The sequence below is a fragment of the Loxodonta africana genome, chromosome 12 (assembly GCF_030014295.1).
Source record: "Loxodonta africana isolate mLoxAfr1 chromosome 12, mLoxAfr1.hap2, whole genome shotgun sequence".
Classification (NCBI taxonomy): Eukaryota; Metazoa; Chordata; class Mammalia; order Proboscidea; family Elephantidae; genus Loxodonta; species Loxodonta africana.
In genome coordinates, this window is record NC_087353.1 from 30,903,107 (window position 1) to 31,479,822 (window position 576,716).

Genomic DNA, 576,716 nt, shown 5'->3' on the forward strand with positions numbered 1-576,716 from the left:
CATCCTGGGGCCTTTGTCAGGCCTTCTGAAAACAAAGTGGAAACATGGTTGGCTCCTGAGCTGATCAGACATTAAAAAATGAGTCTGACACAAAGCTGAGCTGTTCACACCCTCGTCCGTTCACAAGGGTCCATGACAAATGAGCCCTCTGCAAGCAAGTGCTGGGTGTTCTCCAGGACCCGTGTACTTCCAGAAAAAAAACCAGTTGCCCTGGAGTCAGTTGTTACTCATGGTGACCCCATGTGTGTCAGAGTAGAACTGTGCTCCAAGGGGTTTTCAGTGGGTCATTTTTGGGAAGTAAATTGCTAGGCCTTTCTTTTAGCTGCCTCTAGGTGGATTTGAACCTCCAAACTTTAGGTTAGCTTGTTTACAATTTGTACCACCCAGGGACTTCATACTTTCAGAAAGTTTCCCTGAATTTTTCCTTGAAAAACCCTCCGGTAGAGTAATAGTTATTCCTACCCAGAAAGCTTTGGTAACTAATGAGAAAATGTGTGTCTCTACCATGGCTTTGTCACTGATCATTCCCTTTGTATTTTCAAGACTCCTTCTGGAGAGGGTTTGATGGGATGGCTGCAGGAAGGGGTTAAACAAGAAAAAGTGGTTGATTTTTGTTCTTTCTGTTTGAGGAGGAAACAAGGACACAAGGCAAGAAATGGCTTTGGCCACTTTGCAAGTCTTTCTCCATTTTATTGCCATGGAGGGACTGAGCCTGGTACTGCTCATTGAGAACCTGTTCTGTCCTGGCCCCATGCCCAGGGCCTTGTCTAGAGGCTCTACTCAGGGCTCTCAGGGGCTGGCAGTGACTGAAGTGGGGGGGCTGGAGGGTTGGTCAGTGCAGAGCAAACCAAAAACGAAAAGCAAACCTGTTGCTGTTGAGTCGATTCTGACTCATAGCGACCCTATGGGACAAAGTAGAACTGCCCAATAGGGTTTCAAAGGAGCACCTGGTGGATTAGAACTGCCGATCCAAAGTCAGGCTTAATTTAGCAGCAGTTCAGATAGGGTGAATGGTCAAAGGCAGAGGAGGGACTTGTCTCATTCATTTCAGGACTAGAACCTTTTCACTTCCTTGGGCACTGGCTCCTCACTCCTGGCCTCTCTCTCCTCCTGTTCTCTTATGAATTCCTCCGGAGCAAGAAATGGCATTTGTGTATTTTGAAAAGTCAAAGGCCGGTGTTAAATGTTCCTACCTCTGAGAAAAAGCACATTGCCTTCCCCATTGTCGGTCTTGAGGAAGAAACCCCAGCTCTGCTTTGCACTCAGGACTCCAACCAGGTCTGTTCGGTGCCAGGTTCTCGTCCACCCCGAAGTCCCTGAGAGCCAGCAGCAGGGCTCAGCTGCAGTTAATTTTCATTTGCTGTTTGTATATAAATGCTTTTAGTACTTAAACTAAATTCAGATCAATTAAACTAATGTTGTTTGACATAATATTCCTTGTTCCAAAATCAATATCCCTTCATTTGACAGACTTATTCTTGAATTCAGGATGTTTATTGTTCTTAAAGCTTACCTATAGACCTGGTTTTTGTCTTTAATGATATAAAACAGCTCTTCCTCACATACTGTACGCCAGCGTATAATGGGGTTCGAATTTCTCTGGTAAATATCTTTAATTGTACCATCATGCCTTTTAATCTCAGCAGCACAGGACAGCTCTTTCTGTCTCCATTTGTCTCTTTAATTTTAAATACATTCCTTTAACAGTGTCTGTTTAGAAGGGGCCGGGGTGAATGAAGGATCCAGACCTGGATTTGAGGGCTGGCCTTCCCTCTTCCAAAAGAGCAGTGCCATCTCTGGAGAACTCCCAGCCTTTCAGGCAGTCCCAGGCTGGCTCTTTGGCTGTGGCCACTTGCTCCCCTACCTACTCTCCTGCTCCCACCCCGTCATCACCAAGTAACACGCAGCTACTAAAATGCTCCCATTTTCTCCTGTGGTCTTTCCCCTGCCCTGCGGCTCTTCTTCACCCTGCCTTTGGCTTTTATAAATCTTGTTCTGTTTTCCCTGGCCCTTGTCCAGAGACAGGCCTCACTCTGCTGTGGGGAGAGCAGCCTGGGGGTCATTTATCACTTGAACAGTGGGAATGGGGGCCGGAACAGTAGTTTTTTGCAATCACCGTGGCAAAGGGCCGTGCGCAGTTACCTAATTGGAATAATCTGGCCTGTGTTCCCATAATTGCTCCATCTCGATAACTTTGCCTGGGTCAGTCTTGCCCACTTTGTGACAAAGAAAAGGATCTGAGGAGAGTGAGTAAAGGACCTCTTGGTGATAAAACAGGAATGGTTTGCCATGTTTTTCTTTTTTTTTTCCCAGGCAAATATTTTCTTTAAATTAATAGTCACTGAAATGATATAAGCTTGCATTTGTGAGAGCTTTAATCAGCCTCTGAAATGCACCCGACTTTGCTCTGTGACCAGCCTTCAGACAGGAAGAAGTCTCGTGAAACCCGAGCTGGGTTTGCTGTCTCAGCCATCCTCCTGGAAAGGCTCCTGGGGCAACATGTGCCAGGACCCTGGGAAGCAGATGCTCTGCCCACCCCCCCAAGACACATACACACGCTGTCTTTCCTATGTTATTTTTCAAAAGAGCAGAGATGGAGGTCATAGGGATTTGGTTGAGCTCCAGAGTCCCTAACTTCAAAATAATGCTAAGGTGGGAGGAGGGTTGGGGAAATCGGGGTAATAAATGGGTTGCGCTACTGCGTTTCGTTTTCCATGAATGATGGGTTCAACTTAACTTTTGTTCTGCACAAAAAGTGTGACCTCATCCTCCCAGGAATCAGTCTCCCTCTGTATTCTCTTTTGTCTTGTTTCTTCCTACCCTCAAATTTGTTCTTTCTCCCTTTTTATTCTCTTCTGTTCTCCCTTTTCTCATCCTGCCCCGTCTTCCACTCATCCTCAGCATCCCATCTGTAATAATATCCAGTATGCTCTGAATATGCTTATAATAAATCTTTCATAATAGTAAGTTGAATAAAACAGAGATGGTTAATACAAAATGCAGGAGAGAATTTTCCAACAGCTCCTCTCGTCATCGGGCCATTTTTCTTCCCGTGGGATTCCTTTGATCATTTCTTTGGTGACTGCACCTGGTTGGATTTCATTTTTATTCCTCCAATTCCCATTGCCTTCAGCTGATTGCTCTGTCTTGGTTTTCTGAATCCTGTTTCTTTGGGAATCCAACCAGGCTGTGAGAGGGCTAATGTCATGTCACACCATGCAGAGAGATTTCAGAGAGACCTTTAGCCTTCTAGCTCTGTTCGACCCTAATACGGCTTGTAGCAGAGACCAGGGTCCGGGGATCAAGGGAAAGCATTGAGGACCCAGGACTCTTCCTGAAATGTCCTAGAAATGGATCAACAAGAGGAAAGCCTATGCAGAGGTTTCTCTAAAGAGGTCCCTCATCCACTGGCTTGGGAAGGAGAGCAACAGGCCCATTGCAGCCCTGATACGTCACAGATGGTCAATGACAACATCTATGCAATTCTCAATACTGTACATAGCAACTTTTTTTTTTTTTTTTTTTTTAAGAAATGTTATCTGACCTTCACCATTTCCATGTGAGGTAGGAATGGCTGGAATTGTCATTCCCATTTCACGGATGTGGAAAGTGAGGACCAGAATAGTGACTTACACGGGGTCAACTAGCTAGTACATGGAGGTGCTAAAGTTTGAACCTAGGCTTCCAGGGCCCGCTGTGACTGTAACTGGCTCACTCAACTGCTTGGTGCTGCATCCCTTTTCATAGGAGTACCTCCCATTCCTGATCTCGGCCATCCTGGTCGCTTCTCTTGGCCTCAAGTGTTTGAAATAGGCTTACATCTCAGAAGGCTTAACTCTGTCCAGAGCCAGGCCTTCACATAGTGCTGACCAGAGCCATTTAAGTTGCCATACAAAGATGGACATTATTGGGTAGACTGTGGACAGATTCAGGAGCTGGAGAGAGAAGCAGCCCTCAGGCTCCTGGGAGTGGATAGGGGACCTAGCATGTGGTTCTTACTTTCTAATCAACATGGACTTGATTTGTTTTTGGCTTCAGAACTGATCTGTCATACAGTGGCTTCCCTCAGATGTCCTGGTTTAGGTTGGGTGTGTGACTCAACTCCTACTATCATGTTGAATGGAGATAAAATTAAATGAAATAGTACATATGAAATGGCCTAGTTCAGTGTACGGCAACACGCCAAAGGCCTTCAGTCCTTTCTTGTGGGAATTTGAGCCTGAGTTCTAGTCTAGGTGACAGACTAGAAAATTGAGGGTCTAGATATCCAACTCTGGTTTAGACAGTAGTTTTATACAAGATTCACTTTATTTGACTGTTTCTAAGATCTGGCTATGCGTTCACAGACTCTCAGAAGGGCAAACATTTGAAAAAAGGTAGAGTTCTTAAGGGACAACCTCACTGGAATTTGGTTACAAGTATTCCAAGTGACACTTGGTTTATCCCACTTCTCTATGTGGAGGAAAAAAATAACCTTGCAAAAGGGTATATAAGGACATTGGAATATGGAACACTTCTAAGAGCCTTTTGAACACAGAAAGACCAGATGTAGTAATAATTTGTTAAAAAAAAATTGAATACAACAATTCACCTAATAATTTTTAATCCATTATCTTATTTCATTCTCAAAACAGTCCTCTAATATAGAATTAGTGTCATCTGCACTTTGTGGATGTAGAAAACCGAAATTCAGAAAAATGGAGTGACTTCTCTAAAGCAGATTGTAATTGCCAGGGTGGGACCCAGCTTTTCTAGATATCTCTTTCCCCTTTCACATAAACACACATATGTACAAGCATAGACCTGGTAAAAATATCAGTAAGGTGGATACAACCTGATAAACCAACATAAAGTCTCCATGGACTTTCAATGAGATGGAGGTTAAGGTGGATTAGCAACAAAGTTCAATAAATATAATACTGAGATCTGGCTTTGGTCACACAGTCAGTAACTGAGCATCTACTTCCATGTCATATAAACCAATAAAACTGGTTGCCATTGAGTTGACTCTGACTCATGGTGAACCTGTATGTGTCGGAGTAGAACTATGCTCCAGAGGGTTTTCAATGACGATGTTTTTGAACTAAATTGCCAGGTCCTTCTGCTGAGGTACCTCTGGGTGGACTTAAACCTCCAACTTTTTGATTAGTAGCTGAGCTTGTTAACCATTTGCACTAACCGAATATATATGCTTAAAATATATATGCTTCTAAGAAAAGGCAGCATATTAAACTTAATAAGTAAGATCTTAGTAGAAGAACCAGAAGTGTCTGGAGATGAGGTAGGGTGATGGGTAGACAATGAATCAGATAAGTAAAATAAACATGGAGAAATAGGGCAAATGGAATGTTCTCTTAGCAATTTCTATAGAGGGCATAGAGTCCTCCCCAGTAGCTCAGGACTGCAAACTCCAAGGCTAAGTGGACCTGTCTTTTATATTTGTGGACCATCCTCAACCCCAGTCAACGGTGCGCTTTCAATAGCTTCTCAAAGCATAATTTGCCTGTAGTGCTGTTCTCCTTTAATTATAAAAACCCAGTGTACTATTAAGAGAAATGCATGCCATATGTTTCTGATTCATTTAGACTTAAATCCTCAGCCTTCTGTTAGCTAGGAGAAAGGCAATATTCACGAACTCATCTTAATAAGCATTGTTAGCAAAAACCCTCTTAAGGAATAAGTTTTGCTTTCCCTGGGAAAAGTGAGAGAGTCCGAACCCTGAGTGATTTGGGGAGGATTTGGAACTTGACCAGTGTGAACTGCAGAGTAAGGAGTGAGTGCTTTGTGAGAAGCATAACTTCTTCAGTCTCGACTGAGGATCAATCTTAGTCAAACTGGAGTTAGTTAGGTCTCGGGGGAGCAAGAGGAAGTAGTAATTTAGGAGGAAAAGAGCTGTTACCTAGGACTGCTGTTTACCTTACAGTAAATATGGGGGACCAGTGGTTAATAAGTTTTATATTTTTCCTTTAAGAAAATAGCCATAATGTCTGAAATATATCAGTGTTCAGTCTTTAAAACAAAACAATAGGACTTGTGATAAAAAAAAAAAGTCAGCTCCCCCTTTCATTGTTTGCAAATGTATACAATCTAGTTATTAATTAGATGTATTTTTTATTTTTATTTTTTTAGGAGAAGTATTTATCTTCGCTGTGAACTGTTTTCCCCCTTGGACTCATTATGTTAAGTGTCGCTTTTAACCCACACTTTAAGAAAAGAAAAAAATATTTCTGTTAGTTTAAACTGTCAGATTGACTCACATAATGGAAAACTGGTTAACTGGAAGTGGGGGAAGATATTTAAGTAATAAACATCCATGGGAAGGGGTTAGCTCCAGCGTATTCCCAGCAGCTAACTTAGCTTGCAGTGGTGTATCCTTGCCTGTCCCACAGGAAGACCCTGGGTGGGGGCCACGGAAAAGATAAGGCTGCCTTTCTGGAAGCTACCATCATGAGGTTGACTTTTCTGTCTTCTAATCTAATATCACATCTTAGTGGGGAGACTGTGGGCCAAATGGTAAGGAACAGGGAGGTTGGTTTTGCCCTCTCAGCTTTCCCTTCTGTTCACTGTGATGAATCCAAATCTACAGTTTGCTGTTACGTTTGTTTTCAGTGTGCTTGTGTTACAGTGTATCTTTTCTCCTCAGTGAGGGACAAAGCAAGCCTTACTTACTTGCAGTGTGGAATAAGACTTCATACCTTTGAAGGGAATGATAGACCAAAGCACTTACCACTGCCTTGTATATGGTCAGAACTTAGCAATAATTGCTGAATATTGTCAAAAGAATCCTTAGGGTGGTGGAAAAAATGGTGAGGAACAGTATAGCACGGTGCTTAATAGCATGGATTTAGGAATTAGGGTTCAAATCCTGGTTTTACCACTGACTAAGGAGACCTGAAGGAACCCTGGCGGTACAGTGATTAAGTGCCCGGCTGTTAACCAAAAGGTCAGAGGTTCAAACTCACCAGCCACTTCTGGGGAGAAAGATGTGGCAGTCCATTTCTGTAAAGATGAAAACCAAAAAGCCCATTGCCGCCAAGTTGATTTGACTCATAGTGACCTTATAGGATAGAGTAGAATGGCCCCATGGGATTTCCAGCAGAGACTGTTAACCAAAAGCTCAGCAGTTCAAGTCCACCAGCAGCTCCCTGGAAACCCTATGGAGCAGTTGTACTCTGTCTTATAGGGTCACCATAAGTTGGAATTGACTCCAAGGCAATGGGTTTTGGTTTTGAGTTGTGCAATGGTTAAGCACTTGGCTGCAAATTACAAGGTTAGCAGTTTGGACCCAACCAACTTCTCTGCAGGAGAAAGACCTGGCAATCTGCTCCAGTAAAGATTTCCATCAACCAGTAAAGATTACAACCTAGCAAACCCTATGGGGCAGTTCTCCTCTCACATTGGATCACTATAAGTCAGAATCGGCTCAATGGCACCCAACAACAACAGTCTCTAGGTTAGGTCTCAGGCCATTTGTGAAGGTGGCATCAGAATGGCTACTCCAAATTAGTGTGTAAGAATGAATGAACTTATGTATATGTAAATTCAGACACATAACAGGCATACGGTAAACTGCTGCCTTTATTTTTTTCCCTTTGGTGCACAGTGAAGCACTGTACATACAGCTTAGACGGCTTGGCCATATAAAATTCCGGCCATTTATCTACTAATTTAGGTAAACCACTTAACATTTCTAAACCTTGATTTCTCCATGGTAAAATAAAGACAATGATACCTATTCAAAGGGCTGCTGGAAGGGTTAAAAAACATTTTCGTGTGTGTATGTGTGGGTGAGTGTATGCAGTGATGCGCAAGGCTGACAGTATCAGCTGTGCTTATGAAAATATTCAGGAAGTGTCTTCTTAAAGCAAGCCCAGACCTTTTGGCTTATAAAATGGCTTCAGTGATTGAATCTTTCAGGGAAGATGAAGAGGAGATAAATGCTTGTGTTGGTCAGTTACAATCTGAAAGGAAGAAAAACTCAACTTAGTAGCAACATTAACTTCAGCAGTACCTTCTACTAGCTGAGCAGGACCAACACTAACTGTTCCCCACTGTCCTTAGTGGAAAATGTTCAGTACAGCAAATGCCAAAGTAATTTGGCAACTGATAGTGCTAAGAAATTATTTTTTCAGTACTATATCAATCTCTCAAAATTTGACTCTAAAATTTTGAAGATAAGATTGCAATAATATTTAATTTTTGATAAAAGTTCAGATTTATTCTTGTATCTCAAAGGTTCATTCCATGATAGTGACATTTCAGTTTTTGCTTCAACTTCCAGCCAAACACTGGTTTTAATAATCATTCATTTGGCGTTAGGCCAAAATTATGTTTTGTGCACTTGGATGAATGTGTAGCACTTAGTCAACTGCCTGAAAATAATGTCTCCATTTATGACTATTTTGTTACTATTGGTTGTGAGGGTGCAGGGAGGTTTCCCTGGTGCCCTGGATATCACAACACCTAGAAGGCTGTCTACTGACTTCTTGTGGATCTTGTGCAAGCTTTTCCCTTTCTCTCTCTCTCCGGCAGGATTTGAAGACAGCGGGGAAAGTGAGGCCCATAACTTTCCCTCTCTCCATCACGTCATGCACTCCTTTTACCTCCTCAGTCACTGAGAAGACCATGCAGATCCAAGGAGCAGCCATTCAGGTTTCTTTTTGAATTAGCTCTTCATGCTTCATCAAAACTCCTAAGGGGCAGAATCCCAGGTAAGTGAAAAAAGCTGAAGCCATTAGACCATGAGAGAAAAGATGAGCCCATTTCTGATGCTGGAGGAGTTACGTGCAGGTATATTTCCAAAAAATAACCCAAATCTGCCCAAGGTAAATCATAGAATGTCAACCAAAATATAATTTTTAAAAAAGGGAAAACCTCATTTTGAAGAGGAACCTAGATGGAAATGTATGAAAAGTGTCAGGGTAGTGCCAAGACCAGGTACGGAGAATCAGAGCTGGATGTATGTCCTTCTCCTTCATGAAAGAATACCATTGTCATTGAGCAAAGAAATGGTCATTTATTGACCTCTGATTATATCCCAAGCCTGCACTAAGTATCTAACATATATTTTCTATTGACTAGCACTGCCTCACTATAGCACTGCCAGACATGTATTAAAACATGCCTTTTACTGATGAGAGAACCGAGGTTCAGTGAGATTGAAACCCTTGCTAAGGTAACTCAGTGGAGCATAGTGGTAAAGAACGCCTGGGAGAGGATTCCGGATTCACCTTTTATTCATTGCATAGTCTCTAATAGTTTCCTCATCTGTAAATATGTAGAGGATAATAGTACACATGCCTGGGAGTTTATTTGTAGGTTTTGGAAAGCTCTCCAAGCTTGAGCTTGTCAGGTTAACCAAAGTGCACTGAATGTATGTGTACTGGCGAGGTTTGTCTGGGACTGCTCTAACATGTTATGAACTTCTGCCTCAGGAGTGGGGACCAATGGCATGGGATTTAGCCACTTCCCACCACTAGCTCATAAAAACTTAATTGCGGGGCCTTAAATCTGTGGTGCAATTTAAAGTCTTTAAGAAATCCAGTGACAGCATCACCCCTAAAACCCATAAATTTCACCTCACGTGCCTCCAGCTGCTGGTAGCTTCTGTCACTTAAACCAAAAATTAAAACCAAATCCACTGCCATTGGGTCAATTCAGATTCATAGCAACCCTATAGAAAAGAGTAGAACTGCCCCATAAGGTTTCCAAGGCTGTAAATCTTTATGGAAGAAGACTGCCACATCTTTCTCCCATGAAGTAGCTGGTGAGTTTGAACTTCTGACCTTTCAGTTAGCAGCCAAGCATTTTAACCACTGCACCACCAAGGCTCCTTCCTTCTGTCAGTTAGACGAAGGGAAATTGCCATGTTGCGTGTTCAGCCTGAGAAATATTTCTCCCATACAAAGAACCCTGCTCTTGAGGGTCCCTGGCTGCGTTAGGAACACAGGACACAAGTAGAACAGGAGGTAGCTCACTGGCCACCTTTCTCACCACACACAGCTCTTGCTGGCAGAACTAGAATTAGGACAAAAAGGGTCTGCAAACAGCAATCTGTCATAAGTCAGAGAAGAAAGGGATCTGATTAGAAGAAACAAGTGGTAGTTCTCGTGTGTACCTCCTACATCAGTACTTTTTCCGAGTGAGGCAGAACTGTAGCCAGGGGAATGAATAATTGTTGAACTTCCTACAAGTTTACCTGAAATTAGAGGCGAGTTGAATGCAGCCAGTATCTTTTGTTCTGATATTGACTTAGTCTTGTTGTCACAAATCAGCTATTGATTCTTGAGGTCCCCATTAGTCTCAGGGAAGAGAGCTAATCCTTCTTTCATGTTTGTTTATATACTGTATTTGGCCGGAGCTCAGGATGCACTTTTCACCTTGGTCTGCAAGTAGGGGGGGCAAACAAATGACCTCAGTACTAGAAGCCACCCTGGCTGTCCACTCTCCACTGTTTGTTTAATTTTGCTCTGACTTCTGGCTGCCAGCTAATCCCAGGTATTCGGACATGTTACTGAAAGAAAGAGACCCTCAGATCAAAGCACTGGTCACGATTTTACTAGGGGGCACCTCTGAAAGCATTTGTAGGCCTCTGCGTATGGCTGGCATGATGACCTTTGGAAAATACTTTGCTCTCCAAACCGGGGCTAACAGATTTATCACTCGTCGGGCTCCGACCCTCCAGGTCAGCCCAGGGTTATTTCTGTGTATTGTGTGCAAAGACATGGTAGTTCTATTACAGAAGCCTGAAAAGCAAATATTTAAAGCATGCTCTAGGGATAAAAGAAACTTCAAAAGCAAATTTTTAATTTTTAGAATTCCCTATAAAAATAAGCTGATTTCATTGTAGTACGCTTGGGCTCCTGGTTCGTGGAGAGATTTCTCTGTCAATCACCAGCATGATAAAATTCAAGATGATGGATGCGTTTGTCTTCTGCTCTGTGGAATTTCAGTTTCTGCTCTGTGGAAGACTAAGTCTTGTTCCAATTGTTTTTCTTTTATTAATTGTATGAAGGGAGAGCATCAACATTTGAAATTTCAAAATAAGTCTGTTCTACCTTTATTTGAATGAAAGGGTGGTGATTGTAATTCAGTTTGACACCAAGCCAAAAACCAAACCTGTTGCCGTAGAGTCGATTCTGACTCACAGCAACCCTGCCTCATAGAGTTTCCAAGGAGTGCCTGGTGGATTTGAGCTACTGAACTTTTGGTTAGCAGCCATAGCTCTTAACCCACTATGCCACCAGGGTTTCCCACAACCCTGTCCAATTCTGCAGAGTAGGGAGTTGACAGACAATATAGTACAGCAGTTCAGAGCACCACATTTGGGATCAGGACCACTTAGGTTCAAATCTTGACTTAGCAACCATGGGGTCTTGGGTGAGTTATTTAACTTCTTTAAGCTTCAACTGTATAATCTATAAGTGGAGGTAATATCAGTATGGAACTCACAGGGTTATTGGAAGAACTAACTAAAATAATGTACATAAGGTACTTAGCATTGTCCCTTACCCAAAGTAAACAATCAATAAAGAATAACTGATATTATTATTCAGTCTCTAAAACTTCCATTTTTACTCTTTACAGATGGTCTTGACTTTTCCTTTACAAAAGAGATTGTAGGCTTACAATCTTTCTGCCTCAAAACACCTCTGTATATCCAAACAGTAATTTAAAAAACAGTGTCAAATGTTTAGTGAGTGCTTACTTACTTTGGAAACCCTGGTGGTGTAGTGGTTAAGTGCTACAGCTGCTAACCTAGAGGTCTGCAGTTGAAATCCACCAGGTGCTCCTTGGAAACTCAATGGGGCAGTTCTACTGTGTCCGATAGGGTTGCTATGAGTTGAAATCGACCTGACGGCAGTGGGTTTGATTTTGGTTTTTGGTTACTTACTTTATGCCAGGCTCTGTTCTAAGCCCTTTCCTCCCATAGCTTATTTACCCCCACAACAACCATCTGCATTTAACTTATGAGAGAATTGAGGCTCAAGGGAGTTTAAATAACTTGCCCAAGATCACATTACTAAAATGTGAAAAAAAAAAAAAAAAAAAGTCTAGCTCCAAAGACAATCTTCTCAACCCACATGCTATACTGCCCCTCATCAATGCCTTGGAACTTTAGCTCTGTCAGTGTTCCTCTTGCATATTCATGTTTTTCCTTTCTACTGATACCTTTTGCTGATACTTTGACATCTGCCTAAAATACTGCCCAGGTTGCTCTCAAAAATGAATGAATGAATTGATAAAAAAAAAACTTAATTACTCACTTACTTCTGAACTCATTATGGACTGGTTTCTGTCCCACTGCCCCAGAAATTCCCCTCTTAAACATCACAATTGATTCTATCTTGAAGGACTCCAGTAGTCTCCAGCTCTTCCTCCTCACAGTCTCTCACCCCACCAATTCACTGTGCATGCTGATTCCAAAGTGTTCTTTCAAAAATAAAAATCTGAAGTGATCAGACTTCAAATCCTTTAAACACTTCTGTTCTTGCAGAATAAAATCCAAACTCCTTCACAAGGGATGGTCAGTTGCAAACCTACTCTCATCTCTTGTCCTCTGTAACATCTACTTCTTTTTTTTTTTTCTGGGGAGGGTGTCATTTTTTCACTCATTCCAAAAGCACTGATGATGTATTCGGTGCTAGATAGTGTTGTAGGCACTAAGGATATAGAGGGAACAAGCCAGGCATGTCCTCCATTTCCATCAGGGAGAGAGAGAATAAATTAGTAAACACATGGAAAAACAAGACAATTTCAGACCATAGTTTAAGATATATGAAGGAAAAACAGGATGATGTGATAGGGAATATCTGATGGAACTTTTCTTTATTAGGTTTGGAGATCCTACATAAAATCTCTCGGAAAAGGTGGCATTTGAGCTGAGCTCTGAATGACACAGAATATGTGAAGCTAGGGATTCCAGGAAGCTAGGGATTCCAGGAGGAGTAGATAGAAGGCACAAAGGCCCAGAGGCAAGAAGGAGGTTGGCAGGTTTGAGGGACAGACAGGGGATCAGTGGGCTGGAGTGGACGGATCCTAAGAGATGATTTAGGGGAGGTAAGTGGTAGCTAAGTCATGTAAGATTATAAGGCTAAGATAAATATTTGGGAGGGTTTTTAATTTAAATAAAAAAAAAAGTAACAAAGAAACAAAAAAACCCACTCTGGCTGCTGAGTGGATATCAGTTTAAAAAAAAAAAAAAAAGATACAACAGCTGCCATTTACGCCAACTCATGGTGACCCCATGTGTGTCAGAGTAGAACTGTGCTCCACAGGTTAATTCAATGGCTGATTTTTCAGAAGCTGATGGCCAGGCCTTTCTTCCCAGGGACCCCTGGGTAGACCTGAACCACCAACCTTTTGGTTAGCAGTCAAGTGTGTTAACCATTTACAGAACACAGGGACCCTGTTGAGTAAAGACTATAAATGAACGAGATATTAAGCAGAGAATCTCTTAAGATTGCAGTGGTCCAACTGAGAAAGATATTGACAGCTAGGATTAGATTCACTATGGGTCAGAATCGACTCGATGGCAACAGGTTTGATTTGGTTTTGGTTTAGGATTAGAGTAGTAGTAGCAAAGATGGAGAAAAATAGCTATATTTTAGGATATTTTGGAGATGAGTTCATAAGGATACACTGGTTAATCTGATGTAGGAGGTAAAGGGAAGACAGGGACAAAGAATGACTCCAAGGTTTTTGGTTTGAGTAACTGGTGGATGATTTTGCTGGTTATGGAGAAGAGGAGGCTTAGATCAGGCTTGAAAAAGAGTATTGAAATTCAGTGTTTTGCTTGTTTTCTTTTCCTAGGAGGAAGCCCTGATAGGTGGGTACATCAAGGAATTATGAGTCTCAAGCTTAATGAAGAGTCATTGGCATGAAAATGATATGCAAAGCATAGATGTGATCACTTAGGAGAGGAGATAGGTAGAGGAGAAAAGAAACTCAGGAAAGTGTGCTATCATTTTGAAAACCAAAAAAACCAAACCCACTGCCGTCGAGTCCATTTCGACTCATAGCAACCCTATAGGACAGAGTAGAGCTGTCCCATAGAGTTTCCAAGGAGTGCCTGGTGGATTTGAACTGCTGACCTCTTGCTCAGCAGCCATAGCACTTAACTACTACACCACCAGAGTTTCCAATCATTTCATTTTGAAGCGAGCAGAAAAAGAGGTAACGGGGATAACAAAAAGGAATGGACAGGGAGGTAAAAGTAAAATGGGGAATGAAGTGTTACTAAAAATTATAAATTTATGTTTTATATACTTATGTATGTAAAAGTATATAAAGTAATATACTTTATATAACTGGGTATTTGAAATATAACCCCCCCGAGGTTTTCTTAGCCTATTATACTGGTGTAAGCCTCTATATTTTTACTCACCTTTGCCTCAAGGAAGCCTTCCTCATCTTCTCTGCCTGGAAAACACCTACTCTTCTGTCAAGACTTAGTTCAATTCCTCTGCAAAGCCTAGTCTGATTCCTTACCTTTTGCCTACTGTATAGGGTTTCTCAGCAGGATATTCCCACAGCTCTGTGTCCCTAGCTTTATTTTAACCCTGAGTGCTGGACACTTAGTATAATATATATTATTTTCTCAGCATACAAGAGGCAGTTGTTTGAACATAACAAAGGATACTACATGGTTTAAAATTAGAAAAGGTGTATGTCAGGGTTATATCCTTTCACCATACTTATTCAATCAATATGCTGAGCAAATAATCTGAGAAATTGGACTATATGAAGGAGAACACAGCATCAGAATTGGAGGAAGACTCATTAACAACCTAGAGTATGCAGCAGACAGAACCTTGCTTGCTGAGAGCACAGAGGACTTGGAGCACTTATTGATGAAGATCAAAGACTACAGCCTTCAGTATGGATTACACCTCAACATAAAGAAAACAAAAATCCTCACAAGTGGACCAATAAGCAACATCATGATAAATGGACAAAAGATTGAAGTTGTCAAGGATTTCATTTTACTTGGATCCACAATCAACGGCCATGGAAGCAGCAATGGCCACGGAAGCAGCAGCCAGGAAATAAAACGATGCAGTGCATTGGGCAAATCTGTTGCAAAAGACCTCTTTAAAATGTTAAAAAACACAGATGTCACTTTGAGGACTAAGGTGTGCCTGACCTAAAAAAAAAAAAAGCCATGGTATTTTCAATCACCTCATATCCATGTGAAAGCTGGTCGATGAATAAGGAAGACTGAAGAAGAATTGATGCCTTTAAATTATGATGTTGGTGAAGAATATTGAATATACCGTGGACTGCTGGAAGAACAAACAAATCTGTCTTGGAAGAAGTACAGCTGGAATGCTTCTTAGCAGCAGGGATGGTGAGACTTTGTCTCATGTATTCTGGACATGTTATCAGGAGGGATCAGTCCCTGGAGAAGGACATCATGCTTGGTTAAGTAGACGGTCAATGAAAAAGGAAGACACTCAGCAAGATGGATTGACACAGCGGCTGGAACAATGGGCTTAAACATAGCAACAGTTGTGAGGCGGACACAAGACTGGGCAGTGTTTTGTTCTGCTGTACATAGGGTCACTATCAGTCAGTATTGACTCAACAGCACCTAACAACAACAGCAAGAGTATAATACAATCTGTTTTATCTACTAAGGTGATCTCCTTGAAGGCAGTTACTGAGTCTTATATTTCTGAATCCATAGCATCTAGCACAATGACTGTACTTGACTAATGTTGACTGAGTGAACATATGAATAACTAGCTTCCCTGCTGAGCACCAACATTTTATTTCAAACAGTATAATTTCTGCTAGAGAGCTGCACAGAAGCTTGACTTTGTTTGAGTTCCACTTGGAGCTCAAGCTCTACATACCTCAAATTAAACTTACTCAATTTCCTAAAGATCTCCTTCTTCTGTTTGTATCTATCATGTCAATATTCTCAAAATCTTCAGTCTGGGAAAGCAGAAGTAACTTTTGACTCTTCTCACTCGATAGCAAGTCAGCCACTACTCCTGACTATTTTTTTTTCCACGTCTCTTGACTCTGTGCCCTGTTTCTTTTTCTTAGTTAGCAACTTGCCCAAGGTCACTGTTCTGAACGGATGTAGAGCCAGGACTGAAATCCTTTCTGCCTGACTCACTAAGTTGTATCACCTTTCTGGCTTATACTTAAATAACTGGGATTCTTTTGCTAGTATGGGAAGCAATTCCAGAGAATATAACTTGCCATATTCTGGAACACATTGGGAAGAAAAATCCTCCATGGACTTTTGTTTTGTCTTATGTCTGAGACATAAACCAGCTATTTTATGAGGCATTGACAGAGAAATAGATGGATAGACTGGTTTATTTCCCCCAATAGGATGTAATCTGAGCATTAACTAAAGATGTAAAGGTTTATACACATAGTAAAGTATTTGTATCAATAATATTTCTGTTTAAAATTGTTAAGCGTATTAACTAGGAAGACTTCTTACTTCGTTTTCTAAAGTTCTACTAAGTTTTGGTGTCTTCTTTTAAGATTAATTTGCTTCCTAGAACCTCATTCTAGCCACAGGGCGAACTTCATAATTCTGAATTTTCATTCATTGTTGTCTTATTAACCCCAGGAGGTATCCAGTAAATGTTTGGTGATAGAATGAATTGAATATACATTATAGCTTAGTGAATGATTATCTAAATATACACACACAGTAGCACCAATTAGCTAATCGATTTCCCCCCACTACATTCTTAACCATTTGGGTGTTGATTTAGGATGGAGAGAAAGCTACTCTATCACATTGTGACATTGTGTCACCACTAATAACTGTTTCATCTCCAAAATCATGAATTCTAACATCCCTCTTTCTGACTTTCTTCATACAACAATTCTTCATACTCATTGCTTCCACTAGTCTATTTACTCATCTACTTTAAAAAAAATTCATGGCTCAAACTTCCATTTCCAGCTTTATTGAAGTAATTGGTAGTGACTCGCACTTGTGCGATAAACACTAGAAAACTGAACAAAAATATTTGAAGTGGCTGTTTTCAGTACACAACAGGAAGTAAAGTACTATATTCTTGAGAGAAATGAAAAAAAATGAGGTGATACCTATGATTGTCCCAGTTTGATGCCTGGAGGCAGTTTTTGGAATGTAGTACAGGATGGAGAACTCAAGGAAAATATGGTGGTCTCACTGAGCTGAGGAAAAAATAGCAGAGCTTGGAGTGGCTGAAGCAGGTAGAATTTTTAGAGCAGAGTACCAGAAATAAGGAAACCAAGCAACAACAGAAGAAAAGCTCCAGTAATCTGATTTGGGACCCGCTTAATTCTCTTCCTAAATAAAAAAAAAAAATTTTTTTTTTTTTTTTTTTTTATTTTAGGAAGATATAAATGTATAGAGAAGTACTGTATAAGGGTGGGCAAAGAACAACTAGAAAACTACAACCTAAATAATTCCAGTAGCTCACACAAGGCTAGAAAAATTTTAATTTCTCACCAACCGGAGTGGAAAAACATTGGTTAAACACCCAGTGTTTAATAAAGATATCTTTGTAGTAGGGCTAAAGGAGCCCTGGAGCAAAGACTATTCTTAACCAACTCTAATAAAATTTAAGAAAAGCTTTGAAAAGAACAATCTGACCTTGAAGTCACTCAGTTGTCTGAGAAAGCAAAGTCCAACACTGTTTAAAGGAAGACAACTAAGTCCAGACTCTTGACAAAAAATGTCTAGAATAATCAAACAAAAAATTAGACATGCAATAAAACAGAAAAAAATGTGAGCTATAACAAGCAGATAATTAGTCAATAGCTACAGAAAAAAAAAAGATATGAGGTGACTAGCAGAACTTTAGAAGTATTAAAAATATGCTCCAAGATTTAAAGAAAAACATGAACATAATAGGTAAAGAAATAGAAAACAGAAAAAATTAAAGAGGCTGAATTATGAAGCATATAAAGTAAAAACTCACTTGATCAAATTATCATATTAGACACTGTAAAAGAGAGGGGGGAAAAAAACAACAGAAATTTTGAATGAGCAATTAACAGATCTCCAGTGACCTGTACAACAATATAAAACAGTCTAATACATATATATTTGGAATTACAGGTGGAAAAGAGGAAGTCAAAAACATTGAAGAGAAATAACCACATTTAAAAAATTCTAATAAAAATTATAGATCCATATATCCAGGAAACTCAACAATTCCGAATAGAATAAAGAAAGAAAACAATATCAAGCCACATCATAATTAAATTTCTAAAAACCATTATCATATCGAAAATGTCAAATAAGTTGGGAGAGGGAGACACATTAAATATGATTGTTAGGTGTCATCAAATCAGTTCAGATTCACAGTGACCCTATGTAGAACAGAATGAAACACTGCCCAGTCCTGCGCCATCCTCAGGACTGTGGTTATGCTTGAACCCACTGCTGAAGCCAGTGTCAATCCACCTCGCTGAAGGTCTTTCTCTTTTTCACTGACCCTCTATTTTACCAAGTATGATTTCCTTCTCCAGGGACTGGTCTCTCCTGATAATATGTCCAAAATATGTGAGAGGAAGTCTTGTCATCCTTGCTTCTCAGGAGCATTCTGGTTGTACTTCTTCCCAGACAGATTAGCAGTTCATGATATATTCAATATTCTTTGCCATTGGATATTCAGTATTCTTTGACAATTCTTCTTAGGTCTTCCTTATTCATTGTCCAGCTTTCATATGCATATAAAGCGAATGGAAAACACTATGGCTTAGGTCAGGCCTTAGTCCTCAAAGTGACATCTTTGCTTTTTAACACTTTAAAGAGGTATTTTGCAGCAGGTTTGCCCAGCGCAATGTGTCCTTTGATAACTTGACTGCAGCTTCCATGGGTGTTGATTATGGATTCAAGTAAATTGATAGCCTTGACAACTTGTATCTTTTCTCCATTTATCATGATGTTGTTTATTGGTCTAGCTGTGAGGATTCTTGTTTTCTCTCTGTTGAGGTGTAATCCATACTGAATACTGTAGGCTTTGATCTTCACCAGTAAGTGCTTCAAGTCATCTTCACTTTCAACAAGCAAGGCTGTGTCAGCTGCATATTCTAAGTTGTTAATGAGTCTTCCCCCAATCCTGATGCCCTGTTCGTCTTCATATAGTCCAACTTCTTGGATTATCTCCTCAGCATACAGATTGAATAAGTATGGTGAAAACACACAACCCTGAAGCACACTTTTCCTGACTTTAAACCATGCAGTATCCCCTTGTTCTGTTCGGTTGACTGCCTCTTAATCTATGTACGAGTTCCACATGAAAACAATTAATTGTTCTGGAATTCCAGTTCTTCCCAGTGTTACCCATAATTTGTTATGATGCACACAGTTGAATGACTTTGCATAGTCAATGAAACACAGGTAAATATCTTTCCAGTATTCTCTGCTTTCAGCCAGGATCTATCTGACATCAGCAGTGACATCCTCGTTCCAAGTCCTCTTCTGAATCTGGTTTGAATTTTTAGCAGTCCTTTGTTGATGTACTGCTTTTGAATGATCTTCAGCAGAATTTTATTTGTGTGTGATATTAATGATATTTTCGATAATTTCTGCATTGGGTTGGATCACCTTTCTTGGTAATAGGCATAAATATGGATCTCTTCCAGTCAGTTGGGCATGTAGCTGTCTTCCAGATTTCTTGGCATAGGTGGATGAACACTTCTAGGGCTGCATCCGTTTGTTGAAACATCTTGATTGCTATTCAGTCAATTCTGGAGCCTTGTTTTTTGCCAGTGCTTTCAGTGCAACTTGGACTGCTTCCTTCAGTACTACTGGTACTTGATCATATGCCACCTCCTGAAATGGTTGAAGGTCGACCAATTGTTTTTGTACAGTGACTCTGTGTATTCCTCCCATCTTCTTTTGATGCTTCCTGCATCATTCAGTATTTTGCCCATAGAATCTTTCACTATTGCAACTTGAGACTTGAATTTTTTGTTCAATACTTTCAGCTTGGGAAATGCTGAGTATATTCTTCCCTTTTGGTTTTCTACCTCCAGGTCTTTGCACATATCATTCTAGTATTTTACTACGTCTTCTCGAGCCTCCATTTGAAATCTTCTGTCCACCTCTTTTACTTAATCATTTTTTCTGTTCACTTTAGCTATTCGATGTTCAAGAGCGACTTTCAGAATCTCTTCTGACATCTATTTAGGTCTTTCCTTTCTCTCCTGTCTTTTTAATGGTCTCTTGCTTTCTTCATGTATGAAGACATCCTTGATGTCGTTCCACAACTCAACTGTTCTTCAGTCATTTTTGGTCAATGTGTCAAATCTATTCTTGAGATGGTCTCTAAACTCAGATGGGATATACTCAAGGTCGTGCTTTGGGGCTCATAGATTTGTTCTAATTTTCTTCAGCTTCAGCTTGAACTTCCGTGTGAGCAACTGATGACCTGTTCCTCAGTAGGCCCCTGGTCTTGTTCTAACTGATGATACTGGGCTTCTCTGTCATCTCTTTCCACAGATGTAGTCAATTTGATTCCTGTATAATCTATCTGGCAAGGTCCATGTGTATAGTTGCCATTTATGTTGTTGAGAAAAGGTAGTTGTAATGAAGAAATCATTGGTCTTAAAAAATTCTATCATGTGATCTCCAGCATCATTTCCATCACCAAGGCCATATTTTCCGACTACTGATCCTTCTCCTTTGTTTCCAACTTTTGCATTCCAATCACCAGTTATTTAATTATCAGTGCATAGTGATTGCATGTTCAATCAATTTCAGACTGCAGAAGTTGGTAAACATCTTTAATTTCTTCATCTTTGGCCTAAGCGGTTGGTGGGTGAATTTGAGTAATAGTCGTATTAACTGGTCTTCCTTGTAGGTGTGTGGGTGTTATCCTATCATTGACAGTGTTGTGCTTCAGGATAGATCTTTGAAATGTTCTTTTTGATGATGAATGCAACACCATTCCTCTTCAATTTGTTATTCCTGGCATAGTAGACCATATGATTGTCTGATTCAAAATTGCCAATACCAGTTCCATTTCAGCTCACGAATGCCTAGGATACTGAGGTTTATGCATTCCATTTCGTTTTTGACAGTTTCCAATTTTTTAGGTTCATGCTTCATACATTCCACATTCTGATTATTAATTGATGTTTGTAGCTGTTGTTTCTCATTTTGATTCATGCCACATCAGCAGGTAAAGATCTCAAAAGCATGACTCCATCCATATCATTAAGGCTGACTCTAATTTGAGGAGGCAGCTCTTCCCCAGTCATCATTTGAGTGTTTTCCAACCTGAGGGGCTTATTTTCTGGCACTATATCAGACAGTGTTGTGCTGCTATTCATAAGGTTTTCCTTTGATCATTTTTTTCAGAAGTAGACCGCCAGGTCCTTCTTCCTAGACTGTCTTATTCTGGAAGCTTAGTTGAAACCTGTCCACCGTGGGTGACCCTGCTGGTATCTGAATATAGGATGCATAGCTTCCAGCATCACTCAACAGACATTCCTCCATAGCACGACAAACTGACAGATGTGTGGTGGACATTAAATACAATATAAGAGGTGAGAAAATTTGAAGACTTCTTATCATAAATAAGTGAAAAGAAAATGGACTGACATCTTTAAAGCATTGAAAAAAACTGACAAAAAACATATTTAAAAAATAAGATTAGTCTACTTCAAAGGCAGAGTTTATTAGACTGGATAAAGAGAAAACTATGCTACTAAAAGCACTTTTTAAATATAAGGACACAGATTAAAAGCACACAAAAAAAGGAAGTACCATACAGACACTAACCCAAAGAAAGCTGGAGTATCTAAATTAATACCAAAGTCGACTTCAGGGCAAAGAATATTACCAGACATAAAGGGGAAAACTTCACAGTGATAAAGGAGCAATTCATCATGAATTAAGGAACAGTATTAAAAGTGTATGCACTAATAACCAAACTGAAAGAACTAGACAAAAGTCACAATTACGGTTAGAAATTTAAACTCTCCTCTCTGAGAAATGGATTGAATAAGCAGACAGAAAAGAGCAAGACTTGAATAACACTATCAGCCAACTTAAACTAGCTAACATTTCTAAATATTCTATCCAATAATGCCACAATACAAGTGCACGTGAACCATTCACAAAAGATAAACCATGTTCTGGACCCTGAACGAGTTATCTATGAATTTAAAAGGATTTAAATCATACAGAATATATTCTTTGGTCAGGACAGAATTAAATTAGAAATTGGACACAAAAGGACATCTGAAAAATCCCCAATACCTGGAAATTAAACAGAACTTTCTAAATTATCCATGAATCATTTGTGAAGCACAAGGGAAATTAAAAAATGTATATTGAACTAAATGAGAATGAAAACACAACATATTAAAATTTATGTGATGCAGATAAAGTGGTGTTTAGAGAGAAATTTATGGCTCTAAATGCATAAATTAAAAAAGAAAAAAAAAAAAACCGAGAGAGAGAGCGCCAAAGAGATCAAAAATCAATGACCTGGGGCGAAACAAAATGGTGGTGTAAGCAGTCGCACGCTGTTCCTCTACAACTAATACAGAATAAGTAAAGACTGATAAAATCAATAACCTCAGGACTCTAGAGAGTAGTTAAAGGAATGGAGGATCAAAGGAAACACTGAATCAAGAGAAAAGTAGCATACAGATGGCGAAAGAACAGAAGTTCTCCAAGCCTCCTCATCCCACACCACCGTCCAGCTCAGAGCGGCCATCTTGGGGTGGCTGCAGCCAGTGCTTTCGGGCAAGGAACCCACAATTGCAGCTCACAGAGACCGTAAAGTGGTTCGGACTTGAGAGAGAATGGCTAGTTGGGCACAACGCAGAGTTCCAGAAAAATCACAGTGCAATAGGCACAGCGTAGATCTCAGTGCAGGAGCACTCAGGCCTGGCACAGGGGGATTGGAAAGCACGATACAGGCTGAAACACTTGAGCATGGGGAACTGGGGCAGAGCGGCTCAGCAAGCACTGTGGCAGCCTGAGTTCATGAGTGCTTGGGCCCAAGACAGACTAGGTAAGCACAGTGTAGGCCAAAACACCTGAGCAGTCAGTCCTGGGACAGAGCAGCTTGGTGAGTTTAGCACTGGCCTTAGCTTCTGAGCACTTGGGCAGGACAGAGAGACTTGGTGAGGCATCGCAGGCCAAAGCACCTGAGCCGGCAGACCTGGGTCAGAATGGCTTGGTGAGCACAATGCAGACTGGAGTTCTCATGGACTCTGAGAAGAAGCCATAGTGTGAGCACAGAGTGGGCTGCAGTTGATGAACACTGAGGATGTGTGGTAAATTGGCTATAGCTGAGCTTCCGGGGTGGCACTCTGAGACTGGTGTAGCCCAGCTGACACTCCTGGGACGGGATTCTGTGGTGCCTCTGTGAAATCTGCAGCTCCTGAGTGGGAGGGTCTAGTGCCAGAGTTGCATGGCTGGAGCATACAAAGGGGGTAATTTGTGGTGAGCAATCAGAGACAACCAGTATTCCCAAACTAGAGGCTGGCAGTAAAGGTGTATAGCTGGCATATCTGGGGAAGGCATGGTACCTGAGTAATACAAATAGCATACCCAATATCTTGTGGGGAGGTGACCACAGCACGTGCTAAAAGCCGTAGAGTTTTGTCCTGAAGTCACCCCCCACTCAGGCAACCTAGAGGTGAAATGGTGACAGCACCCCTGGTCAGAGAAACCAATAGGAAAGGAACAAGAGCAGGTGCACCTAGATGGGGAGTCTGGAGCTGAAGGAGAGAACGGCAACCTTCAATAAATTAAAATAATAATAATAAGAAAGACGAGCAAAACTAGAGAAGAGGAAGAATTTAATCTCCAGAGTTACCATGGTAAAATACCTTAATATCTCATTTACAACAAGAAATCACAAAGAATATGAAGAGGCAGGAAAGAATGGTCCACGGAGAAGACCAAAATGGGGGGACAGAAACTGTTGCTGAAGAACAGATAACAGAATCACAATACAATGATTTTGAAGTAACACTATTAAGGATGCTCAAAGAGTTAAAGGAAAACACGTAAAAGAACTAAAGGAAATCAGGAAAACAATCCAAGAACATAACAAGAATTTCAATAAAGAAATAGAAATTACAAAAAAATACATATAGAGAGATACTGGAGCTAAAAAGCATAATAACAGAAATGAACAATTCTCTGGAAGAGCCCAGAAACAGAGTTGCATTTGCAGAAATCAGTGAACTCAAAGCACTGCAATTGAGAGTATTCAGTTTGAGGAGAAAAAAACAAAACAAGAATGAAGAAAAATGAACAAACCCTAAGGGATCTGTGGGACACCATCAAGAGGAATAAAAAATTGAAACCTGTGAGAGTTGGAACTCTATGGAACTGCCTTGTTTTTCTGGGTCTCACAAGTTTTCAGCCTTTGATAGGGTGCAGTCTTACTGCTTTTCTGTCAGTCATTTTAAAGGAAAATATTTTGAGCTTTCCTTCTCTGACAGGTTTCCATAGTTTCCAGCTTTCACAGGTTTTACTGAGTATGCATTATGGAACTTCTGGAGGAGGAGAGAAAGGGATAGAAAGATTTTTTAAAGAAATAGTGGCAGAAAACCTCTCAGATATGAAATGGGAGAACTTACATATCCACAATATTGGCTCAATTAACTCCAAGTAGGATATATCTGGAAACCTTGGTGGCATAGTGGTTAAGTGCTACAGCTGCCAACCAAAGGCTCAGCAGTTCGAATCCGCCAGGCACTCCTTGGAAACTCTACAGGGCAGTTCTACTCTGTCCTATGGGGTCGCTATGAGTCGGAATTGAGTCGACGGCACTGAGTTTGGATTTTTTTTGGTTAGGATATATCTAAATAGAGCCACATCAAGGCATATTACATTCAAACTCTCAAAAACTAAGGATGACAAGAAAATTCTGAGAGCAGCACGAGAGAAATAAAATATCACATATTTTCAGAAAGATTAAGTGTTAATTAAAAAAAAAAAAAAAACCAAACCCAGTGCCGTTGAGTCGATTCCAACTCATAGCGAGTCTGTAGGACAGAGTAAAACTGCCCCATAGAGTTTCCAAGGAGTGCCTGGTGGATTTCAACTGCCGACCCTTTGGTTAGCAGCTGTGGCACTTAACCACTACGCCACCAGCGTTTCCTAAGTGTTAATATCTCCACAGAAATCATGCAGGCAAGAAGGCAGTGGGATGACATACTGAACGTGCTGAAAGAAAAGAACTGTCATCCAAGAATACTATATCTGGCAAAACTATCATTAAAAAATGAGGGTGAAATGAAGACGTTCCCGCATAAACAAAAGTTGAAGGAATTTGTTACCATCAGACCAGCCCTACAAGAAATTCTAAAGCAAATTCTCCAGAAAGAATAAGAGCACGTAACAGTAGCTTGATGTTATATATACAGAAGGAAATTTTTTTCCCCATTAAAGGAAATATCTTGACAAATATAAAGGCCAGAGTTAAGGTATTGTTGGTTAGCAAACACAACAGGCAGAAGCAGTCAATAAATAAACAAACACACAAACATTTAAAATCAATGACCTAAGCACCTACTTTAAGAAGTTATAAAATAAGAGCAAATTAATCTCAAATTAAGTATCAGGAAGGAAAGGATAAAGCTAAAAGGAAAGTCAGTGAAATAGACTAAGACTTAACAATAGAAAAAATTAATGACACACACAACATACAGAAAGAGCAAGGGAATACACAAGTTATTAATATCAGAAATGAAGAAGAGAACATTATCACAGACCTACAGACATTAAAAGGATAATTTTGGTCAATACATTCAACAATTTAGATAAATTATACAAATTCATTGAAAAACAAGTTATGAAAACTTTTATAAGAAGAAACAGATAACCCTATAAATACATTAAATTCATAGTTAAAAATCTTTACACACACACACACAAAAACTCCAGGCTCAGAAGAATTCACAGATGGATTGTAAAAGCATTTCCTGAGGAAATAATACAAATCTTACACAAATTCTTTGGTAAAATAGGAGAGAAGGTATACCCTAATGCATTTTTAGAACCAGAATTATCTTGATATCAAAATCAGACAACCAAAGTAAATAAAAATAATGACATGCCTCATAAATATAGATGAAAAATCTTTATCAAAAAAATTGACAAAATTAAAAAATACATAAAAAGAATAATATAACATGACCAAGAGAGATTGTCCTAGGAATGCAAAGTTGATTTAACATTTAAAAATCAATCAATTTAATATACCACATTAACTAAAGTAGAAAACAAATGGTCATCTAAATATATGGAAAGTAAGTATTTCATAAAACTCAACACTAATCCATGTTAACAACTCTGCAAACTAGCAATAGAAAGGAATTCCTTAATCTTAAAAAGGTTATGGAGGGTCAGCAAAAGAGAGGGAGAACCTCAATGAGATGGATTGATACAGTGACTGCAACAATGGGCTCAAGCATAGCAACAATTGTGAGGATGGCACAGGACTGGGCAATGTTTTTGTTCTGTCGTACATAGGGTCTGCTATGAGCCAGAACTAATTGGACATCACCTAACAACAACATATTAAGGGGGGGAAAAATCCCTACCAACTATAGTTAACATCGAACTTAATGGTGATACAATGACCGCCTTCCTCTTAGGATTGGGAACAAGGCATGGAACTCCTCCAACCACCTCTATTCAACATTTTAATAGAGGCCATAGATAGTGTAATTAAAACAAGAGAGAGAAACGAAGGCAAATATAAGAGAAAGAAAAAAATAAAACTGTATTTTTCCACAGATAACATGGCCATGTATTTAGAGGATTTTAGAGAACTTACCAAAAACAAACCCAAAACCCGCAAATAAGTAAGCAATATCTCAGGATACAAATTCAATATATAAAAAACAATTGACTTTCTATATGCTGGGCACTAAGAATTGGAAAATGAAGCTTTAAAAATTATCACTTTCAATAGCATAAAAAAAACAAAACACTTACAGATAAATTTAACACAATATGGGCAAGACCTGTTGTCTTAGTCATCTAGTGCTGCTGTAATAGAAATACCACAAGTGAATGGCTTTAGCAAAGAGAAATTAATTTTCTTACAGTAAAGCAGGCTAAAAGTCTAAATTCAGGGTGTTCGCTCCAGGGGAAGCCTTTCTCTCTCTGTCAGCTCTGGAGAAGGTCCTTGTCCTCAATCTTCCCTTGGTCAAGGAGCTTCTCAGGTGCAGGGACTCTGGGTCCAAAGGACACGCTCTACTCCTGGTGCTGCTTTCTTGATGGTATGAGGTCCCTAACTCTCTGCTTGGTTCCCTTTCCTTTTATCTCTTGAGACAGAAAAGGAGGTACAGGCCACACCCCAGGGAAACTCCCTTTACCTTGAATCAGGGAGGTGACCTGAGTAAGGGTGCTGTTACAATCCCACCTAATCCTCTGAACATAAAATTACAATCCCAAAATGGAGGACAAGCACACACTACTGGGAATCATGGCCTAACCAAGATGATACACATATTTTGGGGGGAACATAATTCAATCCATGACACCTGTATACTGAAAACTACAAATCATTAATGAGAAAAATTAAAGACCTAAATAAATGGTGAGCTATACCATTTTCCAGAATTGGACGAATCAATTTTGTTAAGGTGTCAATTTTCCCCAAGATCAGCTATGTATTAAATGCAATACTTAAAAAATTCCAGCACGTTTTTTTCTTTACTGAAGACATTGAGAAAGTGGTTGTAAAATTCATACAAACATGCAAAGGATCTAAAACAGTCAAAACAGTTTTGAAATGGAAGAACCAAGTTGAAGAACAATATCTGTTGTCAAGACTTACTATATATAAAGCAACAGTAATCAGAGCAGAGTATGATTAGGGTAAAGATAGATGTATACATCAACAGAACTTGATTAAAAAAAAAAAGAAAAACCTGTTCCCATAGAGTCAATTCTGACTCAGTGATCCTCTAGGACGGAGTAGAACTGCCCCACTGGGTTTCCAAAGAGCAGCTGGTGAGATCGAACTGCAGACATTTTGGTTAGCAGCCAAACACTTAACCACTGCACCACCAGGACCCCATGGAACTTGATACCTCTAATTCAGATTTCTCCTTTGAGCTTCGTGACTTTTTTTATTTTTGAATATTTATTTTATACCTCATCTTGGATGACTTAAAGATATCCTAAGCTCCACATATTTGAAATCCAACTCTTTATCCTCTTCCTAAACCTGATCCTCTCACTGTGTTCCCAGGCTCCTTTATTTACATTCCCCTGCTAGTTGTGCAAGCCAGAAACTTGGGTCATTCTCCGTCCCTACCTCTCTTTGATCCTCCACATTACTGCTTCCTCACTAAGGACTTTCAGTGTTACCTCCTAAATATACTTTGACTTCATCCACATGTCTCTATTTTCTTCACCTAGCCTAATATCTGCTGCCTGAACTTTTGTAGAGGCTTCCTAAACTAGTTAACCCACATCTGCTCTCATCTACCTCCATAATATGCTTTTGAGATATATGTTTTTTGTGTTAAATCTCACTTAAAATACTTCAGTGTCTTCACACTAGTTTTAGGAAAAAAGATAAATCTTAATATGGCTTTCAACACTCTGCAAGGTCTAGCCCCTACTTGCCTCTCTAGCATCATCTTCACCACATTGTCCCTTGCTCTCTCAGAGCGTAGCACACATGTTGTTTGTACAGAAAAATACTGTCATTGTATGCTGTTGAGTCGATTCTGACTCAGAGCAACCCTATATGACAGTAGAACTGTCCCACAGGTTTTCCTAGGGTATGATCTTTAAGAGAGCAGATCACCAGTCTTTTCTTCTTTGGTGGGTTTGAACCACTGATCTTTTGTTCAGCAGCCAAGAGCTTAACCGTTGCACCATCAGGGCTTCTTAGAAGAATACTAACAACAACAATAACAAAAAAAAAAAAACATTGCTGTCAAGTCGATTCCAACTTACAGTGACCCTACTGGACAGAGTAGAACTGCGCCATAGAGTTTGCAAGGAGTGCCTGGTGGATTTCAACTGCTAGCATTTTGGTTAGCAGCTGGGCTCTTAGCTTCTATGCCATATGCCACCGGGGTTTCCAGAGGAATACTAGCATTCATTAAATATTTATACACTTAATTTACAAAGGCATTAAATGTTCTGCCATTACTACACACAAAGATACATTTACCTCCCTATTATTGAAATTTGACAACAAGTTGACATTACATATAATGTTCTAGCTTTTTAGACAATCAATATAGTTGTTACTGATGGGTGCACATGCCCCCAAGTGATATAGTTTTCATATTTTTCTTCCAAAAGCTAATGCATTATGCTTATGCTTTTGATTAATGTATTTATATGTAGCTACCTTGTGAAATTAATTACTGAAAGCTTTACCTTAAAAATATTGCTCTAGCATCTTTTCCTACATCACATGTATTTCCAAGGTCATGCAAAGGTAGAGAGTTTCAGGACAACAGATAAACACTGTGCTAATTGTACTCAAGGAGACTTTGTGGCACAGTGGTTGACCACTCAACTGCAAACAAAAGGTTGGCAGCTTGAACCACCAGCCGCTCCACAGGAGAAAGATGTGGCAGTCTGCGTCCATAAAGATTTACAACCTTGGAAACCCTATCGGGCAGTTCTACTCTGTCTTACAGGACCTCAATGAGTCAGAATCGACTCAATGGCAATGGTTTTTTTTTTTTTTAATTTTATTTATACTCAACGTTTTAGATAAGTAGTCCTCAACTTCTCGGTTACAACACATATAACGAAAGACATACATCACACACTCCTTTGGGAGGCATGTGAGGTTGTGCAATTTCCTCAGTGCTCACTATGACTCCACGTTGTTCCTCCTCACTTAAGAAAGCATACTGTAAAGCAGGTGAGTGAGAGTGACATTATTTTGGGAGTGATCTTGAATCTGAGTTATAGAGCTCTAAATTTAAATCATTCACAAGTTTTAGACTTTACCCAAAATTAATAACAAATTACTTGTGGTTCATCTCATCAGTGAACTGGGCTCAAGAATGAGTTATGACACTGAAATATAAGAGTCACTGTTTTAGAAGACAATCCAGTAGTCTCAAATCATCACTTGTTCTGACCTGAATGGACATAACACTACCCACGCTGAACATCAGAGGATAAATTATGCACACATTTATGTACCAATTTAAAAATATGCCTGTATCTAAAAAAATTTCTCTGTTGAATGTGTCCATGAACTCAAATATTCATATATATTCCCAATAATGCTGCTTGTAAATTCCTTGCCCAGAAATATTGGAGAGCCCAGGGCATGAAATTCTTGCTAATGATATACATTTCTCAAATAGTTATAAAACTGGAGAAAGTAATAACCTCTAGGCTCACATGACTGTGGCCATGCTGTGGTTAATTCTGTTAGTGAGTCCACATACATGGACGACTTATTAGGCAGAGGAATTAATAGGTTCCAATGGGTTAGTTGCTCTCCTATCCACTCCATTGCTGTGCCATTCCTCTAAGTCATCCATGATGGTCTGTCTTCGTAAAAGCTGAGGATTTGTCCTCCTAACTTCTGCAGCAATCTCTTGCATAGCATTATCTAGCCTTTGCTTCCAAACTGGTTGTTGTTGTTAGCTGCCATCAAGTAGGTCCCCTGACTCATAATGGCCCCGTGCCCAACTGAACGAAATGCTGTATGGTCCTGTGACTTTCTGATGATCAGTTGCAGATCCACCATTGTGATCCATCCAGCCATTTCACTGGCTGATTTTCAGAAGTAGATCACCAAGCCTTTCTTTCTAGTCCATCATAGGCTGGAAGGTCTGTTGAAACCTGTTCAGCATCATAGCAACATAAAAGCCTCTAATGACAGATCAGTGATGGCTGCATGTGAAGTGTATTGGTTGGTAATCAAACCTGTGTCTCCCACGTGGAAGCTGAGAATTCTACCACTGAACAACCACTGTCCCACTTTCAAAACTGGAGCACACAGTTTTCCACAGGGATGTTCCCATTTCAACAGTCTTTAATCTCAAGAAAACCTTTCCTAAAAAAAAATTTTTTTTGTCAGTTTGTTGTACTGTGGGGGCTTGCATGTTGCTCTGATGCTGGAAGCTATGCCTCCGATATTCAGATACCAGCAGAGTCACCCATGGACGACAGTTTTCAGCTGAGCTTCCAGACTAAGACAGACTAGGAAGAAGGACCTGGCAGTCTACTTCTGAAAAGCATAGGCCAGTGAAAACCTTATGAATAACAGCGGAACATTGTCTGATATAGTGCTGGAAGATGAGCCCCCCAGGTTGGGAGGCACTCAAAAGATAACTGGAGAAGAGCTGCTTCCTCAAAGTAGAGTCGACCTTAATGATGTGGATGGAGTAAAGCTTTCAGGACCTTCATTTGCTGATGTGGCATGACTCAAAATGAGATGAAACAGCTGCAAACATCCATTAATAATTGGAACCTGGAATGTATAGTATAAAGTATGAATCTAGGAAAATTAGAAATCATCAAAAATGAAATGGAACATATAAACATTGATATCCTAGGCATTAGTGAGCTGAACTGGACTGGTATTGGCCATTTTGAATCAGAAAATCATGTAGTCTACTATGCCGGGAATGACAACTTGAAGAGGAATGGTGCTGCATTCATCGTCAAAAAGAACGTTTCAAGATCTATCCTGAAGTACAACCCTGTCAGTGTTGGGATAATATCCACATGCCTACAAGGAAGACCAGTTAATACGTCCATTATTCAAGTTTATGCACCAACCTCTAAGGCCACAGATGAAGAAGCAGAAGATTTTTATCAGCTGCTGCAGTCTGAAATTGATCAAACATTCAATCAGGATGCATTAATAATTACTGGTGATTGGAACGTGAAAGCTGGAAACAAAGAAGAAGGATCCGTAGTTGGAAAATATGGCCTTGGTGATAGAAACGATGGCGGAGATCAAATGACAGAATTTTGCAAGACCAAAGACTTCTTCATTGCAAATACCTTCTTTCATCAACGTAAACGATGACTATACACATGGACCTCACCAGATGGAACACACAGGAATCAAATTAACTACGTCTGTGGAAAAAGACAATGGAAAAGTGCAATATCATCAGTCAGAACAAGGCTGGGGCCGACTGTGGAACAGACCATCAATTGCACATATACAAGTTCAAGCTGAAACTGAAGAAAATCAGAGCAAGTCCACGAGAGCCAATATATGACCTTGAGTATATCCCACCTGAATTTAGAGACTATCTCAAAAATAGATTTGACTCATTGAACACTAGTGACTGAAGACCAGATGAATTGTGGAATGACATCAAGGGCATCATATATAAAGAAAGCAAGAGGTCATTGGAAAGACAGGAAAGAAAGAAAAGACCAAGATGGAAGTCAGAAACTTGCTCATGAACGTTGAGAAGCTAAAGCAAAAGGAAGAATTGATGAAGTAAAAGGACTGAACAGAAGATTTCAAAGGGCGGCTCAAGAAGACAAAGTAAAGTATTATGATGTCCTATTCAAAGAGCTGGAGATAGAAAATCAAAAGGTAAGAACACACTTGGCATTTCTCAAGCTGAAAGAACTGAAGAAAAAACTCAAGCCTCAAGTTGCAATAGTGAAGGATTCTATGGGGAAAATATTAAGCAACGCAGGAAGCATCTTAAGAAGATGGAAGGAATACACAGAGTCATTATACCAAAAACAATTAGTCAATGTTCAACCATTTCAAGAGGTAGCATATGATCAGGAACTGATGGTACTGAAGGAAGAAGTCCAAGCTGCTCTGAAGGCATTGGTGAAAACAAGGCTCCAGGAATTGAAGGAATATCAATTGAGATGTTTCAACAAATGGATGCAGCGCTGTAGGTGCTCACTCATCTCTGCCAAGAAATATGGAAGACAGCTTCCTGGCCAACTGTCTAGAAAAGATCCATATTTATGCCTATTCTCAAAAAAGGTAATCCACCCGAATGTGGAAATTATAGAGCAATATCATTAATATGACACGCAAGCAAAATTTGCTGAAGATCATTTAAAAATGGCTGCAGCGGTATATTGACAGGGAACTGCCAGAAATTCAGGCTGGTTTCAGAAGAGGATGTGCAATCAGGGACATCATTGCTGATGTCAGATGGATCCTGGCTGAAAGCAGAGAATACCAGAAGGATGTTTACCTGTGTTTTGTTGACTATGCAAAGGCATTCAACTGTGTGGATCATAACAAATTTTGGATAACACTGCAAAGAATGTGAATTCCAGAACACTTAATTGTGCTCATGAGGAACTTTGCATAGATCAAGAGGCAGTTGTTGGGACAGAAAAAGGGGAAACCAATTGGTTTAAAGTCAGGAAAGGCATGCATCAGCATTGTATCCTTTCACCATACCTATTCAATCTGTATACTGGGCAAATAATCTGAGAAGCTGGACTATATGAAGAAGACCGGGGCATCAGGTTTGGAGGAAGACTCATTTAACAACCTGCATTACGCAGGCAACACAATCTTGCTTGCTGAAAGTGAAGAGGAGTTGAAGCACTTACTAATGAAGATCAAAGACCACAGCCTTCAGTATGGATTGCACCTCAACATAAAGAAAACAAAAATCCTCACAACTGGACCAATGAGCAGCATCAAGATAAACAGAGAAAAGATTGAAGTTGTCTAGGATTTCATTTTACTTGGATGCACAATCAACAGCCATGGAAACAGCAGTCAAGAAATCATACGAAGCATTGCGTTGGGTAAATCCATGACAAAGGACCTCTTCAAAGTGTTGAAGAGCAAATATGTCACCCTGAAGACTAAGGTGCACCTGACCCAAGTCATGGTATTTTCAATTGCATTATATGCATGTGAAGGCTGGACAATGAATAAGGAAGACTGAAGAAGAATTGATGCCTTTGAATTGTGGTGTTGGCGAAGAATATTGAATATACCATGGACTGCCAGAAGAATGAACAAATCTGTCTTGGAAGAAGTACAATCAGAGTGTTCCTTAGAAGCAAGGATGGCGAGACTGCATCTTACATACTTTGGACATGTTGTCAGGAGGGATGAGTCCCTGGAGAAGGACATCATGCTTGGCAAAGTACAGGGTCAGCGGAAAAGAGGGAGACCCTCAATGAGGTGGATTGACACAGTGGCTGCAACTATGAGCTCAAGCATAACAACGATTGTAAGGATGGCGCAGGACCGGGCAGTGTGGGTCGGAACCAACTTGATAGCACCTAACAACAACAACAACAAAAATATGTTAAACCTGACTTTCTGCTAATTCCAACCACAGATTCTAGTTCTGAACTCCAGGCTATAATCGACAAATCTCCACAATAGTCTGCTTCCTCCCTGAATATTTCTTGTTTATTCTTAGTTTTTGTTTTGTCTCTGGGTTCTGTTTTTTCCTGCTTAATCTCCTCATATTTTTAAAATATTTTCCACGTGACATGTTTCTGTAACTCTCACCATGCTGCATGTGATCTTTTAGGCTCACCCTAGACTTTCTACTTCCTTAAAACTATAGCCCCCAAAATGGAAGGTAGTGTTGCAGATGGACATCAAAGTGAATTTTTGAAGGTTCAGGAGGTTCCTGAGGAAGTGACATTGAGTCTGAGGCAGATGGTGAGGAGAAGGTAAGGAGGTGGAGGGACTGCTTGTAGAGCAGTGCAGAATCATGGAGGTTAATAGTGGCGTAGTGGTTAAGTGCTGCGGCTGCAAACCAAGAGGTCGGCAGTTCAAATTCTCCAGGGGCTCCTTGGAAACTCTATGGCGCAGTTCTACTCTGTTCTATAAGGTCGCTATGAGTCGGAATCAACTCGACAGCAGTGAGCGGTTGTTTTTTTAGCATCATACTAAGGAGTTTGATAGCTTTCCTTTATGTTTATCCCAATGTTTTAATCGTTTCTAAATAGAACCATTGCATGATGAGGATTTATGTTTCAGAAAATCTCTTCTGGTTTTAGTGTTACAAATGCTTTGAAAGCAATACAGGTGGTACAGAAGAATAAGTCAGGAGATTCATCTAAGTGACAGACAGTTGGGATAGGAAGAGAAATAGATTTTGGAGACATTAAAAAAAAATAAATCGACAAGACTAGGTGAGTAATGAGATGATGTTTCTGAAATATAGACCCTTAAAAGCTCACATGAAGCCTAGGTTTCTCCTGACCCTGGGGAAAACACACTTGTTTTCTCAGAATGTGTCATATGAATATTTGTTCTGCTCCGTGAGGCCAGCTCCAGACAAGGTTGCATATTAGGACAAATTTGCATTGAGACTTCCCTGCTCTGAATCTCTCTATACTATTTTTTCAGCCCTTCTGTCTGCCCTCTTCCTTCAGTCCACAGCTGTCAAGGTACCCGTCTTTCCTTTGTCTTACCTTTTGGGAAAAATAAAAGGCAGCATGGTTAGTGGAAGGAGAACCATCTGTGAAGACAGACTTGCCTGGACTGGTAGTCTAGCTCTGATACAAACTTGCTTTGTAATCCCAAAGATAACAGGGAACTCCTTTAGGAAGTGGGTCATGCCTGGTTAGGCTCTGTGACATTAACTTCGGATGCCAGGGATTTTCTGACATTCAATTTTCTGATCTGTAAAAGTACATCTTCACTGGGTTTTGGGAATCATGTGGGTAAAACATGGATATAAATGAGATAAAAATATTCACATCATTTATAGGTTTGGAATGTGTAACGGGTTTAAAAGGACAATATTTAACTTAAAACGTGGTATCCTTTTGGATATAAGGGGGTAGTGATCATTGTTTGAAGAGGCCTGCACCACATCACATTTTAAACAAACACCTATGGTGTCTCCACTGACTATTACTTCCCCAGGGTGAAGAAATCAGCACTGACTTCCAGTTTCAATGGTGAATAGCTCACGGGACACTGGGTTGGAGGAAAAAAAAAAAAAAAATCTGCTAAAAAATCCAGCCTCGGGAACCTGGGAATTGCTGAGGGATGTGGCACATGATGTCTGTGGGGAGTGCTATGATCCTAAATCCTGGTTTTGTTCCTTGAAAGTATTGTAGTCTTCACTGCAGTGTTATGGGTTATGGATGATTCAGGGTATGTTTATTCCAATAAGCAGCTACTTTTCAAGGCCTATCTCTCCATATCTATTCTGCCATCCAGTCAAAGAACATGCTCTCTGAATTGCAGTTGGCTTAGTTATGAATTATCTAAACCTCAGAATCTTAGGTTGGGAAAGTGGCGGGAATGAAGTAGATGGCAAAGCTTGGAGCCCATGTTTCACAGGAGTATTATTTGGCTTCTTGCCAGACACCGGTACCTGCTGACTTATGAATGATACTTTTATCTTAAAGTGCAGAACTGAGTCTGATGGAAAGATTGACTGTGTTATATTCACCCCAGGAATTTTTTAAAGCTTAACTAAGCTGGAGAATTCCCTTTGCTTGGTCTTGGTTCTGGCTCAGCAATTTGATTCGTACCTCTGCTGTCACCTGGCCCTTTTGTTCTTGAATTGGGAGAAACTGTGGGAAAGACAGGGCTTCCCAAATCCTCCACTGCATTATATTAGCAGGTTGTCAATATCTCACCACCTTGTCTGGAAAGCAGGCACTGTTACAGAATTAGCAACCCACATGGTCCATTTCAGGAATTGTTGCTACCCTCAGGAAAGCCTGGTTTTCTTTTACACTCTCCTGTAAAGGGGAGATCAGAGAAGTCACCCCAGGGAAGGTCCATGCATGGGTGTGATACAGGGGTTTGGGTAGTTGAAAAGTAACTGGCTTGTACCTTTGAAATTCTTGGCTGCCACTGTAACCCTTTTTTTCTGGGGAATGTACACACAGGAGAGTTCAGCAACTTTCAGTGTTATGAAAAGAGTACAGGAGGTATCTAAAAAAAGCACCTCCTTAAATGAATGAACGGTGGCCATGCTGGTTAATCCCATGGTCTATCCCCCTACCCAGGATTCAGGTCCGACACAAGTAACAGGGTACTCCTTTAGGAAGTGGGTCATGCCTGGTTAGCCTGGTTAGCCTCTCTGACATTAACTTCAGAAGCTAGGGATTTCCCAAAACATCCACCATACATCTGTTCTTCATAAAAATGAAACCATTCTTGGGAAAACAAACCCTTAATTTTATAAATTAAAGATACCTCCTCCAAAATTCAAGATGTGTCCCTTAGTGGCTTATTGACCAAACGCGTATCCCCTATACCCAACCCTTCATACTTACATCTATTGAGTTATTCCACCACCAAATGCTTTCTAAGTGCCTATTATCACCCAGGTTTATATGGTTTACTGTGGAGGATACAAAGGAAAAGATAATGATAATTTATCTATCTGTTTGACCATTAGAATGTGAATTCCTTGAGATTAGGAGACTTAACTTTTTTCTGTATCCCCAGTTCACATATTTCTATCTGCCAGGTCATAGATACTGAGTAAATGATTTTGGAAAGATGAGTGAGTGAGTGAATGGAAAAGTAACCAATAAAACCATCAAAGAGTTAGAGAGGGAAGACACAGGCATCTACAAAGTTATTTGATACTGAAAGATTTAAAAGACAATTATCAGACCACAATACTAGACATGTTAATTTACAAAGGAATAATAAGAAAAACGAATGAATCTTTTGGGCAGCCAAGCACCATCATCACCCTTGTCTACCTTGACCTTCAGTTTTAAGGTTGATCCATAAAATTTGTAGCCCATGAGGTCAGCTTCAATAAAAAGAAGTCTAGTGCCCTTTGATTATACTGGTAATAGCCACTCTCTGCCTTTGTTTCCATTGGCTTCTTGCTCTTCATTCTATCCCCAAATCTCCTAGTTTTTGGCTCCACAACAGTCCTTTAAACATATGGTTAGGTTTAGGTTCTCCTGTTTTTACTGTTAGCATTTCTTCTTAAATTTGACTTTATCAACTGTCTGAGACCAGGCCCCAGTACTCCGCTGTAGATCAAGCCTCCTAGCTGAGACGCTATCTTGATTTTTCCCAAGTCCCACGTTTGGGATATATGCAGGAATATTTGATTTTATGATAATGAAAACCCCATCCAATTTTAGGTAGATATCTTATTTCTACTATAATTTGCTTTTGTATTTTTTCTGACAGTAAATGACATGATTCTAACCATTTGCTTATTTTACAGACTTAGAAACCAAGGTCCAAAGGAAATGACTTTCTCAAAATTGCTCATCAAAGCAATACAGAGTTGCAATTGGGCTCTGGCCTCTTGACTTTTAACCAACTGACCTTTCATTATCTCAGGGAAGATAGCTTGGAGGAGTACTACAGAAACCATATGCTTGCTTACAATTTTCCACAAAAAATTTGGGATATTCACACATACTAAATACGGGGTTTTGATTTAAATGCTGGCCTCATGTGGGAGCCATCAAGGTTGGAAGCCTGATCCCTCAGCTCATGGAGGTGTACTACTCAGTAAACTACCTGTGCTAGAATCTGAGCCTGAGGTGCACATTTTTATTGTTGTTTTCCAATATCCATTTAGCAATTGCTGAAAAAAAAAATTCTCAAACCACCATGAAGATGCAGTGAATTTAATTTTCTGAATGTGCCTTTGAATTGAAGTATCATGTTCAACATCTTAAATCTAGGAGATGTTTTATTTCGTATTTCACCATTAAACTTTTTAGAATTCAGGAATGTCATCCAAAAAAAAACTTTTTTTTTTTTTTTAATCTCGGAGAAGTCCTAACACTCTCTAGGTGATACTGGTGGCTTTAATAAAGGAATGTTTAGTACATGTTGAAGGAACTTCTTCAGACTTGCTTTACTAGTTCCTTCTGAATTTACAATGATTTTAATTTGCTTAGAATCCTTCTGAAAATTTGAAGTGATAATGCATTTCTTGATGAGATCAGTTTAAAGAATTATGAAGAAAAGGGAACTTTGTTTCGATGCATGTTCATTTTTACTAGTAAAGATTTTGGCCACAACCACCATTGCAGTCCAGTTCCTTCCTCACTAGCTACCATTTGTGGATTTGAAACCCTGGAAAAAGTACAATTTCACCAGTCACCACCAGTACACAGTGTCAGCAGCTCATATAAAACCTGGAAAATTATAGTTGGGATTAAAGAAATCTGTAAAACTGTGAAGTGAGGCCATAACATGTAAAATCCAATTCCTTTTACTGAGTACATAATTTATTAGGAAAGCTCTTTACTTGTAGGAAATCTGCTTGACACCTTATCCTTGGCAATGGCTTCTCTTTTTTTTTTTCTTAAATAATTTTTGTGTGTGTGTGTGTGTGCATTAGGTAAATGTTTACAGAGCAAATTAGTTTCCCGTTCAATAGTTTATAAAGTGTTCCATGACATTGGTTTTGTTCCCCGCAATGTATCAGCACTCTTCCCATTTCTGTCCTGGTTTCCCTATTTCCTTGCCTGCTGATTTTCTACCCCTTCCTGCATTCTCATCTTTGCTTCTGGGCAAATGTTGTCCTTTTGATCTTGTATAATTGACTGTTCCAAGGAGCATGCTCCTCTCAGGTGTTCTTTATTTTATAGGACTGTCTATGATTTGGCTGAAAGGTGGTCACTGAGAATGGCTTCGGTTCCAGGTCAGAAGGGTGTCTTAGGGCCATAGTCTCGGGGGTTCCTCCAGTCTCTGTCAGACCAGTAATTCTGGTCTTTTTTGTGAATTTTATTTTTTGTTCTACAATTTTTCTCCCGCTCTGTCCAGGACGCTCTGTTGTGATCCCAGTCAGAGAGATCAGTAGTGATAGCTGGGCACCATCTAGTTCTTCTGGTCTCAGGATTTTGTAAGTTTGGTTCATGTGGTTCATTAGCCCTCTGGAGTAATTTCTCACTTGCGTCTTTGCTTTTCTTCACTCTCCTTTCCTCTGGATGGTAAGAGACCAGTAGTTGTATCTTAGATGTCCATTTGCAAGCTTTTAAGACCCCAGCACCTACTCACCAAAGTAGGATGCGGAACTTTGTCTTTACAAACTAAACTGTGCCAATTGACATAGATGTCCCCTGAATCTGTGGTCCTTCACCTTTGAGGCTAGGAATTTCATTCTGCAAGGTGTTTGGTTGTCAAAGAAGTTGCCCTGACTCTGGCCCTTGTGTGCTCTACTATGTGAATATATAAGCAGCACATACAGTTATGCATGTAGAAATATTCACCACCAAACCTATATCTGCAGGTGGGTGTGTTCCCTTATACCCTCCCACACTTCTTGGAATATCTATCCACCATTTGTGTGTTAGTGTTTGTTCATACGATTATTACAAGATTGTCTGTGCTGTAGTAATTACCATAGTTGCTCTTTGTTCTTGCGTTCCTCTCAGTGTCCTCCCGGCTTTGGCCGTGTTTTGCTGACTTCACCCATATTGCCTTTCCTTTCACCAATATTAAGATGTGTCTCCTATCTATTTGGTAATTTTTTCTCCGTCCCCCTCCCATCCCTGGTAACCGTCAGAATTTTTTTTTTTTTTTTCTGAGTGTAAAACTTTTCTTGGTTCTTTATAATAGTGGTCTCATATGGTATTTGCCCTTTTGTGATTGACTTATTTCACTCAGCATAATATCTCCAAATTCATCCATGTTGTGAGACATTTTGTGGATTCATCATTATTCTTTATCATTGCATAGTATTCCATTGTGTATATATGACAGTGTCTTAATCCATTCATTTGTTGCTGGGCGTTTAGGGTGTTTCCATCTTTTTGCAATTGTGAATAATGCTGCATGTGTCTATTTGTGTTATTTTCATTCCTCTAGGGTATATTTCTTTAGGGTATATACCTAGGAATAGGGTTGTTGGATTATATGGTATTTCTATTTCTAGTTTTTTAAGGAAGCACTGTTCTATTTTCCATAGTGGTTATACTATTTTACATTCCCATCAGCAGTGTATAAGAGTTTCAATCTCTTCACAACATCTCCAACATTTGTTATTTTCTGTTTTTTGATTCGTGCCAGTGAGGTCAGGGTGAGATGGTATCTCATTTTAGTTTAGATTTGCATCTTGATTTGATTTGATTTGCATTTTGATTTGTATCTCTTTTTAATGGCTAATGAAAAGAGGAAGACACTCAATGAGATGGATTGACACAGTGACTGCAACAATGGGCTCAAACATAGCAATGATTGTGAGGATGGCTCAGGACCAGGCAGTGTTTTATTATGGTGTGCATGGGGTCGCTATGAGTCAGAACTGACTCCATGATACCTAACAACAATGGCTAACGATTGAGAACATTTCTTTATGAGTTTGTTAGCCATTGGAGTGTTTTCTTCGGTGAAGTGTTTGTTTATATTCTTTGCCCATTTTTTAATTGGATTTTTTGTCTTTTTGTTGTTGAGGTGTTGAAGTTTTCTATAAATTTTAGAAATTAGACCCTTTTCGGACATGTCATAGCCAGATTTTTTTTTCCCAGTCTATAGTTTCTCTTTTTTTTTTTTTTTTTATATATCTTTTTACTCTTTTGGAGAAGTCTTTTGATGAACATAAGTGTTTACTTTTTAGGAGGTCCCATTTGTCTAGTTTGTCTTCTGCTGTTTGTGCATTTTTAGTTATATTTGGTATTCCATTTTTGCCACATATTAAGTCCCCTGGCATTGCACTTATTTTTTCTTCCATGATCTTTATAGTTTTAGTTTTTGTATTTAGGCCTTTGATCCATCATGAGTTAGTTTTTGGTATGGTGTGATGTATGAGTCCTGCTTCATTTTTTTACAAATAGACATCCAGTTTTACCAGTACCATTTGTTAAAGACACTGTGCTTACTTTTTTATCAGAACAAAAATGGATAAAATGTTTCCCAGTGTGGGAATTCATTAATTTCTTTATGTAGATTTCTCTGTCAGTGCTTCTTACCTCCTCCCCTATTCACCAGGCCCAATTCTCCTTCCCAATCTTCCTTTCTTGACCTAAAATGTCATCTTCCTATAACCAATTTCAGGGCTAGAACTAACAGAGGTCCATGCCTCCTCCTACCCCATCCCCACTCTACTCCCTCTTCCCCCATGCTCTACCAAGGCTGCTATTAAATTCATTGCTGCAAGTAATGAGCATTTGGCCTTCTCTCCCACTGCTATTCAGTTCCACATCTCTCTCAGTTCTGTAAGCCATGTCCAACTTTGTATTGCTAGGGATTAGGTCTTTTTCTATGGTTATATTCTCAGGAAAACATCAATTACTCAGAATTTTGGACAGCTTTGCAAATAGAAGGAGTCCTTCATTTCCAGAACCCTTTTCTCAAACCACAGTAGAGAGATGGCAATGTCCAAGCAGGACTGAGACCATAGCTCCCTGTCCTCCAGGCATACATTTTTCTTATGTATATGAGCTTCTTGACACCCTTGGATTACAAAATTTTCACACATCCCAAATAACTGCATATTGAGAAGTACCCTGTATGAGCATCAAAACTTAAATATGAAGATTAGTTTCTGTTCTAATGCTGTTGTCTGTTGCCAGTTTCCTAAGTTCCATTTGCTTTTAGAAATACAGCACCCTGACTCACTTTCTCAAAGTGAAGCTCTGAGATATTAGATCATACTGTCATTTGTATGGTTTCTTTATATTCTGGGGAAGGGGGAGGAAAAGACTCATTCATTTCAGAGACAAAACTACCTTTGGGGGATGAGGCAGGAAAAGGGGTATGAGACAGCATGAAATATGGCCATTGATCAGTGAAGGGCAAAGTGGAGAGGAAATATAGGGAAGTCCCCACCCTGAGCCCTACACATAGGAGTACTCAGCCAGCTGGCACCATGATGCAGCCCTTAGTTTTTCAGCTGTAATCATACCCATGGCTCCATTGATAGCCAGTGGTGCTGGCAGAGGCCAAGAATAAGCTTGTTCCACGGTTGCTGAGAAGGGCTTATGTGTAGAGGGGTATGTGTGGGGGTGAAGGATGTTGCTAATAATGTTTGTGGTCTCATACGTTTCTTATTTAAAACTTTACACCCAGGGCAATGCGTCCCAGGACAAAACCTAGGTTGTCTCCGTAACTTATTTTGGAGATTTTAAGTTGGAAAAAGCAATCAGATTTCAAGTCTTAAAAAATTCATTCCAGTCAAACCTCAGGTGTTTTTTTTTTTTTTTTCCTTTTAATATTACTGTAGGGTTTGTATTTTCAACAATTGCCCAATATACTAATAGCAGGTCAATCGGACAAATCTTTTGTCAGAACCCAAGTGCACCTACACTTAGGATGGGGCAAGGAGAAAATGTATTCAAAGTCAAAAGGAGGAGCTAAAAAAGCACTGTGTATCTTCCTTGGCATGTCTTCCTGTTGGAACAAAAGCTACATCACTGCAGTGTTTTGTATTGGTGCCTTGTTTATTTAGATTATGAAATGGACTGTGTATCTCCTCAGATATGACAGTCCTGAATGAAAGAAAACTTATAGAGTATAGACTCTTCACAGTTTTGTTTTGACCATTATCATTAGTATTAGCCATAATATACTGGACACTTATTGTGAGCTAAATATAATAATATTTCATCTTATTTCATCCTCACAATAACTCTTTTAGTCTAGGTGGACTATTATTTCCACTTAGGCTCAGTGAGGTTAAGTACTTACTCCAACATCAATCATACAGCTCACAAGGGATGGGACAGTGATCCAAAGGCTCATGCTATCAACTTGCATGGAATTTGTTTCCTAATTAAAACATACCCTAAGACGTACTTCCTTCTGACAACATGAACCAAAGAGAAAATTTTTGAATTTGATTAAATTTGTATGGAATTTGGACTCTGAGAAATTTCTATAAATTGTTGTTGATTCTTTCACACAAGGAGCAGTGAATGAGGACAGGACGCAGGGACTGGAAGGTAATATGATCATCATCCAGTTGAAAAAGTAATTATTATTAGTTAAAAATAACTCTGAAGTGTTTTATTTTTTTAATAACCGTAACTTATTAAATACAGAAGTTCTATGGACATTCCTTTTGGCTTGATGGCTGTTTTGTTATTGTTTGCTTGTTTCCTTTATCAGTTGAAAATCACCAACTTCTTTTTTATTGTGAAATATTTTTAAAATGAAGATAAAAATAAAGAATACAGGCATACCTCATTTTATTGTGCTTTGCTTTATTACGCTTTGCATGTACTGCGTTTTTTACAGATTGAAGGTTTGTGGCAACCCTATGTCAAGCAAGCCTATCGGCACTGTTTTTCCACCAAAAACATGGATTCACTTCCTATCTCTCTGTCACATTTTGGTAATTCTCACAATATTTCAAACTTTTTCATTATTACTGTATCTGTTATGGAAATCCGTGATCAGCGATTTTTGATATTACTATTGTAATTGTTTTGGGGTACCACAAACCACACCCATATAAGACAGCAAACTTAATTGATAAATGTTGTATGTGTTCTGACTACTCCACTGACTGATCGTTCCCCGTTACCCCATCTCTCTCCCTCTCTTATTCCCTGAGAGAGGGGCCTCCCTATTGCCTGAGACATGACAATATTGAAATTCGGCAACTAATAGCCCTACAATGGCCTCTAAGCATTCAAGTGAAAGGAAGAGTCACAAGTCTCTCACTTCAAATAAAAAGCTAGAAATAATTAATCTTAGTGAGGAAGGAATGTCAAAAGCTGAGATAGGCCAAAAGCTATGCCTCTTGCGCCAAACAGTTATCCAAGCTGTGAACACAAAGAAAAAGTTCTTGAAGGAAATTAAAAGTGCTACTCAAGTGAACATGCGATAAAAAAGCAAAATAGACTTATTGCTGACACGGAGAAAGTTTTATTAGTCTGGATGGAAGATCAAACCAGCCACAAAATCCCCTTAAGCCAAAGCCTAATCCCGAGCAAGGCCCTAACTCTTTTCAATTCTATGAAGGCTGAGAGAAGTGAGGAAGCTGCAGAAGAAAAGTTTGAGGCTAGCAGAAGTTGGTTCATGAGTTTTAAGGAAGAAACTTTCTTCATGACATAAAAGCGAAAGGTGAAGCAGCTGATGTAGAAGCGGCAAGTTATTCAGAAGATCTAGCTAAGACAGCCGATGAAAGTAGCTACAGCAAACAACGGATTTCCAATGCAGGTGAAACAGCCTTGTACTGGAAGAAGGTGCCATCTAGGATTTCCATAGCTGGAGAGGAGAAGTCAGTGCCTGGCTTCAAAGCTTCAAAGGACAGGCTGATTCCCTTGTTAGGGGCTAATGCAGATGGTGACTTTACATTGAAGCCAATGTTCATTTACCATTCTGAAAATCCTAGGACTCTTAAGAATTATGCTAAATCTACTCTGCCTGTCCTCTGTAAATGGAACAACAAAGCCTGGATGACAGCACATCTGTTTACAACATGGTTTACTGAATATTTTAAGCCCACTGTTGAGACCTACTGCTCAAAAAAACAGATTTCTTTCAAAATATTACTGCTTATGATAATGTACCTGGTCACCCATGAGTTCTGATGGAGGTTTACAAGATTAATATTGTTTTCACGCCTGCTACCATAATATCCATCCTGCAGCCCATGGATCAAGGAGTAATTTTGACTTTCAAGACTTACTATTTAAGAAATACATTTTGTAAGGTTACTGGACCCTGGTGGCACAGCAGTTAAATGTTCGGCTGCTAACCAAAAGGTCACCACTTTGAACCCACCAGCTGCTCCTTGAAAACCCAGTGTGGCATTCTACTTTGTCCTATAGGGTTGCAATGAGTCAGAGCTGACTCAATGGCACTGGGTTTTGTTTTTTGGTTTTATAGCTGCTAGAGATAGCGATTACTCTGATAGATCTGGGAAAAGTAAATTGAAAACCTTATGGAAAGGATACACTATTCTGGATGCTATTAAGAGCATTCATTATTCATGGGAGGAGGTCAAAACACTAACATTAACAAGAGTTTGGGAGAAGGTGATTACAACTCTCCTGGATGACTTTGAGGGGTTCAAGACTTCAATGGAGGAAGTAACTGCAAGATGTAGTTGGCAATAGCAAGAGAACTAGAATTAGAAGTGGAGCCCAAAGATATGACTGAATTGCTGCAATCTCATGATAAAACTTTTACAGATGAGGAGTAGCCTCTCATGGATGAGCAAACAAAGTGGTTTCTTGAGATGGAAACTTCCCCTGGTGAAGATGCTGTGAACATTGGTGAAATGACAACAAAGGATTTATTACATAAATTTAGTTGATAATGCAGCAGGGTTTGAGAGAATTGACTTCAATTTCAAGAGAATTCTACTGTGGCTTAAATGCTCTCAAACTGCATTGCACACTGCAAAGAAACATTTTGTGAAAGGAAGAGTCAATCAAATCGGCAATCTTCATTGTTGTCTTATTTTGAGAAATTGTCACAGCCACCTCAGCCTTCAGCAACCACTACCCTGATCAGCCAGCAGCCATCAACATCGAGGCAAGACCCTCCACCAGCAAAAAGATTACGACATGCTGAAGGTTCAGATGATGGTTAGCATCTTTTAGTAATAAAGTATTTTTAAATAAGGTATGTACATTCTTTTTTTAGACATAATGCTATTGCACACTTAATAGACTACAGAATTATTGGAAATACAAGTTTTACACACACTAGAAAACCAAAAAATTCTTATGACTCACCTTATTGCAAGAACTGAACCCACAATATGTCTGAGGTATGACTTAGTATAAAAACATCTATGTACCCTCCCCAGTTGCCAAAATCACGAATTCAGCATTTATCATTCCCATGAATGATTTTACATGAATGATTTTATACTTCTATTTCTGTTTGTGTTCAGACACATTATGAAGTATTGTTTTATAGATTTTTAAACTTCATTTGAGTAGTTTCATATTTTACACAAAATGCTTTATTTTAATACTATGCTTTTGAGAATTGTTGCTGTCAATGGGTGAAGTTCATGTATTTAAAATACTATGTAGTATTATGTAAATGTACTACAATTTATTGGTCCATTTTCATGCTGATAGACATTTGTGTTGTATCTTATTTTTTTATTATCATTAGAACCAATACTGTAATGAGCATGTTTTGATGTGCTAAAACCTAAGAACATATCTAGAGTTGACACCTAGAAGTAGAATTGCTGGCTGAAACCATAGAGCACTCACATCATTAACTATCTAACATTTGCCAAAATCCACCTGGCCTGAGAGAGTTCCAAACTTATAAATGGGACTGTAGCAATCAGAATGGATTTGGTGAAGTGGATTAGCTTCAAGCATGAGCACAGGGAGGGAGAAAGTGCTGCGTTCCTTCAGAGCCTGCCACAATGACACACTTATACTTCTTTGTAGCCTTGAAAACTTCAGCATATTGAAATCTAGCTCTAAGTTTTCTATTTATATTGAGTTTTTATTTCATTTTATTTTTTTCTCTGACTCCAATGGGAAAACGAGTTCTCTGTAAGTTTGAGAAGCTCTGTAGAAATACTGCTTCCCAATTAGGTCCACTGCTGGCACAAGGTATTGATTCATTTGAGAGCTGAAATTAAAATGAAAAGGTCTGGAATGGAGCAGCGCTTCTCAGATATGTCTGTGCATAGGAATCACCTGAGGAATCTCATGAAATTGCAGATGCTGACTCAGCAGGGTTGGGGCGGGGCCTGAGAATCCTAGTTGTAATGCTCCCAGGCAATGCCAATGCTGTTGGTCAGCCAACCGCACTTTGAGTTGGAAGGTCTAGCCTAGAAGAAACAAGGATTTGCCAGCATTTTGTTTTTTCTGGGTAAACCTATCTGGGGGTGATTTTTAAAGTATCCCTCTTCTTTTCTTTTCTTTACTTTAAGTAGCAAAACATTATAGAATAATTAGAACACTTTAGCACCAACTTCTTTCAAATTAATCCTTACTGTATTCTTTTGGTATTCTTGCTAGAAAGAGAAACTTAATGTGGTCTGTTAAAACACATCAAAGCTATATGTGTTCCCAAAGCTAGCAAAAGGAAATAAATAATAAAGATTAGAAAAGATATAATTGAAAAGAGAATAGATAAAAATAGGAAAGCAACTAAACCGAAGGCTGGCTTTTTTTTTTTTTTTTTTGAAAGATCAATACAATTGAAAAACCTTTAGCTAGACTGACAAAGAAAAAAGAGAGAAGGCACAAATAACTAAAATCAGAAATGAATGTGGGGATATTGCTAATGCCTATAAAAAAAATGCCCATAGAGAAATAAAAAGGATTGTAAGAGAATACTATAAAAAATTGTACACTAACAAATTAGATAATCTAGATGAAATGGGGAGTCCTTATGGTGCAGTGGTTAAGAGCTCGGCTGTTAACCAAGTTGTCTGCAGTTTGAATCCACCAGCCGCTCCTTGGAAATCCTATAGGGCAGTTCTACTCTGTCCTATAGGGTCACTATGGGTCGGAACCAACTTGATGGCACATAACAACAACAACAGATGAAATGGACAAATTCCTAGAAACAACACAAATTACCTAAACTGATTCAAGAAGATATAGAAAATCTCATCAGACCTATGACAAACAAAGGGATTGAATCAGTAATCAAAACCCTCCCAATAAAGAAACATTGTGAATCAGATGGCTAAATGGCTTCATTGGTTAATTCTATGAAACACACAAATCTCTCTCAAACTCTTACAAAAATTAGAAGAGGAGGGAACGCTTCCTAACTCATTCTATGAGGCCAACGTTACCCTGATACCACAGTCAGATAAAGACACCAAAAGAAAATAAAACTATGGACTGATATCTTTTATGAATTTAGATGCAAAAATCCTTAACAAAGAACTAGCAAACCATATCCAACAGCATATTTAATGGATTATACACCTTTTGACAAAGTAGGTTTTATGCCAGGAATGTAGAAGTGGTTCAACATAAGAAAATCGAAGTAATACACCACATTCATTACACTCAATGGTGAAAGACCTATGATCAGGAACAAAACAAAGATGCCTGCTTTCACCACTGCTATTCCACACTGTACTTGAAGTTGTAGCCAGAATAATTAGACAAGAAACAGAAATAAAAGTCTACAACATGGATGGACCAGGAAAACATTGTACTTAGTAAAATAAGCCAGACACAAAAAGACAAATATTGTATGATCCTGCTTGAATGAAATATCTATAAAAGACAAATACACAGAGGTAGAGAGTAGATTAGTGACTACCATGAGCTTGGGGGTGGGGAATGGGGCGGTAAGGCTTACATGGGTACAGTTTCTATATGGTGTGATGAAAAGGTTTTAGAAACAAATGGTGATGGTTGTGACTATAATTAATGCCACTGAATTGTATACTTGAAAATGGTTAAAATGGCAAATTTTATGTCATATGTGTATTTTTATATGTATTACTACAGTAAAAAAAGCTGTGTGTGTTCATTTGGTTTTTGATGAAATAGCTAAGTCTTACTGCCTGAGAGCACAGTAGTGTGTGAATGCTGCATTCACTGTTACAAGGCACTGGATCACATCAGACAAGAAGGATGTGTGAATCTTAGTTGCCAGGTGCTACATCTAAATGACGTTACAGAAGGATTAAATATTAAAATATTTTAAAAAATGTAGAAGTCATATAAAAAAATAAAAGTAAAGATTTATCTCACATTATAAGAAGAAAAATGGTTCTACATATCAGAGTGAAGGGAAAAATAATAAGGGACGTGTCAAAACATTAAAATATACAAAATTTTGAGACCAAAAATAGTATAAACAGAATTAAAAGAAAAATCTTTACTTGGGAAAAATGTCAAAATATGTGGCATATTATTTTTTTTAAAAAATCATCAAACACAAAATACAATAGAAAATGGGCATAGAATATGAGGACAATTTGCAAAAGAATAAATACAAACATGAGAAATTTGAAAACTTTAATCTCGTGACACTAAAAATTCAAATTAAATAAAATGAATAGATTTTTCACCTTCAAATTTGCAGTTTGCAGTTGTGCTTCTCCCTCTCTCTGTTTTACCCGTACTCTTTATCCTTCTCACCCTTTTGCAACACTTTGTGCCTCTGTGATTTATTTTACTCCCACCCCTTGCAACTGCCCCCAATTCAAGCTTACACTCATGTGTAGTGCTCTCTATTCTCTTTTATTTTAGGAAAAAAAAAAAACACTTGTTTTCATTTTGGGTGGGATTTTTGGGGACCAGGACACATCATTATGGTTTCTGACCATCTTTCCAGGGGCAGGTGTCCAGTCAAGAAAGGCTATTCTACCCAGCTCGGAGTCTCAAAAGAAAAAACAGCATGTGGGCAATGTGTAAGCAACAGCAGGGAGGGAAAGCAATGGAGGCAGAAGATTGGGAGGAGAAGGAAGAGGAGGAGGAAAGGAGGGAGAGAAAGCAATTGCTTCCCAGCATCCCAACACTGAGAGACTCAGGCAGGATAACAAAGACCTGGGGGCTCTGGGCTTGTCCCTCAGGAACTATTATTTGTGTTTCCAGTCTTCATGGTACCAAATGCCAGGTGATGTGTCATAAATGAAACCCTTGAGGATGCTGTTGGGCCTATTTAAGAAGGACTTCTGGCATTCTGTTCCTGTCCTCCTTGGATATTTAACAAGACATATTGAATTAGGACAAATCAAACAGGCACTAACGATGAAAACCCTTGATTATTACATTTCCTACAAATTAAGTACTAAGAATCCCAACATTAAGATCAGGATTGAATAAAATGCTTCAGGATAGGGATAATTATAGTGGCTACTGTTTTCACACATTAAAAGCAATTTACTAATTATTCTTCTAAATAAATACAGTCTCTCAAATTAATACAGTGGTTTGCCAGAATGTGAAATGATATCCTAAAAGAAGAATAGAAGCTTATGCTACTGACTTACATCAGTCATGTAAAAATAGTCTGGCATGTATCTTGCTAATACATCTGCCTTCCCAGCTAAGTAAATTCCCTTGATCTCAGGGGCATAAATGTCCCACTCTAAACAACAACAACAAAAACAACCCATTTGTCCTGGAGTTGTTTCTAACTCATGGCAACCTCATATATGTCAGAATAAGCCGTGCTCCATAGGGTTTTCAGTGACTGACTTTTTGGAAGTAGATTTCCAGAGATTTCTTCTGAAGTGTCTCTGGGTAGACTCAAACTTCTAACCTTTCAGTTAGCAGCTGAGCATCTTAACTATTTGCACCACCCAGGGACTCCATATCCTACTCTACTCCTGCCAAAAGGATTGGCCTCTACCTTATAGAATAATTACTGTCCTTTGTATTCTGGCAAATTCTGCTACTCTAGTAGCCATGTCACTATAGTGTTACTGTGAATCTCAGAATTCACTTGACAGCAACTGGTTTGGTTTTTTGGGTTAGCAGCCATGTGGCAGGAACCAGGAACCCATTCTAGGGGGACAATTCTTGAAATGTGCATCTTTATTCTCTATAGATTAGACGAGGGCCAAGGCTTTTCTGGAACCGGGTCTGAGACCATCTCTGATTTCCTGGCAAGACAATGCTAGTGCATTTCTGATTGTGCTGGGTCAGTTGCCTAAAAGATTATTTGTTGGAAAGGGCAGCAAAAGAGCTCACTTTCTTTGTTCTCCATTTTCCCTTTTCAGAAACTGCTCTGTCACTCTGTGTGTGTGGAAGGAGAGGAAGCCATGCAGTGGGAGAGAGTCATACTCTGAACCCAAACTTAGTTCAAGTTAGTTCTCTTCTGCCTGGAAAGCCACTCTGACTACCTGCACACCGTCTACCTCTGCCTTTTCCTGCTGATTCCCCTCTTCATGAGATTGTTCTTCTCTAGCTCCTCTGGCTAAGTCTTCATAAGAAGCCCTCACTGCACTCTGCTCTATGCTCTGTGTCCTTCATGCTCTGCCCACTGTCTTATCACCTCACTATGTCCGCTACAGACGTGTTCACCTGGGGTCTCTGTCCTGTTGGGAGCAACAAGATGCACTAGGAGAGAATGAGCTATGTAGTCAGGTGGAGCCTGCTGCTCTGCTGCAGCACATTTTGGATTTGGGACTATGGGCAAATTAACCTCTCTGAGAGAGAGTTTCTTGAACTAAAAAATTGGAGTAGACATATTTTCTATGTAGTGCAGTTGTGCTAATTACATGAAATCAAATACAATGATATATGTAAGGCCTCTAAAATAATGCTTGGTAAATGGTTGGCATTACAGATACACCATTTTATATTATTTTAAGATCCTTGTGTCCTCAGTCATTGTCCTTTAAGCCATATTGTGCCCTATAGCAGCTAGCTTAGAGTTAAAATATGGTATATATGAAAACTGAGGTAGTTCCAAATTTACTCCTTCCTAATTGTGTGACTTGAGGAGGTTACTTAAACTCTCTGAGTTTTAATTTTATGATCTAAAAATTAGCAGAATGGTATTACATATTTCATAGGGCTGTGTGAAGATTAACTGTGATAATGAATTAAGATTCTTAAGAAAGAGCCCTGGAGGCGGGGCCAAGATGGCGGACTAGGTGGACACTACCGCGGATCCCTCTAGCAACAAAGACTTGGAAAAACAAGTGAATCGATCACATACATAACAATCTACGAACTCTGAACAACAAACACACGTAGAGACGGAGAACGAACAAATATGGGCAGACAGTGATGGTTTTCAGAACCAGGAGCCAGCGTACCAGGCAGGTGACCTTCGGAGCCTGATCTGGGCCAGAGCCCAGGGGGGCAGACGGCACAGACAAGGGGCCCAGCCCTACCCCCCGAACTCATCCCGGGAGAGGGCCTAGCCTATTGGTGCGGGCGGCGTAGTGGCACAGCCGGTGGGAGAAGCACCCGGGAGGCAGTGACTGATCTTGGAGCGGGGAGAGCAGCGTCCCAGCCCGGGAGCCGTCCCGCCGGGAGTTTGGCGGGAAGCGGGCGTGGTGCGAGCGTGGGGATCAGCTATATTTCCCTAAAGTGACCCCGGGGGCAGGCCCAGCCGTTCGTAAGGGCGACGCCCACCCAGTTCGCGCGAGCAGTGCGGCGCACCGGAGGGAGAAGTCCCCGGGAGGAAGTGACAGGTCTCAGAGCAGGGAGAGCAGCGTCCCAGCCAGGGAGCCCTCCCGCTGGGATTTTGGCGAGCATGGGCGGGGCGTGAGCACGTTCCCCTGAATAGACCCCGGGGGCGGGCCCAGCTGTTTGTGAGGACGACGCCCACCCAGTTCACGCGAGCGGTGCAGTGCACCGGAGGGAGAAGTCCCCGGGAGGAAGTGACGGGTCTCGGAGCGGGGAGAGCAGCGTCCCAGCCGGGCAGCCGTCCCGCTGGGATTTTGGCGAGCGTGGGCGGGGCATGAGCCTGTTCCCCTAAATAGACCCTGGGGGCGGGCCCAGCTATTCACGAGGGCGACGCCCACCAAGTTCACGCAAGCGGAGCCACCCGCCGGAGGGAGAAGTCCCCGGGAGGAAGTGACTGGTGTTGGAGCAGGGAGAGCAGCAACCCAGCTGGGGAGATGTCCCGCCGGGATTTTGGCAGATGCGGGCGGAGCGTGAACACGGGGATCAGCTCTATATTCTGAGATGCTATACTTCTAGCTCTCTGATCCCTCCCCCACTCTCCCCAGGCGGCTCCATTAACATCCGAATACCCTGAGCCAGAGGGAGAATTCAGATAGGGACCTGACTGCATTTCTTTTTAGCTGATTACCTGGAAAAACTAGTTTCCCAGTGATGGCTCGGAGACAGCAGTCCATATCAAACCACATAAAGAAACAGACCATGACAGCTTCTCCAACCTCCCAAACAAAAGAATCAAAATCTTTCCCAAATGAAGATACAATCCTGGAATTATCAGACACAGAATATAAAAAACTAATTTACAGAATGCTTAAAGACATCACAAATGAAATTAGGCTAACTGCAGAAAAAGCCAAGGAACACACGGATGAAACTGTTGAAGAACTCAAAAAGATTATTCAAGAACATAGTGGAAAAATTAATAAGTTGCAAGAATCCATAGAGAGACAGCATGTAGAAATCCAAAAGATTAACAATAAAATTACAGAATTAGACAACACAATACGAAGTCAGAGGAGCAGACTCGAGCAATTAGAATGTAGACTGGGACTTCTGGAGGACCAGGGAATCAACACCAACATAACTGGAAAAAAAAATCAGATAAAAGAATTTAAAAAAAAGAAGAAACCCTAAGAATCATGTGGGACTCTATCAAGAAGGATAACTTGCGAGTGACTGGAGTCCCAGAACAGGGAGGGGGGACAGAAAACACAGAGAAAATAGTTGAAGAACTCCTGACAGAAAACTTCCCTGACATCACGAAAGATGAAAGGATATCTATCCAAGATGCTCATCGAACCCCATTTAAGATTGATCCAAAAAGAAAAACACCAAGACATATTATCATCAAACTTGCCAAAACCAAAGACAAACAGAAAATTTTAAAAGGAGCCAGGGAGAAAAGAAAGGTTTCCTTCAAGGGAGAATCAATAAGAATAAGTTCAGACTACTCAGCAGAAACCATGCAGGCAAGAAGGGAATGGGACAACATATACAGAGCACTGAATGAGAAAAACTGCCAACCAAGGATCATATATCCAGCAAAACTCTCTCTGAAATATGAAGGCGAAATTAAGATATTTACAGATAAACACAAGTTTAGAGAATTTGCAAAAACTAAACCAAGACTGCAAGAAATGCTAAAGGAGATTGTTTGGCCTGATGACCAATAATATCAGGTACCAGCACAATACAAGGTCACAAAACAGAACACCCTGATATCAACGCAACTCAAACGGGGAAAGCACAAAAACAAACAAATTAAGATTAATTCTAAAAAATAAATAAATAAACAAAATAATACACATAACAGGGAATCATGGAAATCAATAGATAAACGATCACAATAATCAAAAAGAGGGACTAAATATAGGAGGCATTGAACTGCCAGACGGAGAGTGATACAAGGCAATATAGCACGATACTGGTTAGGTTTTTACTTAGAAAAATAGGGGTAAATAATAAGGTAACAACAAAAAGGAATATCAATTCCATAACTCAAGAAAAAAACCAAGAAAAACGTAACGACTCAACAAACACAAAGTTAAACATTATGAAAATGAGGATCTCACAAGCTACTAAGAAAAACGTCTCAGCACAAAAAAGCATGTGGAAAAATGAAATGGACAACAACACACATGAAAAGGCATCAAAATGACAGCACTAAAAACTTATTTATCTATAGTTACGCTGAATGTAAATGGACTAAATGCACCAATAAAGAGACAGAGAGTCACAGACTGGATAAAGAAACACGATCCATCTATATGCTGCCTACAAGAGACACACCTTAGACTTAGAGACACAAACAAACTAAAACTCAAAGGATGGAAAAAAATATATCAAGCAAACAATAAGCAAAAAAGAAGAGGAGTAGCAATATTAATTTCTGACAAAATAGACTTTAGACTTAAATCCGCCACAAAGGATAAAGAAGGACACTATATCATGATAAAAGGGACAATTGATCAGGAAGACATAACCATATTAAATATTTATGCACCCAATGACAGGGCTGCAAGATACATAAATCAAATTTTAACAGAATTGAAAAGTGAGATAGACACCTCCACATTTATAGTAGGAGACTTCAACACACCACTTTCGGAGAAGGACAGGACATCCAGTAAGAAGCTCAATAGAGACACGGAAGACCTACTTACAACAATCAACCAACTTGACCTCATTGACTTATACAGAACTCTCCACCCAACTGCTGCAAAATATACTTTTTTTTCTAGTGCACATGGAACATTCTCTGGAAGAGACCACATATTAGGTCATAAAACAAATCTTTGCAGAATCCAAAACATCGAAATATTACAAAGCATCTTCTCAGACCACAAGGCAATGAAGCTAGAAATCAATAACAGAAAAACTAGGGAAAAGAAATCAAATACTTGGAAAATGAACAATACCCTCCTGAAAAAAGACTGGGTTACAGAAGACATCAAGGAGGGAATAAGGAAATTCTTAGAAAGCAACAAGAATGAAAATACTTCCTATCAAAACCTCTGGGACACAGCAAAAGCAGTGCTCAGAGGCCAATTTATATTGATAAGTGCACACGTACAAAAAGAAGAAAGAGCCAAAATCAGAGAACTGTCCCGACAACTTGAACAAATAGAAAGTGAGCAACAAAAGAACCCATCAGGCACCAGAAGAAAACAAATAATAAAAATTAGAGCTGAACTAAATGAATTAGAGAACAGAAAAACAATTGAAAGAATTAACAAAGCCAAAAGCTGGTTCTTTGAAAAAATTAACAAAATTGATAAACCATTGGCTAGACTGACTAAAGAAAAACAGGAAAGGAAACAAATAACCCGAACAAGAAACGAGAAGGACCACATCACAACAGAGCCAAATGAAATTAAAAGAATCATTTCAGATTACTACGAAAAACTGTACTCTAACAAATTTGAAAACCTAGAAGAAATGGATAAATTCTTGGAACAATACTACCTACCTAAACTAACACATTCAGAAGTAGAACAACTAAATAGACCCATAACAAAAAAAGAGATTGAAACGGTAATCAAAAAACTCCCAACAAAAAAAAGTCCTGGCCCAGACGGCTGCACTGCAGAGTTCTACCAAACCTTCAGAGAAGACTTAACACCACTACTACTGAAGGTATTTCAAAGCATAGAAAAAGACGGAATACTACCCAACTCATTCTATGCAGCTACCATCTCCCTGATACCAAAACCAGGTAAAGACATTACAAAAAAGAAAATTATAGACCTATATCCCTCATGAACATAGATGCAAAAATCCTCAACAAAATTCTAGCCAATAGAATCCAACAACACATCAAAAAAATAATTCACCCTGATCAAGTGGGATTTATACCAGGTATGCAAGGCTGGTTTAATATCAGAAAAACCATCAATGTAATCCATCACATAAATAAAACAAAAGATAAAAACCACATGATCTTATCAATAGATGCAGAAAAGGCATTTGACAAAGTTCAACACCCATTTATGATAAAAACTCTTACCAAAATAGGAATTGAAGGAAAATTCCTCAACATAATAAAGGGCATCTATGCAAAGCCAACAGCCAATATCATTCTAAATGGAGAGAACCTGAAAGCATTTCCCTTGAGAACGGGAACCAGACAAGGATGCCCTTTATCACTGCTCTTATTCAACATCGTACTTGAAGTCCTAGCCAGGGCAATTAGGCTAGACAAAGAAATAAAGGGTATCCAGATTGGTAAGGAGGAAGTAAAGCTATCACTATTTGCAGATGACATGATCGTATACATGGAAAACCCTAAGGAATCCTCCAGAAAACTACTGAAACTAATAGAAGAGTTTGGAAGAGTCTCAGGTTATAAAATAAACATACAAAAATCACTTGGATTCCTCTACATCAACAAAAAGAACACCGAAGAGGAAATCACCAAATCAATACCATTCACAGTAGCCCCCAAGAAGATAAAATACTTAGGAATAAATCTTACCAAGGATGTAAAAGACCTATACAAAGAAAACTATAAAACTCTGCTACAAGAAATTCAAAAGGACATACTTAAGTGGAAAAACATACCCTGCTCATGGATAGGAAGACTTAACATAGTAAAAATGTCTATTCTACCAAAAGCCATCTATACATATAACGCACCTCCAATCCAAATACCAATGTCATATTTTAAGGAGATAGAGAAACAAATCACTAATTTCATATGGAAGGGAAAGAACCCCCGGATAAGTAAAGCATTACTGAAAAAGAAGAAGAAAGTGGGAGGCCTCACTCTACCTGATTTCAGAACCTATTATACAGCTACAGTAGTCAAAACAGCCTGGTACTGGTACAACAACAGGCACATAGACCAATGGAACAGAATTGAGAACCCAGATATAAATCCATCCACGTATGAGCAGGTGATATGTGACAAAGGAGCAGTGTCAGTCAATTGGGGAAATGATAGTCTTTTTAACAAATGGTGCTGGCATAACTGGATATCCATTTGCAAAAGAATGAAACAGGACCCATACCTCACACCATGCACAAAAACTAACTCCAAGTGGATCAAAGACCTAAACATAAAGACTAAAACGATAAAGATCATGGAAGAAAAAATAGGATCAACCCTAGGAGCCCTAATACAAGGCATAAACAGAATACAAAACATTACTAAAAATGATGAAGAGAAACCAGATAACTGGGAGCTCCTAAAAATCAAACACCTATGCTCATCTAAAGACTTCACCAAAAGAGTAAAAAGACCACCTACAGACTGGGAAAGAATATTCAGCTATGACATCTCAGACCAGCGCCTGATCTCTAAAATCTACATGATTCTGTCAAAACTCAACCACAAAAAGACAAACAACCCAATCAAGAAGTGGGCAAAGGATATGAACACACATTTCACTAAGGAAGATATTCAGGCAGCCAACAGATACATGAGAAAATGCTCCCGATCATTAGCCATTAGAGAAATGCAAATTAAAACTACGATGAGATTCCATCTCACACCAACTAGACTGGCATTAATTCAAAAAACACAAAATAATAAATGTTGGAGAGGCTGCGGAGAGATTGGAACTCTCATACACTGCTGGTGGGATTGTAAAATGGTACAACCACTTTGGAAATCCATCTGGCATTATCTTAAACAGTTAGAAATAGAACTACCATACAACCCAGAAATCCCACTCCTCGGAATATACCCTAGAGATACAAGAGCCTTCACACAAACAGATATATGCACACCCATGTTTATTGCAGCTCTGTTTACAATAGCAAAAAGCTGGAAGCAACCAAGGTGTCCGTCAACGGATGAATGGGTAAATAAATTGTGGCATATTCACACAATGGAATACTACGCATCGATAAAGAACAGTGACAAATCTCTGAAACATTTCATAACATGGAGGAATCTGGAAGGCCTTATGCTGAGCGAAATGAGTCAGTTGCAAAAGGACAAATATTGTATAAGACCTCTATTATAAGATCTTGAGAAATAGAAAAAAAAGGAGAAGAACACATACTTTTGTGGTTACAAAGGGGGGAGGGAGGGAGGGAGGGAGAAGGTTTTTTATTGATCAATCAGTAGATAAGAACTGCTTTGGGTGAAGGGAAAGACAACACTCAATACAAGGAAGGTCAATCTAATTGGACCGGACTAAAAGCAAAGAGGTTTCTGGGATAAAATGAAAGCTTCAAAGGTCAGCGGAACAGGGGCTGGGGTCTGGGGAACATGGTTTGAGGGGACTTCTAAGTCAATGGGCAAAACAATTCCATTATGAAAACATTCTGCATCCCACTTTGAAATGTGGCATCTGGGGTCCTAAATGCTAACAAGCGGCCATTTAAGATACATCAATTGGTCTCAACCCACCTGGAGCAAAGGCAAAGGAAGACCACCAAGGTCACACGACAACTAAGAACCCAAGAGACAGAAAGGGCCACATGAACCAGAGACCTACATTATCCTGAGACCAGAAGACCTAGTTGGTGCCCGGCCACAATTGATGTCTGCCCTGTCAGGGAGCACAACAGACAACTCCTGAGGGAGCAGGAGACCAAATTCTCATAAAAAGACCATACTTAATGGTATGACTGTGACTAGAGGAATCCCGGAGACAAGGTCCCCAGACCTTCTGATGGCACAGGACAGGAACCATCCCCAAAGACAACTCATCAGGCATGAAAAGGACTGGTCAGTGCGGGGGAGAGAGATGCTGATGAAGAGTGAGCTAATTAAATTAGGGGGACACTGAAAAAAAAAAAAAAGAGCCCTATTTTAGGCTGGGTTCTCTAGAGAAGCAAAACCAGTAAAGCATATAAATATATATACATAGAGAAAGATTTATATCAAGGAAACAGCTCACATGATTGTAGAGGCTGGAATCTCCCAAGTCTGTGGATCAGGATAGAGGCTTCTCCTGATTCATGTAGCTGCAAGGGCTGGCGAACCCAAGATTGGCAGGTTGGAGAGCAGAACTCTTGCTCACAGGCTGTGAAGATATACAAATTCCCAGACTGGCAGGTAAGCTGCTAGCTCAAGTCCCAAGAACCAGTGGTCAGACAAACAGGAGGCAGCTACAGGATCCAGAGAGGGCGAAAGTCAGAATGTCCACTTATATTTGGATGCAGGCTACGAGCCCAAGAAAATTCCCTTGCAACTGGTTGGTTACTCACAGCAGATCCCATCATGGGGGTGATCACACATAAACACTGAGAATCATGGCCTAGCCAGGTTGACACACAATCTTAACTATCACAAGCACATACCTGGACCATGGTTTTCGGGAACATCTAGCTTAACTGGCATAACATAGTTTATAAAGAAAATGTTCTACATTCTACTTTAGTGAGTAGCATCTGGGGTCTTAAAACTTGTAAGCAACCATCCAAGACACTCCACTGGTCTCACCCCAGCTGGAGCAAGGGGAGAATGAAGAAAACCAAAGAGACAAGGGAAAGATTAGTACAAATGACTGATGGACCACAAGTACTACAGCCTCTACCAGACTGAGTCTAGCACAACTAGATGATACCTGACTACCACCATTGACTGCTCTGACAGGGATCACAATAGAGGGTCCAGGACAGAGCTGGAGAAAAATGTAGAACAAAATTCTAACTCACAAAAAAAACAGACTTATAGAGACTGGAGAAACCTGGAGATTTGGCTTCCAGATCCCTTTTTAGCTCAGCAATGAAGTCACTCCTGAGGTTTACCCATAAAACAAAGATCAGACAATCCCATAAAACAAAACAAGACTAAAAGGGCACACCAGCCCAGGAGCAAGGACTAGAAGGCAGGAAGGGGCAGGAAAGTTGGTAATAGGGAACCCAAGGTTGAGAAGGAGAGAGTGTGAACACACCGTGGGGTTGATAACCAATGTCACAAAACAATATGTCACTAATTGTTTAATGAGAAGCTAATTTGTCTGTAAATGTTCATCTAAAGTACAATTAAAAAAAAAAAAAAAATGAGCCCGTACCTAATAAACAGTCAACAAATATTAGGGATTGCTATTCAGAAAATCTCATACAAGGTGGCTATGAGTTGGAATTGACTCCATGGCAATGGGTATACTTTTTTTGTTTGTTTTTGGTTTTATTTAGAAAATAGAGAGCAGTGGTGGCTCAGTGGTAGAATTCTCACCTTCTGTGTGGAAGGCCTAGGTTCAATTCCCTGCCAATGCACCTCATTTACAACCATAACCTGCCTGTCCTTGGAAGCCTGAGTGTTGCTATGATATTGAGTAGGTTTCAGTGAAGCTTACAGACTAAGGTGCACTAGGAAGAAAGGCCTGGAGATCTACTTCCAAAAATCAGCCAGTGAAAAAACACTATGGATCACAATCATCTGACCCTGTGGTCTGACTCAACTGCAGCTAACAATAACAACATTCAGAAAATACCAAGTGAGATCAAACCAGGCATAATTGTTCCTACCAATTGGATTACCCTCCCCTACCTTTAGTGCTCACGGTCTACCTCCCATGTAAGATCAGGGGAGGACAGAAGTGGAGGTCTTTTGGGGTTCTCTAGACTAATGCCCTCATGTACAAGCATAGAAGCTGATGCTCAGGAAGCTGCAGGGTCTGGCTCTGGCCACACAGGGAGCTAATGGCCAAGCCTCCTGGAGTCCTGGCTGTTTCCATAGTTCCCCTGGGGCTGACCTCTCTGCTACCTCTCATTTCTGTGCCTTTTGACCTACAGGAGTGCACAGGGAGGCCTTTGACAAATAAACAGTGGCCTAGAGATTAAACTGCACCTGAAGCTGGTTATGTGGGTTCACTTAGCATTTGAACCAAGGGTGGAAACTCAGCTATACCCAGATTGCAAAGGGATTAACACACTCTCAGACTCAGCCTGCAAATTATGGTCTGCTTAGTAGATACAAAAAGGGAAGAGTAAAGTAAATCTCATGAAAAGAAACCCAAACCTGTATGCATTTTAAACAACTGAGAAAAGCAAATGAAAACAAAACAACAACAACAAAAAAAAACACTAGAAAGAAATTGAACATATTTAAATGTGAGAAAAAATTCCAGGTAAATTTTCCCCTGGTTATCTCTCATATCAGGAACAGAAAGGGGAAGTGATGGAAAGGGTTATTTCCTGCAGAACCCTTACTATCTGGCAGTGATTAGTTTCCAAAGTAAATTATCTTCTTCAAAATTTGAAAATCACTCTTGAGCACAGCTAAGGAACAGGTGATATGGCACCTGGATAAGGTGAAAGGACCTGGGGAGATCTAGGTGACCAACCATCCCTGTTTGCCTGGGGCTGAAGGGAACCCCAGGATGTGGGACTTTCAGTGCTACAATCATGCAAACTGAGACAGTTGGTCACCCTGGTTATGGCATAAACACTTTAATTCTTCTGATTTCAGTGATTGTTAGGTACTAACTACAAATTAGATAAAGAACAATCACTTTAGGGTCATTCTTAACAGGTGTGTTTGGGGGAGGTAGTGGGTCAGGATTCAGATATTCCAGGTGGGAGAAATACCATGACACACAGACACACAGACACACACACACACACACAGACACACACACACACACACACACACACACACACACACACACCCCGAGCTCCTTCCCCTAGGATCCCCATTTATTTAGATTGATGTCACAGCTATCCATCCAAATGCTTAGGCCAAAGCCTTAGCCATTCCTGATTCCTTTCTTTCTCCACCACCCCCATATTTAATCCATCTGCAAGTCCTACTAGCTTTAACTCCAAATGTGTACTGGAGACCATCACTTCTGCCACAACTCTAGTCCTAGCCATGCTTATCTCTCACCTGGTCTATGGTAACACCCCCTCCCCAGTCTCCCAACCACTAGTTTTGCTGCCCTCTTGTCTCTTCTCCACCAGACACCTGAGTGATCTTTTTAAAGCATAGTCTGGTTATGTACACCCTACCTTGCTGAGCTCTGTTTGTAACTCTCTCATAATTCCTATGGAAACCCTGATGCCATAGTGGTTAAGAGCTACGGCTGCTAACCAAAATGTGGGTAGTTTGAATCTACCAGGTACTATATTAGAATAGTATGATCCAGACTCTTATCCCATAAGGCCTTATATCATCTGGCTTCTGCCTGCCTGACAAAAGGTTAGCAGCCGAACGCTTAACTACTCTGCCACCAGGGCTCCTCCCCAATTTTGTCACTGTGTAAAATTCGCTACGGCTGAACAGCAAATCACCCCAAATGTAGGAGCTTAAAACAACACTCTGTTAGTTCATAGCTTTTCATCCCAGAAATTTCCCACAGTACGTCTGGGTTCTCTGCAGGGTATCATAAGACTGAACTCCAGGTGAGGCTGAAATTCAAGGCTTGGTTGGACTGCCCTTTTATCTATCCTCTGGGGAAAACCCAATCACAAACTCATTCTTATTATGGGCAAAAGTTCCTTGTGCTGGTAGGACTAAGGACCCTGTTTCCTAACTGGCTGTCAGCTGAAGGCCGCATTCATCACCTAGAAGTTACCCACATTCCTTACCACGTGGTCTGCTTCATCTATAAATCAGCAAAGGCGCATTGGATGTTTCTTGGGCTTTGAATTTCTGACTTCCTCCTCTGCCAACAGCTGGAGAAAACCTGACGCTTTAAAAGGGCTCATGTGGTTAGATTCGGCCCACCTGTAAAATATTCCTTTCTTAAAGTCAACTGTACCATATAACATAACCTAATCAAAGGTACAGATGCCTTTACATTCGTAGAATATAGGAGATGGAAGGAATACACAGAATCCCTACCAAAAAGAATTGGTTGACGTTCAAACATTTCAGGAGGTAGAATGTGATCAAGAACCAATGGTACTGAAGGAAAGAATTCCAAGTTGCACTGAAAGCTTTGGTGAAAAACAAGGCTCCAGGAATTGATGGCATATAAATTAAGATGTTTCAACAAACGGATGTAACAATGGAAGCGCTTACCTGTCTATGCCAAGAAATATGGAAGACAGCTACCTGGCCAAATGACTGGAAGAGATCCGTATTTCTGCCCATCCCAAGGAAAGGTTATCCAACAGCATGCTGAAATTATTGGACAATGTAATTAATATTGCGTGCAATAAAATTTTGCTAAAGATAATTCAAAAACGGTGCAGCAGTACATTGACAGGGAACTGCGAGATATCCCAGCTGGATTCAGAAGAGGACGTTAAATGAGAGATTTCATAGCTAATGTCAAAAGGATCCTGACTGAAACAGAGAATACCAGAAAGAGGTTTACTGAGTTTTATTGACTATGCAAAGGCATTCGATTGTGTGGATCATGACACGTTATGAATAACATTGTGAAGAGCGGGAATTCCAAAACATTTAATTGTTCTCATGTGGAACCTGTACATAGATCAATAGGCAGTCATTTGAAAGGACAATGGGAAACTGCATAGTTTAAAATTAGGAAAGGTGTGCGTCAAGGTTGTATTCTTTCATCATTCTTATTCAATCTGTATGCTGAGCAAATAATCCGAGAAGCTGGACTATATAAAGAAGAATGGGGCATCAGGATTGGAGGAAGACTCATTAACAACCTGTGATATGCAGATGACACAGCCTTGCTTGCTAAAAGCAAAGAGGATTTGAGGCATTTACTGATAAAGATCCAAGACTACAGCCTTCAGTATAGATTACATCTCAACATAAAGAAAACAAAAATCCTCACAACTGGAATAATAAGCAACATCATGATAAATGGAGAAAAGATTGAAGTTGTTAAGGATTTCATTTTACTTGGGTCCACAATCAATGCCCATGGAAGCAGCAGTCTAGAAATCAAATGAAGTATTGCATCACAGAAATGTGCTGCAAAAGAACTTTTTAAAGTGTTACAAAGCAAAGATGTCACTTGGAGGACTAACGTGAGCCTGACCCAAGCCATGGTATTTTCGATCACCCCGTATGCATGTAAAAGCTGGACAATGAATACGCAAGACCAAAGAATAATTGATGCATTTGAATTATGGTGTTGGTGAAGAATATTGAATACATCATGGACTGCTAGAAGAATGAACAAACCTATGTTGGAAGAAGTACTGCCAGAATGCTCCTTAGAAGGAAGGATGGCAAGACTTCTTCTCATGTACTTTGGACATGTTATCAGGAGGGACCAGTCCCTGGAGAAGGACATCATGCTTGGTAAAGTAGAGGGTCAGTGAAAAAGAGGAAGACTCTTAATGAGATGAATAGGTACAGTGGCTGCTCAAACATAGCAATGATTGGGAGGATAGTGCAGGACCAGGCAGTGTTTTGTTCTGTTGTACATAGGGGTCACTATGAGTTGGAACTGACTGGACAACACCTAACAACAACACCATATTTGTAGTTGCCAGAATTATGCAGGGTGTGTGCATTGTTTGGGACAGGGAGGTGAGAAAGCTTAGAATCCTACCTACCACAATCACGTTTCAACATCTTTCACTTTACTTCAGACAAATTGGACTTCTTTCTGTGCCATAAACAAGCCAACTTTACTCCTACCTCAGGGCCTTTGCATTTCCTATTCCTTCTGTTTGAAAAAAAGTTTTTACTTAAAAGCCACCTATACAATGAGGCTTTTCTGACCATTCTATTAGAGATGACTCCCCTCATGGAAATTGCCTCTTTACTGTGTGTGATTATTGTCAGCTAAATTGTATTCATTTACTTTGTTTATTGGTTTATGTGTTTATTGTTTTTACTACGCCCCTTCCCCCATATAAGCTCCCTGAAAGAACTTCTTTTGCTCATTGTTGTATCCTCAGTGCCCAGATCAGAGCTAGCCCATAATAATCACTCAATAAATATTGACTAAGCCCACAAATGAATGCACGTTTTATGGAAAGTAAGGAAACAAGCTTAGTCAGATAGAAGGGCTGCGGAAGTGGGTAGTGAGAGAGAACGGTGGAGCATTAACTAGGGGTAAGGGCCTTGAATGACTGGCTAAGAGTTTGAACACAATTGTAAAAACAATGAGACTCTCTTGGAGAGACCCTGAAAATGTTGGGGAACATGAGTTCACAAGAAAACAGGTGAACCTGTAGTACAGCTCACTGATGTTAAGGGAAGGTCATTGCACCTTGCATCTTGAGCATAGAGCAAAACGGGTGGACGTGGGGGCAAGGAGACCTGATGTGTCTACCACACCCTCTGTACTGATTCCTGGCTTCTCTGATTCCCTTGGGGTTATGGAACAACTCTTGTCTTCCTACCTTACATTGCCCAAGGGAATAAGGGGTGAAAATATACCCTTTTTTTTTTTTTTTATGTGTAATGCTGGTTCAAAGGAGGAAAAAAAATCTGTAGTTGTATTAACAACCATTCAATATGAATTTGCAGACACCTTTAAGGGAACAGCAGAGCAAGTACATGCTGTCAGAAATGCATTCCTATCCATCAAGTCCTGGGATGTGTCTCCTTCCAAACCCTGAGCTGGACACAGTGAATTGGATGTAAATTCCTAAATCTCCAATTTGTTATGCCTTTCCTTTGGCATAATATTGTTGATAAAAAAATCTCTGTTGATTTGTTGTGGGTGGGAGAGAAAGAATTCCCTTAAGTGACACATATCGGCCATGTGCGTAATAAACTTTGAGGTTTTAGCACCCTTGACAATTACATTTCTTGCTATATCAGCTTTTTAACACATTTGCTTCTTAGTTATTTGGCTTTTAATTATATTTATGCCCAGGCACTAGCATATGATATTAAGTTCTAAGTTTTGAATAAATTTTTTTAATTTCCTATTAGCCTTTTTTTTATTTCCTTTTAAACTTTTTAATGAATTTCTGGTATTTTATTGATTTTAGAGAGATGTATATTAAGATACTTCTGAAAGTAGGATTCTTGCTTAGACAATCTCACACTCTAGCAGGTGAAATGGCTTTGTAATGTGTATGTATATTATATGTGTCTGTTATGGTTGTTGGACTTCATCGAGTTGATTCCAACTCACAGTGATCCCACGTAACACAGTAGAAGTGCTCCATAGGGTTTTTTTTTGGCTGTAATCTTTATGGAAGCAGGTCACCAGGTCTTTCTCCTACGGTTAGGTGAGTTAGCACCGTCAACTTTTCCTTTAGCTCCTGAGCACTTAATGGTTTGTGCACTACCAGGGCTCCTTAAAATATAAAACCCATTCCTGGCAGTCAATTCCTACTCACAGCTGCCCGATAGGAAAGAGTAGAACTTCCCCACAGGGTTCCAGGGATTGGCTGGTGGATTCGAACTGCTGACCTTTTGGTTAGCAGCCGAGCTCATAACCACTGCACTGCCAGGACTCCCCTTAATATATATGTGTGTGTGTGTATGTATAAACTTAGTGTACAATCAATGATGCCTTTTATTTAAGTTTAACGGTTGAATAATCTCAGCTATAAATATTTTCATTCATAGAACTACTCCTGTGATACAGCAGGCATGTGGTCTTATGACAAAATATTAGCTGAATCCAGATCAAAGTAAATCAAAGAAAGAGGTACTTGTTTAGAAGTTTTAATGGTCAGCCAGGAATTTCCTTTCTGGTTACCTCCTAATAAAGTGAGATTTCACTGACGTGAAGTGACGGGAACCTGGAGAGTTTGATCTGGCTGACCAGATTTTGCCAAGAGTATCTATGTCCCCTGGGCTTCAGACCAAAGTACATAATTAATTTTTTGCCTGGGCCTGTGGGAGTACACACGACTTGTCATAAAACAGGCTACTGGCATTCTTACACTTCGAGGGTATTTGTTTCCTGAAAAAGACTGAGGAAGAAGCTATTAGTAAAACTATGTTGATCTTCTTTCAGAGGAGGGAAAATTGAGGCTTAGGGTGAAAAGGAAAAGGTTCAGAAGGAATATCTGATGTGTCTACAGTAATTACGTTTACATGGGTAAGAGGCGTCAAAGTGACATTACTCATGAGACTGATTTGAGCAGAACGTTGCAAATCACTTTCAAGATTTTTTTTGGACTTCCTCATATTTTTGGAGGTTGGAGTCAGGATTACCGGCTTTGGTAATTAATCCTTCCCAGCCTGCATTCTTTGCTACTGAGCATAGGCGTGATTCAGGCGCCCAACCTTCTAAATCAAGATAATGTTTGACCTCTGGAAGCAGGGACCTTTTTCTCACTTAGCCAGAGAAACTAAACCCACAAGTACAGTCGGTAAAATCAGCAGAGTTCTTATTTGAAGAGCTGCAGAGTGAACTTAGAAGATCAAGTTTGGGCATTTTCAGAGTATACTGAGAATATAATATAAAACCTTACCAACGCAGATGAACAAAGTTTGTTGGGTTTTGTGTGTGAGTATAGACCTGGGGCTATTAAGCAGCTATAATATTATCAAGAGAAGCTTTCTTTTCAACATATGCTTATCAAAGGTGATTTCTCACGGCTGTTGGCTTTGTATATTTATTTGCCTAATGGTAGGCAGTTTCAGAAGACCATTACATTAATATCACAACTATGTGTGAAGAAACTCCACTGGTTATGTTTGACGAGAGGTAAAATGTTTGTGAGGTCATTTCGCAAATAAACTATCATTATCTTTGTGTTACTCTGCAATTAGTTGTAATGTTTTAAACAACCCCTACAGCTCTCGTGGGATTGTGTAGATAAATAATTGTATAGATAATAATCACTTTGCCTTTTGTCAAGAAAGTGGAGGAGGATCGCTTTTTTCCTACGAAACCAATTGAGTTTGATAAAGAGTTTAGGGCCCGAATGGGTCCCTTATAGAGAGATAAGAACAAATGGACCATGTTCTCTAGCACCCACCACAGGCACTTGGCACAGAATAGGGATTTAAAAATATTTGAAAAAGGAAATGAAATTAAGTGATGATTTTCTGTTGCTTTTAAGATAATTTTTAAAAGTTATTCAAACAGCTTGAAATCGAGATTTTTGAGACTAGAGAGAGGAGAAAAAGTTTGATCAAGTTTGCCATTGTATTTTTTTCCAACTCCACTTCTTCTTTGATTTTAAAAATCAGTCTGAGTTGGAGTGGGATGAGTCAAGATTGGGAAGTAAATCTTATGTTTTGAAAACAAATGACATCATTAAATCTGTCACTTGTCCACTCCTATGCCCAGGATTGGGCTCCAGTGCCCCCCACCTGGCCTCACAGGGCGTTCTGAACTGACTTTTATGGGGCCCTTACCACTTCATCCCACAACTGTTGGATAACTTTGTCTATCTCTCTAGGTTGTGGGCACCCTGAGGAAAAAAAAAAAAAAAAAACCCTGATTGGGCTCCAGTGCCCCCCACCTGGCCTCACAGGGCATTCTGAACTGACTTTTATGGGGCCCTTACCACTTCATCCCACAACTGTTGGATAACTTTGTCTATCTCTCTAGGTTGTGGGCACCCTGAGGAAAAAAAGAAAAAAAAAAAACCCTGAGAGCAAGGTTTAAATGTGTTCCCTGACCTCGTATTCCTATGGCCCACTTAGTGCCTGGAACACCTGAGGAGCTCAACAATGGGGGTGGAATGACTGAATTCTGAAGCATTTTTGTAGCTGCCACATCCCCTCAGTTCTTGTGTGTGTTGTTGCGGCTATTGCTATACTCCTCAAATTCTGTTTTTTCTTTGCTGTGTTTAATCTAAATTGAATTTTACACTCACTGACATACACAACACTATACACACCACACACACCCATCACAACAGCTACATACACCACATATACTCTCGAATTTTTAGACTTTAAAATCAGAAAGTTCTGAGCTCCAGATTTTTTTTTTTCATTTCCAGCCACCAAGCCTTTCTGGTATTGGAACTGAATGCTCTGTCTGTGAAATTGTAGCCTGTGGGTTCTCCTTAGATATTGTGCTGTTTTATTTTGTTTTTAGAATTTAGCTTTACCAGCAGTTGTAAACAGAAAGATACTGACTTTTAGCCTCGAATTCTTTGCAATGAAATCTCTTTTATGTGGCAGATTCATCCTATGGCAACGTTCAGAAGCCTGGATTTTAGAGCCTCATGTTTGTAGAGACTCAGGAAAGATCTGGAGACTTTCATGAATCCAAACCTTAACACAATTTTTCTTTAGGTAAACTTTTTAGTTTTGGCTCGTTTTGATGTCAAAAGGCCTAGATTCAAAGGAGGTGAAAAAGTGAGGTGAGTTTACTTCCTTCTGTGCTACACAGCACAGTGTGAACTTTAGAGGGAGGATTTGCAAGCTGTATAAGGTCTAAAATATTTGCTCCCTGCCTTTCTAGTACACGTGTTTGAGGCTAAGAATCTTATCAGTAGATAAGGGCCAAAGAGGCTGCCATCCCACATTCCACAAACGCACTTCCAGATGGTTTGGAGACTAAGGGGTGAAAAACTCAAGCTCTTCAATCACACCAAACAGCCCACACCTTTATTGCCCCATTTGTTTAGCAGCCTGTCATGGGCCTCCTAACATCTCAGAATCAGCCATGGGACAGCTGTTTAATTAACTCCTCCAGGCTGCATTTTGGTGGGGGTGATTCATTTATTATGAAAAACAAATCGAAAGCTTTAAGGTATTTTTGGTTCTTTTCTTTTTTGTTTAGTGGTTGCCGTTATCTGGAGCTTCTGGTTCAGTCCAAATAGCGATAATGATGGTTTTTGTTTTTTTTTTTAAAGGAGCCACTTGATCTTTAGTTTTGTTCTTTTTCTTTCTTTCTTCCCCCTTTCCTCCTTCCTCTCTCCCCCCAAATTAGTCTAGCTATCTGCCATGAAAATGGAGAGGGTTTTTTTTTTTTTTTTTTTTTGGTGCTGGGAAACAATGGCACTCTTTTGGATACTTTTGAGTTTGAGTTGTAAATATATCACAATTATGATACTAACTTCTTATAAAAGAGACTAGGTTGCATGCTGTTCTGTCCCAGGTTAAATTTGGTTGCAAATCATTTTTGGCCAACCTAATTCTAATAACAATTTCTTGAGAATTTACTGCAAGAGTGCTTTATGCTAGGGTCTGAAGAACATATAGAAAGAGAAAAGTGGCTCCTGCCCACAAGGAATTTAGAGTTCTACCTTCTGATAAAATACATACTCACACTTTTATTATTTTTATACTTTTTATTTGGAAGGAATTTGGGATTTAAAGGAAAGGTACAAAGACACTACAGAATGTTCTCATATACCTTTCACTTTCAAATATAACATCTTACATAACCATGGTATCAGAACAAGGAGATTAACACTTGTACAATGCTATTATCAAAACTATAGGTGTTACCCAGTTTTTTCCACTACGTCCATTTTCTGCTTCAGGATCCAATCAGGATACTGTCTTGCATTTAGATGCCCTGTCTCCTTTAACCTATGACAGCTTCCCAGTCTTTGTCTTCCGTGACCTTGACTCTTTTGAAGAGTAGCAGTCAGGTATTTTGTACAATGTCCCTCTATGCTCATCCTTTCAGCACCTACAGTGAACCTGCCTCTTTTGGTATGCTCCCTGGAGACAGTGTGCAAAGAATTAGAATCATTTAATATAAAGTAAAAGCTAAACAGCCATCTCATTTTAAAATTGTAGAACATGAGGTCCAGACAAGTAAAAAGGACAGCTGGTCAAGCTTGAATTAGAATCCAAACCTCCTGACTTTCGAGAAAATTGTTTAGAGTATGCCTCTTTCCTGTTTGGGATTTTAGGGAAACTTCAAGGCGTCTGACCTGCAGGGTGTGCTCCAGTGATACCAGAGCCTGGCCTCTGGGAGTGTGCTTCCCTGAGCCCACAGCACAGGTCTGCTCAGCAAGCACTGGCTGAATTGAATTCAGTTGTGCTCTAGATAATCAAAGTGCTGAGAATGGCTGCAACTTCTCCCAGATAAGTGCTAAAACTACACAGAGAGGTAAGAACTGAGGAAGAGTGAGTGAGGTTCAGAAAAAAAAAAAAAAGAAAAAAAGCCAGATTCTCTGCAGCAACCTGTCTAGATGCCTGCAGCTGAGCCACAGTTGATGGGCATCAGACCTAAAGAAGCTCACTGGATAGGCGGCAGTGTTCCTCAGCCAGGACACATACCTTTTCTTCTCTCACAACCCTACAGGAAAGGATCTCTCTGTGCCCTGATCTCAGGGCATTTTCTGCCCTTCTGAGTTCTTGAGACTCAGGGTGTAGAACATGATACCCTGGGGTTCTCTCTGTCTGTGTCTACATTCAGTCTTCCCTATTTCACACACTGTTTGTCCCGACAGAAACTAGCAAAGCACTATGATCCTTGAAGAACAGGGTTTTTACATTTAGAGTTAAAAATCAGGTCAAATACTGTGATCCTTAGCCATCTAGAATCCTTGGGTCCATGTGTAACGTTGAATTGTGGTGTTTTCTCGAGAGCAAACTCATGATGCATCACTGGTGAGCAGAATTTTACACTTGGTTCTCAATATTTTGTGTTGTCTTCTTGGCTATACCATGCTTTTCTCCTGGCACCATCGCAACGTACATTAGGTATGGGGTGGATTTGCCTCGTACTTTGGAGCAAATACAGAGCAAGCAGGAGCCTGAACTGGGAACTCAGTGTTCTGGGTCTAGTTGCAGCTGTCCCACCAAGGGATTGAGTAGCTTGAGGTAAATAGCTACACATCTATGTTTCACAGTTTCTTCCAGCTATACTCCTATAAAGCTCAAACACATTGGTGGTTTTAAACTGTATACTAAGAAGGAACCTCAGGGGTCATCTTGATAGGGATGGGCCAGTAAGTTATTCTGTTGCAAAGTTGCAAAGCATGAAAAAAAAAAAAAAAAAGTATTGGAAAACAACAGCCTGAGTGATCTAGTGCATAGTGTTAAGAAGTGAGGATTCTGCCGTCAGCCATACACATTTGGTTTCACGTACGAGCTCAGCCACTTCCTAGCTGTGTGCCTGGGGCAATTTGTTTAACCTCTCTGAGTGTTCCTTTCCTCATCTTTAAGGAAGAAATAACAATTTTAACTCCCTCGGGGATTTTTGGTGAGGGTTTAATGAGTTATGGAATGAAAAATGCTTCCCATAGCACCTGTTGTATTTTCAGAGAGCTATTAAAAAACCATGGAGACACAGTGGTTAAGCATTAGGCTGCTAACCAAAAGGCCTGCAGTTCGAATCCACCATCTTCTCCTTGGAAACCCTTTGGGGCAGTTCTGCTCTGTCCTATAAGGTTGGTATTAGTCGGAATCGACTTGCCAACAACTAGTTTGGTTTGGTTTATCACGTATACATTCTCTTCTAGCTGTGACATCCCGTGGTTCTGAGAGTTGGGCCTGGGAAGGTTCTACTGAAGCAATGTTGCTGTGGCCATCACTTTCTGAAATGTAAAGGCAGTTCCTAAACCTAAGCTGTCACAGCCTAGGAGGACAGTGTATCAGCCCAACCCTGGGAAGCAAGAGAAAGTCAATGATGGCAGTTCCTCTAAGGCCAACCTACCTTGAGAGTTTGTGCAGAGGTGACAAAACTTTTCTCAGGGTGGGAGACTGGGAATGTTGCCGTTCTTGGTTCCCTTCTTCTTTTCTTACCCCAACTGTGCCGGGCTATTCTGGGCCTAAGTATTTTGGGATCCATAATAAGGTGTCTCTCATCAGACCTTGCCATTTTCAGGCAGCTTTTACTACTCCCTTGCACACTGGGACAACCTAGCAATTTAGGAGCTATAGTGGACTAGGCTGGAAATAGAGAGGCCTGAGCTGCAGCTCTGGTGTCAAGCACTGCCTTTGGGGGCATGTAGAGTGGCGAATTTGTGTTCTTTCCTTCATGAAAGGGGACGGCAAAAATGGCACAAAATCACAGACAGAAATGGTCACAAAGGACAAGAAACCAAATTTTCTTGCACTTATACCACATTGTGCTTGGAGAATTCAAAAGTATGAATGCTTTCTTAAGTAGCAAAGAACCAAATTCAGTGGACACCGGGTTGAACAATGGACTCTCTTCCCATTGTGTGTGTAAGGGCAGTTCAATTTGCCTGACCATGATTCATTTTGAGCTCAACTTTGACCGACAGTGGGAAAGTATTTGAAAAAAGGAAAACTGTCAGTTACACTACTTTCTGACACAAAATTCAACCCTTGTAAGTGCCTTCAAATATTCAAGACCAATCCTCCCTTCTTTTCCTACAGCACGCAATGCAAAGCATTTCAAAGCAGAACTTCCAGGACATGAAGCTAGGGCACTTTTCTTTCTTAGCTGTGAAACCATGAAATAATCCTATAGTCCAATTATTCATAATCCCACAGTCTTCCCCAAAATGTACCCAATTCCCTAACTCCATTAAGCATAAATATATATGCTTTATGGATACATAAAGCATAAAAGATTTAAGTGCAAGTTATATAAGCGATTCAAAGAACCTCTTCTCTTATGACTGGGGGGAAAGGGAGAAAAATATTACGCTCATTACATTTTGCCCAAGTTTCCGAAGAAAAATGTTGTCCCGGCTTTAAGCACAGGATAAAGGAAATGCTTGTCTTCAGGAGCTGACACTTCCTCTGGTCATATTTCAGATACAATTAGCCCCCATTGATGGTGGTGGTTGATCTATCAAATGAGCAGCTAATCTTATCTGTGTCTCACAAATGGCTCAGATGGTAGCTTGTGTCTTTGATTACTGGGGGACTGGTCCCCATCAGACTGCTTTGCTCCAAACAGTGGTCCTTTCAGCCTCCTGCTCCTGGAGATCAAAGAGCTCTCCCCTCTCCCTATCTGCAGGGAAGCTCATTAGAGGGAGGCTGTCAGGGTTATAATCATGCAACAGTTTTACTTCTGGGTTATAACGCTTTCCCCTTCTTATCAGCCTGTGAGGTCCAAAGTGAGAAGGATAAAGGAGGTACCGATGACATCTGATACGTTTAATAGGCTTGCTGGTAACTGCCTGGGCCTCTGCACTCTGCCACTGCTGCCTCACCAACTACTGAAGGGCTCCCCCTGCCCCCACATCTATTGGAATTGTACTTTAGTCCTTCATGGAGTAGGGGACCCTTTGTCTCCCAATCGTTCCTTTGCTACAGGGAACTGCAGAAGTACAGAATCAAATAAAATTCAAGTTCCTAAGTCCAAAGGTGTGCCTTTAAATTTTATCTTTTTCACTCAGTAACTTTGCGAATTTAGACATATTACTGTGAATTTCAATTTCTCCTGAAAAATATAGAAAACAATACTTCTTTCACTGGATTTAATATGAAAATTTCGAAGGCTCCCTCTCCCAGAAAGCCTTCTATTGTAACACGAGCTCTACTTTTCCTCTAAGGAGCTCTGGTGGTGCAATGCTTAAACACTTGGCTGCTAACTGAAAGGTTGGTGACTCAAACCCACCCAGAGGCTCTGGGGGAGAAAGATCTGGCTATCTGCTCCCGTAAAGATTGTGACCTAGAAAATCCTATGGAGGCAGTTCTAATCTGTCACTTGGGATCACTATGAGTCAAAAACTGACTTGACAGCACCCCCAAAACAGCCCTTCATCTGACTTCCCTACCTGAGCTAAACCACCTCCATTCTGAGTTGTTTCCATCCCCTTTGCTCCCATAGTCCCCTGGGATTACCACTAACACAACACCTATCACACTGGGAGTTTCTGTTGATCTGCCTTTTTCTTCCAAATAGATGTAGATGCAAGTAGACGTTGAGGCATAGGAGGCTGAGGGTCCAGATGATACCAAAGATGCCTGTACCCAGCACACAGTAGATGCCAAACTAATGTTTATTGCACTCAGTGAATAAAGTACTACATACTAAAATGATTTACAAAGTATAATTGAATTATTATTGAACATAGCTTTATTTGAACCCATAGAGATGATCTGGAAACCCTGGTGGCGTAGTGGTTAAGTGCTATGGCTGCTAACCAAAGGGTTGGCAGTTTGAATCCGCCAGGCACTCCTTGGAAACTCTATGGGGCAGTTCTACTCTGTCCTATAGGGTCGCTATGAGTTGGAATCGACTCGACGGCACTGGGTTTGGTTTGGGTTTTATAGATGATCTAATAGAGTAAGTCTGGGGTGAGGCCCAAGAACTTGCATTTCTAACAAGTTCCTTCTTTGCTGAGAACTGATGTAATCCAATTTTTCTATTTATAGATAAGAAACAGGCCCATTTTGGCCAAGTGACTTGTCCAAGGTCATCCAACTAGACAGAGGCACTCAATGAGTTCTTATGTCTAGTTTATCAAAGTGAACTCTATCTCAAATATTTTATGGGCAATTTTCTTTTTTTAATTTAAATACATAAGAGGAACAGCTTTTTTGGTTTGCTTCTAATTTATGTCTAGCTTTTTTGGCTTCAAACTTGGGTCTTTTAAATAAAAAACAAAAATTATTATTGTGGTAAAACTATATATAACAAAACATTTGCCAATTTAGCAAGTTACACTTGTATAATTCGGTGACATTGATTACGTGCATAAAGTTGTGCGACCATTGGATCTTTTCATTCTAAATCTCGTGTTCATTTCACAACATGCTGTTTGCATATTAAGAAGCACTATAGCCATGTTGCTGGGTTGCTGGTTCAGTTTTTTATCTTTATTTTATTCATATTTTCTTTACATTAGTTGACAGTTTTGGAAATATTTGAGAATAAATGCATAAGGGAACCCAGCTCACAGAAAAATCAGGGAGAGACTCTGAGTCCCACAAGACTAACTTAGTGGTCAGCATTTCTTAACCCGGCACCACATAATCTAGGTAAGAGCTTCATCTGTCTGCACTGATGAGAATGGAGAGCTTCTGCTGGTAAGTGTTATTACCCAGAGAAAAGAGAAACAACATGGCCTATGGGAGGAGGGTGAGATTTGAAGCTGGATAGGTCAAGGTTTAATTTTTGCCTCTTCACATCCCTGCTGGTATATCTTTGCTTAAGGGATTTCTAGGACACACATTTTGCTACTCTGTAAATAGGAAACATACCTAATTTATAGGGTTATTGGAAGAATTAAAAGAAGTCAATTTTTTTAAAGGGAACACTGGTGGCACAGTGGTTAAAAGCTTGGCTGCTAACCGAAAGGTCAGTGGTTTGAACCCACTAGCTGCTCTATGGGAGAAAGATGTGGCAGTCTGCTTCTGTAAAGAATTGTTGCCTTGGAAACCCTATGGAGCCGTTCTACTCTGCCCTACAGGGTGGCTATGAGTCAGAATTGACTTGACAGCAACGGGTTTGGGATTTTTTTGGTTAAATTTTTTAAGCATCTTGTACAGTATTGGGAACATACTAAGTGATTGGCCAACATGAAGTCCTATCTTCTTTTTCTTCCTTTCTTCGCCTTCTCCCTATCCTTCTCCCAATACCACCCAACAGCTAATAGGAAGAGCGTGAGTGAAAAATGCAAGCCATCTGAGAAATTAAGCAAATACAACCTTTTGCCTATGTCCTTCTGATTTACTTACTGTTCTTTCTTCAACATTAATTTAACTATGCATTGTTTTCATTGAAATCTATTTAAAACTTTTAAGAAAGAAATTATTTGTAGTCAAAATAATGACCTTCCCATTAAATATAATTTAGAAGGCATTAGTACTAATTGTAATTATAATGGAACTTACGTCTGCCACACATAGGCCATGTGATGAAAGAAACCCAGGCACTCCCCAGAGATCAGTGACAAGTTTATCAGAATATTAATCTCCTTCAGTTACTCTTTAAGAGAATAAATAACTAATCAGTCACTAACTGCTAATAATAATATATAACCTTGTTGCTAAGATGGATGATAATTTAAGCTTCAGCTGAATATGTTTATTTAGCTGACAGAAACCGTGACTCAATTTTATTTGTTTTAAATGACAATGCAGTAAAAGCCAGACTAGCTATAGCACTTGAAGAATGGACTATTCTGAGTAATTAAAATTTTAATTTATCTTTATTAGAAGCAGTAAAGTCATATTAAGCATTGACCATGTATCTGAAATCTTTGTTAATTATCTGGTTTTTGTAAGTGGCATCTTTAGATAAATCTTTGTTAGTCCCATTTTTAGAGTACTGTCAGTTTGACCATCATATCTGATGGCATAGGATTTTAGTGGCAGAAGATCTGAGAAACTGGGCAAATATTTCTTGAGCAGATTAGAACTAGCTCTTATGATCCCAAATAAATTCCAGGTATTAATCAACTTCCTTGGGGTTACTTCCAACTCCCATAATGGAATGAAGGAAGCAAAATCCTATTCATGGACATGAACACTTACCTGAGTTCCAGTTAATTTGGCTTTTGTGGATGTACCCTGACAGGTATAATTTCCATCAATTGCTATTTCATCATGATGATGCTAAGGTCTAGGTGATGGAGTAGCGCTAACCATTCTCTTACTTCAGAAGCAGCAGGCCATTTTTAGCCCAGTGACAATGCTGTGTGTAAGCACGAGTGACAAGACAGAGGGGAGCCCATTTTTGTTTTGTTTTGTTTTCCATATGGAGGAACTTTTAGCCAATGTAACACTCTTGCCATCTCTACCCTTCTCTCCTTGAAAGAGGAAGGAACTCACCTTATTGGTGAGTATGGGAGAAGAAACTAAATTCAGCCCTACCTGCCTCTTTAGAAGCTAGCCTGTAGACAGAGAGTACACTCTTGTTTGCTCTCATTTTTTACAACCTTGAAGGGGGAGGTCTTGCCCTTTCAGGGGATTCCAGGGGTTGTCAGGCATCACAAATTACTGGGTAGTTAAGTTTCTCTAAATAAGGAGTGGAATATTAGCAAATCACTTAATTGAGAATCTAAAACTATATTCTCTAAAAATCTTGTGAATTCATTCAGGATAAAATGGTGTCCCACTTCTCCAGGGCCTAAGGCAAGCAGCTCGAGACCCATGTAGAGACAGGTAAGCCATGTCAGGTCTGAGTAAAAGTTTGATGCGTGAACAATTGAACAGAGGTGTGGAGACTTCTTGTGAGTCTCCGTTTCCAGATGTTTATTTGTCTAAGAAGGCAAAAATGGGTTCTATGATTGAAATGACTCTGGTATTACATATCCTCTATCCTTACACCCTCCCACTCCCATGTCACCTGAAAAGTAGGTGTTTGTCTACCCAGTCTTCTATTTCCTTTAGATCACAACTGCCTTCAGAGGAGAGGATGAGTATTTAACTCAATGTGAACAAGAGAACAAGACTGCCTAATAAGAGACTGGGGTCCTCCACTTGTGAGGTATATTACTGAGCTTCCCTGAGACCAGAAGAAAGGTGTTACTTTATGCCCCTGTGGAGTCACCAAGTTGTCATTTGGGTGTGTGATTTTTGCTGTCTCCAAATATGCATGGGCCTTGATGTTTCTTTTGAAAAATTTTTATCCTCTTGGGAATGTAGTTGGGCCAACAAGTGCAAGAGCAGTTTCTGATTCATGCTTTGCTCTGAGATAGAAGTGGCTCCTGAGAGTCCCAACTAAACATTAAGAGAGAATAAGAAGGCACCTGCCTTACTCTCTAAGCTCTGGCTACCCAACCTCAAGGCAAGGGGCATCTGTCTGAGTCTAGCAATTATCATATGGCTGCAAGAGCCCTCCAAGTCCCCTCTGAGGAGTTAATCCTGAGAAACAGAGCTCACATACTGTAATTCCTTTGGCGTGTGTTTTATTGACAGCTTCCCAGCCCCTGTGTCCATGGTTAACAAGACTGGGGAAGTCTATTCATGACTGGGAAGTCTGTTTAAACTTTTAACTAGAGGATGGGAGAAATGGTTATTCCTTCAAAACTGTTCACTTATTCATACATTGATCCATTCATGGGGTATATTTGAAATGCATACCCTGTCCCACTCCTTTAGCCACTGAGGAATACAAAGGTAAAACAGAATTAAGTTCTCCATTCAGGAGGCTCGCAGGCCGGTGGAGGACACAGACAAGAATATCAAGATCATAATAAAATCCAATAAATTCACCTGAGCTTCTGTTCTGGAGACTCAGTGAAGGCTTCTCAGGGGAACCAGAATAGAAGCTGAGACCTGGAGAACTAAACTGAGCCAGCCAGACCCTGATGTGGCGACTTGGGATGAGTAAACCGTATTCCAGGCAGACCAGGAGGGAAGCGCAGTTTGCCTGGAGTACAGATTTTGAGGGTGGGAGTGGTGAGAGATTAAGCTACAGAGAAAAGTTCACATAGTCCAATATTTGTTAGGCACCTAGTAAGTCCTCATCTCTCATGTCTTCTAGAGGGTGACTTATTTAGGGGGCATTACATACTTGAGACAGCTGCTATTGCTGGCATCCCCATTTTTGTCAGACGTCATGCTTGTTAATGTCATCTTATCTTGATGTCTTACAACAACCTGTGGGCACAGTGTCATTACTCAGATTTTACACATTAAGGAAGCGAAAATATAGTGAATACGTAATTTACCTTGATGCACACACAGAGCCAGAATTTGACATCTGGCTTTCGCAACCTCAATGGCTAGGCTGTTTCCAGAAAGCCACGCTGCCTCTCTGAGGAGCAGAGAGCACACAGTAACAGAGGACACGCAAGCAAGTGCACTGGCTGTCTTCTGGAGCCTGGTTGAGCTTGGAGGGCTCACACACTTTCACCAGACAGCACTTGCTGGCCAGTGAGTCCTTATCTCCAGGACTCAACGGGCACTTGCGTATCTTTATATCCACCAGCCGCTTTTCCGCAGCGCCACCTCCACCCATTTCATTTTTGATTTAGCTATTTGTTCCACCCAGATTCTAACATATTTCCAAAAATTGTGGCTCGGAAAGCAATGGTCCTAGGCCAAGAGGAGGCTTCTGCCTTTAACATGCCAAAGGTCTCTCTTTCTCCTATGAAGTATTTTTCAAAATATTTGGGAAAGAATAGCTCTCCTCTCCATTCTGGCCTCTTCTTCGCATTCTAGCAGGAACTAGAGAGCAGAGAAGTATCCTTCTGTGAACATGCTACAATTTCTCTCTGGTCGTTTCTTTGCATTCCAAATGAAACTCTGCTTAATTGGCCCCCTGCTTCTCAAAGGAGGAGTGGATCTTGTTTGTAGCTCATTTTCTCTGTGCAGTTTTAAGAAAGTATGTCTTCAGAGCTATCACATAACTAAAAGACAGAATTCAGCAAGAGTGGCAGAAATCTGGCAGCAAGTAGCCCTCTGCTGGTGTTTTTCATTGAAAGGCATATAGGATTACCTTATTGTTCCAGATATTAGCTTTCTGTCCCCAGCATACACATATTTAAATAGCATAACAAATGGGCTCCATTACAAAGCACCTATATGTCACCAAGACCCAGAAAGCCTATGTTGTGCCAAAGCCCGGAGATATCCTTCCAAGTTTCTTTTTCAACTTAGAGGCAGATTGTCTCAGTACTTGGGGTGGGCTAGCCAGCTTATGGTTTCATAGAAAATATTGTTGAGTTCTTTCAGATCACATGTTTAAAAAAACTTGAATTTGAAGAAGACTGTCTTCCCGTGAAGGGGCAAATCACCAGCCCCGCCAGGGCAACTTGCCCTGCTAACGCCCAGAAAGGCTATGTTTAGGGTTTTCTCCAAACAACTCGGCTCAGGCTCCAGATAGTGCCCTTGCTGGCTCTGGATAACATTATCAACCTCGTGGTTCAGGGTTAAGGTTTGGGGTTGGGGTATTGTTAGTGTTTTCATCACTAGCGGAAATGTACAGTCTGACAATCACCATGCACACAGATCAAAGGCAGAAGAAGGTGTTATCTACTGCCGGCTGTGTTGTGACTCTAAGCACATTTCTGGTGGGCTGACCCCAAGGTGAGCTGGGGTAGGAAAGAGTTCTCTAACAGACGGCCGTTTGTGTGTGGCTTCCTATAGGATGGCATTCTAAGAGCAAAGTCGATGACCCTTCTTTGGAGTATCCCCTGTTGCCTAGTCTTAAAAGCATGGAGTGCTTTGGTGATTGTGTTTGATTGGCATGGGGAAAAGCGTGAGGATTTGTAGAAAGGTTATTCTGGTGGAAGTGAGAAGCTCTAGGCCTGCCACTGGCCTGCTTTCTAACTTGGGGTAAGTCCCAGGTCCAGTCACGTTGACCCTGTCAACCATGCCCTGAACAAAACATGTCGTCATTGTTAGCCAGCCCCCACTCAGGGCAACCCCATGCACAGTGGGATTAGACCACTGTGATCCACAGGCTTTTCACTGACTGATTTTCAGAAGTAGATCACCAGACCTTTCTTCCTAGTCTGTCTTAACCTGGAAGCTCCACTGAAGCCCGTTCAGCATCACAGCACCATGTAAACCTCCACTGACAGAAGAGTAGGGCTGTGCGCGAGGTGCATTGTCTGAGAATCGAAACCAGGCCTCCCACATGGAAGGCGACAGTTCTACCACTGAACCACCACTGCCCTCTGAACAGAACAGGCCTTCTCCCAATTCTGCTTTACACACGATGGGAATATTTTCTCCGTCTTCTCTGCAGGACAAACTCTTCTTTGTCCCCCAAGGCTCAGTTTACAAAGTTTCTTCTTTGTCATACTGAGTGAGAATTTTCTTACTCCCTTAGAAGAGTAATCTCTCCCTCCTCTGTGCTCCCCACAGCCCATTGTTTCACACTTCTGCTGCGGTCTTTACCACCAGGCATTGTTTACGTGTCTGTCACCACCCAGGTGTGAGCACCTCAAGGAGTACCTACTCACTCTGTCTTCCACATGCGCGTTATGGCGCCTTGCACGTAGAACTCAAAACAGATGTTCGATGAATGAATGCAGGCATGCTAGAACAGATGGACAAAAGAGGAGGAAGGGTTCTCTGTACCCCTGGAAGGAAAGCATTACTTTGCATCTAGGGTGCTTGTTTGGGAGGAAATTTCCCCCAGTCCTCTTGTTGCTTCTGTGCTGTCCATCACGTCTACAATCGCTGAAGGGTGGAACCTCTTATCTCCACCCATACTAAGCCTTACTCCCTTTTAGATTCCTGTGTCCTCCATTCAGTACTGTGGTCCAGGTGAGTAAAGTCCTGGTTTTCAAGCTCTGTTAGGCTCAGTCTTTGTCTAGGCAGGGAGTTACTTACTAGAAAATGCTCTGCTCCCTCTCATCATAATGCATCTTCTGGCGATCTCTGATAGGCCACCTCTTTCCTCCAGTACTAGCTGCAGTCTTTACACCTCTCCAGGTCCATGCAGCTATGCCTAGCCCTCCCTTGGGACCTTGGCCATTTCTCTAACTTTCAATCCTAAAGGGCTGGGCAACAGCTTGAAGTAGTTACAGGATCAAGTTGCTGCAACTCCTGGTCTCCACTATAGCTTGAAGTGTCTTGTGTGTTATGCCAACAAAGAGAGGTTGACTGAACCCCTGAGGGCTCTGGCCCAGGGAAGGCAGGCGACATAAGCCAGAAGACAATGGAGTTTTACCAGTGAGAGACAGTAGACAGAAGGAAGCCAGTGGATACAACACCCCTCTCCGCCATGCATTATTCTAAGAATGAGTAGTTCACGTTGTCTCTCATGCAAGATAATGTGAGAAAGAGATGTTGTTTGTTATAAAGCCAAATACGTAATGCATCCACTCATATTTGTTTTCATTCCCTCCCTACCTCCATCCTGGTTCTCTGGGATTGCACTCCTAAGTATTAGCAAATAAGCTTTTGCCTCAGTCTCTGTTTTCAAGGGAACCTGGGCTAAGGCACCTCCCTTGTCAACTCAGATCCTGTTGACCTCCTTCATGCTCTCATAGTACTGTGCGCACATTTGTTTAATTTACCTTCCACACAATATTGTAATTATCTATTAATGTGCTTTTTTCTCCTTCTGGATTATGTATCTTGAAGGCATCAGCCATATTTTACTTATTTTTGAATCTCTAACACCTTGCACAGTGCCAGTCATAAATTAGAGCTCTGAAAACAGTAAATATTTGCTGGATGACTGTATGTAAAAATAAAAGACGATGTTTTCTCTGATCAGAGAGAGATTCCAACAGACCTAACATGTAATTTAAATGTTTACCATTTCAATGTGTGGTCTCCTTTGGCTTCACTTAACTTGAGTTAGGAATGGTACTAGCAACTGCATCACACTACAAGATTACAAGTGTTATTCAATAATTATAATAATAAAAAAATTACTATAATATGTTAGCCACCTATGTGTTATCATGCCCTTAGACATTTTGCAGTCCCTGGGTGGTGCAAATGGTTAAGTGCTTGACCACTAACCGAAAGGTTGGTGGTTCCATCCCACTCAGAGTTGCCTTGGAAGAAGGGCCTGGTGATCTGCTTTCGAAAGGTCACAGCCTTGAAAACCCTGTGGAGCACTTCTACTCTGCACACATGGGGTCACCATGAGGAGATGGAATCATCTTGACAGTAACTAACAACAACAATGTTGGACATTTTGTATACATTATCTCATTATTCCCACAAATGTATGGGTTGTTATTTTATATTTGCAATTTTTCGGAAAAGTAGTTGAAAAACTGGTCTTGACGGAAGATATCCTTAAGGGTATATTAAAGTTTGTTTTAATGATAATTTTTAAAGGGGATTTTTGTTAGTATTTAACACTGTATCTGCCAACCAGTATGTAAACGCACAAGGCCAGAACTGCTTAAAAAAAAAAAAAAAAAAAAAAGACTCACTGTAGTGGTTATTAATTAACATAAATGTAACTTTACACCCTAACACTGTCACTCTAATTACTACCCATATGAATGCCCAGGTTATATAGTGGTGAAAGTGAGGACCATTGATCTCCACACGTCAGTCACACCACCTCTAACTAGTTCCACTGAGATCATATACAGGGCCAAGATGTAACAGAGGGATTTTTTTTTTTTAATTTACTATGCTTTCAGTGAAAGGTTACAAATCAAGTCAGTCTTTCTTATAAAAACTTATATACACCTTGCTATGTACTCCTAGCTGCTCTCCACCTAATAAGCCAAGAAGCTCACTTCTTACTGGTATCATTTTATGTCTTATACTCCAGTCCAATCCCTGTTTGAAGAGTTGGCTTCGGGAATGTTTCCAGTCTTGGGCTAACAGAGGGTCCAGCGACCATGACTTCCAGGGTCCCTGTAGTCTCTGTCAGACCATTAAGTCTGGTCTTTTTATGAGAATTTGAGACCTGCATCCCACTGTTCTCCTGCTCCATCAGGGATTCTCTGTTGTATTCCCTATCAGGGCAGCCATTAGTGGTAGCACCACCTAGTTCTTCTGGTCTCAGGCTGATATAGTCTCTGGTTTATGTGGCCCTTTCTGTCTCTTGGGCTCATATTTACCTTGTGTCTTTGGTGTTCTTCATTCTCCTTTGTTCCAGGTGGGTTGAGACCAATTGATGCATCTTAGATGGCCGCTTGCTAGCGTTTAAGACCCCTGATGCAACTCACCAAAGTGGGATGCAGAACGTTTCCTTAATACATTTTGTTCTGCCAATTGACCTAGATGTCCTCAGAAACCAGGGTCCCCAGACCCCTGTCCCTGCTACTCTGCCCTCCAAAGCATTTGGTTGTATTCAGGAAACTTCTTTGCTTTTGGTTTAGTCCAGTTGTGCTGACCTCCCCTATATTGTGTGTTGTCTTTCCCTTCACCTGAAATGCTTCTTGTCTATCTAATTAGTGAATACCCCTCTCGTTCTCTCCCCATGCTCATAACCATCAAAGAGTATTTTCTTCTCTGTTTAAACTTTTTCTTAAATTCTTGTAATAGTGGTCTCCTATAATATTTTGTCTCATACAATAATTTGTCCTTTTGCAACTGACTAATTTTGCTCAGCATAATGCCTTCCAGATTGCTCCATGTTATGAGATGTTTCACAGTTTCATTGTTTTTCTTAATCATTGTGTAGTTTTCCATTATGTGAAGGTACCATAATTTATATATCCATTCATCCGTTGATGGGCACCTTGGTTGTGTCCATCTTTTTGTTATTGTAAACAGTGCTGCAATGAACATGGGTGTGCATGTATTTGTTCGTGTGAGGGCTCTTATTTCTCTAGGATGTATTCCAAGGAGTGGGATTGTTGGATCCTATGGTAGTTCTATTTCTAGCATTTTAAGGAAGTGCCAAATCAATTTCAAAAGTGAATGTACCATTTTACATTCCCACCAGCAGTGTATAAGTGTTCCAGTGTCTCTACAACCTCTCCAACATTTACTATTTTGTGTTTTTTGGATTAATGGCAGCATTGTTGGAGTGAGATGGAACTCATTGTAGTTTTGATTTGCATTTCTCTAATGGCTAATGATCGTGAATATTTCCTCATGTATCTGTTAGCCACCTGAATGTCTTCTTTAGTGAAGTGCCTGTTCATATCCCTTGCCCATTTTTTAATTGGGTTATTTGTCTTTTTTGTTTTTGAGTTTTTGCAGTATCATGTAGATTTTAGAGGTCAGACGCTGATCGGAATTTTCATGGCCAAAACCTTTTTCCCAGTCTGTAGGTAGTCTTTTTACTCTCTTGGTGAAGTCTTTGGATGAGCATAAGTATTTGATTTTTAGGAGCTCCCAGTTATGTAGTTTCTCTTCTGGTGTTTGTGCATTGTTAGTAATCTTTCGTATATTGTTTATGCCATGTATTAGGGCTCCTAGCATTGTCCCTATTTTTCCTTCTATAATCTTTATTGTTTTAGATTTTATATTTAGGTCTTTGATCCATTTTGAGTTAGTTTTTTGCATGCCGTGAGGTATGGGTCTTGTTTCGTTTTTTTTGCAGATGAATATCCAGTTATGCCAGCACTACTTATTAAAGACACTGTCTTTTCCCTATTTAACAGACTTTGGGGCTTTGCCAAATATCAGCTGCTCATCTGTGGATGGATTTATGTCTGGATTCTCAATTTTGTTCCATTGGTCTATGTATCTGTTGTTGTACTAGTACCAGGCTGTTTTCACTACTGTGGCAGTATAGTATGAAGCCTCCCACTGTATTCTTCTTCTTCAGTAATGCTTTTCTTATCCAGGGCCTCTTCCCCTTCCATTTGAAGTTGGTGATTTGTTTCTCCATCTCATTAAAAAATGTCATTGGAATTTGGATCGGGATTGCATTGTATTTATAGATGGCTTTGAGTAGAGTAGACATTTTTATAATGTTAAGTCTTCCCATCCATGAGCAAGGTATGCTTTTCCACTTATGTAGGTCTCTTTTGGTTTCTTGCAGTAGCGTCTTTTAATTTTCTTTGCATAGTTCTTTTCTGTCTCTGGTTAGATTTATTCCTAAGTATTTTATCTTCTTGGGGGCTATTGTAAATGGTATTAATTTGTTAATTTCCTCTTCAACATTCTCTTTGTTGGTGTAGGGGAATCCAACTGATTTTCGTATGTTTGTCTTGTACCCTGATACTCTGCTGAACTTGTCTTTTAATTTCAGTAGTTTTCTTGAGGATTCTTTAGGGTTCTCTGTATATAAGATCATGTCATCTGCAAACAGTGATACTTTTACTTCTTCTTTGCCAGTTTATATGCCCTTTATTTCTTTAATCTATCCTAATTGCTCTGGCTAGGACCTCTAGTACAATGGTGAATGAGAGTGGTGATAAAAGTCATCCTTGTCTGGTTCCTGTTCTCAAGGGGAATGCTTTCAGACTCTCTCCATTTAGGATGATGTTGGCTGTTCACTTTGTCTGAATGCCCTTTATTATGTTGAGTTTTCCTTCAATTCCTATTTTGCTGAGAGTTTTTATCGTGAATGGGTGTTGAACTTTGTCAAATGCCTTTCCCGCATCAACTGATAAGATCATGCAGTTCTTGTCTTTTATATGGTGGATTACATTGATGGTTTTTCTAACATTGAACCATCCCTGCATACCTGGTATGAATCCCACTTGGTCATGGTCAATTACTTTTTGATATGTCGTTGAATTCTATTAGCTAGAATTTTGTTGAGGATTGTTGAATCTAAGTTCATGAAGGATATATGACTATAATTTTCTTTCTTTTTTGTGTGTGTGCTTTCTTTACCTGGTTTTAGTATCAGGGATACGCTGGCTTCATTGAATGAGTTTGGGAGTAGCCCATCCTTTTCTTTGCTCTGAAATACTTTAGTAGTAGTGGTGTTAACTCTCCTCTGAAAGTTTAGTAGAATTCTCCAGTGAAGCCCTCAGGGCCAGGGCTTTTTGTTGTTGTTGTTGGGAGTTTTTTGATCACCTTTTCAATCTCTTCTTTTGTTATGGGTTTACTTAGTTGTTCTACCTCTGTTTGTGTTAGTTTAGGTAGGTAGTGTGTTTCTAGAAATTCATCCATTTCTTCTAGGTTTTCAAATTTGTTAGAGTTCAGTTTTTCATAGTAGTCTGATATGACTCTTTTAATTTCAGTTGAATCTGTTTTGATATCACTCATCTCATTTCTTATTCAGGTTATTTGCTTCCTCTCCTGTTTTTCTTCTGTCAGTTTGGGCAATGGTTTATCGATTTTGTAAATCTTTTCAAATAACCAGGTTTTGGTCTTGTTAACTCGTTCAATTGTTTTTCTGTTCTCTATTTCATGTAATTCTGCTCTAATTTTTATTATTTGCTTTCTTCTGGTGACTCGGGGTTTCTTTTATTGCTCTGTCTTGGTTTTCTCATGCTGCCATAACAGAAATATGCATCCACTTATGCTGTCATAAGTGGATGACTTTAACAAAGAGAAATTTATTTTCTCACAGTCTAATAGATTATAAGTCCAAATTCAGGGTGTCAGCCTCAGGAGAAGGCTTTCTCACTCCATCAACTCTGGAGGAAGGTCCTTGTCCTCAATTTTCCCCTCGTTGACGAGCTTCTCAGATGCAGGGACCCCATGTCCAAAGGAGGCGCTCTGCTCTTGGTGCTACTTCCTTGGTGTTATGAGGTCCCCAACTCCCTGCTTGCTAACCTTTCCTTTTATCTCTTGAGAGATAAAAGGTAGTACAGGCCACACCCCAGGGAAACTCCTTTTACCTTGGATCAGGGAGGTGACCTGAGTAAGAGTGGTGTTACAATCCCACCCTAACCCTCTCAACATAAAATTACATTCACAAAATAGAGGACAACTACACAATACTGGGAATCATGGCCCAACCAAGTTGATATACATTTTTTGGGGGGGGCATAATTCAACCCATGACATTCCATCCTTTGGTCCCTAGCAAATCACGTTCTTGCAACATGCAAAACATATTCATCCCATCATGTCATAGCAAAAGTCTTAACTCCAAGTCCAAAATCCAAAAATTCCCCTTTATCTGTGAAATCTAGGATACAAGTCATCTACTTCCAATGGTGCAATGGCAGAACAGGCACAAGCTAGACATTTCCATTACAAATGGAGGAACTGAAGGAAGGAAGGGATAACAGGCACCAAGCAAATCAGCAGAACACATTACATTAGCCCTCAAAGCTTTGAAAATAATCCTCTGTTCTCTGAGACAATTTACACAAAGGCTATTGCCCTCAAGACTCTAGGTATTGGCCACACTCTCCAGATTCTGAGTGGAGGCCCCTCAGCCCTGGGCTTCAGCTCCGCCTTTCAGGCCTACTGGGACAGCAACTCTGCTCCCTCAGCTTTAGACACACAATTCTCCTAGTCCATCTGAGTGGCAACTCTACCCTTAGAAACACCAGAGGCCATGGATCCACCCTTTGAAACCCCAGAGGTCTTGGCCTTAACGTTTGAGACTGAGCAGCTTGGCTTCTTGTGTTCCTTGTCTCTTCAGCTTCTGCTTCCTGGTTTCTTGGTCTCTCAGCTTGTTGGGCTTCAAGCCCACATCTGCCCTGCTGGGACAAGTATTCCAAAACTCTGTGGCTCACTGATAAGTGCCTGGAGGCACCCGACTCCACCAGGAAGCCTCCTACATACAGGCACTCAGTTCTCTGGCTCCATGGGTCAGCAAGCCTAGCTCCACCAATAAGTGCCCAGAGGCATCCCACTCCACCAGGAAGCCTCCTGCACACAGGCATTTAGCTCTCGTGCTCCATGGGTCTGCTCTAGCACCATCTGGCACTGGTCTTCTGGTTCTGCTGCTGTTGGTTCTCTGCTGCTGCTGCTTCTCTGCTGTGCTGGTCCTCTGCCACTGTCGCAACTCTATCCATTCACAGTTTCAAAACCACTTCCACAGTTTAGGTATCTGTTACAGCAACACCCCACTTTCTCGGTACCAAATTCTGCCTTCGTCATCTAATGCTGCCATAACAGAAATACCACAAGTGTACGGCTTTAACAAATGGAAATTTATTTTCTCACAGTCTAGTACATTACACGTCTAAATTCAGGGTGCCAGCTCCAGGGGAAGGCTTTCTCACTCTGTTGGCTTTGGAGGAAGGTCCTTGCCCTCAATCTTCCCCTGGTCAAGGAGCTTCTCAGGCGCAGGGACCCTGTGTCCAAAGGAGGCACTCTGCTCTTGTTGCTGCTTTCTTGTTTGTTATGAGGTCCCCAGCTCTCTGCTTGCTTCCCTTTCCTTTTCATCTCTTGAGAGATAAAAGGTGGTGTAAGCCATATCCCAGGGAAACTCCCTTTACATCAGGATCAGGGATGTGACCTGGGTAAGGATGGTGTTACAATCCTACCTTAACCCTTTTTAACATAAAATTATAATCACAAAATGGAGGACAACCACACAGTACTGTGAATCATGGCCTAACCAAATTGATACATATTTTGAGGGGGACACAATTCAATCCATGACACTCTCTTTTTATTTGTTCAGGTTATAGGGATAATTCTTTGATTTTGACTCTTTCTTCTTTTTGAATGTGTGCATTTATTGCTATAAATTGACCTTGTAACAGAGGGATTTTTAACCAGGGAACAGTGGACGATTATGGGATTCAAAGTTGGCCTTAACTGGTTCTGTAAACCCACTGAAATAATACAAATAGTTTGCAGCTGTGTTTCATAGCTGCCATTTTCTAGAGTGAGGTTTAGATCAAATTCTCAGATGGGTTAAGAGTCACTGATTCTAATGTCACAGGCTTCCAGCTTGGGGTAGACTATGAAGAGTGGAGGTGAAGCTCTCTGTCTCAGAGATCGCTGCTGGACAATTGAGTTCTGAGTGAGTGGGGATGCAAGGAATAAATTCACCTGAGCATTCTGGCTTTAGGTACCTGAGTTGAAGTTTAGGAATCAAGGAACTCGTGATATTTGCTTTTCGCTCTCAAAAGCTGTCAGGATCAATGGGACTTACCCTTTAGTCCCTTCTTGCCCTTCCCCTATTGTTGCTCTGTTGTCAGGATTTCTTATTCTGATGTAACCCAGCACAAGTTGTCCAAAACAATATTAGATTTATTCCATTTGTTAAAAGGAAGATATCAATAGTATGTGGCCCTTTTGGCAAAATCTCAGCTCCTAGTTCTAGGCATGGGTTCAATCACCTGTTGCTAAGATACTGCAAAAAATATTATCTGTTTTTAAATGTTTCTTTAAAATTGAATCAACCATGGCTTTGAAACATCAGTGCAAAGGTTAAATAGGTCTTTGAAATCATATATTTTTTTAAAAACTGGCAGAGATATTTCTGAACACTTTAAATGGAGCAGCTGCTTTCTCAGTGGAGTTCCTTGATAGAGTTTTAAAAGCGTACAGAATGGGTCTCTCGTAGCACAACTGGATTGATGGAAATAGCTAAGACTCAATTAGGTCACGAAAACCCACCGCCGTTGAGTTAATTCCGACTCACAGTGACCGTATATAGGACAGAGTAGAACTGCCCCGTAGGGTTTCCAGGACTGTAAATCTTTACGGAGGTAGACTGCCTCATCTTTCTCCCGCAGAGTGGCTGGTGAGTTCGGACTGCTGAGAGTTTATAGCTGAGCACTTTAACCACTGTCCCACTAGGGCTTCTCTAACTTTGTGGCCAAATGAGTTTGCTACAAACTTATGAAAATACTTGGTTTTAAGAGTGTTTTTGATTTTTTTAATTGAAAATAAGTGATTGTGGGCCAATGCCATGGAGGGAAACCTAACAGCATACATGATTTAGAATAATGGTAGGATCAACTTAAAGCCCAAATGACCAGGGCAGTGGCAAGTTTGGGAACCAGAAGTACAAGAGGGCACAGAAGGCCTGAAGGAAAGGATTGAATAGCCACACAAACTCCAGACCAGGCAAAGTAGACAGTGGCCAGCAGCCAAGGAGAGAGGCCCCAGGCTTCAGATAACACTTGGAGAGACAGGTAAGGTTTTAGAGAGGTTGAAGAGGCCCAAGATATCTCTCAAATCCAAACACACCTCTTCATTGGCACTGCTACTGCAGGAGTCCAGGCCATCTATCTCAAGGCCCACAACAGCCTCTTGCCTAGTCTCCCTGATCCCTTCCAGTGTCCCCCAAGCTGTGCCCATTCAATCTCATACATGCCTCCATTGTGATCTTTCTAGAATGCAAATCTGTCCTTTGTCACAACCCTGATGAAACGTTTCAGTGGTTCCCATTAACTACATTTTAAGTCCTAATTCCTTGGTCAGTTCATGAGGCCCCAAATACTGGGACGCTTCCCTGCCTGTACCATTATCTCTAACTGCTTACCTCATCTCATCATAGGCTGTAGCAATATAAAATATAGTCGTCCCCATATCATGGTGATCAGCGTCTCCGCTTTTGAGTGCTGTCCTCACCCTTTACTTCTTCGTATTGCTAATTCTCATCTGCTTTTCAAGATTCGACAACAGTTACCTTCCATGTAAGCCTGTTTCAAGCCCCAGGCTGGCTTAAGTGCCTTCGTTGTTCTCCCATACCTATATTACTGCAGTTAGCACTTTTCATCAAAGTTACCTTTTTGTGGACTTTGCTCTTCCATCTGACTATGAACTCCTTGAGGGCAAAATTCATCTCCTTTTCACATTTTTACTTCTCAGGGTCTAACGTAGTGCTTGGGGCATAGCTTATGCTCAGTAAAATTTTATTAAACTATAGATGGAAAGTCGAAGCAGACAAAATTCTGGAATTCAGGCAGTCAAGGAGTGTGAAGTAACAGCGCTTGTGAATGGAGGCACTAAAAACCGTCAGCCCTGGGGAGTAGCCAAAGTCAGTCACAGACTGCCAGGCAGCATGCACAAGGATGAATGCTTCTATCTTGGAGATGTTAGAAGGAGTACTAGAGAAAGAAAATATTGCTGTTGTTAGCTGCCATCAAGTTGGCTCCCAACTCATGGCGTCCCCATGGACAATGAAATGAAGTACTGCCCAGTTATGCACCATTCCCATGATCAGTTGCTGATCATAGGGCTTTCAATGGCTGATATTTGGAAGGAGATCACCAGGCCTTTCTTCCTAGTCCATCTTAGTCTGGAAGCTACAGAAACTTGTTGAGCATCACAGCAACATGCAAACCTATACTGACAGACAGATGGTGGCTGTGCATGGGGTGAGTTCCCTGGGAATCGAATCTGGGCCTCCTGCATGGAAGGTGAGAAGTCTACCACTGGATCACAAAGGGTCCCAGATAGAGAATGCAAACTAAATTATTCTGACATTAAGGCTATTATCTGTTGTTCCTTTGTCCCTAAGGATGTGACAAGAGGAGGCAGAAAAGCTTTAACTAAATGGAACGCACTTTCTCATGGTGAGGTGAGCGGGTAGTGGAATGGCTTTAGAAGAGTGCTTTTGACAATGGGGCCTATGATGGTTATGGTTGTGTGTCACCTTGGCTTGGCCGTGATTCTCAGTGGTTTGGCAGTTATGATGTAGTTTGTCAGTTATGCAATGATGTAATCACCTCTGTAATGAGATCTGATATAATGTAATCTCCTCCATGATGAGATTTGCTATGAGCAATCAATCAGTTGAAGGGGAGTTTCCTTCAGGGTGTGGCCTGTACCCAATTAGTGTGGACTTCCTGGCAACGCTCTCTGGCTTTTGCTCACTCTGGATCCTCATCTGAACTCTGGTTCTTGGGACTTGAACTAGCAGCTTACCTGCCAGTCTTGGGATTCATCAGCCTCCTCAGCCTATGAGCCAGAGGGCTGCTGTCTGACTTACCAAAGTTGGGTTTGCCTGTCCCTGCAGCTATGTGAGTCAGGAGAAGCCTCCAGCCTAATCTATGGTCTTGGGACTTTCTAACCTCTACAACTGCATAAGCCATTTGCTTGATATAAATCCCTCTCTTCCTCCCTCTCTCTCTCTCCTTTTCTCTCTATATATCAGAAACCCTGGTAGTGTAGTACTTAAATGCTATGGCTGCTAACCAAAATGTCGGCAGTTTGAATCCACCAGGCACTCTTTGTTAACTCTGTGGGGCAGTTCTACTCTGACTTATAGGGTTGCTATGAGTCAGAATTGACTCAATGGCAATGGTTTTTTTAGGGGGGGGTATATTTATATACATACATACACATATATATATATACACTCTTCACTGGTTTTGCTTCTCTAGAGGACCCAGCCTAAGATAGGGCCCTTGCGCATCTAGGAGAGTAAAGCATTACATGACTGGGGAAAGGCATGATAAATTGACTTGTAATGGTGCCATCATTTCTTGTTGTAGTTTCTTGCTGCACACACCCATCTGTAGAGCAAGCTGGACTATCTCACACTGGAGCCACGTTGCCATAATGATGCAGGGATTTTAAGCAGAACCCGTAGAAATAGACTGTAATGGAGTGGAAAAAGCACTGGTCCGGGAAACAGAAGTGCATTCAAACCCTAGGCCTGAGATTTATGCCACCCATAGGAAATGTTTGCCATCTCAGCTTTTGGTTCCTCTTCTCTAAAATGGAGATAATGATAATACCAGCCTATAAAAAAAAAAAGTTGTAAATATTAAATGAGAGATAGTTGTGAAAGCATCCATCACATAATAGGCACTCAGATATGTGTGAAGACTTTAGAGCTTTTATTGCCTAAATGGTTGATATTTCAAGAAATACAAACATCGTTTTCTCATAGCTAGATTGTTGATATTATGGTAAGAAAATGCTACTTTAATCATTTCTGAAGTGATTAAATCAGGAATGACATCTTAATTGTTCAATTAGAATTTTTTTATATTAAAAAATTCCAACTTGAGGTATCTTAATAAGCATATTCATATTGGTTTTATTTTACTTATCTGCACAAATTACAGTGTCATTTAGATCCTCTGTGACCAGGAGCAATATATGAAGCCAAATCCATTCAACGTAATTCTACACAACTAATTATCAGAGCAAGGCCTTGTAAGTATAAGACCTGAAGGATTTCCAGACAGTCTGTGAGCTAGGGACTTAGGAGATACTCGTTAAGATGGTAGTTACAACACTAGGGTTAGAGACTGAGAAGCAAGTGCGGATGGGAAAGGAGGAGTAGGTAAGTTAAAATTCTCATCTGTAATAATAGGAAGTTGAAAGATAATCTCTAAAATGGATGAGCCAAGTGACCAATTATATGTATGTATATTTCTTAAAATATGAGTTGAGTACTTAATGAAATAGCTCTAAGGCTTTAAAGGGGTTGTCTCTGGGAGGGAGTGGGCTGTGGGATGAGGAAAGATATAAGGATGACAAAATATATATATTTATGTGTATGTGTGTGCATGTCTAGATACATATATATACATATACATGTATATATATGTACACACACTCATTTATACCCTTTGAATTTATAAACTTATATTTTATAAAATAATACATCTTAAAAGGATAATAAGCAAGTCTTAAACACAACGTACATATACACATTTCCATTAAAAAAAAAACATTTCCATTAGCAAATAATAAACCATAGTAAATCCTTTAGTATTCAAGATTCTCCCTTTTTTTGTGTGTTTACTTGAATTAGGAAGGAGTTTTCATTACAGGATATTTAAAATCACTTAAACAATGTATTTCTTCTGATTAATTTTTTAAAATAATATTTGATGGTGTTTTCGATGAAAGTTTACACAGCATATTAGGTTCTTATTTAACAATTTCTGCACAATTTGTTCAGTGGCATTGGTTAGATTTTTCATAGTGTGTCAACTTTCTCATTATTTCCGTTCTGGTTGTTCTGTTTCCAGTAATCTAGTTTCCCTGCCCCCTTGGCTTCTCATCTTTGCTTTAGAGTAAATGTTAATGTTTGATATCATACAGATGATTTTTTAAAGGATCACAGTACTCATGGGTGATATTGTTTATTTTATGAGTCAGCCTGTTATTCAGCTAAAAGATGACCTCACGGAATAGTTTCAGTTCAAGGTTTAAAGATAATCTCAGGGTGATAGTCTCAGGGAGTCTTCTAGTCTCAACCCGTCCGGTAAGTTTGTACTTTTTAAGAATTTCAGTTCTATTCCACATTTTGCTCCCATTTTATCAGGATCCATCTATTGCGTGCTTGATCAGAACAGTCAGTAGTGGTAGCTGGGCACCATCTAGTTCTTCTGGTCTCAGGGTAGATGAGGTCGTGTTTTGTGTAGACTACTAGTCATGTAGACTACTTTCTTCCCTGAGCCTTTAGTTTCCTTTTTTCTCTTTTACTCTGAACATGTATAGACCAAAAGCTGTCTTCCAATTAATTTTTTTAATCTAAGCCTGTATATTACTTGTTGCTGTTGTTAGATGCCATCAAGTCAGTTCCAACTCATAGCAACCCTACGTACAACAGAATAAAACACTACCTGGTTCTTCTCCATCCTCAAAATCAGTGCTGTGCATGAATCCATTGTTGTAGCCACTGTGCAATCCATCTCATTGAGCATCTTTCACTGACCCTCTACTTTACCAAGCATGATGTCCTTCTCCAGGGGCTGGTCCCTTCTGATAACCTGTCCAAAGTACATGAGATGAAGTCTTGCTATTATATTTCTATCGGAGCAAATATTTAAGTATACCATAAATTCCTTGATACATCTAGAGCTCAAAGTCCTTGATAACAAAGTTTCCGTTTAATATTCATTGAACTCCTCCATGCCTCAGACATGTTACATGTGATATTTTATTTAATTCTTCAATCATATGAGATAAATGTTATTATCTACATTTTCAATGTGTGGAGACCCGTTTAATAGGTAAGGAAGCACAAACTTCTGAGTTTTGTCTGAGGACCAGCCTATGCTCTCTGAAGACAAAATGAATAGAGTCCAGAGAAACAGTGAAATGTCCATAAATAAGGGAAGCAATGATTCCATGGCTAGGTCAGAATGTCCTGGAACCCAGGGAATGTATGTGGGATGTGGCCTTAGAAGCCGTGTTCTTGATTACTAGACCATACTTTCTCTCTTCCAAAAGGAAGAACAGGCCCTGATGTTGCCAGATACCTTTGCACTTTGCTATCAGGAACTCAGGCCCTGTTGTCTGTAAAGCAGTTGTAAGTGGTGCCATTGGGGAAGGATGCTCTAGTTCCTTCATCTAGCATCTGAGAAACAGGGTGTCAACCTAAAAGCAAGGAGGAAAACTGTGTGACTGCTAAAGTGTAATCACTGGGACAACCTGTGTCAGAGTCATTCATTTATTCAGCTCTGAACCTTTTGAATGCCTAATATAAGCCAGGCAGTGTTATGGTCATGAGGAATTTAGCAAGAAACAAAGTAAACACCCGACTATTTGAAGCTTAAAAGATAAAGGATTTGTGCTTATGTAGTTCTTCTTTACTTGCATTTTTTACTCCCTTACAAAAAGCAAACAAACCCATTGCCATTGAGTCAATTCTGACTCATAGCAACCCTACAGGACAGAGTAGAACTGCTGTGCAGAGTTTTCAAGGAGTGTTTGGTAGATTCAAACTGCGGACCTATTGGTTAGCAGCCGCAGGTCTCAACCACTACACCACCAGGGTTTCCTACTCTTTAACAGGAGGCAAAAGATGGTAGATGAGTGAGGCAGAAATTAGAAGTGGCTGATAGAGACCAAAGAGGGAGCTGTGGTAGCATTAACTTTTAATAAGATCACCTGAGATGTTTAAAATCTGAGTTTTTGTGCAGTCTGTGCCCCAATATGCTCCTATTTGAAAGCGAGTGTGACATACTAGTAGGTTTTAAGCAAGATCTTCTTGGGTTTGAAATCATCTAATTAGGTACCCTAAGACAGTTTGTGTCAATTTTATCACCTTCAAATGATAACAACAATATCTAACTTTTATTACTGTAGTAAAGACGTAATGTATATAAAACATACAGCCCAGTGTCTTATGCATAAGTGGTAACATAAATGGTAGGTAATACGTTTATAGAGGAGCCCCGTGGTGCAGTGGTTAAAGTGCTCAGATGCTAAGAAAGTTTGGCGGTTTGAACCCACAATCCACATGGTGGGAGAAAGATGTGACAATTTGCTTCCAAAAAGATTTACAGCCTTGGAAACCCTGTGGGGCAGTTCTACTCTGTCCTATATGGTTGCCATGAGTCAGAATCAACATGTCAGCAATGGGTTTCTTTTGGGATAGTATACTTATGATGGGTATTAATATCAATAATAATATGCTCTTCCATGATGAGAAGGTTGTCCTTGGTCATGAAATTGGCCATATAAGCATTTTTAAATAAATACCATTGCTCTTAGCAACTTTGAGGTTATTTTCCCATATTTAACCATTACCTAACTTAGGAACTCAAAGCTTTTACTCCCAACCCTGTCTTCACTGACTAATGTCTTGGTCTGAGGGTTTGACATGAAATGAAAAAGCCGCAATGCCTCTTCCCGTCTTCATTTCTGCAGACTAAACATGTCCAAGTTGTCTGAAGTTTTTTAACCATTTGAGATAATAGATGTATATGTGGCAGGGTTATTGAATTTTAAAGCTAGAGGAGACTTTAAACCCATGACCATGTGACTAGTCAGTAGTGAAAGGTGGCCTAGAACTCAGATCCTCAGATTCCTACCCAGAGCTAAACAAATAAACAAAAAAAAAAAAACTGCACATGTTAGTAACAAGTGGAAAAGAAAACTGTACAAGTGTGTCTTGGTTAATCAAGAAAGGTTCCATATAGTGAGCACAATATTCGTACTTTGGTTTGGGGACCAGTTTTTTTTTTTTTTTTTTTAATCTATCCCTGTCAGACTCTCTGAAGTAGCATTTCATGTTAGAGGAAGACTCTAAAATGTGCCCAGTGAAGACCTCACAAACATGACTTGCAACAGATGGAGAATTTCTCCTTGAGATTGTTTTAGCTACTCTTCCTTATGTCCCCACCACCAAGTCCCAGAAGGTCTGGTGCAGAATTCAGTGTAGCTTAACTCAAAGTGCCATTTCCTCAGAGCGTAGTAAATCCCACAACCATTAAGCCCAAGTAGCAAATCTACATCTCCAGGGAGAAATATGAAATGTATGATTCTTGAACTCTCAGCTTTCACATCTCCAGCATTTTTTAATGCAGTCTGCAATTCACACACTTGGTGGCCTTGTAAGACGTTAAGTAATAGTGCCTCTCTGGAAACCCTGGTGGCGTAGTGGTTAAGTGCTACAACTGTTACAAGAGGCTGGCAACTCTAATCCACCAGGCGCTCCTTGGAAACTCTACGGGGCAGTTGTACTCTGTCCTATAGGGTATATAGGGTCACTGTGAGTCAGAATCGACTCGATGGCAGTAGGTTTGGTTTTGGTTTTTAGTAGCTGTCCTATGAGACTGTTAGGGCACTGGGACTTTGGGGTGGTAGTGGCTTACAGCCTGGATGTAGAGGAGAAACTTCTGGCCCTGAGTAGGAGTCAGACAAAGTGAAACTTTGTTTTTTTTTGGAACTGGACTAATTGCCTTTCCTTTTTCTAATTTGAAATGTATATAGTTTATAAATCTATTTTGAACAGGGCACCAGCCTCAGCAATGTGAGGACATATAATGAAATATTATTTCTCCTTCAATTTCAGAAAGCAGCGGAGACTTATACATGTAAATATTGATATGATTGATAATACAGATGGTAAATAATAGTCAAATGTGATGCTACATATGCTATCTCTCCCCAGATTACCCCAGAAAGAAAAATTCAGGCATATTGTATGGTTAGGAGTGTGTTCTGTTGCAAATAACAGAGTTCATGAGCACCAGCAGCTTAAACTAAAGGGCTTTATTTTTTAAATAAACCAAGAAGTTTTGGATAGGCAACCACTGGCCTTAGTTCAGTGTGTTGATAATGTAAAGGCCAACATTTCTGTGGTTCACCCATCCCACAGAGACAAAGAGTTAGGATGGAGACTATAAAAGAGATCAGGAAAGATACTGCATGGTCTTGAGAGGACACTTCTTCTCTGGGATGAGGGTGGAGTGTGAGTCAACTGAATAATGATGAAAGAAATCACATATGACATATGCTTCTGGATGTTTGATTTCAGCCAAAGGATCCCAGTTTTCATCCTACCTGCCCCACCTCCAGACATCGCATTCATACTCAAGGCTAGAAAAGGATGAAAGAGGAAAGGACCATGCCAATCATGCTTTGCCTTTGGGCTTACTGGCTAAATTTGGATTATAGAGGAAACCTTCCAAAGAAAGCTTGGAAATCAGAAAAAACAATTGTCATAATTGGCCTCAATCAATCATGACTCATCACTTTAGGCTGGGCACATCATTTTTCTGAACAAAATTGGAGTTCTGTTAGCAAAGAATATGGGCGGAATGAGTTTTATGTAGCCAATGACAGTGCACTCTCGTTTGTACTTCTAGGTCAGTTGGCTTAAGTAGTGGAGTAGCATAAGTGCTTTTCTGTCTCAGTAAACTAATAGCTCCTGGAGGACAGGAACTTTATCTTACCCTCCATTCTATTATGGATTTACCACAGTGCCTAGAACATAAATGTTGCTTCCTTAATGTTCTACTGAATTGCATTAGATTAAGTGTCTTGAGCAAAACATGCTGAATTACAGAATTATAGAACTAAGGTGTCATAGTTTAAAGGTGTAAGTGGCCATTTTAGGTTAGGGTAGAAGTATGGGGAAAGAAAATCTTCCCAGAAGATGTAGGTTTTAAAGCACATCTTGAAGAATGGATAGGGTCCATATCTGATTTAGTGTTATAACACCCACAGTACCTAGAACAGTATTTTTTTCAGCTATGAACTTTTTATAAACGTTCATTGAAATGGATGGAATTTGAGCTGGGAAGCAGTCTAGAGAATGGACCTTTGAAAGTAAAAGATCATGGGTAGGAAATGCAATTGGGCTGCCCTGCCTTTCCCCTTCCCTCCTCACCTATAAGTCTGAGGTCACAAGTGTTATTTGATGTTCAACCACCAGGTACTCAGAGGCTTTGGGCCTTTATGGAATACATTGTGAATTCAGGGCTAAAAACGGGGCTGTTTTCCACCTGCATACACTCAGAGCTCTGGTGTTCATCTAATATTAATTTGAAGCACGCAGAGATGACAGCGTTGGCAAATATAAGAGCAGTTACTTTTGGACGAACTATGCTGAACTTCAGTCCTTTGCTGAGGATGCCTGTTATCAGTTGAGAGGTTGACTTGATCCCGAGTTTTAAGTCTTTGAGAAGACCTTCCACTCACAGCATGTGACATGGTGCCAGCCTCTGCTTTATCTCATAACAGACACATCAGCAGAGTTAAATTAACTGGACACTGAAAAAGATTCAGTTGGAGCTGCAGGCCACATGGGCTGACACATTATTAGTAATTACCAGTTGATTTGGAACTAAGTTTCAAAGAAAGTCTTGCAGGGTTACCTTGGTTTGTGTGAACATTGATCCACAATCATCAAGGTGTTGTGATTCTTAAAAAGAAACAAAAGAATCCCTTGGAAATAATCTCCCGAAATGTTTCAGCAGCACTGAAGTGCCTGACACACTTCCGTCATGGTTATGTTTCTGCTGCTTGAAAAGAGATAGGGTAGGCAAACAACTGGAGTTCCTGGGTGGCACAAACAGTTAAGCTCTTGACTACTAGCCCAGAGGCTGGTGGTTCAAATCACCCAGTGGAGCCATAGAAAGAAATGTTTGGTGATCTGGTTCCGAAAGTTCACAGCCAAGAAAACCTATGGAGTGGTTCTATTCTGTAACACATGGGATCACCAACAGTGGGAGCTGACTTGACAGCAACTACTCTTGTTTTTTTCTGGTTGAGGTAAACAATTAAAGAATGTCAAAGTTTCAGAGAAGCTGAGATCAACACGGAAGGGGAGATGACCCTCAACTCTAGTCAGGGAATCTTGAGGTGTTTCTAAGTAAGGTGTCCTTGATGCAGCTGCCAGTCAGGACTCAGTAGTTCTTGAGTGGAGCCTTCCTCTCATATTGGAACAGGTTATTTGGAAATCTTTTTCCATAAAATATTACTACTCCATTGATACAACATGATTTTCGAAGAATATGTTTCACATGCCAGGTACTACATTCTTTATAAAAGTTTCTTTGCTTTTGAAAAAAGAGAATTTAATAATTACCTAAGTGTGGTCTAACAAAATAAGTTTGTCACTTCCTATCCTAACAGAATATACTATACGGAGAGCTGTACAATATTAAAAATTTCATCTGACTGATGATAACAATGATGTGAAATAGCAGTGTCATAAACAAAGTGGGAAATTCCTTTTCTCTCACGTAAAAGGAACCTGGAGGGAGACAGTCCAGGGAGGGTGCGATAGATCTACACTATCATCAATGTTCTGGGTCCCTTTTATCTCTTTGCTCCACTATCCTTAACACATGTGTCCAACCTCAAGATCACAAGATGGCAACTGGAATTCTTGCTGTCCCATCCATGTTGCAGGCAGAAAAAAGAAGGAAGGGGGAAGAACAAAAGAACATATCTCCCAGCAGGGTCAGACCCTTAAAGAGCTTTTCTGCAAGCCCCATCCATGAGCTTCTCTTTACATCTCACAGACTATCCTTAGATGCAAGACAACCTGGGAAACATTTCATAGCTCAACACATTGCTACACCTAATAACAGAGAAGTTCTGCAGCTAAGAAAGAAGGGAAAGGTGGATATTGAGAAGGCAGTCAGCAGTCTCTACAACAAGGCAATGTGAATAGAAGGAAACTCTACGCTTGGGTGTCGGGTAGATGCCAGTATTTACTAAATTAATGGGTGGAATCACTTGACAGCTCTTGGACATTTCATTCCATTGCTCTGCCTCTCAGTTTTTGCACTTATAAAATTGAAGCCTATGGTGAAAACCTTGTTGAGTCATCTTCAAGAGTAAATAAGATGCCTCACAGTTTAATCTGGTATTTGTTAAACAACTCCTGTTGCAATATTTTTCTGACTTCCTAAGAAAATACCATGAAGACATGTATAGTGATAAAAGTTAAAGACGGTGATCAAAGGAAAAAAAAGAAAAATCCCAAATCTAAAAGGAATCTCTACTACCTCTAAGCCATATCAGGGCATTGATGGTTTAGTGATAGAATTCTTGCCTTCCATGCAGGAGACCTGGGTTCGATTCCTAGCCAATACGTATCATGCGCAACCACCACCCGTATGTCAGTGAAGGTTGTGTGTTGCTCAGATGCTGAACAGGTTTTTAGCAGAGCCTGCAGATTAAGATTGACTAGGAAGAAAGGCCTGGTGATCTACTTCTAAAAACCAACCGATGAAAACCCTATAGATCTCGACATCTGATCTGCAATCAGTCATGGGCACGGAGCAGGACTGGGCAGTATTTCATTCTCTTGTGGGTGGGGTTGCCATGAGTTGGGACTGACTCAATGGCACCCGAAAACAATAGCATAAAGCATACAGTGTATAAAGAAAAAACAAAGAACTACCCAGACTTGACCAGGTTTACGGAAAAAAAAAAAAAAAGAGTACATAGAACAAGGTAGGAAGATATTTAATCCCACCATTGTCTTCTCCTTACTCAGACACCGAAGGTCTGTATTAACCAGAAAAATGAACAGATGTCACTCTTCTGTTCAAAGGCGTATGTCTCAAACCATTTTTACCCAAGATGTAACCACCTTACTATTCCCTATTTTACTTGTCTCCTTAGTATTCTTTACCATCTCACATACTATCGTTGTTGCTGTCTGTTGCCATTGAGTAGATTCTGACTCATGGTGATCCCATGTGTGCAGAGTAGAATTGCTCCATAGGGTTTTCAAGGCTGTAACCTTTCAGAACCAGATCGCCAGACCTGTCTTCCAAGGCACCTCTGGGTGAATTTGAATTGCCAACCTTTCTGCTACTAGTCATGTGCTTAACTGTGCCACCCAGGGACTCACATACTATATATCTTATCCATTATATGTTTCCTTCTACTAGAATATATGTTCTTTGAGAACAGGGATATTTTCCCATTTTGTTTAATTTTTTTTTAATTGAAAATTGTATGAACAGTGCCTAGGAAAGCATGTAGTACATGGTAGGTGCTCAATAAATATTTAAAATTTAACTATTGGGAGGCGGGGCCAAGATGGCGGACTAGGTGGACACTACCGCGGATCCCTCTTGCAACAAAGACTTGGAAAAACAAGTGAATCGATCACATACATAACAATCTATGAACTCTGAACAACAAGCACAGACTTAGAGATGGAAAACGAACAAATACGGGAAGACAGCGACCGTTTTCAGAACTGGGAGCCAGCGTACCAGGCAGGTGACCTTCGGAGCCCGATCTGGGGCAGAGCCCAGGGGGGCAGACGGCACAGACAAGGGGCCCAGCCCTACCCCCACAAACCCATCCCGGGAGAGAGTCTAGCTGGTTGGCGCAGGCGGCGTAGCTGCGCAGCCGGAGGGAGAAGCACCCGGGAGGCAGTGACAGATCTTGGAGCGGGGAGAGCAGCGTCCCAGCGGGGGAGCCGTCCCGCCGGGAGTTTGGCAGGAAGTGGGCGGGGCACGAGCGGGGGGGGGGGTCAGCTATATTTCCCTAAAGCGACCCCGGGGCGGGGCCCACACATTCGTGTGGGGGGACGCCCACCCAGTTCGCGCCTGTGGAGCGGCGCACCGGAGGGAGAAGTCCCCGGGAGGAAGTGACAGGTCTTGGAGCGGGGAGAGCAGCGTCCCAGCCGGGGAGCCGTCCTGCTGGGATTTTGGCAAAAGCGGGCGGGGCGTGAGCGCGGGGTCCAATTATATTCTCCTGAATAGACCCTGGGGGTGGGCCCACACGTTCCTGCGGGAGACGCCCACCCAGTTTGCGCGAGCGGTGCCGCGCACCGGAGGGAGAAGTCCCTGGGAGGAAGTGACTGGTCTCAGAGCGGGGAGAGTAGCGTCCCAACCGGGGAGCCGTCCCGCCCGGATTTCGGCGGACGGGGGCGGAGCATGAACACGGTGATCAGCTCTATATTCTGTGGTGCTAGCTCTCTGATCCCTCCCCCACTCTCCCCAGGCGGCTCCATTAACATCCGAATACCCGGAGCCAGAGGGAGAATTCAGATAGGGACCTGACTGCATTTTTCTTTAGCTGATTACCTGGAAAATCTAGTTTCCCAGTGATGGCTCGGAGACAGCAGTCCATATCAAACCACATAAAGAAACAGACCATGACAGCTTCTCCAACCCCCCCAAACAAAAGAATCAAAATCTTTCCCAAACGAAGATACAATCCTGGAATTATCAGACACAGAATATAAAAAACTAATTTACAGAATGCTTAAAGACATCACAAATGAAATTAGGATAAATGCAGAAAAAGCCAAGGAACACACGGATAAAACTGTTGAAGAACTCAAAAAGATTATTCAAGAACATAGTGGAAAAATTAATAAGTTGCAAGAATCCATAGAGAGACAGCATGTAGAAATCCAAAAGATTAACAATAAAATTACAGAATTTGACAACGCAATAGAAAGTCAGAGGACCAGACTCGAGCAATTAGAATGTAGACTGGGACTTCTGGAGGACCAGGGAATCAACACCAACATAGCTGAAAAAAAATCAGATAAAAGAATTAAAAAAAATGAAGAAACCCTAAGAATCATGTGGGACTCTATCAAGAAGGATAACTTGCGGGTGATTGGAGTCCCAGAACAGGGAGGGGGGACAGAAAACACAGAGAAAATAGTTGAAGAACTCCTGACACAAAACTTCCCTGACATCATGAAAGACGAAAGGATATCTATCCAAGATGCTCATCGAACCCCATTTAAGATTGATCCAAAAAGAAAAACACCAAGACATATTACCATCAAACTTGCCAAAACCAAAGACAAACAGGAAATTTTAAAAGCAGCCAGGGAGAAAAGAAAGGTTTCCTTCAAGGGAGAATCAATAAGAATAAGTTCAGACTACTCAGCAGAAACCATGCAAGCAAGAAGGGAATGGGACGACGTATACAGAGCACTGAAGGAGAAAAACTGCCAACCAAGGATCATATATCCAGCAAAACTCTCTCTGAAATATGAAGGCGAAATTAAGATATTTACAGATAAACACAAGTTTAGAGAATTTGCAAAAACTAAACCAAGACTGCAAGAAATGCTAAAGGAGATTATTTGGCCTAATGACCAATAATATCAGGTACCAGCACAATACAAGGTCACAAAACAGAACGTCCTGATATCAACGCAACTCAAATAGGGAAAGCACAAAAACAAACAAATTAAGACTAATTCTAAAAAATAAATAAATAAACAAAATAATACACACAACAGGAAATCATGGAAATCAATAGATAAACGATCACAATAATCAACAAGAGGGACTAAATATAGGAGGCATTGAACTGCCAGATGGAGAGTGATACAAGGCGATATAGAAGGATACAAGTTAGGTTTTTACTTAGAAAAATAGGGGTAAATAATAAGGTAACCACAAAAAGGAATATCAATTCCATAACTCAAGAAAAAAGCCAAGAAAAACGTAACGACTCAACAAACACAAAGTTAAACATTATGAAAATGAGGATCTCACAAGCTACTAAGAAAAACGTCTCAGCACAAAAAAGCATGTGGAAAAATGAAATGGACAACAACACACATGAAAAGGCATCAAAATGACAGCACTAAAAACTTATTTATCTATAGTTACGCTGAATGTAAATGGACTAAATGCACCAATAAAGAGACAGAGAGTCACAGACTGGATAAAGAAACACGATCCATCTATATGCTGCCTACAAGAGACACACCTTAGACTTAGAGACACAAACAAACTAAAACTCAAAGGATGGAAAAAAATATATCAAGCAAACAATAAGCAAAAAAGAAGAGGAGTAGCAATATTAATTTCTGACAAAATAGACTTTAGACTTAAATCCACCACAAAGGATAAAGAAGGACACTATATCATGATAAAAGGGACAATTGATCAGGAAGATATTTATGCACCCAATGACAGGGCTGCAAGATACATAAATCAAATTTTAACAGAATTGAAAAGTGAGATAGACACCTTCACATTTATAGTAGGAGACTTCAACACACCACTTTCGGAGAAGGACAGGACATCCAGTAAGAAGCTCAATAGAGACACGGAAGACCTACTTACAACAATCAACCAACTTGACCTCATTGACTTATACAGAACTCTCCACCCAACTGCTGCAAAATATACTTTTTTTTCTAGTGCACATGGAACATTCTCTAGAATAGTCCACATATTAGGTCATAAAACAAATCTTTGCAGAATCCAAAACATCGAAATATTACAAAGCATCTTCTCAGACCACAAGGCAATGAAGGTAGAAATCAATAACAGAAAAACTAGGGAAAAGAAATCAAATACTTGGAAAATGAACAATACCCTCCTGAAAAAAGACTAGGTTATAGAAGACATCAAGAAGGGAATAAGGAAATTCTTAGAAAGCAACAAGAATGAAAATACTTCCTATCAAAACCTCTGGGACACAGCAAAAGCAGTGCTCAGAGGCCAATTTATATCAATAAATGCACACATACAAAAAGAAGAAAGAGCCAAAATCAGAGAACTGTCCCGACAACTTGAACAAATAGAAAGTGAGCAACAAAAGAACCCATCAGGCACCAGAAGAAAACAAATAATAAAAATTAGAGCTGAACTAAATGAATTAGAGAACAGAAACACAATTGAAAGAATTAACAAAGCCAAAAGCTGGTTCTTTGAAAAAATTAACAAAATTGATAAACCATTGGCTAGACTGACTAAAGAAAAACAGGAAAGGAAACAAATAACCCGAACAAGAAACGAGAAGGACCACATCACAACAGAGCCAAATGAAATTAAAAGAATCATTTCAGATTACTACATAAAATTGTACTCTAACAAATTTGAAAACCTAGAAGAAATGGATAAATTCTTGGAAGAATACTACCTACCTAAGCTAACACACTCAGAAGTAGAACAACTAAATAGACCCATAACAAAAAAAGAGATTGAAACGGTAATCAAAAAACTTCCAACAAAAAAAAGTCCTGGCCCAGACGGCTGCACTGCAGAGTTCTACCAAACCTTCAGAGAAGACTTAACACCATTACTATTGAAGGTATTTCAAAGCATAGAAAAAGACGGAATACTACCCAACTCATTCTATGAAGCTACCATCTCCCTGATACCAAAACCAGGGAAAAGCCATTACAAAAAAAGAAAATTTTAGACCTATATCCCTCATGAACATAGGTGCGAAAATCCTCAACAAAATTCTAGCCAATAGAATCCAACAACACATCAAAAAAATAATTCACCCTGATCAAGTGGGATTTATACCAGGTATGCAAGGCTGGTTTAATATCAGAAAAACCATTAATGTAGTCCATCACATAAATAAAACAAAAGATAAAAACCACATGATCTTATCAATAGATGCAGAAAAGGCATTTCACAAAGTTCAACACCCATTTATGATAAAAACTCTTACCAAAATAGGAATTGAAGGAAAATTCCTCAACATAGTAAAGGGCATCAATGCAAAGCCAACAGCCAATATCACTCTAAATGGAGAGAACCTGAAAGCATTTCCCTTGAGAACGGGAACCAGACAAGGATGCCCTTTATCACTGCTCTTATTCAACATCGTACTTGAAGTCCTAGCCAGGGCAATTAGGCTAGACAAAGAAATAAAGGGTATCCAGATTGGTAAGGAGGAAGTAAAGCTATCACTATTTGCAGATGACATGATCGTATACATGGAAAACCCTAAGGAATCCTCCAGAAAACTACTGAAACTAATAGAAGAGTTTGGAAGAGTCTCAGGTTATAAAATAAACATACAAAAATCACTTGGATTCCTCTACATCAACAAAAAGAACACCGAAGAGGAAATCACCAAATCAATACCATTCACAGTAGCCCCCAAGAAGATAAAATACTTAGGAATAAATCTTACCAAGGATGTAAAAGACCTATACAAAGAAAACTATAAAACTCTGCTACAAGAAATTCAAAGGGACATACTTAAGTGGAAAAACATACCCTGCTCATGGATAGGAAGACTTAACATAGTAAAAATGTCTATTCTACCAAAAGCCATCTATACATATAACGCACTTCCAATCCAAATACCAGTGTCATATTTTAAGGGGATAGAGAAACAAATCACTAATTTCATATGGAAGGGAAAGAACCCCCGGATAAGTAAAGCATTACTGAAAAAGAAGAAGAAAGTGGGAGGCCTCACTCTACCTGATTTCAGAACCTATTATACAGCTACAGTAGTCAAAACAGCCTGGTACTGGTACAAGAACAGGCACATAGACCAATGGAACAGAATTGAGAACCCAGATATAAATCCATCCACGTATGAGCAGGTGATATGTGACAAAGGAGCAGTGTCAGTCAATTGGGGAAATGATAGTCTTTTTAACAAATGGTGCTGGCATAACTGGATATCCATTTGCAAAAGAATGAAACAGGACCCATACCTCACACCATGCACAAAAACTAACTCCAAGTGGATCAAAGACCTAAACATAAAGACTAAAATGATAAAGATCATGGAAGAAAAAATAGGATCAACCCTAGGAGCCCTAATACAAGGCATAAACAGAATACAAAACATTACCAAAGATGATGAAGAGAAACCAGATAACTGGGAGCTCCTAAAAATCAAACACCTATGCTCATCTAAAGACTTCACCAAAAGAGTAGAAAGACCACCTACAGACTGGGAAAGAATATTCAGCTATGACATCTCAGACCAGCGCCTGATCTCTAAAATCTACATGATTCTGTCAAAACTCAACCACAAAAAGACAAACAACCCAATGAAGAAGTGGGCAAAGCACATGAACACACATTTCACTAAAGAAGATATTCAGGCAGCCAACACATACATGAGAAAATGCTCCTGATCATTAGCCGTTAGAGAAATGCAAATTAAAACTACGATGAGATTCCATCTCACACCAACTAGACTGGCATTAATCCAAAATCACAAAATAATAAATGTTGGAGAGGCTGCGGAGAGATTGGAACTCTCATACACTGCTGGTGGGATTGTAAAATGGTACAACCACTTTGGAAATCCATCTGGCGTTATCCTGAACAGTTAGAAATAGAACTACCATACAACCCAGAAATCCCACTCCTCGGAATATACCCTAGAGATACAAGAGCCTTCACACAAACAGATATATGCACACCCATGTTTATTGCAGCTCTGTTTACAATAGCAAAAAGCTGGAAGCAACCAAGGTGTCCGTCAACGGATGAATGGGTAAATAAATTGTGGCATATTCACACAATGGAATACTATGCGTCGATAAAGAACAGTGACAAATCTCTGAAACATTTCATAACGTGGAGGAATCTGGAAGGCATTATGCTGAGCGAAATGAGTCAGAGGCAAAAGGACAAATATTGTATAAGACCTCTATTATAAGATCTTGAGAAATAGAAAAAACGGAGAAGAACACATACTTTTGTGGTTACAAAGGGGGGAGGGAGGGAGGGAGGGAGAGGGCTTTTTATTGATCAATCTGTAGATAAGAACTGCTTTGGGTGAAGGGAAAGACAACACTCAATACAAGGAAGGTCAGCCTAATTGGACTGGACTAAAAGCAAAGAGGTTTCCGGGATAAAATGAAAGCTTCAAAGGTCAGCGGAGCAGGGGCTGGGGTCTGGGGAACTTGGTTTGAGGGGACTTCTAAGTCAATGGGCAAAATCATTCTATTATGAAAACATTCTGCATCCCACTTTGAATTGTGGCGCCTGGGGTCCTAAATGCCAACAAGCGGCCATCTAAGATACATCAATTGGTCTCAACCCACCTGGAGCAAAGGCAAAGGAAGAACACCAAGGTCACACGACAACTAAGAACCCAAGAGACAGAAAGGGCCACATGAACCAGAGACCTACATTATCCTGAGACCAGAAGAACTAGTTGGCGCCCGGCCACAATCGATGTCTGCCCTGTCAGGGAGCACAACAGACAACTCCTGAGGGAGCAGGAGACAATGGGATAAACAGACCCCAAATTCTCATGAAAAGACCATACCTAATGGTATGACTGTGACTAGAGGAATCCCAGAGACAATGCTCCCCAGAACTTCTGATGGCACAGGACAGGAACCATCCCTGAAGACAAATCATCAGGCATGAAAAGGACTGGTCAGTGCTGGGGAGAGAGATGCTGATGAAGAGTGAGCTAATTAAATCAGGTGGACACTTGAGAGTGTGTTGGCAACTCTCGACCGGAGGGGGGATGGGAAGATAGAGAGAGAGGGAAGATGGCAAAATTGGCACGAAACAAGAGACTGAAAGGGCTGACTCAATAGGGGAAGAGCAAGTGGGAGAAGGGAGTAAGATGTATGTAAACCTACATGTGACAGACTGATTGGAATGGTAAATGTTCACTTGAAGCTTAATAAAAATTAATTAAAAAAAAAATTTAACTATTAATCTTCCAGTGTACTCGTCGTACTTGTATCCTTATTTTTTCCAACACTTTTCACCATCTTGTCTAATATGTATTTGCTTATTTAATTTGCATCTTGTCTAATACTCTCCAGTTGAAGGTAAGGATGTTGTGGGTTTTATTTAGTTCTCTTTTCCCAGCACCTGTAACAGAGCTTGCCATATCTGATCTCCTGACAATGCCAGCAATTACATCTATTCAGAGACAGCACCTCCCCTGAAGATATCTCATAAGGAAATGAGGGGGAGGAAAAACCCTGATGCATTGCATCCTGAAGATATAGTTCTTGCATTTGCATATAGGACAGAATCAGGAAGCACACTCGTGGAAGACAGACTGGAATTTACAGTTCTCACACATTCTATTAGTTTAGAATAAGAAACAAATGAACAAAAAGCAAAATGCCACCTCAATAGTACAAAGATTAAATATATGAAGTGTTATAGGATATCATAATGTCACAAGTGCTGTGTACATAGATGCACAAATTGTACACATTCAATAAATATGTACTCATATTTGTATAAATCTTAACCACCCCCCAGCCTCTAAATAGACAAGTCCTTGTAGGCAAGAATTGAATCATATCCTATGTTCTACCTTAAATACCACACCTGAAACACTGCTTATTGGATACCTGGTAAGGGTATTAGGTCCCTGGGTGGTTTGCACTCAACTACTAACCCAGCAGTGCCACAGAAGAAAGCCCTAGTGATCTCCTTCCGAAAGGCCACAGCCAACAAATCCCTATGAAGCATTTCTACTCTGTAACACATGGGTCACCATGAGTCAGAATCAACTAGATGGCAGTGGGCTTGGTAAGGATGGTGGTTACAGATTTGGTAGAAATCCACGAGTATGCAAAAGGGAGACTTGGAAATCTGAACTGTGATAGGTTTTACCTGATATTAAAAACCAGGGAGAATTGAGTGCAGGGACACTTGTACATATCTGTGAGTATACTAAAAACAATTGGATTGTAGACTTCAGATTTTAATGGGTGAATTGTGCGGTATGTGAACTATATCTCAATAAAGCTGTTAAAAACAAAAACAGGGAGGACATGATGACCAATATTGGCTCAAGCAACCCTCACCACGAATCTTGTTTGGACTTCTGTTTTAGTGAGGAGAGTCCATCAAGTACTTTGATAAAAAATCCCCAAATGAAGGCAATTGGAGGAAATGTGCGTGGGTAAACGAGCACAGACGCAGTCACTCCCCAGGCCACCTTGGAATACATGGAAAGTTGCCTTAACCTAGAGAGTTAGCTGTCATCTAGTCAGTGCCCAACTCATGGCTACTTCATGCACCATGGAACGAAATGCTGATCTGTTCTGTGCCATCCCCATGATCCATTGCAGATCATTGTCATCCATAGAGTTTTCACTGGCTGATTTTTGGAAGTAGAGCTCCAGACCTTTCTTCCTAGCCTGCCTTAGTCTGGAAGCTTTGCTGAAACTTGTTCAGTATCATAGCAACATGCAAGCCTCCACTGACAGATGAATGTTGGCTATGCATGAATCAAACCCAGGTCTCCCACGTGGAAGGTGAGAATTCTACCGCTCACTCCATCACCACTGACCCCACTAACCTAGAGTAGAACAGAGGAAACAATAAGTCCTCAGATTTGTGGAGCTGGAAATAGAAAAATAAGGGCATCAAATCAGGTCCTTCTTGATTTCTCTTCTGTGAATCAGACAGAATGTAGTAGATGGATGAAGAGAAGGATAAGTTCCCAGAGTCAGAGTGTATTCTTAGTAGGCATTTGAATAATGAAAACCCTTGGGTTATAGGCCAGCAGAAAGGGATCCTCGATATGTTCAGCCCTGAGGCCCTGGTTGTTTTGCACAGGGTTTGACTCCTGTGTCCCCATTTGTTTGATCCACCTTTCGGATTTTATGCAACTTACTTTTATCACAGCCACATCCTTCTTAACCCAGCATTTCTTTTGAAATGTCCATCTTTCCCTAAACATGGCTTTGTAAACTCCTAATCATATTTGTTTGTTGTAATTGAACAAACATGTTCTGTGTCTTGGGTACAAGCGACGGCTCCTAATTGGTTACATGCTAGCTGGGCTCGTAGTTTCAGAGGGTGGGGTTTCTCTAGTTCTGGTTGGGGGCATGGAGGGGGAGATAACTTTAAAGTTTGATTAAAGCAAGTTTTTCTAATGTCAGGGTTCCCTCTGAAGAAACAGGCATAATCCTGGAGGAACAATGGAGGCTCACTTAAGATTAGAAAGTTAGAACAGAAGTTTAAAAAAACAACCCTTGGTCCAATTTTCAACAGAATTGTATAATGTTCAAAAAATGAAAAAAATCCCCCCCACTTGTAACCACAGGAAGCCAAGCATTAAGTCAGAAAAAAGAAACCCCTCAATCCAACCCCCAGAATGAACTTCACCATATTGTTTTCCTTTCGTGCTTGCCGATTTCAGATTTTCATTTTCTGTACATTAAAAAGCAAGAGAGACTTAAAAAAAATATATTCGTTAGCGGTTTCTGTCTAAATCTCATCATCTAATTATTTTCACAGTGAACATTTGAAATGGTAGAAGCAGTTCTGCCAAGAACCTTCTCTCTCTGGATTCCAGGAGATGTTTCACAATAATTAGAAACCCCAATGGGTCTCTTAAGAACCTTAAAGTGTTCCATATGCAAAGTTCCATATGAAGTGGTACAATGCATAGTTCTTCATTTTCTACACTAGGGCCTGACAGCTCTTGATGTACGTTATTACATTAAATGAGATGTACATTAGTTGGTCAGACTGCTGAGTAGCTGGTCACAATTCACTGAGAAATACAAATCACCCTGATAACCCCTATTATTGACCTCCCAAATCATGCACACATATACGGAGTACTGTTAACCAAGTACTAACTGGCTTCTTGGACCCTACCCTTCGACTGAGAAGTGCTAGTCTAACTGATTTTAATGGAGTTGGAAGGTTAACTAATGCATCTCAGTCAAGATATATCTGGACTAAGCCAGAGATTAGCCAAGGACCTCCTATCACTCTCTTTTCCCATTGGACTGGTAGTGGACTTTCATTTGTTCTTTGGGAAAAGTGAAATATAATAGTCACAAAAGGCCCAACTTTTAGGGTGTCCTCTATTAAAATATACAGCTTGACTAGATCTTAGCATCCTTCAGCCATCTCTGCTGTGGCACTCTATGCTAAGATAAAAAAAAAAAAAAAAAAAAGATAGCAGGAAACAATTATCTGAAGGAAACATTGGATGCAGGGGCAAGTTTGTTTATTCACTACGTTTTGCTAAGCAAGGAGTTACTGATTATTAAATTTACCATGACAGAGAGAAGTCAAACTGGTATACTTTTGGTGACAGTAAAATACTATTTTGTTACTTAAAGGTTGTGCATGGTTCATTGGGTGGGTAATGAGTTTAAAGTCTTTGGTCCCCTGGTTGGTGACAGTTAGACAGTTAAGGAGACTTTAATTCCTGATGTTTTGTGCATCCTTAATGAGGCCATGCTGTGTAGCACAACAAGACCTCCAGTGAGCAAAACAGCTGGTAAAGCATAAGAAAAAGATAATTTCTTTCCTTGAGGCATTTATGTCTTCAATGAACTAGATGGGTCACTTAAAAAATATATCTGTAATTTTATAAAAAAAATTTTTAAAGCCTTGCCAGTATTTTTGTCTTAAATTATAAATATCTCTCTCACTTTCCTCTTTATGACATACCCCTTTTTACCATTGTTATTTTTAATGGAATGGCCCGTGAATTTCATTTGCAGTTGTTGAGAAGAGCAGCTAAAATGAGAACAGAGAGTAGCAGACCATTTCTCATTATTGTCTGTTGCTTTAAAAACTCCATGATGCTTTTAAGATTTTCAGAAGAGAAGAAATGGGATCAGCCCAGCCTTTGGTATATGAAGGTTTGCCCCCTTCCTCTCACCCTGCAAATAATTAGTCAAAATGGAATGCTGATTTCTTGGAGATGATGTATATAAATATTATTTCGCACTTGTTACATGGCATCATCTCCTGACATAAAGAAAAGAGTGGGTGGACTGATTTTTGAGGAAGTTTAAATTCTCGTAGTTTGGTACAAAATGAGGAATCCAAATAAAAATATGGCCATTTTTTGTATTACTTCTAGGAATCATAGGATCAAGCTTTTAGGTTCTGAGAGAAGCTTCTGAGTAAACAGGTGATTTCTTGCCAATGACATGAGCCGATAATAAATGAGAGAATATAAGAAATTTCTCTTTATAGCTCTTGAGGCCTGTTAGTTCATTGACGTAAATGATCATCTAGTGACATGTAAAGGCTAAAATTCCTCCACCAAGAGCCGTGGGCACATCTGTTGCCTTCTCTCATCCCTTTACTACAGAAGTTAAGATCCAAATGAAGATAATTTGAATTAAGCGTAAATAGAAACAGGAGGCAGAGTACGAAGATGGTGTAGCAGGGAGAGATATTCAAGGATCGATCTCTATCATTGGTCATTCAATCAAGAGAAGAGAATAAAGTAAAGGAATAGAACTTGTGAGATGCAGCACTCAGAGAGAAAGAGAGCAGAGGACGCCTGATCTCTGACTGGCAGGGAGGAGCCCACAGAAGCCTGCAGAGGGTGCACTAGAGAAAGGAAGGGAGGGCAGGTCTAGGAAAATGATTTGATAGGGCTAAGAAATATCCCCCAATAGAGGCATTCATAAATACTGTGTATATACAAATGAATGTGTGTGTACCCGCCACACACATGCCACTATAAGATTTTGGAGGAAAAAAAAAAATCTGATTGCAATTTTGAAATCTAGCTGCTCACATTTAACATAGAGTAATTTTCAAGGTGGCCAAATCATCTGACCAGCACCGATTCCCACTTGGATATTTGGAGATCTGGAAATCCAGAGTGACAAGATAATCTTCTTCAGTGGCCGGAAGAAAGAAATTCTGTGACTGGGACAACAACAAAAAGATGAAAAAGCCAACATAAAACTTTGACGTTTCCACAAGTGTTTTGGTGCTTTGTTATTGTATGAAATGGAATGTAAAGTGGGAAGAAAAAGCATGTATTTTGTGATAGCCCCCAGAGGTCATTATTGGCTCCAATTTTAAGATTAAAATATATATAAGGTCAAAGGCCTTGCCATGATTCTCAAATATGATGCATCAATCAGTAATGGACTTGGAAAAACCCATTTCATTTAAGCTTGGAACATCTAAACCTGTGAAAATTCATTTCAGCTAATTGCATTACAGATGCTGCGTGAAAGCATGTGTGCTAACTCAGGCCTGTGCAACACGTGGTCCTGTGTGCTGGTGAGATTCACAACACACACTCAAATAGTAAAGATGCTGAGAAATTTTGCAGTAAACAAATCTGTATAAATTTAACACAGAATTTTTCCAAACTTCTTTGGTCACAGAGCCCCGCCTATCCTGCAACGTCTTAGCACTTATTAACTTCCTGTGAAACTGGTGTTCTATGGAACACGTATTGGGAAAGACTTCTGTTTATTTGTGACTAAAACCAAACCAAACCCATTACCATTGAGTTGATTCTGACTCATAGCATCCCTATAGAGAGACCTCATTAAGAGCTAAAAAGAAAAAGAATCAGGTGGGAGTAGACAACAGTGAAGGAAAGAAATGGACAGTGCACACACTTTATAATCATAACCTGAGTACTAAGATAATTTTACTCAAACTGGTATTCTGTGGCACTCTTGACCTCCCCCTCTCCCTTGATCCTCCTCCCACCTGCCTTTTCTAAATACCACTTTTTTCTCAGCAGGCTCTTTCTTCAGATACTTATGGGAAGATTTCTGCTTCCCTTGAGTCTTTACAATGGAGCCAGAAATTATATGAAAGTTAGAGTTTTACTGGTTTCCTGACATTTCTACATCTGATATTTTCTATATATCTCTCGGCATTTAGTCAAACTCCACTGATTTGGATTCAAAAGGGAAAAGGTCAATCTGGTTTAGTAAGATGCCTGCTTTAGAGGGTATTTAAAAGTAATGTAGTTCTAGTTTTATTATTTTCAAATGTGCCTAGTGCCAGAAGCTAGGATAGTGGATATCTAGGTATCTACAGAGATCCTGTTTTAGGGACAGGCATAAATGGTTGGTAATAGTTGTATTTAAAATAAAATTTTCTGTTGAACTTAAATGTTTCTTCCTTTCTCCATTCACAGTGATTATAGAGCCATTTTAATTTGCTTAAAAACTTTTTTTAAATTTATAGATAAAGATATGCTTTATGTCAAACCCTATCTCAAAAATGACTGTTCTGGTCAGTGGATTTCAAAGAACAAAGCTTGCTTGCGTTTAGTCTCCATCCTCACTAGCACAGCAAATATTGTGAAATGTTGACAAAAACAAAGAATTCAGAATCCTCATGTTTTTTCTTTCCAAATATTTACTGTGAAAAGGAGTCTTCATCCATTGAGGCAAAAAGGTAAGGTAACTCTCCCTGTCTCTCCCCATAATTTCCACCCTATTTTATTAATCCCATGGTAATAATCACCATCTGAAATTACAGAGTTCATTGATTTGATGACCTGTCTATCTTCTGCCTTTTCCCATCAGTATGCAAGCTCAGAAAATGAGGTAATATCCAGTTTGGCAGATTACGAGAGAGGATCTGCACAGGATTAGCGGGTGGAAATGAGGGTCCCAAAACAGTGCAAGGACTAAAGATGGTCTGGTTTGGCTTGTCTAGAAAGGCAGCCCTGTTGGCTCTCCTCATCTCCTCCACCATCCTCATATAGAGCAACTGCTGCCTGGAAAACAAAACACGATAAAACAAAAACAACAAAAGCACTCTCTTTGATAGTACCCAACTTACCTCTTGAGAAAGACTGATTTCTAAAGGTCCTTATCTCACTGGCACTTGGGGACCTCCAGTCTAGTGGCCAACTCTACCTGCAGCCTTTAGAGCAAAGCCTTCTGGCTGACAGTTCCTGCACCAGACGTAGAGTTGCCTACTAACTCATCACGTAAGAAGAACACTATTCCAACTACCTTAAACAAACAAAAAAAATACCCTCCATTCCTAAATATAATGGACAAGGTTTTACCAGAAATGTAAGGAAAATAAATAGCATTAATAAAGAAAAAATAAAAAAGAGCAGTTCAGCTAAACCTAGAAGAAATAAAAAACTCAAGGAATATGAGTAAACTTTAAATAAATCACAAATAAAAAATTTTTTTTATTAGATTCAGGATGATATTTTTGCTTCTAAAAAAATACAATGTGATAACAAAAGGAAAAATTGAGTAAATATAAAAGACCTCTTGGGGGGGAAAATGTCTAGATTTAAAGTTCAATAGAGAGCTAAAAAAAAAAAAAAAGAAAGAAAACCAAACCCATTGCCATCTAGTCGATTCCGACTCATACTGACCCTGTACAAGATTAGAACTGCCTCGTGGGGTTTCCAAGAAACAGCTGCTGAATTTGAACTGCTGACCTTTTGTTTAACAGTCGAGCTTTTAACCACTGCACCACCAGGGCTCCAATAGAGGGCTAGAAGCAAAAATTGATAAAATTTCTCAAACAGCAGCAAAGAAAATGTGATACAGTACTAACAAAAATGTCATTTAATAAAATTCTAGAAAGAGAAAACAAAAGATATAGTAAAGGAGAGATTTAGATAAATGACAAAAAAAACTACAAGAAGTGTAGAAAGAAACGACTTTTCACTTTAAAGGAATATCCAGTTGACCTCAAGGTAACACACACACACATACACACACTTACACAAAGACACACGCACACATACATACATATACCTGAATTCTTTTTCTAATATTTCAGAACATAAGGGATAAAGAGAAATTCTTAAAAGGCAAAAGCATGTTAATTTTTGAGGATGAAAATCAAAATGATATCAGAATTCTCACCACCATAATGTATGTGAGAGCCTTCTAAGCTCTAAGAATAAATTAGTTTGAATCTAGAATTCTAGACACAACTAAGATATCAGAACATATAAGGCAAAAAAAAAAAAAAACTTCTGTAACATTTCCCCATGCACTGTTATCAAGAACTTTCTAGATGACATACTCAAGATAACAAGGTTATAAAAAATAAGTGAGAGAGAAAAAGAAAAGAATTAGCTGAGAAGCACAGTGAGCATAAATCCCTTGATTATACCTATGCAGCTGGTCTAGTACAGGAAGTTGGTAGGCTACAAAAAAGAAAAGTTTTTAAGAAAATAATAGATTTCTGTAAGTTGCTATATGAAATAAGCAAGGAGGTTTTAGTTATGTGGCAAAAAAAAAATGTGTATTTGTTTTCTCAGCAAGAATAAAATACTGGCAGTTAGCAACTTCATATAAAATGTATGTAAATTATGGCACAAACATGATGAAAACCAAAATGTATTTTTTTTTTAAAGAAATTTTATGGAATGCAAGAAATATGCCATGATTTAGTTTAGGGTTTCTGAGTTTCCTGTGTTGCTAAAAAACAATGCCTCATATGCATATGAAATTAAACAGAAGACAGAAGGATCGGTGCATTTGAATTGTGGTATTGGCAAAGAGTATTAACTCTACTGTGGACCGCCAGAAGAATGAACAAATTAATTGTAGAAGAAATGCAACCAGAATGCTTCTTAGAAGCAAGCATGGTGAGACATTGTTTTGCTTACTTTGGTTACATCATTAGGAAAACCCAAATGATAGAAAAGTTTAGTAAAGTAAAGGGTTAGTGAAAATGAGGGAGTCCCTCAATGACACAATAGCTGCAACAATGGACTTAAACATACCAACAATCATGAAGATGGCACAGGTCAGGGCAACGTTTCATTCTGTGATACAAAAGATCCCCATGAGTTGGGGCCGACTTGATGGCATGATAACAACCACAATCTGAGGTTTTTATCAATATGGTTTAATGTTTTTAGTTTTAAAATTGTAGTTTTTAGTTCTTTAAATTAGATCTCTAATCCATATGAAATTTATATTTACATGGAGGGCAATAGGGATTTAACTTTTTTTTTTTCCCCTGTTGGGTAGATAATTATCCCAATGCCACTTATTAAACACATCATTCTTTATTTACTGAATTAAAATGTTACTTTTTATTATTTTTTTCCTAGATATTTTAAGAAACAATTTATGCTATAGGATAAAGGAACCTGAAAGGAGGTAAAAGGTTCATCTTTTTCATATAGATAAGACAGACATTTGATAAGTTAAAACAATGAAATGGCATAATAAAACATATGTATGTGGCAAATTAAGTTCAATCACAGTAAGAATAAAAATAGAAAGTATGGTTTTAAATCAGAAGAATGTAGGAAAGAAAAGGGAACATAAGAAAGTACAGAAATATGGAAATATGAAAAGCTGTGGAAAAACAATTGGCAAGAAAATAGAATGCACACTAATTGTAAATAGGTTAGTCTCACTAAATGAAAGACAGATACATTCAGACTGGATTGAAAATGCACATACACACACACAAAACTACATACACCCCGTTTTGTAAAAAACATCATGGACATGGATTGTGTTGTCTAGTGAATGAAGATCTGAATTCATGAAGAATGCATAAGAATTCTTTGAAAAAATCCAACACCCATTCCTAATAAAAACTCTGAAGAAACTGGTAATACAATGAAACCTTTTCAACCTGATAAAGACCTCTATGAAAAACCTGCAGCTACCATCATTCTTAATGGTAAAATACTCAATGCTTTTCTGTTAATATCAAGAACAAAGATAAAGATATCTGGTCTTCTTCCTACTATTCAACTGGAGGCTGTAGCCAGTGCAATAAAACAATAAAAATAAGGCATTCAGTTTTGAAAAAAAATAAGTAAAACTATCTTTATTCATAAATAATGTGGTCATCTTTGTAGAAAATCCTATGGAGTCTACTAGAACTAGTAAATGAGTTTAATAAGGTTGCAAGATACAAGATCAATGTAGCAGCTATCAATTATATTTCTAAGTACTAGCAATTAACAATCAAATTTGAAATTAAAAATAATATCATTTGCAATAGCTTCAGCAATGTGGAAGTACTTATAGACTAATCTAACAAAAGATGCACAAGCCAGGTACATTGACCAAAACATTGTTCACTGAAACTAAGTAAGATCTAAGTGAATGGTGCAAAATACTGTGCAGATGGGTAAGAAGATTAAAATTTTTTGAGTCAGTGTTCCCCAAATTGATCTATATGTTCAATGCAAACCAAATCAAAATCCCAGAGAATTTTTTGTTGAAATTGACAAGTTGATCCTGAAATTCACATGTGAATTCAAAGAATGTATAGTAATGAAAGCTTTGAAAAAGAAGAACATAGTTGAAGATTAAAACTACTTGATTTTGAAACTTATTTATAAAGCTACATTAATCAAGGCACTGTGGTATTGACATAAAGATAGACAAGTAGATCAATTTAACAGACTAGAGAGTCCAGAAATGACCCACATATATATGAACAACTGATTCCCCATAAATGTGCAAAGGGAAATCAAGGTAGAAAAGATGATAATTTTTCAATAAACGGTGCTGGATCAATTAGATATCCATATGCAAAAAAAATTCAATTCATGCCTTGTACCATATACAACAAAAAAAGTGATAATTTTTCAATAAATGGTGCTGGATCAATTAGATATCCATATGCAAAAAAAAATTCAATTCATGCCTTGTACCATATACAACAATTATATAAAAATGGACTGTAGGTTTAAATGTAAAACCCAAAACTATGAAACTTCTGGAAGAGGAAAAAAAAAAAAAAGAAAATCTTTATAAACTTGGGTTAAATAAAGAATTCTTAGATACGACAATAAAAGCATGATCCCCAAAAGAAAAATGTGGTAAATTTATTTCTATCGAGGGACCAGTCACTGGAGAAGGACATCATGCTTCATAAAGTGAAGGGTCAGTGAAAAAGAGGAAGACCCTCAATGAGATGGAATGACACAATGGCTGTAACAACGGCTCAAATACAGAAACGATTGTGAGGATGGGCCAGGACTGGGTAGTGTTTCATTCTGTTGTGCATAGGGTCACTATGAGTTGGAATCAACTCGATGGCACCTAACAAAAATTTCATCAAAATTAAAAAGTCTGCCCTTTGAAAGATGGTGTTTAGAAAATGAAAAGACAAGCCACAGGCTGGGAGAAAATATTTATGAATTACATGTCTACTAAAAATTTGTATACAGAATATATGTTAAAAAATTCTCAATTAATAACGAGAAAAACCAAAAACCAAACTCACGGCTGTCAAGTCAATTTAACTAAATTAAAGAAAAAAGTACACAAGATTTGAACAGAGAAGGTATATGAAGACCAAATGTACAAATGAAAGAATAATCATCATTATCCTTAGGGAAATGCAAATAGAAGCCACAAAGAAATACCTTTACAAGCCCATTCTCATTGTTAGGTGCCATTGAGTTGATTCCAACTCGTTGTGACCCAGTGTACAACAGAACGAAACACTGCCCGGTTCTGGGCCATCCTCACAATCCTTGCTACTTCTGAGCCCATTGTTGCAGCCACTGTGTTAATCCATCTTTTTGAGGGTCTTCCTCTTTTTTGCTGACCCTTTCTTTTACCATATAAAACCAAACCAAACCCATCGTTGTCAAGTCAATTCCGACTCATGGTGACCTTATATAGAATAGCTAAAATTAAAAAGAATGACTCTACCAAGTGTTTTCTAGAATATGCAGAAACTGAAACTCTCATACACTGTTGGTGAGAACGTATAATGGTACAACGACTTTAGACGATATTTTGGAATTCCTAAAATTTAGGTATATATATATACCTGCTGTATGATCCAGTCATTCCACTCCTAGATATTAACCCGTGAGTAATGAAAGAAAATAACCATACAAAGACTTGTACATGAATGGTCAAAGCAATTTCATTTTTAATAGACCAAATCTCAAATAACCAAAATGTCTATCAATAGGTTAATGAATAATCATATTGTGGTGTATCCATATAATGTATTACTACTTGTTGATATACTGAAGTGTTAATGCACACAACATAAAAGAATTTCAAAATAATTATGCTTCATGAAAAATTCAGGCAAAAAGGGTACATATAGTATGCTTCCATGCATAAAATTTAGAAAATCCAAATTACCTGTAATTACAGTAACTGTATCAGTAGCGGCTTGGAAATGAAAGAATGAAATGGAGGGAGGGATTACAAAATAGCATGAAGAAGCTTTTGGGGGTGATAGATATGCTCATTATCTTGGTTGTGATAGTGGTTCCATGGATTTATTTGTAGGTCAAAATATACCTAATTATATAATTAAATAAATAAAGTTTATTTATTTATTTAATGTATATACCTCGATAGAGCTGTTAAAAATATCAACCAACCTGATCCAAGAGTGCATTTACAAGCATCAAAGTGAATTGTTCATCCCAAGAATGCCAGGATGGTACAATGTTATGGAGTCTATTAATGTAATTTACCACATTCATATACCAAAGCACAAGGACGTTATATTAATGGGTCAGTAGGAATCTCTATAGTTCCACACCTATTTATGATAAAACTCTTTGCAATTTAGGAGCAGAAGGGAACTTCCTTTCACTGTAAGGTACTAGTCCAAAAATCTACAACAAATGTTACATTAATGGAAAATATATAATTCTTATTAATATTTGGGGAAAAGGTTGACCATTCTTAATATTATCAGTTAATATATTTATGGAGATGTTGCCCAACACCAAAATAAATGAAAAAATAAGATGTGTAGGTTTTGTAAGTAAGATGAAAAACCCATTACTGTTCGTAGGTATTATTTTGTCTATTATACATAGACAAACAACAGGATCACCAAATAATTCTTAGAATTAATTAGACAGTTAAAAAAGCTCACTGGATATAATAAATGAAAAGTTAATAGTATTTTTCTATACTTTGAATAACCAACTGGAATAATGTAAGTCATGCTAAGATAACATTTTATTAATAACAACAACAAAAAAATAAAGTATCTGATGTAAATTAAAAAGTATACAAGATTACGGAAAATATTTTGAAATTATTAAAGGACCCCAAAAAATCTATATAAATGGAAAGATATTCAAGGCTTTCCTGTGAGATGACAATATTATATCAACATCAATTTTCTCCAGAATAATACACTCAATGCAACCCTAATCAAAATGTTAGTGTTCTTAAAGAACTTAGTCTTCTTTAGAAACTTTTTTTTAAAGATAACATTTCTATAGAAGAACAAAGATCAGTGCATAACTGAGCCAAATTTGTAAAAAAAAAAAAAAAAAGGGATTGAAGAAAGGAGAATTGCACTGTTGGGTAATAACCTTTTCATAACCCAGTTATTTTTTTTCCTTTTAATTATTTGTTGATACTATGTGTTTTCAGTAATGGAGGGCATGCTGAGTCATTGAGTGTGTCAGTCTTTTTGATAGGTATTATGACTTTTGTTTTATGTCTCTTTCCACAAATCATACCCTTGGAGTCCAGAGATACATATGAGTACCTCTTGTGAACACAAATTCTACCCAGAGTCCAGAGGTTCATATATGTACCAAATAAAAATTTCTAAAATTCATGTTTTTCTTACCAAAAATTCAATGATTCAGCAGTATCTCATACAATGGCCTGTAAAAATAGTAATTTGTAGCACAAGCCTATTTTTTCCATTTCAAGCTGTTATATAGGGCCCTGCCTGCTAACAGCTCGTACTGTCAGTGGAACAGTAGCTTCTCAATGAACTCTGGAGTCACAAAAAGTAAGTGGTCACTATATATACCACTGTTCCTGAAAGGGTTAATACATACTACAAATAATAAGTACTTCAGAAATCCTGAGATAAGAACAGACAAATAGAACCAATGAACAGAATTCAGAGATAGACCTAATAAAAATGGGAACTGATACACAATAAACATGTTAACAAAAATCAATGAGAAATGAACCAGAAGAACTAGATGGTGCCTGGGCACAACCGATGACCACCCTGTCAGGGAACACAACAGAGAACCCCTGAGGGAGCAGGAGAGCAGTGGGATGCAGACCCTGAATTCTCATGATAAGACCAGACTTAATGGTCAGACTGAGACTAGAAGGACCCTGGTGGTCATGGTCCCCAGACCTTCTGTTAGCCCAAGACAGGAACCATTCCCAAAGCTAACTCTTCAGACAGGTATTGGACTGGACAATGGGATAGAAAAAGGTGCTGGTGAAGAATGAGCTTCTTGGATCAAGTAGACACTTGAGACTATGTTGGCATCTCCTATCTGGAGGGGAGATGAGAGGGCAGAGGGGTCATAAGCTGGTGGAATGGACAGGAAAAGAAAGTGGAGGGGAGGAGTAGAGTGGGCTGTCTCATTAGTGGGAGAGCAATTAGGAGTATACAGCAAGGCAGATATAAATTTTTATATGAGAGACTGACTTGATTTCTAAACTTTCACTTAAAGCACAATAAAAATTAAAAACAAATCAATGAGAAATGAGGAACTTTCTCCACCATAGTTCATAAATGAAAAAAACACAATTATTTCCTTACCCAGCAATGTATGGAAAGATGGCTTAAAACCTATACGTGAAAGGTAAAACAATAAGGTTAATAAAATAAAATATAGGAAAATACTATTGTATCTTAGATAGCTGTCATCCAGTTGACTCTGACTCATGATGATCCCATGTGAAACAGAAGGAAACGTTGCTTGATCCTGCATCATCCTCATGATTATTGGCATGTTCACCATTGTAGCTACTGTGCCAGTCCACCTCACTGAGGGTATCCCTCACCCTTGTTGGTTCTCTCCTTCACCAAACACAATGTTCTCTCCAACAACTAATCTCTTCTAATGACATGTCTAAAGCAAGGAAGTTGGACAGTGTTCTATTGTAATCCATAAAGTTCTCATTAGCTAATTTTCAGCAGTAGATCTCCAGATCTTTCTTCCTAGTCTACCTTAATCTGGAAATTCAACTGAAAACTGTCCCTCATGGGTGATTCTGCTGGTATTTGAAATGCCAGTGGAATAGCTTCCAGTATCACAGCAACACATAAGCCACCACAGTACAACAAACACATAGACAGGTGATGGCATTGGATCTTAAAAAACAAAAACCAAACCCGTTGCTGTGGAGCCGATTCTGAGTGACCCTATAGGACAGAGTAGAACTGCCCCATAGAGTTTCCAAGGAGCACCTGGTCCATTCGAACTGCCAACCTTTTGGTTAGCAGCCACTTAACCACTATGCCACCAGGGTTTCCATTGATTCTTAAGGGGTGGTATTTATCAAATTCCCAATAGCATATTTAATAGGTAAAAAAATAAGGACTTGATTACAGAAAATATAAAGATTGCTATTTAATAAAGAGTACTGTGCACAAAATTTATAGAGATATTAAAACCAAAACCAAACCCATTGCTGTCGAGTCAATTCTGACTCATAGTGACCCTATAGGACAGAGCAGAACTGCCTCATGGGGTTTCCAAGGAGTGCCTGGTGGATTTAAATTGCTGATCTTTTGGTTAGCAGCCATAGCTCTTAACCACTATGCCACCACGGTTTCCATAGAGCTATTGGGAGAAGATATTTAGAATGCCTAAAAGTACAAGAGAGGAATATCTAGATTAAATGAGGAAGTCTTTCAAATCAGCGAGAAAAGATAGAATATCCAACAGAAAAGTGAGCCATGGGTATAAAAATGCATTCACAGGAAAAGAATCCCAACATCTAGAAAACATATGACCGATGCTGAAAATCATTATTTATTAGAAATACGCAAATTAAAACAGGAATGAAATAACACTGTACACCCATAAGATTGGCAAAAATTAGAAAGCTGATAGCACTATTTTAGCAGCAACAGAGGTATAGAGGGATTTTTACGTATGGTTTGTGCAAGTGTGACTGGTGCTGCCTTTCTGGAAAGCAGCCTATCATTTTTTTTTGTTTCAATTAGCCCTATTTTTTTTTTATACCCTAGGTGCAAACCCTGGCGGCATAGTGGCTAAGTGCTACAGCTGCTAAACAAAGGGTCGGCAGTTCAGATCTGCCAGGCACTCCTTGGAAACTCTATGGAGTAGTTCTACTCTGTCCTCTAGGGTCGCTATGAGTTGAAATCAACTCGATGGCAACATATTTGGTTTTTTTTTTTTTTTTTTTTTGATTATACCCTAGGAATCAGCCATTCTGTTCCTAGATATGTATGTCAGGAAAATTCTCACAAATTCCAGAGGGAGTGTGTAGAAGGATGTGCATGGAAGCATTGTTTAGGTTGTAGATAGTAAGAAGATAGCAAGAAGTATTGTTTGTCTATTCCTGCAGGAAAAGAATGAGAAAAATGGGGTGGATGCACAGTATGGAATACTATGCAGCAGCTAGAAGCCCCTCCCAAAAAACAAATCAAAAACAAAAACAAACAAAACCTAGATGTATGCACAGTGCTATCGATAACAGTGCATAACTCGATGCTGATACAAAATAAAAACAGAATGCAGTCTGTAAGTCAAAACCATTTTGTAAATTAAAAATATATAAATCTAAAACCAAACTTAGTTTACAAGGATACGCATAAATAGAAGACTGAACATGAAACGCAGAATGATGACTTATAGGGAAAAAGAGAAATGGTGAAGAAGATAAAAGGAAATGGATACATAAACAAAACAAGTGGACTACCTTGTATGAATGGAACATAGAAGAGTAAATATACTTCAGAGAATAATTAACTCAACTCTTTCTACCTGAAGACCAAAAATAACAACAAATTTAAGGCAAACAAAAAAAGATATTGTTGCTGCTGCCACCAAGTACTAGACACTACAATTTTCACCACTGCTGCTTCTAGACTTTATTCTGGCATCAGTGCCAGAAACTTGATTCTCCAGCCACCACTTGGCTGCCACTGCCAAAGACAGAGACCTCCCTCATCCCTTCCCTTTCATAATTCTAGCTCCAGTGTCAAAATATGGTTTGGATGTGACCAACTGGTAGATTTCACACCCCGAGGCTGTGCTCCAAACACAAGTAAGATCGAGAAAATGATTTTCCAGCATTTTCACTATTGGAGTGTGCTTTAACAAGACAGATAATGTGGGAAATGGTTGCTTAGATATAGTAAGCTAGTCAGAACATGGATAACAAAAATGAATCCCTAATATGTACTTTTATAACGTTACAGTTTATTTGATTTATTTAGTTGGACATGCCTCCAGGGTTATTTTTATATAGTCTAAGTCCATCGACTTACTAACCCAGTGCAGTCGAGTCAATTCTGACTCATAGCGACCCTATAGGACAGAGTAGAACCGCAGGGATTGACTTAGTAGGGTCCATATCATTTTTCTCCTTAAACATGATATGCCTATTAAACGTGAAGATTAAAGCACTTCAAAATTTCAGAAAATCTTTCCTGAAATAGGTTTTTGACTGTTATTTTTCATTTCCCATTTGTTTTATTCTTTTCTTCAGGGACACCAATTATGCATATATTGCCTCCTTTGTATACCTTCAAAACTATCATCGTCTCATTACTTCTTTAAACTCTTTTTTTTTTTAATATTCCTTTTGTTAATTTTCTTGAGCCTGCTCTCCTTATTCCTAATTTTTTCAGTAGTGTCTATCTATTCTCCCTTTTATGCTTCTCTTTAGGAAACCCTTGTGGCATAGTGGTTAAGAGCTACGGCTACTAACCAAAAGGTCAGCAGTTCACATCTACCAAGTACTCCTTGGAAACCCTATGGGTAGTTCTACTCTGTCCTTTAGAGTCACTATGAGTCAGAATCAACTCGACGGCAACAAGTTTTTTCTGATGGTTTAACTTCCCCTTTATGTGTCTTTCTTGAGCTTTGTCATTTTGTTGTTCTAATCTTTCGTTTTTGATACCATCTAACTCCATATTGGGCTTTTTCCTTACAGAAGCCATATTACTTTTATATTTACTTTGGTGGGCAATGTTTAGTAAGTTTTCTGCTGCTTTATGGTATACTTTTTTACATGTGTGTTCTACATCTGCCTTGTTTTTCCTGTTTCTTTCCTCATTTAAAAAAAAAAAAAAAAACTCCATAGATTCTATGTTAGGTTTTATTGTTATTATTCTTTTTACTAATATCATGAATAGTGGTAGTAATATCATTATTTTTATTATCTTTGAATGGAGGGAATTCTTCTAGACAGGATATTTATGGAATGATTTTGTGGGGACGGAACCAAGAGGAGAAAGCTGAGGTTGGAAACAATTTGAGCTGACAAGCAGGTAGCTTGAGACTGTCTATAGAAACTTGCTCATCAACACTTTGCTCTGAAGATAAAAATAAGAGCCAGGAGAACATATGATCTCCTTTGTTCATGGTAAAACTACATGATGCAGATCTGTGACTGAATGTGTATGTGTGTGTGTGCGCACATGCGAGAGAGAGAGACAGAGAGAGAAAGAGGGAGAGGAAGAGACAGAAAGAAGGGAGGGAAGGATATTCAATTGCTATAATGGGTCCCTGCTCTCCCAAAGAGAGTGCTCATTTGCAATTCAACCCTAGGTTGCCTCTTATTCCATAGAGCCAAACTGGATTCACAGAGGTACTTGAGTATTCATATGCTTCTCATGTCCCTCAAAGGATCATTGCACTTTTCTGGTTCTAGCTGAAGATCTGTCAAGACAGGCGCCCTTTCTTGGTGTTCTAATACTATCACTCTAATTTAATTTCACTTAGCAGCCCTTCTTTATCCATTGTGATGTGCAGCTATAGATTTAAAAGAAAAAAAATTGTCATCAAGTCGATTCCGACTCATGACAACCCCAAGTGTGTCAAGTCAGAGTAGAACTGTGCTCCACGGGGTTATCAGGTTGGCTGATTTTTCAGAAGTAGATCAACAGGCCTTTCTTCTGTGGTGCCTCTGGGTGGACTGAACCTCCAACCTTTTGGTCAATAACCAAGCACATTAACTGCTTGTACCATCTAGGGACTCCATAGCATGTCCCTTTCTGTTCCATGTTCACTTTGTTTTTAGTTCATTTTACAGAGAAAAAATGAGGTGACATTTTTACTTTGACATCTAAAAACCGGAAGGACCTGTGAAGACTTTTGAATGGTGATGCGAAACTCTGTGACTATAAACAGCTGAGTGCCATCATGTTTAGTAGCCCAATTAATAGCCATGCCAACCTCAGGGCCCTGACTCAAGGTCATGTCCTCCAACTTCTAAGAAATATTAGATGAAAATAAGTAATATAGTAAAGATCTCGTTGAACTCTGTCCCACACTCAATGCAATCCTAATTCCTTTATCCAAGGATCATATTTGTAAATTGAGTACAAATTTTGAAGATATACCCATTTGAAAATGTCAGTCTACTTTGTTTTCCTTTTAAGAGGATAGGTCAAATCACAAGGTGAGCTTGAACAGCTTTCTGATGTACTGGCCTTTTCTTCTGCTTAGGCATAGTAACTGTTCTGGTATAATTTTCAGTGATTATTTAGAACAGACATGATCATTGTACCCTCAAGCATCCTGGAGCATAGATCTAGCTCTCCCCTAGACAGTTGTTCCACATCCCTTGGCTAAGGAATAACTAAGCATTGATGTTGAGGGGTGTGGTGATTAATTAAGCGCAGATCCTTCCCTCAAGAAGATTCCAAATAAAGACAATTCATTTAGACACATTAATATAAAGAAAACCTCTAATCACAACTTCATAGGACTGTCATGTGGTTTAAATATAAATATTACCTGGCATGTGGTAAACCTTCAGTAAATGTTAAAACCAAAAACCAAACCAAACCCATTGTCATTGAGTGGATTCCAACTCACAGCAACTTTACAGGACAGAGTAGAACTGCCCCATAAAGGAACAGTTGGTCAATTTGAACTGCCAACCTTTTAGTTAGCAGCCTGAGCTCTTAACCACTGCACCACCAGGGCTCTCAGTAAATATTAGCTATTTTTATTGTTGTTTATATCATCATTATCATCATTTTATCAGTACAAAGGCGTAATGACAAAGGTCTCCAATGGAAAGAGGTAGAAGAATTCTTTTTGATGCTAGATTGACTCCATGAATGTTGAGAAGTCTGTCAATGTTTGGAGCCTATAGTCTATATGGAAAAGCAGAAGTAGACACAAGAGCAAAAGTAAAAGAGGAGAAGTGTGGCTGGTTTTGATACTGTTGTATCAGGACATAAATGTCATGACCAAATCTGGTTCAGTATTGGGTCCCCTGCACTGACCTTTCATTCTGTTTCTTTCTCTCTAATTAGTTCACTTCAACTTGGTGCATTTCCTTGAGCAGAGCATCTGGCATCAGCCTGGTCGCTGTATACCAATTTTGAGAGGATGAGAGACGTGGATAGAAATAACCCCTCTAAAGTTACGATGGCCTTTTCCCATAATGTATTGTAATGTGGTGGTAATGATAGATGCACTGGCTTCTGTATTTGAAGTTAAAAGAAAATACGGTTGTGTTTTCTTTTCACCATCCACAAACTGTTATTTTGTAATAACAGAGGGAAGAGTTTTCTATAGCAGCCTCGTCAGTGGTTCCAAACTGGAAATAACATCCAACCACTAACTGCTGTTTAATTTTTCTTTCTTTTTTTTTTTTTTAACTTTATTTCATGCGTAACTATGTTTGCACAGCAGGGCAGCAAACATCTGAGGAAATGTCATTTGGAATAGCAAACAAGCTAGCAACGCCATCGTCTCTGCCTGTGTCTCTGCCTTGGGTGGATGTGCACAGTCCTTGGCCACTGGAAAGACTTTATTTAAATACAACGACATCTGTAGGGAGATAAAAGATGACATATGGCACTGCTTGCCAAAATATTGACATTGTTCTTATGGCTCTTTATTTCTCTAGAATAGAAGGAGCTTCTGAGAAAAAAACTCACAAGGGGCATTGGTGGCTTCTGAGTGACTCTGGAGGCAGAGGGAGATGGCTTTGTTTGACTTCAACAAAGGGGCAAAGGCAGCAAAAGCCTAGAGGTATAATCTTCACATGTAACCAAACCCAGAGAGACTTCTTGTGTTTCTAAGGGATGGTCCTGGTTTTTCTCAGGGGCTCTATTTTAGGGGGTTGGCACAAAGAGACATCAGTAGATGTTGACAGAAACAATGTCTCTCTCCAGCTGTACCAAAGAAAATCATCACGTTACAGTGAATTATCTTTTTCCTTTCCCAGTGATGTTTTCTATACCATCTTCCCTCTCCAAGCACGCCTGGTGACCAGGAGCAGGAAGAACCTGGGTCCATTGAGAGTTCATGGCCTCCTCCTTTTAAACAGGACCTAAACTCAAAAAAAAAGCTGTAAAAGCCAGAGCCTTAGAGACTGGGACAGGATCCTAATACGTCCTTCCATGATCAAAGTAACTCTCTGCATAAAGAACAGGATTGTTGAGCAGCTAATGGTTTGGGATTCCCTTTCTGGTGTCTTTTATTACCTTGTTCACTCTATGCCTCTCCAGCTTACTTCTTGTAGCAAAGAGGGAAAAGCGTAGCATTTAAATTCATGAGTTGCGATAAAGTCCCAAGTCAGCACTTTAACTATTTTGGATTTCAGTTTGCACATCTGTAATATGTAAATAGTAACCACTTCCTTAGGGTATTGAGAAGACAAAAATTATATAATTGAGTTTCGTGCATCTAAAATTTTTCCACCAAAGCTCTTCTGGAGAGAAGCCTTAGACTGAAACTCTTGGGTCTATGTGCATATCTTTTAAAAATTTTAAACTGCTCTATGCTAGTTTTTTTTTTTAAAACATGGTAGTATTTTTAAATATTGTTTAAAAATAAATATTATTAAAAAATCTTGCTCCAAGCAGAGATCTGCATATGTAAGTGGAGCCCAACCCGAAGTTATTTCTTTACTCATCTTTCCTTATATAAGCATGAGCTAACTTCCCACAGTGTACCAGGCATAGACAATGCCATTTCAGAATTTGAATATGACACAGTTTCTGCTCACAGTTCACAGAGTTAGATTCCATCACTAGACAGACCAACTAATCTTCATGTATTCATTCATTTGGCAAATATTTACTGAGTATATACTACTCTTCAGTTAGTAAGATGGGTTATAGGGTTTAAAGATGGAGCAATTAATCAAATACAGTCCTTGCCTTTAAGGAGCTCACAATTTGGTAGCCTGATATAACAAAACTGTGTGTAATTCTCCATAAACCTGCCTGGAGTAGGGTTGAGGGAGAGGGTGAAGAAGGGCCAAACAGACTTCTCAGAAGAGGTAGTCTTTAAGGTGGGCCTTGAATTATGCCTGGGGTTATATATGTCAAAGTACAGATATGGGAATGAGGATAGAGTATTTGGAGAATTGGTACGTGGCCCCATGCACAAGAGCATTTATCCTTTTGGATTCTCCTTTGGCATTTCAGTGGCCATTCTTGCATTCCATGTTGAGATCCATGAATTGTGCCTGAATCGGAATTTTGAGCTGAAGGGAGCATTGAAAGTGCCAAGCCTGTAATAGCTATTCTCAATGCCCTTACCAATCATCAGTGCCTGGACCAGAATAGAGGACACGAGCTAGCTTATGTCCCAGAAAATAAGGCTTCTCCAACAGAGTAAGCCCTCAAACACAATGCCTCACTTTCAACAAAGTAAAAAGTATGTAGGCCATTTGACTGGATCCTGAGACTGAACTGTTTTGCTAACCTTATGAAACTTTACTAGAGATGGTGTAAGTGGGTAAATTTGGAGAATCTACAAATCCACATTAAAAAGAGTTTCACTGATGCTCAGAAGATGGTTTAGACACCTCCAAAAAAATTCTCCAAAGAAACCAGACCACTCCTTTGTATGCTAGAAGTACTCAGAAACCTGAGCAAAACAGATAATAAGACAGTTCTTTTCTAAAAAATGTAGAAAAGGGCCATGCATTCTTTGGTGATGTGCTCCAGAAAAATGTTAACAGAAAGATGGTTTTTACTATTAAACCATCAACTGCGTTTGGCCTGTAAAGCACCAGCTGGCTTATATTACTTGTAATGTGCTTTGGTGTGTCTCTGATGATAAATATGAAGGGTCCTTTAAGATATACAGAATTATTAAGCAACTAAACATGCTTTTTCTCCTCCCTTTGAAAATTTAAGGAGTTGAAAGAAACATGGAGGATGTTTTTCAAATAGGAAAAAAAAAAAAGTATGGCGAGATCAGCTTTGTTTCCACTCCAATGAGGCCTTCTCCTGGGAGAGAGAATAACTGGATATGAGCTCTAAAGGTGAGGACTTTAGCCTGCCCCCTCCTCCAAAAAAGAAAAAAAAAAAATCGCAGTTCAGACTGGGTCTGTGTCCCCAATAGCATCTCATAGGTTTATTTTGTTTTACCTTTTGTCCAGAAGAACTCATCATATAGGCAAGATAGTTCTTATCCTGGCACTTGCCAAACACATTCCTATCACCACATCTTTGCTTACTCTTTCTGGGATCAAAGTCTTCCCTGGCCAGCCTAGTTAACATTGATCTCCCATTTCCTCTGGCCTCCTAATTGCAAAACTTTTCACTCCTGCTTTTTTTTTGTTTGTTTTTTTTTTCCTCTGGGACCAAATGCATGCTGCTGCTGAGAGTGGTAGGCTTCAGGTGCAATCTAGTCTCATAACCAGTGATACATGTGCCCTCTGGGTGCCTTATTTGCCCACCTCTGTTTCCGCTTAACATGGAATAGAGAACCTGGCTCGTAGTGGGTATCCCAACATGTTTTTTTGTTTGGAAGGCTGATGGATTGCGTTTCAAAATCATGGCTTTTCTCTACTCAAACATACAGCATGTGGCAAATGGTTTTTCAGTATGGGCTCTAAATTCCAGTTCCTTTAAAATTTCATTGTTGGTATAGAAACCTAAAAGGATTCATTGGTTCAGTCACTGAACCTGAATTTCATTCCAGGCTCTCGTGCTAGCCTTTGGGGTAACCTAGTAAGGCAAATGTGACATCAAAGAAATGCATAATGGAAAAAGCGATATAAAGGGAAAGAAAATGATCCCTGTGACCTGTCGGTTAGTTATTCAGAGACCTGGATCTGGAACATGCTCTACTTTTAGAAGAGAAACTGGAGGTTGACTTGGAAAAAGTGTAAACAGAAAGTCATTCTGAGGTAACTCTGTCATCTATGCTATAGACAATCAGAAAAATGGGCCTTCCCTTCAGGAGTGGATACTACTTAGAACACAAGAGTGGTGGTGTTGACTGAGCAATCGGAAGTACTTCTCGAAATGGGAGCTGAGTTCTCAAAGGCACAGTGCAATCAATTTCCTTCGGAAGGAGATCAATATGTCTCACAAAGTAAAAAGGAGGAAAGCCTGTTTTCTCCTTTCTTCTTCTAAGTTTCCTTTTTCCTGGGAGTTTTTCAAGGTAGGACAGTTTAGTAGAACTGTCTCAGGATTTGGAGCCACGCAATCCTTGGCTGCAAATCCCAGTTCAGCTATTTATTAAACATGGGACTTGGATAAGTTAGGGACTACGGCCTTCTTTTTTTTTTTTATTGGCCAAGTCTCATTGTTCTCATCTGTAAAATGCAGATAGTGGTATTTACCATGCAGAACGGTTGTTTCCTAACTTTCTGTTCTAAGCAACAAAATCCTAAGATCTATGTCTAGAATGAGATCCTGGGAACTTAATGTCCCCTTGAAAGTGTGAGGGACTGATCCTTCTTGGCGGGATTCAAAATGAATAGAGGGGAATGGAGGTGGAACCAAGGAAAGAAACATATCCAAGGAGGCAATCAGAGCACAGCAATCGGATCCAAAAGGTCAGCAATCAAGGAAAAGTAAAATGGAACTGATGAGTTTGGGAAGAGGCAGCTGGAAGGCTGACAGAGGCAACAGGGAGAAAGTTCTGGTCCAGGCAGTCATGAAAATTGATAGTTGGGAAAGAAAGTACCTAACATAGTGCCTGGCATTGCACAGACACTCAAAACCTCTCTCTCGCCTACAGAGTCGCAATGGAGGCAACTAAAGTCATGGGCCCCATAAACAGCTTTTAGTTCTGGAACACTTTCAAACGGATGCTCTCATGTGACACACCACCCTATGTGGAGGTCAAGATACCATGCAGGTTTTATTTCCTCCAATATATAGTATGGAATATGAAGCTCAGAAAATATGCATAATTTTCTTAAGCTTTCAGAACTACTGAGACATTGAATACAGATTTGAATATAATATCTGGTACAACTAAAATGCTCTTGTCAGGATTGATGGTTCTACATGACTGAATAACAAAATAATGGGAGAGAGCTTTAAACCAAACAAAGATTTCTGAGCCACTCCAAGGCTGCTGAATTAAAAATCTCTGAGAATGGGACATAGGAATCAGTATTTAACATATCTCCTCCAGTGATTCTGAGGTACCTGCCTTGGATTAGGGGAGAGCTGTTTGAGTACCACTGTTGTACTCCACACAGGCTTCTGCGCAGTAAGACAGTGTTATCGGCCCTAACTACTCACACAGTTAGAGCTAAGCTGGGGCTATAAAAACCTTGATTTTCCTCTTTAATATTCTATAGGGTCACTATGAGTTGGAATTGACTCGACGGCACTGGTTTTTTTTTTTTTTTTTTTGGTTAGTCTATTATAGTGACCCTATTTTCACTGACCTTTTTTTTTTTTTGCTGTTATTATCAAATGTTTATTTTTAACAACTTACAAAAAAAATCCCTTTTTAAAAGAAGAATTAAGAAATACTGTATAATCAATCTAACCCATAATCTAATATAGATGCTGGGAACCTGGTAAATAAATACAATTTGGTATTTTTATTTATGACTTAAAATATCACATTAATGGGAAGATCCTCCTGAATTCTATTTTGATCATACAAAAAACAAGTGGCAAAATAGTTTCATAAAATATATACAAACAGCTGCAAAAATAATAAGTGATATACTTTTTTACTTCTTCACTAACTTCAGTAACAGTAAAATGTCTGTCCTGAAGTCAGCTGATTAGCTGTGAGACCTGTTGTCGTTGTTGTTAGGTGTCATTGAGTAGATTTTAGACTCACAGCAATCCCATGTGACAGAGTAAAACTGCCCCGTAGCATTTTCCAGGCTGTGATCTTTACTGGAACAGATCACAGGCCTAGGATGAAGAATTTATATTCTCTGAGCTTCTGCTTACCCACATGCTAAATAGGGAACATTTTATCTGCCTCATAGTGCCCTAGGAATGATTAAAAGAGATTATATTTATGAATGTGTCTGCAACTAAATCAGGTACGTAAGAGGTAAAAGAAGAAGAAAAAAGAAAAAAACAAAAACATTGCCATCAAGTCAATTCTGACCCATAGCAACCCTATAGGACAGAGTAGAACAGTCCCAAAGGGTTTCCAAGGAGCAGCTGGTGGATTTGAACTGTTGACCTTTCGGTTAGCAGTCATAGCTCTTAACAACTGCTCCACCAGGGCTCCACATAAGAGGTACTCAACAACTTTTACTTGTGTCTGGTCTAATTTTTAGCATGATAAGTATTTTTTTTTTTTTAAGTATAAAATGGCTCTTTGGTTATTCTCTTGGGTGCTTTCATCGCCCAATCTGTAAATGGAGGTGTGTTCAGATAAAATGATCTCTATAATCACTTACAAAACTAAAGTTCTGTATTTTTAATTATTCTAGAAAGGTTTTCAGTGTGACCTCGAGTGAATCAGAATTACTCTGTCAAATCGGCTTCGACTCATGGTGACCTTATGAGGGGAAAGCCCTGCCTGGTACTGCACTAGCCTCACAATCATTGTTTTGTTTGAGCCCATTGTTACAGCCACTGTGTCAATGTATTTCATGGAAAGTTTCCCTCATTTTTGATGATTCTCCACTTTACCAAACATGATGTCCATTTTAGTGATTGGTCTTTCCTGACGACATGTCCAAGGAAATCAAGATGAAGTCTCCTCATTCTCCCTCCTAGGAGCATTCTGGCTGTACTTCCTCCAAAATGGATTTGTTTGTTCTTTGGCAATCCACAGGATATTCCATAGTCTTCATTAATACCAAAATTCAAATGTATCAAGTCTTTAAGAAGTTATATCTGCCACTGAGATGTCAGTGGAAATTCTTAGATAATCAGTAACATTATCTTTAAAGAGTTATCAGATATAGCAGATAGGATTTATTACATTCAGTGAATTCTATTGTTAATAACAATATATTAAATTGAACTATGATGAATGCCATCTTGTCTCTAATATAAAAGGAACTTCAAAATCTTGTTTGGCCTTTTGTTTATTCTTTTTTTTTTCTTTTTATTGTGGTAAATATATATGTTGACAAAATACTTGCCATTTCAACAGTTTTTATACATAAACTTCAGTGACATTAATTGTGTTCACCTCGTTCAACCATCACTTTCTTATAGGACAAGAATTACTTTGTTCCTGGCATGCTGGCACATCAGTTAAAGGAAATGAAAAACAAAATCATGGAAACTAGAAATCTCTTTCTATGTTTCTATTCAATATTAGAAGGACTCTGGGCATATTATCATAAAAGCTGAATGTTGCCCCAGCGCTTATCACCGAGATTGGTACATGGTAGGCACTCAACAAAAACTCATCAGTGGACTCAACAAATGCATTTTTTTTTTTTTAATTCCAATAATCAGTGTGATGTAGTGGAAGGAGCATAAGTTTGAAGTTCTCTTGCTCCAAGTCCTTTCTTCTTTTTTTCCTTTTCTCTCCTCACCCCTCTACACATCAGCTGATCCAACACCGGCCTACTCTCCGCCGTGATAATAGGAACCCCCAGCAGTGACCTCAGGAAGCCACAGAACATCAACAGGCAGTAGAGGACTTGGAAAGCAGCAGGGTAAAGACCCAGAGTCATATTTTCATCACTGTAAATGGAACATGACGCACGTTGAAACAGTCTCTGATTTAGGCATTCAGTTACAGGAAATTCTGAGTGAAGAGTTATATGAAAAAAATATTCCTACAATGAGTTAAATCATCAAGCAAACATGGTTTATAAATACTCCCACCCTAAATTTTTAGCAAGAAAGCAAGCCACACCTAAAAGCACATTCCTTATTTTGTAAGGACATATATGGTGATACACACTGAGTACCACTATGCCAAGACTTGTTCTTACCGTTAATTTCAAACTTCTTGCTTTTTGCCTGTGCTATAGTATGATTTCACAGTATATCCTCCCATCCGCTGAAACAGAGAAGTGCTTGCATTTTAGTCTGAGATGACTAATATTCATGAGGATCGAATCCAAATTCAAACTAAATGCACATTTTTGCATTTGTCCAAACCTTGCCATGAATTATCTCAGGCTATCAATAGATGAAGAGGAAAGTTGCTATCTGTAAATCCCTATTTGTTTTCCCAAATTGCACCCTTGGCAATGGGTGTGACAGAAAAATGTTCAGTATTCCTAGTAGCCTAACCTGCCAAAAGAGATAAGCCACTTTGATGTCTGGGGACCAGAGACTACACAGATCTTTACCCAGAATGGGCCTCAAGCCCTTCTCAAGAAGTGGGCTAAAATGGCCTGCCTGCTTCGCAGCCTCCCAAACCCAGGAAAGGAATTGGTAGGGTGGCCCTGCTGGCTCTAGGAGGTGGCAGATCTGAAGTGGATCAAGGTAACGGCTTTTTAAACTACTTAGACCAATAACGACAAGAGTCATAATGTTAATAGAAACAACAAGAGTAAGACTTAATGGAGTAATGGTAAATATTATTAATGCTGAGTTTGTTATGTGACTGCTGTGCTCCAGCAATATGCTACGTATATTGCATGCATTATTTTATTTACTCCTCACAGCACCCCTCTGAGAAGGGTGTCCCACTCTGACAGATGAGGCAAATAAAACCTGGGGGGGGGGTTAAGTGTCAAAGGTCACACAACAAGCAGAACAACTGAAAGTCACACCCACCCTTGCCTTCTTCAGAAACCCCTGCTCTCCTTTCTTGTGGTATGTCCATACGCTGTCTCCTTCCATGCACTGTTACCTGCAGTAGCTGCGAAGCTCACTGTCAGCTCTGCTTGTGGGACAGCTTCTCCTAGAATGGAGATCCTGGGTGGTGCAAATGGTATATTGCCTGGCAGCTAACTGAAAGGTTGTAGGTTTGAGTCTGCCCAGAGGTGCCTCAGAAGGCCTGCTGATCTACTTCTGGGAAGTATCAGCCATTGAAAACACTGTGGAGCACAGTTCTACACTGACACTTACATGGGGTCACCATGAGTTGGAATTGACTCAAAGGCAACAGGCTTTTGCGTTTCTTTCTTTTTTCTTTCTCCTAGAATACTGTCCACAGCAGCACCCGTCAATGTATACAACAGACATAAGAATGGTCTCTTCTTGAGGCAAGGGGGAAAGGAGGCCTCAGGAGCAAGCCGATTGTGTTCGTGAAATAGATTACATTTGCAAAGTTCTTTGGCTTTAGCACAGTGTTCTCACACTCCTTACCTCATTTCTGTTTCTGTCTGTCACTGCAGATGTGACTTGAGGACAGCTGGCCTCCAGTAATAAAACACTTCTCTTCCTCTTACACTCTCAGGGAAGTTATTTTCTTTCAAGCAGAAGAATTTGTTTTCTCCGCCATATTTTCTGAGTACCTACACTGCACCAGCACTAGGGTAGATATTAAAAAAAAAAAAAAAAAATACACATATAATATTTCAAGTAATCATCACATAATTAAAAATGTTTTTGTTTTTTTTTTTTTGGCTTATGAGGAAAATGAGATCACGAGATGGAAGGCATTCAGTGACTTGTCCAAAGTATTATCAAACCAGTGGTTCCCAACCAGAGAAGATTTTTACCCCCAAGAGAATTTGGCAATATTTGGAGACATTTTTGGTTATCACAACTGGGAGTGAGTGCTCCTGGTATCAAGAGGTCAGAAGCCAGGGATGCTGCTAAATAGTCAACAATGCAAGGACAGCCTCACATGACAAAGACTCATCTGGTCCCAAATGTCAATAATGTTAAGGTAGGAGAAATCTTGGATTACCTGAGAGGTTTTCCACTCCATTCTGCTGTGTGGATTCTAGCTGATGATTTAAATGCTGTAAAACCAGCAGATGTATCCATGTTCTCAGCTTCAAATCAGAGCCCCTTGTTGCTGGGCCATAAGAGAGTCTGCTGCTCAGTGTCCTTCCACTGAAGAGCCAGGGAGCTGAGGCTTCCCAGCTCAGGTTAGCTGCAACTCCAGAAATTCCATGCTGTGGCAAATGGCAAACCCCTCTAGATGTGCTAGATGTCCATGTTTTATAGACGTTGAGTCAAAAAGTCTTCATGGCCCAGGCATCTCGGGATTTGGAATACTCACAAGATTCAGGGTGCCTTTTGCTGAAAGAGTTCCTGGATGATACAAATAGTTAACATCCTCAACAGCTAATGGAAAGGCTGGAGGTTCAAATCCACCCAGAAGTACCTTGGAAGACAGGCTTGGCAATCTACATCTGAAAGATATCCATTGAAAACGCTATGGAGTATGGTTCTACTCTGGTACACATGGGGTCTCCGTGAGTTGATGTGGACTCAGTTGCAATTGCTATTGGTATATTTGCCGAGAGAAACTTTGGTTTGAGAAATAACCACAAAACTGGTTCTTTTAGACTGCTTCTTGACTCAAGAAAAAGAGGAAGGGGTACTACCCAGTTCTTTTTTGGAATGCATGCCAATTTTACTGGGGCAGAAAAGGACTTGGGGATTTAAGGCAGCTCCTGTGTCTGGGAAGAAAGATGGAAAATCTGTATTTATGCACCATCTGGTGACTCGACAATTCTAAACAGAAAGATAGTATTCACAGTAGTTTACATAAATAGATGTTTGCTGGGGCAAACTTTAATGATGTAAAGACTTGGGTTTGAGATCTTTGGCAAGGCTTAATTCATTCACTTATTCACTGAAAAACTCTGCTATTGAGCACTTATTATGTGTCAGGCACCCAGTAAGGCCTGGGTGAAGCAGGTTACAGTCTTGTGGGAGGGAAATCAGAGAGAAAGTGACATTAAAATGGCACAGGTGGATAAGTAGTTACCACAAAGAGAAATGGGAATGAGAAGGGGACAGTGCCTGGGAAGACATTCCAGCAGAGGAAATGGCATGAGGGAAGACCTTAAGGCAGGAAGGAGCATGGGAAATTTGAGAACTGAAAGAAATCCAGTGTGGTTGGAGCACAGAGAGCAGAAGAAAGAGATGTGAAAGTGAGCTGGAGAGTAGAGGCAATGGGAGGCTGTGCAAGGTCATGCCTGAGTCTGGGTTCATCATGAAGCCAGTGCTGTGCCGCTGCAGGGTTCAAGATTATATGTGAGTTTCAAAAAGCCAGGAAAGAGCATGGAGAGACCAATTAGGATGTTGCTGCAATGGTTCAGACCAGGGCAGATGATGTTTTGACTAGGGTTGTAGCAGAGAATATGGAGAGCAGTAGATGGATTTGACACATATTTGAGCAGAAGGAGGGCCAGCAGTGGGTGATGGATGAGCTGTGAAGCTGTGACAAGTGAAGGAGATGGAGGTGAAAATATTCCTCCCAGCTTTGTATTCCAGGCCACTGAGTGGATGCTATTTACTGAAAAGACAGTTGATGTCAAGTTGATTCCGACTTATGGCCATCCCATGTGTATCAGGGTAGAGCTGTGTTCTAGAGCTTTTGGGGGCTGATTTTTCTGGAAGTAGACCACCAGGCTTTCTTCTGCGGCACTTTTGGGTGGATTTAAACCTCCAATCTTTCACTTAGCAGCCCAGTACCTTAACCATTTGTACCACCCAGAGACTCTGTGCCATTTACTGAGACTATAAAGTGGGGACAGCATTTTCAACTTTCTTACCTCAGAGGGCTGTTGTGATGACCAAGTGGTATAATAAATATAAACGGGTTTTATAGACTGTAAAACATGAAAACGATCTGGGCTGCAACATGTTTATTCATAATTATTATTATAACCATTTAATCTCTGTGGCTTTATCATCAGTCCCTATGTGCCAGTAAACACCAGCCGTAGCTCTATGATAATATCACTTGTGTGCCTTACAGCTTCCTGATTTCACGGTTAGGAAAAAGGTTTATAGAACATATAAAATGACAAGGGAAAAGGTGTGGCTCCCTGTTCTCTAGCATGAACTTGGCTTTTAAATCTTGAAATCTGTCCTGATTGCCATGAGAAAACCCAAACCAGCCCAGCTTGGGAGCGGACATGACTGGGGAATTGGGAGTAGACAATGGAAACTGTTTCTTCTGCCATCGTTTTACTGAGTTGCCAAAGAACCACTGGGTCTCACCAGTCTCAGCCTGGTAATTATCCAAATTGCTCTGGATCATTGAAACCACAGGAAAGAGCCTACTGGCTTGCTGCTGCCTCATGGCTCCAAAGTTATGGCCTTTTTTTTATCCATCTCAGCCTTAGAGAAGAAAGCGATGATGGGAAGAGCCCAGCCCATGTTACACGGAAGATATTTTGTAATGAGAAGTTGGAAGGCCTGGGTTGGAGTCCCAGCTTTGCGACTGATCAGCTAGATCACCTTGAGGAATTCACCTGTTTCCTTGGGAATTCCTTGGAAATTATTTGGGGACATGGATAAATTGCTCTACTTCAAGGTTTTGAGAGTCAAATGAGATAATGAATATACTTTGTAAATTGCAAGATGGTGAGAAAATAAGAAGGATGGATAAATGAGGTAAGTAATTTTACTAATAGTTCAACTGAGGGGAAAGAGTATGTTTCAGACTGCAGAAGTTGGCAAAAATTTTCAATTTTTTCATCTTTGGCCTTAGTGATAGGTACATAAATTTGAATAGTAGTCATGTTAACTAGTCTTCAGTACAGGCATATGGATATTATCCTATAACTGACAGCATTGTACTTCAGGATAAATCTTGAAATGTTCTTTTTGAAGATGAATGCAACACCATTCCTTTTCAATTTGTCATTCCTGGCATAGTAGACAATATGATTGTCCAATGCAAAGTGGCAAATACAGTCCTTTTCAGCTTACTAATGCCTAGGGTATCAGTGTTTATGCATTCCATTTCCTTTTTGACTATTTTAAATTTCCCTAGATTCATGTACCAATTATTAATGGATGTTTGCAGCTGTTTCTTTTCGTTTTGAGTCAAGCCATGTCAGCAAATAAAGGTCAAGAAAGCTTGACTCCATCCATGTGATTAAAGTTGACTCTACTTTGAGGAGGCAGCTCTTCCCCAGTTGTATTTTGAGTGCCTTCCAAACTGAGGGGCTCATCTTCCCACAGTATATCAGACAATGGTCTGCTGCTCTTCATAAGGTTTTCACTGGCTGATTTTTTTTCAGAAGTAGACCCCCAGGTCCTTCTTCCTAGTCTGTCTTAGTCTGGAAGCTTAGCTGGAACCTGTTCACCATTAGTGACCCTGCTGGTGTTTGAACACTGGTGGCCTAGCTTCCAGCATCACAGCAACACACAAGCCCCCACAGCATGACAAAATGACAGACTTTAAGGACTAAGGTGCGCCTGACCCAAGCCATGGTGTTTTCAATCACCTCACGTGCATGTGAAAGCTGAGCAATGAATAAGGATGACCGAAGAAGAATTGATGCCTTTGAATTATGGTGTTGGCGAAGAATATTGAATATACCACAGACTGCCAATAGAATGAACAAATCTGTCTAGGAAGAAGTATAGCCAGAATGGTCCTTAGAAGTGAGAATGACGAGACTATATTTTGCATACTTTAGACATGTTATCAGGAAGGATCAGTCCCTAGAGAAGGACACCACACTTGGTAGAGGGTCAGTGAAAAAGAGGAAGACCCTCAAGGGGATGGAGTGACACAGTGGCTGCAAATAATGGGCCCAAGTATATCAGCGATCATGAGGGTGGCAAAGACTAGCAGTGTTTCATTCTATTGTACATAGGGTCACTTTGAGTGGGAACTGATGCAACAGTACTTAATAACAACAACAACATATATGTGTGTATATATATATATGTTGTATATACATAAGGTTTAAACTGCTGATCTTTCAGTTAGCAGCCAAGTACTTAACCACTGCTCCATATATGGAGCCTTGGTGGTGCAGTGGTTAAGCACTCACTGCTAACCAAAAGTGGACAGTTCAAACCCACCCCTAGGGGGCAGTTCTACTCTGTCCAACAGGGTCCCTATAAGTTAGAATCGACTCAATGAAAATGGTTTGCTATATATAGACATTATGAGTCACTGGGTACATATATATATATGATTTATTTATTTATTTAAATAGTCATAGTCTTTAAATAGTCTTTCTCCTCAGTGGAACTATTACTAATACATAGCAGTTGTCATTGAGTCATTTCCTACTCATGACAACCACATGAGGGTTTCCACATAGGGTTTCTAATGACTGATTTTTCAGAAGTAGATCTCCCGGCCTTGCACCTCTGGGTGGGGTCAAACCTCCAATTTTTCAGATAGCTGATGAGCATGTTAAGCTTTTGGACCACCAGGGCATCTAACAGCCTCATTCTGTTTCGAACTCCTGCTGAGAATTTGCATTTCCACTCCAGATATACGAAATCAGAATCTACATTTTAACAAGATCCTAAGGTGATTCTTATGCATAATAAATTTTCAGAACCACCACTCTACTAGTAGTTCTCAGAATTGGTCCCTAACCAGCAGCATTAGCAACACCTGAGAACTTGCTGGAAATGCCAATTCTCAGCAGGGGTTTAAACTGGAACAAACCAGTTCAAAGCCCTGTGTACCACCCAAAACCAAAAAAACCAAACCCAGTGCCGTCGAGTTCATACCGACTCATACCGACCACCCAGAGACATTGCATATGGATATGTATCTATATATCTCACTTGGAACAGGGGGTAATATTTCTTAAAAATGATATGAAACTGGAAAATAAGGGACCCAAATTATCCATTGGTACACACTTAAAAGTATACTTTTCATCTGTGGAAGTACAGATAGCATATATGACTATATCTTAGAATGTTTGAGAACTGGAGGTGACCTCAAAGACTCTACCCACGCACTTTTTAGGAGTAGTCGCCGAGGGAGGCTGTTTGCTGATTAAAACCCGGCTAGTTCAGGATGATCCATGTAGGCAATAGTGGTTTGGGGCCAAAGCCGAGAGCTCTGACTCCTCTTTCAGCACTCCTTTTACTCCACAACATGCCTTCTCAGGAGTCTTTCTACTTCCTGCCAAACACTGTAACCCTCCTTGAGCAGGCCAGTGAGTGTCAGTGTCCCAGACTGCTGCTGGTAGTACTGTTGGTGGGTCCAGTGGGAGCAGCCTGGGCAGAGGCAGTAGGGGCCATTTCCCATTTTTGACATTAGCTGCTCAGGCCAGGCAACATTACAGATTCAATTCACATAATTGGAATGATTATTCTTTTTCTTTAAAAATATGACCTCAGTGTTTAAGATCATTTCTTTGTACTACTCATAGTTAACTTAGTTTTATTTTGTTTTGTTTTAAAAATGAAGTTAAATCCCTAGCTCTGTGACTTTACAGCAGAATAGAGATGCTAAAGAGTGTTAAAATAAGAAATATAGATTATTTTATGTGATGGGAGAAAGCCCTTCCCGGGTCACTTGCTAATCTCTAGACCCTGGACAGCCTGATTCTGCTTTCTCTTTGGCAGATTCGAGAGAGATGTCAGGAGAGAGGGGAGACCATAGTGGCATTCTCTGTCAAAACATCTTGAAGAATTTTTCAAACATTTTGGGTTTGTTAAAATCCAGACTGCATAGTGCCAAACAGTTTTGCTTAATTTTTAAACCCCTGAGTATTTAAAGGGAAATTTAATCGGTATTTTTCTGAATCATTTCATTTAACTCATCAGTGTGCTGTTTCATAAGAGCCATTTGATGCCAAAGAAGACTTTCTGTGCCAATTTAGGAACTTTTACTGGAAAACTCAGAAGGGCTAAAAGGAGAAAATAGAACAGGAATCTGTGAGTCTCAGATCTCACAAATGGAGACCTAGAAAGAGCTGTACAACATGGATATCATTCTAACTCCCCTCATTTTCCTGAGAGGGGAAAGGTCTTGTTTAAGATAACTCAAGGAGCCAGCAGGAAAGGTGGGGATATCAATCTCAAAGCAGATAAATATGCCCAAGGCATTGCTCTGTGGTCAGAACAACTGTGTTGGAGAAACATGAACTTTTTTGGTGGAAATTAGCCTGTTAGTAGGTGAGTGGCTGGCACAAAGAGTTTGCTCACAACTATAGAGTAAAATGTAGGCAGTTTGAATGCACTCAGAGGTACCTGGCAATCTACTTCTGTTAGATTCTAAAAAAACTAAACCCAGTGCTGTCGAGTTGATTACAGCTCGTAGCAAACCCATAGGTTTCAAAGGCTATAAATCTCTATGGAAGCAGACTGTCGTGTCTTTCTCCCACAGAGCCACTGGTGGTTTTGAATCACTGAGCTTTCAGGTTAGCAGTTGATTGTTTTAACCACTGCACCACCAGGGCTCCCTTCTGTAAGATTATACTCATTGAAAACCCTATGGGGTGTAGTTCTACTCTGAAATATGTGGGGTCTCTGTGAGTCAGAATTGATGGTAACAGGTTTGGTTTTTGTTTTGTTTTAGCCTGTTAGTATGACTTGCTATTTTTAATATTATAACACATAGCAATTGGTATTTCAAAATGTTCTACAGTAATCAGGCATGACTACTCACCACTTCCATGAGTAAGCTTTTGCTTCCTCAGGGTTATAGCCCAAGTCCCTCAGGAGAGAGCAGCATCCCAAACTATACAAGTTTGCTGAAGTGCACTCTCTTTCCCCCTCCATCTGCCTCCCACTAACTCAGTGGGTGCATTCAGAACCAATTTCTGTTTCTGCTCATTAAAGGCCACAGTTTAATGATTCAATATACGGTGAAAACACACACACACAGGTATATTTTAATGCTGTTTGTACTAAGATGTTTAGAAGTAGATATTGGTAATAGACCAATGCCAAATAAAAAGGGACACATCAAAAAAACAGTAGTGTGCCCACATAAATGTGGAGGCTGTTGATGCAAAGTCTTATTTAGTACCTACTTTCTCCCAGACCCTGTGTCCAGAGATTTACACGCATTCTGGCATTTAATCTCCGTAGTGATCCTGTGAGGTTGAGAGCATGAAGATTATTTTATAGTGAAGATATTGGTGTTCAGTAAGGTTCAGTAACTCTCCCAAGATTACCCAGATCATACATGGCAGAGACGGGTTTGAGCAAGATCTGTTGACTTCAAAGTGTATGTGATTTCTATTTGCCATATTCCTTGTTCCAAACAGTATTTGGTTATTGGTTATGAGTTGATGAAAGTGGTTCAGTTGTACAAATAATGTTCAGACCTGATTGTTAGGAGCTTCGTTATGTATAGTTTTCAAGTGAAGGACTTTGAGGTTCTTTTTTTATATGGATATCACACAATTTTCATTTGTATCCAGAATTTTCTACCATAATTCCAGTGTGAATCCTGAAATTACAAAATGCTAGACAATTCAGGGTCTCATAGAACAAATTAAGGAGCATAATTAGGATTAAATTCCAGTGAATTCAGAAGGCTATGCCTCCTGACGACGTGTTTTTCCCTGTTTTGCCTTGTAAACACTTGTGCATGGAAAATACTTATGGCTGCATCTCCAGTTTCAAAGGAAGCTACAATTCAACTTCATTCACTTTTCACTCACTCATTTGTTCATTGATTCATGCATTCAAAATTATCTATAGCAGCTTCCCGGTATAAATAACACTAAGCTGTCTTCAGAGGGCTCATTTATTTACCCAGCTATTCAAAAAAAAAAAAAAAAAAAATTAAGTGCCACTACATGCCAGGTACTTTGCTAAAACCTGGGGATACAGCAATGAAAAAGGCAGACATGGCCACCATCTTCGTGAAGAGAATCCAACTGGAAAGTCAAAGTTCTTGCCCACAAGACAATAGAAGCAGCAAAAATACGAAGGCTGTGGCATGAATGTCTGTAATGGTGAGTGCTAAGTAAGTCCTCCAGGCTTGGAAGGGAAAACTTCATTGAGCAGAGAGAAGCAAAGTTGAGCCTTGAAGGGCCCCAATTCTAGAACCAACTGGACATCTACGGGCGTAAGTTGTGTCCACTTTCATTTTTCTGATGGGGTCCAGGATGTCTGGAAAGAGTCTTCTTTGTGCTTCAGGAGGAAAGCGGATGTGGTTTCACTTACAGCAGAGTGGCGAAAGCAGGATTTTGAAGTCAAATGACTGGGTTTCAGTAATCTGATTGGGGCTTGGTAACCCTATCCATCCGTGCCTCAATAATTCAACTTTTAAATGGAGAGAAAAATAATACCCACCTTGCAGGATTGCTGTAAGGAGCAAATAATTTGACGAACCCAAATATTCATCTTAAACAGTAAGATTTTATTAAGTAAAAATTGTTAATATTCTTAGTATTCCTACTATAACTCTTAATTTCTTTTTTCCATAGGAAATATGTTTTAAATCCCTACAGGCCTTCCCTAATCTATGGGTGGTTATATTATAGAATGTTATTATAAATAAATTTAAAGTCATTTGTAATCTGTTTACCCATAGGATCAACATTATAATGACTAAATTATGGAAGCTCCATAGACACACCCAAACTCCCTGAGGGACTGAATTGCTGGGCTGAGGGCTGTGGGTACTGTGGTCTCAGGGAACATCTAGCTCAATTGGCATAACATAGTTTATAAAGAAAATGTTCTACATTCTACTTTGGTGAGTAGTGTCCGGGGTCTTAAAAGCTTGTGAGCGGCCGTTTAGGATACTCCTCTGATCTCAACCCTTTTGGGAGCAAGAAAGAATGAGGAAAACTAAAGATACAAGGAAAGATTAGTCCAAAGGACTATTGGGCCAGATGTACCATGGCTTCCACCATACCGATTCTAGTATAACTAGACGGTACCTGGCTACCACCACTGACTGCTCTGACAGGAATCACAATAGAGGGTCCCAGACAGAGCTGGAGAAAAATGTAGAAAAAAATTCTAATTCAAAAAGAAAGACCAGACTTGCTGGCCTGACAGAGACTAGAGAAATCCTGAATGTATGGCCCCCAGATGCCATTTCAGCTCAGTAACTCCTGAGGTTCACCCTTCAGCCAAAGATTGGACAGGCCCATAAAAAAAAAAAAAATGAGACTAAAGAGACACACCAGCCCAGGGGCAAGGACTAGAAGGCAGCAGGAAACAGAAAAGCTGGTAATGAATTTAAGGTTGAGAAGGGAGAGTGCTGACATGTCATGGGGTTGTTAACCAATGTCATAAAACAGTGGGTGTATAAACTGTTTAATGAGAAACTAGTTTGTTCTATAAACCTTTATCTAAGTACAATAAAAAAAAAATTGACCATCAACTTCTGTGATAACCCATGAAAACTTGTAAAATTCCATAGTTCTGGCACAGGAAATAGCTCTGAAAATAGGAATAGGGCCACTAGCAGCACTCTTCTCGGGACAGCACCATAGGAGGACTTGGAGAGTAGGACGCAGGATGGAGAACAAGGCATAACAGTGACTCCTATGAAGGGCTAATATACCTACTAGCAAATTTTTCTGAAGATAATTCAAAAACAATTGCAGCCATAGAACTATCAGAAGTTCAACCCAGATTCAGAAGAGAATGTGAAACAAGGGATACCACTTCTGATGTCAGATGAATGTTGGTTAAAAGGAGAGAATTCTAAAAGGATGTTTACCTTTGTTTTATTGACTATGCAAAGGCATTCAGCGTGCAGATCAAAACAAATTATGAATAACATTGTTAAGAACAGGAATTCCAAAACACTTAATTGTGCTCATGCTAAACCTTGTGTATAGATGAAGAGACAGTTCTTCAAATGGAACGAGGGGATACTGTGTGGTTTAAAATTGGAAAAAGTGTGCAGCAGGGTTGTATTCATTCACCTTACTTATTCGACCTGTATGCTGAGCAAATAATCCAAGGAGCTCGACTGTAGGAAGAATACAGCATCAGGATTGGAGAAAACTCACTGATAACTGAGACATGCGGTAGACATAACCTTGTGTGCAAAAAGAGAAGATGATTTGAAGCACTTATTGATGAAGGTAAAAGACTATATATGGCTTTCAGTGTGGATTTACCTGAACATAAAGAAAGCAAAAATCCTCACAACTGGACCAATAAGCAACATCATGATAAACAGAGAAAAGATTGAAGTTGTCAGGGATTTAGTTTACTTGGATCCACAATCAACAACCACAGAAGCAGCAGTCAAGAAATCAAAAGACACATTACATTCAGCAAATCTGCTGCAAAATATCTCTTTAAAGCGTTAAAAGGCAAGGATGTCACCTTAAGGACAAAGGCACACCTGACCCAAGCCGTGATGTTTTCAATCGCCTTATGTGAATGTGACAGCTAGACAATGAATAAGGAAGACTGAAGAAGAATTGATGCGTTTAAGTTATGGTGTTGCCAAAGAATACTGAATATACCACAGACTGCCATAAGAATAAACAAATCTGTCTTGGAAGTACAGCCAGAATGCTCATTAGAAGTAAGGATGGGGAGATTTAGTCTCATGTAATTTGAACATGTTATCAGGACAGACCAGTCCCTGGAGAAGGATATCATACTTAGTAGAGGGTCAGTGAAAAAGAGGAAGACCCTCAATGAAGTTAATTGACACAGTGGCTGCAACAATGGGCTCAAGCATAACAGCAATTGTGAAGATGACGCAGGACGGGGCAGTGTTTCTTTCTGTTGTACATGGGGTTGCTGTGAGTAGGAACCAACTTGGCGGCACCTAACAACAACCAACACATGAAGGACATTAGCTCTATGACAGGCATGGGAGCTCTTCAGCCAGCACTCACACCCTATTCATTTAGCTCCAGACTTTCCATTGTTTTGGTTGGTGGTGGATTCATGTCTGCTGTTTATCAGGAATTTGGGGAGACTGAAGATTTGATCTCTTCCCGTTAGACTCGAGTTCTGAAAGAACCACTTCTCCAGACAGCCTAGCTCATAAATAGCTTTTTACATGAATTCCTACATATTTCCTCAGCCAGTTACTACCAACCTTGTAATTATCAGGAGATTTCATCAGCCAAGTCATAATTACAGAGAAAAGAAAGTTGCTTTGTTTAGGGTACATTAGGGATGTGGGTGACTAGAATGCCCTCTTCTTCACCTAGTGAATGTCTAGTAGTACATTAGGAACAATCTCAGGCATCTTCTAGAAAAACCTTCTACTATGCCACCCTTCTCCCCTTAATAGAGGCTACAATAGGTACTCTAATGATATCCTGTGATTCTTTCTATCACTGTCCCACATTATTTTATTATTTTTTGCCTACCTTCTACACTGTGAGACCCTTGAGACTTATTCCTCTTTGTAAACACAACATCTAACCCAATGACTGGCACACAGTAAATACTTAGCTGGTGTGATACAATAGTGTCCTGCCCAACGATAACAACAAAAATGGCCATATCCTAATCCCCAGAATTTATGAATATGTTAGGTTTCACAATAGGGACTTAAGGCTGCAGTTGGAATCGAGATATTAATCAACTGCCCTTAAAATAGGGAGTTTATCCTGAATTATTTGGGTCGGCCCAATGTAATCACAAAGGTCCTTAAAAGTGGAAGTAGGAGGCAGAACAGAACAGAAGAGTGATGTGATGTGAAAAGGATTCAATCTGCCATTTGTGGCTTTGACAATGGAGGAAATGTCCATGGGCCGAACAATGCAAGAAGCATCTAGAAGCTAAAAAAATGTAAAGAAACAGATTCTCCCTTACAGCCTCTAGAAGCAGTGCAGCCCTGGATGTACCTTTATGTTAACCTGATTTTATTTTTTTATTTTGAGCACCATGTCATACTTCTACCCTACAGCACTGTAAAAGAAGCAAAAAATGATTGCCTTCGAACTGATTGTGATTCGTGGCAACTCCATTTGTGTCAGACTAGGACTGTGCTCCATAGAGTTTTCAATGGCTGATGTTTTTGGAAACAGATCTCCAGGCCATTCTTTCAAGGCACCTCTGGGTGGATTTGAACCTCCAACCTTTCAGCTAGCAGTCAAGTATGTTAACTATTTGTACCCTCCAGCGACTCCATAAGATAACAAATGTGTGTTATTTTAAGGTACAGTTTGTGGTAATTTGTTATAGCAGTTAAAGAAAACCGATACAACTAGGGTCTCCAAACTGGCCATTGGGGGTACGAATAATGGGCTTCTGCAGTGTTATTCAGGTCCCTGGGTGGTGCAAACGGTTTGCCCTCCACTGGGTAGTAAATGGCTTGCAGGTGATTACTAACCGAAATGTTGGTGGTACGAACCCATTCAGTGGTGCCTTGGGAGAAAAGCCTGACGATCCACTTCTGTAAAGATTACACACCCCCCTCAAAAAAAAAAAAAAAAACCTATGGAGCAGTTCTACTCTGTAACACATGAGGTCGCCATGAATTGGAATCAATGTGACAGCAACAGGTTGTTTTGTGTGGTTGATACTAACCAAAAGGTCGGCTATTCAAACCTTTGCAGTGGTGCCACAGAAGAGGGGCTTGGTGATCCGCTTCCATAAACATTACACCCAAGAAAACCCTATGGAGCTCAGTTTTACCCTGTAACAAATGGGGTCGCCATGAGTTGGAGTCAATTCAATGGTGACGAGCTTTTAAATATATATATATTTTTGGTATTGTTATTCCAGAGAGCAGTTCTCAGGTCCTCCATGCCCAAATGTACACGGAGTCTAGTCTCTTAGGCCCTCTCGCTAATCTGTTCAGGCATTTACAAATGATTACGAGTGTCTGGAAAATGAGCCCTGCTGCTTTTCTTGTACTTTGCTGAGGTCAGAATTTAAGGGAATGCATTTTTGGACTGCAGGATGACATGACTGCCATCAGAAATAATATTAATGCTACCAAGCTCACATGCTATAAGGCAGGTCTCTCCAAAAGCTATACCTGATCCTTCTAAAGTGAGTCTAATGAAGAAACGTCCTGTGGACCAAAGCTAAGGGTGAAATCACCTGTATCTGAAGTGATGTGGGGCTGGCTTTTTCTCCCTGCCATGACCACATGTGTGTGGACATGAGAGGACAATCGCCCAGGTCACTGTGATTCTTTTAGAAGAATTAGCTTCTCCTTCCCAGGGTCACATTTAACCTGAGCCCTATGTTCCCAAGACTTCAGTTTCTCAGATTACACTTGGACAAAGAGGTGCTGTCTCTGCCAATTAGGTGCTGCCAAGCCCCTGAGATGAAGCACCGTTGTCAGCATGGGTCACGTTTGAGGCCTGCTTCCGGGCTGCTGGATATTAGTAATGTCCCTGCAAATTGCTGCCCCAATTGTAGTGGTTCTCCAAGGAGGGTCATTCCACAGCCTGAAGTTAAGTGAGCCCAGATCAATGAACCATAGTCTGACCAGGGCTCCTGAGATGACACTCAGAGAGCCACTTCTTCCAGATACCGGCTAGCACCCAGGAAGGCCACACCAGGATAAGACCCAGTATTATCAGCCTCAGAACCCAGACCCACCCTTCCATTTCCTTCCCTTCACATCAGAGCAGGAGCCAGAGAGCCACCCTCAGAGAGACCCCCACCCCTCCAGGGATCTCATCGTCTTTCTTTGATCTACCCTAAACTGTTTCCCTATCTTTGAATCTGACAGAAGCAGCAAGGGTCTTCGTTTCTTTCCTCCCTCAAGACTCCAAGCTCCATAAATAAAATCCCTTCCCAGACTTTGCATTCTAATGCACACTGTTTGCAAAGCTCTCCCTCTCCCCCCTCCCCTTGTCTCTGCCTCAGGCCAGGCACATACACACACACTTATTTATATAAACACATGCACCCTACACCAAAATGCCTGTACAGCTTCATATTTGCAGAACTTAAGAAGTCCATTCCATAATAAACAACATTTTCTAAGATGTGAGTGGAGGTGGGATTTTTAAATAGGATAATCTCTTTTTATGCAAAAGCCGTCCTCATAAGTTGGTCCTGTATATACGTGCTGTTTGGCTGGCTGGCTGGCCACGTGTATGGATGAGCAGAAGGAATCTCTAAGGATTTCAGGATAATCTGAAGAAAGCAGAGCTCGTTTTTATAATGGGACTCATTGGAGGAAGATGATTTGGACCGCAAAGGGGTGAGTTAATTAGCTTGTCCCCATCTATACTGATAGGCAGAATGTCAAAAATTAGAGAAAACGAGGAAATTTGTAACATAGGAAAGGAGCAGTTCGCTGGGCTGAGGGAACCAGGATTGGTGACTTAACTGGTTCCAGAGAAGCACTAGAAGCCATTCTCTTAGAAGGGTTAATAACATGCCAAATGGCTCACCTCCTTTGACACTCTCCTCTCCCCCAAGTACAAGTGTATAAATCATTGACTATCAGGATAATGAGAAGCAGATTTGCCTCTGCTAATTTCTGGGATGTGGAAGGTTTTTAGAAAAAGCCTCATAAGACATCGTTGAGTGTTATGAGCCCGGCCTCCTTCATAGAGGGCACATGTGTGGCGCAGACCGGAAAGTCGGCACTCCAGAGTGTGGATGCTGCAGGGGAGGACGGAGCTGCATAGGTAATAGCTGCAAATCCATCATGTGTTGTTCTGGGAGATGAGGAACCTCCTTTAGTTTGAATATCAGGGCCAGAGTGCAAGAAAATATAGTCTACCCTCTGCCCTCAGCAAAAGTATACATCCTTCCTTTAGATGGGGCTAAGGTCTATTTAGAATATCTGTGTCTCTGTACTCTGAATAGAGTCTTGAGGGACTGCTCAGGACTCAAATACTTTCCCAAGTTAAAATTGCTTAGGGAACATGGAAACAAAAAGGGAATGCAAAAAGGGTCACTTCATGAGAAATTAAGTTTGTATAAAACAGAAGGAAACAGCCAAGGAGCAAGAAAGTTCTTACAGAAAGAGATCTGCCTATGGGTCATGGGGCATAGCCTCTAGGGAGAATTGACTGAGCAGGACCAAGGTGCCTGGGGCATTTTTTTCCTCTTACTGAGCCTCAGAAATTCCTTGTCAGGAGGTAGCGTCTCCCTGTCTCCCTGGTAAAGACCATCTGTAGCAACTGGCTACCCTTAGATGCAGCTTGTCCTCTGGGTGCAGACCTATTCAAGGACTATGCAGAAGAAGACTCTTTGCGTATGTCTGCTGATAGAGACAGCATGGTCTGTAGCACCCCATAACCATAATGGTTGTCTTATGATGTCAAGTGAATACTGGTCCCAACATCCTCTTTTAGGTACCACTGGCATGTGAGCCACTATATTTCAATGAGGTTTTCCCTTATTGAAAATGAACACTGGTTAATAGCTATCTAATGGCCTACAAAGGAATGTATTATAGAGATTGGAAGGACAAGTAAAGATTTTTGTCTTCTAAATCTTTCATTCTACCAATGGAGAAACTGAGCTTCAGAGGGGAAAAGTTCTAGGTTACCCAATTTGTTGTTTTCCCAAAGACTTTGTGGAATATTCTGGACTTTCTGAGCAAACAATATTTGCCAGTATCTCTATGTAGGGGAAAAAAAAAAAAGCAAACCTGTTGCCGTAGAGTTGATTCCTACTCATGGCAACCCATGTGTTATGGTTTCCCTGAAAGGATATTTTTGAAATGTATTTTATTCTTCTGAAACTGATCTGTCCTTACAGTGCAAAAGACCAAGGATGGGAAAAACGTTAAGGCATATTTTATACCATTAAGTTGCTTGTAGTATAACGGGACAATGAACTCTGCTATATAATGACATGAATATAATTATTTTACTCTTAAAAGGAACTTAGCAGATGTCTACATTTCCCAAAGTAAGAGTCTGGCCATACTCCATGTAGTTGAAGTGGTAAGCTAAGTGAATTTTCAACTGAGTAAGGTGTTACTATAAATACCTGAGATGTTATAACAAGAAAAGCATCATAAGATAAAAAAGAGATTTAAAATAATTTTAAGCAGTTTTAACTTTTATTGCTATAATGAAAGAAACTATGTTATGAATTTTCAAATATGTATTATGGGTATTATCAATTTCATATGGCAATTTGCTTTTCTTTTAGTAGAAAAAACTTTGTAGTACCTACATTAATTACACTTGAAATATCCTCTGTGGATATTTACATGCCAGAAAACGTTTTTTTATTAAAAAAAAGATCACCATTAGGTTGATTCTGACTTACCCCAGGTGTGTCAGAGGAGAACTGTGCTCCATAGCATGTTTCAATGGCTGAATTTTTGGAAAAAGATCACCAGGCCTTTCTTCCGAGGTGCTTGTGAGTGGATTTAAACCACAGTCTTTAAGTTAGCAGCCAAGTGCTTCAACCATTTGCACCACCTAGGGACTCCTGTGTTAATATAAGGAGGGTAATTTGCAGTTGCTTAATTGTTAAGTAGATCAAATCAACAAATATTTTCTTATAGCCTAGTATGTGTGTATGTGTGTGTGTGGGGGGGGTGTTGGTACAAGTAGGGGAGGATGCGTGAGGGGAAGCATGAGATGAGCACAGATCAGAATAAGGCACAGCGCGTTAGTGACTACAATATCATGAGGCACCTTCATTGACATATGGTATCATGTAACAGGTGTAACACATAGCCGAGCCCACCTCAAGTTCTCTAGAGGAGAGGGAGTGATGGGTTCACACAAAGTTCTCACACCTTTAAGCCTCCTTTCCTTGCCCTGCCAGGAACAAAATGAAGTGACCCCTATACCTCATGGAGAGCCCCAACCCTCATTCTCCAAAGCTAACCCTCAACTTGTATGCAGCAAACTTTTTGACCCACCTTGTCAGCTGTCATGACCCTCAAGAAGAGGGAAGTAATAGAATGAGAAAACATATTATTACCTCCCAATGTTGGCTTCACGTGAGACTGAGACGAGACACTGCCTCTGATGGGGTTAAGGGAGAATTCTTAGTGCCAGTAGAAATTATTCTTGCACTTGGGCTGGGAAGGTGAGGGGTGAGGCAACAATCACACCCAATATCTGTGGTGGACCCTCACAAGCTTCCAAAAATGTATTCTAGTGGAAAGAGGGCAGGGGTGGACTGATATACATTTTTAAAACTTCTCCAAAGTTGCTTTCCCAAGCCAAAATCAGAGATTGAGTCATTTTATGTTTGATTTTCCCCAGATCTTTCAGCATTTGACTTAATCAGTAATTCTTACATCATGTGGTTGCAGAAAATTGACATTGGCCTTCATTATGCTGGCCCTAACTGCCACTCATAGCACAGATGTCATGGCTATACACACACACACACACACACACACACACGAATGTCACCTCAAGGTGATATCTATGTTTTTAACACTTTAAAGAGGTCTTTTGCAGCAGATTTGCTGAACGTAATGTGCCGTTTGATTTCTTGACTGTTGCTTCAGTGGGTGTTGATTGTGGATCCAAGTAAAATAAATTCCTTGAAAACTTCAGTCTTCTCCATTTATCTTGATGTTCCTTACTGGTACAGTTGTGAGGATTTTTGTTTTCTTTACGGTAACATGTAATCCATACTGAAGGCTATGGTCTTTGATCTTCAGTAGTAAAGTAAGTACTTCAAGTTCTCTTTGCTTTTGGAAAGCAAGGTTGTGTCATCTGCATATTGCAGGTTGTTAATGAGCCTTCCTCCAATCCTGATACAGCATTGTTTCTTTTTTTCAAATTTTTTTTTTTTTGTGTGTGTGTGTGCTTTAAGTGAAAGTTTATGACTCAATTCAGTTTCTCATACAAAAACTTGTACACACATTGGTGTGTGAACCTAGTTGCTCTCCCTATAATATGGCAGCACCCTCCCCCCTCCACTCTGTATTTCCAGTGTCCATTCAACCAGCTCCTGTCCCCCTCTGCCTTCTCATCTTGCCTCCAGACAGGAGCTGCCCACATAGTCTCATGTGTCTACCTGAGCTAAGAAGCACACTCCTCACCAGTATCGTTTTATGTCTTACAGTCCAGTCTAATCTTTGTCTGAAGAGTTAGTGTTGGGAAAGGTTTTAGTTTTAGGCTAATAGAGTATCTGGGGGCTATGTCTTCTGGGGTTCCTCCAGTCTCAGTCAGACCATTAAGTCTGGTCTTTTACTAGAATTTGAGTTCTGCACCCCACTTTTCTCCTGCTCCATCAGGAATTCTCTGCTGTGTTCCCTGTCAGGGCAGTCATTGATGGTAGCCAGGCACCACCTAGTTCTTCCGGTCTCAAGCTGATAGAGTCTCTGGCTTATGTGGCCCTTTCTGGTTCCTGGGCTCTTAGTTTCCTTGTGTCTTTGCTGTTCTTCATTCTCCTTTGCTCCAGGTAGGTTGAGACCAATTAGTGCATCTTAGATGGCCACTTGCTAGCTTTTAAGACCCCAGATGCTACTCACCAAAGAGGAATGCAGAACTTTTCATTAATACACTTTTTTATGCCAATTGACCTAGATGTTCCCCGAAACCGTGGTCCCCAAACCCCAGCCCTTGCTACTCTGTCCCTCGAAATGTTGGGTTTCAGGAAATGTCTTAGCTTTTGGTTTAGACCAGTTGTGCTGACTTTCCCTGTATTGTGCGTTGACCTTCCCTTCACTTAAAATAATTCTTGCCTTTCTTTATCATTGTGTAGTATTCCGTTGTGTGAGTATACCACAATTTGATTATCCGTTCATCCATTGATGGGCACCTTGGTTATTTCCATCTTTTTGCTACTGTAAACAGTACTGCAGTGAATATAGGTGTGCACATATTTATTTGTATGAGGTCTCTTATTTCTTTAGGATATATTCCAAGGAGTGGGATTGCTGGCTGATACAGCACCCTTCATATAGTCCAGCTTTTTGGATTATTATCTCAGCATACAGATTGAATAAGTATGGTGAAAGGATACAGCCATGATGCAAACCTTTCCTGATTTTAAACTACACTGTATCCCCTTGTTCTGTTCGAACACCTGCCTGTTAGTCTATGTACAGATTCCTCATGAGCACTTGAATTCCCGTTCTTCACAGTGTTATCCATAATTTGTTACAACCCACAGAGTTGAATGCCTTTGCATAGAATCCATACAGGTAAACACCTTCCTGGTATTCTCTGCTTTCAGACAAGACCCATCTGACATCAACAATGATATCCCTTGTTAACATCCTCTTCTGAATCTGGCTTGAATTTCCTGCAGTTCCCTTTTGATGTGCTACTGCAACCATTTTTTAAATTATCTTCAGCATGATTTTAATTTCATGCTGTTCAATAACTTACACATTCCTTTAGATCACCTTTCTTTGGAATAGGCATGTATATGGATCTTTTCCAGTCAGTTGGCCAGGTAGCTGTCTTCCAAATTTCTTGGCACAGACAAGTGTGCAACTCCAGCATTACTTCTGTTTAGTTGAAACTTCTCATTTGGTATTCTGTCAATTTCTGGAGCCATGTTTTTTGCCAATGTCTTCAGTGCAGCTTGGATTTCGTCCTTTAGTACCATCAGTTCTTGATCGTATTCAGCCTCCTCAAATGGTTGAACGTCAGCCAATTCTTTTTGGTACAGTGACTGTGTGTATTCCTTCCATCTTCTTTTGGTACTTCCTGTGTCGTCTAATATTTTGCCCATAGAATCCTTCAGTATTACCAATCAAGGCTTGAATTTTTTCTTCAGTTCTTTCAGCTTTAAAAATGCCAAGTGTGTTTTTCCCTTTTGTTTTTCTAACTCTAGGTCTTTGTGTATCTCATTATAATACTTTGTCTTCTCAAGCCATCTTTGAAATCTTCTGTTCAGCTCTTTTACTTCATCATTTCTTCCTTTCAGAGTCTCTTCAGACATCCATTTTGGTCTTTATTTGTTTTCTTTTCTGTATTTTTAATGACCTTTTGCTTTCTTCATATATGGTATCCTTGATGTCGTCCCAAAAGCCGTCTGGTCTTTGGTCATTAGTGTTTAATGCATCAAATCTTTTCTTGAGAGAGCCTCTAAATTCAGATGGGATATACTCAAGTTTGTACTTTGGCTCTTGTGGGCTTGTTTTAATCTTCTTCAGCTTCCATTTGAACTTGCATATGAGCAATTCTGCAGTTGGCTGCTGGCCTTGTGCTGACTGATGATATTGAACTTTTCCATTGTGTCTTTCAACAGATGTAGTCAATTTGATTCCTGTGTATTCCATCTGGCAAGATCCACGTGTATCATCCCCATTTATGTTGTTGAAAAAAAGGCATTTCTGATGAGTAAGTCGTTGGTCTTGCAAAGTTCTATCTTGAGAACTCCTGTGTAATATTTTCCAACTACTGATCCTTCTTTATGTCCAACTTTTGCATTCCTATCACTAGGAATTATCAATGCACCTTGATTGCATATTTGACCAATTTCAGACTGCAGAAGTTGGAAAAAATCTTCAATTTCCTCATCTTTGGCATTAGTGGTTATTGTGTAAATTTGAATAATAGGCATATTAACTGGTCCTCCTTGTAGGTGTATGGATATTCTCCTATCACTGACAACATTGTATTTCAGGATAGACCTTGAAATATTCTTTGTGACAATGAACATAACACCATTCCTCTTCAATTTGTCATTCCTGGCTTAGTAGACTATATGACTGTCTGATTTAAAATGATCAACACCAGCCCATTTCAGCTCACTAATGCCTAGGATATTGATCTTCAAGTGTTCCATTTTATTTTTGACAACTTCCAATTTTGCTAGATTTTTACTTCATGCATTTCACATTCTGTTTATTAATGGATGTTTGCAGCTGTTTCTTCTCATTTTGAATCATGTCACCTCAGCAAATGAAGGTCCCTAAAACTTGACTCCATCCACGTAATTAAGGTTAACTCTACTTTGAGGAGGCAGCTCTTCCTCAGTCATATCTTCTTGAGTGCCTTCCAAACTGAGGGGCTCATCTTCTGGCACTATGTCAGATAATGTTCTTCTGCTATCCATAAGGTTTTCACTGCCCAGTTTTTTCAGAAGTGTGTCGGTCACCAGGTCCTTCTTCCCAGCCTGTCTTAATCTAGAAGCTCTGCTTAACCCTCTCTACCATGGGTGACCCTACTGATATCTGAAATGCTGGTGGCATAGCCTCTAGCATCGCAGACACATGCAAGCCATCACGGTATGGCCAGCTGACAGATTAGTGGTGGATATATATATGTACATTTATATATACAATATATAAAAATATGAATTTTCTTTTTACAACTTTGGTTACAGCTACCATTTTTCAGTTTAGTACAAGCCTGTGTAACGTGGTGTCTATATTACAATATCATTTGTTCCATTATATATTTATTGCATCAACATTCCATAATATTTCACCAAAGGCATATTATATAGGATCACCAGGTACTCTGCTAGTTAAACAAATCTGAGAACCAATGGAATTATTGAGTCTTGGTTCAAATAGTTTCACTCCAAATTTTTCCTCTTGGCCTGGTGCAACCTAGCCAAAGACATGGGCGAAATGGGCATAATTACTTCCTCTACTGGTGGTTTTCCAACTGACTAAGGTGGCTTTCAACAGCTTTCTTTCACTTTGTACATGTCCAAACTTTTTTTTTTTTTTTAAGTCTCCTTTTTAAGGAAACTTGGCGGCAAAATGGTCAAAAGCTCAGCTGCTAACCAAAAGTTTCATGGTTTGAACCCATCCAGTGGCTGTGCAGGAGAAAGACCTGGCAATCTTCTCCCTTAAAGATTACAGCCTAGAAAACTCTATGGGGCAGTTCTACTCTGTCGCGTTGGGTCACTATGAACTGAAAATAACTGGGCGGCAAACAACAACAAGTAACTAACAACCACCAACAAACACCACAACTACCAATACCCACTACCCACCAGCACCACCACCAACAACCACCATCTGCCTTTTAGACTAGGCCAAGAGGGCAGAGAGTCTGCCTTAAATTTTCCTCAAGTATAGCCCAACACAGACTGAGTTTTGGCGGTTGGTAGATTCATTGATTCATGAACATAGAATTGTTGTGGGCTGATTTAAAACTGAAAGATGTAGGAGAGAATAGAGTTTTAGAACCTGAATGGACTTCCAGGTATGCCTGGATATAGAAGAAGGCTGAATGGCTCTGAAGCCAGAGACCACACAGCACCCCGTATCAGAAATAGCCGGTTGTGTGCTTACCTAGTTGAGTCGCCACCTCTGGCCTCACTTTCATTCTAGCTCTCCTCAAAGATCTACTAGCCTCTTGGCAGTGTTTTTTTATACAATCTTTAATTCTTACCCATTTCATTGCCCTGACACTGTAACCATCAGATGAAAGCTGAGTAACCTCCAGGGCAGTGTCAGAAAGTGTCTGAAACTCCATGACATTGCTCTTGTAATTTTTTTTTCTTCATTTTCATTGGAACAACCCAGTCTCAGTGTCATCGATGAACAGGTGAGGTATTATTGCAGGTCTTAAGCAAGACTGAACTGCACTGAGAATGTTATCAATTGAATTGTGTCTCTCTAAAATTTTCGTTGTAGTCCAAATTCATGTGCCTATAAATATGACTCTGGAAATATGTAGTTTCTTTTGTTATGTTAATGAGGCCATACCAGAGTAGGGTGGGTCCTAAACCTAATCACTTCTTGTCAGATGCCCTGGAGTTGGCTCCAATTCATGACAACCCATGTACAACAGAACAAAACATTGCCCAATCCTGTACCATCTTCATATTTGTTGAAATGCTTGAGTCTGTTTTGGCCACTGTGTATTTTGAGAGCCTTTCAATCTAGGGGCTTATCTTCTGGCACTATATTTGACAATATTTTGCTGTAATCCATAATGTGTTTGTTGGTTAATTTTCAGAAGTAGATCATCAAGCCTTTCTTTCTAGTTTTAGTCTGAAAGCTTTGCTGAAATGTGTTCACCAAGGGTGAACCTTCCGGTATGTGAAATACTGGTGGCATAGCTTCCAGAATCATAGCAACACACAAGCCACCACAGCACAACAGACATAAGAGTGGTGAAAGCACTTTTTAGTGGTATCTTATAAAAAGAGAAGAACAGACACAGAGACACAAATGGGGGAAGATGCCATGTGAAGAAAGACACACATGGCAGATACATCTACAAGCTCAGGAATACCAAGGATTGCTGACAACCACTAGAAGTTGAAATAGACAAAGAAGGATCTCCCTCTAGAACCACATCCTGAATTTGGATTTCTAGCCTCCATAAATTTGAAAAAATAAATTTCTGTTCTTTAAAGCCACCCACTTGTGATATTTTCTGTTTTGGCAGCACTAGATAACCAAGGCAGCAGGAGATTAATACATGCAAATCCCTCTTTAAACCAAAAACCTGTTTCTGTCACGTCGACTCTCATTCATGGGTACACCATGTATATCAGAATAGAGCTGTGCTCCATGTGGTTTTCAATGGCTGATTTTTTTTTTTTTTTATGTTGATTGCCAGGACTTTTCAGTTAGTAGCCAAGTGCTTAGTTGTTCATGCCACCCAGGTTTGCCTTAAATCTCTTTTCAAGGCTCCTCAAATAGATAAGGGAAATTCGTGTCCCTTTGCAGCTCTTAAAAAGTAAAAGTATACTATAGTGGAGTTTCACAGTGAATGGAGGTCATAACTGAATTTCTCCATGAGATGAAGTTATAATTGAAATCCAACTCTCAAAATTACAACAGAAAAGGACAGAGGAGTGTCCCTAACAGGATGGCAGCCCTGGCATTCACCACCAGAATCTGCCTACAGGCCATGTGCACCCCTCTGTTTTGACCCAGGTACCTAGTAACAAGCACCAGCTTGAAGTCCTGGGACTATTTGGATCACTCCAAAACCCAAAAACCAAACCCACTGCCATTGAGTCAATTCCAACTCAGAGCAACCTATAGGACAGCGTAGAACTGTCCCACAGAGTTTCCAAGGAGCACCTGGTGGATCTGAACTGCCAACCTTCTGGTTAGGAGCCATAGCTCTTAACCACTATGCCACCAGGGTTTCCAGATCGCTCCAAGGTGAGGCCGAAAGAAGTGCAGGGAGGATCTTTAAATGGCTAGAATATTACATTTCAAGAGAAATAAAGGAATGATAAAGCTGATTGCCCAGTCTATTCATTGGCATCTTGAAGTTACCTCTCTTTGCTATTAACAATCAAAGCATAGAGTAGCCTAGGGGAAGGAAGCACCCATAATTTTGACAGAACATAAAGTAGGCAGAAATTCACTAACCAAAAACAAAAAATGGAACAACAACAACAAAAAAAAAACCTCAAAAATAGTCAAGGTAAATTTTTAATTAAACTTAATTTGAATTTACAAAAATAAATATATTTGCCTTTCTTTCTCTTCTATACAAAATTTAAAAGCTGGCCTTGGAAGAAATAAGACTTGGGATACTCAGTGAGTGTGCTACCTAAAGCATGGGAGACTGGCAGGTGGAAAGCACTGGCTTGACTAGAATATTCTGAATCACAACAGAGGCAAGAAAGAATTGAGTGTTTTGAGGATCATTGAGATATTTCATCCCAGAGGCGGGAGGATCTGAAATATCTCTAGACTGGATTTTCTCTTATCTATTCTCTGCTTAGACAGTTCATTCTTTTTTCGGACCACTATTTTATAGAAAGTTCTTTCTCACACTGAGCTAGATTCTGCATCTCTAGTGCTTAATTCTTTGCTCCTCGTCTAAACCTATCAGAGTCACGTGTCTATTGAACAGTCTTTTAGGGACATGCAGATGCCGCTTTTTCCCTTCTCCATCCTCAACTCTTCTCTGGGCCAGGCTTTCCCGGTCTTCACAACCGTTCCATATAAGACAGTTCCAGGTCTCTTCACCATCCTGGTTGCCCTTCTTTAGGACCCACTCCAGTTGGCCTACAGAAATGCTTTCCTTAGACTAGATCACGATACTCCAGGTAAAATGAGCATAGCTCTTATTAAAAGACTACAAATTTTAAAATTATGAAGCTTAAACAGGAATCTTTAAAAAAATGTCAAAAAGGTAGGATTTCATTAATCATACAAATATACGTACATAAAAGAATCATGCAAAACTTTAGAATTTTCCTTAAGACCTTAGGATACGATACTAAGTAAAAGTGATAAATTGCACATGTACATGTACACTTGTAGACACATGTGTGCACGCAGGGTGGTCCATTTGACAGAGGGTTCTCATAAACCGCATTAGGTTCAGAAGCTTCCAAAATGCCTTGAGTTCAATTTATGAGGCAAGCTTTCTTTGGGGGTCTACAAGGCGTAAATAACTATTGATTAGCTTCCTAGAGACAGAGTTTTTAGTAGAACTCTGAACAAGGGCATTAGAGAAATGCCGCCGATGGGGTCATTTTTGGCTGACCTGGGACTACATAAAAATGGGAGTATTGAATGCTTAATGTCACATTTTATTGCTTGGTTCAGCTAATTTGTCTTGCGGGAAGCAAATGTTTTTGAAAGCATTCCAGAGCCTTTGTAGTGTTAAAGCTCATTACCTTGGATTTCATATGAGCCAAAAAACATACAGCCAACTAAGTGCTCTGAAGCTCAGCAACATTTCATGGCTAGACATGGAAGCAAATCTGTGGGTACCATGTCCCGCAGCAACGAAGTGGATTTAGCCATTTGCGTTCTACAGTGCAATAAAACCAGTTTTTGAGGTGAACCTTTTATTATTATTTTTCCTTAATGTGCTAAAGAATAGTGTAATAAACAGATTTAAAAAAGAGTATCTCTTCTTTAGGGAAACAAGGTCTGTGCTCTTTTTATGTTGTTTTGTTTTTACCATTTTTACTTTTTTTTTTTTAACCCGTTTTTACCTAGTCAGAGTACTTTTATAGGCCAGAATACATTTACTAGTCATCTACTGGTAGGCCCAGCCTTATGCCAGGTTTTTCCATATGTATAGTTCAATTCTAACATCAAATCTTAGGGAATTGTTTAATTCCATTTTGCAGCTGAGAAAACTAAGGCCCAATGTCACTAGTGTACTTTAAAAAGAAAACGAAAAAGTCAGTGATTCACAAGAGCCAGAAGAATTTGCTTGCTTATGTGGTCCTCAAAATATCCACAATCTGATCCTAATCCAGCTTGTTAAACCTTGCTTCCCACTCATATCTTTAAGCTCTTCTAGTCCTGGTGGTACAATGGTTAAGCATTTGGCTGCTAACCTAAAGGTTGGTGGTTTAAACCCACCCCGTGCTCTATGGGAGAAAAGACCTGCCAATCTATTTTCATAAAGATTGCAGTCTAGAGCACCCTAAAGGGCAGTTCTTTTTTGTCACATGAGGTTGCTACGGGTTGGAATTGACTTGATGGCACCCAGCAACAACAATACCTATCTGAATGAGTCTGGTAACAGTCATAAAACAATTTGTGCATTCAAAATCCCATCATTTTTTTCCATCTGAAATATTCTGTTATCTGCTCTGTCTGTTGAATTATCCATAGCACATTCATCTGAATGATTCCTTTTACAGGAAACACTCTCAGCTAGCCCCTGACAAGAACACTTTCCATGTCCTCTTAACTCTGTATCCATAAATGCTGATGGGATGCTTTAACATTTTACTAATAGGGTGCCTCAGTCTCCTACTGCTGCTGTAACAGAAATACCACAAGTGGGTGGCTTTAAAGAACAGAAATTGATTTTCTCACAGTTCAGGCGACTAGTAGTCTGAATTCAGAATATGACTTTTTATGTATTTCAGCTTCTAGTAGCTGCCAGCAGTCCTTGGAGTTCCTGGATGTGTCGATTCATCTGCTTCTGTCATCATCCGATAGCATCTGCCTTCCCCCTGTTTCTTGCTTACTTCTGTGTCTAATCTGCTCTTTCTATAACTCAGAAGTCGTTGGTTTAGAACACCCCTACACTGCTAGGAACTCAATAACATAACAGAAAACAAAACCAACCAGCCAAACAAAAAAATACTATTTCCAGGCAGTATTACATCCATGAGTATAGGGGTTAAGATTCCAATACATATTTTGGGGGGACACAAGTCAATCCATAACACTGGGTGCAACAAATCAATATATAAAACAAAAATTATAAAATGTTCCTTTTATTTTGTAAATAAACTAAAAAAATAAATAAAATAAACTACATGTTATAACAGCAAGTGATACAAGTGGCAGCGCATATTACTCATAAAATTATTCTAATAATTTCCAAATCCCTTATTGTTATTTCAACATTAACCGCTGTGGTCTTTCTCTTGACACAGGTATCACTAGCTAAATAATGACCCCATTTGCAACTTTATTTTGACAGGGTGAGGGACACGTTTCCAACAACTTTTAATTAAGTTGGTAAGTGGAGAATTCTCTTAATATCAATTCTATTGCTTATAGTACTAAATTCTTTATCATTCTTATCTGAATTTACACAAGTACGTTCAATTATTTTTAGCCCACATATTGTTATGTGTGGTTTTAATATATTAAATTGTCTATATTATGAACTAGGTTAATGAAAATCATGTCTTAGAATGTTACATGTAATTAATGGGCTCGATTATCTTATGTTCACCTTTATTCCACAGAGGTTTGCAAACATTCTTTTTACAGGTTTCTGGTTACACATGAATTCATTTTATTTGTTGTTATTAAATCATAATCATATTTTTAGATATTAAAAATTTAATAGCTATTTCCCTTAAAATGACATGTTGTTTCTAATATTTTATCATTATCCTTTCTATAATATCTTCTGCTTCTCTTTCATAGTCATTTTGTCAGTTTCTCTAAATAATATTTACAAGATTTATATTTTATAAACCTAAAAAAAGTGTTGAGATTGTGATTCTATTTGTTAGATTTTCATTGTCTCAAACTGTGAATTTCTCTGATTTCATAGATTGATTAGGGTGACTAGTCAGGCGTAGTTCAATTACCGAAGTGTTTTTGCTGCTCTAGCACTATAGGCTGTCTTTGAGGTCCAAATATTCTGTCAATAGCTGTTGTCCTAGTCATCTAGTACTGCCCTAACAGAAATACCGCAAACGGAAGGCTTTAACAAACAAATTTAGTTTCTCACAGTTCAGTAGACTGGAAGTATGAATTCAGGGCACCAGCCCCAAAGGAAGGCTTTCTGTTTCTGTTGGCTCTGGGGGAAGGTAATTGCCATAAAACTTCCCCAGGTCTAGGAGCTTCTCAACGCAGGGACCCTGAGTTCAAAGGCCATGCTCCACTCCTAGCTCTTCTTGCTTGGTAGTAATGAGGCACCGCTCCTTTCTGCTTGCTTCTCTCCTTCATATCTCAAAAGAGATTGACTCAAGATACAACCAAATCCTATAGATTGTGTCCTGCCTTGTTAACACAACTGCCTCTAACCCTGCCTCATTAACATCGTAGAGGTTAGAATTTACAACTCATAGGATAATCCCATCAGATCACAAAATGGAGGACAACCACATAATACTGGGAATCATAGCCTAGCCAAGTTGACACACATTTTTGGGGACACGATTCAATCTAGAACAGCCACAATTTCAATTCTGTCTATATATCTGTCTGTCTTTCTATTTCTCTCTCTCTGTCTTTCTCCATATCTACCTACCTACCTAAATACCTATCTATCCAAATACCTATCTACATACCTATCTACATACCTATCTACATACCTATCTACATACCTATCTACATACCTATCTACATACCTATCTAAATACCTATCTAAATACCTATCATCTATCTATCTATCATCTATCTATCTATCTATCTATCTATCTATCTATCTATCTATCTATCTATCTATCTATCATCTATCTATCTATCTATCTATCATCTATCTATCTATCATCATCTATCATCTATCTATCATCTATCTATCTGTCTCTCTATCTATCTAATCTATCTATCTATCTATCATCTATCTATCTGTTGTCTATCTATTTATCTAACACATTCTGGGGGCTCTGAGAGAGAATATCTTCCATGCCTCTTTCCTAGCTTCTGGTGATTTCCGATGACCCGTAGTATTCTTTGGCTTATAGATGCATCACTCTGCTTCTGTCTTCATTTGACTGTCTCTCTCTGCATTTTTTTCTCCTCTTTTATAAGGACACTACTCAGATTGGATTAGGATCTACCCTAGTCCAGCATGGCCTCATGTTAATTGAACGGATAACATCTTCAAAGATCATATTTCCAAAAAGATCACACTCACAGGTGTGAGACTGGGACTTAGAGATAATCTTTTTGGGGGACACAATTCAGTACATAACAGGGACCCTCAGGAATTTTGTATAAAACAATCAAATGGGGCTTGGAGAAAGTACCTGTCCGTGGGAAGAGAATGAGAAGATAGCGGTAGGATAGAGATTTTGCAACCAGGACATTAAACTATCACTTCCCTAACCTAACGGTTACAACGATGAGCTCAAACATAGCAACAGTTGTGAGGATGGTGTAGAGCTGGGCCGCATTTCATACTGTCGTACATAAGGTTCGCTATGAGCCAGAACCAACTTGACAGCACCTAACAGCAGCAACAACAGTGCGTTGCATCTGTGATGTAGATCTCTGAAGGACCTCCAAGAGCCAACAACTGTCACTGTCATTTAAGTTATATGATCTTCTCAGTTGCTTCACTAGGGTTTGTGTCACCCAGTGTGGTAACTCATGGTGTCACCCCCCATGCTAATTACCACAATATTGTAGTTAAAACACCAAAAATTTGACAAAATCAGCAACTATAAAAGCATGGGCAACAATGAAAATGACAGCACGTGCTTGTAGCATGTGCAGACGAAACCGTGTGATTTGAAGCATCATTGTAATTGGGTAATAATGACAACTCTGACCAGGGGCAAGAGAAGTTTCAAAAATTAAATTAGCATAGAGTTTTAGCCTTATAGGTATATTGATACATGTAAACTGGGCTTACAAAAAATGTTTTTGTTGTGGTAACTAACCACAGGGATGTTTTTATAAACGATAATAAATTTCTGAAACACCGCACAACAATTTTATAGATAGTCATTTTGGCGTCGCCACCTCTGACAGTGTCACCCATGCAGTCTGCACCTCTTGCACTCCCCTAGCAGCACCAATGGCTCCTGTACAAGGCATCTAAACTTTCTGGGTCATAGTGTCCTTATCAGTGAACTGTGTATCATAATACCTAACTCCCAGCCATGCTAGGAAGCTAGAGCGAGATCATGAGTCTAAAGCTGTTGTGAACTATAAAACATGAATATGAAGAATTACTATGGTTTTCCCACAGATCCTTCATTAGAATTTTTCTCCGTACTACTTAATTTCAAAGGTGCTAATAACAGGTAAGTAAGCCATGGTGGCGTAGGGGTTAAGCACTTGAGTTCAAACTCACCAGCTACTCCATGGGAGAAAGATGTGGTAGATTGTTTCTGTAAAGATTTACAGCCTTGGAAACCTTATGGGGCAGTTCTACTCTGTCCTATAGCGTTGCTATGAGTCAGAGTTGACTCAACGACAATGCGTTGGGTAATAACAGGTAATATTTATTGACCAATTACTATGTGTGAGGTACAGTACTAATTGTGTTAATACATTATGCTGTTTAACGCTTAAAAAATCCTATGAGATAGGTACTATCATTATCCCAATTTTAGGCAAAGAAACAGAGCAGGCATTGAATAATTTTTTTTTTCAAGATTGTATGGCTGATAAATGGCAAAGTGGTATTCACGTCTTTACCTGCTCTACTGCAAAGACAAAGCTCTTGATCACTACCTGCTACCAAATATGCCTTGTTTTTCCTAAGGGGGGCATATTGTGCAGATGGACATTTCTTCATCATTTTGACTGTAAACATGTCCTAGTACTGACAGCATACCAAATCTCCTACAGTGCGGAATTAACTGGTAAAAAGTTACCCAGAGAGAATTTGGCATGTCTCTTTAAAGTTGGCATGTGTCCTTTCAGTTGACTTTAGAAGAGCCCTGATATTTCTCGCATTCTTATTCTGGGTGTTTTTCTCACAACAATTGGCCCCTCACACCTCATTCAACATGACTCTTGGCAGGGGGTGCTTGCCCCAGGTTCTCTCAGCAATGATGTATCCCTGAATATGTACCTATTAAAACACCCTATGTGCACTCAGTCGTTCAAAGTTCAAGATGAAGTGCTTTTGTCTTTTTGTGTCTTCATGCTACTGCACCTCTCCAAGTAGCAGGGCAACTCCTACCCTCTGCTATAGGGTGTCGTACATACCACAGAACCACGGGATACCAGCATGGGAGGAGACCACGAAGACCATCCTCCACCCAATTTCTTCATCTTACCAACCTAGGACATCAAGGGGAGTATGTCCCACACATAGTTGGTGACAGAGCTGAGCTAACAGCTGAGTATCCCGATGTTAGCTGCTCTCCCCCCATGACACTGCCCAAGAGCATCTGATCTCAAATGGAACTTTGCTGCACTGAAGCTCATTCTGTGCCTGAGCTAAAGCCTTGTCTGTGCTTCCCACTGGGATGAGAGGGTAGGTTTAGTGAGACTACCAAACTTGAGACCACAGAATCGTAGTGGTAGTAGGACAGCAACTGCACAGATTTATGGAGGCATCATGCAGGAGTGATTAAGCCAAGGCTTGTGTGCAGTGCTGTTGGTGTCATTCTAGATCAATGAAGTTATTTAAAGAGACAGAGCTTGTTCCAGTGTTGAGTTTCTCATCTAAGTCTAGTCTTTGTTCATTCAACACACTTACATTGAATGCGAATTTCTATGCACCAGGTCCTGTGCTAAAACTGGGCATACACATGGAAAAGAAATGACTCCTGTCCTCAGGAAGCTCACAGTCTAGTGACAAAAGGTAAGGGCCATGTGAAATAAGGAATCTCTTCACACTGGAAACCGAGACCAAGTGGAAGTCTCAATTCTGAGGCTTCAGATACCCTTTCACTGTCACCTTTGCTGAGGAAATAAAAATCATAGAGCATGATTTTCTACAAGCACTGGAAATGGTTCCAAGTCATTTTATTACACTTTTACCAAATTAAAAAAACTGGAGAACAGGAGATCTGGGTAACAGGTTTTTAAAGGTGCCATCACTTCTCTCTGCCTCCCTCAGCATGTTCTGCTTATCCCAGTAGAAATATGTAGCCCACTGCTGCAACGTCAGCTCACCTGTCTCCCTCCTTTTCTCCATTTGTTAGCTCCTAAACCAAATACGGTACCTGTTGAGTAAACATGGAATGTCTGCAGAATGAACAAAGACATTTGTCTTTGGTTTCTTCTTTATTCTTTGATCAGTCCTTTGCCTCAGTGTATTTATCAGTAAAATGAAGGGGTAGAATGCTATCATTTCTAAGGTTTACCTGATGTTCAGCACTGACATTCAGTAGCTTAATGAAATATCAGAGATTAGCACAGACTGGTGCATCTGTTCTTGTGTGTATGGACACATGGGCCGGGGAGGGGGCTGGATTAACTGCCACATGCCTATAAAAATGCAACTCTCAAGGATTTCGATGTTAAGGCAAGGGGGCGGGGGGTGATGTTCCTAGATCACATACAAGAAAGCACCCCGGAGTAGAAAGCGTTATGGAATGAATTGTGTCTCCCAAAAATATGTGCAGCAAATCCCGACCCCTATACCTGTGATGGAGCCCTGGTGGCGCAGTGGTTAAGAACTCAGCTGCTACTTGGAAACCCCATGACACAGTAGTACCTTGTCCTATGGGGTTGCTATGAGTCAGAATTGACTAGACAGCAATTTTTTTTTTTTTTTTGGGTATACCTGGGATTATAATCCCATTAGGGGATAGGTGTTCTTTGTTATGTTAATGAGGCAGTATTAGCGTATGGTGTATCTTGAGTCAATCTCTTTTGAGGTATAAAAGGAGCAGATTAAGTAAGCAAAGATGGGGGAAGATATATGCCACGACACATGAAGATTATCAAGGAGCAGGGACAGATTATCCAATAAACAAGTTTTCCCCACATCTTTGTGCACAATTTCACCTGGTTTTCACTGTGTCAAAATATGGTGAAACCCAGGTAAAACTGAGCTCTAGGGATTAGTAAGTAAACACCATTAAGCCCATGCATGCCTTGCCTACTATAAAATGGTGCATACCATGTTTACTAGTTAATGCGCTGAAGCCAAGGAGAAAAGGAAAAGTGACAAGGACCTTTCTCCAGACCCAACAGAATGTCCTCCCCTAAAGCTGGTGCCCTGAATTTGGACTTCTAGCCTCTAAACTATGAGAAAATAAATTTCTCTTAAAGCCACCCACTTGTGGTGTGTTATAGCAGCACTAGATAACTAAGAAAGAAGGTATATGAAAAGCTGAATGGCGTGAGTGTGGGGTCTTGAGCACCCAAGGAGAGTGACAGAGGAGAGCACTACAGCCTAGGAAAACACATCAGTTTCAAGCGTGAGCTCATCTGTTCAATCTCCAGCATGTCCACTGTAGGAGAGAAAGATAGGCGAATACTACAGATTCCTTAGTGAGAAAGATTTGGGTTTGAGTCTTGGATTTGCCACATACTTGGGAAAATTACTGTATTCATTTTTCTTATCTGCAAAGTGGGAATAATAATACTTGATTCATAGATTGGTGGGAGCAATCAGTGATGGAATATGAGTAAACCACCTAATATAACACCCAGCACACAGACTGAACTCAGTAAACGTATATCATTGTTGTAGTCATTATTTTAATTCTGGAAATTTCTTCTAGAGAATAGCGCTCGAGGCCGAAGCATACCCTTGAGAGCAAAACCTAAGAACCATGGGCTTGCCTGGTATCCTCACTAGACCTGGGTCCAGTGTTGCTGAAACCAGGCCTGCGCTCTGTTGTAGAAGACTGTCTGCTTGTTCAATGAGATCCAGTGTTCTCTGAGATAAACACACAGGAAGGTCAGCTCACACAGCCTACTGCCTTGCCTTGGCATTTGTTGGTGAGTTGTGTGTTCTTGAGGAGAGGGGGCTTATCCCCAACATTATGCTGAACTCTTCCTTGTTGTGAAAGCCACACTCCAGCCTTGTTGACCTCCCATATAGCAATCCAGCTGTGTGCTTTTATTTTGAGTCTTCTAAACGTATACTCCATGATATAGCTCACTTCTCCTGAGCGTGCTTTCTAACCCGTCACCTTGAGCAAAGCCTCATAAATGGTATTATTTACAGGATCGTGTGTACGTGTATGTGTCGTGCATACAAGTGTTTTTATGTACATGTGTGTGTGTTTGTGTCTAAGATACTCTGATCTGCCTGGGGTGGTTACTGAGGCAGACCAGTGGCTGATTCTGCAAACTTCCATGTGTGCCTGGTCCTTGCACCTCTGTCTGTCTCCCTCCCTGCACACACCACCTCCAGACTCAGTATCAGTCCTGATACCCTCTGGAGAAGCAAATTGTGTGGAAATTTAAATCACTTCCACACATGCAGAAGCAGTAATGCACCAAACACTCATTTGAATAAAATAAATGCATTAAGATTTGAAAGCATATTATCACGTTTAGACCAAAGTGCATTTACTACCAGGCATATAGGCCAGAGGTTCTTAAAGTTGTTATTCCTGAAAAACATGATTGATTTTGGACTTTTTTTTTTTAACTTCAATGTCATGAACCAGACATACATAATTATATTATTCGTCTTATACAAATGAAAAAGAATAAATTAAAATGGGACATGTTGCAACAGGACTGTTGACATTATATACAAAGCCTGCTTATTGTCATAAGATACTCTTAACCTTCAAGCCAAAATCTTTCAAAACTATTAGCGTTAAATCTAGCAGCTGTTGTCAGAATTCTCCTGTTCTCTGTTTTATGCATTGTACTTTAGTTGAAATGTTTGTTATATTTGTGTATATAACTTTCTGTGAGCTGTCCCTTGAAAGCTCCAAGGATTAAACATGAAGGTTGAGCCAGTTCAAAAGGAACAAAGTTAAGAAAATTAAAGAAAACTTGCTAAAATGAATGTTTAAACCATTAAAATGTTTAGCAGAGTTTGCCTAGAGCTGTTTCCTTTACGAAAAATGCGATGCTTTTCTTTCTCATCCTTTCTCCTTTAAAACAAATGAGGTTAAGGAAAACATACTTCTGCTCTGAGGTCCTTTAAAGCATTAGAAATTTAATATCTAAATATTTTATGCAAATAGATATGCTCAATTGAAGCAGAAATATCCCAAACATCCCAAGTATTTGGGCCAGTGGTTTGCGGACGTATTAGATAGGTGAAAGAGACTCAGAGGCTAAGGGATTGTCCTCTTTGAACTTGGACCAGCCTATGACTTTACTAAGTCCTTAGGAATTAACTAAATGGTAACAGAGAATATAGATTTCGTGTATTTTCGAAATGCCAAAGAAGGGATGAACTTTGCAGAACTCCATGTAGATTTATCAGGCATTCTGGGTTTATTTATTCGACCCTCTAAAGTAGAGTGTTTAATTGATCTATTTGATTTCATAAAAGGAAATATGTCCAGCTCTCTCCAACCCTCCATGGAATTTGGAGTTTTCCTTCTAGTCCACCCTGTTCATAAATACCAGGTCTTTGATCTGTCCATCTATCCATCCATCCATCCATTCATCTGTCCATTTGGGGAAAGTGTGGTATGGTAGAAAGAGCTCTAGTTTCAAGACAAAGTATTCTGTATTTAAATGACATTTTTCAGCTGTATGACTTGGGAAACTTATTTAAACTCTCTGAGCCTTGTTTTCCTCATCTATAAAATAGAAATAATGTAATATATTTTCCACTTCATTGGGGCATTGTGAGAATTACATGAGATAATGTACTTAAAATGCTTAGTTCAGTGACTGACTCAATATATGTTAAGAACAAATGTTCATCAACAAATATTTTGTGAGTGCCTATTACAGCCTGTTACTTCTTCTGTCCCTTGGGTTTTCAAAGCCTAAACTAATATAGTAATCTTATGAGCGATACTTTTGTAGAACTGTCAACCAGCTATGTCTGGGGCAGAGGGTACAACACTTTCTTGATTCACAGTGCTCTTATTGTCTCTCATGCAAATGGTTAAACCCTTGCATACTAACTGAAAGTTTAGTGATTTGAATCCACTCAGAGATGCCACAGAAGAAAGGCCTGGCAATCTACAAAAGATTCTGACCTTAGAAAATCCTACAGAGTGCAGTTCTCCTCTGCCACCACGAGTCAGAATTGGCTCCATGGCAATCGTTTTTTCTGGTTGTTTTATTTTTAGTGTCTCAGTGATGTTTCACAGTACTTGAAGGCCAGAGGAATACCTAATATTTCCACTTATTGAGTAGTTAGGTCCAAACAACTTGATAAGCATTTATGTCCTAAAAATTTAGTAGCCATTTTTTTTAATTAATATACATAAATTAAAAGAAAAAATATTTCAATTTCATTCTTTGAAAAGAAAATGCATCCTCATAAAGTTAAACATAGAATTTACCAAGTGACCCAGGAATTCCTCTGCTAGATGTGCACCCAAAAGACTTGAAAGCAGGGATACAAACAGATACTTGTCACCAATGTTCATTAAAGCATTACTCACAATAGCCAAAAGGTAGACAAGACCCCAAATGCTCATCAGATGAATGGATAAACCAAACATGGAATACACATACAATGGAATAGTATTCATCGATACAGAGAAGTGAAGTTCTGATACCTACCACAACGTGGATGAACCTTGGGGACATCATGCTGTGTCAAGTAAGTTAGGCACAAATGGACAAACATCGTATGATTCCACTTATACCTGGAATATCTAGAATAGGCAAATACATAGAGACAAAAGCTTATTACTGGTTACCAGAGGCGAGTGGGAGGAGGGAATGAGAGTTATTGCTTAAGGGGCACTGACTTTCTGTTTGTGGTGATGAAAAGGTTTTGGAAATAGTGGTGATGGTTGCACTACATGGTGAATGTAATTTATAATTCATGTCACTGAATTGTACACTTAGGATGGTTAAAATGGCAAAATTTTTTTGTTTTGTATATTTTACCACAGTAAAATTTTAAAAATGCAACGGCTTACTAATGGGATTTGTGTGATTATTGAGCTCTGTACAACTTCTCAAAACTTGGAATCAGACTGGACACAGCCACACTCATCTTATGCCCTGCTTTAATCTTCAAGCAGTACTTATTTTTTCTCCTCGAGCACCAAAAACTGAGCTTTTTAAAAATCTGGTATTGACAAAAGGAATGTGATATAATCTAATGTTTAAACCTGCAACCTACTTTTAGCCAGTAGTTCTCATAAAGTGTGACAGACGTCAAGAGTCACTGAGATTTTCTTGAAAAATGAACCAATTTTAAAAATTATGAAAGCTTTTTAAAAGCCCAAGTCACCCCGTGAGTTTGGTGCAGTGTCCTGGGACACCTTGGCACAAAGTTTGGGAACCACAGGCATAGAATAGACTTACAAGAGTTTTGTCTTGCTTTTGCAAATAAATGGTCTTACTTCCATCTCCAAATATTTCACAAGGAGAACAAAGGTGCCTGTGAAAGCATGAAATAGTAAAGGCCAGGGCACCTGCACAGGTACATTCATCAACCAGTTCCCAGAAGCAGCCTGAAGCCCAGCCTCTATTGTGTGGGTATAGGGTACCATCTGACCAGGGAGCTAAGGGCTGGAGTCACGTGGAGCAGGAGCTAAAGAAAACAGCCACATTCACTCCCCTCACCCCCACTCATTTGTCGGATCGCTGACTTTCCTACAGAATGACCCATCATCACATTTTTACTGATTTCTCCCTCTTCAGGATTTTAGTAGTGCGTATTACCAGCAGCATGTAGAGCCATAAAGTGCCACATGCAGTCACCAAGCAAATATCTACCTGGTATGTGCTCGGCCACGGTAGTTAAGCATTTGGCTTTCTAAGCAGAAGGTCAGCAGTGCAAATCCACCAGCAGCTCCTTAGAAACCCTATGGGGCAATTCTACTCTGTCCTATAGAGTCACTATGAGTCAGAATCAACTCAGTGGCAACTGGTTTGGCTTTTTGGTTTTTATGTGTTTGGCAGTTGAGAGTTGGCTTCTAACCAAAAGATCAGCAATTTGAATCCACCAGCAGCTCCTTGGAAACCCTATGTGGCGGTTCTATTCTGTCCTATAGAGTCGCTATGAGCCAAAATTGACTCGGCGGCAACCGGTTTGTTTTGATTTTGGTTTATGTCCTCGGCACTATGTTAACTGTCTCTATCTGGGTTTCCTGTCTTTAAGCTTTACTGGTCCTCAAAGGTCCATAGGCAAGATCACACTTTTTCTTATCTAGCAACCCATCCTGCTCCTCACAGACCCACCTCTTAAGTAGTGATATTTTAATTCATCCCTTTCAGAGGGGCCAAGGAGGCAGAACCTAGTCTACTTATTCTTACACAGTTGAACATACCATGTTGTGTTTCTGTTTAGACCCCATCACATGCCTGGATATATTCTGTGAGTGCTAATGGAAAAGCCTCTGACTTTCTCTCTCTCCCTTAGAGGGAAAATATGTAGCAGTTTCTGTTTAGCTGCTCCTTGGGCTAAAGTCTTAAAAAAAAAAAAAAAAAAGTCTTAGGTTCTTTGATAAACACAAATCCCATGCTTTATGCTGTGGCACTCAAACCTTTAAGGCAGGAATCAGGTGTGTAGATAGGACGAGAGGCAGAGGGGCTGGAGGGATGGCCTTCTGGGAATCTAGCTTCTTCAGCTCTGACCTGGCATCGCACACAATGGTGACAGGAGGACAGAGGACCAGGAGCCACACTCGCCTCCGCCTAGGGCATTAGGTCCACTGAGGAGCTTTCGAAGAAGAAATGGGCTCTTGGTTTCTTAAAGCTTTGGCTTAGCCTCTTACTTGACAGAAAGACTAGTCCAGAGCTCCTTTCTCTGCTGGCAAATAGCTGGAATCATTCCCCCCCAGTTCCTCAAAGTGAAACGTGTCTTTTTTATACTTATTAAAACAATGCATCTCAAATATTAAATAAGAGAAATAATTACATTTTAAAGAAGAAAACAGCAATTCTGTCTGGAGTCCTGTCTATTATATTTCCTTCCATTCTTTTTTTTTTAAATTCTGAAAACCTCTGCATGCCAGCTCTTGGAGTTCTCCCCACTCTCACAGTCTTGCATGTCCAGGGCCTACAGCTCCAATGCTGGCATGCTCCACCATAACTCTCCTTCCTACTGCTGCCCACAAAGCCCTCTCCACTCATCCACATGCATAAAGCTTGCCTGACTATGTGGTAGAGGTTGCAATCTCCAAATGGTTCCAGGACAGAAAGCCTAATAAAAGAGGTGGAGAAGAAATAGCAAGATTCTGTTGCACTCACAAAGCAGGATCCATTAAAAGCAGGACCCATTTTCATATTTTCCAGACTTTTCATTTCTGAACCAAGTTGCAAATACAGGTGAAGGGACAAAAGATGGTTCTACCTTCTTTCGTGCCATCAGGCTCACTCTGGTTCGAGAAGCGTAGCTAGGAAACATCCCATATTATCTTTCCCAGAACATTTTTGTAAACCTTGTAGTAACTGGAAATTCTTCCAAGATTTTGGCAATAGGATGAGCGTCAATTCTAGTTTTTGAAGCTGATGTGAGGATGAAAGTTATTGAGGATGGTGCCTCAAATTCAGGGCTGAGATTCAGAGACTGTTAACTAGATGCCATTTGAAATCATAAATCTTATAATTGTTTAGTAAGATTTCAGCTATTTAGAAGTAGATAATGGGATATATATTCTAAGCAATTTGATTCATATACTATACACATAAGGGTCTGATAATTTCTGAGGATGGCACCTCGTTGTTGTTAGGTGCTGTCCATTCAGTTCCGACTCATGGTGATCCCATGTACAGCAGAATGAAACACTGGTCAGTCCTGTGCCATTCTCACAATTGTTGTCAAGCTTGAGCCCATTGTTGCAGCCAGTGTGTCAATCCGTTGCATTGAGGGTCTTTCTCTTCTTCGCTGACCCTCTACTTTACCAAGCATGATGTCTTTCTCCAGGGTATGATCCCTTCAGATAACACGTCCAAAGTATGTGAGACGTAGTCTCGCCATCCTTCATTTCTTCTGTTTGCTTTAGCTACTCGGTGTTCAAGAGCAAGTTGCAGAGCCTTTTCCGACATCCATTTTGGTCTTTTCTTTCTTTCCTGTCTTTTTTATGACCTCTTGCTTTCCTCATGTATGATGTCCTTGATGTCAGTCCACAACTCCTCTGGTCTTTTGTCATTAGTTATGGACTGAATTGTGCCCCTCAAAAAGTTATGTTGAAGTTCTAACCACTTTACCTGTAAATGTGACCCTGTTTGGAAATAGGGATTTCCTTTTGTTATGTTAATTAGGTCAAGCCAGAGTAGAGTGGGCTCCAAACCTCATAATTTCTGAGTGATGTCTTATGAAAAGAGCAGAATAGGCACACACGTACAAACACACACACACAAACCCACACATGAAGGTTTGCCAAGACACTAGGAAATGGCAAGGAACCCCAAGGAATGCCAATGAATGGCAAGGAATTCCTGGGGCTACACAAAAAGAATGAGACTCTCCTAGAGCCTATGCCCTGACTTCTAGCCTCCAAAACTGTGAGACAATAAATTCCTCTTCTTTAGAGCCACTAACTTTTGTGTCTTTTGTTACAGTAACATTAAGATACACCCTAAGCTTAGAAATGGGAGAAAATGAGAACATGTGACCTGTAGGAAGCATTTAGGCCACCTATAAGTGCTTAAGGGGTCCTGGTGACCAAGTGGTTAAGAGCTTGCTTACTAACCAAAAGGTTGGCAGTTGAAATCCACCAGCCACTCATTGGAAACCTTATGGAGACAGTTCTACCCTGTCCTATAGAGTGGCTATGAGTCAGAATTGACTCGATGGCAATGGGCTTGGTTATGTTGGTTTGTAAGCCCTTAAAGGAGGACTGGTGGCACTGGTTAAGCACTCAGCTACTAAACAAAAAGTTGGCAGTTCAAACCTACCAGTTGCTCCTTGGAAACCCTGTGGGGTAGTTCTACCCTGTTCTATAGGAATGGTGATGGATTTTTTTGTTTTGTTTTTGTTATAAGCCCTTAGAGGAGCCCTGGTGTTACAGTGGTTAAGCACTCAACTGCTAACTGAAAGGTTGATGGTTCGAACCCACCAGCTGCTTTTCAGGAGAAAGATGTGGCAGCCTGCTTCTGTAAAGATTTATAGCCTTGGAAACCCAATGGGGAAGTTCTACTCTGTCCTATAGGGTTGCTATGAGTCAGAATAGACTTGAAGGCGGTGGGTATAAGTCCTTCACTCGATTATCTATTTGGCAGCATTACTAGGCAATTATTGAGATAAAAAATGAATTTGAGACCCTTGTAATTTATACGTATTTTTAATGCAGTCCTATCTGTATCACCTTGTTATTCTCATTTCAGGTAGGTGGAATGTTATCATCCTCATGTTACAGATGAAAGTTTGTTATAATAGGATCAGAGATGTTAAGTGGATTCTGGTGCCACTGTTAGTTCATTTCACAGATGTATAAATTCATTTTATAGATAATTTACTCATACACTTTGTCACTGAGCTTCTTTTGCAGAGGCTACATTTTAAGGCCTAGGATTGAGTATTGATGCAAGTAGTGTGTGCTGATAGATGTTTAACATGATCTCCAGGAGTAAAGATAAAAGCCTTGACTAGTAGTGTTTACCAATTTCTGTGGTGTAAGTAATCCCACCACGGTAGGTTTCTAACTACCAATGTGACATCACTGAACTCAGAAGTGGCAAAGAGATGTGTCCAATTGGCTCTTGTAAACAACACAAGCTGGCTGTAGCATGCCACTGGATGACAAAGTATAAAAGAAAACTCCTGTGTTTGAGTTGCTCATAGTATTAGGCACAGGATAGGATTGTGAATAAACTCATATTAAAAAAGGAGAATTATACAATAAAGGAACATACGAGTATTTTCTCAGGAGGGTTATCAATCAAATAGACTTCTGAGAGGAGTGATGTCTGAACTAAGCCTTGAAGAATAAGTATTACTTTCGTGATTAGTCAATATAAGCAAAGGGCTTCACTGGCTAAGGAAACAGCATGGGCAAGATTATGTAAGTACTCATGAGCACAGTATGTACAAGGAACTAAGAGTAGTTTGTTAAGACACAGAGTGGATGTGTCCTGAGAGAATCTCATTAGATGAGAAATAAGGTCACAAAGGAAATTTTCAATTGTGTTAAGGAGGCTAGACTTTCTTTATCACAAGGGAAGAGAAAAGTTGTTTTCAGATTTCTGTTGTCAATGTATCACTTTCCCTGCATGTGCTGAATAGATGTAAGGGTTGCAAAACCTGTGGCCATGAGCCAGTCAGGAGGATGCCACAGTGTCTTAGTCACCTAGTGCTGCTATAACAGAAATACCACAAGTGGATGGCTTTAACAAAGAAAAGTTTATTCCCTCACAGTTGAGTAGGTTACAAGTCCAATTCAGGGCACCAGCTCCAGGGAAGGCTTGCTCTCTCTGTCACGTCTGGAGGAAGGTCCTTGTCATCAGTCTTCCCTTCATCTGGGTGCATCTCAGCCCAGGAACCTCAAGTCCAAAGGACATACTCTGCTCCCTGCCCTGCTTTCTTGGTGGTATGAGGTCCCCAGGTCTCTCTGCTCACTTCTCTCTTTTATATCTCAAAAGAGATTGGCTTAAGACACTATCTAATCTTCTAGCCCTCATCAATATAACTGCCATTAATCCATCTTATTACTTCATGGTGATAGGATTTAAAACACGTAGGGAAATCACATCAGAAGATAAAATGGTAGACAGTTATACAAGGGAACCATAACCTAACCAAGTTGTCAGGTAATTTTGGGGGGACACACAGAAATCTGGGTAAGAAACACAAAGAACTGGGAAAGAAGACAGAAAAAGGGATTTGACAAACAGGATGTAGAATCAATGGGGCAGACTGATACAATGGAGACTTGAACCGAGTCTTCTGGTCACTCCCTTCCAAAATCCTTTCCTTTACTTGCCATGCAGCCCTCTGCATGCAGTGGCCACTTCTGGGGTGACTTTGGCCAGTTAGGCCACCTTTGCTGGCTCAGGCTACCTCAGGGTGAGAATTGTGAAGGCCGAGCCTTCCTCACAGCAGGCCCTAACTCTGTTACTGCGTGCTGCATAGATGGTTTGCTCCCTGCTTTTGAAAGGCCATGCAGACCCAGGGCCACACTACAGAGCACATGTGGTTGCTATTTCATTTATGCTTTATCATTTTTCATTCTGACATTAAAGCTCCTCTGCAGCAGGGTGAGAGCGCTGTGCATTGTAAGGCGTAATGTGAACCGAGGGCTCCTGCTTCGTGCCAGAGGAAACGTGATTCAGAAACAATTTGAGGGCAACTGCAAGGTGATGTGGCCCAGAGAACCAGAAGCTATTGAAACTTTAAACATCATTTCTGGACAGTATAATACGTTCTGCAGGGCAGCTTGGAAAAACAGGAAAACCCTCCTTGGCCAATCCTTGGAGAATTAGAAATCTTTAAATATCGTATGGAGCAAATGTTTCTTAAAGGGCCCCTGGCCCTTACAATCAAAGACCAAAATGTTGAGCTGGAAGTGTTTCTCATCCTATAGCCCATGACTTGCCCAGGATCTTGTAGAATTCTGGTGCAGAGATGGGCCACTTGAATTTTCCCGACACATATTTATAGCAGGCTCTCATGGCCAATGGCCAGCTTATACCAATCTGTCCTCTCCAGCCTTGAGCCATCGAAAGGTGAATTTTCAGGGAGACCAATCTGTCAAGATCTTTTGAAAAGGGAACACCAGCTGCCTTATTTACCTTAGCTGAGTAAATTCAATTTTGTGATGTTTGGGTATTTCTCCTAGTAGGGGATGTGTTAGTTGAAGGTGCCTAAGCATAGTGTCAGGAACAGTGAATGCTCAATAAATGTTGAAGAAAGGGAGAGAGGAAGTGGATAGAAGGAGGAAAAATCAGGGAGGGAAAGTGAAAGAACCATGGGGGAAAGATTATTTTCAGTTTGGTATTTTTACATAAGGAAAAGGCAAATAATTAAACATTCTGCAAATTGATGTGGTCAGAGAAAAACAAAGATGATATTTATTGAATACAAAAAAAAAAAAAAAAAACCCTTTGCCTTCAAGTTGATTCCAACTTGTATCGACCCTAAAGGAACCCTGGTGGCACAGTGGTTAAACAGTTGGCTGGTAACCAAAAGGTCAGCAGTTGAAATCCACCGTAGGCTCCTCAGGAGAAAGATGTGGCAGTCTGCTTCAGTAACGATTATAGAGAAATCATGTTTTAGCTGTGCTCCATTGACAGTATAAAAATATTCCAAGGTTATTGGCAAATCAGGCTTCAAATACCACTGATTTTAACTATATGAAATTAGTACCATTTTTTGGAAATTCAAATTCCACTCCATTCTTTTTTCTGCTCTTCAGGCAGCCTAGGAATCCCTGGGAGGCACAAGCAGCTAAGTGCTCAACTACCAGCCAAGAAGTTGGAGGTTTGAACCCACCCAGGGGTGCCTTGGAAGGCAGGGCTGGCAATATGCTTTAGAAAGTTCATGGTCTTAGAGACCCTAAGAAACAGTTTTACGCTGCACACATGGGGATGCCATGAGCCAAAATTAACTAGAAGGCAACTAACAACTACAAGCCAATCATAATATCCAGTCCCTCAGGCTATGGTCATTAGGGAGGGTTGGCCATGCGACTAATTGTGAGGTATGAAATAAATTTTTGTAAAGAATGTCTTACCTTACATTTTTCTAAATAAACTTTTTATTTTATATTTACAGAAAATTTGCAAAGATAGTATAGATATTTCTTACATTCAGGCACACACTGGTATCACTAGTGTTTTCCTCCATACGGTACTTTTGTTATAATTAATGAACTAATAATGATATGTTGCTATTAACCAAAGTTTACACTATGTTCGGATTTTCTCAGGATACCACATGGCATTTTGTCATCATATATCCTTTGGGTCTTCTTAAGCAGTGACAGTTCTCATCCTATGTTTAATAGAAGTAAATAAAAACCTGTTTGCTCTGCTTAACAGTGGTAAATAAGCTGTCCTGTTGAACATGGTCCTTTGCTTATAAACATTTTTGCTTTTTCTCAAAAGTAGTTACATTTTCAAACATGTTTACCCTGTTACAGATAAACACATGGCCACTTTGTTCAAAGGAGATAAACACCTGCTGGACCTCAGTTATAAACAAATTTTGGAAAGTACAAAAATGTATGAATGTGTTGACAAGGAGTGGTAAACAATGTATATAATCAATAATGTATGAGTTTATGTTCCTTTGGATGTAACCAGTCAGAATGAGTGTTGCAGCTGCCGATCAATAGAATGCCATGCTCACCCAGAGCACCCAGCAGGGACGGGTTACCCAATAAGCAAGGTATGCACAGGCTTACTTGTGCTTACTTACTAATCTGTAGTGCACAATTTCACCTGTTTTTCACATCAAAAAACACATAAAATTGTGCACTACAGATTAGCAAACAAACACAAGTAAACCTGTGTGTACCTTGCTTAATGTAAGCCCCTGCATACCTTAAAAAAAAAAAAAAAAGGTTAATATGCTCCTGGATCTCAAGCTCCTAATTAGCATACACATCCAGCCAACTGTAGAATAGGAAAAGCATCAGCTCCCTGCCTGGCCCCAGAGCTGCAGGTGGCTTCCACACGCTGACCACACCTAACGCTACAGATACCGTAGAACAAACTGGCTGGGAGTGAGTGGAGGCTGAAACCATGAGAGTCTGCTCAATTCGCACAGAGTTTGCGCCTTCTACCTACCTCCTATCCTCTCTGACTTGCGTTTGGTACTTAGCTGTTTTAACTAAGTGGTGCTTGTGTGAGTTTCTCTTAGTATTGTCTGCTCCTGTACATCCTATACGTAGGTTCTTGTTTTGACGTTGAAGTGTAGTTCCTCAGAATAAAATACTCACGCTGGGCCAGTTAGTGTATTTCCTCGAAACTCTTCCTAGCAACAAACTGAAACTAAGCAAGGAAGGCCCTTTTCCCTCACTGCTTTTGCCTATGAAGATATAAACCTGAAGGTACCTGAATAGAAAAAAGAGGTTCGTAACAGGAAGAATGTCCTGGAAGAAGCACAACCAGAAGCCTCCTTAGAAGCAAGTTTGGCGAGACTACGTCTCACATACTTTGGACATGTTGTCAGGAGGGATCAGTCCCTGGAGAAGGACCTCATACTTGGCAGAGTACAGGGTCAGTGGAAAAGAAGAAGAACCTCAATGAGATGGACTGACACAGTGGCTTCAACAATGGGCTTAAGCATAACAATGATTCTGAGGATGGTGCAGGACCAGGCAGTGTTTCCTTCTGTTGTAATAGGGTCACTATGAGTCGGAACCGACTTGATGGCACCTAACAACAAAAACAGGAAGAAATGGAATTGACACACAAAGAGAAGCAGACAGGAGAAGTGGAAATCTGGAGTCCTGACAACAGCCTCCCACGTTCAGAGTACCTGGATTCAGTTGTTCTGGAAACCGGTCTCACCAGGCCCCTTTCTAAGTTTCTATCCCAGCCTCCTGTGTTGTTTTTAGCTTTTTTTCCTAGCAGTCCTATGTATTAGATTTCTCTCACCTGTAATTTCAAAAGTTCAGACTAATACATTTTAGTAAAAATATAAACTGCTTAAGAATGTAGTTTTATATTGTTCTTTCTATTAGCATTCAGTTTTTGTGTTTATTCCTTCTAATGCTTATTATAATTTGTAATTATTTATTTATTACATGTCATTTCCTTATTAGTTTGTGTTAGCTTGAGAGTGGCGACCCCTTCTGTGTTTGACATAGAAAAAATAAAATCTGTTGCCATTGAGTCGATTCCAACTCACAGCAACCCTAGAGTAGGCATTGAATAAGTATTGATGACTGAGCGATTGAGTGAATACGTGAACTATACTGGATCCCCACATTCTTTTAATTAATAGAAGCAGTAGTGAACTTTTGATAATTTCCATAGAAATTAAATCAGATGAGAGTGTAGTGGTAGTTCATAACTGCCCAAGATTTTAGACTGCTGGTTTTTATGGAAATAAGTCATTCGACTTTAACATTCCTGAATTATTTCATTTGGTCATTGTGTCATGTAGTTTGTAGGGTATTTAAGTTGTTGATATCTCCATTGTGTTTTATGCCTTTTTTTTTTTTTTACAGATGGGACTTGGGCCTGGTCATTGTAGCCAATTAACATGTAATTTGGATATACAGGAGAATGAAGAGATTCTTCCTGTCTCATAGGTTAGTTGGGCAGCCAAATTAAAAATCACATAGCCTCTGGGATAATGCTTTGTGCAAATACACTATAAAATTGTGATGGAAAGGACTTTCACATGAAAAACATCACCGGCTCTGAGAGCTAAAGTGGTAATATCAAATCAGAGTCAATGAGAAATGATTTCTGCAGAAGTCCCTCCAGGGGACACGGTGTCTTCCAAACCAAAGCGGGAAGAGTAAATATCTAATGGAAAGGCGTAGTCTAGGGCATACAAAGAAAAGCTAGCCATAAAATTTATGCAGGCATCACAGAAGAAAAGATGCATTCACGGAAAAAGGATGCTTTATTTGGAGACTGGAAAAGGGGGATCAAAAGCGAGAACATATGTGTGACTTCACATGGTCCAGGGAAAACGGTGCCCAGACGGATTGGCCTCACCATTGGCAGGTGTATTTTTAAGGTGAAGATGAAGAATTACCTTTCTCCTGCTCCGGGTTCTGACCCTACACTTACAAACAAAGTTCTGGAAACTATTGGGGTGTTTCCAGTAGGGGAGAGCAGGCGCTGACCTGAAGACATAGCATTCTTATCCATTCAGAAGTTCTAATTCTTGATGTAAAGTAATGAGTTATTGTCTAGTCCATAAGTCAGTCTCTGTGAACTTGGTTAAGGTAAAGCATTCCTTCTGAGCTCAGTACCCCTGGGCTCCCTGACCGGATCTGTTTTCTGAAAACATTAAATCCTTCCAAGTATACGTAATAAGAGCTAAGAATGTGTTTTATCTGATAATAATAAATGTGCTAAAAAGAAAATGGTTCCTCTAAGTTACTGTTGGAAACTCTGGCGACATAGTGGTTAAGAGCTATGGCTGTTAACCAAAAGGTCAGCAGTTTGAATCCACCAGACATTCCTTGGAAACTCTATGGGGTAGTTCTACTGTGTCCTATAGGGTCCCTATGAGTCAGAATTGACTCGACAGCAACGGGTACAGGTGAGTTACTGTTTATATGACATTTGATAAATCTGAAAAAAAAAACCATTCTATGCTGCCTTGCTTATTCCTGATGCTTCTGAGTTATCTCAAGTCATTGCCCTGGCATTTAGTTTCTTTACTAGGAATTTGTTCCTCTTAGCCTCTTAAAAAGCTCCCAAGACCGTGTCTGGACTGTTATCAGTCCAGATAGATGCCCTGGGAAGGAGCCTATCAGGGTTGATCTCTGATGAGGAAGTGCCCCATTTTATGTTCCCATGGCACCCTGAGTTTCCCCTTATTTAGAACTTATCACACCGATAAGTTATTTTAACAAGTCCATTGAGAATAGACATCCAATAAAACTGGGCGGACAGAGTACACTGTGGCATATTTTGATATATGTATACACTCATTAAACCATCATCACAATCAAGATAACGAACATATCCATCACCAACAAAAGTTTCTTTGTGCCCCTTTGTAATCCCTCTTCAGCCTCTACCCACTCCTGCCCTCATTCTCCAGCAAATACTGATACGCTTTCTGTCACAATAGGTTAGTTTGTATTTTCTAGAGATTTATATACTTGAAACCATACAGAAATACTTTTTGATCTGTTTTTTTCTTTTTTATTAATTTTTATTAAGCTTCAAGTGAACATTTACCATTCCAATCAGTCTGTCACATGTAGGTTTACATACATCTTACTCCTTTCTCCCACTTGCTCTCCCCCTATTGAGTCAGCCCCCACAGTCTCTCGTTTCGTGCCAATTTTGCCATCTTCCCTCTCTCTCTATCTTCCCATCCCCGCTCCAGTCAAGAGTTGCCAACACATTCTCCCGTGTCCACCTGATTTAATTAGCTCACTCTTCATCAGCATCTCTCTCCCCCCAACTGACCAGTCCTTTTCATGCCTGATGATTTGTCTTCGGGGATGGTTCCTGTCCTGTGCCATCAGAAGTTCTGGGGAGCATTGTCTCTGGGATTCCTCTCTTCGCAATCATACCATTAGGTGTGGTCTTTTAATGAGAATTTGGGATCTGTATCCCATTGGTCTCCTGCTCCCTCAGGAGTTGTCTGTTGTGCTCCCTGACAGGGCAGACATTGTGGCCGGGCACCAACTAGTTCTTCTGGTCTCAGGATAATGTAGGTCTCTGGTTCATGTGGCCCTTTCTGTCTCTTGGGCTCTTAGTTGTCGTGTGACCTTGGTGTTCTTCCTTTGCCTTTACTCCAGGTGGGTTGAGACCAATTGATGTATCTAAGATGGCTGCTTGTTGGCATTTAGGACCCCAGGCGCCACAATTCAAAGTGGGATGCAGAGTGTTTTCATAATAGAATTATTTTGCCCATTGACCTAGAAGTCCCCTCAAATCAAGCTCCCCAGACCCCAGCCCCTGCTCCGCTGACCTTTGAAGCTTTCATTTTATCCCGGAAACCTCTTTGCTTTTAGTCCAGTCCAATTAGGCTGACCTTCCTTGTATTGAGTGTTGTTTTTCCCTTCACCCAAAGCAGTTCTTATCTACAGATTGATCAATAAAAAACCCTCTCCCTCCCTCCCTCCTTCTCCCCTTTGTAACCACATAAGTATGTGTTCTTCTCCATTTTTTCTATTTCTCAAGATCTTATAATAGTGGTCTTATACAATATTTGTCTTTTTGCAACTGACTCATTTCGCTCAGCATAATGCCTTCCAGGTTCCTCCATGTTATGAAATGTTTCAGAGATTCGTCACTGTTCTTTATCGATGCGTAGTATTCCATTGTGTGAATATACCACAATTTATTTACCCATTCGTCCGTTGACGGACATCTTGGTTGCTTCCAGCTTTTTGCTATTGTAAACAGAACTGCAATAAACATGGGTGTGCATATATCTGTTTGTGTGAAGGCTCTTGTATCTTTAGGGTATATTCCGAGGAGTGGGATTTCTGGGTTGTATGGTAGTTCTATTTCTAACTGTTTAAGATAATGCCAGATGGATTTCCAAAGTGGTTGTACCATTTTACAATCCCACCAGCAGTGTATGAGAGTTCCAATCTCTCCGCAGCCTCTCCAACATTTATTATTTTGTGTTTTTTGGATTAATGCCAGTCTAGTTGGTGTGAGATGGAATCTCATCGTAGTTTTAATTTGCATTTCTCTAATGGCTAATGATCGGGAGCATTTTCTCATGTATCTGTTGGCTGCCTGAATATCTTCCTTAGTGAAATGTGTGTTCATATCCTTTGCCCACTTCTTGATTGGGTTGTTTGTCTTTTTGTGGTTGAGTTTTGACAGAATCATGTAGATTTTAGAGATCAGGCACTGGTCTGAGATGTCATAGCTGAATATTCTTTCCCAGTCTGTAGGTGGTCTTTTTACTCTTTTGGTGAAGTCTTTAGATGAGCATAGGTGTTTGATTTTTAGGAGCTCCCAGTTATCTGGTTTCTCTTCATCATTTTTGGTAATGTTTTGTATTCTGTTTATGCCCTGTATTAGGGCTCCTAGGGTAGATCCTATTTTTTCTTCCATGATCTTTATCGTTTTAGTCTTTATGTTTAGGTCTTTGATCCACTTGGAGTTAGTTTTTGTGCATGGTGTGAGGTATGGGTCCTGTTTCATTCTTTTGCAAATGGATATCCAGTTATGCCAGCACCATTTGTTAAAAAGACTATCTTTTCCCCAATTAACTGACACTGGTCCTTTGTCAAATATCAGCTGCTCATACGTGGATGGATTTATATCTGGGTTCTCAATTCTGTTCCATTGGTCTATGTGCCTGTTGTTGTACCAGTACCAGGCTGTTTTGACTACTGTAGCTATATAATAGTTTCTGAAATCAGGTAGGGTGAGGCCTCCCACTTTCTTCTTCTTTTTCAGTAATGTTTTGCTTATCCGGGGGTTCTTTCCTTTCCATATGAAATTAGTGATTTGTTTCTCTATCACCTTAAAGTATGACATTGGTATTTGGATTGGAAGTGCGTTATATGTATAAATGGCTTTTGGTAGAATAGACATTTTTGCTCTGTTATGTCTTCCTATCCATGAGCAGGGTATGTTTTTCCACTTAAGTATGTCCTTTTGAATTTCTTGTAGCAGAGTTTTATAGTTTTCTTTGTATAGGTCTTTTACGTCCTTGGTAAGATTTATTCCTAAGTATTTTATCTTCTTGGGGTCTACTGTGAATGGTACTGATTTGGTGATTTCCTCTTCGGTGTTCTTTTTGTTGATGTAGAGGAATCCAAGTGATTTTTGTATGTTTATTTTATAACCTGAGACTCTTCCAAACTCTTCTATTAGTTTCAGTAGTTTTCTGGAGGATTCCTTAGGGTTTTCCATGTATATGATCATGTCATCTGCAAATAGTGATAGCTTTACTTCCTCCTTACCAATCTGGATACCCTTTATTTCTTTGTCTAGACTAATTGCCCTGGCTAGGACTTCAAGTACGATGTTGAATAAGAGTGGTGATAAAGGGCATCCTTGTCTGGTTCCCATTCTCAAGGGAAATGCTTTCAGGTTCTCTCCATTTAGAGTGATATTGGCTGTTGGCTTTGCATAGATGCCCTTTATTATGTTGAGGAATTTTCCTTCAATTCCTATTTTGGTAAGAGTTTTTATCATAAATGGGTGTTGAACTTTGTCAAATGCCTTTTCTGCATCTATTGATAAGATCATGTGGTTTTTATCTTTTGTTTTATTTATGTGATGGATTACATTAATGGTTTTTCTGATATTAAACCAGCCTTGCATACCTGGTATAAATCCCACTTGATCAGGGTGTATAATTTTTTTGATGTGTTGTTGGATTCTATCGGCTAGAATTTTGTTGAGGATTTTTGCATCTATGTTCATGAGGGATATAGGTCTAAAATTTTCTTTTTTTGTAATGTCTTTACCTGGTTTTGGTATCAGGGAGATGGTAGCTTCATAGAATGAGTTGGGTAGTATTCCGTCTTTTTCTATGCTTTGAAATACCTTCAATAGTAATGGTGTTAAGTCTTCTCTGAAGGTTTGGTAGAACTCTGCAGTGAAGCTGTCTGGGCCAGGACTTTTTTTTGTTGGAAGTTTTTTGACTACCGTTTCAATCTCTTTTTTTGTTATGGGTCTATTTAGTTGTTCTACTTCTGAATGTGTTAGTTTAGGTAGGTAGTATTGTTCCAAGAATTTATCCATTTCTTCTAGGTTTTCAAATTTGTTAGAGTACAATTTTATGTAGTAATCTGATATGATTCTTTTGATTTCATTTGGTTCTGTTGTGATGTGGTGTTTCTCGTTTCTTATTCGGGTTATTTGTTTCCTTTCCTGTTTTTCTTTAGTCAGTCCAAGCAATGGTTTATCAATTTTGTTAATTTTTTCAAAGAACCAGCTTTTGGCTTTGTTAATTCTTTCAATTGTTTTTCTGTTCTCTAATTCATTTAGTTCAGCTCTAATTTTTATTATTTGTTTTCTTCTGGTGCCTGATGGGTTCTTTTGTTGCTCACTATCTATTTGATCAAGTTGGTGGGACAGTTCTCTGATTTTGGCTCTTTCTTCTTTTTGTATGTGTGCATTTATCCATATAAATTGGCCTCTGAGCACTGCTTTTGCTGTGTCCCAGAGGTTTTGATAGGAAGTATTTTCATTCTCGTTGCTTTCTAAGAATTTCCTTATTCCCTCCTTGATGTCTTCTATAACCCAGTCTTTTTTCAGGAGGGTATTGTTCATTTTCCAAGTATTTGATTTCTTTTCCCTAGTTTTTCTGTTATTGATTCCTAGCTTCATTGCCTTGTGGTCTGAGAAGATGCTTTGTAATATTTCGATGTTTTGGATTCTGCAAAGATTTGTTTTATGACCTAATATGTGGTCTATTCTAGAGAATGTTCCATGTGCACTAGAAAAAAAAGTATATTTTGCAGCAGTTGGGTGGAGAGTTCTGTATAAGTCAATGAGGTCAGGTTGGTTGATTGTTGTAAGTAGGTCTTCCGTGTCTCTATTGAGCTTGGATGTCCTGTCCTTCTCCGAAAGTGGTGTGTTGAAGTCTCCTACTATAAATGTGAAGGTGTCTGTCTCACTTTTCAATTCTGTTAAAATTTGATTTATGTATCTTGCAGCCCTGTCATTAAAAAAAAAAAAAAATATTTGATATGGTTATGTCTTCCTGATCAATTGTCTCTTTTATCATTATATAGTGTCCTTCTTTATCCTTTGTGGCGGATTTAAGTCTAAAGTCTATTTTGTCAGAAATTAATATTGCTACTCCTCTTCTTTTTTGCTTATTGTTTGCTTGATATATTTTTTTCCATCCTTTGAGTTTTAGTTTGTTTGTGTCTCTAAGTCTAAGGTGTGTCTCTTGTAGGCAGCATATAGATGGATCGTGTTTCTTTATCCAGTCTGTGACTCTCTGTTTCTTTATTGGTGCATTTAGTCCATTTACATTCAGCGTAATTATAGATAAATAAGTTTTTAGTGCTGTCATTTTGATGCCTTTTCATGTGTGTTGTTGTCCATTTCATTTTTCCCCATACTTTTTTGTGCTGAGACGTTTTTCTTAGTAGCTTGTGAGATCCTCATTTTCATAATGTTTAACTTTGTGTTTATTGAGTCATTACGTTTTTCTTGGCTTTTTTCTTGAGTTATGGAATTGATATTCCTTTTTGTGGTTACCTTTTTATTTACCCCTATTTTTCTAAGTAAAAACCTAACTTGTATCCTTCTATATCGCCTTGTATCACTCTCCATCTGGCAGTTCAATGCCTCCTATATTTAGTCCCTCTTTTTGATTATTGTGATCGTTTATCTATTGATTTCCATGATTTCCTGTTATGTGTATTATTTTGTTTATTTATTTATTTTTTAGAATTAGTCTTAATTTGTTTGTTTTTGTGCTCTCCCTATTTGAGTTGCGTTGATATCAGGACGTTCTGTTTTGTGACCTTGTATTGTGCTGGTACCTGATATTATTGGTGATTAGGCCAAACAATCTCCTTTAGCATTTCTTGCAGTCTTGGTTTAGTTTTTGCAAATTCTCTAAACTTGTGTTTATCTGTAAATATCTTAATTTCGCCTTCATATTTCAGAGAGAGTTTTGCTGGATATATGATCCTTGGTTGGCAGTTTTTCTCGTTTAGTGCTCTGTATACGTCGTCCCATTCCCTTCTTGCCTGCATGGTTTCTGCTGAGTAGTCTGAACTTATTCTTACTGATTCTCCCTTGAAGGAAACCTTTCTTTTCTCCCTGGCTGCTTTTAAAATTTTCTGTTTGTCTTTGGTTTTGGCAAGTTTGATGATAATATGTCTTGGTGTTTTTCTTTTTGGATCAATCTTAAATGGGGTTTGATGAGCATCTTGGATAGATATCCTTTCGTCTTTCATGATGTCAGGATTTCTTCAACTATTTTCTCTGTGTTTTCTGTCCCCCCTCCCTGTTCTGGGACTCCAATCACTCACAAGTTATCCTTCTTGATAGAATCCCACATGATTCTTAGGGTTTCTTCATTTTTTTTAATTCTTTTATCTGATTTTTTTCAGCTATGTTGGTGTTGTTTCCCTGGTCCTCCGGAAGTCCCAGTCTACATTCTAATTGCTCGAGTCTGCTCCTCTGACTTTCTATTGCGTTGTCAAATTCTGTAATTTTATTGTTAATCTTTTGGATTTCTACATGCTGTCTCTCTATGGATTCTTGCAACTTGTTAATTTTTCCACTATGTTCTTGAATAATCTTTTTGAGTTCTTCAACAGTTTTATCAGTGTGTTCCTTGGCTTTTTCTGCATTTATCCTAATTTCATTTGTGATATCTTTAAGCATTCTGTAAATTAGTTTTTTATATTCTATATCTGATAATTCCAGGATTGTATCTTTATTTGGGAAAGATTTTGATTCTGTTGTTTGGGGGGTTGGAGAAACTGTCATGGTCTGTTTCTTTATGTGGTTTGATATGGACTGCTGTCTCCGAGCCATCACTGGGAAACTAGATTTTCCAGGTAATCAGCTAAAAAAAAATGCAGTTAGATCCCTATCTGAATTCTCCCTCTGGCTCCGGGTATTCGGATGTTATTGGGGCCGCCTGGGGAGGGTGGAGGAGGGATCAGAGAGCTAGGAGTGTAGCACCACAGAATATAGAGCTGAATACTGCGTTCACGCTCCGCCCCCGTCCGCCAAAATCCGGGTGGGACGGGTCCCCGGCTATGAGGCTGCTTTCCTTGCTCGGAGACCAGTCACTTCCTTCTGGGGACTTCTGCCTCTGGTGCGCGGCACCACTCGCGGGCACTGGGTGGGCGTTTCCCGCACGAACGGTTGGGCCCGCCCCCAGGGTCTATTCAGGCGAATATAATTGGGCCCCGCGGTCACACCCCGCCCGTGCGCGCGCCCAAATCCCAGCGGGACGACTTCCTGGCTGGGACGCTGCTTTCCCAGTTCTGGGACCAGTCACTTCCTCCCGGGGACTTCTCCTTCTGGTGCGCCACACCTCTCTGGGTAGGCATCACCCGCACGGCCAGGTGGGCCTGCCCCCTGGGTCAATTCAGGGGAATAAAAATGGACCCCGCGCTCACGCCCCGCCTGCGCGCGCACGCGCCCAAATCCCAGCGTAATGGCTCCCCGTCTGGGACGCTGCTTTCCCCTCTCTGAGACCAGTCACTTCCAGGGATTTCTCCCTCCGGTGTGCTGCGCCAGACGCGCGGACTGGGTGTGCGTCCTCCCGCACAAACGTGTGGGCCCTGCCCCGGGGTCACTTTAGGAAAATATAGCTGACCCCCCTCCCCCGCTCGCGCCCCGCCCGCTTCTCGCCTAACTCCTGGCGGGATGGCTCGCCCGCTGGGACGCTGTTCTCCCCACTCCCAGATCAGTCACTGCCTCCTGGGTGCTTCTCCCTCTGGCTGAGCCTCTACGCCGCCCGCACCAACCAGTTAGACTTCCTCCCGGGATGGGTTTGGGGGGGAAGGGGTGGGCCCCCCTTCTGTGCCGTCTGCCCCCCTGGGCTCTGCCCCAGATCGGGCTCCGAAGTTCACCTGCCTGGTACGCTGGCTCCTGGTTCTGAAAACGGTCGCTGTCTGCCTGTATTTGTTCGTTTTCTGTCTCTAAGTCTGTGCTTGTTGTTCAGAGTTCGTAGATTGTTATGTATGTGATAGATTCCCTTGTTTTTCCCAGTCTTTGTTGCAAGAGGGATCCGCGGTAGCGTCCACCTAGTCTGCCATCTTGGCCCCGCTCTTGATCTGTTGTTTTGCATTCAGTATAATTATTTTGAAAATTATCCATGTTGTTGGGTCTATCAACAAATCATTATGTGACTGATGTGTAGTATTTAATTATACAGATATACCACAAATTATTTATCTGTTCACCTTTTGATGGACATTTAGATTTTTCCCTATTCTTGACAATTACAAACAACACTTCTATGAACATTTGTGTATAAGCTTTTGTATGGACATATTATTTCATTTCTCTAGGGTAAATAAGTAAGAGTGGAATGGATGAATCATATGTTGGTGGTGGTGGTGGTATGATCCAGTCGATGCTCACTCATAGCCACCCTATGTGATAGAGTAGATATGCCCCATAAGGGTTTTTTTGGCTGTAATCTTTAAGGGAGCAGATTGCCAGGACTTTTCTCCTACAGAGCCACTGGGTAGGTTCTAGTTGTCAACATTTTTGGCCAGCAGCCAAACACTTAATCATTGAGCCACCAGGGCTCCTGACGAATCATATAGTAGGTACAGATTTAACTTTTTAAGGAACTGCCAAATTGTTTTCCAAAGTGGTTGACTCATCCTACATTCATACAAGCATTGCATGAGAGCTTGAGTTTCTCCATACTGTTTCCAATCCTTGGTATGATCAGTCATTTTCATTTTAGGCATCCTCAGTAGGTATTTCCTGGTGATTTTAATTTGCATTTCCTATTGGCTAATCATGTTGAGCATCTTTTCATGTGCTTATTACTATTGGATTTTGAGAGTTCTTTATGTGTTCTGGACACGTGTCATTTATCACATATAGGATTTGAAAACATTTTATCCCAGCCTGTGCCTTTTAAAAAAAAAAATCTTTTTCTTAAGTGAGTCTTTAAAAGAGAAGAAATTTTAAATTTTCATGAAGATCAATTTATTGATTTGTTTCCCTTCTATGGATCATAATTTGTGTGTCATATTTAAGAAATCTTTAATGATTTTCTCCTATGTTTTAATCTAAAATTTTTATAGTTTCAATTTTTAAAGTATAAGATCCACTTTTTGTACATGGTGAGAGGTATCGATTGAAGCTTATATTTTTAAATATAGTTTTACAATTTGTTGAGGAGACTAACCTTTCCGTATTAAGTTGCCTTTGAACGTTTTGGAAACAGAAAATTTATCCACATATATGTGGGTCTATCTCTGGACCCTTTATTCTGTTTTATACATATATTTACGTATCATTACACAAATATCATGCTGTCTTAATCATTTAGCTTCATAAGTTTTGAAATCAGATAATGTTATTCCTCCAACTTGGTTATTCTTTTTTAAATTGTTTGGCTATTCTAGGTCCTTTGAGTTTCTATTTGAATTTTAGAGTCAATTTATCTATTTCTACCACAAAAAGAAGAAGAACCTTGATACGATTTTAATCGGAATTGCATTGAATCTATAATTTGGAGATAATTAACAACTTAAAAATAAGTTTTCTAACTCGTAAACACAGTAAATCTCTTCATTTACTTAGATCCTTTAAAATTTCTCTTAGCAATAGTTTTTGGGTATTCATTTTTAGTACATAGGCCAGCAATGGACTTTTGAATATTAATCTATTGTGCAACAAGTACAAACTCACTTCTTCTATTAGTCTTTTTTTTTTTTATTTCATCAAACATTCTGCATAGACAGTCATATTATCTGTGCATAAAGAAAGTTTTACTTCTTTTCTAACCCAGGTGCCTTTCTTTTTATCACTTGATTTCACTGGCTAGAACCTCCAGAAAAATGTTGAATAAAAGTAACGAAAGGTCCAAGTAACACTGAGGGTTAGTACAACAACTCATCAGCTTGGCTGCCACTAAGGATCCCGGCTCCCATGTTCTAGGTATTCACTCCAAGGCATAGGTCTGTCTTTGTCAATAATGTGGGCATCATAGCTCTTATTGAGTGCCTGCTCCATTACAAATATTCTGTCATGCATTCTATACATATTATGCCATTTCACCTTCAAAACATTTGTACTGGGAGATACTTAGAATAATGCCCATAACTTAGCATGATGTCTAAAACCTATTAGGCATTCTAAAAATACTTAATAAATGAATATCACTAGCTCTATTTTATAGATGAGAAACTAGATCATTAAAGAAGTTAAGTAACAGACTCAATAACAGAGTTGAAATCTAGAATCAAATGGAAATTTCTCTGAATTCAAACCTTGTGGTAGACAGCTTTGCGTCAGTTGCCGCCATCATCACCTGCATGACTCTGTTGCTGAGTCACTTGATGTTCATGTTCTCGGTGATGATATTATGAGTCTACAGGGACAACATGGAAGCCACCCTTTACATCTATCTTCTTTAGCTTGGGTAAGTGTTCTTAGAAGGTGACATAGGAATCATTAGAAGGTAGAGAATAGGTACGAGAGTGTGGGAATTTGTGGCACTGCTCCTGCTTCAGTCAGTACAACATTTTCATCTGTAGTATATATTTAAATGACACTTCAGACTTTACTTTGAAGGAAATAGATAAATGATAGAGATAGATAGGTAGATAAATAGAGAGAGAGATAAACAGCAACAGTAGAACCTCAAAAAAAAAAAAAAAAAAAAAGGATGAACCTGCCCTAAAAATTGTCCCAGATTTAAACTTTTAGGAAATCATAGAAACAAAATGTAGACATAGAACAAAGCCATTTTACAACTGACTCATTTAAAATAAAACTAGGCATTGTATGCAATTAACCATTAATTGAATGCTGCTTTTTTAAAATCTTTCTAACAAACACTACCCACTGCTCAGACCACCCCTGGACCAGACCACAAGGAATGGCTTTTCCTTTGTCATCACCACAGTAAGACAAGTGAAAAACTTTGCTGAGAAATACTGGCCCTGCCCTTCCTCCCAGGGCATGTTCACCTTAAACAAGTTGCCCCATGCTTGATACACACTTGTCAACCATGTTCTTCAGCTTTGTAAGAACTGTCAGCAAATGCATGAATTGAGGTCACGTTTACACTTCCGCTGTCAACACGCAGCATTTGTTGGGACTAAATTACCCTCAGTTCTGGTTATTAAATCATTAAATGTCAAAGTTTATTCATCCTAGCAGTGCCTGGCGTAAGTGAGTTTTGTTTTATTCAAATGATGAATAAAATGTCTTCAGAGCAGGGTCTTAATGAAGCTAACAAATTATTGCCCTTCTAAAAGAACTTACAGTAGAACCATGATTTTTAACTTTACACTAAGAATAGTTGTTCTATTATAAATATCAAAGTTCTTTGCTAACCAATACATACTTGATAACTTTACATTAGCTGCTTCATGTCTATCAATAAGGAAGCAGAGGTAAATTGTGGCACAGTGGTTAAGGGACTGGCTGCTAACCAAAAGGTCAGCAGTTCGAAACTACCAGCCACTACTTGGAAACCCTACAGGGCAGTTCTACTCTGTCCTATAGAGTTGCTATGAGTTGGAATCAACTCAGTGGCAATGGGTTTGCTTTTTTGTTCTTTGTTTTTTTTGGTTTATGTTTCATGGTAAGATATATAAGTTAAACGTCTTGCAGGTGCAACCATCAGAAAACTCCTAAACAGTGTGACAGTCACTTTTTTGCCTTTGGACCTCAGAGCTAAGGAGCTATTCTGGTTCTAACGCATTTAATGTCAAGATGGGTCCTTTTTGAAATGTGTGAAGCTCAGCAGACCTGAGTTGGAGCCTCATCATTGTGTAGGTTGAGCATTCTATTAGGTGATGCTTCTTGGATATATTATAAACCTTTGCCTTTTTTTCCTTTGTTTCTGTGAGATAAGGCTTACAAACATAATTATGACTTTCCTGTGTGATAGGATGCCCGGATGGGTTTGTTTTGGTTTTTCTATGTCATATTTGCAAAACGAGAGATTTTCCATGTAACCTATTAGAAAGGCACCAGCAATAAATTACCTACTTAGTTCTCAGTAGTGTACTGTTGTACCACAGATCAGTGGCACCAAAGTGACATTTGCCTCATTGGCTGATTATATTGCGAGATCATAATTTTAAAAATCCATAGTACCAGCCAAAAATTTAAACACATTCAATTAGTAAGCATGTACTTCAGTACTGAAAACACGTGGTATCAAAAAAAAAAAAAAAATAAAGGTAACAAACGGGTTAAATAATAAGGGAATTTATTTTTTCTCATGAGAAGAAATCTTGAATAATACAATGAGAATTATTCTACCATTCATCAATATTTCTCAAATGGATCTCCAGAGAATTTAGCTTTAATGTCTCAAGCCATTCATTGCACGTAACTTTTCTCCTATGTATCAAGAATGTAGATAGGAGGGTAGAGAGGGTTAGAAACTGGCAAAACCGTCATGAAAGGAGAGACTGGAAGGAGGGAGCAGGCTGACTCATTAGGGGGAGAGTAAGTGGGAGTATGGAGTAAGGTGTATATAAGCTTATATGTGACAGACTGACTTGATTTGTAAACTTTCACTTAAAGCACAATAAAAATTATATAAAAAAAAGAATGTACCATTTACTACCATTCTTGGTAACTAAGAAAATAGCCATAGGTGTAATATTCTCCGTTCTGTGGTTCAGATGAGGAGCCTTAATTGAGGAAAGCTGAATATGTTTGCTTTCTCCCACAAAATGACTTTCTTTATAATTGCAAGACATGTTAGCAGTCCTAGCATCACATTCAACTTCCAGGAAAAAGCAGATGACTTTTTCCTTTGTTTATTTCTTAGAAGTGAGGAAACAAAGCCCTGGCACACTTTAACCCATGTCTTATTGTTCCAATGATAAATTCATTACTAACAATGAAAATGGCATCAGTTTGATTGACTCAAACAAATGACTATCTCCTTCTAGAGCTGGAGTACTGAGGTGGTCCAAAACAAAAAACCAAGTGCCGTCTAGTTAATTCCGACTCATAGCGAATCTATAGGACAGAGTAGAACTGCACCATAGAGTTTCCAAGGAATGCCTGGCAGATTCAAACTGCTGACCCTTTGGTTAGCAGCCGTAGCACTTCACCACTACACCACCAGTGTTTCCACAGTGGTGGTACAGTGGTAGAATTCTTGGCTTTCATGCCGTAGATCCAGGTTCAATTTCCAGCCAATGTACCTAATGGGCAGCCCCCATCCATCTGTCCGGTGTTGCTATGATCCTGTACAGGTTTCAAGGGAGCTTCCAGACTAAGATGGACTAAAAAGAAAAGCTTAAAAACCTACTTCCAAAATCAGCAACAAAAACCCAACCACTCTTGGAGATGGCACAGGACCAGGCAGCAGTTCTTTCCATTGTTCATGGGGTCCACGTGAGTAGGGGAGTCAGCCAGGGCAGCTAATGACAACAACTTCTAGAGCTAGGATTGGGCTCAATGATCCCTAAGTCGTGTGGAGTTGTGAATGGATACATGGAAAGAGTCAGGAAGGAATTGGATAGGCAATCAGTATGACCTATCACACACAATTAAGTTGATAAAATAAGTAGGACTCAGGTCATCTTTCAGTTATTTTGATGTACATAATGTTTAATGTATCTTCTATTTTTACGATATTCAGTAAGGTAGAATCTAATGGTCAAAATTAAGTAAATATTTTAGGCTATATAAAACTTACTTTGTTTTTCTGAGTAAGCAGCCTTGCAATTATCACTCAATTTGTTTTTGATTCAGCCCTGAGCTAGATGCTGTATCACCCATACAAAAATGGGCTAGAAATTACCCCTATTGTCTAGGAACCTGTGGTCCAACTAGAGGCAAGACTATCATGTTTGAAGAGAATAAGCAGTGAAAGCTAATGAAATAAGGGGTAATGAAGTTGCCCAGGCTGATAGTTTTCAGGAGGTAAAATAAGAGAGGAAATATCAGGTAGGGCTTTCTATAAAAGGGAGCAAGTACTAAGACTACATGTTACAAGTTGTCGTTAGATGCTGTCGAGTCAGGTCCAACTCATGGTGACCCTATGTACTACAGAACGAAACTCTGCCTGGTCCTCTCGTACATTCATGTTCCGATTATTAATGGATGTTTGCAGCTGCTTCTCATTTTGAGTCGTGCCACATCAGCAAATGAAGATCTCGAAAGCTTGACTCCATCCGCATCATCAAGGTTGACTCTACTTTGAGGAGGAAGCTCTTCCCCAGTCGTCTTTTGAGTGCCTTCCAACTGGGGGGCTCATTTTCCGGCACTATATCAGACAACATCCTGCTGCTATTCATAAGGTTTCACTGGCTAGTTCTTTTCAGAAATAGACGGCTGGGTCCTTCTTCCTAGATTGTCTTAGTCTAGAAGCTCAGCTGAGATCTGTTAGCCATGGATGACCCTGTTGGTATCTGAATACTTGTGGCACAGCTTCCAGCATCACAGCAACACACAAGCCTCACAGTACAAGAAACTGACAGACATATGGGCGGAGATATTATAGGAGGCAGAGTGAAAATGAAGGTTGATACCAGATTCTCAAGGGCAGCTTTCTCTTCTGTGGAACAGAGATGCTGTTTGCCTTTCTGGACTAATTGAAGAGATTACTGATGTAACGTATAAAATTCCTAGAAAAGAGTGTTATTCAATGTAAATGTTCAATATTAATGGGTAGTTTTTTTTTTGTTTGTTTTTTTTTAATAGGAGACTATGAAAAACAATATGGTAATAACCCTCAGTGTCAAGACTTTGGACTTTGTCCTAAAGGCAATACGGAGCTATTATATTTGATTTAACATGACCTTGAAGTTGAAGTCTAAGGAAATGTATTTTTTTTTTTTTTTTGTGAAGCATGCTATGCACAGAGGGAGGACTCCAGAACTTGAGGGACACGTTCAAGCTAATGGTCACTTCCTACTGAGAGTGTGTTAGAGTTGAGGCACTGGGGCTCTAGTGCATTTGAAACAGAAGCAGGGAGAAGTGCAGATAAAAGATAAATCACTGATGGTTCATTTAGTCACAGATTACTACATAAATACTTGTTGAGTGACTTCATTCACTTGTTCATTCACTCTTTTAACCCAGTCGGCTCATTGCAGGCAAGCTGGAACCACACCAACAGCTTTTGTTATAATGCTAAACCTCAAAACTAGAGTCAGCAAGAACTTTTTTTGGCATGTTGAGCTTCCACAGAGAATCAAGCATCTCTTGCTGTTCTGAAGTCTTCAGTGGTCAGCATTTAGATTGGTATAGATTAAAAAGTGGTGCTATGAAATGAACAATGTGTCACAACTATTATTTCTAATTCTATAAGCTGAAAATGCTTATATGAATACAAAGTCTAGAATACCATCACAAGATAATAGGTACTAGTAGACATCTCTCTCGAAGTGACTCAATCATATGTACTCTTTAAACCTTACTGTATTACTAAAGAGTCACATTTGCTAATTTCCATCCCCGGTGGTCGCTGTGAATTGGAATCGATTCCAGGGCAACAGGTTTGGTTTTTTGGCTTATGTTTGTTTATATGTGAATCTATCTCTTTACTTTTTTATCTAAGAGTGCCTCAGTCAGAATTTAGGTACAAAGAAGGGGATTCGTTACAGGGTATCAAAGGGGTTACAGAATCCCTTGGAGAGTTGAAGGAACAGAATCTGACTTGAGCAGAATCAGGCCATTTCAGAGCCTCTTTTATTATCACGGAAGGGCTTCTTGTGTTGGGAAAGAACTTCTACTGCTGCCAGCTCCAGAATTGGTAAAATGGATGCCTGAAGTCCTGCTTTTTAACTCTCACGAAGGTAGCTAATCCATATTAGAATGTCCGCTGGTGCTGCTGTAGAAAAATACTAACAATAATGCTCCGAGGCTGTGCTTTCAAGGCTACAGATCTTGCACAAGTGAATCAAAATGGCCCAAGCGAAATCATACTCAAAGCCTCATGTCAGGGAGTTTGGGAAAGTAGTGCTAGGCTTCAAGCTCTACAGTAACAGTGAGGCCAAGTAGAAGGAGGCCAGAATGGGTGCTGATTCCCACCCATCTTCCATGGTCAATTGTATAAATAATGTTATAACAATTATGGACAGTAATAAATGAAAAAAATAATTATCCCAAATGTCACTGTCCTAACAAATGAAATATGTTCATTTTTCTGTTGCCATGAAGTTTTTATAGTCATACGTTTTGTTTAAAAAAATATTATTATATTTGTGGTTTTCTCAGTAAAAAAATGGTAAAAAAAATTCTAAAACACAGAAAAACATGATTTAACAGTTAAAGCTCATCAAAATCACATCACTCTACATGATCACAGGTAAATTTTGCAACTCCCCTGGATATTTTCCAGTGTAGCTAGATAGACAGACAGAGATGCAGAGATACTTCTTAAAAGTTGGAATACACTATTTTTTAAAAGAAAATATACTATTCTGCAACTTTCATTTCTGAATTAACAATACATTTTGGACACCTTTCCACATCAATGTATGTATGTAATCTCCTTCGTTTTTTAATGAGAACATAGTCTATTGTGGGAATATATTATAAAAATGTGTTTAATTCCTTATTAGTGGCCACTTTTTTATTACAAAAAAGTTATAATTTACAATGAGCGTTATGTTGCACAGGATCAAAAGCCTTGAATGTTGGTTTCATTTACATTTATATTACCTAATTTATATCCAAAAAGGTTATATTAATTTATATTATGTTCCTCCAGTATAGAAACATACTGCTGTAACCACAGCATCAACAGGGAATTGCCAGAAATATAAGCCAGATTCAGAAGAGGATGTTGTTAGGTGCCATCAAGTCAGTTCAGACTCATATCTGAACTGAAGAGGATGTGGAACAAGGGATATCATTGCTCAAGCCGGATGGATCCTACCTGATAGCAGAGAATACCGGAAAGATGTTTACCTGTGCCTTATTGACTATGCAAAGGCATTCGACTGTGTGGATTGTAACAAACAGTGGATAACATTGCCAAGAATGGGAATTCCAGAACACTTAATTGTGCTCATGAGGAACCTGTACACAGACGAAGAGGGAGTCATTCAAAGAGGATAAGAGGATACTGCCTGGTTTAAAGTCAGGAAAGGTGTGTATCAGGGTTGTACCCTTTCACCATACTTATTCAATCTGTATGCTGAAAAAAGAATCCAAGAAGCTGGACTATATGAAGAAGAACACGACATCAGGATTGGAGGAAGTCTCATTAACAACTTACATTATGCAGATGACACAACCTTGCTTACTGAAAGTGAAGAGGACTTGAAGCACTTACTAATGAAGATCAAGACCACAGCCTTCAGTATGAATTACACTTCAACATAAAGAAAACAAAAATCCTCACAACTGGACCAATAAGCAACATCATAATAGATGGAGAAAAGATTGATATTGTCAAGGTTTTCATTTTAATTGGAACCACAATCAATGACCATGGAAGCAGCAATCAAGAAATCAAAAGATGTATTTCATTGGGCAAGTCAACTGTACAAGATCTCTTTAAGGTGTTAAAAAGCAAAGATGTCACTTTAAGGACTAAGGTGAGTCTGACCAAAGCCATGATGTTTTCAATTGCCTCATATGCATGGAAAAGCCGGACAATGAATAAGAAAGACCAAAAAGGAATCAATGGCTTTGAATTAAGGTGTTGGTGAAGAATATTGAATATAACGTGGGCTGCCAGAAGGACAAACAAATCTGTCTTGGAAGAAGTACTGCCAGAATGCTACTAAGAAGCAAGGATGGCTAGACTTTGTCTCATATACTTTGGACGTGTTATCAGGAGGGACCGGTCCCTGGAGAACATCATTCTTGGTAAAGTAGAGGGTCAGTGAAAAAGAGGAAGGTGAGATGGATTGACACAATGGCTGCAACAATGAGATCAAGCGTAACAATGCTTGTGAGGATGATGCAGGACTGTAGTGTTTTATTCTGTTGTGCATAGGGCCACTATGAGTCAGAACCGACTCAAGGGCACCTAAAAACGGTATAGAAATAGAAGGGACTTTTCCTCATATCCTTGTCAAGCTTTATTATCTTTGCCAATCTAATAGGTCAAACATTATAGTTGATTGCTGTTTTATTTTATATTCATTTTATTATTAAGGAATTTGGCCATTTTTCTGTATGCTTGTTGGTTATTTGCATTTCTTATAGAATATTTTTCTGTTTGTATCTTTTGTCCTTTTTTCCTCCTGGGTTAAGTCTTTGCTTTTTTGATTTTATGAATTGTTTATATCTTATATTTATCAGTTGAATGTCTGATCATCTGTGTTGCACATATATTTTAGTTTTCAGTTTGTTTTTTGCTTTTTGTGTTTTGTTATGGTGTTTTGAATTGTCATCCATTTAATTAGTTTTGCCTTCAGAATTTTGGATTTTGTGTGATGCTTAGAGTCATATTTACCAGCCTAAATTTTTGTACTACAAATGTATTGTATTCTCTCTATTGTTTCATTTTTTTCGTCTCTCTGGATTTTTTTTTTTTTTGTATGAGAAATGAGATAGGGCTTTTTTTTTTCCTTAAATTGACCACAAATTGTCTTAACACAATTTACGAAATAATTTCTATCCCCTCAATATTTTATAAAAACCAAAGCCAAACCCGTTGCTGTCAAGTCAATTCTGACTCATAGCGACCCTATAGGACAGAATAGAACTGCCCCATAGAGTTTCCAAGGAGCGCCTGGTGGATTCAAACTGCCAACCTTTTGGTTAGCAGCCATAGCACTTAACCACTATGCCACCAGGGTTTAGTGCTGTCTTTATCATTTATCTAATTCCCTATATATTCTTGGGTCTAATTTTGAACTCCTTTCTGTTACATTGTGTTGCTTGTGTTATTATCTAGACATTAAGGCAAATTTCACTCCTTTCTTCCTAAACTCCAGCTGTTGTAAATCAGAAAGTGATCTATCTCCAGTCTTTTCACTTAATTCAGTGTCTCCAAATACATCCTGTTTTAGAACCAGATTCAACATTAGGTTATATAGATTTCTCTCCTTCATGACTAGTTTTAACTTAACCTTAAGATGTTTCTCTCAACACTTGGTGACACTTCTCTTAAGGACATGGACTTTCTTGTTCTCTTAGTGTGTATCTTTCCATAATCATTATCAGTTCCCTACCACACCACCTGCCTAACAGAAAAAGTTGCAAAAGTGCAGTGTGGGGTGAGGAAAGAAAGAGACAGTGTTTTCTTCGCAATGTTCTTTTCAGTTCTTAATTTTCTTGCCCTCTGTAAACATGGCAGAAGGAAAAAGTGAATAAACTAAAGGGTTTTTCACTGTACCGAGAGCATGGAATTTTTATGGATCCCCTTCCCATTTAAAAAGTGGCAATTCCATATTCTCTGATACATAAGAAAATTATTTCCAACTTCCAAAGCTAGTTCCAAGAGCTCCTGACTGGGCTATGGATTATATGATATTCAAAAATAGCACTTTATTCAACTGCGAATGTTGCTGCTGCCCCTGGGAACAAAATTAGTTTATTGCATTTTCTCTGAAAACCTGGGATAATGGAACAACATTGATAAAAAATAACCTTTTTAGAGAATTATATCATGGGTAAAATAAATCTATTGCTAACTGTGGGCAAATTTTGTTCTATAGATGCTATGATTCTTAATGTATTAAGCTTGACAAACCCTTAGGGACTTCTATAATTTAGGGTTAGTTTAATCCAGAGAACCAGAATTCGGAGGTATTCTAAGACTTAGCTACTACCACTGCCCTGATGTTTAAAATTGCTTTAAGACAGGAACCATGTAGAAAGCCCATTGGATTTACTGACTAGATAAAAAATAACTTCTCTTTTCATCCTTTCTAAGCACTAAGCAGTTTTGGCATGTTTGACTAGCCTTGAAATGTCTGCTTGTAAATACTTAACATAGTGTTCTGCTACTTTGGTAACAGATATATACACCAATATATATGGATAAGGGGTTATAGATGGAAAGTAAACTTTTTTTTCACATCTTACATGAGCATAAACAAAAGAAACTCTCACTCTTTTTTATATACAAGGTTTAGAAATATGCCACTCCCATAACCCACTTTTAACAAATGGACCAAAAGATGATTCAAAATTAGTAATTCAAGATTGGAGATAATACATGTTTAATGTGATATGATTAGGCATTACAGACATCAGAGTTGGTCATCACAATGTAATTGTTAACAAGAGCTACCTTGCTACAAAGTACACAGTATTTTACTAAAGATAAGCTTGGGAAATACTGATGGTTGGATTCGGTGTTTAACATATGGATTTTCTTGGCATAGCACATAGTATTTTTTCAATACGGCTCAATATCAATAAGCCTTGAAGGAGAGGCCCCTACAGTATTCCAGCAAGATGTGATAGGGCCTGGGGTTTGGCTTGTAAAACCTCATCCCATCCTTTTCCTGGTTGGAAGGGAAAGAAACCTGCAAACTAGGTTAGGCAGACCTCACACTCTCTAGCTGCAGACTGGGATATAAACTAAATTCTGCCAATTAGGTGCACCTGTCTATAGGGTTGCTATGAGTCGGAATCGACTTGACGGCACTGGGTTTGGTTTGGTTTTGGGTGCGAAATTAGAAATCTGGAAGTAAGCAGAGGCCATCTCTGCACAACTTTTGGCTGGTAAGTAAGGTACAGAAATGGGAGGATTTATGGTGGCTACATTCTAGGATTTTGTCCTCAGTCAGTGCCCAGCACCCTCTCAATTCAGGCTTCCTAATCCTTGGAAACAGTTAGGGAGTAAATTCTTGAACCCATGGCTCCAGTGAAGTGTTCTGAATTGGCAGCCCCCCAGAAGGCCAATTCTTCACTGTTCTGGGAATCTCTCCTAGGGCCCAGCCTAGTCCCCACTTCTCCAGCCCTCCCAAAGATTCCATGAGTACCCAACTCACTGTCTGAAATCTCCTCCTGCATAAAACACCTAGAATAATATCTGTTTCCTGCACTGAATCCTTACTTATTAGTAACAGAAATTCTGTGTATATATTTTTCCATTTTATGGTACTTTAGATGCGTTTACGGAACAAACTAACTTCTCATTAAACAGTACAAATATTGTTTTATGACATTGGTTAACAACCCCACGATATGTCAACACTCTCCCTTCTTGACCTTGAGCTCCCTATTACCAGCTTTCTTGTCCCCTCCTACCTTCTAGTCCTTGTCCGTGGGCTGGTGTGCCCCTTTAGTCTTGTTTTGTTTTATAAGCCTGTCTAATCTTTGGGTAAAGGGTGAATCTCAGGAGTGATTTCATTACTGAGCTAAAAGGGTGTCTGAGAGCCATACTCCCAGGGTTTCTCCTGTCCCTGTCAAGCCAGTAAGTCTGGTCTTTTTGAGTGAGTTAGAATTTTGTTCTACATTTTTCTCCAGCTCTGTCTGGGACCCTCTATTGTGATCCCTGTCAGAGCAGTCAGTGGTGGTAGCCAGGCACCATCTAGGTGTACTGGACCCACTCTGGTGGGGGCCATGGTAGTTGTGAGCCATTAGTCCTTTGGACTAACCTTTCCTTTGTGTTTTTAGTTTTCTTCATTCTCCCTTGCTCCGGGAGGGGTGAGACCAGTGGAGTATCTTAGATGGCAGTTAACAGGCTTTTAAGACCCCAAATGCTACTCACCAAAGTAGAATGTAGAACATTTTCTTTATAAATTATGTTATGCCACTTGAGCTAGATGTTCCCCAAGACCATGTGAAAACATATTTAATTCCCCAGATAATAATTTACAAAAAATAATTATTTATAAAAGATATTATTCTTTGTCATATTAGTAGAGAGTAAAAAAAAAAAAAAAAAAAGATAAAGCCCAATGTGGTGAGTGTATGGGGAAATAAGGGCTGCCATAAACTACCTAAACCCACTGCCATTGAGTCTGACTCATAGGAACCCCATAGGGTTTCCAAGGCAGTAATCCCTATGGAAGCAGACTGTCACATCTTTTCCCAAGGAGCCGCTGGTGGTGTTGAACCACAGACCTTTGTTTTAGCAGCTGAGCATCTTAACGACTACACCAACAGGGCTCCTTAAACTACCTAAAAAATTGAAAATAGCTTATTGGGGTGGCGGGATGGTGGGAGGGGTTCCCAATGTCATGTAAGGCCTAAAACTAGTTTAGATTCTTTGCCCGGTTAATTACACTTAAAAAATTATTTATGATGAATCCATAAGATGCAATATACTACCGAAGTTAAGAAATGTATTTTCAAAAAATTTTAAGACTATAACTAAGGAAAAAGTTTTGTTAAAGAATTCTATATTGGGGGGTGTCTGCATTAGATCAAAGCAACATACAGCAGCATTATTACTGGTTGATGTGATTATAAGTGAATTTTATGGTGATTTTAATGCGAAAGTTGGAAACAAAGAAGAAGGATTGGTAGTTGGAAAATATGGCCTTGGTGATAGAAACAATGCTGGAGGTAGAATGATAGAATTTTGCAAGACCAACGACTTCTTCATTGCAAATACCTTCTTTCACCAATGCAAACGGCAGCTGTACACATGGACTTCGCCAGGTGGAGCACACAGAAATCAAACTGACTACATGTGTGGAAAGAGACGATGGAAAAGCTCAATGTCATCAGTCAGAACAAGGCCAGGAGCCGACCGTGGAACAGACCATCAATTGCTCATATGCAAGTTCAAGCTGAAACTGAAGAAAACCAGAGCAAGTCCATGAGAGCCAAAATATGACCTTGAGTATATCCCACCTGAATTTAGAGACCATCTCAAGAATAGATTAGACGCACTGAACACTGGTGACTGAAGACCGGAGGAGTTGTGGAATGACATCAAGGACATCATCCATGAAGAAAGCAAGAGGTCACTGAAGAGACAGGAAAAAAAGAAAAAACCAAGATGGATGTCGGAGAAGACTCTGAAACTTGCTCTCGAATGTCAAGCAGCTAAAGCAAAAGGAAGAATTGATGAAGTAAAAGAATTGAACAGAAGATTTCAAAGGGCAGCTCGAAAAGACAAAGTATTACAATGGCAAGTGCAAAGAGCTGGAAATGGAAAACCAAAAGGGAAGAACATGCTTGGTGTTTCTCAAGCTGAAAGAACTGAAGAAAAAAATCAAGCCTCGAGTTGCAATAGAGAAGAATTCTATGGGGAAAATATTAAATGACACAGGAAGCATCAAAAGAAGATGGAAGGAATACACAGTCATTATACCAAAAAGAATTAGTCGATGTTCAACCATTTCAAGAGGTAGCATATGATCAGGAACTGATGGCACTGAAGGAAGAAGTCCAAGCTGCTCTGAAGGCACTGGCGAAAAACAAGGCTCCAGGAATTGACGGAATATCAGTTGAGATGTTTCAACAAACGGATGCAGTGCTGGAGGTGCTCACTAGTCTATGCCAAGAAATATGGAAGACAGCTTCTTGACCAACTCACTGGAAGAGATCTATATTTATGCCTATTCCCAAGAAAAGTGATCCAACTGAATGTGGAAATTATAGAGCAATATCATTAATATCACACGCAAGCAAAATTTTGCTGAAGATCATTCAAAAATGTCTTCAGCAGTATATCGACAGGGAACTGCCAGAAATTCAGGCCAGTTTCAGAAGAGGATGTGGAACCAGGGATATCATTGCTGGTGTCAGATGGATCCTAGCTGAAAGCAGAGGATACCAGAAGGATGTTTACCTGTGTTTTATTGACTATGCAAAGGCATTCGACTGTGTGGATCATAACAAATTATGGATAATGATACGAAGAATGGGAATTCCAGAGCACCTAATTGTGCTCATGAGGAAACTTTACATAGAACAAGAGGCAGTTGTTCGGACAGAACGAGGGGACACTGATTGGTTCAAAGTCAGGAAAGGTGTGCACCTGGGTTGTATTCTTTCACCATACTTATTCAATCTGTGTGCTGAGCAAATAATCCGAGAAGCTGGGCTATATAAAGAAGAACGGGGCATCAAGATTGGAGGAAGACTCATTAACAACCTGTGTTATGCAGATGACACAACCTTGCTTGCTGAAAGTGAAGAGGACTTGAAGCACTTACTAATGAAGATCAAAGACCACAGCCTTCAGTGTGGATTGCACCTCAACATAAAGAAAACAAAAATCCTCACAACTGGACCAACGAGTAACATCGTGATAAATTGAGAAAAGATTGAAGTTGTCAAGGATTTCATTTTACTTGGATCCCCAATCAACAGGCATGGAAGCAGCAGTCAAGAAATCAAAAGACACATTGCATTGGGTAAATCTGCTGCAAAGGATCTCTTTAAAGTGTTGAAGAGCAAAGATGTCACCTTGGAGACTAAGGTGTGCCTGACCCAAGCCATGGTATTTTCAATCGCATCATATGCATGTGAAAGGTGGACCATGAATAAGAAAGACCAAAGAAGAATTGACACCTTTGAATTGTGGTGTTGGCAAAGAATAGTGAATATACCATGGACTGCCAGAAGAATGAATAAATCTGTCTTGGAAGAAGTACAGCCAGAATGCTCCTTAGAAGCAAGGATGAGGAGACTGTGTCTTACATATTTTGGACATGTTATCAGGAGAGATCAGTCTCTGGAGAAGGACATCATGCTTGGCAAAGTACAGGGTCAGCGGAAAAGAGGAAGACCCTCAAGGAGGTGGATGGACACAGTGGCTGCAACAATGGGCTCGAGCATAACAACCATTGTGAGGATGGCACAGGACCGGGCAGTGTTTTGTTCTGTTGTGCATAGAGTCGCTATGAGTTGGAACCGACTCGACGGCAGCAAACAACAACAACTAGTACTTTCTGCTAAGAACATATATTTGTTAAAAACAAACAAACAAGCACAAAATGCCTAAAACAGCTCTCTAAGATAATCGTTATCTCTACATTTTGGAATTAGATGAGACGTGTGTGTGTGTGTATATACATATATAATTTTTATATCTTTATATAATGAAATATTTCTACTCTAATTTCAAGTTATTGGTAAAATATATATTATTTTATAGCTAAAAGTACAAAATAAATAAATAAAAAGACCAAACCCATTGCCACGGAGTCAATTCCAACTCATAGCAACCCTATAAGACAGTGTAGAACTGCCCCATAGGGTTTCCAAGGAGTGGCTGGTAGATTCGAACTGCTGACCTTTTGGTTACGAGCAATAGTACTTAACCACTATGCCTCCAGGGCTCCATAATTAAAAATGCATGTTCTTAAATAGTAAAACATTTTTATTAGTATGCTGGTAGAAGGGAAAACATTTCATTGAATTAAATAATTATTTCAAGCTGCCCAGAAAGTGCTTCTGTTGGCAAATCCTGGCTCAGCCTCCCAGGTGCCCATCCCAGAGTCCCCCAAATTCAGGGCTTCTTCCCTTCGACTTTCTCCTAGGCTCGTAGGGAATTGTCTGAACATTCCCTGCTGAGAAATAGCTTTCTGTGGGAACATGGGACTGGCTCATGTTACTGGACTAAAGGGATTGTTCTAAAAAGCAAAGACTTTCTAGTTTAACAACACAGCTTTTCTGACTGTCAGAGCAGTTGAATGAAGTTTGAGAAACTCAGGGACATCTGAAGATGGTTGAAATAAGCAAAGCAGGGCTTCCAACGGGTCTGTTCTAGTTCAAACCCCTGCTGAGACCTTGTATTTCTAACAAGTTTTCAGGCAAAACTAATGATGCTCGTTGGGGACCAGTTCTGAGAATCACTAGTGGAGCAGTGGTTCTCAAAATTTAAATACATGAGAACCACCTGGGGATCTTGTTAAAATGTAGATTCTGATTTATTATATCTGGGATGAAATACAAATTCTCACCAGGGGTTTGAACTGGAATGAACCGGTTCGAAGCCCTGAAGCAAAGTGAAACAGTGCTCGCTTTCCACACAAGGGGCTCCAGGTCCCATAACAAACAACTTTGCCCAGGTCTGCCGCTCTCGTCCCTTCTCTATTAACACTGAAACAGGAAGCGCTGGGCCAGGATCTCTGAATAAGGATACTGTGCCAGGCCTTTCACTGAGTTGACTAGGCATACACCATCTTCAAAGGACTCCTACCACATATGTCCCTTTGAGAAACTTGCTTTGGTCAGGAGAAAATATCAAAATTCTTGCTGCTTAATTTTTACAGGAAGCCAAAGCACTGATAAATGAGCACTCATCCATACATGTTTTTACTCTGTTACCTAAGAAACTATCTTCAAAACAGAAGTCCTCATAAATACTCTGGAGATGCATCAGACACTCCTCGGGGCTGTGCGACACTGTGTATATTGTTTGGCAGGAGTTCATGAGGGAAGATAAACTAGCACATTTTGCCAGGATTCTATTACTCTTGACCCTGACCTTGGCTGGAGGCTGTTTCCAGTTACACTCTATCTTAAAGAGAGACAGAGCCTATCCTTTCCTTGTGTTTCCCTTTTCACTTGTCTTTTCTGTTGCCCCAAGCACATCCCTCAATGTGGTGTCTCGTGGAAAGGGGGGACACCAGTGCTGCCGCTTCTCTTCTCGAAGTATGTTTCTCATTTGAACACAGCAGCTCAAGTGGTACCTGAAATCCTCTTCTAAGGCAATGAAGATTCACTCTTAGAAAGTACTTGATTTCAGCACAGAATTGTTCACAACTCTTTTTTTTTTTTTTTCTCCTGAGAGTGAAGGCCCAAATCACCCACACCCGTGCAACATGAAGTTTGAGAATTTCCAATGTGTGGTCTGCCCTGGCACTGTACCCTGACCCTTCTTTTACCCCATGCCAGCCTGGGCTGGGCTGATTCCAGATATTTTTCAGGGAAAAGAAAAGAAATATTTCCCACTGAGGTGGCACCATACAGTACAAAGCCAGTGCAGCCTAAACCAACTCTACTACTCACCAGGCATAGCCAAGGGCTTTCTGTGTTTACTCATATAGGCAGTCCTCAGATTACAAAGGAGTTCCCTCCCTAAATATGTCTTTAAGTCAAATTTATACATAAATCGGGACAGTTAGGTACGGTTCATATCTAACGTCAGTCAAATGTTTGTCTCAGTATATATGAAAACATTGAAGAAATTTCCAGATACACTAAAACATGTTTAACATAATAATATAATAATAATAATGCTTTGATGTGTATCACAAAGTAGCACCCCTTCGTTATTATGAACCATTGTATGTATCTCAAATTTTTAACATAATAGGCTTTACGGGTGTTGGTTCATAACTACAGGTTGTACGTAAGTCGTGTGTTCATAACCTGGGATTGCCTTACTATGTAGTAATTGTAACTGAAGCTGAGTACAGTGTAATTACACAATTTAGAATTGTTCAGCTTTAATAGTGCCTTTAAAAGTGAAAATAATGGCTAATGTTTGTTGAGCACTTACACTTACAGTGTGTTCTTTACATACATTACCTGATATTATCCCATGTGGTAGATATTATTATCCCAATTTTACTTATGAGGAAACAGAAGCTTGGCAAGGATAAGTTATTTTCCTGTGGACAATCAAATGGTGAAGAACAGAGAAAGGTTTGAATAAGCAAAGCTCACGTCCTGCCTGAGGCTGGCTCAACCTCACTCTGCTCCACCGTATCTTGGCATGATGCTGAGAGCACCGAAACAGTCCTAAAACTTGAAAAGCATTATGAATAAAATATGCTCATACAATTACCTAATATTTAAGGTCAAAAAAACAAACAAACCCATTGCTGTAGAGTTGATTCCAACTCATAGCGACCCTATAGGACAAAGTATAACTCTCCCATATGGTTTCCAAGTAGCTGCTGGTAGATTCGAACTACTGACCTTTTGGTTAGCGGCCGAGCTCCTAGCCATGGTGCCTCCAGGGCTCTAATATTTAAGATAGATATATTTAGTTCTTATAGTAAAATATGGACTCCCCAAGTTGTTAGGAATTATTTTTTATTTTTAAATAGTCATGAGACATCCTCACACACACACACTTACATATATACGTATATATATATATATATATATATATATATATATATACACACATATACACATACATCGAGTCGGATTGACTCGGCACTGGGTTGTTGTTTTTTATATATATATATATATATTTACATATATGTATATCTATGTTTATATATATGTATATGGTTAAGAGCTACATCTGCTAACCAAAACGTCAGCCCTTCAACTTCACCAGGCGCTCCTTGAAAACTCTATGGGGCAGTCCTACTCTGTCCTGTAGTAACTATGAGTCATAATTGACTCAGTGGCAATGGGTTTGTTTCTGGTTTACGTACATAAACCGTCGCCGTCAGGTGGATTCTGACTCATGGCGGCCCCATGTGTGTCAGAGTAGAACTGGGCTCCTTCAGGCTTTCAGTGGCTGATTTTTTGGAGTAGATGACCAGGTCTTTCTTCTGAGGATCCGCTTGGTGGACTCAAATTGCCAACCTTTCTATAAGCAGTGAGCACATTAATTGGTTGAGCTACTCAGGGATTCTCACACGTAGGGACTCTATTATCCTGTGGGTTCCCATGAAACAAGTAAATAGACAGATTTGAGGCTACTGACCTAGTTCGGCAAAGTCAACTCACAGACATTTAATGGCCATTCTGAAAATGGGGAAACTGAGTCTCAGTATGATTAACAGATTTCCATTTCAACACAAGACAAAAGCCAGGAGATCTGGCCAAGTACTTTACTCCCACCCATCCACTCCCCTCCTCATAAACCAGGTTGTGCTTTGATATCCACTGGCTTTGTAAATGGTCCTGAAGGCAAGCACCAAAAAAGCTCTCAGAGGGTCACTCTTGTATATCAAATCAACCGGCAAAATAAAGTTACCTTTATGCCGAAAGAGACGAGGATGCAGATGGGTTTAAGGTTAACAGTCACAGTCTGGACTGCTTGATCCTGTGGTCCAGCTTTGGGTTTAGTGTTTCTAACTGCCTCAGCATTCTGAGTCAGGCTGGGGGTGGCGACATGCTCACTGAGAGAAAGTCCACATTTGGAAGCCATTTGCTTTTACATAATGTTTATGATTCCAGCCCCTGACAGTTATTGTTACTGGAGTCATTACTGACAGAGTTCAGAGAAAGGAGGGTCGCCTTTGGTTTCATAGAACCGACATGTGGAAATGTACGTGTATTAGGGGACAGAGAGAGAAAACAAATGCGGATATGCCACGAGTGTTGTTTTACCCATTTTGAGATATTGGGTTTCTCATCACATCCCATAATTTGAGAGACTTTTTAAAAGCAGCAGCCATAGTCAGTATTCTGCTTCCCAATAAAGATAACAATGATTTATTTTTTTTCACTTTTGTGGGTAATTCTCCAACTTTAACACATTTGCAAGTTGCCAGAAATAACCCTAAACTGATTATTGCTTTGCAGATTGTTCCTGATGTATGATGTATATATCTTGAACAGTTATCTGGTGAGAGAATAGGTGTGAGTAATAGGAACAAAACTGGACCTCAGGGAATTCTAGGCTCAGTGAATCACCTCATCATATCACTTGCACCGATGAGACACTTTGTATTTACAAAATCAGGACAAACAGGGCCTACTTGCCTAAGTCTCTATGGTTGTTAATTTTCTAAAGCATCTATTGTCTTCTTTCTTCCTGGTAATGAAGGTAATTATTGTTCACGAAAAATATATTTAAAAAATGAAAAGTTATCTATATTGCAGGACCTAAAACAATTACTGTTAACAGTTTGGATCACAAGAAATCAAAAGACGCATTGCATTGGGTAAATCTGCTGCAAAGGACCTCTTTAAAGTGTTGAAGAGCAAAGACGTCACCTTGAAGACTAAGGTGCGCCTGACCCAAGCCATGGTATTTTCAATCGCATCATATGCATGTGAAAGCTGGACAAGGAATAAGGAAGACCAAAGGAGAATTGATGCCTTTGAATTGTGGTGTTGGCAAAGAATATTGACTATGCCATGGGCTGCCAAAAGAACGAACAAATCTGTCTTAGAAGTACAGCCAGAATGCTCCTTAGAGGCAAGGATGGTGAGACTGCATCTTACATACTTTGGACATGTTGTCAGGAGGGATCAGTCCCTGGTGAAGGATGTCACACTTGGCAGAGTACAGGGTCAGCAGAAAAGAGGAGGACCCTTAAAGAGGTGGATTTTCACAGTGGCTGCAACAATGAGCTCAAGCATAACAACCATTGTGAGAATGGCACAGGACCGGGCAGTGTTTCGTTCTGTTGTGCATAGGGTCGCTATGAGTCGGAACCGACTCGACAGCAAGTAACAACAACAAATGTGTAGATTTTAAAAATAATGTATGTAGACTATGCTTCATCAGTTTAAGATGTTTTGATTCTAAGAGACACCATTAATTATGTAGCATCAAAAGACAATGCCACGCTATTTTTTGTCTTTGTTTCTATTTACATCTCTTTTTATTTGTGTCACCTTAGTACACTTTAAAAGAAATATACTTTAGGATTTTTTTTTTTTTCCAATTGACATGAAGTCACCTGAAGTACACCACAATCAAGATACAGAACAGTGTCATCACACCAAAAAATTCCCTTGTGCTGCTCCTTCATAATAATACTCTTCCTCACATCCAGACCCTGCCAACCATTGATCTGTTCTCAGCCACTCTAGGTCTCATAGATTTTTGCCTGTTTTTTCATCTAAAAGTTTGAAAGTTTTGAATTTGACTTTTATCCACAGTTCATTCTGAGTTAGTTTTTGTATTAAAAAAAAAAAAAAAAAAAAAAAAAACTCCTAGCCACGGAGTTGATTCTGACTCATAGCGACCCTATAGGACAGAGTAGAACTGCCCCACAGGGTTTCAAAGGAGTGGCTGGTGGACTGGAACTGCCGATCTTTTTGTTTAGTAGCCAAGCTCTTAACCACTGTGTCACCAGGTCTCCAATTTTTGTATAAGGTATGAAGTTTTTGTTAAGGTTCATTTTTTTTTTTGTACATGGTTATTAATTATTCCAACACCATTTGTAGAAAAGATTACTATTCCTTAATTGAATTGTTTTTTCACCTTTGTTAAAAATCAGTTGACCAAACTGGTGTGGACCTATTTCTTAACTCTCTATTGGGTTCCACTGGTTTATGTGTCTATATTTTCACCAGTTTAGGTTATGGTAACATTAGAGTAAATCTTATAATTGGTCACCATGGGTCCTTCAATCTTACTCTTTTTCAAAATTGTTTTGGCTGTTCTAATTATTGTGTCATTCTGTATAAATTTTAGAGTCACCTGGTCTGTATCTACAAAAAATCTTTCTGGGACTTTAATTGGAATAATTTTAAAACTATAGCTCAATTTGAGGAGAATTAACATTTTAACCATATTGGTCTTCCAATCCATGAACACCTTATGTCTTTCCATATACTTAGGTATTCTTTAATTACTTTTATTAGTGTTTGTTTTTCAGCATATAGATACTGAACATGTTTTGTTATATATATTCCTAAGTATTTTTGGAGTTATTGCTAATGGCGCTGTACTTTTAATTTTGTGTTTTAATTATTACTTGCTAGTAAAAACGGAAACACTGGTGGTGTAGCGGTTAAGTGTTATGGCTGCTAACCAAAAAGTCGGCAGTTCGAATCCGCCAGGTGCTCCTTGGAAACTCTGTGGGGCAGTTCTACTCTGTCCTATAGGGTCGCTATGAGTTGGAATCGACTCGACGGCAGCAGGTTTGGTTTTTTTTGGTTTTAGTATATAGAAGTATGATCGAATTTTGTGTGTTGTTTTTGTACTCTGCAACCTTGTTAACCCGTCTATTAGTTCTAGGATCTGGTTATTTTTTGCAGATTCCCTGAGATTTTCTATGTAGATAATCATGTTTTCTATGGAGATAGTTTAATTTCTTCATTTTCAATCTGTAGGTCTTTTTTTTTTTTTTCCTTGCCTTATTAACACTGGCTGAGACATCCTTTACCATTTTAAATAGGAGTGGTGAGAGTAGGTGTCCAATAGACATTCAGTCCTTCGCCATTAGGTAAATTTTGTTGTCAGCTTTACCATTAAAAAAAAAAAAAATTTTTTTTTTTTTTTTTTTTTACCATTAGAAGTTTATGTAAGGTTTTCAGGCAACAACCAGGAGTTGTAGTCCTTTGACTAGTTGTCCTTAAATGGTTTGTTGTCTGAAACATTGAGAAGTGGCACCTGTTCAGTCATTCTGCCAGGAATAACAGCCAGGTCACACACATGCTGGCAAGAAAAACTATGTTACCTCTACTATCTGGCCAGCAAGGACTTAAGACATCATGAATGTTAAGATATACCCTGATTTCAGAAATATTAAAAGGTGAAAATGTGCATCTTGGAAATGATAAAATACACCAATTTTTTATAATATGCTTTTAAATATCAACCCTATTTCATAAGTAATTCCCAGGTCACATTGCGAAGAGTGGAAATTCCAGAACACTTAACTGTGCTCATGAGGAACCTGTACACAGACCAAAAGGCGGTCATTCAAAGAGAATAAGGGAATACTGTGTAGTTTGAAGTCAGGAAAGCTGTGCATCAAGGTTGTATCTTTTCACCATACTTATTTAATGTGTATGTTGAACAAATAATCCAAGAAAGTGGAGTCGGGATTGGAGGAAGTCTCTTAACAACCTGCAATAGGCAGATGACATAACGTTGCTTGCTTAAAGTAGAGAGGACTTGAAGCGCTTACTGACTACAGCCTTCAGTATGGATTACACTTCACTATAAAGAAAACAAAAATCCTCACAACTGGACCCAAAAATCCTCACAACTGGACCAATAAGAAACATCATGATAAACAGATAAGATTAAAGTTGTCAAGGATTTCATTTTACTTGGATCCACAATCAATGCCCCTGGAAGTAGCAGTCAAGAAATTAAACAACATGTTGCATTGGGAAAATCTGCTATAAATGGCCTCTTTAAAGTGTCACAAAGTAAAGATATCACTTTGGGGACTGAATATGCCTGTCCCAACCCATGGTGTTTACAATTGCCTTACATGCATGAGAAAGCTGAACAATGGATAAGGAAGACCAAAGAAGAATTGACAACTTGGAATTATGGTGTTGACAAAGAATATTGAATATACCATGGACTTCCAGAAGAATGAACAAATCTGCCTTGGAAGAAGTACAGCTAGAGTGCTTCTTAGAAGTGAGAATGGCAAGACTTGGTCTTTAACTTGAACATGTTGTCACAGGGGACAAGTCTCTGGAGAAGCACATCATGCTTGGTAAGATAGATGGTCAGGGAAAAAGAGGGAAACCCTTGATGAGATGGATTGACACAGTGGCTACAATAATAGGTTCAAACATAGCAACGATCGTGAGGATGGCACAGGACTGGGCAGTGTTTTGTTCTGTTGTACATAGGGTTGCTACAAGTCAGAACTAACTGGGCTGTACCTAATAGCAACAACAACAGGGATGTAAAAGACTTATACAAAAAAAACAACAAAACACCGCTGCAAGAAACCAAAACAGACCTACATAAGTTGAAAAACATTCCATGCCCGTGGATAGGAAGACTTAACATTGTGAAAATATCAATATTACGCAAAGGAATCTATAGATTTAATATAATTCTGATTCAAATTTTAACAACTTTGTTTAAGAAGGTGGAAAAATTAATCACCAACTTTATATGGAAAGGAAAGCGGCCACAGATAACTAAAGTATTATTGAAGAAGAACAAATATAGGAGGCCTCACACACCCTAATGTCAGAGCCTATTATACAGACACAGTAGTAAAAACAGCCTGGTACCAGTACAATGACAGACACATAGATCAATGGAACAGAATTGAGAACCCAGAAGTAAGTTTATCCAACTTTGAATAGCTGATCTCTGACAAAGTTTTGAAATCCATTCAATGGGAAAGACATAGTCTCTTTAACAAATTGTGCTAGCAAAACTTGCTATTCATTTTCAAAAAAAATGAAACAGGATCCATACCTCACACCATACATGAAAACTAACTCAAAATGGGTCGAAAACCTATTTGTTAAACCTAAAACAATAAAGTTCATGGAAGAAAACATAGGGACAAACTTAGGGGCCTTAATTTTTGGCAAAAATATATCCTCAAATATAACTAAAAATGCACAAACAGCAGAAGATAAACTAGATAACTGGTACCTCCTAAAAATAAAACAGCTGTGCTCATCAAGAGACTTCACCAAAAGAGTAAAAGGAGAACCTACAGACTGGGACAAATCTTTTGGCAATAGCATGTCTGACAAGGGTTTAATTTCTAAAATTTATAGAAAACCTCAATACCTTAACAACAAAAAGATGAATAATCCAATTAAAAAATGGGCAAAGGACGTGAACAGACACTTCATCAAAGAAGACATTCAGAGAGCTAACAAACACATGAAAAGATTCTTGTGATCATTTGCCCTTAGAAAGATGTAAATCAAAACTACAATGAGAAATAATGTCATCACAGCAAGAATGGCACTGATGAAAAAAAAGGAAAATAACAAATGCTGGCAGGGATTTCAGGAGAGATTGAAACTCTCAAACACTGCTGGTGGGACTGTAAATTGGTACAACCACTGTGGAAAACCATGTGTTGTTTCCTTAAAAAGCTAGAAATGGAAATACCATATGATCCGGCAATCTCACTCCTAGGAATACATCCTGGAGAAATAAGAGCTATGACATGAATAGTTATATACAGACTCATGTTCATTGCAGCATTATTCACAATAGCAAAAAGATGGAAACAATCTAAGTGTCCATTAATAGATGAATGGATAAACAAACTGGTATATGCATACAGTTGAATACTACACAATGATAAAGAACAATGATGAATCTGGGAAACATCTCACAACATGGGTGAACCTGGAGGACATGATGCTGAGTGAAGTAAGTCAATCACAAAGGGGCAAATATTGTATGAGACCACTACAATAAAAAAAGGCAAGAATAGGTTTACACACAGAAGGAAACATTATTTGATGGTTACCAAGAATGGGAGGGTGAGGGAGGGGGAAACACTAACTAGATAGTAGCAAGTATTTATATTTGGTGAAAGGAAGAGAGTATACAATGTGGAGGAAGCAAGCACAATGTGACCAAGGCAAAGGAAGACACTGAGAGGTCCACAAGAATAAAGGGCAACTTTTTTATGGTGTATACTATAACATGAACAATTCTGCAACAACAGTAATAACAAAGAGCAGTCTGTGAGAGGATACGTAGGTAGGTAGGTAGATATGCTAAATAGGTGTTGGAGGACATACAGGAATATACTCATGTGCATATATGGGTATGATTGTGGATATTTCTATATACATATCTATAAGGGCTGCATATATATTCACATATGCACATGGGGGCATAGTCATGGAAATTTCTTAGAAGTAACCAAATACCTACTGGACTGAGTTACTGGGCTTGAATGCTAAGCACCATAGTTTCAGGGGACATCTAGGTTAATGGCATTACATAGTTCATAAAGATAATGTTTTATATCCTAGTTTGGTGAGCAGCATCTGGGGTCTTAAAAGCTTGTGAATGACCATCTAAGATACAACTATTTGTCTCTTCATGTGTGGAGCAAAAAAGAATGAAGAAAACTGAAGACTTAAGCAATTAAGCAAAGGACTAATGGCCCACATGAACGACAGCTTCCTCTAATCTGAGAAGAGAAGAACTAGATTGTGCCTGACTACCACTACCAAATCCTCTGACCAGGATCATAATAAAGAACTCTGGTTAGAAGGTGTAAAAATGTAGAACAAAATTCAAATTCGTAAAAAGACCAGGCTTACTGGTCTGATAGAGAGTGGAGGAATCTCCGAGACTATTACCCTAAGACAACCTACTAACATGGAACTGAAGCCACTCCTGGGGGCCACCTTTCAGCCAAATAATAGACAGGCCTATAAAATAAACAATAACACCCATGAAGAAAGTGCTTCTTGAAACAACTAACTGTACGAGACCAAAAGGGCAGCGTTTGCCTAAAAGCAAAGAAGAGAAAGCAGAGAGGAGCAGGGAAACCAGATGAATGGAAATGGGTAACCCAGGGTGGAAATGGGGAGAGTGCTGACACTTTGAGGGGATTGCAGCCAATGTCACAGAACAATTTGTGTATAAATTATTGAATGGAAAACTAATTTTGTTGTGCAAACATTCACCTGAAGCACAATCAAATATCAAAAAAAAAAAAGGAAGAAGGAATGCTTACTGGATGAAATGTAAGGATTTTTATACCTGAGACAGAGCAAAGTGATTTAATAGAAAACAAAACACAAATTTTTGAGCTGTAAAAAATTGTAAAGTTTTTATTTCTACTCAAATTTGTAAACCAAAACATTCCGTGAACTCCATTCTGTCAGTCTATGGGAAACTACAGGAGAGTTTGCTAACGTCCTGGATAAGGATCTCAGTTGTGTTGGACTTAAAACAAATACGTGTTGCAATACAATTTGCTCCAATGTTTAGCTTAGCTCAGAAACAGAAAATGTTAACACTGTAATTTCAAATTGTTGATACTGGTTTGTATTTTGGGGGCCAGCACTGAAAGTGATATAAACAAAGAGTACTTACATTGGATTTTTAATTCATTCTGTTTTGTGGTTCAAGCTGCCGGCTGTTTAAATGAGGAAATAAAAGGGAAGAGATTAGGTATAAGTGACAGGCACAGTTATTCATTTCTTAGTAACCATAATTTTAAAATTACATAAAAGTTGAATAAATAAATGTAAAGATTTTAGAAAGGGAAATGTAAACAGATGCAATGTGGTATTGTAAGAAAGTCTTGAATTGAGTCAGGATTTCTACCACTTATAAACTGTGTGACGCAACATGTCTTCATCTATGAAGCAGGTATGAGCTTCATAGATGAAAATGAAAATGAATATGGGTAATTGATGGGCAAATTTCTATTTTGAAGTCCTGTATCATACTTAATATGGACTGCCAAAAGAACAAACAAATCTGTCTTGGAAGAAGTACAACCAGAATGCTCCTTAGAAGCAAGGATGGCAAGACTATGTCTTACATACTTTGGACATGTTGTCACGAGAGATCAGTCCCTGGAGAAGGACATCATGCTTGGTAAAGTACGGACGGGGTCGAAGAAAAAGACAAAGACCATCAGTGAGATGGACTGACATAGTGGCTGCAACAGTGGGCTCAACCATAGAAACAAGTGTGGGCATGGCACAGACCAGGCAGTGTTTCCTTCTGTGTGTTGTACATAGGGTCGCTATGAGTCGGAACCGACTTGACTGCATCTAACAATAACAACAACATATCACATTAGACACAAGTGAAGCATTACTAAGGAAGAGTAAGAATATGCATTTCTGCTACTTAAGGTGTGACCTAGAGCAACTTTTATAAGCTCAGTTCGTTTACCTGGGATATTAATATATATCTCATAAAGTTGTTTTAAGCATCAGATAAAATAATATTGTAAAAGTATAAAAAGTACAGTATAAAGGAACAAGACTATGATGCTTTCAGACACACTTTCAAAAAGAGATGCCCTTTTTTTGGTAAGTATAAGATAACGAGCAAGTTTCAGGGTCTCTTATCACACACATTGTGATCTTTTCTTTCTTTCCTGTCTTTAGGAACCTTTTGCTTTATTTGTGTATAATGTCCCTGATATCATTGCAGAACTCGTCTGGTCTTTGATCATTAGTGTTTAATGAGTCAAATCTACTCTCAAAATGGTCTCTAAATTCAGGTGGAATATACTTAAGGTCATACTTTGGCTCTCATGGATTTGTTCTAATTTTCTTCAGTTTCAGCTTGAACTTGCATATTAGCATGTGATAGTCTGTTCCACAGTCAGCCCCTGGCCTTGCTCTGACTGATGATATTGAGCATTTCCATCATCTCTTTCCACAGATGTAGTCAATTTCATTACTGTGTATTCCATCTGGCAAGGCCCACATGATAGTCACCATTTATACCGTTCGAAAAAGGTATTTGCACTGAAGAAGTCATTGGTCTTGCAAAATTCTATCCTGCGATCTCCTGCATCATTTCTATCACCAAGGACATATTGTTGAATTACTATTCCTTCTTTGTTTCCAATTTTTGCATTTCAATCATCAGTAATTAACTCTGCATCTTGATTGCATGTTTGATCAATTTCAGATGACAGAAGTTGGTAGAAATCTTCAATTTCCTTGTCTTTGACATTTGTGTTTGGTGAGTCAATTTGAATAATAGTTGTATTAACTGGACTTTCATGTGGCATATGGATATCATCCTATCACTGACAGCATTGTACTTCAGGATAGATTTTGAAATGTTCTTTTTGATGATGAATGTGACTCCATTCCTCTTCAATTTGTCATTCTCGACATAGAATACCATACGATAGTCTGATTAAAAATGGCCAATACCAGTCCATTTCAGGTCACTAATTTCTAGAATATGGATGTTTATGCATTCTACTTCATTTTTGACAATTTCCAATCTTCCTGAATTCATATTTCGTATATTCCATTATTAATGGATATTTGCAGCTGTTTCTTCTCATTTTGAGTCATGCCACATCAACAAATGAAAATCCTGTAAGCTTGACTCCATCCACATCATTAAGGTTGACTCTACATTGAGGAGGCAGCCCTTCCGCAGTTGTATTTTGAGTGCCTTCCAACCTGAGGGGCTCATCTCCTGCATTATATCAGACATCGTTCCTTTGCTTTTTGTAAGGTTTTCACTGGCTAATTTTTTCAGAAGTAGATCACCAGGCCCCTCTTCCTAGCCCATAGAGTAGCTAAAGCTAAAGGAAGAAATGATGAAGTTAAAGAGTTGAACACAAGATTTCAAAGGGCAGCTGGAAAAGACAAAGTATTATAATGAAATGTGCAAAGAACTGGAGTTAGAAAACCAAAAGAGAACAACATGCTCTGCATTTCTCAAGCTGAAAGAACTGAAGAAAAAATTCAAGCCTCAAGTAGTGATTAGTCGACATTCAGCCATTTCAAGAAGTAGCATACAATCAATGTACTGAAAGAAGTCAAGCCTGCACTGAAGGCATTGGCATAAAAACAAGGCTCCAGGAATTGACAAAATACCAACCAAGATGTTTCAACAAATGGTTGTAGCCTGAAAGTGCTCACTTGTCTATGCCAAGAAATTTGGAAGACAGCTACCTATCCAACTGACTGGAAGAGATTCATATTTGTGCCCATTCCAAAGAATGGTGATGCAACAGAAAGCAGAAATTATAAAATGATATCGTTAATATCTCACAAAAGTAAAATTTTGCTAAAGACCGTTCAAAAGCAGTTGCAGCAGTGCATCAACAGGGAACTGTGAGAAATTCAAGCTGGACTGAGAAGAGGACCTGGAATGAGAGATACCGTAGCTAATGTCAGATGGATCCTGGCTGAAAGCAGAGAATACCAGAAAGATGTTTACCTGTGTTTTCTTGACTATGCAAAAGCATTCAACTATGTGGATCATAGCAAATTATGGATAGCATTATGGAGAATGGGAATTCCAGAACACTTCGTTGTGATCTTGAGGAACCTGTACATAGACCAAGAGGCAGTCATTTGAACAGAGCAAGGGGATACTGCGTGGTCGAAAATCAGGAAAGCTGTGTGTCGGGGTTGCATTCTTTCACCATACTTATTCAATCTGTATGCTGAGCAAATAATCCTAGAAGTTGGGCTGTATGAAGAAGAAGAGGGCATCAGGATTGGAGGAAAACTCATTAATAATCTGCAAATGCAGATGACACAACCTTGCTTGCTGAAAGTGAAGAGGACTTGAAGCATTTATTGGTAAAGATCAAGGACTACAGCCCTCATTATGGATTATATCTTAACATAAAGAAAACAAAAATCTTTGCAACTGGAACCAATAAGCAACATCATGATAAATGGAGAAAAAAATGAAGTTGTTAAGGATTTCATTTTACTTGGATCCACAATCAATGCCCATGGAAGCAGCAGTCAAGAAAAGAAAGGACATACTGCATTGGGCAATCTGCAGCAAAAGACCTCTTTAAGGTCTAAGGCATACCTGTCCCAAGCCATGGTGTTTTCAATGGCATTATGTGCATTTGAAAGTTGGACAGTGAGTAAAGAAGGCCAAAGAAGAATTGATGTTGGTGAAGGATATTGCATATACCTTATATTGCCAGAAGAACAAACAAATCTGTCTTGGAAGAAGTACAGCCAGACTGCTCCTTGGAAGGAAGGATGGCAAGATTTCAACTCACATACTTCGGACATATCATCAGGAGGGATCAGCCCCTGGAGAAGGACATCATGCTTGGTAAAGTAGAGGGTGAGCAAAAAAGAGGAAGACCTTCAAAAAAATGGATTGACTCAGTGGCTGCAGCAATGGGCTCAAGCATAACAAGGATCACGAGGATGGAGCAGGACTGGGCAGTGTCTTGTTCTATTGTACATAGGATCGCTGTGAGTTGGAATTGACTCAATAGCACCTAATGACAGCAACAACAGAATAATGACTTGCAAATTTGGCCAGGTTCCCCGCCATAACTCTGCTGGAAGCAACTAGAAACTCCGAAGATCACAAAAGGTTGATGGCGATCAGGAACACTGTTATGAAATGAGATGCAAGGATCCCTGAAGCTGTCTTTATGTAGTTAATACATATATGTTGTTGTTTTTGGTGCAGCCAAGTTGGTTCCGACACATAGCGACCCTATCTTCATTCACAAAGGGCTTTCAAAATCACTTTGTAAATTAAAAATCAGTAGACAAACATAAACTGAATTGTTGTCATATATTGAAATGAAGCCCTGTTTGTTTCACCTAAGACCTTAAGACAAAAGGTGCCACCTGCATTCTGAAAGAAAGGTGTGACACGATCTAAACAAGAACACGCTTGCACCATATGAGACAGTGTTAACCTGAGGTTGTCTTAAGCCCTGCCCCCAGGAAGCCACCTGGAGGGAAAGGAGGCTCAGAGACAGAGGCTGGAGGTTTTCTTGCAGATGTCCCCAGGCTGGATGGTGACCCATAAGTGACCATCTCGAACTCCAAGGAGAGATCACTAGTGACGGATGATTCTCCAAAGAACCCCCAGAAACATCAGAATAGAATGGAGCAAGAAAATATTGACTGAAAATCCAAGAGTACTAGTTAAATACAGTGTTTCTTGCCATTTGCCTCACATTACTCTCCATCCTTTATTTCTGGAGGAATCTAAATCCTTGCTTATCAAGCTAGAGGAAGAAGGTGCAAAATAAGGCAGGGAAACGAAGAAGCCCACATGCTTCCCTTTCCCACTGATGTAGGCCCAAACTGAGGAAGGGAGGGCTCTACCTTGAAATTAAATTCAGAGTTTTGACATAAAACCAAAAAAAAAAAAACCCAAACCCACTGCTGTCGAGTCAATACTGACTCATGGCAACCCCATAGGGTTTCCAAGATTGTAAATCTTTATGGAAGCAGACTGCCACACTTTCTCCCATGGAGCCACTGGTGGTTTCAAAAAGCCAAACTTTTGGTTAGCAGTTGAGCACTTTAGAACCACCAACCTTTTGGTAGCAGTCAAGAGCTTTAACCACTGTACACCTGCATTCCTTGACTGCTACACAGGACACTTTAATTACTGGAATAATACAGTTTTGTGACTAGTAGAAAACCAAGAAACTTTCATTAATAGGTAGTGACCGGAAAACTCATGGCAGGCCCAGATTTCATTAAAGGTATGGGGAAAAATTTGCCCGTAGGTGGCTTTCCAATTCCATTCTCATGTCCCAGAGGTCCAAAGCATTGGTACCATGTGAGGCACCATGAGCAGTGATCGATGAGCAGCAGCCTTAACCAGGCTTATATTCACAGTGTGGTAGAAAGCCTGTCAACTGTGTGGACCAAAAGGGTCTGGAGAGAACATTGACCCACATGCGTCCCTCCCCGTCTCTGGCACAGCGCCCTCATTACCGTAAGCACAATGAATTAAGAAAGACTGGATATGACAATCGGAAGGTATCTGCCAATAGTGCTTCAGCAAATGAATGGCAGGTACTAAAATCCATTGGAATGCCTTCAAATGCCTCCTCTACACTGCTGCTCTCATATGATTTTTTTCTTTCTTTTTTTTATTGTCATAAATATATATGTATATATATATAATGCAACATTTGTCAATTCAGTATTTTTCAGGTGTGCGATTTAGCGATCTCAATTGCATCAATCGTGTTGTGCAACCATCAGTCATAACTTCAGTCAAATTCCTCATCATCATAAACAGAAACTCAGTGTTGCCTAAACAATGAGCCCCATTCCCCTTCCCTCCCGCCCCTGGTAGCCACTAATAAGCTTTGGTCTCTATACATTTGCCTATTTTTGTTATTTCTTATAAGGGAGGTCATACAACATTTGTCTTTTTTGTGATTGACTTATTTCACTCAATGTAATTTTTCCAATGTTCTTCCATATTGTAGCATGTATCAGCGTTTCATTTCTCTTTTTGGCTGAGTAGTACTCCACTGTATGCATGTACCACATTTTGCTTACCCATGGATCCACCGATGGCCACTTAGGTTATTTCTACCTTTTGTCTATTGTGAATAGTGCTGCAATGAAAATTGGTGTACATATTGGTGCACATGTATCTGTTGGTGGTCCTGCTTTGTCACGTTTTGTTAAAAAAAAAAAAAATCTATGCACTGGTCTCTGAGAAACAATTTCTTTTGAAATGATTTCACAAACACTAAAGTCAAGATCTCATCTAAATAGCTTAAAAAAATTTCCATAACCCAAGGGAACATTCCTCCCGGGTCTGTGATTTCTGCAGAAAAGAGGGGCATCTCTGAGATAAGCAAAGACCGTGCTGGAAGAAACAAACTTGTTTGTTGCTTGCCTGTGCATATATTTCCTAATGCAGTCTTGCGGTATGCGATCTCTGGCTACATCAGTCCTAGCAGAGAAACTCAGAGCTGCATCCTGCGGAGCCTAGAAGCCTATGCCCTGTGAGAATCCTGGGGCTGCCATGAATCCTCAAGGAAAAAGGGAGAGGAAGGTCTGGCATCAGATGGTGGGAAGGGAAGTGCTTCTCAGCCCAAATCTAGGAGGTGTGCGCATTTCACTGCAGAGATGGAATCTAGAAGGTGGCCCCTCACTTCCTACCTGGGTCCCTGGAACCTTAAGAAGGACAAGCACACTGCACTGAATTGCCTTCAATAAAAACTGTTTTTCTCTTTGATTAGCTTTAGGCAGTGTGACCTTCACTTCAACACTCATGGAGCACCCGCCAAGTGCTGGGTTCTCTGCTGAGCACTGGATATAAAATATGAGTGAAAACAACCAGTGGCACACAAGGGCGGAGCGGGGGAGCAACCAGAGCAGGAACCGTCTGTAGAGAGTCTAAATATAATAATTAAACCTGTTAAAGACAGGTCTGCTTAGGGAACACTGAGCTTCTGTTAAGGGTGGTGGGAAAATCTGGAAACGAAATAAGAGGTGATGGCTGAACAACATGATAAACATAACTCATGTCACTGAATTGTACGTGTAAAAAGTTTTGAAATGGCAAATAATTTTTTACATATGTATTTACCACAATAATAATAATAATAAAAAAAGATAGGTCTGGTTTCTTAATTATCACACAACACCAGCAATTGTAAATAATATCACAGATAACATAACTGAGCCTGAAAAAATAATCTTCTAAACATTTGCTGTGATAACTGTGGAATTTTAAGAGTAGATATGCAAGCTTCAAATAATATAAATGTGTATGTGCATTTTTACTACTTCTCCTTTCACAAACATTATATTCTATAAAAGTTAATTCAGAGAATTCCCAGTTCTATGGCTGTTCCTGACAGACATACACTCAGGTACACTTGCTAGTTTTGAAAATAAGTGCATAATGGTTCAGAATTTTTCAAGCTCCTTTTGGGCACAATTTGTATCTGATCTCTGTAATATTAGATGTTCTTGTGTTCACGTACTAGATTTTGAAATAAACAGCCCTAGCACTGTGACTGTAGTGGCAAAGAAACATTCTGAGTGATTTGTGTGACTGCTGGGCATTTGCATTTGTCTTTAAAATTTAAATCAGTGAAAAAACGCAAACTATGAGGAGACGTGATAATTTTGTTTGAAGGTACACATTTTAGATCATACTTGAATATTTTTGCAAATTTGTATAAAATATTTAACATCGAAATCTCTTTTAAAATTGTTTATTATTGTAAAACTAAAATTTAAATCAATAAAATAAAAATTGCATAGCTAGTACCTTTACAAATATTTTGCTTTTGTTAAAATTCACTCATTAATTATTGGAATACTATTTACATAAAATATTTTTATATCATGCTGTAACCAAAGAATCATAGTTAAAACAGGTTTATACCGTTGTTATTGCTGTTGTTAGGTGCCGTCGAGTCGCTTCCAACTCATAGTGACCCTATGTACAACAGAATGAAACATTGCCCGGTGCTGCGTCACCCTCAGAATCGTTGCTATGTTTGAGCCCATTGTTGTAGCCACTGTGTCAGTCTATCTCATTGAGGGTCTTCCTCTTTTTTTCCTGATCCTGTACTGACTCAAGCATGATACCCTTCTCCAGGGACTGGTCCCTTCTGACAACATGTCCAAAGTACATGAGACAAGTCTCCCCTCCTTGCTTCCAAGGAGCACTCTGGATGATTTCTTTGAAGACAGGCTTGTTGGTTCTTCCGGCAGTCCATGGTATATTCAATATTCTTCACCAACACCATAATTCAAAAACATAAATTCTTCATTGGTCTTCTTTATTCATAGTCCGGCTTTCACATGCATCTGAGGTGACTGAAAATATCATGGCATGGATCAGGAGCAACTTAGTCCTCAAAGTGACATCTTTACTTTATCAAAGAGGTCTTTTGCAGCAGATTTGCCCAGTGCAATACGTTATTTGATTTCCTGACTGCTGCTTCCATGAGCATTGATTGTGGATCCAAGTCAAATGAAATATTTGACAACTTCAATCTATTCTCCATTTATCATGATGTTGCTTATTGGTCCAGTTGTAAGAATTTTTATTTCCTTTATGTTGAGGTGTAACCCAGGCTGAAGGCTGTAGTCTATAATCTTCATCAGTAAGTGCTTCAAGTTCTCTTCACTTTCAGCAAGCAAGGTTGTGTCATAAGCATACCGATGGTTGTTAATGAGTCTTCCACCAATCCTGATGTCACATTCTTCTTCATGTAGTCCAACTTCTTGAATTATTTGCTCAGCATTCAGATTGAATAAGTATGGTGAAGGGATGCAATCCTGATGCATCCTTGATTTTAAACCACGCGGTATCCCCTTGTTCTGTTCGAAGGACTGCCTCTTGGTCCATGTACAGGTTCCTCAGGAGCACAATTAAGTGACCTGGAATTCCCATTCCTCCTAATGTTCTCCATAATTCGCTATGATCCTCACAGTTGAATGCATTTTCACAGTCAATAAAACACGAGTAAACATCTGTCTGGTATTCTCTGCTTTCAGCCAAGCTCTGTCTGATATCAGCAATGGTATCCCTCATTCCGTGTTCTCTTCTGAATCTGGCTTGAATTTCCGGTATTTCTCTGTCCATAAAGGGCTGCAACATCTTTTGAATGATCTTCCACAAAATTTTACTTGTGTGTGATATTAATGATAAAAATGATATTGTCCAATAATTTTCACATTCTGTTGGATCACCTTTCTTTGGAATGGGCACAGATATACACCTCTTCCAAACTATTGGCCAGGTAGCTGTCTACTAAATTTCTCGCCACAGGCAAGTAAGTACCTCCAGTGTTGCATCTATTTGGTGAAACATCTCAACTGGTATTCAGTCAGTTTCTAGAGCCTTGTTTTTGGCCAACGCCCTCAGTGCACCTTGAACTTCTTCCTTCAGCACCATCAGTTCTTGATCATATGCTACCTCGATCCACCCCTTGGAATTTTCTGTTCAGTTCTTTTACTTCATCGTTTCTTTCATTTATTTTAACTACTCTAATTTCAAGAGCAAGTTTCAGAGTCTCCTCTGACAGCCATTTTGGTCTTTTCTTTCTTTCCTCTCTTATTAATGATCTCTTGTTTTCTTCACATATGATGTCCTTGAAGTCATCCCACAACTCATCTGGTCTTCGGTCGTTAGTGTTCAACGCTTCAAACCTGTTCTTGAGATGGTCTCCAAATTAAGGTGGAATATACTTGTCTCAGTGCTGCTATAACAGAAATACCACATACTCGTCTCAGTGCTGCTATAACAGAAATACCACAAGTGGATGACTTTAACGAAGAGAAATTTTATTCTCTCACAGTCCAGTAGGCTAGACGTCCAAATTCAGGGCCTCACCTCCAAGGGAAGGCTTTCTCTGTCGGCCCTGAAGAAAGGTCCTTGTCATCAGTCTTTCCTTGGTCTGGGAGCATCTCAGCACAGGAACCTCAGGTCCAAAGGATGTGCTCTGCTCCCAGCACTGCTTTCTTGGTGGTACGAGGTTCCCAACTCTCTGCTTGCTCCCCTTTCTTTTTATCTCTTGAGAGATAAAAGGTGGTGCAGGCCACAACCCAGGGAAACTCCCTTTACATTGGACCAAGGATGTGACCTAGTAAGGGTGTAACAATCCCACCTTAATCCTCTTTAACATAAAATTACTATCACAAAATGGAAGACAACCACAGAATACTGTGAATCATGACCTAGCCAAGTAGACAGATATTTTAGGGGACACAATTCAATCCATGACAATACTCAAGATGGTATTTTGGTTCTCATGGACTCGTTTTAGTTTTCTTCGGCTTCAACTTAAATTTGCATATGAGCAATTGATGGTCTCTTCTGCAGTTGGCTTCCGAACTTGTTCTGATTGATGATATTGAGCTTCTCCCTTGTCTCTTTCCACAGACATAGTCGATTGATTTGATTCTTGTGTTTTCCATCCAGTGAGGTCCAAGAATATAGTCGCTGCTAATGCTGCTGAAAAAAAAGAATTTACCATGAATTAGCTATTGGTCTTGCAAAATTCTATCATACAATCTCTGGCATCACTTCTATCACCAAGGCCATATTTTCCAAATTCCCTCTTTGTTGTTTCCAACTTTCACATTCTAATCACCAGTAATTATCAATGCATGTAGATTGCATGTTTGATCAATTTCGGACTGCAGAAATTTGTAAATATCTTCAATTTCCTCATCTGGTCTTGTGATTGGTATGTAAATTTGAATAATAGTCATATTAATTGGTCTTCCTTGTACAAGTATATGGATATTATCCTATCACTGACAGCACTGTACTTCAGAGTAGATCTTGAAATGTTCTTTTTGACAATGAATGCAACGTCATTCCTCTTCAATTTGTCATTCCTAGCATAGTTGACTATATGATAGTCTGATTCAAAATGTCCAGTACCAGTCCATTTCAGCTCACAAATGCCCAGGATATCAGTGCTTATGCATTCCATTTCATTTTTGATGATTTCCAATTTTCCTAGATTTATACTTTATACATTCCATGTTCCAATCATTAAGGGATGTTTGCAGCTGTTTCTTCTCATTTTGCGTCATGCAACATCAGCAAATGAAGGTCCTGAAAGCTTTACTCCATCCACATCATTATATCTACTCTACTTTGAGGAGGTAGCACTTTCCCCGTCGTATTTTGAGTACCTTCCAACCTGAGGGGCTCATCTTTTGGCGCTATATCAGACAATGTTCTGCTGCTATTCGTAAGGTCTTCACTGGCCAGTTTTTTCAGAAGTAGACCACTAGTTCCTTCTTCCTATTCCGTCTTAGTTGGGAAACTCTGTTGAAACCTGTCCTCCATGGGTGACCCACTGGTGTTGGAAATACCAGTGGCACAGCTTCCAGCATTATAACAACATGCAAATCACCACAGCATGACAAACTGACAGATATTTTTTCTTTGAACTGTAGGATAAAAATTTCTATATGAGAAAGTATCAATAATCTGGAGAAATTAATGATAATAATTTTATTAAAAAAATTTAATGAATACATAGTACAGACAACATATTTCAGTAAGGATTTTTGGGTATACCAAAAACCAAAAACATGTTGTCATCCAGTTGATTCTGACTCATAGCTACCTTACAGGACAAATTAGAACTGTCCCGTAGGGTTTCCAAGGAACAGTTGCTAGATTCAAACTGCTGACCTTTTGTTTCACAGCCGAGGGCTTAACCACTGTGCCACTAGGGCTCCATTGTCCCTGTTTTCAAAGAGTGAAATGAGGGTACACAGTGTAACTAGGATGCTATAGAGGAAGTGCTATATACTGTATAAATGCATTATACAAAGTGGGGTGAGGAGTTGAAGGAAGTCGTTGTTAAAACTGGCAGCATGACATTGGAGAAGGCTTAAGGAGATAATGGCATTTGAATTGATCTTGAAATATATCTAGGATTTTCATAAACAGAGATAGTTCCTGTAGAATAACCTGTAGGAAGCTGGAATAATTTCCTGTGGGTTCCCATCTGAGACAGAGACAGACAGGTGATCAACAGGGCTTGGGAGAAATCAAGGACTCTTGCTGGAAAAGTGGACTAAATCAGAAGGGTAAGGTGTTTCATTGTGTAGTGTATAACAAGTTAATATGTTTTCCTGGCAATGAAAGCCAAAATGTGGCCATGCTTGGAGCTGGTTGAGACAGGCTTTGGTTAAGAGACAAAAGATTTAAGGAGACTGAAGACGAATGGAAGGAACGTTGGTGATGAAGTGGACAAATCTCTCAGCTGCTAACTGAAAGGTGGGCAGTTTGAACCCACCCAGCTGCTCCACAAGAGAAAGATGTGTCAGCCTGCCCCTGTAAAGATAACAGCTTTGGAAACTCTGTGGTGGTGGTTCTACTCTGTTCTATGACTCATATGAGTTGGAACTGACTTGAAGGCAATGGGTCTGGTTTGTTGTTGTTGTTGTTGTTGTTGTTGTTTTTAAAGATCAATGGAGGTGGAAGAAACCATTAGTGTGGAGTTTGAGTCAGTGAAGATGACCACAGAACTAAGGCTAGGAAGGAAGTTGTGAGTCAGCATATGCCTCAGACCAGTAGGAGATTGATGGGGTGGAGGGTGTGGTTATACAGGTAGTCTCAGATGGGGTTTCATTCCAACAACCACTCCATGGTAAGTCAGCTCTGGCATAAGTTGAATACCCTTTGTGTTGTTTGTTTTCATTACTACTACCTTTTATTATCGGTATCTTTATAAATTCAATTTTTATTTGTATTTGGGGGTTGAAAACATCATATCAGAGAATTATAACCTCAGAAAATTATGTGCTGAAACATCATATGTAGTACATATTACTAATGATAAGATGTAAAAAAAAAATGGTCATAAGTATGGTTTGTCATAACTTGAATTTTTCATAAATTGGGGACTACCTGTATTTCATTCAATATTTAATCTGATGTCTTCTTTGAGTGTAAGACTTGGGCCCAGAAAGCATCTTTTCTCAATTTTGGTAGGCTATAGTTCCATTGTGTTGATCGGGGTGGGAGAAGTGGGAGAAGTGGGGAAAAAAAATACGTTGTTTATGGTGTCAGATTTAGTAAATATAAATTTAGCTTGGGATAGTGACTGCAGTTAACCATCAATTGGCCTAGTAAGTGCAGAAGCTGCCAAGATGCTCTGTGTGTTCTTGTAGGTCCCCCATTATGATCTAAAGCCAATTGACGAAAGGAATGTTTTACAAATCAAAAACAGAAACTCCGACATTCTCAACAAACCCTCTAGGGAAACCCCAGGGACCCTAGTCAGGGCAAAGTTTACATAAAAGGCAGTGGTGGCCCTTCCCTGCATCTTCTGGAAGGAAGATGTGTAAGTAGGAACTATCTCTCAACACTTGAGTATATTCCCTTGGCAGCGCATGCTAAAAGCATTCCCTAAACACATTGCTGTTCTTCCAGCACAGTTTAGAATTTGTACTGCCCTCATCCAGCTGAATAATATCAGCTAATGAGGAAAAATGGGTATTTTTGAGCTGACAACAGGTCTACTTACTGACAGCCATATCTTAGGCCAGCCCTTTGTAAACTGGTAGGAGAAGAACCATCTTATTTGCAGAAAGATCACTCATTTAGACACACACAATTTGAGGAAGCACTCAATATGTTTATAGTACAGGTACCTCATTAATATTCCTGGGCTTTTTAAAAATAATCCATGACCAGGTTAGGGAAAAGGTAGCACATTATGAGAAAAAAATAGAACCACATAGCAATGACCTTTAAAACTGAAATACCAGCAGCCATAGGCAGAGATCTCGGAGCATGTGATTGAAAGAAAATTTTCTTCAAAGTCAAATCCCCCAGCCCCATCGATCTCCTTTATTAAAGCATACCATATAAGGCACATTTCCTCAATACAAAAAGAAATGACTTTGGAATCTCTTTTTTGTTGTTGTTGTTGTTAGGTGTGGTCGAGTTGATTTTCAACTTACAGCAACCCCATGTGACAGAGTAGAATGGCCTCATAGGGTTTTCTAGGCTATAATCTTTACAGGAGGAGGCCACAAGGTTTTTCTCCCAGAGAGCCACTGGGTGGGCCCGAACTGCCAAACTTTCTGTTAGCAGCTGAGCGTTTAACCATTACACCACCAGGGCTCCTTCTTAGGGTGTCTTAAAATCTGCTTAATATATATTTTTCTCTTTGATGTTGGGATTAGCACCCAAAATATTAGAGATATAACCTTTTCATTAATACTGGGTTCAGAATTCAGAACAATACTAGCAAGTTGCCTAGGGAAGTCTTAAAGATCCATTTTTGGAAGAGAATGTCTGTGTTTATAATTCCAGTTTATAAAACATGTACCAATCACTTGGCCTCAGAACATGTTTACAGAGGAGAAAAACACCCACAAAACAAATAAACTGCCTGCTGCACAGCTTGGACCGACAATCCTTGGCTCTCCCCTCTGGGGCGCTTCTTCTTCTGCCTGATAGAAGGATTCACTACCCTAGTCAAGTGGTTTCTTTGAAACATCCATTCTTCTATTTACAGCAAGGTTCTGATTTCCTCCTTTCTGATTTGCTGACAACTGAAATTAGAGAGATAATTTTCCTGACTGACAGGGCCCCTCACTAACCAAAAAACTACCAGTATTTCTCCCTGGGACTGATCCTGGGAAGCGCTGGCAATTTCCAGAGTCTGTACTGGTGAGGCAGGTGGAGAGCGCTGCTTCCATGGTTCCAGCTCTTAGCCTGAGTCACTGTTATGATGAGCAGAGACATGAGTTGGCAGTATCTACTTTGATGCAATTTCTCATAAGGAGCATGGCCTTTGGAAGCCAAATGACTGATTCTGTCAACAAATTCAAATCTTATTTCCCCTGGGAACGGATCACGGGGAGATGCACTAAGATGGTTCCTCTTAGTAGCTAGTTTACTTACAGACAAAAACATTTTTTTTTAAAAAAGGAATAGAATTAATCCGTTTTTTTCTTTTCTTTCCCTTGTGGGAATGGGCAGAAAGAAATGTCACAATAACTGAAATCTGGTGAGAAAGAGATTATGAACTAGTGACAATGAATACATGAATGTAATAGAGTAAGATTTGAGGGATGAGTTGTGATGGTTAATTTTAGGGCGCGATCCAGGGTTTAGACTTTTGAGCTCCTAAAATGCAGCAATTAGCAACTCCCCCAGATAAATTTCAAGGTCCTGCTTGGTATAAATCCTCACCTCCACAAGTCGTTAGGAAAATGTCTTTTATCAAATACGCCTGCTATAGAGGTCGACATGAATTCACAGATTGGCAGCTATTTCGTTTTAGGCCAAAATCTCTTCTCTAATCATTGCTACTGGGGCACGTTGTCAAATCTTGAGTAATGGCTATTTAATACCATTCAAATTCAAGCACAGTGACTCATGCATAGTGGGGACTCAGTAAGCATTTATGGAGTTAATTCATGAATTAAAATAATTCTTTTTCTGATGATAGACGAGGAACCAGCCATATATGGTATGAGGTAGCCGCCGAGGTCTTTGTGTATTTTCTTCCTACTTTTTATAGAATTATATCTCTTGAGTGTTGGTTTGTATGCTGCATTCAGGGGTCTATGAATTTATAGTCACTTATTGTGAACTTGGGCTTTCTTTATACACGCTGTGTTCAACTTACAAGTAAGATATGCAGTCGTAGTGAGGGCAGGGTTGCTAATCCATAGGAAGAAACTCTGGAAGGCCCTTCCTTTCCATGTCCGGGGGAATGCCATTGTTCTAATTAGGTTGGAACAACCAGTTGCCATTGAGTTAAATTAGACTCACTGAGACCGCATGTGTATCAGAGCAGAACTGTACTCCACAGAGCTGATTTTTTTGGAAGTAGATTGCCCGGCCTTTCTTCTGAGGCACTTCTTGGTGAACTTGAACTTCCTACCTTTCAGTTTGCAGCCTAGCATGTTCATTGTTTGTGCCACCAGGGGTTCCATGAACATGGAAATGTCTTTCAAATTCTGGTCTTCCCAAGAACTCTTCTCCCATTAGAATGTAAGCTCAAAGAAGGGAATTGTTGTTGTAGTTAGGTGCTGTTGAGTCAGTTCCAACTCATAGCTACACCATATGTAACACACAAAACATTGCCTGGTCCTGTACCATCCTTACAATGTTGTTGTTGTTGTTAGATGTTGTTGAGTTGGTTTCGACTCATAGTGATCCTGTAAGTCAGAGTAGAACTGTCCCCTAGGGTTTCCAAGGAGTGGCTGGTAGATTCGAACTGCCAACCTTTGGGTTAGCAGCCAAGCTTTTAATGGCCACGCCACCAGGACGCCATACTAGCAATAGTATGTATGTTTGAGCCCATCGTTGCAGCCACTGTGTCAATATATCTCTTTGAGAGTCTTCCTCTTTTGCTGACCTTCTACTTTACCAAGCATGATGTTCTTCTCCAGGGGCTGGTCCCTGCTGATAACATGTCCAAAATAAGCAAAATGAATGCTCCTAAGGAGCATTCTGGCTGTACTTCCTCCAAGACAGATTTGTTCATTCTGGCAGTCCATGATATATTCAGTATTCTTTGCCAACACCATAATTCAAATGTTTCAATTCTTCTTCTGTCTTCCTTATTCACTGTCCAGTTTTTGTATGCATATGAAGTGGCTGAAATAGCATGGCTTGACTCAGGCACACCTTAGCCCTCAAAGCAACATCTTTGCTTTTCAACACTTTAAAGAGGCCTTTTGCAGCAGATTTTCCCAATCTGATATGTCATTTGATTTCTGGACTGCTGATTCCATGGCCAATGATTGTTGATCCAAGTAAAATGAAATCCTTGACAACTTCAATATTTTCTGAAGGTAAAGCATGTGGTGATTTCCATGTGTGTTTTCCATATATTTACTGGGACTATATTATATCAAATCTAATACTACAAACCACAGACTAGAGTTTCCCTTTGAAAGGTTGATCTCTTCAGTTAAATTGTTAGTTCCACATCTTGGACTAACAGCTTATTCCAGGGCAGCAAGTTGGGAGCTAAGCATGTGATATGTATTTGTAATGAAGTGTATGGAGACCAATATGGCCCTCACCTCACACTTAATAGAGAACAAGCAGAGGTCTGGGGGTCCTGAATTCCAGGACCTATTCTCCTAATTTAAGATCCTTTCCTTTCTCCAGGCCAAGCTCCCTAAAATCCTGTATTTCCATGGCACCACCTCTAAATTTCTTCAGGATTAAATGATGGCACACAAACAGTATAAAAGGATTCAGTCTCATGGTGAGCTCTATGCTGTAGCTCAATGAATCTGTTAGAAAATGGATAAACTTGAGCTACTTTAATTCTGGATGAGATTACTATAGAAACTCACCAAGAACCAGGCTTTGAATCAGGTTGTATTTCTAGTTCCAGCCCTTATATACCATTAGCTATATATTCTAAGACAAATATAAGGCAATCATCTTGTGCCTTACATTTCTCATCTGTAAAACGGGAATGATAGTGAAACAATCAGGGTACATATTGGATGAAGTTTCTATAAGCACTTTGTGCACTGCAGTTTTCATCTCCCTTCATGTCATGCTCTTAGATTTTTCATCTCTTATCTCTGTGCCTGCTTCTAACAGGGTCTGTATCCGCACGTTCTTGCTATTTTGCTATTTCGTATTTTTGTGACTAGAATTATTTTGTGTTAGAAAATAATTATAGACACATCCAAACTCCCTGAGGGACTGAATCGCTTGGCTGAGGGCTGTGAAGACCGTGGTCTTGGGGAACATATAGCTCAATTGGTATATCATAGTTTATACAAAAAATGTTCTACATTCCACTTCGGTGAGTAGCGTCCGGGGTCTTAAAAGCCTGTGAGCAGCCATCTAGGAACAAGGAATAATGAAGAAAACTAGAGACACAAGGGAAAGATTAGTCCAGAGGAATAACAGACCACATCTATCACGACCTCCACCAGACTGAGTCAAGCACAACTAGATGGTGCCCAGCTACCACCATTGACTGCTCTGACAGGGATCACAATAGAGGGTCCCAGACAGAGATGGAGGAAAACGTAGAACAAAATTCTAACTCAAAAAGAAAGACCAGGCTTGCTGGCCTGATGGAGACTGGAGAAACTCTGAAAGTATGGCCCCGGACACCCTTTCTTTCAGCTCAGTAATTGGATCACTCCCGAGGTTCATATTTCAGCGAAGATTGAACAGGCCCATGGAAAAAAACAAGACTAAAAAGGCACACCAGCCCTGAGGCAGGGACTGGAAGGCAGGAGCGAACAGGAAAGCTGGTAATAGGGAACCCAGGGTTGAGGAGGAAGAGTGTTGACGTGTCATGGGGTTGTTAATGTCATACAATAACGTGTGTACTATTTGACGAGAAACTAGTTTGTTCTATAAACCTTCATCGAAAATTCAATTAAAAAATTAAAAAAATAGAAAATAATTATAGCATTATTATAATGATAATAACATCTAACAACTACTGGGCAATTAATATGTGCCAAAGCCTGTGCTAAGCTCTTTACGGATGTTACCTCATTTAATCCTCATAGCCATCCTGTGTAGTAGATACTACTATCATTCCTATTTTACAGATTAAAAAAACAAACTGGGTCTGTAAGAGGCTGCACCACTTTCCCAAGGCTGCCTGAGAGTTAATTCAGCTGCCTTCTTTTCCATTATTCTCTTTACCTTGCTCTTTCCCAGGGGCACCCAAGGGCACATAAACTGTCCTGGTGGCAAGGAACTCCTTCCCAACCTATAAGTTTTCTCATATCCTTCTTCTCTTCTTCCATCCCTTCTGACAGACTTGACCAACCAAGCCCTACCTACCCTGATCGCACCTTGCAAAAGTTCTCCCATTTCAGAATGATTACATTGAATAAACAATACAATTATTTGCTTTGTGCCCCTACCTGTTATAGTATGTTGTTACTGTTAGGTGCCATCCAGTTGCTTCTGACTCATAGTGACCCTATACAGAATGGAATGAAACACTGCCTGGTCCTGTGCCATCCTCACAATTATTGTTGAGCTTGAACCCACTGTTGTAGCCACCGTGTTAATTCATCTCACTGAGGACCTTCCTCTTTTTCGGTGACCCTCTACTTACCAAGAATGATGTCTTTCTGCAGGCACTGATCCTTCCTGATAACATGTCTAAAGTATGTGAGATAAAGTCTCTCCATCTTTGCTTCTAAGGCGCATCTGGTTGTACATCTTTCAAAACAGAATTGTTCATTGTTTTGGGAGTCCATTTTATATTCAATATTCTTCACCAACACCGTAATTCAAAGTTATCAATTCTTCTTTGGTCTTCCTTATTCATTGCCCAGCTTTGAATGCATAGGAGGCGATTGAAAACACCATGGCTTGTGTCAGGTGCACCTTAGTCTTTAAACTGACAACTTTGCTTTTTAACACTTTACAGGGGCCTTTTACAGCAGATTTGCCCAATGCAATGCATCATTTGATTTCTTGACTACTGTCTGCATGGATGTTGATTGTGGATCAGAATAAAATGAAATCTTTGACAACGTCAATCTTTTCTCCATTTCTTATGATGTTGCTTATTGGTCTAGTTGTGAGGATTTTTGTTTTCTTTATGTTGAGATGTAATCCATACTGAAGATGGTTGTCTTTGATCTTCATCAGTAAGTCCTTCAAGTCCTCTTCGCTTTCTGCAAGGAAGATTGTGTTATCTGTGTTCTTCTTCATATAATCTAGCTTCTTGGATTATTTGTTCAGCATCAAAGCTGAATAAGTATGGTGAAAAGATAAATCCCTGGTGCACACCTATACCCTTGTTCTGTTCGAACAATTGCCTCTTGATCTATGTATAGGTTCCCGATGAGCACAATTAAGTGTTCTGGAATTCCCTTTCTTCGAAATGTTATCCATAATTTGTTATGATTCACACAGTTGAATGCCTTTGCACAGTCAATAAAACACAGGTAAACATCTTTCTGTTATTCTCTGCTTTCAGCCAGGATCCATCTGACGTGAGCTATGATATCCCTCGTTCCACATCCTCTTCTCAATCTGGCTTGAATTTCTGGCAGTTCCCTGCCAGAGCCCCTTTTGAATGATCTTCAGCAAAATTTCACTTGTGTGTGATATAAGTGATATTGTTCGATCATTTCCACATTCTGTTGGATCACCTTTTTTGGAATGGGCACAAATATGGATCTCTTCCAATCATTTGACCAGGTAGCTGTCTTCCAAATTTCTTGGCATAGATGAGTGAGTACTTCCAATGCTGCATCCATTTGTTGAAACATGTCAGTTGATATTCTGTCAATTCCTGGAGCCTTCTTTTTTGCCAATGTCTTCAGTGCAGCTTATGACTTCTTCCTTCAATACCATCTGTTCTTGATCATATGCTATGTCCTGAAATAACTGTACATCAACCAATGCTTTTTGGTGTCGTGACTCTGTGTGTATCTTCCATCTTTCTTTGATGCTTCCTGGGTCATTTAATATTTTTTCCCTTAGAGTCCTTCACTACTGCAACTTGAAACTTGATTTTTTTCTTCAGTTCTTTCAGCTTGAGAAATGTCAAGCGTGTTCTCCCGTTTTGGTATTCTATCTCCAGTTCTTTGCACATGTCATAATACTTTGTTTTCTCGAGCCACCCTTTGATATCTTTTGTTCAGCTTTTTTGCTTCATCATTTCTTCCTTTTGCTTTAGCTACTTGACTTTCATGAACAACTTTCCAAGTCTCTTCTGACATCCATTTTGGTCTTTTCTTTCTTTACCGTCTTTTTAGTGATCTTTTGCTTTCGTCATTTATGATGTCCTTGATGTCATTCCACAGTTTGCCTGGTCTTCAGTCATTAGTGTTCAGTGTGTCAAATCTGTTCTTGAAATGATCTCTAAATTCAGGTGAGATACACTCAAGCTTGTACTTTGGCTCTGGTGGGCTTGTTCTAATTTTCTTCAGATTCAACTTGAACTTGTATATGAGCAATTGATGGCCTGTTCCCATTCGGCCCCTGACCTTGTTCTGACTGATGATATTGAGCTTTTCAATCATCTCTTTCCACAGATGTAGTCGATTTGATTCCTGTATTATCCATCCAGTGCGATCTATGTGTATAGTAGCCATTTACGTTGGTGGAAAAAGGTATTTGCAATGAAAACATCGTTGGTCTTGAAAAATTCTGTCATGTGATCTCCAGAATTGTTTCTATCACCAAGATCATATTTTCTAACAATTTATCCTTCTTCTTTGTTTTTAAGTTGTGCATTTCAATTACCAGTAATTATCAATGTATACCGATTGCATGTTCGATGAATTTCAGGTTGCAGAAGTTAGAAAAAAATCCTCAATTTCTTCATCTTTGGCCTTGGTGTTTGGTGTATAAATTTGAATAATAGTCATATTAACTGGTCTTCCTTGTACATGTACGATATCATTCTATCACCGACAGTGTTGAACTTTAGGATATAGCTTGAAATGTTCTTTATGTTGATGAATGCAATGCCATTCCTCTTCAACATGTCATTCCCAGCATAGTAGTCTATATGATTGTCCAATTCAAAATGGCCAATACCAGTTCATTTCAGCTCACTAATGCCTAGGATGTTGATGTTCGTGTATTCCATTTCATTTTTGATGATTTCCAATTTTCCTAGGTTTGTACTTCGTACATTCCATGTTTGATTATTAATGGATGTTTGCAGCTCTTTCTTCTCATTTTAAATCATGCCACATCAGCAAACGAAGGCTTGAAAGCATGACTCCGTCCATGTCATTAAGGTTGATTCCACTTTGAGAAGGCAGCTCTTCCCCAGTCATAGTATAGAAAGGAAGAATAATGAGAAGGAGGAGATGAAGTCTCTGCTCTTACCACATTCACAACATGGTAAGTAGACACATGTGCAGGTCAGGCTGCACTTTCACAAGACAAGACGGAGTGAGTTTTCCAAGTTACAAACTAAATTCCCTGCATGTGTAAGGAGAGAGATTCAAGGTAACCTGCGGATACTTCATAATTTTCAGAAGGCATAAGAGTCTATAGTGGGAGGTGGGGCTAGAAAATTAAGTTGAGTCTAGGGTGGAGAGGATTTGGAGTTCCAAGCTAAGGAGTCTCAACTTTATTTCATAGGTGTAGCAACTTCTGCATGAGGAACTAATATGGTCTGACCGCAACTTAAAGATGGTAGAAAAGAGTCACTCACTGGAGCAAAGGTACTAATGAATGGTAGTAAATGGATTAGAAAATGTCTGCATTTTAACTTCACCTTTGGGATCTCTGCTTCAAGTTGTAAATATTGTAGGATTTTGGGATTTCATGCCAGGAATTTTAGAGAGTGTTAATATTAAACAAGAATGTCTCTTCTGGAATCTCAAACCACATCATCTCCATGACTGTCTCTGCCTCCTCTCCCAGCCTGGATCAGAAAGTGTCATTAGCATACAGTGTAACCAGAACAAAACACTTTTCTGTCTGTCCCCTAGAACAGAAGTTGGCAAAATTTATCCGTAAAAGGACAGATAGTAAATATTTCAGGAGTGAGAGTCACATCTCAAAAATTGCCATCCTGTCAATAACTCAAAATGAAACCCATTGTTGTTGAGTTGATTTCAACTCTTAGCCACCCTATAGGGTAGAGTAGAACTACCCCATAGGGTTTACAAGGCTGCAATCTTTATGGGAACAGATTGCCACATCTTTCTCCTGAAGAGTGGCTGATGGGTTCAAACCACAACCTTTCTATTAGCAAGTACCTTAATGATTGACAAGATTTTGTAGAACCTCTTACTGCATCAACTGCCCTTCATTTAAAATTGTTGTTGTTGTTAGCTGCCATTGAGTTGTTTCCAACTCATGGTGACCCCATGTGTGCAGAGTAGAACTACGCCACGTGGTTTTTAAAGCCGTGAACTTTTGAAAACATATTGCCAAACCTGTCTTCCCAGGTGCATCTGAGTGTGTTTGAACACCATACTTCTGGCTAATAGTGGACCAGTTAATCGATTTCACCACCCAGGGACTCCATGTGAATTTAGAAAATGTTTATTGAATACTCAGGGCATGTTAAGCATTGTTCCGGGCACTAAGAATGCAGAAATAAATTAAGGCATATTCTTTGCCCTCAAGTTCAAGTGATAGGACAATCAGGTAGATAATCATGGAACTCATTAAGTGCTAAGATAGAGATATATTACCAGTGTCACAAAAACATAAAGAGGTGAATCTGTCAGTTCAAAGATATTTCACAGCACCTACCATGTTCTAGACACTGCTAGATGCTGGGGAGACACAATACACAGAACAGACACAACTCTCACTATCATATAACTTATAGTCTAGTGAGGAAAGTCTGTTTTAAACAAGTAACTTAGTAAATATCTACAAGTGTGCAAAATGCTGAGAGGCACCAAGTACTATGAGAGCATATGAACATGTGGGATCTGCAAACAGGGAACTTGTCTGGTATGGCTGGGTTATGAGGTGGTGGGACATGAACTGAGAGGTGAATTAGGGCCAGACCAGAGGGATTTGAACACCAAGTTAAGGAATTTGGGCTTTATTTTGGAGACACCTGGTAGACATCAAAGATTATTGAACAGGTGAATGACAAGACTAGTCCTTTTGAAAGAAAACTCTGGCAACCATATGTAGAGTAAATGGAAGGTAGAGAGAATCAAGGTCAATAGACTCAGCCTCCACATGGCCTTGGTGGGAAACCATTTAATGACTGCATGAACATGGCAAAAGGAATATGATGGCAGTTGTTAGGCCATTGAATAAATCCAAAGTGAGAGGTGGGTTCTGCCTGCACATGCTTTAAATATTTTTCATGAATAGTATATCTATGTATAATTTTTGATCTGGTAGTGGATCGTTACTTAACTATAAATAAAGCCATCATTTGGTAAAACACACAGGGCTAAACCCTTAAACTTTTAAACTATGCGAACAAATTACCTGCTATTTGTTTATCTGTTAATTTTCTTAGAACCTGCTTTTTTTATATGTATAGATCAAGAGCGAAATAATAAGTCAATGTGATTACAAATCTACGAATAGTGGCATCCACATGTATGAGGTTATCTTCTACGACATGCTGCATTGCGACTCCCAGCCAAGTAATTTACAAACAGCAACCACAAAAAATCCCAAAACTCATTGCCGCCGAATTGACTGTGACTCATAGCGACTTTACAAAAGGGATACTAATAACGTACTTATTCTAAAAATTTACAATCCAAAAGATTTCTTAGACAATTCTCTTAGTCAATGGCTTCACCATGGACTGGATCACCAAAACTCACCCTTGGATAACATTTCACCCTTCTCTTTCTACATCTAGTTGCCAAGTCCAGTTGGTGTTCCATTCAAAACATATCTCAGATTTTATCTTTCCACTGTCATTTCCATCAACCCAAGGGATTAATAAATTTTGTTTTGAGAGTAGGTGGGGGGAAAAAAAATGAAGAGAGATAATGAGGATCTTGACAAGGGCAGTGGCTTCTGGATAAAAGGCCTTGGCCCAAGCAATGCCAAAGCTGTCATCTGCCTAGTGGCACCAAGTCTTCATTGCTGATATGTAGCGAAGCAGGAATCCCATTTAAGAGCCAGAATATCTCGCAGGCCACAGGAGAAAAACAAAACCAAACCAAAAAGAAAAAGAAAAAACACAGACGTAGAGCTGTGAATAACAGACGGTCATACAGGGCTTAATCCAGGAAAGATAAGATGCTTATGAGGAAAGGGTTACAGGTCTCCCCCGGGCCTCTGCTCAGTCACACATACATGAATGAGGTATGCACAGATACACCCTCTTAGCTGACAGGCAGCTGATCTTTTCTGCAGCAGACATTGATTTTAATATCTGCATCATAATTTATTTGACATCTGCTGAACATCCAAAGAAAATATTCAAGTATGGGATGGGCAGTCCGGCTGTATTCTGAGTTCACCAAGTATCTCACACTCCTTTTTTCAAATGTTTTCAGTTTTGCAAAAACTCAGAATGCATTTTGCCAAACATGTTCTCTGTTAATGTTTATTTAGAAGGGAATTTAATCCGTATGCTGCTGATGCATTTACACTTAACTCATCAAAATGTTTTACTAGAGTCATTTGATGTCCAAGAAACCTTTTGAGTCTATTTTATAAGCCTCTTCAAGCCCATTTTGCTTCGAAACAGGAAGTCGCCTGTTACTAACCATAAACGAATGCAATCCCCAGGGGATTTGGTTTCAGTTAAGACACTGAGAGACCACAAGGTCTCAGCTGACTCTAAACGCTACAGAAAAGAGTTTCTCCTGAACCCAACTGAGACCGGGCTGTGCACAGATGAGGTGCGGCTATTATTTTCCAAAACAAAATCCTTTATGAAGAGGCATCTTTCATACAACTCCTGGGAAAGACAGTTACCAAAGCAGAACGCTAAATCATTGGCTTTGCAGGCTGCACCTGGTAAATGTCACTGTCTCCTGTGGATCTACTTACCATTCAGAGCTCGTTTGCTAGTATTAATAGAACAAATAAAATGGAGCGGGGAGATAAAGATACCGGGGATAGTGATTTCTTGCTTCAGGAAAACCTTCCTGAGTTACAGACCAATACAATGTTCCCAACCTTGAGCCAGGGAGCCAAAGCTGATATAAACACAGCATCCAAGCCACAGAACATGACTTGTTTAAGGCTTAATTCTGTGAAGTAAGGCAGGAAACAAGATTTATCCTTCTGGGAAACTTTTGGCATTTGCCTCGAACTGGGCCTGATTACTCTCTGCCGTCCTCACCATCCATTACAGCTATCTGAAGGAAATCAATTTTTTGCCCAAACTAAGGCAAAAGAGAAATGTCTCCATCTGAGTCGCATAGAAATCCTTCTGTTTGACGTGGCATTAAACAACGGAGAGCAAACTGCCTGTGTTGCTGTGAGGATCCTCGTTGCTATCTTGGGCCTTTTGGCTGTGAAGGGGAGTGAAATTAGTTGGGTGAAAGCCATTTCACAAACATAGTAAAAATAAATTACTACACTTAATAATTGAATCTTAAACTTGTCATTATGGCAAACTCTAAATTATTCCGAGAGCCTTTACAGGGACTTGGCAAAAGTATTGGGTGCTGGAGGTCAGTTTTCATGTATGAAATCAAGCTTAGGTTATAACGACACAGGCTACAGAGTAAATGTTCAAAGGATGAATGGGCCATTGAAAAGTAAATCAGACTCCCTGAGACTCTTAAATGAGTTCTGGAAGGTTTCAAACCATCAGTGTGGTGGACTACCAATAGAACGGAGTTGTTAACAGAGTAGAATTTGGGCCTGTTAATACCGGGTTTTTCTTTCTTTCATTTTCATTTTCTTCTTTTTTTTTTTTTTCTGTGTATATGTGTGTGTGTTAACATGTCTTTAATTTATGTTATTTTATTTGTTTTAACTGCACTCAAACTGGGCAGTGAGAGCTGAGTGACTTGGTCCGTGGCCCACACGCTGACTCCTGGACACAAGGCTGGAGTGTTTACACTGGAGGAGAATGTTCAGACTCTGAACCAACCGGGAGGCATTTCGGTTAACATCTGGCTTTGCTTACTTGTCCTAAATATTAAATTATTAATGGGTTATTAATATTAGACAATTTCATTGGTTCGTTCTTTCTCTCCTTAAAATCTTATTTAAAGACCAGTTTCCTTAAAATATGGCTTAAGCCTCTGTTAGTGTCACTGCCTTTAAATTTGGCATACATACGTATCTTTAGGGGCCTCAACCAAAAGAATTACTAAAGAAACAAGTAAAACTAACAAGCCTTTCTTCTCTTTTCTTTTCCTTTCTCTCTTGCTCTCTTTCTTTCTTTTTCTCTCTCATTCTTTCTCTCAGTGAGGTTGGGAAAAACAAATTGCATATGTAAAAAAAAAATTTATATCCAAATGCTAGTATTATTGCTAATAGTTCGTAAGACCCTTGGAAGTTACGTGATCTAGTAGCATATGTACTTGAATATGCTGCCCAGAAATAAATATTTGACATTTTTATTCATTTTGGTCTCGTGAATGTTTTTTAAACTAGGTCAATATAGTCACAGATGCCTAATTAATTTAGGTAGTATCATTTGTACACAAAGCTGGACATAGACATGTTCATTGATTTAATGCCAGTCTACTCTTACCAGAATAAGTCGTGGAAACATCATGCCCAATGATAGAAGTGGTCTCAGCTGGTAGACTATTTTACTGAATTTTTGAGATCCATTCCCTCCCAAATGCCCATGGTATCTAAACACATAAGAAAGTTTATAAATACCTTGCATCACGGCATAAAAACCAAAAAATCCGAACCTGTTACAGTTGAGTTGATTCCAACTCCTAGTGACCCCATGTATTACAGAGTAGAACTGCTCTGTAGGGTTTTCTTGGCTGTAATCTTTGCAGATTACCAGGCCTTTCTTCCACAGTGCTCTTGGGTGGTTTCAAACTGCCAATCTTCAGGATAATAATCAAGCACAAACTCTTTGTGCCCCCCAGGGACCTGGATCATGGTATATATGGCATATGTTTTACTACTTTGGTATGAATTCTTAGGAAAGGATCCCTTAGTTATGGGGCACTTTCATTTTTTTCTAAAGGAATCTACAGTCTACTATGGGTGCCACTAGCAATTCAAATTTGAATTTGTCATCTTATCTGCTACTCCTCCTGAGTTCTCAGCTTTTGTAAATGGCATCGATGATACCGTCACCTTCCAAGTCTCCCAATTTGGGGACAAGTAAAAAAGAAAGGGCCCCTCTTGCATAGAAACTTAAATTCAAACATGATCTCTAGATGGCTCCATTCGACATTCTTCTTTCTCCACTGGCTAGAACAACTCAGGGGGAGTTCTTATTGACCCGCTCATTACCATTATTAAGTAAGCACTGCATGTACAGGTACTTTAATATATGATCGTATATGTGCATTCAGAAATATATGTTTGTAGCGTTCTGTACATTAGCAATCGTTGTGAGGTATTAGTGTACTCAAGAAAGCAAAGCAAGATCATAATCATTACCATCATCAACATAAATAAATAAACAGTAAATTTTATTTAGGGCCTTGCTTTTTCACATACATAATTTCAGAACTCATAAAAGCCCTGTAGTTTTCTTCTTTTCTTTATCCTCCCCTTCTCTTCCTCTTCTTCCTTTTTCTTCTTCTCCTTCCCCTCCTTCTTGATATTTTACAGCTTTGCCAAATAATATTCAAAGAGGTTAAATTAAGATTACTTAGGTAGTAAAAAGTGAATTTAGGACCTGCTGCCAGGTACAGCAGACTCAGAGCCCAGCTTTTTCCACTAAAGTAATACCTCTCTTTCCAAATGATCTGGACGAGGATAAGGCAGGAAATAGCATCTCAACCCAAATGATTTTGCCACCATTGTAGGGAAGCCAGTCTCACAGAATTAACCCATGCATATACACATAAGGCCTGTTTATGAACATATAAGAGAGAAAACAAAGAAACAAAGAGAGAACTCCAAAACTAAATTTAAGGATAATGTAAGTGTAAGGTACCCACATGAGAGTGTGTGCCTCAAAATCTGTGCCTAGATGGTTAGTTTGCCTCACCCTAGAACAAGCCCCAATTGGGTGGTATATGAGGCATTTTTGCAAGATCTGTCTTTACACAATACACTGCACTGTATAAAGGAAAGTAAGTGCCTCCTTAAATTTTGCATCCCAGGCATCTCACTTGCCTCACAGTAGTCCTGGCCCTGCATCGGATAAGTTCCTTATGTTCATCATCTTGCTCTGATTCCACAGAAATTAAAACCAATTAATTTGTGATTTATTAAACATCTTTTTGTTTTTCTATGTGGTATATTCTCGCTGAATGCTCTTTACAAGTAAATATGGCAAGACTACGTCTCACATGCTTTGGACATGTTATCAGGAGGGATCATTCCCTGGAGAACAACATCATGCTAGGTAGAGGGTCAGAGAAAAAGAGGAAGATCCTCAATGAGATGGATTGACCCAGTGGCTGCAACAATGGGTTCAAGCATAACAACCACTGTGAGGATGGCACAGGACCAGGTGGTGTTTCATTCTGTTGTACATAGGGTCGTTATGAGTTGGAGCCTACTCAATGTCACCTAACAACAACATGTGGTATATGTTATAGGGAAAATGAAACCATTTCCAATTATGTTACATAGTCCAAGAGTTACATACACTGGAGAAAAGTGCAACACAATTGGAAAATAAGACACACACGGGAAATAATCAATTCATATATATAGTCAATCGTATAAAATATTATGGTCACATGGTGGATACAATATGGTAGGAATGGGGGACACTAATGGAAACGTCCTAAAGGACAAACCCTTGCAATACACATCAGATTTGGGTGGGTGAGGTAGGGCCCTGCTGAGAAGACTCTGGGACTCCAAGTAGAGGTTGATTGATGCTGGCCATAGGGAGCCATTTATGTGTTTGAACAGGGGAACAATGTGCAGAAAGCTTTAAGATGGATAATACATCATTTTGCTGCAGTGGTCAGGGTGATGGATAGATGGTGGGTCCATTCAAAATAAGAACATTGTGTTAGAGTGGGTGCATATTACTTTAAAATTCATTTTAAAGTGATTACTGCTGCAAAGTGGTTTTGGTCTGTTACAAGGAAATTGAAGTTGGAAGAAAGGAGGCAGCAGAGGTTGAAATGTCCAATTCAGTCATCTTATTGAGACCATTTTGTCACATTCCCATTTCTCCTGAAGTTGGCTTTACGGTGCACTTCAGCAGTTGTTGTTGGCTCTGACTCCTATTGTCTGAACCACATGTCTGGCCACTCAATCATTGGCTGCCATGTTCACTGAGAGGTTTGTGTGGGTGACTGTGGTCTCTCAGACTAGATCACAAGCCCCACAAGACCACGGGTCAGACCTGATTCTGGGATGGTCCTTCTCTGTTGAGTCTGGCAGTAACTGGTTACATGGAAGACAATTAACAAGGCTTTCAGCTGTCAGCTTTGGAAGAAAGACGTGGAGAGAAATTGAACTTGATTACCCAATGTGGAAAGGTCTGCATTTTTTGTAGTTTGCAATGTTTGGACTGACCTGAATGAAATTTCCAACAGCTAATTTCATTTCTAATCCTTACATGAGCCAGAAAACTCCACCTGCAAGGGAATGGTTTTTCATTGCCTTTCTTTTGTAAAGGGTCAGAACCCTATTTCCTGTCAACAGGAGCTACAGTCATGAGCAAGGATTGGCTACTTCTGTGACATTGGTAGTTGCTAAGTTGCAGACTTCTGTAAAATTTTTTGGTTTAGGTTCAAACCAGAATGAACAATTTAAGACCCACATGTCTCACTATATACAGATATCTGAGCTGGGGACACTAAGGCCCAAAGCAGTTTATCAAAAAAATAGAATTATGAAACACTGTCACTCAACAGGGCTTCTTTCCAGTTCAATGTGTCCTGGGACTAAACAGTATACATAGCAACAAAACACACTTAATGTGTATACTTTTTGTATTGTTAAATGCAGCACAATCGCCCTACTGAAGCATAAATCAAGAAAAGTGTAATGAAGTGATATCTCATTTACTATCACTAGGGAAATGACTCTTTTTTATAGATAAATATTCCAAATAACTAAAGTCTGTGGCTTTAAGTGCCAAAACTTTAAAAAATGTTAACCAAGTGTGATGACAATCCTTTTAAACTTTCCCGAGTGCCTTAAATACAATACACAGTTTGACCTTATGTTTGGAGGAAAAAAGGAAAAAAAAAAAATGTGAACAAGTAAAGGATAGGCACATGACTAGATTTGATGTTTTAATGCTGATGAGTACCCGGGAAAAACTAAGTGCTACTAGTCTTATTCTACTTCTCCTTTTTAATTCTAGAAGAATTATTGATGGACTGAAAGGGATAATTTGGACATTGCTGAGAGGAAACTTAAGCCTTATTGTTGAGGAGACAATACAAGAATGTTGATACTGTTGATTATACATAGATCTCATCTGATCAGATCGATTACATCTTTTAGTAATAAGATGGTGAAAACTGTGATGTTTCAGTGGTAGAATTCTCATCTTCCATCTAGGAGACCTAGGTTCGATTCCCAGCCAATGCACTTCATGCCCAACTACTAGGCTTCAGTTGAGGCTTGTGTGTTGCTATGATGCCGAACAGGTTTCAGTGGAGTTTCCAGAAAGGCCTAGCAATCCACTTCTGAAAATCAGTCAATGAAAACCCTATAAATCACAATGGTCTGATCCTGTTGTGCTTGGGTCACCATGAGTCAGGGACCGACTTGATGGCAGCTAACAACAGCAAGCAATAAGACAGTATAATAATAGGGTCTCTGAAATTCTATACCTGATCTTTGAGGAGATTGAGGAAGCCAAGGGAAGCGCCAAAATAGTAAAAATGGGGTCAGTGAGCTAAATAACCATCTAAAATAGAGCTTTAGAAAGGGATATTTCTGAATGCATGGATAAGAAAAGTCATCCTTAACTTCTCTTTATCTCTCACCCCATGTCTGATATATCTATAAATCCTATCAAGTGTAACCGCAAATATACCCACAATCTGACCACTTCCCACCCCTTCACTGCTTTTTCCACAGTCCAAGCCGCCACCATCACATTACAGCTGGTATTGTAGTTGGAGTTACTGGCCCCAGATCATCTCCTCTTCCTGTGTTTACACCCTTGAATGGCTGTTTGGTGGACTAAGTCTATATTCTACGTCACCACCACTTAACTGTGAGCTTGATGGAGTGCTCCCCAAGAATGCAAGCAGAGGCTTCAAATGTGCTTGCACGGTGGGGCTTTCTCTCTGGCCTCTGCCACAGCTGGGAGAAGAGCTTCCGCCAGCTTGCAGCTGCCCCTTCACTCTGGGGTCCAGGACAAGTGTACATGGGGCAGACCTAAGGGAGGCCCTAAGTACAGTGAAATCCACAACCCACCCTATGTCAGCTAGCCACTAGATGACCCTCAGATCCTTGAAAATAAATGCTGTTATTTTAAGCCGCCGAGCGTTTGGGATATTTATTACATAGCATTCTTGTGGAGCTAGCTTACTGATTCAATGGGAGTATTGCACTATCCCTTAGCTTCCCACCCACTATTCTGCTTTCGTCGTTTCTCAACACAGAAGCCAGAATGATCTGCTAAAACAAAAGTCAAATCGTGGCCCCCCTTTTCTCAAAACCTGTATATTACCTGTACAACCGTACATAACCTCTCTGATCTCATTTTCTATTCTTTCTCTTATCCTCTACTCTGCTGCGGCCACAAGGCCTGGACTCTATGCTCTTCCTCAACCACGCCAGGCTTTAACAGAGAGAGCCACCACCGTCTCTCTTTAATTCTCCAAAACCATTGTTAGTGTAACTGATTTGAAAAAAAAAAAAGCATATATATATAAAAAGTATGAGAAACAAAATTTACCTATAATGATACTCTTTGCAGAAAATACGTAAATGAAGGAAAATGCCTTTTTACCATGGAAATACAAGATACAACACTGAGTTGCCAAAAATAATCAGATGAAACGTACCTACCATCCCACTGTCTCAGTTTCCTGGTGCTGCTGTAACACAAATACCACAAGAGAGTAGCTTTCAAGAATAGAAATTTATTTTATCACAGTTCAGGAGGCTAGAAGCCTGAATTCAGGGTGTAGCTCTAGGGGGAGGTCCTTCTTTATTTCAGCTTCTAGTAGTAGACAATCCATGGAGTTCCTGGGTTTGTAGGTTCGCCTGCTTAGATTGTCAGATAGGTTGTCAGTATTTCCCAATGTGCCTGTGTCTGTGCTACTCTTTATATAACTTAGAAATGATTAGGTTAAGGATCTGCCCTACACTGGAATAGCCTCAAAGGATTGATTACATTACATCGAATTACATTATGGAAAGTGATTGCGTTGCATTACATTAGATTACATCTACAAGTACAGGGGTAAGGATTCAAACACATATTTTGGGGGGAACACAATTCAATCCATAACAACCACCAAAGCTGATTTACTGTCTTATGTAGCTCCTAGCTTCTTTTTCCTATGTGGAAACGGGCTCTTTGATGCCAACCCAGAGTCAAGGTGAATTGCTCTGTAGGGCTATTAGTTAGGGTCCTTGGGTTATAAACTTTCGAATCGTTACATATCTGAAAGTCTTGATTTTGTCTTCCCCAAAAAATGACAACTTAGCTAGTTATAGACTTCTGGGTTCAAAACTTTCTCTCAAATTTCAAAGATAATTCTCCACTGATTTCTTGCGTTTAATGCTGCCAAAGATATCAAACTGACTAAAACTTTGTAGGTAATCTGTTTCTTCCCATTTTTACCTGTAATAATTAAGACTCTTTTTTTTTTTTTTATACTTACCTTTGGCTTTCTAGAATTTCATCACATTGGGCTATGTGTAGGCTTGATTTTTTTTTTTTTTTATAATACTTCTTGCTTGGTATTAAGTGAATCTTTTAACTCAAAGGTTCATATTTTTCTTCAGCTTTGTAACAGTAATTTTCTATCCTCTGTTTCTCTTTCTGAATGTGCTATTTTATTAGTTTTTGAGACTTTAGGGTTGTTGTAGGGGAAAAAATCACAAAGCTTAGTAAAACAAAAAGAAAGTTTTATTTGGCATATATTCAAAAAGACAAAAGTGGGAAGTGGACAAGCATGTTGCTACAGCCATGTTTGCCCAAGTCCAAAGAAATAGTAACGGAATAGACAGAAGTGGGAAAATGGACAAGCATGCTGCCACAGCCATGCCTGTCCGAGTCCAAGGAAGATTACAGAGTCATCAGTATGTATTAACATTACAAATGGGCAAAACCATTGAAAGTTTTCCCTTTTCACAGATTGGCTAGAAACTGTCATCCTACATTTTTAATTGTCTTTCTTAACAATCATTGGTACAAGTTTCAGTAATGACAGTCAGGATGGTCTTCATTGGTCCAACAAATTTCTATTCACTGAATGTTAATAGAAAACGATAAGAGTGGAAAGTCTTTCGTGTTCTAGCTTATGTGAAAATTCCCCTAAAAGATATTTTCCAAGATTATTCTATCTATCGTCTTTATACCTCAGAGCCCAGTTGCTGTGTCCTTGTGAGTCCAGCTGGGTCACATTCTCTATGCTCGAGGACAGGGAATAATAACTCCAATATTATTTCCTAAATCAGGGTCTATCTTCCATATCTTTAAATATTTATTTCATACATTGTTTCTTTATTTTCCTTTCATATTGCATTATGAGGTTATTTCTTGGTTTTAACTTCTAGGTCATTAATTTGCTCTTTATTTTTTATTTGAAGCTTTTTAAATTTCAAATGATATTGGTAATATATTGATGGATGTCTTAATTTTTTTGTAACATTCTTGAAATATTCTTATTTCACTCTTAGATTATACCAACCTACTCTGATGTGGATGATAATTATGCTTAATTTAAAGGGGTATCTTCCTGCAGGACAAAGAACTTGGGTTGGCCTTTGTCTCTGGTAATTCAAAAATAACCCTTGGAATTTGCTAGCAATTGAGGTAGGTTTATCATGTAAAATAGCTAGGTAACACTTAAACAAGTGCAAATGTAGTGGGAGCCCCAAAGACCACACCTGACAAATAACTCCAGAAGGGATCCTGCATGAAGAAATCAAGCATGCACATTAAACGGTTCTATCAATCATGAATATGCAATGAAGCACCAATTATGACTATGCATTAAAGTCTCAATGACTATTTTTTTTGGTTTTTTTGGACCTTGGTGCTTCTTAATAGCTTCAGGATTGAGGACGCTTGTGGAAGGACCATGTGTCTCTGGGGACATGAATGCCATGTGGAGATTCCTCCCGGACTTCGCCCTTTTTGTGTTTTTATCCCATTATGAAGGTATGGGAAAGGGGGTGGGTGAGAGAGGAATTCAGCTTTTATATATAAAAGTGTACAGAGCCCTGGTGGTGCAGTGGTTAAGAGCTATGGCTGTTAACCAAAAGGCTGGCAGTTTGAATCCACCAGCTGCTACTTGGAAACCCTGTGGGGCAGTTCTACTCTGTCCTATTGTGTCTCTATGAGTCAAAATTGACTCAACGGTAACAGGTTTGGTTTGGTTTATATAAAGGTGTGTCTCAAGGTGTTTTCTTAAACATTGTACTCTTACTGAATGGACTAATTATTTTTTTCTTCCTTTTAGAAGTCAAGCTAAATCCAGCTCTTGTAACCTAAGTATATAATAACTTTCTCTTCCTGTCTCCCTCTCACTAAGTTAAAGTTTCAGTTCTGGAAGACTTCCCAAAACCTTTTTACTGATGCCCTCATGTCTCTGTATGATTAAGAGCATTGACTTTAGAGGAAGACCATTTTGGACTTCAATCTCAGAATTACCACTTACTAGTTTTAGTTACAGTACTTCGTGCAAGTGACTAGTCAACACATGCTTCAGTTTTCTCATCTGTTAATTAGAAATAATACCAGTGCTTACCGCATAGGCTTTTGCTGAGAATGAAGTACGAAAATGAATGTAAATTGCTTAAAACAGTGACTAGAATATAATAATTGTCCAAGAAATGTAGTAACCAACTTTTAAATATTTTCTATATAAGACAAATAGGGAAAAATCATATACCATCATCTCGAAAAATGCCAAAATCACTTTCAACAAAATTAAATTCTTATTTTTAATTTAAAGAAAACCTTAAACATAATAAATACATAAATCACGATAATATTATACTAACCTGACAGCCATCACTATCTGTAATAGTGAGAACCCAGATAATTCCTGCTATATTTAGAAACAAAAAACACATACATTCCCTGTTCCTTATTAGCTTAATGATTATAGAACTTGTGGCTATTACTATAAGACATGGAATTGTTGTAGGGGAAAAAAATCACAGTTTAGTGAAGCAAAAAGAAAGTTTTATTTTCCAAGATAATTCTATCTATTGTCTTTATCTCAGGGCTCAGTTGATGTGTGTTTGTGAGTCCATGTGAGCCCAGCTCCGGCTGGATCACATTCTCTATGCTCAAGGATAGGGAATAACAACTCCAATAAAAAACCAAGAAAAACCAAACCCACTGCCGTCGAGTTGATTTCAAATCATAGCGATCCTGTAGGACAGAGCAGAATTGCCCAATAGAGTTTCCAAGGAGCGCCTGGTGGATTCGAACTGCCGACCTCTTGGTTAGCAGCTGTAGCACTTAACTACTACACCACCAGGGTTTCCACGACCCCAACAGTATTTCCTAAATCAGAACTGAAGTAATATATACAAATATTAAGAAGGTATAAATAAAATTATCATTTGGAAGACATAATTTTACAACTAAAATATTCAAGAAAATTAACTGACACTTCTTAACATTTGCAATAGTTCAATAAAGTGTTTGAACACCAGAAATATTCCGTCAGAAAATATTATGAGAAAAATTAGAAACATTTCAAAAACAGCAAAACAATGAAAAACCTAAAATATTTGGAAGATTTTAAAATGTCTTAGAAACATAAAGACAATTTTAATCTGTAGACAGGACATAATGAACCTTGTAAAGATTTTTGCACAGCTCCATGGCAACATTCAGTGGTTAGGGAGCCCCAGAGTTCTGGAGGTATATGGACTGGGTTCAAAGCTTGGTTCCACCAATTTACTGCTGAATGATTACGGACAACATACATAACTATTCCATATTTTAATTGGATTTTCTGTAAACTGGTGATAATGACTGTATCTGCTACATTAGGCGAAGAATATTGAATATACTATAGACTGCCAAAAGAATGAACAAATCAGTCTTAGAAGAAATACAGCCAGAATGCTTCTTAGAAGTGAGGATAGAGAGACCTTGGCTTGCTTACTTTTGGACACAACATCAGGAAAGACCAACTGCTAAAAAAGGACATCATGTTTGGTAAATTAGCAGGCCAGCAAGAACAAGGGAAACCCTCCATAAGATGGATTGACACCATAGCCACAACAGTGGACTCAGACACAGCAACAATCATGAAGCTGGCACAGGACTGGGCAATATTTCTTTCTGTTATACATAAGGTCGTCATGATTCAGAGCCAACTAGATGGCAACTAACAAAAACAAAAACATGGGCTAAACTAATGTGATCTATCAGAAAACAAAGGGTCTGGCGGACAGCATGCACTCAAAGATCAGAAGCTATAGTTTTGTTTATCATTATGATTGCCAGTGATGTAGTTAGATCAGTTATTCCAAGTGTCATTTATGTAATCCTATGCAAAATTCCAGCAGGATTTTTCAAGGAATTGTACTTGAAATTTAGTAAAACTTTCATCAAAAAAAACCTACTTAAATCCAGAAATAATTGACTACTCTATAGTTAATTGGCCAAAAAAATCATCAAGTCAATTCCAACTCATAGCGACCCTATAGGACAGAGTAGAATTGCCCCATAGTTTCCAAGGAGTGCCTGGTGGATTTGAACTCCAGATATTTTGATTAGCAGACAGAGCACTTAATCACTATGCCACCAGGGTTTCCAAGGCAGAGTAAATAATACAATAATAAAAATGTAAATGAAAGTTGATTTAAATAGGTTTTCCTATATATTTAAAATTCAAAATTTAAAATAAATGTATAAGTAGAAAAAGCATTTACAACCTGATAATCAACTCGACGAAATTTTGTTTATGAACAAAAAGTCAATCAATTATATGTCAATTTATAATTCATCCTGGGTGGTAAAAAAAAAAAATGTCCACAAGCAAAAATACATATGACTGAAAATATGTTTAATTAATTCCGTTTACTATATAGACAAAGAAATGCAAATCGACAAAAATACTGTTTTCTCAGCTTTACTAATAGACAAGCCAAAACCCATTCCCGTTGAGTCTATTCCGACCCATAGCGAACCTACAGGACAGAGTAGAACTGTCCCATAGAGTTTCCAAGGAGTGCCTGATGGATTCGAACTGCCAACCTTTTGATTAGCAGCCATAGCCCGTAACTACTATGCCACCAGGGTTTCCTACTAATAGAACAAGGAAATACAAATACAAAACAAAAATACTGCTTTCTTCTTACCAAATAAAAAGAAAAAGCCTCAGTGTGGATGAGGGTATGATAAAACCCCTCCCCCCAAAAACCAAACCCACTGCCGTCGAGTCGATTCCTACTCATAGCGACCCTATAGGACAGAGCAGAACTGCCCCATAGAGTTTCCAAACAGCATCTGGTGGATTCGAACTGCCAACCTCTTGGTTAGCAGCTATAGCACTTAACCATTACACCACCAGGGTTTCCAATGATAACACAGAGATGCTCATATCATGAATGGATGTTGGAGAAATGGTAAATTTAACAATGCATAGCAAATATTTAAAATATTCACTCTACTCTATTTACTTCTGAAACTCTGGCCTAAGGAAATGACCAAAAATGTGGGTAACCACAAGTGCACCAAAGTGGAAAATAAAGTATTATTTATAAAATTGAAAACAATTCAAACATGATATTGTTAGGTAAATTATGGTTTATTCATATGAGGGGATATTCAGCCTTTTAAATGGTATTCAGAGTTTTGTAAATGCTGATGTCATATTTTTGTTATAAAAATGCGATGCAATATGCTACATAATTTCAAAGGTATAAACACTATATAAAAAGCAACTAAATGCGTTAACCTTATTGCCTATTCTGATGTTACTATCTCTATTTAAAAATTCTTTTCCTTTATGCTTTTTCTTTTAACCTTTCAAAAAGTGTAAAATTAGCATGTATTACTTTTGTTTCAAACACACAGAACACAGCAATTTAGCTAGGATTACTTTTGCCTTCGGTTTTGTGACATTAGCAAGAGCTAAGTAGCTTTCTTTCTCCAGATTTTCCAAATCTCCATCTGTGAAATCAGAACAGGCTATCTAATCCCATCTATGATCTGATTTTTAATAAAGGAAATAATCTATCCTCATCTCCTTCACTATCATAAAGGTAGTATTTATGAAGGGCCTTCGTTTTGGAATTACTCTGAGAAGAGCAGATAGTTGATAAATTGCTGATTTGTTTGTAGTGTCTTCCACATTCTTACATTCATTTAACATTTCTAGAGCTCCAGTCTATGGTTGGCATTGGATGGGGGCTGAGGATACAAAGGTAATGCAATCTGGACCCTTCCATGTGGGGTGACACGTTTATTTGAAGAGGCAGACTTGTGAGTAAAAAAAAATGGAACTTGAAATTGATGTAATAAATGTATAAATAAGCTCCACTGGTGATTCAAAGGAGGGACCATCTGTTCTAAGATGCAAAAAGTGTGAAAACTGATCTAATGGTTGGAAAAGGGTCATAGTAGTTGTCCCAAGACCTCGGTGTCTTACAAAATCTATGGCATGCAAATCTAGTGAGAAGAAACTTAATATTCGCAAGACAAAACAGGGTTTCCATGAGATTTTAACCATTACAGTTTTTTTTTTTTTTTTTATACTAACGAATGGCTAAAATGTTTTCCATTCAATCAAATGGTATTTTAGAAATTGTGGTCTACACAAAGGATGTCTCTTGCTGGGCAAAGTAATATAATACTTTCTGTGTGGAATAGGAAACTTTAATGATATATGCACTTTTGTTATTAAAACTGAGTTATATATTTTGCTCTGCTCTGGAAAATTGTGACCCAGTTTAACATATCTTCACATTGTTTATAACTTGAGGAAAATCAACATTTTGGGTTCACAGTTCACACAGTAGGAATTACATTTGTTTTGGCCAAATATAATTTATATAACTGCAAGGAACAATAAAACATGAACTCTACAGTGTTTTCTTACCTAAAAATAATATGAACCTTGTAAAATTGAGGAGATTATTATTATAAAGGAAAAGACAGTCACTTAAAAGGCCGAAGCTCATTTTACAACACTCTTTAAGGCCTGTGCAAATAGGCAGACACCTGTGTCCCCATTTTCCTTGACCTTGGCCACAGGAGTGAGATTTCATGCAGTCATAAATAATCTTGCAAGTACAACTTTGAAATATAATTTGCTTGAATAAGCCCAGTTTCTTCTGTGTTCAAAAGTCATTTTCAAAGTGATTTCTTAAAATGATGCAGTAATTTTTATTCCCCATCTGCAAGTATCTTTTGTATGTGATAAAAATATCTGATCCATCTAATTAATAAGGTCTCCAGTTAGTGAAGGGGCCATCCTGGATGTAGGTGTTGGAAACTAAAAGAATGAATGAATGGGCACTTATTTTGAAAGTTAACTAGCCCATATAGGAATTGACTCTACTATCCCATTATCATGATATAAAATATGACCCCATTCTCAAAGATCCAAGATTGGAAAGATGAGGGAGAAGACTGAATCTGCCTTTGACAAGATACGTGCAGGAGTCATGTGGAATGCATATTACAACACTGTGATTGCCAAATCAGCCACAAAATTAGGGAAAATAATAACATTTTCTTTTGGGCAAGTACTATGTTCAGGGAACTAGCCCCTGGTATCTCATTTAATCTGTTACAGTCTAAACAACCCCATAAAGTTGGCAGAATTACCACTATCTTACATGTGAGGAAGCTAAGGCTCCTAAATCTTACATGATGTGTTCCAAGTCACGTAGCCAAGTAAGTGGTGGAGTTGGCCCTAGACTATAAGTCTTCAGATACTACACCCACATTCTCCACTACACCCTACACCCACTTCGGAACCTTCTGGGTGAGTATAAAAAGTCAGTACCAGTCACAGCATAATAGATAGCAGATGAGATTAGCACTCCTACAAGACAGTAGTTATCTATTCTTACCTTTCCTCAGGCTCAAAACTTTCACATACAGAGCAGATTTTCCTGCCCCGAAATTTACTTAAATTTCAAATCTTGGTAGATTCCAGTATGATTCTTGACTTGGATGTACATTAGTGTTAATAACTATTTCAAAATGGGATTTGAATTGTATTTCATAGGACCAGTGTTCCCGGTTGCATTAATTTTGCTACAGAAAACCAACCTTAATACTTATTTGCAGAGACTCTCCAAAGGCATCTTAAATGGTGCAGACTTTTTTCTCAGTAATTGACATGAGAGTCCATTTTACTCCAAAAAAGTTTGTAGGTTCTCCCACCATTGCGTCCTCTGGCTTGGAGCCAAGCACTAGAGGGTGCTTTAGAAATATCATTTGATGATGAACTCGGATGTTGTCGACTTGTTTTCCAGAAATTATTCTTGTAAAACATGGCTTTGAAAACTTGTCAGCGTTTTCCTCTTTCTTTTGTGGATCCCTTCAAAGGGAGAAGGAATGCTTGAAAAGTAAACATTCAACAGCCATAACTGTGTCCCAAGGAGGGTGGAATAAAAAATATTATATATACTTATAGATATATAAATATTTCTGTGAGATAAAAAGAGAACCCTGTGGATAACTCACAAAGAACCTACTGGACCTTTATCAGTTGGCTGGGCTTTGTCAGAATAAAGTGAGTTTGTGGAGGGGGCAGGAGAACATGTGTTTCCTGTACCTTTCCCTCCTGGGAGCATGCTATAATCATAACCCTTCATGTTTTCATGAGATTTCTCTCTTTTTTTAACTAAGTGTTTTTACATATATTATTTCAAGTGAAGTTTACAACAACCTGTGTGGTAAGGATTATTATTCCTATTTTATAAACTAAAAAAAAAAAAAAAAAAAGGAGGTTTGGTGACTGTAATTAACTCACTCAGATGCATAAAACTAAGGGGCAGCATCAGACTTGTAGGACTTTTATTTTTCCCAATATGTGGAGCAACCGCCTTATTCTCCTTTTATGCTGTGACCATAACCCTATTTCTTCTCTTCCTCCTTCATATTTTGTCACCACAAATGTCATTTTCCCTTCTTCATTCCTTTATTTCCTCTTTGATGACTTCAAATCTTAAAAATATAACATATAAAGAAGTAATAAAAATCATAAGCCACAAAATATAAAAAGATGAGCCAGACATGTTCCCTGCCATCAAAAATAGTATAATCTGGAAGTAGAACTAGAACAAATCAGCACAGCAAAGTACAGTCAGAGTGAGGTACAACTGAGGTACAATATGTGGTCTAGGGTACAATATGTGGTCATATGGAACTATGGTTGGGAAGATAAGAAAAGGCTTCTTGGAAAGAGCGCCTTTCTTTTAGGGCTTAAAAGAACACTCCTAGCTTTGGAAACAGCAAAGGCACAGTCAGCAAATTTCGTGCTGGAAACAATAAACATTCAATTTATTAGAAGAATGCTTGCCTGGTGAGGACCATAGGGAGAAGAGGCTGGCCAATGTGCTTTCAATCGTGTTCTAGAGCACAACTGTCCAAAGGAACTTTCTGAGATGATGGAAATGTTTTATAACCTGTCCAATATCGTAGGCACTGACCACATGCAGCTACTGAGTATGTGAAAGGTAACTGGTACAACTGAAAGTTTAATTTAATTAATTTTGATTTAAAAGGCACATGTGTCTAGAAGCTACAGTTCTAGAGAGCCTTGAGTGACAGAGTAAGGCTGTCACATAAGCAGGGGAAGCAGGCATTTGCTGATTGAAGGTGAGAGGTGTATTTCTGGCGCTTCCAGAAATGTATCACTAAGCACAGCCCTTCTGGGCCTTCATAAATATCATACCATGTCCCTGCTGAAATAAAAGTTTTGTGAGTAGACCAATCCTACAGAGCAATAACAAATACAAAAAATAAGATCTCAATGTCTCCCTCATATACTTGTTAATCATTTTAAATCACTTTCTGTTTTATGAATCTGATAAAAGCTGTGGGTTCTTCCCTCAAAGTCCATAATGACAAAAAAGTTTGCACACAAATACAGAAGGCATGGATACTTCCTGAAATCCAACCCCAGCTTCCCCCTCCTTGAATCACAGACCGAATATTAAAAACTGCCTTAGGACTCTAACTCTTGTGAGATAAAATATTCATAACTGCTAAGTGCGAATGCAGGCATACGCTTTTCCTGGATGTGGCAGTATTATTATATTTTCCTATCTTTTAAGCACTTGGAATTAAAAAAAAAAAAACTCAAGGTGGTTTATCAAACACATTATCTATGTTTGTGTGTATGTTTAATCCAAAGAAACAATGGTGTCTCAGCTTCGTTAGTTTCTTAAATTATAGATAAGGTATTCTGTAAGACTAGCCATTGTCCACTTCTTCATTCTATGAGCTGAAAGAATGATTAAAATAAAAATAGAAAATCAGGTTTCCCCAGACTATAAGGAGTTGATTCCCAGATTTAAGATGAAAATATCAAAACCACAAGCAAAATCTTGTGCTAAACTTGATGCTAAAATCTGGTGCTAAACTTCCTACAACATTTTGAAAAAAGCGTGTGTATGTGAGAGAGAGAGAATAACATTAATGGCAACACCGTACCTTCAACACTACTAACCTACTGCTATCTTGTTGTCGCTGTTTTTATTAGGTGCCTTCAGTAGACTTTCGACTCTTAGGGACCCAATGTGACAGAGTAGAACTTCCCCATAGGGTTTCCTAGGCTTTAATCTTTACTGGACCAAATCCAGCGCTGCTGGATGATTTCGAACTGCCAACCTTTTGTTTAGCAGCCAAGTGCTTAACCTTTGCCAAAGGACTCATCATCTGTCTTCTGTCTCAAGTAAGTCTTAAAGATTTCAGTGCTAGTGAATCTTCTCGAGGGGATATTTCAAGGAAGAATTGACAGAAAATAGCTGTCTATGCATAGAATTATGGAAATGTTCAAACCATTCACCTAGTCCCTCTTCTACACAATATGAGTGGTGGTTTCTGGGCAAATAGAAAAACGTGCAGAATTTCAGAAAGAAGCTTAGGGAGGGTAGTTAGTTCTTCCTTAACATTCATTCAAATGATGCCTTGGCTATCACAGACGATGTGTGTATGAATGTATGGCATTAATTCATCTAGTTCTCTAGGCAAAGGCTCTTGGTGTGATTCCTCCATTAAAGTCTTATTTAGGAGAAATTCTTTGTAATTCATTGATAACCCCTGCAGCTATTGCCAAGTCCGCTCCCACACACACACACTTTCTTTCTTTCTTTTTTAAGACGTAAAGGGAAGGTGGAGATCAGATTGTGGGGGCCCCTGAATTGATCTTAGAGACTGAACTCTGAAAAATTGCTCCTCCGTGCCTCCTTTCCTTCACAACAAAAATCCTTGTACTTCTAGAGATATTACTTTGCCTTAATCCACTTAAAAACTCATCCAAATTTTCTAACATTTCTTTGAAGTGTTGGCAGCAAGCGTTTTAGCTCTCCCATAACTGCATAGTTTGTGTTTTTACACCTCATGTTTGATTTTTCTTACCAAAAAAAAAAAAAAAGATGTGGAATCAATATCTGTGTCTATACATTTTCTTAATACAGGCAGTTAACATACAAATGAAGGAGTCCTGGTGGCATAGCAGCTAAGCACTTGGCTGCTAACCAAAAAGGTCTGCGATTCAAACCCACCAACCAATCTTCTCCCATAAAGATTACTGCCTTGGAAACTTCATAGTGCAGTTCTACTCTGTCCTATAGGCTAGCTATGAGTCAGAACTGACTCAAGGGCAACAGCTAATATATAAACCTAAGCGAAAGAAGGAAATCCTGGTGGTGTAGTGGTTAAGAGCTACGGCTGCTAAACAAAAGGTTGGCAGTTCGAATCCACCAGGTGCTCCTTGGAAACCCTATGGGGCAGCTCTACTCTGCCCAATAGGGTTGCTATGAGTTGGAATCGACTCAATAGCTATGGGTTTGGTTTTTTGGTCTTATGTAAAAGAATGCAGCAATCTGCATGTATGTTATCTGCAATCTGGTGTTTGTTAATTCTGGAATTGTTCCTTCATTCATAGAATTTCAGGATCTTAAAATGAAAATTGGAGCCCTGGTGGTGCAGTGGTTGTGAGCTCGGCTGCTAGTCAAAATGTCAGCAGTTTGAATCCTAAAGGAAGCCCTTTAAACCATTCTTACACACGATTGTATAATTGCAAGTATTAGATGCCTGGGATCAGAAATGGGGAGAATGCATGTTCATGTTCTGCTCTTTTTTTTTTCTTTTTCCCCAAATGCCCAAGTAGTCGAGCCTCTGCTATGCATCAGAGGAGCAGGCAATTTTCAGAGTGAAGTCAAGTGAGAAGTATGCAGATGGCAGTGTAAATGTTAGGAGAGCTTGAGGAGAAATATGCCAAGTATGTGCTGTTTTGTTACTGTAACTATAGAACCGTCTCCCCAGTGCCATGAGCAAGACCTTTGCCGATGGAATACCCTATTTATAACCTGATCAAGAGGAGGGAATAGTGCCAGGAACAAGATAAAACTCTTAGCCGTATTAAGAAAAATACTTAAATGCATGCTCTTATTTGAAAATAAATGTTAGCGGTTAAGGAAAAAATATTAGTAGTTGTAGCTCTGGGTGTTGAAACCTATTGCAAGACCATTAATTAATCATCATCTTATCTTCACTGCCATATCTCTGCCAACTTGGCTGTTTGAAGTTGTAAATGGAGCTCATAAACGGACTCTTTGGAGATATGTAGAAAATAAACAACCCCTCTCCACTTGGTAAATAGCTAAGCAGTCTCTCTGGACTCACATTTATATTTAACCCCTCCCCATCCTGCTGGCACTGTTGATTCAGTGTCCATCTGGGGTTTCCACCCAATCTGTCTTGGAGCTGACAGCCTTTCCAATGCCAGGCGTGTGGACTGCAGCCCCAGAGGTGACGGGAAAATAGACCCAGTCCAAGGAAGTACCCGCAGCATACCAACTCTGGACACAGGAGTGTCATGCTGGGAGGGGCCTGGCAACCAGCCTGCAAGTGGCAGCATCTGGACATGTACATGGACTGCCACCCCAAATCATCATCTCTTCCCAGTAGCCCAAGAAGCAGCCTGTTGAATAAACTAGAGACTGAAAGAATGGTTGGATTGGCCCAACCCTTCCCCATTATGTCAGTGAAAACTTGGCTTATACCACACTGTCCTCTGCTACAAGGACCAGGCCAGCATCCACACAGCATTTCTTTTCCTTTGTTTTGCCACTTTCTTTCCTCATGCTTTTCTAACCTAGAATAGAACAAAACTGTTTGATTTAGAATTGGACAAAATCAGGGTTAAATCCTGGCTTTTTTACTACCTGTGTATCTATGGAAGAAAAACAAAACAAAACATTGAAATGATTTTAAGCCTCGGCTTCTTTTCCAAGGAGGGCACCTACATTGCTGGTTTGTTGTGACATTTACAGAAGCTGATATGTAAACTGCTTACCATTGTTTCTAGCATCTGCTAGGCCATAAACGTGAATTTGGCACAGCTAGAGGTTTTTTTTAGAGGTACTACATTTTTTTTTTTTTTTGATTGTGGATAAGCTAATTAAGGTCTAGAACTTCACCACTTCAGATGGAATTATATATTAATTATTTATTAATCTTATTACTTAATAATGAAATTTACTTATTACATTAAAATAACTAATCTAAAAAAAATTTTTTTTTTATTAATTAACCCTCTGGTTGTCAAATTATATAATTATAAATAATTATGTATAATCATTTAAGATATAATTATCTTGCATATGCCATTCATATAATTGCATATATATAATTATGTATTATATGTTATATATTATATTTAGCAGATAATGTGCCATTTTTTAAATTATATATTATGAACTGGTATCACATATACCATACAATGGAGCCCTGGTGGCGCAGCGGTTAAGAGCTATGGCTGCTAGCCAAAAGGTTAACAGTTCAAAAGGTCAGCTGCTTCTTGAAAACCCTATGGGACAGTTCTATCCTGCAATAGGTTTTTTGTTTGTTTTTACCATACGATATATGTCATGTTTTATACATTAGTAAATATTAACTATTAAATTCAGTTTATAAAAATTATACACACTTATTTATAATTTTATCCTTTCAATTTAAATCAGTAATTTAAGATATAAAATGATATAACAATATGATTAGTATATTGTATTTATAACCGACCAACCGACCAGTTGCTGTCGAATGGCTTCCAACTCATGGAGGAATCCATTTGATTTTCAATGGCTGTGACCTTTTGGAAATAGACTGCCAGACCTTTCTTCCAATGCACCTCTGGGTGATTCAAACTACCAGCCTTTTGATTAGTGGAACCGAGTGCTTAATATCATATCTGTAATTAAGGCATGTAGCCCATGTAGCATAGTGGTTAAGAGCTTGGCTGCTAACCAAAAGGTCAGCAGTTCAAATCCATCAGCCACTCCCTGGAAACCCGATGGGGCAGTTCTACTCCGTCCTATAGGATCACTATGAGTCGGAATCTACTCAACAGCGAAGAGTATGTAGTAGCCAAAGAGCACTGCTGGTGCGGTGATTATAGTTCTAGACTGCAAAAACCAAAACGTTGGTGGTTCTAAAGCGTACCTAACAACAAAAACAATTAAGGCATATCAGATTATAATAAAGGCAATTAAACACAGTTAGATTATATAATCATTATAAATAACTATGTATACACGTTTATCTAAATATAAATGTAAGCATGTATGTTGTTGTTGTTGTTAGGTGCCATCGAGTCGGTTCCGACTCATAGCGACCCTATGCACAACGGAACGAAACACTGCCCTGTCCTGCGCCATCCTTACAATCGTTGTTATGCTTGATCTCATTGTTGCAGCCACTGTGTCAATCCACCTCGTTGAGGGTCTTCCTCTATTCCGCTGACCCTGTACTCTGCCAAACATGATGTCCTTCTCCAGGGACTGATCCCTTCTGACAACATGTCCAAAGTATGTAAGACACAGTCTCGCCATCCTTGCCTCTAAAGGAGCACTCTGGATGCACTTCCTCCAAGACTGATTTGTTCCTTCTTTTGGCAGTCCATGGTATATTCAATATTCTTCGCCAACACCACAATTCAAAGGCATCAACTCTTCTTCAGTCTTCTTTATTGATTGTCCAGCTTTCACATGCATATGATGGGATTGAAAATACCATGGCCTGGGTCAGGTGCACCTTAGTCTTCAGGGTGACATCTTTGCTCTTCAACACTTTAAAGAGGTCCTTTACAGCAGATTTGCCCAATGCAATGTGTCTTTTGATTTCTTGACTGCTGCTTCCATGGCTGTTGATTGTGGATCCAAGTAAAATGAAATCCTTGACAACTTCAATCTTTTCTCCGTTTATCATGATGTTGCTCATTGGTCCAGTTGTGAGGATTTGTGTATTCTTTATGTTGAGGTATAATCCATACTGATGTCTGCGGTCTTTGATCTTCATTAGTAAGTGCTTCAAGTCCTCTTCACTTTCACCAAGCAAGGTTGTGTCATCTGCGTAACGCAGGTTGTTAATGAGTCTTCCTCCAATCCTGTTGCCTCATTCTTCTTCATATAGTCCAGCTTCTCGGATTATTTGTTTAACATACAGATTAAATAGGTATGGTGAAAGAATACAACCCTGACGCACACCTTTCCTGACTTTAAACTAATCAGTATCCCCTTGTTCTGTCCGAACAACTGCCCCTCGATCTGTGTAAAGGTTCCTCATGAGCACAATTAAGTGTTCGGGAATTCCCATTCTTCGCAGTGTTATCCATAGCTTGTTATGATCCACACAGTCGAATGCCTTTGCATAGTCAATAAAACAGGTAAACATCCTTCTGGTATCCTCTGCTTTCAGCCAGGATCCATCTGACCAGCAATGATATCCCTGGTTCCACGTCCTCTTCTGAAACCAGCCTGAATTTCTGGCAGTTCCCTGTCGATATACTGCTGAAGACATTTTTGAATGATCTTCAGCAAAATTTTGCTTGCGTGTCATATTAATGATATTGTTCCATAATTTCCACATTCGGTTGGATCACCTTTCTTGGGAATAGGCATAAATATGGATCTCTTTTCCAGTCAGTTGGCCAGGAAGCTGTCTTCCATATTTCTTGGCATAGATGAGTGAGCACCTCCAGTGCTGCATCTGTTTGTTGAAACATCTCAATTGATATTCCATCAATTCCTGGAGTCTTGTTTTTCGCCAATGCCTTCAGAGCAGCTTGGACTTCTTCCTTCAGTACCATCGGTTCCTGATCATATGCCACCTCTTGAAATGGTTAAATATCGACTAATTCTTTTTGGTATAATGACTCTGTGTATTCCTTCCATCTTCTTTTGATGCTTCCTGTGTTGTTTAATATTTTCCCTATGAAATCCTTCAGTATTGCAACTCGAGGCTTGAATTTTTTCTTCAGTTCTTTCAGCTTGAGAAACGCCGAGCATATTCTTCCCTTTTGGTTTTCCATCTCCAGCTCTTTGCACATGTCATTATAATACTTTACTATGTCTTCTCGAGAGGCCCTTTGAAATCTTCTGTTCAGTTCTTTTACTTCATCAATTCTTCCTTTTGCTTTAGCTGCTCGACGCTCAAGAGCAAGTTTCAGAGCCTCCTCTGACATCCATCTTGGTCTTTTCTTTCTTTCCCGTCTTTTCAGTGACCTCTTGCTTTCTTCATGGATGATGTCCTTGATGTCATTCCACAACTCGTCTGGTCTTTGGTCACTAGTGTTCAATGCATCAAATCTATTCTTGAGATGGCCTCTAAATTCAGGTGGGATATACTCAAGGTCATATTTTGGCTCTCGTGGATGTGCTCTGATTTTCTTCAGTTTCAGCTTGAACTTGCATATGAGCAATTGATGGTCTGTTCCACAGTCGGCCCCTGGCCTTGTTCTGACTGATGATACTGAGGTTTTCCATCGTCTCTTTCCACACATGTAGTCAGTTTGATTTCTGTGTGTTCCATCTGGCAAGGTCCATGTGTATAGTTGCAGTTTATGTTGGTGAAAGAAGGTATTTGCAATGAAGAAGTCGTTGGTCTTGGAAAATTCTATCATTCTATCTCTGGCATTGTTTCCATCACCAAGGCCATATTTCCCAACTACTGATCCTTCTTCGTTTCCAACTTTCACATTCCAATCACCAGTAATTATCAATGCATCTTGATTGCATGTTCAATCAATTTCAGACTGCAGCAGCTGGTAAAAATCTTCTATTTCTTCATCTTTGGCCCTAGTGGTTGGTGCATAAATTTGAATAATAGTCATATTAACTGGTCTTCCTCGTAGGCGTATGGATAGTATCCTATCACTGACAGCATTGTACTTCAGGATAGATCTTGAAACATTCTTTTTGACGATGAATGCAACACCATTCCTCTTCGAGTTGTCATTCCCAGCATAGTAGACTATATGATTGTCCGATTCAAAATGGCCAATACCAGTCCATTTCAGCTCACTAATGCCTAGGATATCGATGTTTATGCATTCCATTTCATTTTTGATGATTTCCAATTTTCCTAGATTCATACTTTGTACATTCCAGGTTCTGATTATTAATGGATGTTTGCAGCTGTTTCTTCTCATTTTGAGTCCTGCCACACCAGCAAATGAAGGTCCCAAAAGCTTTACTCCATCCATGTCATTAAGGTCACATCTACTTTGAGGAGGCAACTCTTCCCCAGTCACCTTTTGAGTGCCTTCCAACCTGGGGGGCTCATCTCCCAGCACTATATCAGACAATATTCTGCTGCTCTTCATAAGGTTTTCACTGGTTAATGCTTTTCAGAAGTAGACTGCCGGGTCCTTCTTCCTAGTCTGTCTTAGTCTAGAAGCTCAGCTGAAACCTGTCCTCCTTGGGTGAACCTGCTGGTATCTGAATTCCGGTGGCATAGCTTCGAGCATCACAGCAACACACAAGCCCCTACAACAAACTGACAGACACATGGGGGTAGCATGTATACAGAAATTCAATTAGTTAATAATCTGCAGTATACTTAGGCCACAATGCTCGTCATTAAGAATTATCACACATATTAAAAAAAAAAAAAAACCGAACCCCTTGTGGTCGAGTCAATTCCGTCTCATAGCAACCCCACAGGAGAGAGTAGAACTGCCCCATAGTTTACCAAGGAGCACCTGGTAGATTCGAACTGCCAAAATTTTGGTTAGCAGCCATAGCTCTTAATCACTACACCACCAGGGCTTCCATCATCACAAAAGGAGGTGGTAAAATATCATGAATAAACCACGTGTCTTAGACTGAGAAAAGTTTAAATCCAGGCACTGCCAGGCGTGTGAACCTGGATGTGCTGCTTAGTCTCTTTGAATCCCTATTTCTTTAGTAGAAAGGGAAAAGACTCACAGATTTAAATGGAAATAATATAAGGAAAGAGTACAACACAATTGCTAGAACATAAGAAATCAGGATGTCACCTTGAAGACTAAGGTGCGCCTGACCCAAGCCATGGTGTTTTCAGTCACCTCCTATGCATGTAAAAGCTGGAGGGTGTGTAAGGAAGACCGAAGAGTTGACACTTTTGAATTGTGGTGTGGGAGAAGAATATTGAATATACCATGGACTGCCAAAAGACAGAACAAATGTGTCTTGGAAGAATTACAACCAGAATGCTCCTTAGAAGCAAGGATGGCAAAACTACGTCTCACATACTTTGGACATGTTGTCAGGAGGGATCAGTCCCCAGAGAAGGACATCATGCTTGGTAAAGCAGAGGGTCAGGGAAAAAGAGGAAGACCCTCAATGAAGTGGATTGACATAGTGGCTGTAACAATGGGCTTAAGCATAACAACAATTGTGAGGATGGCACAGGACCTGGCAGTGTTTCATTCTGTTGTACATGGGGTCACTATGGGTGAGAACCAACTCAATGGCACCTAACAACAGCAACAAGTAATCGATAAATGCAGTAAATGGTATATGTCATTATTCAGATCATTATTATTATAGTTAATGGTTACAAAAAATAATTATCATTGCTGTTGTTTACAATGGAAATTTTAGAAATATATCCAAGAAGCAGCCACCTACCTACTGGGGATTTCTTGCACAGAACTGGCTACTGCAGTTTCTGTTTTACTTGGGCCTCCTTTGGAGAGCAGGGCCAGTTGTTCTCACTTTCTAGTGGTTAGAGAATATTCCAACTGATATCCCTTGTGGGGTAAGATCTTGGGGACAAATATTTCTTCTATTTCAAGGTTTCTTAAATTTCACATGTGATTTAAAAAGCAAATAAGCCCTTCAATTGCTTCGTTAAGTTAGTCAACACTAATTAAGAAAAGTCAAGGGGAAAAATATTAGAAACTGCTGTGCTTGATGTCTAGCCTGCTTTCTTTCTCCCAGAGTATCTGTGTTGCTTTGCTGGAGAAAGGGACTTTTTGATTTTCCATGATAGAACCTACTGTGACCTTCTGGGTCCTGAGTTTGAAACTGAGCTCCAGTCTTTTGGGGGTTCAATTCTGTTTCCTACTTGGTAAAGCAAGATTTCCTAACCCTATGAAAAAATGCCTAAAATGCCTTGTAAAGTAACACGGGGGTAACCAAACTATTTTGATGAGTTAAAATTCAACAAGCTTGAAACATCAGTTTCTTTTCCCTGACACAGCACAGGAGTTTAACAGCAGTGGCAAAGGGATCACACTAGGTAGCTCAGGCTTAGAGTAGGAGATTTGCGTATGACCGTGTACTTGTGTGTGCATGTGTGTGTGTGAGCATGCGCACATGTGTACATGCAGGTGTGTTTAGGTGTGCCCAATGTGGTAGGGAGATTCTACTTGTCTGAATTCAGCCTTCTGTTTGTGTCCAAACTTTGGGACAGTTATTTCCCTTAGCTCTGCTGAAGCTTATAAGAAAAGTGGGTTTTGTTAAAGCTTTTCCTAAAGCTACATAGGCCATATACCTGGTTAACTTAGCTCCCTTGGAATCTTTCAACTCCATAAAGAATAGTGAAGGAAACCCAAAACCTGCCTTAACTCTCTTTTTGTCTAGTAAATTGCTTCTAATATATTGAGCAATTACTGTGTACCAAACTTTGTCTAGATATTTTGTAATCATGGCCACATTTAATTCTCATGGTAATTCCTCAAGGTTCAAATTATTATCCTCATTGAATTGATGACGTTATCAAGGCTAAGAGAAATTAGGTGGTGTGTGGTCCCAGAGTTGATAAGCGGTTGAGCAAGGATTAAAACCCAGAGCTGCCTACTGCAAACCAATGTGATTTCTTCTTTATCTCATCATCCCAAAGTCTCTATTACTGTCATCATCTGTGTTAGACCAGCAATTCCTCTTCCTGGTCCCAAATGAAAAGAGTTCTCCTTCCTTAACACACAATTTATTCTGAAAATGCTCTTTGATTTGATAGCCTCTGCTGGGCCTGCTCAGCTTGCAAACATCCCCTGCAGCTCCAAGGTTGTTTTTCCCCATAGCCTTCTGAGTCTCTGTACGTGGGGAACCCTTCAGAGAAATTTGCCTTGATTGAGGAAATCTGCTGGGAAGAACAGAAATTGTAGAGGAGTCAGCGATTGGAACTGGGAAGGGATTTTATCCACATTCTCACTTGTGCTGAGGAGACTAGACCTGAATTATTTTGGGTTGCAGGTGACCTCCTTTAGATATATCAGCTCTCACAGATGACCCCTCCCTTTGGACTACGAATGAATGGGAAGGATAAGAACATTGCCTTCATCATAACAAACTAAACAGATCCAAAATGCTAAGATCAATCTGCTATATTTCAGGCATTGAAGCATTCCGGGACAATGATTTCATGAGCCCATTGAGGGAACAAAAGCTGGGTGCGTCAAGTGAAAAAACATGAAGGCCCTTGATGGGCATGGTCAGGGGGTCCAATTAATAGGCTTCAAAGGGGTTCCATAGCCTAATTCCTTGATATCAGGAGTATCCAATCTTCTTGGTCAGGCATGACAATGGGCCTTTTCTGCCTGTGATGACACACATGCAGGGGCTGAGATACCTGCCAGCCAGCAGACTCCTGGGTACTTATTTACCCCAAGTTCCTTGGGGCCCAGGATCAATTAGAGATTCCGCTTATGAATCTGAGCCAGCGGATAGTCCCTTTGCCCTGGCCTGAGCAAACAAAAGTCTGACATTTAGTGTATTCGGGGAGAAGGGTCAGTGCCTGTAGAACTCTGATGCCTCAGACACGTGTACTTTCTCATAAGAAAACAAATTAAATGTGGCCATGAACTGTTCATAGATAAACTAAGGCACAAAATGTGCACTATTAAAAAGACTACAGCATTTGTGCAATTGCTGACTTTAATTAAGACAAGAAAATACAGGAACAAACAAACCTTACATATTTCCTTCTATTTCTCAGTGTTCCAAAGATCCACAGCAACTGATTACAGGCCTAAAAAATGTTACCAGGTAGTTATCAAATAATTCCCAAAAAGAATATGAGCTAACACCATGAAATTCTTTCTTAGGAAGATCTTTAATGAGAGAGAAATGAGGTTTCAATAATAACAAGTTGTTTCTGATATTTCTTTTGAGGTCCACTATTGCTCCAACTGCTCACAAACCCAGGGCCAGAAAGCAGAAAGAAGAATGTATGAAGAATGTGTGGGGGATGAGAGCATGCAACCCAAGTGGACATAAGAACACAGGTGAAAGAGCCTGTATCAGGCTTGGTCATAGTTCAGAAGGTGATCAGTGCTATAGAATCCATTTGTCAAGCAAAGAATCCAACCTCTGGCAAGCACAAGGCAGGATATCAGTACTCCAGATAAATGGGCCAAATTCTTGGCAAAGCTATGGTCCTAGTGGCCTGAAACCCAACTACTTTGGTATGCCCCCTGACTCCCAAAACCGGCCTTGTATCTCCATGCCTCAAGCCTTTACCCAAAGCCTTCTTTTTGCCTAAAATGCCCTCTTTCCACTCTAGCAATGCTACTTCTACCAGGTCTTCCAACTAAAGCTCGTTTTTTTCCTTACCCATGGGTTTTTCTCAACCACTTCAAGTTGTAACGACTTTTCCTGATTCTAAAATCTGAATCAAGTATTAAGTAATCATTAGTTAGTAGGGATTCCTAGAAAGCCCACTCACATTAAACAATGAAAAAGCAGGAAAGTCCCCTGCAGATTGCCTAGACCCACCATCTCTATGTTTAAGTGGGCATGCACAGACCCAGGAAAGAAAAGTGATTTCAAGGCCACATGGGAATCAATAGCGTGGATGGAAAAGCAAAGTCCTCTGACTTTCAACCCAGGACTTTTTCCAAGATTTCTTCCTGCTTAAGTTCAACTGGACACACAAACCCTTACCTAGCAAGGATCATACTTGCAGAGAAATTACAATGGATGAATCAGGGCTCTCTCCTCATGCTTCAGCATCCATGTGTCTTGGTGAAAGTCTCTGTTTTTGCAGCTCTGGTTGAGTCATAAGGTCTCTGAAAGGGCAAGAAGAAGCCAAGTTTGGATGAGGCTATTTCTGAGGCACTGCAATTTCTCCTAGTAGGGAAGAGAAAGAGATTGATTGAAGTTAACATTGAGATTTCCTCTTGTTCCCTTTATGGCCTCTCTCATCTCACATCGAGTTCTGGGATATGAATGTGCTCAGGGGTAGGGAAGGTCGTAATCCCCAGGGCCTTGCACTATAAACTTTATTTCCTCCCCTTATTGCAGTTAACTGCCCATGAACTCTATTAATATTTTGCAAATTGAGATCCCTAAAACACATGTTACTGTTAATTTTAACCTCATGCTAACTAGGATGTGGTCGAATTTTCACAACAAATTCCAAGGGCATTTTGATATGCTTTGGAAAAAATGCATTTAAAGGTGGCTCTGGGGTATAAATCTATTTTTTCTAAATCCACACATTTCCTTTCAACTCTTGCTGGTTAGGAGCAGGCAGAAGTAGAGTGTTTTAGTAGAGGAGGAGCCAAAACTCAAAGTGGCTTAGTTATGATACAGGAATGGCAGAAGGAAGCATATACAGACCAAGAAAGCCAGTCAAAGAACTTCATGTTTCTGAATTTGATATAGTAAAAATCTGATGACCCCTTGGTCAACAAAGTGGTTGCCTGGTTTTTTCCCAGGATCACTTTTGTTTGTTTGTTTTTAAATGCTTTGTTGTTGTTGTTAGATGCTGTCCAGTTGGTTCCAACTCATAGCAACCCTATGTACTATAGAAAAAAACACTACACTGTTCTGTGCCATCCTCACAACCATTGCTGTATTTGAGCCCATGGTTGCAGTCACTGCAACAATCCATCTCATTGGGAGTCATCCTCCTTTTCCCTGACTCTCTACTTTACCAGGCATGATGTCCTTCTCCAAGGTCTGGGCCCTCCTGATAACGTGTCCAAAGTATATGAGACAAAGTCTTGCCATCCTCACTTCTCAGGACCGTTCTGGCTGTACTTCTTCCAAAATAGGTTTGTTCACTCTTCTGGCAGTCCAAAGTGTACTCAGTATTCTTTGCCAGCACCATAATTCAAATGCATTAATTCTTTTTCTGTCTTCCTTATTCACTGTTCAGCTTTCGTATGCATATGAGGTGATTGAAAATACCATGGCTTGAGTCAGGCGCACCTTAGTCTTTGAAGTGACATCTTTGTTTTTTAACACCTTAAAGAAGTTTTTTGAAGCAGATTTGTCCAATACAATGTGTTGTTTGATTTCTTGACTGCTGCTTCCATGGGTGTTGATGGTGGATCCAAGTAAAATGAAATCCTTGACAACTTCAATATTTTCTCCATTTTTATCATGATGTTGTTAATTGGTTCAGTTGTGAATATTTTGGTTTTCTTTATGTTGTGGTATCATCCATATGGAAGGCTGTAGTCTTTGATCTTCAACAGTAAGTGCTTCAAGTCCTCTTCCCATTCAGCAAGCAAGGTTGTATCATCTGCATATTGCATTATCATTCCATAAACACATTTATTCCCTTAAGGTGACATGCTTTGGGATGTATATAAGCATATAAATAGCAGGGAAAAAAACCTTTTTCCTATATTTCCCTATCTCCATTCATGCCAGAAGCTTCATCAAGGAAGAGTATCACAAAAATAACCTCTAAATCTGATCAGCCAGAAAGAAGAAACCCCTTCCTTCTTTCTTCTGTTCTTTTTCTTTCCCTCTCTTCTCCCCTTCTTTCCATCTTCTACCTTCCTTCTTTCCATCTTTCTTTTCGCCCTTCTTTTTACTAAAAAAGTACCTCACTTTCTGAGTGCCTACTTGTTCCAGGAATTGTTCTAGGCCTTATAAATAGAGTGGGAGACATGAACCAGAAAACATTCAGCATGTGATCCCATATTTAACCATTTAATTATTCTTAGAAGTGTGCAACTTACCTCCAAAAATCAAATCAAATCATCCATCTAGAAGAAAAGATTTGAGACAGGTTTAAGCTATTGAAAATAAAATAACTGTTCTTTCTAATAATTATCAAGTCAACTCACTTGTCTGTTTTTTAGTTGTTTTTTCCCTCCTGAAATGATTCTTTATTTTCTCTCAGTTGTGCTCTTAAATTGAGCTTTACCTAAATCCTGATTACTCCAGATGAGAAAATTTTGTGGTGAAGTGATGGTATTTTTTTTTTCCCCTCACAATCAAGTCTGAGAGAGGCCAGGGCAACTCAAGAAAAGAACAACCAACCTGTCACTGCTCATCTTTCCACAGTGGCTGAGGTTGTACCTGGGCCTAGAGGAGAGGTCCTCCTCTTCCATATGTACCCAGTTGATACCATTCTTGAATCTCTAATACTCTCACTTCTTTTGTCCTTATCTGTTAGTCCCAATACAATTGGTACACATTCTCAATGGGTAAGTGCCTACTTTTCTTGATACTGTCAATAAGTAGTATTTCATTAGTTATGGAGAAGGGCATTAGGGCATCTTCAGAAAGAAGGAAATATTCTTCCTGAAGGACCAATGACAAATGAGTTAAGGACAAAATAACAATAAAATTGTGATTACATTGCATCAAGCACTAATCAAAATATCACAGAATTTATTCATTAAGTTTGACTTTGGCAAGCTGAGGACGTGGAAGGTATTGGAGATCAAAGAGTGGTATTAGTTCAGTTTCTCAGACTTACTGGTTTTAATATAATTGGTTTCAATTGTAATTCTTAAAATTTATAGGGGACCCCAAAAGAGCTTTTATGTAGAATATATCTATCAATATTTTTACCATATTAGAAAATAAGACTGAGAAATTTTAAAAAATGCATTTATTAATTCATTTTAAAATAAAAATAACGCTCATCATATGTTGACATGAATGACATATTTTTATTAAAATAAATATAATTAAAAAAAACAGTCAGTGAGAAGACAAGTTTCTTTAACATTTGGCCTACTAGAAGAATGTAGATTCTCATACCTGCTTCTGCATTCAATCTATTGTGATGTCACATATCATGTAACCTCTGGAAAATTCTGCTGTTCATTCATGAAAGACTGTACATTATCTGTGCCTACCTGTGCATTGATTTCTTTATTGTTAAAAAGGATATAATAATAGTATCTACTTATCTGGTTGTTAAAAGAATTAAATGAGTTTGTAATTTAACATTTTGAAACATTATCTGGCATACACTAAGAACTATTATTGTCATTATGAACATCATTATTATTAGCACTTACTCTGCTAAACCATTGCCTGAGTGATTGTCTTCTGAGCCCAGATGAAGGAGAACCCAACATTTACCTGATTGCAGCTTGGGTGGAGTGAGCATTCCTTGTTCTCCCTCCTGTATAATTTTCATGGGAGACAGAGCTCACAGGTCCTCAGAACCTTCCAGTAGTAAGTGCTAGCCTGATTCAGGGGCCAGTGGTGCTGTGGTAGGTTATGAGGGCTCAAGGTTGTCATGCTGGTCCATGTGGGAGTGAGCAATATGGGTGCAGCCATAGAGTCCCTCCCATGATCTTTAAGCTCCAGGATTGGAGGGGACATTAGGGGTCATTTTGTCTTCCTTGCCTTTCACTGGAGGAATCTCTTCTGTTCCATATCCTGCTATTTATGTCTCAACCTTGATTTGGACACTTTCGGAGATTGGAAGATCACCTAATTAAGATGTTCTCTTAATCGATCATCCATCAGAGGTTTACAGACTGTGGCCTTGACTCTCTGGAGACTTCTCTATGTCTTCTCAATTTCCTTATCCAGGCCATTCTTCCAGTGAGAGTTGACTACTACAGAAGCAAGAGTAAATAGGGTGAAATCTAGGGGGCTTTGGAGATAGATGGACATGAACTTGCAATCTTGAGCAAGTTACTTAACTTCTCTGAGCCTTGGTTTCCTCAGCTTAAAATAAAGGCAAATGGAAATATTGATCTCACAGGCTTAATCTGAAGATCCTATGAGATGCTGCACATGAAGGGCTTGGCATGATGCCCAGCACAGCAAGCGAGGGCTTGACTTAAGGCTGATGCCTAGAAACAGAGCTTGAAACCTGAAGTGCAACAAACACATTGTTTATTGAGGGAGTGTTTTCAGGAGAAAGAGAATGAGAAAAGCAGTTTTTATAAGAGCAAAAATAAGCAAGGATGTGGTCTTAGTTGGTGTCTATCTTCGGCCTGACCCCACAAGAAACTCTGGAGCTTGAAATGCACTACAGAGCGGATCTCACCTAAGGCAATGGCGGGGGCTATTTGTACATCTGTATCAGTGAGTCATTGGCTGGAGCATGAGAGTTGGTGGGAGACAAAAGGGTTTGAAGGGGGTGCAGAACATCCTTGGTGAGGGGGCTCCCAATCACCAGGGCACAAATATCCAGAGAAGGCAGCCACTGGGGGAAATAAGTACACTAGTCTAGAGAAGGGGGTCTTGGCGGGCACTAACAGCATCTACAGTCACTCACCCCCTATGCTGCTCAGGTCCACAGGCTTCTCACATTAAGGTCAGTTCATCCACGTACAGATTTTCCCAAGATTTTAGATGATCATAATTCTTTGGGAATCATACCAGAGAAGGGTTAGTGGGACAAACTATATTTCTTGCCTCTTCATTTGGGCTGGCAAGTAATTGAGACTCATCATTTATCTCTTCCATCATCCTTTCAGATCTATCCTCCATCCTCCTAGTTAGCAGTTTCACTGTTCTAGCTGGCTCAACTGGGGCGTTAAACCAGATCCTCATCTCTGAGGGCCTGAGCCCCTAATCCAGTCATGGTTGTTAAACTTGTACGCTTAGGTAGCACTGGACACGGCAATACCAAAAGTGGCCCCATCCATGGGCCACAGGAGGGCCAGACATAACCCTCTCTTCCCTCTTTGTGAAACAGCATTTCTTCCTCCTTATGAAGACAAAGGATATTACACCTGCCACTATGTAATCCCTTTCTTTGCCTGCTTGTTTAATGCTACAGTAGGCTCCAAGTGACCAGGCAACAGTCATAGCCTTAAATTTTGTAAGAAAGTCCATTTACGCCCTATGTCTCCTGGTGGAAACAGTGTTTAGAGTCACAAGTGTCAGAGACAACACCCATCCCAAGTGATTAACTTGGAATGATAGTGTGAAGGGCAGCAAAAGTGTTCACTGTTGAGTTCAATAATGATAGTTCTTTTCTCTCTTAAGAGATCCTAGATCCCACCTGGCCACCTCAATCCAGTGATTTCTTGGGCACCACAGAAGGCTTGGGGAAGCACTGCTGAATGCCTTGTCTAACCCCCTTCCCCCCAGTAGACAGAACTCCTTGATAGCCCAGGGCTCTGCTGAGATCTGCCCCCGTCAGCTGAAGTCAGCAGCCCCCATAGTGTACCAAACCTGCTGCTGGCCTCAAAGCTCAACTAGCTTGGCCCAGGCCCCATGTCACTGCAGGATACCTAGGGCTTCAAAGGAGGGCCCCTCAGAGCCGCCTCCTCCTCCTGAACACTTCTTGCCAGAGCACTGCCGAGGCAGGCTTGAAGCTAAATATTTGGATTGCATGGGAGGGAGAAAGTAGTCCCTTTGAGGGGTATTTTGCCCTGGCTGTCAGGAGAGGACCAGCCCCCAGCACAGGCATGCTGAGCCCTAAGGCATTGGAAAGCCACAAAATTTCTGTGCAATCAGCTGGACAGCATGCTTGCACTCCTGGCAGAAAGAACATCCCACAATGTGCACAGCACTTTACAACCTGCCTGCCTCACTGCGCTTCAGCCTCATGACAACCTCCTGAATCTCCGCGGTAGCAGAAAGTGAGCACCCCCCAAAACGGAAATGACTCTCGGTGTTGCACATTGGAGAAGGGCCTGAAGCTGGACGCTAAACCCAGGCCTTCTGAAGGCAGATTCTATCTCCTTCCTTTTCCATGTGGCTTCCTCTATAATAATGAACGATTGCCACTGAATGGATTCCGACCCCTAACGACCCATGTGTGTCACAGTAGAACTGTGCTCCACAGGGTTTTCAATGGCTGCTTTCTCCTAAATAGATCACCAGGTTTTTCTTCCAAAGAACCTCTGGGTGAACTCCCATCTCTGACCTTTTGATTAACAGCCAAGGGCATTAATTGTTTGCCCCACACAGGGACTCCTTAATAATGATAATGTCCCGCATGTGCACACAGTGCCGTGGAAGGTGGAGAAAGTATATTTTTTGGAGACAAAAGACTTAAGTTCAAGATTCTGCTGCACCCATTGTCAAATATGTGACCCTGGACCTATCTCAGGCTGCCTTAAAAAAAAAAAAAAAAGCCTTATTGAGCGGCAATTTCTTCTGGTAAGTAGGCAATAATGGAACCCTCCTTCAGCACCCCATCGCTAGGTGGCACTGCCGATCAGTTGAGTCACTGTGTATTTTAAAAAGCTCTTTTGCACTACACAGGAGGCCTTGGCACAAATGGTTAAGTGCTGGGCTACTAATCAAAGGGTTGACTGTTGGAACCCACCCTGAGGCACCTAGGAATAAAGGCCTGGGGATCTGCCCCTGAAAGGCCACAGCCATGAAAACCTTGTGGAGCACAGTTCTACTCTGACTCGCATGGGATTGTCATGAGTCGAAATCAACTCAATGGCCACTGGTCTGCTTTTGTTTATACGCTGCACATATCCTGCACCTGGCCCAGATGATGGTCGTGACTATGATGAAGAAAACGATCATCACAGAAAGAGAGAATTGGAGATGGAAGCGATCTTAGACATCATCTTCTCTAATGCCTTCATTTTGTACATGTAAAAGCTAGTGTGCCTGTTGACGTGGTGAAACAGCCAGACTTAGATCTCGCAGGCTTGTACTCTTTACCCTTCTTCTTCTCTCCATGTTCCCAAACACTTAATAAACACAGTGTTTCTTCCTGTGAAGTAGATAGGACAAATGATATGCTCCAAGTTTATGGATGAGGAAATTGTGACACAAGGATTACAATAACTGCCTTAAATGGCACAAGGAGTAGATGGTCGCCTTGTATCTCATTATTCATTTGCCCAAAGTCGTTTCATTTTAAACTTAAAAGAAACAAAACAAAAAAACAACTACACTCACAGCGGTATTTTCCATCCAAACTGTTAGAAGGACCGTCCTGGCTGAAACCTCTTATTTGTTGTAGGAATCCCTTTATAACACACCTGTAAGGTGGGCAACTTACTTCCGTTCAGTCACTTCTGGTGCAGGCCTCATCAGACAAGTAATTTCCTCGCTAAACAGCTCTGACTTCAACTAATAGTTACCAAGCACCTACTGTGTTCTTGGGACTAGATGTATTGATTGTTTAAAAAGTTCTCCCAAATATTGGAGCAAAACCTGCCTCCCAGTGGCTGGCAGTCATCTTGCAGTCAGACTTGACTACAACTGCCCAGTGTGACATTTCTAACAGTGGTAACTGCTCCCTTCTTGGTTTTCACTCCTTCATTTCCGTATAATCAGGCTCCCGTTTCTTCTCCTTTATCTCCATCTGATACTTCTCAGTCTCTTGCACTGGCTGATCTTCTTCCTACCCCTTAAATATCAGTTTTCCGGACAGGTTTGATTCACAGCCTCAGAGACACGACTCTTAAATATAAATCTTCCCAGACCTCTGCACTGAGTTCCAGACTTGTACATCAAACAGTCTATAAGACATCTCCATTTGGATGGGAAAACTGAACTTCCCCCTAATCCCCCTGGAAACCTCCTGTCTATCCTGTATGTTCTATTCTCCATCCAAATCAAAAGCTTGGAAGTCATCTTTATTCCCTTTTTCCTTTGTACATATGTTAACTCCCTAGTTCTAAACCTTACAACCTCCATTTACCCTCATTCCTACTGGCTTAGATTTGACCTCGTTCTAATTCCCTTAGAGTTGTAACAGCCTCTCAGCTTCCGTGCTGCTCTCCTTGTCATTAACTCAACACAATACCACTAGAGCGATCCTTCTAAAACATTATGTGTTTGATCATTCTTTCACTGCTAAAAAACATCAGTGGTTCTCCATCATCAAAGGAAAATGTCCAAATTTTACGTCATGCACTAAAAAGCCCTTGGCAATCTGACCTCTACGTATTTTCCAGATTAATTTCCACTTTGCTGTTTTTGGCTGGCATTGACTTGGCCCCCAACTCTTTGGGACGCTATGCACAGCAGAATGAAATGGTGCCCGGTCCTGCTTCATCCCCATGATCAGGCAGTCACTTCCATTAACTACCCCGTAGTCCTTTGAGATCCATTCGCACTAAATTCTGCTCATTTCCTTAAATATACTGAGCCTGCTCTGACCTCTGATCCTTATCAAATTCTGTCTTTACTCCCTGGGATGCTTCTCCTTTCAAATGGTGCTTTTGGTTATCTCTTGTTTCCTGATGGCTTGGCTGAAGCATCTCCTTCGTGAGCCATCTCCTCGGCCATGGTCTCATGTGAGGCAGTGCTATTCTGCTCAGCAGGAGCCTGGAATACAGGAAGTGGTCAAGAAGTATTTGTTGAATTAGTGAATTAGTGAAATGAATAATTGAGTGGTTGTATCACGTGCCTTTGCACTATCTCATGATTCTCTAGGCTTGTGCCCAAATGCTTGGCCATGATATCTTTCATAGTCACCCAGCCAAGTACATCAGCATTTTATCATTTATGTCTAACTAGAGAGACTCTTTTATTTAGGGCAAACGGTCCCATGCAGACATGAATAACATGGAGAAAGGGAAAATTTTGAATAGAGTCTCACCTCTCCACTGAGCTTCATCTCCCCAACATGTCATGTCTGAGTGGGTTTGCTGCCCCTGCCCTTTCTATCCCGACTGCAAACCTAAAAATTGGTGACAAGGAAGGGGTCTTCACTTCAGGTCTTTTCCCTTCTGGTTCAGGATAGTTCCTTTTCTCCATGTTACCTAATTCATCATTAGTAGGTGCTGTCTGTTTGCTAAGGAGCCCCGGTGACTCTGTGGTTAAAGCACTCAACTGCACAGCAAAAACCCACCAGCCTCTCTGCAGGAGAAAGTGTAGCAGTAGGCTTCTGTAAAGATTTACAGCCTTGAAAACCCTATGAGGCAGTTCTACTCTGTCCTATAGGGCCACTATGAGTTGGAGTCGGCTGGACTGCAGTGGGTTTGGTTTGCTAGCTGGAGTTCTCTTATCCTTCATTGATATTTAGAGTCAGCTTGAGAGGTCATCCAATATTTTTGGTCCTCGCCTACAGCAAATTTCGGAAGGTACACTGAGATTAAAAAAAAAAAACTCGAATTGGATTTGGTTTTTGTTCTATTTGGATTCTTTCATGTTGATCCTGGTACACTTGCTGTCCTACTGTGAAGTTAGTACCACAATGTAAGATATTAATCAATGTTATTTATTTATTTATTTTTCCTGTTGCTGGCTCACCCCAGGAAACCCTGGTGGCATACTGGTTAAGTGCTATGGCTGCTAACCAAAAGGCCGGGAGTTCAAATCCACCAGGCGCTCCTTGGAAACTCTATGGGGATAGTTCTTCTCTGTCCTATAGGGTCGCTGTGAGTCAGAATCTACTCGATGGCAATGGATTTGGCTCACCCCAGTTAAGGCCATTTACCTCAGGGAGTATTTGTCATGGGATCAGAGAAAAAAGGAAAACATTCTTAACTGGTACTTACCAGGTAAGGTCAGGAGTAGCACAGAAAGATTTAGAAAACAAATGCGTTTGTAAGAATTGGGCTCTCTTTCCCACCCCAGCTAACCACAGGCAAGAACTAGGAACCTACAAACTGGGAAAGGAGAGGCGAGATGGTGGGAAGTGACCAGTGGAGGCTCTGGTCTGTGACTGGATCCTACCCACTCTCTGCTTTGGGTTAGCTCCTAAGGGGGAGGGGCCCTAGAATGCCCCCACATAAATCTGAGCAGTAAAGGTATCTTTTCCTTCTTTGCAGAGTGTAGCTGAGAAGAAAGCAAGGCTCAGAGAGAAGTTGTGGGTGGCATGTGGTGCTGGAGGAAGGGGCACAGTGACCCTATGAGGCTCACTGCAGACAGGTCAGAGGACAGCCTCGCAGAGCCCTTCCTACCCCAGGGTGGTGTGGGGAGAGGAGGTAGGTGCTGAATTCTCTTGTCCTCCGAGAGAGTGTGTGTTTGCTGAGGGGGTGAAAGCAGGGGAGCCACAGGGTCGAGTGTCCTAGGTAGAAAGGTCGCACAATAGAAGGTGTGGGCAGGCCATGTGGCAAGAGGCAGATTAGGGCCCATGTCACATCTCAGTGGATGTGTCTGAGGGAAGATAAGGCAATAATTTCACAAAGACGGAACCTTAGGACTCAGATCAAGATGGAAAGGGGGCTACCCTTCCTACTACCAAAAATATTCTTTAATTTGCATGAGACCCTGGCATTCCCACTCAATCCCAGCCCCTCCCATCCTCAGCCCCCTGCTCTCCACCCTACCCCCTGAGAAACATCAACACCAGGGAAGACAAAAGGGATGATGGGGCAATAGTCTTGACTAGGATGGAGTTTTCAACCTGATGTGCCCTCCCTTCCCATTAAAAAAAAAAAAAAAAAACCCTGGACTTGACTGAGATTACTCTGCAATGGAGAGATTTGTATTGTAATGTGCCACACAGGCATGAGGGACAAGGCAAATTGGGGACACAGACTTCAAAAATATATTGCTTAAAGGAAAATAAGAATGGCTGTATTTGCACACCTGAAGATATAATTATGGAAGTTGCTACCTTTTGCAGATAAATGAAAGTTTTGGTGGAGCAGCAGTGTGGAACTGAAATTCCTACAAAACACCTACAGCAACCTTTCTCAACTCCTTTCTTAACATCATAAACTTCCAGTCACTCAGATTTCAAATGGGATTCACTTTTACCCATTTTCTCCATCATCCACTATGTTTAGTTAATCACCATATTCTGGTAATTCTATCCACACAGTATCTTGTCTGTAGTGTTGCTCTTCTCTGTCCCTGCTTTCACTCATTCAGGTCAAGACTTCATCATCTCTTAATATTAAAGCATTTTTAAGAGCTCTGGTGGTGTAGTTGAACTGGAATCGACTCAACGGCAACGGGCTTGTTGGTGTAGTGGTTAAGCGCTATGGTTGCTAACCAAATGGTCGGCAGTTCAAATCCACCAGCTGCTCATTGGAAACCCTATGGGGCGGTTCTACTCTGTCCTATAGGGTCACTATGAGTCAGAATCAACTCAACAGCAATGAGTTTGGCTAGTCCCCCACCCACCTGCACTTGCTGGCATAATAATATGATTCCAGGACCCTGCCTTATACTCCCCAGTGTCTACTGAGTTAATTTTAAACTCCTCAATCTGCTATTCAAGCCCACTCAAAGTGAGTGAATATTTATAGTGGAGAAGGCATGGCTGCCACGATGCACAGATATTGGGAACACATGCTTTGGAGCTGGACATATCTGTCTATGGGAATTGGCGTGAATTATTTAACCTCTCTAAAAAAAAAAAAAAATCACAATATACATAGATAAAGTGGGAAAAACAGTTCATGTAGTAAAATGAGATGATGGAGATGAAATGCTTAGTATAGTGCCTGATACCTAGTACGTGCTCAACGCTAGTTTCTGCACAGAAATACTCATTTAGGGCCAATGCGGCAGTTATAAACACCTTGTTATGACTACTCCATGCTTGGCCAACAAACAGAAGCCATTATTATTAACTCATAACATGGCCTAGACTACCTTCATGGCCTCACTGCACCATGTACACCTTACATGGTAGCAGAAGTAGATCACAATGTGTTTCTCTATGCTTTTGCTCACAACTTTGCCAAGAAAATCCATCAACACAGAACACATTGACCGCAGGTATTTTTACTTATTGATTTTGGCCCTGAAGACCTTTGAATAAATTAATTTTCCTCCTCAGAATTTTGTCAAATTTGTTGAATTTTCATTGAAGAAATATTTTCTTGAGTGAATTCTATTAAGCCAATTAAATTCTTGTTCATTACAGTTAAGCACATTCTGATTTTATCTGCAATCAAAAATTATTTTCAGCTGATCAGTTATTTTATTTTCAATTATATAATGAGGATTTAATTTATCCATCATTTTTTTGGCAACAAGAAGTGTCATTTATTATAGTTTCTGCCATCGTGAATTTTCTTTTGCAGTCTCCATTTCTACTACGGCCAGGTCAATTTTACTGGGTTGAATTTTGTGGTTCTTAATTTTTTCAAGAATATTTGATTCTTATTAACAAACTTTACCTACTCTAGCTTTAGCCTGTGTGATTTTTATTTTTATTAATAATACTCATCATGGGAGAACATCCTGAGAGTATTTATTTTTTGGTTAAACCATGACACACTAAATGAGAATAATTGTTGAGAATTAGAGAGAGGGAGGAAGAGAGTCAGAGAGATACTAAGAAAGAAGCAAAGAGACAGGGAAAGAGATATGGGGACAAGGAAAGGGGTGTTACAAACCTAAACACCAGAGAAAACCAGAAATTAGTGTAAGAGAATATATTTATTGTGAGTAGGTATGATTCTAATAGGGAAGCATCAAACCCAGAGTGAAGGTGGTAGGAAAGGGAGATAGAGGAAAACAAGTTGTATAGGTGGGGGCCAGGCAGGGCTGTCTCCTGTAAATTCCTTTCATATTGGTTTCTCAGGAGAGGGAGCTGAAGCACATGCAGGGCTTCAGGGTCAGTCTGTTGTAATAACAGGATCATTAAGGACATACCCACCCCCCACCCCCGCGACACACACAAAAAAAAACTGTTGCCTTCGAATTGGTTCTGACTCACAGCAACGCTATTACGACAGGGTGGAACTACCCCACAGGGTTTCCAAGGAACAGCTGGTGGGTTCCAAAAGTCAACTTTTTGGTTAGCAGCTGAGCTCTTAACCACTGTGCCACCTGGGCTCCAAGAAAGTACCATATATCCTAAAACTTAGCTTCCAGTCAGACTCTGGAGCTTTAGTTTCTCGAAACTGACGGAACATAGACGATTCCTGAAAAGAGCCCAATGCCTAAGGCAAAATGGTTTCAGCTAAGCTGCTTACTAGGCTGTTGTCTGAGCTGAAGGAAAACTAACAAAGGAAAACTAGATCCTTAAAAATTCAAGGTTCGAAAGGACACCCAAGGCAAATGGCCTGGGTGGGCCACCCCAACTCCATGGACCCAGAAATTTGGATTGGAGAGTTAAAAGGGTTTATGGGAGGTGGAAGGTTCTCCTGAGTTCAGGTTCCACAGAAATGTATACTTTCGAGATGATGTGATGGGGTAAATGTGTTTTGCATGTGGGAAGGACATGAATTTTGGGGGGCCAAAAGGTGAAATGTTATGGATTGAACTATGTCCCCCCCCCCAAATATGTGTTGTAAATCCTAATCCCTATACATGTAGATCTAATCACATCTGGGGATATGGTTTCTTTTGTTATGTTAATGAGGCTATCTCAGTGTAGGGTGTGTCTTAAGCCAATCACATCTGACTTAAGGATAAAAGGAGCAGCTGAGGCAAAGAAGCAAGCAAGTGCAAAATGGTGTAGACTGATGCCATGCAGAGAACACCAAGGAACTGAGGAACAAAAGCCGGAAAGAGACAAAGATCTTTCCCCTGAGCCCACAGAGAGCCTTTCCCTGGAGCCAGTGCCCTGGATTTAAACTTCTAACCTCTTAACTGTGAGACAATAAATTTCTGTTCATTAAAGCCATTCACCTGTGGTTTCTCTGTTATAGCAGCACTAAGACACTAAGACACATACTCTGTCATGGATTGAATTGTGTCCCCCCAAAATATCTGTCAACTTGGTTAGGCTATTATTCCCAGTATTGTGTGATTGTCCTCTATTTTGTGATTGTAATTTTATGTTAAAGAGGGTTAAGGTGGGATTATAACACCCTTACTAAGATCACATTCCTGAGCCAATGTAAAGGGAGCTTCCCTGGGGTGTGGCCTGAACCACCTTTTATCTTACAAGAGGTAAAAGAAAAGGGAAGCAAGCAGGGAGTTGAGGACCTCATACTACCAAGAACAGTGCTGGGAGCAGAGCACATCCTTTGGACCCAGGGTCCCTGTGCAGAGAAGCTCCTAGTCTTGGGGAAGATTGATGAGAAAGCCAACAGAGAGAGAAAACCTTTCCCTGGAGCTGATGCCCTGAATTTGGACTTTTGGCCTACTTGACTGTGAAGAAATAAAATTTTCTTTGTTAAAGCCATTCGCTTGTGGCATTTCTCTTATAGCAGCACTAGATAACTAAGACATACCCTGAGGTGAGATTCCTGCAGGAGTGATTTTATAAGGAAGTGCTCTCTGGGGAGAACAGAAAAGGAGAAGAGGAAGTACAGAAATGATAAGTAGGAGGGGATCTCATGTAGGGTTGCCAGATTTAGCAGATAAAATGCTGAATGCCCATTTAAATTTGAATTTCACGTAAATACTGAATAATTTTTTTAGTAAGTATACACCAATGAAATCTTCCTTGTTGATGTGAACTTCACAGTTAACTGAGTCTCCCATATTTCATCTGGCCGCCGTATCTGGGTGGAGTACTGACACTGTCCACTCCAGGAGGAGCTGGAGTATGGAGGGGGGAGAAGCCCGAGAGCTGCTCTCACACTTATCCGTGAAGTTCTTAAATGCATCCAAGAGTTCAAAGCAACTGGGAGCTAAAGCAAGAGGGTCAAAATGGCTGACAGAAGCATCCACTTTCAAAAATATTTGCCCCTCTCCCCAATCTTCAAGTCTAATTTCAGTCCTTCTACACATTGATTTTTTAAAAAAGCCTAACAATATAATCTCCTTGACTTCAAAAGTAATTCACACCCATTTTAAAAATTTGGAAACTGTAGAGAGGATTTACGAGAAGAATATACAGAAAAATAAAATAAAATAAAGATAATAACCTGTTATCACTTGATTGGTACATTTCTTTCTGGTCTTATTCTACCATATATATGTATAAAGGAAACCATGGTGGCGTAGTGGTTAAGCGCTACAGCTGATAATCAAAGGATCAGCAGTTTGAATCCACCAGGCACTCCCCGAAAACTCTATGGGGCAGTTCTACTCTGTCCTATAGGGTAGCTATGAGTTGGAATTGAGTCTATGGCAGTGGGTTTGGTTTGGTTTATATGTATAAAGACTTTTTTTTTCTTTTTGCACAGTTTTCAAAATTGGGACAATACTCTAGATATTGCTTTAAATCATACTTTTAAAATTAACATTATTATGAGAACTTTCCATCCTTAGTTATTATTTGAAAACACAATTTACAATTAATATGTAACATTATGTCATATGGTTATAGTTTATTGATTCTCTTATTTTGTACGCTTAGGTTATTTCTAATTTGTGGCTAATATAAATGTCACTGTAAATAACTATATAAATATCAGCATATCTTATTATTTCCTTGAGACTGTCCCTAAAACATTTTATACCCAACTTTAGATTATTGCTGCCAAATAGGCTACAGTTTTGCTATGAGAATAGAATAAAACAGAATAGCTTCCACTAATCACAAAGAAAATATTCAGGTATTAACTGGGAAGATCAATTGGTCTGCAAATCTCTGATGGATGTTAGGAGAAAAAGAAAACAGACCTGTTCTGGAGGCGTGGGTGGTAGAACCAAGGCCAAAGTGAGGCGATACAGACAGGCAGATGTCAGCTCAGTGTGAGCAGAATTGACATGAAAGTCAGTTCTGCAGGCAACAGAAATGGCTTCCTTGAGAAAGAGGGAGCCTTGGTTTGCTGAATACCTTGATGCTGTGGAGTAGGAGGAGCACCAATCTTGGACTGCTGGTTAAGTGGCTAAAAGGAGGGGCTTTGGACTCAGAAGTATGGGTTTTAACCCCAGCTCTGCCACTTTCTGGTTGTGTGATCTAGGGCAAGGGTTTTAACCTCTCTGTGCTTTAGTGTCCTTACCTGTAAAATGGGAATAATCATTCCTAATCATTGTCTTGAGAATTAGGTTAATGAGGCAGGTATAGAACTTAGAACTGTCCTGAACAGCTACTGAGCATTCAATAGATATGAGCTCTTGTTACAGGTACGGTTAGTATAGAGAGGTTGGGTTAGGCAGTATAAGTGGCTGCCCAACTCTCAGAGCTTGTGAGTCTATACTGGGTCTCTGAGAGTCAGAGTGTTTCTACATTGATGTGGTACCAAAGGACCCTACAGGCACTCTGCAAAATACACTCTGGTTCTGTTTGTTTCAGAGCTATTCCTTGTTGTTTACCTTTTTTATGAGCAAAACTGACTTCAGGGCTCTGTCCCTTTGCAGCCATGATGGGGGCCAACTGTAGTTTTGTAGCTTATCCACTCTGGGATCAAATAGCTGCCTTGTAAAAGCAGTGTTGCAATCTTTAAATGCCCATAAATAAGAATTTGGACATTTATCTCACATCATGTGATTTGGTAAGACTAAACACAAAGTCTTTCAGTCTAAGAGTGGAAGCAATGACTGAGGGTAGTGATCTAAAACAGGAGGATTAGGTGAGGAATGTGTGTTGACTATAAATACATGAAGGAGCAAAGTGTGGTGGGTACAAGAGGAATCAGATTTTGCATAGCAGCCAAGGCTACTTCACATGGACAGCCAGGTAGATGCTTCCAGCAGAAGGAAAGTCCCCCTGCAGAGTCTTAGGAGTCTTTTTCCTATTAATGATACTCATTAAACCTTATTTCTTGCCTAAAACATCCCTTCCCACAAAGATCCAGAGGGATATACCAGAACAAGGAGGTATCTTTTATCTAGTGAGCCAAAGCTTAAGAGGAACCAGGATTGACATCCAGGAGAAACTATGGAGAACAGAGGGGGTGATCACCTGCTAATTCACTAAGGCTGGATTGGGGAAAACAACATGCTAGAACCAGAAATTCCTTCAAACTGCCTAAGATTAAAGGCAAAGAAGTCCCATTTCACATAGTAGAAAGTGACTATTAGGGAACTGTTTTAACAGAGAGCTAATTTTTGGAAATAAAATTAAACCATTGAAAGTTAAAGCTCAGAGAATGGGTTAAATAGCAGATTATATGGTGGGGGTAGGGGGATGAGGGTTGGAGAGGCTGAGGAAGACAGGAGTGGTAAAGACAAGGTAGAAGATACATGGCATGATTGTTGGCCCCCTGAGGACTCCCCTTGTGCATCATCTCTGTGTACTATGCATCCTAATACTGTTAGAATCAAGAAAAGGGTAACAGTTGCTTCCAATGATCCACAAACCAACCAAGGTTTCTGAAATTCAGATTTTGTTTGTTTGTTTGTTTGTTTCAAATCCTAGAAACGTCCAGCCCCACAATATGGTATATTTACAAGGAAACTTTGTGGTCTCTTGATTTGTTCGTGTTTAAAATATTAAAATGTCTTAGGATTTACAGCTGATTTTTCTTTTTTTTGGCTGAATGCCATCCCTGAATAGGTTTGGCATGGTGGCTGGAGAAGATATACCACCTGCTAGCCAGGGTTTTGTTTTGGAACTCTGGTGGCACAGTGGTTAAGAGCTTGGCTGCTAACCAAAACCTTGAAAACCCTATGGGACAGTTCTACTCTGTCCTATAGGGTCACTATGAGTCAGAATCGATGTGACAGCAGCAGATTTTTGAGCCATCTGGGTTATTAGCTCCCATCACCCATCACCAACTCGTGATAAAGACTCCAAAACTTTATTTCATTCTGCATTTTGATCACAAGCATTTATTATTAGCAAAGGCTTAGATATTTTTAAAAGTTTTGTAACCTCTAGAATAAGAAGTGAATTGTAAGCTTTTAGAGAATTCTAAGTTGCTTTTAGAGAATGGCCCCTAGGGAATATCTAACTGTTAGACAGTGGAGTATAATGCATCTTCACTTGAGGAAAGTCTTCAACTCCAGGAGAGGGGCAGGAAGCCAAGTGAACACAGATGCTCATGGAAGGGCTGAGAGGTGGACAAGAAGAGACCATGGTAGAGTGGCCATGGCAGAGTGGAGCAGATAAATGGAGTTGAAAAGCTCTTTGTTGGGACTGATACAAACACAGGGGAAGTGCATACAGTTTTATAGATGATTTATGAGCGATTCCAGAAAAAAGGGAGAAAAAATGGCAGTAGTAGGTAGACATGTGTTTATTGTTATTGTTCTTAGCTTCAGATTCCCACAGTTTGCTGAGCCAGCGTTCCGTAAACCACATTGCTAACTGCAATTACTCCTATCTTTTCTTGTTGAAGCTGATTTTACAGTATTGACAGCCTCACTTCACCCTTCAAAAAAGCAGGGATACACTGAATGGGTGCCTTTCTTCATTGGAAGTGATTCTGAGTACTTCATCCTCCAGCTGGAGGATGCTGGAAATAAATTTTAGAGGAGACAGAGATGGTTCTTATACACATTGTGGATGAGACTACAGCACTGGTAAAAACTCCTTTAAATCTCATTCAACCAATATTCACTGTGTTTGTATCAGTCCCAACAAAGAGCTCTTCAACTCCATTTATCTGCTCAGACCATACCGACCATAAGATGATCCTGACATGAATAACAAGAGCAAGACAAAACTCTTTCCATTAGCACCGCCATGCTCCAAAATTCCCAGGAGGGCTGTCCTTCTAAGCATTCTGTCTTTTGAGAAGCATCATAGTATGACGGGAAGACCAAGGGCTTTGGAGGCAAATCCAAACTCTTCTACTACTTAAACCGAAGCCAAACCCAGTGCCATCGAGTTGATTCCGACTCATAGCAACCCCATAGGACAGAGTAGAACTGTCCTATAGAGTCTCCAAGGAGTGTCTGGCAGATTCGAACTGCTGACCCTTTGGTCAGCAGCCGTAGCACTTAACCACTACTCCACCAGGTTTCCTCTACTACTTAGCAGTACAATAATCAGCAAGCCACTTCAATATTATGAGACTAAGTGTTCTCATTCAGAAAATTGGATTATGTATGTATTTTAGATAATAGTTGTGAAGGTTAATTATATATAAAGCACCTGCCAACTTACTTGACTCAGAGTTAAGTGCTCAATCTATAGCAGCTATTATTATTGATGGAGCCCTGGTGGTGCACTGTTTAAAGCACTGGGCTGCTAACCAAAATGTCAGCTTTTTGAACTCACCAGCCACTTTGTAGGAGAAAGATGTGGCAGCCTGCTTCTGCAAAGATTTACAGTGTTGGAAATCCTATGGGACAGTTCTACTCTGTCCTATAGGGTCGCTATGAGTCAGAATCAACTCAATAGCAATGGGTTTGGTTTTGAGTTTATTATTAATGCTTATTTCCCTAGCTCAGCAACTGCTGCTGCTCCGTTGCTCTTACTGCCTCTAAGATTGCTCTTGTCATCGATACTGTCATTATTCTTCTTGTTTTTGCCACCACCCAAAGTCTCCCAAATTCTGGGAATAGTTTCCCTGGCAATTATAGTTGTTCAAAAGACTTTAAAGGTAATCTGGACCTTTCGTTGTTGCCATCCTATAATAGAAAAGCTTGAAATGAATTACCAGAGAGCTAGACAAGTGAAATTGCTTTATCTCAAGCATATTTCCTGTCTGTCAAACCAATGTTTCAAGATGGGTTCCCTTAACCTCAATTCTCTTGTAGTTAAAAGTGAGTTTACTGCTTACCCAGGATTTCAATGGACACTAGAGCACCATTCTTCTTTTGTTTGTTTCAAGGCTGTAAACTCAGTGGCCTAGGCATCCAACCTTCAATCCTCAGGCCTCTGTAAATCATTTTTCCAGAGGACTCAAATATTCACAGAGACTTTATTGGCATGCAGGATGTCCCAGTGTCTCTCTGGTTTAAACATAGAATATTCCCTATTTCTTGCCATTGTGCCTTCAGTACCTCTTTGAGGTTCTAGAGAAAGAAATTCAAGTCATACTCAATCCCCATCCTTCTACTCACTATTCAATGGGAGCATCCAATACTCCCCAAACTACATTACAATTGACTAATGGCATGTGTCAGAGTACACGTCATGATAGGGGGCCAAGAGGTACCAAGGAGAGAAGAGCAAATTGGTAGATCAGGAAAGACCTCATGAAAAAGGAAACTTTTGAATTACGTTGGGATGAGATTTTGATAGGCCAAAGGGGTGCAAATATAATTCCAGTTTTAGAGATCAACATGTGCACAGCTGTGATGTGAAATTTCATGATATATTCTAGGACATTGCAAGTGGTCCAGCAATGAAAGAATATAGAATGTTTGCAGAGAAATAATTGGAATGAGCCTATAAACAATGGTTGAAGACAGACTGAATGTCTCTGAACACTAGGATAATGAGTAGAGTCTTTTTCTTATAAGCACTAAGGACTTATTAAGTTTTGAGCAAGACGGTGACATACGGGATGTATGATTTAGAAGAGCAGTATATAGATGATGAAGCGCCCTGGTGATGCAATGGCTGAGTGCTCAGCTACTAACCGAAAAGTTGGTGGGTCAAACCCACTCAGCGGTCCCAGGAGAAAAGACTTGGCAATCTGCTTCTGTAAAGGTATATAGTCTGTCCTCACTATGAGTCAGAATTGATTCAGCAACACACAACAACAATAGCACTATGTAGATGATAACAAGGGTTGTCAAGGATTAAAGGAGAGAGCAAATTGGGTGGAACAAATAGAAGAAAACTTAGACAATGGCACTTTGAGTTTCCTCCTGAAGTAAGTTATAACTTTGAATTCAAGTGAGGGTTGGGTTGGGGGAAGGGAAATCTTGTTGTGGAAGGAATAAGAATTATATATAGCTAGGTATCATTTTTAAGTCCCTATTCTGTGCCAGCACTCTGCAGTCACTATGCATGCCAAGTGCAAGACTAGGGCATGGAAGTAAACACTCTGTGTGCTGAGTTCCCAGTTTTCATACCTGCTTCTTAGAGAATGATGGTAACAGTGAGTGATTGGGGCTGGGAAGACATTATTATGGGAAAGAAAATTAACTCTGAGGCTCTATGAGGATAGATGGGAGTGGAGAAGTTACCGGGCAGGGGACCAGCCCACAGGATTCAGTGTAGCCCTGACGCTGAGGCAATGAGGCCTCAACTCAGAGGCCGCTGAAGAAAGGGAGCAAGACACGAGAATAATCTGACCAAGATTTGATCCCTGCATGGAAGTGGAAAGAAAGGGAAAGTGGGTTCTACAACCCTGATACTCCATACTGTGAGGGCCTTGAGAGCAGGGGCCCCATCTGATTTATCACAAGTGTCCCTGTGACCCTAAGCACAAGCACCAGAACAGTGTAGCTGCTCAATAATATTAACCCCAAAATGAATGAAAACCATGATTAATAACTAAATATTAGCTTTATCTTCAACAGAGAGACACCAAAATAGTGGCAGAAGATTAGTCTAAGCTGCCGCTAAGGGGGCTGTACACTTATCACAAGAAAGTGGTCAAAGCAAAAATTCTTTTGAAATTCCTCTAGAAATCATCTTCAGAACCATCTTATAAACCACCCAAGAGAGGCCTTCCCCTTCCTTTAAGGTCATCCCCTGGCTTTTGGGCACAACAGTATCTGTTCTGTGTCTTAACTGCAGTGATAGATACACAAATCTATGCATATAATAAAATTTCATAAAACTGAAGACACATATGCACACATATGCACACAGACACACACAGTCACTTGTATGTATGAGTGCAAGCAGAATGGACAAATCCAAATGAATTTTACCAAGGTCAATACCCTGGTTGCGATATTGTACTATAGTCTTGCGAAAGTTTGCTATTGCCATTGGGGGGAACTGGACAAAGAGTGCCTGGAATTTTTATTTCTTAGAACGGCATATAAATCTACAACTGGCTCAAAATAAAAATGTTATTGAAAAAATGAGTCATGATTTAAAAATGTTTGAAAGCCACCTTTCTATCATGCTGTCTTGTACTACAAAAGCTAGCTAGTTAAAGGCATAGTCCCTTGAGGATAGGGTTCCAAATGTGGTTTATTTCAGATGCACTCCCAGGACATAGAGAAGGGTGAATATGGTCATGGAGGCTTTGGGTTCCTCCCTCCCATCCCACTCTGCCCTGGGTTTTAGCAGATACCCAGTGTCTAATCACTAGCTTTGTGGGTCTCAAGAGGCAGTGATGGGCCTGGAATTTCTGTCAGTGTAAATCTAACAGACGTGGTGTAGCTGTGGATTCCACAGTTCTGAAAATAGTTTCCTAATCCTGGGATCATGGTTAAGACTATGCTTTCTTAGATCCAGCTGTTTCAGTGGTGTTTTCCCAATTCTTTATTTTCCTGTTTATGGCAGAGGGTGCACCTATCCTGAAAGGCTAGTTCTGTTGTGTTGTACTGGAAGTCATTTTTGTAGGCCTTCCCAAAGCCTTTCAAAGTTTTTTCTAAGCACGTAATTCCCTGGATTATATCCTTTTTGCTTAGAGGAGCTAGAGTGGTGTTAGCTATCTGAAACTGAACCCTGAATTCTGTTGCCTTGAGACTTTATAGGCCCATCACATCGACCACTGGATTCCCTCCCAGTTGGGATGTCCTCAGTCTAAAAGCCTGAAATGTACAGAGATGGTTAGCTAAAGATATGGAACTTTCAAGGGACATCTCCAACAGCTATCACCCTCTATGGTGTTGTCTGAAAGTAAAAAGGAAAAGCAAGAGGAAAGAGCAGGGTCTTGTTTGTGGGATATTTTTTATGTTTTTGTCTGTGCAGAGATTGGTGTAATATTGACTATAGACACAAGTTCAAAGCCCCAGGGAGACCTTAAGAAAACCTGAATATTATTTCAAATATCTAATACATTTGAACTCTTTGGAGTTTTAGTAGAGATTTTCTCTTAGTGAAAATCTTGGCGAGATTGTGTTGTGCATCCCACAGGAAATTAAAAGCAGCTGAGAGATACTTTTAAGTTTCTATCTATCCCTCCTGTGATATCCCTTCCCTCCAGACTCAAAATTTTAAGAAACTCCTCTTCACAGTAAATAGAACAAAGTGAAAGTGTTCTTACAGCCAAGGTAAATGGATCAGTCGGAACTGGCTTGGTCTTGCCCTGTTTGAAGTGACTGGAGCTGGTCAATGTCACAGTGATGTTTAGAAAAGGAGAAGCTGAGAGAAGGAGCACCCTGGGGGAGAGGCTCCTTCTCCATGGCCTCAGCCACCCTGTGCTCCTCCTCCTTTACCATTTTTCCCCACCCACCTTTCATCATTCTCAGGAGCCCATGTGTGTGAAAAGCAACAGAAGAATGTGGGTGGGTTGACTTGTATAATTAAATCCATGTTACATCGTGTTCTTTAGAATTAATAAGGAATTCATCCCATTGAAACTCACCATGACATCTTCTCTCTGACTCAGATTTCTTTTGCTTTTCTCTCTTTTCCTTGTCTAAAAGCATTAGACATGGAGCTGTGGTTCAAATTAACATCCTACATTTCTCTTTTTCTTCTTTTTTTTTTTTAATTGAACTTTTCTGTTCAGTGAAGAGTTTAGCTTGTTTATTTCATTTTTCTTCTATTCCACTCATCACCATTGTCTTTTCCTTCCTTTTTCTAGAAAATTTACCCAATAAAGGAAAAAAAAAAAAAAAACTCTTCATCTCCCTTATGTCTACAAAGATGGAGGGTGCACCACTTGCCATCCTTGGTACCACAGGCCTTGTCCTTTGAGAGTCTTCCTTCCCTGGACCTCTGTATCTTGACACCATGAAAACTGTACTCCCACCTATGTCCACTGAGACCAGGGGGAACTGTGTATGTGAAGCAGGCAAAACAGTGGATGAACAGTACTTCTAAATTCCTGGGTCATGTTGTGAAACACCTTTTTATTGGGGGTAATAATTTGACTTCATTTCCTTATAAAAGTGGATTTATGTGATGGATACGTGATATATATTTGTCTGCCACTGTTCTTGCAGGATAGTGGTTGTACCGGTTAGGATTAGGTTCAACTGTGGGTAACATAAACCCAAAATAACAGTGACTTAAACCTGATAAGAGCTTTTCCTCTCTCATGTAAAAGACTAGACATAGCAGTCTAGTGCTAGTATGGGGGCTCTGCTCCATGAATTCTTCATTGGTGACCCAGGTACCATAGAGTTCAGGGTGTGACCCTCAACTTCATGGTCAAAGGAGGAGGTCATATGATCATTTTCAGAATCATCTGAAAAACCACCCAAAAGAATTCGTCTCTTTCTATTATAGTTACGTGACTTTTGACCATAATAGAGTACCTCAGTTTAACCTCCTTCATGACATTCAGGCCTGCGGAGTGACACTGACACAAACTTAAGCCTGAACTTTGCTGCCTACTTGATGAGCAAATTTGAACAAATCCCTTAACATCCCTGGGTTTATTTTTTTCTCATGTGTAGAATGAAAACGCTAATATCTAACTCTTAGAGAAGCGTAAGAGTAAAAGAAAATAACATATGTATAACAATTGGCCCAGTGATAAGCAGAACAAATATCATTGTATGGGGTTTTTACATTTCTTGCTGAAGAGTTCCTCCTTTTTCAAAGAAAACCAAGACCACGTTGAGGAACTGGAGGCTTTCTGCCAACGGGCCTCATGTTCTTTACAAGTCCTCTCCCACTTAGAAAAGAAGCCTGATGCAAAGGGGAGCAACTTTACTGGTTATGCCACCTCCAGTGAAACAGGCTTCAATGGGATGCTACAGTTTCCATCTGTAGGGATGCCCCTTCCATCTGATGCAGTTTGACTTTTATTCTATTTAAAAAAAAATAAAGTATTGTGATAAAACATATATAACATAAAAGTTGTCATTTTAACCATTTTTAAGCACACAATCCAGTGACATTAATCACATTCACATTGTTTACAACCTTCACCAGTATCTACTTCCAAAGTTTTTTCATCACTCCAAACAGGAACTCTGTATCTATTAAGCAATAACCCCCCATTTCTGACCCCCTCCCCTACCTCTGGTAACTTCTAATCTAGTTTCTCTCTATGCATTGCCCTATTCCAGATAGTTCATGTCAGGGGAATCATACGATATTTTTCCGTTTGTGTCTGGTTTATTTCACTCAACATGTTTTCAAGGCTCATCTATGTCAAGGTGTATATAAGAATTTCATTGCTTTTCATGATTGAATAATATTCCATTGTATGTATATAGATAGCACTTTTAGAATACCTATTCACCTATAGGTGGACACTTGGGTTGTGTCCACCTTCTGGCTATGGTGGGTAATGCTGGTGTAAGCACTGCTGTACAAGTGTCTGTTTGAGTCCCTTAGTACAGTGCTTTTTAAACTGCAAATTGAGAAACACACTGGTAAGTTGTGAAACCCATTTAGTGGGTCATGACCAGTGTTTTTTTTTATGTTTTTAATTGTGGTAAAACTTTTAAAATTATGTAACAAATCATTTCAACATTCTTTATGTGTAAAATTCAATGACGATAGTTATGGATATCATATTTTTTTTACCATGATCATTATCTATTTCTAAATTTTCCCACCATGTTTAACAAAAGCTAAATGTCTCTTAAGCAATGAGTTCCCCGTTTTTTCCTCCCTCACATCTGTCCTTGGTAACCACTAATATATTTTGGTCTCTATACCCTTGCCTATCCTAGGTATTTCGTATAATTGGAATTACACAATATTTGTCCTTTCGTGAAGACACATGACCCCACATAATGGGAAATTATTTTACTCAGCATAATTTTTTCAAGGTTCATTCATGTTGTAGCATGTATCAGGACTTCATTTCCTTTATGGCTAAGTAATATTCCATTGTAAGTATGCACCCCCATTCATCTGTTGATGGACATTTAGGCTGTTCGAATTTCTATCTTTTGGCTATCGTGAATAGTTCTACTGTGCACACTCATGTACCTGTGTCTGCTTGCATTCCTGCTTTCAATTCTTTTGGGTAGATGCCTAGGATTGAAATTACTGGATCATATGGTAGTTCTATGTTTATCTTTTTGAGGGACCACTCAGCTCCTTTCCACCACAGTTGTACATTTTACAATCCCACCAGCAGTGATGAAGATTCCAGTTGCTCCACATCTTTGCTAACACCTGTTGTCTTCTCTGTGTGTGTGTGTGTTTTTAAATTCATAGCCATTTTAGTGGGTGTGAAGTGATATCTCACTGTAGTTTTGATTTACATGCTGCCAGTCACTCCTTAGGAGAAAGACGCGGCAGTCTGTTTCCATAAAAATTACAGTTTTGGAAGCCCTATGGGTCAGTTTTATTCTGCCTACAGGGTAGCTGTGAGTTGGAATTGATTCAACCGCAATGGGTCTTTTTTTTTTTTTTAATAGCTAATGAAGAAGCCCCTGGATGGCATAACTGGTTACACGCTCAACTACTAACTGAAAGGTTGATAGTTTGAACTCACCCAGAGGCACCTCAGAAGACAAGCTTGGAGATCTGTTTCTGAAAGGTCACAGTCTTGAAAACCTTATAGAGCAAGTTCTACTCTGTACATATGGAGTCACCATGAGTCGGAATCAACTAGATGGCAACAAACAGCAACGACAACAACAATGGCTTAAAAAGTTCTCTTGGTTTCGTAAAACAATGTGTTCAACTACTAACCTAAAGGTTGGTAGTTCGATGGAAGAAAGTCCTGATGACCTGCTTCTGTAAAGATTATAGTCAAGAAAACCTTATGGAGCAGTTCTACTCTGCACATATGGGTCACCATGAGTTGGAATCAACTAGATGCAACTAACAACAACAATAATGTTGAGCATCTTTTAATGTGCTGGTTGGCCATTTGTATTTCTTCTTTGGTAAAGTGTCTATTCAAGTCTTTTGCTCATTTTTTGATTGAGTTGTTTGCTTTTCTGTTTTTAAGTTGTGTGAGGTTTTTAATATATATATATTTAGGTATTAAAGCCTTGTCAGATAAATAACTCCCCCAGAATTTCTCCTACTCAGTAGGGTATCTCTTCACTGTGTTGATAAAATCCTTTGATGAACAAATGTATTTAATTTTTATGAGGCTCCATTTATCTAATTTGTCTTCTGTTGATTGTTCTTTTGGTGTCATGTCTAAGAATCTGTTATTAAAGATTAGGTCCTGAAGAATTACCCCTATGCTTTCTTCTCTATTTTTTAATGAAAGAATAGAATAAAAGAATAGGCTAGAATAACCAATACATTTTTTTTCATGAAACATGTTTCATAGACAGTAAAGCCTGTGAAACTTGGAACCTGTGAGGCCGAAACCTGTCAGAGAAGAAAAACTCAAATATTTTCCACTAATAGAAATTAATAAATAAAGTGGTTAGGCTGCACTTTGTCAAAGCCAGAAAACTTGCAAAACCCAGAAAAACAAGGCAATTCCATTGAGTTCTGGCTTTCACAGTTTTCAGTATTTACATGGTGTGTGTATTCTAGGTTATGAAATAAAATGTGTTTCTTAAAATAGGCTGTGAATCTTAAAAAAGAAGAATAAAATGGGAGGGACCATGCTAACTGATTTTAAGGCTTACGAAGTAGCTAGAATAATCAATATAGCCTGGTATTTGCTAAGAGAGAGGCACAGAGATCATTGGAATAGAATAAAAAACACAGAAATAGACTCCCACAAATAAACCCAACAGATTTGTGACAAAAGTAGAAAAGCAACTCAACAGGGAAAAAACAGACTCTAAAAAAAATGGTCCAAGTGTATCATCTTCTCTCCATTCTAAAGAGCAGGAAGTAGACAAAGCATTATGTGTACCAGTTGTCTCTCAAAATATCCCAGAGTTACCATACGGTCTTTAGGTTACATCCCATTGGCTGGGACGTAGTCACATGACCACGCCACCTGTAAGGGAGCCTGAGAAATGTGGTCTTCATGCTGAGAAGCTGTATGCTCAGTTAAGATTTCTATTATGATAGGTAAGTAGAGAAAGATGTGTATTGGGGGACAACTAACCCCTTTTCTGTGCTGCACAGTTGTTCAGATTTACCCAGAGATGCTATTGCAATTGTAGAATTCTAGCTCTCCCCAGTCACCAAAACGTACTTTCTAAAACACATATTTGATCCTGTGTTAAAAACTGTAGATACCTCCTTCACACATATAGCGTAAACTCCAAACTCCTTAATAAGATGTTCAGGTTCTTGAACATCTGGCCTAAGCCCACACTTCCAGGCATTCCCCTGCCCACTGCATTTTCCCAAATGCTAACATTTTTCTAAATGCTCTTGCTCAAGCTCTTTCCCACCCATGGAATGCTCTTTCACACCCACCCCATCAATTTGCCTGATCCTTGCAGAATCGGACCAATTATCATCATCTCTCTTTCATGCCCTTCCTGTCTCCTCAAACCCCATTCATCTGTATATATGCTGATTATGGCACTTAACGCATGTCTTACAGTCACTAATTTACTTGTTTTTGTTATTACTGTTTTGTTTTACTTTGTTTCGCTTTGATGGAGATTAGATACTTCTCGGATACAGGCCCTGTCTTCCCAAATTCAATATCTACAGGGCTTAGCACACCCTTGAAATTTATTTGTTGAAGTATTGATAAATAACTCAGGTTAAAAAGTTGAAAGAAAGGAAAAGTATCTATTACCAATAGGTGTGTGTTGAATAGACAAAGCTGTTATTTCAAAGGTTTGGTTGTGTAAACATAATCTATGCTTAGAATTGTTGAAAAATCTAAGGGGAAAAGGACGATTCTTTGACTTCTTGAGCTTCCTATTCACTGTAGTAAACAAGTAAGGTTCGAAGTAGATCATGGGGAAATAAATCTTCTTAGAATTCACGGCCCTTTAATGGAAAGCATCTGCCTACTTGAGGGAGGGAGATTTCTTCTGATGTAGAGATACAGTAGAAACATCAGAATATTGTTTATGTAACAGAAATTAAGGGAATACGTCTCTCAGCCTGAAACAACGTCAGACCACAGCCTGAATCTAGGACGCAAGATTGTACCAGCCAGATACCAACCTAGGAAATGAACTCTCAAGGACTATTCAAAACCAAAAGAATGACAAAAGGGAATCGGAATGGTTAATCTGTAAAAGGCAGCAACATCAGGACAATAACAGAGGGAATAAGCTGTGTAGGCATAGAACTTTCTAATAGAGAGGAAGTCAAGGAGATACCAAGTAATAATAGACTGGTTCAAACCTAGGAAGATAAGGGTAAATTTCAAGGTAGCCACAAAGTAAGTTAACAAACCTACTCATCAAAATAAAGAAGAAAAACATAAAGTCTCAATGAAAACAAAATCTACAAAAACAAAATAAAAAAAGAAATCCACAAACAAAAGGAATTCAGCACAGGAGAGTAAGAGGAACAAAGAAAATGTCAGCATCACACAAAAGAAAAGCACTACAAAATGACAGAAATAAACTCACACCTATTGATAATTACACTGAATATAAATTGCCTAAATGCACCATAAAGAGACAGAGTGACAGAATGGATATATATATATATATATAAAAGTATCTATCAATGTGCTGTCTACAAGAGATACACCTTAGAAACAAAGACAAAAACTTATAAAAAATCAAAGGATGGAAAAAAAAAGTATCAAGCAAATAACTACTGAAAAAAAGCAGAAGTGCCAATACTAATCTCAGATAAAATAGGCTTTAAAACAAAATCCACAATAAAAGACAAAGAAGGGCACTATATAACAATTAAAGGTATGATCCATCATGAAGACCTAACCATAATAAATATCTTCGCACCCAATGACAGGGCTCCAAAATACATAAAACAAACTAACAGCACTGAAAAGAGAAATTGACAGTTCCACGGTAATAGTAGGAGAGTTCAACATACTACTCTCGGTAAAGGACAGAACATCTAGAAAGAAACTCAACAAAGATACAGAAGAGCTAAAGGGAACAATCAGCCAACTTGGCCTCATAGACGTATATGGAACACTCCACCCAACAGCTGCAAAGTACACATTTTTTTTCCAATGCATATGGAACATTCTCCAGAAGAGACCACATCTTAGGCCACAGAGTAGCCCTCAACAAAATCCAAATCACTGAGATAATACAAAGTATCTTCTCTGACCACAATTCTATCAAAGTAGAAATTAACAACAGGAAGATCAAGGGAAAAAAATCAATTACATGGAAACTGAATAACACCCTGTTTAAAAACCCCTGGGTAATAGAAGAAATCAGAGATGAAATAAAAAAATTCCTAGAATCAAACAAGAATGAAAACACATCATACCAAAACCTTTGGGACACAGCAAAGGCAGTCCTCAGAGGTCAATAGCAATAGATGCACACATCAAAAAAGAAGAAAGGGACAAAATCAAAACACTGGCTACACAACTTGAACAAATAGAAAGAGAACAGCAAAAGAAGCCCATTGCCACCAGAAGAAAGCAAATAATAAAGATCAGAGCAGAAATAAATGAAATAGAGAATAGAAAGTAATAGAATCAATAAAACCAAAACTGGTTCTTTGAAAGGATCAAGAAAATCAACAATCCACTGATCAAACTGACAAAAGAAAAACAGAAGATGCAAATAACCCAAATGAGAAACAAAATGGGGGACGTTACAGCAGACCCAAATGAAATAAAAAGGATCATAAGAGAGTACTGTGAAAAACTATACTCCAACACATTTGAAAACCTAGAGGAAATGGTAAATTTCTAGAAATACACTACATACCCAAACTAACACAAGATTTTGAAAATCTAAACGGACCCATAATGAGAGATTGAAAAGGTAATTAAAAAAAAAAAAAAAAAACTCTCCACAAAAAAAATGCCCTGGCCCAGACAGCTTCACTGGAGAATTCTACCAAACATTCAGAGAAGAACTTACACCAGTACTAAAACTATTGCAGAACATAGAAAAGGAAACAATACTTCCAAATTCATTCTATGAAGCCAGCATAACCCTGATACCAAAACTAGGCTAAGACACCATGAAAAAAGAAAATTACAGATCAATGTCTTTCATAAATATAGATGCAAAAATTCACAACAAAATTCTGGCCAATAGAATTCTGCCTCAATCAAAAAAATAATGCACCATGACCAAGTAGGATTCATACCAGGTATGCAAGGATGGTTCAACATTAGAAAATCAATCAGTGTAATGCACCACATAAATAAAAGGAGAGAAAAGAACCACATGATAATCTCAACTGACACAGAAAACACATTCAACAAAGTCCAACACCCTTTCCTGATTAAAAAAAAACCATCAATATAATAGGTATAGAAGGGAAATTTCTCAATGTAACAAAGGGCATATGTGCAAAACCAACGGCCAACATCATTCTTAACGGAGAGAGGCTGAAAACATTCCCCATGAGAACAGGAACAAGATGAGAATGCACTTTAACACCACTCCTGTTTAACTTTGTTCTGGGAGTTCTAGCTACAGCAATAAGGCAAGAAAAAGAAATAAAGGGCATCCATGCTGGTAATAAAGAAGTTAAACTCTTTCTATTCGTGGATAATATGATACTATACGTAGAAAACCCAAAAGACTCCATGACAAAACTACTGGAACTAATAAAAAGATTTAGCAGAGTTGCAGGATACAAGATAAACATACAAAAATCAGTCAGATTCTTATACACAAATAAAGAAAAAGGTGAAAAGGAAATCAGGAAAAAAATACCCTTTATAATAGCCCCTAAAAGAATAAAATACTTAGGAATAAATCTAAGCAGGGATATAAAGGACCTATACAAAGAAAACTACAAAACACCACTGCAAGAAACCAAAAGAGATCTACATAAATGGAAAAACATACCATGCTCGTAGACAGGTAGACTCAACATTGTGAAAATGACCATTCTACCCAAAGCAATTTACAAATGCAATGCAATCCCAATCCAAATACCAACAACATTCTTTAAAGAGATGAGAAAACTTATCATTAACTTTATATGGAAAGGGAAGAAGCCCTGGACAAGCAAAGCACTATTCAAGAAGAAGAATAAAGTAGGAGGACTAGCACTACCTGACCTCAGGATCTACTACACAGTTAAGGTAGTCAGAACAGCCAGGTACTGGTACAACGACAGATACATTGACCAATGGAACAAAATTGAGAACCAGGATGTAAATCCATCCACCCATGCTCACCTGATCTTCAACGAGAGCTCAAAGTCCATCGAATGGGGAAAAGACAGCCTTTTTAACAAACGGGTGCTTGCAAAACTGGATGTCCATCTGCAAAAAGTGAGACAGGACCCATACCTCACACCATATACAAAAACTAATTCAAAATTGATCAAAGGCCTAAATATAAAACCAAAAACTATGAAGTTCATAGGAGAAAAAATAGGATCAATGCTAGGGGCCCTAATACATAGCATTAACAGGATAGAAACCACAACCAACAACACACAACTTCCAGAAGATAAGCTAGAAAACTGGGATCTTCTAAAAATTAAACACTTATCCTCATCAAAAGACTTCACCAAAAGAGTTAAAAGAGAACCTACAGACTGGGAAAAAAATTTTGGCTATTACAAATCAGGCAAAGGTCTAATCTCTAAAATCTATAAGAAAATTCAACATCTCTACAACAAAAAGACAAATAACCCAATTTAAAAATGGACTAAGGAAATGGACAGACACTTCACCAAAGAAACATTCAAGTGGCCAACAGACACATGAGGAAATGCTTGAGATCACTAGCCATTAAAAAAATGAAAATCAAAACCACAATGGGATACCATCTCACCCTGGCATTACTGGCACAAATCAAAACAACAGAAAATAACAAATGTTGGAGAGGCTGTGGGGAGATCAGAACTCTTATGCACTGCTGGAGGGAATTCAAAATGATACAACCATTTTGGAAAACGATATGGCACTTTCTTAGAAAGCTAGAAATAGAAATCATACTTCTAGGAATATATCCTGGAGAAATAAGAGCCATTGCATGAATAGACATATGCACATCCATGTTCATGGCAGCATTGTTCACAATAGCAAAAAGATGGAAACAATCTTGATGCCCATCGATAGATGAATGGATAAACAAAGTGTAGTCCATACATGCAATGGAGCATTACACAATGATAAAGAACAATGAATCTGTGAAGCACCTCATAACATGGATGAATCTGGAGGATATTATGCTGAGGGAAATAAGTCAATGAAATATTGTATGAGACTACTACTGTAAAAACTTATGAAAGGAAACAGTCTTTGATAGTTAGAAGGGAGGGAAGGAGTGGATATGGAAAAACACTAAACAGACAATAGATAAGTGGTAACTTTGGTGAAGGGTAAGACAGTACACAGAACTGGGAAAGCCAGCACAACTTGTACAAGGCAACGTCGTGGAAGCTTCATAGGCACATCCAAACTTTCTCAGGGACAGAATTGCTGGGCTGAAGGCTCTGGGGACCATGTTCTCAGGGAACATCTAGCTCAACTGGCATAACATTCGATGAGTAGCGTTTGGGGTCTTAAAAGCCTGTGAGCGGCCATTTAAGATACTCCACTGGTCTCCCCCTTCGAGAGGAAGGGAGAATGAAAAAAACTAAAGGTAAAAGGGAAAGATTAGTCCAAAAGACTAGTGGACCAATCTACCACAGCCTCCGCCAGACTGAGTCCAGTACAACGAGATTGTGCCCGGCTACCACCACTGAGTGCTCTGACAGAGATCACAATAAGCATCCCAAACAGAGCTGGAGAAAAATGTAGAACAAAATTCTAACTCAAAAAGAAAGACCAGACTTTCTGGCCTGACAGAGACTGGAGAAACCCTGAGAGTATGGCCCCTGCACAACCTTTCAGCTCAGTAATGAAGTCACTCCTGAGGTTCACCCTTTAGACAAAGATTGGACAAGCCCATAAAACAAAACGACACCAAAGCGGCACACCAGCCCTTGGGCAAGGACTAGGAGGCAGGAGGGGACAGGAAAGCTGGTAACAGGGAACCCAAGGTTGAGAAGAGACAGTGTTGACATGTCATGGGGTTGTTAACCAATGTCATAAAACAATACGCATACTAACTGTTTAATGGAGAAACTAGTTTGTTCAGCAAACCTTCATCTAAAGTACAATAAAAAAAAAAAAGAAATATCATTTATCTAGTTATGTATTTGGAAGAAAATCTTCCCATAAGGAAGAAAAAAAAATTCTTTTTGAACTCATGCCTTCTTTTTTGAATTAAATGCCAGGAAAAATGACATTCATGGAGAGGCAGAGCCAAGATGGCGGAATAGACAGAAGCTTCTGGTGAGCCCTCTTTACAACAAAGACCCGAAAAAAGCAAGTGAAACGAGTATATTTGTGACAAGCTGGGAGCCCTGAGCATCAAAAGCAAGCTTAGACAATGAACTGAGGGGCAGGGGAAGGAAGAGACTGTTCAGAAGTGGAGAAGAGTTACCAGACCTGAATCACGGGGAGCCCTCAGGCACCATTTCCAGAGTGGTGGCGGTGGGCTGGTACTAGCATTCCGCCGCAGTTTCCTCAGGGAGAAGCAGCAGCCACACAGCCTACTCACACCTCCTGAACCTGAGGAGAACGGCGCTCTCGGCAAAAGCTATGTACTTGCGTATATTTTACCGCGCCCTCCCCACCCCCAAGTCGGCTTCAGCAGCTGAACCCCTGGGCCTGAGATAGACCCTTTTGAGCACCTAGAGCCATCCTCCTAGCCTTGGGGAAGGAAAAAATTTGCAATTGGGGGGAAAACATAATTTGCTATCTCCATTAACAGGCGGAGCTCAGGAGAGAAGCGTCTCCTGTCCAGGCATAAACCGTCCGTGGACCTTGAGCACCTTTCCCTTCTGCATGGACCTGTGTGGGCCTATTTCGGGAGAATAGGTCCTTGTTGGCAAACTCCAACCATTTCAGTGGAGAGCTGGGTGTTTGGCATTTGACATTGCTTTGCCTATTAAACAAGGTCCTCACCTACCCACATCAGGGACCTAAGGACTGGTAGCTCCACTCAGGTCACCCAGCCACCCACGACAGGGGTCCAAAGATAACTGGTACCTGCCAGTCCTTACAACCAAAAACTTTGGGTGCCCATGGTCCCTCTGCAGCACTCACTCACCAGCACGCTCTGGGGAACAGAGACACATTTTCCTCAGAGACACTTGGGGGTCAGTTCTCAGCCCCCTGCCTTGTTCAGAGCATGACCTCTTGCTGCAATCAAATACCAGTATATACGCCAATCACCCTTGCCCCTCTAAGACTGTAGGACAGAGCCTGTACCACACACTTGATGATTAGCTACCTGGAAACCTGAGCTGAATTCATACAAGAAAATTGAATGGACTCCTAGACTGATATACCTGTTAACAGCTCTAGCCAGCTGGGGACAGGACGCCAGAGCTCCAAAGGCGAAAATAATCAAGCTAGCTCACTCAAGCAACCCATAGGGGTATAACAAAACAAAACAAAGCAAGCAGCTATGACACAGTAAGCAAGCATAAACTAATACAATAACTTATAGATGGCTCAGAGACAACAGTCAATATCAAGTCACATAAAGAAACAGGCCATAATCACCTCAACAGTCTCTCAAAACAAAGAATCCAGGGATCTTCTAGATGAAAGTGCATTCCTGGAATTACCAAATGCAGAATACAAAAGTTTAATATACAGAACCCTTCAAGACATCAGGGAGGAAATGAGGCAATACACAGAACAAGCCAAGGAACACACAGATAAAGCAACTGAAGAAATTAGAAAGATTATTCAGGAACATAATGAAAAGTTTAATAAGCTGGAAAAATGCATAGACAGACAGCAATCAGAAATTCAGGAGATTAACAATAAAATTACAGAATTAGACAACTCAATAGAAAGTCAGAGGAACAGAAAAGTGACATTCATCATTCAAAAATATTTAATCCTAGACCCACTGTTAATTGGCTTTTTTGAGACCTCAGTTTCTTAAGCTGTAAAATCTAGTTCTCGTTCTGTGGTAGTATCAGTACCAATTGCTGTCAAGTTTATTCCAACTCATGGCGACCCCATGCGTGTCAGAGTAGAACTGTGACTAGAGGGTTTTCAATGGCTGATTATTCCGAAGTAGATTGCCAGGACTTATTTCCAAGATGCCTCTGGGTGGACTCTAACCTTCAGCATTTGGGTTAGCAGCCAAGTGTTAACCATTTGTACCACCAGGAACTCCTCCTACTATGGCACAGACAGTTTATTCATCAAATATTTACATGGTCCTCTATATTCTAGGAGCTGTGGTGGTGCAATGGTTAAGCATCTGGCTGCTAACTGAAAGGTTGGTGGTTTGAACCCACCAGCTGCTCCATGGGAGAAAGATGTGACAGACTCCTTCTGTAAAGATTTACAACCTTGGAAACCCTATGGGGGCAGTTCTGTTCTGTCCCATGTATTGCTACAAGTCGGAACCAACTCAAAGGCAAGGAGTTTTTGCTTTTGTTTTCACTGTATTCTATAGATTTCCATTGGGTTGAGACCATTTCACTTATTTTAGCCCATAGAATGTGAAAAGAAGTGGTATGTCAAGTTCCTGTCAACCTAGGCAAGAACTGAAGGAGGAGCCAAGATGGAGGAATAGACAGACGCTTCCGGCAAGCCCTCTTTACAACAAGACCCCCCAAAAAACAAATGAAACAAGTATATTTATGATAAGCTAGGAGCTTTTTACAGGAGCACTGAACATTGAAACAGGGTTAGAAAATGAACTGAGGGGCAGGGAGAAGAAGAGACGTTTCAGAAGCAGAGAGGAGTTATCAGAACTGAATTGCAGGAAGTTTTCAGTCACCATTCCCGGGAGCAGTGGTGGTGGGCTGGTACTAGTGTTAGGCTGCAGGTTCTTCAGGGAGAAGCAGCCAGCCACACAGCCTATTCTCACCTCTGGAACCAGAGAAGAATGGCGCTCTCTGCAAAAGCTAAGTACTTATGTTTATTTTGCCTACCCCCAAGCTGGCTTCAGTGGCTGTTGATTCCCCTGGGCCTGAGATAGCCCCGGTTGAGCACCTAGAGCCACCCTCCTGGCCGTGCAGAAGGAATAAATATGCAACTGGAGGAAAAGATAATTTGCCAGCTCCACTAACCAGGGGAACTCAGGACAGAAGTGGCTCCTGTCCAGGAATAAAGTCTGTGGACTTTGACTACTTTTCGCCTCTGCAGAAACCTGTGTGGGCCTATTTCAGGAGAATAGGCTGTTGTTGGCAAACTCCAACCACTTCAGCTACATGGCAGAGAGGTGGGTGTTTGATGTTTGACATTGCTTTGCCTATTAAACAGGGTCCTCACCTACCCATATCTGGGGCCTAAGGACTGGTAGCTCCACTCAGGTCACCCAGCCACCCGTGACAGGGGTCCAGGGATAACTGGTACCTCCCAGTCCTTATGACCAAAAACATTGGGTGTCCGTGGACTGCCTGCAAAACCCACCCACCTGTACGCTCTAGGGAACAGGGAAACGCTTTCCTCAGAGACATGTGGGGGATGATTCTCAGCCCCCTGCCTTGTTCAGGGTGTGATCCCCTGGTGTAACCAGATACCAGTACCTACACCAATCACCTTGCCCCTCTAAGACTGTAAGACAGAGCCTGTACCACACACTAGATGATAAGCTACCTGGACACCTGAGCTGAATTCATACAAGAAAAGTGAATGGACGTCTAGGCTGGTAAACCTGATAACAGCTCTAACCATCTATGCACAGGACGTCAGAGATTCAAAGGTGAAAATAATCAAGCTAACTCACTCAAGCAACCCATTTGAGCATATCAAAACAAAACAAAGCAAGGAGCTATGACACAGTAAGCAAACATAAAATAAACTAATACAATAACTTATAGATGGCTCAGAGACAACAGTCAATATCAAGTCACATAAAGAAACAGACCATGATCGCCTCAACGAGCTCTCAGAACAAAGAATCCAGGAGCTTTTAGATGAAAGTATCTTCCTGGAATTACCAGAGGCAGAATACAAAAGATTAATATACAGAACACTTTAAAACATCAGGAAGGAAATGAGGCAATATGCAGAGCAAGCCAAGGAACACAGAGATAAAGCACTTGAAGAAATCAAAAAGATCATTCAGGAACATAATGAAAAATTTAATAAGTTTTCAAAATGCATAGTTAGACAGCAATCAGAAATTCAGAAGATTAACAATAAAATTACAGAAGTAGACAACTCAATAGAAAGTCAGAGAAGCAGATTTGAGCAAGTGGAAGGTAGAATTTCTGAACTTGTGGCACTAATATATTTGAAGAAAAGTCAGATAGAAGAATTAAAAAAACAAAAAAAACAAAGAAACCTTAAGAATCATGTGAGACTCTATCAAGAGAAATAACCTAAGAGTGATTGGAGTACCAGTACAGGGAGGGATAACAGAAAATACAGAGAGAATTGTTGAAAATTTGTTGGCAGTAAACATCCCTGATATTGTGAAAGATGGGAGGATATCTATCCAAGATGTTCATCAAACTCCACATAAGGTAGATGTTAAAAGAAAGTCACCAAGACATATAATCAAACTTGCCAAAACCAGAGATAAAGGGAGAATATTAAGAGCATCCAGGGATAAACGAAAAGTCACCTACAAAGGAGAATCAATAAGAATAAGCTCAGACTACTCAGCAAAAACCATGCACACAAGAAGGCAATGGGATGACTTCTATAAAAAATTGAAGGAAAAAAATTTCCAGCCAAGAATCATACATCCAGCAAAACTGTCTCTCAGATATGAAGGTGAAATTAGGACTTTTTCAGATAAATGTAAGTTTAGGGAATTCATGAAAACCAAACCAAAACTACAAGAAATTCTAAAGGGAGTTCTTTGATTAGAAAATCAATAATATCAGGTATCAACCCAAGATTAGAACACTGGACAGAGCAATCAGAAGTCAACCTAGACAGGGAAATCAAAAAGATATATGAAGATTAAAAAAAAAAAAAAGCTCAAAACAGGGTAACAGCAATGTTATTATGTAAAAGGAGACAACATTAAAACAATAAAGAGGGATTAAGAAATGCAGTCATAAATCTTCCATATGGAGAGGAAGATAATGTGGTTAAATAAAAATTAGGTTAAAATTTAGAAAAATAGGGGTAAATAATAAGGTAACCACAAAGGAGAAAAACTATCCTACTCATCAAAATAAAATACAAGACAAAAATAGAGACTCAGCAGTAACAAAATAAAAAACAATGCATATGAGGAAAGGACAAGGATAATCTACTTAGCACATAAAATTAAGTGGGAAAAAGAAACTGTCAACAACTCACAACAGAAGAATGAAATGAAAGCACTAAATTCATACCTATCCATAATTACACTGTAAATGGACTAAATGCACCAGTAAAGAGACAGAGAGTGGCAGAATGGATTAAAAAAATGATCTGTCTATGTGCTGCCTACAAGAGACACACCTTAGACTTAGAGACACAATCTAAAACTCAAAGGATGGAAAAAAATATATCAAGCAAAAAACAATCAAAAAAGACCAGGAGTGCCAATATTAATTTCTGACAAAATAGACTTTAAAGTTAAATCTATCAGAAAGGATAAGGAAGGACACTATATAATGATTAAAGGGACAATATACCAAGAAGATATAACCATATTAAATATTATGCACCCAATGACAGGGCTGCAAGAAACATAAAACAAACTTTATCAGCATTGAAAAGCGAGATAGACAGCTCCACAACAATAGTAGGAGAATTCAACACACCACTTTCGGTGAAGGACAGGACACCCAGAAAGAAGCTCAATAAAGACATGGAAGATCTAAATGCCACAATCAACCAACTTGACCTCATAGACATACACAGAACACTTCACCCAACAGCAATCAAGTATACTTTCTTTCTAGTGCACATGGAACATTCTCTAGAATAGATCACATATTAGGTCATAAAGCAAGCCTTAGCAGAATCCAAAACATTGAAATATTACAAAGCATCTTCTCTGACCATAAGGCCATTAAAGTGGAATCAATAGCAGAAAAAGCAGGGAAAAGAAATAGAACACTTGGAAACTGAAAAATACACTGCTCCAAAAAGACTGAATTATAGAAGACATTAAGGATGGAAAAAGGAAATTCATAGAATCCAATGAGAATGAAAACACTTCCTATCAGAACCTTTGGGACACAGCAAAAGCAGAGCTCAGAGGTCAGTTTATATCAATAAATGCACACATACAAAAAGAAGAAAGGGCCAAAATCAAAGAATTGTCCCTACAACTGGAACAAATAGAGAACAGCAAAAGGAACCCTCAGGCACCAGAAGAAAACAAATAATAAAAATTAGAACAGAACTAAATGAAATAGAAAACAGAAAAACAATTGAAAGAATTAACAAGACCAAAAGATGGTTCTTTGAAAAAATCAACAAAATTGATAAACCATTGGCAAAACTGACAAAAGAAAAACAGGAGAGGAAGCAAATAACCCGAATAAGAAATGAGATGGGCGACATTACAACAGACTCAACTGAAATTAAAAGAATCATATCAGATTACCATGAAAAATTGTACTCTAACAAATTTGAAAACCTAGAAGAAATGGATGAATTCCTAGAAACACACTACCTACCTAAACTAACACAAACAGAGCTAGAACAAATAAATGGACCCATAACAAAAGAAGAGATTGAAAAGGTAATCAAAAAACTCCCAACAAAAAAAAGCCCTGGCCTGGATGGCTTCACTGCAGAGTCCTACCAAACTTTCAGAGAAGAGATAACACCACTGCTACTAATGGTATTTCAGAGCATAGAAAAGGACGGAATACTCCCAAACTCATTCTATGGGGCCACCATTTCCCCGATACCAAAACCAGGTAAAAACACCACAAAAAAAGGAATATACAGACCTATACACCCCATGAACACAGATGCAAAAATCCTCAACAAAATCCTAGCCAATAGAATTCAACAACATATCAAAAAAATAATTCACCATGACCAAGTGGGATTCATACCAGGTATGAATTTTTTGTTTATGAAGGGATGGTTCAACATTAGAAAAACAATTAATGTAATCCATCATATAAATAAAACAAAAGACAAGAATCACATGATTTTATCAATGGATGCGGAAAAGGCATTTGACAAAGTTCAACACCCGTTCATGAAAAAAACTCTCAGCAAAATAGTAATAGAAGGAAAACTCCTTAACATAATAAAGGGCATTTATACAAAGCCAATAACCAAAATGGAGAGAGCCTGAAATCATTCCCCTTGAGATCGGGAACAAGACAAGGATGCCTTTCATCACCACTCTTATTCAGCATTGTGCTGGAGGTCCTAGCCAGAGCGATCAGGCAAGATGAAGAATTAAAGAGCATCCAGATTGTCAAGGAAGAAGTAAAAGTATCTCTATTTTCAGGTGATATGATCTTATAGAGAGAAAACCCTAAGGAATCCTCAAGAAAACTACTGAAACTAACAGAAGAGTTCAGCAGAATATCAGGATACAAGATAAACATACAAAAATCAGTTGGATTCCTCTATACCAACAAAAAGAACATCGAAGAAGAAATCATCAAATCAATAACGATTTACAGCAGCCCCCTAGAAGATAAAATACTTAGGAATAGATGTTACCAGAGACGTAAGAGACTTATACAGAGAAAACTACAAAACACTTCTGTAAGAAACCAAAAGAGACCTACATAAGTGGAAAAACACACCTTGCTCGTGGATAGGAAGACTTAACACTATAAAATTGTCTGTTCTACCAAAAGCGATCTACAGATTTAATGCAATTCCGATCCAAATCCCAACATTTTTTAATGAGACAGAGAAAAAATTCACCAACTTCCTTTGGAAGGGAAAGAGGCCCCAGATAAGTAAAGCATTACTGAGGAAGAACAAAGTGGGAGGCCTTACTCTATCTGATTTTAGAACCTATAATACCACCACAGTAGTCAAAACAGCCTGGTACTGGTACAACAACAGATACATAGACCAATGGAACAGATTTGAGAATCCAGACATAAATCCATCCATATATGAGCAGCTGATATTTGACAAAGGCCCTAAAGCAGTTAAATTGGGAATAGACAGCCTTTTCAACAAAGGGTGCTGGCATAACTGGATATCCATGTGCAAAAAAAGTGAAACAAGACCCATACCTCACTCCATGCACAAAAAGGAGCTTAAAATGGATCAAAGACCTAAATATAAAATCTAAAACGATAAAGATCATGGAAGAAAAAATAGGGACAGTGTTAGGAGCTCTAATACATGGCATAAACAGTATACAAAACACTACTAACAATGCAGAAAAAAAACTAGATAACTGGGAGCTCCTAAAAACCAAACACCTATGCTCATCCAAAGATTTCACCAAAAGAGTAAAAAGATTACCTACAGACTGGGAAAAACGTTTTACGACATTTCCGATCATCGCTTGATCTCTAAAGTCTACATGATACTGCAAAAACTCAACTACAAAAAGACAAATAACCCAATTCAAAAATGGGCAAAGGATATGAACAGACACTTCACTAAAGAAGACATCCAGGTAGCCAACAGATACATGAGGAAACGCTCACGATCATTAGCCATTCAAACGAAACCAAACCCAGTGCCTTCAAGTTGATTCCAACTCATAGCGACCTTGTAGAGAAATGTAAATCAAAACTACAATGAGATTTCATCTCACTCCCCAAAAAGGCTGGCATTAATCCCAAAAACACAAAACAGTAAATGTTGGAGAGGCTGTGGAGAGATTGTAACACTTATACACTGCTGGTGGGAATGTAGAATGGCACAACCATTTTGGAAATCGATTTGGTGCTTCCTTAAAAAGCTAAAAATGGAATTACCATACGATCCAGCAATCCCGCTCCTTGGAATATATCCGAGAGAAATAAGAGCCTTTACACGAACAGACATATGCACACCCATGTTTATTGCAGCACTGTTTTCAATAACAGGAAGGTGGAAGCAACCAAGGTGCCCATCAACAGATGAATGGATAAATAAATTATGGTATATTCACACAATGGAATACCACGCATCGATAAAGAACAGTGATGAATCTGTGAAACATTTCATAACATGGAGGAATCTGGAAGGCATTATGCTGAGTGAAATTAGTTGGTTGCAAAAGGACAAATATTGTATAAGACCACTGTTATAAGAACTCGAGAAAAAGTTTAAACAGATAAGAAAATATTCTTTGATGGTTACAAGAAGGAGGAGGGAGAAAGGGTGGGAAGGGGTATTCACTAATTAGATAGTAGATAAGAACTACTTTAGGTGACAGGAAAGACAACACACAATACAGGCGAGGTCAGCACAACTGGACTAAAGCAAAAGCAAAGAAGTTTCCTGAATAAACTGAATGCTTCGAAGGCCAGTGTAGCAAGGGCAGGGGTTTGGGAACCATGGTTTCAGGGGATACCTAAGTCAACTGGCATAAGAAAATCTATTATGAGAACATTCTGCATCCCACTTTGGAGAGTGGCGTCTGGGGTCTTAAACACTAGCAAGTGGCCATCTAAGATGCATCAATGGGTCTCAACCCACCTGGATCAAAGGAGAATGAAGAACACCAACGACACAAGGGAATTACGAGCCCAAGAGACAGAAGGGGCCGCATGAACTGGAGGCTACATCAGCTCAAGACCAGAAGAACTAGATGGTCTCCAGCTACAACCGATGACTGCCCTGACAGGGAGCACAACAGAGAATCCCTGAGAGAGCAGGAGAGCTGTGGGATGCAGACCCCAAATTCTCTTACAATAAGCAGATTTAATGGTCTGACTGACACTAGAAGGACCCCGGTGGTCATGGCCCCCAGACCTTCTGTTGGCCCAGGACAAGAACCCTTCCCAAAGCCAACTTTTCGGACAGGGATCGGACAGGACAATGAGGTGGAGAGAGATGCTGGTAAGCAATGAGGTTCTTGGATCAGATGGACACTTGAGACTATGTTGGCATCTTCTGTCTGGGAGGAGATGAGAAGGCAGAGGGGGTTAGAAGCTGGTGAAATGGACACGAAAAGAGAGAGTGGAGGGAGGGAGTGGGCTGTCTCATTAGGGGGAGAACAATTGGGAGTATTTTTAGCAAGGTGTATATAAGTTTTCGTGTGAGAGACTGGCTTGATTTGTAAACTTTCACTTAAAGCCCAATAACAATTAAAAAAAAAAAAAGAAAGGCAAGAGCCAAAGAAAGAAATGCCTACTCTATCTTTCTCTTTCCGTGAATTACACAAGTTCCAGACAACACAGCTACGAGACGGAGATGAATTTTACATGAGTGAGAAATAGAGCTTTAATGTGTTAAACACTGAGATTGGGGAGTTCGCCTGGGCATCAGCTAGTATTAACAACCATGACTAACATAACTACGTTACACGGTTCTTAGGAGGATTAAACATTTACACACCAGCATGAGCACAGCGTCTGAAAGATATGTGCGTCAGCCATATGGTGAGGTGAGGTTACCACTACTTTGCATAGATAAAGTGTTTTATAAAATGACATGCTCATATTGAGAGAGAAATGACTAGAGGACAGGGAAACTTGGCTCTGGAATTGTAGAACTTTAGACCTGGAATTAAATAAACACACACACATACAAAACAAAACCTGTTGCCATCAGGTCAATTTTGTCTCACGGCGATTGCATGTGTGTGGAGTAGAACTGCACTCCGTAGAGTTTTCATGGCTGTGACCTTTCAGAAGCAGATCACCAAGCCTTCTTCTGAACCGACTTTGGGTAGGTTTGAGTTCGAACTGCCAGCTTTTCAACCATAGCCAAGCGCTTTACCATTTGTGCTGCCCAGGGATTCCTGACCTGGGCTTAGAAGTCCTTTAATCAAGTGTTTTCCAATCTTGCCTGACTATATCCAGATTTCTAGGCCCTGCTCCATTCATAATGAATCAGAATCTCTAGGGGAGAGATTTTTATCCCAATTGTTTTGTTGGATTTGTTTATATATATATATATATTTTTTTTTTTTTTACACACAGTGAGTTCCTAAAAGGTTAATGACTTTTCTAAGGCCACAGAACTGAGTGTTTAACATGCAGGGACTAGAACCCAGCTTCCACAAAGCCTAATACTTTACTTCTGGGCTCACATAATAATGTTCTAATAGCGTGAGGCCAAGGCTGACCCGTTGTCCCTCTTTCTCTGATAAATCATGTCAAGACCTGAAAATGATTTTCCTCCTTAACAATGAAAAGAAGATGTAATTTTAAAATTACCTTGGATGTACAGTAAAAGCAGCATTCCCATAATCAATCATCCAAAATCACGGGGTTATTTGGAGCTATTTGAAGGAAAGTAATTGAAAACATGTTGTTAAACAATGCACCAAAGAGTTATCAAATCATAAACATCCAGATTACTTTAACATGTTGATTATTCCACTTTTAGGGTCTCCTTACAAAGTACCTCTGGCCAGCAAGAGACCTGGAAAATTCAATGAATCCCTTCCTAAGTCGTTAACCGGATTGGGTTAAATCACTTGGCTATGTGGGAACATGTGTCAAAGGAAAAAAATAACAAATTTATACACATATACATCTATATATGTCTGCACATATATGTATAAGTATATATATGTATATAAATGCATGCACATACACTTTTTTTTGGAGCTGTTATTCACACTTTTCACCAAGCAGAAGACACGGAGGCCTGTTATTAGGATACGTCTCTGAGGACATAAAAATAGCTTGGGGAGCACAGTGGTATATAACACTGGACACATTAAGACCTATCTGGAGCTTTGGAAATCAAATATACAGACATTCCATAATGACCCTTGGGTTTTAACATAATTCCTGAACCTGAAAATTCATAACTAAATAATGGCAGCACATTTATGACATAAACTGCCTTAAACCATTTGTTTATTATTATATGTGGATTTTAAGTTTTATGTTTAAGAAAATTGAAAACCTACCCCTTTTCCCCCCCCGAAGGGGTGATATAACAATTACCTTTGAGAGTCTTTGCTTTGCTCACTGGAAGAGAGTTAAACCAGAACTGAAATTTATATCAAGGCATCTATTTGGTTATCTAATACATGAACATGCACTCTGTTAAACTAAACCAAATTAAATTAATCTTTGTGGAAAATAAATGATGTAATACCTGGAGGATCCTGTTTTGCTCCCAGGAAGGTGGCCTGGTTCTTCTAAGAAACTTGTAAGAAAGCAAAGTCTGAAATACTTCTTGAAACTGAAAAGAGGAAATTGCCTTGAGTGTGACAGGTGTCCAGAAGGAGCCACTACCCATGATCATCTGCAATCTAAGGGATCATTATTATTATACCACTAAATTACATAAGTATTCTTTCCGAGATGGGATCCAAAGACTGGACTCTAGAATTAATCTAGATATTATTTCTTCTTTAAGCTCTAAAAATAGCCTGTGAGATGTTGAAAACCATTCACCTGACTGAGAATCACAGTGCATCCTCTAACTTCTTGGAATGGATTCCTTATGTGGACACAGTGTGAGTTGAATTGCATCTGGATATCGTTTTTAAAGCATTTTGCTGAAATTCAAACTAAGCCTGTATATTGTGGGCTGATAATCAGTGCCTTCCCATATGAGAACCAGAATGGACCTGGAAGGTGTGACTACTAGGAGGTTGCTCTGCAGGCTTCCATCCAGGCAAGTATTAGAATGGCATGTTCCATGGGCCCAGAGGGGCAAGTGCAGGGGCAGAGAGAAGACTTTGGTTGGCACTTTGATAACAGCCAAGAAAGAGAAGGAATGACAGCAGGATAGTGGAAAGAAGATGGAATTGGTAATCATATTGGTAACAAGTACCAGTAGTTATCAAGTCAGAATTGACTCATGGTGACCCCATGTGTGTCAGAGAAGAACCGTGCTCCAAAAGATTTTTGATGGCTTAGTTTTTGGAAACAGATCACCAAACCTTTCTTCTAAGGCAATTCTGGTGGACTCCAACCTCCAACCATTCAGTTAGCAGCTGAGTGTGTTCATCAATTGCTCCACTGAGGGACCCCGGTAATTAGACATTGTTGAATCTTAACTCTGGCTCTGCCATTTAGGGGACATAAAATATTTGAGTCAGTTTGTTAACATCTCTGAGCCTCAGTTTTCCTATTGGTAAAATAAGAATTCCAATACCTGCCTCATGGAGTTGTAAGAATTAATGGGATATGAATAGTACCCGGCACCTGGTAGGTCCTCGAAACATCGAAAAATGGTAAACCTCCAATAACTCCATCAGCAACAGCTAAACAATATTGAGCACTTATTATATGTCATGCACTTTGCTATTACTTTACCTTGTATCGGTACCTAGCACAGCACTAGTGTTAGTGCGTATTCAATAAATAAGTCGTAGAATGACAGAATGATGGCTGAGCCTCTTTTAACATTGACTTTCTTTGACAACGGAAGGAGAGACAGCCAAGACCAGGAGGGAAAGGCCCATGGGCCATAGTGCTGGGGCTCCCCGGTACACTCAGAAGGGTGGGTTTCCCAGGAAAGGATCCTCTCATCAGCTCAGTCCCCTCCTCTTTCGCAGATGGCTGCGCCACTGCAGCTGGGGTAATAGGCCTCATTTAGTATTTTGTGGTCTTTCTTCTTCTGAGCCCAGAGGGTAAAAATTGAAACACAAACTAAAAATGTCAAGTTCCATTCAGCTCCAAGAGCTCCCAAGGGCTGGGCAGAGGTTTTGCAGTTTCACCACAAACATTTACGAGGGCTGCACACTTTGGCAGGACCAAGTCTCCAGATAGCCTGGCCTCTGCAGACCCAAAATGCAGCTGAATTTCAGAGGCTATTTCAGGGGGGAGGTTCTGGGGGGTCCTGGAAAGACTAACTCAACCTTGGTTCATCATCATGTTATGCTCAAAACTCCCATATAACCAGGGCTTGCTTGGTTTCTGGTTTCAAAACGAAATTTTCACACAGCCCAAATCCCAACCCCTCCTAATTTAAAGAAACAGGCACTTGGCATGTGATACCGATAGATCAGCAGTTGCTCACATACAGCTGTGCACATCTGGCACACAGGTATGTGATTCTGCGTGAAGATAAATTGTGTGGGGACCAAAAGCACAGTTGTTAAACTAAAAATGAATCGCTTCTTGGAAGCAATCGTCCTGCACAGCAGGGCCTCTCCATGAGCTTTATCCTGTTCATTGGGCCTTTTTCAGAAAGTACAGCCTCCTCCAGCAGGTCTCAGGGTGAGAGAGGGGGCATGCCCACACCTGCACACGGCTCTCTTGCTGCTGGTCCCTTCAAAGACAGAACTTGGACACAACCTCTGAGAGCCATATTCAGTCCAGTCTTCCCAGGAGTGTTACTTAGAGCTGAGGATCAAGAAAGAGGCCAGATTCTTACTTGGTACTTCTTCACTTTCTTTAAATTTTGTTTGACCCAGGACCTATTCTTCGGGAAGAGTTCTTTTGCAGACAGTTCCTGAAGGATCAGGGCCCTTTCCCAAACTTGATAGGCCAAGAAGTTTGCCTCCCTTGGGAGTGTCCTGGAGTCAATGGCATCCACCCCTGTGTGAGCACCTTTCCTGTAGTTCATGCACTTGTAACTCATGGGAGAATATCATGCTCATATGTTATTCAGATAAGACAGTTCCACTTGAAGGTGCTTCTTGGACTGAAGGAAAGTGAAAGAATGGATCCTGAGCTAGGTAGACCCCTGGATTTCATGAAACATTTTTCATCTTATTCAGTTGGCTCAATAGCTAAGGCTTGATATAGAATGTCTGCTCCAGACTCAGTTTCTCAATTTCAGGAATAGAAGTTACTGTTTGTCCAAATAGAACAGTGGCTTTGAAGGAAATTCTTCCCATCTTTCTTTCTATACGATAATAATGCAAGGAATATCCTGGCTAATCTAATTTATCTTTAGTATCTCTCTCTCTTTCTCCTTCTATATGCATATACATGTATATATATATATGTATGTACGTATAACAAAAGCAAAAAAATATGATAAGTTAATGGAAAATTACAAAGATTTTAATAGTAAATATAGTCTACATCTTATTCCACTTGAGTTGGTAGAGTAGATTAACCATAATATTCATTTTTGCAGTATTGCATATGCTGTATATTTTTCACCCCTTTCCCAACTTGGTAGACCCCGAATCATCCTTTATAGCTCAACTCATCTCTCATCTCTACATGACTCCTTCTCGTACAGGAGATGACTTTATTTCTTATGCTGCCTATTAGCACTGTACCTGTTTTGGGATTATCTGTTTACATGCCTGTTTTCCTACCAATCTCTGGGCCTCTCCACAGCAGGAATTGTTTCTATTTCCAACACCTAGCCTTATGCACAACTTATAATAAATACATGTTTGGCAAATGAATACTAGTACTGGTTTTCCCTTTCTTGACACGATTTTGTTAGGTCCCAAGTATTTCCAACCTGTAAACCCATGACAGCCGAGGTCTTCGTTCTGATTCTCCAGATAAACAGAGTCAACAAAATAGATAGCTGGATAAATATGCATTATTGGTTATAGATTTTAAGAAACTGGCTCATGCTATTTTCTTAAATGCAAAGAAATCCAAAATCTGTAGGTCAGGCAACTGGCTGGAGATTTCCCCAGACTACTGTCCCAAAATTCATGGGGAAAAAAACTCATAGGTCAGGTGACAGGAAGAGCGAAGAATGAGGGAGTTCTGGGAAAACATCTATTTATAGTCTGGAGCAGTGGTTAACAGAGCTCAGACTGCTAATCAAAAGGCTGGCAGTTCGAATCCACCCTTTGCTCCTTGGAAACCCTATGGGGCAGTTCTACTCTGTCCTATAGGGCCTCTATGAGTCGGAACCAACTCGATAGATAGCAACAGGCCTTTTTTTTTTTTTTTTTGGTATAGACAGGACACAAAATATACCCTAGAGAAACTTCCTTTTGCTCTTAAAGTCTTCAAATGATTGGCTGTGGCCCACCTACATTATGGGAGGTAATCTGCTTTATTTAAGGCCAACTGATTTAATCACATGTAATCATTTCATAACAGCAACTAGACATAACAGCAACTAGACTAGTGTTTGACCAAAAACACTATGGGCACCATAGACTAGCCAAATTGACACATAAAATTAGCCATCAACACCCAACAGGAGAATTTAAAAAGTTCTCCGTAAAACTGACCTGGCCCTGACCCACACAACAAACAGAAAACAGTCACATTCTGAAGTAGCCAGCAACAGCCAGAATTACCTGAGATCTGCCTCTTGGGGTCCTGGCAAGGGGTAAGGCAAGGGGTAAAAATAAGAAGGAGCATGCAAATGAAAGCAGGACAGATTGTCTTTCTTTTTCAGCAAAGAGAAGCCTAGAAAAAGCAACTAAGCCTCATCGCTGAGACCATGGTGTGAATGTCAGAGGTACAAGTCACTGTGGAAGTAGCTAAGGGTGTTAAGGACCAGTTGCTGCAGGAGGTCCTGGAGGATGTCCAATCCAAGACCCATCAGCAACCAAGTTATCCAATTGATTGCCCCTATCAGCACCCCCATGCTCCCATGTATCCAGCCTTTGCCTTGGATTGGTAGTTTATAACTCTGTTGAACCCCATCGAGACCAAAGCCTTGAGGGGTATGTATGTCTTTTGCAGAACCCAGCATAAATTCTATTTTCATGCAGGACAGAAAGTTAAGCTGAACTGACAGGCATACAAGAGTTTGCTGATGAAAAATATGGCCTATTTACCAGCTGTTTTTCCATTCAGTTTTTTGGAATAAACACTCAAAAGTATTCACCCAAATTAATGACAGAATTGTCAATCCTTCTCCCCCTAGTAAAAGAATTGTATCAAAGAGCTAGATATAGTAATAAAACCCCATGACTGCATCAACTCAGAAAATAGAGTTTCCAAGAGGAGTTTCTCACAGTTTCTTATCCTGACACAAAAAGCCTTGTCACAGCCCTAACTTGCTCCCTTATCACCACCCCTCACCCCAGAGATCCTATTCTCTCCTGCTGAACTCCTCTCTCAGGGCTCCTTGAAGTGGCATTGCCTCTGTCTCCACAGGGTCTCATGATGGTCAAATACCATTGTATTTGTAGGGGCTGTCCTGCTCTTTAATATCTGTGGGGAGACGCACAGTCACCTGAAGTGGGAGAAGGAAAGGATTAAACCACAGTATATCACATTTTTTATGGAAAAATATATATTGAGAATATAACCCTTTCAGGAGGTGACAAGATTTGGCCACAATTTTTTAGCCCCCTAGAAACTTTCTCTACTTGCTATTGAGTAAGCTGCTCAGTCAGAAAATAGCACATGGTACGAAAAGGGGAAGTAAAAAGCCCAGTTGCTCATGTGCAACCAAACAACGACTTCCTGTACACCTTATCCTGGCCCCTTCGGTGCTTCTGCACAATAAACTAAAGACTTTTAAGGGTGGCTCAGGAAGGCAAGAGGAAGGAAGTGAAGGTCAGGGAGGGAAGCAAAGCAACGCTAGACTTGGAATTAAGAAATTGGGATCTCATGCATTTTTTTACTCTGCAGCTTCAAAAAAGTCTCTTACCTTCTCTGGGTCGAAGTTTTCTTAATTATAAAAAGAGAAAAAAAATGACCACAATTCCAGGATTTGTTGTTGTTGTTCGTTTGTTTTATTTTTGCTTGTTTTCTTACCTTCAATGAACTTTCCCAAAACGATTTTGTTAAAGAACCTAAAATTTATGTTTCCACTGCTGTTATTCTATTTTCTCTTATTTCTTTCCAGAAATTTTGTTCAGAGAGACAATTTTGCGATGGGTTACTTTTCAATCCAGTGATCAGTCTTGCTCTCCAGAAGTTGTCTGAAATAGGTTGGGCCTTGCACTCAAAGTTAACTCTGTTTTCTTGGTTGGCTTACTGATCCGTTTAGAGTAGATGCTCATTAAATGCTTGCTAACTAAAATAATCACCATCTTATAAAGTAATCACCATCTTATAAAACCAACAACATGGAGAAATGTTCTTTTGAAAAGTTCAGTCTGTACTGAAAAACCTTCAGTACCCTGTGTTTGAGAGTAATAGGTCCACTGTGGGACTGTTGTCTGAGATAATTTCAGGAAGATCTCCTCTGTTAATAGGGAGTAATAGTTATCAACCGGCTCCTTTGGGCTTGGGGATTCTTTAGGGCACCAAAGTACACTAAATATGTACTTCATCTTCCAAATTTACCTGGCATTTATGACATCTTTCAATCATCTGTTTTCTTCCAAACTACATCTTACAGACCTCCAACACTAGTTCCTTAGTAAACTGAGCGGACATTGTGTCTTCTTTCTATTCGTAAGTGCAACATACCCAGAGGTGCATCAAATACTGAGTATACTTGAAAGCAAGGTATTGTAAAATTCTGCCTAGGTTGGGGATGAAGTCAGCAATTGTCTATTTCTAATGCCTTTAATGGAGGTGAACGGTGATTCAATGGTAGAGCTATCACTTTCCATTCAGGAGATTCAGGTTTGAATCCCAGCCAATGTACCTCATGTGCAGTCACCACTACCATCTGTCATTGGAAGCCTGTGTGTTGCTATGATGCTGAACAGGTTTCACCAGAGCTTCGAGACTAAGATGAACTAGGAAAAAAGGGCTGGAGATCCACTTCTGAAAATCTGCCAATGTAACCCCATGGATCACAACAATCCAACCTACAACTGATTATGACGATGGCACAGGACCGGACAGGGTTTCTTTCAATTTTACATAAAGTCGAATCAGCAGCTAACAAGCACAATACCAACAAAACCTTTGATTAGCAGGCAAAGAGCTCAAGAAACCCTAAAAGAAAAGCCCGTGGTGAGAAGTGCTATAGGCTCCCAGGATTCGTTCCTAACTCTAATCATGTGTGCCCCCAGTAACTTCTCACATCTAGATTTCAACTCCCAACACAAAAAATAGAGTTTTCTCCCTCTAAATTTTAAAGTAGGCTGAGTTCTCTTCTTCATTGCTTATTGCCTTCATTCATCTTAGTGGTTCTTCCCCTTCCCATCAGCAATCCAAATACCCATGATTATGCCCAACACAAGTAAAAACTACTTTCTGGAAAAAAAATTGAAAACACATTTGTGATAAGTACTGGATGACTCAATGAGATACAGGGTTAGGTGACATTATATCAGAGAAAAAGGTTTAAACTAGAGGAAAGTTGAAGTTGGCCATTGGCTAGGGGGGAGGACAAAGAGCAGTGTAGCCTAAACTCACTCTGGCAAGATGCCGAATCAGGGATAGTCGGTTTTGGCCAAGCTCGGTGAGAAGTAGCCCTGTTCACTCGGTTCTACTAATAAGCCCTCAGCAAGATCTGAATGTGTTTCCCTAGTATCCCTGCTTCCTTGAAATGGAGACTGATTGAAAAATCTCTCTGCCGTCCCTGAAGTCCCTTCTGGTGCTCCCGTCTTGAGGACATATCTCTTATGCAAGGAACCCCACAGTCTTCATGGAGAAATGTGGTGTTCACTTCCTAGAGAACGACCAGGGCTGCTTGTTCACCAACTTTGGAGGCCCTGTGTGTTCTCCTTGCTGACTGTGAGCCTGTCTGTAGATGTCTAAACAAACAGTACTGAGTGGACATGTCTCAGGAGGGGAGGTCTTTAAGAATCTGGCTACTGTGAGGGCAAAATCCATCATCTTCTAAAACACACTGTAAAGTATAGTGTGTGGTCCTACTCCCTTGGGCCTTTGTTGGCCTAGAATTCAATTAAGATCTTTAGGGGAAAGCTAAGATATGAAACAACTCGTGTATCCCAAAATGTGCATTTTCTGTGTTTTTGTAACTGTACAATCCACAAGATTATTTTTATTTTTGAAAGACTCAAAGGGAGTAAACAGAGGGTATAATAAATGGCTTCTTCATTATAAGTAAGCCAGACAGACTGCACTGGACACCAAGTTTCCGTTTGCCAGCTTTGTGGTTCATCTAGCCCTAGAAACAGAATATCCCTGAATGGGCCCTGAAACCCAGGAATTAAAAGTCATTTATGGAATCAAACAATGATAAATAGTTAGATCCAGGAGGACTCTGATAGGTTTTCCTAATCCATCTCACTATTTTACAGGAAAGAAAGTGTGGTATATAAAAATTGCATAACTCAGAGTCTCAAAGACCGGGAGTGTCAGAACCAGGACTGAACTCAAGGTCATGTCTGGAAACTCAGTGCTCTTCCCAGTAGGCACCCACTACAGCTGTGCATGAAATAGCCTTAACTTCTCAAGAAGATAAACATTTGTCTCTATGCATTTATTCCCTATTTGGTTATTTTCCTTTAAAAAAAAATATGAGCTGGGTGCAAGTGAATAAGATATTGGGAATATCAGAAGTATCAAATTAGGCTCTTTGAGAAGCATTTTTTAGCATCCGGATCAGGTATGTACAGAAGCCAACAAATCATATTTGCACAGCACAATCTATAAAGAGTTAAAGGTCACATTACAAATAGTAACTTTCATATTTCTGTGACAATTAGTTTCCTCCAGCCAAAGGAGTATTATACACTATCCGGAAGACTGTCTCCCACATGTACATGGAAAATGGTATGAAAATACTCTGAAATGACTTCTTTTTCTTTTTTAAGCCAAGGGCCACTTGGCATAGATCATGAACCCTTTGAAAGTACAGAGAATGTAAATGAATTGTGTGAGAGAGGGAAAGAGTAGAAGAGGAAAAGAGAGAGAATTTACCAGTAGCTTGAGTATTAAGTAAGAGGATATCCTTTAGTGAGTTAATCCTTTAATGTTTACAAAGACAGTATAAGATAATGGTTAAGACCATGAACTCTGAAATAACAGGCACGAGTTCAGGTTCCAGCTGTATCACTTCTGTTAGGGTGACCTTGGTAAAATCGCTTAATCTTTCTAAAACTCAGTGTCCTGATCTATAAAAGAGGATCTACCTCAAAGACCTGTCAGTTCGTATTGCTGTGGTGACTCGTATGTTGCTGTAATGCTGGAAGCTACGCCATCAGTATTTCAAATCCAGCAGGGCCACCCCTAGTGAACAGGTTTCAGTGATGCTTCCAGACTAAGACAAACTAGGAAGAAAGGCCTGGCAATCTATTTCTGAAAATTCTATGGATCCCAGCTGAGTATGGCTCAATATAGTGCTGAAAGATGAGCTCCCTAGGTTGGAAAGCACTCAAAATACACAGTGGCTGTAACAATGGACTTGAGCATATCAATAATTGTGAGGATGGCACAGGACCAGGCAATGTTTCATTTTGTTGTACAGGGGTCATCATGAGTCATAGCCAACTCCGTGGCAACTAATAACCATAGCAACCTCAACAATTTCTGTGTGTAGGGGGGGAAGGTTGCTTAATAGGGTTTTTACATACCATGCGGTCAGTCTGTGCCATAACCTATCATTATAGTTGTGTTCATCATCCTATGATTGGAGGTGGGAGTCAGGGAGGCAGTAGTGTGAAAGGTGAAGGAGAAACATCTGGTTTTCCATCTATTTTTCAATAACACCTCCCAGTCTCATCATTCCCCCACCTAAGTAGCTCAATTCACAGCCATACAAGAGTGTTGACAATGAACACACTTTTTTAGTATACCCCTCTTGGTTATAAAGCATCACGATAGCCATAGATACGTTATAAGTAAGATAATTTTTCTCAATAAACATTAGTTGTTTTTATAATAAAAATGATAATTTTATAATGTCATGATATTATCATCATTATGATTATCACAATTCTCATTATAATTTATGTAGGATCCTTCAAAAGATGATGTGGCAACATTCTGATCTTTCAGGTGATTACAGCCATCTTCTTGGATGCAATAGCAGGTGATCATGATCCCAACTATTGAACTGTGATGTCACAGATCCTTAATGAGGCGGGCAATGGTGTAGGTTGAGTGGAAGGAACACTGATTCAGTTTAACAAGCTAACCTGGGAGAGCCTAAACTCACCTGGTGGGCTTGAGCAGCAGAAGATACCATCAGTGAATGGTCTAAATTTCTGTGCTGGATTTCTTCCATTTGCCCCTCATATAAACTCTCCACCTTTTGCTGTCCTGGGAGCTCAACTCCTACGGGAAGAATAAAAAGGCTCCTTCTGGGTTTTGGATGGGATTGGCCAATACAGAGCTTCTGAGGGAAGCAGGAGGACGTAGGATGTAGGAGGAGATTGTAGGGTGTAGGATGTAGTATTTAGTAGCAAGTACCTTCCATGGAAGGTTGGCTACTTCCCTTAACCAAAGGCCTTCTAGATGACCCTGCAGCTCTCTCTCTCTGAGTCCCAGTAAAAACTCTCTGCCCTCACTTCTGCAGGCCTAAAAGCACCAACAATCTGCTATTACTAGCCCTAGTACTCTACACAATCCTCTTGTTTTTCTTTCACCTTGCCCACAACTTTGCAAATAGTCCATTTATAAACTCTACTCAGGTTACATAATTTGACTGTATTATCTATTATCTGCTGCGACCCTTGATGAGACAGTTTGTCTGCCACTCAGTTGGCAGCACGTGATCTAGTCAACCCAAGGACCACCTTCCCTTGAAGTGCAATAGCTGTCTTAATTATCCCATATTTCACTGAAGATTCTCTAACCCTAACCTGAACTCATCTGCATAAAGATGAGAACAATATCCTTAGAAATGATTGTGCCTACACCATGCTATCTGACAGGTCAGAAACCCATGTGCTTCTTCTAAGTGTCAGCAACCTAATTTAAGTGGAAGATACTTGGCAGAAGCAGGGCCACTGGTTAGAAACCTTCGCTGGTTAGAAATGTCAATAGATTCCTTTGATTTGGGGAAGAGAGGAAGCATTTGAAGCAATAGTTTTATTAATAATAAATCGATTTGATTAGGATTGCCAAACTGGGGAGATACAGTAGACATATTTCAATGGTTGATACTTTTGTGAGCGTGGTGACTCCTTTATGGCATCAAAATATTCTAAAGCACATAACCCCAATCTCAGTTATTTTACTTTCAGTATGTTGTTGCAAATGAATTTATGTTTAAATAAATTAGCATTTTGTTTATCCCAAGAGCATCTACTCTTAAGATACTCATACATATGTGGAAAACATATAATTTATTCAGTCTACAGATAATATTTAGTTTGAGAAGACATGGATAATTTGTGATAATCCTGCAGCTCCCAGAGGCCAATGGGAGCTGTGAAGACCTGACTGTGGCTCCAGACTTCAGCTAGGCACAGCAAGATTTCTCATGATGTATTGCGAAGGCTAGAGAAATAAAGAATGACGTCAAGACATGATGGATAAATATTAGCTTTAACAACTGCTTTTAAAGGTGCTGATGATAATTGGAGCAATTAGGATAAGATCCCTAATGAGGTGCTATAAACTCTATCCTTCCACGCTTGACCTGTCACTGAGTCAGTGTGTGAACTGGGAAACGTCTCTTTTTGCTCTCTGAGCCTCAGGCTCTTCATATGAGACAAGACAGATGGGGTATGAAACAGGACAACAGTTTTGAATATCTTCAAACATGAATATTATTGAAATTTTATGAATGCTATGAACCATCTTTCTGGAAAATACTTATATGTTCGAAACTGACCTACCATGAAGAAGACTCATGGATCTTCTGAAGCTAGGGTAAGAAACCCCCTAGATAAGTACCACTGGGGTACTCCTAAGCACAAACACTGGTTTAGGAAGTCAAGGTTATATGGCCATAGAGCTGTGGTGTTTCACTTTTATTTCAAGCACCTCCTTTAAAGGGATATAATAGGAACCAGTTCCAAGGAGGCATCTGGAAAGCATGTAGCATGACCTCCAGCTGTGTTCAGTTTCAGTTTGTTCCAACTGGTGACCCTGCAGTGCTCCTTTCTTCCCGACCCAGACATGCTCTGTCTCCCTGGCTGCCCTGTACCTTCCCTGGCCTTGTAGGAATGATTGTGCCAAAGGCAAGATGACTCCACCCTGGAGAGGGGCCTTTTAGCATTGCCTCATATTCAGACTGCTCCTTCAGCCACCTCTAATCAGTTCACTTTCTCCTTGGTTTGATTCCCTTTCCAAAAGCCTCTTCATACACTGGGAAAGGATTCTTTTTCCAGGCACCAATCGTAGAGAAAATATCAACCACTCAGGAATGGAAGCAAGTCAGAGAGAGAAAACAATCCCTATCAAGCTGGCCATGGGACTATATGACCACCATTATATAAGGTAGAAATGCAGGGGCTGGGCAGGGTGTCCTTTCTTATCCCAAGTCTCACTCTTTTGGGTTGACAGTATTCCTCTTTTCCTGGTATCTGAATACCACTTCTCAGAATCACTTTTGGTCGTTCTCCCCTCATCATCTATCTGTGCTGTCCAATGTAGTAGCCAGTAGACACATGTGACTAAATTTAAGTTTAAATTAGTTATAATCAAATTAAAATTCAGTTACTCAGTTGCACTAGCAACTCAGTTGCATTTTAAGTGCTCTATTGGCTATCAGATTGGATAGCACAGATAAGAGTATTTCCATCATCACAGAAATTCTGTAGGACAGCAATGATCTATTCATATATTCAGTGAATACAGGCTCTGTGCCAGTGCTAGGCTGAGTTTTAAAATATAATTTAATAAGACCAAACTCTGTTCTGAAGAGGAGTAAGCATGGAATCATCATCACAGTACTCTCAGCTTTTGATGTAGAGATGAAAGGGAAGTATTTCAAGCAAAGAAATGGTATGCACAAAGGCATAGAGGCAAAAAGTATAGAACTAGATTTTGATGGCATCTTTTACGATGCTTGGGAATTTTTATAAAGGATATATTTCTTCCACAACTTGACCTTAAAAGAGCTTGATGCTCTCAATGTTTTTTTCTTGAAATCAAATACCACTATGTCCCATATCAATCAGAATCTTACCATAGAGCCTTATTACAGAATTCAGAATCTCGAATTCACATCCTTTCAGCGTCTTCACTTGTCCTTCTTCCAGGCACTTCTCCTTGGGCTAATAGCTCCCCTTGTTATGTTGTATGACTCCTGGAAGAAACAATGTATGGTATATGTAATTAGTGAGGCATCTGGAAGCTCAGAGATGAGCCTTAAATTGACAGTGAGGATGATCACCACAGGCGAGATGAAATGGCAGAGTGGCCAAAGAGAAAACCTTAGCTGGTCACAGACAAGAGTATCAAGGAAAGTCAGTGAAAGGGCAAGTGGGAAAGACACTCCGAGAGCACTGTACAGGTATTATTCCAGCAGCTGATCGCCTCAAATGACAAAAATCCCCCATCTGAGGTTGAGATCCTTTTCTGCACTCCCTTCTTAAATGCATTGCCATGACCACACTGCCATGGCTCCATTCAAGAAAGCATTTATGGGACGTCTGATCAGTGCGAGGAACTTATTACATTAAACGGAGACCAACCTCATGGGTCTGTGGTGAGGAGAGGACTCTTGTTGTTATCATGATCCTAATCTCTGGAATATTCATCACAGATTCCAAAGCCTTTCCACAGCTGTCATCTCCTGTGGTTCTCAAAATATCCCTGATAGGTACATAAGATCAGAGTTATCTTCCCAGTTTTGCAGATGACAAAATTCAGGTCCAGAAAGATGAAGTCACGTCTCAATATTGCATCTAACTAGGGAGCTTGAGCCATGTCTCTTATTTCCAAATGTAAGTTTTGAAATGTGTTCTCAGAAGGCAAATTATGTAGTTACAGTAAATACCACTAAACAAACAGCCACTCTGTAATAGCAGAATTGTCCATAAGAAGCATTCCTTGGAAAGAGCATAAAATCAATTTTACCTAACACATTGGAGTGACACATCCAATCTGATGCAAAAATGGTATGAGATCCTTGGTGATTGCATGTGGTTAAAAACATAAACAGCACTCACAGCAGCTCAAAGCCCTAAACACTCCTCGGAATGATCAGCAGAAGCTGGAAACTGATTTTTTCTGGGAGTCATCAAGATTTCATTGGTCAGGTGGCCATAGCCATTGATGACCTTCGTGTTGTTACACTAAGGGGAAGAGGTTGAAGAGTTCTCTAAAAAGACTAAACCCAAAAATGCATCCATACCTGTTCTCATCATTTCAGGGGCCTAGAAGAGTTAGTGGCAAACAGCACAGTGGGCAACGATGAGCTGGTGTTACAGTGCAAGAACTAAATAAAGAACTCTGCTTTGAGCCTCCATTGCACTGCAACTCCATGATTGCAAACAAATCCCAGCACATGCTGTTTTAATTAATGGAAAATAATAAGATAACAGTCGCAGTCATGAGGCTTAACCAAGCGTACAGTGAAGCATACATTTGTTTTTAATTAGAGCTAAAATGTAATCAACAGAATACAGTTTAAGTGGTAACTGGATTCTTTACAAGTTGCTAGTAATCCCTGGAATGGTCACTCTAATAAAAATTTTCCTCTAATGGGTACGTGCCCTGCTCCCTCACATGTCAAGGCCAGTGAAGTCATTAGGAGCACTTGCAGTCCAGTCGCCTATCTGGAGATTTAGACTTCTGTCCAAAGCCCACACATGAACCATTCACTGTGTGCTGAATGTGGGAAGCAGCACGGTCATTTCATTGTGGTTTTATGCTCTTTCCAAGGAATGTTTTCATGGGCACTTCTGCTATTGTAGAGTGACTGTTTGTCATTTCCTATCAGATGAGGCCTTGGACAGACCCTTCAGTAGAATGCAAGGGGTTTTGCCCAGCCATCCTATATTGAAGGACGTCACTTCATTTTGAGATAGCCACTGACCTCCACCCAAGTTTCGGGTGGGTGGTTGTAGGGCTGGACTGGACAGAGCATTCCAATCCAGGAAAATATGCCTGAGCGCACACACAGCTTGGTGATAAACCACCTTTAAAGTTCTGAGTCCAGGAAAAATCTTCCCCTTATGTTATATGTTCCTTTTCTTTTCTCTTCTCCCAATACTTTTCATTACACTCTTTCTCAATTTTCCCCTTTCTTTCCACCAGGCTACTTCTTCTTTCTTCTCTTTCTCTTGTCCCTTCCTCACTATCTTCTTTATGGAAGAATGTCAATAGATACAGAGTGTTTTCTTTTAGAGCTTTTAATACCTATGCCTACCACCTGTCTTTCAGTTTGTCTTACTGTGGAGGCTATGGTTTGCTATGATGCTGCAAGCTATACCACAGGTATTGCGTACACCAGCAGGGTCACTCATGGTGGACAAGTTTCAGTGGCACTTCCACACTAAAACAGACTAGGAAGAAAGGCCTGGAAATCTATTTTCAAGCTTTATCCAATGAAAACCCTATGGATTACATCAGAATATTATCCAATATAGTGCTGGAAGATGAGAAGATGTTGCAGGACCAGGCAATGTCTCTCTCTGTTATTACATAAGGTTTCCATGAGTTAGTTCGAGCTGACTTGATGACAACTAACGACAACAATGTCTATGTGGTGTGATTCTGAGCTGTATCATTTCCTCAACTACCAACTTGACTATTTGTCACTCTACTGGTATAGTCTGCACCTCTGGATTCAGAGAGCTATTACAAGTTCTGGAAAATTATTATTTTCAAAGTCTACTTGAAACTGAGAGTAAGAGTATAGGGGCTATGCCCAGAGAGAAAAGCATGGATGTGATAGGAAAGGAAGGACCAAACCAACCAAACCCCATTGTAGTAGCATCAATTCTGACTCATAGCAACCATATAGGACAGAGTAGAACTGCCCCATAGGGTTTCCAAGGAGTGGCTGGTGGATTCGAACTGCTGACCTTTTGGTTAGCTGCCAAACTCTTAACTACTATGCCACCAGGGTTTCCAAAGGAGGGACAGCATCTGGCAATTTTAACAGAGTCTATCCTTGGAAGGAAACTTTAGCCTTAGTGCTAGCAATTCTTTTCTACAGGAAAAGGTACAAGTTATGCAATTAAAAAAAAAAAAAAGTTGCCATTGGATCAGTTCCGATTCATGACGCACATTAGAGTAGACCTGTGTGTCATAGGGATTTCAATAGCCAGTTTTTTGGAAATAGTTCATCAGATCTTTCCTCCAAGACACCCCAAATGCACTAGAACCTCCAGTCTTTGGAATAGTAGGCATAAGTTAACCATTTGCATTTTCTAGGACAAATACGTATTAAATAAATGAATGGAAGTGAAAGTAGCCAAGAAGAATGCATGGCAGCAAGATAGGTGTGTTCATAACCAACGAGAAAGTGCTCTCTCTAGTAGTCATGCCAATGCTTGGGAAATTATTGGGTTTGGATATAAATTTCAAAAGACAAAGTCAATCACTCTTCAGTCAAATTAGCCAGCAAATTCAAACAAATTCTTCCTCCTTCATTTTTTAGTCCTAGTTATACCTGAGAAGCTGGTGGTAGAAGGGGTGCAGAGTCGTATCTGCTTCTGCCATGAAGTGACTGTGAGAGCTTATACAGTCATCTTCCCCTTTCTGGGTCATAGTTTTCTCATCCTTAAAATTAAGAATCTTTAAGGTTTAAAGATCATCTCAGGGCAATAGTTTTGGGGATTCATCCAGCCTCCGTGGCTCCAGAAAGTCTAGATTCCATGAAAATGTGAAATTCTGTTCCACATTTTACCCCTTTTGATCAGGATTCTTCTATAGAATATTTGATCAAAGCATTCAGTAATAGAAGTCAGGCACCATCCAGTTCTTCTGGTCTCATGGCGAATGAGGCAGGTATTCATGGAGACCAGGAATTCCATTTCCTCCTCCTATTTCCTGACTCTCCTTTTTCCTCTGTTGCTACAGACAAAGAAAGACCAGTTGTGGAAACTTGGATGGCCACTTGCAAGCTTTTAAGACCCCAGATGCTACACAATGAACTAAGATGTAAAACATAAGTACTAGAAATGGTATTTGTCCAATTAACTGGGATGTCCTGTGAAACTACGACTCTAAAATTGAAGATCTTAAACCAAAATATCCCCTAAAGACTTCTTTAAGCCATGCAATAGTTTAGCTTAATTAGTAAAGGATGTCTGCCTTGAGCATTATGCTCTCTTAAAAAAAACTGTCTATATGGGATCAAATTGATCTCAAAGGTTAAATAGGAAGCTTAGGAGGCAATAAGCTTATATTAACGGTGGAGGAATAAGTCATAAAAGGAAGGTGAAAATGGTTGCACAACTCAAAAAAATATAATCAATGTCATGGAATTGTACACGTAGAAATTGTTGAATTGGTGTATGTTTGCTGTGTATATTTTCAGCAACAACAAAACATTTAAAAAATGATTAAAATATATAAAATAAGCTGTGTAATTCACTCAAACCTAAAATAATCCATTATCTGAGGGTTAAGTGTGTCATATCTCCAAATAATCTCAAAATAAAATAAATTGATATTCTTAAATGTCTCAGCTCTAACTAGGACTAGTCCATGAGATTACAGCTCAGATTAAGAAAGTTTTCTCATTATCAAAGTGGTCTAACAATCTAGTCTTGAAACAGTAGTGAGGGATCTATTAGTACAGTCACTCTAGTAGACGCACATTTATTAGAAATTTTGTGTAGAAGATTTATGCATCAAACAAAGGGCTAGGATACATGTCTTTAAGGATTACGCCCAACTCAAACTTTTAGGATTCCATGGAAGTTCTGTCTAGCAATAATTCACTCATGTTTGTGCCTTCTAATAACATTTGCCCAAACTTTAGAAACTTTAAAGCTCTTCTAGTGTACTTATTTTTCATTTTAAACTAATAAGCTGATTAGTCCTACAAGAAATCATATCAATGGCTGTACACCGGTTTCCACCATGCCAGGCAAGTGCTAGAAATATAGTATGGGGCTGACATCTTCTGTCCTTACACCTGTGTTTACTCTGTAAGCCATGCTACCACAATTACCACTGAGCATGGCATCTTGTATGGTGTCTCCAATCTCCTAAAACCTCAACCCCAACATTGTGCCGCCTACTGGAATTTCATTCAGCTCCAATTTGAACCAGAGTGTATTCGTAAAATAGATTCTAATTTGGACTAGTTAAAATTGTCTCTTATCAAACAGACTTTTCAGACTTATTTCCCACCGGTCCCCAGTAATGGTAGTCAGGCACCATCCAGGCAAACATGCACAGAGCTCCAGCCAAACATGATAGTTTGTCATATTAGTTTTATATTGTGGTGTAACAAATTAACACAAACTTAGTGGATTAAAAGAAACACCTATTTATTATCTTAAAGTTTCTGTGGGTCAGGAATTTAGACATGGCTTACATGGGTCCTCTATTTGGACTGTCACAAGACTGACCTCAAGGTGTCTTCTAGGTTGCAATGCTTTCTGGAGCACAGGATCCTTTTCCAAGATCATGTGGTTGTTGATAGAATTCCTTTCCTTGCGTTTGTAGGACTGAGGTGCTGCTTTTTTGTTGACATTCAGCTGGGTAATATTCTCAGCGCTTAGATCTCCCCATTGTTCACTGCCAAGCAGAGCTGTCACAATATGGCAACGTACTTCTTTTTTTATTATTTACTGTGCTTTAAGTGAAAGTTTACAAATCAAGTCAGTCTCTCCTACAAAAATTTACATACACCTTGCTATATGCTCCTAGTTTCTCTCCCCCTAATGAGACAGCACACCCCTTCTCTCTACCCTCTATTTTCGTGTCCATTCAGCCAGCTTCTGTCCCCCTCTGCCTTCTCATCTCCCCTCCAGACAGGAGCTGCCCACACAGTCTCACGTGTCTTCTGGATCCAAGAAGCTCACTCCTCACCAGTATCATTTTCTAATCTTATAGTCCAGTCCAATCCCTATCTGAAGAGTTGTCTTTGGGAATGGTTCCTGTCTTGGACTAACAGGAGGTCTGGAGACCATGACATCTGGGGTCCTTCTAGTCTCAGTCAGACCATTAAGTCTGGTCTTTTTACAAGAATTTGAGGTCTGCATCCCACTGCTCTCCTGCTCCATCAGGGATTCTCTGTTTTGTTCCCTATCAGGGTAGTCATCAGTTGTAGCTGGGCACCACCTTAGTTCTTCCGGTCTCTGGCTAATATAGTCTCTGATTTATGTGGCTCTTTCTGTCTCTTGGGCTCATAATTACCTTGTATCTTTGGTGTTCTTCATTCTCCTTTGCTCCAGGTGGGTTGAGACCAATTGATGCATCTTAAATGGCCACTTGCTAGTGTTTAAGACCCCAGACGCCACTCACCAAAGTGGGATGCAGAATGTTTTCTTAATATGCCAATTGATCTAGATGTCCCCTGAAACCATGGTCCCCAAACCCGCACCACTGCTACACTGGCCTTCAAAGAGTTCAGTTTATTTAGGAAACTTCTTTGCTTTTGGTTTAGTCCAGTTGTGCTGACCTCTCCTGTATTGAGTGTTGTCTTTCCCTTCACCTAAAATAGGTCTTGTCTACTATCTAATTAGTGAATACCCCTTTTCCTCCTTCCCTCCCCAGTCTCTTAACCATGGAAGAATATTTTCTTCTCTGTTTAAACTATTTCTCTAGTCCTTATAATTGTGGTCTTATACAATATTTGTCCTTTTGCAAATGACTAACTTCACTCAGCATAATGCCTTCCAGATTCCTCCATGTTGTGAAATGTTCACGGATTCATCACTGTTCTTTATCGATGTGTAGTATTCCATTGTGCGAATATACCATAACTTATTTATCCATTCATCCATTGATGGGCACCGTGGTTGCTTCAACTTTTTGCTATTGTAAACAGTGCTGCAATGAACATGGGTGTGCATATATCTGTTCTTGTAAAGGCTCTTATTTCTCTAGGATGTATTGCAAGGAGTGAGATTGCTGGGTTATATGGTAGTTCCATTTCTAGCTTTTTAAGGAAGCGCCAAATTGATTTCCAAAGTGGTTGTACCATTTGACATTCCCATCAGCAGCTTATACGTGTTCCGGTCTCTTCACAACCTCTCCAACATTTATTACTTTGTGTCTTTTGGATTAGTGCCAGCCTTGTTGGACTGAGAAGGAACCTCATTGTAATTTTAATTTGCATTTCTCTAATGGTTAATGATCGTGAGCCTTTCCTCATGTATCTGTTAGCTATGTGAATGTCATCTTATTGAAGTGCCTGTTCAAATCCTTTGCTCATTTTTTAATTGGGTTATTTGTCTTTTTGTTGTTGAGTTTTTGCAGTATCATGTATATTTTAGAAATCAGATGCTGATTGGAAATATCATAGCTAAAAACTTTTTCCCAGTCTGTAGGTAATCTTTTTATTCTTTTGGTGAAGTCTTTGGATGTTTGATTTTTAGGAGCTCTCGATTATCTAATTTTTCTTCTGGTATTTGTACATTGTTAGTAATGTTTTGTATACTGTTTATGCCGTGAATTAGGGCTCCTAGCATTGTCCCCATTTTTTCTTTCATGATATTTTTTGTTTTAGATTTTATGTATAGATCTTTGATCCATTTTGAGTTAGTTTTTGTGCATGGTGTAAGTTATGGGTCTTAATTCATTTTTTGCAGATAGATATCCACTTATGCCAACACCATTTGTTAAAGAGACTGCCTTTTCCCCATTTAACTGCCTTTGGGCCTTTGTCAAATATCAGCTACTCATATGTGGATGGATTTTCAATTCTGTCCCGTTGGTCTATGTATCTGTTGTTGTACCAGTACCAGGCTATTTGACTACTTTGGCTGTATAATAGATTCTAAAATCAGGTACTGTGAGACCTCCCACGTTGTTCTTCTTTTTCAGTAATGTTTTACTTATCCTGGGCCTTTCCCTTCCATATGAAGTTGGTGATTTGTTTCTCCATCACATTAAGAAAAATGTCATTGGAATTTGGATTGGAATTGCATTGTATCTATAGATCTCTTTTGTAGAATAGACATTTTTACAATGTTAAGTCTTCCTATCCATGAGCAAGATATGTTTTTCCTTATGTAGGTCTCTTTTGGTTTCTTGCAGTAGTGTCTTGTAGTTTTCTTTGCATAGGTCTTTTATGTCCCTGGTAAGATTTATTCTTAAGTATTTTATCTCCTTGGGGGCTAGTGTAAATGGTATTGATTTGGTGATTTCCCCTTCAAAGTTCTTTTTGTTGGTGTAGAAGAATCCAACTGATTTTTGTACTTTTCTTTGAATATATTGGTGCCAAGTGTTTCATCTTCAGTCTCACTAATTGTGCCTTCTACTTGCTCAATTCTGCTCCTCTGGCTTTCTATTGAGTTGTCTACTTCTGAAACTTTATTGTTAATCTTCTGGATTTCTGATTGCTTTCTGTCTATGGATTTTTGCAGCTTATTAAATTTTTCATTATGTTCTTGAATAACCTCTTAAATTTCTTCAACTGCATTATCTGTGTGTTCCTTGGCTTGTTCTGCATTTTGCCTGATCTCCTTCCTGATCTTGTTCCTGATGTCTTGAAGAGTTCTGTATATTAATCTTTGTATTTGGTATCTGGTAATTCCAGGAATACACCTTCATCTGGAAGATTCCTTGATTCTTTATTTTGAGAGCTTGTTGACGTGATCATGGTCTGCTTCTTTATGTGATTTGATATTGACTTTTTTTCTCTGAGCCATCTATAAGTTATTGCATTTGCTTATTTTATGTTTGATTACTATATCCTAGCTTCTTGCTTTTTTTTTTTTTTTTTTTTTTGATATGCCCAAATAGGCTGCTTGAGCAAGCTAGCTTGATTATTTTTGCCTTCGAAGCTCTAATATCCTGTCACCAGCTGGCTAGAGTTGTTACCAGGTATATGAACCTAGGAATCCATTCACTTTTCTTGGATGGATTCACCTCAGGTGTCCAGGTAATTGGTCATCAAGTGTGTGGTACAGGCTCTGACCTACAGTCTTAGAGAGGCAGGAGTGATTAGTGTAGGTATAGGTATCTGGCTGCAGCAAGGGGGTCATGATCTGAACAAGGCAGGGGGCTGACAACCATCCCCTGAGTGTCTGTGAGAAAAGCGCATCCCTGTTCCTTAGTGCACACAGGTGGGTGGGTTCTGCAGCCAGACCATGGGCACCCAATGTTTTTGGTTGTAAGGACTGGGAGGTACCACTTATCCTTGGACCCCTGTTGCAGGTGGCTGGGTGATGTGAGTGGAGCCACCAGTCTTTAGACCCCTGATGTGGGTAGGTGAGGACCCTGCTTAATAGGCAAAGTGGTGTCAAACATCAAACACCCACCTCTCCACCACACATCTGAAACAGTTGCAGTCTGCTAACAAGAGCCTATTTTCCTAAAATGGGTCCATATAGGTCCATGCAGGGGTGAAAGATATATAAAGTCCACAGACAATTTGTGCCTGGACAGGAGCTGCTTCTGTCCTGACCTCCCCAGCTTAGTGGAGCTGGCAGGTTATCTTTTACCCCAGTTGTGATTTTATTCCCTCTCCAAGGCTGGGAGAATGGTTTACAGTGTGCAGCAGGGCCTGTCTCAGGCCAGGGAAATGACAGTCACTGAAGTCGGCTTGGAGGCTGAGGGCAAGGTAAAATAAATGCAAGTACTTAGCTTTTGCCAAGAGTGATGTTCTCTGGTTTCAGAGGTGTAAGTAGGCTGTGCAGCTCACGGTTTTTCCCTGAGAAAACTGCATCCAGAATGCTACCGCCAGCCCTGTCGCAGTCACTCCAAGGAATGGTGCCTGAGGGTTACCGGGAATTCGGGTCCAGCAACTCCTCCCTGCTTCTGAACAGTCTGTCCCTCTCCTTGCTGCTCAGTCCATTTTCTAACTTTGCCTTTGATATTCAGGGCTTCTAGCCTATAGGGTCGCTATGAGTCAGAATCGACTCCACAGCACTGGGGTCTGGGCAGCTTGTCATAAATATAATCACTTCACTTGTTGTAAGAGGGATCACCGGAAATGTCTGACTACTCCACCATCTTGGCCCCGCCTCCACAACTTACTTCTTGAAAGCCATTAGGAGAATCTGTCTCTCCAGTTTGCTGAGATAGTCTTATATGTTATTGCTGTTGTTAGCTGCCTTCCACATGGGTTCTGACTCATAACAACCCCAGGCACAATAGGATAAAACTTTTATGATCCATAGAGTTTTCATTGGTTGATTCTTTAGAAGTAGATCACCAGGTATTTCTTCGAGAGTTTTATATAAGATAACATAATTACAGGAGTGACTATCCCATCACCTTTGCTGTATAATATAACCTAATCACGGGATTGACATCTATGATTACTGCCCTAGTCTACCAGCTAGAAGGAAGTCACAGGTAGAACTCAAGTTGTCTTCATTTCCTGGGGGTGTCATATCAAAATACCACAAAGCAGATGGCTTTAAATAATAGAAATGTATTGTCTCATAATTCTGGAGGCTAGAAGTCCAAATCAGGGTGTTGGCCATATTGATTCCTCCTGAAGGCTCTGAGAGAGGAATTGTTTTATGCCTCTCTTTTCAATTTTGTTTTCTGCCAGCAATCCTTTGCTTTTCTTTGCTGCTTGTGAATGTATCTTCACTTCACATGATTCCTTCGCCTTTAGTGTGACTCTGTCCTCTTTTATAAGACCCTTGTCATGTAAGATTAGGACCTACCCTAATCTAGTATGACCTGTTAACTTCATTAATAATGTCTTCAGAGAAAGACCCTATTCCTTCCCTTCCCCCCTGAAAAAAAAAGTCACATTCATATCTATAGGGTTTAGGACTTCATCATATCTTTTGTGGGGACACAGTTCAATCCACAACACAAAGGGAGAAGATTATATTCAATGGAGGCCATCTTAGAATCCTGCCTCCCATACTTGTCATTCCTAGAGCATTTTTCCTACCCTCTTTAGACATGAGTTTTATCCTGCCTTGTAAGCACCTTCCTTCTTCTCTGCCCATTTCTAAAAACCATCACCTTTAGAGATGACTTCTTTAATTCTCCTACTCTTCCTTTCAGACTTCTATTAGATGTATAATTTTCGAAGAACATTTAGTCACTCTGGAATGCCTGTTTATAAGATCTTCTCCCCAATATACATGAATCTTCTTGAAGGTAAGGAACTGAATTATATTTAACCCTGTATCCCCTTCAAATCTCCCACCTTCCACAACAGAACCCAGCATAGTGTTTTCTATATAAGCAGTAGCTGGGAAATGCTAGTGGAATTAAATAAATTGAACCAAAGAATAGAATTACAGGCTCTGCAAGTTGGAACAGAGCTTTGAGGTCATCTAGACCAAACTCTTTCCCTTATTGCTCTTGGCTGGAGGCTATTGGCATCTCTTCATGTTTGTATATCCCATCTGCTATCAAACATTTTTATGACATTTATTTCCTCATTATAGTCCTTATTGTGCTTTATTTATATATCTGTGAGGCACATGAGAGTTGGAAATGTTTCTTTCCTTCCCTAAACCTCAGCCAGCCCAGACTCCCTATGCCCATGACAGGCCTCCAGGGCTTCCATGACAGCATGACTCCCCAATTCCCTATATGTCTCTACTGTCTTCTCTGTACCTCCATCATCAATTTTAAACTTCCTGTCCCGACATTCAAGGCCTCCTTTCACTTCTGTCTTTATCACCTCCCTTATTTTCCCTGTGTCTCACTCCCTAGCTCCCACTCCAAATTCTGGGCATTCCTCCAACTTTCTCCATATTACTGGAACCATCACCCCCACCCTCCTCCTCCTTATCTCCCCCATCATTTATCAAGCCTTCCCCCATTTCCTTTATCTTCCATAACCCACCTTCCCTCCCAAATATTGAAGAAACTATTCTTTGACACAATAAGCAGACTTATATTTAATGTTCTATTAACAAATGTGGACCAACAGCTGTATATACATTAAAATATATACAGGACAGATGTCAGAACACTTTGATCTCTGCCACAGTGAAAAACATAGGCAACTTCCAATGTTGGGCATGGTGTTGCAGGAAGGAAGCCTACAATGGAACAGAATTAAGTTGTCTTGATTTGTCCATGTGACTGACTAACCCAAGAAAGATAAGAATTATTTGGGACTTGATCTATCACCCTAATAGGTCTTCCATAATTTCAGGTAAAGATCAGGCTAGGCAATAAACATTACCTGGAAGTTAGCTCTCATAGTTACCAGCGCACGTGATTTTGGATAGATTATGTAACCTCTTTGATATTCAGTTTCCTTACCTCCAAATGGAGATGATTCTAATGATAATATCTAATAATGTCAGTTAAAACATATGTAAAAAATGCTTGACATATTGTAAAATGCACGCAAATGACACTTGTAATCTTTTTATAGCAGCATTTCTGACTGCAGCCTGTGTCCGATTTTCAGTTGTGATCGGCTGTGGGAGAGCCACTTGATACCCTTGGGATCTCAATTTCCTCATTTTTAAAACTGTGGTAATAAATCTCTGCCTTGGTTATCTCAATAAGCTGTTTTGAAGATACCATAAAAGAAGATCTATGGATATTTTAGCTATGAAATGTGTGAAAATATAAAGTATTATTTTCATTTTAGTTGGCAACATCACCATCCCTAAAGGAAGTAAAGTGAGCTAGTTACATTTCCTCTGTGTTTTCTTTACCTGGAATGCTCTCCTTCTCCCCTCTCCCCCACCTCACCTGAGTCACTAGCATTCACATTTCAGGTTCTTCCAGTTAGTCTTCTCATCCTCTCTCTGACCTACCAGCTTGGGTCAATGCATGCTCTCATTCATTGCATACCCCAGGAAATGGGTGTGGGAACTGCCATAGCCCCCACCTGGGGAGACCCAGCCACAGATTTATTTTAGGCCGAGTTTAGGAGCAGATACAACTTGACTTTGCCCAATTGCAAGGAAATTTGCAAAATTTCTGAACACACTCATTTACATCTCTCACAGTCTGATATTTGGAAGTTTTCATAAATATTTTCTACTATCCTTTGTATCTGTTAGACATGGGTCACATATGCGGTTAGGTAACTACATTATTATAGTCTGTCTTTATTTCTATAAAAATACATTTCATATATAAAGACCATGTTTGATACTTACATGATATTATGGATTTAATTGTTTTCCACAAGGGTATAGTGAAGTCCTAATACCTGTACCTGTGAATGTGATCCTGTTTGGAAAGAGGGCCTTTGAAGTTGTTATCAGTTAGGTTAATATGAGGTTATAATAGAGTAGGGTGTGTTCTAATCCTACATGACTGATATCTTTTCAAAAGAAGAGGAGATTTACAGAGACAGAGAGACAAAGTAAGTTCTCTATGTGACACTATAGCTGCAAACCAAGGAATCCCTGGCATTACCACAGTCTAGGAGAGAGGCATAGAACAGTTTTTTTCTCAGAATTTTCAGAAGGAATCAACATGGCTGATACCCTAATTTGGACTTTCAGCCTCCAGAACCATGAAATGACAAATTTCTGTACTAACGCCATCTTTGGGTATTTTGTTAAGGCAGCCCCAGAAAATTAGTACAAGTGATACGCAATTTTGAGATGAGAACAGACGACCTGTTGCCTTCAAGTCAATTACGACTCATAGTGACCCTATAGCAAACCTATAGGACAGAGTGTAACTGCCCCATATGGTTTCAAAGGAGTGGCTGGTGGATTTGAAATGCTGAACTTTTGGTTGGCAGCCACGGTCTTAACCACTGTGCCGCCAGGGCTCCAATTTTGAGATAGATCTCAAAATTTGACAATTTGGAGAATTTGACTAAATGTTTTCATTCCTGTAGATCTATCTATGTATGTAATTTTGAGATGGATCTATAGGAATGAAAACACTTAGGTAAAATTCTCAAAGTTGTCAAATTAAAATCTTGATTTCTGACATCTTTAAAACTCTGTTTTCACTACCAACGATTTTTTAATTGAATACATCCATCTTTATTCACCAACCAGGCATTTAAACCTATGTTTTATTATCTTTTTAAGGCCTGAAAACTTTGAAGAATAAAGTTTCAGAACAATTTGATATGGAAGCCTCTTACAGCTAACTTTTACCTTAAATCTTATTTTTCTGTTAACTTGTGTTCAGTATGCACAGATTCAAATTATTACAAAAAATATAATTTATCTCTACAGTTTCCTAGTTTATTCTTCATTTTGTAGTCATGCAAAAAGAAGATAAGGCATAAATAACATAGGATGATGCCTGCAGCATGACTAAGTAGGCTTTCTCTCTCTCTCTCTCTCCTGAACTCTAAAGGCAATGACTATTCTATGAGTAGTTTGAATCAAATTCTCAGAGTCTAAACATCAATCTATCTACATGATTTCTGATTCCTTTTTAGTCTCTTTTTACCTTTGCAAATTAATTGTTCCTAAACTTTTTTATTTACTTTCAAAATTGTACTTAAAGAGTCTAGTTTTTCACGTGATTGGTCCAATACCCCCAGTACAACCTACCTCCACTTTCTATACCCCTGTCACCCCTCTACTGTGTCACTGAGTGAGTATAGGGCATAATTTGCTAATTGGAAGATTTCGGCTAGTGGTGCCTGATAGAGGAAAGTCTATGCCATGCCCTTCCCAATTCAGCTCAAATAAAATAATGTAGCAATTCTATTTATGGCGATGGAAAATTTAGCCATGGATGTCAGTGAAGGTTGTACAATGTGACTGATGTAACTGATGTCACTTAATTGTATACATGAAGAATGTTGAATTGTTGTATTATCTATATTTTTACAACAATGAGAAATAATAATATTGCAACTCTAAATTAGAATTATTTTAGGGATTATTTAGAAGTTTCTCCTAATCTCAGTGCTTGGGAGATCTTGTGGTTTGAAAGACCTTTAACTCAATGAACTCATAGATCCCAATCCTGTAGGTACAGAATTCAGAGGCAGGAGGACAGGCACACCAACACAGTGCAATAGCTGGGGATACTAGTTTTCTATTGTTGTGTAACAAATTACTACAAATTTAGCAGCTTAAAAAAAGCACACATTTATTATCTCACAGTTTCTGTAGGTCAGAAGTCTGGGCATGGTGCAACTGGGTTAGGTTGGAGGAAGCCAAAGTCAATGCGTCAGCCAGGCTAAGCTCTTACCTGGAGACACAGGGGAAGAATGTGCTTCCAGCGTTATTCAGATTGTTGGCCAGATTCAGCTTCTTGTGGTAGTTGGGCTAAGGTCCTTATTTCCTTGCTGGCCATCAACCAGCCTAGATGCTTTCTGGTCTTAGAGGTTGCACACTTTGCTTCTCATGCTTTCCATACATCCCTTCCCATCTACAAAGAAGCAATGATGTGCAGACTCCCCACACATAAAATCTTTCTTACTTTTGACTGCAGCTGGAGAAAGCTCTGGGCTTTAAGGAGCCCATAGAATTAGATCAGCCCCCTGGATAATCTCCCTATCTTAAAGTCATATCTGTGCCATATGACCTAACACTGTCACAGGAGTGTTATCTATCATAATCAGAGGTTTTGGGGATCAAGTCATGACATCTTGGAGGAAGAATTTTAGGAAGCTTGCCTTTTTGGAAGTGTCAGAAACTAAGAGATATCGCCCAGATGATGACACCTCCTGAGAATAAGAAGACCTCAAGTGAGAAGGAAGTTTGCAGTAAACAAATGGGACAATTATAAACTGCACTGATAAATTCCCTGCAATTGCTGCTGGAATGAAACTTCAGGAAAAGCATAGATGATCAAACAAGGAGAGAAAGAAGACAGGAAAAAAAAAACAAAGTTTTCTTAGAAGGGATCCAGGAATATCAGGCTTGAACTTAAATATACTGACATGAAAAACATGAAACAAATGAAAAAGACTAACCATGAAGGGAAACCGTGCAGATGAATAATCAGTGAGGAGGCAGAGAGCACGGAGACCAGAGAGACAGTGAACAGAGAACAGAGAGTCCTGAATGAGAATTCCCAGATGATGGAAAACACCAAGTAAACAAATACCCAGCTCAGAGCCAAGAAGCTGCTTTAACACTGAGAAGTTCCAAGATTTAGAAGATGGGGGTGGTGGCAGTAGGGTGGAACTAGGACATTTCATTGTAGATCAATCTAGTAGATGCTAAAGAATCATACATACCTATTGTTCATACAACAAAATGATTCCATTAAAAGAAAATATAGACAACAAGGCTGAAAATTAAATACCCTACACGGGTTGCCCTTTAATGTTCAAAGAGAATTCTACGTTATTATAACCATATGTCTTTACCTTCTACCTAATTCTAAGAGATTGCATTGTAAAATATTAATAATGGTAGGAACTCTTAGTGGTCATCTAGTCTAACCTCTTTTGACAAATTGGTAAACCAATGATCAGAGAAAAAAGAAACATGTTCTGAGCCAAACATTGAACCACAAGAACAGTCAAGACTAAGACATCAGCCTTATAATTACCAGCCTCATGCTCTTTCTAGAGCAGGGGCCTGTGGTGCTCTGTTAATGGGTAAGCTAGCCAGCAAAGATAAAGCTTATGTTACTGGGTAAACAGCAACTGAAAAGTAGGTTTTGCCCAGGATTGAACACTGTTTAAAAATCATTTGGGGTCTTTATTTTAGGATTTTTTTTTTAATGCCTATGTTTCTATGAACTATGCCACCCTCCACTCTTCCTGAAGAACAATATTTATTTTTTTATGACAAGAATTTTGGAATAAAATTATGTTTCCACTTCAACTATCCATGACTTTTAAATTATGAAGGTTTCTGAGCTGGTGAAGGGAGGTCTTACAATTTTATTAAACATAAAATATTTTTATATAATTTTATGTGGTAAATAAAAATATATCCCCCATCAATGTTATTTACTCATGAAATGTGAAAAACTGTGAGGCAATATGGGGTCCAGTTTCACGCTATAAAGAACTGGTTCTATGAAATATAAGCAAGATCTTCCATTTGGTGGGCCTCAGTTCTTCATCTGGGAAATTTAGACGTTTGAGTAGATTATGCATACTCTCTTTGTAGCTGTAATATGCTATGAGTCTAAGAATATAGGTGCTAACATGTATGGTTGTTAGGTTGTGCATGGCACACTTCCAGAAGTGTCATTCTAATTGCAGTCTATGTGATGGCCCTCCCCAGAGCCCCTAGAGAGTTGCAGTATGAAATCTGTGGTGTTATATATGGTGGTTCTGCTCTAACGAAAAATGCATCACGAGAGAGAATACTATGATATAGAATGTAGTATCAAGCAAGTCAGCCCAATATACCAACACCTCACATGTGACTGTGATTCTCCAGAAAGCTCTCCTGTTGGCTGATAAAAAATGGAAGATTATCTTCCATCCTCGATAAGAAAAGCCCACTTTGCCATTAAGATACCACTTTCATTCACCTTAATTCTGTTGGGTGGCTGTTCATATTGCCATCAAGGGCATGGGAATGAGGCCAACAACAGTTGGAGAAAGGCAAGTATAGTGATGAGCTTAGATGTCTAAACATAGATAAAAGAGGAGCCAACGATTGAGGAGGAGATTACATGGAGAGCAGTCCAGTGGAAAGGCTGTATATCCTGTAGGCATGGTGACAAAAAATGAGAATTAAAAATACTCACAATTAATCCAGCCAATTTTATGAAAAATAATATTTTCTAACTCAAAATAACTTGGGTTAAGGCATATCCCCACATGTTCTTCAATGCTTGTTCTTGGAACGACTAACACTGTTTTGAGTTATAATTTATAAGACAGATTCTTTTCAGATTCTGAGCTTACCTAGGCCAATCAATATGTTGGTGGCAGATATCTGAGACTTCCATTCCAAGATAGGCAGAGACATTAAAAGAAATAGCGATTGAGAAAGAGAAAGAGGGAGAAAAATGAAGAGAGATCCAGAGTAGCAGAGTAGACTTTTAAGAATCACTTGCAGATTTTATTTTATTAACATGTCCTGTTTTTCTAAGAAATAATCAAGTAGGAGATTTTAAAGTCAGGAAGTTAGACTCAGCTTGACTCACACTCAAGACAATCCACATATCTCATTCCTGAGAGCTTCACTGATGTTGTATATCTACCTAGACAATGTCCATCCTGGGCTACTGAAGGGGCAGGTGCCGTTTCCCACACTAAAGCTACTGATCACAACAATAAAAATGGCCCCCTTTTGCACTGTGGTAGCTGGAAGTAAAGGAGATATACAGCTAGTGAGACATATATAAGAAGGAAATCCTCCTTTTGGTTTTGAGTAAACATCCTTTCCATGACTCTTTGACTGAGACTTCAGGATAATTATCAAAAGTTAAGCTGAATTCATAAATTCTTTGTCTATCTTTCCCAGAATCCTTTATTCCTTATCAATTGTTTACTCATTCAAATGTGTATGTAATAAAAATGCATATATCATGAGATAAAACCAAACCAAATCCTTTGCCATCAAGCCAATTAGGACAGAGTACAACAACCCCATGTAGTTTCCGGTGGATTTGAATTGCCCAAGTTTTGGTTAGCAGTTGAGTTCATAACCATGCACTACCAGGGCTCCATTATGAGATAGGTGCTGGGTATAAATAAACACCACATTAGAAAACAGAACTACTTTTCTTATAGAAGTATTGGGACAAAGAAAGAAATTTAATGACTTTTAAGAAAAATTTTTAAATAAATGAGAAATGATACAAGGTCTTTGATACCATGAATTCCTACCTATTGCAGTCGAGATGTTATTTTTTAATGTTCTTCCCATAGCTGACACATCCCCATATGACGAATAAATAAAATGAAGTAATAGCTACAAAATGCAAGGCACAGTGCCTGGCCTTTGATAGCAGTATGGATGCACCTGGATGCACCACAAGTGCTCTGTAATGTTAGTTCATGGACTTGTGTATTTCCAATTGCCTAATTCCTTTAATTTTCATGAAGTCCCCATTCTTCACATGAGTCATATTTGCCACTGAAGATGATGAGACATGTATTTTGGGTACCTACATGAAACATAGTAAAGCAGATCCTGTTTCAGTGAGGCTACACATTCCACCTTCAGCCAGCAGGACCTAAGTCCAGTAGTGACGCCTGGGATCCAAATGTATGAAGCAGGCAGACAGCATCGAACTCCAAACAAAAAGTCAGTCATTCACTGGCTGTTGCTGTTTTCCCACCCCAGTTTCCTGGCCTGTGCCTCCCAGTCCAAGTCCTTTGCCACTGTACCTACCCAGTTAAAAACGTCAGTGTTTGGGGGCATATTTACTTAGCCATCTACTTCCTAGCTCTTGGATTCTGTTTTGTTAGATCCTGTCGTCACCACCAGGCTGGGGGCCAATGTTTGTACTGGGTGGGAGTAAGAAGGAGGCATAAACAGAATCAACCCTCTTGTGCTTTAAAAGATCAGACTAGAATTATATACATATTTCATGTCAGAAAAATAAAATGTGTCTTGGCGGCGGGTAGGAAGTTGGAGTGCTGGGAGGGGAGTGCAGAATTGGCAGAGTGGCTCCCCTTTTCCTTGGCCCCCCGCCTGACAATCATTCAAACTTTTACTCTTGGAGTCAGCTCTCTCCCCCCACTCTGAGGCCTTCCAAGTGCTACAACATCCTTGCCATCATCCCTAGTGTGTTGTCAGAACTCAGAATGGCTGGAAAAGGGAGAGCGTTTTTACAAAATGGTGCACGGTTTCTAAACTACGTGAAGGTGTGTGCTCAAGTTGCCAGAGTGAACATCTTCCACTTTGCTTTCAGGAAAAAAACAAGTTTAGATGGCAGGATCAATTCACACAAGGATTGGATGATCTAAATAAGGAGAATTTTAGGATTATCACTTCACAGAAATGGAAAGGCCATTTCTCAGGGCTATAGGGCACTAAGAAAATTGTGATTTTCTAAAACTTTTTACTACATTTCTGTTAGCTCCATGGCTTCCCTCCAGGTTGAGGTTCTATTCCTCAGTTTCTCTTCTGAATTCTTATCTAAATGTATAAGTCCTTTCTCCTAGACCTTTAAATCCATTCTTTCACTAACTGAGCTCCCTATGCTTCCCATGGGGTTCCTAGAAATGGCCACTCCGTTTCAAACTTTCCTCCTCATTTATCCTCAATCCCCTCAGAAAACGTTCTTTCTACCACCCATGCGCTCTGAAACTCTGAAAAACTCTGGTGACTGCACTGCTTGTTTTGAAGTGACCCCTAGATACTGGCTCTAGCAGATTTGAAACACATTTTTATAGCTCCACATGACACTAGGCCATTTCTTTCCCACCCTACTTGAGAAAACTGTCTTCCATTGAGTCTCTGACCAGAAGTATATATTATTCTTATCTGTGTTTCTGCTATCTGCCAACCTTTATATAGGTCATTTTTTCATATGTACTGCCCATTTGTCACCTGGCAGAAAGTCCTATGCTTCACATTAAACCCTAAAACTGCTTCGGGTGACTTCACCATCCACAGTCCTGAAACCTTCCATATTCACATGGCTTCAGACTGTTCTTCTCATCTAAACAATTCACTCCAAAGACACATCATGGATATTTCATCTCTTAGAACTCCACTCTCTACCACAGAAGGACCACCTTTGGAAAAACCCATCCTTTTAGCTTTGTTCAAACAGTGCAGCAATGTAGTTCAGTAAGAAATGAGATCTTCCAAATTCAGGTGTAATGTCTAGAGTTCCCTTCTTCTGACATCAAAATGAAAACACACATTGTAATTAATCCCAAACAAAGTGCTTTGTTTGGAAAGGACCAAAAGCAGTGCGAAGAAGAGAAAAAAAAAAAAAGTATGTCTGTGGAAACCCTGGTGGTGTAGTGGTTAAGTGCTATGGCTGTTAACCAAAGGGTCGGCAGTTCAAATCCCCCAGGCACTCCTTGGAAACTCTATGGGGGCAGTTCTACTCTGTCCTATAGGGTCACTATGAGTTGGAATTGACTCCACGGCATTGGGTTTGGTTTGGTTTTTGGTATGACTGTCTGTGGTCTATCCTCTGATATGGAAATACCTTCTGTCTTACTCATCTAGGGCTGCTATAACAGAAATACCACAAGCAGATAGCTTTAACAAAGAGAAATATATTCTCTCACAGTCTGGTAGGCTATAAGCCCATATTCAGGGCATCAGCTTCAGGGGAATGCTTTCTCTGTCAGCTCTGGAGAAAGGTCCTTGTCATCTTCCCTTGGTCTGGGAGCTTCTCCGTGCAGGAGCCCAGAGTCCAAAGGACGTCCTGTACTCCTGGGACTGCTTTTTTGGTGATTTGAGGTCCCCACTCTCTGCTTGCTTTCCTTTCCTTTTATCTCGTGTAAGATAAAAGGTGGTACAGGCCACACCCCAGGGAAACTTCCTTTACATTGGTTGAGGGATGTGACTTGAGCCAGGGTGTTACATCCACCCTAATCCTCTTTAACCTTAGGCAGAGATTATGATTTATAACACACAGGAAAATCACAAAATGGAGAACAACCACACTACTGAGGATAACGGCCTAACCAAGTTGACACATAATTTGGGGGGCACAATTCAATCCGTGACACCTTCTGTATTGGGAAATAGATTCAATACTTAATAGCAAATAATTTGAATGCATTTCATATCTTTCCAAGAAGATAGCATTACTGCTAAGCCTCCATGAAGTTGGAAGGAAGGGTAAAACTAGATTTTTTACACATCATGATTTCCCACAGTGTGCCAGAGTGCCAGAGATGAGTGTGGCCCAGTTTATCTCCATGGCCAGCCCACCAAAAGCAAGCCTAATGCGAAGTGCTCCATCCCACTAAAAATGTTTGCACACCATTTCAGTTTACTGCACTTTCTTTTGACATGACTAAAATAGGAGGCTGGGAAACTTGCCGCTGCCTTATCTAGAATTGAGTCCCAGATCTTGGCATTGTCCAAAGCAATCCAGGAATTTAAGTCACACTAATGTAATCTTCTTTCCAGTGCCAAAAACAACTTTGATTGGTTCTTCTACACTTACTTTGTAGGTCATACATTCCACTGCTCTCCCCACCCCACCCGCCAAAATGTGAGCATTGATGAACTAACGCAGACTAATTTCTGAGAATTTTCAGGCCAAGGGAATAGCCCCAAACACTTCTGAATTTTGCTGACTTTTTGTTGAAGGGCTTATGTCTTCCTCTGCTTTGTCTTGTCAGCAGAATTAACCAGTCTATATCACTTTTTATAGATTGTGAACAGAGGGGAACTCAAGTCTGACCCCTGTCGGGCCCCAGTAAATCTCACAGCACAGGATTAAAGACACTCCTCTGGGCTTTGTTTTTTCACCAGTCCATCATCTCCTCCCATGCACTACTAGATACTAGCAAAACTTCTTCTCCTATGAAGTTCACAGTAGGATTTTTTTTTTTTAACATCTGCTGAGGATCAATATAGCTTATTACACATGACTCAATTTGTCATGTGACCTCTGTGAACATCCCGCCATTGGATGCCAAAACAGGGTTCTTTTCTGTTGTGAAAGACTATGCATCCCTTTCTTGATTGTGCCCAGTAGCATGTTCCTTTTTAAATAGTAGCCCCATGAGCTTGCTTCTTCTGGACAGCCCCTTTCTGCTGAGAGTGTAAATGCCTCACTTATTCTTTCATTTGCTTTGAAATTTTGGGAATTTTTTAGTAAGTCCTTTTTCGAAGTAGGAAATTATGCAAAGACCAATCCGATCATTATTTATTTGAAAATTACTTCATGTTGTTATCCCTTGGGTTAAAAACCAGTTGCCTTCAAGTCTGCTCTGACTCATGGGAACCCCAAATGTGTCAGAGTGCAGCCGCACTTCATAGGGTTTTCATTGGCTGATATTTTGGAAGTGGTTCACTAGGACTTTCTTTGAATACTAGGCTTAGGGACATTTAAAATATTAACTTTGAAATCTCTTGAGAACTTTGTTTCCTAAAATGGTACATCCCCAGGGTTCACACACAAATGTTAATTTTTATATTAAAGTCAGTATCTGTGTTATAGAATAGAATGAGAAATACATTCATACGCATTTCTCAGATAGACCAAGATTACAAAGACATTTTCTATATATAGCTGCCTACTTCACCTTTTCACCCCGGAGCCCCTGGGGTTATGTGATCTGTTTTCTCTGCAGAAATGAAAGTAGGAGAAGCACACGCCTGGAGTCCCTCATGGCATAGATTAGGAAGACTGAGATAGAGTGAGAGTAAGGGGCTGGCCAATGATCCTTATGCTAGTGGGAGGCACCTTGGACTTGAGCCCAGAGATTTTCTTTTTCATTGTGGAAAACAAAGGAAAGCAAAAAAATATATAAAGAAAATGATAATGGTAACTCATAATCTACTGCCATGTAAAACTACTATTCATGTTTTGCTGAATGTCATTTTTTTATTATGAGAAATTTATTTTACACATAATTGAGATCATAATTATATATAATTTGGTATTTGACTTCTTCTTTACACATATAATATAACATGGGTATTTTCCAACACAAGGAGGCCTGATGGTACAATGATTAAATGCTTGGGTGCTAAACTGAAAGGTTGGAGGTTCAAGCCCACAAGCCACTCCACAGGAGAAAAGACCCGGTAATCTGCTCGCAGAAAGATTACAGCTTAAGAAACTCTATGGAACATTTCTACTCCATCATATAAGGTTGTTATGAATTGGGATTCATTTGATGGCACACGACATCAGCATTTTACAGCATGGATAAAAGTGTGCTATATCGGGAGACACAAGATGTCAGTAAGTCTTATTTTTGATGATAACTTTGATCACTTGGTTAAGGTTATCTATCATCTTAGTTTCCCAGTCCTGCTATAACACAAGTACCTCAAGTGGGTGGCATTGAAAAACAGAAATGTATTTTCTCACAGTTCAAGAGTCCAGAAGTCTGAGTTCAAGGTGTAGCTATAGGGGGAGGTCCTTCCTTTTCTACTTCAACTTCTAGCAGCTGCCAGAAATCCTTGTTGAATCATCTGTCTCGGTCATCTGTCTTCCCTTTCTCCCTGTGTTTGCCTCTGTATCCATTCTCCTCTTTTTAATACTCGGAAGTGATAAGGTTTGATAACCTGACTTACAGGGGTATGGTCTAGTTAACATAACAAGGAAAACCCTATTTCCAAAGAGTATTACATCCATGGGTAAAGGGGTTAGAATTCCAATACAAATTTTGGAAAGTCACAATTTAATTCATAACGATAATGTCTGTCTTGTTTCTCTCCTATAAAGGTAGCTTTATTCTTTTATAATTAGCCTAATTTCAGTTAATGAGGGCAAGGTAACTATAAGAAGAACCCTGGATTGTTTTTCCCTCAGAACATAATGAAGAGCTGGAAAAAACAAAAAACAATATGTTATGTGAGGATATGTCAAAAGAACTTAGAATCAAGCCTCAAAAAGCTTCCATTATACAAACCAGTGACAATTTGACTCTCAAAATGAAGAATCACTGTAGTGGATTATAACATATCTGATAAAAATACAGTAAAGGGGCAAATAATAAATGTAACAGGAATTCTAAGGTTAGAACTAATCCTTATTTTGCAGCCATAACAGTATTGCTTCTTTCAGATAAGCATCAATATGGACTCTAAAACCTGTGGGTGAGCCTGTTGGGGAACAGGATATTTGCTCACTCTCAAGCATCTTCCCACTTCACCAACAATTACATTTCAGGAGGTCACCAGGCCTTTCCTCCGGGTGAATTCAATCTGTCAACCTTTTAGTTAGCAGCTGAATGCATTAAGCATTTACACCACCCAAGGACTCCAGTTACAACACTAGAGGCCCTCTGTTCGAAGGCATACCTCTCAGCCACTAAATTCTCCTGCAGCACAATCTAGGACCTACTCTTTTGACTATTCCTCTGGTTAGATATTACTAGCCACCATACCTGTAAGTAGCAAGGAAATGAAAGAAGGAACATTCATGAGATATATGAGAATGTCAAACACTGTGAAAGATAAGCGATGGAACAACCTCTATCAGAGGAAAGCAATATCAGTGGAATAGGTGAGTAAGGACGTAAAATGCATGCAAAAACTATCTTTGGATACATCACCAACACTTTCTATTGTCTATCGTTTTATTTTAGCCGTCCTAGTACATGTGATAACCACCTATCTTTCAGTTTGTCTTACTGTGTCGGTTTGTATGTTGCTTTGATGCTGGAAGCTATGCCGCTGGTATTTCAAACACGAGCAGGGCAACTCCTGGTGAACTGGTTTCAGCAGAGCTTTCAGAGTAAAACAGACTAGGAAGAAAGGCTTGATGATCTATTTCCTAAAATTAGCCAATGAAAACATGGATCACAACAGAGTATTACCCAATATAGTGCTGGGGCCTCTAGATTGGAAGGCACTCAAAATATATAGTGGCTGTAACAATGGAATTGAGTATACCAATGGTCATGAAATGGCTCAGGACTGAGCAACATATTGTTCTGCTGTACATGGGGTGAAAACCCTGGTGGCATAGTGGTTAAGTGTTACAGCTGCTAACCAAGAGGTCGGCAGTTCAAATCTGCCAGGTGCCCTTTGGAAACTCCATGGGGCAGTTCTACTGTGTCCTATAGGGTCGCTATGAGCCGGAATTGACTCTATGGCACAAGGTTTGCTTTTTTTTTTTTTTTTTTTTGGTACATGGGGTTGCCATGAGTCAGAGCTGACTCGACTGTGACTAACAACAGCAAGAAGTAGGTGTGAAGTAATATCTCACTGAGGTTTTGATTTCTATTTTCTGATATCTAATGATGTTGAGTATCTTTACCTGTGCTTATTGATCATTTATATACCTTTTATGAAAAGATGTCTATTCAAATACTTTGCCTCTTTCAAAATTGAGTCATTTGTCTTTTTATTATTGAATTGTGCTCTATTTGATTGACACAGTGGCTGCAACAGCGGGCTTAAACATAGCAACGATTGGTACAATGGCAGAGGACTGGGCAGCATTTTATTCTGTTACACATAAGATCACTATGAATTGGAGCCAACTCTACAGCACCTAACAACGAGAGTTCTTCATGTGTTCTGGATATAAATCCCTTACCCAACATATGATTTGCAATATTTTCTTCTATTCTATATGTTGTATTTCACTTTCTTGATAATGTCCTTTGAAGTATAGAGTTTTTAATTTTGTGAAGCCTACTTTATTTATTTATTCTTGTATCACTCATGTTTTTGCTTTTGAAGAAACATAACTAAGAAACCATTGCCTAATCCAAGATCACAAAGCTTTACTCCTATGTTTCCTTCTAAAGGTTTTATAGCTTTAGCTCTAACTTTTAGGCTTATGATCCTTTTTGTTATCACTGAACCGTACATGGAAAAATGTTGAAATGGCAAATGTTTTGTGATACGTGTATGTCGTTGTCGTTAGGTGCTGTTGAGTCAGTCCTGCGCCATCCTCACAATCATTGCTATGCTCGAGCCCAGGATTGCAGCCACTGTGTCAATCCATCTCGTTGAGGGTCTTCTTCATTTATGCTGACCCTCTATTTTAAGGAGCATTCTGGCTGTACTTCTTCCAAGGCAGATTTGATTGTTCTTCTGGTAGTCCATGGTGCATTTAATTTTCTTCACCAACATCACGATAATAATAATAATAAATCAATATGAAACAGCTGACTTTCAAAATCCCGTGTTTTTTGTAACTAACTAACTAAAAAAAAAAAAAACCTGAATTACAGCAGACACTGTAAAGAAAATCATTAAGTGCTAAGAGCTATATCATGAAGAATATTAAAGATACTGTGAACTGTCAGAGAAAGGAACAAATCAGTCTCAGAAGAAATAAAACAAGAATGCTCCTCAGAAGTGAGGATGGTGACACTCAGCTCACTTATTTTGGATACATCATCAGGAAAGACCAATCGCTAGAAAAGGACATCATATTCGGTAAAGTGGAGGATCGGTGAAAAGGGAGGAAACCCTCAATGAGATGGATTGACCCAATGGCTATGACAATGGAATCAAACATAGTAAAGAGTGTGAAGATGGCTCAGGACCAGGCAATGTTTTGTTCCGTTATACACAAGTCAGAGCCGACTCTACAGCACTAAAACAACACCAACCAGACGGTATAACGCTGAAAATATCTCACGTCACAGTTTCTGGGATGCAGTTAAAGCAGAACATAGAGAAAAATCTGCACCTCCGATCACATTTATTCGGGAGTAAAAGATAACTTGCTGTAAATGTGCTGAGTTTAAATCAAAAAGTACAAAAAGAGCAACAGAGTAAATCCAAAGAAACAAGATGAAATAAAATTGCAGAGAAAAAGGAGAAATAAATGAAATAATGGACCACAACAAAAAGCAATGGCCATGAATAATCAAGTCTAAAGCTGCTTCTCAGAAAGAAATAATCAAATAGACAAACTCCTACCAAAAGAAAACTAAGCAAAAACTCAAAATGGAAGAGAGAGATTACAGATGAGTCTTTTATAAATTATGAGCTAATACTATGAAACTGTTCTGGACTCTGATTCCTTGTGTTCAAAATCTGACCACACCACTGACAAACTCTGTGTCTCAGTGTTCTCCTCGGTAAAATAGGGATGATGAAAATGCAAGTTACCTTACAGGGTTGTTATAATGATTAAATAAATTTACCTACCTGCGTAAAGGGTTTATAACAGTGTAAGGCCCATAATAAGCTCTGTGTAAGTGCTAAACATTATCACAGAAAAAAAGAATGTTAAGTGGTAAAAGTAATAAAAGAAAAATGAGATCTAGAGTCCAGTGTCACTTTTTAAATGACCACTTTTCCCAGCCTTCAGACTACTACACATACGCTATCACTACCACCAAAACAACAAGGTGATATGTTATTCAGTTTGTACGCTTATTAGGATGAACATATAGGCCATGTTTTGGAAGCATTAGACGCTGAGATTAGCTCCCTGTTCATCAAATCCATTTCCTAGGCTGCCTCACAGTTAGGTGTGGCCATGGGGCTGAGTTTTGGCTAATGAACATAGGCAGGATAATGTAAACCAGTTCAAAACCTCACTCATAAAAACCTCCCATGCAAGTCTCCACTCACTCTCTTTCTCCCTCACTCCCCCTCAACTTTGGAAGCTGTGTTTTGATGTACAATCTCCATTGGCCTAGGTCTCTGAAACTGCCCTACCTCCATCCCTCTAACACACACACACACACACACACACACACACGCTGGACTTTACACGAGGAAAACAAAAACTTCTGTTTTGTGAAACCACTGAGATTTCAGGTTTATTTGTAATACCTGTTGCCAAACCCATTGCCGTCGAGTTGATTCTGACCCATAGTGACTGTATAGGACAAAGTAGATCTGCACCATGGAGTTCCAAGGAGCACCTGGTGGATTTGAACTGACGACTTTTTGGTTAGCAGCCGTAGCTCTTAACCACTACACCACCAGGTGTCCTTTGGCCATAGCAATAGCTTAACTAATACAATTATTCTAGATAAGGCAGCTGAGAGAGAGGGGAATGCAACTGGGAATGAAGGGATGGAGAGTGAAGGAGAAAACAATAAAGTTAAGAAGAAAGGGCTGTGGACGAACCTGTGATGAGTATTTGACCCATCTCTGTGTACCTAAGGTCCAATAATACTTTAAATAACCAGCCAAGGATCAAGAAATCAAGGTTAGACTGTCAATTAGTCATTTCATTCTTGCATCTATTAATTGCCTGTGATGTGTTAGACCATGAGATAGGTAACAAGGATATAATGAAGACAAAGATGTGGTCCCTTCTCCCAGGGACAGTGATGGCTTTGTTGGATTGGGAGGCGGAAGGTCAGCTTCGTTAAAACTCTGTCAATAAAAATAGCTGCTTTCTACATAGAACTTCTAGGGAGAAAAAGGGAGAAGGGATGGTTAAATGAAGATGTTTGATATTCTCACATTTCATTAAAGCCAATTGGGCTTTTACTTTTTCTTTACCTGATAAACTACTGAGATTCAAAACGGATTTGCCTTGAACAGTTGGTTTTTTTTTTTTTTTTTTAATCTCTAACTTGCAAAAAAATTCTAAGAGCAGTAAAACTGATTAAAGGGGTTGGGAAAATTTGGGAAATTTAAGAGTCCAGATAAAACAATGTTCAGAAAATACACAGGCCTGTTTGACTTGTCTTGGCTGCTTGTATTTAATTAGAACAGACTTTAGAGTTTAGAAGGAAGTTAGAATTTTAATCTCGGAAGCTCCAGGTTGTTTACTGTTTGACTTTCTTCCTTGTGTCCCAGTGAGCAACTGAGTCAGGCTAATAGTGTGGGAGGCAAAGGCAACCAAGGAAAGCCCTAAAGCAGCTCGCCATTTTGTGAGAGAGACAGCACTAAAATATATTTTCTCTGTGCTACGTCATAGAGAGATTCATTTCCAGGCCACCTGCTAGATTAAGTGTAGCCATGTTTACTGTTGAACTTGAGTAAAGAGCAGAGATCTAGCAATAATCTTTCCACGTCTCTTGGGACTGTCTCTTCTCTTTTCCATATGGTAGAAACCACCTTTCTGAGTAGTTCCAAGCATGTGGGACCAGACTCTGCTTTTGCCAATCCAAAATGGGCCATGAGGGACACATCCCTGACCATGTCATTACCTGGAAAGTCCAAACTTGAGGTCTCCTTCTGCAGTTTGCACCTTGTTGCCATGGTATCTCATACCACAACCGAGCATTTCACAGTTGTACCTTTAGCTTTTTTTTTTTTTAATTCAAATTTAACCTCTATTAGAAAGTCAATAAAGAAAAGAGTGGGAAGAGAATTTTGTATATCCTTCAAATCTAGAAAACATTGAGATAGCCCCAAAGGGAAAGGGGTGTTTAGAAAGAGAGGTGAGATTTTGGTAATGTTAGATGCCATTCTCCTAGAGACAGGGTATCAGGAATATTTGAACCTTTCTTTGAGTCTCATAGCCCCTTCATATAAAGTCCCTGAAGGAAATATAAAAACCACAGGGACTATTAAAAAAATGGGAAATTAAAGTAGGTTTTATGATTAGCCTGGCCAATGCCAAATAAACAAATGCAGGACTCTCTGATAATGTGGCTAGGACACAGGACATATTCTCAGATCCCAATCAGGACCCCTAAACTCTAAATTGGAAATCTTATCTTGGAATCTGAGCATCCTTGGGCTGAACCCACGAAACAGCAGACAGAAGCAATAAATAAGAAATGCACTAATGGAAAAAGATATAAAACTAACTTGGACAGATTTCAGGGACAGAATCTTATTAAAATAAACAAGCAAAACAAAGCAAATAAATGAAAAATATTCAGTCATAAAAAAGCTCTATCATAAAAAATAATCTCCCATCTATGAGATCCAGTCATCAGGTGGGTAGTATCTGGGACATAATTTGTAGAAGGATGATAGTTACAACACTAACCTTGAGTGTAAGGAGGGGTGAAGACATTGGTGACCTCAGGTCCTTTCACTGATTTGCCAATGTAATTGGAGGAGAGAGAAAATTATAACATACGGGGAACTGTCCACTAGTGAATATGGCTCAACGAGTAACAGGGAATTGGGTAGCCAGTTTAGTACCTTCTTCTCTTGGAAAGAAGTGAGGAATGGGGGAAGAGGATGAATCGACTGCTTTCCCTTATAAGTCAGGGATTGGTTGGGAAGTCACTAAATGGTGTTACTTATTTCGATGTTATTTTTTTCTTGTCGTTGTTGATATTATTATTGTGAGCCCCTTGTACTTTTCAGGGAAATATATGTGAGCACTCTTGCAATTATTAAAATTACCATTGAGCTGCATGTTCCAATCCTACTACGTGTTGTTGTTGTTGTTAGGTGCCGTCGAGTCTGTTCCAACTCATAGCGACCCTGTGCACAACAGAACGAAACACTGCCTGGTCCTGCACCATCCTTACAATCGTTGTTATGCTTCAGTTCACTGTTGCAGCCACTGTGTCAATCCACCTTGTTCAGGGTCTTCCTCTTTTCCACTGACCCTGTACTCTGCCAAGCATGATGTCCTTCTCCAGGGACTGATCCCCCCTGACATGTCCAAAGTATGTAAGATGCAGTCTCGCCATCCTTGCCCCTAAGAGCATTCTGGCCGCACTTCTTCCAAGGCAGATTTGTTCGTTCTTTTGGCAGTCCGTGGTGTATTCAATACTCTTCGCCAACACTTCTACTACGTAGATGAGAAAAATGAGCATCAGAGAGGTTATTTTGACAAAAATCTCAAAGGTATTAAATGTGATCTTGGATTATCTGATTTCAGGGTCTACAGTATTCTCAATTAAAAAAAAAAAATCTAAAGTTATACTGAAATTGTAATCTGAATTAGAAGAGCTTTTGGAACAGGTTTTTATTTATTTTTTCTTGTTAGCCATTGGAATTTGGTCTGAATGGAAATACTTAAAGTAGATACTGAGTTAAGTTTTCTGTATCCAAGTAATACAAAGCAGGCATTGTTGTCCATGTTTTTGTACCGTTGTCTAAAAGTCTTCTTGACACTGTCAAGAACAGAAGCTTCTTCATGCTGAGAAGTTCTTCTACATCCTTCCAAAGAAAACATTTTTTCTTGTAAGTATTTATAATCACCTTACTCATACACTTATTCACCCTAAGTAGCAAGGGACCTGAGTCAAAACAACTATAAAGGTGAAACAAATGTAGAAGTATGTACACATATCTTACATTAAATCTACAATGAATTTATTTCCCTTTAAGGGAAGAATAGCTGACCTCATTCACAGTTTCAGAAAAATGAGGACTTCCTTATTTACATGTTTCAAAAAACCCATTGCCTTTAAGTCGATTCTGACTCATACTGACCCAACAGGACAGAGTAGAACTACCCCATAAGGTTTCCAAGGAGTGGACGGTGGATTTGAATTGCCAGCCTTTTGGTTAGCAACTGTAGGTCTTAATCACTATGCCGCCAGGATTCCTATTTCTGTGTAAGGGTATACAAATTTATATTCTAGCTTTTATAACCTTTCACCAGCTAAACATATATATATATATGCATATACATATGCAGACGTATACTTTCACATTCACATAAGTACATACTATATGGATGTTATTATCATTGTCATTGAGAAACACATAGACTTTGATTTCTGCCTGGGATATAAAGAGCTGGAAATGGAGTCACTTCTACCCATACAACAGCAAGAAGAGCAAGGCAAACTACAAAGTCACAACTTTTCTTGAATTTGTCAGAGAGCTGAAGTCACAGTGCAAACAACTAGACCTAAATACAAAGAGATGGGCACCTGCAGGGACAGACGCAATACAAACAATGGCATATGTACGGCAGAAGCAGCCAGACTCTGATTAGAAGTCATCAGCTAGAATAATAGCAAAAGAACTGGTGGTGGCCAATTATGAGCTGGTAATAGAGTGCGAAGCTCCTTAAGTCTGCAGATATAGGGAGAGCTTTACACCTTTTTGCAAGCTTTTCTCCACAGGCCTTTTAGGCACTGAAAAAAAGCATTGGCCAATGTCTTGATAGAGAATCCCTTCTGGTGTAGGCCTAGACCCTTCTTTTTCTTGCTAACAAAGGAACCAAAACCTTAATCTACAGAGCAGCAGTAGCAGTGAGGATGAAAGAGGTCCAACAAACACTGCCACCCTTAGGGCACTGATGAAAACCTTTCGTTATTGTAAGTAGATGAAAGGAATAAAAAGAAAACCTCTCTCTACTCCTGGAACAGATGAAGAAATACTTTTAGGGTTCACAACTATAGCATGGGGAGGAGCAGGAACACTGAGAAGGCCACACCTGCAAAACCCAGTGGCGTAGTGCCTGCATTTCAGAGCAATGAAGGCCAACTTCCCTCCCACCCACACTATCAGACTATCAAGCGTGGAGTAACAAGTAACAGTGGGATACTGCTGGAATGGTTGCAAGACTGCAGAGACTGACCTTGTCTGAGGAGCAGTGTAAAGGGAAAATCTAAAGCTGAGGCTAGAGTAGCCAATGAGAAAATACTCTGACAAACCAGCCCTTCATTAAATACAAAGCACCACTAGAAGAATGTAAAGCCTGTGGCGTGTTGAGGAAAGGTCCCTGGGTGGCACAAACGGCTTTCATTTGACTATTAACCTAAAAGTTGGTGGTTCAAACCCACCCAGTGGCACTGTGGAAGAAAGGCCTGGAGATCTGCTTTCCTAAGATTTCAGCCAAGAAAATCCTATGAAACAGTTCTACTCTGTAACACATGAGATTGCCATGAATTGGGATCGACTCGATGGCAACAAGTTTGGTTTTGTTTTTCTTGGAGCATTGAGGGTAACCACCACAACAATAAACTTCAAACACCACCATACTCTTCACAATATTAACTAAAACCCCTACAGTAAAGGCCTAGCAGAAAGAAAAGCATGCTTTTCCCAGGCATAAAAATTATTTACCTCAGTCTTTACTGTCCTACACAAGATGTTCAGCTTTCAACACAAACTTATAAAGTACATGAAAACTCACCCAAAACTAAACTCATTACATCAAGTCAATTCTGACTCATTGCAAGCCCATGTGTTACAGAGTATAACTGCTCCATGGGGATTCTTGACAGTAGTCTTTAAGGAAGCAGATTGCCAGGCCTTTCTTCTGTAATACCATTGAGTGGGTTAGAACAGCCAACTTTTAGATTAGTAGACAAATGAAAACCGCTTGAGCCACCCAAGGACTAAAAGCTAAGGGGGAAAAAAAACAATATAGTGCCAAGAGACAAATCAATCAACAGGAATAGACTCAGATATGTCACAAATGTTGGGACTATATGAAAAGAAATTTAAGAAACAGCTGGAGGTCACTATTGATGGTTTCAAAGCTGTCAAATTTTGATGTTTCTATGGAATTTTATGGAATATTGGAATATCGTGAGGACAGTGCAGGACCAGGCAGTGTTTTGATCTGTTGTACTATGAGCCTGAACTGATGTGACGGCATCTAAAAACAACAACATGGAATACTGCAGTCTGTGAAACCAGGAAAGTCCAAGCCAGACTAAGATGTCTTTTAATAAATAAAGTTAGTTCCTAAAAACTCTGTCACGGTTCTTGCAAGAATTATCCATTCGTTTCACACATATTTACTGAACTTTAATTATGTGCAGGAACCAATCCCAGGCCTGTGCTCAAAGAGAAGTACTGTGCTTTGTGTGTATATGTATGTATATGTACATATATATACATATGGAGCCCTGGTGCACAATGGTTAAGTGCTCAGCTGCTAACTAAAAGGTGACAGTTCGAACCCACCCAGTCTTTTTAATGAATTATGTTAGATCACAAAACTCCAAACCGTTTTGGAAGGTGGGTCTCACAGTTATATCAGAACTCTGTTCACCTGCTTAACCTCATCTGAAGGACTACTGTTGACCATTTGGCCACCTGCTCATGCATCTTGGTTCTGTTTGCTTGTGTGCAGTAGGACAGATTCTTCTCCAGCATCATTTGCACACTTAGAAATGTGCACCTGGACCCACAGAAGTCTTCTTATAAAATAGTTACCTTGCGTGAGGTGAGTAGAAGATGAGAGACCCTCACTGTCTGCAGACACTGTAACATGTCCTCTAGCTTAAACCTGTTGCTTAGTTACCACCTGTCCTGTTCTTTTAGTTAAGTTTATATATAGATTTGGGGCATCCACCCTTTCATTCCATAAACCAGTTTTCAGGGAAATAAAAAATTGAATCTATATCATCAAATGAGGAAATAGTAATTTTGCCAACATCCAATACTGCCAGGAACTGTTGTAGGCATTTTTCCATGTGTTATGTATTTTCATCTTTCAACAAAAATTTATAAAGTTTATAAATATTATATATATATGTGGCATACACATTATTAAACCCATTTTACTTTAAAGAAACTAGACACAGAGAGTTTGAAAAGTTTTGTCAAAGGACCATAGTAAGTGATAGAGCTGACTTTTTAATAGCCTATTCAAGTTAGTGCTTCCTCCAGTAGGCTACGAATGAGTTTGTACACATTTTCAACAAATCTCTGTAGAGAGATATTTCATATTTGTTCATATTGTGTTGACCTCTGTGGATCGCCATCTTACTCCTTTCACTTTCTCTGCTGTATTTTTGGAGAGCCAAAAGGGATCACGGGAGAGTGCTACAAAATAGGAAGTTCAGAATATCTGGTCTCAATAGCAGCTTCCATTTGTGATCAGTTTTCAAATTTTAGAAAATTCCTTAATTCAAGGAGCTTTGCTTTTTAAGTTATCATGGTAGTCAGGTACTTTGGCTCAGGGAACATAACGCTATCTGTAAATGAGCACAAAATACAATGAGAATGAGAAAGTCCAGCAGGAGCTAGTTTTGTAGAATCACAGCTTCATAACCCGTGAAATAAATCGGCACTCAGAAACTCTCCCTTCTTTATAATATTCCCATTGGCACCTTTCTTGTGATACTCATGATATTGTGCCTTGTAATGTCATCATTTTGTTTTCCTGCCTTCTTTCTGTCACGTGCTGGGCTCCTGTATCTGTCCACATCCAATAAATATCTGCTGAATGACTGGATGATGAAATACAAGCTTAATATTGGAGACTATGGTCATTGAAATGTCCATTCCAGTGGAGTCAGATGATCGCTTGTGAGTATACAGCATGAATTCTCCTGAGAGGAAGACATGTTCCTATAGTCAGCACCTTGGAGCAGGACTCAGAGAGGGGTCCTGCTTGTATATAGAGCCAGGAGGGGCTTGTCTTAGACTCTGAGGTGTGGAGATTCCTGTCTCATGGAGGCCTCTCAGGACCAAGTTTGAGTTTAGCCATGTAAATTACTTTTGGGTTGAACTGCTGTTGCATTCATGCCTTTAGAAGAATCTTGCTAAAGACTTGGCCTTTTTGATGATTGAGCTGGGACAGCCAGAAAGTGCAGTGCTCCTTCTCTGAGCCTGAAGCAGGGGGGAATTTTAGGGTGGATATTTTTTTATGAGTGACAACAACAATGCCAGCAGAACAAAGTTCTCATGTGGTGGTTATTAACAGCAGAGACTAAGAATATGCCAGCAAGATAGGAGAATCAGAGCAGAACACCAGCTGATTGTTCAGGAGAAGGTGATAGTCTGGGAAATACCTTGAGATATTTTTTAAGTAGAAGGGTAAAATTCCATAAAATAGAGATCCTGTTTGGTAACACGGGTTCTGAGAAAGTGCTGTTTTGTTTTGTAGCCATATTTTATGTGAGTAGTGCCATATGACTTACAAGCACATTCATTTAAATCCACCCCACAGAGTCTCCCTCAGTATTAATTAGTCACAATAGTTAGAGGGAAAAAATGGATAATCCTTCTTTTCTCTTTTGAAGCCCCATTCTTCAAAAATCCATGTAACATGATTTCTTTGGAGAGAAACAATAAAAATATATGTTGTTATCAGTCAAGAAAGGACATATTTTGATTCCTGATGAAGCACTTATTTGAGTTCTACACTAGTAGATCTAAAAACCTTTCAGTTTCATTGTTATATAATCAATTTTTATTATAAAGGTATCAAAAAGCCATGAGCCGGCTTGGACAGACAGCCCCTGGTCTAGACAGTCATGGAATGCTGCTTCTAATACATCCATTTGTACTCAGAACCATCACTAGTTTCTGCAACTCTATTCTTGTTGACCGCTTCATGTAAACTTTCCATTTATCCTGAATTGTCTCCACATTAGTCAGGCACACTATTTTCACCCACTTCTCTTTCTCCCCATCTGTCCCAGGCTGTTCCAAAGCTGGTCTGCGGCCAGCTGGGGGTAAAGAGAGCAGAAGGTTATGCCTGAAGGAACTTCTCCTGCTTTCCAAACACCCTCAACATGATTTCCCAGAATAATTTCTTAGGTTGTGTCTCAGATATCTCTTTCCTTCTCAAACCCCATACCTCCTACTTCAAAACCCAGAATGTTAACCCTGTTGGTGAAACTCCCCAGATAATCTTAGCTTGGTTCTTCCTCTGAAAAGGAAATCAATCTTCTGTCTCCAAAGACTATATCATTAAATACTCTGGGTAATTTTGTCTCCTCCAAAATATTAAAAGAAAGGCAATGTTAAGCCACAGAGAAAAGAAAGTGGAAAGTCATTTTGGTTTTGATGTTTTGTTTTTCCTTTTACCAACTATTTCTATTATTATAAAAATTATAATCTATTATTTTTATCCCTTCTGCCACTGCCTCTCTAAAATCATGTTCTAGCCACATGAAGAGACTAAGCAATTCTCCAAGCAGACTTGCTCTGGTTTTCTCTTCACATGCTACTTCCTTTTCCCGGAAAGTCCTGGCCTTCCTTGTTCATCTGTAAAATGCCTATCCAACTTCCAACACCTGGATTAAATGTCATCTTTCCCAAATTCCTCAAGGATTTTAACTTTATCTACATCTTTCTCAATAATTGATACAAACTTCTATCATGACAGTTTTGTCAATTTTACTGTGATTTGTTGACCTAACAGTCCTTCCTGATTATAGCATACGGCTCTTCATAACCTTTGGGTACAAGGACAAAGCACATTCATTATCCATAAGTTGCTACCATCTGCATTGTCTTGCTATGGATGAGCTCTAGAGAAAGAATTTTCATGCAGTAAAAGAAACACCAAAGGCTCAAAAGAGCTAAGTTTTTTGAATGGACATCCTTTTGGAGAGGTATTAGGGAAAAATTTTTTTGAGGACCCTGGCTAACCTCCAAAGGTTCTGGCCTTTGTTTTCATACACCAAGGTCTAAGCAAGCACGGAAGCAAAGCTGTCTTAGTCAAGAAAGGAAATCAGAAGGGCAAAGAACCCAGCTTTTTTATTCCCTTGGCCATGCATTACAAATATTCCATTATTACTTGTCAGGTAACAAAAATGTATCAAGCCTCAGGTGATCCATAGTTTGAGTTCTTGAAGGGAAATATGATGCCTATCACTGGGCAGAGCTTCCCATGGAATGGCTGGATAAGAGCTTCACGCTATTTCCCAGCCTGGGTGGCTGTTACCTCTTGCCTCAAACATTGATATCTAAACAATCAGTACTTTCTATCAATAACACTTTAATAAACTTCTCCACGTTCTAAATGTAGCATCTGAAACTCCATAAACAGGAGTGAACTAGTAGCAGTCTGAAGTTGTCATCATTGACAGCTTATGATTTATCTTAACTCTCCCTCGCCATTTGGCCATGACTTTAAGTAAACACTTTCTGTCTTCCTCATGTTCTCGTTACTGCCACCTCCCACTAATAAGAGAGACTGCCAAAAAAAGCATCCAGACAGTTCATTTACCTCCCAAACTTGCCTGAAAGTAGCTGCCCCAGTTTAGACAAGGGGCGAAGCAACTACTGCACATTTTCAACAGATGGAACAATGCTTCCCAAATTATTTACATTAACGTTATTTGCTTTCAGGATGTGTGTGCAACGAATGGGTAGCTGAATGAAATATTATGGCACAAACCGAAGACACAAGCAGTTCGGGCAGGCCATTTATGGTGATAGATGGAGATGGACCTTTTTGCTTTCTAAGAAGCTGAGGAGCTTCAGCAGTCTGTCTCTGCTAAGTTCTTGGCAAAGACCTGTTCTGTCAGGTGGCTGGAAAGTTGGTCACAAAGTCATGAGGAATTTCCTCACTTAAAGTATGATGGTCAGAGGGCCCCAAGACTGTCTGCTTCTTACCCAGCAGCCAGTGGGTGAGATTTGTCAAGGAAGTTTGTTGCTGTGTTATGCCACAAGAAGGATAGGTTTTTCCGGGATGTTCTCCCTCGTAGAAGATGAAAGAATTTTCCTTACCAAACTGATAGAGTCCATAAGTGATCCAGCCTTCCTGAAATTTTCAGTGGACTGCCTACAGTACTCAAGCCCAAAGTAGGGATGAGTACTATAGAGTGGGACCTTATGCCTAGTTGTATTACTTTTGTGCCTTCTAAACCAAACCAGGAGTAGAATGGTCATTGGTAGATGACGAGGTACAAGGAGATAAAAGGGTGACCTGAGCCCTGCTGTTTCTTCAGGTGCCCGTTCATGAAGCACATAGTCTGAGGCTTAAATGAGGTTCATTAGTGAGGGCTGGAAAGAGGCCAGGATGAGTACCATCAGGGCCAGAGTTGACCTCATGGCAGGAGTATCTGAGTTCAGTCTGAGGTACTTGCATTTAATCCATAAGCATTGTCTGGTTAAACTGACTTCTTCATGTGGAACGACTTAGATGCTGCTTACTCAGTAAGTATGTATTGAGTACATTTAAAATCCAAGGCTCTGTATCTGAGTCTGTGGGGGGAGGATACCCTGAAAAATGTCTCTCCAGAAGCTCACTCTCTAGCAGCAAGGAAAACGCCATCAAAATACAAAGTGGTAGACATAGAAGGAATTTCTCAAATGGTTGTCAAGTGGTGAGGAGAGTCCACATATACATTTGCTTGTTTTTTGTGTCTGTCAGAGGACAAGGAAGGGTGCAGAGGGGATGGGAGTGAGACTGCTCCATTGTGGCATCTGCTATTACTGGATTTCGTGATGAGACACCACAGACCTGTGAGCCAAGCCTGTTAAGGAGTCCAAGGAGCTCCTTGGAATGCAGAAAGAGGCTCCAAGCATTGTCTTCAGATTTGTCATCAGAATGTTAGCTGGTGGTATTTTCTCTCCCTTTCTCATCCTCACCCCTTGCCCTCTCTCCCCTCTCCCTGTCTTACTCTCCTTCTCTTCCTCTTTGTTTTCCTCCCCCCATCTCTCTTCCACAATCTCTCCTTTACTCCCTCCCTTCAAACAATCCCCACTGGTATCTCGTTTTATCCACAAAACTTTCTGTTAATTCCTCAGATGTTCCCAGCCTCAGAGTCCCAGTTGTGTCATTCGCAGGTGTCTTCTCACTATGAGTCAGAATTGACTAGACAGCAGGGGGTTTGGTTTTAGTTTCTTCTTAAATTGTATCCTCCATCCCCCCACCTCCCACTTTTTCTGAGCAGGGTCTGGAGATAGTTTAGCTTAAGTGGAATGACTTCCTTCCCACTGCTCTTCTGCCACAGAGCCCTGGTGGCACAGTGATTAAACTGCTTGGCTGCTAGCCAAAAGGTTGGGGGTTCGAACCCACCAGCAGTTCTACGGGAGAAAGATGTGGCAGTCTGCTTCCATGAGGATTTACAGCCTTGGAAACTGTATGGGGGCAGTTCTGCTCTGTCCTTACAGGGTCGCTATAGGCTGGAATCAACTTGACAGCAACAGGTTTGGTTTCAGGTTTTGGCTGTTTTGCCAGACTCTATCTCACCCTTCTCTCTGCATGATCAGATACCAGCAAGTCTTACCACATGGAGTAAAAGATACCGTAGAGTGGATGATGATGGCCGTATGCCAGGACTTCAAATTCTGGTGTTGGTAGTCTGTGTAGTTTGGTGGGGGAGAGCATTTTGCTCAATTGTTTTGATACAATTTTTAAATATTTTTAATTGTCATATCATGAAAGGAAGGCATGACACTTCCTTAATTGTCAAATGATGTCAATAGCTTAAGAAGGTGGCAAAACTTTGATCACTCAACTCCACCCTCTGAGCAGTGACCACTGCCCCTCTGAGCCCACCCTTGGTCCTGCACAAACGCTTCCTGGCAGTAAGAGGTCAGTGTTCACACAAACCCTCTGTCTGACTACCCACTCTCTGAGTTGAAGGGCTGAATCTTTTCTGGTTCCTAAATCCCCTTCAGCCCTTAGCATGAGGCCTTGCACATAAAGGGAATATGGAAAACCTCTTAATGGTTGTGTTCTTTGACCAACCAAACTTTACTACAAAGTCAATTATATTTTCATTTTTCAAGGAAAATACCAGGCATGCAAGCCAACAACACACCCAGACATGAACACAGATAAATACCTAGACATAGACCTAGAATGTATGTTTAGTACAAGAAAACTCACATAGGGGTTCTGGACTCACATAGGAACAGAGGGGCCCAGAAACAGCCACGGCCTGGGACTGTGCTCATACCACACCCGCCCTCACTGACATCACTGCCTTCACTCTGCGCTCCTGGCTCTGCAGCCTGGGCTCAGTTCCTTCAGGCTGGAGCCCAGTGGGCCTGGCCTGGCCAGGCTAAGCTGTGCTGGACAAGGCAGGGCGGGTCAGGGCCGGCCAGGGCAAAGCCACAGATGGGTTCAGGTGTCAGTCTCCACCCGAGTGGGAGCTCCCAGAGTCCAGGATGACTCAGACCCTGCTGTGCTCGGGTTACTCCAGCTTAAACGCCCTGAAATGGCCTTGCACCCCCACTCACCGCACAAGCCCTGCCCATGTCCCCAGCGGCCAGATGTGTGGTATACATTTCAGCCTCAGGACAAACACATGATCCTGCCCCCACCAGAAGGAACAAGAATTTGTGATTCCCTTTGGGGCTCCAGAGAATGCAGTCTTCCATGATCCTGCCTTGGCCAGAGCTCCAGGGAAGATGTCTCAAGGCTCTTTCTGGCCTGATCTTGCAGGCTGGGCTCGATCTGCTTACCTTCCCCAGAGCCCAAGGAGCTGGGGCTACACATTGTGCCTCAAGGAGCTTGGGAGAGTCAGATCTACACTGAGTGGGTACATCGGAGACAATTGTGGGTGATGTTTACTCTAGCATCCTTTGACTCTTCAGCAAACAGACTGGCTTCCACTTTTGTGAATCGCAGTAGCACCCTCAGGTATCTATCTTTTGGCCTGGGCAGATTGTGCATTGATGGGGTGAGCTATTTTCACTTGTTCATGTCATAAGCATGTATAGACCACCTGCCATGTGGTGGCCTCTGTGCTAGGTTCTGAGGACACCAGCAGTGTCAGAACAGGCCTTCCTCCTGGAATGCAAGGACTGCTTAGGGGTGAGTGAGGGAGAGCAAGGGTTGTCTAGAAGTCAGAATGTTAACACTCTGTGTTAACACAGAGAAAATAACAAAGGCCAGGACTTCAAACAGACTAGGAGTGAACTCCTGTCTTCATCACTAACTAGATACATGACTTTGGAAATTTATCTCAGGCTCACTAAGCATCTGTTTTGTTTTCTCACCTGTGAAATTGGACTATCTGTTCAATACAGCTTTTGTTATAATTATGTAAAATTCTGTACATAATGATGATGATGTAAAAACAATGGTTACAGGGAGCCCTGGCGATGCAGTGGCTAAGAGCTCAGCTGCTAACCAAAAGATCAGCAGTTCGAATCTACCAGTTGCTCCTTGGAAACCCTATGGGTCAGTTCTACTCTGTCCTATAGGTTTGCTATGGGTCAGATTATAACTACCCTCTGAGGTAAGTCTTCTTTTAATTTTAATTGTTTTATTACAGCTAACATTTAAAGATCTCCCAGTAATGTGTGGGATAATAAAGACAGGATCGTCAAGAGGTTTTTAAGTTTTAACCAGGCTTTTGAGTGTGAAAATGCTTATAGATCACAAGGAATGAATCTCAAATATTAGAATTTTACAAAACATGGTAGGCAGCAGGGGAGACAAATTTTTTATTTGAGATCTTGTCAGTTCCCATTATTTGTACACCAAAGAGGCAAACGTTTTTCCCTCAAACAATTCTTTAACTTGGGTCAGGATCAAAAGATTAGACAAGGAGGTTGATGTTGTCTCTGTCCCCCAGAGGACCCCAAAGCAAATGGATAGCATTTTAGGTTCCTAGACAATGATAGGATCCTTAGGTGGCACAAACAGTTTGTGTTCAACTACTAAACTAAAGGTTGGCAATTCAAACCCACCCAGTGGCACTGCAGAAGAAAGGCCTGGTGATCTCCTTCCATAAAGGTTACAGCCAAGACAGGCCTACTCTAACACACGGGGTTGTGATAAGTCAGAGTCAACTCAATGGCAATGGAGCTTTTTTTTTTTTTTTTTTTTACCATGACTGGCTTCTGTGGATTGGCTTGGGAAAGAAGACTGGTTCTTATGGGCCTTGGCCTGAATACTACTTGGCATCACAGGGCTTGAGGCAGCCAGTCCCAGATGCTGATTCGCATCTTGGCAGCTGTGTAGGGATTTAGCCATAGGAAAACGGAGTAGAGCTTCACTCAGGAGGCCATTTTGTACATCCTTCTTAACATTGTTATTATCCTTTACTTCTTAAGACTCCATACCTCTTATGCATCTCTCACAGATGGGTTCATCAGTTTTTCTAGGATGTTCATCATTACTGCTCTGCTGAACCATATTTTCAGTGCACAACTGGGATCAATATTTCCCACCTTATTCAGTCAGTTTCCTGCCTCCCAGTTCCTGATGGTTACCTCAAAGAGCTCTAACAAGTTATCTCTTTAACATTGCTCTGTTACACTGAGCTTCCTCCCAGGGGGAAGGGAGAGCCATGTGATATGTGATCAGAAGGCCTAGGCTTAAGAGTGAGCTCTGTCATTTGCTATGTACACGATATAGGACAAGACACCTGGATTTGTTCTTTCATTTAAAATTTATTCATCCAGCATTGGCTCTGTGTCAGCACTGTGATCATCACTGGAGTACAAGGGTGAGGAAAAAAAAAAAAAAGACACTGGCCTTGTCCTTTTGAAATGCATAATCTAGTAAGCTTCCATCTTCAATTAATCACCTATTTTTATTTATAATTACAAACTGTGGCCAAAAACTATGATCTAAGCTTCGAAAGTATATATCGGGGGAAACTAATTTGATCTATGGGTCAGCAAAGTCTTCTCCAAGGGCATAACATTTGAGCTGAGATTTCACATTAACTAAGAAAAAGGTTGGGAAAGTAGCATTTCACCTTGAAAGAACAAAAGCACATGTGGAGGCCTTAGAAAATGCGCAATTGACAGGAATTGGCAGATTAGCAATGAGAAGAGAAAGGACAAGAAGATGTTATGAATGGAATTGTGTCCCCCAAATATTTATGTTGAAGTCCTAATCCCTGGAATCTGTGCATGTGACTTGTTTAGAAATAGGATATTTGAGAATGTTGTCAGTTAACACGAGGTCATGTCAGAGTAGGGTGGGTTCTAACCTTATCAGAGTAGGATGATTTCCTATAAAAGAGTAGAAGAAACACAGAGGGACAGACGGAGGGAAAACGACCACGTGAAGAAAGTATTATGCTATAGCCTCAAGCCGGAACATCTAGCGTTACCAGAAACTGGGAGATGAGAAAAAGAAAGGCTCTTTCCCTAGAAACTTGAAGAGAACATGGTCCTGCTGCCATCCTGAATTTGGACTTCCAGCCTCCGGAAATGTGAGACAATAAATTTCTGTTAAGCCACCCTGTTTGTGGTACTTAGTTATGGAAGCCCTAGGAAATGAAGATTGGAGATGTAAGCATGACTGCTGAGTTCCAGGCTTGTGGAAAAAACGGGTCACAGAACTATTAGCAAACAGAGGAAAGAGGGAAAGAAAATACTAGATTTTAGGAGACTTGTATGAGGCCCTGTAGTGGCAACTTGTTGCTTTGTCACCCAGAACCAATTCAGCCTTCCCCTAAAAAAACAACACCTTGCATTTTCTTTTGGGAACCAACATTCTCCTCCCCTCTCCCTCTAATGCATGTGGTTTGGGTATGAATGCCTCAGCTTTTCTGGGGTCAGATATTTGGTTGGTACTGATGGCACTAATCAGTCTCACTGAGAGAAATGATCAGTTTGGAAGCGGATCCATGATTCTACCTGGACCAGAACTTAGAATGAGTTGTGGGGAAAGAAACTTTTTCCTTCTGCTAGACTTAAAAGTGAGAATATTTTTGTTTAGAAGCTACTGATCTTGTAATCACTAGGGGAGAATCTGACCCATAAAAGAATTAGCGCATAGGGAGTTACACTGAAAGAGGGTGGAAGAAACTGAGGCATAGAGACATAAATTGTGCTCTTGGTCTAGCCAAGCAGGAAGCTAGACCTACAATTGGACTTTCAAGTTATATCAAGTAATAAATCCATTTGTAATTTTGGGTCAGGCTTTCTATTCCTTGATGCCAAAAATTTCCAACTGATACAATTCTTGGAGGTTTAACATGGACGAAAATTGTGCTGACTTGTCTTACAGTCTATCAGGACTAGTTAGACAAAAGCATAGGTGGATGGAAGGATGAATAAATAAGGAAATGAATGCATAAATGGCATATATTTTTATCAAACACTTTCTTTACAACAAATACTATGTTAGATTCTTTATATGAAATTCCCACTTTTGTAGACTAAAACGTATCTTGTTTACTCTTTACAACAATTCTGTAAGATAGTTATTTACCGCTATTGTCACAGATGAGGAAATTATTGGTTTGAAGAGGATGACGGTCAAAGTCTAACAACTGGTACATGGAAAACCTAGTATTGGTATGAGATCTGTCTCATCCTGAAGTCAGTGTTTCTCCTTCAGTTCCTCCTGAGTTCTCTAAGCCTTAGTCTTCATCTACAAAATGAAGATAATAATAATTACTTCCCAAGGTTGTCAATTAAACAATTAAAGATATTCTGTGTGTGTGTGTTTGGTGGTGGTGGGGGAATGGGTGATGTGTGTGTGTGGTACATTTCTCTCTAATTCATTGGCCTTGTTATGGGTTGAATAGTGTCCCCCCAAATTATGTATCAACTTGGCTAGGCCATGATTCCCAGTATTGTGTGGTTGCAGTCCATTTCGTAATTGATGTAATTTTCCTATGTGTTGTAAATCCTAATGTCTGCTTGTGGTTAATGAGGGAAGACTGGGTTATGTTAAATAGGATTAGGGTGGGATATAACACACTTACTCAGTTCACACCCTTGATCCAATGTAAAGGGAGTTTTTCTGGGGTGTGGCCTGCGTCTCCTTTTCTCTTACAAGAGATAGAAGGAAAGAGAAGTGAGCAGAGAATGCGAGACCCCCTACCACCAAGAAAGCAGTGTTGGGAGCACAGCACATCCTTTGGACCTGATGTCCTGTGCAGAAAAGCTCCTAGACCAAGAGAAGATTGATGAGAAAGACATTCTTCCAGCGCCAACAGAGAGAGAAAGTCTTCCCCTAGAGCTGGTGCCCTGAATTCTGACTTATAGCCTGCTGGACAGTGACGGAATAAACTCCTCTTTGTTAAAACTACCCACTTGTGATATTTCTATTACAGCAGCATTAGATAACTAAGACAGCCTATATTCCTAACACGAACTTTAGCAAGAAATATGAACTGAGCATTCAACACAGGAGGTTTTTTCTGTCCTTAAATTTTTCTTTTTCCTTTGTTGTGCTGATGTCACATGATTGTATGGACACTGAAATCTCTTGTATCCAAAAACATGTTCATTTTCACTTTGCATGTGAACTTTGCACCATTGTTCCAGCCTTACCTAGTAAATTAAGGACATTCCATTTGCCCATGTTATTGTTGTTGTTGTTGTTAGGTGCCCTCTAGTCTGCTCTGATTTATGGCAACCTTACATATAACAGAACAAAGTATTGTCCAGCCCTGCGCCATTCTCACTATTGGTGCTATGTTTGAGACCATTGTTGCAGTTACTGTCAATCCATCTCATTGAGGGTCTTTCTCTTTTTCACTGACCAAGCATAGTATCTTTCTCCAGCAACTGGTCCTTCCTGATGACATGTCTCAAGTATGCCAGATGAAGTCTCACCATCTTGCTTCTAATGAGCATTCTGGCAGTCCATGGTATATTCAATATTCTTCACCAACACCACAGTTCGAATGCCTCAATTGTTCTCTCGTCTTCTTTTTTCATTTCCAGCTTTCACTTTCATAAGAGGCAATTGAAAATATCATGGCTTGGGTCAGGCATACCTCCATTGTCTTTGCTTTTTAACACTTCAGAGAGGTCTTTTGTAGCCATTTCCGTATAACTTGTGCTAACTGAAATCTCTGGGCAGAAGCTCCCTGGAAATTTGGAGTTTCTCTATGTCACTGGGAGACCTCATAAGCACTACAACACTGCTACCACCATCACCACCATCTCTATCTCCACCACCACTAACTCCACCACCATCATCACCTCTCTGACTACGTGTAATTATTGCAGCACCCACAGGAAGCCAGGCACTTGACGCTTATAATCCCTTCTCCTCACCAGAACCCTGTAAAGGAGACTTTTTATTTTGTTTTTCTTATGAGGAGCCAGAGCCTGAGAAAAGTTAAATAACTCTCCAAAATCTCACGACTTCTAAGTACAAGGGCAAGGATTTAACACCAAAACCACATGGATCAAAAAACTGTGATTTTTTTCACTTTCATAATCTTTTCCTCTGCCAATGCACTCACACTTATCCCCTTATCCTGAAAGGCCAACATTTTTTTTTTTTCCTTCTTCTTCTCTGAAATAGAGAATGGGATTTCCTCTTTAAGCCTTTGTTGACTGCAGATAGGGTGAAGTAATCTTGCTTGGGTGTGATTTTCTTAATTACTGAAATGATAACACAAAGTCAAAGCCATCACAGAGAGGTAGAGAAGGGAGAGCTTTTGAAAGGCTCTGGTGAATGTGGAAGAGTCACATGTGGGATTAAAAAAATGTCACAACTATGGGTTCTGACTATTGCTGTGAACGGCAATAAAGTCGTTCCAGCTGGTGGGGAGAGTACAGCTGAGGTGGAGGAGGAATCAGGGTCTCGCAATGAGAACGTCTTCCTGTCAAGCTAGAGGTGTAGGGTTGCTGTCACATCGGAAATGAGGGTAAGCCTTACTGCTGGGGTTAGCATTCAATGGGAGGATTGAAAGGAGACTTTGAAACCTAGATAGCATTTCTACGGAATGCCTGACAAGAATTCCAGACTTTTATAGAGGGATGTCGAGACTGGATATGTTTTGCTTCTGAAAGCTTTTTATTTGAAACTTTATAGTTCTTTCTGCTATGAATGGATATTAAATTGCAAAAACAACACAGTTCGTTCCTATTTTCCACACACATGCACACACCTCTTAAAGTAAACTTTGTCTTAACTAGCACATAGAAGAGAGTTTAGATAATGCCTTTATCCAGATTTTAGTATTCCACCAGACCTCTTACCTCCTCTATCCCATTAAAGGGAAATTGATGTATTTACTGCTGATATTTACACTTGGGAAATTAATCAGGCTACTTAATTAGCAGAACCAGGAATCCTGAACAGCCTTTCTGTAGATTAAGTAGAAGGAAAGAATAAGAGTTAGGTAATGTGTCTAAAGTTGAAAGTGTTTTTTTTTTTTTCAATCTTGAAATATTAATACCTCTACTTTGGTTATTCATCATGGAGAGCATCTTATTTCTTAAACCAGGCATGAGTGGTCTTGTCACTCTGAAGCCCCTAGGTCAGATTAAAAAAGAAAGACTCCTTGTCATTGAGTCCGTTCTGACTCATAGCGACCCCATAGGACAGAGTAAAACTGCTCCATAGGGTTTCCAAGGAGTGGTTGGTGGATTCAAACTGTTGATCTTTTGGTTAGCAGCTGTAGCTCACTGTAGCTCTTAACCCCTGCACCACCAGGGCTCCATATAGTGCCACTTTCACTATGGTTTTTATGACATTTTTTTTCAAGTGGCCTGCAGACTTACTTTAGTCAGAAGATGTGCTACAAATGAAGATATTGCATGTCATTCTTACATGGTTGTTGATGATAGAAAGGTACTCATAAACTCCACTACATAAGAATATTTTGATAAAAAATCCTGATTACCCCCTCATTTTATTCCCTAAGACTCTTCCAAGAGGTATGCTTTTCCTTCTCTTTATTAAAGTAAGTAAATAAACAGTCTCATCAGATAGTTTATAGATCTCCTGAGATCTGTCACACAACTGTGTCTTTTATAAGAGTTTACATATGAGTATATTTAAGGTTTAGAGTGTAAATATATACATAAGGAGCACTAATTAAAAAAAAAAAACCACAAAATAATCTTCAGGGCACTGATGGCTATTAAGATTACTTATTTAGAAATTCTGCTCTGTTGGTAAATGAAATAAATTATCTTATGTGAATGCTGGGAATACCACAAAGTACTGGTAGGAGATGTCCTAGCCACAAGGTGCCTCCATGAAGGTAGTAGTCTGGTCTTTCCACCAGAGAACTTGAGACTCTCTGCAGCCTCAACCACACAGCCAGTACTTGTGGATATATTAGAGCCCCTGGATCCCTGGTGGTCATGATTCTGAGGGTTGCATTCATAGCATTAATGTGTAGTAACTCCCAGTGCCCATGGCTGGCACCAAAAGTGACATGTAAATAATTACTTTTGGTCTTAAAGAATGAGTAGCACAGAATGCCTGTGCCCCACCCTCTATGAAGCCTTCTCTCCCCTGGAGAGTAAATTGGCATCTTTCTTTGGCTTATTTCAGAGAATAGATTTCCAAGCCAGCTGCGAGCTGCCTTTGGGGCTTTTTCAGAGCCAGCTTCTGGTGGGGTATTGGGCTCTGGTCTATTCTGAAAAGGACAGTTTGCATATTCAAAGAAGGAGTATATTTGTAAGCGACGATCATATAAATGTGAAGGAAAACACAGTGTCTGCCAGCAATGTCTCTGGCCCATGTGTGGAATAGACTAATGAGTAGTGTAATAGACAAGGGCTGTTGGTGTCAGAGCTGGAATGGGCTTTGGCAACAGATGGGCCAAGTCCACAATGACAACCAAGAATAAGCAACTTTCCCAAGGTCACTTAACCAGTAAGTGGCAGATCTGAAATCTTTCTGTCTCCAGCCCACGCATCTTTCTATCACACAAAATTTCCTCAATTCCCGCATTTATAAAAGAAAGATAACAATACATGCCTGGCAGTATACCTGTAATGACTAAAAGGGTTAGCATCTGTGTAAGTGCTTTGCACAGAGTCTGATCTCTAGGAAATATTTGATTTTTTTTTTTTTTTTAATTACCAGGTTAGTACCCCTCCTAGGAGTTCTGGGTAGCACAAACAGTTAAGCACTTGACTACTAACTTGAAAGGTTGGCAGTTCAAACCCACCCAGAGGCACCTCGGTAAAAAAGGCCTGGTGATCTGTTTCCAGAAGTTCACGGCCTTAAAAACCCTATGGAACACAGTTCTACTCTGACACATGTGAGCTTACCATGAACAGGAATCAACTTCAACAGCAACAAGCTTGGGGCTTTGGTTAGTACCCCCTGGAGCCCACATCTCTAATCATTGCCCATTCTTTTCCATGCTCAGTGCTGATTCTATATAGTGTTCCCACATATGTAAAACTTGGTATGATGATGAATGATTTTGCATGTCATAAATGAATTTCTACCACAGCACTCATCTCTTGGCATGACAAAGAATTAACAGTATTGCAAGACATCAGGGATGACCCAGGTAGGACAGGCCTAGAGTTGAAACTACAGCTCCCTCTTCTTTTCTTGGTCTCACATACTTTGAATGTGTTATCAAGAGGGGCCAGTCACTGGAGAAAGACATCATGTTTAGTAAAGTGAGGGTCAGTGAAAAAGCAGAAGACCCTCAACCAGATGGATTGATATGGAGGTTGCAACAATGGGCTCAAACACAGCAATGATTATGAGGATGGCACAGGATAGAATGGTGTTTCGTTCTTTTGTATGTAGGGTCGCTATGAGTCAGAACCGATTCGATGGTATCTAACAACAACAACTTCTTTTCTCAGATTAAACACTCATGAATTTCTACTCTTCTCAGGAGCACATTATTATCCATTGTCTCCATAATTTAAAAACAGCAATTTCTAAACCCAGAAACTTCATTTCATTACCTAGAAAAAAAAAAGTAGTCTTTTTACTGTAAATAACATCAACATCTAATGAACTGATGACCAAACTCTTATCATGTAAATTTGATTCTTAAGATATCTTTTAGAGTTTTGTAATAATAGTTTTTTTAAAGCAATGTATGCCTATGACAGTTCTTCATCCTCTTAAGATTATGCAGGTAATTTAAATAATAACACACCAGTGATGTTATACTTGGAATTTTACTCCAAAAGTGAAAATCTCTGGTGGTAACAAGCTATCCCCTGATACAAATTACCCAAAGGCAACTATCATAAAAACCACACCACACAGGAATTAGTCTCAAACCATACTTTATAATGTTTTATATCAGGAAATTCTGAATTTCTTCTATACAGAAAGGCACAGAAACGTTGAAAAATCAAATTACAAAACCAAATTCCCAACTTCTTTCCAAAAAGGTCAATATTCAGGCCCTTCAGGTAGTCTGTCTATGCCATTGGAAGCAATGTTTTATAAACTATATTAAAGCAAGAGCTATTGATTAGAATCCCAAGTGAAAAGGCAGGGGGGGCTATGAACTGAAGAAAATACCATACAGATAAGAAGTAATCTCATCCTTCTGAAACAAATTTACTGAAAGAAACATAAAAATGTTCTGAAAACTCTCTTTTGTGTTCTCAGTAAGGTGCAAGAGACAATGCTTCTGATTCCCTCTGATGGGAAGTGTTTGACATAAGAGAACAGATCAAGATGAGAAGAGGTGGCTCAGAGGTTTATAATGTGTTGGCTAAGTTAAAAACAACAACACTGCATTGTAATTAATAAAATAGAATAATAAACTGAAAAGCAGTCTCAGATGCAGAGGAACAGGAAGAGATGTAAATAATAAGAATGATGACAGATACGGATAAAAGAGGCTGAAAAGGACAATGTATGAATTTGAATTTAGAAAAACAGAGAAGAGAGGAACCACTACTTATTGAGTGTCTAATCTCCGTGATAATATAATAGGATAATATCCATATACTTACAAGAAAGACCAGTTAATACGACTATTACTCAAATTTACATACCAACCACTAAGGCTAAAAACAAACAAATTGAAGATTTTTACCATCTTCTGCAGTCTGAAATTGATCAAACATGCAATCAAGACACATTGATAATTAGTGGCAATTGGAATACAAAAGTCAGGAAACAAAGAAGAAGGATTGGTAGTTGGAAAATATGACCTTGATGATAGAAACGATGCCAGAGATCACATGACAGAATTTTGCAAGACCAATGACTTCTTCATTGCAAATACCTTTTTCAACGACATAAACAGTGACTCCACATGTAGACCTCACCAGATAGAATATACAGGATTCACACTGACAATATCTATGGAAAGAGACAATAGAAAAGCTCAATATCATCAGTTACAACAAGACCAGGGGCTGACTGCAGAACAGACCATCCATTGCTCATATGCAAGTTCAAGCTGAAACTGAAGAAAATTATAACAAGTCCACAAAAGCCAAAGTACAACCTTGAGTATATCCCACCTGAATTTAGAGACTGTCTCAAGAATAGATATGATGTGTTGAACACTAATGGCCAAAGACCAGATGAATTGTGGAATGACATCAAGGATATCATATATGAAGAAAGCAAGAGGTCATTAAGAAGACAGGAAAGAAAGAAAAGACCAAAATGAATGTTAGAAGAGACTCTGAAACTTGCTCTTGGATGTCCAGTAGCTAAAGCAAAAGGAAGAAAGGATGAAGTAAAAGAGCTGAATAGAAGATTTCAAAGGGTGACTTGAGAAGACAAAATATTATAACGACACGTGCAAAGACTTGGAGATAGAAGATCAAAAAGAAAGAACATGCTCAACATTTCTCAAGCTGAAAGAATTGAAGAAAAAATCCAAGCCTCAAGTTGCAATATCGAAGGATTCTACAGCGAAAATATTAAACAATGCAGGAAGCATCAAAATAAAATGGAAGGAATACGCAGAATCACTATACCAAAAAGAACTGGTCAATGTTCAACCATTTCAGGAGGTAGCATAAGATCAGGAACCAATGGTACTGAAGGAAGAAGTCCAAGCTGCACTGAAGGCATTGGCAAAAAACAAGGTTCCAGGAACTGACAGAATACCAACTGAGATGTTGCAACCAGTGATGTGGTACTGGAAGTGCTCACTCATCTATGCCAAGAAATTTGGAAGACAGCTACCTGGCCAACTGACTGGCAGAGATCCATATTTGTACCCACTCCAAAGAAAGGTGATCCCACAGAATGGGGAAATAATCTATGTCATTAATATCACACACAGGTAAAATTTTGTTGAAGATCATTCAAAAGTGGTTGCAGCAGTACATTGACAGTGAATTGTCAGAAATTTAAACAGGATTCAGAAGCTGATGTGGAACAAGGGATATCATTGCTGATGTCAGAAGGATCTTGGCTGAAAGTAGAGAATACCAGAAAGATGTTTACCTGTGTTATATTGACTATGCAAAGACGTATAGTTGTGTTTTATTTGACTGTATGGATCATTGCAAATTATGGATAACATTGCAAAGAATGGGAATTCCAGAATACTTAATTGTGTTCATGAGGAAACCGTACTTAGACCAAGAGGTGGTCATTCAAACAGAACAAGGGGATACTATGATTGGTTTAAAGTCAAGAAAGGTGTGTGTCAGGGTTGTATCCTTTCACCAAACTTATTCAGTCTGTATGCTGAGCAAATAATCAGAGAATCTGGATTATATGAAGAAGAATGTGGCATCAGAATTGGAGGAAGACTCATTAACAACCTGAAGTATGTAGATGACACAACCTTGCTTGCTGAAAGTCAAGAGAACTTGAAGCACTTACTGATGAAGATAAAAGATCAGAGCCTTTAGTATGGGTTACATCTCAAAATAAAGAAAACAAAAATCCTCACAACTGGACCAATAAACAACATCATGATAAATGGAGAAAAGGTTGAAGTTGTAAAGGATTTTACTTGGATCTGCAATCAATGCCCATGGAAGCAGTAGTGAAGAAATCAAACAACACATTGCATTGGGCAAATGTGGAGCAAAAGATCTCTTTAAAGTGTTAAAAAGCAAAGATGTCACTTTAAGCACTAAGGTGTCCCTGACCGAAGCCATGGTGTTTTCAGTTGCCTCATATGCATTCGAAAGCTGGACAATGAATAAGGAAGACTGAAGAATTGACACTTTTGAACTGTGGTGTTGGTGAAGAATATTGAATATACCATGGACTGCCAAAAGAACAAGTCCGTCTTGCAGGAAGTGCAGCCAGAATGCTCCTTAGAAGCAAGGATGGTGAGACTATGTCTCACATAATTTGGACATATTGTTAGGAGGGATCAATCCCTGGAGAAGGACATCATACTTGGTAAAATAGAGAGTCAGGGAAAAAGAGGAAGACCCTCAACGAGATGGATTGACACAGTGGCTGCAACAATGGACTCAAGCACAGCAACAATTGTGCGGATGGTGCAGGAGTGTTTCATTCTGTTGCACATAGGGTCGCTATGAGTCAGAACTGACTCAGGACACCTAACAACAACAACAGCAGGAGATAAAGCAAGAATTAGAATGCATGAGAAAAAAGCTGGGCATGGGGGTGGGGGTGAGGAAGAAGACGAGGAAGAATGAAAAGGAACTAATACAAATTCTAGATTTGAAAATAATAGTCACTGACTTAAAAGAAAAAATCAATTAATGAATATTAGAAAAAATTGAAGAGAAATTTTGAATTTAAAAATGGCATCTAGATCTGAGGAAATCTTCCAGAATGAAACACAGAAAGATAAAGAAATGAGGAAAAGTAAAGATTTGAATAATAGAGAGGCAAATGCTAATATATGTCTTACAGCTGTTTAGGAGATACAGATGAAAGAAAATTGAGATAAAGCAAGAAAAATATGAGATAAAATGTCAGTATATTGCACTTTGATAGTGATTTAACTTTTAACATTTCATAATTTCCTTTATTATTTCTGCTTTAATCCAAGAGAGGTTTCCAACTGCTTTTCAGACATATGGGACTTTGAAAGTCATCTCTTTATCATTGATTAGCTTAAACTGCTAAATTTGTCATATCATGTTATTTGCTATTCATGCTAAGTTTTCTGTTGCTGTTGCTGTTTTTACATGCCACACGTATCAAGAAAGAAATGAGTCCTCAGAATTAAAAAAACATACCGAGTCCCAACAGGACTGAAAAATAATTTTAAGTAAGCAAATTATAAAGATTTAAAAACAAAACAAAAAATTAAAAGCAACCAGGTGGAAAAATATCTTACAAATGAATGACAATCCAACTGACACGGTAACAGCAGATTCATGTCAGCAACAAAGGTTGTCAAAAAACAAAGAAAAAAAAATTACCCTAAAATGCTGAAGGAATGTCACTCAACCTAGAAGTCTATACCAGTTAAACCATCATTGACGAATGAAAGATGAAGATATTTTCAAAATATTGTTCCTGGACCATGGCTGAAAGGCACACCTATTATAGTTTATTTCAGGAAGACCCAAAATGATTGTAGGAGAAAGCAATGAAATACTAGAAGCAAACCTTTTGAAAAATGTTTCTCACAAAATATGTATCTGGAATTGCATCGAAGGTTGATATATAACATTAAATGCATACCTTATGTAAAATAAATAAACTCGAGTATCTAGATGAAATGAAAAATATTTTACTAAAAATAGCAGAATAAAGAAAATAAAATTAACCATAAAATATATATCATTAAAAATAAAGAGTAAAGCAGTGATAGAGTAAAAAACTCCATGCACCCGTCCCCCAGAGAAACACCAAAAAAAAAAAAAAACAAGCAGAAACTGTCAAACCTAACTTAGTCAAAACACTGATAAAAAATCAGTTCACAATAACGAAGCAAATGCCGAAACAAGAAGCAGTCAACATCAAGATAATGGTAAGAGAGCTCTGTGGCCTTTTGTACTGAGCCTTACCCTGTCTCTGCCTTTCCTCAACAGATGGCTTCAAGAAGCAGCTCACATTTCCATGTTGGGATCCTGGTCTTGGGTTCTAAAGGGAGTATACCACACCTTATCCCTTTCATGACCCAATTATGTTCTGCTTTGAATTTTTTGTTGATATCATGTGTTTTCATTAATGGAAGGCATACTAAATCAAGGAGCATTTCTGAAATTTTGTTATGAAATATGGATTTTGATACATATTATGTGAGGCACATATGTTGCTCTAGACTCTGGGGGTAGGATTACATGGGGCACATGTCCTTTTGGACTCTGGAGTATGATTATGTGGGATACATTTGTCCCTCTGAACTCTGAGGTAGGGTTCTGTGGGACACACATATCCCTCTGGACTCTCCATAACCTTCTAGATTCCTTGACAGGTGCGTACAATATGTGGCCCCTGAAAATGCAGTATTCACTTGAACATGGAATCCTCACAAGGAACGTAACTTCCAAATAATGCAAAAGAACCCAGAAATATACTCAAAAGGCTTATCTCGCTGTACAAAAGCCAAAAGATAAAAAAGTCTTGCATAACAACAAACCCAGGATGCACCACCTAATACAATACCCTGTAAAATAGTAATTTGTTGCAAACGCCCATTTCTTCCATTTCAAACAGTTATATAGGTTACCACCTGCTAGCGGCACATACCGTCAGTGGGAAAGCAGGCTTCCAATAAACCCAAGAGGCAGGAAATGTAGGTGGGTGCTATATGTCCTCTGGTCATGAAAGAGTTATACATTATTGTGTTGTCTGTTTGAATCTGCTAGGTTGTTACCTAAAGGACTAAAACAAAGTATGTGTCCCTATTCCATCCACCTCGGAGGCAGCACAGGGCAGAGGAGTGGGGAGAAGTATAGAGTGGACCAAAAGCCTTGTAGCTGCCTGGACCAAGAAAGGAAGGAATGTCCCAGCAAAGAGCCAAACTGCAAATACTGCAAGAGGTGAACTTTATCAAAGAAAAAGTAGTTTGTAAAAATTGCTAAACCAGTGGACTGCTACAGCTTTCAACAATAAAAAAGAAATGAACTAGCAAATCCTGAGGAAGAGTGAAAAGTTGATTTTCAGAGCTACTACATTATGTTACACTAATGTCCAATTTTCAATAACAACAACACCAACAAATCACAAAGCATACAGAGAAACTGGAAGGATGACTCATTCAAAGAAACAAAAGAAAAAGATACATATCATTGTTGAGAAAACTAAACACTGGACTTAACAGAAAAAACTTCAAAATAATTTTCTTAAATATGCTCAAAGAGCTAAAGGAAAACAAAGAAAGAACTAAAGGAAATCAGGAAAATACTCTATGAACAAAATGAGAATATCAATAAAGAGAAATCGTTCAAAAAAAATCCTGGAACTGAAGTGTACAGTAACTGAAATGTACAGTAACTGAAATAAAAAAAAAAAATTCCCTAGATGGGCTCAACTTCAGCTGGCAGAAGAAACAACAAACAGGAAGACATTTGTAACGATCCCATCATAGGAATGGAAAGAAAGAAAGAAAGAAAGAAGAAGGAAAAATTGTTCTTGTTGTTGTTAGGTGCCCTCGAGTTGGTTCCGACTCATGGCGATCCCATGCACAACTGAATGAAACACTGCCCAGTCCTGCGCCATCCTTACAATTGTTGTAATGCTGCAGCCACTGTGTCAATCCACCTTTTTGAGGGTCTTCCTCTTTTCCGCTGACCTTGTACTTTGCCAAGCATGATGTCCTTCTCCAACACCTGATCCCTCCTGATAACATGTCCAAAGTATGTAAGATGCAACCTCACCATCCTTGCTTCTAAGGAGCATTCTGGTTGTACTTCTTCTAAGATTTGTTCGTTCTTTTGGCAGTCCATGGTATATTCAATATTCTTTGCCAACACCATAATTCAAAGGCGTCAATTCTTCTTATTCACTGTCCAGCTTTCACATGCATATGATGCAATTGAAAATACCATGGCTTGGGTCAGGCGCACTTTAGTCTTCAAGGTGACATCTTTGTTCTTCAACACTTTGAAGAGGTCCTTTGCAGCAGATTTACCCAAAGCAATGCATCTTTTGATTTCTTGACTGCTGCTTCAGTAGCTGTTGATTGTGGATCCAAGTAAAGTGAAATCCTTGACAACTTCAATCTTTTCTCCATTTATCATGATGTTGCTCATTGGTCCAGTTGTGAGGATTTTCGTTTTCTTTATGTTGAGGTGCAATCCATACTGAGGGCTGTGGTCTTTGATCTGCGTTAGTAAGTGCTTCAAGTCCTCTTCACTTTCAGCAAGCAAGGTTGTGTCATCTCCATAACACAGGTTGTTAATGAGTCTTCCTCCAATCCTGATGCCCGTTCTTCTTCATACAGTCCTGCTTCTCGTATTATTTGCTCAGCATACAGATTGGATAGGTACAGTGAAAGAATGCAACCCTGACACACACCCTTCCTGACTTTAAACCAATCAGTATCCCCCTGTTCTGTCCAAAAAACTGCCTCTTGATCTATGTAAAGGTTCTTCATGAGCACAATTAAGTGTTCTGGGATTCCCATTCTTTGCAATGTTATCTATAATTAGTTATTATCCACATAGCCTAACACCTTTGCATAGTCAATAAAACACAAGTAAACATCCTTCTGGTATTCTCTGCTTTCAGCCAGGATCCATCTGACATCAGCAATATCCTTGGTTCCACGTCCTCTTCTGAAACCAGCCTGAATTTCTGGCAGTTCCCTGTCAATATACTGCTCCAGCTGTTTTTGAATGATCTTCATCAAAATTTTGCTTGCGTATAATACTGTTCTATAGTTTTCACATTTAGTTGGATCACCTTTCTTGGGAATAGGCATAAATATGGATCTCTTCCAGTCAGTTGGCCAGGAAGCTGTCTTCCATATTTCTTGGCATAGACGAATGAGCACCTTCAGCGCTGCATCTGTTTGTTGAAACATCTCAAGTGATATTCCATCAATTCCTGGAGCCTAGTTTTTCGCCAATGCCTTCAGAGTAGCTTGGACTTCTTCCTTCAGTACCATCGGTTCCTGATCATATGCTACCTCTTGAAATGTTTGAATATTGACTAATTCTTTTTGGTATAATGACTCTGTGTATTCCTTTCATTTTCTTTTGATGCTCCCTGCGTTATTTAATATTTTTCCCATAGAATCCTTCAGTGTTGTAACTTGAGACTTGAATTGTTTCTTCAGTTCTTTCAGCTTGAGAAACACCGAGTGTGTTCTTCCTTTTTGGATTTCCATCTCCAGCTCTTTGAACATGTCATTGTAATACTTTGTCTTCTCGAGACGCCATTTGAAATCTTCTGTTCAGCTCTTTTATTTCATCAGTTCTTCCTTTTGCTTTAGCTGCTCAACATTCGAGAGCAGGTTTCAGAGTCTCCTCTGACATCCCTCTTGGTCTTTTCTTTCTTTCCTGTCTTTTCAATGACCTCTTGCTTTCTTTATGGATGATGTCCTTGATGTCATTCCACTTTCCACTGGTCTTCAGTCACTAGCATTCAATGCATCAAATCTATTCTTGAGATGGTCTCTAAATTCAGGTGGGATATACTCAAGGTCATATTTTGGCTCTCATGGACTTGCTCTGATTTTCCTCAGTTTCACCTTGAACTTGCATATGAGCAATTGATGGTCTGTTCCACAGTTGGCCCCTGGCCTTGTTCTGACTGATGATATTGAGCTTTTCCATCATCTCTTTCCACAGATGTAGTCAATTTGATTTCTGTGTATTCCATCTGGAGAGGTCCATGTGTATAGTTGCCATTCATGTTGGTGAAAGAAGCTATTTGCAATGAAGAAGTTGTTGGTCTTACAAAATTCAATCTCCAGCACTGTTTCTATCACCAAGGCCATATTTTCCAACTACTGATCCTTCTTTGTTTCCAACTTTCCCATTCCAATCGTCAGTAATTATAGGTGCATCTTGATCGCATGTTCAATCAATTTCAGACTTCAGCAGCTGATAAAAATCTTCTATTTCTTCATCTTTGGCCCTAGTGGTTGGTGTGTAAGTTTGAATAGTAGTCTTATTAACTGGTCTTCCTTGTAAGCGTATGGGTATTATCCTATCAATGAGAGTGCTTTACTTCAGGATACATCTTGAAATGGTCTTTTTGATGATGAATGCAACACCATTCCTCTTCAAGTTGTTCCCAGCATAGTAGGCTATATGATTGTCTGATTCAAAATGGCCAATACCAGTCCATTGCAGCTCACTAATGCCTAGGATATTGATGTTTATGCATTCCATTTCATTTTTGGTGATTTCTAATTTTCCTAGATTCATACTTTGTACATTCCAGGTTCCAATTATTAATGGATGTTTGCAGCTGTTTCTTCTCATTTTGAGTCATGCCACATCAGCAAATGAAGGTCCCAAAAGCTTTCCTCCATCCATATCATTAAGGTCGACTCTATTTTGAGGAAGCAGCTCTTCCCCAGTCATCTTTTGAGTGTCTTCCAACCTGGTGGGCTCATCTTCCAACACTATATCCGACAATGTTCTGCTGCTATTGTTAAGGTTTTCACTGGCTAATGCTTTTCAGAAGTAGACTGCCGGGTCCTTCTTCCTAGTCTGTCTTAGTCTAGAAGCTCAGCTGAAACCTGTCCTCCATGGGTGACCCTGCTGGTGTCTAAATACCAATGGCACCTCTTCCAGCATCACAGCAAGACGCAAGCTCCCACAGTATGACAAACTGACAGACACGTGGGGAAGGAAAAATTAATGGAGTATAAGGGACCTGTGGGACAACACCAAGCAGACCAATATGCACATTACAGGAGCTACAAAGGGAGAAGAAAGATAGAAAGGGACATAAAGAATATTTAAAAAAAAAAAAAAAAAAAGCAGCTGAAAACTTTCCAAATTTAATGAAAGACTTAAATTTACACAACCTAGATGCCCAAAGAACTCTAAGTGGGATGAAGCCAAAGAGATCTACACTGTGACATATTATTTAAAAAAAAAAAAAAAACTGTCAAAAACAAAGATTCTTGAAAGCAGCAAGAAAAGCAAAATGTTACATATAAAGGATCCTCAGTAAGATTAAGTGCATGTTTCTTTTAGGAAGCCACGAAGACTAGAAGGCAGTGGGATGATATATTTAAATTGCTTAAACCTCTGTTTTGCTCTTAATTTTGCTTGGAAATGGTTTTAGCATTTCAACATTCAATGTATTTTCTCTTAGTTTATCTTCACCACACATCTGTCGGTTTGTCATACTGTGGTAGCTTGTGTGTTGCTGTAATGCTAGAAGCTATGCCACTGGTATTTCAAATACCAGCAGGGTCACCCATGTTAGGTTTCAGCAGGGCCTTCAGACTAAGACAAACTAGAAAGAAGGACATGGTAGTCATAAGGAAAGCTGTGAGTCAGGGTTGGATTCTTTCACCATACTTATTTAGTCTGTATGCTGAGCAAATAATCTGAAATGCTAGACTATATGAAGAAGAACAAGGCATCAGGACTGGAGGAAGACTCATTAACAACCTGCAATATGCAGACGACACAACCTTTCTTGCTGAAAGTGAAGAGGACTTGAAGCACTTACTAACGAAGATCAAAGACCACAGCCCTCAGTATGGATTACGCCTCAACATAAAGAAAACAAAAATTCTCACAACTGGACCAATGAGCAACATCATGATAAAAGGAGAAAAGATTGAAGTTGTCAAGGATTTCATTTTACTTGGATCCACAATCAACAGCCATGGAAGCAGCAGCAGTCAGGAAAGCAAATGTCTTATTGCATTGGGCAAATCTCCTGCAAAAGACTTCTTTAAAATATTAAAAGACACTTTGAGGACTACGGTGCTCCTGATCCAAGCCGTGGTGTTTCCAATTGCCTCCTGTGCATGCAAAAGCTGGACAATGAATAAGGAAGACTGAAGAAGAATTGATGCCTTTGAATTATGGTTTGATGAAGAATGTTGAATACATTATGGACTGCCAGAAGACTGTACAAATCTGTCTTGGAAGAAGTACAGCCAGAATGCTCCTTAGAAGCAAGGATGGTAAGACTACATCTTACATACTTTGGACATGTTATGGGGGAACCAATCCCTGGAAAAGTATGTCATGCTTGGGAAAGTAGAGGGTCAGTGAAGAAGAGGAAAACCCTCAAGGAGTTAGGTTGACGCAGTGACTGCGACAATGGGTTCAAGCATAACAAAGATAGTGAGAATGGCGCAGACCCGGGCAGTGTTTCATTCTGTTGTAAGTAGGGTTGCTTTGCGTTGGAACTGACTCCATGGCACCTAACAACTATTTTACCTAGTGATTATCATTTATTCTTAGTAATTTCCTTTATTCCTATTTTACTTAGAGTTCTTATTAGGAATTGCTGCTACTAAATTTCATCAGATCTCTGTTCAGCATATGTATATATAATCATATGCATTTCCTCTTTCAATTTGTTGGTCAAATTTCCTGATTTTGATAGAGTGTTCTGTGAACCCTATCTCAACATTGTGCAAAATGCTTTTGATTCACTTCTGTCTTTTTCTTCCCGAAACTCATCAAAATCTGGACAGAGATAAAAATGATGGCAATAGAACCATGTTTCCCTAATTCCCTTTCTCTCTCATCATTCTCTCTAAAAGATGGACAAATGGCTTAAAATGGGATGAAAGCAGGCCTGACTGGCCCTGCAGAATCTGAAATGACTCTATTGGGCTAAAGCTGGGAGCAGAGAGGCTTTCATTTAATGCCTCGGCAGCGGGGTAAGGTTTGCTAGTATGCTCACAGCTGTTCCCCAGGACAAGGTGCTCTTATGCCTTCCATTCGTCCCTGATTCTCCACTGTTCCACTGGATGTCTAGCCTGACATTCATTTTTGCTGAGGATACAGAAAAGCACGATCAGGCAGAATATAACAACACACGTAAGGGTTGTCAAGGAGGAGGTTGTGTGTCTGAATGAGGTGACTTCTTTTGAGACTGAATGCATGGAAGAGTTACAAGAGAACTTAAAAACAGTGAGCACCGTATTTTTACTCAAATAATGTGTGCCTTCTTTCTACACTTGTTTGCCAGCTGAGCCCTCCCCCCAAGAGGTATTTTCATAAGCGCATTATGCTAATTTTTTTCCTACAGCAACATGTAAAAACAACCTGGCATAGTGGTGGTTGGCAAACAGACGAAAAGGAGCACATTATTTTCATAAAAATATGGTGCTTTAAAAGTAAATCAGACAGGAACCATTCCCAAAGCCAATTCTTCAGACAGGGATTGGAGTGGACTATAAGACAGAAAATGTTACTGGTGAGGAGTGAGCTTCTTGGCTCAAGTAGACACATGAGACTATCTGGGCAGCTCCTGTCTGGAGGGGAGATGAGAAGGCAGAGGGAGACAGAAGCTGACTGAATGGACACGGAAATACAGGGTGGAGAGAAGGAGTGTGCTGTCTCATTATGGGGAGAGCAACTGGAGTATATAGCAAGGCGTATATAAATTTTTGTATGAGAGACTGACTTGATTTGTAAACTTTCACTTAAAGCACAACAAAAATAAAAAATAAAGTAAGTTAGAGACATGAAGGGCTTTTGGGGGCTGAAAATATATGATTTTTAATAATCAATAGATAAACTGAAAAAGGTTATAGGTATAACTGAGTGTCAATTTAGATCTGGAAGAACCAGTGGGAGAATAGCTTATAACACAAAGCAATAACCCATAAAATTAAAATCTCTAACTCAACGTGCCAGTCCTCCTTTTTTTATTGTTGTTTGTAAAAGTGTCATATGGGTCTTAATCCACTTTGATTAAAAGTCAAAACCTCGTGCTCTGGCTCAAAGGATGTCACAACCTAAGTATAATTTTTGATGTAGATATCAGCTTCAGATGCCTGGTGAGGTATTCACAAATAAAATATTTTTGTCAAATATTAAAATTCCCTTCGTGGGATACAACGGGGCCAAAAAGGAGCATTGAGATAGAATTAGCAGCTTGTTGCTTTGTGTGCTTGCTTTTCCTAATTTGATTCCCTTCTATTTCAGAGAAATGTCAACTGTTTTTCCTAAAGACAGTTTCAGCACAAACAGGACTATTTGTCACTTCTCTGTTGCACAAAGGAGTTACTTCGGCATTTTGTGTAATCAATTGTTAAGGCTGCGTTTCCTTTCAAACAAAGATCTGACTCAAGGGGGCTGAACAGCTTTGTGCTATAAGCCAGGTTGACCAAACAGATTTCAAGAGCTCCAGAAAGCATAGAGATGGAAGCTTGAAGGGAACGCTAAAGAAATAACCTGTGAAGTGCTTGGGACAAGCCTCACTGAGAAGGTTATGAAGGGGAATTTTTCCAGGAATTTGGGAAGAAGAGGCATCAATGACATTGGGAATTCTTCTTTTCACTACACGTAAGTGCATCCCACCTCTCTTCGGAAAGGCTATGAAACCACTAGCCAAAGGAACGAGATGGCCATGTATTGAAAGCTAAGAAATAGAAGCAGAAAACCAGGTCCAGGAAAAATAAATGACAAAACCAAGCATCTATAAGCATCGTATTTGGTTCTGAGGTTTCTGGCAACTAAGCAAAAAAGTGAAACATGGTGAATTTGAATTACGTGGTTCTTATTATCAGAAAAGAAAATTAACCTTAATTTCTTTCTTGGAAATTAACAACTATAAAATAAATTTCTCAAATGAAATCTATGAAGAGGACATTGAACAACAAGCATATTGACATTATTTAAAGCAGCTCTTTTGAACTGCTGTAATCACATCTTAACTAGGGCTTTGTGGATTTTTATTGGGGGCGGGAGGATTAAAGAAAATTGAAATTACATTATCTCCCTTTTCTGGTTTTGGAAAGCAGGACATTATATTCTCCAGACCACTGAAGTCTCCATTCGGCATCCCCTGGTCATGAACATTTCTGAACAAGGATTAAATAGATTCTAGTTATATGATTAAAAACAAAATATTGAGAGAAGAATGGAGTTGAGATACTACCAAGAATAGTCCATGACTTGAAGCATTTTCCCCAGTGCCCAACTTCCATGGCAGTGATGGGGTCCCACCAAGTATGCTCAAGAGACCAGCCTGATTCTACAATATAATTCTCAGATGTTTACTTTGGGCTTGTCCTACTTTATATTGGTTCCCCATTATGACAAGAGTCCAGAGACCAGAAAACTGGCCTACAACCAAATGCAATAAAACTTTAAATCCCTGACACTTACCTGATCCCTAATTAGGAATAGGGAAGCTCTGTACTCCAGCTTTTTCCAGCACAGGTAACACTGCGGCATGGCCCCAGCAACTCCTTTTATGACTTGGCTACATTTTGCCAAGTATTTGCTTGCTGTCACATTTATGAACCTACTTAAGAATCTTTCGTGCAAACTTTTTGAAGGCTTACGTATGGACTGACTCCAGAACTTGATTGCTGGGGCTGGCTGCACAGTATTTGAACTAGGCTAAAAGGTAAGATTCGTCTTCTGGATATTTTATCCTATCTTCTTTCCTGCCCTTCCTCCCACTGCAGAGATGTCTCCTTTCTTCCAGTTATTTATGCTCTTCCAGCAAATAAGTTAGCTAGTTGTCAATAAGCAAAATTATTTTTAGTACCTACCATTGTCCAGCACTCTTCTAGGCATGGGCCTGTTCTCTATAAGGAGGTTTAGATTTTAAGAACACCTATAAATGCATCGTGTGTGATTGTTGGGTGTGTGTGTGCGTGCATGTGTGTGTGCGTGTGTGTGTGCGTGCGTGTGTGTGTGTGTGCCCGTGCACCACTTCCTAATAAATATTTCTTTGATCACCTATATATACAGTCCTAACAAGAATTTGGAGTACTGGTGGTGCAGTAGTTAAAAGCCTGGCTGTTAACCAAAAGGTCAGCAGTTCAAACCCACCAGTCACTCCTTGGAAACTTTATGAGGCAGGTCTACTCTGTCTCTACAGGGTCACTATGAGTCACAATTGACTTGATGCAATTTTTTTTTTTTTTAAATAAAGACTTACAAGCAACTTTCTAAAATATCTAATCCAACCTCTACCCCAACAACCTCTGAGAATTTTCTCTACATCTTTGCTAGATGGTCGTATAGTTCTAATTGAACACTTCAAGTATTAGACTGATCGGTACCTTAAAAGTAGCTTATAAAATTCCACGTAGTTTTCACTGTTAGAAGTTCTTTCTTATATTGCAGTCAAACCTTTTCCTTGACTCCATCTATTGTATCTCCCCTCCTGGGCACTCTTACTTATATATGGCATGTACTTACAACAAAGTAAAATGGAAGGTTGATAAATTCTTAGTAGTTCAGATAAAAATCACTCCGGATTCTTTTCTCAGATGCATGGCTTTCCCGGTCAAAGTACCTCCATAGCTCAGAATCTGCATAATTCGTGGCAGATATCTGTTTCTTCCTATTTTCCACTTTGTGAAATCCCCTCTCACTGACTTTTCCTGAGGGTGGCACAGGGCTACACTGGGCAGCCTCCACCAAGCCATGTGGATGTGAATGACAGAGTCACAGCCAACTAAAAATCTAACATTGCCATGACATACATGAAATGTAAACAAGGTCCAGGGGTCCCAGAATTTCTAGAGATGGTGCTTCCATGTGAAGCTTTGGAAGACATATATCAGGGTCACTATGAAAACAAGACACACCATAGGAAGAGGTGAAATCTAGCCAAAAAGACCGTCTTACCCTGTCAGCCCTCTGCAAGGGGAAATGGACCTTCAGAGAAGCATTCTGATGTATCAGGGCACATTTTAGCTTCCAAGTATGATTTACTGACTGTAATGATTATTGTACTCTCTTTTTTGTTATTTAAGCTTATACTTCCAGCAACATTATGAGAAAGTCCCTAGTAAGAGGTATCTGCTCTTTAAACATGTCAGATATGCCAAGAATGGCTGAGATAGATGGTACTATGACAACTAAGACAGTGTTTTGTAATCCCAGTTCCAGAGGAAGGGTAGTATATGTACAATGACACAGGGTGGGACACACTGACATCTGGCCTTGAGCTTCAAGAATGCTTTCCAGAGCTCTGATTAGTCACTATCATCAGTCTGCATTGGTCTTGCAAAGTGTTTCATTGCTGCAACGCACTTCCACAGAATCACTTTATTTGAACACATGGAAGAAGGCAATGGCAAGCATTCTTAAGTTTTTTTTGATAGATGAACAAACTGAGAGGTTGAGTGATATGTCCAAAGACTCATAAGGAATTAATTAGTAGAGGCAAAACTTTTTACTTTTTATCCTTGATATTTCTTTTTTTGCCTATACAAGTGAATTAGGGGAAGTAATTTAACCCCCAAGATTGTTTTGGCAATTGTCCTGCTTACCCTTTTGGTTTAGTATCACGTGACCAAGGAGACTGTATCTTTTTGTGGGACAGGAAAATATGATTTCTCATCCCCTTATCCAAGTTACCTTAGCTTTCCCAGTACTACCCTGGGCCTTTTGAAAGATCCAACTAGAGTTCCATTTGTTGAATAATTTGATTAGGATGTCTTTGTGCGGTCTTCATGTGAGCGACCACAGAGTTGTTTGCTTGAGAATAGCACCTAGTATTCATGCAAGGGAAACCTGGTGGTGTAGTGGTTAAAAGCTACGGCTGCTAACTAAGTGGTCAGCAGTTCGAATCCCCCAGGCTCTCCTTGGACACTCTACGGGGCAGTTCTACTGTGTCCTATAGGGTGGCTATAAGTTGGAATTGACTCGATGGCAATGGGTATTCACGCAAGGGCAGAGGTAGAGCTTAGAATAGGAGCCGAACCCACTTTGTTCCATTTCTATGTATAAATTCTTTTACCTCACAAGTTACATTACCGTTTGAGAATGCCTCCACCTGACTAAATATATATTAGTACAGGTTGGCATGAATCTGCATTAACATAATATTAGCCATCTTAGGAGCATTAGAACATCACCCCGCTCACAAATCTGACACAGAACAGAGTGTCGCAGACACCTCAATCCACAGGCTCTTAAGCCAAACGGAAAGTTAGAAACACCTTCTGCAGGCAGCCACTGGCATTACTTCATATTTATATTAGTTTGCTAATCTGGTCGAGTGAACTTTTCCCCAAGAAAATGTAATAGGAATATTTTATTTGAAATTTTTATGTAATAAGCAGCTGTCTAAAGTCTTAATTCCTGTTTTCAGTAGGGTAAGTGGCAAATGCAACTAGGAAGAAAAAAAATAGTAGTTTCCCAAATTCTAGTGAGGGCAGCAGGCAGTGGAAAATCCACGCACAGTCTTTCCAGGAAAACATTCCTGCAGTTGGCTGTGTAAGTACTTAAATGTTGGTGCAGAAAAGTACATCCATGCATTTCTTAATGAGGGTGAGCACAATACCTGAGAAAGCCCCCAGCAAAATCAGGAAACACTGGTAGAGAGAGGGAAAGTATCTTGAGAAAGTCACACAGCAGGAGAGTGATGATCATAGTCAAGAACCCAGGTCTGGCTTCAGGTGGCTTTCCATACCCAACCCTCTACCCTGTATTAATTGCTGAGAACCACGGCCATGGCAAAGATGAAGGCAGGAGGGGAGAGCCATTATACCCTTGCTGTTGCTCTAGCCACAGAGATTAGCCACAGACTGTGTGACATCTTGCCATCTCGTATAGCTCCTTTCACCAATACTTGTCTGATCAATTACTAAAGAAAATGTATAGGAGTGTGGCAGTTTCTGTCTTTTTCTGTCATAGACATTCAAGCAGGCATGTAAGCACATTTTGTATATATCTAAGTCTTGCACAATTTAAATGAGGTGGACTGGTGTAGTGGAAAGTGAAGAAATTTGGGGGATAGAGAGACCCGGGTTCCAGTTCCTTTGTTCACATGCTAACTTCGCTAAAATTAACCAGTAACCAGGAAAATAGAGCTTTTGACTTTTTCATGAGAATTAAGGGGTAAACTGTACAAAATGCACCTGTCCTGAGGGAGTAACTCAATAGGCAGGAGCCTGAATATAAAAATATATACATGTTACATGTGTACAGTCATGTGTTGATTAACGTCCACCATATGTTATGTGAAATAGAACGTTATACAACTTGAACGTTGTGTGAACACCGTATTATAAACAGGCAGTCCCTGTACCACCCTTAGCTATAAACCAACCCCCTTAATGTCTATTATATCAAAACCTTATGGGAGCACTCTGTTCAAAGCCTAAGAATTATATCAACTGGATACAGAAGGTGGCCTTGCCAGATATATAGCTGCTGTCCAGGTGGGAGCTGTACCAGCAGCCAGATTAGGACTTTGCTCACGGGGCTTGGTCCCACGGGGGACATGGAGAGGTGATCATGTGGACCAGGCAGAGAGTGAGTGTGCAAATGCCAGGAGCATGACTGGGGGGTGGCATCTCTGGCTGCTGCCATCCTGTTGATGTGGCTGCTTCCTAATCATGTGCAGCAGCTGCTGTCACCCGGAACTGGGAGCCCACGAGTGCCCCAGGCCAGTTGGTGCCCCCACCAGCACCCATGGCAGGAGTGGAGGAGTTGTGACAGGCACTGCCCTGCGGCAGGAGTGAGCAGCTGCATGGCTGCTGGGTGGGTGAAAGAAGCCAGGAGGTGGGGAAGGAGGAGGAGGAGGCAGAAGAAGAGCTACTTTGGTGATTGGGCTACACCATGGAGCCCCTTTGCTCATTCGCGTTGAGGGTTTTGGGTCTTTAAAACCATTAGGGGGAAATAATAAACAAAAGGAGAGCTGCTTTCCCCCCCCACAAAAAAAAAAAGAACTTAAGGGACCAATGTGTATTTGGTTGGATGTTGCCCTAAAGGACGTTATGTGAGACATGACTGTATATGTATGTGTGTGGGTATATATATACACACGTGCACACACACACATATATTTTGACAGAAAGAACAACAAACACAACAAATAACCCCATTTGCTGCCACTTTGAGATGAAAGAAGTGAGACCCCCAATGTAGAGTATAGGCCTTCAAAAGAAGTACAAGATGTGCAGATCATTCCTGAAAACAATTCCCTGAACCCAGAGAGCTATAGACTCCCAAAATTCTTTCCCAAGTGGTAATTAATCCACATGGCCTCTTCCACTGTGCTCTGCACCTGTCTTCCACTACAGTCAACTCTGTCTTAGACTCTAAGTTCCTCAATTTAGCTCCTGATATGGATGTTTTGGTTCATTACCTAGAACTCATCTCATTTGTGTTTATTAGACGGATGTAAAAAGGATGAACAAAATGGACAATTCTGACTCTTCTTTCTTAATAACACTTCATCATGTTCTGCAGTTTGAGGCTGAGTGTATCAACTCTCTTCTGTTCCCAGTCCTAGTCTGCGGAAGACCTACTAGTGTATGTCACATGTATGCACAGATCTATGGCTGTATCTAACAAGTACCAATCAACAATACAGATTGTAGGTTGTACAAGAATTTTGCAGAGGGTCTAGATGCCATAAATATGATGCTTAGGGAGCCCTGTAAAGCAGATAAGGCTTAAAGAGGTCTTTATGTATGAAGATAGATTTCTAGTCGTAGGAAGTGATCCTATCCCTCTTCTTTCTTGAGTTGAAGTTTCGAGGGAACGTGTCAGAATCTTCCATTTGTCCCTCTAGATCCACTCCACCATTCTCCATAATCTTTGCTTAGGGAAATTGACCTCTGTATACAATATCATAGATTGCTTAATTTTGGCTTCCAGTTGGATTCAGCCAATGGGGTTCTTCGCAGGAGATTGAAGGGAGGGAGGAAAGTGAGTTCAGGAATTTTATTCCACTGGCTCCTCCTTGCAGGATGCTTCAAGCTGGCTGGATGGCTTGACCAAAAGTCACTGCTCCTCTCAAGGGGCTCCTGCCACAAAACTCACTCCTTCCGAGTTTCATTCACTGTGTCCTCTCCTTGTCAGTTTAAGAGCATTAGTGGTAACAGTTCTGCTGTTACTAGCTATGGGCTAATGCAGGAGCTCTTATATGTCCTTTGCCTAGTAGGGTCAACCAACCCCATTTGCCTAGGACAAAAGAGTTTCCTGGGGTACTGTCATTGCTGGAACTGAGACAATCCTAGGAAACCAAGGATGGTTGGTCACTCTCCTTACACCCTGCTCATTCCCTTATAAATAGTACCTTTATTAAATTCACCTTCAATTATCCAGGTTGAAATGAATCATGGATTTCCTTTTTGGGACATTGAACAATTTATTGTAGGTAAAAAAAAAGGTTCTTTTCTGCTAGAGCTGCTAACATAAACTGCCCTCGACCACGTTTCCTGCGCCAGAGAGGAAGCCCATTTACAACAGAAGAAAATGAGGCCAATACAGAGGAGAAAGAGACCAAATGGGAGGATTCCTGGCCTCCCAGGTTTCCAGGTTCTAGGCCTGAGACCCTTGTTCCAGCAGTGCCCTTTCATTTCTGTGAGGTGCCCATATTCTTCCCAGGTATATCAGCCACTGAATGTTTTTTTGTTTTTTTTTTTTTGCTTAAGCTGTTTGGAGTTTCTGACTTGTAAGGAAAGGACTACTTTTCTCTCAATCAGTCCCGCCTTGCTTCAGTATGTTATTGTGGGAGGTCAGTATGTTATTGCGTGTAGGAGAGGAACAGGCCAAAGTGAAGTCTCCAAAGCCTCTCCCTCCAACTCGGGTCAGGATGAAGGAGGACTATATTAGTGACAAAAGTCTAGTAACCCTTTAAAAACTGTTTTCAACAACTATTAGTTAAATATACCATGTCAATCACTATGCTTAGCTCTTAACGTAGATTACCTTAATAAGTCTTCATTATACTCCTGTGAGGAAGGTATTATCTCCATTTTATAGATGAAGAAGCTTAGCTCCAGATAAGTTAACTCAGCTATTTAAGGACATACCACTCATAAGTGGCAAAGCCAGGATTTGAGCTCAAGTTCTTACATATTATATCATAGTGTCTGCCTTATTGTTCTCCCCAGGCCATACCTGGTAGGATTTCGCTATTGCCTCTGTACCGGTAAGAATGGAAAACCCTTCAGAAACATGCAGGGTATAGCTAATAACAGCCTTCAGCCCTGGTTCACTCCAGTCTCCTTTTCAGTTCTTGGCATGTAGACTCAAAAGACAGTCCATGCTTCATTCATGTAACTTAAAACTCTACCAACAACCTGCACATAATCTACTACTTCACAGACTCCGACGTAGACTGTGCTTTAACTTCTCCCTTCTAGATGTTTACACAAGTCCATTAAGGCCATTCCACATCTGTGTCTGTTAGTAGCACATGTCCTCAACCCACCACAAGCCCAATCCACTCTCTTTTTCCCTCAGAAGAAAAGATCTTTGCCCTCCCTCTCCATTTTTGTTGTAACTGGGTGAAGAGTTCTAGTAGAGTCTGATATACAGAGTATAACCTAGTGTCTACTTTAGCCTATGGTTATACTTTTCTGTTCCTTAGTTTCCTTTTTTTTTTCCTTTCCAAAAATAGGTATAAGAATAATGCCTGCCTCATAGGACTGTTTTGTGGATTAAACAGAATAATGTATGCAAAATTTTTTCAAATATAAGACATTTCTATTCTTAATAAATGGACAGTGAATGATTGATGGATGAGATGACTACCTGAGGATGCTGGGTGAACGAAAAAAGAGAATAATGCTGAAGGAGATGAATCTAGACAGAACATATTCATTAACTGAATAGAGAAAATGGGCTGAATTCAAAGAGTTGGAAATTAACGGCCATGCATCAGAAAGCCAACCACCAAAGGCTTGTTATCAACATTAGATTTATCTTGGATAGAAGGAAACATAGAAGAATGGTTTGCAATGGGGTCCTCTGCCACACTGGGACAAAGCAACTGGAAGTTTTCCACATTGTCTAGAATCTACATAGGTAGCTTTGGGAGACTACGTGGACAACTAGCATAAAGTATTGAGAGCTTTCTAGTTATACCAGACCAAAAAAACTATTGGCATCATGCAGCTAAAGAGAAAGCAATGCAGTGAGTGAATCATTTAGCAGGCAGTTCTCGGGTTGGTTTTGTGTTTTGCAAGACGGTTGCTTGTTTGTAGATATAATCATTAATCACAATATACTCTTGGGAGGAGAGAAGTAAGAAAGGTATGATGTTTGGGTGTTTAGTTGTTTAGTCTAGATTATGGTTCCAGTAGCAAGAAAAGTGTGCATATCTTCTGTTGACACATGTAATTTAAAAGACAGAAGAGATGAGTCTGAGAGTAAAAATACTTCCTACGTTAAATTGCTCACAGGGCAGATTGTGGGAAAGTTGTAGAGATATTTGGAAACAAAGGTATCCTTAGGAAATGTTTTTTCACTTACATCTTTGTTATAAGAAGAATCAAAGCTGAAATTTTGTATATGAATCATAGTAATGATATGGGTGATTCAGTTCACACACATGCATTCACACAGATGGATGTATTTACACACACACATGCATGCATTTACACAAACATGCATGTATCTACACACACAGACATACATACACACACTGTATTCAAGCATGGGCTTATTCATTTACTGATGAATCCCAGAGAGACTGCCACAGTACCTGGCATAGTGTATGTACTAAATAAGTACTCTTAGAATTGTAGCATGAGTTAATAAATGAATGGATGAATAAATGAATGAGAAAAAGAGAGAGAGAGTATTAACTACTGGCTCCAGAGCTAGAATTCAGAGATGCAGAATGTGGGCCAAGCTTCCCATTCAATGGGCCTTTAGTTTGGCTTGAGAGGAAACTCGTCAATTCCTTGGATAAAGGGGTATGTGTGTATATGTGAAAGGAGTAACCTGGAGTCAGTATGGCCTTTCATTACCAAGTCCAAATAAAATCAAGGGGGCTGCAAAGCCAAAATGTCTGCAACATCATTGTGATGCATTAAACTTTCCTAAAAGGAAAAAAAGAAAAATAACTCCTTTTTGTAGACCCTACATATAACAAATGTAACAAAATATATTCCTGAGGAAGAGTGGAATTTTGAACATGGCTTTAAGCAAGTCATTATATATCCTCGTAATTTAGTTTGACCATCTGTAAAATAAAAGAAAATTACCCACTCCCACACTTTAACCGTATCTCTGAAATATTGAGAACCACAAGCAGTAGCTCTGAAGAAAACATTCAGTGGGAGAAACCTGAATGAACGTCACTAGGCTTCGATTGTTGCATGTGGAAATAAGGAGCTTTCTGATCATAGGCGTAGCCAGATATGCCAATGGGTGGGCTAAGTGCACCTCTCCTAGGATCGATATTTAAATGAGATAAATTAAATAAAAACACTTTAATAATTAAATCAGGGGCTTCACTAATCAACCCTACATGAATTAAATGCCAATTGTTGAAGTTAGTAGAAAGTGTAACATGTAGATTATTGGGAAAAGTCTATGTCTGAGGGTCAGAAGACTTGGGTTTAAGCCCAGGCTATACTAATTAAGGAGCCCTGGTGGCTCAGTGGTTAAGAGCTTGGCTGCTAACCAAAAAGCTGGCAGTTCGAATCCATAGCCACTCCTTAGAAACCCTATAGGGCAGTTCTACTCTGTCCTGTAGGGTTGCTATGAGTCAGGAATCAACTTGACGGCAATGGGTTTTTGGTTTATGCCACTTAGACCACTATCCTTTTGTCAGTTTGTTGTACTGTGGTTGCTTGCATGTTGCTATTATCCTGGAAGCTATGCCATTGGTATTTCAAATACCAGCAGAGTTATCCCTGATGGACAGATTTCAGTAGAGCTTCCAAGGTAAGACAGAGTAGGAAGAAAGGCCTGGCAATCTACTTCCAAAACTAAGCCAATGGATCACAACAGAAAATTGTGTGATACATTGCTGGGAGATGATTCCCACGTTGGAAGGCACTCAAAATACACAGCAGCCGCAACAATGGCCTCGAGTGTACCAGTGATCATGAAGATGGTACAGGACTAGGCCACATTTCATTCTGCTGTATGTGGGGTCTCCACAAGTCGGAGCCAACTCCTCAGCAAATAATAGCAGCAATACCACCTAGAAGTTGTGTGATAACAGTCAAGTTACTTAATCTCATTGCTCAATCTCACAAGCACAGTGCTGGCAACAAGTCAGTGTCATCAAGTGAGTGAATGAAGCTTGTTGCAAAGACCAAAGGAGATAACACATGCAGGTACCCTCTGTAATACTTTAAGCACTATGTCAACATACTATCACTATTATTACGAGTAGTAGATATTCTCTAACTCATTCTGTATCCCGGAAGATGGATTGATTGTTTTAATAAGTCTATGTGGGCAGAGGTTGAACAGTCGACCCGGGGTGCAAGACGTTTTTTCTTCTTATGCAGATTTGTACCACTAGGAACTCTGGTAATTGACTCCAAAGAGATGATTTCTCAGAGTCATTTCATGGTATCCATGTACATGTGCGTGTGCGTGCATGTGTGTGCACGTGCGTGTTTGTGAGCGCACGCACATGTGCATCTTTGTGTGTGTGATGAATGTGATGTGTGGTTGTCAATGGGACAGTAAGCTTAGCATGACTTCTCACATTGCACAAATGCACTAAAAAATGAAACCTTTCTTCTTGTTGCCTCTTTAATTTTAATTTGTTTCCAACTAAATCATGCAAGCCAAAAGGAAGGCAAGAATTTTCCACCTTGCTGCTTAATTGGCAGTCTGACATTTGGCCTCTTGCGCCTCTCAGAAGTTTGGCCACACTGATTAGCCTTAGTCATGCCAAGCAGCATTAGCGCTTTGTTAACACTAGGCAGCGGCACAAGCAAAAAGTCCTCTTGCGGTTACAATGTGACTTCATTTAACTGACATCTGAGCAAAGAAAACACCGAAGAAGATCTGGACAGTTTCTGTATGAGCAAACAGAAAGGAAAAAGAGAACTATGGCATGGTCTAGTTTAAGAGAGAAGTTAGTGAGTTATTGCGGAAGCCTCTCTAGGGGAGTCATTGGGGACAATTGGGATGTTGACAAGTTTTAATATCATTGGAGCAAGTCTGGAAAGGATATGTGTTTCTGGTTGATGAGGAGAAGCACGCCTGCAAAATAATTGTGCCACCCTTTCAACATCTCCTCTACAGGTCTCGCAGTCCTACTTGGCACAGCTTTCGCTAAGATCTTTTTATCAGAGCCTAATAAAAAACTGTCACGTCAAGCTTTCGTTGAAATTATCGAATATGTGCTACTTCTGGAGAATGAGCCTGGGAGAATGGCTGCTCCTCATGCTTCATCCATCGCTAACTGTTCAGAGAGGCTTGTCTCTGGATATCTGAGGATTTCGGATCCATCAACCACAAACCAGGAAGAAGAGGGACCAAATACTTTCTGTGGGCTTGGAATTCCACCTACAACTGGCTGAATAATACTGGCAATTAGTGTTTGCTACAAAAACAGCAAAACTGACCAATGAACAGAAGCAGTGTAGTATGTCTAACCTTATCCATGGAATGTGCCAGAACCCCACTGGGGTTGCTAAAAGCTGTTCACCTGAATCTTACATTCTATAGCCTCCTTAGCCAAAAGTCTTCTGTTCGTGTCGGACTCTACCAGTTTTAAACAAGGCCTGGGGACATTCTACTTCCTTGCTTCATTTTATTCTCACTGAGCTCTAAAACAAAAAAAAAATAATCTTGAAATCCACGCTTTTCCAGCACACATTCAAAGCTGAGAAAGAACCTTCCGTTACGTGTCCTTCTCTGCGCTGATGGCTACCTAACTCCCGATCCAAAGGGCTTCTTCCCTCTCCCCTCTTTAATAAGCCTCTTAAATACCTCCTTTAACTAAGACAGAGTTTCTCAACCTCGGCCACAATTGGCACTTTCAGCTGGATAATTATTTATCATCTGGACTATTCTGTAGATTGCAGGATTCTTAACAGCATCCCTGGCCTCTGCTCACTAGGTATCGGTAGCATGGACTTCCTCCAATTGTAATTACTAAAAATGTCTCCCTACTATGCCAAATGTCCCCTGGGGAGGGAGTAAACTCACTCCAGGTGGACAACTACTGCACTAGGGTAAAAGGGACTTGAACAGTGAACCCTCCCCAGGGAACTGGCAATAAGCTCTGGGAATTGTCTTGGAAGGATGGAATTTCAGGCGTTCAGCAGTTTATACTGACCTTTGTGGGGGTTCTGAAGTCACTTGCTGAAGGTGACCCCTTCTATGGTTAAGGTAGCCTAGGCAGTCATTAGCTAATTCATCATGGTTATATAATTAGGATCTGTAATAAACCAATCACAAGAATTTGGCCCAAATCAGTAGCAGTTTCAGGTGTCAAACCTCTTATTCATTGGACTTCTGGGCCAGTGCACTCCCTTAAGATTCCAGAATAACTCTCAGTTAGGCAGAAGGGATGCTCTCCATTCCCCCAAATGATGACTTTTCAAGCTCTAAATGTACTGCTATAAAACCTGGCACCTCGGGAGCCAGCATCTGTATGCATAGACTCACACAATTTACAGCCCTCACCAGTAGGTGATGTCATCAACCACGGCACATATTCCACAACTCACTTGCTTTCCCATGCCGGGATTTACACTTCGAGTTGGCAAGGAGTGTCAAAAGTGAGCAACAAAGACCTGGGGTAAGGACAAAATATTCTTTCAGAGAAAAGCACGATTCCTGTGTGGTTTGCAAGGGCCAAAATATGAATGCTTCAGCACATTTTGTGCAGTGTAAAATCATTTACTGCAGTAGGAGTTGCAGCTGCTTTAAATAGAATGAGAGAAAATTACTGTTGCAATAAGGAAGCTGGGTAATCAGCGCGAGCATGTGGTAAAGTCTTAAACTCAACGTTAAGTCTACCCAATGGCTTGGATGACTCCAGTCACAGCAAACATGAGATGCGAGAGTAATCCTGAGTCTAGGAACTCTTGAGAAATTGATTCTATCTTCTTTTTTCTCTTTGAAAAAATTTTCTCCTACTGCAAATGAGAAAAGAGGGGCCCTGGTGGTGCAGTAGTTAAAGTGCTTTGCTGCTAACCAAAAGATCCATGGTTCAAAACCACCAGCCACTCTGACGTAGAAAGATGTGGCAGTCTGTTTCTGTAAAGAGTTATAGCCTTGGAAATCCTAGGGGGCATTTCTCCTCTGTTCTATAGAGACGCTATGAGTTGCGATTGACTTGAAGGCAGTGAGTAGGAAATGCCAAAGGCTTTACTCCAAAATTTTAAGGAGAATTAAATGTATATATCCAGGCGATTATTTTCTGTTATGCTGTAGTTGTTGTTAGATGCTGTCGAGTCAGTTCTGACTCATAGCCACCCTATGGATCACAGAACGAAACACTGCCCGGTCCTGCGCCATCCTCACAAACCTTGTTACGCTAGAGCCCATTGTTGCAGCCACTGTGTCAATCCATCTCATTAAGGATCTTCCTGTCTTTTACCGACCCTCTGCTTTACCAACAATGATGTCCTTCTCCAGGGCCTGATTCTTTCTGTTGTAGAATATTTATAATCCATTCATTCATTTGGACTATCGAATTTGCGTAACAAGTCCCCTGATACTTACCTTTATTCTATTGCTACTGATTAAATTTAAAATGCTGCATGAGGTTTCCTAAATCTTCAGAGATTATTAACTTCCAAGATGTCTTTAATGTTTTTGTGTTCAGTCTCAAGAATACAGACCACTTACTAATATCAGTAAAAACCATGGTTTCTTTTTCCTCACTCTAAGGACAATTACTAGAATCAAAAAAAAAAAAAGGGGGGCGGTTAACATGGCATTTAATAAAAGTCTTTTCGTTCCTTTGGCAAGGAGATCTTTATGCTTTAAAAAAAAATTGATTAACTCATGGCTGATTTTTGCAAATCTATGACTTTGGGATTAATGCCTACGCAAGTGAGTTGGAGCACACTTTTTCTTGGCCGTGTGAGCTGCATATTAATCATGCAGAGTGGAGCTTATGCAAGACCAAAGCATGAAGCCAAAGCCCAACACCCAACACTTATTACCAAGGAGGAGAGAAGTACATCATGGAAGACGTAACATTATGTGCTATTGCTTCTATTAAATAAATAAATACATTTTGTCTGAGAGGGAATGGGCAGTCAGGAGCTCAAGTTTGTAAGTCATGGCCACCAACAGTCCTGCATGGGTCCAGTAGGAAGCGAGCCAAAGCTAGTCAGGCCATTCTGGTGATGCAGGGCACTCTGCTTCTGGCCCATTCCCTCTCCTCTCAACACACAGTGTCAGAGCTTTAATGATTGCAAATGGAAGAAGATTTGTTCTGTAAGACTTTCTCTCAAAATTTAAATAGGCCACACTTTTAGGATGTTTCTTCTTTTAAAGTGTGGTAAGCTGCCATGGATTTTTAACTGGCTTGAGGGAAACAGTCTGATTTTGAATTTTACCATTAAAGGCTTATAAATATCAGTCTTCCCAAACCTCTGATGAACTCTGCTCCGTGCCCTCAAATGCTCTCAGTCTCCCAAACACATCTTTTAGTCTTGTTCACTACTATTCCTTTGATATGCTATTCTTCCCATTAGTAATCTCACCTCCCTAAGGAATTTATGTCAGGACTAAAATGAAGCATCATCTCTACTGGGGATCCATTTCTAGCCTCTCAGGCAGTGATAATGGCTCTTTTCTTCCCATTCCCCACTAGGTTGTACATATCTCTGCTACAATGCTTCCTATTTACTTGTATTCTAATTATCTGTATGCATTTCTGTCTCCTGCCTTGATCCATAAGTTCTTCCAGGGTAGGAAGTGTGTCTTGCCCATATCTATGTCTGCAGGGCCAGGCACATAGTCAGTATTTTATACATTTGTGATGAAAATTTGGATGCACGAGTAACCATGAGGTTACCACTTTCTGTACGATGTTGACAAGGACTCTAAAGATGTTTATAGGATTTTCCCGTTAGATCAGGGGCAATGGAAAACTGTTGGCTCTCTTTGTCTTGTGGAAAAAAGGAGCACAGTGAATGAAGGAGCTCAATCAGTTAGGCAATGTAAGATCTTGGAGCAGGACCTTGTGTTCCCACCGCCTCAATTGTATTTCAGCTCTTTTATTTTTATAGCTTTTAAAAGTTCTTATGTTTGGTAATTTTCCAGGAAAAATTTGAATCCAGCACCATATGTCAGAGAAATTATTATCTAACTAGGGAGACAAGGAAAACACTCTTAGAAGATCCCCAAATATCTTAAGACACTATAGAGGCAAGCACTCTATATTGGGCCTTTTGGTATAAACAGCCTATAAAAATAGTTCTTTGGAACTCATTTTTGTTCTGACTATTTTATAGATGTTATGGGAATTAGGAATTTAAAAAAAAACAAAATGCTCTGCCATGGAGTCTACTCCAAGCTATAGTGACCCTATAGGACAGAGTAGAGCTGCCCCATAGGGTTTCCAAGGCTGAAATCTTTACTGAAGCAGGCTGCCACATCTATCTCTCATGGAGCAGTTGGTGGGTTCCACCTTTTTGTTAGAAACTGAACGCTTTAACCACTGCACTGCCAGGGCTCCTGTTATAGGAATAGTCTTAATTACAGTGTTTTCTTTTTGAGGGATTATAGGAATTTCAACTTTGTATCAGGTGGTTAAGAGTTCATCTGTTAACAAAAGGTAGGCCATTCAAATCCACCAGGTGTTCTTTGGAAACCATACAGGGCACTTCTACTCTGTCCTATAGGGTCACTAGGAGTTGGAATTGACTCAATGGCAACAGGTTTTGTTTTTTGTTTGGTTGGTGTTTTTGGTTTGTGTTTTCCTTGAAGACAAAATAAATCACAAAATCAATCAGTTTTTCTTCTGTCATCATCTCCTGGGTGGCTTAGAATCCAACAAGTGGCTCATCTTTATGTGGCGTTTCAGAGTTTCAATTTACACTTTAGTGCTGGTCTCAATCCTGACCTAACTTTATGTTTCTATCCTTTTATTTCTTTTTGTCTCTTTACCTACTTTTAACAGATGTTATCCCACTATTTTATAGTATTCTATAAAAAAAAAAAATTTTTTTTTTTTTTTTATAGACTGCTATAAATCGTTTTAAGTAAGGTAGGGTAGTAAAAAACTTAAATATTTACATAAAAACAGAAGCAATAATCAAAATATTTAATAACTGTAATGATACGGTGATTGACCAGTCAGAAAGGTGCCATCCATTAATAACAAAAACGGCAAACTCATGATTACTGGCAGAACACCATCCTTGCTGATAATTCAATTAAATAGCATAGTCTGAGGTAGAAGAATGAGCAATTAATTTGGACTCAGAGAACTGAGCGGCACCAAGGAGGATAAAAAGTACTGAGCCGAAAATAAAAAAGACCTGAGTTGGAAAGCTTGGATCTGCCTCTTGTTCACTTCCTGCATTGCTGTTTTCTGATATGTAAAAATAGAAAAAGAATACTTGCCTACCTCACACAGCTGATGGAGAAAAGGAAGCATATATGAATTTTCTGCAAAAAAAAATATATGACTGCTCTGGTGTAGAAATGCCAAACCCCAAATGGTTATTTGGGCCTTTCAGTGAAATTTTCAATGAGTCACACCATTTTCTTCCATTTTTTTTTTTTTTTTTCATAGCAAGGAAAATAGTCACACGTTAGGAATGTCTCCACCTTAGTCTATTTGGATAATTTTGCTACTGAAATTGGTGAGCTCCTCCACCACGGAGCATAGTAGACACAAAGGGCTGCCAAGAGCTACCACCCTGTGCACAGAAGGCTGCTCTATACAGCAGACTTGGGAATGGGTCACATGTCCAAAGGAGCAACCAGAAAGGAGGAAAAGGGAGATGAGGCCAAAAATCAAGCCAGGCATTTTACTTCAGTCCTTAACGAGTGAGGTCATTTTCTATGTGTTTCCTCTTTCCACTAGATTCAACATCTCTGAAATGTTGAACACACAAAAGCTGAACCAATCTGATGAGCCATCCAGGCCGGACCAATGGCCCATGACATCTGCAGCTAGAGTTATTGGGAGTCCAAGAATGAAACCTGGGATTGAAGTTATAGTTTGCCCTCCATATAGATGAGCTGCTTGCTCTCAGTGCTCCAGTCTCTGGAAAGGCCAAAACCCAAAGCTGTAGCCATTGAGTTGATTCCTTCTCATAGAAACCCTATATAGGACAGAGTAGAACTGCCCTATAAGGTTTCCAAGGAGCAGCTGGTGGATTCAACCTGCCGACCTTTTGGTTAGCAGATGAGCTCTTAACCACTGCACCACTTCTTCATTATCTCTGAGAAGTAGAAGTGTATGGTGGTTCAGAGAGAAGGCTGTGGAGACAGATTATCTGGGCTAGAATCTCAGCTCTGACACAGATCAGCAGTGTGGTTATGGGCTTCAGTTTTCCCATCGATCAGATGGGATAATAATAGTACCTACTTCAGAGTGGTTGCAAATATTTAATAAGGTGATCCAAGCGAAGCACCTAGAGTAGGCACAGCACATAGTGAGCACTCAGTGCATGTAAACTGTTACTATCATCCAAGGTCACACATTTAAGCCCTCACATGAGAATAATACCAAAAATCGAACCAAATCCTTTGGCATCGAGTTGATTCTGGCTCATAGCAACCCTGTAGGACAGAGTGGACATGATCCATAGGGTTTCCAAGGAATGGCTGGTGGATTTGAACTGCTGACCTTTTGGTTAGCAGCTGAGCTCTTAACCTCTGTGCCACCAGGGCTCCAGGAGAATAACACAGTGTCTTTCAAATTCTTTAACAGTGTTAAACAGCTGATGACCCTTCAAGCTCACTTCCTACCCCCTCCCAAAACTCTTTTCATACAACCATTCCTAACACTTGCCCTTCACTCTGCACTGCCTTTCCTTGTTCTGTTCCATCTACTTGGAATGCCTTCACTGGTATTTACTTCTTGATCCATTTTTCAAGTCAAAATTCAAGGACCATCTATCTAGGGAATCTTCTCATATATATATCTCCAGATGAGATAGGTGTTCATTTCTTTCTAAAATTTTTTATTAAAAAAATAAATAATGCCATCCATCAAAAATTCTAGCATCCTTCAGGATCCCTCTCTGTGTTAGCCCTCCTAATGGTGGCTTCTCAGACTATCCAGTAGCACTTGGATTTCATTTATCTCAACCACTTGTCACTTGCTTCTTGCATGAAAAGCAACACTTCCCCCACCTGGATTGTGAATTATTTGAGGACAGGGGCTAAGTTGATTTATTTAGTTATCTCCCACAGCAAAATCTAACAGAATTTGTATTGGTCACTGTTGAGTCGATTTCGACTCATGGTGACCCCATGTGTGCAAAGTAGAACTTCTCCATAGAGTTTTCAAGGCTATGACCTTTCAGAAGCAGATTGCCAGGCCTATCTTCCAAGGTTCACTTTTGGGTGTGTTTGAAACACCAAACTTTTAGCTTGTAGTCAAGCTCTTAATTGCTTGCACCACCCAGAGTTAGTGATCAGTAAATGCTGAGTGAAATTTTGAAAGAAAAAATAAATTAAATGTATTGGAGTACCAGCCTTGTCCAGAAGCACATGAGGTGCCTGCCAACCTAGCATGATTTCAGAGGTTCAAGGGAAAAGTCTAATTCCTCAAAAACTATTCCATTAGCATGCTAATTTCTTAGAGCTACTCTCATTCATTTATTCATGCATGGACACAACATGTGCTGTGCTCCAGGAGTGCAAAACCTAGCCCAACATGTCCCCGACTCAACGAAAGCCTTCTTCTGGGCTGACGGTATTTAGCTGTATTGAGTGCAAACCATGATGACACAGGAGGTTTTACTCTAAATGTCCATATGCCTTGTTGTTGTTGTTGTTGTTGTCAGGTACCATCGAGATGGTTCCGACTCATAGCAACGCTATGCACAACAGAATGAAACATTGCCTGGTCCTGAGCCATCCTCACAACCGTTGCTATGCTTGAGCTCGTTGTTGCAGCCACGGTGTGAATCCACCTCCTTGAGGGTCTTCCTCTTTTCCGCTGACCCTGTACTCTGCCAAGCATGATGTCCTTCTCCAGAGACTGATCCCTCCTGACAACATGTCCAAAGTATATAAGAAGCAGTCTTTCTATCCTTGCTTCTAAGGAGCATTCTGGTTGTATTTCTTCTAAGACAGATTTGTTCATTCGTTTGGCAGTCCATGGTATATTCGATATTCTTTGCCAACACCACAATTTGAAGGTGTTAGTTCATCTTCGGTCTTCCTTATTCATTATCCCCCTTTCACATGCATATGATGTGATTGAAATTACCATGGCTTGGGTCAGGCGCACCATACTATTCAAGGTGAAATCTTTGCTCTTTAACACTTTCAAGAGGTCCTTTGCAGCAGATTTACCCAATGCAATGCATCTTTTGATTTCTTGACTACTGCTTCCATGGCTGTTGATTGTGGATCCAAGTAAAATGAAATTCTTGACAACTTCAATCTTTTCTCCATTTATCATGATGTTGTTAATTTGTCCAGTTGTGAGGATTTTTGTTTTCTTTATGTTGAGGTGCAATCCATACTGAAGGCTGCGGTCTTTGATCTTCATTAGTAAGTGCTTCAAGTCCTTTTCACTTTCAGCAAGGAAGGTTGTGTCATCTGCATAACACAGGTTGTTAATGAGTCTTCCTCCAATCCTGATGCCCCGTTCTTCTCCATATAGTCCAGCTTCTCTTATTATTTGCTCAACATACAGATTGAATAGGTATGGTGAAAGAATATCCCCTTGTTCTGTCCGAACAACTGCCTCTTGATCTATGTAAAGTTTCCTCATGAGCACAATTAAGTGTTCTAGAATTCTCATTCTTCGCAATGTTATCCATAATTTGTTATGATCCACACAGTCGAATGTCTTTGCATAGTCAATAAAATACAGATAAACATCCTTCTGGTATTCTCTGCTTTCAGCCAGGATCCATTTGACACCAACAATGATACCCCTGGTTCTACGTCCTCTTCTGAAACTGGCCTGAATTTCTGGCAGTTCCCTGTCGATATACTGCTGCAGCTGTTTTTGAATGATCTTCAGCAAAATTTTGCTTGTGTGTGATGTTAATGATATTGTTCTATAATTTCCACATTCGGTTGGATCACCTTTCTTGGGAATAGGCATAAATATGGATCTTTTTCAGTCAGTTGGCCAGGAAGCTGTTTTCCATATTTCTTGGCATAGATGAGTGAGCACCTCCAGCACTGCATCTGTTTGCTGAAACATCTCAGTTGATATTCCATCAATTCCTGGAGCCTTGTTTTTCGCCAGTGCCTTCAGAGCAGCTTGGAATTCTTCCTTCAGTGCCATCGTTCCTGATCATATGCCACTTCTTGAAATAGTTGAATATCAGCTAATTCTTTTTGGTATAATGACTGTGTATTCCTTCCATCTTCTTTTGATGCTTCCTGCATCGTTTAATGTTTTCCCCACAGAATCATTCACTATTGCAACTCGAGGCTTGAATTTTTCCCCAGTTCTTTCAGCTTGAAGAACGCCGAGCACGTTCTTCCCTTTTGGTTTTCCATCTCGGCTCTTTGCACATGTCATTATAATGCTTTACTTTGTCCTCTCCAGCCGCCCTTTGAAATCTTCTGTTCAGGTCTTTTACTTCATCAATTCTTCCTTTTGCTTTAGCTGCTCGACATTTGAGAGCAAGTTGCAGAGTCTCCTCCGACATCCATCTTGGACTTTTCTTTCTTTCCTGTCTTTTCAATGACCTCTTGCCTTCTTCCTGGATGATGTCCTTGATGTCATTCCACAATTCACCTGGTCTTCAGTCACTAGTGTTCAAAGCGTCAAATCTATTCTTGAGATGGTCTCTAAATTCAGGTGGGATATACTCAAGGTCATATTTTGGCTCTCGTGGATGTGCACAGATTTTCTTCAGTTTCAGCTTGAACTTGCATATGAGCAATTGATGGTCTGTTCCACAGTCAGCCCCTGGCCTTGTCCTGACTGATGGTATTGAGCTTTCCCATCACCTTTTTACACAGATGTAGTCAATTTGATTTCTCTGTGTTCCATCTGGCAAAGTCCATGTGTATAGTTGCCGTTTATGATGGTGAAAGAAGGTATTTGCAATGAAGAAGTCGTTGGTCTTGTAAAATTCTATCATTCAATCTCTGGCATTTTTTCTACCACCAAGGCCATATTTTCCAACTACTGATCCTTCTTCTTTGTTTCCAACTTTCCCATTCCAATTGCCTAGTAATTATCAATGCATCTTGATTGTATGTTCAATCAATTTCAGACTGAAGCAGCTGATAAAAACTTCTACTTCTTCATCTTTGGCCCTAGTGGTTGATGTGTAAATTTGAGTAATAATCATATTAACTGGTCTTCCTTGTAAGCATATGGATATTATCATATCACTGACAGCGTTGTACTTCAGGATAGATCTTGAAACGCTATTTTTGGCAATGAATGCAACACCATTCCTCTTCAAGTTGTCATTCCCAGCATAGTAGACTATATGATTGTCCAATTCAAAATGGCCAATACCAGTCCATTTCAACTCACTAATGCCTAGGGTATCAATATTTATGCATTCTATTTCATTTTTTACGATTTCCAGTTTTCCTGGATTCACACTTTGTACCTTCCTGGTTCTGATTATTAATGGATGTTTGCAACTGTTTCTTCTCATTTTGAGTTGTGCCACATCAGCAAATGAAGATTCTGAAAGCTTTACTCCATCCAGGTCACTAAGGTCGACTCTACGTTGAGGAGGCAGCTCTTCCCCAGTCAACTTTTGAGTGCCTTCCAGCCTGGGAGGCTCATCTTCTAGCACTATATCAGACAATGTTCCACTGCTGTTCATAAGGTTTTCACAGCTAGTGCTTTTCAGAAGTAGACTGCCGGGTCCTTCTTCCTAGTCTGTCTTAGTCTGGAAGCTCAGCTGAAACCTGTCCTCTGTCCTCCATGGTTGACCCTTCTGGTGTCTGAATACCCATGGCATAGCTTCCAGCATCACAGCAGCATACAAGCCCCCAAAGTATGACAAACTGACAGACACGTCTATATGTCTACTTAACATGAATGACAGATCTCAACTACAGTTTGATTGGGGGGCTAGGAAGAAGTTGGAGAGTCTGACAACACTGTACATCTGAGGAGGGTTGGGGAAGTGATGAGAACCACCAAGAAATAATGGAAACAGAGCTGGAGATGACCGAATCAGAATAAGTCTGCCCAAAACACAGCTCTCAAGGGGCTAGCCAAAGGAGAAGGCTTATTAATCATTGGACTCATTGGCAAAGGAATCTGAAAATAAGCATAATCTAAAAGAAAGAGTCTGTCTTGGAGTTAGATAGACCTGGGTTTTAATCTCATCTCTCCATCTTGTAGCTACAAAATCGTGACCAAATCCTGAAAGTCTCCGATCTTCAGTGCCTGCATCTGTCCAATGATGATGGCCTTACTGTATCTTCATGTTGATTAAATGAAATATAATATAAAATAACCAATCACATAGTATGTGCTCAATAAATGCTGTTGGTCTTGTCTCCTGTCTTACTTACATACAAAGCAACCCCTGTGTTTGCATTCACCCCTAATTCATATGGCACTGTAGGTGTCAAAATATTCATAGGCATTTGTTCAGAAGCCTGTTCCAATACAAACTAGGAGAGCAGGAGCTGCCAGTGAGGCAGAGACACTCTGCATATGTGACTGTAGGCATGGGATAGGCTTGGGTCTACCACAATGTAAGTATGTTGTGTCAGGTCAGACCCTTTTATGAATGCCCTCTCTAGAACCAAGACCCAGAGAATGCTTGGATGGATTCCCTCCAAGATGAACCCAGCCTTTCCTTGCACTCAGAACTTCTGCAATCTCTGTCCTTGGAAGCTCCAGACAGAGGGAAACCTGGATGGCAGGATAGTGCTGGCACCCTGCCTCCAGCTCCCATCACTTGGCAGCTGGAAACTGGCCCCACTGCTCCTTCAGAGCCTGGGCTAACACTGTGGCAGAGATGTGGGGTGGGAAGTAAGGATGAGGCCGTGCTTCCTTTAAACATGCAACTTTTAAAGTCTCTGATGAAGTCATTTGGCATGGAAGAGAGTCAGGGGCAACTGTAAATGTGGAATTTCCAGTTACAAAACGTCCCATTCAGAGCTGCATGCCCTGTTGCACAACAAGGGAACAAGGGAGACATTTGATGGCATTGAAAGACCTTGAGCTCAAAACAAAGGAACACAACTTTCTCTGCTTTGTTTTCCGAGCTTTAAAGACTGTCCTGTGTGATGGGAAGTTATGAAAACAAGTGACAGCTTATCCCACACTGCTGTGGCAGAAAGCTCATTTCTGGACACAGACCTGGAGGGAACACACTCTGGGCAAGGCTCCTCGAAGGCTCAAAAACCTGTTAAAAAAAAAAAAACTTTGCCATCGAGTCAATTCTGACTCATAGCGGCTCTATAGGACTGAGTAGAACTGCCCCATGGAGTTTCTAAGGAGCATCTAATGGATTTCAGCTGCTAACCTTTTGGTTAGTAGCTATACCTCTTAACCACTATGCCACCAGGATTTCCAAGAACCAAACCCATTGCTGTCTAGTTGATTCTGACTCATAGCGACCCTATAGGACAGATTAGTACTGCCCTATAGAGACTTCAAGGAGCACCTGGTGGATTCAAACTGTTGATCTTTTGGTTAGCACTTAACCACTACGTCACCAGTGTAAAAAGCCCAAACCCATTGCTGTGGAGTTGATTTCTACTCATAGTGACCCTGTAGGACAGTAGAACTGCCCCTATAGCGTTTCCAAGGATGTACGTCTTTACGGAAGCAGACTGCCATGTCTTTTTCCCGCAAAGCGGCTGGTGGGTTTGAACCACTGATTAATGGTTAGTAGCCAAGCACTTGACCACTGCACCACCAAAGGCTCAAGCATACAATTAATCTTGACAGTGAGGGATCTAGATTAAAGGCTCAGTTGTCCAACACAGAAATATAAACCATCTGAGACTCAGCTTTCTCCCTCATCCTGATAAATCGAATTCATTACCAAGCTTCTAAGCTTTTTTGCACCACCCCATTCTATTCCATTGGCACCTCCTGTCAGTTTACCTCATAGGTTCTGAAGTCCTCTGAGAGGCTCAGTCACTGAGATTATGTCTGGCAAAATTTCAGAAAAGTCCTAGATCACAATGTCACCCTGAACTGAACTTTTTTAACAGGTTACTTTTTCAAATGGATGAGCAAGAGTATCTTAAATATGCTGTCATGGATTGAATTATGTGCCCCCAAAAATGTGTGTATCAACTTGGTTAGGCCATGATTCGCAGTATTCTGTGGTTGTCCTCCATTTTATGATTGTAATTTTATGTTAAAGAGGATTAGGGTGGGATTGTAACACTCTTACCAGGTCACATCTTTGATCCAATGTAAAGGGAGTTTCCATGGGGTGTGGCCTGCACCACCTTTTATCTCTTAAGGGAAACAAGCAGAGAGTTGGGGACCTCCTACCACCAAGAAAGTAGTGCCTGGAGCAGAGCCAGTCATTTGGACCTGAGGTTCCTGTGCTGAGATGCTCCCAGACCAAGGGAAGACTGATGACAAAGACCTTCTTCCAGAGCCGACAGTGAGAGAAAGCCTTCCCCTGGAGCTGACGCCCTGAATTCAGACTTCTAACCTACTGGACAGGGAGGGAATAACTTCTCTTCGTTAAACCATCCACTTGTGGTATTTCTGTTATAGCAGCACTAGATGACTAAGGCATACGGATTTTATGATTTATTCCTCACAGCAAACCTACTTGAATGAGGAAACAGAAACTCAAGAGAAATTGTGTAACACCCAGTATCAATAAGTGGCAGTGCTGCGAATTTTCACCCAGTGGGCCTCATTGTATTCTATTGCTTCATCTCCTCCTCTCAGATAGTGTATGTCCATGCAGTGCCCTTTCCATGAGAGTCCTCTTCCCCAAATGTTCACAGTGTGGAGGACACAGACCCACAGATGATATTACTTGAGTCCCCTAGAAAACCAAAACCAAACCTGTTGCTGCTGAGTTGATTCTGACTCATAGCAATCCTATAGGGTCTCCAGGGCTATAAATCTTTACAGAAGCAGCCTGCCCCATCTTTCTCCCATGGAGTTACTGGTGGGTTCAAACAGCCAGCCTTCTGGTTAGAAGCTGACCTCTTTAACCATTGCTTCAGTCCTGTAGAATACCCCAAAATATTTGGGCACAGAGCTTTTGAAAAACTGATTTTAAAGATAATTCCATTATATACTAAATATATACATGTTGGCCAGTCTCTGAAATTTGTTCATTTCTCCAACACCGGTTGCTCAATATCATATTTCTCATTTAGGAATTTCATAAAACACAGTAAACGTGTGGTTTCGGAAGGATAATTGTAGGCAGCACGATGTATATTTTTGATGCATGAAAACTTTTAAGTTTCAGGAACACAGCATCCCTGTGCAAAGAGAAAAGGTAATTACATGCCAACTTACAATGGGAGAAATGAAGTCTCCAAAGAAATATTCACAATGGAAATCTTGTGCTCCTTGTGCACATGTTCAGTCAGAGAGGTGAAATTTTAAAGAATCTGTGTCCACAGGAATGATGCCAGCTCCTCTCTCCTGCACATCCTCTCTGTGGATTAATCATCAGGCCCCCAGTAACCGCAACGTGACTACTATGTGAGGCGCCTTCTTCCCTGAAACAATGAAGTTCTGTCCGATTGTCTTTGGGAAGCATTTACAGCTCGAGGACATTGCTCTGTTTTATTGAAAGTACTCAGCCCTGGCTTTTTGGGACGTGGCTGGAGGGGTATTGAGCCAGATTGGGCAATAACAGGTGTTCCAGCGGGACACTGAGACATTCCTACTGCGAGGCATTCACCAGGGACACATTTCCAAAGGTGAGGAAGGCAATCATGTGTCTCACAAAGCCCATGGTGGGCGTGTTGATTCATTACTCTGCTACAGCCATGAGTGTCATGATCTAAGTCCTTAGTGTGTCTTCCCCACATGAGGGTTGCATGAGAAGGAGAAGCACAATTGTTGGAGCCTCATCTCTTTGTGTCAGTGACTGATGAGATTAAATAGTTTCCACTCACCTGGATGGGTAGAGCTGTGGAATGTAACAGCTCTGCCCCAGGGGTCACTGTGGAGTGTACGGAGCAGCATTGTCATTTCCCAGAAGGAGGTGGAGCCACCTTGCACAGTAGGCTTGTCCTCCCTACCCTCCGAATCTTAGGGCAACAGTTCTTAAAATAATAAACACTTGGCTGTGGGCTCACTACACAAACACCAGTATTCCAGTGCAGTTTGACTTGACTGAACAAGCTTCAGACCACAGCACAGGAATCTCAGAGTCCAAAGACCTCCCACTTCCACCCACCATGCCTTGGTGCCCTTTAGAATGATTGTCCTGAGAATTTTTGTGTCCAGGAATGAATCTCCTGCCAAATGGCTAAGTGAAGGGGAATTCAAAAAACTTGAGTTGGGCAAGCTTGTTCCCCATCTTTGGAATATGCAAACGGGAGGGTAAATGGGACTCTGAATCTCCTGTGGGTAGTATTTCATTTCCCCATGTCTAAGTGGAACTATCTGAAAAGGAGGTAACTCACCACCATCCCTCCCCTATCTCAGAGCTGGAAGAAGGGCAAGACAGAGACGAAGAAGAGTAGAAATCTTGATTAAGTTTATAACAAATATTTCTCTTATATCCCCTTGCCAGAATTTCTGGAGTGATACCGGTGTAAGAATGACAGTAGGGAACTTATCTGCAGTCTAAAAACGTACAAGCCACAAAAGATTTGGAATCAAAGAAATTGGATTTTGTTCTGACTCTGCTACCTGCAAATTGTGTGACTCTGAATGGATTATTTAACTTTTCTGGGCCTCAGTTTTTCCATTTATAGAATGGAGAATAATAACAACCCTGCCCAAGTGCCATGTGTGTAGTAGATAATCGTTGTTTTAGTTGCTGCCAAGTTGACTCATGGGGACCCTACGTGTGCAGAGTAGAACTCTGCTGTGACCTTTTGGAAGCAGATTGCCAAGTTTGTCTTCCAAGGTGTCTCTGGGTGGGCACAAACTGCCAACCATTTGGCTAGTAGTTGAACTCGTAACTATTCGTGCCACCCAGAGACTTCATAGCAGATAATTAATCAGTATTAATGAATTAATAAGTGATAAATGACTTTTTTGTTTTGTTTTGTTTTGTTTTAATGACTAGTACCTACCTCAAAGGTTGCTGTGGAATTAACTGAGATGATATCTGTAACATTTGCCTCATAAATGGTAAGCATGCAAGATTTAGAAACCATGGCAAAGATGTCCACCTCATCAAGGAGCCCTGAGAAAGGTTGCACAAAATGTGAGGTGTGGAATATTATGTGACCTATTAACAAGTATTCTGTGGGGAAAATTTTATGGGGAAATAGTCAGGAAATTTTGAGTTAATCAAATTTAAATAGGTTTCTTTTCTATAGGACTTCCCAGGGTGTGTTGTAGATTTCCAGCTTTTTCTAAGCGCATCTAACCATTGAACACCTTTTCACAAGGTTCTCAAGAGGCACCAATATATTAAAGAAATACAGTTGGGTACTGTTTTAAACATATTCCTGAGAAGAAGAAGGTTTCATGGAACCCCCAGTATGAAATAGGCTCTTTGGTTTTGGGGGCTGGACATGATGTTTTTCTTGTCCTTTGCCAGATATCCGCACAAGGCTGCTACCACTACAGGCTGCCTTAGGCAACTCACATGGTGCCTTTTAGGTTCACTTGTCTTTATTCCATAAAATGGAAAGAAGTATTAATAAAGAGGACACATTAGTCAGCTCTCTGAACTCAGATCCCATCAATATCTAGAGTAACATTTTGTGATGGCAGGTTAGCCACACACAACTTTAACTCCTGAGGAGATGCCATACCCACAGAGGTCAACTTTTAATAACCACTGGGATATTCTGTTTTCCACCTGTATTTGCTCCTTCTGGAGTTTCTTGAGAAGTTGCTTTCCCACTGACAGTCCATGCTGCTGGCAGGTGGAGACCTGTATGACAGTTTGAAGCAGAAGAAAAGGGTGTGTGCTGCAAATTACTGTTTTTGCAGAGTGTTGTATGAAGTGATACTGAATCAATGTTTATGGTATAAAAAATATGGGTTTTGATTAAAAGTTTTTTGGGCTGTCTAAGCCCTACTGGACTTTGGTGGGGGGTAGAATTAGTGGGACACATATGTCCCCCTGGACCATGAGAGTAGGATTGGTGGGATGAGGCAAGAAAAATATCCTCAGTACCTACCAAAAATTCAAACACACTTGGTGATTCAGTGTGCATTCTATTAATGAAACACATGGTATCAACAAAAAATTCAGAGAAAAATAATTGAGTCTTGAAAGCATTAACAGTCAAGGTAAAGCCTCCAGACATACTAGATGATATAAATGAGCCCTATTGTTTTATCAGGGTCTGAGACACTAAGGAAGACATGACAGGACCCTGCAGGAGTCATGGGTATGTTCCCCAGAGAAAAGTAGGTGAAGACAGAAAACACAGGAGTGGGACTGTCTTTTCAAAACAACCCAGACTCGTAGGTAATCCGGTGGTTCTGAGAACCAGTAGCTGATGACAGACCTTCTTTCTTTCTTATCTTCATTTGTATGAACAGATATTTTCAATTAGCCCATGACAGATTTCTGGAGCCACTCGGGGAGTCAGGGAGTGCCAAATTATGTCTGGCATTGGTGTTTCCTTGGCATCTTGGAAAAGGACTTTCCTTGTTAGAATGGTGAATTGGTTTGTCTGAGAATTGGAGAGTGTCAGCCAACTGCTCTCCAGGTCAGAGGAACTTCTTTTCCAGGATGCGGGGACAATCCAGTGACAAGTTCAAGGAGACCCCTTCCTGAGAAACTCAAGACAAAAGTTCTGCCTTGGATCAGCTATCCTGAGCCTGTCACCAGGGCCCTGTCATCCCACAGGTTACCTTTCTGGATTCTCAGGTTCCAAGGTCATCTCCAGAATTGCCCTGCTGAGAAGCAAAAAAATACAAGAATAAGATCCCAGAGGAAATACATATGTTCTTTTTTAAGACTTTCCAGGAAATTTTAAAATATTGAGTGTTTGAAAAGAATTTTTATTTATTCTTTGATGTATTAATTAAAAAATAATAACTCAAGGTCTCTTTTGTGCTATGTACTTGTGATCAGAGGCTGAATAACACCTGGTTCATGACCACAAAGTGTTCACAGTCTGCTGGGGGAGACGAACAGTTCCACAGAAGATGACTAAAGGCACTATTGGAGCTCTGAGGAAGGGTTCTGAATCAAGTCTGAAGGGAGATTTTGCTCTGATAAATCCTCAGTTAAGGCTTACATGGCACTGGTTTTTTTTTTTTTTTTAAGGCTTGGAGGATGAAAGAAGTTGACCAGGTGAAGGAAGGAGGTGAGAAGAGATGGCTCCAGACAAAAGGAAGGAGAAAGAAGCATGTCCTACTTCCAGTTTTGCCCTTTTCACTTGTATTAGTTTCCTATTGCTGCTGTAATAAAACACTAAAAATTCTGTGGTATAAAACAACACAAGCTTATTATCTTACAATTATGGATGTCAGAAGTCTGCAATAGGCCTCATGGGGCTACCAGCAAGGTGACACCAGGGCTGAGTTCCTTACGGTGGCTCTAGGGCAGAATCTGTTTCCTTGTCATTTCCAGCTTCTAGAGACTGCCCTCATTCCTTGGCTCATGCCTCTACCCAACAACCAAATCGTCCCAACCTCAGCTTCTGTCATCACATCCCCTCCTGTGTCCTTTTTGCTCTCCTCTTCTAAGGACTCTTTTAATTGTATTGGGTGTACCTGGATAATTCAGAATAATCTCCCTATCTCAAGATCCTTAACCTAATCGTATCAGCAAAGTGCCTTTTGCCATGTGAGGTAACATATTCACAGGTTGTAGATATTAGGACATGAACATCGTTGGGGGTGCTATTATTCTGCCTACCACACCATTCAATGGTTCAGTGTTTCCCCACCTATAAGTTTGATGGACTCTAAGGACCCATGCATCCTTGATAGCAGGTGGAAAATGTTTATCCAGAGACCAGTGCTCTGGCTGGGTCTGAAGACCACGACATGAATCTCCACTCCAAAGGTGTGTAAACAATTCAAATGGCCTTTGATTCCTGGTGTTTGGTATAAGATAGAAAAACCCAGAGTATCTGCAGCCACTCATGCATCCCCTCATAGTTGTGTAGCACACTGACCTGGTTGAGACTACAGGGAGTTGGCCCATCTATACCTGAGGCAACGAGAAGTCAAAGGAAGACCCTCTAACTTCACTACCTTGAAACCCCTGTTCTAAAAGTCTCTGCATCCCCTGTCACTGGAATAACATACTTTTTAAAAAATCACAACTTATTTCTTTTTTCGCTGTCCCCCTGTCAAATTTGTTTAAGAGTTAATTAAGCCCTTGCACAAATCGTTATATTAAAAGAGAGAATAAATAAAAGCTTGAGTCAGAGATCATTTTCACTGTACAGTGCTTAATTCCCAAGGGTCTTTGAGGGAGGAGTAAACGAGCAGAGGGAAACAGCATGGTCTTGTGGGCAAGGGGAGTACCCTCAAACGAAAATCAGAGTATCTGGGCTCAAGTTTTCATTTGGCCTTTACATTATAAGGTTATTGGGAGCAAGCATCTCCTTTTTTATATTCTTGATTTTTTTCTTCTTCTGTAAAAAAGAAAGGTACTGAGCTGGGGCCCTTTAGTTTCAACATTCCAGAGTTGGGTGGGAGGGTCTTTTTCTAAATGTGATTTTTGGACAGATTTTTCTGTGTCTGTAGATCAGAAGAAAACCAGTGATGTGAACCTTCCGGGGAACTCCTGAGAAGTAGTGTCTCCATCCACACAGGTCTAAGATGCTATCAGTATAGAAATTTCCACCTTTGCTAACACCTCTTATCTTCTGTCATCTACACGGTGACTGTGAAAAATGCTAAGAGTGGGTGTTTCTGATTCATTTTTGTGATGGTCCCATGATGTCTGAAGAAGTTAAAGTTTAAACTCTCTCTCTTCCCTCTTGGCCTTTACAAGTCTGTGGATTCTTCCAGTAACTGAGCTGGTTTCTAAAGCCTGAGTTTCCAGAAAGGCAGATAGCCTGACCAGGGCAAGTGGCTATATTTGCTGAGGAGAAAGCTCACCCAGCTTTTAAACGATGCTTTTATACGGCAGCAATAAATGAGATTCAGCCTGTCAATGCCTCCATTTTCCACTGGTGTTATGAAGATCTCTATCTAGGGATAAACTTCCTCAAAGATAAAACAACAGACTTGAGCTCTAGAGACAAAAGTAATATTGTATTGGAAGTTGGAGACGCTATTCCCAAAACCACTTAAAGAACACAGTGTATTCTTCTCCTTGATCCTGACATAATTTACGTATTCTTCAGGAGCTAGCCCTGAGCAAAGTCAGTTAAAAGTCAGTACGTGGGGTCCTTTAAAACACTACAGACTGTCTTCAGTCCCCAGGAGATAGAACTATTTTTCTTTTATATGTGACATATTTTGTAGTGTTGTGACTGAGTGATGTAAACAGTTGATGTGCTAGGCTGCTAATTGAAGATTGAAGGTTTGAGTCCACCCAGAGGCGCCTCAGGACAAAAAAAGCTTGGCGATCTACTTCTGAAAAACCAGTCACTGAAATCTTTGAAAATCCTATGGCGCTCAGTTCTACTCTGACGTACGTGGTGTTGCCTTGAGTCAGAGCTGACTCCATGGCAGCTGGATACTGGTTGACTGCCACACAGGGTGAGATTCAGGGAGCTTGCCTGATTCTCAGCCCCAGCTTCAGACACGCCTAGTATGTGTACAGGTCAGGTTTGTATGTACATGTATCATGTGTGTGTGCTAGTGCTGGGCTATACCGACTCATGGGCATTTGTGCTGCTGTTTGCCAGTTTGAGGCGTGTACTTGGCTGTCAGCACGGATTTGGGGTGCGTGTTTGTTTTGTGTGCAGAAGGAGGTTAAAGTCTGCACCTGAGTGTACCAGGGTGCACATACGTGCACAAGGTGAGTGTTCTGATGCATATGCGCACACTCATCTGTGTCATCTGGTTTTTTTGAAGGAGAAATTAAGTTTTATAGAAATGGATGGCTGAGTGAAAGAGTAAAATTACTGCTAATTGGCAAAAACATCTATATATTCGAAAGCATTTGTTGTTTGAAACTGTCCAAAAAGCAACAGATGATAATTTTCTGTTGTGCTCAGAGTTATCAGCCTTCACACTCAACTCAGTGAAGGCATTGCTGGCCCAACCCAAACCCCAGAGAGCGCTGCAGCTCATCCCCTAATTGCAGAAGCTGTACTAAATGCTTACCGTGTGCCAAGTCCTGTGTAAGACGCTGGGAAAACATAAATAGAAGATAAGGTTTATATCCTCAATAGGGCATCGCACAGTATGGAACACAAGGTCTATGTATATGGAAGGTATGGCACCTCGGAGCAGAAAGGAGCCTGGTTAAGGCAACGTTATCTGATTGATTTGAGGGTGTCTTTAACTATAAAATTTATGGAGGCAACAAAAAGGAATATTTGCAATATGCTGAGTGAATTTTCTGAAATGAAATATTTTATTTTTGATGTATAATTAACTTAGACATTCTGATGGAAGAATAACTATGATTATCAGCTCTAACATAAGTGTGAGATTGACTTGCAGCTTTTTTTCATTAAGAAGCTAGCAAAGATGTTGGAAAGATTAAATGATGATGATGATGGTGATAATGATGATAAGTATGAAGATGATGAAGATAGTGTAAGATTAGTGATATTTATTATGTCCTTAAAAGTGCTGGAGTCATGCAAATGGTTAATGTAACCAAAAAGCTTGAGATTTAAGTCCACTCAGAGGTGAGTCAGAAAAAAAGGCCTGGAGATCTACTTTTAAAAAATCAGCTATTGAAAATTCTCTGGAGCATACTTCAACTGTGATACAGATGGGGTCATCATGACTCAGAATCAACTCGACTGCAACCAGTTTGGTTTGGTTTTAGTTTTAAAAGTGCTAGGCATTGTGTTATGTGATTTACATGATGAGTCTGGAGTATACCTGTGTGCAATAGGAAACTCTGAAAAGAAAACTGATGAAGAAGGAGAGATCTGAAAAAAGACCTAGGGAAGGATTGTCAGAGAAATTAGTGGGTGTCTGAACCTGGCTCATTTCCCACAGGATCTTTGCTTCTCGAGCAGCCCTCCAGTGACTCTAAGCTTTGCCTTGAGCCCCAGCACTTTGTTCCTAATCACCGAAGATTGAAGAGGTGGTCACTTCTCAGGGATTGCTTTTGTATGAGCAGTGGCCATCATTATGGCCAAGGTGGTTATTCAATTCTAGCCCATTTTACCTCCAACCATTCTTTTACCAGCTAACTGCTTTAGAAAAACCTATCCTGAAACACAAACCCCACTATGTCTTACACCTGCTTTCATAGGAGATAGCTCTCAGAGTAAGCACAGATTTTAAATTGGCCATCAACTCATTCTGACTCATAGCATTCCCACAGGACAGAGTAGAACTGTCCCACAGGGTTTACAAGGCTGTAAATCTTTACAGAAGCAGACTGCCACATCTTTCTCCCATGGAGAAGCTGGTGGGTTTGAACCACCAACCTTTTGGTTAGCAGCCAAACGCTTTAACCACTACACCACCGGGGCTCCTATACAACAAACACATCCATTAGTACCCATACTAATAACCATATCCCCTCAAAGTTGTAGAGTGCTCTGGAGTTTATTCAACACGTTCATGTCCATAGTTTAGTCGATATGAACAATCACTCTTCAAGGTAGGAAGAATTAGCCAACCCAAGAGTATTCCAGGGAAGATTGACCCAAGTTAAAAAGTAAAATTTACTATTAACTAGTAAAAACATCTACATATAAGAAAATACTTATTATTTGAAAGTGCCCAATAAACAACGTATGATAATCTACATCATAGGAGCACCCAATCGTCTCTTGGTGGAACATATCACCCTGGAGCAGACCATCCTCCTGAAAGGCCTTGCTCAGTTGGAGAGCAGGAACTGGCTCATAACTAAGGTAGTGGCTGTGGATTCCCACACCAGGAATCAGGGTCTGATCTAATACTCAACCAAGAGGAAGACTGCCAGGAATCAAACAGCAATAATGGTAAACACTGGCTATTTTCATCAAGGAATTTACTGACTAATGTTCCTAAATTACTATTTTATTTTATTCTGTTGAATAATGCCTGAAGTACAATAAATACATATCTAAATATAGAGCCTTGTATTAAATAAATAACTATAAAATAAAACCCATTTTCTGCCAGTTTGACAAATTTTAATTTGATTGGGAATTGAGATTTTTTAAAACTTTTTTCTTATTTCTATGACTGGTCCAGAGTTAGCTCTACCCATATTATCATTTTACAGATAAAGACACTGTGGATTAAATGTCAAATGTTTCATTAAGACCACACTAGTAGAGAACAGTACCAAAACAAAGGTGTAGATTATTACAGGGCTAATTTGCTCTTCCTGCTGCATTATGGTACCAATTACTAATATAATAATGTTGTCGTTGCTGTTAGGTGCCATCAAGTAGGTTCTGGTTCATAGCCACCCTATAGGACAGAGTAGAACTGCCCCACAGGGTTTCCAAGGAGTGGCTGGTGGATTTGAACTGCCAACCTTTTGGTTAGCAGCTGAGTTCTTAACCACTACACCACCAGGGCTCCAATGTAATTAATAGTAGTAATGACCAAAATGGCTGCAATGTAAAGTGGGGAAAAGAGTGATGCTTATATATATACCATTCTTTCCATAAATGTTTGCTGCAATCTTACAATGAGCTAGGTAGGCCATGTACCAGGTATAGGCATATCAGGAGTGAATAAGGCATAGACCTTATCTTCCACCCTTAAAGAGGTCAAGGTCCATAACAGAATAATATGATAAGTGTTTTGATAGAGGTATGCTTAGCACTAGCACAAAGGGGCATCAAACCTAAAGAGGAAAAAAGGGGTAGCAGGTTATCAGAAGCCATCATATCTGAGTAGAAGTTTAAATATAAATATGAATTTGCAAGGGAGTGTGGGGTGCAGAGGGGCATATTAAGCACAAATGGGAACAGCATGTGCAAAGTCATAGAGATGAGAGAGAGAAACGACAAGCCATTTAAGTTGGTGAGAGCATAGGATACAGGAGCAGCAGAGATAAGAGCAGAAAAGTCAGTAGGCTGATAGCCTTTAGACAAATGCCAAAGGATTTAGATTTTAAACTCGCAGATGTTTTTGGTAATGGAGAGCCAAGAAAATTTTTTAAACAGTGACATGGTAGATCTGTGTTTTGCGGTTACGTTCTTCTGGCTCAAGTACTCAGATATCAGAATTATAATGTGACAGCAAAGTTAAATGAAGTGGGAATGACCCTGATCTCCATTTACCCACAGTGACGACTGTGCCTGCACAGTAGGTGGAAGAAGGTGGACAGATGCTCAGAAAGAGTAGTTGGAAGGCTGGGGTCTAGTTTTTGAAAAAACTAACCAAAAAAAAAAAAAAAAAAATCTGTTACCGTCAAGTTGATTCCGACTCATGGTGACCCTATAGGACAGAGTAGAACTGCCTCACAGGGTTCCCAAGGAGTAGCTGGTGGATTCGTACTGCTGGCTTTTTGGTTAGCAGCTAGGCTTTTAACCACTGAGCCTTGAAAAAACTAGAAGATCAGCAAAAAGATACTTATTTACACTAAGCACTTACACATATTTTGCGTTATTTCTAGTTAAAATGAATCCAGAAGAATTTTGTTTTAACTTGAGTTTAGTTTTAACTGTTTGTTTTTGGTTGTGTATTTGCCTCTAAAATGCTGTGTAGTCCACTCTCCTGGCTTGACGAATGGGGTAATGTGAAATTTTTATTTACAATTTTTTTTTTTTTAAACCATTCAAGCTTTTCTTGTACTTCTAGGGACATGTTTCTGAGTACAAATGTGAGTCCTCATTTACCTAAACTATTGATCTAGAATAAATGTAAGATGATTCTAGGGTGTTCCAGTAAATTAAGCTGCATTCATGAGGTTGACTGCTATGCTATGTGAGGCCTCTGGGCTGGAGGTATTGTCAGCTGACTGTGGGTTCTAGGTAGCTGAGTTTTACTTCATTGAAATTGTGCTATGCAAATACATTTAATAAAGTTGACTCTTATTTCTTTGGCTGTCTAGATACTTTAAAAAACAAGGTAGCCCTAGCCAGTTTCTTAGGGAATGTCATATTAGGAAAGATAAAAATTCGTAAGCCATTTTATTTCTGCCCACTAAATATTAATATGTTTTCCTTCCATCAGGGGCCCTGGTGGCACAGTGGTTAAGAGCTTGGCTGATAACCAAAAGCTCAACACTTTGAATCCACCAGCTACTCCATGGAAGCCCTGTGGAGCAGTTCTACTCCATTCTATAGGGTCGCTATGAGTCAGAATGAGCTCAAGGGCAATGGGTTTGGTCTTTGGTCCTTCCACCAGGGGTCCTAACTTAGCCTTTTCCTACTTTGTGTTTCTATCACCATCTTCCTGGTGATTATAAGGTTTTCCCCTGCCTTGCCCAACCAAGGCCAAAAATCCAACTTGCTTGAGGAGTTTGGACTGGATTTTCTTGAGCAAGGAGGTGACATGGAGAAGACAATGTTTAACTCTTTTCCTCTGTGTGTTATTGGGTGTGGAAAGAGAATATGATCTACAGAAAAACCAAAAAAAAAAAAAAAACGAGATCTCTAAATAATAACTCTGTGGAAGGGAGAGTGGCGTGTAGAAAGAACTTGGTTAAGAGTCAACAGCTCAGGGAAAAACAATCTTTTAATAAATTCTCTGACTCTGATTCACTGTGTTAAGTTGGGCGTGCTACAACCCTCTCTGAACCTCTAATTTTTTCCTCTGTAAAGCAAAACTTTCTAAATACTCTTCTAGGTTTGACATTCTATGATGTTCCTATTCTAGTCCCAATTTTTAGTGTATGATAGAATGACATTCGTGTCTCCTGGTATATAGTTTCCTAAGACTGCTGTAGCAAATTACCACAAAGTGGGTGGCTTAAAACAACAGAAAACTACTCTCTTACAGTTCTAGAGGCTAAAATCTGAAATTAAGGTGTCAGCAGGGCCATGCTCTCTCTGAAGATTCTAGGGGAAGATCTTTCCTTGTCTTTTCTAGCTTCTGGCAGCCCCATGTGTTCCTTGGCTTGAGGCAGCATCACTCACCCATCACATCATCACCTTCCCTCCATCTACCTCTCTGTGTCGCTTCTCCTCTTTTTTAAGGACATCGGTCATACTCTTATAGAGCCCACCCTACTCCAATATGACCTCTAATTTTTTTTTTTTTTTAACTGATTACTTCTGCAAAGACACGATTTACAAATAAAGTCACATTCACAGGTACTGGAGGTGAGAACTTCAACATATCTTGTTGGAGGACACAATTCAACCCATAATACTTGGTTTCTTTAGCTATCTGGTGTCAAGGAAGAGATGCAAGACTTCATGGGAAGTCCCAAGAAGCTTGTGGGAACACTTTGCTTAAAAAGAATCAACATCCAAGCAACAGCCAACACGAACAGTAATTTCCCTGTATCTTAAGATATTTTATGTTAGAGATGAGAGGGCCTGAGCAAAGTAGAAAAGCAAGTTATTGAGTTCATAAGGGTGTGAAAAACACGGAATCAGTTACAGGCTTACCCACTCTCAAACCCCAACCTCTCCAAAATCAATCATTGAACTACAGAAATATACATTTTTTTCAATGCCATCATAAATGATTCCTATAACTTAAAAGGATACATCTTACATATTCCATATGAAAATTAGGAAATATTAAGGTAAATCTTCTTATATTGTAAGGTTTTAAATATCTTGAAGGGACAAGTTCTCATTTGCCTTGGTGAAGCAGAGCTGGGGCTTATTCACAGTTTGGGGATGAGGAAGTACGTCTCTGTCTCATCCGATGATTTACAATGCTGGCTTGAATATTTCCAAGTGAGATTTTTTCAAAAAGATATTTGGCCAACTTTTTTTTTTTTCACCTCCCTCTTGGTAGCAACTGAGATTCTGAATTCAGTGAATATATGTTAGACACTGTTTACTTGAACTTTCTAAAACAAACTGTTCATCTTGGGTGTAACAGAAATGCACTCTTTTTCTATTACTGTTCCCATGTCTCTCTGGAGAGACTCGCCAACACAAACACCTCGTTGCCGAGTGCACTCCACCACTCTGAGCTCTTTGGTGACTCTGCCATTGGATTTCAGTCGATAAATTTGCATTTAGCGCTTAATTTGTTCAGTATGCCTTACTAATTTGGCAATATTTATTTTGGCCCAAAGAGCAGAAGGCAGCTTAGTCCTTTTGTTTTGTTTGGTGGATTCTTTTTTTTTTTCTCTCATTTTCATGAAAGGATTTGAGATATGAAAAAGTTACAATGTCGTGGACAGGGCTGGTTTCCTGTTTATGAGTCACCATAAATATGAAAGGTGCTGGGTGACATTTCTCAGCTGAGAGAGTCCATACAGCTCTGTGTGGAGAGCAAATCCTCAAGCAGGGTGGTCTGGAGGTGGCTTGCTGACCTTGTATAATGTCAAGAGGAATTATTGTTAAAGTATAGTAGTCAGATACCGTGTGCGTGTGCACACACACACACACACAGGCACACACTCATGCACACACACAACTTAATGGTTTTTCTCAGCCTGGTATAGAGATGAGAGTCTTTACTGTAGTATCTTTGTGTTCTCAAATCAACCTTTGTCTCTGGGAAAAATGTGGCAGAAAGTACTTTCTTGTCTGTTGCTCTTTTGTTTGTTTGATCTGTGTGCCCTTTCACAAGGCTTCTGCACAGAAATGAATTCTCCTACACAGCAACACCCTCAGGAAATTCTCCTTTCGAAGGTGGTGCTGAGGCTCTGTGGCCCCTCCTCTTTCCTTCAGAGGAGCACAGCAGTACACCAGGCCCTGCATAGGCTGTGAAGTACTAGTATTGAAACGATCTTTGGGAATACTTGAGTGGTTACCAGACTCTCACCCTCCTCAGAAGAGTTTGTTCAAGCAAGTGTGGCCCCAACTGTCCAAGTTTTACCATTGTTAGCTGGAACATAGTGGATGAATAGAACAACTCCTAGAAAGGAGGCTGTTTTCACTCAAAGGCTAGTAGCTGTGATGCCAGAGATCTTGTGAAAGTCTCAGAAGAACTAGGCTTATGGCTTCAGACTACACCCATCTGATCTATGTCTGGTCTCTTCCAACTTGCAACAAATAAATAGTCAGAGGATAGACTGAGATATTAAGACTGTACTTTTTGAAAAATGAACTAACTTTAGTAATGGACAGCAGTGCTATCAAGCCTGTTACTTCTACACATCCAAATAAAACACTGCCTATGAATTTTTGAGAACCTTTCCAAAACATTGAACACCTACTCACTTTTTGAACACACCATGGTTTTTGTTTTTAGTACAGCTCCATACATTTACCAAACTATTCCTCCTGCCAAGAACACCCTTCTATAGAGTTCTTTTCCTCGGAAACGCAAACATACCCTCCAGTAGCCCGTTTCAAGGTCATAATTTCTGTGATATTTTTGTCAACTTTCCATGCAGAAAGTTCTTTCCTCTATGCTGTCCTTGAGTTTGGTAGTTTTGTTTGTCCTTTCTCTCAAGCATGCTTGATTTCGGTTATTCAAATGGGATTCACTTAAATGTCACCTGTATGCCAAACACTGTGTAAGATATTTTTCACAGAATATTGCAATGTTTTTATATGCAAAGTGTCACTTTGACAAGACTGTAAGTCTTCTGAAGTCAAGAACTATGTCATTTTCATCTTAAAATCCCAAATGCCCAAGGCAGAGCACATGATTTACTTCCTCAAAAATTATTTTTACAATAAACAAATTGATTTCCTGCATTCTGTAGATTCAGCCCAAACTGATAATTGTTTATTGAGTAATTGTCTACCTACCTACCAGATAATCATCCATAATAAGTCTGAACAGTTATGCTTCAAGCACTAGCCTTGAATGCAGGAATTCTTGGGTTTAAGTACAGGATATTTCATGAGATATGCCTGAAAAAATATACAGAATCTCAATTTCTTTGTAAATACAGTTAAAAACACTACTTTACACTGTTAATGTAAGAATTAAATAATGTATGAAACACATTTTGAACTTGCAGTAATGCTCTATGAGTGATAGCCATCAACCTTAAAGATTGATATATTTAGAAATCATGACAAAAATAGTACAAATTTTGAGTGGAAAATTTGGGAATATTGTCAAGGCTCAAATGAGGGGCTCATTTGTGGTGAATGCAGTAAGTGATTTCCATCCTGCTTTCAACAAATTTTTTTTTTTCTCTAGGATCATCTCCAAAAATTGAGAGAGTATTATTATCATTCAGTTGCTCATAACATAAATGCCCTTAAGCCATTTGCAAAATAATCAGAGTACCCAAAAGGAGTTCTGCATACAGAGCACCAATCAACTCTATTCCACTCACATCAAGCACACATGAAATGACCAAGATCTTGTAGAGTTTAACCTACTGTTTCAGGATGGTCTTGAGGACTGGACACGTTCCCCAAGGGCTATGGACTGGCATCTCAGCAGTTTGAGCAAGAGAGAGAGGGGGACTGACATAGCTTGAAGGCTTCAAAGATCAGGTGGGGCCATATAAATGGAGTGACATATAACTTATCATTCCAGCTGGGGCTCTAGTTTCTTATCCAAACTGGAACTTCTTTGAGAGTGGAGACGGGTCTATTAATATTTGTTCTGGGACAATGGGCATAAAATGGTCTGAATCAGGTGAACTGGGATCTATTGTTGCCTCCTTATAAATTAATTTAAAGAGTATAGACTTAATTCAGGGAATGTTTCAAGCACAGTGATAAGATTATTTATGCTTCTGAGAGCTCCATCTGACTGCTCTGTGGAGGATGGGTTGGGATCAGTCAATGAGGATGTGGGGAAAGCACGAAAGAGGCTGTTGAAGAAGTCCAGGTAACAAAGAGCGGTGTTGTAGACTGGAGGATCATATTGGTTGAAATATTCTAAAGACCAGTAGCAAAAAAAAAAAAAAAAAGATGTAATTTAATGAAAGCCTTGCCTCATAGTCAACATTGTATAAATGCTTGTCCATTTACCTATTTGTTTATTCAAGAAAGATTTGAGCAACTACTCCAGTATGGACCAGATAATGTACTAGATACTAGGAACACAATGTTAACCTAAAACACAACAATGTCCCCCTCCATACTTCATACCCAACCATGGACAATGTAGTCTAAAGAATAGTCAGATATAGTTAAAGATTTACGCACTCACTCACACACATACTCACATATATTTGTATTCATATATATGTGGAGTCCCTGTGTGGTGTAGGAGCATTGGTGGCATGGTGGTTAAGAGCTTGGCTACTAACCAAAAGGTCAGCAGTTCGAATTCACTAACTGTTCCTTGGAAACCCTATGGGGCATTTCTGCTCTGTCCTATAGGGTCACTATGAGTCAGAATCAACTCAAAGGCAACTTGTTTGGTTTTGGTTTTGCATCGTTTAAATGATTCACATGCTTGGCTGGTAACTGAAAGGTTGGAGGTTCGAGTCCCCCAGAGGTACTTCAGAAGAAAGGCCTGCTGATCTAGTTCTGAAAAATCAGCCACCGAAAACCCTATGGATCCCAGTTCTGCTCTGACACACTTGGGATAGACATGAGACAGAATCAACTGAACAGCAAGTAGTGTATGTATTATATAAGAGATATATTATACATTACATTACATTATATATGTTGGTAGGTTCCATTGAATCAATTTTCAACCCATAGTGACTCCATGTGACAGAGTAGAGCCATCCAGTAGGGTTTCCTAGGCTGTAATCTTTATGGTAGGACATTGACAGATCTTTCTCCAGAAGAGCAGCTGGGTGGGTTCAAACAGCCAATCTTTCAGTTAGCAGCAGATCCCTTAACTCTTGTGCCACCAGGGTTCCTTACATAATATTATATATTACATTACATATTATAGTACATTATAATATGGCTTAGTATAGTATGTATTATATATACATATAAAATGAGAAATACATAACTTTATGAGAGCTTATTTGAATGAATGAATAAATAAAATATTAGCCACATATAAAGAACTATGACCTTATCCTGGTGTCCATTACACGAAGAGATGACTGACAAGTTTCTTGAAGGATATCTTGGGATATTTAAAGTGAAGAATGCAGAAGGCAAGGCAACAAAAAGAATTAATAGGAAAAACAAAGGGACTTTCAGGTTGCTCCTCTTGTGAATAATGAAGTCTTAAATTTACTCCTTTTACTAATTTAAGACATTAACAAACATAGATCTGGATTCATTGAAACCTATACAATTAGCAAGGACATAGAAGATTTGTAGAGCGTAATTAGTAAGTTTGATCAAACAAATATATGGAACACTGAACACAGCAAACAAATAATATATAGCCTTTCAAGCACACATATTTAACAGCATTGTGGTAGGCAGAATTTTAAGCCCCTGGTGTAAACACACTTTCTCCCAGTTATTCATTCACACACTGATCTTGGTACTTCTGTGAAAGGATTTTCACGGATGTAATTAAAGTTCCAATTCTGTTGACCCTAGGGTAGGGAAATTATCCAGGTGGGCCTACTTACACGAACCCTTTAAATCAATGTCTAGAGGTCAGGAACAGAGGAAATCAGAGATTCAAAGCGTCAAGGGGATTTAATACCTAAAAAATTCTCCGTTGGTGGCTTTGAAGATGGAAGGGGTTAGAGGTATAGAATGAAGCTAGCCTGTAGGGGCTGAGAGTGATCCTGGTTTACAACCAGCAAAGAAACAGCAATCTCAGGCCTATATCCATAAGGAACTGTATTCCATCAACAACAAGGAGGAACTTATAAAAGAATCCTTCCTCAGAGCCTCAAGACAAGAACTCAGCCAGGCTGACCCCTGATTTAGTCACGATGAGACTCTGAGCAGAAAACCAAGCCACAATGTGACAGATTTCTAACAGGACCATGAGCTAAAAAACGGGTGCTGTTTTAAGGCACTAAATTTGGGGTGATTTGTTGTGCAACAATAGCAAACCAATACAGTCTCAGTCTATAAGAAAATGTCACCAAGTGCCAAATAGTTTATAAAATGCGTATCACTATCTCTGGCTAAAATCCGGTAAGATTAGAAATGGTTAAATACACCCTCGAATTCTCATAATTTTATAATTAAAAAAAAAAATTCTAAAAAGCCCATGGTTTAAAGGACAAATCATAATAGAAATTACAAATATTTAGAACTGAATGAAAAGGTACCCTACGCCTGTGGATGATAAAACTCCATATTATATATAAATCAAATCTCCCTAAATTGATCTATAGTTTCAATACGATTCCTTTAATATGCTCAACAAGATTTTTGTGAAAAAAGTAAGTGACCTTAATATTCACATGCAAAAGTGAAGGTCAAAAATCTCAAAACAGTGTTGAAGAAAAATAAGGAAGCATGTATAGCTCTACAGATATCAAGATTTATTTTAAAGGCATAATGATTAGAGTTGTTTGGAACTGATACAGAGAGGGTAAAGACTAATGGAACAGACCCAGGTGTCTAGAAAGGGACTAACTCTCACATGTGAACTTGTTATACGGCAATAGCAGCAGTTCAAATCTGGGAGGGCCAGGGAATGGTCAGCTATTCAATATGTGGTAGGAGAAAATTAGCTACATATATTGAAAAAAATTAAATTCTGTAAGATAAAGAGACTTTCCTTAATTTTTTTTTTTTTTTAATCTTAAGATTTGTAGAAGAAAATATCACTAGTACATTTAGGCAATGAAGTATGTCTTGAACAAGACACTACAAGCCCAAACTACGTAAAAGCACTGAATTCATTTAAAAAAAAAAAAGTTTTTTGTCTGACAGAAAACATCATAAATCAATTAAAAATAACACTTCAGGCGTATGTGGACACACAGTAACAGAGGTTCAGTATCCAGGATATAAAAAGAACTACAAACAAAGAAATAAAAAAGGAGAAGGAAGGGGATTACTGGTAGAAAATGAGCAAAGATATAAACAAGCAATCCATAAGCCAATTTCATACAAAAAAAAAATGTTCAGCTAGACTAGTAGTCAGGTAAATGTAAACTAAAATAATAAATATAATTTTACTTCCGTTCTGACTGGTGAAATTAAAAATTCTGGAAAAGACAAAATTTTTCAGTCAAGAATAGACTGTTATGCTTGAATAACAAACTGCCCTAATATCTCAGAGGTTTTATGCAAAGTTCATCTCTTGCTCATTTTACATGTTCAGTGATGGTTAGTCAGGGGCTCTTGTCCAAATGGTCTTCACTCAGAGACTCAAGCTGATAAAGTTTCCATCTGGGGTGTGGTTCATGGCTGCAGCAAAGAAAAGAGAGCTGGCAATTGTGCTGTGGCTCTTGGAGTTGCTCGGAAGTGACATACTTCACTGCCATTTGCATTTCTTTGGCCAAAACAGATCATATGGTTGTGCCTAACTTCAAGGGGTACAGGGAAGCACAGCCCCACCATGTGTCTGGAAGGAGGAAAAGTAGAGCTACTTGGTGGAAAGCAGTACTTGGTAGGGAAACAACTCCAAAACCACATCTAGTCACTGCATCCAGCTTAAAGTCCAGGGTATTTGAGTGATAGCAAGTAACCTCTGCATCTTGCCTAAGATGTGGTACCTCTTGGTCTGGAAAGCTATGGCCCAAAAAGACAAGTCATGAGTTTCCCCCACACCCAATATATCATGTGGAACAGATGCAGAAAAATCACAATATACACTGGGTATATATTGTATACTGGGAGTGGGGATAATACAGCAGTAGAAATCAGTAGCAATTATGAAATTCTGCTGTGAAGACATTAGGGTTGGACATATTCTTTCATTTGGTCTTAATTCTGCTTCCTAGAAGTGATTACCCAGCCCAATTTTCTGTATGGTCCTTAGCACCTCTACCTGGGGCAGACTTTCTTTCCCATTATCAACCTTGGTCATATCTTGGCATTAAAGAATATGTTTTCTTTGAAGGCAGAGCAGATTTTTAAATATGTTTCCTCAAGATAGAAAGTTGAGCCTAAGTCTCAACAAATTTTGGCTTCTTTGATAGTACAACTCTCTTGAAAACTTGATAGACATCTAATTAGTTTTGGTTATAGTCATGCATGTGTAATAATGGAGTCATCTACAGTTCTTATATATATAATATGCATATATATGCACAAAAAAATATGCACATACATACATAAATACTTTTTATTTCTTGCATCTGTCAGGTTGTCGTACTGTGGTGGCTTGCATATTGTTGTGATATGCTATGGTGTTTCAAATACTAGCAGGGTCACCCTTGGTAGCAGGTCTCAGCAGGGCTTCCAGCCTAAGACAGACTAGGAAAAAGGGTGTGGTAGTCTACGTCTCAAAAAACTGGCCAGTGAAAACCTTATGAATAGCAGCAGAACATTGTCTGATATAGCACTGGAAGATGAGTCCCTCAGGTTGGAAGGCACTCAAATTATGACTGGAGAAGAGCTACTTCCTCAAAGTAGAGTTGCCCTTAATGATGTGGATACAGTCAAGTTTTTGCGACCTTCATTTGCTGATGGGGCACGACTCAAAATAAGAAGAAACAGCTGCAAACATCCGTTAATAATCAGAACATGTAATGTAAAAAGTATGAATCTAGGAAAATTATAAGTCATCAAAAATGAAATGGAACACATAAACATCAATATCCTAGGCATTAGTGAGTTGAAATGGACTGGTGTCAGCCATTTTGAATCAGACAATCATATGGTCTGCTACGCCGAGAATGACAAATTGAAGAGGAATGGCAACCCATTCATTGTCAAAAAGAACATTTCAAGATCAAGCCTGTTGTACAATGCTGTCAGTGACAGGATAATATCCAGATGCCTACAAGGAAAACCAGTTACTATGACTATTTTTCAAATTTACACACCAACCACTAAGGCCAAAGATAAAGAAATTGAAGATTTTTACCAACTTCTCCAGTCTGAAATTGATCAAACATGCTATCAAGATGCATTGACAATTACTGGTGATTGGAATGGGAAAGTCGGAAACAAAGAAGGAACAGTAATTGAAAAATATGGCTTTTGTGATAGAAACCATGCAAGAGATCACATGACAGAATTTTGCAAGACCAACAACTTCTTCACTGCAAATATCTTTTTTTCAACAACATAAATGGTGTCTATACACATGGACCTCACCAGATGGAATATGCAGGAATCAATAGACAACATCTGTGGAAACAGACAATGGAAAACCTCAATATTATCAGTCAGAACAAGGTAGGGGCCAACTTTGGAATAGACCCTCAATTACTCATATGCAAATTCAAGTCAAAGCTGAAGAAAATTAGAGCAAGTCTACAAGAGCCTAAATACAACCTTGAGTATATCCCACCTGAATTTAGAGACCATCTCAGGAATAGATTTGACTTACTGAACGCTAATGACAGAAAACCCCATGAGTTGTGGAATGCCATCAAGGACATCATACATGAAGAAATCAAGAGGTCATTAAAAAGACAGGAAAGAAAAGACCAAAATGGATGTCAGAAGAGATCTGAAATTTGCTCTTGAACTTAGGATATCTAAAGCAAAAGGAAGAAATGATGAAGAGAGCTAAGCAGATTTCAAAGGGTGGCTCAAGAAGAAAAAGTAAAGTATTATAATGAAATGTGCAAACACGTGGAATTAGAAAACTAAAAGAGTAGAACATGCTTGGCATTTCTCAAACTGAAAGAACTGAAGAAAAAAATCAAACCTCAAGTTGATATATTGAACAATTCAATGGGAAAAATATTGAATGGTGCGGGAAACATCAAAAGAAGATGGAAGGAACACACAATTAATGTACCAAAAAAATTGGTTGTTGTTCAGTCATTTCAGGAGGTAGCACATGATCAAGACCCAGTGGTGCTGAAGGAAGAAGTCCAAGCTGCACTGAAGGCATTGGTTAAAAACAAGGTTCCAAGAATCGATCGAATATCAACAGAGATGTTTCAACAAACGGATGCAGCACTGGAGGGACTCACTGGTCTATGCCAAGAAATTTGGAGGACAGCTGCCTCTGCCCATTGCAAAGAAACAGGATTCAATAGAATGCGGAAATGTATCAAACAACATCATTAATATCACACACAATTAAAATTACTCTGAAAATCATCCAAAAGTGATTGCAGCAGTACATTGACAGGGAACCGCCCAAAATTCAAGCCCAATTCAGAAGAGAACCTGGAACAAGGGATATCATTGCTGATGTCAGGTGGATCAAGGCTGAAAGCAGAGAATACCAGAAAGATGTTGACCTGTGTTTTATTGACTATGCAAAGGCATTCAACTGTGTGTATCATAATAAATTATGGATAACATTACAGATAATGGGAATCCCAGAACATTTCACTGTGATCGTGTGGAGCCTGTACAGAGACCAAGAAGCAGTCATTTGAACAGAACAAGGGGATACTGTGTGGTTTAAAGTCAGGAAAGGTGTGTGTAATGGTTGTATCCTTTCACCACACTTATTCAGTCTGTATGCTGAGCAAATAATCTGAGAAACTGGATTATATGAAGAGGAATGTGGCATCAGGATTGGAGGAAGACTCATTAACACCCTGTGACATGCAGATGACACAACCTTGCCTGCTGAAAGTGAGGGGACTTGAAGCACTTTAGATGAAGATCAAAAACTAGTCTTCAGTGTGGATTGCACCTCAACAAAAAGAAAACAAAAATCTTCAGAACGGGCCCAATAAGCAACACCATGATAAATGGAGAAAATATTAAAGTTGTTAAGGACTTCGTTTTACTTGGATCCACAATCAATGCCCATGGAAGCAGCAGTCAAGAAATCAAATGACATTATTACACTGGGCAAATCTGCTGCAAAAGACCTCTTTAAAATATTAAAAGGCAAAGTTGTCACTTTGAGGACTAAGGTACTCCTGACCGAAGCCATGGTATTTTCAATCACCTCATATGCATGTGAAGGCTGGACAATGAATAAAAAAGACAGAAGAATTGACGCTATTGAATTATGGTGTTGGTGAAGTATATTAAATATACCTCGGCCTGAGAGAAGAATGAACAAATCTGCCTTAAAACAAGTACAGTCAGAATGCTCCTTAGAAGCAAGTTATGGCGAGACTTCGTCTGATGTAATTTGGGCATGTTATTGGGAGGGACCAGTCTCTGGAGAAGGACATCATGCTTGGTAAATGAGATAAAGAGGAAGTTCCTCAATGAGATGGAATGACATAGTGTCTGCAACAATGGGCTCAAGCATAACAATTGTGAGCAGGGCGCAGGACCGGGCGGGGTTTCCTTCTGTCGTACATGGGGTGGCTATGAGTTGAAACGGACTCAGTGGCACCTTACAACAACAACAGCAACATATTTTTAGATGTGTTACATATATTTGCTTTCTACATCCCACCCCCCCCACCCCCCCACCCCCCACCGGGTAATTGCATATACTGTGATCCCATCAACTTCTATGGGAACACCCACCCTTAGTCTCTTTACTACAAGACGGTTCCACTCCCTTCATTGAATCTTTAACATACCTTATCCATTTAGAGGTTTCAACAACTTCTTTGAAATTTCCTCTTTGCCAGTAGATTGAATTTCAATTAGCTTTGTCCTTGAGAGGCCTTTTCAGTTACACCATTTCATTCTAACCAACCAAGTAGAACAGTGCACATTTCCCTACACACTTACCAACATCAGGTATTATAATTTTTTTTAAATCTTTACTAATGTGATAGCAAAAAATAGTAAATTTTTAAAATTGAATTTAAACTTACTTGATTACTAGTAAGCTTCAATTTTACCTATTTATAAATAGACCGCATTCATCTTTCTTCTTTAAAAGAGTTTTTTTTTTTTAATGCTTTCTGTCAATTTTTTTCCTATTGGGATAATTTTACTTGTTGATGTGTAAGAGTATTGAATGTTTAGGACATTAATCTGCTAAAGTTGTAATTTTACAGTCTTTTACATGTCTTTATGATAATTTATGGTGAGTTTTGAAAACCAAAGACTCTAATTCTCCCATGGCCAAATCTTTCAATTTTTTAAATTTATTTTTTCCATTATTTTTGAATCAAAGAGTCCCTTCTCAACCCAAGTTAAGATGAATATTCTTAGATTCATACATTCTATTCACTGAAAAATTTATTTTCATTACAGTTAACTCTTTAATCAGTCTGGCATTAATCTGATTATATAATGCAAGATTAGAGTCTTAATTTTAAAATATTTAGACATTTTTCTAAAAAAACTACTGCTTTCTCACTAGTTTGATACGTTTCCTTCATCATACACCACATTCTTATATGTGCTAGTCTGTGAATGAAAATTATGTATTCTATTACCTGGCTATCAATTCTTATGTTTTTATTACATTTTAAGTATTATAGCTTTATAATACATATTTTAGCAATTAGATCCATAGATAGAAGATAGATGATAGATGCTAAATAGATTGATAGATCAATCAATAGATCCAATTGATCCATCTATAGACAGGTAGATAGATTGATAGGTAGATGGGTAGATAGATAGATAGGTAGGTAGGCAGGTAGGTAGGTAGGTAGATGATGGATGGATAGATAGATGATAGAAAGATCGATTGACAGATAGATGATAGATACATACATGCATACATACATACATGATAAATAATTTATTTTCTAGGGCTGTTTTAACAAATTTCCACAAAGTCAGTAATTTTAAATGACAGAAATTTATTGCCTTACAGTTCTGGAGACTAGACGTCCAAACCAAAGCGTTGGCAAGGCCATAATCCTTCCAAAATCTCTAGAGGAAAATCTTGTCTTTCCCAGCTCCTGGTAGCTCCAGGCGTTCCTTGAGTTATAGATGCATCTTCAAATGGTCATCCTTCCTCTGTCTTACTCTCTGAGTCTCTTCTTTTTTCTAAGGACACCACTTTTAGAAGTCAATTTCTAGAAATGTATATTATTTAATACAGGATTAAACATATGATTAAATAAGGATGAGAAATTTCGTCTTGTCATTACTCTAACTTTTTATGTTTTATTAGTATTTTCATCATCATTTGTTTAGGTAATTCAAAAAATATTTCCACCCAATTTACTTAGATTTATTGTCTCCTATTTTTGAATTTTTCAATTCATATTTTTATGTTTGTTAATAAAAAATTAAATCTATATAATTGTCCCTGAGTATAGGTCTGGATAAGTAGCATTCTAAATTTCTTATTTTCGAGTATTATTTTGGAATAAATTATTTAAGAAGGGCTGCATTTTTGTTTTAACAATCTTTTTTTATTTAAACAAAAATATGATTTATAGTTTTATCATACAATCTGAAAAGAACACTTATAAAACTTCTTATGTACTTTTTGGAATATATTGAGATTTTCTTTCCAGTCTAGTTTATGATGACTTCTTTCAGTGTCCATTAGGTGCTCCCATTTTTCTTTGCATTTCTAATTGGTTTTCCTTGATATGCTCCAATATTATGACATTCGATGAATAAAGATTAACAAGTATTACTATATATATTGTGGATTTGGGCTTTCGTTTTTAAAAAGTGTCGTATCTGCCAATCAATACTTTTGCTGAAATTATACTTTGCCTGAAATCTATATTCCCACCTGTATTCTTCAGGTTCAATCAGGAATCAAAACCTTTCTGAGTATCATGGAAGAAGAAATTTATGAAATGAATAAGCCTCTATGTAATTATGGGAGAAACTGGGCAAGCAAGAGTCTGAAGGGGCAGTTAGAGGATGAGAGGAAAGCCACTAATCAGCACTCCCACAGCACTGGCATGGATAGAAAAGTTGCAGCTTTCAGGGAGATCTGGGAGGCCAGGAATGTCCAGCTGCCAGAGTGAGACCACGAAGGGGAGTTAGTGGAAAAGTGTATGGAAAATTAAAGCCTCTGCGCAACCACTTCTTTTGTAGGTCAACCGCCAATCTTCTGGTGATGGGCCTGGACAGGCTACTTACTGGTCAGCAGCGCCAGCTGTCAGGAAGAAGCTCTGGATGGATAGAAGGATAAGAACAAGCTGGGACTCACTGGGGCCTCTACAGCTGTCTGCTCTCCTCGATGTAACCACAGTGACCTTCAGAGAGTAGATGCTCATTTCTGCCTTGAAAATATCATGTGAATTCCTTTTTTTCTGAACTAGAAGTACAAAGAGAAGGGAATCCTGAGAAACCACTCCAGAGTAATAACCAAGTTGACACAGCACCAAACTCCAACTCCCTCTCCTCTCCTTATGTTTGCATTTACCTGATAAATCTTTGCTGTCTTACTATTCTGAATGTTCTGTGTCATTTTGTTTCAAGATTGTGCCTTATAAAGAAGATACATTTATTTTATTGACGTTATTTCTGCTCTCCAAAGGAGGCTGAGTCATTTATTATGGTTGTTAAAACCATTTGTTTTTGTTTTACAATTAATTTGTATTATTTTCTGTCACCTTTTTTTGTGCTTTGTATTTATCATGTATATTTTACATTTGTTTTGTTTTTCAACTTTGAAGGCAGGTGGGTGGATAGAAGACAGATAGACCATACTTTAGTAGGTACATATCTGTTTTTAATTCTTTTAATGAATACTTTTAAGATTTTCAAAATTTTCATAAACATGTATCTATCAGTCTAACAAGATCAAGACAAAACATGGTACAGTTGAAAGAGTAACAACTCTGGACAGCAGTCAGACCTCAATTTAAATCTTGACCCTACTGCTGGTAGACATGTGAAGTTGCTTCATCTATCTCTTATAACTTGCCTTGAAGGATTGTTTCCTGGCTCACTGGTAATACAGGAACAGAGCCTTGCCAGGATCTTGCATATTATTATTATTACTAACAGTTTTGAATGCCAGCTATAGTCCAGGCTATGAATACACAATATATTAACTCATTTAATTCTCATAACATCTCCCTAAAATTGTTATTATAATTTTCGTGGAGGTCCTGGGCGGCACAAATGTAGTAGCCCAAGTCTCTACTACTAGCCAAAAGGTTGGTGGTTTAAACTTAACCAGTGTGCCCAGGAAAACAGACTTGGTTATCTGCTTCCAAAAGGTCACAGACTTGAAAGAAGTTCATGAAAGATAAATGGTTTGTCAAGGTGACATAGTAAAGATGAAAACGAGATTTAAACCCAATGCTTTCTGACTCCAAATCAATCCTCTTGACCACTAAAGGAAAAAAAAAAAATAGGCTTTTTCTAAGAAAACAGGCTGAGTCATACCAACTTACAAGCATGCTTTTGGAAAAAGAATCATTTTATGTGTATACTAATAAATTACAATTATTATTGTTAATGTCATCTTTGAGTCTCTCCACATGTAAAATGCTTAACACGCTTTTACTTAACCCTGCTGTTCCTTCTCCGTGCCCTTATTCACTGTCACACTCACACTCTCCCACATCACAGCCCCCGCTAGGTATCATTGTTCCATCAAATACTAACCCTTGGGAAGTATAGAGACAGCTACTATGTGTCCTGGTAAAGATGTGATTATTCTTAATTTGTAGGCAGAGAGAGAAAGAAGGAAATAGCCTTTCTCTTTGCTTTGGTGTGAGCTAGTTTTCTTAGCAACATGATATGAGCAGGTCTCAAATGAGAGGGTCAGAGTCTTGCATGGTCTTGCATTTGTGTAAGTTCCTTCTGGTTCTGCATAAAATTTGCATGTTAAGCCTAAATTTTGGTAGATGTGTGAGTTTTAATCTGTTCCAGTACCTCCATGAGAGTTTTAGAGAAAATTTGAAAGATTCTATTTAATCCGGATATTGCAGTGCTCATGATTAAAGAAATAAAATAAAAATTCTCTGTCGGATTTAGTTTGTTAAATCTAGACTCTTAGGCCATAGAAATGAAAAGGTTAAACTTTTGTGGGTCGCCTTTAAAGAGGCAGAATGATGACAATATAATAGCAAGAGCAAAGGCATTGACTTCAAACATACTAGAGTCTGAATAGAATTTGGTCACATTACTCAAACTTTCTGCACCTCATTGAACTCATCTGTAAAATGAGGATAATAGTTGATAATAATTGGAGCCCTGGTGGTGCAGTGGTTAAGCATTTGGCTGCTAACCAAAAGGTCAGCAGTTCAAATTCACCAACCACTCTTTGGAAGCCCTTACGGAGCAGTTCTACTCTGTCCTATAGGATCTCTATGAGTCACAATAAACTCATCGGCAATGGATTTGTTTTTTAGGGTTTTGTGAAGTATAGTGAGAATAATGAAAAGCTACCAGCAAAGCAAATGTTCAATGAATAGAAATTACAACTTAGGTGAGGTGTTGTTTCTATTATCAGTCTCACATAAATCGATTTCCTTTCTGAGCCACTGTGGCGATTTTCCAGAAAGAGGTCATGAGAAATGGTGAAGAGAGAAGCTCTAGGTTTGAGTTTTTCTACCAAAGCAAACATTGAACTGGAAAAGGCTATTGGAATAAATTACTATAGAACTCTGGAAGCTGAAAGGTCACTTATAACAAGGAGAACAGTGCTTGATGAATGGAGAGGCCACCTGATCTTTCCCGAGTGGTGTGAATGAACCAGCTACCATCCCCCATTGTTCAGTCCCACTGTAGGATTGGGGACAGCAGCCTACATTCCTGGATTATCTGACTGATGACAGGGAGGGTAGTGAGGACTTTTTCCTCCAACTACTTGAGGTTGTGCATTTCTTGAGGGACCACAGAAGGCACTTGCGTGGGTCTCAGGCTTATGGGTTAAAGTGGCTTTCCCTAGTGGCACCTATCAGAAGACTTAGACAGACAGTACCATTTTACTGTTTTTTTGAGCCAAACATTTAAAGATCTCTTTGTCATGTCACTGGCTGATAGCAGATATAACCGAAGAGCTATTTCAGTGACCAAACACAACAAAGAATATATACTTCACAAAAACAGTTGAAAAAAATCACAGATGGATAGCTCCAACCTTCAACCAGCAAAATATAGCAATCCTTGAGATGTGGGAGAATCAAATCTTCACAGTTATCAAATTATAATACTCAGAATGCCCAGTTCACAAAAAAATTAAAAAGCATACGAAGAAACAGGAAGTACGGTCCTTTCACAGAAAAAGAAGAATTTGACAAAAATCTTCTGAGAGGAAATCCAGACTTTAAATCAACCATCTTAAATATGCTCAATGAGCGAAAGGAAACCATGAACAAATCAGGAAAACAATATGTGAATGAAACGAGAACATCAATAAAGAGACAGAAATAATAAAAAGGAACCAAACAGAAATTCTGAAGCTGAGAAATATATTGATTAAAATGAAAAATTTACATAAAGGGTTCAACAGATTTCAGCAAGCAGAGCAAAGGATAAGCGAACTTGAAGATAAGACAATTAAAATTATCCCATTTGAGGATCAAAAAGCAAAAAGAATGAAGAAAAATGAATGTCCTTCTTCATCTCTTGCAACCTTTTTTTAACTTAAAGTCTATTTTTTTCTGACAATAATATAGTCAGTCCAGTCCTCTTTTGGAAACTATTTGCATAGAATATCTTTTTTTCATCCTTTTACTCTCAATCTCTGTGTCTTTCTATCTAAAGTGAGTCTTTTGTAGACAGCATATAGATGGATCATGTTTTTTAATCCAATCTGCCATTCTTCACCTTTAATAGGAGAGTTTTGATCAATTAAGATTTAAAGTAATTATAAATATAGAAAGATATACTTCTGCCATTTAGCTATTTGTTTTCTATATTTCTTATATATTCGTTGTGCCTTAATGCATCCAAATTGGAAAAGAAGTAACATTACCTCTGAGCACAGATGGAATGCCTATCTATGTAAAAATTTCTATAAATTTGCAGAATACAAACCAATATGCAAAAATCTGTGTATTTCTATACACCAGCAATGAATAAAGTAAAATTTTATTTAAAAATTCTATTTAAAATAGCACTTAAAAGAATAAGATACCTAGATATAAATTTAACCAAGAAGTCAAAAACTTGTACATTGAAAACTACAAAGATCTAAATAAATGGAAGACTACCCATGTTCATGGATTGGAAGACTTAAGGTTGTTAAGATGACATTACCCAAAGCAATAAAAAGATTTCATGTAATCCCTATCAAAATCCTAGCTTCACTTTTCACAGAAATAGAAAAACCCATTTTAAAATTCATATGGAATTTGAGGAAACCCTGGTGGAATAGTAGTTACGTACTATGGCTGCTAACCAAAAGGTCGGCAGTTCAAATCCACCAGGCGCTCCTTGGAAACTCTAGGGGGCAGTTCTACTCTGTCCTATAGGGTCGCTATGAGTCGGAATTGACTCCACGGCGCTGGGTCTTTTTGAATTATGGAATTTGAAGGGGCCCCAAATAGCCAAAATAATACTGAAAAAGAACAAAGTTAGAGGTCTCACATCTCCTCATTTAAAAACTTACTACAAAGCTACAATCATCAAAGCAGTGTGGTAGTAGGCAGCATAAGGATAGACATATAAACCAATGGGATATAATAGAGAGTCTAGAAACAAACCCTCACATATGTGGTCAACTGATTCTCAACAAAGGTGCCTTATTAGGGAAATGACAGTCTTTTCAACAAATGGTGTTGGAAAAACTGGGTATCCACAAGAAAGGGAATGAAATTGGACTCATCACACACCATACACAGAAATTAACTCAAAATAGATCAAAAACCTAAATTTAAGATCTAAAACTATAAAACTCTTAGCCGAAACCATAGGGGAAAAATTGCAGGACCTTGGATTTGGCAGTGGATTCTTAGGTATGGAACCAAAAGCACAAGCAGCAACAACAACAAAAAAAGAGATAAATTGAACTTTATTAAAATCAGTATTTTTTTTTTTTTTTTGCATCAAAGGAGACTATCAAGAGAATGAAAAGACAACCCAGAAGGAGAAAATATTTGCAAATCATATATATGATTAGGGATTACTATCTAACATATATAGAGAACACCTATAACTAAATAACATTAACAAAAAAGAAAAACAACACAATCAAAAAACAGGCAAAGAACGTGAATAAACATTTCTCCCAAGATATACAAAGGGTCAATGAGCACATGAAAAGATGCTCAACATCATTAGCCATTTAAGAAATACAAATCAAAACCACATGATATACTACTTCACATGCAGTAGGGTGGCTAATATGAAGAGAAAATAATAAGTGTTGGTGAGTAGGTAGAGAAATTATGCATTTCTCATGTATTGCTGGTGGGAATGTAAAATAGTCCAACCACTGTGGAAAACAGTTTGACAGTTCTTCATATAGTTAAACATATGATTACCAAATGACCCAGCAATTCTACTCCTAGGTATATGCTCAAGAGAATTTAAACATATATCTACACAAAAAAAAACTTACATAAACATTATTCACAATAGCCAAAAGGTGAGAATAACTCCTGTCCATCAACGGATGAATAAACAAATTATGGTATATAAGTACAATGGAATATTATTCACCCATTAAAAGGAATGAAGTTCTGATATATACTACAATATGGATGAGCTTCAGAAACATTATGCTAAGGAAAATAAATCAGCTGCAAAAGGACAAATATTGCATGATACCACTTACATGCGGTATCTAGTTAAAACGGGTGTAGAGTTAAAAATGGTTAAAATGGTAAATTTTATGTTATGTATGTTTGGGTTTTTTTTTTTATGTTTTATCACAATTAAAAAAAAAAAAAAAGGCTCACTCACATCAAGTCCCATTGCATTGTTCAGCATAAGCTCTGTTGGCTGTATACGTAGATTATGAACTACTTTGTCGATGTACAATTTTCTGCGATGGAAGAAAATTACTGGACAGATCAAATCGAATTAAAACAATTGGATTAAAAGGAGCCTTGAGGCTGCCCCTTAGCTCAGTAAGGGGCAAGTTGCTTTGCTCTAGTAATAATTTCATGCCAACAGCTTGACTAAATTAGCAGTAACATGAGGAGGTGTGACTGGAACTATGAGAGGGACTGAGACACTGGAAAGAAAGTGTTTTTCTCTTCACTCTATATTCAAACTGCGGTTTAGAGGATAGGCTCATCTCCCTAATTCAGACCAACATCGTTAAGAAACTTAAAGTCTGAACGAAGGAAAACCTGCTTAAACATCCATTTCTGAAGGCAAAATTTTAAGTTAGCCTTTTATAATTCAGAGTAGATTATTTTATCAAAGTTAATTTACATATGGTAATCAGCTTCCGCAGGTTGGCCACGAGTTTTTATATTCCAAAGGAAACAGTGTGACAGGTACTGCCCCAAACAACATTGAGCCCCATAAAGCAGTGTTCTGTAGCCAGGATGTTTGTTCATTTTTGTTTGCTCGATTGCTTTTTTAGATAGTCCACATGAAGTTGAGTTTTCTCTAGGTACTTTTTAAAAAATTATCTACTTTATGCCACGAAGAATATTACTAAAACGGCATGGGTTGCTTATATCTACCTTCTAGCACAGGCTGCATTAGTTCAGTTTTGTCACGGGAAGTACTGCTTCACACAAAATTTAACAAACTGTGTTCCATAGCCCAATGTTCAAGATGTTAATGTTTTGGAAAAGGAGGGAAAAAAACTACTTTCTAAAAAAAATTGGCTGCTGCAGCATACTAAAACCCCTTCTTGGAGATTCACAATGCATATTCAGATACTGAAGATTCTAAGGTGAAGAAACATTTTAAACTTCATTTAACCAGCTTTTATTAGAAATTATTTCAATACGTAACAAATCCTTTTATATCATCCTAATTAAAATCCTGTTTCATGAGACGCTAGCTTAAAAATTCTAATCCACTTATTTCCACCCAATAGAGTATATACTGCATATTTACAGTAAAATAAACAGCTCAATGTGTTTACATTTATTTTCATTCCACACTGTAATATAAAAGCAATATTCAGTAGCTATATCATAGCTAACTTGAACTTCTACAGACTGTCCTGAGAAGATAATGATTGTATTTAACATGGAATTCAGTGAAACAAAATTCAATGTTCTGTGAGAAAGGATTGTCCCTCCTTCTAATCCTATCTCTCAACTTTGGACCATGACTTTGGGGACAGCCTTCCCAAGTGACTTGGTACCGGCAGGAGACCTGGCTCACAGAGAAGTACAGGTGAATTTTTTGTTCATAACAGATGAGTATCCATTTATACTCTCACTTCTGCTTCTGAAAATACCAGTACTCTTTCCAATATATAGGCAAACTGACTGTTGCTAACGTTCTCAATACTCTTCCCTTCCTTTTTCTCAAGGAAATCATTACGCTAGTCCTTCTGCAGCATTTCTTATTCTGAAAATATGTGTAACAAATCTCGTTTTCCTAAAAGAGTGTAAAAGTAAAATTGAGTTAAGGCCCCAAGTTCTGAAGGAGAAAGACTTGAATTAATGAGATTTCAGAGTTGGCTGACGGTAGAACAAGAAATCACATTAGCCATTGCCTTGGCCCCATCCCTTCTCGTGATGGAAGTATGTATGCTGACTGGGCAAGGCCAGGAATTTTTTGGGAGAGTTGACTGTGCAACACTGCTTCCCAGCATGCACTATTGATTTGAGCCAGAAAGGCCCAGACCCAGCTCTCAGTTGTAGTTCTGGAAGGCCTGCTGGTGATCATCATCTTGCTTTGGCCTATTTAATTATCTTCCTAACCACTGATGTTCATTCTGCTTTCTATGGCACTCAACAACTGCCGACACTAGAGGGTTTGGTTTCATGTACTTGAACTTGGGTGACACAAATATTTCAGTGGTGAATCAATCCTGGAAAGGGGAGGTGGGTAAGGTAGGGAGTGTTTATAGAAGACATTTCATCACCACTAGTCAAACATGTCTCATTGTTGGTTCAGGAGGCGCTGGTATTTTCCTCTTTGAAGGAGATACTTGCAGAGCCAAGAGCTTCCAGCCTGGAGCTCAGCGCTGGGGAAGGGCAATGGCCATTTGCACACAGGAAACCCGCAGGACTAGTTGCTTTGGAATGTTGACAATCTTGGGGTAATGGTTTTATGTCTTTCCTCAGGGGAGGAAAAAGCTGGTAGATCTATGCAAAGGAAGACTAACTGCTGCCTGTCCGACTTGGGGCTGCTGTGAAGAATTGTCTTTCTGCCTGGCTTCATTTTAAAAGCCTCCCCAGTTGCAGAACACCTAAGATGAAGTGGAGAAGGTTGCGATTTTGGAAAATCAATATTCTTAATACCAAAAAAAAAAAAGTCAGAAGACAAGAATATGGAATTTTTTTTGCCTTGGGCAAATCACTTGGGCCATAAATAAGCGAGTTCCAGACCCTACACAGCAGTCCCCCTAAGATCCCTCAGCCCACAGGTGGAGAGAAGGTGTCACCACAGTCCTGAGGACTCTCCCAAGCCTCAGGAAGCAGAAGTCATCTAAAGCAACTTGTGGTCATTCTGGGGTGTGGTGTTATGAATGGCTAGGGGGTCCGAAGAAGATTACATTTAGAAAAACCCAAGCTGGGCCAAGCCAAGAAATACAAACCAAAAGGAAATATTTTAAGAAAATAAACAAAGCTACTGAGTCAAACATACAAAGCAGGAAAGTGGAACAAAAGATTGCTTGAGGCCTGAGGTTTGAACAATTTGAAGCTACACATGTGATGGACCAGCCCAAGAACACGAGGAGGCTTTCAGCTGTATAAGCACCAAGGCAGCCTACTCCCACCAGGGGCTCCCCAGGCTGTAAAGTTCTGCACAAGCCCACCCAAAATAGCTTGTGCTTTGTATTGTCTTCTCTGAGACTTGAGTTCAGCCTTGAGCTATGCAGAAATAGGATTCCGCCATTCTTAGGCAGTATAGGTGGGAATGAGAGGACTGGTCCCAGGGACGAGTAGTTCCCTGTTGTATATTTTTTAGTTGCCTCAAGTCCTAAATCCGTTGTCCAGGAACCCTAAAGGATATCCCAGTGTCACAGCAGAAAGTTTGACTATCAAAAATTCTGACCAAGAACCTGTCACATCGATATTATGCTGTCTCCAGAATTCTAGAATTCTGGAACTGAAACCAGTTTGACTGAACTGTTTATGTTCCCAAGAATTTAAACTCTGTGAAATAAGATACAAGTTGGTCAAACACACATTGTAGTGAATAGAGTGAGGTTCCAGTGTACAACAGTTTTTTCTCAGAGTAGGGTCTCAGTGGTACTGAGTTCTGAATCCTTCACACCTTTGGCATAACCAAGAAGCTTTCTGAACCAATTAGCTTAGCTACAACAGAATTACCCCCACCAAGATGTCTTATAATGCCTTTGGGTCTAATGAAGGAGTCAATACAAGCAAATGTTGTATGAAAACTGCTCTGAATTTGTTGTAAAACTATTGTCAAGAATACAGCTATATCAGAGCACAAGAATGTTATTTTTATGATTAAATGCCAGAAAATTTGCTCCTCATGAGGAATGAGTGTACTTCCTCTGTACTGTCGATGAGGCTCACAAGTTTTCCCTTGCTGCTGTGGTTGCCAGAAAGTTCCTCTCTAAATATAATTAAAATTCCATAGCTTCTCATGATTAGTACATTTTTTCTGCCTCTTCCTCCTTGCTTTACTCCTGCTATCTATCTACCTAATCTCTCTCTCTCTCTCTCTATCATCTATCTATCTAATTTATCTATCTAATCTATCATCTATCTATCTATCCACTATCTATCCACTATCTATCATCTATCTATCTATCTATCTATCTATCTATCTATCTATCTATCTATCTATCTATCTATCTATCTATCATCTATCTATCTATGCTTAGATCCATAATGGAAGCAGTCAAGAAATCAAACAACTTATTGCATTGGGCAAATATGCTGCAAAAGACCTTTTCAGAGTGTTCAAAAGCAAAGATGTTACTTTGAAGACTAAGGTGTGCCTTACCCAAGGCATAGTATTTTAAATAGCCCCATATGAATGTGAAAGATGGACAATGAATAAGGAAGACCTAAGAAGAATTGATGCCCTTAAACTATGATATTAGCAAAGAATGTTGATTATACCATGGACTGCCAGAAAAAGGAACAAATCTGTCTTGGAAAAAGTACAATCAGAATTCTCCTTGAAGCAAAGATGGTGAGACTTAACCTCACATAGTCTGGACATGTTATCAGAAGGCATAGTCTGGAGGACATCAGGCTTGGTAAAGTAGAGGGTCAGAGAAAGAAAGGAAGGCCCTTAACAAGATGGATTGAGACAGTGGCTGCAACAGTGGGCTCAAGCATAGCGACGATTACAAGAATGGCACAGGACCAGGCACTGTTTCATTCTGTTGTACATTGGGTCACTATGAGCAGAAACAGGCTCATTAACATCTAACAACAACAACATATATATCCCCTGGAATTGAGGCATAAGATCAGAAAGTTACTAATTACTGAAGCAAGAATTTTCCTAAATACATGATTAATCCTGGTCAGCAGCAGATACTATCCCAGAAGGAATATCCACTAAGCTTCTCCCATTTTGGGAGATAAAATTTGTTTTACTGAAGGAGGGGTGGCATAATTCATAATTCGTAACATGGAGGCAATAACCCTGTGCCATGGTCCTTGTCCCTGGAAGAGATTAATTGAGCAAAGAGAAAGAGCATAACACTCACTACTGTTTATTAAGCCCTTTAATATAGTTTTGCATAAATACAGAGAGGACAGGAACAGAATATGGGTTCAGGGCAGGAGAATACTGAATGTTCTCTGCAGAAAGGGAGAAATTGTTGGAGTGTTGTGATGTTGAAGAAAACGCAGAAAAACATACCTGGAAACCAAAGTCTTCTTTAGTAGAAAAGATCAAGGATAGTTTTTGGAATCTATCTATCTATCTATCTATCTATCTATCTATCTATCTATCTATCTATCTATCTATCTATCTATCTATACACACATACAGTTGTCATCAAGTTATGGTTTCGAAATTATCTAATGATCAGGGCTGTAGGAAAATACCCTTCACCATCATTATATTACTAAAATTTTTGAGTTGCATTTGGGGTAGAGGGAGTATGGGAGAGAACAAGAAAGTGGAAAGATTTAGGAAATAGTATCAGTGATAAACAAATAAGGTTCCTCATTTGGTTAAATGTTAAGATGAGAGTTAAGAAAAATAAAAATACAGAGGCAAGGTAAAGTGTGGAAAAAGAGAATTCATCAGCAGAAACCTGAGGCCCGAAGAATTTACACATCGCATGGAAAGCACATGACATTCCCCATAGCACAGGAACTGGTTAAGGGGAGAGGGGGCTTGTGGTAATAGTATCTAAGTCTCATGGGCATTATGAAGTCTCAGCTAGCTTACACTTGGAAATATGTTGCTATTTAACGTATCAGCAGGGAGGCATCAGCCTAAAATTTTGAAAAGTTACCTTTCACAGATCTAGATGGGGCTGCACCACATACATGTGGAAACTGCCCAGAAACACAGGAGATGGCATAGGACAGGTGTGTTCCGTGCCCAAAGAGGCACTTTAGGCACTCAAAGAGTGCTTTCTGTAAGCTATGATTATCAGAACAGTCTTCATGTAGGATGTAGACAATTCCTCCACACTCATTTGCAATGAATGGATGAATACATGGATAGATTGTACTATAAATATGTATTGTGCATACTTCTTAATAAAAGCTATAACACCATGAGAAATAACTGAAGAACTTAATAACGTGGGTCTAGATGTAGGACTGTTGTTGCTGATGTTGGTAGGTGCCATCAAATCGATTCCTACTCATAACAACCCCACGTATAGCAGAACAAAACACAGCCCGGTCCTGCCCCATCCGCACAATCCTTGTTATGTTTGAGCCTGTTGTTGTAGTCACTGCCTCAACCCATCTCATTGAGAGTCTTCCTCTTTTTTGTTGACCCTCTCCTTACCAAGCATGATGTCCTTCTCCAGGGGCTGCTCCTTCCTGATAGCCTGTCCAAACTACATGAGGTTAAGTCTCTCCATCCTTGACTCTGAGGAGCATTCTGGCTGTAATTCTTCCAAGACAGATTTGCTAGTTCTTCTTGTAGTCCATGGTCTATTGAATATTTTTCACCAACACCATAATTCAAAGGCACAAATTCTTCTTAGATCGTTCTTATTCATTTTTGAGTTCTCACATGCATATGAGGCTATTGAAAATACCATGGTTTGGGTCAAGCACACCTTAGTCCTCAAAGTGACATCTTTGCTTTTCAACACTTTAAAGAGGCCTTTTGCAGTATTCATTATCAAAAAGAGCATTTCAAGGTCTATCTTGAAGGACAATGCTGGAATAATATCCATAGGCCTACAAAGAAGGCCAGTTAATACGACTATTATTCAAATTTATGCACCAACTACTAATGTCAAAGATGAAGACATTGAAGACTTTTACCACCTCGGCTGCCTGAAATTGATCCAACATACAATCAATATGTATTGATAATTACTGGTGATTGGAAAGTGAAAGTTGGAAACAAAGAAAAAGAATTGGTGGTTGGAAAATATGACCTTGGTGATGGAAATGAAGCCAGAGATCACATGATAGAATTTTACAAGACGAATGATGTATACATTGCAAATAACTTTTTTCAACAAAGTAAAAGGGTAACTATACATGTGGACCTTACCAGATAAAATACACAGGAACCAAATCAGCTACATCTGCGGAAAGAGACAATGGAGAAGCTCAATATCTTCAGTCAGAACAAGGCCAGGGACTGACTGAAGAACAGACCACCAGCTGCTCAAACGAAAGTTCAAATTGAAGCTTAAGAAAATTAAAACAACTCCATGAGAGTCAAAGTTTAGTCTTGAGCATATCCCATTTGAATTTGGAGATCATCTCAAGAATAGATTTGACTCATTGAACACTAATGACCAAAGACCAGATGAGTTATGGGATGATATCAAGGACATTGTACATGAAAAAAGCAAAAGGTCATTAAAAAGAAATAAAAGACCAAAATGATGTCAGAAGAGACTCTGAAACTTGCTCTTGAACATAGAGTAGCTAAAGAGAAAAGAAAAAATGATGAAGTAAAAGAGCTGAACAGAAGGTTTCAAAGTGCAGATTGAGAAGACAAAGTAAAGTGTTATAATGAAATGTGCAAAGACCTAGAGTTAGAAAATCAAAGGGAAGAACATCCTCAGCATTTCTCAAGAGGAAAGAACTGAAGGAAAAATTCAAGCCTTGAGTTGCAAAGGATTCTATGGGCAAAATATTGAAAGACATAGGAAACATCAAAAGAAGATGGAAGATTTAGGAATACAGTAGAATAATTCTACTTTGTATTGATTTAGTTGCAATACAAAGTTAACTCTCAAGGGAATAAATTACCATTACACTACTATTTGGGAAATTGCAATATCCAAAATGTGCAGAAATCAGAAGTACAGTTCTGATTCTGGAGAGAAAAATTTTAAAGCATTTGCCCTACTATTGTCATTTGGAGGAAACTCTGGTGGCGAAGTGGTTAAGTGCTATGGCTGCTAACCAAAAGGCTGGCAGTTGGAATCCACCAGGCACTCCTTGGAAACTCTATGGGGCAGTTCCCCTCTGTTCTATACGGCCACTATGAGTCAGAATCAACTCAAAGGCAACGAGTTGGTTTTTTGGTTTACTTTCATTTTATTCTCTAAACAGTACAGTGATGACAGAGCAAGAAAGATCTTCTTATTCTCAATTTACAGATTAAGAAAACAAAATGTTATTGTCCCCTTCACTAACGATTTTGAAAGATTACTAATAAACCTTATAATGGAATATCCCTGCCTATAAATTCATTTACTACTACTTTGACTTAGAGAGTTTATTTTTCAGAAAGCTCAATATTAGAGTTGCATTGAATTCTCCCTTATTAAAAAAAAAAATTAGTATGTCTAAGAGGTATATTAGACTTCTAATTCCAACAACACAGTAAGCTAATCGAAAGTGAAACTTCTTTTTCTACAAATAAAAATATTACAATTGAAAACGCATTTAAAATACATACGTGAGCTCACAAAAAAAAAGTGAAGTGTTCCATTGTCAGAAATAAAAATAGAATTCAGAAACTGAGGCTGACGGACTTCCGGCCAACATGGCACCACAGACAGAAGCACCACGTCATCCCTCCACAACAAAGACTCAAAAAACTAAGCAACACAGAGACAAATGTCAGTCCTGGAACCCGAAGTGTCAAGTGAAGAGATAACAATCTCAGCCAAGCACCGAATGGGGTAAGAATCTGAGAACAGAAAACAAGAAGAGATACATGCAAAGGTCCCCTATCAGCTAAGGCAGCACGGATTTGCCATCTTGGACTCCTGCCGGAGAATGACAAACAGAGAGCATGGGAAAGCAGCTTCACGGAACTCCCAGCAGGGGACAGAGCACCTGTTAACCACCAGCACACGCTTTCCTGACCCCCATCCACTCCCTGCTGCTCTGCTGCCATGCTTCCTGGCTAGCAGCGGTGGCTCAGCCAGCTGGGAAGTGCAGTGTCCATGTTGCTTGGATTTGCCTCACCCATATCAGAGATCAGTGGACAGGGAGTACAGGAAAGCAGCTTCGTGAAGTTCCCAGCAGGAGACAGAGCACCAGTTAACCATCGATATATGCTTTCCTAACCCCCACACTTCTGCCTCCCCACCCTCTGCCTCCTCTGCTTCCTGCTGGCCTTAGTCTCTTGGCCCAGAGGCAATTGCTTTGGCCCCAGGCTGCTTGGATTCACCCCACCCACACTGAGTGTCATTCTCTGTTACTGGCTTTGCTTTTTTCCCTTTCTTTTGGTTTCTTCTGTGCCTCCCACCACCTCTCCCTCCTTTTTCTTGAACACTTGGCTCCATGTGCCATCTTTCCTTGCTCTTGAAAGGCTGTGAAGCAATGTTCAGCTGAGGAACCACTGCCCCAGCATGAACACCAGGTGGGGGGACCCCTGAGGCTTTTTTTTTTTTTTTGCTTTGTTTTGTTTATTTGTTTGTTTTCTTTTTCTTTTTGTGGCTTAGGAGCCCCTTCTAGCTGGGTTGCACTGCACAGCTTAGGAGCCACCCCCCAGTCTGCACAGCTGTGTAGGTGGGATCCCCTAGGGCATTTCTTTCTTTTATATTTTCTCTTTTTTCCTTTCTGTCTTTCTTCATTTCTCAGTTCTCATCTCTCTATACTTACCTTCTTTTCCTGTCTTCTGAATACCTGGTACTGTGTGACATCTACACCCCCTCTAGCCAAGCTATATTGAGCACCCTGGGAGCCATTTCCCTTGCTTTTGCAGCCACACCAGTAGGACCTCTGGGTACTTTTCTTTCTTCCAAATTTTTATGAAATTATTCCCCCCCTTTTTTTTTTCTCGATTTCTCAGTTTCTCATCTCTTCACTCCAATGGCAAATTCCCTTAGCACTTTTTTTTCTTTTGTTTCTTTTTTTGTTTTTGGCTCCTGTTTCTCCTCTCTCTATACTTCCCCATACCCATATTAGCTCCATATATCACAACCTCCCTGCTCCTTCCTGCCTACCCCACTGTGCCCTAACATCACCCCTCAAGCAGCACAGGCATGGCCTAGTGGAACCTGCCCAGCGCTGACTCCCAGCCAGCTCTGTCGGCCCTAGTACATGCTACAAACAACCCACCCCAGTCCCTCCCCTTTAGCTGCACCTGCCCTACTACACTGTAGCTAAGTGACTGGTCCTGCCCATTGGACAAGGTGGTGAAAAGTATCATGACCTCAGACAAGTAAACAACAAAGAACACACAGCCCTCCTGCTCAGACATAACCAAATAAAACAAAAAAGCAGGTCAAAACTAACAGATCTACAATCAATAAACAAAGAAAATAACCACTGAATGTTCTAAAGAAGCAAATAAATATCAAAACATATTAAAAAAAAAAAAAAAAAAACAGGACAGGATGGTTCCAGTAGACATCCAAAATACAACACCACATGACTTCCAGTAGAAGAAAAGGCACTAGAACTACCTGATAGGGAATTCAAATCTGTAATATTCAGAGCTATCCAAGAGTTGAAGTGAAAAACAGAGAAAAAATAGACAAATTCAATGAAAAGGCAGACAAACTAATGGAAAATACAGACAAAAAAAAAAAAAGGAAGAATCCAGGAAAATAACACAGGAACAAAATGCCAAAATAAATTCACAACTAGAAATCATACAAAAACCACAATTAGAATCCAAAAGTTAAACAACAAGATTTCAAAAAAGGAAAGTGCCATAGAAGGGCTGAAGAGCAGGTTTGAAATGACAGAAGACAGGATCAGCAAAATTGAAGACAAACTCTTGGAAAAATCAGAAAAAAGAAGGAAGAAAACTGAGGAAACCCTGAGAATTATGTGGAATACAATCAAAAGCAAAAATGTTTGAGTGATTGGAGTTCCAGAACAGGAGAAGAAAACAGAAAACACAGAGAGGATCATTGAAGAATTACTGACAGAAAACTTCCCTAACATCATGAAAGATGAAAAACTGACCATCCAAGAAGCTCAATGAGCCCCATATAGGATAGACCCCAAAAGAAAATTACTAAGGCATATCATAATTACACTTGCTAAAACCAAAACAAAGAAAAGATCCTGAGAGCAGCTCAAGGAAAACAAAAAGTCACATACAGAGGAGAAACAATGACTAAGCTCTTATTATTTGGCAGAAACCATGCATGCAAGAGGGCAATGGGATGACATATATAAAACTTTGAAAGGAAAAAACTGCCAACCAAGAATAATATATCCTGCAAAACTCTCATTCAAATATGATGGTGAAATTAGGACATTTCCAGATAAAAATTAAGGGAATATATAGAAACCAAACTAATATACAAGAATTATTAAAGGGAGTCCTTCAGTTTGAGAACAAACAATATCAGACCACACCCTCAATCTAGGAAGCAAGATTGCACCAGCCAGATACCAACCTAGGAAATGAACTCTCAAGGATTATACAAAACCAAAAGAATTACAAGAGGAACCAGAGAAGTTAATCTGTAAATGACAGCAACATCAGAACAATAAAAGGGGGATAATGGTATAGGTATAGAACTTTCTAATGGAGTGGAAGGCAAGGCAATACCAAGTAATAATGGACTAGTTCAAACCTAGGAAGATAAGGGTAAATTTCAAGGTAAGCACAAAGAAAGTTAACGAGTCTACTCATCAAAATAAACAATAAAAACATAAAGTCTCGATAAAAACAGAATTTACAAAAACAAAAGAAATTCACACACAAAAAAGGAATTTAGCAGACAAGAGGAGCAAAGAAAATGCCAGCACCACAGAAAAAAGCACTACAAAATGGCAGCAATAAACTCACAGGTATCAAGAATTACGCTGAATGTAAATGACCTAAATGCACCCATAAAGAGAGCGTCACAGAATGGATTTTTTTTTTTAAAAGGATACATCAATACACTACCTACTAAAGACACACCTTAGAAACAAACACATATTTATTAAAAATCGAAGGATGAAAAAAATATATCAAGCAAATAACTACCAAAAAAGAGCAGGAGTAGCAATTCTAATCTCAGATAAAATAGACTTTAAAACAAAATCCACCGTAAAAGACAAAGAAAGGCACTATAAAATGATTAAAAGGACAACCCATCATGAAGACTTAACCATAATAAACATCTACACACCCAATGATAGGGCTCCAAAACACATAAAACAAACTCTAACAGCACTGAAGAGAGAAATTGAAAGTTCCGTAATAATAGTAGGAGACTTCAGCACACCACAATCGGTAAAGGACAGAACATCTAGAAAGAAACTCAACAAACATACAGAAGAGCTAAAGAGCACAGTCAGCCAACTTGACTTCATAGGCATATACAGGTCACTGTACCCAACAGCTGCAAAGTACACATTCTTTTCCAAAGCACAGGGAACTTTCTTCAGAACAGACCACATCTTAGGCCACAGAGCAACCCTCAACAAAATCCGAAACAAGGAGATAATACAAAGTATCTTCTCTGACCACAATGTTATCAAGTAGAAATTAACAACAGGAAGAGCAAGGAAAAACAAAATCAATTACATGGAAACTGAATAACACCCTGCTTAAAAACCACTGGGTAATAGAAGAAATCAGAGATGGAATCAAAAAATTCCTAGAATCAAATGAGAGTGAAAACAGATCATACCAAAACCTTTGGGACACAGCAAAAGGCAGTCCCCAGATGTCAATTTATAGCAATAGATGCACATATCAAAAAAGAAGTGACAAAATCAAAACATTAGCTACACAACTTGAACAAAAAGAAAGAGAACAGCAAAAGAAGCACACAGCCACCAGAAGAAAGGAAATAATAAAGATCAGAGCAGAAATAAATGAAATCGAAAATAGAAAAAAACAACAAAACCGAAAGTTGGTTTTTCAAAAGAATCAACAAAATCACCAAACCACTACCCAAATTGACAAAAGAAAAACAGGGGAGGATGCAAACAACCTAAATAAGAAATGAAATGGGGGACATTACAACAAACCCAACTGAAATAAAAAGAATCATAACAGAGTATAATGAAAAATTATACTCCAACAAACTTTTGTATGAGAGACTGACTTGTAAACTTTCACTTAAAGCACAGTAAAAATTAAAAAAAACAAAAACAGAAGTTAAACTACCCCTATTTGCAGATGATATGATTCTATGCATTGAAAACCCAGAAGACTTCTCAAGAAAACTACTGGAACTAACAGAAAGATTCAGCAGAGTAACAGGATACAAGATAAACATACAAAAATCAGTTGGATTCCTATACACTGATAAATAGAATAATGAAAACAATACCATTTATAATAGCCCCTAAAAAAATAAAATACATAGGAACGACTCTATCTAGGGATATAAAGGACCTATACAAAGAAAACTACAAAATATTACTGCAAGAAACCAAACGAGATCCACATAAATGGAAAAACATTCCATGCTCATAGATAGGTAGGCTCAACATTGTGAAAGTGACAATTCTACCCAAAGCGATTTACAAACATAATGCAATCCTGATCCTAATACCAACAATATTCTTTAAAGAGATGGAAAAAATTATCATTAACTTTAAAAGGAAAGAGAAGAAGCCCTAGATAAGTAAAGCACTATTGAAGAAGAGGAATAAAATAGGAGGACTCACACTACCTGACCTTAGAACCTTCTATACAGCTAACGTATCAAAACAGACTGGTACGGGTACAATGACAGATACGTTGCCCAATAGAACAGAATTAAGAACCCAAATGTAAATGCATCCAGCTATGGTCACCTGATCTTCAACAAGGGCTCAAAGTCCGTCAGATGGGGAAAAGGCAGTCTTTTGAACAAATGGTGCTGGCAAAACTGGATGTCTATCTGCAAAAAAATGAAACAGGACCCATATCTCACACCATATACAAAAACCAACTCAAAATGATTCAAAGACCTAAATATAAAGCCAAAAACTATGAAGTTCATAGAAGAAAAAAATAGCATCAATGCTGGAGGGCCTAATACATGACATTAACAAGACACAAACCACAAGGAACAACACACAAACTCCAGAAGATAAGCTAGATAACTGGGATCTTGTAAAAATTAAACACTTATGCTCATCAAAAGACTTTCACCAAAAGAGTAAAAAGAGAACCTACAGACTGGAAAAATTTTTTTGGCTTTTATAAGTCAGACAGAGGTCTAATCTTTAAAATTTACAGGAAAATCTAACACTTCTACAACAAAAAGACAAATAATCCAAATAAAAAATGGGCAAAGGGAATGAACAGACACTTCACCAAAAAGACATTTAAGTCGCCAACAGATACATGAGGAAATGCTCGAGATCACTAGGCATTAGAGAAATACAAATCAAAACCACATGAATTGAAACAACAGCAAATAACAAATGTTGGAGAGGCTGCAGGGAGATTGGAACTCTTATGTACTGATGGTGGGAATGCAAAATGATATAACCATTTTGGGAAATGATATGGTGCTTCCTTAGAAAGCTAGAAATAGAAATACCATATGATCCAGCAATCCCACTCCTAGGAATATATCCTAGAGAAATAAGAGCCGTCACACGAATAGACATATGCACACCCATGTTCACTGCAGCATTGTTCACAATAGCAAAAAATGGAAACAACCTAGATGCCCATCAACAGATGAATGAATAATCAAACTGTGGTACATACACACAGTGGAGTATTATACAACAATAAAGGACAACGATGAACTTCTGAAGCATCTCACAACATGAATGAATCTGGAGGACACTATGCTGAGTGAAATAAGTCAACCACAAAAGCACAAATACTATATGAGAGCATTACTGTAAAAACTCATGAGAAGGTTTACACACAAAAAGAAACAATCTTTAATGGTTACAAGGGAGGGGAGGGATAGGTATAGAAAAACACTGAATAGACAATAGATAAGTGGTAACTTTGGTGAAGGGTAAGACAGTACACAATACTGGACAAGCCAGCACAACTTGTACAAGGCAAGGTCATGGAAGCTCTATAGACACATCTAAACTTCCTGAGGGACCAAATCGTTGGGTTGAGGGCTGTGGGGGCCATGGTCTTGGGCAACATCTAGCTCAATTGGCATAACATAGTTTATAAAGAAAATGTTCTGCATTCTACTTTGGTGAGTAGCGTCTGAGGCCTTAAATGCCTGTGAGGGGCCATGTAGAATACTCCACTAGTCTCACCCCTTCAGGAGCAAGGAATAATGAAGAAAACTAAAGATACAAGTAAAGATTAGTACAGAGGACTAATAGACCACATCTACCACAGCCCCCACCAGACCGAGTCCAGTACAGGTAGATGGTGCCTGGCTCCCACCACTGACTGCTTTGACAGGAATCACAGTAGAGGGTCCTGGACAGAGCTGGAAAAAAATGTAGAACAAAATTCTAACTCAAAAAGAAAAGACCAGACTTGCTGGCCTGACAGAGACTGAGAAACACTGAGAGTATGGCCCCCAGACACCGTTTCAGCTCAGTAACGAAGTTACTCTTGAGGTTCACCCTTCAGCCAAAGATTGGACAGGGTCATAAAACAAAATGAGACTAACAGGGCACAGCAGCCTGGAAGCAGGCACTGGGAGGCAGGAAGGAACGGGAAAGCTGGTAATAGGGAACCCAAGGCTGCAAAGGGAGAGTTCTGACATGTCATGGGGTTGTTAACCAACGTCATAGAACAATGTGTGTACTGACTGTTTAATGAGAAACTGGTTTGTTCTGTAAACCTTCATCCAAAGTACAGTAAAAAAATTAAAACAAAAAAAGAGGCTGATGAAATAATCACATATAAAAGTTCTGGAAGGCAACTAAAGCTGTGCTTACAAGGATATTTACATCTAAAACACATAATAAGAAAATATTGAAGAATGAAACCCATCAGCTAAATGCATAGCTTAAAAAGGTAAGAAAAAAAAAATATATATATATAAGGGCTAACTCAAAGAAAGTAGGAGAAAGACAAAAATAACAAAATAGTAAAACCAAAAAAAAATTTTGAAAGGCTAATAAAATAGTCAAATCCAAAAAAAAAAAGTATTCAAGAAAAAAATAAAATCGTAAGGATAATATAACTACAGGTACAGGGGAGACTTTTTTTTTAACTTTAGGGGATTATTAGAAAGAATTTTAAACCAATAAATTTGAAAACTAAAAATGAATATTTCCTAGAAAAAAAGAGAATAAATTCTCAAAGCTGATCAAAGAAGAAAATAGACAAACTGAATCCCCATTGAAGAAATTAAAGTGGGAGTTAAAAAATTTCTATCTCATTACCCCCACACCATTATATACCCTCCTCTCCCCAAACATCAACACTATCAGACTCAGACAATTTTATAGACAACCGTTGCCAAACCTTCACGGAACAGAAAATCCCTGTATCACACAAACTGTTCCAAAGAATAATAAAAGAAGGAATTTTCCCAAACTCACTTTATGAGGCTAGGGTGACCTTGATTCCAATGCATGACAATGAAGGAAAATTATAGGTAGGCAGATTTCACTTATTAACACAGATGCTAATATTTCACATAAAAAGTAAACAGAGTCTTCTATCTGCCTCAACCCACAATTATCAGAGGCAGAGAGGAGATCTTCATGGTAGATGTAAATGAGACTTCCCCAGTCATCCACAACTTTATCATCAGGTATGAAAGTATAACATAGTCCACTCTCTTCCCAACGAGAGGTCAAAAGTGAGTGTTAGTCACTGGAACTGTAACCATATTCTCCACCCCAGACCTTCATCCTTCTCCTCTCATGATCAGGGATCAAGAAGATGAGACCACGAGCAAAGAGGAAGGACTCCAAGTGAAATTAAGTCTATGGTTCTTCAGGTTTTTGGTCTCTTTAATAGGGGAGTCCCTGAGTGGTGCAAACAGCTAAGCCCTTGACTAGTAACTGAAAGATTGGCAGTTCAAACCCACTCAGAAGCACCTCAGAAGTCAGGTCTGGCCATCTGGTTTTAAAAGGTTACTGCTTTGAAAACCCCATGGAGCAGCTCTACTCTGCACATGTGGGGTCAGAATCGACTCCTCACAACTAACAACAAGGACAAACATAACCCAGACATCCATGCCTCCCTACTCCACGAGCATACAGAGCCGCATCGTCATTGTCTGTGTTGTGCTTATCAGGCCTAATTTCATTAACCACATTATGTCCAGTTATCATGACAATCCAGACTCCTGAGTTGCCCTTCAAAACCATCACCCCGTATGTTTTATTCTGTCCAGATTTCTCAACCCTTCCTAAATTCTTGAATTCCTTTTTCAGTAACCTCTGAAATCCAGTCAAGTATTAGCAAAATTGCCTATATACTCAAAATCTTCTCCAAACATCTTTCAGCCTCTTATACTTACAGAAACCTGACTCTCCCCTGAGGAAGTTGTTTGCACAACAGCCAGCTTGCTTAACTGAAGGAGGAGTTAACTCTTCACCAAGCCTTCACTGCTGTTTCTAAACCATTCTCCCCTCCTCCTCCCTTAAATCCCCAGCTTTGAATCACACAGCATCAGATTATACCACTGCTACCATTCCTTGCGGGGCCCTGGCGGGAGAGTGGTTAAGAGCTACAGCTGCAAACCAAAATTTGGCAGTTTGAATCTATCAGCTGCTTCTTGGAAACCCTATGGTTTCTGTCCTACAAAGTCACTTCGTGTTGGAATCTACTGGATGGCAATGGGTTTGGTTTTTTTTTTTTTTGGTTTACCATTCTTGTTGCTATTTTCTATTTACTCCTCTTCACGTCTCAATAATTTTAGCACTTGATTTACACTATTCTTTTCTTAATACTGGGTGATTTCAAAATGCATATAGATGATTCTTCCAAAATTCGTTAATTCCTTAAACTTCTTTCTTCAGGTAATCTTGTCCCCTGTGCTACTTCAGTCATTCATTCCCATGGTAAAAAAAGAAAAAAATTTCCATGTCTATAACTGCAACATCTACATATTGCATACAACCACCCTCTGACCACCATCTCCTATTTCCTTAGTTTTCTCTGTCTAGTGCTCTAATGCCAACCATGTCGTTGTTGCTAGTTGCCGACGAATTGATTCTAACTCATGGTGACCCCAAGTGTGCAGAGTAGAACTCCACTCCATAATGTTTTCATGGCTGTGACCTTTCAGAAGTAGATCAGGAGGCCTTACTTCCAAGGCACCTCTAACCTTTTGGTTAGTAGGCCAGGGCCTAACCATTTGTGCCATCCAGGGAATATTTATAGAAAGAATAAAGCATCAAATATAATTCATTGTATTATCAAATGAAAAGAGATGAACATGTGGTCTCTATAACTACATGAGAAAAATAGACACTTGAAAAAGTAAACACAAAAATATTTTGTCAAACTAGAAGACTATTCTTAATCTAATAAGCATTTCTAGTAAAACCTAGAGCAGTGACACTGTGGTAGTTGTTGTTAGATGCCTGCCAGTCAAATCTCACTCAAAGCGACCCTATGTACAACGGAACAAAACCCAGCCCAGTCACGTGCCATCCTCACAATCATTGTTATGTTTGAGCCCATTGTTGCAGCCACCGCCTCAGTCCATCTCATTCAGGGTCTTCCTCTTTTTCACTGACCCTCTACTTTACTTTACCAAGCATGGTGTCCTTCTCCAGAGACAAGTCCCTCTGGATAACTTGTCCAAAGTACATAAAACAAAGTCTCACCATACTTGCTTTTAAGGAGCATTCTGGATGTACTTCTTCCAAGACAGATTTGTTCTTTCTTCTTGCAATCCTTGGTATATTCAGTATTCGTCACCAACACCTTTATTCAAAGGTGTCAATTCTTCTTCTGTCTTCCTTAATCATTGTCCAGCTTCCACACGCATAGGAGGCAATTGAAAACACCATGGCTTAGGTCAGGTGCAACTTAGTCCTTAAAATGTCATCTTTGCTTTTTAACACTTTAAAGAGGTCTTTTGCAGCAATGTTTGCCCAATGTGGAGCGTCATTTGATTTGGTTGCTTCTTCCATGGGCATTGCTTGTGGCTCCAAGTAAAATGAAATCCTTAACAACTTCAATATTTTCTCCGTTTATCATGATGTTGTTGCTTATTGGTCCAGTTGTGAGGATTTTTGTTTTCTTTAAGTTAGGTGTAATCCATACTGAAGGCTGTGATCTTTGATCTTCATCCATAAGTGCTTTAAGTCCTCTTCACTTCCTGCAAGCAAGGTTTTGTTTTCTGCTTATGGTAGGTTGTTAATGAGTCTTCCTCTAATTCTGATGCCGTGTTCTTCTACAGATAGTCCATCTTCTCAGATTATTTGCTCAGCATATGGATTGAATAAGTATGGTGAAAGGATACAGCCCCGGTTCACACCTTTCCTGATGACCTTCTTTCTAGTTTGTCTTAGTCTGGAGGCTCCAATCCTGACAACACGCTTTTCCTGATTTTAAACCATGCAGTATCCCCTTGCTCTGTTTGAACAACTGCCTCTGGTCTATGTACAGATTCCACACGAGCACAAAGATGTGTTCTGGAATTCCCCTTCTTCAAATGTTACTCATAATTTGTTATGATCTACCCAGTTTAATGCCTTTGCATAGCCAATAAAACAAAGGTAAAGGTCGTTCTGGTATTCTCTGCTTTCAGCCAACATTCATCTTACACCAGCAATGATAGTTCTTGTTCCACGTCCTCTTCTGAAACTGGCCTGAATTTTTTGGCAGTTTTTTAATTTTCTTCAGCATAATTTTACTTTCATGTGATATTAATGATATTTTTCGATAATTTCTGCATTCCGTTTCTTTGGAATGGCCACAAATACAGATTTCTTCCAGTCAGTTGACCAAGTAGCTAGCTGTCTTCCAAATTTCTTGGCATAAATGAGTGAGCACTTCCAGCTTTGGGTTCCTTTGTTGAAACATTTCAACTGATATTCCATCAATTCCTGGAGCCTTGTTTTTAGTTAACAGCTTCAGTTCAGCACGGACTTCTTCTTTCAGTACCATCAGTTCTTGATCATATGCTACCTCCTGAAGTGGTTAAATGTTGACCAATTATTTTTTTGTACAGTGACTCCGTATTCCTTCCTTCTTCTTTTGATGCTGCCTGTGTCATTCAATTTTTCGTCTATAGACTCCTTCTATATTGCAACTTGAGGCTGGACTTTTTTTCTAAAGCTCTTTCAGCTTGAGAAATACTGAGCATGTTCTTTCCTTTTGGTGTTCTAACTCCAGTTCTTTGCACATGCATTATAATACTTTACTTTGTCTTCTTGAGCCACCCTTTGAAATCTTCTGTTCAGTTTTCTTACTTCATCATTTTCCTTTTGCTTTAGCTACTCTACATTCAAGGGCAAGTTTCAGAGTTTCTTCTGACATCCATTTTGGTCTTTTCTTTCTCTCCTGTCTTTTTAATGACCTATTGCTTTCTTCACGCATGATGTTCTTGAAGTCATTCCACAACTCATCTGGTCTTGGTCATTAGTGTTCAATGAGTCACAACTATTCTTGGATGGAATCTAAATTCAGGTGTCATATACCCAAGGTCATACTTTGGCTCTCGTGAAATTGTTTTAATTTTCTTAAATTTTAAATTTCAACTTGCATATGAGCAATTGATAGTCTGTTCCACAGTCAGCCCCTGGCCTTGTTCCGGTGATACTGAGCTTCTCCATTTTCTCTTTCCATAGATGTGGTCTGATTTTCTTGTTGATTTGCTGTTACCTCTGACATGGGTGAAGTTCCCGTATATGTATGTATAGACTAATGTCTCTACTCTGTGTCTTTGGCCTATTTATTTATCCTTTCACCAGTAAAATGCCTTTATATTTATATTAAACAAATTTAAAAGTTTGAAATCTTAGTGTGGTGAGTTTCCACTTATTTTTCAAATTTATCTGGGCTCATCTTGGTCTTTTATACCTCCTAATCTATTTCAGTTTATCAAATTCCATTAAAAACATTGGGATTTTTTTTTATTAGAATTTCATCGAATTTATACATTTATTTGAATAGAATTACCATATTTTAGACTTTGAATATTTCTGTTCACAAATCTTCCTATACATTTAGACATTTAAATAAAAATGTTAATTTTTTTTCTTTCTATAAAATTTAGCATGTACATCATCCTGAGACCAGAAGAAATAGCTGGTGCCTGGCTACAACCAATGACTGCCCTTACAGGGAACACAACAGAGAACCCCTGAGGGAGCAGGAGAACAGTGGGCTGCAGACCCCAAGTTCTCATAAGACCAGATTTAATGGTCTGACTGAGACTAGAAGGACCCCCATGGTCATGGCCCGCAGACCTTTTGTTGGCCCAGGACAGGAGCCATTCCCAAAGTCAACTCTTCAGACATGGATTGGACTGGACAACAGGTTGGAGAAGGATGCTGGTGAGGAGTGAGCTTCTTGGATCAGGTGGACAATTGAAACTATATTGATATCTCCTACCTGGAGGGGAGATGAGAGGGTAGAGGGAGGTAGAAACTGGTGAAATGGGTATGAAAAGAGAGAGTGGAGGGAGGGAGCAGGCTGTATCATTAGGGGGAAATTAGGTGGGAGTATATAGCAAGGTGTATATGGATTTTTGTGTGAGAGACTGACCTGATTTGTAAACTTTCACTTAAAGCACAATAAAAATTATTAAAAAAAAAAAAAAAAATTGGCATGTATTTTGTTAAATTAATTCCTGGGTGTCTTATAATGTTTGTTGTCATTATGAACGGCATTTATATATTTTTAATTACATTTGTAAATAGGTCGTTGCTGGTATATAAGAAATGTCTCAATTTTTTATCTTTCTCTTGTAACTAGCTAAGTTGATGTACTCTTTTTACAAGTTCTAATACTCTGTAGATTTTGTTATGCATGTCATCAGTTAATGATGACAATTTTTTCTTTCTTGGTTTATTGTAGTATTTGCTGGGGCACCATAAAACGTGGATAGAGCCATTAATAATGAGCATCATTTTCTTGGTGATTGGAATTTAAAAGTTGGAAACAAAGATGAAGGATTGGTAGTTGGAAAATATGGCCTTGGTGTTAGAAACAACCCTGGAGATCACATGATAGAATTTTGCAAGACCAATGACTTATTCACTGCAAATACCTTTTTCAACAACATGAATGGCAACTCTACTTGTGGACCTCACTGGATGGAATGTGCAGGAATCAAATTGACTACATCTGTGAGAAGAGAAAATGGAGAAGCTCAGTATCATCGGAACAAGGCCAGGGGCTGACTGTGGAACAGACTATCAATTGCTCATATGCAAGTTGAAATTTAAAATTTAAGAAAATTAAAACAATTTCACGAGAGCCAAAGTATGACCTTGGGTATATGACACCTGAATTTAGATTCCATCCAAGAATAGTTGTGACTCATTGAACACTAATGACCAAGACCAGATGAGTTGTGGAATGACTTCAAGAACATCATGCGTGAAGAAAGCAATAGGTCATTAAAAAGACAGGAGAGAAAGAAAAGACCAAAATGGATGTCAGAAGAAACTTTGAAACTTGCCCTTGAATGTAGAGTAGCTAAAGCAAAAGGAAAATGATGAAGTAAGAAAACTGAACAGAAAATTTCAAAGGGTGCTCAAGAAGACAAAGCAATACGTGATGTTGGGACAATTTCTTATCCCAAGAGGAAAAAACAAATTGAACTGGCTATCTATCTTATATTTAAAAATAAACTTCATGTGTAATAATACCCCAAGTGTAAATTTCAAAATTATTAAATTTAGAAGAAAACAGAATAAAAAATATTTTTATCCCAAAATAAGAAAAAAAATCATAAACAAGACAAAAGTCTAATTTTAAAGGAAAGATTGATAAATTTGTGAGCTCTAAAATTAACACGTAAAATGCCTGTATACCCCCGTAAACCCTGTTACCATTGAGTCGATTCTGACTCATAGAGACACTATAAGGCAGAGTAGAACTGCCCCATAGGATCTTCAAGGAGTGCCTGGTGGATTCAAACTGCCAAACTTTTGGTTAGCAGCCGTAGCCCTGAACCACTAAGCCACCAGGGCTTCCTGTCTGTAGACAACCTTACCATATTCAATAATATACAATGTGAATGGTGTTCTTTGAAATTGTGTATATGAACAATACTATAGTAATGTATGTATGCCAAAACTAAACTGTGGAATTTTTTTTAAGCGAGCAATAGAATACAGATTTGGAGAAGATATTTGCAAAACATGTAACTAAAAAATGAGTAATAATCACCGTATATCAAGCACTCCTATTTAGAATAGACAACCCAATAGAAAATGGAAAAAAAAAAAAGAAATGAATTTAAAAAGTCACAAAGCAAAAAAATGAACCTACATATAAACTTTACACATTACACAAAAATTAACTCAAAATGAACCACGGCCCTAAATGTAAAATAGAAAACTTCAAACAGAAAACATATTAGAAAATCCATGTGAAGTTTACTAATTTTTCATAAAAACATTTTAGCAAACTAGGCACAATCTGTGAAAGAAAAACAGTTGAGATTGACTTTACTAAATTCAAAACTTGTGCTCTGCAAAAGACATTGTTAAGAGTATTAAAAGCCACAAATTGAGAAACAATATTTATAAACACATATCTTATAATGGACTTCTATTCAAAATATATAAAGAACTCTTAAAAGTCCACAATAAAAATAAATAAACAAGACATTGGAATAGACACCTCACTAAACAAGATATACGGATGACAAATAAATGTAAAAAGATGCTAAATATCATTTATTAGGGAAACGTAAGTTAAAGCAACAATGAAATACCGCTATACAATTACTAGAGTGGCTAAAATCCAAAAAAACTGGCAATACTAATTTTGGGTGAACATTCAGAGCAACAGGAATTTCATTCCTTTCTGCTGGCAATGAAAACAGCAGAGTCACTTTTAAAAACAGTTTGACAGTTTATTACAAAGCTAAGCGTAATCTTACCATATGATCTAGCAACTGGAACTCCTAGTTGTTTACCAAACTGATTTGGTAAACTTATGTCTACACAAAAGCCTGAACATGAATGTTTATAGCAGTTTCATTCATAATTGTCAAAAACTAGAAGCAACCAAGATGCAATTAAATAAATGAATAGATAAACTATGGTGCATCTGTACAGTGGAGTACCACTCAGTCATAAAAAGGAATGCACTAACAAGCTATGAAAAAATAAAAAGTATCTTAAATGCATTCGGCTCAGTGAAACAAGCAAGTTTGGAAAGGGTATGTGATTCCAGTTATGTGATGTTCTGGAAAAGGCAAACCTATAAGGATTGTAAATAGATCAGTGGTTTCCAGGCATTTGGGTAGGGGAAAGGATTGAATAGGCGAAGCAGAAGTGATTTTTTTAGGGTGATGAAAATGGTCTGTATGATACTGTAATGGTGGATACATGACATGATGCTTTTGTAGAAACCTATAGAACTTCTACAGCCCAAAGAGTGAACATTAATGTATGCAAATTAAAAAAAAAAATTAGGGTATCAGGGGATCCCAGAATGGAATTCAGACTGTGACAAAAGAATCTAATTTTATTACATATGTATGAAATAACTTCACTGCAGGGACTGGAAGAAAAACCAGCTGACCTAAGTAACTTTGAAAATGAGTAACATTTGTAATACTAAAGCAAAAGCAGCTGGAGATAAGCACTGTACTGTAGTTGATAAAATAATTTCCCATAAAAGTACAGATTAATAAATATGAGACCACTACAGGTGGTCCCCAACTTATAACGGTTCTGTTCTTATGACTCCATCGTAAGTCGATTCTGACCTAAATCGAATACCTCATTTTTTTTTTCATTTTATTGCCTTTTACTATCAATATCTTTATAAATCTCATCTCTATTTGTCTTTGAGGGTTGGAAACATTACATATAAACTTACAGATATATTTTGATACACGTATAAAAAATACACAAATCATAAAAATTTACTCCTACAGTAAAGAAGAGATGGATGACATTGGGATTTTGTCAGTTGTGGTAATAACTCCACTTGTGGAAGGTTCTGGATCATCTGTATCATCCCTGGCAATGGAGATAGCATTTCTAGTCTGAAATTTAGTGAGAGCCATCTGTATGTTCCTTTTTTTTTTTCTTCATGTATTTTGCAGTAACATCTCACTGCTTCCTGAATCTGCCTATCAACTATAGCAACGTGTCAGTGTTTGGGTCCATGTTTTCAAGTAACTGAAGCCCCTGATTTAGTTGAGAAAACACTTCAGCGAATTACATGCTGCAACATTGTTGTACATATTACTAGTGATAAGATGTACAAAAAAAAAAAGACATCGTAAATGTGGGTCATCATAACTCAAATATGTCATAAAGTAGGGGACTACCTGTATATACGTATACTGGGATTGAACAATTAAGTAATGTATAGTAGAAGGAAGAATTCTCATTATGGAAGTGGGAGGTTATAGACAAGAAAGCGAAGAAGGCTAGAATGATTCTTGTGGTAACGGATTAGAGTTGGAGACATCAATATAAACTCATGTTTAGCTTAATATAAATGCACATGGGTACATGGGGAAATATTTATAGATATGTGTGTATACATGGGTTAATCCGCACTTGTATATTTTCTTGCTTTGTCAGCTGAGAAGGCCTATAAACAAAGACAACACGGTAACAATGAGGACACTTAGCACCAATATCTTGGTTTCTAATACCATTCTCCAATAAAAGGAACCAAGGCACCTTGGATAAATGACTAATGGGCTGAGACAGGGAATATACAAGATGGGTCTGTAGCATCTTGTACTGCCACAGATTAAGGAAGTGCTAAAAAACAAAAAAACACCATGATGGATATATGTCAAAGGGACTCAGGTGCCAACTGAAAGACTACCCAGTGTCAAAAGCTGGAACAATGTGAGCAACAAAATAAAGTATTACTGGTTATAACCCAAATTACCAAATAAATATCCATGATCCTATATTGATAGAAATAATTGAATAAATAAATGAAGAAGCATTAAAAAAAAATTCCTCATGCAGAAGAATTCAAAATAATTTATGTAGATACTCCATCCTCAAGAAGGTGGGGCATAACTCCCCAATATTTAAGTATGGGCTGCACATAGGTACTCCCTTCTAAAGGGTAGAGAATGGAAATGTGGTGGGGGGTAAAGGGCTGCTTGCAGTGGAAAAGCTAACATACCATAGCTCAGCCAAGTTATCAACAGTCACAGCCAAAACAAGCCTAATAGACATGATAATCAAATGTGCTGTGCTATCCTGGATGGAGTCCTGAAGCAGAAAAAGGATATTAGAGAAAGGGTATTAAGTAAAAACTAAGTAAATCTGAATAAACTGTGGATCTTAGTCAGTAATATTGTATCAATATTGCTTCATGAATTGTGACAAATGAATGTAAGATGTTAATAATAGGGGAAACTGTATGGGGGATCTAAGGGAATTCTCTGTAATATCTTCGCAACTTTTCTTCTAAGGCTATTCTAAAATGATGTTTATTTTGAAAATCATAGAAAAAGGAATTGGAATGTTGAGTAAATGGGAAAATAAAAAGTTCAACGTCACTAATAACCAACGCAAAAAACCAAACCCATTGCTCTCAAGTCAGTTCCAACTCATGGTGACCCAGTGTGTTACAGAGTAGCACTGCTCTGTAGAGTTTTCTTGGCCGGAATCTTTATGGAAGCAGATCACCAGGCTTTTCTTCCATGACACCACAGAATGGGTTTGAACTGTCAGCCTTTAGGTTAGTAGCTGAGCACAAACTGTTAGTGCTACACAGGGACTTTCACAAATAACCAGGAAATGTAAAATCCCAAAGAAAAACTGAGACGACTTTTGCTTCAGGCTCTGATGGGAGAGCTTTATATCAGACCAATTCTTCTGCCAAAAACCCATGTAAAAGCTGGGTAGAATTAAATATATATGTGTATGTATATATATATATATATTTTAAAACTTCTTTGAAGTCATCAGAGGACAACTAAAGCAGCCAGGACTCGAGGAACATTTGTAAATACCCCAGATTCTACAGTGGTTCTGACAGTAGTAATGGCAGAGATTAGCAAATGTCCTCTGCAAGGTCCAGGCAGTAAATATTTGGGGGTTTGCAGGCTATGAAGTCTCTTGCACAACTACTCAACTCTGCCATTGTAACGTGAAAACACGTACAAATGAACCATTCATTTACAAAAACTAGTGGTGGGATGGATTTGGCTCATTTTCTGTAGATTTCCTGTTGCTGTTGTTGTTGTGTACCATCTAGTTAATTCCTACTCATAGCAACTCTATGTAACAGAGTAGAATTGTCCCATCCTATAAGGTTTCCTGGACTGTAATCTCTCAGAGGCAGACCACCAGGTCTTTTCTCCTTCAGAGCAGCTATTGGGGTTTGAACATTTCAGTTAGCAGTGGAGCACTTAGCCTACAACATAACCATAAAACCATATCAAACCCTAATTGCATCAAGGTGATAAGCCTCTCCTAGAATTTCCATTCAGAAGAAAACAAAGCCCTCTCTGGAGAAAAGTTAAAATCATCCAAAGTGTTCATATTTTTTAAATACAAACATTCTACCATTTCACCAAAAATAGCTAGGCATGCTGAGATACAGATGAAAAATCATGAAAAAAGAAAGAAAGAAAACTCAAGACAGACCTACAAGCTAGACCACGGATAATTAGATAATCTACTTGATCCAGGTATTAAGTTAACAGACATAAAATTTAAAAAAAAGAAAGAAACCTGTTGTTTCTAGGTTCAATAACATAAACAACTAGATACAGAATTTCATCAGAGAAAAGTAACTACCTATCTAGAAATCTAACTCAGTAAAAACATCCTTCAAAACTAAAGGCAATGGTGACCCCTTTCCTCTTAGGATGTAGAAAGACCAAGATAAGGTAGTTCCCATACTAACAATGAGAAAAATTCATATTATCTACAAAATCTTTCCTTGACCCCATCAGAGAGCTGAGATTACAAGGTAATGAAGTAAACTCAGTGTGAAGCCCCGCTGAAGAGTGGTGAGACACACATGCTGTTTCATTTTTGGCAAACAGCCTGCGAAGAAGGGGTGGCCACCATAAAAATGAATAAAAAGTAAACTGCTAATATTCTATAAATTTTGGGAAAGTCAAAGTAAAGGCTAGGGTGAAAGTTTAGGATAACTAAAAGCCATAGATAAGGGGAGTCTTTGCACTTTCCCACAGACCTCCATCTACTGCTTATGACAAAGATTAGAAGCATTGTAGGAGACCAGAGTGAGTCTCGCTTGGCAGGGCAGGTCTGCAGGTGATTGTTAACTACCATTTACAGCACAACAAGAGAACATGACATACTCCATGATAAATCTAACAAATTATGTGCAATATTTGTAAACTGAAAACTGTAGCATATTGCTGAAAGAATCAAAGAAAGCCTAAATTAATGAAGCGATACACCATGTTCATGAATTGGAAGACTTAATGTTATTTACTTATCAGCTTTCCTCAAATTGAATTACATATTAACATAGGATCCCAATGAAAATCCAAACAGGAATTTTTTTTTTTCCTAATTGGCAAGGTGACTCTAAAATTTACATGGAAATGTGACCGATCTACAAGGGCTAAAATAATTTTGAACAAGAAGAAAAATGTCGGTGGATTATACTACTGCTAAAAAGTTACAATTATAAAAAGAGTGAGGTATCTGCACAAGGGTAAACATACTGGACTTAAGAATAGAATACAGAGTCCAGATTATATTCACATTTATATGGTCAATTGATTTTTTACAAAGTTGCCAAGGTAATTCGATGGACAAATGACAGTCTGTTTAACAAATGGTACTAGAACAAATGAGTTATCTAACAGGAAAAACAAAAACTTTCAGCTTTAACTCAAAGCGTGTCCAAAAATTAACCTGATATGGATAATAAAGTTAACTGTAAGACAAATATCATTAAACTTCTAGGAGAAAACATAAGAGAACATCTTTGTGGTATTTTGGTTAGGCAAAGATTTCTTAATGGGGCACAAAAAGCATGCAATATAAAGGAAAAAAAACAACTGAATAATGGCCCAGAATTAAAGAAAAAGAAGAACAATCGTTCTTCAAGAACATAGTTAGCAAGACAAAAAGATAAGTTACATAACTGGGAAATAAATCTGCAGAATATATACCTGACAAAGGGCTGGCAGTATATATATATACACACACACACACACACATACATATATACATACATACATGTATATATATATATGGAAACCCTGGTGGTGTAGCGGTTAAGTGCTACGGCTGCTAACCAAAGGGTCGGCAGTTCGAATCCTCCAGGCGCTCCTTGGAAACTCTATGGGGCAGTTCTACTCTGTCCTATAGGGTCACTGTGAGTCGGAATCGACTCGACGGCACTGTGTTTATATATATATATTTTTAACAACACACACAATAGAACGGTTAAAGTTAAAAAAGAATGACAATACAAAGTATTGGTGAAGATGTGAAGCAGTGGAAATGATCCATTGCTGGTGGAATGCAAGTGGTAACTTGGAGAAAAGCATGGCAGTATCTTTTAAAGTTAACCATACACTTTTTATATGATCCAGCACACCACATGTAGGTATTTACCCAAGAAAAATGAAAACCTATGTCCACAAAAGCCTTGTAAGTTAATGTCCTAAACAGGAAATAATTCAGAAGCTGGAAATAATTCAAACATTCATCAACTGGTGAGTTGATAAACAAATGGTGGTATATTCATACTGTGAGCTATTACAAGCAATAAAAAGGCATGGATATTAATACATGGATATTATTTAACACATGGATAAATCTTGAAAAGAACTTGCTAAAGTAAAAGAAGTCGAACCCAAAGGATATATACTATCTGCTTCCATTTATATGAAACTCTTTCAAAGCTAAATCATGGTGACAGAAAACAGATCATTGGTTGCCTGGGTTGAGGTTCTGTGGAGGAGCCTGCAAGGGGTATGAAGAAACTTTTTAGAGTGATAAAGCTGCTCTATATCTTGATCATTCTAATGGTTACACATTTCGATACAATTACCAAAATTCATCAAACTGCACTTAAAAAAGGTGGATTTTATTTTTGTATAAGTAATAAAAAAAAAGTAATACCTGGAAAAAAATGATAAATATATGTTTTCAACTATTTCTTCCCAGCCTGTAGCTTATCTTTTAAGTGTTTTAATATGCCTTTCCTAATAGTGTATTTCAAAGAGCAAAGGTTTTTATTTATGATTAAGGCCAATTTGTCAAAACTTTTGTTATCCATGTTCTTGTGTGGTGAGAAATAGTTGCCTGAGAAAGAATAATTTTAATGTTAGTAAAATATATTTTATGCATTTTCAAAAGAGGAGGCAATCTGTATGGGTGACCAGGAAGCAGGCAGCAAGCCAGGGTAGGTCATAGAGTGAGTAGTTGTGTAGGGGTTGGGCACCACTGGACTTGTAATTGTCCTTACTGTAGGTCCTTGCAGTGAAACTAGACCCATGTGTCTTACACTGATCTGAGTCTTCAAGTCATCTGCTTCTTTGCTAAACAGAATACTTTCGAGGGTTCTTTTCTGTCCTTAACTCATAATAGCAACAACTTCCACTGGCATAATCCTCTGAATGTTTCAAAGTGCTTTTTTTTTAAAAAAAAAAAAATAAAATCATGATCCAGCAAATAAAAAGGAAATAGGAACAAATGTAGACTTCTGGTTTTGCTTAAATAAGGGAAAGCTGGTACTAGTTCAAGTTCTCATCCCTAGAATTCCTTTTGTGACTCCATAGAAGACATAAAGTACATGTCATGAACTATTCTTGGCTCCCATGACTGGATCCAGGCAACTTTCATAAAACAGACAACTCCCAATATCTTAAGTATGTCAAGTCCTCCCCACATTTAAAATGGTGTAAAATTATTAAAACCATTTTGTAATTCACAACAGGTTAGGTTATCCTAGCCACAAGATTTATAATACAGAAAGTTCATAGTGTCTTAAATTCCAAAGCACATTTGAATAAAATGAGGGTTAATCAGAATTCTAAAAAGCTCCTTAAAAAATAATTATTATGCAGATGTTGGGGGGATACGAGGTAGATCAGAGTTTCCTGAAATCATAGCCAAAAGTAGTAAGTAATCTGTTGAAGTTCTAGGAAATACATATAAGGCAATACTTTTAAAACTTTATGAAAGCCAGTTATCTTTTAAAATACAAATGATAAACTTATAAAAATTGATGTTAGAATAAAAAATTTAATATGGAGCTCCTATGTGGATCTTGATAACAACAATATTTTAAAAAGTGCTTTTAAATCTACTAATTTGTTTGATCCCTACGACTCTGTAAAGTAGGAATGGAAACTCATACTATCATCCGTATTTTATAGTTGAGGACTTAATTGAATTGCCTAAGGTCACACAAATATTAAGTGATAAAGTTAGCATAACAGCCCAAGTTTCCTGACACATCACATGGCTACCAGTGTTTAACCACAACCTGCCTACCTTCCATAAATCCTTGAGAAGTTGTAGTTAAACCCAGGTCCTCTCTGTGGATAGGGTCAGGCCAGGGTGGGGGTGTTGAGTTAGGGAGAGAGGCTGTTCATAAAAAAGGTTTGGGACAGCCTGATAACGCAGTACCTACCATTCCATGTCAAAATGAGAAGCACTGTGATAGAGTGGAAATAGCACAGCCTTGGAATTGGACAAATAAGAGTTCTGAATCCAGCTTGTCTAGCTGTAAAAAGTTTGCCTTCTGGGTCAGTTTGTTCCCCTAATATTCATTTGAGATCAATATTCCCTCACTCATTAGACAGGTATTTTTTAACAACTGATCATCAATTTCCTCTTACTAATATGAGCTAGTTTATAGAGCATTTATTTATTATGTGTCAGAAATTTTGCCTCCCAGTTTACCTACTGTATTTAAACCTCAACACATTCCTATACAGTAGGTACTTTGATATCAATTTAACGAAAAAAAAAAAAAGAAAGAAAGAAAGAAAAGAAACAAGTTTAGAGAGATTATATCTCTCTGAGCCTCCATAGCTCATAGGTTAGGAATCCAAGACTCTCTGACTCCAAATCTATGTCGTCAGTGCCTATTCTATATTGTTTCTCACCTTTAAAATGTGCACACTAATCCTTGCTGCATAAAGTTACTTTGCAAATTTGAAACCATTCATGTTAAAGTAGAGGCTAAATATTGCCTTTATCCAGTTTCCTCCTTTTTTGGGAAGATAGGAGCTTACACTTCCCAGCCAACTTTGTACTTGGGTGGAGCTTTATGACTCGTTCTGTCCAGTGCGTTGTGGACAGAACCTGCTTTGGCACTTCTGAGCTGGACCATTTAAGTATCAATGCATTATTATTCAGCACTCTGTTACCTTGCCTGGAAGATTATGGAAATGTGTATTCATATGGAGGTGTCCTAAGATAAAAACAGCCTAGAATGCTAGAATGCCTAGAATGACAAGAAGCCTAGAAAGTGTTGACATGGAATACAATTGCCTTGGAAAGTCTTGCACAGTTAATTTTGTAGGAGAGAAACAAACTTTTCTTGTTTCAAGTCACCAAGGTTTTGAGGTTGTTTAATATCATAGTAAAGCCTAGTGCATCCTGATCAATACAAATAGTATCTGGGGTAGTGGTGATGGTGACCTTATTAGTAGTGATAGTTCATCATGATGTTATTGGCCAAAAAGACCATAAAGTCAATTTCCAAAGATAATCCTTTTATGGTCCTTGATCCCTTTCCCATAGAGAGTCAAGATAATATTTTTATATTCTAATTAGCAAACTTAAGGTATATATGTAAGATCATTTAATACTGTAGACAAAGAATATATGTATCTTCCAGTATATTCAGCAAAAGTCTAAGCAGCAGCTAAACTGCCTTTTCCCATTCATTGATTCTAGGGCTCTCAATCTACTTACAAGTAATTATAAAGGCATTATACTCACAAGCATGAATGGATTACAAACCATACGACCACTAAGTAAATTTAAACAGCCTTCTTGATCTCTACCAGGAAGTCCTTCCCCCTTAACAAGTTCCACATTTCAGACAAACCTTTCTACCATCTGCTCAAATGGAAACATGTGGCAAGATCCTGCATTTGAACACTTTGCCCTTGGTAAGGAAAGAGACCTTGGGGAATTTTTTTTTTTTTTTGGAAAACCACCTTCTTGACACAATTTGTGACTAGGGTTTGCCCTTTGTTCCTCGTGTGAAATGATCTATTTTGATCTGGATGCCACTTTGAATAAATGTATATGAGATCATATTTACATATGCTAACTGCCAGTTTGATTTCCCAGTGTCGATGGTGATGGTGGCCACGATCCCCCTACTGCCATGCTGAAGATTTTAATTGGGTGATGATATCAGTGTTTTCCAAACCACAAAAGAAAATGAGCCATCTTTTAAAGTTCAATGCACCTTTTCTGTTGTCGTTTGCCATATGCTATACTGTCCTTCTCCTCCCCTTTCTCCTATATCAAGCTGACTCTTACTGATCTTTTATAATTCGTCTCTCCGTGATGTTTTCTCTGACCACACCATGTGGGTTAAGTAACCCTCTTTTTTGCTCCATTTTACCCTGTGCTTTTCCCTCTTACCTATAATACAAAAGACATTGGAATATGATGTAGTTACATTTAAGGCTAGAGTTACCACTGGCTGGGGGAAGTTCAAAGTTTCATAGCGCTATCATTATGTGTATTTTTTTTTTTCAGTGGCAGTGACGGGCATCATTTTTAGATCTAACTCAAAGCAAGACATAAAACATCCTATGATGGTAGTTTAAAGTATTCTCCTCCCCCAGAGGAGAATATGAATCATACAATATGAATCTGGTGGAAGCCATCAGAGAGAAATCAAATACATTAGAGAACTGAGATTTGCAAGGAGAAAAGGTAGAGCATCATCATAATCTTACATAAGAAAGCAGAAAACTTGCAGTTGCAGAGCAGACTTAAAGTAATCAAAGCCATAAACAGATATCAATAAATAGTAGCTACTCACAGTCTACACTTTGATCAAGTACATTGGCAAAAATCGAAGGATTCACTGTGATTAGTAATAAGAATCCCCAGTCAAGAGTCAAGTACACATTCAATTAAACTCACACATTTAATGGAGATGAGAGCAAACATGTTATGTACCAAAGACAGTCTAGTTTGGACCATAATTCGTCCAAGCTTTATAACTCAAAAGTCTTTACCAGTATCTTGGTGAGTGGTAAGGGGGAGGTTTCAAACTCACAAAAGATAGGTATATGAAATGTGTTTTATAATTGGCTGCATATTTATGACATGTTCTTAAAAAATTATTTTGAGATCCTCATATATTTTTATAGATAAATAACTGGACTAGATGCATTGACTTTTTTCAACCAAGTGTTGGTGGCAGATGTGAACAAAACTACCTAAGTTATCGGCCTTACAGCATCTGGTCTTCAGGAAATGTATTTCTGTCCAAGTGTGCTACAAGTTGTAATAGTACTAAGCATACTCTGCATCATTAGAGGATGAACTAACTGCTTATTTCCCCACTAGACAGAGCTTCTTGAGGGTTGTGTCTTACATATTTCTATAGCTGACATGTGTAATCATGGCAATTAACAGATTAACACATTAGTTAATACAATTGACATAACATGGAAATGATCATTCTAATCTTGTGGTAGGGAAAGTTTCTTAAATAATATATCAGATACTAATAAAAATGTTTACATTAAAATTAAAATATCTATGATAAAAGACTTTTAAAGAAATGTAAGCTTAGTGAATATACACTGGTAAACACATAACTGACATTACGATAAGCTTCAAAAACGTAAAACTTCTACAAATGAAAAACAAAAGAGAAACCCCAAAAGAAAAATAAGCAAAAGACATGAACAGGTATTTCACAAAAGATAAACTACATATGAACAATAAAAAGATGTTTGATTTCATTAGTGATCAGGGAAATGCAAATCAAGATCACAATGAGATATCATCTTATAACTATTCAATGGGAAAAACCAAGTATTTGAGAGAATGAGATCGATAAAATCTATTTTACATTGCTGGTGAGTGTGTAAATAGCTGCAGCTAGTTTGGAAGACAGTTCATTAACTTGTAAATACCTTACTACTCAGCAATTTCATTCCTAGGTGTGTGTGTGTGTGTGTCCAAAAGATACTTTAACATGTGTGTAAGAGATATTGTCAGAGCTGTTTATAAGATCACAAACTGGAAACGGTATAAGGCCCTTTAACAGCGTTGTTGCTGTTAGGCGCCATGGAGTCCGTTCCAGTTAATAGTGATCCCAGGTGAGAGAGTAGAACTGCCTCCATAGAGATTTCTAGGCTGTAAACTTTATGCAATCTTTACCATTTCAGAAGGTAGCATATGATCAAGAACCAATGATACTGAAGGAAGAAGTCCAAGATGCAGTGTAGGCACTGGTGAAAAATAAGGCTTCAGGGATTGACAGAATACCAATTGAGATGTTTCAACAAACACTGGGATCACTCAACTTCTATGCCAAGGAATTTGGAAGACAGCTATCTGGACAACTGACTGGAAGAGATCCATATTTGTGCCCATTCCAAAGAAAAGTTATCCAAAAGAAGGCATAAATTATCACAAAATAGCATTAATATCATATGCAAGTAAAATTTTGTTGAAGATAATTCAAAAGCAGTTTCAGAAGTACATCAACAAGGGACAGTCAGAAATTCAAGCCAGATTCAGAAGAAGACTTGGAATGAAGGATATCATTGCTGATGCCAGATAGATCTTGGCTGAAAACAGAGAACACCAGGAAAACGTTTTTGTGTTTTATTGACTATGCAAAGGCATTCGACTGTGTGGATCATAACAAATCATGGATAACGTCGTGAAGAACAGAAATTCGAGAGTACTTCATTGTGCTTGTGCAGAACCTGTATATAGACTAAGAGGCAGTTGTTCGAGCAAACCAAGGGAACACAGTGTGGTTTAAAATCAGAAAATGTGCATGTCAGCATTGTATCCTTTCACCATACTTATTCAATCTGTATGCTGAGCAAATTATATAAGAAGTTGGACTATATGAAGAAGAATACGACATCAGGATTGGAGGAAGACTTATTAGCAACCTGTGATATGCAGATGACACAATCTTGCTTGCTGAAAGCAAAGAGGAATTGAATCACTTACTGATGAAGATCAAAGACTACAGCCTAACAACAACAACAATCTTTATGAAGGGTGATCGCAAGATCTTTCTCCTGCTGGGGCCACTGTGTGGTTTTGAACCACCAACGTTTCAGTTAACAGCAGAGTGCTTAACCATTTTTTCACCAGGGCTCCTTTCTTTTACAGGAGAATGGATAAGTAAACTGTGATATATTCACAATGGAATATACTGGAGCAGTTAAAAAGAATAAACTATATTTATATGCAATATTATGAATTAATCTTAGCAAAATATAACTTAGTGGCAAAAGTAAACTCCAAAGTATTACACAGGACGGGATACACACTTTTATAAATTTACAACAACCAAAACTAAACTATACACTTTTTAGAAACACATATAAATATTTAAAAAGTAAAGAAATAGGGGGCGAGAAGGTGGTGGGAATGCAAGCAGGCAAAGTGGGTGGCCCCCAAAGCAACATGGGTTAGCTGTGTGTGATGCCTTGAACCAGCATAATCATATTCAAAATGACCAGCATGTGTACATCCTGCAGATTATTGTTCGTCCACTATTTATGATCACCTGGATCAAGAGCACAACAATCTTGTCAACTTTCCTCTCTGCATGAATGTGTGTCTCAATTAGCTGTTGAACATTTATGCTATTTATATGTGGTCAGTTTATATTGGACTCTGTCACAAGAGGCTAAGCCCAGAGTGTTGATGGTGTAATAAACATTGCAACAGGGCTCATTCTAGAAATATGGTCATCAGAATGAAAGGGTCATGAAGCCATATGACCTAATGCTGCCCCTGTGATGAATCAGTACTGAGTTTAATGGAGTTGAAAACATTTTGGTAAGCTAGTAGATAAGAATTATAAAGTAGATTGTTCTCAGAAGATTGGAACACAAACAAAACTCTGAGATAACTAACATTTCAAATAGTAGAATTAGTCAGTGCTTAGTCATTGTTTCTTTTCTCTTTCCTGAGTGTTTTGAAATAGATGTGCTCCTCAAGTCACTGTCACACCTGTCACCAAGTGTGAATAGTTGAGGTTGACACTCAGAATTTTACAGGAGGTTTTGAAACAGTAAATCAAACAAAACCTGAAGATAATTTTCCATTAAGATTGGAGAATTATTCTAAAATCTCTTTTTACTGATATTGACATTCCAGTTGCTTTTCATGACAAAATAAGAAACTGAAGATCATTGAAAAACTTTCTCTACAAGATAGGAAACTTTTAATTTTTTCTTTCATTTTTTTCCACATAAATAGAATGAGCTTGTCAATAAATTGGGTGTGTTTTATTTATTTATCTATTTCAGATTCTTATATGTAAAGTGAAACCATACATATAATAAAATAGATTTGAATGTTCTCTAACACAGGGTATCATATTTGATTAATGCTCATATTTCATGCTACTTGTGGTGTGGCCTGATATGATTACTTATCTTCTTGATAAGAAGCAATCTGATAAAAATGAGAAAGTTTTAAAGAGGCCACAGCAGTTTGTCATTGGTAGATTTTTGCTTTGATAACCAAAATAACTTATCTCATAGTTGTGATTCTTCCATTTACCAGGTTAAATCCCAGGTGGTTCTTCAGAGACCAATATGAGGACAAAGGCTTTCAGGAACTTAAAAGTTGATATATGTTTGATTTAGTTGATCAAATTTGTATTGCATTCAAGGTCATCGGCGAAGTAGATAATGAATACAGAAAAGTTCTGTTAACAATAGTCACAAAACAACGGTTAATAAATTTCCCATATTCAAGCCGATTTTCTTTTTTTTAATAATTTTTATTGTGCTTTAAGTGAAAGTTTACAAATCAAGTCAGTCTCTCACATAAAAACCCATATACACCTTGCTACACACTCCCAATTACTCTCCCCCTAATGAGACAGCCCACACTCTCCCTCCGCTCTCTCTTTTCATGTCCATTTCCCCAGCTTCTAACCCTCTCCACCCTCTTATCTTGCCCCCAGGCAGGAGATGCCAACATAGTCTCAAGTGTCCACCTGATCCAAGAAGCTCACTCCTCACCAGCATCCCTCTCCAACCCATTGTCCAGTCCAATCCATGTCTGAAGAGTTGGCTTCGAGAATGGTTCCTGTCCTGGGCCAACAGAAGGTCTGGGGGCCATGACCACTGGGGTCCTTCTAGTCTCAGTCAGACCATTAAGCCTGGTCTTTTTATGAGAATTTGGGGTCTCATGCCCCTGCTCTCCTGCTCCCTCAGGGGTTTTCTCCTGTGTTCCTTGTCAGGGCAATCATCAGTTGTAGCCAGGCACCATCTAGTTCTTCTGGTCTCAGGATGATGTAGTCTCTGGTTCATGTGGCCCTTTCTGTCTCTTGGGCTCGAAATAGCCTTGTGTCCTTGTTGTTCTTCATTCTCCTTTGATCCAGGTGGGTTGAGACCAATTGATGCATCTTAGATGGCTGCTTGCTAGCGTTTAAGACCCCAGACGCCACTCTTCAAAGTGGGATGCAGAATGTTTTCTTAATAGATTTTATTACACCAATTGACTTAGATGTCCGCTGAAACCATGGTCCCCATACCCCTGCCCCTCGAAGCATTCAGTTTATTCAGGAAACTTCTTTGATTTTGGTTTAATCCAGTTGTGCTGACCTCCCCTGTATTGTGTGCTGTCTTTCCGTTCACCTAAAGTAGTTCTTATCTACTATCTAATTTGTAAATGCTCCTCTCCCACCCTCCCTCCCTCTCCCCTCTCATAACCACAAAAGATGTTTTCTTCTCAGTTTAAACTATTTCTCAGGTTCTTATAATAGTGGTCTTATACAATATTTGTCCTTTTGCAACTGACTAATTTCACTCAGCATAATGCCTTCCAGGTTCCTCCATGTTATGAAATGTTTCATAGATTCCTCACTATTCTTTATTGATGAGTAGTATTCCATTGTGTGAATACACCATAATTTATTTATCCATCCATCCACTGATGGGTTGCTTCCATCTTTTTGCTATTGTAAACAGTGCTGCAAAAAGTATGGGTGTGCATATATCTGTTCGTGTAAACGCTCTTATTTCTCTAGGATATATGCCGAGGGGTGGGATTGCTGGATTGTATTATGGTAGTTCTATTTCTAGCTTTTTAAGGAAGCGCCAAATCTATTTCCAAAGTGGTTGTACCATTTGACATTCCCACCAGCAGTGTATAAGTGTTCCAATCTCTCCACAGCTTCTCCAACATTTATTATTTTGTGTTTTTTGGATTAATGGCAGCCTTGTTGGAGTGAGATGAAATCTCATTGTAGTTTTGATCCACATTTCTCTAATGGCTAATGATCGTGACCAGTTCCTCACATATCTGTTAGCTACCTGAATGTCTTCTTTAGTGAAGTGTCTATTCATATCTTTTGCCCATTTTTTAATTGGGTTATTTGTCTTTTTGTAGTTGAGTTTTTGCAGTATCACGTAGATTTTAGAGATCAGGCGCTAATCAGAAACGTCATAGCAAAAAACTTTTTCCCAGTCTGTAGGTAGTCTTTTTACTCTTTTGGTGAAGTCTTTGAATGAGCATAGGTGTTTGATTTTTAGGAGCTCCCAGTTATCTAGTTTTTCTTCTACATTCTTAATAATGTTTTGTATACTGTTTATGCCACGTATTAGGGCTCCTAATGTTGTCCCTATTTTTTTCTTCTATAATCTTTATCATTTTAGATTTTATATTTAGGTCTTTGATCCATTTTGAGTTAGTTTTTGTGGATGAGTGAGGTATGGGTCTTATTTCATTTTTTTGCAGATGGATATCCAGTTATGCCAGGACCATTTGTTAAAAAGACTGTCTTTCCCTCATTTAACTGTTTTGGAGCCTTTGTCAAATATCAGCTGCTCATATGTGGATGGATTTATGTCTGGATTTTCAATTCTGTTCCATTGGTCCATGTATCTGTTGTTGTACCAGTACGAGGCTGTTTTGACTACTGTAGCGGTATAATAGGTTCTAAAATCAGGCAGTGTGAGGCTTCCCACTTTGTTTTTCTTTTTCATTAATGACTTATTTATCTGGGGCCTTTTTCCCTTCCATATGAAGTTGGTGATTTGTTTCTGCATCTCATTAAAGAATGTCTTTGGAATTTGGATCAGAATTACACTAAGTGTATAGATCACTTTTGGTAGAATAGACATTTTTATAATGTTAAGTCTTCCTATCCATGAGCAAGGTATGTTCTTCCACTTATGTAAGTCTCTTTTGGTTTCTTGCAGAAGTGTACTGCAGTTTTCTTTGTATAAGTCTTTTACATCTCTGGTAAGATTTATTCCTAAGTATTTCATCTTCTTGGGGGCTACTGTAAATGGCATTGATTTGGTGATTTCCTCTTCGATGTTCTTTTTGTTGGTGTAGAGGAATCCAACTGATTTTTGCATGTTTATCTTGTATCCCGATACTCTGCTGAACGCTTCTATTAGTTTCAGTAGTTTTCTTGAGGATTCCTTAGGGTTTTCTGTGTATAAGATCATGTCATCTGCAAATAGAGATACTTTTACTTCTTCCTTGCAATCTGATGCCCTTTATTTCTTTATCTAGCCTAGTTGCTCTGGTGAGAACCTCCCCATGTGTCTGTCAGTTTGTCATAGTGTGGGGGCTTGTGTGTTACTCTGATACTGGAAGCTATGCCACGGGTATTCAGATACCAGAGGGTCACCCATGGAGGACGGGTTTCAGCTGAGCTTCCAGACTAAGACAAACTAGGAAGAAGGACCCGGCAGTCTACTTCTGAAAAGCATTAGCCAGTGAAAACCTTATCAATAGCAGCGGAACATTGTCTGATATAGTGCTGGAAGATGAGCTGCCCAGGTTGGAAGGCACTCAAAAGGTGACTGGGGAAGAGTTGCCTCCTCAAATAGAGTTGACCCTAATGCCGTGGATGGAGTAAAGTTTTTGGGACCTTCATTTGCTGATGTGGCACAACTGAAAATTAGAAGAAACAGCTGCAAACATCCATCAATAATCAGAACCTGGAATGTACAAAGTATGAATCTAGGAAAATTGGAAATCATCAAAAATGAAATGGAAAGCATAAATATTGAGCTGAAATGGACTGGTATTGCCCATTTTGAATCAGAAAATCATATAGTCTACTATGCTGGGAATGACAGCTCAAAGAGGAATGGTGTCGTGTTCATCGTCAAAAAGGATGTTTCAAGATCTATCCTGAAGGACACCACTGTCAGTGATAGGATAATATCCATATGCCTACAAGGAAGACAAGTAAATACGACTATTATTCAAATTTATGCACCACCCACTAGGGCCAAAGATGAAGAAATAGAAGATTTTTCTCAGCTGCTGAAGTCTGAAATTGATTGAACATGCAATCAAGATGCATTGATAATTACTATGCAATTGGAATGCGAAAGTTGGAAACAAAGAAGAAGGATCAGTAGTTGGAAAATATGGCCTTGGTGATGGAAACAATACTGGAGATAGAATGACAGAATTTCGTAAGACCAACGACTTCTTCATCGCAAATACCTTCTTTCACCAACATAAATGGCGACCATACACATGGACCTCACCAGATGGAACACACAGAAATCAAATTGACTACATGTGAGAAAAGAGATGATGGAAAAGCTCAATATCATCAGTCAGAACAAGGCCAGGGGCCAACTGTGGAACAGAACATCAATTGCTCATATGCAAGTTCAGGCTGAAACTGAAGAAAACCTGAGCAAGTCCACGAGACCCAAAATATGACCTTGAGTAGATCCCACCTGAATTTAGAGACCATCTCAAGAATAGATTTGACGCATTGAACACTAGTGACTGAAGATCAGACGAGTTGTGGAATGACATCAAGGACATCATCCATGAAGAAAGCAAGAGGTCACTGAAAAGACAGGAAGAAAAGAAAACCAAGATGATGTCAGAGGAGACTCTGAAACTTGCTCTTGAACATCGAGCAGCTAAAGCAAAAAGAAGAATTGATGAAGTAAAAGAACTGAAGATTTCAAAGGGCCTCTCAAGAAGACAAAGTAAAGTATTATAATGACATGTGCAAAGAGCTGGAGATGGAAAACCAAAAGGGAAGATATGCTCGGCATTTCTCAAGCTGAAAGAACTGAAGAAAAAATTCAAGCCTCGAGTTGCAACAGTGAAAGATTCCACGTGGAAAATATTAAACGGTGCAGGAAGCATCAAAAGAAGATGGAAGGAATACACGGAGTCATTACACCAAAAAGAATTAGTCGATATTCAATCATTTCAAGAGGTGGCATATGATCAGGAACCGATGGTACTGAAGGAAGAAATCCAAGCTGCTCTGAAGGCATTGGTGAAAAACAAGGCTCCAGGAATTGATGGAATATCGATTGAGATGTTTCAAAAAACAGATGCCGCGCTGCAGGTGCTCACTTGTCCATGCCCAGAAATATGGAAGAAAGCTTCCTGGCCAACTGACTGGAAGAGATCTATATTGATGCCTATTCCCAAGAAAGGTGATCCAACCGAATGTGGAAATTATGGAACAATATCAATAATATCACACACAAGCAAAATTTTGCTGAAGATCATTCAAAAACTTTTGCAGCACTATATTGACAGGGAACTGCCAGAAATTCAGGCTGGTTTCAGAAAAGGATGTGGAACCAGGATATCATCGCTGATGTCAGATGGATCCTGGCTGAAAGCAGAGAATACCAGAAGGATATTTACCTGTGTTTTATTGACTATGCAAAGGCATTTGACTGTGTGGATCATAACAAACTATGGATAACACTGCGAAGAATGGGAATTCCAGAACGTTTAATTGTGTCATGAGGAACCTTTACATTGATCAAGAGGAAGTTGTTCGGACAGAACATGGGGATAATGATCAGTTTAAAGTCAGGAAAGGTGTGCGTCAGGGTTGTATTCTTTCACCATACCTATTTAATCTGTATGCCGAACAAATAATCCGAAAGCTGGACTATATGAAGAAGAACAGGGCATCAGGATTGGAGGAAGACTCACTAACAACCTGCGTTATGCAGATGACACAACCTTTCTTGCTGAAAGTGAAGAGGGCTTGAAGCACTTACTAATGATGATCAAAGACCACAGCCTTCAGTACGGATTACACCTCAACATAAAGAAAACAAAGATCCTCACAACTGGACCAAAGAGCAACATCGTGATAAACGGAGAAAAGAATGACGTTGTCAAGGATTTCATTTTACTTGGATTCACAATCAATAGCCATGCAAGCTGCAGTCAAGAAATCAAAAGACGCATTGCATTGGGCAAATCTGCTCCAAAGGACCTCTTCAAAGTGTTGAAGAGCAAAGATGTCACCCTGAAGACTAAAGAGCACCTGACCCAAGCCACGGTATTTTCAATCACGTCATATGCAAGTGAAATCTGGACAATGAATAAGGAAAACCGAAGAAGAGTTGACACCTTTAGATTGTGGTGTCGTTGAAGAATATTGAATATACCATGGACTGCCAAAAGAATGAACAAATCTGTCTTGGAGGAAGTGCAGCCAGAATGCTCCTTAGAAACAAGGATGGCGAGACTGGGTCTTACATACTTTGGAAATACTGTCAGGAGGGATCAGTACCTGGAGAAGAACATCTTGCTTGGCAGAGTACAGGGTCAGCGGAAACGAGGAAGACCCTCAACAAGGTGGATTGACACAGCGGCTGCAACAATGAGCTCAAGCATAATGATGATTATAAGGGTGGCACAGGACCGGGCAGTGTTTTATTCTGTTGTGCATAGGGTCACTATGAGTCGGGACCAACTCGAGGCACCTAATAACAACAACAAGGACTTCCAACACAATGTTGAATAAGAGTGATAAAGGGTGTCCTTGTCTGGTTCCCAATCTCAATGGGAATGCTTTCAGGCTCTCTCCATTTAGGGTAATGTTGGCTGTTGGCTTTGTGTAAATGCCCTTTACTATGCTGAGGAATTTTCCTTCTATTCCTATCTTGCTGAGAGTTTTTATCATGAATGAGTGTTGAACTTTGTCAGATGCCTTTTCTGCATCAATTGATAAAATCATGTGATTCTCATCCTTTGTTTTATTTATGTGGTAAAAAAAAAATTATGTGGTGGATTACATTAATTGTTCGTCTAATGTTGAACCATCCCTAATGTTGAACCATCCCTGCATACCTGGTATGAATCCCAGTTGGTCATGGTGAATTATGTTTTTGATATGTTGTTGAATTCTATTGGCTAGAATTTTGTTGAGGATTTTTGCATCTACGGTCATGAGGGATATAGGTCTATAATTTTCTTTTCTTGTGGTGTCTTTACCTGGTTTTGGTATCAGGGATATGGTGGCTTCATAGAATGAGTTTGGTAGTATTCCATCCTTTTCAATGCTCTGAAATACCTTTAGTAGTAGTGGTGTTAACTCTTCTCTGAAAATTTGGCAGAACTCTGCAGTGAAGCCGTCTGGACCAGGGCTTTTTTGTTGTTGTTGTTGGGAGTTTTTTATTTCCTTTTCAATATCTTCTTTTGTTATGGGTCTATTTAGTCATTCTACCTCTGTTTGTGTTAGTTTAGGTAGGTAGTGTTTTTCTAGGAATTCATCCATTTCTTCTAGGTTTTCAAATTTGTTTGAGTACAATTTTTCATAGTAATCTAACATGATTCTTTTAATTTTGGTTGGGTCTGTTGTAGTATCGCCCATCTCATTTCTTATTCTGGTTATTTGCTCCCTCTCCTGTTTTTCTTTTGTCAGTTTGGCCAGTGGCTTATCAATTTTGTTCATTTTTTCAAAAAACCAGCTTTTGGTCTTGTTAATTCTTTCAATTGCTTTTCTGTTTTCTATTTCATTTAGTTCAGCTCTAATTTTTATTATTTGTTTTCTTCTGGTGCCTGAGGGTTTCTTTTGTTGCTCTCTTTCTATTTGTTCAAGTTGTAGGGATAATTCTTTGCTTTTGGTCCTTTCTTCTTTTTGGATGTGTGCATTTATTGATATAAATTGTCCTCTGAACACTGCTTTTGCTGTGTCCTAAAGGTTCTGATAGGAAGTGTTTTCATTCTCATTGGATTCTCTGAATTTCCTTATTCCATTTTATCCTTAATGTCTTCTATAATCCAGTCATTTTTGAGCAGGGTATTGTTCAGTTTCCAAGTGTTTGATTTCTTTTCTCTGCTTTTCCTGTTATTGATTTCCCCTTTTATGGCCTTATGATCAGAGAAGATGCTTTGCCATATTTCAATGTTTTGAATTCTGCTAAGGCTTTCTTTACGACCTAATATGTGGTCTACTATGGAGAATGTTCCATGTGCACTAGAAAAGAAAGTATACTTGGTTGCTGTTGGGTGGAGTGTTCTGTTTATGTCTACAAGATCAAGTTGGCTGATTGTGGCATTTAGATCTTCCATGTCTTTATTGAGCTTCTTTCTGGATGTCCTGTCCTTCACCGAAAGTGGTGTGTTGAAGTCTCCTACTATTATTGTGGAGCTGTGTATTTCACTTTTCAATGCTGATAGAGTTTGTTTTATGTATCTTGCAGTCCTGTCACTGGGTGCATAAATATCTAATACGGTTATATCTTCTTGGTGTATTATCCCTTTAATCATTATATAGTCTCTTTCCTTATCCTTTCTGATGGATTTAACATTAAAGTCTATTTTGTCAGAAATTAATATTGCCACTCCTGCTCTTTTTTGATTGTTGTTTGCTCGATATGTTTTTTTCCATCCTTTGAGTTTTAGTTTGTTTGTGTCTCTAAGTCTAAGGTGTGTCTCTTGTAGACAGTATATAGATGGATCTTGTTTTTTAATCCATTCTGCCACTCTCTGTCTCTTTATTTGTGCATTTAGTCCATTTACATTCAGGGTAATTACGGATAGGTATGAATTTAGTGCTGTCATTTTGATGTCTTTTTTTGTGTGTTGTTGGCAGTTTCTTTTTCCCACTTAAGTGCTGAGTAGATTTTCTTTATATTCTGTCCTTTCCTCATATTTGTTGTTGATTTTGTTTCTGCCGAGTCTCTATTTTTCCCTCGTGTTTTATTTTGATGAATAGGATGGTTTGTCTCCTTTGTGGTTACCTTATTATTTACTCCTATTTTTATGAATTTAAAACTAACTTTTATTTCTTTGTATTGCCATATCTTCCTCTCCATATGGAAGGTGTATGATTACATTTCATACTCCCTCTTTATTATTTTAATGTTGTCTTCTTTTATATAATAACATCGCCATTACCCTGTGTTGGGCTTTTTTTTTTTTTTGATGTTGCTTTGTTTTTTTTTTTTTTTTTGATTTCCCTGTCTGGGTTGACTTCTGGTTGCTCTGCCCAGTGTTCTAGTCTTGGGTCAATACCTGATACTACTGATTTTCTAACCAAAGAACTCCCTTAATAACTCTTGTAGTTTTGGTTTGGTTTTTATGAGTTTCCTAAACTTGTGTTTATCTGGAAGTGTCTTAATTTCACCTTCGTATTTAAAAGACAGTTTTGATGGATATTTGATTCTTGGCAGGCAGTTTTTTTTTTCCTTCAGTTTTTTTAAGTGTCATCCCATTGTCTTCTTGTCTGCATGGTTTCTGCTGAGTAGTCCAAGCTTTTACGTATTGGCTCTCCTTTGTAGGTGACTTTTTGTTTATCCCTTGCTCCTCTTATAATTCTCTCTTTATCTTTGGTTTTGGCAAGTTTGATTATAATATGTCTTGGTGACTTTCTTTTAAGATCTACCTTATGTGGAGTTCGATGAGCATCTTGGATAGATATCTTCTCATCTTTCACAATATCAGGGAAGTTTTCTGTCAAGAAATCTTCAACAATTGTCTCTGTATTTTCTGTTATCCCTCCCTATTCTGGTACTCCAATTGCTCATAGGTCATTTCTCTTGATAGAGTCCCACATGATTCTTAAGTTTCTTCATTTTTTTAAATTCTTTTATCTGATTTTTCTTCAAATATATTAGTGCCAACTGATTTATCTTCGAGTTCAGAAATTCTAGCTTCCTCTTGCTCAGCTCTGTTCCTCTGACTTTCTATTGAGTTGCCTAATTCTGTAATTTTATTGTTAATCTTCTGAATTTCTGATTGCTGTCTGTTTATAGATTTTTCCAGCTTATTAAGCTTTTCATTATGTTCCTGAATAATCTTTCTAATTTCTTCAATTTCTTTATCTGTGTGTTCCTTGGCTTGTTCTACATATTGCCTCATTTCCTTCCTGATGCCTTGAAGGGTTCCGTACATTAAACTTTTGTATTTTGCAACTGGTAATTCCAGGAATGCACTTTCATCTAGAAGATCCCTGGATTCTTTGTTTTGAGAGCCTATTGAGGTGATCATGGTCTGTTTCTTTATATGACTTGATGTTGACTGTTGTCTCCAAGCCATCTATAAGTTATTGTATTAGTTTATGCTTGCTTACTGTGTCGTAGCTGCTTGTTTTGTTTTGTTTTTGTATACCCCTATAGGTTGCTTAAGTGAACTAGCTGGATTATTTTCACCTTTGGAGCTCTGATGTCCTGTCCCCAGCTGGCTAGAGCTGTTACCAGGTATATCAGTCTAGGAGTCCATTCAGTTTTCTTGTATGTATTCAGCTCAGGTTTCCAGGTAGCTGTCATCAAGTGTGTGGTACAGGCTATGTCCTAAGTCTTAGATGGGCAGGGGTGATTGGTGTATATACTGGTATCTGATTGCAGCAGGGGGTCACACTCTGAACAAGGCAGGGGGCTGAGAAACAATCCCAGAGAATACCTGAGGAAAATGCGCCCCTGTTCCCTAGAGCGTGCAGGTGGGAAGAGTTCTGCAGAGGGACCATGGGCACCCAAAGTTTTTGATTGTAAGGACTGGGAAGTACCAGTTATCTTTGGGCCCCGTCACAGGTGCCTGGGTGACCTGAGTGGAGCTACCAGTCCTTAGGTCCCTGATGTGGGTAGGTGAGGACCTTGTTTAATAGGCAAAGTAATGTCAAACGTCAAACACCCACCTCTCTACTGCACAGCTGAAATGGTTGGAGTTTGCCAACAAGGGCCTATTCTCCCAAAATAGGCCCACACAGGTCCATGCAGAAGGGAAAGGTGCTCAAGGTCCACGGATGGTTTATGCTTGGACAGGCGCTGCTTCTGTCCTGAACTCCCCCAGTTAATGGAGCTAGTAAATTATCTTTTCCCCCCAGTTGCAAATTTTTTCCTTCCCCAAGGCTAGGAGGATGGCTCTAGGTGCTCAACAAGGTCTATCTCAGGCTCAGGGATTCAGCTGCTGAAGCCGACTTGGGGGTGGGGGCAGAAGGTACCGTAAAATATACGCAAGTACTTAGCTTCTGCCGAGAGCACCGTTCTTCTCAGGTTCAGGAGGTGTGAGTAGGCTGTGTGGCTGCTGCTTCCCCCTGAGGAAACTGCTGCCAAATGCTAGTACCAGCCCACTGCCACTGCCGCTCTGGGAATGGTGCCTGAGGGCAACCCGCAATTCAGGTCCAGTAACTCCTCTCCACTTCTGAACGGTCTGTTCCTCCCCCTGCCCCTCAGTTCTTTGTCTAAGCTTGACTCTGATGCTCTGAGCTCCCCGCTTGTCACAAATATACTCAATTCACTTGTTTTTTCAGGTCTTTATTGTAAAGAGGGCTTGCCGGAAGCGTCTGCCTATTCTGCCATATTGGCTCCGCCTCTGATTTTATTTTTAATAACAAGTCTTTGTCAACCAGGAAGGTGTCAGTGATTCTTTTCTGCGTTTATTACTTTGAATATGACACAAATGATTAGGACCCATGTCCTGTCTCCTAAAACTGGCATCATTTAGGAATAACAGTACAACTAGGAAGACAAGTACAGATGTAGTTGTGTGAATTAACTCTATATTATTTTATTAATGTTGGCATGAGTATGGATTACACCTCAACATAAAGAAAACAAAAATCCTTATAACTGGACCAAGAAACACAATCATTATAAACAGAGAAAATACCGAAGTTGTCAAAAGATTCCTTTTACTTGGATCCATGATTAATACCTATGGAAGCAACAGTCAAGAAATAAAATGATGTATTGCTTTGGACAAATCTTCTGCAAAAGGACTCTTTAAAGTGTTAAAAAGCAAACACGTCACTTTGAAGACTAAAGTGTGCGTGACCCAAGCCATGTTACGTTCAATCACCTCATATGCATGCAAAAGCTGAAGAAGAATTGATGCCTTTGAATTATGGTGTTGGTGAATAATATTGAATCTACCATGGACTGCCAGAAGAACCAACAAATTTGTCTTGGAAGAAGTACAGCTGGAATGCTCCTTAGAAGTGAGAATTGTAAGACTTTGTCACACTTACTTTGGATGTATTACCAGGAGGGACCAGTCCTGGTCAAAGCATAGGGTCAGTGAAAAAGAGGAAGATGCTCAACGAGATGGATTGACACAGTGGCTACAATCGTGGGTTCAAACATAGCAACAATTACGAGGATGGCTCAGGAAGGGGCAATGTTTTGTTCTGCTGTACACAGGGTTGCTACAAGTTGGAATGGACTCAATGGTGCATAACAACAGCAATTACCCTGGTTCTAGATGGGAAATAAATATAGTGTTCCTGTTTGACAGCAGAGTCCTCATGTAAAGTGTAGAACTGCTTGAAGAGTATCATAAAATTTGATTTGTTCTGCTCTTTGTCAAACATTAAATTGCAAGTATTAAAATAGAAAACAAGGACTAACATCTCTTCCAGTCCCAGTATCATGTTACATTACGTTGAATGTTTCTGAAAGAATCAGATGTTCCTAGGGGATAAAAACTGATTACCTAACATTTTTGTATAAGTTAGAAAAATAAATGTGAAAGTTTAATAAAGAAAAAAAAGTACATTGAACATAATGTTAAGGATGGTTGTTAATCTTAAATGAGGAGAGATAAGGAGACTGAATGGGAGGATCACATGGCATGTTTTTGTCAATATTCTCATTCCCAGGTGGGATGGTAGAGACATTGATGGGGAAAAAAAATCTCTATTTTAATTCCTAAAAAGACTTTTCTAACACCAAACTATAATATGAAGTTGAAAAACAGTGAGACCAGTAAATGTTTCCTCAATCTGAAGAAATTTGATCACATACAAATATCTGTGAAAATATATATATTTTAAATTTACAGCGTCACTTTTTTTTTTTTTTTTCAAAGAAAAGGACAAAACTATTCAAGGAGCATAAAGTTCATTTTAAAGAATTAAAAAAAATCAAAAAACCTGACAAGTAGTTTTTCTGGAAATAACTATCAATGGCTTGAATAATGTTCCCATTTGATCATTGTTGAGTAAGATAAATGGAAATTACTTAATCATTTCAGCAAAAAAAAAAAAAAATTCATTTGTGGACCTTATTTTAAGTGCATTTTGTAAGAGCCAGTTTCAGGAATATTAGTGTGCCTGTCCTTTCTGGCTTTCCTGGCAAGTGTGGACAGTTAATAGCTCAGCTGCTAACCAAAAAACTGGAGGTTCAAGTCCTCCCAGAGGTGTCTTGGAAGAAAGGCCTGGCAAACAATTTCTGAAAAAATCAACCATTGAAAACCCTATTGAGCACACACGGCATCACTGTGAGTCTGAATCAACTCGAGGGCAACTGTTGTTGTTATTGTTTTCCCCTTCCTGCCCAAGCCCACTCACATGCAACCACAAAATTTAATGTCACAAATTGCCTTGACCGTATACGGAACCTAAAGTATATCAGTCAGTATTCTGCCCCTAAGGTATAAGGTATAAGCACTATTTAAATCATGTTACAGAAGGATTAACTTACAGAATAAATATGCACATAAAATAAATATTAAGTATGTACTGAAGGCCATCATTCACAGTTAAGAGCAAAAGAGGGTGTATTGCTTTCCCAGATTCTCAGTCCTAAGACCTCTGATGTATGCTATGTGTCTGACTTCCAGGTACCGCACCACTGGCTCTTCTGCTGTCCAACAATTCAGCTAGAATATGAGCACATAACATACAAACATCCTGTGCATATGAAGGTCTGATTCATTCCATTCTGAAGTCAAAATTACTTTCTGCCAAACCTTGGTGTCATGGACTGAATTATGTCCCCCCAAAAATGTGTACATCAGTTTGGGTAGGCCAGGGTTCCTGGTATTGTGTGATTTTCCTGTATGTTGTAAATCCTGCCTCTATGATACTAAGGAGAGAGGATAGGCAGCAGTTGTGTTAGTGAGGCAGGACTCAATCTACAAGATTGGATTGTGTTTTGAGGCAATCTCTTGAGACATAAAAGAAAGAAGCAGGCAGAGAGACAGGGGGACTTCATACTGCCAAGAAAGCAGCACTGGGAGCAGAGAGCATCCTTTGGACCAGGGATCCTTGTGCCTGAAAAGCTTCTTGACCAGGGGAACATTGAGAACAAGGGCCTTCCTTTAAAGCAAACAGAGAGAGAAAGCCTTCCCCTGGAACTGATGCCCTGAATTTGGACTTTTAGCCTACTTTCCTGTGAGGAAATAAATTTCTCTTTGTTAAAGCCATCCATTTGTGGTATTTCTGTTACAGCAGCACTAGATGACTAAGACACCTGGTTAGCAAGAAATTTGATGTGATCTAATAGCTGCTGCATTAATGGGAAAGAGCTTAAGATATGCCTCTCCTGAGCCTAGGTTGGAACTTGGGATCATCTCATAGAAACGATGTGGCTTAAATTCCAGGAATGTCCATGGATGCCTATTTGACTCATTGTATTCCTTAAGTGTAACTTTAAAATCAGTGCTACTGACAGAGTTGGATAACAAGATCATTTTTAAGTTGAGGGGTGCTTATATAGGTTAACTCCTATGTCAAGTAACCTGGAGAAGACGTTTACATTGGATTATTATGACTTTCCATCTCTCAATATATGAAGGTGAATTTAGAGAGAGAAAAAGTTCTACAAATATTTTGTGTGTGTTTAGTCTACTATGCATTGTTCTAGAAGCTAGTTTTAGTTTTAATAGCTACCTGTTATTGAGTCCCTACTAGGTGCCAGATACCTTGCATTCATTGTCTCTAAAGTTCACATCAACTCCACACAGAGGTTATGAATTTCCATGTTTTATAGATGAGGAAACTGTGTGTAAATTGACCAAGTTTATGGGACTATAAATGCTGGGACTGGCATTTGAATCTAGATTTGAATCTGTCTCAATCTGAGTCTGCCTTCTTTTATTTTCGGACTGACAATTCTGAAGAAATTTACCAGAAAACCAGATGGTTTGAAAAACCACAAGCTTATTACAACAAAACTGACCTAATGTGGGTCTGGATTAATCTGAAGCCAGAGTATACTGCCTTTTGTGAACATTTGGAAACCCTAAAATGTCAAATCAAGCCCCTCCTTACCACATTTATTTATCATAACAGTGTCACAATCAAACTGAAATCTTCAGCCAAGACCCCCTTAGTTTCCTGATTAAAAAAAAAAAAAATTGCCGTCTTGGTCCAACTCATGGTAATCCCACATGTTACAGAGTATAACTGCTTCATAGGGTTTTCTTGGTTGTAATATTTACCAAAGCAGTTTGCCAAGCCTTTTTTCTATGGAGTCATTGGGTGAATTTGAACTGCCGACATTTAGGTTAACACCTGATCACAAACCACTGGCTCTACCATAGGTTTGCTTCTTTTTACCATATTCCCATTTTCCCAGTGTTCAGCCTCGCTCACCTCACCCTACTTTATGTTACACTTTGTTCATGAGGGACCTAAAAGGTAACATTGGGTAGAGATAACTCACAAAGACACCCATAAAGGTTTTGACTGGCTGAATATTGCAAATATTACCATTTAGTTTAATTCAGGAAGGTACTTTCTTAGCATCAAAACTGTAATTTTGATCTAACATGTTCAATATTAAGAAGACATGATTTACAGTTACACACCCCATAGCTTCAGGAAATTAGAAAGTTATATCTTTAGGAAAATAAAAGCAAATCACAGGTACCATTTGTGTAATTAAGGACATGTATAAAGGAGTTAAACTGATTTTAAGATGTTTTCTTTTCTTCTCCCTTTGAGCATATAAAGCCTTGGAATTCTCATCTCCAGGTAGTACATCATCACTTGTCAGCAGTGGTCCCGGAAAAAGGATCTTGAAGAGGAAGAAAAACAATGTGATTACCAGCTTTAGGAACTTAATTTGAGATGATAGAAGCTAAGCATCGGGAAACTTAGGAGCTAAGAATGGCCATTATAAAGAAGCAGCCCAGCAAAGGGTGTTAGAGGACAATGCTGCAAACTGAAAGTGCGTATAAATCATCTGAGAATCTTGTTAAATTCCAATTCTGATTTATTAGTGCTAGGGTGAGGCCTGAGACTCCAGGCAATGCTGCAACTGCTCAGTACTGATCCTCAGACCGCACTTGGAATGTCAAGGTTATAGGGTATTTGGTTATTTAAAAACATCACCAATACTTAGTGGCTAAAGGACCATGATAGGAAAGAGGTATGTGCCAAGTGAAACAAGCACAGGAGCTGGAGGTGGTAGAGTGTATGGCCCGACTTGTCAAGAAGTCATGGAGAGAACCCTAGCCTCCATGTTTTGGCCCCACTCTGTTCCTGACTTGTTATAGGCTTTGAATAGATCTCCTCCAGTATAACATTAAGAATTCAGTCAGTTCACTGTTTTCACACAAGAATATTTTGAAGTTTCCTAATTTCTGCAACTATTTATTAATTTACTCAGGGATAGTGTCAAGCTGTCAAGTTGTTGACTCTATGTCCTCCTTCTAGCTTCCCAATCACTTTCTCTGCCACTTGTGGAAATATCTGAAACACAGGGCAAGAACACTTCACTCAAAAGTCTGTGAAGAGCTTTAAATGACAGAAAGCAAAAACATTAGGCTTTCTGAGCAGACCTCATTTATAAACCTTCTCACTGATGCCCTTTAATACATCCTATCCCTCAGGAGATGTCAACCTTGAAGGCTAAGGTGCGCCTGACCCAAGCCATGGTGTTTTCAACTGCCTCAGATACATGCAAAAGCTGGAAAATGAATAAGAAAGACCAAAGAAGAATGGATGCCTTTGAATTATGGTGTTGGCAAAGAATATTGAATATACCATGGACTGCCAAAAGAAGTAACAAAGCTGTCTTGGGAGAAACAGCCAGAATGGTCCTTAGAAGGAAGGATGACAAGACTATGTATCACATACTTTGGACATGTTACCAGGAGGGATCAGTTCCTGGAGAAGGACATCCTGCTTGGTAAAGTAGAGGGTCATTGAAAAAGAGGAAGACCCTCAAGGAGATGGATTGACACAGTGGCTGCAATAATGGGCTCAAGCATAAAAACAATTGTAAGGATCGCACAGGATGGGGCAGTGTTTCCTTCTGTTGTACGTGGGGTCATTATGAGTTGGAACATGGCACCTAATAACAACAACAGCATCCCCCAGGAGGGCAAGTGTTGTTCATGCTTCTCCAACATCCATTCTAGAATTTTATAGTTCTCCATCATGTGCACTGAATTTTAAAAGGACTGGAGATTTCTGTTCTGGTCAACTATGTTACATCACCACTCTCCTTAACTTATAAGCAATCTGGTGGTAGGTATGTCATTTGACGTGTTCTCCATCAAAGAAGTCAAAGTCATAGGGGCAGGACAGACACAGGAACACTCATCGATAATGCTGATGAGAGGATAACTTGTCCCCTCTTGTTGACAATTACCATCTAGTTGTCCCTTTTCCCACCCACTTATCCTTTCTCAGAAAGGCCTCCAAAGACTTCTCTGCTTCTCAGTCTCCCAGTGCCCCTTAATAGCATGTCCCTGCATCCAAGTCTCATCACATTTAGTACTAAAGCAAATGTTCTTGTTGTTCTTAGGTGCCATCGAGTCGACTCTTACTCATAACAACCCTATGTACTACAGAAAAAAACACTGCCTTTTCTTGTGACATCCTCACAACTGTTGCTATGTTTTTAAACCTATTTTTGTAGCCACTGTATCAGTCCACCTCATTAAGGTTCTTCCTCTTATTTATTGACCCTCTCCTTTACCAGGCTTGATGTCCTTCTCCAGGAAGTGAACCCTCCTGATAACATGTCCAAAATAAGTGAGATGAAGTCTTGCCATCCTCACATCTAATAAGCATTCTGACTGAACTTCTTCCAAGACAGATTTATTCATTCTTCTGAAAGTCCATTCAATATTCATCACCAACACCATAATTCAAAGGCATCAATTCTTCTTCAGTCTTCCTTATTTGTTTTCCAGTTTTCACATGTATGTAAGCCTATTGAAAATACCATGACTTCGGTCAGGAGCACCTTAGTGCTCAAAGTGACACCTTTGCTTTCTACCACTTTAAAGAGATCTTTTGCAGCAGATTTACCTGATGCAATATGTCATTTTATTTCTTGACCGTTGTTTCCGTGGGCAATGATTGTGGATCCAAGTAAAATGAAATTCTTGATGACTTCTATCTTTTCTCCATTTTTCATGATGTTGCTTTTTGGTCAGTTGTGAGGGTTTTTGCTTCCTTCATGATGAGGTGTAGACGAAAACAGCTACTTTAAAACATAATCCTGTATAAAAATCCTGTATAGCATATAAAATATAGTTCATTCTAGAAATTTGTTTGTAAAGAAAGTATGTTGAATTGATAGATAATTCTATTGAATACTCAAACTCTCTATCCATAATCCCCACAAACCCAAACACACTCTGCTGAGGTGAATGAGAGTTAGTCACGTGGAGTCCCACAGGAAACAAAGGGTATGGAAGGCAACCTCTGTCCTCAAGATATTGAGTCTCTTAAGATAAAACATACTGAATTGTTTTCATTCAAACATTCATTGATTTACCAGTTCTTCAGGGACCACTATTATATGCCAGGCACTGTGTAGGGAATAAGTTATGAACAAGGCAAACAATAGTCTCTGCCTTCTCAAAATGCATGTGTAATGGAAGAGATAGAAAAGTGATATAACACATGACATAGCAGCTAAGGACAAACTAGAAGACACAGACAGTCATTGCAGCAGCAATTCAGTGAAGTGAGAAGCTGTGACCTGCTGGACTGGGCAGAGAAGGAGCAAGGAAGCAATAAAACTTGAGTGGTAGAAGGAATTCAAATATATAGGACCTCCGGAGAGGCCAAGTAGTTCCTAGGGGCTAGAGAAACTTGAGAGATATTTCCTAGTTGAAGAAACCAGCTTGACTGAAATAGGTTTATGTTGGGCCTTTCTTCCTAAACTGAGGAATACCTATCCTTGGGAGTACTTGGCAGGTTAAAAAACCAAACCCATTGCCGTTGAGTTGATTCTGACTCATAGCAACCCTACAGGAGAGAATAAAACTGCCCTATATGGTTTCCAATGAGTGGCTGTGGATTCAAACTGCTGACTTTTTGGTTAGCAACCTAACCACTGCACCACCAGGGCTACAAATAATCTGTGGAATAATCATAAAATATCTTCCCACTATAACAATCTTACTAAATGGTGGTTTAAGATGGGGGTGTGTGTGTGTGTGTGTTTATAGAATAGAACGCAAAGTTTGCTTGAATGCTTAAGGTAAAACAGAGACTTCAAAGACATGTCATGTTTGCATCAGATCACTTTGGCCTCTACTGTCACACTGTCACCACAACTACCAGCATACCACATTCTCTCTTCCCTATGTTCTGTGCGGGAAGGTTAAAGAAGACTTGCTCTGCTGAGGTAATGAGATATGCATGAAGAAATTTGAGTCATTATATGAAAAATTTAAATGTCAGAGTAAAGATTTTAGGTTTCATTCATGACATTGTAGGAGGACGGTTGCGACTGAACATTTGTGAGCTGAGCAGGGGCTCATGAAAGCAGGTAATGACTATATTTTGGAACGCAGTTGGTTGTGGTTGGAGGAAGCGGGTAGCACATGAATCTTTATCTCAAGTTCAGGGCTAAATCCAACAGCATAACAAAGGTCATGTGGGATGGGTAAGGGCAATATGTGTGAACAATATGGTGTTGGTGGAGCAGGTGAGAGTTACCAGACATGTATGCTTTGAGTAGTGCACAGTGGGAGTTGCTTGGGAAAGAATGTTACAGCTCTAGGAGCAGTGAGAAGGTGTGGCTCAGGCTCCATTCTCCCTGGGGTAGCGCTCTCCTCGTTGGTGTCAGTCTTGCATCAAGAGAATATGACCATGATCAGCAGTCTTGCTTTTCTCTTGTTGCCAGGTCTCAGGCTGGGTGAGCTGGGAGAAGCAGCCCTTTGGGTCAGGCCAGGTTTTAAATTGCTAATCATTGCTTGGAGGCAGAAGAGGAGAGCTGTTGACTAGAGATTAGCCTGCACTTCGAGAAAGAATATTAGTCTTTCCATTGAATTATTTTGGCAAATTCCAAGTTGCTGCTTAGAAGGATTTCACTAGGTTAAACCCTCAAGTGGGTGGTAAAATTATTCCTAGGGAGATGCGGGTTACTTTGAGGTCACCCTGAGAGACTTGCCTAACTCCTCTGCTTTACTCTACCTCACCTCCATCCTGGGGTTGGGCATGGCTTTTTGTGGGCAGAAACTACTCTGAAGGCCAATTTTAGATGTCCCTGAACACAAAGGATCTCCTGAAGCTCAAGATCAGCACTGTCCAATAGATATATAACATGAGTCACAACCACCACATATCTAAGTTTAAATTTACCAGCAGCCATGTTATAAATGTAAAAAGAAACAGGTGAAATTGATTTATTAATATATTTTATTTAACCCAATATATACGAAATATAATTTCAACATATAATCAATGTAAAAAAATTAATAAAATATTTTATGCTCTTTTTTTTTTTTTAACTAAGTCTTTTTTGTACTAAGTTTTACACATACAACACATCCCAGTTTGGACTAGCCACACATCGAGTGTGTAATAGCCACATGAGGCTAATGGCTATCATATTGGACAATCGTGCCTTGAGTCTGTACAACACAGTAATACCTCCCAGCTTTCCCCAAGGTAATCGAGGTCCAGGAATAACAAGTCACTTGCCAGAGCTCACTCAACAAGTCAGGGTCAGAAACAATACTAGATCAGGAGAGAAAAGTCTCTAAATTCAAAACTAGTTTTCTGTCCAACGCTCTTTACTTGTACTGCTAAGCCATCATTAGATTCTTTTAATTCTTCCTTCAGAGCTCTCCCACATAATTCTTCCTCTCTGTTCTGGCCACCACTGCCTTACTTAGACCCTGATTGTCTCACTCGTAGACTATTGCAATAACTTCCTAATTGACATGCTTGCTTTTTGTCTCCCCTTCCAGCCCTTCCTGCAAAACATGAATTTAGCACAGCTCTCATTAAAATAATTCCCTTGCTCAAAATAATAATTCTCTATTTTTTAATGATTAAAATATAATTCAAGACTCTCCATAATTCCATATTAACAAGTATCTCTATAACCTTTCTGCACAAATGCCCTCTCCCTCAAATTTTGTCTTCTTTTTCAAATTTAGATTGAATTTAAATTTCTAATTGTTTGCTCCTAATATAAAAATTCGCTTGACTTTTTTACGTTGATCTTTTATCCTGAAATCTTAATGACTCACTATTCTGCTAGTTCGTTCGTAGATTTGCAGGGAACCTTCTACATATGTGACATAGGTCATTTGAAAATAAAGATGGAGTTGTTTCTTCTTTTTTAATTTGGATGGTTTTTATTTCTTTGTCTTGCCTAATTGTACTGGTTTTCTGTTGAATGCCATAGATACTGACTTTTCTGTCTTTACTGGTACTGCTAAGCCATCACTTGGCTCTTTTAATTCTTGCTTCATAGTTCTCTCACATTATTCTTCCTCTCTGTTCTGGCCATGTCACTGATGCGCCATATCAAGTTGAGGAAATTACCTTCTGCTCCGACTTTACCAAGACTTTTTGTCAGTAATGAATGTTGTATTTCTGTCAAATGCTTTATCTTTTTCTATTGATATGGTCTTATTTTTAGTTTGTTAATAAGATGAATTATATTGATTTTTTTTAATGTTAAGCCAACCCTATACTCCGTTGATAAATCTACTTAGTTATGATATATTCAATTTGCTAAATTTTTGTTTAAAATTTTTACACATATGTTCTGGAAAGACATGTGTCTATGGTTTTATTTTCTTGTAATATCTCTGTCTAGTTTTAGTAATAATGCTGGCCTCATAAAATGAGTTGGGTAATATTCTTTCCTTTGTAATTTTCTAGAAGAGTATGTATAGAATTGGTGATATTTATTTCTTTAACGTTTGGTAGAATTCACCAGTGAAACCACCTGGTCCTGGAGTTTTCTCTGACTGAAGGTTTTTTACTAAAACTCAATGTCTTTAATAGACACAAAATTACTCAGGTTGTTTAATATTTTTGAGTGAGCTTTGGTAGTTTGTGTCTTCATAGGAATTTGTTCATTTCATCTACCTTGTTGAATTTACTGGCATAAAGATATTCATATTAATCTCTTATTAGCCTTTTAATATCTGTAGAATATATAGTTGATGCCACCTCTCTCGTTTCTGATATTTGTAATTTGTGTCTCTTCTCCCCCTCGTCATTCTGGCTAGAGGTTTACTGATTTCATTAATTGTCTCAAAGAACATGTTCTTTGGTCTCATTGATTTTTCTCTGTTGTTCTGATGATAATTTCACTGACTTCTGCTCCGACCTTTATTACTATTATTTCTACTTTAAGTTTAATTTGTTCTTCTCTTACTAGTTTCTTGGGGTGATTGAGGTCATTGATTTGAAAATTTTCTCCTTTTTAAATGTAGACATTTAATGCTACAATCCCCCATTACTGCTTAAAAAGTTTCCCACAAATTTAGTTTATGTTGTATTCAGTTCAAAATGCTTCTTAATTTCCCTTTCGATTGCTACTTTGATTCCACAAGGTATTTAGAAATGTACTATTTAGTTTGGAAAATATTTTGGGATTTTCTTGAGATCTGTTCATTATTGATTTTTAATATAATTACATTGTGGAATCATTGACTCATGCTTGTTATTCCCCAATCTGCTGTTTTTAAAGCACCACTGTGATTTCTAAGGAAACCCTGGTGGCGTTATGGTTAAGTGCTATGGCTGCTAACCAAAGGTCGGCAGTTCAAGTCCACCAGGCGCTCCTTGGAAACTCTACAGGGGCAGTTCTACTCTGTCCTATAGGGTCACTATGAGTCAGAATCGACCCAACGGCACTGGGTTTGGTTTTTGGGTTTTAGTGATTTCTGATTACCTGTGACTTTACACCTTTCTTCCCTTCTCTAGCCAGGAAACTCCTACGCATTCTTCAAGAACCAGAGCAGACACTGCCATGTCCTTGGTAAAACCTTCCCAGATGCTGCCAGATACAGTTCGTAGCTTTCTCTTTTGTTCTTGCAGAGCATGTCCTATATACTTGCACAATATCACACTTGGCTGAGATTATGAGTTTACAAGTTTGTCTCCCCCACAAGCCTGAGGTGCTCAATTGCATGGCTGACATTCTCTGCAGAGCCTGGCACACAGCAGTTTCTGGAATAGATGAATAAACCAGTGACCAGGCCACTTAGCTTTGAGTCTTCCTCAGCCCATCGCTCCAGTTCCCAGAATAACTCAGCAACTGAAAACAAAAGGAAGAGGTGAATATTAACAGAGGGGCAGGCGTAAATAAGTTTTGTGTGTGTGTGTGAGAGAGAGAACCACCGACATGAAACAGGCCCTCTCAGGTATGGCAGGATGCCTGTTTTATGTCCAGGGTTACTTTGTGCCTGGAGGAGTGAGGTTGGTGGTTATAGGCCAGACCTGGGCCTTACCTATGCAGATGGTAACCAGGCCCGCCCGTGAGAGGGTGCAGCAGACACAAAGCAGAGCCACGCAGGTGCTCCCCACTCCAGCTGCGTGAAACCTCTGGCTGGACACGGGGAAATGAGGTCTGCCCCAGGCGTGGGCCTGTGTGTGCACATGTGTGTGAGGGATGGAGACGCATGACTATAAATCCGGATGCACCAGGAGAGAAGAACGAGCAGATCCTTTTTCCACCCTGGCTGCATTAAAATCTTACACTTTCTTAGTGATTTGACCTAAAAATGCTTCACTTTCCTAAAATCGATCTGTGCCTGCCAGCCACTAATGTTATCTTAAAAATTTACACTTCTATAGCATTTCTATTGAATACACCATGGACTTCCAAAAGAATGGACAAATCTGTCTTGGAAGAAGTACAAACAGACTGCTCCTTAGAAGCAAGAATGGCAAGACTACGTCTCACATACTTTGGACACATTATCAGGAGGGATCAGTCCCTGGAGAAGGACATCATGCTTGGTAAAGTAGAGGGTAAGTGAACAATAGGAAGACCCTCAATGAGATGGATTGACACAGCGGCTGCAACAATGGGCTCAAGTATACCAACCATCCTGAGGATGGCACAGGTCCAGGCATAGTGTTGCTGTGAGTCGGAAGCAACTCGGTGGCGCCTAACAACCATAGCATTCTATAGCTGAAAAAAAAAAAAAAACTTACTGTATGATATTACATGCTTTTTTTTAGGAAATTATAAAAAGAGCTCAGAATATTGAGTAATGTGGGATTTCAGGAAAAGGGAAGATATATAATAACCTTCCCAGGTCAAATAGTCCACCTTATATGTTCCTCTATAAAAACCTTATATGTTCCTCTATAAAAAAAAAAAAAAAACCTATAAATTACTGAAATCAGAATTTTCTAATTTTTTTACATTATTTTATTGGTAAATATTTTTATTTATTTTATTGTATTTTAGATGAAGGTTTACAGAACAAATTAGTTCCTCATTAAAGAGTTAATACACCTATTGTTTTATGACATTGGTTAACAAACTTACAATGTGGCAACACTCTCCCTTCTCAAACTTAGGTTTCCCATTACCAGCTTTCCTATCCCCTCCTGCCTTCTAATCTTTGCCCCAGGCCTGGTGCGCCCCTTTTGTCTCATTTTGTTTTGTGAGCCCATCCAGTCTTCGGCTGAAGGGTGAACCTCAGGAGTGATTTCATTACTGATCTAACAGCATGTCCGAGGGCCATGCTCTCAGGGTTTCTCTACTCTCTGTCAGGCTGGTAAGTCTGGTCTTTCTTTTCAAGTTAGAATTTTGTTCTACATTTTTCTCCAGGTCTGTCTGGAACCCTCTGTTGTGATTCCCATTAGAGCAGTCAGTAGTGGTACCTGGGCACCATCTAGTTGTACTGGACTCAGTCTGGTGGGGGCCATGGTAGAGGTGGTTCAGTAGCCCTTTGGACTAATTCTTCCCTTGTATTTTTAGTTTTCTTCATTCTTTCTTGCTCCCTGAATGGGTGAGACCAGTGGAGTATCCTAGATGGCCATTTACAGGCTTTTAAGACCCCAGATAATACTCACCAAAGTAGAATGTAGAGCATTTTCATTATCAACAATATTATGCCAATTGAGCTTCATATTTTCCAAGATCCTGGTCTCCATAGCCCTCAGCCCAGCAATTCCATCCCTCAGAGTTTGGATGTCTATGGAGCTTCCATGACCTTGCCTTGTATACACTGTGCTGGCTTCCCCAGCACTGCGAACAGTCTTACCTTTCACCAGTTAACCACTTACCTACTGTCTAGCGTTTTCCCATGTACCACAGTTTGCTTATCCATTCATCTGTTCATGGGCATCTAGGTTGTTTCCAACCTTTTCCTATTGTGAGTAATGCTGCAGTGAACATAGCTGTGCATATGTCTGTGTGACGACTCTTATTTCCCTAAGATATATTCCTAGAAATGGGATTGCTGGATCATATGGTATTTTTATTTCTAGCTTTGTAAGGAAACACCATATCATTTTCCAAAATGGTTGTATCATTTTGCATTCCCACCAACAGTGCATATGAGTTCTGATCTCCCAATAGCCTCTCCAACATTTACTTCCTTTTTTTTTTTTTTTGGAAACCAGCATTTTGGATTGCTCAATATTATGTGTATTATTCTAAGTGTAGAGACAACTAGTATATCGAGACACAGAGAGAACATCTTCTTAACAACCTGGGATTAATCACTGAAATGCACACTCAAGACAGCCCATGAAGATGCTCACAGAAAATGAATGATTTGACTGGGCAGAGTTAGACCCATATATGCTTCTGTCTGCGACTCCATCTCCCATTATTTCTATACAAATCGCCCATGTTCCTAAAATATCAGACTTGTTAGCAATCTGGAAAAAAAGGAAACAAACTCTTCTATACCCCTAAATCTTTGAAGAGTACTCCGGATATTCAGGCAGCGTTCTGCCAAAAGGGCTGTCTACCTGGTTGAGCCCTCCAATGGACTGATGGATTCTACACAGTCAATACCTGGAAAAGCGTGTATCTCTTTACTTCAATGAACAGTTGAGAATAATTGAGCTCACATTCTAGCACGAGAACTAGGTAGAGTTTACCCTAGGTACTCATGGATGGTAGAGGATGAAGGACTTGCTGCACATACTGGCCTCAGTCTCCAGTGTTTCTTCCCTCAGTCAGTGTGGCTGGAGCTTCAGGTGTGTGTGAATCCTCTCATGTGTGGTCCATGCTGAGTTCCCACAGGGTCTGCCTTGGGCTGTCTGCTCCTTCTTCTGAACTCAGTCTTTGAAAAACTCATAATGAATCTACCAATTCCACAGGGATACAGCTCCCTCAATGCAAAGTTGTGGCTGCATACCTAAGAGAGCGCTGGGAGACCAGATCTTTTGGTTGGTACAGTCTCTAAAAGAATGAGACCCAGGTTCTAGAAGTAGCCCTGAACTAGCCCACAGGGAGCTGCCTTATACCCTGAGATACAATTGTCAGTTTGCATTTAAACTGCTCACTCTGGACACTGGAAGGCAAGAGGAGCAAGCCTTTTCATGTCTGACCCTAGCAGACTGACCATCTGTTCTTCAGGATTCTAACTCTGGACTTGAAGCCTCCTCCTGCAACACCTACGCCTGATGAGAGCCTTTTGGGGATGTCGTTTTTATTTTTTGATTGCTTCACCAAGAAAACTGGTTTGGCAGCTACACATAAAAATAAATAAAAGTCCTATTATGTGGCATGACTTTCCATACAGGGACAGGGATGACCAGTAAAACGACTAGTAAAGGGTCTTCAACAAAACCAGCTCCTTATCAAATGTTTGTCTCATTTACTTATTCATTCATTCATTAAATATTCCCTGTGTTCTTACTTTGAATCAGACACAGTGCTAGGCACTGGGGCTGCAGAGATGAACAGACATGGTGTCTGCCTTCAAGAATTTCAAAGCAATTGTACTTAATTATTGAATAAGCTGTGCTAGTAGTCTGTGGAGGGTACGGTGGGGTTCTGGTGGAGTGGTCTTGGTTAGAATTAGAAGTGAGAGAGTGGAAGGAAGACTGTGAAGAGTAGGCATTGCCATCAGAGGAAACTGGGCACATGCCATGGCTCTGCCCCTTACCAGCTGTGAGATGTTAAGAAGATTACCTTGCCTCTTTGAGCCTTAGTTTTATTATCTGAGAAATCAAATACTCACAGTGCACTTTCTCAGAAAATTAAATGAGATTATATTTATAAAGCACTTAGCATGATCGCTGGCACCTGGTTAGTGTTCAATCAATGCGACCTAGCCATTAATTTCATCATTATTATTTTCTATGCAGAGGCTGGATCAACTTCTGACATACGAGAAGAGGATTTGTGCTAAAGACGAGATATGGAAAGGCAGACAGCAACTTCCTACCCAGATTACGGAGAAGAGCTATGTTCTGTTTATTGGGAGCTGTCAGCCTGACTCAATTTGCTGTAAAACCCACTTCTTTTCCAGTTACTGGTTGGGAAATTCTACCCCAAGTTATCAGTTTACGAGGTATATGGCAGAGGCAGGGCTGGGAATGGTCCCGCCACCTTATCTGGTTCTCTGCCTTGGCAATGCCCCTCTACTCCAGCTTTCTTTTCATAAGCACTCAGAGTTTAATGCAGAGAAGAGTGCATTTCCTCCTGTCACTGGCATGATCGTGTCCATTTCCTGGACAAGGGCCAGTTGTAAATGGCTCCTACTTCTCTTAATACTGCGCCTGCCTGTATACCTATCTAGCCCCTTTGTTTAAATATTAAGAAGGAGTGCGTCCAGACAGCAAGCGCGTAGAAATGTAGACACAAGGCCAAGAAAAAGAGTGTGGCTGATATAAAATACAGTGGTGAGTAACTATTCAGGACCTGCAAAAGTGTAAAGGTTCATTCAATATTTTTTTTATGCACAGGTTTATTGAGTAGAGTTTTCTAGGAGGCCTGCAATGCTCAGGTACAGAACTAGTGACAGATTTTACAGATATGTGTTTATGAATTCATTCAACCTGCAAATTTGCCGTCGGTCTTTGCTTTCCTTCACTAATCCTAGTGAGGATGGATTGGACAGGCAAGTTTCTTCAGAAATTTGCTTGGGGCACCTGAAATCCTGGGTATCACTGGTAATAATAGTCCCATAAGCCCACCTTTCAGATCCCTAGATCCTGGGCTAAACAACTAGGGCTGCAAAGGACAACATTATTCATTCATTCAACCAGCATTAACTGAATCCCTATTTCACATAAGGAAACCCTGGCGGCATAGTGGTTAAGAACTACAACTGCTAACCAAAAGGTCGGCAGTTTGAATCCACCAGGTGCTCCTTGGAAACTCTATGAGGCAGTTCTACTCTGTCCTATAGGGTCACTATGAGTTGGAATCAACTAGACAGCACTGGGTTTGGTTTCGGTATTTCATATAAAACCTTGTTCTATTAGAAATACAGAAATAACTTAAACCAGTCCTTGTCTTCAAGGAGCTCATGGTCTAAAGAAGGATATATATTACTCTAATATCAGATGCAAAGTGATTTTAAGAAGGGGCAAAGTTGAGTTTAAATTAAGAACCCAAAATTAATCATGTAATCTGTACTAACCAAAACCATAAAAACTGCCATCGAGTCAATTCTGACTCATCACAGCCCTGTAGGACAGAGCAGAAATGTCCCATAGGGTTTCCAAGGCTGTAAATCTTTACTGAAGCAGACTGCCTCATCTTTCTCCTGTGAAGCTGATGATGGGTTTGAACTGCTGACCTTTTTGGTTAGTAGCCCAGCACTTAACCACTGAGTCACCAAGGTTCCTTAATCTATAATCAATACATTATCAATTATTTATTTTTAAAGAATAGACAGAGTATGTGTCATATAATTTTACCAATTTTGCACAAATGGCAATTTGAATGACAAGTTCAAAGTTTAAACCAGATATTGTGTCAGATGCCCAGTAGAAATATTGTCATGTGACTGTATATACTCAGAACATCATAACTAATATTTCTAGAATATTTTACAGTGAATAAAGGATTTTTTGTCTTAGCATTAAACACTGTGAATTATAAGATCACAACAACTTCTAAATTGTATTGTCAGTATTGGAGTGTCAGTAGATCATTTTGTTGTAAAAATCAGACTTCCAAAGACTTCTCCTGTCCTCAAATTAGGGGGTATAATATACCTGAAGCACAGTATGTCAAAAGAATGACCTAACATATGAAAACAGATTCCTAAAGTAAACAAAAAAGAAGAAACATAAAAAACATTGCTGATGTGTTAAGTTTAAATGTTAAGAATGCTAAAACCCTTAATTTTTTTTTCCTTTACCAGATTATACCATATATCAAATTTGATCCTAAAAAGTAAAGAACCCTGTGGCCAGGGTAGATAAAAAAAAAGTTTCAAATAATTTAGAAGCACCATATTTACTCAAAGTGCATACTACTCACACATTATTTTTCTTTATTCAGTTAAATGCCAAAGCTTCTACTAGCAGACATTTGATCCCATGATGTGAGCTAAAATAAAAAGAGAAGGAGGAAGAACTTGAAAGGCAACAGAATGCTATTTCTTTCCCAAATGGAATCTAATTCAGACTGACCTTTTCCTAGTTGCTCAGAATTATTGAGGTTTGACACTGACTGGGCAGATGTAAGACAAATAAATACACACTGTCTTGTAAGCTAACTTGCTACTCTGCCTCCTGTGTGATAAACTGATTTTAAATGGCATAACAAATATAAGTGTGAAATGCTTCACACTCAGACAGAAATAAACCTTGTAACCTTATTTGATATGATACATTCAAAACATCTGGCCTAAAATCAAAAGGGGGGAAAGAAATAAGAAAGGAGTTTGATAAATATAAATTAGCGTTAACTGTTCAAAACACTAGTAATAGTAATCTCTTTGGGAAGTTAAAAATAAAGTAGATTAAATTTACTAAATAGCAATAAGAAAGATGTTCAGAAGGAAAATAAAGATATTAACTGTTTTAATTAACTTCAGAGTGTGTAAATTGAAGTAGAAATGATAGACACTTTACAGTAATAATGAATAGAAAGAAAAGGTATAATTTTCAATGACTAGAGGAAGAAACAAAGAAACAGGAAAAAAGAAATCAAATATAAACAGGAAAACAGAAAAAAGGAGAAGACAAAAACCATGACAAATTGGAAACATGAGACTGCTGAAAAAATATCATAATAGAAATTTAAACATTTAGAATGAATTACAATGAAAACACTATATTATAAATATCTATACAAGTATACCTATATATGCATATATAAGTCAGTTTTAATTATATGATTTTTTCTATTGGGCATCTGGCATCTAAGTAGATTTCAGAGAAAAATCTAAATTCTGATATTTATATAAGGAAAAAATAAAGATGGAAAATTAATGGCATGCTTTCAACTCAAGAAGTTAAAAAAATAAAATAGTAAATCCAAAGATAATACGGCAAAGTCAATAATAGACGTAAGAGAAAATTTATTTAAAAAAAAAAATCTACAGATTTTCAAAAAACCTAAAAGGTCATTGAAATAGCAGAAAGGTGGCAAGATAGAAAGAAAGAAGAAAGAAGGAAGGGGGGAGACTCTGGCAAGATTAATTAGAAATAAAAACAGAACAAAGAAAGAAAGCAGATATACATAAATAATATGAGAAGAATGTAAAATGGGTCAGAGCTACAAATAAAAAAAAACACAGTATAAATGAATACTCAGAACAATTTTATGTCAATAATTTAGAAAATACAATAAAATGTACATTGACTTAAAAATATATCAAATTCTAAACTCACGTGCAATATAATGATTAAAAAATATCATTTGTGTAGCTAAAAATATAGAATCATCCCAACCAAGCCACCATGTCATCAAACCTTTAAAAAACGGCTAGTTCCTATCTTACCCAAAATTTCTCCAGGAATAAAAAAGAGAGAAACAGAGAAATACAGATTTCATTTCATTAGGCTATTTCAAATTTTATACCAAAACAGGTTAGGTAAGAAATTTATGACCAATCTCACTTATATAGACAAGACTACCCTAAACAAAGTATTAACAAATAAAAATAATGTTATACATTTTAATAATGTGTCATAGTCGAGTAGAATGTATGCCGAAATGCAAGAATGATTTTTTGTTTCCCGTAAAAAATAAAATAGAATTATCACATTAGTACGTATATTTAACAGTGGTACTAAAAAGTATTTGTTAAATGTAACAAATAATCCATTCATGATTTAAAATAAATAAATAAATATTTAAAAAGCACTTACTTAACTAGGAAAAGAAGAAAACGTACTGAACTTGATAAAAGATATCTAAAACAAAAACCATATCTCAAGTAAATATCATACTTACTGGTGAAAGTTTAGAAGTAGTCTTGTTAAAGTCAGTTACAAGAGAAACCAATTTAGCTCACGCTGCAGTACAGTATCTACCCCTTGAAATAAAACAAAAAAAAGCAAATAGATTGAAGGATTGATAAAGACAAAATTGATATTTAATGATGTCATGATTGTCTGTATAGAAAATACAAGGCTATAGACAAACTACTAAACCTAACGGGAGACTTTAGGAATATGCTGGATATATTCCACTGACACTTCGAAATCTACTCTCCGCTCTTCACTCTTACTGTGCTTTGTGAGACTACTTTCGCCCCAGACAGGTTTAGTCAGTGGTTGGAGAGATGGGCAAAGGCAGGAGATCAGAGGAGAGTGAGGTCAGGCTATTATTGTTTCCCTCCATGCTGGCTTACCACTGGCTAGCTGATGGTTTTCACCAATGTCTTGGTACTTGTCAGCAGCCTCTCCACAGAAATCCCCCTATCTCTGAATTCCAGGCACTGTCCTCCAATCTGGCCCCTTCAAACATAGAGGAACCCTGCTGCTAGGAACCCTGGAACACTGCATTACCCCTTGTGTGTTTCATGTACCCTGCTTCCATGCCTGTAAATGGTTTGTTAAATTCTTCTCATATTTTCCTAGTTTGAGAGTTCCATCTTTTTCCTGCTGGGATCCTGATTTACCCAAACAAGTTTGATGAAAACAAGATCACCAATTACAAATCAGTATTCTTTCCTTCAACCAGCAGTTACAAATTAAAATATGGTTTTTAAAGATCCCAGAAATTAGTCTTATAAAAAAATGCACAAGATAATTACAGAGAAATATTTAATTTTTTTATTAAAATGTATTAAAGAAGATGAGGAAAGATATATGAATATACAATATTTCTTTTTGGAAAATACAATCTTGTAAAAATGTCGGTTCTCCCCCAAATTAATCTGTGAATTAAAAGCAATTTATTAAAAATAATAATAATAACTCCAACAAGATGTTTATGAAAGGAACCTATCAAACCAATTCCAAAATTCTTAAGGGATTATAAACGTCTTTAGAGAGGAAGGAGGATGAAGAGGAAGGCCAGGAAGAGAAGGAATAACTACAGATACTAATACCCACTAGTTTAAAACGTTAGTAATAACAACCGTGATTTATTTGCATTACAAAATAAAAGAAAACCAAATCCATTGCTGTTGAGTTGAAAATGAACAAAATACAGAGCCCAAATATAAACTTGTACATTAGCAGGGATTTGCCTTACAACAAAAATCACATTAGCCATCCCTGGGGAAAGTCTGTTTTAAGCAAGACAGTAGAACAATAGGCTATCTTTATAAGGACAAAAATAATAAGCCGGTTTAAACAGTACAAAAAATAAGATCAAAAAAAAAAAAAACTGTAAACTGCTAACAAATACAGAAGACTATGTTTATCATCCATGCATAGAAAAGTATTTTTAAACCATATACCGAGAGCAAAAATCATAGAGTAAAAGATCATCTCAATCTATCCCTATGCTAACTCTATTAAAAAAAAAAAAAAAAAAGGTATGAAAAAGGGTATTGCGTACCTGTTTTACTCCTGAAAAAGTCCTATGTGACTTGCCGTAGGGGACACAGCTGAGATTTTATTCCTGGGCTCCCGACCAAAACTTTAGTGATAAACCATTCCCCCCACACTTCTGTAAATAGCCCCCATGCATACATGCATAAGACCCTTTCAGTCACTTAATTTTGAGAGCACACTGATCAACTGTTTCATTATTTAATGGTAACATTTTTAGAGCAGAGAGGTCCTTGAAGCAAAGCCCGTGCCTCTGATCCAAGAAGGGTGAAAGCAGAGAGGAAAGGCAGGCACTTTCCAGATGGGGCTGATGCATACCAACCCTGCATTTTCCTGCCACATCAGAGATGAGACATCTGCCCTGGATTCTGCTCTAATTGGGACGCCGAGAGATCCACTGGAGGAAGACTAGATTAAGGCTAGATATCTGAATTTCAAAATTTCCTTCCTAATAAGTAACACACTGGTTGTTTTGTAGCTGATTTAAACCTCTTTTGGACCTATCTACAGCATCAGATTTTCAACAGCCATTCCCCATTATGCGAGGCAGGGCCTCTTTATCTCCAGCAAATTCTCTTGAAGATTTAAACTTCAAGGTTTTCAATCTCTAGGATTTGGAAGCTAGGTTGAATGCAGAGCGTCAAATCTTCTGATTATTTGATCACCTCTCCCCACACGCAGGTCTGGTGTCTAAGTTCCGGGATGTTCTGAATCCAGGAATCCTTCCGTTACTTTTTCATAGCTCCCTGGTTGTGGCAGTGTCCCAGCTGTAGTAAAACACTTGTTCAAGACAAGGGTAGGAAATGCGTCTCACTCTAGGATCTAGGCAGAGCCCAGGCATGTCCACGGTTACTTTAGCTAGAAAAATTTCATGAAGGAGCAGAGATGGGTGGGACCTTGAAGAAAGTCAGGATCAAAGACCGCATTTCAGGATATTTTGAAGGTCTGTTTGATTTCCTTGTGCCTACAATCAGGAACTGTGAAATGTGGCTACCAATTTGTTTTCATTCTTTGTTTGGCTGTGTCTAATGATGTCAAAACAACCTGTCAGTTAAACATAAAGGTATTAGCTGGTTCATTGGAGATACTCACTCAATGTTTGACAAAGATTTTCTGGAAAGGCAGAAAAACCGGGAGCTGGGCTGCCCTCTCCCCTCCTGAGCCCTCCTTCAGCAACCTCTAAAATGTTTGGAGATCTGTGTTACTTGATTACAAGGTGTAAGAGAGATAGCTCTATCTGAGGCCTGGTGAGTGAGGAGAGTTTCTTTGCTTCTCGAAGTTAGTTATTTAATTTGGGTTATGACTCACAAGGAGCCCTACTGCAGGCGAAGACTGTACAATACTTTATGAAACTCAGTGTACTTGAATATATCTGTATTTTGTTCTATAGTGAGAAAAAGATAATTGTTACAGTAATTATTAGATCAGTGATAATAACAGGAATTAGCTCATTATCTTCACCTTTATCTTCAAAGCGTTAGACAAACACTGACTTGATCCTTCAAACATGCTCAGCTTGGCCTGTTCATATCGGTCAACGGCTACACAAGCTAATCTTAGAAGCTAACAGGGGAAATGCCCCCTTCCTGTAGCTATATTCTGTAATAACAGCCTTCCCAGGTTGTGGCTGCCCTTTATCTGCAAGTCACCCCTCCTTCCGGCATTTAGTTGACTGAATACCTGTTTAAGCCACTACCTAGTGTTGAGAGATGCTGGCTAAGGGTGCAATCCACTTAACAAATCATCTCCCAGTGCACATTTTGCAGGTAAAAGTGACTTCCTAAGTGTGCTGTGTTTCATTTGGAATTTAGAATTATAGGGATCGATAGGAGAGAGGGGCCACATAGATAGGAAACAAACCACACAGAGTTCTGTAATGCCTGCAATGTTTTTTCTATGGCTAGAGAAACCAAAAGCATTTTTAGCTAGATTTTTTTTTTTTCTAAAGTAATCAAAAGAAGGAAAACATCTACTTTCAAATTGTAATTAAAATATCCCTATTTCAGGCAACAATTTGCTTGATAATTTTATCTTTACAGACTTTTAAATTACAAAGTAAGTAGGTTATTCTAATAACCCATAATTGTATGAATACCTGTTGCCTTTGGCTCGATTTTGACTCAGAGTGACCCTATTGGACAGTGTAGAACTGCCCTGTAGGTTTTCCAAAGCTGTAAATCTTTATGGAAGCAGATTGTCGCATCTTTCTCCTGCAGAGTGACTAGTAGTTTCGAACCACCAACTTTTGGTTAGCAGCTGAGCACTTTAACCACTGCATTGCCAGGAATCCTTTTATCAGGTGACAGTTCCCAGAAATCAGGTTTTATAGATTTTTTTTTCCTCCAGATTCATAAGCGACATGCATTTTTTTTTTCTTAAATGGAGCGACAGTTTCCAACTGACAATTGTATTTGATATATTTGTACAACATACAATGAAATGTTTGCCTATTTTAAATTGAAAATTAATTTTCTTCCTTTTTCTCTTCTTTATAAGGAAGCTAGGTTACCTCCGAAGGGAAAATACTATTTCTAGAGCTTTGGATGTTCTGGTGAATCCAAAGGTCAGTGGCTATATGTGGCTCAGCACAATTGTGGGGTGAGGCACTTCACTCAGGCCCATGACAGAGTGCTGACAGAAAGGTTTTTAATTCAGGCATGAACTTGGCAGTGATGAAATCTGTTAAACATCTTCTCTGCCTTAACAGGACACATCAGGTGATTCCCTCCAGCAGCTGTCTCTACCTCCTAGTTTATTACTTCAAGAGCCTTTCAATGCTGATACCTGCCTTTGGGTCAGTTTCTGAGAACCCTGGGACAGTGAAAGAAGCCCAGAGCTTGGACCAAGGAGGCCTGAGTATCTGCTCAGGCTCTGATACAAGCTCACCTTAAGGCCTTGGGCAAGTTACTTGCCTTTTCTGAGTCTTGGCTCTCCATTTATAAAATGAGTAAAAGAGTTCTGGTAAAGAAGACTTATTACATTTTTGTTTACACTTTACCATCTTCAAACACATATCTACCACTAATGGTAGATAAAATATATATAAAAGAGAGACGCTCAAAAAGACAAAGTTGAGTTTAAGATCATAACAAAAATTCCCATGGACTGGAATAGAAATTAAATGTAAAGAAGTAAGCAGAGCTGAAGGCACAGGCCCTCTGAGTAATGGACCCACACCCCAGCAGTGATAACCGGTAATACAGTTTCCATTGGGCAACACAGATAAAAGTGTTCCATACAAACTAGAGGAGTAAAACCAGGTCCAATACCTGAACTCATGGGCTGGAGGAGAAATCCCTAACCATTATATAAAATTACAGGAGACTGGGTGATCATAGAGGTACAAGAGAACACAGAAAAAGAACAGGAATTGAACCAAATGGCCTACAGGCTTGATGACAAGATCTGTAATTTCCATAATACTTCTACAGGGAAAAAGCGCTAAAATGTCATTATAAGATGGGGGACTGGGGCGCAAAGCAGTGACATGTACAAACTTTATAGAATAAAAAGAAAGAGAATGGGGGAAAAGAGAAGGGAAATGAGGAAAACAAACTTTCAAATCAAGCTGAGAATCAAATTTTAAATTTCAAATTGCAAAAATTAGTCTTACAGTAAAGAAGGTAGTCAAAGTATTAACAGGTTGAAAAGTTATTCTCTTCAAATGAAATTAATTTTATAGGGTAGCAGGAAATTTTGACTCATAAACAAGAGAAAACAAATAGCAGATGCAGACACACAGCCAAGATCTTGGAGGTAAAGAAAAATATTTTTAATAACTATGATAAATACGTTAAAGAATCTAGTGGAAATGGTGAACATCATAAGTAAAGAGATTAAAGTTAAAATTGGAATTTTAGCAGCGTAATGAAAAACCCATATGTAAAAAAGTCAAATAGAAATTCTAAAAATGAAAATTACTATATAATAAAGAAAGCCACCTGAAGGGCTTACTACCAGACTAGATACAGTAAAGAAAGGATAGATAAATTGGAGATAGATCAGTTGATACTATATGAGCAAGAAGGATGGGGGGAAAGGGGAGCCAGAGAATAAGAAAAAAAAAGAAATTTGTTAAAAAAAAATGAGCAGAAATCCAAATTCTGAAGGACAGTATCAAAGAGTTCTACGTTCTTGAAATTGGAGTCCCAGGAGGAAAGAAAGAGGAAATGAGAAAAGTTAATATTTGAAGATACATTGGTTGAGAATTTTTCACCAAATTGATGAAAGATATTAGCTCAAAAGTACAGGAAGCTCAGCTAATTGCAAACAAAATAAATAATAATATTTAAAAATTACCTTGGAATGTCACAGTTGAACTGATGAAAACAAAGATAAAAAAGAAATATTAAAATTACCTTGGAAAAAAGACACAATACATACAGGATAACAGTGATGAGAATAACAACTGATTCATAACAGTACTAATTGAAGTTAGATGACAAAATAACAACATCTTAAAAACATTAAAATTAAAAAAATATATATCTTAACCAAAATATATGTAATAAAAATACCCTTTGAAAATTAAGGTAGGATTTTCACTTCTAGTATAGTTAAGTAACTCCTACCAGACAGAAGCATCATGGAGATAAAAGCTATAAATTCTAGATAATACAAAACAACGACCTGAAATTACTGGAGGCTGAACAAAAGTAGTCAGGTTCTGGAGGTGGGTTGACACTTGGAAGAAGGAATGGCATAGTGTGCATTCCCTGCTATTGCCATTTTAAATCAGAGGCCATGTAGAAGTCAAAGCCATCTTGACTCACTGAAATGCTGAGAGTAAATATCAAGTCTTCTGGACTGAAAAATTAAAGGAAAGACTTCATGGCAACCAGATAAGTGGGAAAGAAAGTGGGATTTCCAAAAAGAGAGGGCCAAAGAGGCGTAGCCCCAAATTCTGTGTTTATATACTTTCCATGTCTCTAGCTAAACCCTAAATTGTACATCTGTGTGAGCATCCAAGCTAAGGACAAAGAAAAGAAACCAAGATTTAAACAACTCTCCAAGAGACAGTGTATGCACTTTTATTCAAAGCAAATTAATTTCCTGCCAGAACAACAACAAAAATAAAAATTATTGGGAGGAATACAGCAAATTCTTAATGTCCCCAATATAATATTCTTAATATTGAGGATGCAATCCAGAATTATGTGCTGTATGCAGAAGCAGGAAAATGTGACTCAACTTCAATATAAAAAAAAAAAATAGAAATTAATCCTGAGAAGACATAGATATTAGAATTAGTCAAGAAAGATTTGAAAGCAACTATTAAACTATGGTTAATGCAATAAAAGAAAATATTCTCACAATAAATGAAAAGACATGAAATGTTATCAGCAAAATAGAAGTATACAAACAACCAAATGGAAATTTCTATATTTTAAAAATAAAATACCTAATTTTTTTTAAAGTCACTGAATAAGCATAACAGTGGAATGAAGATAAAATGAGTCAGTGAAATTGAACATAGACTCATAGAATCATCCAATCTGAAAAGCAAATAAAATAAGAGTGAAAAAAATGAAAACAGAGCTTCTGGGTTATGTGAAACAATGTGAAAAAAGATGAACATACAGGTAATTAGAGTCTCGGAAGGGAAGGAAAGAGAGGATGGCGTAGGAAAAGTATTTGAGAAAATACTGAGCATTTTTTAAAACTAATTCGGTGAAAATAAATGAATTTTCAGAGTCAAAAATCTCAACAAAACTCAGGTACAATAAATACAAAGAAACTTAAGTCTAGGTAAATCATAGTAAAACTTCTGAAACTGAAACAGAAAGAAAATTACAAAAGCATCTAGAGAAATTAGACTTACTTGGAACAGGGGAATAAAGTGACTTGATCTAAATATACAGAAGCAAAGTACAACATTTTAAAGGAGGACAAAAACGCACCACCACCACTGCAAAAAAAAAAAAAAAACAGAATTCTATACCCAGGAAAAAATATTCCTCAAGAATAAAGTGAAAAAAGTTATTTTAAGAAAAAAGAAATTCACGGAAGTTATGTCAAGCAGAAAGGAAATTAAATTAGAGGAAAATTTAGATCTTCAGGAAGAAATAACGATCATTGGGAATGGTAAATATCTTGGTAAATATAAAAAGACAACTTTTTCCTCTTAATAATTTTAAATATGTAACACTGGTTAAAGCAAAAATTATAGCACTGTATAAGGTATTCAGGAGCCCTGGTGGTACTGGCCTGCTAACCAAAAAGTTGGTGGTTCGAACCCACAGCTGCTCCTAAGGAGAAAGATGTGGCAGTCTACTTCTATAAAGATTAACAGCCTTGGAAACCATATCTCACAGTTCTACTCTGTCCTATAGGGTCACTATGAGTTGGAATCAACTTGACAACTGTCTTGGTTGTCTGTTGCTGCTGTAACAGAAATATCAGAGGTGGATGGCTTTAACAAAGAGAAACTTATTTTCTCAAAGTCTAATAATTCAGGGTGTTGGCTCCAGGGGAAGACTTCTCTGTCTGTCAACTCTGGAGGAAGGTCCTTCTCATCAATTTTCCCCTGGGCTAGGAGCTTCTCCTCACAGGAATCCCAGGTCTGAAGGATGCACTCTGCTCCCAGTGCTGCTTTTTTGGTGGTATGAGGTCCCCCTGTCTCTCTACTCACTTCTCTCTTTTATATCTCAAAAGAGATTGGCTCAAAACACAGTCCAATCTTGTAGATTCTGTCCTGCCTCATTAACATAACTGCTACCTATCCCACCTCATTAACATTATAGAGGTAGGATTTTCAACATAAAGGAAAATCACATCAGATGACAAAATGGTGGACAATCACATAATACTGGGAATCCTGGCTTAGACAAATTGACACACATATTTTTGGAGGACACAATTCAATCCATGACAACAGCAGTGGGTTGTTGTTTGGTTGGTTTTTATGAGGTATTGATAATATAGCAAATAGGATTTGAGACTAAAAGGACCTATACACTTGGAATTTATCTATATTTTATGTGAAGTGTTAAAACAATGGTGTTAATTAACTGTGAAAAGTTAATGGTGTATATTTTAATCTTGGAGCTCTGGTGGTGCAGTAGTTAAAAGCTCAGATGCTAACCAAAAGGTTGGCAGTTCAAATCCACCAGCCCCTCCTTGGAAACCCTATGGAGCAGTTCTACTCTGTCCTATATGGTCACTATGAGTCAGAATCAACTATATGGCAATTTTTTTTTTTTTTTTTAGCAAAAGAACTATAAAACACATGAAGTCAGAGTTAGCAGAATTAAATAAACAGAAAATTTTGTAATCATGCATTTTGAACCCCCATTTTATTAAATGATACAATAACAGACAAAAAATAAGAGTATTGCTCAGCTGTTTAATGTAATTCTAATTTATAAAACATTATAAATATAAAACCATTGTAGAACCATAAAGGAAATAATTTTACATTCAGTAAGAATAAAATATCTTGAAAGTCCTCCTTTAAAACTAAAGATATATCTAAATAATCTGTTGGACAAAGAGGAAATGACAATGCAAATAAAAAAAAATAAGTTAAACTCAGTGATAATAAAAATACAGCATGTCAAAATTCATGGGATAGGGTTAAACCAGTCCCTAGGGGAAAACTTTGCTTTAAATACTTATAAACCAAAAAACAAACTCATTGCTTTTGAGTCAATTCTGACTCCTAGCCACCCTATAGGAAAGAATAGAACTGCCCCATAAGGGTTTCCAAGAATGTAATCTTTACTGAAGCAGACTGTCACATCTCTCTCCAGTGGAGCACTGGAGGGTTCAAACGCCAGCCTTTCAGATAGCAGCTGAGCAATTAACCACTGCCTCACCAGGGCTCCTTTTAAATGTTTAAAGACAGAACTCAAGGATAGATTTGAGTCATTGAACACTAATGACCGAAGACCAGACGAGTTTGTGGGATGATATCAAAGACATCATTTACAAAGAAAGAAATGGCCGTTTAAAGGAAAGAAAAGACCACAATAGATGTCAGAAGAGACTCTAAAACTTGCTCTTGAACATAGAGTAGTGAAACCAAACAGAGGAAATGATGAAGTGTAAGAGACAAGCAGAAGATTTCAAAAGGCAGCTCGAGAAGATAAAGTATTACAATAAAATAGGCAAAGATCTGGAGTTAGAAAACCCAAAGGGAAGAAGATGCTCAGCACTTCTCAAGCTGAAAAAACTGACAAAAATTGAAGCCTTGAATTGCAATATTTAAAGATTCTATGGGAAAATACTGAATGACACAGGAAGTATCAAAAGAAGATAGAAGGAATACAAGGTCATTGTACCAAAAAAACTGGTCTATGTTCATGAGGTAGCATGTTATTAAAAATCAGTGATAATGAAGGAAAAAGTCCAAGGTGCACTGAGGGCATTGTCAAAAAACAAGGCTCCAGGAATCGACAGAATACCAATGGAGATGTTTCCGCAAATAGACACAGCACAGGAAGTGCTCACTCATCTATGCCAAGAAACTTGGAGGACAGTTACCTGGACAACCGACTGGAAGAGATCCATATTTATGCCTAGTCACAAGAAAGGTGATCCAATCAAGTGCGAAAATCATCAAACAATGTCATTGATATCACACACAAGTAAAATTTAGCTGAAGAGCATTCAAAAGCAAATGCAGTAGTATATTGACAGGGAACTTCCACAAATTCAAGCTGGACTCAGAAGAGTATGTGGAACTAGGGATATCATTGCTGATATCACGTGGACCTTGGCTGAAAGCATGGAATACCAGAAAGATGTTTACCTGTGTTTTATTGACTATGTGAATGCATTCGACTGTGTGTATCATAACAAATTACGGAAAACATTGCAAAGAATGGGAATTCCAGAACACTTAATTGTGCTCACGTGGAACCTGTACATAGACCAAGAGGCAGTCATTACAACAGAACAAGGGGATAGTGAGTATTTTAAAATGAGGAAAAGTGAATGTCAGGGTTGTATCCTTTCATCATACTTACGCAATCTTTATGCTGAGCAAATAATCTGAGAAGCCAGACTGTATGAAGAAGAATGTAGCATCAGGATTGGTGGAAGACTCATTAACAACCTGCATTATGCAGATGACACATTCTTGCTTGCTGAAAACAAAGAAAACTTAAGACATTTACTGATGTAGATCAAAGACTACAGCTTTCAGTATGGATTACACCTCAACAGTAAAAAAACAAAAACCCTCACAAGTGGAGCAATAAACAAAGTCATGATAAATGGAGAAAAGATTGAAGTTCTCAAGGATTTTATTTCACTTGGATCCAATCAATGTTCATGGAAACGGCAGTCAAGAAATCAAATGATGCATTGCATTGGGCAAATCTGCTGCAAAAGACCTCTTTAAGGTGTTAAAAACAAAGATGTCACTTTGAAGACTAAGGTGCGCCTGACCCAAGCCAAGGTATTTTCAATCATTTCATATGCATGGGAAAGGTGGACAGTGAATAAGAAAAAAACAAAGAAGAATTGTTGCCTTTCAATTATGGTGTTGGTGAAGAATATTGAATATACCATGGGCTTCCAGAAGAATGAAACAAATCTGTATTGGAAGAAGTACAGCCAGAAGGCTCATTAGAAGCAAGGGTGGCCAGACTTTGTCTCAAGTACTTAGGATGTGAGATAAGGAGGGACCAGTCCCTGGAGAAGGACATCAGGCTTGGTAAAGTAGAAGGTCAGCGAAAACTCTCAATGAGATAGATTGACACAGTGGCTGCAACAATGGGCTCAAACACAGAAAGGATTGTGAGGATGGTGCAAGACCGAGCAGTGTTTCGTTCTGTTGTGCCTGGGGTTGCTATGAATCAGAATTGACTTGAGGGCACCTAACATCCATAACAACAACATAAATAGATCCAGATAAAGATCTGAAATTAATGACTTTAAGTGGCTGGAAAAAGAAAAACAAAGTAAACCCAGAGTAAGTAGAAGGAAGAAAATAATACAGGTAAAAGGCAAAAAAAAAAAAAAAATTAACAAAATTAAAAAAATAGAAAAAAAATTAGTAAACTGAGAAAGCCAAGTTTACTTCTTTGAAGGAGAAAAATCAACAAAAATCAATAAACACTGAACTAGACTGATCAAGAAAAAAGAGTGGAGGACAGTACAAATTAATAATATTGTGAATGAAAGATAAGTTTTCTATATGAACCCACAGATATTAAGTGGATAACAAAAGAATATTATGAACAACTTTATGCTAGTAAACAACTGTATTGAAATAGTTGCTTTCCTGAAAAACAGTACTCGTCAAAATGGCACAAGCTGAAACAAAACCTTATTAGCACTATATAAAGAAATTGTATTTATTATCAAAAACTCCCTCTAACAAAATCTCAGGCTCCGATGGTTTTACTGCTGAATTCTATCAAATATTTAAGGAGGAAATAAAACTAATTTTACACAAAATTAAGAAAATTAAACAGGTCAAAAACTTCCGAAATCATGTCGTAAAGGCAGCATAATCTTAAATACCAAATCTTACAAAAAACAAATTAAAAACCAATATCCACAAGAATATTTATGAAAAATATTTAACAAAATAGAAGCACATCAAGTCCAACAATAAATAAAAGGAATAATACATCATAAACAAGTAGAGTTTATCTGAGGAATGTAACGATGTCTTACCATTCAATGTAATTCCCGGCAAATCTCTTTATCTGGAGAATAAAAAAATAAAATAGAAAACAGTTGCAATCTAATCAATTCCGATCATATGTGTGTCAGAGCAGAACTGTGCTCCGTCGGGTTTTCAATGACCGATTTTCTGAAGTAGATTACAAGGCTTTTCTTCCAAGGTGCAGCTAGATGAACTCAAACCACCAACCTTTTAATTGGCAGCAACCAAGTGTGATAATCATTTGCACCACCTAGGCCCTCCGTATTAATGGAATAAAGGAGAAAAATCATATGGTCATTTCAATAGATGCAGAAAAAATATTTGACAAAGTTCAATATACATTCATTATTTAAAAAAAAAAAAATCTTGCAGCAAACTTAGAAGGAAACTTTTTCAATCCCAGGCTAAGAAAAGCATTACTGAAGAAGGAGAATATAGTGGGAGGCCTCACACTATCTGATTTTAGAACATTTTAAATGTCATGGTAGTCAAAACAGCCTGGTACTGGTACAACAACAGATACATAGACAAACAGAACAGAATTGAGAATCCAGACATAAATCCGTCCACATATGAGCAGCTGATATTTGACAAAGGCCCAAAGTCAGTTAAATGGGAAAAAGACAGCCTCTTTAACAAACGGTGCTGGCATAACTGGATATTCATCTGGGAAAAAATGGAACAAGGCCCATACCTCACAGCATGCACAAGAACTAACTCAAAATGGATCAAAGACCTAAATATAAAACCTAAAACAATAAAGATCATGGAAGAAAAGATAGGGACAATGCTAGGAGCCCTAATATACGGCATAGGAACAGTATACAAAACATTACTAACAATGCACAAACACGAGAAGAGAAATTAGATAACTGGGAGCTCCTAAAAATTAAACACCTATGCTTATCCAAAGACTGTACCAAAAGTGTAAAAAGATTACCTACAGACTTGACAAAAGTTTTTAACTATGACATTTCTGATAAATGTCTAATCTCTAAAATCTACGTGATACTGCAAACACCCAATTAAAAAATGGACAAAGGACATGAACAGACGCTTCAGTGAAGAAGACATTCAGGTAGCTAACAGATACATGAGGAAATGCTCACGATCATTAGCCATTAGAGAAATGCAAATCAAAACTACAATGTGATTCCATCTCACTCCAACAAGGTTGGCATTAATCCAAAAAACACAAAATAATAAATGTTGGAGAAGTTGTGGAGAGACTGGAACACTTAAACACTGCTGATGGGAATGTAAAATGGTATGACCACTTTGAAAATCAATTTGGTTCTTCCTTAGAAAGCTAGAAATAGAACTACCAGCAATCCCACTTCTTGGAATACATCCTAGAGAAATAAGAGCCTTTACACGAACAGATATATGCACACCCATGTTCATTGCAGCACTGTTTACAATAGCAAAAAAATGAAAGCAACCAAGGTGCCCATCAACAGCTGAATGGACAAATAAATTATGGTATATTCACATATGGAATACTAAACATCAATAAAGAGCAATGATGAATCCGTGAAACATTTCATAACATGGAGGAATCTGGAAGGCATTATGCTGAGTGAAATTAGTCAGTTGCAATGGACAAATATTGTATTAACCACAATTATAAGAACTCGAGAAATAGTATAAACAGAGAAGAAAATACTCTTTGATGGCTTCGAGAGTGGGAAGGGAGGGAGGAAGAAGGGTATTCACTAATTAGATAGTAGATAAGAACTATTTTAGGTGAAGGGAAAGACAACACACAATACAGAATAGGTCAGCACAACTGGACTAAACCAAAAGCAGTTTCCTGAATAAACTGAACTCTTGGAAGGTCAGCGTAGCAGGGGTGGGGGTTTGGGGACCATGGTTTCAGGGTACATCTAGGTCAATTGGCATAATAAAATCTATTAAGAAAATATTCTGCATCCCACTTTGGAGAGTGGTGTCTGGTTCTTAAATGCTAGCAAGTGGCCTTCTAAGATGTATCAATGGTTCTCAACCCACCAGGAGCAAAGGAGAATGAAGAACACCAAAGACACAAGGTAGTTATGAGCCCAAGAGGCAGAAATGGCTACATAAACCAGAGACTACATCAGCCTCAGACCAGAAGAACTAGATAGGCCCAGCTACAACTGACGACTTCCTGACAGGGAACACAACAGACCTCAAATTCTCACAAAAAGACCAGACCTAATGACCTGACTGAGACTAGAAGGACCCCGGTGGTCATGGTCCCCAAATCTTCTGTTAGGCCAAGACAGGAACCATTCCCAAAGCCAGTTCTTCCGACAGGGGTTGGTCTGGTCTATAAGATAGAAAATGATACTGGTGAAGAGTGAGCTTCTTGGCTCAAGTAGACATATGAGACTATGTGGGCAGCTCCTGTCTGGAGGGTAGATGAGAAGGCAGAGGGAGACAGAAGCTGACTGAATGGACACGGAAATACAGGGTGGAGAGAAGGAGTGTGCTGTCTCATTAGGGGGAGAGCAACTAGGAATATATACCAAGGTATATATAAATTTTTGTATGAGAGACTGACTTGATTTGTAAACTTTCACTTAATTTTTTTTTTTAATGCTTACATAATGTGAAGAAGATCTAATTAAAGGAAAAAGCATATCACAGTCATCATTTGGAAGACTCAATATTGGTAAAATATCAATCCTTCCCAAATTTACCTATAGCTTCAATGCAATTCACATCAAAATCTCATCAGGCTTTTTTGTGGAAATGATCTTGCAAAGAGTAGGCATAAAACTTTTATTGGACTTTTATTTCAAAATTTTCATTGACTTGCAAAGGAATTAAAATATCTTAAGCAATCATCAAAAAGAAGAACAAAGCTTCAGTAATCAAGGTGTATGTTATTGCCATAGTGATAAAATGTGTGTGTATATATATACATGTTAGTATAACAAAATAGTGTCTAGAAAAAAAATCCTCATTCACAGTTATTTGATTTTTGACACAGGCGCCAAAGCAATTCAATGTGAAAGGAAAGCCTTTTTAATAAATGATGCTGAAATAACTGAATACACATATGGTGAAAAATGAACCTTGACCCTTGCTTCGTACCATACACAGAAGTTATTTTTTTTATTGTGATTTTGGTGAAAGTTTACAGAGCAGATTAGTTTCTCATTAAACAGTTAATATACAAATTGCTTTGTGACATTGTTGCCAACTCTGCAATGTGTCAACACTCTCCCATTCTCCACCCCAGGTTCCTTTTTTCCATTTGTCCAGTTTTCCTGTCCAGATTTCAGACCTCACCATAAAGGCTAAAGCCATAAAGCTTTTAGACAAAAACATAGGAGAATGTGTTAATGACTTTGAGGTAGGCAAAGGTTTCTTAGATCACGGAAAGCAATAAATATAAAATGAAAAATACATGAGGATTTAGATTGCATAAAATTTAAAAACTTTAGCTCATCAAAAGACATCATTAAAGAAATGAATAGGCAAGCCACAAATTGGGAAAAAGAATTTTTGTAAAACTTGTATTTGGCTAAGGACTGGCATCCAAGATATATAAAGAACTCCAATAATTCAATAATAAAAAGAAACAACACACAAAAAAATAGACAAAAGATCGAGAATATCAAACCGAAACTCTCACATTGTTGTTGAAAATCTGAAATGGTTCAAACACTTTGAGAATAAATGTTAGCAGTTTCTTTTAGAACTAAATATACACCTACCCTATAACCCAACAATTCCACTTCTAAATATATTCCCAAGATTTATGAAAACATAAGTTCACAAAAAAAAGCTTTGCAAAATGTTTATAGCAGGTATATTCATAATAGCTCAAACAACAAATCATCAATAGAAGAATGGATTTAAAAAAAATTGTGGTACTGGTATGGATTGAATTGTGTCCCCCCAAAAAGATTCATTTAATTTCTAACCCATGGTACCCGTGAATATGATCTTGTTTGGAAATAGGTTTGGAGATGTTACCAGCCCCTGAAGGAGCAGGAAAACAGTGGGATGCAGACCCCAAATTCTCATAAAAAGACCGGACTTAATGGTCTGACTGAGACTAGAAGAATCCCAGTGGTCATGGTAGCCAAACCTTTTGTTGGTCCAGGACAGGAACCATTCCCGAAGACAACTCATCAGACATGGAAGGGACTGGACAATGGGTTGGAGAGAGATGCTGATGAAGAGTGAGCTACTTGTATCGGGTGGACATTTGAGACTGTGTTGGCATCTCCTGTCTGGAGGGGAGATGGGAGGATAGAAAGGGTTAGAAACTGGCAAAATGGTCACAAAAGGAGAGACTGGAAGGAGGGAGTGGGCTGACTCATCAGGGGGAGAGTAAATGGGAGTATGTAGTAAGGTGTATATAAGTTTATATGTGACAGACTGACTTGATTTGTAAACTTTCACTTAAAGCACAATAAAAATTATTTTTAAAAAAAGAAGGGGAAGTGGGGAAGAGATCACCATGGAGTGAAGAACACCATGTGATGATAGGGTAATGCTACAGCTGCAAGCCAAGGAATAGCTGGGGCTATCAGAAGCTGGGAGAGACAAGAAAATCTCTTCCCCTAGAGCCTTGAGAGAGCCTGGCCTTTCCAACACTCTAGATTAGAACTTCTAGCCTGTAGAGCTATGAGACAATGCATTTCTGTCATTTTAATTCACTCATTTTGTGAAAATTTGTTACGGCAGCTCTAGGAAACCAAGACGGATACAGTCATGCAATAGAGTTGCACAAAAAAGGGTTTAAGCTGCTGATAACACGTAGTAACATCATGAATCTCAAAAGCATTATGCTGAGTGACAACAAACCTTACGTATAAGCATGCACACTGATGCTGGATGGTTTCATTTGTATGAAATGCTAGCATAAGCAAAAATATTCTGTGATAAGAAAAAAAATCAAAATAGTGATTGCTTCCGAGTAATTTGGAGGGGTTTGAGAGTAAAAAGACAAGAAGGAACTTTCTGGCATGATAGTAATATTCACTATCTTGATAGAATTTTAGTTTATTCAGGTTTATGAATTAACCAAAGCAACAAGTTTATTCTCAGTTTATGCATTTTAGTGTATTTATATTTCATATAAAAACATTTTAAACAAAATACAAAACTCCAGTTAATAATAAGCAGGCTGAAGTATTTGAGAAAAAAAGGTATCTCACACACTTTCTTGCCCTACACTGAGGAGATGCCCATGTTGAAATCCCCAAGCTATGTTCAATACCACCACCACCCTGTCCATATCTCAAGCATAGGGATGTACATACCTGAGGTGCCATCTCACTCACAGAAGATCAGACTCAGGGAAGAGTGCTACGCTCTTCCTGAATTCAGGTTCAGGTCTTTTGATCAGGGAAATCCAGAGGCCTAAGTACTAGAAATATGCTGTATACATGGAGGTAGGGAGACCACATGCTCTAGGCAGACAAAGCCCTACATATGTTTCATCCCATTGGAAGAAGTATGGCTTCAGGTAGGCCAGAGGAGAGCTCTCTAAAAAATGGGACTGAGGGCAAGGGCCTTGTGACACATTGTGTTGATTTAAAGAGGCCATAATAATATCTTCCATTCCACGTGATCTTCTTATTATGTGACTTTGACAGCTCTCCAATCTCGTAATGGGGTTTATATTCCCTCTTATTGAAACTGAGAAGGCCCTTCTAACTGCCTTGATCAATTAAAGGCAGCAGAAGTAATGTTATGTGACTTCTAGGTCATATTAATGTCCTGCATTTGTGCCTTGTTCTCTTGGAATTCTCATTCTTGGAACACAGCCACCATGCTATGAGGAAGCCCAAGCAGCCTGTGGAGACTTCACAGTGGACTTCCAGTCCACAGCCCTAGCTGAGCTCCTAGCCAACCATTAGCACTAAATTGTCATCCATGTGAATGAAATATCTTGAAAGTGGATCCTCCAGCTCCCAGGCCAGCTGTCTCAGCTGATGCCACATGGAGCAAAGATGAGCCATCCCTGATAGAACTTGCTCAATTTTCAGATTCACTAGCAAAATAAATGATTGTTGTGTTTAAGCCGTTACTTTTTGTGGTGGTTTTTACTCAGTAATACCACCTGGAACCATCCCTGCATACCTAGGGTTATGAGTAGTACACATTACTCATTTTTCCCCCAATTGACTTGAATTCATCCTTTAATACTACATCCTTTGTGAGTCTTTTCCAAAGCCCTGCTGCAACAGTTTTAACTATCCTTCTTCTGTGCTTCGTAGCTGCACACTCTTTTATCCTAGCCTACATGACGTGCAAACTGGGAGGGTACAGACTGCATCTTATTCACTATGAAGGCTCAGTATTTAGCACTAGGTCTTACACATAGTGAGGACTCCAAAATATCCACCAAACTGAAAAAAGTTAAGGGCTTTTTCACAGTTTTCCATTGATGATTGAATCAATGGTATTGTAGACTTGGTCTTAGCAAAAGCTAATGGATAATAAGGAGCAATGTCAGTCACTGGGGAATGAAAAACAAAGTCTCCAACACAAGGGAAGCCCAAGGATGGCCAAGAAGGACGTAGAGGTTGTTTTGTCAGCAAAGGAGTAAACATTACCCTCAGATGTGGTAATGGAGTTTTTATACAAAAACCACAAAGGTTTTCTTTCAATATACTTGGCTTCTTTCTTAAGAGCTGAGTCTATTGTGGACATTTTTATTCCTGAAGAGATTTGGATGGGCTAGAAGGGATCCAGAATGACAAGAGAAAATTAGGAGTTTAAAGAGTACATTTTTGTTGAAAAATTTACAGATGGATGTGATTAAATACTCCAATTTTTGGTGTTGTGACAGCTACTCCAAACACGAAATGGAAACACTACCACCAACACTGTGAGAACAGACTATGAAAAATATAAGTTGTAACAAGGTCTATCTGTATCCAGACAAGATTTACAATTCTGCAAATGCACCATTATTTTAGCACTATAAAAGTTTCTGATTGGCTTCCTCTTACAAGAAAACCCTTTTGTATTTTCTAAAAAGAGTTTTTCCTGGGGGAGACAGTGTATGTGTGTGTGTGTGTGTGTGTGTGTGTGTGTGAGAGAGAGAGAGATTCTGGGTTTCTCATTTCCACTGCTGAATTAAAGGCTGTAGTGCAAGTGTCATAGTTTCTAGCCCTAACTCTCTTCAGGAATATACTAGAATCGTCGACAGTCCATGAGATAGCCCACCTCTCATAATAGTTGAAATTCTCATATCAGAACTTGAAATTCCCAAGAAAAAAGGAAATTGACCTAGTGCCTCTACAAAGTCAATTCTTTTTCTCTTACTGTTCTCCCTTCCATTCACTTTCATCCTAAAGGTCCTCCCCTTACCTGTCACAGGATACCTGCCAAGAGCAATACTTCCTCCTTCTCATCAACAGAATGAGAGCCCATCACTTCCTGAGGTTCTTTCTTATAACCAAGGACATTTTTACCAAACACCCTAGAAAATATTCTCTTGTTTCTCATTGCCTGAAAGTATATTGTTTTCTTATTTCTGAACAAATTCTTGCAAACAGGGAATTCCATGTGGCGATTAGCTTCGAACTTGCTTCTTACAACATTCTCTGGTGAGCGAAGTAAAAATGATCATCATTGGTTTAGTGTAATCGGGGCCATACTGGAGCTGCAAAGCGCCACTGTAGAGAAGGCTAAAATGTTTGCTAGAGAGACAAGTAGCATTCACTGAGCATTGCTGCCTATACGACAGGAAATGCCATCAAATATTTGTATGGCTGGTTAGCTTTGTACATCCCACTGGTCTTTTGTAAGGATTATTTAGTACCAACAAAAGTAATCAAAAGCCAAAAGTGGCATTGGCCTATTCGGGCCCTAGAGGAAAGATAACCTGGCAGGAACGTTTGATTGGAAAGGTGGATAAATGGAGCCTGCTGGTTCAGAATCTGAGAGGAGATTCCTAATCAAGATCTTCCTGGTGAAACAAGAGTCTTCAAATACCCACAAGGGGCTGGGAAGGATCCCTGCTGGGGACTTTTGTGCCCTGTTGCTCTTGGCTAATATCTGGAGGACTCAGGTATTTGGGGAGTTGGGGAGGGAGATGGCAAGTCAATGATTGACTCAGCAAAATGGCTCCTAAGGAAATGTGCACAGCTTTACAGTCTTGGAGTCCAGGCTTCTTAGCACTCCTGTTTAAAGACTCTTGGCTCTGTGGCCCTATTAGATGGGAAATACATTTTTTGTTCCAGATATTTATTTAAAAGTTTCATTTTCACTTAATAAATCCATAGCCATGGCATACGTGGAAGGCTTCCCCACGTGGTAATTTATGCTTATTGAAGAATTACTTTTGAAAGTGCATAGGCTGCCTGTCACTGAGGGAAATTGTGACCACTCAGGTTTTAGACTTATTGGCTGTTATAGATTTGGGAGTTGATATGTATTTGAAATGTTTATGCCTTCTCTTTCTTGTTAATTATTGATCTAAACCTTTATGGATTCTGAGACATTTGTGAACAAGGCTAGTATTAATCCCCAAGGCTGCTGAGAGGTCCAGCCAATGGAATCCCCAATTTACAGATATGCAGGGAACTTGGGCACTAACAGGCTAATTTCCAGGGTCACACAGTGGGTCAGTAATGGCCAAGTTTAATAGAATTTACTTACCAAAGAAGACCTTTTAGGTGTACCTAGGGGACCCAGTCAAGGCTGGCCCCAGAAAAAGTGGGACGTAAACACATCTCCTGAGGCCTTCCCTAAACAAGTGACACCCTTGTTGTTGTTAGTTGCCATCGAGTTGATTCCTACTCATGGTGACCCCATGTGTGCAGAGTAGAACTGCTCCATAGGGTTTTCAAGGCCGTGACCTTTTGGAAGCAGATCATCAGGCCTGTCTTCTGAGGCACCTCTGGGCGTGTTTGAACCTATAACCTTTCAGCTAGTAGTCTAGAGATTAGCTGTTTGTGTTACCCAGGGACTCCTTTAACACTTACCTAAATGTAACTTACCTTCTCCTTTTATTCCCTTAATTTGAAGCAGGAGGGGCATATTTCCAGATCATTAAGCTCTTCTTCTTACCCTATACCAGCATCAGTACCAGTTGCCCTTGAGTTGGTGTCCCCATGTGTGTCAGAGTAGAACTGTGCTCCATAGTTTTGTTTTTTTCTTAATTGTGGTAAACATATAGGTAACAAAACATTTACCATTTCAACAATTTTCACATACACAGTTCAATGACGTTAAATATGTTCACCATGTTCGTTTATCACCATTAACCATTCCCAACTTTTTCCATTATTCTTCACAGATGCTCATTTTTCAGAAATAGACTGTCAGACCTTTCTTCTAAGACACGTGCAGGCAGACTCTAAACTCCAACCTCCAAACTTTTGGTTAGCAACTGACAGCATTAAGAGTTTTCACCACCTCACCACCCAGGGAGTCTACTTCTTATGCTAAACTGCTCCTTTTTTCCCTTTTCCCCCTTTTCCCTCTGTCTCCAACCTACCCACCACCCTAAGGCAAAGGAGAGTCTTTAAAATGAAAACACTGGCTAGAATCTCTTAGAACTTAGCCACCAAAGCATTAAAACATGGCAAGTCCCAAGGTGAGGTGTGTTTCTCTTGATTCTCCTCGTTGGTGATTGCTAGTACAGGGACTCAGGGTCAGCCACAGGCCTTGCCATAGAGCTGCACCAGCCTACACAAGCATCCTTATCTCCTCAAGTCCACAGAAGGAAGAAGGGAGGAGAACGGTGCTTTCCTTTGTTTTGTTTTCCCATTTTATGCTGTTGAGGTTGGGTCCTCAGTTCTTTGTCCACTGCCAATAATTTCCTAAGAGTAGTTACTTGCTACAGAGAAAAATTAGAATTTCTTTTCTCTCTCTATATAAGATCACCTTCACTAGTCCAGCCTTCCAGTAATATTCTAGTGACTCTAAGTCTGTCTTTGGGACCTCCTTGACCTTCTTCTTACATCTGAATTCCTTGGAGACCATGATTGTGAAGTAAGCATGATACAGTTTGATGGAAATAAGGGAAGAGCAGACATCAGACCATGGAGGCCTTAAAATGTTGAGGTAAAGAATCAGATGTTACCCTGTAAGCAGCATGGAGTCCTTTACCAGAGCTCCCACTTCTCCCTTTTGGGATCCTAGAGAAGATCCAGGCTCCATCATGGGCTAAAGACACTCTAAGTCGCACAGTGTGGTGTCTTGTGGGAGAACAAGTGGGTTTGGTTCTCAGATCTAGACATCTCCCCATTGGACACAGGATGTCAGCCCAGAAAAGGCCCTCAGAGCATTCCTTACTCATGCCTATGCCTATACAAGAAATGAGGACTTTGAGGCCCACTGAGTACAAGTAAAGGCTTCAATCCTTCAATCGCAGACACCTGATTACAAATTCAAGTATGAGGGAGGCCTGATGGGATGCTCAGAAACACATACCACCTCCAGGAGGTATGTGTTTTTATGTGTGTGAGAAAACACAGTTTTTTTTTAAGTATACCTTCTTCCTCCTCCAACCTCCCCCCAAAAAAAACCCTCCCCCAGCCCTTCTTTATTCATTGCTAACAGATGCTGCCAAGGATGGAGCCAGACACAAGTGCAGGAGCATATGGGCTCCCACATGAGTGAGAAGAGGAAAAACTACCACAGAACACTGCGCATGCGGGCCTTGACTTTGAATTTTAGTCCTTTCGCCATTTTTCTCTCCCCTCACTCCCCACTAACCAGATCTTTAGACACTTTCTGTTCTGTGTCCTTCACATTGGAGAAAAGCCCAGATAAAAGGAAGCCTGTGCAACATGCTAAGGAATTGGTGCTCCTTTTGGTAACTTCATCAAGGCCAGGGAAGAAGTCTTAGGGCTTCTCCCAAGGTGCACAGCTAAGTCTAAAGGGGAAGAGGCTCGTGCTGAGAGCAGTGGGATGGACAACTTCCATTGTGCTCATGGCCACCCCTACTGACATTGAAATTGTGAGACAAGCCAGAGACAGAGCAGGGTAAGGTCTGAGAAGGAGGCCACGAAAGGGCTCTGAAGAGACTTGAGTAAGATCCTCATGATTACAACTCTCTCTTCAACCCCCTTTACATCCGTATGAACACCTTAACATTGTGACACTGTGCAATGTCACAATAAAAGATTTCCCTGTAGTGACAAGCCTAATGTCCTGCTCAACAACAACCACTCCCCTAATCTCTGCCTAAATCCTGAGCATCCTCTGAGCCTAAGTCAAGGGACATCTTTTCTCTGAAGCCAGCTCTGATCACCAGAATAAGGTGGTCACAGCTGCCTCTGAGACCCATGACGTGGATTTGTAGTCATGGCTCTTTGTGCCTGAGGGACTGTATATGCCTCTAATGTCCCCCTTAGGGAGTCCCTCTCTCCTATGTTCCAGCCCAGGGCCTGGAGCACAGTAGTTGTGAGTAAATGCGTGTTAGAGAAATTACATGCTACAAATATTAATAAGCTTGGTGTCAGAAACCCGGAATTTGAATTTTAGCTCTGCAACACTACCATCTATATGACTCTGAACTTGTTCCATGCCCACTTTAAAACTTACCCTCATCTTTTGAAAAATGGACACATTCTCGTTTAAGCTCCCAAGAATCCTGAAGGACCTGTATTATTATCAACAACAATTTAATAAATGAAGAAACCAATACTTCGAAAAGGAAAGAGGAAAAGTCAAATAGAGCCCAGGCTACAGATGGATCCATAGAACCTGGCATGTAGCTGGCACACAATACCTACATATTGAATTAAATGGAATGGAATGGAATTAAATTGAATACTCTCTATCCACATAGATAAATTCTACTTTAGGGTGCTTCATTTTACCAGATCTGGCAGGTTGCCACTGTTAATCTCCATTTACAAGGCTGCAATGAGCCCCGGGAGCCATTTGGAGAAGCAGCAGCAGCAAGGAGCAGTACCTCTCACATTAAAGAAAGTGTGTGGTGGTCATGGGTTTTGATTGAGGCTGTAGCCTGTAGGCCTCAAAAGCTCACCAGCCTTGTAAAGGGAGACATATTTATGCGAAAGACTGCTAGTTGGACTGCACAGGGCTCTTTTCTTCCAGAACACCTTCAAAAGGCAGTTTTGGTGGTAGTAGCAGGGGTGGCCATGAGCCAATTTGGAGCTGTGTGAGGTCTCCCCAGAACATAGTTGGAATGTTACTTTATTGTATTTGACATTGCAGCATATGCCACTTGGGTGCCAGGGTCTCCAGCAAGGATCCCAAGAGGAATAGGACAATTTTTTTTTAATTGTGCTTTAGGTGAAAGTTTATAGCTCAAGTAAGTCTCTCATACAAAAATTTATACACATATTGTTTTGTGACATTTGTTACAATATTCACAATGTGACAGCACACTCCCCCTTTCCAACTCGGGTTCTCTGTGTCCATTCAACCAGTTCCTGTCCCTACCTGCCTTCTCAACCTGCCTCCAGACAGGAGCCACCCATTTGGTCTTATGTATCTGATTGAACTAAGAAGCACACTCCTCACGTGCGCTATTTTTTGTTTTATAGTCCTGCCTGATCTTTGTCTGAAGAGTGGGCTTCAGGAATGGTTTCAGTTCTGGGTTAAAAGGACAATTTTTTTTTTTTAAATAACTGAAAATAATTTCCAAAAAAAAGAAAATGTATTTATTGGTTATCTCCCACCTAGAAAGATCTCTTAGAGAGGGAATGATAATTTCAGATTTCTACAGCTAGCTTGGAAACTAGCACTTATAACATTTTTGATCATTGACCCAAAAGGTCGATGTAGTTTAATGTCACCAGATTAAATATTGTAATTGGAACCTGGGCTAGACATTCCAGTGCATGGATCCTCCTGAGGCCCTTGCCATCTCCTAGTTCACACAAGAAGTCTGGTTGTGGAGTTAGTCTATAGTCAACAAGAAACTCAATTGAAGGTCCCACCCTTTGGGGGTGTTTGCCTCTTGAATATGTCAAAATGTTATAAATGTCAGTTATTCCCTTTATCATGGTTCTGACTGGCTCAATAATCAATAATGTCCCCAGCTGGGGAGGTGGACACAGAAAAGAGAATAGTTTAAGAACTTGAAAGCAATTACAGTCAAAACAGGCCATCACTTATGTTTCTGAAACTATTGTGCAAAAGCTCTTCCTGCTACCGTTCCCCAGGCGCCAGAGTCAGCTTTCCCCTTAGAAGCAAGCAACAGCTTGCAGCAAGCTTTTGTTGATATGAATTCCATGTTGCCTGGTGCTTTTGTTTGTTTCACACATAATTCACATTTTTTGTATCTTACATGCATTTTTCATAGTCCTTCCTGAAGCAATGTCCTGGCTTCCATCTGGGGCTCCCCATCTGGGGTCAAGGTCCCTGCAGATAACTCGGTTAAGAGTGGTGATGGAACACTCAGGGCAATGATGCTGACACATTAGGAACTAAATTCCTGCAATATAGAGATTAAAAGGCATCTTGGATCAGACTCTGAACCAAACATGAGAATAAGCAATAGCTCAGGTAGACCGGCTATATGGACACAACAGAGTCAAATCAGCTTCTTTTCTTTTCTTTCATAAAGGAGTATTCAAAAAATTAGTTTGGGGGAGAGGAAAGAAAGTAACCAACTTGGATGAGTCTTAGCTTGGGACCCCAAAGGGATAAGAAGTAGGAGGAAAGTAGAGGACATACTGGGTTCCATCGGTGGAACCAATGGGCATTAGTAAGCTAAATGGCTTTCCGTAACTCCTTAAACATTTAAGAAAATGTTCTGAAATTGGAGACCACTTTTCCATCTTCCAGCTCCAGGATATTTGAATGGGGCTTATAAGCGATGGCTTTTACTTGAGACAAATTTCATGGTAAGCAATGTATTCACGGAACACAGAATGCCAAGACTGGAAGAAACCTCAGAAGCCGCTTATTCCCACATAATGCAGGACTCTGCTCTGCAGCATCTTCAACAAGGTAGGCACTCCACTAACAACAGCACACTGTGTCACAAGGTTGCCAACTTCCTTACTGGACACTCCTAAGGGTAACCAAGTTCTTCCTTTCATTGAGACCAAACACAATACACTCTATCTTTCATTGATGTATATAAATTCTTACGCCAAAGTCACAATGACCAAATCCCGTTCTTTAACAATGAGACTGGATTACATGGTAGTTATGAGCAGGGATTTTCACTCATTCTGTCCTGGGTTCAAGTCCCATCTTTGCCACTTAGTCACTTAACTTTGGGCAAGTTAGTTAAGTTCTCCAACCCTCGATTCATCTGAAATATAAGCACAATAGTAGGATCTATCCCATAGCATTGGAAACCCTAGTGGTGTAAGCATTAAATGAAACAGGGTGTGTGAGCTGCTTATCATAAAGCCAGCATATAGTAAGCCTCTAGTAAATGTTCAGTAGCATCACTGTAACAGCCTTTCAGGTATTCTTTCGGTGTTCATGTTGTTCTGAGTATTTTTTTTTAAGGCAAGACTCATGTTGTAGCCCAAGGGTTCAACACCACATTTTAAAGGGAGAAAACAAGAGGAAATTTAGCTGGGGAAAATGGGAATGAATGACAGAAGGTGAGGTAAAGAAAGAAAAAGTTCCCTTCCCTGTGATCATGTCTAGATTTTATCAGTCCTTCAAGAAGGTGGGTAACTTATCAGGTAGGAAGTGCAGATTTATTGGTGAGGGGAGCAGAAGCATTTCCTGTGGCCATAAAGAAGGCAAGGATGCATTAGGCAGAAAATAAAGAATAGGCACACAAGCAAAACCAACCAAGTACCCAAATCATTTGACTCCAATTTTTACCAGAATAGACTTCAAATGAACTCCATTTCCAGTGAAATAAATGTCATGAATATCATTTCTTATCTTTGATAACTGATGTTGTATGACGCTCAGCACATTCTCCCTTATTTCACAGATAGTGAAACCCTGGTGGCATAGTAGTTAAGTGTTACAGCCACTAACCAAAAGGTTGGCAGTTCAAATCCACCAGGCACTCCTTGGAAACTCTAAGGGGGCAGCTCTACTCTGTCCTATAGGGCCTCTATGAGTAGGAATTGACTTGGTGGCAACAGGCGTAAAAGTGCCAGATGGACTCTCAGGGTATTTGTACTCTGGAATTGAAAACAGAATGAGGTGGAAATAACATGCTCTGGCCACAGGTATGTAAACCACTCGGGGAAGAGTCTTCAAACAGCATTTCTGGGTATCTTTTTCCATACTATTGTGTACATTTAGGGGCTTTGAGGCTCTTAGGAAGTCCAGCGTGTAGAAATGAGAGGTGTATGGAGTTGGTCAATTGCGATTGTGAAGAAGGAACTTGACTATGAAGAGACCAAGTAGGTCACTTCAATGCAGGACCAAATCAATAAGTGGACTCTGTTTGCTCTGGCCAGACCCAGGGAAAGAAGGTGAATATATACTTCCTGGGGCCAAACATAAAGTACTTTGGTTTCAGGAAGAAGGGCTGGGCCTGGAAATCAGGTCAGGTTTATCTTAGGCATTGAAATGGTGGTTTGGTAACATAGGAGAGAAGGAGTACTGATCCATGAGTCAGGAGGCTTGGTTTTTTGTCCCAGCTTTGCCAATGTTATGGGCTATGTGACTTGTGCAAGTCACTTACCCTTCCTGCAAATCTTTCTCATTTTCTCAAATGTCACCGATAACACTTGCCCTGCCCATTAGCCTCTAGGCTCATCTGTTATAGAGATCAAATGCAAACATATGACTCACATCGGTGCACCTGAGGGTTTATGGCACAGCTCCACTGCAGGCCTACACAAACACTAGCTGCTCAATAAAAGATCACTGTCTAAATTGCATCTGTGCTTTCTCAGGGAAATATTAGGAACTGTTGTCTGAGAAGGGGAGAGGCTTATCAGGTGACATTTAGACTTTGGCAGGATATCTGGGAGGATAAATTCCATAGAGAGCAGAGAGTCTGTGTCTGGACTAGGGGATCAAATCTGGGACAGAGGAAAGGATTTAGGGGTTACCTGTTATAAAAGGTAAAGGAAACTGGAGGAGCAGCAGAGTGATGAAAAGAGCAGATCCCTGGACTCCAGAAGGTACTCAGAGGCTGTCTTTGTGGTGCTGATAAAAGGAGCTTCAAGGAGAGGTAAGTAAAGAAGTGGCCTGATGTGCTGAGCAGATCATGGGTTGATTGGGCCTGAACTGAGGCTTAGGAACCAGAGGGACCAGACAAGTAAGAACTTGGCCCAGGGGAGGTTTTTTAGCTAAGAGAGTTGTCAAGAGGACGTCTAATGTTGTATTCGGAGAAAACAAGACAAACGAGGAGGATCATCAAAGGATAGAGGACAGAGCCTTGCAGTCAACTTCATTTGCCCATCTCTAGTTCTCATAGTTTCACTGCTCTTTCAAGACCAAGCTCAAATTTAACCTTTTCACATAAAGCCTTCCCTCAACTCTTGAACTGTGAGGAATCCACTCTTTTCTAAAGTTTCTACAGGAATTTTGGCCTGTACAAATTATCTGGTAATTACTAACACACACACACACACAAAAAAATGATTTCTGAATAATTTATGACTCTCTTAAGATATACTTATATAACATTTAACAAGTAAAGTATATTATGTTCTCCATTTGACCACCTAACATTCCCCTGGAGAATATATCAAATGTTATGTAAAAAGGATTTCTAGCATGTATAATTCTTGTCTTCTAATTCCTGGACTTGCTGTTTGCTCCTCCACTCTTAGTCTTTCTTGCCTTTCTGCAATAATGACCCACATCCTTTTTCTGGCAATGACTCTGCCTCCTCCCTTGTTCTCCCCAACTTTTCTCTCCGGTGGCTCCTCTGACTTTGCACTACCTAACAGAAAGCTTTTCCAGCAAACTGCCTCAAGAAAAGTACCAAACATCCCCAAGAAGACCACATGTTCTTGAGGACAGTGTCAAAGTCAAGCCCTGTGCTGCTTCTTTATTTCCCACTATGCATACAGCAGAGGCCTACACATGTTAGTCACTTACTATTGTTGTTAGTTGGCCATTAAGGTGGCTCTGACTCACAGTGACCTTAAGTGTAACTGAACGAAACATTGCTAGGTCCTGTGCTATCCTCATGATTGCTGATAATGTTTGAGCCCAATGTTGCAGCTATGTGTCAGTTCATCTCATGATGAACCCTTGGTCTTTGCTGACCCTCTACTTTACCAAGCATGATGTCCTTTCCTAGAGATTAGTCTTTCCTAATGACACATCCAAAGTAAGAGGACAAAAGTCTCACCATCCTCACTTCTAAGGAGAAAATTCCATTTCCCTTTAAAGATAGTGGCAAAATGTTCATTAAAAGGAGAACACTATGGGTGATAATTGTTGTTGGAAATGAGGAGTAATTGATGAATTTTCCTCAATTATAACTAGTCTCGTAAATAGAAGAACAGGAGGTGCTCAGTAAATATCTATTCACCAAAATCTGTAGCCCAAGGCAAAAGAGATAAACTCCCCAAATGGAGCTGGAGCAGAACTAAGAAAAGAAACAATTCCTGGGGCAGGGCGGGGGGTGGGGGGTCGGGTGGAAACAATATACGTTAGGCAGAGCTTTCCCCTTTAATATTGGCCTCCGTTGCACAATACATACCTTGGGGTTGTTACTCTCCTTAACCTCCTAGATCTCAGCCCACATGATGGATGAAAAGTGTTTCCGGTACTCTGCAGTACACAGCAGCCTAGGAAGGTTGCTGAAGGGAGACAAATAGAAGTGATGGGGCTGACCGTCACTTCAAGACTCACAGTGTGACCAACTTTCCATCTTCCTTTTGCTTATATCCAGATATTTCCCTAGGAATGCTTACAAAACAACTGAACTCCACCCTGTTGAAAAGTCATTTTGCTTGAGTTCGGTTATGTGTAGGTTTTGGAAGACTCCTGTTCAAAGAGATGGGTGGTTCCTCTGTTTATCACACTGGGAATCAAGAGGAATAAAACTCAAGGTCAAAAAACACGTAAGGGAATGAATAATCTTCACCTTCAAAAGCTATAGCCATTAGGAGTAGCCAAACACCCTATTTAGCTTTAGCTACCATTGTTTCTGTATTCCTAACCCCAATATGCCACTCCTGGGTCTCCTTTTTGCCCATTTGTGTGTATGCAGTATACATGAGACGTTGTGAGTCAAAGCTGACTTGACAGCAATGAGCTTGGATTTGGTATACATGGACCTCATATGTAAATGCCCAGTTCATGCTTTAGTTCATTTTATAACAATTATTTATTAAGTGCCTTCACGTGCCTCGCATTGTGCTAAATGCTTTGACATATTTTATATCATTAAGTCTTCACAATGACTCTATAAGATGGCTATTGCTTTCCACATTTCACTAATAAAGAAACAGACACAGAGAAATTAAGTCATTTACCCAAGGTCACACAGCTAATAAGTAGCAAAATTCAATTCGAATCCGTATTTTCTGAAGTAAAGACCAGTGTTCTCCTCATTGGTCCACACTTGCCTTTAGCAAATGTTCACTATTACTTATGAATTACCCATGGTAGGGAAGACTTCTTTGGTTTTATGTATTAGATTTAATTCATTAACCCATCTGTAATTTATTTTCATGTTTGGAGTTCATACAGAATTATGTAGTTTCCATTTTCTGTTTTGCCAAACATTTGACCTAGCAACATTTCTAGCATTGTTAACTCTTAGAAATTGTGGTTATGTATTTTTCATGCTTTCAATCTATTTTGAAACTTCTCCTTCCCTAGAATTTATGAGCCCTACTATTTCCTTGTCCCCATTGCAGTCCAGAGGACAGGCTTTCGGCCTTGGCAGTAGTAATCCACACATGCCAGAACTTCAGTGGGATAAAAAGTTTTTTGTTTTTTTTTTTAAGTTCAACATAACACAGATTTGAGTTTAGTGAAAATGAAGCATGTAGTTATAAATAACACTCACCATTTTGGGAAAGGACAAGGCTCCCAGTGGGTCAAGACTGTGAATTATGCAGGTGAAATGTTCACATCTTTAGTTCAACCAGTTTTGACATAAATCTGGGATTCAGTGGCTATTCCCTGGCCCAATCATCTGGTCTGTAATCTAGTGGGTTTTGTATATATGAAGTTTGGTCTGAAAAATCCAGTGTGTCCAATAAAAACAAGAGCTTAAAATGGGAGGCATCGACACAAAATAGTGTGAAAACACGTTCTGTTCCAATAAAGACAGCTGAAAGAATTCCTCTTATTGTAACACTGAGGAAAAGTGATGACACATTTGGTCTCACACTGAATTCATGAAACCAGATTTTTTTTTTTTTTTTTTGCCGACAGTGAAACATACTATTTGGTGTCATTTTCCAACAACAAAAGCTATCATTTCACACCAAGTGAACTTTGGAAACCTGAGAGGGCAATCTTTCTAAGAACAGAGCTTTGGGTTCCTTCTCAATGTTCACACCAGAAATTTCTGAAGGCCAGTTGATTCTTCTATGTCGTTTCTGCCTGTTATGAATTAAGTTTGAAATACCTCCTCCTGACATGTGGCATTTCACCTTGGTGCTCTTTCTTCAGGCAAAAACCTTGACCATCTGTTTTAAGGCATCTTGGCATCAGAATCTGATTCCTTTTGGAAACTTTAAGATAGGACTGGCCATCAATGAACATTCATCTCAACTAAACTTGCAGATGGACACACGCATCAGGTGACCCACTGCCTGATGTGCAGTAGATTTTTCCACGCATGCTTCAATCCTGCAAAGATATACTCCACTCCATAGCGCTCCCTCTTTCCTTTATGCTCCAAGCTTCCCATCTAGCCTCTGGAATCAGATCCCTTGACTTGTTTGCATATTTTTGGCTACTCAGGCTTCTGTTTAGCATTTGTGCTTCTTGGCATTTCAAAGCATTATGTCCATTTTTATTATACCCTTGGCAGACCAAATCCTAATGCCAGCAGGCCACAATGAAACAAATACTTAGAATTTATAGAAGAAATTCAGATATTTTCCATGGAGCCTGGAAGTTTCATCACCTAGTAAAATACTGCAGGCATGACAGTGAGCTTCCAGTGCGTTTGTGTGACCTTCAGGGCCGCCTCCGATATGTGTACCACTTTCTTCCTTCTCTTCTTCTCTCCTCTCTCCTCCTCTTCTCTCTCTCTCCGTGCACATGCACCCAGACACACACAGAGAGAACTAAGTAAAGCGCATTCCAATGTAGGCTTCAGTTAACTTTCATAACATAGCCACAAACCTAGCACTGAAAAACAGCTGTTATCTTCAAAAGTTATGAAAGACTCAGAGTTTCAATCATTTCAATTCTGTCTGTAGAAGACATAGTCCTAGGCTTGGCTGCCCCCCAGTTCCTTCTTTACTGATAGACATTTTTTCTCTAAAAACCAGGCACTGTGAGGTATCTTTGGGCTCAGCAGTATATGTTTGCTCACCAAAACCTACTACCTCCTGACAAATTCCATCCAAGTTTGAGACTGCTGTCATTGCCCAGTTGTCAAACAGCCAATAGTGGGTCCCTTCTAGGACCCTATGAGGTGATCAACCCTGTGATTGAGGCTTTGTGTTCACAAAAGGAGCATGCAACAAGATCCTTGTTCTTAAGAGAATTAATCTGAGAAAGCAAATCTCAACACACCTAGAGCAGTCAGTGCACATTCTGCGTTCCACTGACTTTCATAATTACTACTTAACATTTTCCAAACTTCGTGGGTTATGGAATATTTAATAAAAACCCGCAGAGGAGAGAGAATTACGACCAGGTGGGGATACCCAAGGGATTTCTGAGATGCTAGTAGTGTGCTCTTTCATAATCTAGGTGGCATTACATGGGCTTTTGTTCTCTAATAATTTGTTTAAATGTACATTTAATTTTTATGAATTTTATGCATGCATATTTTGTTTCTCAATTAAAATGTTATTATTTAAAGAAAACATGGGGAATTCAGAAAAATACTGAATTAGATAATAAGTTTTAAACCATGAGTCTGAGATGCAAATGCCTACAGAAATGAGGCAAATGACCTAATTGTACAAACTTCTGAATTAAGACAATTAAAACTAGGGAGGTCTGAGGTAAACTAGACAGCATGTCTGATTTACAGGTATTTAAAGTTGAAATTTTAATAATACCGTGGTATTAAATTATTAAAAGAGCCAGGCACTCCTTGGAAACTCTATCAGGGAGTTCTACTCTGCCCTATAGGGTCGCTATGAGTCAGAATCGACTCGACGGCAGTGGTGTTTGTTTTGTTTTGTGGTAAACAAGTAAGACACTTCTGCAGGCTGTCTGTGGTGCACAGGCTGCCCCTTTAACACCAGAGCCCTGACTCTAGCTGCACCAGGGCTGACAAGAGAGAAGGAATCCATCAAACAAGCTTTTGTGGCACCAACAAGGCTTGAACTGTTCCTGAAGAATGGGTAGGATTTGCCAAAAGGCAAGAACAAGGAAGATTCCTAAAAGCAGGACAACAGCCTGGCAAAGGTACAGAGGTATATTGGGTACCAATTAAGTGCCCCCAAGACTGAGCTGAGTGTTCCTACGAAGAAACAGGGAAATCAGCTTGAGTGGATTTGGTAGGCAGCTTCTGACCTGATGCCCAGTGATCCCCACCTTCTAGTATTCACGTCCTGTGTAATCCCCTCTTTTTGAGGGTAGATGAGATTTGGAAATTTGCTTTTAACAAAGGGAATACAGCAAAAATGATGAGGTATCATTTGGTTATAAAAGACAGTGACTTCTTTCTTGCTATTACCCTCTCTCTGGCTCTTCCTGTAAACTTGCTCTGATGAAGCCAGCTACCAAGTTGTGAGCTGCCCTATGGAAAGGGCCATGTGGGTAGGAACTGAGGGCGGCCTCTGGCCAACAATCAGAGAGTAACTGAGGCCCTCACTGCAACAGCTCACGAGCAACTGAATCCTCCTTACAACCATGTAAATGAGCTTGGAAGCAGATTCTTCCATAGTCAAACCTTCATCCGATCAGATGAAGCCACAGCTGGAAGACACCTTGATTGCAGCCTTGTGAGACTCTGAATCAGAGGACCCAGTTCCACTGCTCCCACATTTCTGACCCACAGAAACTGTGAGACGATAAATGTGTATCGTTTTAAGCCTCTAAGTTTTGGTGTAACTCATTTGCAGCAATAGATGTGACACCAGGTCTTAGGGGTGCCCCTCAGAGAAACTGGAACTAACTACCCTGGGCAAGAGAGAACACATTTCAGTTCTTCAGTAGGCAGTAGTATGAAAGAAGGAGAATTTGAGGAAAGTGAGTCGGATAGTGTTGTGTGCAGTTTAGAAACAGAAGTCTCTGAACCTGGTGTCTGAGAACCCAAGCTCTTATGGCCAATCTAAGAAGACTCTCCCCTGACTCATTTGATACTGTATCTGAGAAACAACATTTGTGTCTGGTCACCCATTCTCCTCTCAGTTATAATGTTAATTATATCTCAGCTCTAAGGCAATGCCATTGAAAACCCGTTGCCAATGAGTTTTTTCCAACCCATAGCAACCCTATGTCTCAGGCCATAGTAGATGATTTTGAGAACTTGGGAATAGATAATGAGAGCATTCAAAAGATGCTAGTTATCTCACATATATGAACACTTAAACAAAAAAGAATGTATGTCCAGAATTGTGCTATTTAGCATCAGATGTGTAGCTTCAGTTTGAACAAGCAATCATTAGTGCCGCCATAAGAAATGTACCCAATTTTGCTAGAAGTTATTGCTTAGGAACATGCTGTTTCCTTGAGAGCATCAAGATCTCCGGAATGTCTGAAAATAGAGCAATGGTTGTCCTTTATCAAAATTTCTGAGCTAAAACCATAATGGTGGAAACACAAGTCTAATAATATGAAGAGAAACATTTTCATCTCTCAGGAGAATGGCTGGTTTTAGATTCTGGGTTCTGTTGCAGGGAGACATTTTTGTTTTCTTGTTGCCTTCCTTCCATCCCATGGAAGTCAGTTCCTTTACAAAGAGGCTAGTATTTAAGGTTGGTTTTCTGCATAGTAAGGGATTTGAAAGCCACCTCATCATAAAGGTATTTATCTTTCTGAGTAAAGTAAAAAATAAAATGATACCAACGCATGGTTACCAACTAAAGCTTAAAAACCAAATGAAGGGTCAGACACGTATGATTGCTATAATCCACAGGTTGTCTCTCAATCCAATAAAGAAAGAGAGGGAGGGAGAGAGACAGTAAAGTTTCACATTGCCGATCATAGGCTTTTAAAATCAGTTCAGGTCATTAACAGTTTAATCTGGGGCAGTTAGTTTTATTACTATTATTTATAACATTCTTCTTCCCTTTATTTTTCTTGGGTTTCTCAATTGACCTACTGTTACTGCATTATTATTCCACATGAATAATAGGTAGAAAAAAATAGTATTAGCATAACCTCAATTAACATGCATGAATGCCAGCTTCCAAATGAAAATGAGAATAAAATCACATACACACGAAAACACAGAGTGAGAAAGGGAGAGTTTTCAACATGAAAGTACAAAGGTATTTCGGAAGGGGTGAGGAAGAGTCATTTATACTGGCAGCAGTAAGAATGCTGCTGAGGTGGCTCCTTTGGCTCCAGCAAAGTTTGAAATTAATATTTTTGGCATGAAACACATCTTTGGGGATGCTAAGAAAATAATAAGATAGCCACAGAAAGAATTAACCCTTTCATTGCTTTGGAAGCTTTCATTGAGTGGGGAAATACATGGCATGTCGCAGGATGGGGTAGGTGGGGGTGGGGGGAGAAAGAAGTGAGAAAATAAGTTCCATCAGTCACCATGGAGAAAGGCAAGATGTTAAGTCACCAAGGTAAATGAGGTCCCGTGATGACCATGAGGAGTAACAATGATACTCGGCGTTTATTGGGCTCTTTCCTTCTCTCGCTTTCTAACGTGGAAACCATTCAGATTTAGGCTGAAGAAGCCAACTGGACAAGAACAGTGGGAAAAAAGTTGGTGACAGGCTATGATGTAAATAGGCTTGTTGAAAAATTACTTTGTCTTGGTTTTAAAGCCTTGTTAGTTCTAGTATCATTGAGATTTTTATAACTGCAGTGCGCAACCAAGAAGCAGTCCTGCATGTAATCTTGCCTTAACAATAGCTGCTAAGGGACTGTTCAATATAAATTAAGAAGAAAGAAAGCTTCAAAGACAGCTGGTAGGAGGGATTAAACAAAACAAGACTTCCCACCCCTATCCCTCAATAGTGGCTTCTCACAAACTGAAGTCAACACATTATTCTGTTTAGTTTCTTTGCCTTTTTCTCCTGAGAGAATTTTAAGAATAAGATTAGTACACTAAAAGGAGTAAATGGGATTTTTTGCTCTGAGAAGTTCTAAGTGGCTTAGTGGCTCCTTATATATTAGTTGTCGAAGTGAGGAAGGTTTGAGGGTAGTGGCCACAAAAGCTGACGGTGAAAGAAAGACTATTAAATTAACCGCTCCAAAAGGTCCTAGGATGTCTGATGAGCTTCAGAAAAACTACTTTCCTAAGAAAACAATCTCCATGGTGGGGAAAGAGCCAGGATTAAATTATGGAGGTGCTGATAGTTGAGTATCTGTAAGAAAGGTACTCAGTTATAACTACATGTTGGCATTTTCATGAAATATGGCCACAATTGCATCCACATTTTATTTTTATGCTTTTTTTCTCATAGAATTCAATCATAGTTAAAAAGAAGTCTCTGGTATATCATACTCAACCTCATTGGGGAGGGGGCAGACAAAAAAAATTTTTTTAAAGAACCAAATCAATGATCCAAGAATCAGCTGTCTTAAACTGAGCACTCCCTATGAGACTGGCACAGTGTCAAGCATCTTACATATGTTATTTCATCAAATACAAAAACACAAGGAGAAAAATCGTTACTACTATCCCATTTCATAGGTGGGAAAACTCAAGTTTGGCCAAGTTAAGTAGCTTAAAATCAAGGATTCCCAGCTGGTAAGAGTAGCTCCAAGGTAGAAACCAGGCTCATTGACCACAGAACTGGGACACCAAGCCTCTGCGGTCTGGCACCAGACAGATATTCACACAGTCTTTTGCTATTTTAACAAATTAAATGTATTGTCTGTGATGGGGCAATATTTCACCATTTCATTCCAACTAATATCTGGATGGGATGTGACCGGGGTTCAGATTCACACTGAAGGTTCATTTAAAGTTGTAAGTGAGAAATTGCTCCCCATCCTACCATTAGGAAGGAGCTCTGCTGGTGCAACAGTTAAGCACTGGACTGCTAACCAAAAGACTGGCAGTTTGAACCTACCTACTGTCCCTGCAAGAGAAAGACCTGTAGATCTGCTCCTGTAAAGATCACGGCCTAGAAAACACTATACAGCATTTCTATTATGGAACGTAGAGTCACTATGAGTTGCTCCCATGGTACCTAACAACAACTACCGTTAGCATAAATACTCTCTATAGCAAACCAAAAACCAAACTTATTGTCCTCAAATTGATTCTGACTCATGGTGACCCCATGTGTTGCAGTGTACAACTGCTCCCTTACAGCTTGGCTGTAATATTTACAGAAGAAGCCCTAGTGGTGCAATGGTTAAGCCCTGGGCTGCTAACAAAAAGGTTGGTGATCTTAACCTCACCTCAGCTCTATGGAAGAAAAGACCTGGCCACCTGCTTCTGCAAAAGATTAAAAAAAAAAAAAAAGATTACAACCTAGGAAATCCTACAGGGCAGTTTTTCTCCGACATGTGGAGTTGTCACGAGTCAGAATCAACTTGACAACACAAAAACAGCAGCAACAATCAATACAGAATTAGATCACCAGGGTTTCTTTCACTCATGGTGCTACTGGGTGAGTTTGAACAGCCAACCTTTAGGTTAGTGGTCAAGTGCAAAGTGTTCGTGCCACCTAGAGACCTCTCTCAAGGGCCAAAACAAAAACCAAACCCACTGTCATCGAGTCGATTCTGACTCACAGCCACCATGTAAGGACAGAGTGGAACTGCCCCATAGGGTTTCCAAGGCTGTAAATCTTTACAAAAGCAGACTGCCACATCTTTCTCTCATGGAGAGGCTGGTGGGTTCAAAGCACTGACTTTTTAATTAGCAACTGAGTGCTCAACCACCGCACCATCAGGGCTTCTTTCTCTAGGGTAGTGGTTCCTTAATTCCAGAACATGATGAAATTTTCACCAGCTGACAATGAAGTAAGAAAAAAAATACAATAAATTATGTCCATAAAATCAGTGTAAGATTGCCATTCCTTTGGTCTGATATTCTTCATACACTTTTGGGTCGTGAAGCATCCTTCTTTTACATATAGAATAATGGGGTAGAGAATGATAGTCTCTTGGCTTTAAATGTCTCTTATTACAATCAAAATTTCCCAATCTTTTAATACTTATATGTATGCCCCACACTATTTTACTTTTTCCCTGGCTCATGAAATCTAAAGTCTTAGCACTGCTGCCTCATGGAGCACACAGTGCTCTAAATTACAAGGGTTAGGCACAATGATAGATTACAAAAATGGCTAAAATCCTCCATTGCTCTGTGTCCATGCCACTTTGACTTAGCACTGTGACTTTGCAAATCCTCCTATCAAGAGGCAGAGGCTGTTCCCCCTCCCCTGTGAATCTCACCGGTCTTGTGATTTGGGAAGACACTGTGATGGAAACAATGGCATGTCTATTCCATGTCTAGACCTCAAGAGACTTTGGTCACTTCTCCTCTGTTTCTTAGAAACTGCAACCAACTACCATGTGAACAAGCCCAGGCTAGTCCACAAACTACATATCTAGATGCCCCCATCATCCCAATACCTAACCAGTAGCTAAGTCCCAGAATCAGAGCAGCCTAGAATACACATAAGGGAGCACAAGTCGAACTGGAAAAAACAGCCCAGTTGAGCCCAGCCCAAATCACCAACCCACAGGCTCATGAGCTAACTAAATGGCTATTGTTTTAAGCCTCCAAGTTATGGGGTGATTTGTTACACAGGAATACCTAACTGACACAAACATTGGATAGAAATTGGAACAGATATTAAAAGAGCTTATTACCAAAGCTCTGATGCCAATCCTGAGATGATACCTTAATACACAAGTTTATCTAAAACGTAGCTTTGCAATCACTTTTTCTGATCATGTTTTAAAGTTGAAGAAATTTGCCCACGTACGTGATAAGAGAGTTATGCAAGCTCGCACATCTAATTATTGGTAGAAATAAGTCTAAAATCGATATAACTATTTCTCAATGTGCCCTGTGTGCATGGAAATTACCTGTATTTACCTATCTCACAGTGATAGTGTTTTATGACACTGTGATTGGCACGATCAATGACCTCTGTTGATACGTGAGATTAGATTCTAGGAGATGCTTTTGATTTCTGATTAAAGGAACGGAGACCACACTCTTCATGTGTCATGCTGCCCCCATTTTAAGTCAGAATTGCTTTCAATGCTCATAAATCTACTGATGCAATGATAAGAGAACTGGTTTAGAAATTGGAGGATCTAAATTCAGGAAACCTGGGTCCTAGTACCGACCATGCTAGCTGCTGGCCCTTGGACAAGTTTCTTTCCCGCTCTGATCCTCAGATTCTTCCTCTGTGAGCTTAAGGGGCTGGACTCAGTGAACCTAATGGTTCCCTCCATTCCAACAATGCCTCAAGCCCTTAATCTGGTCATTCCAAATGCTAGGAAACTAGGCCCAACAGATAAATGCATTACAACCCTCTGGAGACTGAAGACCTGGTATCTAGTAGAATCGAGTCAGCTGTTGCTGCTGTTTTCCAAAACCAAACAAAAGAAAATTTGGTTTGCAGGTGTTATTTTTGTGGGTTATTGTAAGTAATTCTTATAGAAATAAGACTTCTAGGTCTTCTTTTTCCCTAAGGTTGCTTTTGTGTACACTAAAATTGTGCTTTTCCGTGGTCGTTAAGTGTCTTCTGTGACTTGAGTTAAAGTCTATGCAAGGATCCCCATGAAAATAAATCCAGGCACGTTGCAACCTCTATTGTGATATTTATCACTGATGGAGCTCACATGACGGCAGAACTCCATAAAACTCTGGAGGGGTTACCTTCGCTTAATGGCGTCCTTCCCTTTCACTCACCAGCCACTTCTTATTGCAAACATCTGCTTGGAAACGAAAAAACATTTTCTATTTCCAGGGGACCTTGTTGGCTCTCAAAGTACTTTGCTCATTTTATTTAACAAATGTTTAAGTTTAATCAAATTCCTAATTCCAAAGACGAGCCAACCTTGCATTTTGAATCACTAGCTCATGAGACCTATGCATTTAAAGTAGTAGAAAGGGAATCAAATTCAAGAGCAAAAAAATTACAAAAGTCAAGTGTGTGGTGTGTGGCTTGTATGCCTTGAGTTTACTCCTGTGCTGTTTCTGCCATCCCCCCAGACCAGCTGGCTTCTGCCCATGCGGTGATTCTAAGGAGGCTGACAGGCTCAGTCTATAATGAAGGCTTCCTTGAATTCTGATACAAAGCTCCTTCCAAATAGCCTAGTGAGACTGCATCAGCACCAAGATAAGGAAGGAAAACAAGCATCATATAAACTTTATTAGCACTCTTTATTATAAAATAAACGAGATTTTCACTTCTTTTGGAGAGGAAAACGATGAACACAAAAAACATACCGTATTTTTACTTACTAACGTGCACTTGTAAAATGTGTGGCATGCTATTTTACAGGCAGTAGCATATAAAATCCTTTTTCCAGATGTGGATTCATAATTCTCCAAAGACTATAATAGTTATCATAAGATTTATGGAGGATAATTTATTAATAAAAAAAATTTTTTTTTCTTAAGGAGATCTGTATAGTAAGATGAAAGAGAACTTTAAAATGTCATTTTAGCCAAATGTAGATGGCATAATATCAAGTTACTCCTTTTGTTCAAATTATTTTTAATGACTTTATTTGCTTTATTGCCTCCACAAGTCAGTACCAACTTGGCGGTAATGATCTATTCAGGAAATCTCTTAAGATTTTAAAAGTGAAAGAGCATGGTGTTATTTTAAAAACTAAATGAACTGAACTCTGTGAGTTGATTAGTGTTCGTTTATTTGAGGGACACATGAGCTACCGAAGCTTATTTTTTATAAGGTTCGGAGGAGACAAATCTTGTGAAAACTGTAGCTCACTGAACATTCGTACAGCTTCCTCAATGGAAACTTAGAAGCCCATGTGTGTCTGAAGTGCTACAAGTAACACGTTGTTAAATAAAATACAGATTTCAAACATGGATCCCCTTAATCTGCCTTAGATTATAAAAACACAGCTGTGCTAAACCCATACTGAATACCTGAGTCACGTAATGAGTAAAAAAATCCAAATAAGCCTCTTTTTGTCTTCACTTTGTTCAAAGTTAAGTTTTGCCTAAAAATTAGCACTGCCAAAAGAGAAAACAAGCCAATTCTGCAGTTCAGAGGACTCATCTGTCCCAAGATTACTTGTCCTGTCACACATCATCCCATCCTTTGCATCTCCACTGTCTTACGTCAGCCTCCATCTGCTCTGTGACTCTTACTCAGACTCTTACAACAACCATCAGAATTTCCTCACTTTTAACGTAAGGATGATAACACTTCTTTTACAGAGCCATTGCAAGTATTAAAATAAAACGACGCATGAACATTGCCTACAACCTGATACGTAGTTGATAGTCAACAATTAGGAGCTGTTGTAATAGCAAAGATGTCATTTGTGTGACTAAGATGCACCCGACCCAAGCTGTGTTCTTTTAAAAAGTTGGACAATGAAAAAGAAAGACAGAAGAAGAATTGATGCATTCAAACTGTGGTGTTGGTGAAGAATATTGAATATACCAGAAACTACCAAAAGAATGAACAAACCAGTCTTAGAAGAAATATAACCAGAATGCCCTTAGAGGCGAGGATGGTGAGACCTCAAACTGCTTACGTTGGACAGATCATCAGGAAAGACCAATTGCTAGAAAAAGATGTCATGTTCGGTAAAATAAAAAAATAAAGGACCAACAAAAATGAGAAAAATTCCCAATTAGATGAAGTGACACAATAACCAAAACAATGGACTCCAACATGCCAATGATCAGGAAGATGATGTAAGACCAGGCAACACTGTATTCTGTTATATATAAGGTCATCGTGAGTCAAAGCTGACTTGAAGAGTTCACTTTAATTTTGAAAGGACAATCCAGCCAAGTAGTATATAGTGACAGATTTTAAAAGAAAAGGTATAAAATTATAAGTAACCAGAAACAGAAACATATTGAGTAACTACTGTGCACAATCCACCATTAATCCATTGCTGTGAAGTTGATTCTGACTCATAAAAAGAGACCCTAAAAGACAAAGTAGAACTGCCCCATAGGGTTTCCAAGGTGCAGCTGGTAGATTTGAATGGCCGACTTTTGATTAGCAGTCAAGCTCTTAACCACTGCACCACCAGGGCTCCTAGGTTTTGTTAGTGACACTAAAATATGTGAGAGGGGAATCTATGTTTCAAAGAGCTTATAATCTTTTTTAAAAAATTTTATTGTATTTTAGTGAAAGTTTACAAATCAAATCAGACAAAAATTTATATACACCTTGCTCTATACTCCTAATTAATCTCCCCCTAATGAAACAGCCCGCTCCTTCCCTCCACTCTCTCTTTTCGTGTCCATTCTGTCAGTTTCTAACTCACTCTGCCCTCTCGTCTCCCCTCCAGATAGGAGATGCCAACATAGTTTTAAGTGTCTACTTTATCCAAGAAGCTCATTCTTCATCAGCATCTTTTTCTATCCCATTGTCCAGTCCAGTCCCCGTCTGAAGAGTTGGCTTTGGAAATGGTTCCTGTCCTGGGCTAACAGAAGGTCTGGGGGCCATGACCACCGGGATCTTTCTAGTTTCAGTCAGACTATTAAGTCTCATCTTTTTGCGAGAATTTGGGGCCTGTATCCCACTGCTCTCCTGCTCCCTCAGGGGTTCTCTGTTGTGTTCCCCGTCAGGGCAGTCATTTGTTGTAGCTGGGCACCATCTAGTTCTTCTGGTCTCAGGCTGATGTAGTCTCTGGTTTATGTGACCCTTTCTGTCTCTTGGGCTCATAATTACCTTGTGTCATTCATGTTCTTCATTCTCCTTTGATCAAGGTGGGTTGAGACCAATTGATGCATTTTAGATGGCTGAAGAACTTATAATCTTTGAGGAAGCTCTGGTACAATTATTGAAAATTTCAGCAGCATTTTAAATGAGTGACAATGTAAAACCACAATATCAGACACCTGGGCTGTCAGTGGCCATTCCCACATGAAAGGGATGGACAATGACTCTTGAGACCTGGGAAAAGGCTGAGAATCAAAGAGTAGGCTATGAAGGCTTCATGCAGGTTAGGTTTGAGTGAGGTATGAGAAGGTGAGGAGTCCAGAGGAAGGAAATGAAGGATCATCTGATATTCAAACAACTAAGGAATTGGTGCTGCTGAAAGCCTTGAGGAGTAAGGCCATGACTCACAAAAGAATGAAGCTAAGAAAATGAGAACCAGGCTCAGCTTCTGCATAGAGTCATAGGTCCTCTCTGAAGGCCTCTGAAGTTCTGAAGGAAAGCCAGCATCAGTATGAAAAGGACATGTTCTGTTTCTGAGGAAGAAAAGAGTCTTCGTGGGAACCTGAGTTGAGGCCCTGGCTGTGGCAGTTTTCCAATGGAAAAGGAAATGACCTCTAGTTAAGATTATACAATTAACCTGCAGAGAACACACCGTCTAGTCCCCACACTGCATACATACCACCACTGTGGCAACAATTTCTGCATTTCTGAAAATTCTCTCTTCACACATCTGCCTTCTCCACAAGACTTTGAAGTCCGTGAATTATTTTTCCTCTGTTTCCTCAAGATCCAGACTAGAGTGGGTAGTCAGTGAATGACCGTTCAATGGCTTCTTCATGGCTGAAAAGTCTATGGTAACAATAACTGTCCAAAAAGAAAAAGAAAAAAAAATGTGTTTACAAGAGTCTCGTTGGTGTAGAAGGTGCCACAGGGAAAAAGGAAAAGAAGGAGAAAGGAAGGCAGTCTAAATTCAACTTGGGATACTGAATTTGAAATGTTACCACATGCCTCCTTCATTAGTCTAAGATTGCAGTCTGGAAATGCTCTCAGAGATGCTCTTTACCCGTAGTCAACTGACCATGATGAAGGCACAATATCAAACCAGACTCCACTGGATCCTTTCTCAACTAGAGAAGGAACCAGACAGGAAAAAGTCATGAGCAAGAGGCAAAGTGTATTCAGCCTTACACCTAGAAGCCTTGCACCCTGAAAGTCTGCAGAGGCCTGAGCTCTGCAGAAACCTTGCAACCCAAAGGCAGGAAATAAAGCAGCAGCCTGGGGCCATGGAGAAATGTGCTTTCCTGCTGGGACAGCTGTCACTGATCTACAAAACAACTGAGGGCATTGTCACATGAAATAATACACCCTTCCTTGCCAGGTCTGTTCTACTCACCTGGAAGATACCTCCAAAGATTGGAGGAGGTGCCCCAGAACAAACCCAATATCTCTTCCAAGCCATGGCTGCTCTTTCCTTAATAAATACAAACAAGAGATTGAAAGGTCTAGACACCAATAGAGAAGCCATCTAAGTAGCAGTAAAGAATGTCTCATAGAATGTCAAAAGTGCACCCCTTTTTAGTCAGTCTAATCCCAGGACCAAATTCCATGGCCCAGAAAACATGCATTATAGAAATTCAGAGAAAACAAGAGCAGAGACTGGGTAGATCTCTAAGAAGATGGCATGACAGTCTTTTCTAGAGTAAAATTGTCGAGAAAAAGAGCCATGGGGGCAGAAGTCTGAGTGTCCTTTTGCTAATTTGGGGACAGATCATGAATGTCTATACACGAGACAATGGGTATAGACAGTTATTGAATAAATTGTTGACACAGTCTGGCCTTCCTTTTTTCCATCCTCCTTCATATCTGCTTTCTCAGGAAAACAATACCTTACACATAAAGAAAAAATACCTTGCACTTAATTTGCCTTTTTAGTATTCTTAGTGCTTTACATACAATAACTCAGTCCTCACAACTACCCTATGAGATATGTGATGTTATTATACCCATTTTTACAACATAAAGCAGTATGTATGTTGACACTTTGGTAGGGAAGTTGAAGCCTTGAAACATCTTTTATCTTCTAATAGACCAATGTTTTTCAGAGTCTAGATTCTATTTGGTCATTAAAAAGCTGAGTTTCAGCTCACCTCTGTTGAAATCTTGATCTAAAGTTTGAGCGAGAAGTGGCATTTTACTCACTGGTCTACAAGTAACACAACTGTACATTCTATTCACCAGCTTCAGCTACAAAAGTCAGAGCAGAGGTAGGAGCTCACGGGCATAAATTCAGCATCTGTGATGAAATGTAATCAGATCCAAGGAGTTTCCACTTTGAAGTCTTCCTGAATCTGTGTGGGTTACAGGTCTGAACATATCACCAGCTCTGACAGGCGGCTTTATTTTTCATTTCAAAGGGGGAGCAAGAAAGGCAAGGGAATCAAGGCAACACATGGACAGTGAAGCTTTGAATATTTCCTCCAGAACCCTACAGAGGCACTTTACTAATTGCTTAGAAAAGAAACGAGCAACAGAGCTTTGGACCATCTGGGACTTTGTCCTTTGCAGCCATAGTGCTGTGAGAGCTGCCTTTCTCCAGCTCTAGGTGTCTCCCACTTCCTCAGCTCCTGGACTGCTGCATGCTTGCACCACACTTCAGAGCAAGGCTCCTGGGGTCCGGTATCTACCAGGTGATGGCAGCAGGAAGAAGAGAGCTCAACTAGAGCAGTACCATCTGTCTCATAGGGGAATGATAGCGTTTCTGAAGGCTGAAACACAGCTGCCCTTTAAAACCATTCAACCCATAGACAGCTGGTGACAACACAGCCTGTCTAGCCAACGCCTTTAACATGCTGAGGAAGGTGATACATAGAAGGATGAGCCAGTAGCTCATATTGTCATTAATTTGTGACTGCATATATTGTCATTAAATTGCGACTTAAATCCTGCCATGAAAATGCAGTAGATGGCAAAGCTCGGCTAGAGGCATTAAAAAAAAAAAAAAAGAGGCATTACCTGGTACAAATTCAGACAAGTACAAACATGTCATAGCCTGCTCAGGTTCTCCCACATGAGGTTCTGAGGAAGCTTTGGGAAGGCTGATGTTGGCAATCACCACACCCTTCACCCCTGCAGCATGAGAAGCCCTCAGCCATGGGGAGTGGATTCCAGAGATCAGAGTGGGTGCTTGGGCTGGGAGGCAGAGTAATTACATGTACCCTGGCAAGGTGACAGTTTGTCTTCTAGCCCAACCTCCTCTGGGCCAGTGCTAGAGTCCTCCAGAGAGAAACTTAAAGAGTAAGCCACTTAGACAGCTGCATGGCCAGAGCTCCTTTGTAAGACTGAGGGAGCAAAGCAACCTAACTCAGTGCCCTCAGAGCAGTATGTATAGCCTTGGGTGTTGAGCTGAAGGTTGGAGGGGCAGGATTAAGCCTTTATTTATTTATTCATAATGTTGTTGTTGTGTTTGTTAATTTCCATTGAGTCTATTCCAACTCATAGCAACCCCATGGGTTCAGAGAACTGCTCCATAGGGTTTTCAAGGCTGTGACCTCTCAGAAGCAGATCACAAAGCCTATCTCCTGAAGATCTTCAAGGGGGGGTGGGGCTCAAATTGATAACCTTTTGGCTAGTAGTCGAGCATTTAACTGTTAGAGTCACCCAGAGAGTCCAATTTTTTTTTAAATAAATAACATTCATTAGATTTTTTAGTTTCTGATTACAAAAGCACATTACACAAAATTTTGAGACACTTGAGAAGCACTAAGAGGAAAGCATGATGTCTTTCTTCAGGGACTGGTCCCTTCTGATAACGTGTACAAATTCTGTAAGACAGAGACTCACATTCTCAATTCTAAGGAGTATTCTGGCTGTACTTCTTCTAAGACAGATTTGTTCGTTCTTCTACAATTCCATGGTATATTCAATATTCTTGGCCAACACCATAATTCAAAGGCATAAATTCTTCTTTGGTCTTCTTTATTCAATATGCAGCTTTTGCATACAAATGAGGTGATTGAAAACACCATGGCTTGGGTCAGGTGCACCTTAGTCCTCAAAGTGGTGTCTTTGCTTTTTAACACCTTGAAGAGGTCTTCTGCAGCAGATTTGCCCAAGGCAAGATGTCATTTGATTTCTTGACTGCTGCTTCCATGGCATTGATTATGGATCCAAGTAAAATGAAATTCTTGACAGCATCAATCTTTTCTCCATTTATCATGATGTTACATCTTAGTCCAGTTGTGAAGACTTTTGTTTTCTTTATGTTGTTGTGTAATCCATACTGAAGGCTGTAGTTTTCGTCATCATCAGTATGTACTTCAGGTCCTCTTCACTTTCAAGTAAGAGTGTGTCATCTGCATAACACAGGTTGTTAAGGAGTTTTCCCACAGTCTTGATACCACCTTCTTCTTCATGTAGTCCAGCTTCTCAGTTTCTTTGCTCAGGATATAGACTGAATAAGTATGGTGAAAGGACACAACTTTCCTGATTTTTAATCAAGCAGTATTCCCTTGTTCGGTTTGAACAACTGCCTCTTCGTTAATGTACAGGGTCCTCATGAGCACAATTAAGTGCTCTGGAATTCCAGTTTTTTACAATGTTATCCATAATTTGTTATGATCCACACAGCCAAATGCCTTTGCATAGTCCATAAAACACAGATAAACATCTTTATGGCATTCTCTGGTTTCAGCCAGCATTCATCTGACATCAGCCATGATATCCCTCCTTCCACATTCTCTCCTGAATCCAGCTTGAATTTCTGGCAGTTCCTGTTGATGTGCTGTTGCAACTGTTTTTGAAGTATCTTCTTTTGAAAAACTTCACTTGTGATATGAACGATATTGTTCAATAATTCCCAACTTCTGTTGGATCACCTTTCTCTGAAATGGGCACACATATGGATCTCTTCCAGTTGGTTGGCCAGGTGGCTGTCTTCCAAATTTCTTCCGTGAACTCCTTGACAATTTCAAATT